This window comes from Symphalangus syndactylus, chromosome 6 (genome assembly GCF_028878055.3).
Source record: "Symphalangus syndactylus isolate Jambi chromosome 6, NHGRI_mSymSyn1-v2.1_pri, whole genome shotgun sequence".
Lineage (NCBI taxonomy): Eukaryota > Metazoa > Chordata > Mammalia > Primates > Hylobatidae > Symphalangus > Symphalangus syndactylus.
Window position 1 is genome coordinate 39146692 of NC_072428.2, and position 576716 is coordinate 39723407.

General features: G+C 41.8%; 3 protein-coding genes and 1 pseudogene across 39 annotated transcripts in view; 3 read left to right on the forward strand and 1 right to left on the reverse strand.

Moving 5' to 3' along the window:
• The first annotated feature begins 14295 nt into the window (after positions 1-14295).
• On the forward strand, positions 14296-253499 carry PLEKHA7 (pleckstrin homology domain containing A7). 13 transcript variants are annotated; one of them, XM_063641930.1, is made up of 28 exons: positions 14296-14412; positions 14516-14592; positions 14671-14728; positions 158776-158859; positions 174699-174810; positions 175618-175722; positions 178260-178332; positions 179355-179455; positions 188941-189116; positions 205774-206244; positions 213151-213673; positions 214210-214296; positions 217320-217373; positions 227171-227239; positions 227413-227493; positions 228957-229106; positions 229700-229801; positions 235707-235815; positions 236011-236237; positions 239529-239720; positions 239816-239933; positions 240852-240955; positions 241434-241634; positions 244384-244542; positions 246949-247082; positions 247888-248030; positions 249733-249843; positions 251774-253499. In XM_063641930.1, exons 1-27 carry the CDS (start codon positions 14327-14329, stop codon positions 249831-249833), a joined length of 3897 nt encoding a protein of 1298 aa, XP_063498000.1. In that variant the 5' UTR covers positions 14296-14326; the 3' UTR covers positions 249834-249843; positions 251774-253499. The 13 variants fall into 13 exon arrangements, with proteins under 13 accessions (XP_063498000.1, XP_063498003.1, XP_063498002.1 ...); XM_063641933.1 differs by lacking the exon at positions 249733-249843 and adding an exon at positions 250814-250868; XM_063641932.1 differs by having other exon boundaries at positions 240852-240943.
• Positions 253500-274829: 21330 nt separating this feature from the next.
• C6H11orf58 (chromosome 6 C11orf58 homolog) lies at positions 274830-292206 on the reverse strand. Of its 2 annotated transcripts, none has more exons than XM_055282307.2 (5): positions 291826-292206; positions 285987-286070; positions 282533-282593; positions 277801-277910; positions 274830-275855 (listed from the first exon to the last, which is right to left on the reverse strand). In XM_055282307.2, exons 1-5 carry the CDS (start codon positions 291886-291888, stop codon positions 275622-275624), a joined length of 552 nt encoding a protein of 183 aa, XP_055138282.1. In that variant the 5' UTR covers positions 291889-292206; the 3' UTR covers positions 274830-275621. The 2 variants fall into 2 exon arrangements, with proteins under 2 accessions (XP_055138282.1, XP_055138283.1); XM_055282308.2 differs by lacking the exon at positions 291826-292206 and adding an exon at positions 288785-289576.
• SOX6 (SRY-box transcription factor 6) overlaps positions 292190-576716 on the forward strand; it is a 792566-nt gene continuing 508039 nt past the window's right edge. For 12 of the 24 annotated variants that reach the window (XM_055282287.2, XM_055282273.2, XM_055282280.2 and 9 more), the window contains exons 1-4: positions 292214-293001; positions 294219-294352; positions 315266-315747; positions 424791-424970. In XM_055282287.2, coding sequence (XP_055138262.1) covers positions 315653-315747; positions 424791-424970 — 275 coding nt within the window. In that variant the 5' untranslated portion in view covers positions 292214-293001; positions 294219-294352; positions 315266-315652. Of the gene's footprint in view, positions 293002-294198; positions 294353-315265; positions 315748-359213; positions 359230-422729; positions 422848-423528; positions 423643-424790; positions 424971-552147; positions 552222-553459; positions 553592-562382; positions 562499-576716 lie in introns of those variants that run through there. The other 12 variants (XM_055282289.2, XM_055282290.2, XM_055282291.2 and 9 more) reach the window with 10 other exon arrangements.
• LOC129484374 (aldo-keto reductase family 1 member B1-like) lies at positions 543549-544540 on the forward strand (annotated as a pseudogene).

Consider the following 576716-nt stretch of genomic DNA (forward strand, 5'->3'; position numbering starts at 1 on the left):
ATACATATATAACAAACCTGCACGTTGTACACCTGTACCCTAAAACTTAAAGTATAATAAAAAAAGTATAAAAAAAACTTTCCCTTTCCTCCTTTTTGAAAAAGCATTATTATTATTATTGCTGTTGTTATTTTATTTCATGGTTTTTTTTAGAGATGGGGTCTTACTCTGTCGCTTGGGCTGGAGTGCAGTAGCGTAATCATGGCTCACTGCAGTCTCAATCTCCTGGGCTCAAGCGATCCTCCCATCTCATCCTCCTGAGAAGCTACAGAGGCGTGTCTCCACACTTGGCTATTTTTAAAACATTTCTGTGGAGAAAGGATCTTGCTATGTTGCCCAGGCTGGTCTCCAATTTCTGTTTTTGTTTTGTTTTGTTTTGTTTGTGTTTTTGAGGTGGAGTTTTGCTCTGTCGCCCAGGCTGGAGTGCAGTGGCACATTCTTGGGTCACTGTAACCTCTGCCTCCTGGGTTCAAGCGATTCTCCTGCCTCAGCCTCCTGTAACTGGGATTACAGGCGCACACCACTACGTTCGGCTCCTTTTGTATTTTTAGTAGAGACAGGGTTGGCCTGGCTGGTCTTGAACTCCTGACCTCAGGTAATCTGTCATCCTCAGCCTCCCAAAGTGTTGGGATTACAGGTGTAAGCCACTGCACTTGCCCTTACTTCACTTTATGTGTTTATTTATTTTAGAGATATATATTTTTTTAATTGAAAAATATATGTATATATTTTTTAGTTGAAAAAAATAAGCCGGGCGCGGTGGCTCATGCCTGTAATCCCAGCACTTTGGGAGGCTGAGGTGGGCGGATCACGAGGTCAGGAGATCAAGACCATCCTGGCTAACACGGTGAAACCCCGTCTCTCCTAAAAATACAAAAAATGAGCCGGGCGTGGTGGTGGGCACCTGTAGTCCCAGCTACTGGGGAGGCTGAGCTAGGAGAATGGTGTGAACCTGGGAGGCGGAGCTTGCAGTGAGCCAAGACCGTGCCACTGCACTCCAGCCTAGGCGACAGAGCAAGACTCTATCTAGAAAAAGAAAAAAAAAGAAAAAATATATATTTTTTGAGACAGTCTCACCCTGTTGCTCAGGCTGAAGTGCAGTGGCACCATCATCGCTCATTGCAACCTTGACCCCCTGGGCTCAAGTGATCCCCCTTCTTCAGCCCCTCGAGTAGCTGGGACTAACAGGTGTGCCACCACGACTAGCTAACATTTAAAACATTTTTGTAGAGACAGGATCCCACCAGGTTGCTTAGGCTGGTTGAGAACTCCTTCCACTATGGCCGGCATTACAGACATCAGTTACCACGCCCAGCCTTTACTTCACTTTTTAAGCTTTAGATTCATCATCTGTAAAACAAAACCTACCTATAGGTAGTTGTGAGAAGTGAGATGATTGAGCTTGACAGATAGTAAGGGCTATGTAACTGTGAATTTCCTTCCTTCTTTTCTTAGCTGTCTTCCCTAAACTCAGCCTCCTGCCACCTGCTACAAATTACCTACCAGAAGAGTTCATGAGATGCCATGTGCTCCCACTCCATGACAAGTGTGTGGAGGATCCCTTCATGATGACTGCCATAGTGTGGCCTGGGTACCAGGGTGAGTCCACAGTGGCTGGGGATCCTCCTGAGTGTCTTACAGTAGATGTGGAAAAACAAGCACAGGACCTTGTTTTCACAAGAGGGAGGAGGCAGATCTCCTGCTGAGCCTTCTACTTTTGAGTATACCAGCTCTGCTCTCTCTCAGTTTCTCCACCTATAAAGCAGCCAATTTCTAAAAGAGGACAGGCAAGCCAAAGGGGACCTTTGATCTGGGGGAAGTGCTTAGGGCTGGAGGTCAGGAGTCATGGATTCTAGTTCTCCTTGGGTCCCAAAGGTCCCTTTGGGTCCTCAGACAAATACTCCAGCCCCTCACTTTATAGAAAAAGAAACAGAGAGCTGGGGCGATGGCTCACACCTGCAATCCCAGCACTTTGGGAGGCCAAGGCAGGTGGATGCCCTGAGGTTGGGAGTTCGAGACCAGCCTGGGCAACATGGTGAAACAATGTCTCTACTAAAAATACAAAATTTAGCTGATGTGTTGGCGGGCACCTGTATTCTCAGCTAATCGGGAGGCTGAGGCAGGAGAATCATTTGAACCCAGGAGGTGGAGGTTGCAGTGAGCCAAGATCACATCACTTCACTCCAGTCTCGGTGACAGAGCAAGACTCTGGAAAAAAAAAAAAAAAAAAGAAGAAGAAAGAAGGAGAAGAGAAGGAGGAGGAGAAGGAGGAGGAGGAGGAGGAGGAGGAGGAGGAGGAGGAGGAGGAGGAGGAGGAGGAGGAGGAGAAGGAGAAGAAGAAGAAAAAGAAAAAAAAACAAACAAAAAACAGAAGGCCAAGGACCATCTCTAAGAACCGTACCAGTTTAAAAGTCTATGCATCTCTGATCTCTCCCTTCTTACCCAGGTCAGAAGCTGAGCTGCAGGACCCCCACCCCCGCCCACCTCACCATTTACTATCACTGCCACCTATGTGGTCAGCTGAGGTTGTGTGCACTTAAGGAGTTGGCTGGGACACAGAGGGGAGCTGGGTCTTCCCAGGGACCCAGGCAGCCCATTTCTTTTCTTTTTTTGAGATGGAGTTTCACTCTTGTTGCCCAGGCTGGAGTGCAATGGCACGATCTTGACTTACTGCAACCTCTGCCTCCCGGGTTCAAGCAATTCTCCTGCCTCAGCCTCCCAAGTAGTTGGGGTAACAGGCATGTGCCACCATACCCGGCTAATTTTGTATTTTTAGTAGAAGTGGGGTTTCTCCATGTTGGTCAGACTGGTCTCGAACTCCCCACCTCAGGTGATCCACTCGCCTTGGCCTCCCAAAGTGCTGGGATTACGGATGTGAGCCACCACGCCCAGCTCAGGCAGCCCTTTTCTATCTGTCTCTGACACTGGTCCCTTAGGGACTCTTTCCGTTTCCCCCTCATCATCCTTAAAGCTGAACAGCAGTGTCCAAGATCAAAACTTCTCAAGTACTCTCAGGCTCATGAATGGGTAGGAAATGCCCAACATATACTAGGGTGATGTCAGTCCTTCCTCCTCAGCAGTATTAAATAACGATAGTTAGTGCTAAAACTAACATTCTCTCCAGATGGCTCAAATGCAAGTTCTCTCATCGAATCCTTACACTAACTCTTTGTGGTAAACATCATTACTCCTATCTTACAGATGTTCAGGGTAACTACATATCTAATAATTGATAGAATCAGGACTGAGAATTTATGTCTGTGTGGCTTCTCTGATCACACTAGACTGTGGCCACACAAAAAATACCAAGTAAAACACTATATGGCAGAGTTTAAAGTAACTTGATAGGATGTCCAAATCCAAATTGCTTCATAATGGAGACCTGTTGCTAAAGTAGGGCCATATTTATAAGAAGAGGTGTTTGGGACCTTTATTATTTATTTGTTTATTTATTTATTTTGCCTTAAATGCTGTAAAGTGTTTTCATGTGCTCTGCAATATATTGAAAAACAATGACCAGGACTTGTGGATTGTGTTCTGAGGATGGGTTGTGGATGCTGTGGGATATGGGCCTAGGTGTGTGTCTGAGTGCTCTGGAAAAAGAGGCAAAGACATTGATATCTGGAGTTGCCAAAGCAGTGTGACACACATGCTGCATGGACCCTGAGCTGTGCAGCAGTACTTTAGGGCTGCCTCAGTCTAAAACCCCTCTACAATGTGTCAGGTGTGTGGGTTTGTATTTCCCTGTGGGTCTGGGAAGCTGACTGAGTCTAGCTAGTGATATGACAATTGGAGTGGAAATGACAATAGGATGGCCTGTTAAGAAGTGTTGGGGGGTGGTGGGGCAGGCACTGTGGCTCAAGCCTGTAATCCCAGCACTTTGGGAGGCCAAGATGGGAGGATTACTTGAACTCAGGAGTCCAAGACCAGCCTGGGCTGTATATCAAGACCTTGCCTCTCCTAAAAAAATTAAAAAAAAAAAAAAACAAAAATTAGCCAGATGTGGTGGCGTATGCCTGTAGTCCCAGATACTTGGGAAACTGAGGCAGAAGGATCCTTTGAGCCCAGGAGATAGAGGCTGCAGTGAGCTGATATGGCACCACTGTACTCCAGCCTAGGGGACAGAGAAAGACCCTGCCTCAAAAGCAAAACAAAACAAAAAAAGAAGTGTTTGGGACTCTTAACTTTTTTCTCCCCCTCCTGAAGAAATTAGTCCAAGAGCCATTGGAGGGTGTGAGCAAGGCATGTGTTGGATGTGTGTGTGTGTGCGTGTGTGTGTGTTGGGGTATGGGGAGAGGAAGAGGAGCCTCCTACCTCCTATGCCAAAAGGAGGGTACCAAGGAGGCAATGCAGGTGGGGGGTGCCCTCGACAGGGATCCCTCTGCTTAGGGTGTTGGTGCTCCAGTGGGATAAGGAAATTGCCCAATCAAGGTGGTAAGGCAAGGAAGGCATTTATGGGGTGGGTGTGATGACGTAGACCAGGAGTTGGAACAAGGACAGAGTAAGGAGGGGGTTCAAGTGTGGGGGGGATGGAGGAAGATCTGCAATGTGGTTGATGTGGGATGTCAGAGCCTTGAGTAAGGTAAGGCGGGCATTGCATGAGGAAGGCACCCAATGGAAGACTGGCTACATACAGGGGGATTCATCAAATGAGTAAATACATTAAGAATCATGAGAGCTAGGTCTCTCACTGTTGGAGAAGTTACTAGGGTATTGTATTAGAATTGGAGGTCTTGGTGTGAACTTACAGTTTTCAATATTTATATATCTATATGCAAATATAGAAATCATTAAATATATAAATGTGTGTAGGGCTCTGCCCACTGAGAAGGCCTGGAAATAGCAACACCCTAATAGCATGAGCATACTTAGCACATACATCTTGGTTTTTGAACACCATTTTCCAATAAAAGAAACTGAGGCTTCTTGGAGAAATGGCTGAATTTACAGCAAAGTGTAAGATGAGCCTGGAACATCTTATTGTACCAGAAAGCAAGGAGGGACTCAATGAATAATAGTGACATTATCAAATGAACATAGGAGCCAGCTCCAAGGGCTCACACTGGCAATATCTGGGACAATTTGTGTATCAAAATAAATACCCATAGTAACAGATTATAACTCATTGAATAAGAGAAAACTGTGTGCATATGCAGACACGAATAAATGAATACACTGAATATTTGATGAGATGTAGCGTATTTACACGGTTTTAAAGCATCTCTTTGCAAAATATTTATTTCAAAAAGTACAATGGGGAAATGAGTAACTTCACAGTAGAGAGGCTTGACAGGAGCCATCATAATTAAGGGATCAAAGTGAATATCATCAGTAATGGGCTAACCTGAAGGCATGTGTTGCCTGATAGGGTGCAATGAGAAGAATACAGCATTCCTTATGTGATATTTCTCCCAAAGATGCATACACTAAATCTAATCATAAGGAAACATCAGACAAACACAAAATGTGGGACATTTAACAATATAACTGGCCTATGATCTCTAAAGGTGTCAGTGTTGTGGTAACCAACAAAAGACATCAGGAACTGTTACAGAATGAAGGCTGTAGATACGACAACTAAATGCATCCCGTGATCCTGAACTGAATCCTCATGCTGGAAAGGACATTGTTGGGATAACTGGGAAAAACGGAATAGGGTTTGAAGATAAGATTTTAGTAATATGGCAACATTAGTTTCTGATTTTGACTTTTGGTGTTTGTATTGTGATCACATAGGAGAATATCCTTATATGTAGGAAAAACATCTTAAAATGTTGGGGAGGTGGTAATGAGGTGTCATACACACAACTTATGTGTCAAATATTTACAAAAAAGTTCTTTGTACTGTACTTGCAACTCTTCCACAGATTGTAAAATGAAAATTAGAATTAAAAAGAGAAAAAGTGTCAGGGAGAGTGGGCTTCTTGGCTGAACCAAAAAGGCAAGGGGATGCAGCCCCTGAGCTGGCAGAGCTGCGAACAGGCTGGGGGGTTGGGAACTGAAAGCCTGGGGTTGGGGGGACAAGCAGTCCTCACCTGAAGTTACAAGGCAGAAGGCTCATGGGCAGGTGGCTTCCATTCTTCCTGGAAAGCCCTCTCTAATTTGAGAGCAGCAAGGTGCTACTTGTTGCTATACTAGAGACTCCCAAGAGGAAGGGACTGTATCTTACTGTGATGGTTAATTTTATGTATCAACATGCGTAGGCCATGGGATACCCAGGTATTTTGCCAAACATTACACTGGGCATTTCTGTCAGGGTGTTTTAAATGAGTTTAACATTTTTTCAATTTTTTAATCATTATTTTTTTGAGACAGGGTCTCACTCTGTTGCCCAGGCTGGAGTGCAGAGGCATGATCTCAGCTCACTGCAGTCTCAACCTCCCAGGCTCAGGCAATCCTTCCACCTCAGCCTCCCAAGTAGCTGGGACTACAGGTACATGCCACCATGCCCAGCTAATTTTTTTGTTTTGTTTTGTTTTTGTGGAGACAGGGTTTTACCACATTGCCCAGGCTGGCCTTGAACTCCTGAGCACAAGCCATCCACCTGCTTCTACTTCCCAAAGTGCTAGCATTACAGGCATAAGCCACCCCGCACACATGGCCGAGTTTAACATTTAAATCAAGAGACTAAGTAAAGCAGATTGATCTCCCTAATGTGCGCATGTAGGGGGGGGCCCATTGATCAGTTAAAGTCTGAATAGAATGAAAGGCTGACCCTTTCCCAAATAAAAGGGAATTCCTCCTGCCTGGCTGCCTGCAAGCTGGGATGTGAGGTTTTCTTCCTGGCCTGAGGGTAGGAATTGTACCATTGGCTCTGCTGGGTCTCTAGTGTGCCTACTGCAGATCTTACCGGCTTCCAGAATCACGTGAGCCAATTCCTTATAATAAATCTCTCAATTGGTTCTGTTCTCTGGAGAACTCTAACAGTTTATTTTCCTGCTATCTCTCTTTGCTTACATTGTCTCCTACTACGGGACTGACACAAAGTAGATGCTTAAGAGAAAGTTTTTAAATGAAAATATAAAGGAAGAGGGTGATTACGTCAGAGGCACAGAGAATAGCACGGTGGTGGGAACAAGGGTGAGAGGTGAGGAAACCTTAGCTGATCTTGTGGGGTCCTTTCACTGCTCTGGGACCTGTGAACGTCTTGTGTGGATGTCGCCTGCTCCCTACCGCGTTAGGACCAAATGTTGTGTTGTGTATGTATGTCTGTTGTGTAGTAACAGAACAATTACACTGAGACAGCAGGGATGCAGTGGAGAAGGAGTTTAATGATTGCAGGATGACAAGTGAGGAGACAGGAGGAGAACCTCAAATTTATTCTTTTTTTTTGAGACGGAGTCTCGCTCTGTCGCCCAGGCTGGAGTGCAGTGGCACAATCTCGGCTCACTGCAAGCTCCGCCTCCCGGGTTCACGCCATTCTCCTGCCTCAGCCTCTCCAAGTAGCTGGGACTACAGGCGCCCGCCACCACGCCCGGCTAATTTTTTTGTATTTTTAGTAGAGACGGGGTTTCACCGTGGTCTCGATCTCCTGACCTCGTGATCCGCCCACCTCGGCCTCCCAAAGTGCTGGGATAACAAGCGTGAGCCACCGCGCCCGGCCAAATTTATTCTTTTGTGGGGTTTTGGGCTGGAGCTTTTAAGGGGATTGTGGAGGGTGAGGGGCTGGAAAACTGAAGACATTGACTGGTTGGGCATGGGGGGATGAAAAGCTCAGGATGCGGGAACTGCATTCTTTGGTGAGTCAACCCTTTATGGGGTCCTTCAGACTAGTTGAGTTAGTAGTTTTATTAGTATGTAGGACCTGAAGGAATATTTCAAAGGAAAAACTTAACATCTTATAATGTTTAAGTTGTCTATAAACATTATAGTCTAGGGTCTATGTGATTCCAGGGTCTATAGTCCAGGGTCTATGTGATTCCAGAACAATAGACACCAAATAACTATGAAGAAGCAGGTCAGAGAACAAGTTGACCTCATGATTCATACTGAGTGGACTACAGATTGGTTTATTTTTCTTTCTCATCTATCTTTTTAAAAATTAATTTTGGCCAGGCACAGTGGCTCATGCCTGTAATCCCAGCACTTTGGGAGGCCGAGGTGGGTGGATCACCTGAGGTCGGGAATTCGAGACCAGCCTGACCAACATGGAGAAACCCTGCCTCTACTAAAAATACAAAATTCGCCTGGCATGGTGGCACTTGCCTGTAATCTCAGCTACTCGGGAGGCTGAGGCAGGAGAATCGCTTGAACCCTGGAGGCAGAGGTTGCAGTGAGCCAAGATTGTGCCACTGCACTCTAGCTTGGGCAACAAGAGCGAAACTCCATCTGAAAAAAATAATAACAATAATTAATTTTATAGGCCCCTCACGGTGGCTGACACCTATAATCCCAAAACTTTAGGAGGCTGAGGCAGGCAGATCGCTTGAGCTCAAGAATTTGAGAGCAGCCTGGGCAACATGGCAAAACCCCGTCTCTTCAACAAATACAAAAATTAGCTGGATGTGGTGGCATCCACCTGTAGGCCCAGTTACTCAGGAGGCTGAGATGGGAGGATCACTTGCACTTAGGAGCCTAGGCTGCAATGAGCCGTTATCTTGCTGCTGCACTCAAGCCTAGGCAACAGAGTGAGACTCTGTCTCAAAAAACATTTATTTTTAAAAAATAAAATGTATAGGGATAGTTTTACAACCATCATCGCAGGTGGGAAAGGAGCAGGGCTAGCATCAAGGACTATGCTGGGTGTTCTATCTTCAGGCTGGAGTCATTGATTGTGTTCTATCCTCAGGTAACTGCAGTGTTCCTCCACCCCCAACCCTGCTTGCTCCAGAGCAGCTCTTGTCTTCCAGCATTTAAAGCATCCACTTCTCCACAATACTGAGAACGCCCTAGGGTGGGGACCATGGTGTATGTACCATTGAAGTGCTAGAATGTTGTAGTATCTAATACCAACAGATGTTCAATAAATAAGGATATGTAGTGTGTCCAAGGTCACAGAACTTAGTGAGAAAGCAGCACCCTCAGTCCAACCCAGATCTGTTTGACCTCAAAGGCCACGCTCTTCCATCATGCCATGCTGTCTCCTTGATAGTAAAGGAGACTTTTTACAGGAGAGTAACGAATTATTGGTTACCTGGAAGCTGAAAATTCTTGGGCACATGTTTGGTTGATTGAATCACATTTTGATTTATTTCTGAACATGGACTATTTTGCATTTAAGTTGATGGCTTAGTGCCATGTACATCAGAAGCATCTAGTGTAAATTAAAGTCCTTCACCAGGGCCAATCAAGAGAAAGAGCCTCTGTACAAAAAGCTCCTATTATCACAGTTGATGGTGCTTTGTCCTGAGATAATTAGGTTGGAAAGGGCCCTGGACAGGTGTTGGAGTCTGGTCTGTTACATAACTAGCCATATGATCTTTGGTCTTTAAGGTTTCATTGTTAAAGAATGTTTCTGTTTGTCTAAGAGAGATACTCTCAAAAGAAACATTTGGTTATTTGTAATTTTCTAACACAGTTTAAAATAATTTTTAATTTTGAGATAATTATAGACACAGGAATTTGCAAAGATAATAGAGAGGTCTCTGTTTACCCTTCACTCAGTTTCCCTCAATGGTTACATCTTATTTAACCACAGAACAATATCAAAACCAGGAAACTGACATTGATACAATGTGTTTATATACTTCTGTTATTTTATGTGAGTGTCAATTTGTGTATATTTGCAGTCAAGATAAAGAATTATGGTCAGGTGCAGTGGCTCATGCCTGTAATCCCAGTACTTTGGGAGGCCAAGGAGGGCAGATCACTTGAGGCCAGGAGTTCGAGACCAGCCTGGCCAACATGTTGAAACCCTGGCTCTACTAAAAATACAAAAAAATTAGCCAGGCATGGTGGTGTGTGCCTGTAATCCCAGCTACTTAGAGGGGCTGAGGCATGAGAATAGCTTAAACCTGGTGGTGGAGGTTGCAGTGAGCCGAGATTGTACCACTGTACTTTAGTCTGGGTGACAGAAGGAGGGTCTGTCTCAAAAACAACAACAGAAACAAAACACAAAAATCCATAAAAATATAGAATTATTTCATCACTACAAAGCTCTCCTTCATGCTATTCCCTTGTAATTACATCCTCCCGCTCCCCACCACCATCCCTAACCCCTAGCAACCACTAATAATCAGTTCTCCATCTCTACATTTAAAAAATATATATTTTGAGAACATTATAGACCTTTTCAGATTGGCTTTTTTTTCCCTCAACATAATGTCTTGAGATCCGCCCAAGTTGTGTGTATCAATTACTTTTCATTACTGAGTTTTATTCCATGGTATAGATATATCACAGTTGTTTAACCATTTACCTATCATAGGACATTTGCTTATTTCCAGTTTTTCCCTATTACAAGTAAAGTTGCTGTGAATAATTATGTACAAGTTTTTATGTGGAAAAATGTTTCATTTTTCTGGGATAAATGCCTAGGAGTGTGAATGCTGGGTTATATGGTAAGTAAGTGTTTAGTTTTTGGCTGGTCGCAGTGGCTTGCACCTGTAATCCCAGCACTTTGGGAGGCTGAGGTGGGTGAATCATTTGAGGTCAGGAATTCAAGACCAGCCTGGCCAACATGGTGAAACCCTGACTCTGCTAAAAATAAAAAAATTAGCTGGGCTTGGTGGCATATGCCTGTGATTCCAGCTACTCGGGAGGCTGAGGCAGGAGAATTGCTTGAACCCAGCAGACAGAGGTTGCAGTGAGCTGAGATTGTGCCACTGCACTCCAGCCTGGGTGACAGAGTGAGACTGGCTCAAAAAAAAAAAAAAAAGTTTACTTTTTAAAGAAACTGCTAAACTATTTTTCAGAGTGGCTGTACCATTTTACATCCCACTAGCAATGTATGAGACATAAAGTTTCTCTGCATACTCTTTTGTCACTATTTTTTATTTTAGTTTCTAACATAGAATTTTGAAAATCAGTGATAGGCATTGAGTTTTATTGATTACATATTTTGGCATTTATTGAGATAATTTCACTGTGTCTCTTATTGGACCTAATAATGAATTGTATTATTCTATGTATCTATATATATATATTTTAAATGATAAAAAGATCAAACAGTATGAAAGGGGAAACAAGGTAAAGTAAATCTCCTACCATTCCTATTAGAGTTTCCCTCCTCAGAGGCAATCACTTTACCTGATTCTTGACAGTGTAGGGACTATATCTGTGTGATAACAGTAGCTTATCACATGCACAGTACTGCACCCTGCCTTTTCACTTTATTTATTTATTTAGAGATGGTGTCTTGCTCTGTCACCTAGAATAGAGTGTAGTGGCCCAATCATGGCTCACTGAAGCCTCAACTTCCAGGGCTCAAGCAATCCTCCCACTTCAGCCTCCCAAGTAGCTGCAACTATAGGTATGTGCCCCATGCATGGCTAATGTATCTTTTGTAGAGATGGAGTTTTGCCATGTTGCCCAGGCTGGTCTTGAATTCCTGGACTCAAGCCATCCTCATGTTTCAGCCTCCCAAAGTACTGGGGTTACAGGCATGAGCCACTGCATCTGGCCCATTTAATGTCTTACAGACCATTCTATATCAGTATGTAGGGATCTATCTCATTCTTTTTTACAGCTGCATAGCATTCTGTTTTTGTTGTTGTTGTTGACGAATGTGCCAGTTTAATCAACCAGGTCTTTTTTGATAGACATTAAGGTTATTTCCAGTTTTTTGTAATTACTGACAATGCTGCAGTGAATACTCTAGTACACTGGAATTTGTGCCCCATGTGAGCACTAATGTAGGATAAATTCCTGACATGAAATTGCTAGGTCAAAGACATTCAGGTTGGAACAGCTGTGCCAAATTGCCTTCGAAGAGGCTCAAACATTTTAAAGTCCCATCAACAATGAACAAGAATGTCTTTCTCTACAATATCTTTTCTTTCTTTCTTTTATGAGACATAGTCTTACTCTGTCGCCCAGGCTGGAGTGCAGTGGCGTGATCTCAGCTCACTGAAACCCCCAACTCTAGGGTTCAAGTGATTCTCCTGCCTCAGCCTCCCGAGTAGCTGGGATTACAGGCATGCACCACCATGCCCAGTTAATTTTTATGTTTTTAGTAGAGACAAGGTTTCATCATGTTGGCAAGGCTGGTCTCAAACTCCTGATCTCAAGCGATCCACCTGCCTCAGCCTCCCAAAGTGCTGGGATTACAGGCGTGAGCCACCACGCCTGGCCAATATCTTTTCTAATTTATCTTTTCCAATCTGACATCTAAAAAAGTAGTATTTCACCTTAAGTTGCAGTTCTCCTATTATGAAGTGGCTCAGTATATTTTCATTTGCTTAAAAATTATCTGTATTACTTTTCTATTAACTGTGGGTTCATACCCTTTGCCCATTTAATGTATTATTTAAAATCAATGTTTAGCTAGCAAAACACCACTTTCCTATTTTCATTTGCTCAACAACCTCCTCAGAGGCAGGAGGCTCCCTCAGACAGGTGTCCCCCATCCTCCACAACCAGTTTCCTCTTCTAACTCATAAACGCCTCCTTCCCCAACACCACTGTCTGTTCCCAAAGAAGGGCACCTTTATGGTCTCCTCAACATCTCACACCCCTCCCAAAATTATGTGCATGCTCTCCCATCCCTCCCCTCTGGAGTGCTCTTTTCCCAGTCAAACCTAACCAGTCCTTCAGGGTCCAGCCTAATTCCACCTGTTTGGGCACCATTCTGAATAACTAGTGCTCACATTGCATACAGTCTCACTTTCAGGCGCGCCTCCTCCCATCAATCAGAGCCTATGTCCCTGGAAGGCTGGGCCTGACAACAGCTGGAGCCCAGCTGCTGCTCTGTCTTTGCTCAGTGTGTTTGTGTGTGTGTGTGTGTGTGTGTGTGTGTGGCCGGGAGCCTGAGTGTGCAGTATGTTTCATTCACTCATCCTGCAGTTTTTTTTTTTTTTAGACTGAGTCTCGCTGTTGCACAGGCTGCAGTGCAGCGGCCGGATCTCGGCTCACTGCAACCTCTGCCTCCCTGGTTCAAGCGATTTTCCCGCCTCAGCCTCCTGAGTAGCTGGGATTACAGGCGCCCGCCACCACGCTCGGCTAGCTTTTGTATTTTTTTGGTAGAGACGGGGTTTCACCATGTTGGCCAGGCTGGAACAGAACTCCTGACCTCAAGTGATTCACCCGCCTCGGCCTCCCAGAGTGCTGGGATTACAGGTGTGAGCCACCGTGCCCCACCCCATCCTGCAGTTATTGAATGCATAATGCATACATGAGTCAGGTGCTGTTCCAGGCATTCGAGACCAGGCAGTGTATGAGGTAGATGAAAGCCCCTTCTCTCATCCAGCTGACATGTTGGAACTAATATACAACAAACAAGACAAACACAAATAAGAATATCAATTAAATGTAAACAAGTAAGGAAATTGCGAGGGAAGGAGGAGAAGGATTTTCTTTGCAGAGGGCTCCCCGAGGAGATAAGATAGGAGTAAAGACCCGAATATGAGAGGGTGCCGCCACTGCAAAGAGCTTTGCAGGGCCCCCTAGAGGCCTCGCCTGGCCACCGCTCTTCCAGAGATGGACGTGCTGCCGAGCCCTCAACACTCCTTTTTTCTGTTACTTGACAGAAACTGAAGGCAAGAGCTTGCGATCCCTGCAACCTCAGTGGTGTGTGGGGGTAACCCTGCTCCCTCCTGTTTCACATCCCAGCTGAAAACTTGGGAAAATGAAATCGCGCTCGGCCTGCCATTGATAGAGCACCTACTACATGCCAGGGTCCAGTTAAGCACTTTATGCGATTGTTTCTTCATTTAATCTACACAACAATCCCGTGTGGACTCGATTAACCTTACAGGGGAAGAGAAGGAGGCTGGGAATATGGCAGGAACCTGAGTGGTAACTTGGTTCACACACAAGCGGAGTTCCCGGGTCGGGAAGTTCTGTGGTGCGGGTCGGCTGGGGTTTACTGAGCTTTCGGGAGCGCGCCGTGTTCGGAGTTGGTCGGGTCCAACCACGCGCCCCGAAGCTGCCAGGCGCGCCCGCCAGCGGCTCCCCGCGCCGCCCGGGTCTCCAGGCCTCGGGGGCAAAGGGGAGCGCTGGGGCCAGCAGGCTGGGGGCGGGGAAGGCGCGGGGACAAAGGCCGCGGGCACCGCGCTGGGCCGGCTCGTGCGGCTGCGAACTCCGGGCGCCAGGACTCGGCCGGGCGGTCGCTCCCCGAGGAGCCCGCGCCTGGATGGAGCGCCCCGCGGCGCCGCCGGACCGCGCGCAGGCCAAGCCCCCGCCACCGCCCCCTCCCTCCCACCCCGCGGCGGCTCCGCGCTCGGCGAACATGGCGGCGGCGACGGTCGGGCGGGACACTTTACCTGAGCACTGGTCCTACGGGGTGTGCCGGGATGGCCGCGTCTTCTTCATCAAGTGCGGCGCGAGGACGCGGGGACGCGGGGATACGGGTGGGGGCGCGGGGGCGGGGGCCCGGCGGGCTGTGGCGGCGCTAACAGGTGCACCTCTCTGCCCGCAGTGACCAGCTCCGCCGCACGACCTGGCTGCACCCGCGCACCGGGGAGCCAGTCAACTCGGGCCACATGATCCGCTCAGGTGGGCGCCGGGCCGGCGGGTGGGGGGCGCGCGCAGCGGCGGCCCAAGTTTGACCCGACTTTTCTGGCGTTTCCGCAGACCTGCCCCGCGGCTGGGAGGAGGGCTTCACGGAGGAGGGCGCCAGCTACTTCATCGAGTGAGTGAGTGGGGCCGCCGCGCTCTCACCTGTGCCGCGGGGGTCCCTACTGGTTCCCGCCGGGCGCCCCGCCCTTCCTCTGCTCCCGCCGGCCCGGGCTCGTTGGCGCGCGCTGCGCCGCGGCAGCACTCAACGTTTTGTGTGCCCGAGTTGTTTGGCGGCCTCCGAGAGGGAGGCGGTGGGGGCCGCACCTACGCTGGGGACCTGGGCCGTGGGGGAAGGGGCCGCAGACTCTGCGCCCTGGACCTTGCAGTCCGGCTGGACTCAGGTGCTGGTGTGAGGGCTGGGCACGCCTCCCCTCAAGGATCTCGGGCTGCGCCCCGCCGGGAGAGGCGAGTGCCGGGACCGGGATGGGCTCGGGTGGGGGGAGTAGAACGAGAAATTCTGTCCTGGTGTGGGCCTGCGGGGTTGGAGTGGGTAGAGGGAGAGACTAGGGGAATTTCGCTTAGGAGGAAACCCCCTCTCCGGCCGCAGGCTCTGGGATGGTCGTGGAAAGTCGGAACCTCGCCCCCGGCCTCCATCCACTGCGCGGGCCTGCGGGGAGGGAGGGGGTGCGGAGGAGAACTGGTCAACCAATGACTTTCCTCGAGCCCTCCGCGTCTCTTCGGCCGGAGCTGAACCGGGCGATCGCTGGTGCCTCCGTTAGTCCAGGGGCGACTTTTCCGCAAAAGCCCCGGAGTGTTGGCGCACCAGCCAGATTACCCTGGGTCTGTAGGATCAGTCCATGTCAGATTGGGGCGCAGTAAGTGAAGGCGCGGGTCAGGCTCCTATGCCAGTACAGGCTTTACTTTCCCACACTGGCGGGAGCCTGTGTTGCAGCGTGTTTCCCTCTGCCTGCTGAGCTCCGGGAGGCCAAAAACTGCCTTTGACCCCTTGCCCCAGTGCCCGACAGTGAGTAGGCACTCGGTAAATGTTTGTTCACTGAATGAATCAACTCACCAAAGGTCTGGACGGTGGTCTGACTAGTACTGGGTGTACTTCGGCGACTGTGAGTCAGAACTACTACTGTTAGGAATAAAGCGGCCTATTTCAAGAAAACGCCGGAACCTCCTTTTCTGGTTTGAGTTCTTGCATAATAGTTGAAAATACTGATGGGTGAGATTTACAGACCTGAGGACTAGGGCCTTGCTGCGGTTCTGTTGCTCTGCCTCGTATGTGTGTGTGTGAAGTTGAGGAGTTGGCTGGGGCCATCAGAGTCTTGCTGTCAGTGGGCCTCTCTGGCTCATAACTGCATCAGTTGATGTTATTACAATTTTCCTGTGTGCCACACGTTCACACTTTGTTCTAGGCATTGGGAACAAAAAACAGAAAAGTTCTAGGTGCTCATGGAGCTTGCAATCTAATAGGAGAGGGAAGGGAGTAGAAAATAAGTAAAAAACACGAATAATAATATCAGATCGTGGTTACTACTGTGCAGAAAGTTAAAATAAGGTGATGTGACATGGAGTGACTAGGTGGCTTGGTTGTACTGGGAGATCGGGATGGTGTTTCTGAATAGGCAACATTTAAAGTAAAATTTGAATGACAAGAAGGAGACATCATGTGAGGATGAGTTGGCAAAGCATTTCGGGAAGAGCGAACAGCCAGGGCAAGGGCTAAAGGCAGAAAAGAGCTTGGAGTTTAAGTAGCAGGAAGGCTGGAATGTGGTGCACAAGGGGGAAAGTGGCATGAGGAGAGGTCACAGGTAGGAGAAAGGTAAATGCCACAAAGCTTTGTGAGCCGGGGTGAGGAATTTTCATATTTTATTCTAAGCCCAGTGAAACATCACTGGAGGGTTTTAAGCAGGGAAGTGGCATGATTTGGTTTGTGTTTTTAGAACGATCACTGTGAGGAGATTGGATTGTAGGTGGCCACTGCAGGGGGAGGCAGGAGAGCAGCTGAGGCTGTTGCCCTCTTTCAGGCGGGAGTTAGCAGTGGCTTGCCTGAGGGTGGTAGCACAGTAGACAGGGAGTAGTGGTCACATTCAGGCTGTGTTTAGGAAGTAGGCTCTTCACACCTTCATGATGGACTGAATAAAGTCTGTGGGAGAAAGAGAAGAGGCAAAGAAGACTCCTCAGGGCTTGGGCACCTGAGTGGATAGCATTCATATCGTTGAGATGGGAAGAGCTGGTTTGGGGTGGAGGAGAATCATGAGATCTTGTTTTGCCATCTTACATTTGAGATATGAATATGTCAGATAGTGTGATCTGAAGCTTGCTGGGGAGAGAGGACGGAAGAGACCCATTGGGTATAATAGATGTTATTCGAGGCCATGGGATTAGATGAAATCCCCTAGGAAGAGAATACAGACAGAAGAGAGATGTTCTGAGCCTTTGGATGGTCAAAGCAGTGTTTAGAGGGGAGAGAGGTGAAGCCAGCAAAGAGACTGAGAAGGACTGAGAAGGTAGGAGAAACCCCAGGAGAATGCATGGTCGCAGAAGCCTTAAAGGACAAAATCTGACTGGAGTAGGTGGAAGATAAAATACGGGGTGAACACAAGGAGTCAGTTAGGCAAATCTTCCAGGTAGTTTTGTTGCAGAGTGGAGTTGAGACATTAGCCGGTAATTGGAGAGGATGTGGGTTTGAGGGAGGGTTTTTCTTTCTTTTTTTTTAGTGGGAGATTGTACAGCATGTTTGTTTTGATGGGAATGATCTCTTTGAGAGGGAGAAGTCAATGCTGCAGTAAAGAGACCGGGCAGTTGCTGGAGCAGTGTTTCTAAGAAGGTGAGAGGGATGGGATCCATGGCCTGCATCTCACTAGCGTCACCCAGGGGCAGGGCCCATCATTCATTTGGCAGGAGGAAGGGCTGCAAGTGTCCCAGAGTACCAGGTGCAGCCTTGGGCTGGGTGTGTGAGGCCGTGTGTGGGACTCTGGAGGCTGGAGCACAGCCTTCCACACCTTTGCTGACTCTTCCATGGTAACTTGTCTGTGAGGTATCTAATGATTTTCCTCCAGTGAGCTACTGTGCCCCCAGGGCCTTGGCTGACTCCTCCCAGGCCTAGGAAAAGCAATGTGTGACAGTGTTCCCTACCCTCAAAGGCAGGGCCCTGTGGCAGATGATTGTACTTCTGATCTCCTTCTGTGACAATTTTTTGAGAGACTTAAGGGTTTTGGAAGTAATTGTTCTCTCCCTCATCCCCCGCCCCCCACATAAAAAATGTTTTACTGTTGTCTGATTTCTTAGCTTTGCCGTGAGCATTTCTGAATGTTTGATTTTTGTGTTGAGGGCAGGAGCCTCCTCTAATCTGGCTCATAAAGTGAGAGTGATAAAGCATTGACAGGGCTGATTTTATTTTTCCTAATGGCTCCTTGCACAGGAAAGTTGTGTGAGGTTTTACAGGATGTATTCAGTTGCTCCTCATATTTAGAAGATTAAAACATTTTAATTTTTGAAAAAATTTTAAGAAACAGAATCTTCCTCTGTCTCCTAGTCTGGAGTGCAGTGGTGCAATCATAGCTCACTGCAGCCTTGAACTCCTGGGGCCAAGTGATCCTCTCACTTCAGCCTCCCAAGTAGCTGGAACTACAAATGCAGGCCACCATGCCTGGCCAGCAAATGTTTTAATACTCTCCAGAGTCCATTTCTTTTCTTTCTTTTCTTTTTCTTTTTCTTTTCTTTTTTTTTTTTTTTAAGACAGCGTTGCTCTGTCGCCCAGGCTGGAGTGCAGTGGCACGATCTCAGCTCACTGTAACCTCTGCCTCTTGGGTTCAAGTGATTCTCATGCCTCAGCCACCCCCTAAGCAGCTGGGACTACGGGTGTGCACAACCATGACTGGCTAATTTTTGCATTTTTAGTAGAGACAGGGTTTCACCATGTTGGCCAGGCTGGCCTCGAACTCCTGACCTGAAGTGATCCACCTGCCTCAGCCTCCCAAAGTGCTGGGATTACAGGCATGAGCCACTGCGCCTGGCCTCAGAGTCCATTTCTTGAAGCAGAAAAGCTTGAGGTTAGGCAGGTGAATTTTTGTTTTGATTTCTGCACTTTTTGTTCAATTTTGCATTAATGAGGGACAAAATATATAAGAAATCTACTGTTGGTTCTCCCCGTTCTAGACTAAGTGATGTTGATAACCCCTTTAAAAAGATTTTTTGGCTGGGTGTAGTGGCTCATGACTGCAGTTCCATACTTTGGGAGGCAGAGGCGAGGGGATCACTTGAGGCCAGGAGTTCAAGATCAGCCTCTCAGGCAACACAGAGAGACCTCATCTGTACAAAAAATGAAAAAATTAATGGTGGTATGCTCCTGTAATCCTAGCAACTTGAGAGGCTTAAGTGTGAGGATTGCTTGAGCCCAGGAGTCTGAGTTTACCATGAGCTATGATTGTGGTACTGTACTCCAGCCTGGATGACAGAGTGAGACCCTGTCTCTAAAAAACAAACAAACAAACAAATAAATAAATAAATAATACGAAGACTTTTTGTACTCTAGCACTTCTCTACTATGAATCCCTTAGCTGGGTAGCAAGGTATAATAGTAATTGTGATAATAGTGTCATTAACAGAAGTAGCAATAATAATAGTAATAATTATGTAACAGCCTAATCTTTTTGGGTCTTTGAAAAATGCTAGGAACTGTTCTGTAACTATCATTGATTTAATTCTCACAATAGTTTGATGAGGTAGCAACTATTAGTAGTTTCGTTTTACAGACATAGAATCCAGTAATCCTGGACATTCCTGTAGCAGATGGTTTTTTTTCTTGTGTCTTTTCTTATTTGATCCTTATAACAGCCCCTGGAGGCAGGAGGGGAAGAATCATCCCCATTCTTCAGATGATGAAACTCAGGTCCATGAAGGTTCAATTATTTTGCTGAAGTGTTAGAGCTGGGACTGGAACACAGGTCTTTGGGCCCTCGTGTGATAGCCACAGTAGTAGTGGTGGCTGCCACCCCAGGTTATGCATCTTGAAGGAGATGCATGCCCATATGCCATTGCTCTGAGTTAGGCTTCCCCAAGGCTCATGGGGCCAGACTCCATCTTTGCTTTTTCTGGGGATTGAGGTACTTTGGAAGGGCAGTACCCCTTGGTCTCCTATGTTGATTAGGGGTGGTACATGTCTCTGATTAGTAAGAAATTGAAGACATTGATTATTAGTAAATACAATTTGGCAGACACAGCTTTTTCAAACATGGGACCTATGAGGGAGAAGTTTCTAGAAGAGGCCATGGGAGTTAGAGTATTACACTGGGCTGCTCTTCAGGGGTTTCATGGAACTTTGTGAATTGTATTCTCCCTACAGCAGGCGTTCAATAGGTCATGAGGCAATGAGGAGATGGCAGAGAAGAGGGGCTCAGCCACCTTGCCTGTGCCAAGGCTGTTCCTTGAAGGCAGGCATCTTATTCCCCACTTCTGAGACTTAGGCACCCAGCCCAGGGCTGGGAGCTGAGTAGGCACTTGGTATCTCTTGAGGAATCAGTGTTTTAAAGAGACCCAATGAATTTTCTAGGTATTCCAGGTCTTGGAAAACTCCTTACTGAGAAGGAGATTGGGGTGGAGGAGAATAAGCAAGGTAAAAGAAGCTCAACAGCCAGGAATAGGCCTGTCAAGGCTGGTGCCTAGATCCAGCCTTCTTGGATACAGTCACTTGCTGTTGAGAACAATGCTCAAAGCAGGAAGCTGGCCAGTGGAGGCTCAAGCGGCCTCCTCTGCGTCTTCATCTCATATCCTTATTGCTCTGCATCTGGGACTGGGATACCTGTTGGCTACTGGACTAGGCTGTCTTCCTTCCCCGGCTGCTGGGCCCTTGGCATCCTCTGTGACTTGGCACAAGGGTGCTGGCAGGAACCAGCTGATTGCACAAGACCCTTTCTAGCTTCAGGTTTCTCAGTTTTAGCTTTGGGGTTGTGTGGAGCCACCCTGTGTAGGTACTGTCTTCTTGTGGGTACCTGTCCCCAAGTGAGGACAGCTAGACTCTGGGAAAGACATTTCTGAGGCTTGGAGTAAGGCTAACTTTCCCCTCCCCTAGGACCTGCTTCAGGTCCTAGGGGCAGGACTAGCTACATAATTTGCAGAGCCTCAGTGTAAAATGAAAATGCAAGGCTCCTTATTCAAAAAGAAGGAAAAAGTATTAGCTTGGTGCAAATGTAATTGTGGTTAGTGCCATTACTTTTAATGGTAAAAACTGCAATTACTTTTGCACCGACTGAATATCTTTAGGCCGGGCATGGTAGTTCACACCTGGTAATCCCAGCACTTTGAATGGCCAAAGCAGGAGGATTGCTTGGGCTCAGGAATTTGAGACTAGCCTGGGCAACATGGTAAAACCCCATCTTCACAAAAAATACAAAGCTTAGTCGAGTGTGATGGCGCGTGGCTGTAGTTCCAGCTATTAGGGAGGCTGAGGTGGGAGGATCACTTGAGCTTGGGAAGTGGAGGTTGCCGTGAACTGAGCTCACGCCACTGCACTCCAGCCTGGGCAACAGAATGAGACTGTGTCTAAAAAAAAAAAAAAAAAAAAAAAAAAATCTTTAGAGATACTAAAATATAAAATTTTGTTCTTCTGTAGTTTTTCCCTTGACTTGTCATTAAAAAATAAAATAAAATTGCTATTTACGGGCATGGTGGCGAGTGCCTGTAATCCCAGCTACTTGGGAGGCTGAGCCAGGAGGAACACTTGAACCCAGGAGGTAAAGGTTGCGGTGAGCCAAGATTGTGCCATTGCACTCCAGCCTAGGCAACAAGAGTAAAACTCTGTCTCAAAAAAAAATTTTTTTTTCTATTTAATGTCATTCTACATAAAGAAAAATTAAGTTTAAATTATTAGCATAAATTTTATAGTTATTTCTATATTGTAGAATATAATGTTTTAAATGTGAATATCAGTGCATTTACCTCATACGCTAGGAGTTGCCACCACCATGCCCCACTCCAAGACACCATAGAGCACAAGTGCCTGTATCCATGCCCCCTTGGGCAGCAGGGAGGATCAGGGAGCCCAGACAGGGCTTAAAGCTCCAGGAGGCTGGGAGTGGGCAGTTAAGAACCTGGTCCTCCGAGGCAGGGAGTGGAGACCAGGCGTGAGTCCTTCAGAAGGTTACCTCTGGAGATAATGCCAAGTATCAAGGGTGTGTGTTTTGTATTCAGCAACCCATTTTTTAGTCTGAAATCAAAGGGAGTTAGAGAGTGAAGGATGAACCAAATGTGACAGATGTTCAGTTGGGGATCTTGTAGACACCAGGCCTAGAAGGCCCTTAGGAAAGCCAATGAATACTGGACGGCCCAGGAGGCTGCCCTTAATTATGCCCGCACCCAACCGACATCTGAGCTACCCCTAGGAAGGAGTCTGTCCTGTCTTCTATATTTTCCTCCCTAGATAAATGTTGAACTTCATGGTAGTGAAATTTATCTTGTAGAATGTCAAACCTATTGATTCACTTATATATCATCTTCCTTTTTTTTTTTTTTTTTTTTTGAGACAGAGTCTTGCTCTGTCACCCAGGCTGGAGTGCAGTGGCGGCATCTCAGCTCACTGCACCTCTGCCTCCTGGGTTCAAGCGATTCTTCCACCTCAACCTCCAGAGTAGCTGAGACTACAGGCATGCGCCACCATGCCCGGCTATTTTTTGTAATTTCAGTACAGACGGGGTTTCACCATGTTAGCCAAGCTGGCCTCGAACTCCCAACCTCAGGCAATCTGCCTGCCTTGGCCTCCCAAAGTGCTAGGATTACAGGTGCAAGCCACCGTGCCTGGACTTTTTTTTTTTTTTAGATGGAGTTTCATTCTTGTTGCTCAGGCTGGAGTGCAATGGTGTGATCTCGGCTCACAGCAACCTCCGCCTCCCTTGTAGCTGATATTACAGGCGCCCACCACCATGCCGGGGTAATTTAGTAGAGACGGGGTTTCACATGTTGGTCAGGCTGGTCTTGAACTCCTGACCTCAGGCTATCCACCGCCTTGGCTTCCCAAAGTGCTGGGATTACAGGCATGAGCCACCATGCTCAGCCTTATTTGTCATCTTTCTTATTGAGATGTTGCTGGGAACAGCAGTCCCAGAAACTTTATTTCAAACCTGGAGGTAATAGTCCCACAAAGAATTTCTGGCAAACTAGCAGCTTACATATATACTAAAATAGAAATTCTGAACCCCCTCACTGAAGGTTACGAAAGGTTCTCCCAGCTTGGCAAGTTTTGGCAGAATCCCATGCTTTATATTTCGCTTCCTGGTTGCGTTTTCAAGGGTAAAAACTGGTTCACGGATTTAAACGTTAGGTTCTGTGGGAAAGGAAAAACAGTGAGTGTTGTTTAGAAAGCGAAAGGAAGGATTAGGAGCCATGATTTGTACCACATCTCCAAAAAGAAACTTCTTTAAGGAAACCTCTTTAAGAAAAATGGTTGCAAGTTACTTCTTAAGGCTCTTTACCCACAAGAGGAGTGTGTTTTAGAGATAGGACAGATGCTGGGTTGGGAAGAGGTGTTTTCATGTGATGAGGGTGGGTGTAGGTTTCTTGTGCCTTGATGGCACCCTCTCCATTCTCTCTCTCTCTTTTTTTTTTTTTTTTTTTTTTGAGACAGAGTTTCGCTCTGTCACCTAGGCTGGACTGCAGTGGCATGATCTCAGCTCGCTGCAACCTCTGCCTCCTGGGTTCAAGCAATTCTCCTGCCTCAGCCTCCTGGGTAGCTGGGATTACAGACACCTGCCACCATGCCTGGGTAATTTTTGTATCTTTAGTAGAGACGGGGTTTCACCAGGCTGGTCTCAAACTCCTGACCTCAAGTAATCCGCCCACCTTGGCCTCCCGGAAGGGCTGGGATTACAGGCGTGAGCCACAGCGTCCAGCCTCTATTCTCTTTTGATGTCTATGGGAGTAAATTTGGTGCTTCCTAAATTGAGAACTTTGGAAAAAAATTAAAACAGTACTTTAAACAGAAAGGTGTGCAGGGGCAGGGAGATGCCAGTTTACCCCCCGTTAAGTCTGAGGTGACAGAGGGCTGCGGGAAGACTGCTTGTTGGCTTTTCACCCTCAATATGTGGAATATTTGGCAATTCAGTGAGGTGCCTGCTCTTGTTTTCTATCTTCAGAGGACAGCACAGGTTTTAATCTCTTTGCTCAGTGTAAGACAGCATCATCTCAGCAAACTGGCAGGTATCTTAAGTAAATATTGGCAGAGGGAAAAACACGGAGGAATATGGTTGTATTTGCCTGTTGTTTTTAAATGGCTGTCAAAACATTTGCTTTTCAATTTTCTGAAATGAGAAATATTTTGAGTTAATGTTTTATCATTTACAGAGTATTTCATGAACATTCTCTGGTTTGTCCCATAATTATTGCATTTTTTTTAGTGCGGGAATTTGGGCTCAGAGGGGTAAAGTGACTTCTCTAAAGTTGTATACTGGGCTTGGGCATGGTGACTCGTGCTTATAATCCCAGCACTTTGGGAGGCTGAGGTGGGCAGATCACTTGAGGTCAGAAGTTTAAGACCAGCTTGGCCAATGTGGTGAAACCTCATCTCTACTAAAAATATAAAAATTAGCCGGGTATGGTGGTGCGTGCCTGTAATCCCAGCTACTCGGGAAGCTGAGGTAGGAGAATCACTTGAACCCAGGAGGCAGAGGTTACAGTGAACTGAAATTGTGCCATTGCACTCCAGCCTGGGCGACAAGAGTGAAACAATGTCTTAAAAAAAAAAAAGAAAAAAAAGAAAAGAAAAAGGAAAAAAAAAAGGTGTATACTGCATTAGCTCAGCTTCTTCAAAGTTCAAGGGAGAGGCCTGGACATATTGTTCCTCATATCCAGGCTTCTCAGACATTTCAGCCATAGGTCTGATGGCAGAACAGAATGAAGGCCAACTCACCTAGGAAACTGGATGCAGGAAGTGCCATTAAATGTTGGTTCTGTCCAAAAATTCATTGACAGACAAATTAATTGAGACTTTACCCTCAATTTAATTTATTATGTAATCCTTTTTCATATCTTCCTTTCAAATCAATACTTTGGCCAGATGGATCATGTTCATTGCTTTGTGTTCTAAATAGAAATGTGTACCAGCAGAGGAATGCCAGTTCCCCCTGTTAAGTCTTAGGTGACAGAGGAGTGCAGGGAGACTCCTTGTTGGCTTTTCAGCCTCTTTGGGCCCTACATCTCCAAACAGGATGTACAGGAGGACTTAAGGAAAACATCAGCAGTTGTGGTAACCTTGGATTGTCTTTTTCTTGTACTGAGTTATGAGTTGTGCCGGATCACTTCTCTCTCTCATCCAGCCCTCTTCAGGATACTGGCCTGGGCAGCAGGGTTGGTTTTTGTTAAAGCCCAAAGCACAATTAGGCAACTTCATCAGGCAGAAAAATGTATGAAGAGGGCTTTTGATGTGGGTGACAGCATGTGTAAAGAGACAGTAGCCAAGTGTGTGGACTTTGGAGTCAGACTACCTGAACTCTAATTCACCTCCACCACGTACAGCTCCCTGACCTTGGCAGGTTACCTGCTCTCTTTAAGCCTCACTTCCTCACCAGTAAAATGGGGTTAAATGTGAGGATTATGTGAGTTAACTGATGGATGGAAAGGGTTTAGCAAGTAGTAGTGCCACATTTACTGGCACATTGTAAATGCCCAATAAATATGAGCTCCTCTTCTGTACATGCGCACAGCTATGGGGCAGGGTGAAGACATGACTTCTGAGTCCTAATTGCATTCAGTGGCTACAGAAGTCTGGTGCCCTTGTACTAGGATTGCGGGGATCAGGGGCATGCAAACTGTAGAACTCAACTCAGAAATTGGTTTGGACCAATAAAAACTGCACAACCTTGGGCCGGGTGCAGTGGCTCACGCCTGTAATCCCAGCACTTTGGGATGCCAAAGTGGGTGGATCACCTGAGGTCGGGTGTTCGAGACCAGCCTGACCAACATGGAGAAACCCCATCTCTACTAAAAATATCAAAATTAGCCGGGCATCGTGGCGCATGCCTGTAATCCCAGTTACTCAGGAGACTGAGGCAGGAGAATCGCTTGAACGCGGGAGGCGGAGGTTGCAGTGAGCCGAAATCGTACCATTGTACTCCAGCCTAGGCAACAAGAGCAAAACTCCATCGCAAAAAAAAAAAAAAAAAAAAAAAAAGGCACAACTATTCTGGTACTTAAAGGATGTCCTTATTCTTGGAAATACATGCTGAGATTATTTGCTCTTAAGTAGTTAAGTGGTGTGGGGGAAAATTGTGTTGGGGGGAAGGAGCGGATGACAGAGCAAATGGGGCAAAATATTAACAGTGGGTGAGTCTGAGTTAGGGGTGGCCCCTGGTTTACCTCTTTCCTGGGCAGTTAGAAGTCTGCACAGATGTCTGCTTCTTAATCTGTGCAGCCACCTGGTTATCGGCTCTGACCACTAAAGGACAAATGCATTGTCTGGCACGTCTCAGGTCACAGGTGTCAACAATAATAATCTTCGTGGTGCTTTCTAGTTGAAAAATGCATTTGTTGTAGAGGCAGATATTTTGATTGTCCTCATTTTACGCATCAGGCATTTGAGGCTGATGGGGGCAGGGAGTGGTGGTTAATAGATCTTCCCAAGGCCCCAGCATCACCGAGGGGTTTGAGACTGGAACCCAAGTCTTCTTGGCTCCAAATTCTATGCAGTTTCTACGTGGTACATGGTGCCCTGTGGCTCTCATCATCACTCTTTCTATTCCTTTTTTTTTTTTTTCTTTAAGTGTTGAGGTTTTGTTCTGTTGCCCAGGCTGGGGTGCAGTGGTGCCATCTCAGCTCACTGTAACTTCAAACTCCTGGGCTCAAGCAATCCCCCTGCCTCAGCCTCCTGAATAGCTGGGACTACAGGCGTGCACTGCCATGCCCGGCTAACTCCCTCTCTACTGATTCCTCCCTCTAGGGTTATCCCTCAAAAGCAGTTCTCTGCCTGCACCTTCCCTGATGACTGTGAGGCAGAAGCCCCCTTGGGCCTCCCTCAGAAAGACAAGCTAGAAGAATATGGGTGATGGATAGTCCCCACATAGAACTGTGAGCCAGTCCTTGGTGCTCTGGGGAGTGGACCTCCTCAAGCTGGAGAGGCACCCTCTTCTGCCACAGATGTCAGCTGACCTTAGCTTAGGGGCTGATGAGCTTCTTAAGCCTGCTTAGAGCCAGGCTGTCTCTTTCAGGTCCTGCCAGAAGAGCATTTCCAACATCACAGCCAATTTTCTCAGGGTTTCTCAGGGGCTTTTTTGCCAAGGTAGAGCCTCACCCTCTTGAGGTCTCACAGCTTGGAGTTAGTGTGCAGTCTCTCCTTGGGGCTGCTGGCTACCTCTTGTGACTTCCTACGTTACACTCTATGGTGCAGGGAAGGGAAGCAGCATGCTTGGGGGATGGAGGGGCCAGAGATCCCATTCCAGCCCTGTACCAAGGCCACTGGCTGCACAGCCTCCCGTGTTCTCTCCCGCTGGGTGAGGTGGGAGATGAGCTCATCCTCTTCTCGGAAGAGGGGAGCCAGAGCAATGGTTTAGGTTCATTCAATCACCTTTGCAACAATCATATCCTCTCCACTTGCAAATTGAGCTGTCTGTACCTGTCCACAGATGGAATGAGTTGGCCATCTTGAGAGTTGGTGGGCAGCTTATTGGAGGAGCAGTTTAATTGGAGGCTGGATGGCTTTTGATCAAGGAATTATCTGTTCAGTCACCAGACTCCAATTAAGCAGCTACTCTATGCCAGACACTGGATGCTACGGAGAGAAATGAAGCTCACTGTTTCTGCCCTCCAGCAGTGCCCAGTCCAAGACAGTAGAGGAATGCTGGACAGTTCCAATATGGGTGCCTGGGGCTGGGGAGCTTCAGAGGGTGACCAAGGAAGCCCAGGCAGCCATGGAGCAGAGCAGTGAGCAGCCCAAGGCAGGAGAGGCCAATGCAGAAAATGTGAAGGAGCTGGGGATTAGGGGTGAGGGCCATGGTACCTGTGTGCCTGTTCGGGTCTCAGAGAGGTTAGTGCTGAGTTGAGGAGTAGGGACAGACCTTAGATAAAATCCTTCACTAGTAGCTTGGTTTCAGGAGTTTGGTGTATGGGAGCTATGCTCTAGGGGGCTCCCTGAATTCCTTTGTCTATAGGGTGGTGCCACATGGTGTTTACAAAACATGGAATCTGGGATCAGAGTGCCTGGGTTGAAATCCTCACTCTGCTTTTAGCTTTGGCAGGTCACTTGAACCTCTCTGTGTCTTTAGATGTTTCTTCATCTGTAAGATGGGGACAATGACTGTACCTATCAACTTAGAACAGTATCTGGCAAATTGTACATGCTATATAGGAATTAGCCATTATCACTACTACTCATATAAAGGAATCCCCTTCCTAAGGTGAAGTGTGGCCTGGTTGGCAGAGGAGCTGTGGTTGGTTCTCTTTGGGGAGATCTAAGGTCAGGCTAGCCAGAGGGAGAAGGAATTGTGCTTTCTTGTTGAGACTTGTCTTTAAAAGGAAGCTAGGCAGTAAATGGTTGGTGCCAAATATCAAAGAAACTATTTCTCATCTCAGAAGCCCTGTGTGGCTGTGTCCAACCAGAGAGAAGATGAACAGGTTTCTTGAGGAGTGTCATGGCTCATGCCTGTAATCCCAGCACTTTGGGAGGCTGAGGCAGGTGGATCACTTGAGGTCAAGAGTTCAAGACCAGCCTGGCCAATATGGTGAAATCCCATCTCTACTAAAAATACAAAAACAAAAAAAAATTAGTTGGGTATGGTGATGCACGCCTGTTAATTCCAGCCACTGGGGAGGCTGAGGCACGAGAATTGCATGAACCTGGGAGGCAGAGGTTACAGTGAGCCAAGATTCCACCACTGCACTTCAGTCTGGGTGACAGAGTGAGACTCTGTTTCAAAAAAACAAAAACAAAAACAGGTTTCTTGTACTTACCATTGATTGACACATTTGATTTACACTCCCTGTCCATATCCCCCCCTCCAGTGGAGAGGGTTCTCACATGTGAGTATTAGGGTTTGCATCTGGTTCTTTTGTGGGGAGGCAGTAACCCTGGTGTCTGTATTAGAGGATTGGTAAGGGGCAGTGAGGGTAGACATGAATTAGAGCTTCTGTGGGGTGGGGTTGGGAGTCAGCATTTATCACAAGCTCCACAGGTGATTCTTATGGACACTGAAAGTAGAAGCATCTCTGAGCTTCAGCTTCTCCGTCTCTAGAATAATGATACTATTTTTCTCCCTAGTGTTATTTAAGAATGAAATGCGATAGCCTGTCTGAAGCTCCTACCATGCTATTCAGCACATGATAGGTGCTCAGGCATTGTGAGTCTCTTCCCTTATAGAAGAACATCTGTCTAAAGTCATTGGGTTAAGCTGTGCAAAAGGCCTTGAGAGAGTATCAGTGGGTTACAGCTGTCTGAATGTACACCCCGTTACCCAAGATGGAGCCTGGGAAGCCAGGCTCCTGGGGAACCTCTGGTTTTCTCAGTGTGGGTTGGGAATGTGCTGCCTTCACCTCTGCTGAGATGATGCTGTCAGTCCCAGTGGGAAGTGGTGGGACTGAGCTTGTGAGTGACCACTGAATGAGGCCTATGTCTGCCTGGGGGTAGGTGTGCGGCTCCACATCTTGGAACCCCATGATCACTTAGAGATCCTGCAGGCAGAGGAGGGCCTGGGGTAACAGGTTGTTCTGAGTGATTGACATTGATAGCCAGAGAAGGCAAGCAGAAGGCAATTAAGCTGAGAAGTGGGAAGGCTTCCTCTGTGTGGGAGAATGCATGTGTCCCGGCAGAGTGGCAGTGATGAGCAAGTCATAGAGATGTCTGACATTGCAGTTGTCCCTGAGCTGGTCCTGGGGGAATGGGGCAGGGCCAGGATTGTGACTCAGTTGCCATGAAGAGCTCCCCAGCTCCCTGGGGACAGTGTCAGGCACAGAGACAGTGCTCAGCCAAATAGGTGTGTGTTGGTTGATTTGACATTTGCCATTACCCTCCTGAAATTGCAGATATACGAGGATAGAGGGCTGGTTGGAGTTGGGAGTGAGTGGGGGATTGTATGGTGAGGCTGGGAGGAGGGGGATAAGTCAGTGGTCAGAGTCCCAGGGAAGAGAAATGATTTCCTACCCACCAAACAAAGTGTTTGGCAAGATTTTTTTTTTCAACACATTTTGACCTGGGGATTTAAAAAAATATGGTTGAATGCTATGAAGCTAAATATGTATAATAACTGTACCCCTTAATGCATTTCTAGATGCAATTGGTGGTACTTGGAATTATATCCACTTATGGAGGTTTCGGATAATTATTTTTTTTAGCTTTGGTGTGTAGGTGGGAGCTGAAGAGAGCTCAGTCAGTTTTTGCTTCAACTTTTTCCAACCCTTCTCACCTGAAAATGCGTAGACGTGTTTGTGTGTTTGGCACTGGATGGTTTTGAAAATTCAGAGGGGGATATTAATTCTTTTGGGGAAAGGAAAGTAATTGGCTTCCTGTTCTGTGAATACACAGATATTTAAATTAGAACCCAAAGTACACTCTTTATTCCAAAAGCTGCATGTGTCTGAGGAGCCTAGTGACATACGATGTAAGAATTGTGGGGTAATCTTGCCAGGCCTTTCAAGGTTGCCCCTTGGGGAGGGAGGTCTTCTTGGTTGGTGCTGATTGCCTCCTTGAGTCAGTGGAAAGGTTTGAGAGTTTGTTTGTTTGTTTTTTTCCTGAAGGTTCGTGTTGGGTTTTGCTCAGTTCAAGGGTGTTAGTGAGCTGAGGGGTGGGGCTGTGAGGCTGTCACACTGAGAAGCCAGTTGCTTCTACTTATTTGTTTATTTTACAAATGTTTATCTGGTACTGACACTGTTCACACCTACACTGTTCTAAGGGCTTCAGAGACACAGGCTCTTTTAATCCTCATGCCAACCTTATAAGGTAGGTACGGTTATCATCCTCATTTTACAGATGGGGAAACTGAGGCTCAGGGAGGTTAAGTCCAGTAATTGGATGCACAGGTGTAAGGCGGCAGAGCCGGGGTCACCCAGCGCTCCCTATCTGGGGTTCTCATAGTCTCTCTCTGTCCAGCTTGTCCTATCTCCACCATGTTCCGTGACAGGCTGTGCCGTGGAGACTGCTCCAGTTTATTTCAGGAAGACACTCAAGCTTCACACAGGTCAGAGTCCATGGGCATGGTGAGGGAAGAGAGGGTGTAGCCAGGGCTGTTAGTCTGGGACTCACTGGAAGCAAACTGCATGCGGCCTTCTGTTGAGTCAGCTCCCCCTTTTGGGTTTAGTAGGAATTGCCACCTCTCCCCCCAGCACATGCACCTGTAGAGAAGCCCCTGGGTTTTGCAGAGAGCCCCTGAGGGAGGATATAGGCTGTGCTGGGGCTCAGAGACCTGGAGCTCAGAGACTAGCTGAGGCAGGCTTTGGGGTCTTGCTATCTTGCCTCCTGCCCATCGAGTGCCAGGTGAGTGAAGGAAGTCCACTGTCTGGTTAGCTCCATTCTCCCTCCTGTTTCTGGGGTCTGAGAGAGGAGACAGATTGTCGGTCTTTGTTTTGGACTTGACTCCCTCTAGAGATGGAACCCCCACCTCAGCCCCACTCAGACAAAGTTAAGAGAATATTGGGAAAATGGGCTCTTCTTCACAGTGGAAGGGTTTGGCATTTTGAGACTCAGCATGAAAACCTCACTCTAGTGCTTTCCTGAAGACTCTGGGGTCATTGCTCAGCTCCTTGTCCATGGACATTTCTGATGGGAGAAGGAGGAGGTAGACTATGGGGTGGAGCAGAGAGAAGATTGGAGGCTTTTCTCTCTGAAGTCCCTATAGGCACCTCAGGGTTATTGTTAGGGGGGTAGTGATGGGAGCAGTGGTGACCTGGGGTGGATACAGAAATGACCTTGGCCCAGAAGCACAGCCTTGGGGCAGGGGACTCCACTCAGTCCTGATGTGTCCACAAATCAGTCCATGCTGTGTGAGGCAGAAAAAGGGCTTGCTTGGGCCTGGTAGCTCCAGGCTGGGACCTGGCTGAACTTGAAGCTGATATCCACAGGGTAGAGAACCACTCTGAGATTCAACTTTTTTTTTTTTTTTTTTTTTTTTTGAGATGGAGTCTTGCTCTGTCACCCAGGCTGGAGTGCTGTGGCGCGATCTCGGGTCACTGCAAGCCCTGCCTCCCAGGTTCACACCATTCTCCTGCCTCAGCCTCCTGAGTAGCTGGGACCACAGGTGACCACCACCATGCCCGGCTAATTTTTTGTGTTTTTAGTAGAGACAGGGTTTCACTGTGTTAGCCAGGATGGTCTCGATCTCCTGACCTCATGATCCGCCCGTCTCAGCCTCCCAAAGTGCTGGGATTACAGGCATGAGCCACTGTGCCCGGCCTCTGAGATTCAGCTTTTAAGTTATGTGAAGCATTCTGCAGCACAGGAGACTCAGTCGTGGCTGAGGACCGTAAGCTGTTGACTTCCTTCCTGCAGGTTATAAGCATTTCCTGGCTCTCCCATCCCTGTGTACCTGAAACCTTTCTGGAACTGGGTGTGACCTCAGGCCTGTATTCCCAAGGCTGTCAGGGGCTGCGTTATAGGTCTTTTCCACTGAAAAGTCCTGCCTGCCTGCTGTGTGGTTCTCAGGTGGGATAGGTGGAGGGACCACCTCCCTGAGAGTCTACTGTCTCCATGTTGAGGGCCTTTGACCAGGCTTGGCCTCCCTCACAGTTCAGCTGTTCTCTCTCACTCCTGACTTGAAATAGGGCAGCTATGGGGTCATGGGTGAGCACACAGGCTTGGAGCCAGACTTCATGGCTGTGGAACTCTGGCAGGTTATGTAACCTCTGTAAAATGAGGTAAATGCCAGTGTCTGCCCCTTAGGTCTTTTGCAGAGAGTAAATGAGAATAATACAAGTAAAGTACTTAGTCTCCAGAACATAGTATGGTTCAATAGATTTTATAATTTATTTCCATGAACAACAGATATTTTGTCTTTTCTCTATAATGGCTATGGTGGTCCAAATGTATTTAGGTAATTTCTTGACTTATCTTCTGCAGGGACTCTGATATATACAGAGGGTACCTGTGTATACTGTCCAGTTAGCTCAGATTCTCAGTTATGGGCATTGTCTAAGGGAGGGCAATGAACATCCTGATAGTTTTAACTAAAGGTTTAAAAATGTCCAACTTTACTTGTGGTTTTTAACCATACCTGCATCCTAATTACGACCTTGGCTGTTATAGCTTATAGGTTTAGGCAATCTGGATATAGTTGTAGCAAAGGTTATTTTTGATTCGAGCCTTGCCTTGCTTCCTCTGGGCAGAGGAAGAAAAAGCTCCAGTGATGATGGAGGATTGGAGAGGGGAGGTCAGATTCAGTTTTGCATTTTAAGTCCATTTACCTGACATCATATTTGTTATACTCTGGGGGATATCAGGGAGCCAGCAAAGCAAATGTCCACATCGCTTCAGGCGATAGGATGGTCAGGTGGTGTATGACTAACTGTCAGGATAATAGTGCAAGTGCTGCATGGAGAGTAATACTCAGGAGGGAGCAGTTCAGGGGCTGGATGAGTCTCAGAAGACTTGGTGTATGTGCGGGGGTCTTTTGAACTGGGATTGGGTGGGGAAGAGAGAAAGTGTGGGTGTTGTAGGCAGGGGACCGGCACTCATCGTTCAGGGGTCCCTTCATTTAGCAGACGTTCACTGAGCACTGGATGTGTGCCAAGCACTGGCCTGGGCACAGTAGATACCAACATGAGTGAAGCAGAGTAGAGAAAAGAGCATTGAAAGCCAGAGTGGCCCAGTGCTCAGGAGCATGGTCTGCTATGTGGTTGCCTCGGCTTGAATCCCAGCCCTGCCACTGACTAGCTTGTGGTATGATCCTGAGCAGGTTGTGTACTCTGGACCTCAGTTTCCTCATCTGAAAAATGGGGATGGTAATAATTGTGGCAGGGATTAAATGAGTTAATAGGAAGTACTCAGAATAGTCTTGAATATAGAAAGTACTACTGTGTGTAGGATATTTATTGTCACTGGAATATTAGCTCCATGACAGGCATTTTGTCTGTTGTGTTCACTGCTGTAGAATGCATTTTGTACATAGTAGGCACTCAGTTAATGAATCAAAGCAATACTGGTGTCCTCAAGGAGCCCAGGAGCCTGTGCTCTGGTGGGGACATGGCCATGTCAACAACCAGAGGATACTGTGCAAATGATTTGAGAAAGGAAGCATGGGGCCTGGTGGGGCACAGAGGAGGGCTGGCCAGGGGAGGCTTGGGGTCAGGGAGCCCGAGCTGGATCTTGAGAAACAAGCAGGGATTTGTTGGGTGACGGAAGGGAGTCTGGATGCTTTTGGGAGAGGGATAGTACGGGCAGAACCAGGAGAGCCTGTCGTGTTCTAGGACACTGGAAGAGAGGATCCTGCAGAATGGGCCTCTCAGAGGATCCAGGGAGGGGTCCCAGCAGGGCTGTGACCGGGCCCTCTGAGGCAGTAGGGGAGGAAGGTGGAATATGCTGGTTGGTGGTCACTCAGACTCCAGCCCCCACCTATGTCCGCAGGGGTGGGGCTGGACATAGTTTGGCGCCTGTGAGAGCTCCCCTGCAGCAGGTGAGGGTTGGCCTCCAAACAAGGAGAAGTCAGGTGGCCCCCACTGCTGCCTGGCAGCACTCCTGCTGTAAAATAGCAGGGATGAAGAGAGTGAGTGGTTAGTGTCCCTGGGGGACCTAGTTAAAAACTGACCCCTGGAACTGCAACTCCAGGTAGCCCTCACTTCCACTCAGACATCGGGGCCTCCTAAGGGGCATCTGCTGAGGGCCACCCTGCTTGCCACACCTCGTCCCTCCTCACAGCTTTGCGCAGTGCACAGAAGTCCTGTCACCTGGTGGCCTTGACCCTACTGACAGAGAAAGACTGGCTTCCAGGCCTGTGCGCTCGGTGCTTCTAGGGGCAGGTGTAGCGGCCATAGGGAAAGATGGTGAATTCAAGCTGATAAAACTGATATGTGTATCGTCCCCAGTTGAAGAGGACTTTGAGGAAACATCTGCTTTATACTTAAGCTTGTGTTCCCCACAGTTTCCGATAATTACTCATGGACTTAATTATCTGCCATAGATAATTATCTGATACTAACACCTTGCACCTCCGTGTTTCCTCCCCCTTCCTTAAATCTACCCAGACACAGTAGGCAAGAGGGAAAATGGAGATGGCTTTCACTTTTCTCTTTGGCCTACTGCCTTATTTTTCTTTGATCGCTCATGATTTCTCTGAGGGCTTTGGGATTTATTTCTGTGGCTGATCATTTATATACAGGGTTTACCAAAGGTCCTTGTGCAGGGCTTTTAAGCTTTAACTGAGGTTGTGGGTATGACAGAGTGTTGATGTTTGCAAGCATGTCAAGTGGAACCATTTAAGACCATTGCAGCTGGGGCAGTTTTTATGGTCTGCAGTCTAGTGTCAGGAGGCTGCCCAGAGACAAGAAAGGAAACGGTGTCCCTGGCTCATTTCTATACTCACGTAACCACCATTTATCTAGTGCCTACTGTGTGCTCAGTGGCTCTTCACAATGACTCTGCCAGCAAGGAGAGCCACAGGAACTGAGAGAGCTGGGGTCTCTGTGAATGACCCATGGGTGCTGGTTGTTTCTGGTTGAGTAGAGCCAGAGGACATGTTTAAAACTGCCAGGGACTTTTGCTGAACCTGCAGGAATTGTTTCCTGCCTGTCCTCCATTCTGCCCGCCCCCACCCAGCCCCTTCCTTAAGTCCATCCAGAGATAGTAGGAAAGAGGAGAAGTGAAGAAGGCATTCACTTTTCTCTTCGGCCTACTGCCTTATTTTCCTTTGGTATCTCCTGATTTCTCTGAGGCCTTTGGAATTGATTTCTATGGATGATCATTTACCTGCAGGGGCTTGCATAGAAAGGGTTTCTTGGTACTGAGCCTGATAGGAATGTGGCAGGAGGGAGGAGAGAGAGCTGAGGGTCTCCCTGATGACTTGGCTATCTCCCAGGCTGGGCAGGGGGAAAGGTGGCAGAGTTGACAGGGTGAGGTGCTGGTATGGAAGAGGATTCACTCAGAGCACGTCAAATATCAGTTAAGGGCCTGGAGGGAATTTCTAACCAGTGAGGCACTTTTCTGTGACCAACACTTTTTACACATTATTTGCTTTAATCCTCATGGTAGCCCTAAAAGGTGTTATTCCTCCCATTTTGTAGATGAGGACACAGAGGCCCAGGGAGGCTGTAACTAGGAATGGTTGGTGTATTCTGATTCTGTTGGTCAGGTTAATTCTTTTTTTTGAGATGGAGTCATGCTCTGTTGCCCAGGCTGGAGTGCAGTGGTGAGATTTCAACTCACCACAACCTCCGCCTCCTGGGTTTAAGTGATTCTCCTGCCTCTGCCTCCTATGTAGCTGGGACTACAGGTATGTGCCACCACACCTGGCTAATTTTTGTATTTTTAGTAGAGACAAGGTTTCACCACATTGGCCAGGCTGGTCTCGAACTGCTGACCTCAAGTGATCTGCCTGCCTCGGCCTCCCAAGGTGCTGGGAATAACAGGTGTGAGCCACTGCATCCAGCCCATACTGATTCATTTAAAACCTCATAAGAATTCTGCAGGTGGCATATTATGATTCTTGTTTACCCATGTAGGACTGAGACCCAGACCCAGAGACCACAGCCAGGAGATAGTAGAGCCAGGGCTTGAACCCATATCACCAAGCTGCCTCACCGGGCTTCCTTATGAAGGAGTTCCTCCTTCCACCCTTGAAAGTCAGGAGCAGTTTGCCCATGAGCCACCCAGCCCTTCAGTGGCGAGGTGAGTGGGGCACAGGGTGGTGAGTCTTGCTGAGAGAAGTCCCTTTCCAGTCAGATCTGAGAGCTTCCCCCACTCCCTTCCCACACGGAGTCACATAGCTTTCAGCCTGGAGCTCTGCAGAGATGCAGCTCCCAGACCTGCATGCCCAGGCTGGGGGTCCCTGGACCAAATTCAGTTTGTCCTTTGGCCTACCCAGTACCGGCATCTGGTAAGGCCCAGTAGGTCCTAAAAAATAATTATTGAATGAATTTATTAAATGGTTAATTGAGCTCTATGATTTTCCCTCTTTGGGACTCTGCCTGAGAAGCCAATCAGCTGCAGAGAGGTCCCTCCCTGCATCTGAGGGAGCCTGGGAGTCTCGGGGGCAGAGGGCTGGGCCTTGAGTACCCCGGCTGAGGGCTCCCCAAAGATTCCTCTCCAGTTTGAGAACCACCGGCATCCTTGTTTGTCTCTGCGCTAGCTTCCAGTCACCCCTTCTGGGGAATTATCTGAAAATAGACATTTTCTGTCTTATCTGCCCACAATGACAACAATGAATTAAAATGGGTTGGCTTACCAGCTAAACATTGGGGATATTCAAATGCCCACTGAGTTCTCAGAGCCATACAGATACTGGCAGTGACCAGAGGAGATGTCATCCATGCTCTTGAGGGTCTCCCTGTAGAGTTGGAGCTAAGCTGTGCCCAGAACAATAGGATTCACTCAATGCTCTGGGATGTGATAGACCAGAAGGAGAGAAACTGATGTTAAGTGAATCCTTCCCGTGTGTAGTACATAGCCACAGTGCTTAGGTAGTACAAGTATTTGGTAATGCCCAGGACTACCTGGCATCAGGCATATTTCCAGGGAACTTTTAAAATCCTCTCAGCTCTGCTTTGAAATGTAAAGTGTTACAACCTTGAGGTTGATAATGGTGTGCCCATTTGATGGGATGGGGAAATTAAGGCTCTGAATTGATGGGAACAAGGCTTTTATGGACCCCACAGCCTTAGGAGTAACTGAGAAAGGCTCTAAGGAAGGACTCATAAGCAGGCCATGAAGGACTGGTGGTATTCCTGTCACTGAAACAGTGCAGCATCAAGTGTAGCACAGATGGTGAGGTACGAGTGCTCTATAAGGTGGAGCCTGAATGGTGTGAGATGGCCCATTGAGTATGAACAGGTGTGTCTTCCTTTTTCCTATTACTGATTACCTGGGAACAGGAGAAGTTTTTTTTGTTGTTTTTTTTTTGAGACAGGGTCTTGCTCTGTTGCCCAGGCTGGAATGCAGTGGCGTGATCTCAGCTCACTGCAAGAGAGGATGTTTTATTTATTTTTTTATTTTTATTTTTATTTTTTTGAGACAATGTTTTAAATGAAGCCCCAGAGAGCTGAGGAACTCTGGAGAAACCCTGGCATCAACTCTCCTCCACACAGGACCTGTGCCTTCTTGGTGTCACCAGGGACCATCCCAGCCAATGCTCATCTGAGTACATACAGCTCAGCCTCTAGTCTCCAGGAGCAGTGGAGAGTAAACCTCTCTAGTCTTGGAGGTTTTGTGGATGGGGAAGACTCTGAACATTGCTATGTCCTGGTTTGGGGGATGGTGCTGGCATGCTTCAGCCCTTCAAGCCCTTATGAAATAAATGCTTCTTGCTACTCAGCCCATGTAGTGGGATTAGAGCTGTGTGTAGTACACAGCCACAAAGCTTATGTGGGCATTGGGAGGGCAAAAGAAGCACCTGTCTTCTTGTAGCCAGTGTAATTGACTTGTTCATGTAATTACTTGTTCATCAGCCTTTATTAGCTCTTACTCTGCCACGTGGCACCATGCCAGATCCTGGGGCCACAAAAACAAGGACATCTTCAGGGAGTTCACAGTCCAGTGTGGGGAGATGGATAAACCAAAGATGACATGCAGCGTAGTGGGGACTGTGTGACATGAAAGCAGTAGAGTTGTGGTGTGGAACTTACGGTCACAAAGCTTTAGGGTGACAGGCTTGAGTTTGAATGTCATCCCAACCCAGTCACTTACCAGCTCTGACTTTGGGGAAGTTCTTGGTCTGTGTTAGGTAGTTATATACCTTAGCTCATTTATTCCTCAAATCCATCTAGTGAGGTAAAAATTTTATCCATTTTGTAGCTCATTTCGTAGCTGAGGAAATTGAAACTTGGAGAGAGTGAGTAATTTGTCTATGGTCTCTCAGTAAATAAGTGACAGGACCAGGATTCTAGTCCAGGTCTGACTCCATAGTTCCTGCTCTTCCCACTCTAACAAGGTAAAGAGAATGAGTTTTGTCCTTGTTCCCACATGGCCAGGGCCCTCTGAGAAATTAGCTCTGGGACAAAGGGGTTTTGGTTTTGGTTTTAAGCTGCATTAATGGAAGTTTCATCCCCAGAACACAGGAGGTGATGGTGATGGTGCTGCTCTGCTCTGGGGAGATCACAGATGGAGCACTGGGGTCCATTCATGGGTCACCCTTTTGAGGAAGATGTGGCTATTTGAGGTCCTTCTGAAGGGTTGACTGTGACGGGCACCGGAAACCTTGTCTGCCAAGCAACAGCTGAATGAACTGGGGGTATTTTACATGGAAAAGAGGAGACCCACAGGGACATGAGGGCTGGCTGCAGATATCTGAAGGGCTGCCACATAGAAGAGTCTCATCCTCTGTGAAAGCTACAGGGAGAAAGGTTTTGGCCCCAGGTTTACAACAATACCTTCTGAAATATTTGGGATGTAGTGAGTTCACTATCATCAGAGGTAATCAAGCATGGGATGGACCGGGCGTGGTGGCTCATGACCGTTATCCCAGCACCTTGGGAGGCTGAGGCGGGTGGATCACCTGAGGTCAGGAGTTCGAGACCAGCCTGGCCAACATGGTGAAACCTTGTCTCTACTAAAAATACAAAAAATTAGCTGGGCATGGTGGTGGGTGCCTGTAATTCCAGCTACTTGAGAGGCTGAGGCAGGAGAATCGCTTGAACCCGGGAGGCAGAGGTTGCAGTGAGCTGAGATCATGCCATTGCACTCCAGCCTGGGCAACAAGAGTGAAATTCTGTCTCAAAGAAGAAAGGAAGAAAGAAGGAAGGAAAGAGGGAAGGAAGGAAGGCAGGAAGGCAGGAAGGCAGGAGGGCAGGAAGGCAGTGGAGAGTATGGAGTAAATGCCCTCTGCCATTCCTCTGCCCAGAGTTCCTGACTGTCCCTTGGCTGCTCTGGATGTGGCTCCCAGGGCAGTCCTAAGGAAAGGTTTAGATTGCATCTCTCTCCAAGCCCAGATCTCCTCAACAGGCTTAGCTTTGCATGTTCCCTCAGGTACAGTGGGAGGAACACAAAGTTAGAACCAGAATTAGGAGACCTGGGTTTGGATCCTGGCTTAGCCCCTTACAGCTGCCTGACCTTGGGCAAGACATTTGCATTCTCTGTGAAAGGGGATCACATCAGTCCCTCCCCCTGCAGGTGAGGTAGTGAGTGGGAAAGCACTTTGTTAAGGAGAGAGGGTACAGACACTGGTTATTAACAGGCGCAGTCAACTTCAGGGAACCTGGCCTTCTACACACTGTCTGAGAAAACTTCACCCAGTGGTGACCCAGGATCTGTTCCATGCCAGGTATTTTAGAGAATGAAATAGGTTTTGGCCCTAGGTTTGTCCAGAGCTCTCTGAAATATGTTATCAGGTGAGTTTCCTGACAGTAGCAATGAGTAAAAGAATCCCCTGCCCTCAAGGCTAGTTGAGTGTAGGAGGCAGAAAGAGTTTGGGACAGGTGTTGAGAAGGGAGGGATCCAGGAAGCCTTCGTGGGGAAAGTGACATTTGAGTTGGGCCTAGACAGAGGCTTCATTATGTGGGAAAAGGAGCAGGCAAAGGTTACAGCAGAAGCAAAGAAGCAACTTGTTTAAAGGGGTGGGGTAAGGAGTTCTTGGGAGGCTGTTTTACATTCCCTTCATTTCTCAAATGAAGATGAGGTCCAGAGATGGGAAGCAGGTTTCCTAGCAGGGATAGGGTGAGCAGAGGTTAGAACCAATGCCCTGCACCTCACCTGGGGCTGTTTTCACCACGCCTCAAGGGTGCGTCTCTACTCAGAAGCCATTTCTTCTGGTTCTGTCTTAAGGAGGAAAAGGAGGGAGCAAAAGTTGTATTTACCAAAGGAGCTGGTTGGGCAGGTCTCCTTTCCGAGGTCAAAGTCAAGGCCAAGGTTGGCGTAGCTGGCTCCTGGGGGGGCGGAGCCAGGCCTTGGCTGGCCACCAGGTCAGTGGGGGGTGGGGGGATGGGAGGTCGGGGAGCCTTTTGGTTGGGAGTGATCACTGGTGGGGACTGAGGTTTTTCCAAGGCATTGCCCCTGTGAACAGTGGGCTGAAAAGATTACAGCCCACACATTCTTTCTCAGGAGATTAGGGCCATGGGAGATTATGGAATACACATGAGGCTGTAGGAGGCCTTCAAATTTCCCATTTGGGGCAATTAATTTGATGGATTGTAAAACAGCTCACTGCTTCCTCTCCCCCTTCCCTCGGCTGGGTTGGGCTGGGCAGTAAGACTGGCTGGAGAATGTGCCCGGAAATGCCCTCGCCGGTGTTCTGCAGTACCTGCTTGGACCACCTTGTTAAAACCTTCTCTGGGCAGGGGCTCGGCCTGCCCCTTTCCTGCCTCCCTTCCTGGTACAAGGAAGATCATATAGTAGGTGCCACATAAAGCTATGCAGAGCTGATACTTATCTGATTGGGGCCTTTCCAGCATGCTGGTAGAGGTGGGGCTCGTGGTGGAAGCTCTGGTTTATAGATGGGGAAGCTGAGCCCCAGTGGTGAAGTCACCTGCCCAAGGTTACTCAGGTTATTGGTGACAGCTGGGACTCCAGCCAGGTTCCTCTACTCCTGGGCCATGGCGTCTTCTCCCCACTTGTGTGCTCAAAATGAAAGTGAAATAAATAGCAATTTTTCTGGTTTCTCTCCCCTGACTTCCTCCTTGCCTCCAGCCAGTCAGTAGGGTCCCCGCTTTGGTGACTGTGCGCAAGGTGTGACATGGTTCTGCTGGCATCTCCCCAGCAGCTTTGCAGCATTCCCAGGAGGGCTCTGGTGGGGCTGCACTTTTGTATTCAAAATGTGTTTGGGCTCATTCAATGCCTCCCTTCTCCATGGGGTCTTGCACCTGTGATTTGTAACAGATTCTTGTGATTAGTCCTTTTTCTGGTGCCTCCTAAAGACCCCACTGTCACCAACTCATATCTGCAGTGGTGCAGATGGTTCTGACTGGTTTTCCTGCCTCCATCCTGTTCTCCCTACAGGGGCCCGAATACCTCATCCTGATATGCTTCCTGATGAGGGCCTTCAGAGGTGTCCTGACTTGGGCTTCTCTTCCTGTGTCTGTGTCCTGTTAAAGCACACCATTCCCCTCTGGCCTGAACACACTCCACAACATCATAAGCTGTAGCACTCTCTTGCTTCTTTGTCTTTGCTTTTGCAGGAATGCCCCCTTCCATCCAGGTAATTCCTATGCATCCTTTAAGACTCAGGCATTACCTGGGGAGCCATCCCTGGCCACCCGCCATCAAGGGTTTGTGATATCCCTCCGTTTGTGCTTTCATTGATTTAATTAGCAGTGCTTTCATTCATTTGTTATGTACTGAGAAGCTTTTCTGAGCCTGACAGCGTTATACTGAGGAGTACAGTAGTGAACAAAAGGAGGGTGCCTGTGGGCATGGAGCTTGCATGCTAGCATCCTCTCTTGCCACATGTCACCTCAGTCTGTGCTAATGTCTCTCTGTCTCTCCGTCATTAGCCTGTGAACTATCTTCATGTTTGATTCATTCACATATCTGTCCCCAGCACCCAGCACAGTATCAAGTAACAAGCACAGTGTTTCTTCAAGCAAGAAAACTTAAAATGTTAATGCTGAATGAACGGATGGATAAGTGATTCCGCCTTCCCTGCCCCTCTTTAGCTGTCTAGCTGTTGTGTGTGGCTGTCCCCACCCCCACCCCAAGAGCTCTCTTGCCCCTTGTACTCTTGGCACTGCATTTGCTGCTCATGTGACTGTCCTGCTTCATGTTACACCTTTTTGTGTCTACATCTCTCTCACATTGTTGTAAATTTCTTCAAGGCAGGGTCCATTCTAGTTCAATTTTGTGTACCTGAAATTTCTATACTTGACATTAGCCAAAAGGTTGAGAAGCAAGTGTACTTGGAATTTCTGCCTGTCCTTACATTCAGTAAAATGAACAGCAATTCACAAAGCAATGTGTAAAGAAATCAAAATGTAAGGACACAACTAGGTGCCTAGGAGTGGGTTTATTCACAAAGGTGTGGTGGGCACCTGCATGCCAACCCTGGGCCAGGTGCTGGGCATTCTTAGATGAATGAGGCAGAGGCATCTGCCTCAAGGGCTTCTCAAGGCTTCCTTCCTTGAGGAAGAAGAACATGCAGACAGGGTGAGGAGGTGCCCAGCCCACTGGCACCCAAGACACTTATGGTATAGGATAACCAGATCCTTCCCTTTGATGAAAGAAGATGCCATCACAGAGTTAAGGGGGCTGTCAGGCCTCAATTTTATCCCACTTCTGTTGCTTGCCAGCTGTGTGACCTTGGACAAGTGAGTCAACTTTTCTGAGCTTCAGTTTCCACATCTATAGTCAGTAGCTAGTAAGAACACCTACCTTGTAGGGTCATTCATTCCTTTATTGAATGAATATTTATTGAGTGCCTACTTGGAGCCAGGCATTGTTCTAAATGCTGGGATGGGATAGTGAACAAAATCAATACAGGTCTCTGCCCTCATGGAGCTTACGTATTAGCAGGAGAGAAAGAGAGCAAATGAAATGGTTAAAATATATAGTATCAGAGGATGGTAAGTGCTATGGAGAAAAATCAGCAGGAAAAGGGGACAGGAGGCCTGGGTGTGAGAGTGGAATGGTCAGAAGAGGCCTCTCTGTGGAGATGACATTTGGGTAGAGATCTGATCAAGCCATTTAGGGGCAGGACATCCCATGACGAGGAAACAGCAAGGAGGCCAGAGTGGATGGAGCTCAGGGAGTAGGAGTTGAGACTGGAAAGGTGCAGGCCCTTGACTTGAGCTTTCACCCTGAGTCAGCAGGGAATTCACTGGACTGCTTTGAACAATGGAAGGCTTTGAACAGAGGAGTGGCATGATCTGACTTTTGCTTTAGAATAAGGATAATTATTCTAAATATTTATTCTAAATATTCTAATTATTCTAAATACTTATTCTAAATATTCTAATTATTCTCAATACTTATTCTAATTTTAATTATTATAATATTCTAAAATATCCTTATTCTAAAGAAGTCAGATCATGCCATTCCTCTGTTAAATTATGGTTATTGTACATAGAATAGACTGATTAAAGATAATGTAGTTAGCATGTTTAACACAGTACCTGGTATGAAATAAGCCCTCATTAAATGGTAGTTTTGTTCTTCATGATAATATTATTATTTTTAAATTCTTTTTATTTTTTATTATTTTTTGAGATACGGTCTTACTCTATTGCCCAGGCTGGAGTACAGTGGTGCGATCATGGCTTACTGCAGCCTCGACCTCCCGGGCTCAAGTGACCCTCTCACCTAAGCCTCCTGAGTAGCTGGGGCCACAGGTGTATGCCACCATGCCTGGCTAATTGTTAAATTTTTTTTGTAGAGACGGGGTCTTGCCATGTTGCCCAAGTTGGGGTAATATTATTAAAGATGGACCTGGGTGCCTGCTAGTCTTGGCCTGGGCCCTCATTCCACCTACCTTCTGCCCTTTTGGGAGCTACGGCATCCAGGGCGCCTTCTCCCTGAGGAGGACAGTGATGAGTATTGGACTTGGGAATGAGCAGGGAGAAGGTGACTGATTCTTTGGCTGTTCCTGCCTGGATCTTCTGTTCAGTAGTCATGGCGAGGCATGGTGGTGGTGCGGGAGTGGAGACAGGAGAAGGATCTTGGCCTCCACAAATCTAGACTGGGGAGCGCAACCTGCAGGCCAGAAGCTGCCAGTAAACAAGAAATGCCACATCAGCAGCTCCATGAATTCTGCTTTTTCCTATCTGGTTGTTAGGGTTCCCAGGAGGGGCTACGGCCGTACCCCAGAGCTGCCCTCCTCCTCCCAGACTTCACAGTGGACATTCCTCCTCACTGCCTCCATCCCTGGAATCTCAGGCCTTTATGGAAAGGTCTCAAGCCTCTCACATGGTCTGATGTGGTTTGCCTATTCACCTGATATAGAGACTCCTTTGGCAGCAGTGCTGACCAAACTGCTTCTGCTCAATGACTTTGTATAACAGGGAGAGTTCACTACGTCACAAGGTAGCCCCTCCTGTAATTGTCACATTCTCTTTGATAGGAAGTTCCATTTCAGGTTGAGCTGAAGTCTTCTCTGCTCTGACTTCCCCCACTGCTTTTGGTTCTGAAATAAGAGGGAGTCAGTTATAGTCCTCTCTACCCTACCCATCCCCTATGCTACCTCCATGAAGGAAAGGTTTACTGGTGTCCCAAGAGGCTCTGTTCAGTTCTTGCTCTGTTACTCAGCCTGACCATCTGGTAGGAGGCCCAGGAAAGCTTAATAGAGCACATGATGCTTGAGTGGAGTCCTGAAGGGTGAGGGGTGAGCCAAGTCAGCAAGGGAAGAAAGGCCTTTGAGTCAGAAGGTAAGTCTCGAAATAGTGTGTGGAGTCCAGGAATCCTAGGTAGTTCAGTATCTCTGGAGTAGTTGGGAGTTTCTCTCTCTCTCTCTCTCTCTCTCCCTCTCTCTCTTTCTCCGTGTGTATGTGTGTGTGTGTGTGTGTGTATAGGGGATAGTGAGGGAGGTGAAGTCTGAGAGGTAAGAGAGGTAGACCCAAGCTACAGCATGGAGGGCCACCTGTGCCTGGGTCAGGTCGTGGACACAGGTGGCAGAGGTCAGAGAGCTGCACAGGAGGATGGGTTTTAAAACCCTCCATCACTATATTTTGTCATTTTAATCTTATGTCCTGGTCATCAACATTCCATGCCTTGTAAGGGCCTCATCTGAGACTGCAGGAGGAACAGAGCAACACTCTAAAATGCACATTTGCTTTTGTCACTCCCTGTCCTAGACAGCCTCAGTGTAGTTTTAAAACTGGTTTGTTTGGGGCTCTGGTACCACGGGTTTCACATTGGCCTAGAGCTGATGAATGGCTTTCTGAGCACCACTGACTCTGCTTCCTGCTTTGGCCTAGGGTTCCTGATTAAACCTGTCCTTGAGATCTCTGTAGAGCGGGACAGGGACAGTAAGCACTTTGAATATGCCAGTCACCCTGGACATTCTGTTTCTGGGCTCAGCACTGGATGAGCCAGGCTTTGGGCCCCCACACCCCTTTCCTGGGTTGGGGTAGGGGCCGGGTGCTGTAGCCAGGGGCGGCTGGCTGGCCTCAAGCTTGTCTGTGTCCAAGAGGTGGCTGGACACACAGGCCTGTCTCTGCCCTGCAGGGTTTCTGATTTATGCAGGGAGTCTGCATTTGCCCTTGGCCAAATTCTTTGGGCATAAAGCTTTTCTAAAGGGGCTTGGGGCCCTTCCAGGGCATTAACAGTTTGTTTATGCCCCATTCAGATATCTATTTGTATCTGATTTTTATATATTCCCCAAAGTACTTTCCCAGCTTCCTGGGGGAGACTTGTTCCTCCCAGCCTGGCCAGATCATTGGGAACCTTCTGGCAGACCTGCCTCACACTGCTGGCATATGGAGTGTCCTCTCACCACCGTCTGTCCTTCCTGGTGTCTTGCATGCCGAAGGGCCGAGGGTGGAGTGGGGTTTTTTTGTTTTGTTTTTAAATAAGGGCAACGTGGGTAAACAGAGCAGTGTTTCTGGTGCCTTCGGGGAGGGCCAGGACCCTGCATTCCGGCTCCATGACGACAGCCTGTTTGGTTGCCACTTGCTGGGCTGTGGGCAGCAGCAGTTCAGACGGAGACAATGGCGGCTCTGTTGAAATGCTGCTGCTGGGCTCTGGCAGAATGCATTTTAATTGGACATTCTCCACCCTGGAATCTGTGGGGATCTGGTGGCCCACTCCTCCTCATTCCTTCATTTTTCTCTTTGCAACTCAAGAGCCAAGTTATTGCAGCTCCTTCCCTGCCCTGCCCCCCAACCCCATCTACTATTAGCAGCCTCTTGGGGGAAAATGGTGTTTCTAGCCAGGGCATGGTTTGCATTGGGCTGAATGGCAATAGTGAGAGAAAGGGAGGGGGTAGGGGGCTGGAGGGGCTGGGAGATATCCTGTAGCCTGTTCTGGAGCATCACTGAGGGGTGAAGAGCAGCAGGTGTTCCAGGAAGCTCTTCTCTTCCGTGGACCAGGGTGGTCAGGAGCACTGGCTCTGGAGTCAGGCCAACTGGGTTGGAATCCTGGTGGTAGCACTGCCAGCTGAACCTCTCTGTGCCTCAGTTTTCTTATCTGTAAATTGGGGATAATACTAGTGTCTACTCATAGAATCATTGTGAGAATTAAATGAAGTTAACGTATATGAAGTGCTCAGGATAATCATACCTGCATATAGTAAACACCTGATAAGGGCCTCCATCATTATATTTTGTCATTTTTATCTTATGTCCTGGTCATCAATATTCCATGCCTTGTAAGGGCCTCATCTGAGACTGCAGGAGGAACAGAGCAACACTCTTTCTAAAATGCACATTTGCTTTTGTCACTCCCTGTCCTAGACAGCCTCAGTGAGTCTCCATTGATGTCTCTGCATAAAGAAGAGAGACTTGTGTTTATTGAAGGTATCAAAGGCCTACTATGTGCTGAGTATAGGGTACTTGGTGTTCTTTTAGATTAGCTCCAAAGTAGACACTGATATGTGAGACCCTTCATCATTGGGCCGTATCTTGCTGGTTTTTTGTTGTTGTTGTTGTTGTTGTTTTTGAGATGGAATTTTGCTCTTGTTGCCCAGGCTGGAGTGCAGTGGTGCCATCTCGGCTCACTGCAACCTCCGCCTCCCGGGTTCAAGCAATTCTCCTGCCTCAGCCTCCTGAGTAGCTGGGATTACAGGTGCGTGCCACCACACCCAGCTAATTTTTTGTATTTTTAGTAGAGACGGGGTTTCTTCATGTTGGCCAGGCTGGTCTCAACTCCTGACCTCAGGTGATCCATCCACCTTGGCCTCCCAAAGTGCAGGGATTACAGGCGTGAGCCACTGTACCTGGCCATCTTGCTGGTTTTTTATTCCCTTATCCCCCCCAAACCAAACCAAACCAAACAAAAACATAACTACCTCAAAGAACAGCATGTTCTTCTCTGATGTCTCATCTGCTTTCATCCTCCATGCCTTACTGAGCATTCTGCCTTCTGCCAGGATTGCCCTGTGGGAGGCAGCTGTGGATCCAGGAAAACAGACTGGACTGGGGAGTGTCTGGGGATTTCCTTACCATTCTCCCCCATGGGGCAGCCTGTGGAGAGCCCACTTGCCAGGCTGTCTCTGTGGGACCAGCTCTGGTTTGAATCCTGGCTCCACCACTAACTGTGTGGCCCTAGACATGACCTCAGACTAGTGCCCATCTCATAGGCTTGTTGATGAGATAATCCACACAAAGCCTTGAGTACAGTGTCTGACATGCTGCGAGGGCTCAACAGATGCTAGCTGTTCTTGCTATTGTGATTCTTCCCATTTTCTGTTTGGAATGTCTGTCTTTCTAGGCTCAATGCTGGACTGAGTTTCTTTGAAGGAAACAAGCATTGAAGAGGTTCCATGGATCAGGGAGGTCTAAGTAGGGGTTCCTTTGTTCTGCCTTGCACTTCTTGTGGCTGTTGGTCATTGCTGTGAGTCGTAGCCATTTTTGCCTGCCTCTAGTCTGCCTGTGGCAGGACCCCTTGCTTCTCAGCCACTGAGTGTACCTGCCAGTGTGGCCACTCCTTGTGGGATAGCTGGGGGTAGACACAGGTTAGCCTTATAAGATGTGGAGACCCTGCCTGTGTACACAGACCTGCTTGCTTATGATGGACTTGCCTGTGAGTTAATCAGTCACTAGATAGCCAAATGAGGAGAAATATTGGTAGACCAAAGAGAATTGCTGTGACTCGAGATTAGCCAGAGAAACCAATCTCTGTGAAAGGAGGAAATACGTCTTTTTTTTTTTTTTAATCTTGCTGACTTTGTAGGGCCAGGTTCTCAAAGTTTGAGTATTTTGCAAGTATATCTCCATTGAAAACAATGAAAATGGTAAAAGGCTTTAGAAAGAGTTGGGGAAAAAAGAATGGAAAGTTTTAGTAGGGAGCTATGGTGATGTATGGTTTATGCCACCTCAGTTCCCCTATTATTGGGTTTAATAGTCAGGAGAGCTAGGGCATCATCCTGGTTCTGTCACTGACTGTGTGACCTTGAGCAAGGTGGGCCTCAATGTCTGTAAAATGGGAATAACTGTCTTACCCTGAAGGTGAGGCTGGAGCTTCGCTCTGAAGGTGGTGGGGGTGGAGGTGGAATGACTTAAGGCACTCGAGTAAAGAATCAGGTTGGGAGGCTGGACGCAGTGGCTCATGCCTGTAATCCCAGCACTCTGGGAGGCCGAGGCAGGCGGATCGTGAGGTCAGGAGTTTGAGACCAGCCTGGCCAACATGGTGAAATCCTGTCTCTACTGAAAATACAAAAATTAGCCAGGCGTGATAGCGCACCTATCATCCCAGCTACTCGGGAGGCAGGAGAATTGCTTGAATCTGGGAGGCGGAGGTTGCAGTGAGCCAAGATTGTGCCACTGCACTCCAGCCTGGGCAGCACAGCAAGACTCCGTCTCAAAAAAAAAAAAACAAAGCAACAACAAAAGAATCAGGTTGGTACTTTACAAATCTTGTTCTGGTGGCTGGGGAGGGAGACATGTTAGAGGACCCCTGTGACCATAAAATGAGAGATGATACAGGCCTGAACTGCAGCAGGGTGTGGGCATGGGAGACAAGGGGAGGCATATTTGTATGGGTACTTGTGTGTGTTTATATGTATATGCTTTGGGAAAGGGTAAACTCTATATGCATATTGGATAATTTCATTGCTTATTGAGGTAGTCAAAAGTACAGACACCCAGCAGTTCCATCACTATGGTGACCCCATCCTTCCAGGGTAGTAAGTAGACAAGTTACAAAGGTATACATACAGGGATGTTCACTGCAACTTGTTTATAATGCTAAGAAATTGCAAACAACCTAACTGGCCATCCATTAGGAACTGGTTAATGAAATTTTGGTACCATCCAACTATTAAATGATGCTGCAGATCTATTTTTCTAAATACAGCAAGATACACACATACATCGAATGAAAGAATGGAAAACCACTCGTGCAGCATCTAGCCTGCTACCACTTTGCCATTATTCTCTGTGATTCTAAAGCCCATCATGGTTGGGTTTGCTCGGGCCTGCTACACCTCTTTCCCTGTGATTGACTTTCTCTCTCGTTACTCATATAACTGTTTTGCATCAGGTCTCTGTGAACAAGGACCATGCCTTGCTTTTGTTTCCCGTGTTTCCTTCAAGCAAGAGGAGTAGGTGGCCACTAATTACTGCAGAATTTAATTGAGGGACGTGAACAAAAGGCCTTGTTATCAGCATTAAGTGATATTAAGCTGTAGGCTGCTTCTCCCTCTCTTACAAAATAGAAACTGTGTCTGGCCCATAAAGAGGCTTTTAAACTAAAGTTGTGTTAACAAAGGCCTCTTCCAGAGACCTCCCTGCTTGAGGGGAGCTGGAGTAAATCCAGGCTTTGTTTCCTCTATCTTAGGGAGCCAGCTGGAGGTGAGGGGAGAGGAGGTGTGCCTGCTGTCCAACCGGTTTTAATACACCAGATCTCAGTCAGTGGGTTTTTGTTGGAGTGGCAAAGGGGGAGGGAAAGCCTTGCCTCAAGTCTGCTGGGTACTGGGCCCCTGATGTTGTCTTGTTTCATCCTCACAGCAGACCGAAGATGAGGGAAATACTCTACCTCATTTTACAGACAAGGATACCAAGGCTCAGAGAGGTTGAATAACTTGCTTAAGTTGCCCAGCTAGGAATTGACAAAGCGAGAATTTGACCATGCTGTGTGCCTTGCTCTAGTTACCAAGGATCCTAGAGCAGCTACTGGGCCATAGTCTGGGGAGTTAGGCCTAGTTGCTGAGCAGGTTTGGCACTGGGGTGATGGGAGAGTGGTGGGAGGCTCTGAGTTGGGGCAGGATGGGCGTTAACCAGCTAGGTATTTATTTCATATCTGCTGTGTAAACAGCATGGTGCTGGGCACTGAGGGGATATGGAGAAGAGGGTGAGACCGTCCTTGTCTATTTAACCATCTGGTTGAAGTCATTCATTCTTATCTAAAGAAATACAGCAGGGGATGGGGAGGGATAAATAGGGGCATAGAAAACAAGAGGTAGAGGAAGTCTGAAAAGGCGCAGCTAGCAGGACTGACATGGGTGGGGAAGGTTTCATTGAGGAGGGAGAGGTGTGAGCAATGTGTAACAATGGAAGGTCTGGGCTGAAGTGAGGGCTTTTGAAGGTGAGAAGTGGGAGCCTGTTTGGAAAGGGAAGGAGGCAGGTGGTCGGGAGGCCTTGGGCACTGGATCCAGGAGTTCTGTCTGATTCTCTGAGTAATTAGGAGCTGTCGTAAGCTTTTGAACAAGGAGTTGACATGGTGGGAAACACTTTGAGGGTGATTCTTCTGGCCATGGTTTGTTTAAAGTGTAGAGTGGTGGAGGGATAGAGGAGGAGGTTACCTCATTTTTCTAGAAAGTTTACCCATCTGCAATATTAGTAGTGAGAGGGATGGGGATGCTCTGGCTGAGTTGCACTGGGGGATCTCAGGTCTTGACTTGGACAGTGTGGTGGTAGGAAGAAACAGATAGCTGTGTGTTCTGTGTCCTGGAGTGTAACTGCACACTGCCAGGTGCTCAGCTTGAATGGCTGGCATGCAAGCATACGTGTATGCATCCATTCAGCAATTATTTATTGAGTGCCTAGCATGGCACATGAGCTAGGCTTATGGTAGTGAGCTAAGCAGGCATGATCCCCCACGTTGGGTCTGGCTTTGAAAGTAAATGTCATATGAGACCACAAAAATGACAGAAAGACATCCGAACTGCTCTAAGAAAACAGTTTGTTCCATAGCTTGGTTGTGCCAATAGAGGGAAAGTATTACTTCTCTTTGCAGAGGTGTGGTCTTACAGAGGAAGGTCTGGGATAGATCTTGCCTAGAGGGCTGGGGATTTTAGATAGCAGCTAGTCCAACCCCCTTCATAAGAGGGAAGTTAAACAGGGCCTCACAGAAGTTGGGGAAATTCCTTCAAGTTGTACAGCACATTGCTATGTCTCTGTGCTTGTCAGCGTTCTGGCCCCATACCACACTGTCTCTGCTCTATGGCTGAGCCAGCCTTTCTAGCCTGTTTTCTCCCCTTGAGTGAGGGAAGTGGGGTGCTGGAGGAAACAAGGGGAATAGGGTAGACTATTAGAAATTGAATAAGAAAACCATTTTAAATAGGGCAAACCACAGAGGAGCACTCTCCCTTCTTCTGTGGGCTAGCGAGCCCCCATCAGAATTTCAAAGAGACGTTGCATGGCCTCTGATCTTTGCCAGTTTCCCAAAGTTCATAGCTTACTCCCAGGCCTTACTTCTTAAGGCCCAAGTGGTGGGGACCAAGACGTCACTCACTCTAGAATGCCAAATACCCTGAGAAATTCCAGGGGCTTTCTTTTTGAGCCTTGGAGCTCTGGCCAAATAGCTCCTGGTATGGTTGCAGCTTCAGATCCATTGATGAGTACCTATGCCTGGCAAGGGCTAAGCCAAAAGGGGCCAGAGGGATGCAGACCGTTCATGAGTACAGCCCCTTCCTGAGGTGGGGGCCGGCTAGCCCACAAGCAGCTGTGCTGAGCCTCTGAATGATGTGAGTCCTAGAATGGAGACCCACACACAATACTTTGCTAGCTGAGAGAAGAACGTGATTGTGGCTGGAAGTGTTAAAGATGGCAAAATTGGAGCTTTACTTTAAGCATTTAAAAAAGTTATAAAGTTATTTATATTCACTGTTGTAAATTTAGACAATGCAGACAAGCAACAAGAAGAAAATAAAAATCCCTTGTAATCTTATCACCCAGAGATAATCCCTGTTAACATTTTGTTGTCTTTGTGTATCTATGTATTTATATGTGTGTTTTAACAAAAATGGGATAATATATAGTTTTGTATTTTCTCACTTAACTATATAGTTATCTCTCTCGGCATCCATTGGGGATTGGTTGCAGGAGCCCCCACAGATAGCAAAATCAGTGGATGCTCAAGTTTCTTACAGTTGGCCTCCATATCCATGGGTTCTCTGACGTGGAACCCATGGATATGGAGAGCTGTGTATTTGAAAAAATGTACATGTCCTTAATTTATGTTTATCTCATCAGTTTTAATGGCTGCATATGATTTCATTATATAATTGAATTATGATTTACTTAGCCAGTAATCGATAAGATTTTTTGGAGGCCGGGCGCGGTGGCTCATGCTTGTAATCCCAGCACTTTGGGAGGCCGAGGCGGGCGGATCACAAGGTCAGGAGATCGAGACCACGGTGAAACCCCGTCTCTACTAAAAATACAAAAAAAAAAAATTAGCCGGGCGTGGTGGCGGGCGCCTATAGTCCCAGCTACTCGGAGAGGCTGAGGCAGGAGAATGGCGTGAACCTGGGAGGTGGAGCTTGCAGTGAGCTGAGATTGCGCCACTGCACTCCAGCCTGGGTGACAGAGCGAGACTCCGTCTCAAAAAAAAAAAAAAAAAAAAAGATTTTTTGGAGTTGTTTTCCAAAAGGGAGTATCTTTATTATGGTAGCTGATCACAAAATAAATACATGCTTATGTTGAATTTTAAAAAAAGCCAGTCTCAAAGGGTTATATAGTATATTATTTCATTTATAAAAAATTCTTGAAATGACAAAATTATAGTAATGGAGAACAGATCAGCGGAAGACTTAGAAGAGGGTAAATTTCTTTGAAGTGGTGGAACTGTCCTGTGTCCTGATTGTGGTGTATGCATGAATGTATGCATGTGATAAAATCTCATAGAACTGTACATATATACATAGTATATATAAAAACTTGTGAAATCTCTGTGAGGCCTGTAGTTTAATTAATAGTATTACCGTGTCAGTTTTTCTGTTTTTGACAATTGCACTATGGTAATATAACATGTTATCACTGAGGGAAGCTGGCTGATGGGTACACAAGAATTCTCTGAACAATTTTTTTTTTTTTTTTGGAGACAGGGTCTCCCTTTGTCACCCAGGCTGGAGTGTGGTGGCACAATCATGGCTCACCGCAGCCTCAACCTCCCTGGGCTCAGGTAATCCTCCCACTTGAGAATCTTACCCATGTAGCTGGGATGATAGGTGTGCACCACCACATCTGGTTTGAACTATTTTTAGATTTTTAAGTGAGTCTTAAATTTTCTTTCAGAGTAAAAAGTTTAAAACAAGTAAAAATGAAAAATGTGCTTGTTGAATAACATTGACACTGTAAAAAGTATGTGATGATAAAGAAGAACCCTTTGGTGGAAGGTGAGAGAGGGGTCATGCAGGCTCAAGACAACAGCAGGAATGTCCTGGGGGTGTCCAAGAGTATCCAGGACTGGGCTGGTCCACAGGGAGGAAGTGGGTGATGTGGCAGGAGTGGATAGTCACCCAGACTGAGCAGGGCCTTTCATGTTTGATACTCACAGTGGATGGGGAGGAAAACTCCAGAGGGAGACTCAGGTTGGAGGGCAGAGTGGTGACGGGGAGGGCATGGACTTTGGAGGCAGACAGGGTGGGCTCAAGGCACAGGGCCCATGATAGGAAGCAGCTGCTCAGTCTAACTTCCTGTCCTTCACTGATCCCCAGGCCTCACCTGCAATTGAATGAGAATCTCTGAGGCTGGGTCCCTGGCAGTATTTTCCTTTAAGCCCCCAAGTGATTTTAATGTGCAGTGAGGGTTGAGAACCATGTGGTTAGACTCTTTCGTACCATGATTCAGCACAGTGCATGGCCTTTTAAAAGGGGCACCAAGAGAAACTTCTCTCTTCACCTCTGCTGCCATCAGGGGAGAGTTTGAGGCAGTTGCATGGTGGTGTGAAGGGGGTCGATCTGGGAGCCCTGTGTGGTGGTCCCTGCCAAGTCTAATGTCTTTGTGTTGGTGGCCCTTGGGATTCTGGCCCCCACATCACCTCTTTACCTTGTGCGGGGCATGATTTGAACACTGCAGGTGATGGCTTTCTAGTGGCCCGTGTTCTTGCCCATCTGGAGGGAAGAAGGGGCTGGAAGACCCTGTGAGAGAGCTGATCTGGGGCTTGGCAAGTGCCTGGTGGGATCAGAGGGAGTACATAAAAGTACATAAAGTACATAAAAGTACACATCCAGGCACTTTTTGGGTCATATGGTGCTTTCCAACCTGGGCCCACCCAGTCTTCACAATAAGCCTGTAAGGCAGATGGGCCAGAAATGGAGAAAAAGGGAAACAGAGGGGTTTTGATTCAAGGAAGGAGCAAGCAAGAGTCAAGCCTCTCTCTTTTGATGATTAATCCACTTTCTTTCTATAAAACCATCTAGGCCCATGGATTTTCTGGAGGCCTTGGGGCTTATGCCTCTTTAGGAAACACTTTGTTTTATTATGGCAAGGTGTATGGTTACTGGCCGAGGTTTCTAGTTTTTTAGGCATTTATGAAAATCCAGCTGCTGAGTCACAGCACATGTATAATTATATTGGTAAGTTAATGGCTATTTATGTTTGGAGGTGTTTGGAAAACAAGAAGGAGGCAAGATTTTAAAATATGTTTTGACCAGGTGTAGTGGCTCACACCTGTAATCCCAGCACTTTGGGAGGCCAAGGCAGGAGGACTGTTGGAGCTCAGGGATTTGAGACCAGCCTAGGAAGGTCTCATAGGAAGACCTTATTTCTACTAAAAACTGAAAAAAAAAAAAAAAAAAAGAAAAAGTTAGCCAGGCATGGTGGTGTGCACCAGCAGTCCCAGCTACTTGGGAAGCCGAGGCAGGAAGATCACTTGAGCCTGGAGATGGAGGCTGCAGTGAGCTATGATTACACCACTGCACTCCAGCCTGGGCAACAGAGAGACTGGTTCAAAAATAAAAATAGCTGGGCGGAGTGGCTCATGCCTATAATCCCACCACTTTGGGAGGCTGAGGCAGGAGAATTGCTTCAGCCCAGGAGTTTAAGACCAGCCTAGGCAACATGACAAAACCCCGTCTGTACAAAAAATACAAAAATTAGCTGAGCGTGGTGGTGAGCGCTTGTAGTCCCAGCTACTCGGGAGGCTGAGGTGGAGGATCAATTGAGCCTGGGAGGTTGAAGCTGCAGTGAGTTAGGATCATGCCACTGCACTCCAGCCTGGGAGACAGAGTGAGACCCTGTCTCAAAAACCTAAAATAAATTTGCTGGGCATGGTGGCTCATGCCTGTAATCCTGGCACTTTGGGAGGCCGAAGTGGGTGGATCACCTGAGGCCAGGAGTTCAAGACCAGCCTGCCCAACATGACAAAACCCCATCTCTACTAAAAATACAAAAATTAGCCAGGTGTGGTGGCACATGCCTATAATCATAGCTACTTGGGAGGCTGAGGCACGAGAATCGCCTGAACCCAGGAGGCAGAGGTTGCAGTAAGCTGAGATGGTGCCACTGCACTCCAGCCTAGAGGACAGAGTGAGACCTTGTCTCAATAAAAAAGAAAAAAATAAACAGGAAAATGATAAGAGTCCTTAATGACATCTGCAAAAATATCCCTTCACTTAAAAATAAAAAAAGATATTTTAAAAACTATAAAAGAAAAAAATAGAATATAAATGTTTTTCTCTGTATTTGTATCCAGATAATACTTCAAATATGTATCTCCTGCCCTGACCTTTCTTGGGTTCCAGACAAACATTTAACAAAGCCCCAGATACTCAACTGAACTTGGATATGTCCCTGGCACCTGTGTGGTAATAGTAATAGTGGTTATGGTAGTAATAACAGCTTACATTATTGAGCGTATCCTGTACAGTTCAGCACTTGGAACTCACCTAACCTGGAAAGGTTGCTGAAGAGATTAAATATTTGTATTTCAGAAACCAAACCAAACAAAACCTTTTGCCACTCGTTGGCTAAATTAGTCATGATACCTCTGTACAGTGGATTATTATGCATCTATTAAAAATGGTGCTGTGAAATATTAACTAAGGAAATGGAAACTGTTCCCCGTACATTAGTAGATAAAAGAAAATTATGAAACAGGCTGGCATTTGGAGGTTCTCAATGAATGTTTAAATCCACTTACATACAAAACTATATTGTCACTCTCCTCCTTTTATTGGTGAAGAAATTGACTTGTGTAAAGGTCATGCAGAATTTTAGATCTGGGTCTTTTGAATTAAGACTGAAGTGCTTTCTTTGTGATACTCGTCTGTTTCTGTCTATTAAAAACACAGTAAGATATTCGGTAATCAAGGACTCATTGCTATGCTCAGATCAGAAAAGTCCGGGAGACCTATTTGACACCCACATTACTTTGTTTGCATAGCTCTTTACAGTTGATAAAGCACTTTAAAGCATATATAACTTTTTCTGATTTTAAAAGATGACATATTTATTGTATAATTAGGAAGGCAGAGAAAAGCCCCAAGAAGGAAAAAATATTTATAATCCTGTAGGTTTAATTACTATTAACATTTTTTTCTTCCTGTCTTTTCTCATTGCAAATATAAATTTTTTAAAGTCGGGATCATGTGGTACATATAGTTTTGATTCTTGCTTCCTTAACTAATCTGTTATAGACAATTCCTCGTTAATTGTTCTTCTACAATGTGATTTCCAGTTATTGCACAGTGTCTAGTTTTTTGTGTTTTGTTTGTTTGTTTGTTTTTGAGACAGAGTCTCGCTTTGTTGCCCGGGCTGGAGTGCAGTGGTGCGATTACGGCTCACTGCAGCCTCGACCTCCTGGGCTCAAGTGATCTTCCTGCCTCACCCTCTGTAGTATCTGGGACTGCAGGCACACACCACCACATCTGGCTTTTTTTTTATTTTTTATTTTTTACAGAGACAAGGTCTCACTTTGTTGCATAGGCTGGTCTTAAACTCCTGGACTGAAGCAATTCTCCCTGCCTCAGCCTTCCAAAGTGCTGGGATTACAGGAGTGAGCCACTGTGCCCAGCCTACATTTTCTCTTTTGATCCTTAAAATAACACCATGAAGCTGGTAGGGGAGGATTATTATCCCCATTATAAAGGTTGGAAGCTGAGGCTTCTAGAAGTTGCCATTTGCTCAAGATAAGAAATGGCTTTGGAGTGAGAAAGGGAATTGCTTTAATCCAGTGAGTCTGAGGGAGTGGAGTAGGAGGTAGGTTCAGATTTTGTTGTATTCCTGTTTTGTTGTATTATTCAAAGTTCTGAGAAAACCTCCTTTCTGTAACCTCTACCAATGTCCTGGTCTGTCCTCTGTCTCCACATAGAACAAGTTTTCACCTTTTAAGTGTTTGAAGAGGCTCCCATGTGGCCCTATGTGTTTTCCTTTCCAAGTTAAATCATCCTTGTTCCCTCATGAAACATGGCTTTTAGTTTACTAGTTGTCTTTGACATCACTCTGGGCTTATTCCCCTTTAGCTGTAATCCTCTTATAGTGTATGTACTAGTAAGCTCTTCAGGTTGGAAGTGACAGAAACCCAACTCAAACTAGCTTCAAGAGAAAAGGACAGATATTGGCACCAGTACCTGGGAACTCCCAGTGTAATCCTGACCTGGCCTTGGCGCTGTTGGACTCTGGCGCTCAAAGGGCATTTTGGGGGCCCTGCCTTCTCCATCTTTCAAGTCTGCTAACCCTTTTGTCAAGGAAGAGAAATGCTCACTTTCCCAGGAGCTATACATCTCTTCTTAGGGGAGATTATGATCCCCTGCTTGGAAGATGGGCCTGTCCTAGGGGTAGAGCGTGGTGGCTGACAGTTGCAGCATGACAATATGGGAGGTGTGACTTCCGCCAGTGAAGGGATGCATATGAGCAACGCATGTCCGTCATATTGCAATATGTAGAATTGGTGACCGGCCAGCTCAGAATATCATGGGATCATCATCTATCTTTTCCTCAATATCATACTTGAATTAATTCAACCTAAAATCAAAGTAGGTTCCCTATTAAGATGTAATCATATTACATCAAGCACTGCTGCTCAGCTTCTCTCTCTCCTCTTAAACTGCTGGTCTCAAATTTAGGTCTTTAAGCTTATCTCTGTTAGATTCCATATGGCTGTATTAGGTCCAGAGAATCAGCTTGTTAAGATCTTTTAGCTCTAATTCTGTCATCTGGCTTCCTGCTTCTCCCTCATAGCTCAAGCACTCTGCAGTCAGGTGATATGATGCAACTGACATTTGGGAGTGGTGGGGATGGGAGATGGGAAAGTGAGACAGCTCCAGGCAGTCAGTTGCATCAAAAGAACCAGAATCTTCTCTCACCTCCTCCCACACACCCTAAAACCCCTTCAGTTTCCTTTGCATGGCCCATAAGCTCAGCCTTCTGGATTCATGATATATTAAAGGTCACCAGGAAGGACATTACACATTCTGCTTTTTTACTGAGGCCCTAAATGGACTTAAGTAGGAAGGACCTAGGTTAGACATTAAGAACTTCTTGGCATAGGTGGGTATGGGGGGCATATTAGAGAAAGCAGTAGTAGATCCGTTTCTGGAGGCTGTCAGGTACTAGCATGTTCCTGAGAAGTCTGAAGTGTATAGAGTGTTAAGTGGGGGATGTGAAATCCCTATGAGCCTTGTTGAGTTTGCAGGCCTATCATGCCAGCCATTGCATGCAAGCGCTGTTGGTGGTGGGGGAGTCATGGGTGTGCTGGATGGCTTTGGCCTCCATTGCTCTATTGAAGACTTCAAACTGTGTTGTTCAGCTGCAAAAATTGTTTTTTTCCGTTGTAAGCAAGAAACACAAAGCAGCCCTTCAAGGAGGGTGTGCAGGCATGCAATTCTGGCAGTATGTTGCATTAATCTGATGCGGCGTGGGGTGAACCACCCCAGATGGCCTGGCAGAAACAGAGTTGGACAACAGCATCCAGAGGACCCCTGGAGGACAGAGGGCAGTGCAGAGAACCTTGCCCTGGAAGGACCTGAGCCCACGGACATGGCCAGGAGGAGGCCTGATCTCAGCGCTGGCTTGCCCATGAGTTGAGCAGGAGTAGAGCTGGAGAGCAGCCTTTTCCATGTGGCCCACTGTCGAGGCTCATGTGTGCTGTGCATGAGTCTCTGTATCCAGAGCTGAGTCTGGAGCAGTTTCCCTTGTGGTTGTTTGGGAGGAGAGGGAGGCAGATCTCTACTGATGAGTGTCAGCAGGTGTGTGAGGCCTCCTCACTTCAAGGTGCATTTGCCAAACCCCTCAGGATCTTGGCAACTGTCCTTTGACCCCTAGATGACTTCCTGTGGGTAGAGCCCATTAGCACTCTATTCCCTCTGCCTGCTCTAGAACTCAGTTGGGGTTTTGACTTGGGCTAAGTGGGGTTCTATCTATTCTCCTTCTCCCTTCTTCTTTCCCTTTGTCTCTCCAGGCCTCCTCCTCGCTTTCCTATATGCCCTGAGCCCCTCTTTCCATGCCAAGGGAGGATGGGAGGTAGTCAGACAAGAAATGACTTCCTTATCTTTAGATGGATACCTCTTTCTGGGCAATTAGTCTAAAGAAAGGTCTGAAGTTGGCTGGCGAGGAGTGGGGTGAGGCAGCAAGCTGGCAAGTGTGTGTGTCAAATGGGGGTGCCTGAATCACTCTGGTGCCTGGAGAGCATAAAACAGGTGCTTGTGTGGGGCTCATTCTGGGCTCCTGGCCTGTCCATCAGAGAAAGCTGGTTTGGAGTGCACCTGACTGTTGGGGAAGGGGAGCTGATTGGAGGGAGGCAAAGCAGGGGTGATGGAGTAGGGGCTGTTCTCTCCTGGACTTAGGGTGCTGTGAGGCCCAGGACTCTCTGGCAGGAGGTGACTTGTGCCTACACTGTACCTTGTGAGGGGTGGGCCCCAAGAATGGAGGGCCTCGTGGCATTAAACAGAGCTGTTTTCTCCCCTCACCTCACCTTCCCCTGTGTGGCAGAGACACAGCACGACCAGCACTGCCTCGAGCTACCCAGCCAAAGGTCAATTTGAATCACCTAGATTTTTGCTTATTTTGCTATAAGAGAACAGAAGCCAACTTGGAGAAATCCTGTGTTGGCTGAGTGGTAGGGAGTGTGGATTAGTTGGGGTCTGCCCTAATGGAATGGTTTCCGCACTGTTCTAGAGGTTGCTGGAGAAATTATATTTTAATGGGAATGTTCTTTTCTAAACTTTAACTAGCAAAGCCACAGAAGCGTTTGCCAGTTAATAAGGTACTTGATGAGTTGTTGAGCTAAAATTTAACAGCCAGTTTAAAAAACAAGGTAGAGAATTAAAAAAAATAGGACATTGAGAGCATATGTGTCTTAGAATGCTTTCTGCGTTTCTGTTGGAATCAGTGATTTTGTGCTGACTGGGAGAGTTTCAAGGGCCCCGTATCTTCAGTGGCCTTTCCAGGAGGCCCTAAGGCTTGGCTCCTTGTTCCTGAAAAGTAATTTAATGTGTAGCCCATTTGTAGATGAACCATTTCGCCACTTCATGAAGCCACAAGGCTGGGGCAGCTCTTCTTGCTGTGAGATAGCCCAGTGAAGGTGGTGGCAGTAGAAACGGTGGCCTGAATTCAGGCAGGCCCCAGGCGGACAGCATGGCCAGAGCAGGGGTGGGGCTGACTGAAGGAATAAAGCAGGGAGTGGAGTTTCTGCTCTGATATCTGAGATGACAAAGTCCTGCAGAGTTTGCTTTGGAAAAGAGAAAAGGTTAAAAAAAAAATCTGAATGGAAAATTTAAGGAAACGGAACCCACGGCTCCACTTGGATTCTGAGTAGTGTGTGTTACTGCAAGATTGGTACCTTTTGTTAGCGGCCCTGGATCTCAGTTACGTCCCCTCTGCTTAAGCTCCCAGTTTTACTTGTGTACCCTGGCTAGTGACTCCAGATGCTCCTGAGCCTTGCTTGCTCTTCCCAGTGCCCTGGTGGGCTTCTGGTTCACAGTGTGGCCCCTGGAAATGGGCTCCACAGGGTAGACTTTCTGCCTGACTCATATCTTCATCCCTCAAGGTGTGTCACACCAGTGGTTGCCTGGTAGATGTTTGTGAGATACCTGGGGTGTTTCTTATAACTGTGAGCAGCCTAGACACACACACACACACACACACACACATACATGCACAACCATGCCTCCAGTCCCATTCCTGCATCTGTCCTCACTCTCTCCACCTCTATCCAGAGTTTTCCTTCTCCTGCGTCTTGTGCATGTGTTTGTTTGTTTGTTTGTTTTAGATGGAGTCTTGCTCCATCGCCTAGGCTGGAGTGCAATGGTGCCATCTCAGCTCACTGCAACCTCCACCTCCTGAGTTCAAGTGATTCTCCTCCTCAGCTTCCCGAGTAACTGGGGCTATAGGCACGTGCCACCACTCCCGGGTAATTTTTGTGTTTTTGGTAGAGATGGGATTTTACCATGTTGGCCAGGCTGGTCTCGAACTCCCGACCTCAGGTGATCCACCTGCCTTGGCCTCCCAAAGTGCTGGGATTACAGGTGTGAGCCACTGCACCTGGCCCTTTCCACTTGTTTTGTTAAAAGAGCTGGAACATGCTGGGCAGGCAGTGCACTGAGTGCTTTTATCTGGACTCTCTCATTTACTCCTTCCAGCCACTCACTGACATAGATGCTTAGTATTTTGTTGCCATTTCATAGATGAGAAGATCGAGGCCAAAAGAAATGAACTAATTTGCCTCAGAAGTTAATGGGGTTGTCACTGCTCACCCACAGGTATCTCTGATTCCAAAGCTGAGCTCTTCACTTCTCGGATACAGATCTCCCTTTTCTGGGCTTTGAGCTGGAGTAGGGTGTGTGTCTCAGGGAGAAGAAAATACACTGCCCATTCTCCCCTCCCCTTGCATCTCTGTCTACAGATGCCTGTCTCTCAGTTCCGCCAGGAGTGGGAGAGCCCAAAGGTGAGTTGGCAATAGAGAAGTGTCAGGCACTAAGGGGATTACGGTGGTGGGTTTTGTGAGTTATTTCCCCCCAGATATCTTTCTCATTGCCATTGGCACAATACATTAAAATTTGGAGGGAAAAACAGCAACAAAGGAAGAATTGGTCCAAGATAGGGGTTTTCAAACCTTTTTTTTTTTTTTTTTTTGAGACAGGGTCTCGCTCTGTCATCTAGGCTAGAGCACAGTGGTGTGATCTTGGCGTACTGCAACCTCTGCCTCCCAGGTTCAAGTGATTCTCGTGTCTCAGCCTCCCAAGTAGCTGGGACTATAGGTGTGCGCCACCACCCTGACTTATTTTTTGTGTATTTTGTAGAGACGGGGTTTCGCCATGTTGGCCAGGCTGGTCTCAAACTTCTGACCTCAAGTGATTTGCCGGCCTCGGCCACCCAAAGTGCTGGGATTACAGGCATGAGCCACTGTGTCTGGCCCAAACGTTTTTTTTTTTTTTTAATCATGTATATCCCATTAATAAACGAGCATTTGCCCCAACACATGTATGCTCATTTATAAATTATATACATACCTGCTGTGCTAATGTACCTATACGACACACACAATTGTAAAAGGATGGCATAAAAATAAACCTGAATAGATGTTCTACCGTTTTCTTCTAGAACTGCGTGGGTCATCTTGAGCACCTCAGGATTGACTGCTGTGCACTTTGGAGACCCCTGGTGTCCCCCAGTATCTAAGGAATGCTCTATTTCTGCAGCACAATGCCCTGTAAGAGAGCATGCACCTGGCTGGACCCTCCAATTTCAGGTGCTCTGATTTTCAGAAGCGAGAAAGGCCCTGCCCAGCCAGCCGTCATGCTTTTTGCCTGGAGTTTTACCAAACTGAATGAATCCCAGAGTGAAACACTCCTAGTTGCTTCTCTGGTTGCAGTCCTTTGCTGTTACCCCAAAGCCCCTCAGGAAGTCCCAAGAGTGTGCAGACATCCTGGGGTATGAGGGAAAGGCTGTTTCCTAGGCTTGGGTACAGCTCAAGGATTGGTGAGGATGTGGAGAAATTGGAACTCTTGTGCATTGTGTGTTGCTGGTGGGAATGTAAAATAGTGCCGCTGCCCTGCTTTGGTGGTTCCTCAAAAATCTAAACAGCATTACCCTGTGATCCAGCCATTTCACTTCTAGGTATATACCCAAAGGAATTGAAATCAGGGGCTCAAACAGATATTTGTACACTTAGGTTCATTGCAGCATTATTTATGATAGCCAACAGGTGAAAAGAACTCAAGTTTCCATCATCAGATGAATGGATCAACAAAATGTGATATATACATATTATTGAATATTACTGAGCCCTGAAGAGGAAGGAAATTTTGACACATGCCACAACACAGAGGAACTTTAAAGACATCATGCTGAGTAAAGTAAGCCAATTACCAAAAGACAAATTCTATGATTCCACTTATATGAGATACCTAGAATAGCCAAGTACATAGAAACAGAAAGTAGATTAGAGGTTTCTAGGGCCTGAGGGAAGGGAGAAATTGGGGGTTATTGATAACTAATAGTGCTTCTGTTTGAGGTAGTGACAAAGTTTTAGGAATGTAGTGGCGATGGTTGCACAACTTTGTGAATATAATAAAGTAAGAAAAAAACCTTAAACATAAAAGCAACGAGAGGTGGCTGGGGGCAGGGTTGGAGAGACAGGTGGTTAATTCTTTTGTCCAAATGCAGTGCACCTACTGATCAGATGCCAGGCTGTCCCTGTCCTTTTGGATACCTGCTGCCAGATTAGGGCTGCTAGAATGGGACGCTTGTGGCCACACCCTGGCCATTCAGACTGGCTGTACAAATAGCTCTCCCGGCTCCCCAGGGGACATGTTCATCAAGATTTAGGCCACAAAGTAGGGCTGTTTGTTCCCCTCTTGCCCCTCTCCCCAGTCAGCTGATGACAGCTCCAGTGTTGCAGCCCAGCACCCCAGGATGGAGGACACACCTCCCTGGTGCTCCATTGTCAGGGCTCTCTGATTTGCAGAAACAGGTAATAGTTTTTGTCTAAGGTTTGGAATCATGAAGTAGGGCAAGACATGTTTCTTTGGAGTTAAATTTAGGGCTTAGAATCTAGGGGGTGGTTGAGTAAAGCTGTATTTAACTCCTACTCTACCCTCAAAAAAGAAAAAAAAATCCTAAATTAAGCAAGGTACAAGGAACCTGCAGCTACCTCAACCAAATTGGAACACATACCTCTAAAAATAAAAGATGCTGAAGTCTAGAAAATACCAAATATGGTTATCGGTCAGGCACTTGCTTCTTTGCTTTTCTAATGTCACCATCCCTGTCCCAGTCCTGGAGCTGCACAGAAGTGGCATGGCCCTCCTCTAGGGAGGAGGAAAGGCCTAGTCTTTCCGTGATACATCCTGGGTCGAGTGGAAGGCAACCTAGTCTACAGATGAGGAGGCTGAATCCAGAGGGTTGTAGTGGCTGCCTTGCTCCTCATCACTCTGATTGTCTTGCAGTGGGAGGAACAAGTATGCATTTGCTTCTCTTGTATCTTTAACTCAGAGCTCCACTCAGTGCCATCTAGTTCCCAAGGCACCAGTAGCCAGGCCCTATATCTTGAGCACTGTGATTTTCTTTTTGTTGTTGTTGCTGTTGCTTCTGGGAGATGTGGGTACATGAGACATTCTTAGAAACACAAGTTCAGGGGAGGCTGCCAAAGGACCACATCAAGGTACTTGTGGGCCGGGTGCAGTGGCTCACACCTGTAATCCCAGCACCTTCGGAGGCTGAGGTGGGTGGATCACTTGAGGTCAGGAGTTCAAGACCAGCCTGGCCAACATGGTGAAACCCCATCTCTACTAAAAATATAAAAATTAGCTGGGCATGGTGGTATGCACCTGTAGTCCCAGTCACTCGGGAGGCTGAGGTAGGAGAATTGCTTGAACCCAGGAGATAGAGGTTGCAGTGAGCTGAGATCATACCACTGCACTCCAGCCTGGGCAATGGTGTGAGACTGTATCCAAAAATAAGGTGCTTGTGGCTACAGGCAGAACTTGAGTTCTCAGGGAGTGAAGACTTAAGGTTGTTTTGGGGAGTGAGTATTGCACAGAGGAGATAATAACCACGGTGGAAAGATATTGGGCACTTACTGCTCATTGACCGGTCCCCAAGAGTCTTTTTACACAATGATCTCACAACAACCCCATCAGGTGGACACTGTGATAATGCACAGAGTGAGAAAAATAGGCTAATTAGCCCCTCATGGCCACACAGCCAGCGAGAGGCAAAGATGGGATTGGAATCCAGGCAGTCTGTCTCTAGCGCTTTGCCACCATGTACATCAGTCATTTCTGCCAAAGCCACAGGGCTGCCTCCTTATCTGAAGCACAGGGCACTGTTTTAGGAAAAAGGATCTATTAAAGTTTGCCTTGCTTCCCCCCATTTCCTCCCTTCTGAAGTGGGGGTGGGATCAGCTTGATTTTGCAATGTAGGCTCCTGCTTTATACCTGGTGCATTGTGGTCAGGCCCCACAGGACGTATGCGTCATGCACTTACTATGTGCCAGACCCTTCCATAGGTGTTTTACTCATGTTATCTCACAGCAGCCAATGAGGCAGGTGGTACTGATCCCAATTTACAGGTGAGAAAACTGAAGCACAGAGAAGTGAAAGACTTGCCTAAGTTAAATCACGAATTAATGGCAGAACCTGAATTTCATCTCAGGACTATCTGACTCAAAAGTCCACAGCCTTCTCACCCTCTCCCTGGAAGATGCCGTGGGTCTGCTGTGACCTTCCACACACTGGGCCCTGCCAGAATCCTGTCTCTCACTTTGATGATGCCAAGGTGTGTCTGAGGACCCAGGTTGAAACAACTCTGTCCCCTTCTGGGGATGATGCTCCCCAGGGGAGAATAACAGCTCTGGATGTCCCCCTCCAGGCATGGCCAGCGGTGGGTGCAGGGCTGGAGAGCCTCTTTTCTGGGCCACTTCTCTGGTTGCCTGTAGCCCGTAATTGTAAACTCTCCGGGGCTCTTGGCTGCCTGGTTGGAAGCTGAGGAAGGCTCATAGCCTTTGAGAGGCCAGGGCTGGTGTGAGAAGCAGGTACTTTTCCTCCCCTCTTTGAGACTTACTTTCGGATGAACTGAGCATAGCCTGGCGTTAGGACCACCTCAAGGCACTTGGGCGGCCTTTCCGCAGCCCTGCCTGGCTGAGTCGCCAAGATTCTGTCCTTTCTTCTGGAGCCTTGGTCATCCTAGTGAGTGGCAGAGAAACCAGCTGGGACTGGGAACTGGGGACTGGGGATGGGGACAGGGTGGTTTGGGGACCTCACTGAGGAAACTTCGCTGAATGACCCGATTTTTCTAAAACTTGAGGGTTTTGTGTTTTGGATTTGGAAAAAAGCTGATAATGAGGAGGAATGTTTCAGAGAATCAAGCTTTTTAGCCAGAGACCCCCCTCCTAGGGCACAGGGGCAGTGGCCTTCCTTGAGTGGGGTGGAAGGGGACTTGCTGGCTGGGTCTCTTGTTGTGGAGGAAAGACAGGCAGGGGCTGAGGTGGTGAAAGGAAGCTGGAAGTTTCAGGACGAGCTTGGGTTCAAGGAGTTGCGGGTAACTGGAGTGAGAGCTGCTTTCCCAGCCTAGGCCAGCCCCCTGTGTGCCTCAGTGTCCCCATCTGTCTGTTAGGGGTGAAGGTAGGGTCCCTCATGGCAGTGTTCCCGCCCTAAGGCATTGGGAGGCCTCAGCCATGGGGTGTAGCTGTTACAGTCGTTGTTGTTTGTTATTTATTATTTAAGCACCTCTCCTGTGGCTGAGCAGGGACCTGGGGGTTGAGTATCACCTTGGGCTGTGGCTCCCCTTTCTCCTCTTTGCCCTGCAGTCACCTGTTTATAGTTAGCACCTACTGTTGCAGGGGACTCTGTGCTGGATACTTCACATGGGAAGGTCACAGATGAGGGAAGGGCCTTCCTAGAACCCCTACGGCAATGCTTGCCTCATCTGTGACCTTCCGCAGTGCTTGTTTCTGCCAACAGGGGTGGAGGTGGGGGGGGTGTGTATGTCCCCTTCTTCCCCTGCCCCCCAACTCAGAGCTCAGGCAACATTTGAGTAAATACAGGGAGAATTTGGAATCTAGATGGCTTATCTCATTCCCACTTCCTGGCCCAGCTCAGGCTTCTGGGCCCATGCCTCCTGCTCTAGGTGCCAGACACTTGGGAACAGTAGCATGTTTCTCCAGGGCGGGTGGGACTTGAGGCTGTGTCCTGGCTGTAGAAGCAGGGGAGCTGGTGGGGGTGCTATGCATTCTGGACAAAAGGGAACAGGGTCAGCATCCAGGAGTGAAGGGGGCCCCTGAAAGGAAGGTGGCCTAAAGTGGAGAGTGAAGCCGGAGCAGAGCAGGGCATGAGAACCCGTGTGGATGCGGAGGCGTGTGTGCACGCACACAGCCTGGGCCGGCGAAAGGAGGGCACAGGAGTGAGGTTGGGGGGCAGGACCTGCCACTGCACATCTTCTGGTCTGTCAGTAGATCCCTTGGGGGCAGTAGGTTTTAGCTCTGAAAATCCTGCAGCCTTACCTGGGCTCCTTCCATTGGGCTTGGCCTGGGGAGGCAGGCCCTGCCTCCTGGCACCTGGGGGGAAGTAGGTACAGTCCTCCAGGGCTGCTGAGGGGAGCCCGCAACCCCCTCTGGGAGCAGGTTTTATGGGAGAGCTTTAGCCAGGAACCACACCCTGATAAAGAAGTGTTTTCATTCTCAGGGGCGTTAATTAACACAGATTAGATTTCAACTGAGTGGGCCTTTTGTTGTTCCAGATTTTCTATCAAGGTGATTTCAATACTACCGTGGTTTCACGGAGCCAATTCAGGTTCATTATTCTCATCTGTTACTATCCTGGGTGTTCAGACCCGATGTTACTTCTTATGGCTCTCCTTAGTCCAGTTTTTCAAACTTGATTCACTACGGGCCTGGCCTCTCTCACATCACCCTCACTGGGTGCTGAGCCTGAAAAAAGATAATCCAAGCATGTAGGCACATTTCCTGGCTCTGTGAATTTTATTAAACATTTACAAACATGTTTTCTGCAGTTTCCTGAGGTAATCTGGGACAAACAAGACAGGATTTGAATTTTCTTTCTAGTTGTCTTGTTTTTTTAACAGTTGCATCCATTCCCACTGACTGGATGGAGAGAGATTGAAAGTGAATAGACATGGGAGCTCAATGATGGGAACTCATGAGAGCAAAGAAGGAAACAACAGACACTGGGGTCTACCTGAGGGCGAGGGCATGGGGAGGGAGGGGAGCAGAAAGATAACTATTGGGTCCTGGGCCTAATACCTGGGTGATGAAATAATCTGTACAACAAACCCATGTGACGTGTTTGTGTATGTAAGAAACCTTCACATGTGCCCACAAACCTAAAATAAAAGTTAAAAAACAAAAACAAAAACAAAAACGAAATGACAGTGGTGTCAGGGAAGCTGGGCTAACGTCTGAAAGGGTGCAATGGCAGGTGGCCAGCCAGCAAGTGTAAAAAAAGGAGCTTCCTGGCTTAGGTAGGGCTCTAGGCCTCTTTTCTCCCACCCACCTGTACCCACCCCAGCACTGACACTTCTGTTTTTGCAATGGGTACTGCCCATTCTGCTTCTGGGTTAGAGTGTTCATCTTTCTTCTTTTCAGTATTTTTTCCTCTGGTTACATCGGCTATGCAATTGAGCAATTAGCAAAGTAGAAAATAAGTCACCTATAATCCTACCATCCTAGGATTATAGCTACGATTTTAGCATATTTCCTTCTAGATTTTGGGGACATTTAAAATATTATTGAGGTCTTACATTCTCCATGTATACATCTGTATATCTTGCACTTGCAGAATAGTTCTTTTTCTTATTGCAGAAAGAATGCATATTAGACTGTAGAAAATTTGGGAAATATAGAGGAAAAGCACAGAAATGGAAAGTAAAAATTATATGAATTATTCCTCCATCCAGAGTTAATCACTCTTTGTGGCTTTTTGCGTGTCTACACTGCCAGTCTTTCCTTTCTCATGCATATATGCACATTATTCCTTACCACAACTTGGAATCATGCATATACAGATATTCTTTTTTCTGTTTTTACTTTAAAAATCCCATAAATATTGCATTATGATACAAAGTTTTCCTCTGAAACTTGACCTTTTTTATTTTAATTTTTATATTTTTGAGACAGAGTCTTGCTCTGTTGCCCAGGCTCGAATGCAGTGGTGTGACTATGGCACTGCAACTTCAGCATTCCGGGCTCAATTGATCCTCCCACCTTAGCCTCCTGAGCACGTAGGACTACAGGTGTGTGCCACCACGCTCAGCTAATTTTTTAAATTTTTTGTAGAGGTGAGGTTTTGTCATGTTGCCCAGGCTAGTCTTGAACTCCTGGGCTCAAGCAGTCCTCCCACCTTGGCCTCCCAAAGTGCTGAGATTACAGGCGTGAGCCACTGTGCCTGGCTGAGACGTAATCTTAAAAAATTGAGGTAAGGCCAGGCGCGGTGGTTCACACCTGTAATCCCAGCACTTTGGGAAGCCGAGGTGGGCCGATCATGAGGTCAGGAGTTTGAGACCAAGTTGGCCAACATGGTGAAACCCCGTATCTACTAAAGATACAAAAAATTAGCTGGGTGTGGTGGTGCATGCCTGTAATCCCAGCTACTCAGGAGGCCAAGGCAGGAGAATTGCTTGAACCCAGGAGGTGGAGGTTACAGTGATCTGAGATTGTGCCATTGCACTCCAGCCTGGGCGACAGGGCGAGACTCGTCTCAGAAAAAAAAAAAAAAAAGAAGAAAAGAAAAAGAAAAAAATTATTGAGGTAAAATTCATGTAATATAAAATTAACTATTTTAAAGTCAACAAATCAGTGGCATTCACCACATTCATGGTGTTGTACAACCATCATCTCTGTCTAGTTCCAGAATAGTCCCATCACTCCAAGGTAAAAACTCTTATCTGCCAAGCCAGTTTTTCCCATTTCTCTCAGCCTCTGGAAACCAACCAATCTACCTTCTGTCTCTGTAGACTTATCTGCTCTGGATATTTCATATAAATGGAATCATACATGAGATAATTTTTAATGGCTGCTGGATATGCTTTTATTGATCGATTTAAACAAGCCTTGGGTCTTCATCATGAGGTCTTCTCATCATAGAGCTGGATTCTGTCATATGGATATACTAAAATTTTCTAACCAATTCCTTGTTTTTGGATACTGAGATTGTTTCCAGTTTTTTAATGCCATAAGTAATAATGTGTTAAACATCTGTGTGCCTAGACCTCTTTTTGTATCTCAGATTAACAAGAACATGTATTCTTGAATATCCCCATGGAATTTAGTTTGAAAGTGGTTGTGAAGTAAACCCCTTTTTTGTTAGTTTTTTCTTCCCCTGAATGAAAGGCTCTTGCCACTAACCTTTGGGCTCCCTGTTGCTTACCCGAGTCTTATCCATCAAAGCAATTCCTTAGCAGGTGACTAATGCTGTGCCTAAAGCCACAGGGGAGGTGATAATGCCTCGCATTACACAAAACTTAAACCTACCACTTTCCTTGGGATTGTCTGGGCTGTCTTTATCTTTCTGTTCTTCAAGCACAGTGTAACTTTTGCAGTGACTGGTTAAACTACTTTAGATTGAGTTGACAGGGCTGGCCAGTGCTTGCGGAACATTGTAACTGCCAGAGACCTCAGGTAAGTGTGATGTGCTGCTTCCTGTCTCTCATCAGGTGCAGGAAGCACCAGAATAAAGCTGGCTGAGATGTCTTGTATAGACAGATTGAGGATTAGGGCCCAGGCAGGAGTAGACTTCAGACCTCCCTTGGAATCCAAGACTATGAGGATTTTCCTTTATCCCTGTCACAGTCCTGGATTAGGTATAACTAAAATACAAGCTATCTTTAAATCTTACTGTGGCATTGTGAGCGTGGGATTATTGAAGGACCATTAGCTGGTTCTGTTAATCAGTAGAGAGAGCCATGGAACTAGCTGGTGGGAGGAACACTAAACCGAGGGTCTATCTTTGCTGTTATGTGACTTTGGGAAAGGTACTTCTCCCCTTTGGGAACCAAGTTGTTCATACTCTAAGTGGGTGTTAACTTGTCCTGGGGGATTACTTCCCCCTTCAGAGTTACACTTGCTAGTGCCTGGTACAGAATGAGTATTCAACATACGCATGTGGCTGGGCATGGTGGCACAAGACTATATAGTCTCAGCTACTCCAGAGGCCAAGGTGGAAGGATCACTTGAGCCCAGGAGTTCAAATCCAGCCTGGGCAACATAGCACAGCCCTGTTTCTAAAAAACAAAATAAAATAGGTACATATGTGTACACAAACATATGTACATACTCCTCTGAGCTGCTCTGTTATGAGAAGAGAATATGACTGTTTTGCCTGGTCCCTGTGGAAAGTACAAAAAGAACATATTTCCACAAACTAGGCTACTGAGTGTAGTCACTTAACATACTCATCCCCAACTTTTTTTGTTTTTTTTGGAGACTGGGTCTTGCTCTGTTGCCCAGGCCCACCTTAAACTCCTGGACTGAAGCGATCCTCTCCTGGGTAGCTGGGACTACTGGCACACCCCTGCTTTTTATGTGACTATGTATGGTCTCTAGAATCCCCCTCTTTCTAGATAACCAGGTCTCTAATCATTCTCCAGTCATTTTAGGTCCCTTCGGTGGTTTTACTAAGCCTGCCTTAATTTTAGATAACTGAGAACTGAATTTAAAATCCCATTTCCCCCCAAGTCCCCATTCTAGAGCTTTCTGGAGGTAGTCTTTACTGTCCTTCCATTGTGGACTGCTGGCTCATGTTTGGCATGGCCTGGAGGGGAAAAAAACAACAAAAACTTAGAGCTCCATCTAAGCAGTTATTTTCTTTAAGCTTCATCGATTCTGAGCTTAAGTAAATACATCATCTCCTCTATTATTCTGAAAGCAATGGACTTATTCGATTAACCCAGACACCTAACTGAACCTCTACTGGGTGCCAGGCACTATACTAAATGCTGGGGAATAAAAAATAAGTAGGTCATGGTCCTTTAAGCCCAGTTCAGTGGGACAAGCAGGTAAGTAAACAAACATAAGGCAACAAGTATCTTCATGAGTATTTGTATAGAACACTTCAGGGACACAGATTGGGGGGCAATTTATTCCATGGGATACAGAAAAGGGAGTGCTCAATAGGAAGCAACATTTGAACTGGGCCTTGAAGGATAAGTAGTAAGTTGCCATGTTGATGGGTAGCAGAGGAATACTCCAGGAAAAACCATTCATTCATTCAGCAAGTCTCTCCTGTTAGCCTGCTGCAGCCTAGGCATCAGGGTTCAGTGGGGGTTTCAATTTTCTTCTTTGTATTCTCTAGGGTGCCTAGCATAGTGCTTTGCGTTCAACAGTTGTTTGGGAATTATTTGAGTAAATAAAAAATCCATCTGATAAGGGAATTAAAAATTACTCTGACATTTGCAAAAACTGTTTCAAATGAAACAGTATATGTGAAAATAAAGCATGAGGCCAGGCATGGTGGCTCACGCCTGTAATCCCAGCCCTTTGGGAGGTCGAGGTGGGCGGATCATGAGGTCAGGAGTTTGAGACCAGCCTGGCCAACATAGTGAAACCCCGTCTCTAATAAAAATACACAAAATTAGCCGGGCGTGGTGGCGGGTGCCTGCAATCCCAGCTACTCAGGAGGCTGAGGCAGGAGAATTGCTTGAACCTGGGAGGTGGAGGTTGCAGTGAGCCGAGATTGTGCCATTGCACTCCAACCTGGGTGACAGAGCGAGACTCTGTCTCAAGAAAAAAACAAAAAAAAAACAAACAAACAAAAAAGAAAGCATGAGACAACTGTAAAGTATGTCGTTAGTATTTAACTTTCTTGTTTTATTTTGTTATCTTCCAAAGAAATTTATTTGAATAATTTCTGTGACCTTTCAAATAACTAACAGCATCCAGCATCCTATCTTACTAGTTTTTTTTTTTTTTTTTTAAAGACAGAGTCTTGCTCTGTTGCCCAGTCTGGAGTGTGTTGGTGTGATCATAGATCACTATAACCTTGAACTCCTGGGCTCAAGCAGTCCTCCTGTCTCAGCCTCCTGAGTAACTGAGACTGTAGGTGTGCACTACCACACATGGCTAATTTAATTTTTTTTTTTTTTTTTTTTTTTTGTAGAGATGGAGTCTCACAGTGTTGCCAGGGCTGGTCTTGAACTCTTGGCCTCAAGTAGTCCTCCTGCCTCAGCCTCCCAAAGTGCTGAGATTACCGGTGTGAGCCACTGTGCCTGGCCATTATTGGTTCTTTATTGTTTGCTCCAATAGTGCTGGATAAGAAAACATTTATAATGATATTTTTATTTTATCTTATTTATTTATTTATTATTTATTTATTTATTTTTTTATTTTTTTAAGAGACAGAGTCTCGCTCTTTTGCCCAGGCCGGACTGCAGTGGCGCTATCTAGGCTCACTGCAAGCTCCGCCTCCCGGGTTCATGCCATTCTCCTGCCTCAGCCTCCACCGCGCCTGGCTAATTTTTTGTGTTTTTAGTAGAGACGGGGTTTCACCGTGTCAGCCAAGATGGTCTCGATCTCCTAACCTCGTGATCCTCCCGCCTCGGCCTCCCAAAGTGTTATCTTATTTTTTGGCTATTGTTTAACAAAATATGTAAGGCCAGAAACCCTCCAAATCCCTCTTGCCTTGTGGAGTGTCCTCTATCTTTGTGTTAAATTTGCTTCTCAACCAGTGAAGCCCTGAAATTTCCATATGACTCCCCAACTAATTGTAGCTTCCTGTGTGTCTGAGTGGTCTGTTTCTGAACTTTATATAAGTTTCTGTTCAGTCAGCCAACTTTCTGTTTGTTTTTGTTTTTTTGTTTTTGTTTTTGAGACAGAGTCTCGCTCTGTCGCCCGGGCTGGAGTGCAGTGGCGCAATCTCGGCTCACTGCAAGCTCCGCCTCCCGGGTTCACGCCATTCTCCTGCCTCAGCCTCCGAGTAGCTGGGACTACAGGCGCCCGCCACCGCGCCCGGCTAATTTTTTGTATTTTTTAGTAGAGACAGGGTTTCACCGTGGTCTCGATCTCCTGTCAGTCAGCCAACTTTCTAATCACGATAAAGGCCAAATTATTATTTTATAAACCTTGTGCCATTTGTCACATTCCTGTCTTACCAGTTTCTTAAGGGAGAGGTGAAAGAAACCCATAAGCACCCTCTAAATCTGCTTTGCATTTTCCTGCACAATGAAGAATAGACTTTTCATTTGTTTGAACAGAAAAATAAACACAAACTAGAAAAACACTGCCCTTTCCAGTCAACCAAGTATACTTACCTTTAGGAGGCAGTGAAAGTGGTGCCCTTAAATACAGAATTATTTATTCAAATATTAAGAATTAATAAGTAAAGGGCTCTGATATAAACTTTGTGTAAGTTTTTCTGTGTATTTCAGTGCAAAAAAAGTATGTAGAGCATAAAATGAAATCTACCTGTCAAGCATGTGATCCAGAATCTTGGTTTTATTACTATTCTGGAAAGCCCTGGTCCTTACCATTTGGTTTAGCTTATTTAATCTTTTAAATTAGAAATCGTGTACTAAATTGTTCTTATTGTGTTCGTTTTCTTTTGGCACAAGATCTTAGGACTTTAAGTCTTACAGATTATAGCCACTGTAGGATTCACAAAAGAACTTTCTTATAACTTTCTTTGGCTTCTTCATACTCATTTATTCTTATGTTCATTTGGTTAATCAGTACAAGGCATTTTGCAGATTACTGTGAAAAAGACCAAGGTTTAAGACTGGTCTCTGAGACTGTAATCCAGTAGGAACTAATAGTATCCTCACCATGCCTTTACCTTTGCTGTTTCCTGTGTCTAGAGTGTCCTTTCATTGTCCCTTCCTGTGCGTCTGGCAACTTAATCCTTAGCCTTTAAGGCATAGCTCAAACTTCACTTCCTCCATGAAACTTTTCTTTGACCTCCCTGTGTCATTTAGGGCAACTGTAGTGTCAGTTGTCAAAAAAATACTATTTTCAAATATATGTAGATGCCATTGTGAAAAAGCAAATTAAAAATTTTTTTAATTTAGTTAATTCATGAAAAAGCTTTATTGGATACAAAGAGCTCTTTGTTCTCTTGTGTTTTTAAAGTCAAGAAATACTCAAAGTATAATTACAGGTTGACATTTCTAATGTTGATAAATCTATAACCTGGAACTTTTTGAACACTGACATGGTGCTCAAAGGAAATGTCCATTGAAACATTCTAGATTTCAGATTTTGGGGTTAGGGATGCTTAACCAATATGTATTCTGCAGATATTCTAAAATATGCAAAAACCCCAAATCTGAAACACTTCTGGTTCCAAGCATTTCAGGTAAAAGATACTCCACCTGTATTATGACGAAAGTCTGGGAATTTTTTTTTTTTTAAGTTAAAAGTGACTATTCCTATTTGTATTAGTTGGGGTTATGTTTAGCTGCAAATATTAGAAACTCTGACATTACAGTGACTGAAATTTATTTCTCTTTCACATGAGAGTCTGGAGGTTGTCATCCCAGAGCTACTGGGCTGGTCTCACAAAGTCTTCTGGGCCCCAAGCACTCTGTTTTGCTTTTCTGCCCTCCTTAGCAGAAAGGAGCTTAATATGGCTGCTTGAGTTTTGCCGTCATTTTTATTCCAGGCAACAGTGGATAGGATCACCTCCCTTTCCCCTCTCACTTCCTTAACACACACAGTTACCCCTTTAGGAATACCCATAGGCCTGCATGGTCCTTCTACCTATATCCGTTCATCAGGACTTATTCACACAGCTGCTCAGAGTTGCATGGAAATGTCTTTATTCTGGGTTATAAGGTGCCCAGCTAAAATTCATTAAAAATCCTTGCTGAGGAGGAAGAGGGGAACTGATCTTGGGGGACCTGTGTGTATCCATTTTGAGTCAGGCTGGGCCCCACAGATACAGTGCATTAGCACTCAGCAGTGTGGAAGGCTAGTTCAGATCACAGTCCAGGTGCTGTGTGATACCTCACAGGTTCCATTCCTCAGTTAGACCTTAGTTTCCTCTGAAATCATACTTGTTTTGTCTCATAGGGATGGGAACTAAAGATAAACAGAAGCACAGAGATGCTAGTAATTAGATATGGTTGAGTATTTATGGATAAACCTTCACCAGCACTTTATCATCCAGTCTCATCCCTTTGGAGCTCCCTAATTTATTCTTTCTTTCTTTTTCTTTTTTTTTTTTTTTTTTTTTTTTGAGATGGAGTCTCGCTCTGTCACCCAGGCTGGAGTGCAGTGGCGCAATCTCGGCTCACTGCAAGCTCCGCCTCCTGGGTTCACGCCATTCTCCTGCCTCAGCCTCTCCAAGTAGCTGGGACTACAGGTGCCCGCCACCACGCCCGGCTAATTTTTTGTATTTTTTTAGTAGAGACGGGGTTTCACCGTGGTCTCGATCTCCTGACCTCGTGATCCGCCCGCCTCGGCCTCCCAAAGTGCTGGGATTACAAGCGTGAGCCACCGCGCCCGGCCTATTCTTTCTTTCTTTAAAATATGCAGCTCTGGACCAGCTCTTCCAAGAGGCATTCCCTGATTAAAACTGACAAGTTACTAACCCAGAAATGTCTCTAACCATCTCCTTTCCCGTGTGGTTTCGCATTGCCTCTAAACTTTAACATTTTCATTTACCCAGCTTACCTAGATAATGGCATGACCCTGTGGATAAGAGTCTGGGTCTCAGAGTGAGATTGCCTGGGTTTGTATCTGAGTTCTTTTACTTATCATCTCTGGGCCTCCGTATTTGCATTATACATGGGAACTAATAAAAATATCTATCTCATAAGATAAGGATTCAGTGAGACAATCTAGGTAAATCACTTAACCTAGAGCCCAGTTCGTGGTAAGTGCTTGGTAAAATGCATCGTTATTGTCTTCTTCATCATCATCATCATCATCGTCATCATGATGTCTCCCCTCTTAGACTGATGGAGAGTATTCTCAGCCATCCCTATTCACTCAACTAATGTCAACTGAACACCTTCCCCATGCTGCATGGAGGAGGCTGAAGGGCAAGGTGAAACTGCCTGGGTTCCTGTACCAGTATTCCATTTTCCAGCTGTGTAACCCTGGGTGAGATACTTAATGCTACTAGTCTTTGTTTTTGTCTTTGCAATATGGATGGTAAACTTCATAAAATTATGAAGGATTAAATGAGATAATACAGATAAATTCTGTCTGACACGTAGCAAGCACTCAGTAAACGTTATGATTAAAAGAATAGAAGGATGTTGGGGACTGGTTCCTGGCCCTTAGGGAGCTAACAGTTTTGAAGGTGAGGCAGGCCTGTGATGGATGCTTTCTACACAGTGCAATGAATGCCAAGGTAGAAGGATTCCTTGAGTGTCGTGAAAATGCAGCGCAGAGGAAGGTGTAGCTGGAGAAACATGAACAAGGAAGTGAGGTGGGGAGGAAACACTTTATCTACGGCATAAAGGCCTGGGAGTTAGGCAAGCGTATCTGAATGAGGGGAAAATGTTTGGAAAAAGGTGTTCCATGCAGGGCAGCCCTATGTGCATTGGCTTGGAGGTGTGAATGGCTCAGGCTGAGGGAATGGGCAGGTGGAAGGAATGTGGCTAAGGGTAGGCATGTGAGGCTAAGATATCTGTGGGGCCACAATGGCGAGCAGATCAGGCTGGATAGTACTTGAGCATTAGATTGTGGAGGGCCTGTGGACCATGCTTACGAGTCAGGACTCTATTCTGTATCCAGCAGAGATTTCCTTTTGTGAAAAAAAAGAAAAGTCTATCTCTTCCCAAAGGAGAGGAAGTAGGGACATACATACCCTCTTCTTTGTGGGTATGCACAGCCTTCTTATCCTTTTGTTTCCAGCTCCCTGAAACACCAGGGGACAGCTTTGCACCAGGAAGAACTGGGATCCCTGAAACTTACTGATTGTGATCTCTTTCCATCATTGCTCTGGGTGTTCTTCTTTCATTTCTTTGAAGGCTACTATGCCTTAATTTGAGATTTCACCCGTTATGATATTCATGTCCATGCCCATTGGTTCTATTTTCTTGCCTCACAGATTCTAGGGCGTGGTATATAGCAAAGGATAAAATCCTTCTTAGCTCTTAGAAAATGGTTCTCAGCCCTCTGTCCTCCCACTGACTCCTCTCCCTGCTCTGCACCCCCGCCCCCCCCACACACACTTTACTCTGCCTTCATTCCCCCTTTAACCATTTGCTGTCTGGTTTTCATCCTCCACTGTCTGAGATCTGCTTGGCCTCCTACTCACCAAGTCCAAAGGCTGTTGACCTAATTCCCATGCCCTTTGTAGAGTTTGACTTTCTTGACCAGTTTCCCGTTGTCCGAACCTCATCTTGGCTTGATGTTCTGGTCTCTCCCCTCCCCTCCCCTCCATCTCTTTGTCTCCAGTTTGATTTCTCTCCCTCCTCTGAATTTCTGTGGCTCATGATCTCCGTGCTCTGACAGCATTTGTTACTTTCTGTATTGTGCCTTGGTTTACTTTGGTGATTTATATCCATATCTTAACTCCTGTGCTAGATAGACTCTCAGGGTAAGATCCAATTTTTGATTCTCTTCTTTATTCCTCCAAGTACCTAGGATAGGCATATAGTGGGCAGACAGACATTGGAATGAATGAATGAGCAAACAATTTCGGGGCATTTGTTATAAGTTAATTGCTTAGCAGTGCTCTCTAAGTGTGATCCACAGGCCATCTGCATCAGATTCATGTGTGTATAATAGAGTGCTTTGTTACAAATGCAGATTTCAGGGCCATACCCAGATTTATTGAACCAGAATCTCTGAGAGTTTACAATTTTAAGTCACACCGCTCCCTCCCCATGTTATTCACTTTAAAATCTGAGAACTCCTGGTTTAATGGACAATAAACCAACCTTATAAATGCGTTTCAACTGCTGAGCATCTAGAGTCTTCTAAATGAGGCCTAGGAGGTGAGCAGGACCCTGTGCCACGCCTTCCCACCTGCAGGGGAGATGGGGCTTAGGTGGAAGGCATGGCTTCTGTGTAGTGGTGAATGGGATGGGGAGGAGCACAAAGGAGGCAGATCGGGGGTTTACATTGGAACAGATAGACAGATAAAGCTTGATAAATAGAGATGGGCAGGGGGTAAAGAGTGGGAGTTGGGCAGCTTTCTGGGGGTGGAGTCAACACAAGCAAGGCTTAGAGGTGAGAAATCCAGTGTATGGAGTGACAAGGGGTCTGGGTTGTCTGGATGGACAGGCACGAGGGGAAGCAGAAGAAAGATTCACATCTTAAATGGCTTGAATGCCATGCTGAGGAGCGATGACGTCCTGCTCCAGGGATGATGCTGAGGAGGCTGGAGAGGTGTCTCTATAGACCTGAAACCCACAGGACCTGTGTTGAGGATGCCCTGGGAGCGGGGAAGTGGGCAAGGGCTTCACGGAGGTGGCTGTGGGAATCCTGGAGCTCATGATCAAGTTCTGCTAAAGTACTTCCATCCATGTTGGATGTGAGAAAAGAGCTTCTTGCTTCAAGCTTCTGTGCTTTTCATCTTCTCCAGCTCCTGTGAACTTGCAAGAGAAGCTGAGGGGTGTCTGTATGTGTGTGTGTTCCTCCTTCATTCTGTGTGTGTGCACATGCGTGTGCATGTGGGGTGCAAGTATATGTGTGTGCATGTATGTGTGAACACATGTATTTGTGCAGATACCATCTTACCTATCTTTCCTTTCTTCCTCATATTACTATGGCCTTACCTTCCTGATGTGAGGGAAATGGAGGGTGAGGCAATGGAGGACACTCTGATACAGTCAGGAGTATGTGTGTGTTTCACTGACAAAAATTGTATTTATTGTGTATAGCATGATGTTTTGATATACTGTGGAATGGCTATATTATTTAATGTATATAATATCTCACATACTTATTTTGTGGTGCCAACACTTAAAATCTATCAGAAATTTTTGAGTATACGATATATTGTTATTTACTGTACTCACCATGAGGTACAATAGATCTCTTGAACTTATTTCTTCTGCTTAACTAAAATTATGTATCCTTCTTCAACTAACATCTCCCAATCCTTCCACCCACCCAGCCTCTGGTAACCACCATTTTACTCTTCGATTCTATGAGCTCACCTTTTTTACACTCTACATATAATTGAGATCATACAGTATTTGTCTTTTTGTGCTTTGCTTGCTTCACAACATAAATTCCTCCAGGTTTAACCATGTTGTTTCAAATGACAGGACTTTCTTCTTTTTAAGGCAGACTAGTGTTCCATTTTGTATATATATGCATGTTTTCTTTTCTTTTCTTTTTTTTTTTTTTTTTTTTTGAGACGGAGTCTTACTCTGTATCCCAAGCTGGAGTGTAGTGGCATGATCTCAGCTCACTGCAGCCTCTGCCTCCGAGGCTCAAGTGATTCTCGTGCCTCAGCCTCCCGAGTAGCTGGGACTAGAGGCACGCACCACCAAGCCCGGCTAATTTTTTGTGTATTAGTAGAGACGGGGTTTCACCATGTTGCCCAGGGTGGTCTTGGACTCCTGAGCTCAGGCAATCCACCCGCCTCAGCCTCCCAAATTGCTGGGATTACAGGTGTGAGCCACTGCGCCCAGCCATGTTTGCTTTTCTTTTCTTTCCATTTTTTTTTTTTTAAGACGGAGTCTCACTCTCTCGCTTAGGCTGGAGTGCAGTGGTGTGATCTCAGCTCACTGCAACCTCCACCTCCCTGGTTCAAGTGATTCTCCTGCCTCAGCCTCCTGAGTAGTTGGGATTACAGGTGCCTCTCACCATGCCTGCCTAATTTTCGTATTTTTATTAGAGACGGGGTTTCGCCATGTTGGCCAGGCTGGTCTCGAACTCCTGACCTCAGGTGATCTGCCCGCCTTGCCCTCCCAAAGTGCGAGGATTGCAGGTGTGAGCCACCGCACCCAGCCTCTATTTTTAATTTTTTGAGGAGCCTCTATACCATTTTCCATAATGGCTGTACGAATTTACATTCCTACCAACAGTGTACAAGGTTCCCTTTTCTCCACATCCTCACCAATACTTATCTTTCATCTTTTTGATAATGGCCTCCTAACATGTGTGAGGTGATACTTTCCCAGTAGCTGAGAAAACAGTAGCCTAGTCAGTGGTCATGAAAGGTGTTTAAAAATGCCAGGTCCTGTAGGGCCCAGGCCTCTGTATTCTTTATAGGTTCCCAGGGGGTGCTGGCGCAGCTGCATTTTGGAACCAGCAGCCCAGATGACCCAATCACTTTACCCTTTCACCTGGGGATTAGAGGCCTGCAAACTCCAAAGTTGGAATGAGAGTTTTTAAACTTGAAAATGTCTCCTTCTTCCACTTTGATCAGTGGAGAGGAAAATACCGTACCGAGCAGAATGGTGGCCGGGGGAGTGTTTCCCCTAGGTTGTCTCTGTGGGGGAGGGGGTGTTGCTGGAGCCCGAGTCTAACAGAGTCTAACAGAAAGCTCATTAAGACCCACAGCAAGTTGAGGCCTGTCAGTAATGAGTACTTTTATGCTGTTTTCTACAGAAATTTCCCTTCAAAACCTAGAGCCTTCAGATATCCTGATTTGCCATTCTAATTAGGCACTGAAGGAGGGCTTTGTGGGCAGGTTTGTGGCATCCTCTGTGCATACTGATTTTGCAAACCTCTTGGGAAACACTTAAAAAGTGAAATTCTTTGAACACATCAAAAAAGTCAGCATAAACAAACTAAAATCCCTGTGATTCCCAAACCCTAAAAATATTCTGTGACCAATTTCAAAGTCCCCCTCTCCCCTCCACTTTAAGGTTGGTATAATCCTGTCTGGTCATAGGGAGTGAGGAAGGAGGGTTTCACACGTTCGGGGAGAAGTCCCAGGGTTGAGGGTTCTGGTGGGTGGGGTGTCCAGTCCTCTTTAGGGTAGGTTATCCAGTGTCTAGATTGTTTGGGAGAGGGCGCTGGGAGAAAGGCCAGAAGCCTCAGCCTCAGGCTGGCTGGACATGGGCTGGCATGGACGCCATCTCCCCTGGCCAGCATTGCCCACCTTTAAGGTCTCTAGCAGGAAGAGCCCAGGAGCTAGAAGCAGAAGCACCCAAATGGGGAAAGATCATGTGTGGTGCCACAGCAGGCTCCTGCTGCCCCCATGAGGAGAGGTTGGGAAAGTGAATGGCTTCCCACTAAGTGAGGAGGAAACCACAGTGGAGGGAATCTTGCCTGTTTGTGTCCGTGGCTCCCTCATGAGCAGACTGGGATTTTGAGGCTGGGAATGTGTTATGCCTTAAAAGCAAAGCAAAGAGCACCGGTTACCTAAATGGGAAGGCAGAGCAGCAGTGTCCTTTGAGGCCAGAGAGTGAAAGTATGAGACTTTGTAGGACTTTTATTCTTTTTTTTTTTTTTTTTGAGACGGAGTCTCGCTCTGTCGCCCAGGCTGGAGTGCAGTGGCGCAATCTCGGCTCACTGCAAGCTCCGCCTCCTGGGTTCACGCCATTCTCCTGCCTCAGCCTCTCCGACTAGCTGGGACTACAGGCGCCCGCCACCACGCCCGGCTAATTTTTTTGTATTTTTAGTAGAGACGGGGTTTCATCGTGGTCTCGATCTCCTGACCTCGTGATCTGCCCGCCTCGGCCTCCCAAAGTGCTGGGATTACAAGCGTGAGCCACCGCGCCCGGCAGAGGACTTTTATTCTTAATCAGGTCCCTAGCGGGCCCACGGTCCTGCCCTTTCTTGGGCCCAGGTCCCTGATGCCTTTGAAACTGCCATTTAATATGGCATTACTGCCTCCCAGCATTGGGACTCCTTCCCTTCAGATCTGCTAAGGACCTCCTAACTACTCCCTTCCCCTCATGTCCTCACCACCCCTCACCTCCAGAGAGTGCCAGATATTCCTGGATCAAAGTTTTTATCCTGCCCCTGCTTAGAAACTTTATGGAGCTTCTATTTAGCTGGCTGATAAAATCCAGTGATCTAGCCCTCCTTCTCTGCCCTTCAGGCTTTCGTCCATCTGTCCATCTATCCATCATCCCTTACCAAGCACTACAGGACTTTGTGAAGTTCCTGGGTGCAGAAATACATATGACAGAAAGAGGTATTGCCCTTAAGGAACTCTCAGTCTTTTGGGGAAGGCAGACAACAGTCAATTACAGGGGTTGTGAGATCACAGAGGAGGGACACCTGTGTGAAGGGTGGGCCAGCTCTGTGAGTAGTCATCCACAGTAAACACAGTATTACTGGCTAGTAGAATACACTAGATGCCAGAAAGAAACCAGTGTTAGTATTAGGAGGAATAATGATAATGAAGCTTTTGCATTATATAGACCTACTTCAAATTAACCTTGATTAAAAAGATTAACTCTTTTGGGGCCGGGCATGGTGGCTCACACTTGTTATTCCAGCACTTTGGGAAGCTGAGGTTGGCGAATCACTTAAGGTTAGGAGTTTGAGGCCAGTCTGGCCAACATGGTGAAACCCCAACTCTACTAAAAATACAAAAATTAGCTGGGCATGGTGGCACATGCTTGTAATCCCAGCTACTCGGGAGGCTGAGGCAGGAGAATTGCTTGAACCTGGGAGGCAGAAGTTGCAGTGAGTAGAGATGGTGCCACTGCACTTGAGCCTGGGTGAAGGGAAAAAAAAAAATGAACTCCTCTGAGCCTTGAAGTTCTTATCTGTGAGTTGGTTAAGGCATAACAATAACATGAACTTCATAGGATTGTTGTTAAGGATTAACAATTATTAATGAGATAATGTATATTTGTGAAACAGTAAATGCTTAATAAATATTAGTTATTAACGTTATTATCAGACAGAGAAGAAATTTTCTTCAGGATCCTTGGAGCAAAGTCACTGAAATCACAGAGAAAAACATCTCCAACAATTTGCTCAGCATGAATTCAACAAGTCTTACTAACCTGTCTGTTATAACGTACCTCACGTACGCAGAAAGAATGATACCAGCAGTCCAATTCAGTGAATGAGGTCTCCTGGATGAGACTAGTGCCCTGTTTTGTCAAATATGGGTTTTTGCACATTGAATTCTTTTTTTTTTTTTTTTTAAAGAGAAGAACTTTAATTTTTTTTTTTTTTTTTTTTTTTGAGACAGGGTTTCACTCTGTCACCCAGGCTGAAATGCAGTGGTGCAATCTCAGCTCACTGCAACCTCCGCCTCCTGGGTTCAAGTGATTCTCCTGTCTCAGCCTCCTGAGTAGCTGGGATTACAGGTGTGTGCCACCACGCCCGGCTTATTTTTTGGGGGACGGAATTTTGCTCTTGTTGCCTAGGCTGGAGTGCAATGGCATGGTTTCAGCTCACTGCAACCTCTGCCTCCCAGGTTCAAGCAATTCTCCTGCCTCAGCCTGCTAAGTAGCTGGGATTACAGGCGCCCGCCACCACACCTGGCTAACTTTTGTATTTTTAGTAGAGACAGGGTATCACCATGTTGGCCAGGCTGGTCTCGAACTCCTGACCTCAGGTGATCCGCGTGCCTCGGCCTCCGAAAGTGCTGGGATTACAGGTGTGAGCCACCGCACCCGGCCCACTTTAATTCTTTCAAGGTGGTTTGGTACAGTCATTCCCAAAGAGACAACATCAAAATCACCTGGGAAATGTCTTAAACATGCAGACCCTGAGGTTCTACCTTTCTTCCCATCCCCTAAACTTCTTCATTATTATATCTGGGCAGGGCCTGGAAATCTGTATTTTAAATACGTGCCTCCAGTGAGTTTTGCTTTTATGGCTCACTTTGGGAACCCAGGCACAGATCCTGGGACTCTGAGGCCAAGCCCTGGGCTTAGTTTCTCCTGGCACTGTCTCTGTCTGCCTGGATGATCTCCTGGTCATGAAGGTTCTTCGTGTCTCAGGGTTATCAGGTGTGAGTGTCTGATGAGATGATGAATGTGAGTACCCATCTCTATGTGGACTCTGTAAATGTAAGGGATTATCAATACTCTTATTTACGGTAATAATCCCTCCTTTCCAGTCCCATTTTCTTGCCCAATGACTTAATCAGAGTCACTCCAGTATAGCATTTATCTTTGAAGCCATGGTTGATTTGACAGGATTTGATATAAAATGGGGAGTAAGAGGCTGTGCTTTGGCTCAACAGCAAGTTCTCACTGCTAAAAAGCTTCTGATTCTGCCCTGTCTGTGCACTTTCCTGTATCGGGGGAGGGAGAGACTGTGCAGGTTAAATTGGGACTTGAAAGCTTTAGATTTGTGTTGTCCAGAAAGGTAGCCACTGACCACATGTGGCTATGGAGCACTTGAAATTCAGCTAGTCTGGGTTGAGATGTGCTGTGAATGTGAAATACACCCAGAGTTCAGAGATTTAATACTAGAAAAAAAAAGTAAAGTATTGCAATAATAACTTTTATACTGATTACATATTGAAATAATATTTTGGGTTAAGTAAAATATATTATTAAAATTGATTTCACTGATTTTCTCTTTTTAAAAAACTAGAAATTTCAAAATTGCATATGTGTCTTGCATTATATTTCATCAGACACTGGTGCTTTAAGTGTTAGGTTAGCTTTGGGAGTCAGCTTAAAAAGTTTACAGGGTTTGCTCTGTTTTCAAATTCAAAAGGTAAATTTTACATTTGAAGTGGACATCTAGAAGAGTTATTCTGAATCATTTAACTCAACTTTGAGCGTTAGCATTGTTGTTTATTGTCACTGGTGGTTTTATTGAAGTAGGAATTCATGAAATATAATCTAAAGGGCATTTAGCAGTTTATCTACTATTTTAAAAGACAGTCTCCTAACCTCTCTGGGAGGGGCAAGAAGAAAATTGCCTAAGTGGAGAAATTGCTTTGCTTAGATTGAATTTTTATTGCAGAGCTGCAAAGCCCAGAAGACAGCAGTTTACAGCGGCCGCAGCCATTCATTTTTAAACTGTGGGCTTGCGATCAAACTACTATGAAATACTGATGAAAGCACCATTCACAATCTTCCTTATCATCTTTGGCCTTCTCTCTGCCACTCTGTTTCTTCACTCTTCCCCGATGGTGTTTGCGATACTAGTGTGTGAGACACAGCTGGGAACTCACACAGCAGGGCTGAGAAGAGCAGACTCAGCTCATCAGCAACAGCCGAGTTGAAGTAGGTGCTAGTCATTGAGTTTCTCTATAAATGGTGGCATTCCTGGGAGTTCAGAGCAGTGAACTTGAAAATGGTGATGCCAAAGGCCCCAATGTCTACTTCACAGTAGGATTATGAGGAGAATAGGAAAAACCAGAGGCAGGATGTCAGGGATGCAGAAGTGGTTGATAGTAGAAGCCCAGCCATTAGCTGTTGACATGGCCTTCAGTGCATCTCCTGCAGGCCTCAAGTCTTCCTCTTCAGACCTGTTCTAAGGGGATGGATTGGTTCTGTATAGTCAATGAGGTACAAAATCTGACCCCCCAAGTTTGAATTTGAATTCCACTATCACTAGCTATGTGATACACCTTGGGAACACCACTTGAGTGCTCTGTGCCTCAGTTTTCTCATCTGTAAAATGGGCTTCATAGAACCTGTGGTGAGGGTTAATTGAGCAAATACATGTAAGGTCCTTAGAACTTACACATGAGTAAACACTCTGTAAACACTGGATTCATTCAGGTAGCAATATTTATGCTTCCATGTACCAGGAGCAACATTGGGGTACAGCAGTGAACAAGGCAGCGGAAATCCCTTCGAGAGAGGTGCTTTCAGCAGAGGAGTTCAAGATGTGTTTGTTGCTTATAATTATCCATGCTTGTGCACTGGCTGAGGGGCCTTCACACATAATGCTGCTTTACTTTATGTATTAGGTTTTGACATAGCAGTGTGTTTTTTTTAACGTTTTAAGTACAAAACTTTGGATTTTGTTCCTAGCTTACCCGCTTCTTCATGGTATGACCTTGGGCAAGTTACATAAACTCACTGAGGCTTCATTTCCTCATGTACAAAAAAGCTAATAAATAATACCTTGCTCAAAGGAGTGTGTGAGAATTAAATGTTATATTAAATAGGATAATGCCTATAAAGCTCTTAGCATATACTTGGCTCGTAGTAAGTGTTCATGTTAGCTATTACTGCCATTGCTTCTAGTTCTAGAAATTCTGCGAGTCAGTGGTTCTAAATTAAAAGTTCACCAGGCTGGCAGAAGGGGAAATTGAACCAAATTCTCCTGTGGTGCCCCTTTCTGTGAGCTAAGTTGTTCATGAGTGCCTTGGAAACCATCTTCCTTTTCAGAGAAAAACAATAGAGATCCAGGTGTTCAATAGAGCAGCCCAAAGATAGATAATGAGTCTCCCATCATTAGGGGCATCCAAGCTGGACGGACCAGTCAGCAGGGATATTATAAAGGGATGGGCCCTGAGCTTGTGGATTGCTTCCAGCTCTGAGATTATGGAGCCTTGGTTCATTAACATTTGACCCATCTGGGTAAGGACACCCTAGGGAGGGGTACCCATTTTTGAAGAGCAAAGAGTGACCTCAGGGATTTGCCACCTCCTTCACCCAGCCAGTAAGGGAAGCTCACTTTGACATCGCTTCTACTACTTTTCTTCTCCTGAGTGTAGTTATTTCTTGGAGGTAAGGGCTAGGGTTGAGTTGGAGAAAGACGTGCCACATCTTCACTGAATTGTTCATCCAGAGAGTGGAGGGCACCTGGTTCTTGGTGTCACACTCAGCCCTAAAATTCCTTCGCTAGGGGATGGAGTAGATAGAAATGACTTCAGAGCCACCCAGCTAGGGAGGACTGGGCCTGTTGTCTACAGCCCTGGGGAAGCCACAGGCAGCTTTAATTCAGGGCTCCATCACTCCTCCCCTTTTGTTTGCCACTCTGGACTTGCCTATGGAAAGTGAAAAAACAAAGCCACTATGTTGGATTCATTTGTCCTTTAAAAAAACAAACAAAAAAAGGTAATTATCTTCATTTTTGAACACTTACTGGTTATGTCAGGCAGTTTATTCACTTTTAAAGGAACCATTTCTTGAGCATCTACTAGTACAAAGCATCTGTTAGCCACCAGAGAGAAAAACAAAAGAGGCCGGGTGCAGTGGCTCATGCCTGTAATCCCAGCACTTTGGGAGGCTGAGGCGGGCGGATCACCTGAGGTCGGGAGTTCAAGACCAGCCTGGCCAATCTGATGGAACCCCGTCTCTACTAAAAATACAAAAGAATTAGCCAGGCGTGGTGGTGCCTGCCTGTAGTCCCTGCTACTCAGGAGGCTGAGGCAGGAGAATTGCTTGAACCTGGGAGGCAGAGGTTTCAGTGAGCCCAGATCACGCCATTGCACTCTAGCCTTGGGTGACCGAGCAAGTCTCTGTCTCAAAGAAAAAAAAAAAAACAAAACAGCAGCGGAAGAAAAGATCTGAGGTACTTCTCTTCCCTTACCCCAAAATAGTTCTTCCATTTTTTCAAAGTACCTGCTATGTGCCAGCCACTGTGCTAGGGGCCGGAGATACAGGGCTGAGAAGACACAAGTGGTACTTCTTCCCCTGGAAGTTACAGCCCAGTAGGGGAGATAGCTCAGTTCCACTGAGCTAGGAATGTTAAAGTTTTGATTGTTTATGAAGAGGGAGACAGATCCATACGGCTAACCCTTCTTGCCCCAGGCACCAGTGGCCCTGGCTTTGGCTTGGCAAATGTGGTACCATTCTCTGAATCGCTGGGTTTCTGACTCACTTCCTATGGTGATGTCTGGGTCTCATCAGATCTAGGGGTCAATGAAATGCAGCTGGTCAGTCACCTCTGCCCAGGGAGCTCAGGGTGAGTCCCCAACCCCTTCACCCCACACACATTTTCTATCCCAAGGCACCCTTTCACTCTTCAAAAACTTTGCAGCAAACCAGAAATCCTCTGGCTCATTAATAGAAGGAAGGCCTTGTTGGGGTGGAGTGGGGTATGTTGCCAAGCTAATTGATTTGGGGAACATGAGGAGAGAAAACACGAAAAAAATCAGTGGCCCTGAATGATTTACTAGTTTTAAAACTAGAATCTGTGAATCGCCTATGCAGTATTTCTTTAACTTTAAGCATTCCTGTCTCACCTCTGCATTTTTGCAATACCCGTGTAGTATTTTTCTTTAAATCGACTCATGTAATAAAAACTAAATACGTAAATTTTTAAAATTTCCTATTATTTTAATTAGTCTTCATAGCGTTTATCTATATTGTATAGCTATGATTCATAGTATATTTTTTCTTTTTCTTTATTTTTTTTCTTTTGATAACAGAGCCTTGCTCTGTCACCCAGGCTGGAGTGCAGTGGCACAATCTCGGGTCACTGCAACCTCTGCCTCCCAGACTCAAGCAATTTTCCTGCCTCAGCCTCCCAAGTAGCTGGGATTATAGGCGTGCACCACCACACCTGGCTAATTTTTTGTATTTTTAGTGGAGACAGGGTTTCACCATGTCGGCCAGCCTAGTCTTGAACTCTTGGCCTCAAGATGATCTACCTGCTTCAGCCTCCCAAAGTGCTGGGACTATAGGAGGGAGTCACTATGTCCAGCTCATAGTATATTTTTTCAAATGTTCTTGCCACATTGTCAAAGATCTTGGGCATCCTTAGGTATTTGCTCCACTTAGGAAGATTCTGCCTAAGAAATTCATGAATATTCCTCTAGGAGATCTTTGAATCTTCTAAAATTCAAAATTGTGTTTATTATTGTAAAAAATTGTGTTTATGTATTTCTTTCCTGGGAAAGATAGTCCAAAGCTTTATTCAAGCAAGGACCAGAAAAGGGTAAGAGCCACAGTTTGTGGTTTCTTGAATTGTGTCTGATTATTATTTACAAAAATTTCATTTTCCCAGGAAGAGGAACATTGTTGTTGTTTTTTACAAGAAATGGATGTTTTATTCCTAAAGCATTCTATTTTATAATGAGGTGCAGATAAACTACACATTGAAAAATGGTCTCATGGGCCGGGCGCGGTGGCTCAAGCCTGTAATCCCAGCACTTTGGGAGGCCGAGGCGGGCGGATCACGAGGTCAGGAGATCGAGACCATCCTGGCTAACACGGTGAAACCCCGTCTCTACTAAAAATACAAAAAATTAGCCGGGCGTGTTGGCGGGCGCCTGTAGTCCCAGCTACTCGGGAGGCTGAGGCAGGAGAATGGCGTGAACCCCCGGAGGCGGAGCTTGCAGTGAGCCGAGATCGCGCCACTGCACTCTAGCCTGGGGGACAGAGCAAGACTCCGTCTCCAAAAAAAAAAAAAAAAAAAAAAAAATGGTCTCTCCCACATCTCTTTCTCATCTCTATTCTGTTTTCAGCCTTCCAACATGTGAATGTTAATCACTGTAGGAGGAAGGTGACTATTTTGTGATCCAAAAATCATGATGTATGGTCTGATTAAGGATTTTTATGTATATATCATGTCTTTCAAAGGTATAAAGGGAGAACTTCAGTTACACATTTAATGAATTATCTTTATTAAAAGAGCAAAATTGAAAAAAAAGTGAGGGGGGCACCTATCTTAGAATATTGAGACTGTAAGTTCACTAAATGTATTAATAGACCAGTAAATGTTTCAGAGAAAAAAATGAGCACAAGGAAAGCTGCTCGTTGGGGCATAAATACATGATAAAGGGGCTATGGGAAAAAGCACCATCGTTCTAGATCACACAAATCAAACAGAACCCACCATTTGTGTAAATGCAGACGAAGCCACGTGTCTTTCCCTGCTTCTAGGGTAACAACTCAGGCAGAGGACACAAAGGGCACCCTGTTGATTCTTTCCAGCTCAACCCCTTAACCTTAGGAAGAATATTAGAATGTTTGTGTTTGCATCCTGCCTCCTTCCTCTGAAGGTCCGTGAACACTAGATACAATAATAAAATAGAAATAGGAATTTGAAATCAGGACTAGGGAAAATATAAGTAAGAGGAAAAAGACAAACCCACGGGGTTGGGAAGAATACGAAGGCACTCACATTAAGGGTCTGTGTTACTGCTGAGCTTCACATTTGACTTGGAGCTTCCTGGCAGCCAAAACAAAAAGGAAACAGGGTAAGCTTTCTGGATTTTACTGTTGGAAAAGAAAAATATTGTCTGAACGCTGTGGATAACATCTGTAATCCCAACACTTCGGGAGGCTGAGGCGGGTGGATCACCTGAGGTTGAGAGTTCAAGACCAGCCTGACCAACATGGAGAAACACCATCTCTACTAAAAATACAAAATTAGCCGGGCGTGGTGGTGCATGCCTTGTAATCCCAGCTACTCAGGAGGCTGAGGCAGGAGACTTGCTTGAACCTGGGAGGTGGAGGCTGCAGTGAGCCGAGATGGTGCCATTGCACCCCAGCCTGGGCAACAAAAGCAAAACTCCGTCTAAAAAAAAAAAAAAAAGAAAAGAAAAAAACATCTTAGTTAAGGGGTAGCTAAGTGCTTCCTAGTTTGTTTCTTTAAGTTAAATTTCTTATAAACAAGGTCCTCTTCAACTTTCTTCTTTGTCTTATTCACTCATTATGTGGCTCCTCAGACTGGGCCAATTTCTCAATTTAGGTGGCCATGATACAGATGGCCATATACCTCTCTTTTGTAGTGCTTATCATAGATGTACATTCTCATGTGCTTAGATGATTATTTTGAAAGCTTGTGTTCTCTACTAGACTATATACCTCATGAGACTCAGGCCATATTGTCCTCAGTGCCCAGCACAATCTTGGCACATGGTATGCCCTCAAAAAATATTTGTTAGAACAAATGAATAAGGCCAAAGCAGCCAGGGATTTTATGTGACTGATTCTTATAGTGTCTTCCCAGGAAATCAAGGCCCTTTCAAGCATGCAAACTGTCTCTTGTCCAGAGAGCTTGGTGGCCATCTCCAAGCTCATTTTACTCCACGGTTAGTAACAATTCGGAGATTGTTAATAACAATGACTCCAGGTTATTAACCTGCTATAAATCCAATCCTGTAATTGGTACTTGATACATGTTGCTGGTAGTCCTCAAAGATGAGGGAGACTGAGGCTCAGGGGGAGGGAAACAGCTTGCCCAAGGTCACATTGCTGGAAGGCATGTTCTTTCCTTTCTGCCTGCTGTTTCTGAGCCAGAGCCACAAGTGTCTGTGTGAGTTATGGGTTCTTATCTCTTGGCAATTAGAGCAGCTCAGCAAGGGTATTTCTGGCACAGGCCATTGCTGCTTTCTGACAGCTGCTACATTCCAATATCTCCTGAGTTTAGGGAAAAGCAAGCCCACACCTGGGGTTGGAAAGGACAGTCTCAGAACTCATTTTCCCTGGTCTCTGCACATGGTGAATGTGTTTATTGCCCTTGTCACACTGTCTCCTGAAGTGCAGATGCATTAAAGTTGAATATCATTTTCATAAAAGCCACTGGAGAGAAAGGGAGAGAAGAGGCATGATTCGGGTGTCTCCAGGAATATAATTGGATTTGCCCAATGATTGAGAGAGTGGAGGTGGGAAATGACAACATGCCAGAAAGTACATTTGATGGTGCTTTTGATTCCAAATTTGTCAGACATGTATTTTTAATTGTTTTGTCCCTGTTGTCATTATTCTAATAGAGACCTGATTTTTTTTTTTTTTTTTTTTTTTTTGAGACAGTCTTACACTATTTCCCAGGCTGGAGTGCAATGGCATAAGCTTGGCTCACTGCAACCTCCACCTCCTGGGTTCAAGTAATTCTCCTGCCTCAGCCTCCTGAGTAGCTGGGATTACAGGCACCCACCACCATGCCTGGCTCAATTTTTGTGTTTTTTAGTAGAGACGGGGTTTTTTTTTTTTTTTTTTTTTTGAGACGGAGTCATGCTCTGTCCCCCAGGCTGGAGTGCAATGGCGCGATCTCAGCTCACTGCAAGCTCCACCTCCCGGGTTCACACCATTCTCCTGCCTCAGCCTCCCGAGTAGCTGGGACTACAGGCGCCCGCCAACACGTCCGGCTAATTTTTTGTATTTTTAGTAGAGACGGGGTTTCACCGTGTTAGCCAGGATGGTCTCGATCTCCTGACCTCGTGATCTACCCGCCTTGGCCTCCCAAAGTGCTGGGATTACAGGCTTGAGCCACCCCGCCCGGCCGAGACGGGGTTTCACTATGTTGGCCAGGCTAGTCTTGAACTCCTGACCCTGTGATCCGCTCACCTCGGCCTCCCAAAGTGCTGGGATTACAGGCATGAGCCACCGCGCCCTGCGGAGACTTTTTTAAAAGGGGTTCATTATCATATTAAACTTTCTCTATTCAGCGAGGTTGGCAAATGGGATGTTCTCCTGGCTCAGTGTTGCCACCTACCGTGTGCTGCATAGATTGTCAATCTTCAAAATATTAGAAGGCAGTAAAACACATTTCAAACTGCAACAAGGCATAATTTGATCCGTCTGTTCTTCCACAAGGTTGCAAGTCTTCAGGGTGAACATTATAAGCATCTGTCATCACTGTGTGCTCTTGGAGTGCCAAGATACTGGTTATAGTGAATTCTGGTGTTAAAAGAAAATGCTAGACAAAAATACCACTTTTCCTTTGGTCCCTTGAGAATGAGCCTCAAAAACATGTGCTGCCTGCACATGGGGATCTGAATAATTGCAACATTCAGGATTATGTAGAGAGAATATCCCTGAAGAAGGCACTTAGGGTGATGTTTGTAAATGTCACAAGGCTTTCAGTTTTATCTTTGGCCCCCTAGTCTCAGTAAGGATTTTGGCTCTTATCAGTGATTTGGAAAACCTAATAATTTTTATGTCTCCAAAGTTGTGTTTCCAGACTGCTGGCTATTTCATATTTTAAAGCATGTTTCTACCTTTAAAAGGATACCAGAGAATAGCGGTGGGCACTGACATGCCTTTACCCCTCCCCACACTAGAAAAGGACTGACACATTTAATCTTTTTTTTTTTTTTTTTTTTTGAGACAGAGTCTTGCTCTGTCACCCAGGCTGGAGTGCAATGGCATGATCTTGGCTCACTGCAATGGGTTCAAGCGATTCTTCTGCCTCAGCCTCCCGAGTAGCTGGGATTACAGGCATATGCCACCGTGCCCAGCTAATTTTGTATTTTTGTGGAGATGGGGTTTCACCATATTGGCCAGGCTGGGCTTGAACTCCTGACCTAAGTTGATCTGACTGTCTCGGCCTCCCAAAGTGCTGGGATTACAGGCGTGAGCCACCATGCCCAGCCTCACATTCGATATTTATTTGTGGATAGATTTAAGTTCTTTTTCCCGATTTCACCACAGTAGCTTTGACAAGTCTTATTTGGAAGGAGTAGCACAGTTACTGAACTGGCATCTTGTTCCTAGTTTGAAAGGTAAGAGCCACAAAATCGCCCATACACATGTAGTACATTAAGATTTCACCTACTTTCCCCAGAAATTATTGTTTAGGCAATTAGGGACAGAAAAGTATGAAAAATACAGATGCTAAATATAACCAGACTCTTTTTTTTATGGTAAGAGATCAAAATTTCAAAGTATTTTACATATTAATTAGGATATTTCCTCCCCTTAACCTCCAATTAATATCCACAGTAAACAACCTTTATTAATTACATGAATCTGAACATTTAATATCCAGGAATATGAAGACCATACACTGAGTATTCATTTATGGTTTATCCTGTTCCACAGTGGATTTGAGGTAGCTTATGGGAAAAGGATGAGATATGGGTAACAAAATAAAACAATCAGGATCAATAGGAATATAAATTATATTAGGAGATTAAGCCTAAGGAGACAAGGAGAATGGCAATAGCCTCGTACTATTTCTGTTTAGGTAAAAAGCCAGTTCATTGGACAAGTTTATGTAGCCATTTTTAAAAAAGCAACTTGGAAGCCACTCTGGGTTTTGGAAAGCTCTGTGTAAACATGGGCTGCTTCATGTTCCTGACATTTCAGCTGAACTTTGAAAATTGCTTTTTTTCCCCTCCCAACCTCTACCTGACCCCCAGCACACACCCACTTCATCTGAGCCAAGGAGGTGTCAATTCTAAAAGTATTTTATCAAGCGAGGTTGGCATTTTTTCTGGAAATGCTGTAGCCTGAGTGCCAGCAGAGCATTTGGGAAGCTTATTTTGGAAACTCTTTCATTATCGTGGCACTCAGGCCCTTGTAAGTGGTTCCAGGACCTCATACCCTGATGGGCTGCAGTGATAGGAGGACCAAAAAAGGGAGTGTTGAAGTGGAAGGGGGTGGTGAAGTCCTCTTCTCCCAAGCCGGCAGGAGGCACGATAACTTATCTTTCTTCCACGGCTCCTGTCTCCAGCCTCTCCTCCAAGACCAGAGGGCTTCCTGTTGCTTTCTGGAGGCGTGGTTTGCTGGAGGTCATCCTGAAAGAATGCGGCTCAGATAGGCTCCCAGGAAGCTGATTCAGAGGATGGGGCTGGGATGCAGACTTTGCTGGATCACAGAGGGTTGCCTGGGCAGTGTGCTCTCAGCCTTGAAACAAGTTACAATCTTGTGCTGCGATTTGGCTCTGCTCTTGCTTGTTACAAGCCACTGAAGGTCTCTAGCTGGGAGAGCCACCTTCCCCATATACCCAGGAAGGATTCACAAGACCATGAGACCACTGATTACATCTCCCGCCCCCTCCTTGAGTGGAGACCACCATAGCTCACTGGCTTTGTGACTTTTCTTCTTGGACGTTTAATCAACATGTCAAACTAACATGTCCAAAACAGAATTCTTGATCAATGTTAACACCTCCCCTCCCCTTTGACTTGTCCTTCTCCCAGGCTTATTCATTTCAGGAAACAGTGCTGGCATCCACTCAGTTGCTCAAACCAAAACGCTGGAAGTCTTGTTTTTCTCTTTCCTTCTCTCCAGTTATAAATCCCATCAGTTAGGCCTGTTGGCACTACCACTAACACACTTGGCAAAGCTGAATCCCTCCCAGGAGTTTCACTGTTGCCATTTTGGCCAGCCACTGTCCTCTCCTGTGTACTGCTGCAGCAGTCTCTTTACCTCATCTCCCTGCTTTTCCCCACTTCTTTTCAGAGGCATTGGTATGGAACTGTAGTCAGACTGGCTTTGCATGCTGGATCCTCCACTTACTGTGATGGTCAAGTTACCTGACCTCTTTATGCCTGGGTTTTGTCATCTGTAAAACTGGGACTATAATAGTACTCATTTCAAAAAGTTTTCATGAAGATTAAAGGAGATCATACATACAGAGTTCTTAGGACAATTCAGAGCACATAGCTAAGCACCGAGTAAGTATTAGGTTTTTATTGTCCTTAATCCCCAGGCCATCCTCTACATAGAAGATACAGAAATCTTTTTGAAAAGCAAATCAGATTATGCCTCCTTTCTTTAAAACCCCTCCATGGCTTCCTATTGCCTTTGGAAGAGAACCCAAATTCCCACTAGGTATTAAAAGGCTAACCCGACTCCCCTACCTCATCTTTTCCTACCCTTCCCACTGGTCACTGAGTTCCAGCCTCACTCGCTGTCCTTCTTCCTTCCCAGGAACAAACTTAGTTTATTCCCATCTATTCTTGTGCCAGGACAGCTCTTCCCCTAGGTCTTAGCTTAAATGCCACACCTTAGTGAGGTCTTTCCTGATACATACCCTGACCTGCACATATCACAGTTTGGTTTCTTCATAGCACACATTAATCTCTGAAATATTTTGTTTGCTTATTTATTATCAGTATTTCTGTCCCACTGTCTCTTCTGTCACTACTGCATCTACTGTGCTTACTAGGCATGATTTGTAGAAGGCCTAAAAATAAATGTTTATCAGTTGACAGGTGGGGTGTGGCAGCTCATGCCTGTAATCCCAACACTTTGGGAGGCCCAGGCAAAAGGATTGCTTGAGTCCAGGAGTTCAAGACTAGCCTGGGCAATATAGCAAGGTCCTGTCTCTACCAAAAAAATTGAAAAATTAGCCAGGTGAGGTGGTGTGCACCTGTAGTCCTGGCTACTGGGTGGGGAGGCTGAGGTGAGAGGATCACCTGAGTCCAGGAGTTGGAGGCTGCAGTGACCTATGGTCATGCCACCACAATCCAGCCTAGGTGACAAAGCAAGACCTTGTCTCAGAAAAAAAAAAAAAAAAAGGAATGAATAATGATAGCCACCATTTATTTAGTACTATTGTGTCCCACACTCTTATACCATTCTGTTATTTAATCTTCATAACAATACTACAGAGGTAGGTATTTTTAATCTCACGTTAGAGTTGAGGAATAGTGACTCAGGGAAGAAAAAAAATTATCCAGGGTCCCCCAGCTGGTAAGTGGGTGAGCCTAGATTTTAACTCACATCTGTGAGAGCTCATGGAGTTTATAGGTGATAACACTGGTGAGTTGAGAGCATTCATACCTGGCTTATGAGTACAAGATGAGACTGTGCAGGTGTCAAAGGTATACCATCTTCATCCTTTTAAAATTTAACAGTTTTATAGAGCTTCCTATGTGGCCAATGCTTCTTTACTTGTATTTTCCTCTTTCTGGCACTTTTCATCATGCCCTAGTTTTGTAATTTTTGAAAACTAGGAATCCAAAGGAAGAAGTTCCAGTTGGATTCTGTTCAGCTTCTTCTTCTTCCTTTTTTTTTTTTTTTTTTTTTTGGAGATGGAATTTCATTCACTCTGTCCCCCCGGCTGGAGTGCAGTTGCGCAATCTCAGCTCACTGCAGTCTTTGCCTCCTGGGTTCAAGGCATTCTCAGCCTCCCAAGTAGCTGGGATTACAGGTGCGCCACCATGCCCAGCTAAGTTTTGTTTTGTTTTTGTTTGTTTGTTTTGTATTTTTTTAGTAGAGACAGGATTTTACCATGTTGGCCAGGCTGATCCCTAACTCCTGACCTGAAGTAATTTGGCCGCCTCAACCTCCCAAAGTGTTGGGATTACAGGTGTGAGCCACCGCACCTGGCCTCAGCTTCAATTATGAATTAATTCAAGCCTCCTTAGGTGACTCTTGCTAGAAGGTAAAGGGAGACAGATATATTAGGTCTTACTGGCCTCTTGGCTTAGAATTTCTCAGTGTGAGTTCCAGACCACAAGCAGCCAAATCACTGAGGGGCTTGCTAAAATGCAGATTCCTGGGCTCACTCTAGACTTTTGGCATTCAGTTCTCTGGTGGTGGGCCCCTGAAATCTGCTAACGTGGGGTTGTTCTGGTTAAAATACAAGTATGAAGATCATTGGTCATAGTTGTTCTAGCTTATTAGGTGTTTTGTGATTTGGTTTTGTTCTTTGATTTTAAAAAATCAATAAAGCTATTTATTAATTATTTATTTTATTAAAACTTGTATTTGGATAGCTTTTGGTCTCTGGCAATGGAGCAAGTAGGCTTTTTTCCCACCTTAATGGCCCCTAGGTGCCAGGTGCTAGGCCCAAGTTGTCTTCCTTGGTAGTGTGCTCCATGTGTCCGGCTTAGGTGAGGCAGGGAGCCTCATTTCTGTCCCTGAGCTGTTGCCTGGTTCTAAGGCACTGGCCAGCTCTCCAGTGGGTGGACCTTCTGATGCATTTGGTCCCGTTAAAATTATTTTTAAAATTCACGTTTGTTTTTGTTGCTTTCCTCTCAGAAGCAATTCTGGAATGATCAAAATTCCCAGCGTTTAATGTTTGCATTTTTCTCCCCTCCGTTCACTCTCTAAATAAAGTCTTCATGTTTTAATAGACACAATAACAGTAAAATTAGCTTGATTAGACTCTAGGTGGATTTAAAATGTAACCTAATGGCAGCTCTGTCTGGCTTGGAAATCAAGCGTTTTATTTTGAACAGAGAATGTTGGTATTTGCAATGACTGCTAAGGGATTAAATGATTATTGAATTAAAGTGGTCAAATAATACAAGCATCCCTTATCTTTAGATCCTGTCCTGGTGGTTTTGCCTATTGTATTTGTATTTTTTATTTATTTGTTTTTGAGACAAGGTCTTTCTCTGTTGCCCAGGGTGGAGTGAAGTGGCACAATCATAGCTCATTGTAATCTCAAGCTCCTGGGCTCAAGGGATCCTCCTTCCTCGGCCTCCCAAGTAGCTGGGGCTGTAGGCAGGCGCCACCATGCCCATCTACCTAGACTGTTTTGAGAAACTTGGGCCCTCAGTTTGGAGTTTTAATCCTATCTGCCTTCAGTCCTTGGATTAAGAGTTCCTGGGTAATGCCACAAGAGAAAGTCAACAGAGTTGTCTTTCTTACCTCTGTTCGTTCCTCTGGTCTATGAGCCCTCTAGGTTCTTGGAAAGCTCAAAATGTGAAGCAAATTGTAGTTTAACAGCCTTGTGCCAAAGCACCCACAACTGGCCAGCTCCCTGCTCCCCAAAATATCCCAGCACATACTTTCTTTTTGTTTTTATTTTTTTTGAGACGGAGTCTCACTCTGTTGCCAGGCTGGAGTGCAGTGGTGCAATCTCGGCTCACTGCAACCTCCACCTCCCGGGTTCGAGTGATTCTCCTGCCTCAGCCTCCCGAGTAGCTGGGATTACAGGCATACGCCACCACGCCCAGCTATTTTTTTGTATTTTTAGTAGAGATGGGGTTTCACCATGTTGGCTAGGATGGTCTCGATCTCTTGACCTCGTGATCCACCCACCTTGGCCTCCCAAAGTGCTGGGATTACAGGCGTGAGCCACCGCACCCAGCCCCAGCACATACTTTCATTAAATAATAATCCCCTACACTGAGGTGGTGCAGTTCCCTTTGTTCAAGAGCTTTTACATCCACCCCCTAAAAGGAAAGTAGGGGCTTGATTAGGCTATTTACCAAGGAGACAGGGAGACAGAGATCACCCAACCAGTTATTACTGAGCCCAGTCTTATCTATGGCTTGCTCTTATTCAGCTGATTCTTGCCTGTGTGCTTGGTGGCACACTAGGTGTGAGAAAAGCAAGGTGAACAGTTTTGGGTCCTTAGGACCAAGGGTATATGCATTATATGCTCTCAGCTTATTAAGAACCCAGAATATTTGCTAGAGAGTTTTGGGAGTAGGGGACAGACTCATTAGCTGATGGTCATGGCTGCTTCGTGTTGGAATCTTTAGTTTAAGCTTCTGGGCATTATTATAAGCATAGCCCAGGAGGTAAATGTAAAAATAATTTTCTTGCCAGTTTTTCCTGCATGGTATCCTAGCGACGATGTACTTTCTGTCCTTGGGTGTTGGGGCACCAACTGGGGCCGTATCAAAGCTTGCAGAGGGGAGGAATATGAAGGGCATGGTCAGTCAGCCCTTTAAAAGTCAAGGCATAGTTTCTTTTTAGTTTATCTTCTGGAGAGTTTTTTAAATGCAGTTATTTTTAAGCAGCATTTTATGTTGTGATTACCAAAGTAATATATGTTTATTGTCTGACAACTTCAGAAACACAGAAAATTCCTAGGGAGGAAGTAAAAATCAGCTGTAATTCTGACATTGTTAACATTTTGGTAAATATCCCTCTAGTAGTCTTTTATTTATTTATTTATTTATTTATTTATTTATTTACTGAACTTTCAATGATTAGGTTTTAAAATTATAGTGTATGGTAAAAAAAAATCTCATAAAGTCAAATGTACCCTAAACTACCATGGACAGTAATTTTTATGCACACTAAAATTAGGCTTAAGAGCAACAAAAGTCTACATGAGGGCCAGATGCGGTGGCTCATGCCTGTAATCCCAGCACTTTGAGAGGGCAGGGTGGGAGGATCACTTGAGCCCGGGATTTGAAACCAGCCTGGACAACATAGTGAGACCCTGTCTCTAAAAAATTTTTTTAAAAAATTGGCTGGGCATGGTGGCACACTCTTGTAGTGTCAGCTACTCAGAAGGCTGAGGTGGGAGGACCGCTTGAGCTCTGGGAGGTTGAGGCTGCAGTGAGCCGTGATTGTACCACTGCACTAATATGATGGAGCAAGAATACTGTGTCTCAAAATACAAATACAAAAAAAAAAAAAATCTGGGGGCAAAACCAATCTACATTTAAGATTACTATCAAACCCCTAATGGTGAGTAAATGGTGGTAGAAAATTGAATTCTGTTCTGGCTTGCCTGTAAGGTTGATTTCATTCTGTTTTTTTGTTTTTGTTTTTGAGACAGAGTCTCACTCTCTCACCCAGGCTGGAGTGCAGTGGTGCATTCATAGCTCACTGCAACCTCAAGCTCCTGGGCTCAAGAGATCCTCCCACCTCAGCCTCCCAAAGTGCTAGGATTACAGGCGTGAACCGCCATGCCTAGGTCACATTCTGTTTTAATGTTAAGGTTCTATAACTTTAATATGGGTTGATAAATTTACTTGTTGTGAAGATGACATGCCATAGTGGCATCACATTTTACCTCAGATAGTAGGTTCTGAGGCAACCAGTAAGAAAAATGAACACGGGTGCTTACCACTTCCCTCCCCAACAGACCCCCCCCTTCCCCCTCCACGCACAATTGGGATGATTTGTTGTTTAACATTTTGTTTTATTCAACAGTAAGTATTTAATATATCATTTTAAAAGTTGTATGTATTCCATCGTAAGCATGTACCACAGTTTATTAACCAATTTCCTGTCATACAATTAGATCATTTCCAATTACTTGCTCTTATAAAAATGATGAGATGAACATCCTTGCGGATAAATCTTTGTGCTCATCCACAATGAAGTATTCTGGATAAATTCTTTGTTGTGGAACTGATGGTTCACAGGATATGAGCCTTTTAAAGCCTTTTAATTCATATTGCCAAATTGTCCCCAAGGTCATTGCATGCTTCCTTCAAAGTGTCTTCTTGCCAACGTTACTGGAAGTTATTATTCAAAGGAGTCTTGCACAGCATGCCTTTTTTATTTTTTTGGATGACCCAGGGCTTCTGTTCATTGTCTGGCCAATTTATCCTGGAAAGAGTACAAGAAAGGAGGCTAGAGATGATAAGTGCTGGTGGCTGGGTTGTGGGGGAGGGTGGGGAAAGATAACAGAAGGGTGAGCTTGGAGGCCATTTCTTTACTCTGGCCTCCAAGCTATCTTCAGCAGACATCTAAAGACAGAATATTGCTTAATACTTAAAGGGCATATATAGTTTTAAAAAGCGTATTCACTATTATAATTTTTGATTTGGAAAATAATTTGGTCACCATAGAAGAATGGGAATGGCATTTGTATATTTATCCAAAAGGAAGTATGGTTTAAAAAAAATACATGGAGAAACAATGTCCTAATCCAACCTCTCATTTTATTTTTATTTTGTTTTGAGACAAGGTCTTGCTTTGTCACCTAGGATGGAGTGCATCACAGATCACCATAGTCTCAAATTCCTGGGCTCAAGCCATTCCCTCCCTGCCCCCATTCCCCCGCCCCCACCTCAGCCTCCTGACTAGCTATGGCTACAGGCTAGCACCACCACACCCAGCCCAACCTCTCATTTTAGATAGAGACACTGATACCAGAGAGTGGAAGGGATTTCTGTATGGCCACACAGCAAATTGATGACTGAGTTGGAGCCTCAAGTGAAGGTTCCAAAATTACTGTACAACGCTCTTTTGTGGAGGTAGGACAGCCATGGGTCAGGGAGAGATGAGAAAACAGACATAAGGGCATCTTTGGACAGATAGCCAGGCTCTCTTCTAGGGCCTGGGAGCCACCCTATGCCCCAACTGGATGAAAGCCCAGATGTGCCTAGCATGGCATTTCCACTTCTGCCTAATCATCTCCACCTGTGAATGGAAGCAAGCTTACACTTTAATACCCAGTGGTTTTGCCTGAACTTTCCCGCCCCCTGGGTAACCTCTCAGCTTTGTCCAGTATCACTTCGTCAGGGATCCTTTCTTGACTGCCAAGACTTAAGGCTCCCTGGTGCATTCTTATAGCACCTCTGTAATCCCCTTGCAACAATGGTAATTACCATGTTCTGTATTTAATATAGGTCTCCCTGACTAGAGTAGAAGCACTGTGAGTGTAGGAAGATTATCTGTTGCTCCTGGCATATACTAACCCTTAAATGTTTGCATGTTTGAATATTTGGACGGGTGCTAATGAATGAATTAGAAGTGTGTGTGGGCTGTTGAGAGGTGCTGTAGTTCTGATTGCCTGCAGGACCAGGAGCGTGATCCCTTATTGCCAAGGGCATTGAGAAAAGAGAGGAGACATAGCTGAGGTTGCCAGGGCAGAGACAAGCCAGAGGGTATGGTCTCCTTCGCTGGGTGCCCGATAGCGGCCTCCTGGGCGATGAGGTCGCAGTCACATCCAACCAAGCCTTCATTCCTGGCTTGTCAGAATCCGTTCCCGCAATTTACCAGGGGTTGTTAGAGAGAAGCCTCCTTGAATCATTCTGGGGAACAGAATTCAAGGTCAGGACTCTTGGAGGGGAGACGACAGCAACCCGGGTCTCCTGCAGCCTGGTCTTCCCAGCCGATGGGCACTTGCGGCAACGGATGACAGGTCTGCTGGGGTCTGGCTAGACGCCAAAAGAGCGCCGTTCTGAGGCCGCAGGTCCTGCACCTCCGCGCGTTTCCCTCCCCCTCCTCAGTCTCCCTGCCCCTCCCACTTGCAGCATCCTCTGCGAGGAAAGGAATGTGCTGGGCTCAGACGCGCCGTCCTGGCCGAACGGCAGCACCTGGGGCGCGCTCTGGACCTCTGGAGTCCGCCGTCTGGCGCTGCGCCACGTGCTTTGGTCGATGCTGATGTCAAGTGGGTGTGGGCTCCTCGGAAAGGCCCCGGCGAGGACGAGGAGGGCAAGCGATGCGCCGCGGGCGAGCTGAGGCCCCGGCGCGCTCCGTAGCCCAGCGCCGCTGACCGGTGGCCCGCCCGGGCTCGCGAAGCAGTCGCATGGAGCCGCGGAGCTGCCCTCCCTGGGACGCGTGCCCCGCCACGCTGGGGGTCTGGCAGGGGCGGCCAAGGGGGGCCTGCAGGTGTGTGTGCGCGCTGTAACTTTCGGGGGGTCTGCGGGCTGTCGAGCCGACAGGGCGCAGGGTGCACGGGCTCCTTTTGGGGGTGCTTTGTGTCTGGGCGCGGGCGTGACCGGAGCCGGCTAGTCCCCGGCCAGCCATGAGCGAGGGAGCCGTAGCTGGCCGCTGGAGTTTCTGCAAGAGAATTCATTGAGCCGGCGCCCGGCTTTGGGTTACTCCTCGGGAAGGACGCCGAGGGAGCTGTTGTTGTTTTTAAAAATCGGGTCTCCAAGTACAGACTGCGTTCCTGTTAACAGGATTACCTCAGCAGCAGACAGCGCCGCTTCCCGAAATCGGCTGTGGTTGGGGACCCCACGGCCCCGCAGGCGTGCGGGCTGCGGGGACAGCAACTGGCCAGCAGTGGAGGGGGTGGGGACCGGGAGGTGGGAAAAGGCGACCCCGCCAAGCGTTCCGCCCAGTGTGCGGGGCGCCTGCCCTTCCTCTACACCCACACTTGCCAGGAGCCGGCTACGGAGGAGGTAAGGGGTCAGCTTCTCGCCTGTGACAGCTCTGGTTTCAGACACACCTTCCCGGAGGAATGCAGAGGCTTTGTTCCAGGCGCCCGTCCCAGCTCCGAGCACTGAAGCCCGCGGGCATAGGGCTGGGACTCCGGTGCCATTACTCATCTTTTATGGCAACGCCGGCAAGCTCCTAGGTAGGCAAGTTAATTATTAATGTGTCTAAGCTGGAGAGAGGAAATCTGAAAATGAGATTGGTGGGTTGCAGGCCTCCCCCTTTCTTTTTTGGCTTTGGCAAGGCAAGGTTTAAGCCCAAGGTATTGCAGTCTATTTCCCGAGAAGGATAAGGGCATTCCCCCAAGGCACCAGCACTGCCCCCGAAGGGTTCCCCTTTCGTTGTCGGTGGGATAGCCCCATCTCCTCCTGGAGGGCAGAAAGGGTGCATCCCTCAGTTTTTAATCTCCTTTAGAACCCACCTGTACCCCTCCTCCTTTGCCTTTCTAAACGAATCTCACTCCCATCCCTTTCCTCAAGGCAGCTTCCTGAAGAAGCTTCCAGACCAGGTGTGGGAGACCTGAGTCCTCTCAGCAGGTAGAGTCTGAAACATTCTGAAAAATAGAAAAATGTTGCCCTGTCCCAGCCACGGTGCCTAAAAACCTCCTTGCGTGCTCCGCCAGTGCCCTCGGGTGTATTTTCAGGCCTGGGGGCTGTGGGCAGAGGAAGAGGTGTCTGTCAGGTGTCACCTAACTTGTCTCTCCTAGGGCCCTCAGCAGGAAGGGAGCAGGGAGGTCCAGGTGGGAAATAGAGAAGGTGGAGTGAGACTCCTCCCTCAGGCAGTTTCATTTTCCCTCCCGTCCTTGTCAGAGACAGGGTGGGTCTAAGACTGATAGTTGTACAAGGTGTCCTGTTTGTGTGCTGGGGTATTTCTGGGTGGGGCTCTAATGAGCGGGAGTGGAAGGGCCCAGCCTTAAATGGAGGGCTGTGGACCAGGCTGGGCTCTGGGGAGGTGGGAGGGATGGGGGTTGGTTGGAGGCAGACCTGAGGAGATTTTTTACCCCAGCCAGGGCCTTAGAAGAGTTGTGAAACTCAGCCTTCCTGGTAGCATTGTGCCTTAGAGAACTGGGAAGCTATGTGCTGGCTTGGGATAGAGTTTTCAGTCCTGTTAACGGAAGGGTGGAAGAACTGGACTGTAGAGTAAGTGTGATGAGGAAGATGAGCATGTCTTGGAAGTTGACATTCTGGGGAGTGCAAGAGGGGGCTGGGTTTATGTAAAGGGGGAGGGGCAAAGGCAAGAATTGTGGGGAGTGGGGTGGGCTTACGGGAGGCAAGGAGCGCAGGGAGGCAGATTTTAGCACTGGGTGTGGGCTGTGTATCAGAGAGATGCTCCGAGACAGGCTGCTGTGCTCCCTCCCCCTCCTCCCAATTTTCTATCCCCTTTCTCAGTGTCTTGGCTTGCTGAGTTCGCCTGCCTCTCTGCTTTGGTCGCCGTGGGCTGGGCTGCTCCAGTCCCTACCTCACTCCAGCCTTCCAGGGAGAAAATGAGTGAAGGAAGGCTTGGCTTTAAAGAGGCTGTTGACTCTGATACCCTGGGTTATTGGGGAATCAGTGCCACCTGCCCTGCCACCTGGGTTTGTGGTGTATACACTCCATGGCAGCCCTCCCCTAACACACAGGGCTCTTGCTTGTAGAGTGCCACCTTCTGCAACCCTGCCCTAAGCTGCTGGTACTCTGTGAGTTGAGGATTTGAAGATGGCCTTGATTAGGAACAAGGTTTTTCTATTATGAAAACTCTTCTCAAGCCTGCCGTCTAACGTCTCACCTTTTGGCCTGCTGGCCATAGCTGCATATTCGTGGATAATGGCCCAGCCAAGACAGCCTGGGGCTGCACCCAAGGTGATTCCAGAAAGAGTAGGTGGGTAGCAGAGTCCCTAGGGCACTGAGAGTGAGAGGGCATCAGAGGTTATAGGTTATAGGGAAAGTGAGGCAGTTATCAGACTGTGGGATGGTAGGGTGAGGATGTCATGGTCACTATGGATTGTGAGGACAGAGGACTGAGTAGGGCTAGCTTGGAAATTCTCCATGTGTCTTGCTCCTAATGTCTGCACTGGATGGAGCAGGCTATGGTGAGTCCAACATCAGTGGAGGCCTCTGTCCTGGGGCCTGACTCCCCCTGCTCTCAGGGGAAAGGGGCAGCCTGTCTCTCTGCACCAGCTCCTTAGCTTGTCTTCTCTCTTCCCTCTTAAAAGAGGTACTTGGTTGATGGTGGTTACTGAGTTCCTCAGTAGCAGCTGTGGCAGGGAGCCTTTTCCTGGGATGGGTGGCGGGAGAAGCTCCCTAGGCTAAAAGAAGAGTGCTCTGATGGTTTGTTCTGACTCAGGCAAGATCGGGAGGAGAAATAGACTAAAGACCCTGGCAGCCCTTGCAGTCTTGGTTTGCAAAAGCACAAAGTTCCAACCTAGGGTTTGTACTGTATCTGGTAAACGGAAAAGAAGCCAGTGTTCCAGGCCTATACCCTGTGAGTACCCAGGAATGAGGGGAGAGAGAATGAGGGGTTAATTGAAGCAGTGTGGCAATTTCTTTGGAGGCTTGAGCTCAAATTCAGTCTCTGCTACTTATTAGCTTTGTGTCCTTTAGCTTCTCTGAGTCTCAGTTTCTTTGCTTGTTTGTTAAATAGGGACAAGGCCACTCCCCCATCCCCAGGACAATTGTGAGAATTGTATGAGATGATTGTAAAGGATTTAACGCAGTACTTACCAATTGATAGCTATTATTTTTCATTAATTAAGGCAGCTAGAGAGTCCTTAGATCATTAGCTGAGTGGTTTTTTGTTTTGTTTTGTTTTTTAAATGTAGAAAATAAGAATATCATGAATTTTTTTTGTGTTGCTACCGGAGGCCATACCTGGGATCCTAGGTTCAGATGATACAACTGTCCTAGAAGGGTTTCATCTGACTTCCATATCAAACCTGTTTCCAGCCTCCAAATATTCAAAGAGGCCTTGGAGAACCCTGAATCTCTGACCCTAGGCATACAGCACAGCTGAACTGGAAAGGTCACCTGCTCAAACTCCTGCTGAAGCAGCCTTCTCTGGTCCAGCCAGGATTAGGGAATATTAGTCCTAAGAGCAACTGGATACCTGTCACATTTTAGCTGCGTGACTCTAGATGAGTCCTTTTATCTCTTTGAGCCAGTGTCTTTTGAGAATAATAAAACCTGCCTCACACAGTTGTTCTTATGCTCAAACAGGATAACGTATGCTCAACTATAATGCAGCATTGCATATTATTGATAGCTAACTAGGTACCAGACAGTGATCTCAGTGTGTTCATATATTATCTCTTTGAATTCTCACAGCAAGTTGTGATGCAACTTAATTATTTTTTTTTTTTTTTTTTTTTTTTTGAGACGGAGTCTTGCTCTCTCCCCCAGGCTGGAGTGCAGTGGCGCGATCTCGGCTCACTGCAAGCTCCGCCTCCCGGGTTCACGCCATTCTCCTGCCTCAGCCTCCCGAGTAGCTGGGAATACAGGCACCCGCCACCGCACCCGGCTAATTTTTTGTATTTTTTTAGTAGAGACGGGGTTTCACCGTGTTAGCCAGGATGGTCTCGATCTCCTGACCTTGTGATCCGCCCGCCTCGGCCTCCCAAAGTGCTGGGATTACAGGCTTGAGCCACCACGCCCGGCCGCAACTTAATTATTATCCACATTTCATTGATGAAGAAGTTGAGCTGTTAGGGATTATAGTTGTTATTGTTGGATAGCTGACTCCTTATTGGAAATAATGCATCTGAAGACCTATCTCCCAAAGTAGGAATCAACTAAAGTTCCTACAAATATGTTTGCATGCTGCCTTTCTTCCACTGACCTAACATCTCAGGCTAAATCTGAACATAAATTTGTAAAATAAGTTTGCTATTTTTGCGCCCCTCTCTGCCCCCTCATCCATAGGCTCTGTGGGGCTGATGGACACAGTGCCTTCTTGTCTGTGACTTTTAAGCGTCACTTGCATGGGATTGTAACCCTTTTTGCACTCACCCTACCTAGTAGTTCCTTTTAAGAAAGAGGTTGCTAGTTTGATTTGACTTTAGGCAGGGGAAATGTTTGGTCTAGAGCTGTTAGGCTCAGAGTTTTCAAGGTCCCATCTTTCTTTCTGATACATCTGGTAAGCTGTTTTGCTCTGTTCCAGATGATCTGCCAGTGAGCAGAGGTCTGAAGTTCTCAATGTGTTAGAAAAAAAATGTAAAAGGAACAACAACAACAAAAAACGCCCTGTGAAAATAAGGGCTCCCAGCTGGTGGTGTTTCAGACACGGGCATTGCTCATTAACGGAGTTATGATCACAGCCCTGAATTCATTCTCGTTACTTTTGTCTCATGTTTATAAGATTACAAAAATGCTGTCACTTCGTGGGTTATTTTCTCTTTTTATTACATGAACAACATTTATGCAGGTGTGACACCAATAAAGCAATACAGGTCTGGTTTGGAATAAAAAGTGAGATACCACTGGTGAGGCTCTAGGTGTGCTTAAGAGATTCTAGAGCTCTGTTTAGCAAAGAAAGGGTTTCCACGGCATGGAGCTGTGCACTCTGCTCCTGTAGCAGCCCGCTGGTGTCGTCAGAGTGGGCAGAGTTCCTGTCATTTTACTGGAACTTGGAGTGACACATCTGAAGTCAGGTAGTCAGATATATAATGGCAGAGACTGGACTCCAGGTCCCTGACTTTTCGGACTCAGAGGCAAGCAGTCTTATTTGTCCTGACGATAATTTAAATAATTTTTCCTATTATGTACACTTTGTGGGAAATTTAGAATATTACTACAAAGAAGATAGAAGGAGGAAATTAAGGACCAAGCACCAAAGGCAACCACTGTCCATATTTTGATGGATTTTGAAAAACCTTTTCTCTTTGTTTTGTTTGTTTAGAAATGGGGACATTTGTTTTTGTCAGGGGAGATTTGCTATTTGCTTATTATTTATATATCTCTGGGCATATCTAATTTCCTCCCTTGGAACAGGCATTCTTTCTGTAAGCTTTGATTCCCTACAAATTCAGGTGAAACTCTTTATTTTATGTAAAGCACTTTGCTAGGCGCTGTGGGGGAAAGAGATGAGCAAGCCATTCCTCCCTTCGGAATTTACAATTAAGTGGGAGAGGCAGATGTGTACTCAACCAATTAGTACAGGTAGAGTAGTAATAACAAACATTTCTGATATCCAGCTCTTTCCATGTGCTTTATACAAGTTACTCACACTTAATCCCCAATCAACCTTGTGAAGGAGGCATTTCCCATTTTATAATTGTAGAAACTCAGAGGTTAAATAGTTTGCCTAAGGTGATAAAACTAGCAGCCACCCAAGCTGTGATCCAAATCCAGGTTGTCCCATTACAAAAGTAACTGTCCTCTCTTATGAAAAATGGCTGGTATCACAAATCCCAGAAAAGGGAAGCTCAAAGTCCTTTGTGAAGAAGGAAGGGATGGTACATGTCTCTTTGGCATTCCCTCTCTCATCCTTTCTCTCTCTCTGATTCTAATTATATTGAGTAATATTTGTTGTCTTTTTTAAAAAGTTCCCTGCTTAGAATCTTTTGTTTATTTGGGTCATTTGATAATAAATCTCAGAGTATTGGAACTGGAGGGGAATGGAAAGGTTATCTAGACTATCCTTTTTACTTTCTTTTTTTTTTTTTAATTTTTAATTTTAAGAGATGAGGTCTTGCTCTGTTGCCCAGACTGGAGTGCAGTGGTGTGATCATAGCTCACTGCAGCATCCAACTCCTGGGCTCCTGACTCAGCCTCCCGAGAAGATAGGACTACAGGTGTGAGCTACCATGCTTGGCTAAGTTTTTTTCTTTTTTTAGAGATGAGATCTCGCTATGTTGCCCAGGCTGGTCTAGAACTCCCGGCCTCAAGTGATCCTCCTGCCTGTCTCCTGAGCAGCTAGGATTACAGGCACCAGCCACTGCATCTGGTTCTTTTTATTTTCTTACTGGGGAAAACTGAGTCTCAGAGAAGAGAAGTGACCTGGGCATACAGAATAGTTTTTAGTTAAGTGAGGAACAGAACCCAAGTTTTCTTTTCACCAGAGTTTCCCAAAGTGTGAAATGATATGGGGTAATACAGGGGTGAATCTTTCTTTCTTTTATTTTCTTTCTTTTCTTTCTTTTGAGACAGAGTTTCGCTCTTGTCACCCAGGCTGAGTGCAATGGCGTGATCTCAGCTCACTGCAACCTCCGCCTCCCAGGTACAAGCGATTCTCCTGCCTCAGCCTCCCAGGTAGCTGGGATTACAGGCATCTGCCACCAAGCCCAGCTAATTTTTTTGTATTTTTTAGTAGAGATGGGGTTTCATCATGTTGGCAAGGCTGGTCTCAAATTCCTGACCTCAGGTGATCCGCCCACCTTGGCCTCCCAAAGTGCTGGCATTATAGGCATGAGCCACCGTGCTGGCTGGGCCTAGGGGTGAATATTTCTTAATAGTTTTTTTTTTTTTATGTGAGTATGTAATGTTTTTCATGTGTGTTTGAAGAAAAATATAACTAAAACATCAAAGTCATCATTTGGCAGCTGTTATGCTTAGGATATAGCTAGAGTCCTTGTGGTCTATTTAAAGGAAAAAAGTGGAAGTACAGGTTGGACAAGATGTGGCAGAAATTACAGAGGCGGTGTGAGTGATGTGTGGTTAATGTTAGGGAAACTGCATTTACACCAGTTTACACTTCCTCCTAATGGATTCACCTGCCTGGCCAGCTTTATTATTTCAGGGGCAAGTAGAAGGGAGCCAACCCTTAGTGAAAACATACTACTTGCTGGGCATTTTACCAGCTGGTCAGTATCAACGGGCTCACTGAGAAAGCTCAGAGAAGTTGAGTAACAAGCTCAAGGTTACAGAGGATAGGTTGGAGAGTGAAGATTCAGATCCCAGCTTGGGCTGCTTCAGTTGCCCCTTATAGCCACCTGCTGCATTCCACAAGGTGAGTGAGCCTAGGACCTTTCTCCTCCTAGGTCTGACTCCTGTTGGGATTTGAAGGTACCAGGCTCAAGTGGAAATGAATGTGGTTGGGTTGGTAGGTTGTTGCTGCAGCCCGCTAATTTAAGGCTTGATTTTGATAGAATTTTAAAGAATGTGCTGTATTTATCAAATCTGACTCATGCTATTCAGTGATAGAATCCTTATTCTGCTTCTGTCCATGTTGTGATGATGCCATGTGAATTGTGAGCCCTAGGAAGATGTAGATTATGAGTGACTTTTGAGATTGAGTCATCTATCCATACTTTCAGACTTCAGAGAATCAACTAGTAGGCATTTACCTAGAGTGGAGGAGGTGTGGAGGTGAGGTGTGGGCTGCTTCCACGTTAGCTGAAGAAACCTGGAGCTGTAGGTTATAGAGAGAAGAATGACTTTCAGGTCCCCTTGTGGGACATTTTGTCTAGAACATGGGATCCAAGCTTTGGGTCCCTCCTAAACCAACCAAGAAGGTTCAACTTAGTGCTTTAGGACTACATGGAGCATGGTCTCTTGCACAAGGCGAACAGTCACTGTGCATCTGCCATGTGGTAGGTGCTATGGTAGTGGAGTGGGCCAGATGATGGGCCCCTCCAAAAGATGTCCATGTGTTAATACCCAGAACCTGTGAATATGTTACCTTATATGGGAAAAGGGACTTTCAGATATGATGAAGGGAAGGACTTTGGGATGGGAAGATCATTCTGGATTATCTGGGTGGGCCCATGTAATCAGAAGGGTCCTTATAAGATCAGAGTAAGGGGAGGAAATATGAGGAGGGTAGTAGAGGTTGGAGCGTTGTGACCTTGAGCCAAAGAATGTGGGCAGCCTCTAGAAGCTGGAAGAGGCAAGGAATGGATTCTGCCTTAGGGCCTTCTGAGGAGCACGGCTCTGCTGACACTTTGATTTCAGTCCAATAAGACTGATTTTGGACATCTGACCTCCGAAACCTTAGGATGATAAATTTGTGTTGTTATAAGTTCCTAAATTTATGGTAATTTGTTATAGCAGCAATAGGAAGCTAATATAGATAGACACAGAAGATAAACAGTGAATATAGCATATCTCTGCCTTCAAGCAGCTCTCAGATAGTGGGGAAGACAGGCAAGTCAACAGCCAATTTTTTATTTTTTTCAGACAGGGTCTTGCTCTGTCACCCAGGCTGGAAGGCAGTGGTGTGAATTTGGCTCCCTGCAAACTCCACCTCCTGGATTCAAGTGATTCTCCTGACTCAGCCTCCCAAGTAGCTGGGATTGCAGATACCTGCTACCAAGCCCGGCTAATTTTTGTATTTTTTGTAGAGACGGAGTTTCACTGTGTTGGCCAGGTTTGTTTCGAACTCATGACCTCAATTGATCCGCCCGCCTCGGCCTCCCAAAGGGTTGGGATTACAGGTGTGAGCCACCGTGCCCGGCCTCAACAGCCACTTTTGATAAAAGTGGTAGTGTCCCAATAGGGCTGTAAATCCAGGATTCCGTGGGACCTAATCCGGCCTGGCCTCAGGGGTGCCACTGAGGATAAGTTGGAGGAAGGTGGGCAGGGAAGAGCCTTTATGGCGGGAAAAAAAGAGCATCAATGTCATCTCAGTCAGATCTGAAAACTAGGTGGAGCTTACTGGCAGTCCTTGCAAGGGAGGAAGCTGGTTCCATCTAAATTGGTGCAGTCTCCATGGCTGTTTTCAGACTAAAGCCTTTTGGGCCTTGCATAATTGGGGAGAGGCTGAAAAGTCCTATGTTTCCTCCTCAGGGTTGTGTGATAATAGAGTTGAGATTGTTCCAGGCACTGCAATGGCTTTTTTACACATTGTCAGATCTAATCCTCAAAACAATTGCCTGAGGTAGGGACTGTTTTCCTCATCCTATGATTGAGAGAAATGAGACTTAAGTTAATCAGGCCCAACACCACACAGCTTGGAAGTAGTGGGGCTGAGATGCGAATCCAGGTCTTTAGGTGTCAGAGCCCATGTTCTGAGCATGGTTTTCTGTGGTAGAAAGTCGACTTGGCCAGATTTGAGAGAACCTGAGTTCTGGTCCTAGGTCTGCTTCTTATTAGACTTAGAGCAGGTCAACCTACTTGCCAATCTGTTTTCCCATCTGTAAAAGGAGATAAGAGGCCAGCCTGCCTCAGAGATGTTGTGAGTTCAGGGCAATGTTGCCTGAAGGCAACGTGTCTGAGACACCTCTGGAGAGGGCCTTGATAGTGAACCCCATCTCCTTAAGGGTCATTGAGGTGGGTCGGGGAAGTCGGCCACAGTGGGTCATTGAGGTGTCCACATGGGGCTATTGTATTTGCATCTGTGGGTAGTGGTGGAGATAGAAAGTGGGCAAGCAACAGCAGAGTGGCTTGTCTCAGAGCACTGGGAGTGGGGTATAAGTCTAGGAGAGAGAGGTGTGGCCTGCATCATGTTTTCTCCAAAGACACGGATACTGGAGGCTGCTGAGGAGAAAAACCTTTCTTGTCTTGGGGTCAAGTGACAAGCATTTAGTCCCAGCCCTGCCACTTACCATCTGTGTGATTTGAGGCAAGTTGGCTGGAGTTCTGTAACTCCATTTTCTCATATGTAAAACAGGGCTAATGATTCCCATGTTGCAGAGCATGTGAAAGCATCCTATCCCTTTCCTGGTATGCAGTGAACATTCATAAATAGTGGTGAACTCTAGATCACTTTCGTATTTCCCAGGGTTAATCCAATAAGTTCCAATTCTTTGCAGGATTCCACATTTCTCCCTTGCCTTTCAGACTCACTTAGGCACATTGTAGCTGGATATGAAGGAAGGTCTAGCCATAGAATGAGAGCCCCATGAATTCTTGAGGGGGAAGACCCTGTGCTTCCTGGCAGGAGATGCTGATCAGTGGTTTTCTGGTTGCAGTGGGTATGCAGGGCCATTTTGGAAGCGAGAATGTTTGTCTTGCCAAGTACAAGATTGAGTGTCACCGGTTTGCTTTCTGGGAATAATGGCTGTGCCGATGAAGTAGATTTATGGCGCTGAGGTACGTCAGAGATGAGACTGATCTTTCCCCCCCCCCCTTTTTTTTTTTTTTTTTTTGAGACGGAGTCTCGCTCTGTCACCCAGGCTGGAGTGCAGTGGCGCAATCTTGGCTCACTGCAAGCTCCGCCTCCCGGGTTCATGCCATTCTCCTGCCTCAGCCTCTCTGAGTAGCTGGGACTACAGGCGCCCACCACCACGTCCGGCTGATTTTTTGTATTTTTAGTAGAGACGGGGTTTCACCGTGGTCTCGATCTCCTGACCTCGTGATCCACCTGCCTCGGCCTCCCAAAGTGCTGGGATTACAAGCGTGAGCCACCGCACCCGGCCTTTTTCCCCTTTTAAATGTTGATGTTTTCTAATTATTCAAATGAGGTGCTTATTTTAGAATATTGGGAAAGTATCAAGAAAGAAAAAAATGTCTACTTCTAAGTCCAGGGATGATTACTGCTAACATTTTCGTAAATTTCCCTTTCTTCTTTTTTCGAATGTACATAAGCTTTTTTTTTAAATATGCTTTATGCACTTACGATATCATGTGTATTTCCCAGATCATTACATATTCCTTAAGAACATTTTTATTTGCTACATAACAGTCTGTGGTGCACACATGCCATAATACTCTTAATCATTCCCTGTTCCATAGTTAGGCATTTAGATTGCTTCTACTTTTCTCCTAAAATACATAAAAATATTTGACTTTTTAAAGAACGATTTTCTTGAATTCCTGGAACTGGGATTCCTAGATCAAAGAATAAGCACATTTAAAAGTGTATTTTGGTGGACTCTTCTATTTACCTTATATTAAAAAGCAAAAAAGTTATGGTGTGGTGAGGCGGCTGCAGGCCAGCCTGGGTGAGGTCCCTGTTTCTGACCATTGTGCACAGAAGGCTGCCTCCTTGCCGCTCACTTGCTTCCTGGCGGACAGTACAATCAGCCTCTTGTGGTTTGCCAGTGAAATTTAAGTACTGGGGCAGCCTTTCCAGTGCTTCCCTCTCTATCAGGAAGTTCGTCTGTGAATCTAACCTAAATCTCATCTGCTGCATTTTAAATCTTCACCTGCTGTCGCTTCCCCTCAGTGGAGTGGAGCAGAGCAAAGCTGCGCACTGTTTTGCAGGCAGCCTTGTTCACCTCTCTCCCCTGACCACTGCGACGCCAGCTGCCAGCCTTATGTTACCCTGGAGGAAACCTGAGGGTCTCTGGCTACTGCTCTCGAGACTGGGAGGGCGGTCCTTGCATCGAGTTGCTGCTGATAACACCAGGTAGGGTTTCTGAATCCTAGAGTGCCCATGCTGTGCAGGCCAGCATCTCCCGTGCCCTCTGCAGAACTTGTGGGGGCAATTAGCATTCAGAGTGGTGTTCTCCTCTGGATGCTGTGGGTCTATCAGATTCATTCTCTGGGGGAAAAAAAAATGTGGCTGGAGCAGGGATTAATTGTGTTTCAGCCCCAATTGCATTGGCCAAGTGGTAAATGTACAGCGAAGGAAGATGGCCAGGCAAGGAGGGGCGTTTGAGAACATTCTGGTAATAGGAAATCCAGCTGTCATTGTGGGAGGGAAAGGTCCCACCCTGGGCCTCCCACCCTTGGCATAAAGCAGCTGTGCCCTCTACCAGAACAGCCTTGGCCACCTTTCTTAGCGTGGGTCCATTGTTGAGAGCTGACAGCTTTATCACGGAGCAGTAGGATGTTAATTTGGAAGGGAAATGAATATAGCTGCAACTTCGTGGGCAGCAAGAGTCCCCTTGTGTCCCCTCACTTAGGCATTTTAAAGCTGGCTGGCAATTGGCCAGCAGGGTGGAGCGAGTCACACAGGAAAGAGACTGAGAATTGAGTGCTGCACCTGTGGGAGCATCTGAGCATGGCTAGAAGCCCAGAGGAGATGGAGCCTGAAGCCTCCCGGGGACCCAGTCTGGGCTGACTGACCTCCAGCTCCCTGCCCTCCCCTCCATCACAGCACCTGGAAGTCCTGCCTTAATGTTAACTGCTTGATGCTCCCAGCTTGTCCTCCTTGGAAGTTCTACACATGTAATATGAGATGCCTTGTTTTATATTTTGCTATTCCCTCCTTCAGTGCCTCGTACAGTGTAGGTCTTGATTGAAATGAAATCAGCATTTAAGAGGCAAAACCCGTGGTTTTGGGCACTCAATAAAGAAGCTAGTTCTCTGCTCTTCAGCTCCCATTTAAAATATCCATGTCAGAGTGTTATTCATCCTTTTGAAGAGGGGAAGCTTTTTCTGTCTCCCTTTTTAGTTATACCAAATTCTCTTTGGTGCTGAATGTCACTGTACTTTTAGCCTAGTGGGTTGAAGTTGGAGGCCAAAGTCCCCACTGCAAGGCCTTAGCCCAGTGAGTGCCACCCCTGGCTGCACATTAGAATGCCTCAGGAAGCTTTTAAAAAATATGTCTGGGACCCAGTGCCAGAAATTCTGATTTGTTTGGTCCGGACTGGGGCTCTGGCATCATTTTAGAAACATTCCACTGAATAAGGAGTAAGGTGTGTCTGCCATACCCTATCAGCAGTTTCCCTTTATGGGAAGATACATAGTAGAAGCCTGTGACATCTGCAGCAGTAGGTTGCTCCGCATCCTTTTTGGAAGCAGAAAGGGTAAAGTGCCAAATGAGAGCATTGCATCAGGGCTTTCATGTGAGGGATTGGCTTGATGGGAAGCCTCCAGAGATGTATCTTGCACCCATTTCTGTTATCAGGGTGTGCTCTGGCTGTGTCGCTCTGCTTGGTAATTAAGCAGGTGACGTGGACAGGAAGAGGATGCTTTGGTTTAGGTTAAAGATAAAAAGGAAGAAGCAGGATATGAATGTGTCTCTATTTGATTCATCAGCACAAGGGACTGGATTAACTTTTTTCTCAAGCTTTTGGAGCAGGTGGGAGAGCGTGGGGAAAGAGCTCTGAGTGAATTGAGGATGGCTTTTCAGTTTGGGTCTAGAAGACAGGTCAAAGAGGTGGGTGCCTGCAGTGAGTGTTCAACCCTGCATGGCTCTCTGTTATCCCTGAGACCTCACTTCTGCCAGTTTCCTCTTGAAGGTTGTAGAGACCTCTTTACAGAGGAGTCAGTAAGGGACCAGACTACTGCCATGAGTGAATGAGCGCCTTGGCTGTGTGTGTTTGGGTTTGGATGCGGGTTCCTTTTTGTGACTGAGAAAGATTGCACTCCTTTTTGGCTAATGCACACGACTTGATGTACTGAGTCTTACCCCTTCTCACATGCCCTCTGGGGTGTTTGTGGTTGGAGCTTTGTTCCAAGAGTAGCCTCCCAGGTTGAAGGGCTGTTTTTGTGGTTGCAGCTGCCCCTTAGCTTCTGTCTCATGGCTGGCCTGCTCCCTGGCCTTGTCAGCCTTAGAGAAGTTGAAGCTCCCTTGAGAGAACCCCTGTAGTTTTCCCACAGGTGAGGAGGCCTGCGGGTTAACACCTGGAGTGCTGATGATGCCATTCCCCAAACTGGCAAATCCTGCTTAGAAAAAAAGATACACACATTTTGATTTCCTCGTGCTGTTTCAAACTGCAATTTGCTAATTACCTATAACAGATTCCTCTTGGGTGCTTGTTAAAAATGCACAATCCCTGGGAATAAAACCGAGGAATTTGCGTTTTAGCCAGGATCCCAGGTCATCAGATACAGGAATGTTTCAGAATCACTCCGTTAAAAAATGTCACATCACACTTGCTATACAGTCGGGAAATGTGACAGAGTGGTTAAGTGACTTGCCCAGGATCACACAGTAGATTACAACTGGAGCCAAGCCTGGAAGAACTCAAAGCCAAGTCCAGAATGTTATCTCTACCTCATATTTGTATGGAGCTTTGTTCTTTGCAAATTGTAGTCCATCTTTCTGCTCCTCTAGTTTGCTTAGATGGAGAATGCACTTGTTGATTTTGGACCAGATTATTCTTTGTTGTGGGGGGCTGTCCTGTATATTGTAGGATGTTTAGCAGCATCCCTGGATTTTACCCCGTGGATGCCAGTAGTGCTTCCCAGTTGTGACAACCAAAAATCTCTCCAGGCATTATCAAATGTCCCCTGGGGGACAAAATTGTCCTAGTCGCAACCCAGTTGTCCCAGTTGCTTTAGTGGGGGAAGCCGTGTTCCAGGGCTGTTCCCTAGTGGTATCCCATGACATTTATTTTTATGTTTGGGGACTTGTAAAATTTGCAGAGCTGGCTTCTTCCCAGCTTCGCTAATAAGCTGGATTACAAACATAAATGAAGTCACACTGAATATAAGCTCTCTCCTCATCTTTGCTTTGGCTTACAGAGGGAAGGCATAAATAAGCTTGGAAAGACCACTGACTTTGGACTCTGATCTGCGATTTGCCTGCCACCCTGGGCTTTCTAGGTGTGTGAGCTTGGGCAAGTCGCTTAACTTTCTGGAACTCCTTTCCTCATCTGATTATGATAGAAATGTTTGTTGTGAATGAGAATTAAGTGACACCTTGGATGTGGAAGTGTTTATAAAACAGTACTCATATATTAATTGGTGCTGATAAAATTCAGGTCTAATTACTAGCACTTGAGATTTTCTCAAATTTAAAAGTGCAGAACTCAGCACAGCAATTCTAGACTTGTATTTGGCCAAGTATATTATCCTTGTCATCTTCCCATAAAGTTAATCTTCCCCTCTCCCACTTTAAATTTGATCTACCTCTTCTTGGTGGCCATTGCCGTATCTCTTTAGGGTCATTGTCTCTGCAAGATTGGCCATTAGGTTATTACCTCTGGCAACAGCCGGTTTCTTTTTATGGTGAGGTTTCTGAAGGGCTGTCAGATGTATTATGAAAAGTGAAACCATGACACTTTATTTTCCCTTATTGCCAGCACCCAGAGAGGAGCATGGTTAATTCATTCATGAGGCCTGAATGTGGGCAGTGAAGCAAGCATCAGGCTGCAAAAAGATGCGGATGAACTTAAGTATCAAGGTCTTTGGGCTCTTTGGCACAGCCAAGCTCAGCTAGTGCAGTGCTTCAGTTTGCAGAGGAGGAAACTGAACCCAGAGAGGGAGCATGAGCGAGGTGTCACAGGGGCAGAGTGAGAGTGTGGCCCAGGCTCTCCAGGAGCTCAGGCTCTCAGCACAGTATTTGCACCTGTCTAGGCTGCTGCCTTGGAGAGTGTGGTGGGGAGCAGGCCCTACTCTGTATCCAGGGTACTACTGCTGCCTTCTGTTTTCTTTCAGATGTTGCCATGCAGGCCTTGTGAAACTGTCTTTTTCTGCTCAGTAATTTATGGATAGAATTTCACCAGAATACACATAGTACAAGATGTGGTTGTCACTGATTCTTGGAATATCTTGAGGGGAAAGGCAATGAATATTAAGAGGCTCCTGTTTCTGTGTGAACATAGAAAGACTGAGAAACTGAAGCTTGTTTTGTTCCTCAGTAACCTCAAACACCATCTCTTGGTCACACATTTTCTCCCACTAGGATGTGCTCCTATATCACTACTAATATTAATTATTAGTGTTATTAATACTTGGCTGCTGTTGAGTACTTACTGTACGTCAGTGCATGTGAAGTGTTCAGCACAATGCATGTATCATTTAATCCACCCAGAAACTCTACAAAGATGGTACTATAATTTTCTCCATTTTGTAAATGAGGAAACAGGTTAAGGTCACAGAGTAGGAGGGAGAACTGAGATTCAAATCCCTCCAATTTATGAAGCCTAAATTGGCTTGTTCCAGCTCTGTTGTACTAATTTCTGTGGAAGTGATTACCGTAAACCCCACCTGCCTGCTCCTCTTCTCCAGCCAAATTTGAGGCATTTGATGTCCCTGTGTTAGTCTGCTAGGGCTGGCATTACAAAATAACACAGGCTGGGTAGCATTAATGATAGGAGTTTATTTTCTTGGCTGGGCGCGGTGGCTCATGCCTGTAATCCCAGCACTTTGGGAGGCTGAGCCAGGTGGATCACCTGAGGTCAGGAGTTTGAGACCAGTCTGGCTAATGTGGTGAAACACCATCTCTACTAAAAATACAAAAATTACCTGGGCATGGTGGCACATGCCTGTAATCCCAGCTACTTGGGAGGCTGAGGCAGGAGAATTGCTTGAACCCCAGAAGCAGAGGTTTCATTGAGCCAAGTTCGCGCCACTGCACTCCAGCCTGGGCTACAGAGCAAACTCTGTCTTCAAAAAAAAAAAGAAAAAAGAATTTATTTTCTCAGTCTGGGGGCTCGAAGTCTGAGAACAAGGGGTCGGCAGGTTTGGTTCCTTCTGAGACTTCTCTCTTTGGCTTGAAGGCTGCCACCTTCTCACTGTATCCTCACATGGTCATCTCTGTGTCCAATTTCCCCCTCTTATGAGAACACCAGTCATACTGGATGAAGATCCACTCTAAATACTTCATTTTAACTTGGTCACCTCTTTAAGGATCTAATCTCCAAACAGTTACATTTTGAAGTTCTAGGATTAGGACTTTGAATATTAATTTTGAAGGGAACACAGTTCAGCCCACAATAGTCCTGCTATTTGTCAGATGGCCAGCTGGAACTTCTAGGGCTGTCCTGACTGTGTGACAGCTGGTTAGGCTGTCACCTGCCCTGAGCAGTGCCGAAAGCCTGAATGAGAAGAGCTGTCCCTCACTCCAGGGCCCTAGAGGGCTGCTATCAAGGAAAGCACAGCCTTCAGAGACTAAGGCCTGGGTTTTGGCTAACTGGACTTAACCTTCTAGAGCCTCATCTTCCTCAGCTGTAAAGTGGAGGTGATTCCTGTCTTAAATAAATTAAACACTTCATATTGAAAGTGTTTGTAGCTTTGAGTTCAGATGGGGTCGTGAGACTAATGATTACTCAGCGCCTAATCCATTACCCCCATTCCAGGGGATGGTGGAGTGGGAGCTTTGGGGAAGAATGCTTAAGGGAATGAAATACAGAGACAGTTGAAAAACAAACTGATCTCCCTTGCCAGTCATTTCTGAGGCCTTCTTACCCAGCTTTTCACCTTCTAACAGTACTATGGCACTGTGTGTGGCTGAGGTTCTGTGGCTCCACCCCAGAGGGCCTCATCTTGCTCTTCCCTGGGGCTCTGCTGCAAAGAAGTCAGCTTGGAGAGGAGCAGTGGGCTCAGCTTGCTTAAAGAGAAATTGCCTAATATACAGTTTGGGTTATCGTGACCTTGAGGAAAGTATAGAATTAAAAAAAAATTCTTTTATACTATGAAGGTCATATAACTGCATTACATAAAAAATGGGATAATAGAGACAAAGGGGAAAAGCAGCCATATTCACTTCACCTTAATGTATCTTCTGGATTTTATAGAAGAGTGGGGAAATAACATTTATTTTATTTTAATTAATTTATTTATTTTTTAAATTTGAGACAGGATCTTCTTGCTCTGACACCCAGGTTGGAGTGCAGTGGCATGACCATGGCTTACTATAGCCTTGATTTCCCAGGCTCCAGATATCCTCCCACCACAGCCTCCCAAGTAGCTGGGACTGTGGGTGTGTGCCACCACACCCAGCTAATTTTTGTATTTTTGGTACAGATGGGGTTTTGCCATGTTGCCCAGACTAGTCTCAAACTCCTGAGCTCAAGTAATCTGCCACTTTGGCCTTCCAAAGTGCTGAGATTACAGGCGTGAGTCACTATGTCCAGCCCTGTCTTTTATTTATTTTAAATAGGTGTACATGATATTGCATGGATTTGACAGGGTACAAAGTAGTGAGAAGTCTTTTTACATAACGTGCTTTTAGTCACATATATGATTTTGACTTTTTCAGTTAACATTGTGTTATCTTTATATGTCTAAACATTTCTTATTCTTCCCCATTTTGAAGTTTTAAAATTTGAAAGCAATATATGCAAAGTATATTTATGAATTTTTATCTTAAATAAATAATGGATAGCAAAACACCAAATTAGTAACAGCGGTGGCATATTACAGTTAATTTTTATTATGTATGCTTTTATTTTCTAAATTTTCCACAAATAAGCAGTAATATTCAGAGAAATATGCAGAAGAGATATCCATAATCTTAGAATTAACATTTTGTCTTATTCTTATCCAATATTCATTCCTTGCATTTTGTAAAGTTAATTGAGATTATATTTTATATATGATGTGGTTGCTTCTTGGTTTTCATTTAACACGAAGATCTATTTCTTTTTTTTTTTTTTTTTTTTTTTTTTTGAGACAGAGTCTCGCTCTGTCACCCAGGCTGGAGTGCAGTGGCGCGATCTCGGCTCACTGCAAGCTCCGCCTCCCGGGTTCACGCCATTCTCCTGCCTCAGCCTCCCAAGTAGCTGGGACTACAGGCGCCCGCCAACACGCCCGGCTAATTTTTTTTTGTATTTTTAGTAGAGACGGGGTTTCACCGTGTTAGCCAGGATGGTCTCGATCTCCTGACCTCGTGATCCGCCCGCCTCGGCCTCCCAAAGTGCTGGGATTACAGGCTTGAGCCACCGTGCCCGGCTACACGAAGATCTATTAAGCTTAGATTCTTTATGAACTTTATGTTTAATGGCTGTACAATGTTTCATCAAGTATAAACACCTTATTTTGCTTAATCATTACTTCATAGTTTCCAGTTTTTGACTGTAAAAATAATGCTGTGATGGACAACCTCAGAAATAGTCTTTGGAAGTACTGACCCTGAAAAAAATCTGTTTGGAGCTTAGAGAAGCTATATTCCCAATGCATGGGTACAGAGCAGGCACTCAGATGTTGCTTGTGCGTAGAGAATGAGGGGACATGTGTGAAGGAATGTTCTGTAAATGATTTCAATAAATGATAACATGTAAGAATAACAAATGTTTTAAGCCAATGAAGGCCTGTCAAGAGGGAGCCCAAAATGGACTGCAAAACCGAAACGTATCATCCTCTGATAGCTTGAAGGTTTTTGAGAGGGTTCTACAATTTTAGTTGTGAAAGATCTGAGGGAAAGATAGTGATTTGCAAAATTGTACAGCAGGAATGTAGAGCGGGCTCTATCTTTGTACCATGTTGAAGAATGAAGTTGCAGCGATCCTTTTCCAGTCTCTGAAGGAAGAGAACATGGCAAGAAGGACAAAAACTGAAAGGCCTGTTTGCTGTCTGACTGTGTGCTGCCCCAGGTGGCTGCTGAAACTAAATCAATTTGTGCAAGGCATGGAAGAGTTTTCTTAGTTTGATTCTGTCTTTTGGAATTGAATGGTCAAATAGAATTTCTGTGAAAGATGTCTCTATTTCTGCCTGGAGCACTCTGTAATTTGGACTTTGTGAGAACAGCCTGTCTTTATTTTGAATTTGGAACCATTGACTCCCCTTTCTTTCTGCTGTGAGTTATTTATATGCCAAGAAGCACAGTGGAGGCCTTTTCACCTTCTCACTCATGACTTTAAGAAATACAGGAAAACAGCATTCTCTACCATCTATAATCCCTGAGTGCTGGCAACAAAAAAATGAAAGATATTCTAATGTAGGTGTCTGTGCAATGGTGATGGGTTATGGATGGTCAATGAGAACCTTGGCTGCCAGTCCTGGGAACAGATCTCAGCCTTCCCTGGGACCCTCTGGATGAGGGGATCCTCATTCACCTAACAGCACACATCCCAAACATGCTCTGTTTGCCCATTTATTCATTCCGTTCATTAATGTACTCATTGATTCCATTTGGTTCACTTTAGCTACTGATCACCTAATGTTATATGCCAGGCAGTGTGCATGGCTGTAATTATAGAGCTGTGACTAAGACCTTCCTTCCTGTTCAGTCAGGGTTCAATAGCAGTAGTGAGAAGCTATTCTCGCTTTTCTAAACAGAAATGGATTTAATACAGTGAACTAGGTGTTTACATCATGATTGGAAGGGTGCAGGAGTAGGCTCTAGGCTGAACTTTGGCAATGATAACTAAAACAAGACTGTGAAAATGGCCCATAAGTAATTGTTTTCATTTTCTTTTTTGTTCAACTATTTTGAGCTCCCCTTGTCCTTTGCTCCCAACTTCTCTGTCCCAGATCTTAGGCTCTCTCCTTATGGGAAGAACTGTTTCAAAGCATTTATAGATTGTAAAGTTGGAATAAGGGTGTTGTTAATAATAACTGTCACTTGCTGACTGTTTATTTTGTGTCCAGCTGTCTGCTAAGTCCTTTACCTGTGTTATTTCAATCCTCACATCTCCTGTTGGGTAGTTAATATTATCTCTACATTGCAGAGAAGGAACCTGAAGCTAATAAAAGTTAAATGACTTGCCTAGGATAATTCAGCTAATAAGTAACATTTGAATTCAGGGAGTGTCTCTGTCCAGAGGTACTTGCAGTTTAAAAGACAAGCTGGGCCAAAGAAGATACACAAATGACCAATAAGCAAATGAAAAGATGCTCAGCATCATTAACCATCAAGGAAATGCAAATCAAAACCGTAATGAAATACTACTTCACACACCCTAGGATGTTTATATTAAAAAGGACAGATACTTAAGAAGTGCTGGTGAGGGCGTGGAGAAGTGGGAACACTGATGCACTGCTGGTAGAAGTGTAAAATGGTGGAGCCACCTTGGAAGCCAGCTGCAGGTTCTCAAAAGGTTAAACTTAAAGTTACCGTATGAGTCATGAATTCCATTCCTAGGTATATACCCAAGAGAAGTGAAAACATGTCCACCTACACAAAAACTTGTACACAATTCATAGCCACATGATTCATAATATCCTCAAAGTGAAAACCTAAAGTCCATCAACTGATGGGTGGATAAATAAAATGTGGTGTGTCTATATAATGGAATATTATCTGGCAATAGGAAGGAATGAAGTACTGGTACATGCTACACCAAGAACACAACAATGAACCTTGAAAACATTATGCTAAATGAAAGATGCCAGTCACAAAAGATGACCTAGTGTCTAATCCTATTGATATGGAATGTCCAGAATAGGGAAATCCAGAGAGATAGAAAGTGGATTTATGGCTGCCTAGGGCTGGAGCTGGGGTGATGACTAGAGAGTATGGGACTTCCATTTAGGGCAATGAAATGTTTTAAATTTGATTGGGGTGATGATCGTATAATTCTCAGTATACTAAAAGCCATTGCATTGTACACTTTATTATATTTTGAGACAAGGGCTGGCTCTGCTGCCTAGGCTGGAGTACACTGTGCGATTTCCACTCACTGCAGCCTCCACCTCCTGGGTCAAACCATCCTCCCACCTCAGCCTCTTGAGTAGCTGAGACTATAGGCGTGCACCACCATACCCAGCTAATTTTTGTATTTTTTGTAGAGATGGGGTTTTGCTATGTTGTCCAGGCTGGGCTTGAACTCGTGAGCTCAAGCTATCTTCCTGCCTTGGCCTCCCAAAATGCTGGTATTACAGGCGTGAGCCACCATGCCCAGCTACACTGTACACTTTAAGTGAATTGTTTAACATGTGAATTCTATCTCAATAAAGCTGTTTCTTCCCACCCCTGAAAAAAGAGAAAAGACATATTGGGAAGGATAATGCTTACCTAAATAAATGAGTTGCTAATGGTGGAATTTAGAGGAGAAAGGATAAACCCCCATGCAGTTTTCTCAAACTTTTGGCTTGTATTAGTTTGTCTTCACTATAGTAAACTGAAAAAATTGATTTAATCTAGCACAAAATTAAATATTGAGCTCTCAGCCTATTGTCTGGCTGGTGAACCTAGAGCTGATTTATTTTTTCTTCAGCTGTCTGCTTTCCTAGACAGCTTTTTTCCATTTTTCTCTAAGGAGTATATATTATGTTTTCTAAGTAGGGAACCAAAAATGTTTCATAAAATATGTATCCCATTGGGTCATACAAAAAGAACATCATGGCTGTGTGCGGTGGCTCATGCCTGTAATCCCAGCACTTTGGGAGGCCGAGGCAGGCGGATCACCTGAGGTCAGGAGTTCAAGACCAGCCTGGCCAACATGGGGTGAAACCCTGTCTCTACTAAAAATAAAAAATCAGCTGGGTGTGGTGGTGGGCACCTATAATCCCAGCTACTTGGGAGGCTGAGCAGGAGAATCATTTGAACCTGGGAGGTGGAGGTTACAGTGAGCTGAGATCGTACCCTGCACTCCAGCCTGGGTGACAAAGTGAGACTCTGTCTCAAAAAAAAAAAAAAAGTCATGACTTCCACATATTATGCCACTTGAGGTAGAGAATTTCTGTCCTAGAGAAAATATTTTTTGGGGGAAAAAAGTGAGAAGTCTCATGAGTGTCCATGAACTGAACTGATGTTGGAATCGAGCCATTCCTCAAAGCCTCCTCCCTTTCATCCTCTCATTTCTTTCTTGCCCTTTGAGTTTGTTCAAGGACCACCCAGTTGTTAGTGATCACAATGTTGTATACAATTTTGTGTACAATTTTATTTAAAGGGAAAGATCTGGAAGGCAGTGATGAGTGCTTATGTCAAGTTGAATAAATGCAAAAGGAAGAAATATAATGGGGTGTCTATGCTGTTAGGTCATTTGTTCCATTTTATTGTCCAAGTATAATTGCTTATGCCAGAATTTCATAGTCTGCTTGTAACCTAGTAAAATACCTCATGAAAGTTACAAGGCCTTGAGGCCGGGCGCGGTGGCTCACGCTTGTAATCCCAGCACTTTGGGAGGCCGAGGCGGGCGGATCACGAGGTCAGGAGATCGAGACCACGGTGAAACCCCGTCTCTACTAAAAATACAAAAAATTAGCCGGGCGTCGTGGCGGGCGCCTGTAGTCCCAGCTACTCAGAGAGGCTGAGGCAGGAGAATGGCGTGAACCCAGGAGGCGGAGCTTGCAGTGAGCCGAGATCGCGCCACTGCACTCCAGCCTGTGTGACAGAGCGAGACTCCGTCTCAAAAAAAAAAAAAAAAGAAAGTTACAAGGCCTTAACAGGATGAAAATTCACTCTAGTCTCTTCCTTTCCACCTGAGCTAAGGACAGACTGAACCATGCATATATTTTTTTAAACAAGATTTATGGATCAGTGAAATGAAATTTATTGAGTTCCAACTGTATGTTTGAGAGCAGAATTTGCTGTCATGCAATCAGAGTAAAGCTGAGGATTTACAGCCTGTGAGAGCCTTAAATGTGTAGAGTTATTTTCCCATTACACATTAGGTTAGCAACTTGGAGTGTGACCTGGATTTCTCTGGCTGGACAGTGACATGCTCTGGGGCTTAAAGGCCTTCCCATTAACTATGTGCATTTGTGTTTGTCTGCAAGTAAGGTTTAGGCACCCTCCCAGCTAAAGAGGTGAGAGATGAGGAGCAACACCACTAAGTGCCTGCCCCTCACACCTTATCCAGGTGAGCTCACTGACACTTCCCTGCCTACCCCTAGCACCTGGGCTCCCTGCTGACACCTGGGACCAGTAAGAACAGGCCAAGAACAGCTCACAAGTATGGTAGAAAGAAAGCTCAAAGAGCAAAGTTCAGTTCATGCCCTTACCACTTATAAGGGCTCTTTGCCTTTGGGCAAATCACTTATCCTTCTTAAGGTTTTCCTGCCCTATAATGGAAATAATGCTATCTACTGTACTTGCTTGTGATGAATATTAAATGAAAATCATATGGGAAGTACATAGCACAGTGCCTCAGACATAGTGGGCCTTCAGTAAAGATCATTACCTCTTTCCCAGTCTGCTTTTCTTCTTTGCTTTCCCTTTCCCAGGCCTCATTCCTACACTGAGTTGGCAGAGAAAATTACCCAGTTTTCTCCACTCGTAATTAGAAGTCACCTGTTAGTATTTTTATTAAAATATTTTCTCCTTTATGCAAAAGTTTTGTTTTGAGACATAGTTTCGCTCTTTTTTCCCAGCGCTGGAGTGCGATGGCGTGATCTCGGCTCACCACAACCTCCACCTCCCAGGTTCAAGTGATTCTCCTTCCTCAGCCTCCCTAGTAGCTGGGATTACAAGCATGTGCCACCACGCCCGGCTAATTTTGTATTTTTAGTAGAGATGGGGTTTCTCCATGTTGGTCAGGCTGGTCTCGAACTCTCGACCTCAGGTGATCCGCCTGCCTCAGCCTCCCAGTGTTGGGATTACAGGCGTGAGCCACCGTGCCCAGCCATATGCAAAAGTTTTGTCTATATTGAACCATTTCCCTAGAGTAAAACCCATTGAATGAAAATATTGTTTACTCTAGAAAACACCGTCCAAGAGCTCTTGGCTGTGCTTGTCCTTTTGCTTTTCCATTTAGATTTTAAGATCCGTTTGCAAAGATTCACAAAAAGCCCTATGAGATCTTGATTGGTTTCACATTGAATGTATAGATTAATTTAGGGAAGAATCAGCATCTTTACAAAATTGGTGTTTTATAGCTCTCCTTTCATTTAGGCCTTTAAAAGTGTTTTTCAGTAAAGCCGTAGTTTTCCCCATGAAAGTCCTATCAGAGTATCAGAGGTTCATGCAGAGCAGAGTGATCAGCATAGGTTTGGATTTTAGAGGAGCATTTGGGTGATCTGAGGACAATGAACTAGGGGGAACAAAGTCTAGAAGCAAGGAGGGCAGTTAGGAGGGTGTTGGACTAGTCCAGGTGAGAGATGATAAAGGCCAGGATTTAGGATTGTGAGAAGGTAGAGGAGCCAACACATGCCAGAAACACTTCCTAGGAAGTGTGGACAAGGCCTTCTTAATTCTTTCAGGGCAAAATAAGGAAGAGTAATAATACTTGCTGCTATTATTAATAGCTCACTATGGACCGGGCAGAGTGCTCACTTATTACATTCACCCTTGCTTCTTCTTGAATGCTCCAAAGTAGGCACTATTACTTCTGTCCTCCAGATAAGGAAACTAAATCTCAGAGAGGTTAAGTAACTAACTCAAAGTCACACAGGATTACAAAGCAAGTATTCAAGTCCATATCTGCTCCTGTCCAAAGGCCACTGAACACTCAAATCTAATCTTGGGCTGTCTCAGTTTATTGAAAACACTTTATGAAAATATACCAGACTTTTGAATTTTTTGACTGAAATAAAAATGACTAAAATCCTGTTCTCAATCATAGTCAGAAAATTGAATTGGAATATTTCCCTAGTTTCATAATGTTTGATAAAAGATCCAGACAGATCTGAATTTATGAGATCTATAAAAATTTGAGTTGTTGAGAGAGTGGGAGAGTGTGGGCTTTGGGGATGCCGGGATGGATCATGTGACTTCATGGAAAGCAGCAAAAATATTTTTGAATTCTGAAAGTGTTCCTGGTCATGTATTTCTGGGTAATGTTTTGTGGATGTTTTTCTTCCATCGGTCAGAAAAAAAAAGGAATGGCCTTAATTAAAATTTCTATTGTCTTTGCCATAGAGGAAGGAAGCCTTTTGGTGGTTGTCATGGTGATATCTGAATGATACTGTGGAAGTAGGTAGTGATTGCCACCCAGAGCCCTGAAATGAGCATTTGTCATTTTCCTTGCCCCCTGAGAGGCTTGCAGCACCAAACTGCACATTTCCTTAATCGTCTTTTACATTCACATTTGAGCCAAATGTGTGTGTGCAAGCAAATGCTCTCCGCTGCAGCTACAGTTAGAGTCATAAAGTCTGAAACCCTATTTCTAATTGCTTTTTGTTCCTGAAGCAAAATGGCATATGTGAGGTGCTCATGAAAACTCTCAGAAAGTAATTAGGAACTACCAGCCTTTCACGTGGCACAGCGGGTAGCTTGCAGGCCTCCTCCCCCTCACTGCCTAATACACCTTCTCTGCGGGCGGCCCATTTAAAGCCTTGTGTACTTAATGCATGGCATCTCTAAAAGCTGCCACTTACCACCAGTCCTCTGCTCCCAGCCAGCACACTGGAGCCATCATGCTACAGGCTGGCAGAGTGCGGCAGTTTCTGACAGTAAGACTAGGCTCTTTTGCTGGCTTTGGGGTTTCTGCACTATATGATTGAGGTATAGGAAGAAAAAGTGGGGAGGAATGGGGCTGTGCAGCTGGGTAATGTGGTGGGTTTCTTGGAGCTCAGTCTGAAGGAGACAGGATGATGACGTCTCTCGCCCCCACCTGGATGTCTGTTCTGTAGCCTTTCATGTAGAGTGGTATTATGACAAAGAACAAAGAATTTGCCATAAGAGAACCTAGTTCACTTCTTGGCTCTACCCTTAGCTAACTACTTTTTAACTTGGGCGAAAGACTTAACCTCTTCTGTTAAGTGGTAATAGTGTCAGTACTACCTCTCCAGGTCATTGCATTGCATGAGACTTTGGCAACTGTCAGTGCCTTATATATATGTTGTACATTCTAATCCATTGACTGTTCATTAAGCCAATACTGTATACTAGGCTCTGTGATGGAGAATCAGAGCCAACAGAGAAGTAGGGTAAGCACAACAATCACAATGAGGCAGTAAAAGTTCTCTCCGTGTGTGCACAAGCAAGCTCTCACTTCAGCCTCATATCAGGGAAGGCTTTTAAGGAGAGGTAACCCTTGCATTTGTCTTAAAGGACAAAAGTCAGAGAGATAAGGACATGGTCCTCAAGAAAAGGGAACAGTGTGTGCAAAGATACTGAGACACCCCTGGAGCCTGGGTATCCATGTGGGTGTGGTGAGCCATGAGGCAGGGAACAGGTTTAAGAAGTTTATCCTTTTTCCAGAAGGTAATGGGAACTACTGGATGATTTTAAGGCTGGAAATGGCACAGTTTATAGATTTAGAGCTATTTACAGGCAACTGTCTGGAGGAACGTAGAAAGAGAATTGGGAATAGGTGGGTGGGTGGGTGCAGAGATAGGATGATGGGCTTAGGGACTGTTGCAGTCATTCCACTGAGTGGCTGTGGGGATGGAGAGAATGGGCCAGGTTGGGGATATAGGAAGTAGAGTTAATTAGTCTTGATGACTGATGGGGAGTGAGGGGAAAAGGTAGGATGCCTTCCAGCATTTCTAGGTGCTATGACTCTTGGCATTTGGGGAGGGACAGCTTTTCATTGTGCGGGATGGTGGTGTTTAGCACTGTGGGCTCCTTGCCCATCAGACGCCCCCTCCCCAAGTTGTAGTGATTACAAAAATGTCACAGCCATTCTTCCAAGTGCTCCTTGATGACCTTCACCAAGATGGGGAATAAAAGAATAGAAACAGTTTAGGAAGATGGCAAAGGGTTCCACTTTGGAATGTGTTGATTTAATGGTGCCTAGAGGACATCTTGGAAGAAGTGTCTAGTAGGCAGTTGGATATAGGGATCTGGGGCTGTAGAGAGTGGACGGAACTCAGAGAGACAGGTTTAGGGTCATAACCATGCTAGGGCAGGAGCTTTCCTGGGGAAGATATTTAGCCTGAAAAGGCAAGTGGGCACCAGAACCTTAGGGACCATGGTGTATCTTGTTTAGTCTTCTGAGCTGGGGAGAACTGATGGTATTCTAGGGCTGTTTTATAGGGCAGAAGAGACTGACGGTTGACAAGAGCAAATTTTTACAAGTTTCTCTCTTAATCAATTTTGGCAGATTCTCTTCTTGGCTCTGCCAGTGTCCACATGAGGCTAAGGAGAAGTAGATTTTGCCCCTTTCAGGTGAGGGCTTGTTTATTGTCCACTTTGTGGCCAGTGGGACCAAGCGTCTCAATGACTAGGCTGTTACTATCACCACCTCCTCTTGGATTTAGAAGTCTTTGTGCATTAGTAACAAGGCCTGATACAATTTGCTTTTTTCCCTGCAATGGCAGATTGTTCCTTGGTGCCCTCTGTGTTCTTGGTTCACTGATTAATAGACACTTGAGGAATTGCAGGGAGGTGTTTAACATGCATCAGATACCATCACTAGCAGAGAAAAGTGATTCACTGAGCTCTCACTCTGCTGTCTGCATCCCTCCCTGCTGACACAGTTTGACACTAGGGAACTGAGTCTGGATCTGGAAAGGCACAGTATAAATGTGTGATTCAGAGTCAGTGATGTGCAGCTGTTGCCAAAGGAGGAAGTGTTCTGGAGAGGTGGATGGTGCAGTTGAGGATGCTTTGTGCTCCCATTTCTTTATGTTACCTTCTTCAGAGGTAGGAGTCGTTCTGGGTTCTAACCTGCAGGTTTCCAGCCAGTCAGTGTCCATGCCTGATTGCTGGGACTTCTAGACACAAATGAGGAGGGCCAGTGATTTATTTTCAGAGGATGGAGGCCCCTAATAAGATAGCTTCTTATATTAAACCCTTACCCTGTACTGGAGTTTTCTTCTTGCCTTGGAAATGTAAGGAATCAGTTTGGCCATGTTGTCTTCATGGGGAATAGTTCAACCTTTGACTCCACCTCTGGAGTCAAAAAGCCTGGATTTGAATCCTGGCTCTGTGCCTACTAGCTGTGTAATCTTATATAAATCCCTTAATTTTTCTGATCCTCATTTTTTTCATCTGTAAAATGGAAATAATAATAACTACCTCCTAGGATGGTAATACGGTATGAGATAATGCCTGCAGAGTGCCTGGAGTGTAATATGTTATGATGTGATTTGTATATAATATGTTCACTGAAGTTATCATTATGGATCTCTCTCTTTTACCTTGTGTGGTTCTTTATCCACTCCCCTCCCCTGCCCCCAGTTTTGGATATCTGCAGGAGAAGTCTCGTGCACTGGGATGGCGGGCTCTCTGTTAGGGTTGTGGGGAGTCGGTAGGTTTTCTGTGGGGAGAAGGGGCCCCAACAAGAACATGTGCCCTGACCATTCACCTTCTTCATTTCGGGCACTATTTAGGAGATATTTTACAAAGCTTACACTACAAGTGTGGAGCTGTGATTGGAACCTAGTTCAGGCTCCAAAACCACACTCTTTCCACTGTCTATTTGATACCTCTCTCCTGCCCACCCTGCCATCTTGCCTTGCATCCTGCAAAACCAAAAAGAAAAGGAAATATTAGAAAAAAAACAGAAACATCTGCTGGGATATTTCATTTGGGCACAGTGGTGTGTTCACTGGAAACTCTGGGTACGTGGGGTCCTGTGGGTCAGGAGCCTTCTTCCTGCTCTGTTCCTCTAACTGGGACTCCCTTCCTGAATGGGCATCATTAGGAAATTGAAGAGGAAAAACTGGTTTGGGTGGAGAATTTCCGAAGTCATCCCATTTTGCCCTTTCCTAGAAGTGAGATAGTGAGAGCCCCTCCCTGATTAGATGTCCAGTCTATCCCCCAACCCCTGATGCTGGGATGGTCCCCCTTCTCTGGGTCATGGAGTGATGATGGGCAGGGGAGGAATGAAGTCTCACAGGACCTTGGTAACCTCCCCCTCCCGAGCTGTTGGGCCTCTGGAGTCCCTAGACTTGGTATTCCATTGCTAGAGGACCAGTAGAAGGGGCAGTTGGAAAGAGGAGGCTTTGCCTAGCCAGAGGTCCCCAGCAGGGTGGGCTGAAGGATGCTTCCTAACCTGATTCAGTAGAGCATCAACACTGGAAGCATCTGCAAGAGGCTCCTTTACTGGAGCCTCTGGAATGTGGCTGGGCTACTTTTTCTTTCACACTCCGTGGATAACTTAATCTTTTCCAAACAAAGACACTGTGCTTTAATTCCTCATGGACATCCCTTGGGCTTTGGGCACTGCTGGCCCTCAGATCTGTGTGCTGATACTTTACAGCACAGTCCTGGTTTACGGAGTAAGAGTAAGTGCTAAATGTCAGGATTTATGTGGGTCATTCCATGCTGCACACCTGCAAATGAACTCATACAGCAGAATTTTTGCCTGTTGGTTTTCTTCTTCCATTACTGCTCTGACCTCAAGGCAATGGGAAAAGTTACCAGCTGTGTCTTCCTTGTGGGGGGGCGGGTACTAGAGAATTACAGCCTTCTCTGTCACTACTTTCTCAGCCCCAACAGTGTGGAGGTGACACTGAGAGAAAAGGAATCCAGTAACATTTAGTTGCAGGGTAACTAAATGCATGCTGGTGTCATGGAATGTTAGTTCCAGTGACATTTAGTTCCTGTAAAATGGAAATAATAATAACTACCTCCTAGGATGGTAATACGGTATGAGATAATGCCTGCAGAGTGCCTGGAGTGTAATATGTTATGATGTGATTTGTTTATAATATGTTCACTGAAGTTATCATTGTGGATCTCTCTCTTTTACCTTGTGTGGTTCTTTATCCACTCCCCTCCCCTGCCCCCAGTTTTGGATATCTGCAGGAGAAGTATCATGCACTGGGATGGCGGGCTCTCTGTTAGGGTTGTGGGGAGTTGGTAGGTTTTCTGTGGGGAGAAGGGGCCCCAACAAGAACACGTACCCTTACCATTCACCTTCTTCATTTCGGGCACTATTTAGGAGATATTTTACAAAGCTTACACTACAAGTGTGGAGCTGTGACACCAGGGTGTCAGAGCTGTAAGAGCTCCCTGTGTTCATCATCTCTCATCTTTTCCCATTTTATAGATGAGGTAATTGAGGCCCAGAAAGGGAAAGCCACCTGTTTCCTTCCCACTTGCTTGGTATTATTGTTTACCTTGAACAAACTAAATGCTCACAGTAGGGTACAGTGGAAATACCCGTGGTGCAGGAGAAGAGTTTGGCTTCTATACTTGGATTCCAATGGGAATCCTAAACTCTTTTGAAATGTGTGGTCTTGGACAAATGATTTAACCTATCTTATGCCTGAGTTCCCTGAGTTAAGATGATAATACCTTGTAGTGTTGACATAACCATTAGAGATAATACATGCAAATATTACAAGCAGTTACTCACAAGTGGTTTGTTAGTGGATACTGGCCATGTTGGACGATAAGAGCTACAAGAGAAAGCTTGAAGGGTTGAGCCCTCATGAATGGGATTAGTGTCCCTATAAAAGGGGCCCTAGGGAACTTGTTTACACCTTCCACTATGTGAGGACGCAGCAGGAAGGTGCCATCTACAAGGCATGGGCCTCCCCAGATAATGAATGTGCTGGCGTCTTGATCTTGGACATCTCAGCCTCCAGAACTGTCAGAAGTAAATGCATGTTGTTTATTAAATAAATAAAACAGAAAGTTCAACATAGATATTGTCAATTTCAGTGTAAGATTCCTGGCCGGGCACAGTGGCTCATGCCTGTAATTCTAGCACTTTGAGAGGCTGAGGCAGGTGGATGGCATGAGCTCAGGAGTTTGAGACTAGCCTGGGCAATATGGTGAAATCCTGTCTCTACTAAAAATATGAAAAAAAGAAAAAAAGCTGGAAGCTGGGCATGATGGCATGCACCTGTGGTCCCAGCTACTTTGAAGGCTGAGGTGGGAGGATCACTTGAGCCAGTAGGGTAGAGGTTACAGTGAGCTGAGACTGTACCACTGCACTCCATCCTGGGTGACAGAGTGATACCTTATCTCAAAAAAAAAAAAAAAAAAAAAACCACACACACACACAAAATAAAACAACCTCTCCTTCAGGGCTGTGACCACCTACTCTTGCTGCCAGGCTTCTGGGAGCTGGCTATAAGTTCTTAGCCATTGCTCTGTACTGGGCCTTGGTTCTCTTTTCCCACCATACATATTTCTTCATGCTCAGGATCTCCATATCCCACCCACATGTTTCAGATATCTCTTGACTCACATAGTTGTCAAATGATGCATTTTATGGATTCATAGATTCACAGAGCTAGTGAGGAGCATAAGGTCATCTTGGCAAATTGCATGCTTGGGATTTGCATTCTTCCATTACCAACATCCTTGCCAGATGATTTATTTGGCCCAGGCTTGAAAACTTCCACCAATGGAAGGCAGTTGGCCAGTGTGATGTTCAGAGTCTCTGTGACATTGTTGACACTCAGTTCCTTGAAAAATATGCCTCCCAGTGACTCCACCCACTGATCCTAGTTCAATCATGTTGAACCTCAGGGAACAAATTAGATTACTTCCCGTCTTGATAATCCTTTAGTGAAGAAGACAGCAGTTGTGTCCCCTGAGTTTTTTGAAACCTGAAAACTCCAGTTACTTCAATGATGTGTGGTGTTGACCCACTTAGCCCTTCACAGCCCTTGCTTGTCTCTCCTGGACTTCCTCCAGCTTTCTCCTCTGGCCTGCAGGTATGATTCCTAGAAGTGGACACATAATTGGGTGGAGTCTGATCAGTTTAAAATTGAATAACATTTTACCCCCTTCTTTTGAACTTTATACTATTATTAAGTGAGTCCCAAGGTCCTAGTGGCCCTTGTGATAGCTTTTCCATGCTGTTGACTAATTGGATTTGTAGTAAATCAAAGCCACTAAACTAATACAGATTCTGTATTCATTTGCTGTGGCTGCTGTAACAAATTACCACAACAGTAGTATAAAACAACAGAAACGTATTCTCTTACAGTTCCAGAGAGAAGAAGTTGAAAATCAAAGTGTTTACAGAGTTGGTTCCATTCCATACCTCTCTTTGCTTCTGATGGCTGCCAGCAATTCTTGGCATTCCTGGCCTATAGAGGCATCACTCCAATCTCCGCCTCTGTCTTCATATGGCTCTCTCCCCTTTGTATATTTTATATGCTGCTCAAATCCAGACCACTGATACTGGATTTCCACATGAGGTCTCTTGGATGCACACAGAGATTCCAAGCTCTAAAATATATTTTTCGAGTCTGGGTGGCTCATGCCTATAATTCCAGTGCTTTGGCAGGCCAAGGCGGGAGGATTGCCTGAGTACAGTAATTTGAGACCAGCCTGGGAAACATAGCAAGACCCCATCTCTAAAAAGATAATAGAATAGAATAGAATAGAATAGAATAGAATAGAATAGAATAGAATAGAATAGAATAGAATGGAATAGAATAGAATGGAACAGAACAGAATAGAATAGAATAGATAGCATGGTGGCACTGCATCTATACTAGCTACTCAGGAGGCTGAGGCAGGATGATCAGTTGAGCCCAGGAGTTTGAGACTGCAGTAAGCTATCATCATGCCACACACTCCAGCCTGGGTGACAGAGTAAGATCCTGACTCTAAAGACATTTTTAAAAAAAGTATATTTTTACATATTTTTAAGCAATACACATATATATATTTTCATGTTAGTGGAAATTAATCACTGGAAGATGGGTTTTAAGGCAGGACATTAATTTTAAGACAATGTATGATTTTTTTCTTAATCTTTGTTTTCGGGAACCTAGTATGAATTTATGGTTCAGTAATAACTGTTACCTCAAGCAATTTCTTAACCTTCCCAGGTCTCAGTTTCCTCATCTATGCAACAAAGAGATTGGATGAGGTAAGCTCTGAGTCATTTTCAGTCCTACAACTCTTAATACTGTGGAATTAATTTCTGGAAAGCAAGAATTACCATCTGTGATAAAATAGGTCTCAATTTGTTTGCTTTATTTACTGTTATTGATTTAAAGTCTGTTTTATCTGATATAAGTAGAGCTGCTCTTGCTTGCTTTTGGTTTCTGTTTGCACAGAATATTTTTTTCCAGTCCTTTACTTTGTAAATGTCTTTATCAGTGAGGTGGGTTTTTTGTATGCAGCATGTGGTTGGATCTTGTTTTTAAATCCATTCCACCAGCCTGTATCTTTTAGGAGGAGTATTTAGTACATTTATGTTTAAGGTTAGTATTGCTATGTGAGGTTGTTCTTGTTATAATATTGTTACCTCATTGCTTTGCAGTCTTGATTGTGTAATTGCTTTTATAAGACCTGTGAGTTTTATACTTTCATGTGTTTTTATGATGATGAATATTGCCCTTTTGTTTCCATGTTTAGAATTCCTTTGAGCATTTATTGTAGTGACAGTCTAGTGGTGAAAAATTCCCTTAGTGTTTGCTTGTCTAGGAAACATTTTATTTCTCCTTCATTTATGAAGCTTAGTTTAGCAGGATACAAAATTCTTGGCTGGCATTTTTTTCTTTAAGAAGACTGGAAATAGAACCCAAACTTTTCTGGTTTGTAAGGTTTCTGCTGAGAAGTCATTTTTAGTCTGATGGGATTTCCTTCATAGGGGATTAGACACTTCTCTCTTGAAGCTTTTAGAATTTTTTCCTTCACATTGACTTTGGATAGTCTGATGACTATATGCCTTGGTGAGATTCTTCTTGTAATGCATCTTCCAGGAGTCCTCTGAACTTCTTGTATCTGGGTGTCTAGGCATCTAACAAGACCAGGGAAGTTTTCTTGAATTACTCTTTCAAACAGCTTTTCCATATATTTTCTTCTTCTCTCTCTGAATCAACCTATAACTTGTAGGTTTGGACATTTCACATAAACCCAATTTTCTCAGAGGCTTTGTTCATTTAATTTTATTTATTTATTTTTGGGGGGGTGGTGTTGACTCCTGTCACTCAGGCTGGAGTGCAGTGACGTGATCACAGCTCACAGCAGCTTCAACTTCGCAAGCTCAGGTGATCCTTCCACCTCAGCCTCCCAAGCAGCTGGGACTACAGGTGTGTGCCACCATGCCCAGCTAATAGTTTATATTTTTAGTAGAGATGGGGTTTTGCCATATTGCCCAGGCTGGTCTTGAACTCCTGGGCTTAAGCAATCTAAAATTCTTTCTTCTGCTTGGCCTAGCCTATTGTTGAAGCTCTTTGACTATATTTTGTGATTCCTTCAATGAAATTTCTATTTCCAGAAATTCTGTCTGATTTTTAAAAATGATATTGCTCTTCTTTCATATCCTGAATTGTTTTTCTGATTTGTGTTGCTTTTCAGTTTTCTCAAATTGGCTTAATAAACTGATAAACTGAGAATTTATATCTCCTAAGACAGGTTATCATTTGCTAATCTGAATCAGAAAAACTGTTATTTTGTTCATCTTTTGGCAGGATATATAGAAACTAAGCTGTTACACACCCTTAACAGCCCTTAATCCCTCTTATTGATTACTTGCCTTTCATGTGTAAGACACTAGGGGATTGGCATCTAGTTGGCTCTCAAATATTTGTTAAATGAATGAAGAAATATACTGTTGTCACATGTTATTGTTGGGGGCAAGTAAAGCAATATCATTCAGGTCTGACCATGTAGTAATTGTGGGCTTTTTTTTTTTTTTGAGATGGAGTCTCGCTCTGTCACCCAGGCTAGAGTGCAGTGGCATGATCTCCACTCACTGCAACCTCTGCCTCCCGGGTTCAAGCAATTCTCCTGCCTCAGCCTCCTGAGTAGATGGGATTACAGGTGCCTGCTACCACACCCCGCTAATTTTTGTATTTTTAGTACAGATGGGGTTTCACCATGTTGGCCAGGCTGGTCTTGAACTCCTGACCTCAGGTGATCCACTTGCCTCAGCCTCCCAAAGTGCTGGGATTACAAGCATGAGCCACTGTGCCCGGCAATTGTGTGCCTTTTAAGATTTCTTTTGAATACCTAGCTGAAACAATTGTTTTTTTTTAAATGGTGGCAACTTTTTGCAGTTGCTTTCTGGAGCAGTTTCCTTATCTATGATGTGGACAGCTGTGGAGAGCTGGACTCCAGGGACTGTGCTGTAAACACCACAGTAGACTGTGTATTTTTCAAGTTGGGAGAGGTCTGTGATCTTGTCCCAGGTGGCACCTGGTTAAATGCTTTTCTTTTCCAGGAGTCTCTGCCTACTGCCAGTGGCCTCTTTGGGTGGCCATTAGGGCTGCATCCACTGGTACCACTCTTCCTTTGGATTCTTTAGGGATAGAATTGGTGGTGGTATCTTTCTGGATTTTTCACTCTGTGGAAGAAACAGTCTGTTGGCTGGTTTGGGGTTTACCTTTTCTTTCTTTCTTTCTTTTTTTTCGATGGAGTCTTGCTTTGTTGCCAGGCTGGAGTGGTGCAGTGGCGCGATCTCAGCTCACTGCAACCTCCACCTCCTGGTTTCAAGCCATTCTCTTGCCTAAGCCTCCTAGGTGGCTGGGACTAGAGGCATGCGCCACCACACCTGGCTAATTTTTTTTGTATTTTTAGTAGAGATGGGGTTTTACCATGCTGGCCAGGCTGGTCTCGAACTCCCGACCTCAAGTGATCCAACCGCCTCGGCCTCCCAAAGTGCTGGGATTACAGACGTGAGCCACTGTGCCCAGCCGGGGTTTACCTTTCAAAAGCTCAGTTAGAGAAGGCTAAGAGTGAGTCCATTCACTGTTGGAATTATTATTATTTTTTAAGATTTTTGTGACAGGGAAAATTCTGGGCCAATTTTTGTCATCTTCTTTCAGTTTTTTTTTTCCTCCTGCCTCAGTCTCCCGAACAGCTGGGATTACAGGCCCCGCCATCATTCCCAGCTAATTTTTTTTTTTTTTTTTTTTTTTTTAGTAGAGATGAGGTTTCACTGTTTTGGCCAGGCTGGTCTCAAACTCCTGACCTCAAGTGATCTGCCCGCCTCAGCCTCCCAAAGTGCTGGGATTAGAGGCATGAGCCACCACACCTGGCATCTTGCTTTAGTTTTTACTCTTACATATGAATTTTTTTTTTTTTTTTAGATGGAGTCTCACTCTGTCGCCCAGGCTGGAGTGCAGAGGCACGATCTTGGCTTGCTGCAACCTCTGCCACCTGATTTCAAGCGACTCTCCTTCCTCAGCCTCCTGAGTAGCTGAGATGACAGGCATGTGCCACCACACCTGGATAATTTTTGTATTCAGGGTTTCACCACGTTGGCCAGGCTGGTCTTGAACTCCTGACCTCAAATGATCCACTTGCCATGACCTCCCAAAGTGTTGGGATTACAGGCGTGAGCCACCATGGCCAGCAAGAAACCTTTATTGTTTAAAACAGATCTTCTTCATGAAAGGAAGGTCTTCTCTGGAATCAGTGATGTTGGTACAAGGTAGGAGTTACAAACTCAGATGTCTACAGAGGCTTAGCAGATAACAAAAAGGCAGCCTGTGGTGTTTATGCTCTTGAATTTGTTTTTGAAGTACTCATAACACTCTGTTTATATTTACAGAAATTTCTTTACTGTAAGAAAATTAGAAATGTTAGATGCGATGATTAATAACACTAGGTGTTCACCCTCAACACTAGGAAGCAGCAGGGAGTGTTGAGGACTGCAGGGAAATAAAAGGGTCATTCTACCTCTCTTTGGGGCCCAGAGTTGCCACAGTTTTTGTTTTCTAACGTAAGTTTTATTTCTTTTTCTTTTTCTTTTCTTTTCTTTTTTTAAACATAGTCTCACTCTGTTGTCCAGGCTGGAGTGCAGTGATGCAATCTTGGCTCACTGCAACCTCCGCCTCCTGGGTTCAAACAATTCTCCTGGCTGAGCCTCCTGAGTAGCTGGAATTACGGTGCCCACCACCATGCCTGGCTAATTTTTTTGTATTTTTAATAGAAACAGGGTTTCACCATGTTGGCCAGGCTGGTCTCAAACTCCTGACCTCAGGTGATCTGCCTGCCTTGGCCTCCCAAAGTGCTGGGATCATAGGCATGAGCCACTGTGCCCAGCCTAAGCTGAATTTTTTTTTTTTTTTTATTAATTTTTTTTTGCATACAAAAACAATAAACATTTTCTAAAAATACATACAAACAAAAAGATGCGTATCAAACATATTAGGAAGCTTGCACATGGGAAGTCGGGGAATAGAAATGGGGGTGGGAGTTAAAATAAATGAGAGAGGGACTTTATATGGATCAGTGATAATAACTCAATCCTCTATTTGACAAAGAAGAGGGAGAAGGAAGAGGAAGAAAAAGAAAGTGGGATAAAGGATCAGAAAGGGAGGAAAATAGAAAAAATTAGAGTATGACTCCAGGGTAGATCTGTTTTGTTGTCATTGAGTTGGTTGGTTGGTTTGTCTGTTGTATTCTTCATGTTTCGCCAAGTTGGCCAGACTGGTCTCGAACTCCTAGCCCGAAGTGATCAACCCGCCTCGCCCCCCAGAGTGCCGGGACCACAGGCGTGAGCCACCACGTCCAGCCCCCACATTGCTTCTGGCCTCCGTGGTAGACCTCCCAGACGGAGCGGCCAGGCAGAGGAGCTCCTCACTTCTACCCAGACACGGGGCGGCCGGGCAGAGGGGCTCCTCACTTCCCAGACGGGGCGGCCAGGCAGAGACGCTCCTCACTTCTTCCCAGACGATAGGTGGCCGGGCAGAGGCGCTCCTCACTTCCCAGACGATGGGTGGTCGGGCAGAGGCGCTCCTCACTTCCCAGACGATGGGCGGCCGGGCAGAGGCGCTCCTCACTTTCCAGACGATGGGTGGCCGGGCAGAGGCGCTCCTCACCTCCCAGACGATGGGTGGCCGGGCAGAGGCGCTCCTCACCTCCCAGACGATGGGTGGCCGGGCAGAGGCGCTCCTCACCTCCCAGACGGGGCGGCCGGGCAGAGGCGCTCCTCACTTCTTCCCGGACGGGGTGGCCGGGCAGAGGCGCTCCTCACTTCTTCCCGACGGGGCGGCCGGGCAGAGGCGCTCCTCACTTCTTCCCGGACGGGGCGGCCGGGCAGAGGCGCTCCTCCCCTCTTCCCGGACGGGGCGGCCGGGCAGAGGCGCTCCTCACTTCTTCCCGGACGGGGCGGCCGGGCAGAGGCGCTCCTCACTTCTTCCCGGACGGGGCGGCCGGGCAGAGGCGCTCCTCACTTCCCAGACGGTGGGTGGCCGGGCAGAGGCGCTCCTCACTTCCCAGACGATGGGTGGCCGGGCAGAGGCCCTCCTCACTTCTTCCCGGATGGGGCGGCCGGGCAAAGGCGCTCCTCACTTCTTCCCGGATGGGGCGCCCGGGCAGAGGCGCTCCTCATTTCTTCCCGGACGGGGCGGCCGGGCAGAGGCGCTCCTCACTTCCCAGACGGGGCGGCCGGGCAGAGGCGCTCCTCACTTCTTCCCGGACGGGGCGGCCGGGCAGAGGCGCTCCTCACTTCCTCCCGGACGGGGCGGCCGGGCAGAGGCGCTCCTCACTTCCTCCCGGACGGGGCGGCCGGGCAGAGGCGCTCCTCACTTCCTCCCGGACGGGGCGGCCGGGCAGAGGCGCTCCTCACCTCCCAGACGGGGCGGCCGGGCAGAGGCACTCCTCACTTCCCAGACGATGGGTGGCCGGGCAGAGGCACTCCTCACTTCCCAGACGATGGGTGGCCGGGCAGAGGCGTTCCTCACTTCCCAGACGGGGCGGCCGGGCAGAGGCGCTCCTCACCTCCCAGACGGTGGGTGGCCGGGCAGAGGCGCTCCTCACTTCCCAGACGGTGGGCGGCCGGGCAGAGGCGCTCCTCACTTCCCAGACGGTGGGTGGCCGGGCAGAGGCGCTCCTCACTTCCCAGACGGTGGGTGGCCGGGCAGAGGCGCTCCTCACTTCCCAGACGGTGGGTGGCCGGGCAGAGGCGCTCCTCACTTCCCAGACGGGGCGGCCGGGCAGAGGCGCTCCTCACTTCCCAGACGGTGGGTGGCCGGGCAGAGGCGCTCCTCACTTCCCAGACGGGGCGGCCGGGCAGAGGCGCTCCTCACTTCCCAGACGGTGGGTGGCCAGGCAGAGGCGCTCCTCACTTCCCAGACGATGGGTGGCCGGGCAGAGGCACTCCTCACTTCTTCCCGGATGGGGCGGCCGGGCAGAGGCACTCCTCACTTCTTCCCGGATGGGGCGCCTGGGCAGAGGCGCTCCTCATTTCTTCCCGGACGGGGCGGCCGGGCAGAGGCGCTCCTCACTTCTTCCCGGACGGGGCGGCCGGGCAGAGGCGCTCCTCACTTCTTCCCGGACGGGGCGGCCGGGCAGAGGCGCTCCTCACTTCCCAGACGGGGCGGCCGGGCAGAGGCGCTCCTCACTTCTTCCCGGACGGGGCGGCCGGGCAGAGGCGCTCCTCACTTCTTCCCGGACGGGGCGGCCGGGCAGAGGCGCTCCTCACTTCTTCCCGGACGGGGCGGCCGGGCAGAGGCGCTCCTCACTTCTTCCCGGACGGGGCAGCCGGGCAGAGGCGCTCCTCACCTCCCAGACGGTGGGTGGCCGGGCCGAGGCGCTCCTCACTTCCCAGACGGTGGGTGGCCGGGCAGAGGCGCTCCTCACTTCCCAGACGGTGGGTGGCCGGGCAGAGGCGCTCCTCACTTCCCAGACGGTGGGTGGCCGGGCAGAGGCGCTCCTCACTTCCCAGACGGTGGGTGGCCGGGCAGAGGCGCTCCTCACTTCCCAGACGGTGGGTGGCCGGGCAGTGGCGCTCCTCACTTCCCAGACGGGGCGGCCGGGCAGAGGCGCTCCTCACTTCCCAGACGGGGCGGCCGGGCAGAGGCGCTCCTCACCTCCCAGACGGGGCGGCCAGGCAGAGGTGCCCCTCACCTCCCAGACGGGGCGGCCGGGCAGAGGCGTTCCCCACCTTCCAGATGGGGCGGCGGCCGGGCAGGGGTTGCAATCCCAGCACCCTGGCAGGCCAAGGCAGGCGGCCGGGGGGTAGAGGCTGCCGCGAGGCCAGACCACGCCGCCGCACTCCAGCCCGGGCAACACCGAGCACTGGGTGAGCGAGACTCCGTCTGTAGTCCCAGGACCTCGGGAGGCTGAGGCGGGCAGAGCACTCGTCGTCAGGAGCCGGCGACCAGCGTGGCCAAGATGGCGAACGCGTGCCTGCATCCAAAGGAGAAAAGGCAGGCAGCGGTGGTGTGCGCCGGCAGTCCCAGGCAGTCCGTGGCGCGGGCAGCAGCAAGCCGAGTAGATTGCAGCCTGGGCCAGAGAGGGAAAGAAGAAAGAAAGAAAGAAAGAAAGAAAGGGAGGGAGGGAGGGAGGAAGGAAGGAAGGAAGGAAGGAAGGAAGGAAGGAAGGAAGGGAGGGAGGAAGGTAAGGAGGGAGGGAGGAAGGAAGCTGAATTTTTATATGAAATTTTTCTATTTTTAAACTTTGGCTGGTTTTTTACAATCTGAGTAGCTCAAATAAAACTAGTTTGGGGGACAAATTGGTTTTCAGGTCATGAATTTGAAGTCTCTTGGTGCATATTGGGATAGGTTGGCATGTGGGATGGGCCTGTGGATCATCTCTCAAAGGGCTGGAGTGGTGTGGGAGTCCTAGGGAAACCTGAGTGTGGAGGGGGCTGTTTATGTTCATCCTTGTGTATGGATATGGAGGAGTCCAAGATATATATGTAAAGTAAAAAGCAAGTTATAGAATGATATGTACAATTTTATTCTATTTATGATTTTTTTCTAAAAAGATGTATATATAAAATTTTGAGTTCATAAAAATTTTGTAAGTGGAAAACCCGAAAAGGATATACAAGAAACTGATAAAGGTAGTTGCCCCTGGGATTGATACTGAATTGGAGGCAGGAAAAGGAACTGCTTTTTAGTTTATATCCTTCTGTAGCATGCAGTACTTAAATAATTTTTGAAAAGTAAAATGAAAAGAGCTGTTGGGAAGTATAATTCCTATATGTTACAATTGGGGAGTCTTGCTATATATTAATACTGAAGAGTGTAAGCCTTCAGTGCTAAGAATGTTAAGGAAGGAAGGAAATTAGAGTGGTCTGCGTGATTAGGAAGGGCTACTTAGAAGAGAAGGGGCCTTGAAGATTGGGCAGAAATCCTTAGGGAAAAGGACAGAAGGAGCCAAAGCCTAGAGGTAGAAAAGAAAGGGTGACTTGGGGGCTGGTGGGCAGTTAAAGTTGACAGAAGCCAAGAGTATTGGGAAGCAGTGAGAGATAAAGAGGCTTTAAGATGAGGAGCCATGGAGGGTATTTGGGCAGGAGATAATGGAACAAGAGCAGTGCTCCAGCATGCTTAAACTGGCAACAAGGATGAGGAAATTTGGAGACAAAGCCACAGGGTGGCAGCCTCTCATGTGGCCCCTGCTGGCTCCCAAGATAGCTGTCACTAATTCCTGCTAGGGTGTTTCCTGGTGAACAAGGATTATTTCTGTATAACTGATGAATAAGCTCCTCACATTTCCTGTTCCTCCACTCTTAAGAGTGTGAGTCTTGGAAGCTTGCCAACCTCTGCGGGTGCCCGATGTGGTTTCTCTACCTCCAAAGCCAGTGTGTCTCCCAAGACATTTTGGAGGTTCTATAGAGCAACTAGCCATTGACTGACATGTAGCCACTAGAAACAAGCCCACACTTCGGAGTTAGGCAGATCTGGACTTGAATTTTGACCTTGCCACTTGCTTGTTATATGATCTTAGAATGGCCCTTGACTCCTTTGGGCCTCAGTTTCCTCTTTTGTGAAATGAAGATAATATGATTTACTTTCTAGGGTGTTATGCCTTTTAGGTTGATACATAGCAAGTAGGTCTGCTTTGCTTTTCTGTGATGACACCCACTCTGAACTCTGTGTATGTGTGTATATATGTATATATATATATATGAAATATATATTTATATGTACTTATGACCATATCAGTCTATTCTGTTGGATTATAAGCTACTATTCTGTGGGGGGTGATTATGATCTAATCATTATTTTTCTCCAAAGCACTCAGAGGGCTAAGCAAATAGTTGGGCTTTAATAAGTGTTGAATGTGTGGGGTTTGTGCTCTTAAACCTAATTCAGTCTTTTTAGTGATTGACTTGTGATTGATTAGGCTGTGTCTGTAGGCTAGGGTATACCTCTTCTGTGACCAAAACAGTTCTGTCCAAGCAAATGCCTTTGTTAGGATAATATGTCAGGATGGCTTGTGAGTCATTAATTCGTTCTGCTATGGCAGATCGATATTTTGTAGGGCTTGATGTTTAATATGATAATTTGGGGAGCCTTCTTTAAAAATATATAAAATTGCAGAAAGCATGTAAACACATTGGTAGGGCTCTTCCTGGGGCCTGCAGGAGGCTTATGAAAGTGAGGGGCCCTAAAGCTTGAGCTTCTGGTTTAACAGTAAATCATCTCCACATTTAAAGATTTACAGAACACTCACTACAGGTAGTATTAGGAGTTATGAAGGATATGGAGGTTTCTAAAAGGGAAAGGATGGATACAAGTTTTAGTAATACAGTCATCCTAAGTAGACTCAGGACAAAACCCCTTGTATTTTTTTCATTCAACAATTATTTGTGGAATACCTACTATGTGCCAGGCACTATGCTAAGCCCTGGAACATAGCTGTGAAAACACTAGTCTCTGCCCCATGGAGCTCATATTCAAGTGTCACCTGCATTGTGACTTGTAGACCTATATAGGTTGCAATGAAAAGAGCCACAGTGTTGATCTGTGACTTTGGTGCCTGGTTTCTCTTTTTAACCCCTCTGCCCTTCTCGTTTTCAGACCTGTTCTGGGAGTGAGTGCCACATGGTTAAATCGGTGCTGAGAGAACCTTAGCCATCCCAAGCATTGATGAAAGAATCATTGTTACCAGGGGGAGTGGGTTTGCTGACTTGTAACCACTCAAACCCTTCCCTGCCCTGACTGATATGAAATATTGATAAGGAGCCATTTTTTCTTCACCAAAGATAGGCTCTGTTTTGGGGCTGATTTCAGCTCAGCATGGTAGGGCAAACCTGAATGAGCAATTTGTTCTGACTCCAGAGCTGTAGGCAGGGGTGTTTCTTTATGTCCTGGTTCTAGAGGGGCAGCCAACCCAACAGTCTCAAAGAACAGAAGAATTGGATTCTAGAGACGTGAAGTGCTTGCCTGGTTGTTTACCTCTAGCCACTGCTCCCCTTGGCCACAGTGGGGCAGTGACTCAGAGCTGGAACTATGTTCCTGCCTGGTTGCCAGATTTCGCGTAGGGAGTGGAGAGGAAGGAGAATGAATGAGCAGGAGCAAGTGGCTGCTGGATTTGTAACACCTTGGGAGGCAGCTGCTCAGGAACTGAAATTGAGAGACAGCAGGCAGGCTGGGAGTCTCCCTCCCTGTCTGACCTGAACCTAAGATTTAATAAGGCAGTGCAGCTGGGGAAGACACTATCCGAACGTGGAGCCCAAAGGGAGGGTGAGTGTGTCTCCTGCCTTTTCCAGTAAGAACAAGGAAGCAGGTTAGTCCTGTACTGGTTTCATAGGGATTCAGTTTGCTGTGGTATATTCTGATTCATGAAAGTCAAGTAATGACTGAGAGAAAGGGAGTTTTCGATGGTTGGGAGCATCTACAGTTAAATAAAAACAACCACCATCCAATGTAATTGGGTATAAATAAGACATAAGTATCATTAACTACACCTCCCTGATGTTATTACAGAGTATTTTGTTGGCAAGTGAGGTCGGGGAGGACAACTGGTCTGCCTCTGTCTCTGTGTTTGCAGTTGTGTGTAGTGTTGTTACATTTCAGTCTGTAGCTCTGTGGATGACAGTAGTTTGAGATGAACCTCAGCATCTTAAAATGCTACAGCTGGAGGGAAGATCCTGGGAACATCTCCTGCTCCAGCCTTCTCATTTTACAGTTGGGGAACCTGACTTATTTAAGTGTACTAAATGGAAGCATAAAACTGGGTGTTCTAAGACTAAAAATGTTTCACAGGACAGGTTTGAAAACTTCTATAGAATGTGGCTTTTCTCTGGCTGCAGTTTCTGAACCCTGTTGGGGATGGAAGTGTGGCTGGTGGAAGGCGCCTCTTGATCTTAAACCACTTTGCCTGCCAGGTGAGTTCTTTAAATAGAAATTTAAACAGGAGGCTGGGTGCTGTGCCTTAACTCAAAGGGAAGAAAAGAAAGCGTGTTCTTGAGCCTCTGTCCTAGAGCAGGCTGAACATGCTGGAGTCTGCAATGTGGAAAAAGGCAAAACAACTCTACTGGAGTGCAGTTTTAGAGCTAGCAGAAGATAAATGTAGCAAGCACTGAAGGTTGAAGTGTCTACTGTGGGCTGGGATGTTATCAGTATTCTTCGTAACAACAATGCAGGGTCGGAATTAATCTTTTCTTTACAGATAAACTCAGAAAAGCCACTAACTCGCTCAAGGTCATGCACTACCAGTGTGTGGCAGAGCTGGCATTTGAATTCCAGTTTGTGTGGCTCTGATCTGCCTGGGCTTCATGCAGGCCTGTGTGGCCTTTCTAGATGGAGAACGTACCTGCACCCCCCATTTTACAGATGAGGAAACTGAGGCCCAGGGAGGTTGAGTAGTTGCTTGGGCTGTAGAGCTAGCTGGTAGTGACAAAGCTGGTACTCAGCTCCTGTCACATTGCCCCTCTGCCAACTTCCTTAAGAAAATTAGAGGGCCGGGTGCGGTGGCTCACGCCTGTAATCCCAGCACTTTGGGAGGCTGAGGCAGGCGGATCACGAGGTCAGGAGATCGAGACCATCCTGGCTAACATGGTGAAACCCCATCTCTACTAAAAATACAAAAAAATTAGCTGGGCGAGGTGGCGGGCGCCTGTAGTCCCAGCTACTTGGGAGGCTGAGGCAGGAGAATGGCGTGAACCCCGGGGGCGGAGCCTGCAGTGAGCCGAAATCGCGCCATTGCACTCCAGCCTGGGTGGCAGCAAGACTCTGTCTCAAAAAAAAAAAAAAAAAAAAAAAAAAAAAATTAGGAAAGGGCTCTCTGAGTTTGATTTGCTCATTCTATCAGAAGCCTGGCTTTAATGTTCTCATGGCTACTGGGATCCTGTGAAATCAAAATTAAAACTTTCTGTTCACCAAGTAGCAACCCCAAGTCATAGGGCTCCATGTGGGAACTCAGGGACCAGACAGGCTTGCGGTGTGGGTGACTCAGTCAGAAGAGTACTTTGCAGAATGAATTGGCCATTGAGTGGATCTGCAGAACTCTGGAGAACTTAATAGAACCTAATGAAATGTAGAGGTTTGCAAATCATGCCAGAAGACTGTTAAATCTAGAGCTTGGAAAAGACGGACTTCCCTCTTTGCAAGCTGTGAGGGCTTTAAGTTTGCTCAGGTAATTTTGTGACTCCCTCATGCCCAGCTCTGCCTGTGCCAGGCTCTGTTCCCTTTGGCACATTTGGACACTGAACACAATTACTAACTGCCCCTCAGGTGGGGGGGTCTGGAGTTGGACGGGGTTCCCATGTCGCTGCCCACATTAATATGGAGTGTGTGCCAGATGTGGACAGTATGGGAAAGGGGAAGGTCTAGAGTTGCCCTGCTCTATGCTCTCCAGAGCTGGTGGAGTCTTCAGGGCCTGTGGCCTTCTGCCTCCCCGTATCTTTGAGGGCTCTGTGATGCATGGTGCTGCTGAAATCAGAAAATGACATCGGTTCTGCACAGCCTCTCCCCGAAGGTGATGTGTCTGTGCTCAGGCTGTTTTGAAGTAAAGGGGTTCAAGTGCCTACTCCATGAATATTCTTCTTTGCTGTAGGAGATACATGAGGAGTAAGGAATGACTCCTCACAACCCTTGGATCTTACTTGAAGGGAGGGGACAGGGAGGAGAACAAACACACATGAAATAAGCAGAGAGTAATACTAGCGAGGATATAATCAGTCACCAAATTGTAGGTTTCACGCCAAAACACTCTCCCAGTTCACGCAAGGGAGATACAGGTGACGTTTGTATTATCCTTCTGTGTGTTTTTAATCACTCAGTAATTTCCTATCAGGTGTTTGCATTCCATTCTTTGATTCTCTCAGTGGAGTGTAATAACCCTCCTTTACAGGGGAGTTGAGGAAGTTGTAGGGGAGGGCTAATTTCTCCAAATTGTACTGTAACACAGTTCAGGAGAGCCAAGGGTGAAGTGTTCTTGGCATGTTGGAGTCTCATCCTTGCACTGGCAGTAAGAATAGAAGCCAACTGCCTTCTGATGGCCGATGACCGTTAGGTTCTCGTCTTTGTTACTTGAGTCCAGATTTCTGTAGGGCTAGCTAGTTCATTTAGAGGCAAAATTAGCCGGGTGTGGTGGTGCACGCCTGTCATCCCAGCTCTTTGGGAGGTGGAAGAGGGAGAATCACCTTGAACCTGGGAGGCGGAAGTTGCAGTGAGCTGCGATTGTGCCACTGCACTCCAGCCTGGGTGAAAGAGTGAGACTCCATCTAAAATATCCAGAGAAAGAGCATCCAGGCTGCAAGGACAGCTAGTACTAAGACTGTTAAGTAGGAAAGAGCTTGGTGTTCAAGGAACAAAAAGGCCAGTGTGGCTGGGCCAGCATGGGCAAGAGGAAGAATGGTACTAGATGAAGATGGAACCAGGCAGGAGTCGAGGCATCTTAGCATTTTGTAAGCTAAGGTAAGGAGCTTATTTTTTACTCTGTGTGTAAAGTAGAGCTATCATAGAGTTTAATGGAGGAGTGTGACATGGTCTAGCTTATATTTTAAAAGATCCATGAGGCATCCAGTGAGGAGAATGTGTGCTACAGAGGCCAAGGTAGCAGCAGAAAGAGCTGGTAGGAGGCTGTTGCAGTATCTAGTTAAGAGATAAGTAGGGTGCTAGCTGTACAGATGGAGAGGAGTGTGGATGAATTCAACGTATATTTTGTAGATAGAGGCAATAGGACTTGGTTCTGTGTGCCTCACATATTGTACATGGAGGTTAAGGTAAAGAAAGGAATAAAGGATGACTCCAAGGTCATAGTGAAGTTAATGGAAATAGGGAAGCCTGGAGGAGTATTGAGTTTGCGGGGAAGGGAGGCTCATTCTATTCTTGCCCTGTTAAAATGTAGATGCCTATTAGTCATTGCTATAGTCAAGGTACAGTTAGGTTCAGCAAACATTAATTGAGTACCTTCTGTATGCCAGACATTTCGCAAGGCTCTTTCATGTATGTTCATTCATTTTATCAGCACAACAACCTTTTGGAGGGACATTTTTATCCCTTATTTGCAAATGGAAGAATTGAGCCTCAGAGAGGTGAGGTGGCTTATCTGGTTTGAACCCAGATCTTCTGACCCTAGGGCTCTGGGCTGACTTGTTGCTTAGGGCAGATGTTGAAGGAGGCTGATTAGTGTTATGTTGATAGCTTCTACTTAAAGAGAGGATGGGGACCTTACATTGGCTCATCAAGGCCTGATTCTGGAAGAAGGGCTTGTCATAGGAATGCCCACGTGCAGCGAGCTGTTGTAAATCTTGATATTGTCAAAATAGTGAAAGCTTGAAAGACCATTTCAGGAGATTTTCAATCCCCTTAGAAACACCACATTAATGATGACGCTTTACATTAAGTGAGCAATTTTGTGAAAATGTTAAGTAAAATTAGCCACAAGGAGCTTAAAAAACAATTGAGGATACACAGAGATGCTGTTTCAAATGTTGATTGCTACCTCTTTATTGTGGGGCCCAAATCGGAGCTGAAGATGAAGAAGAGGCAATTTCTTGTATTCTCAGAGTTTCTTTTTTTTTTTTTTTTTTTTGAGACGGAGTCTTTCTCTGTCCCCCAGGCTGGAGTGCACTGGCACGATCTCGGCTCACTGCAAGCTCCACCTCTCGGGTTCACGCCATTCTCCTGCCTCAGCTTCCTGAGTAGCTGGGATTACAGGCGCCCGCCACCACGCCCAGCTAATTTTTTGTATTTTTAGTAGAGACGGGGTTTCACCGTGTTAGCCAGGATGGTCTCGATCTCCTGACCTCGTGATCTGCCCGCCTCGGCCTCCCAAAGTGCTGGGATTACAGGCTTGAGCCACCGCGCCCGGCCAGAGTTTCAGTTTCCAGTTTTGAGACCTAACTAGGAGCATTATTAGGTTATCCAGAATCCTTGGTTTTCTCCAGACACTGGTATTTAGAACAAAGATAGAAGTGGCTTTACAAGCCTGGGGGCAGTGCTGAATGTGGCTGCAGGCCTGCAGGGTAATGCTTTTACAGTGTTCTGGGAGCCACATTGAGGAACCAGAAGGTCCAGAGGGGCAGATACCGCTGAGCATACCAATGAGAAGATCTTTAATAGAGTCCCTCCTCAGACTTTTAGGCCAGATACTTTTCTTACGTTTTAAGCTGTTTCTTCTCTTCTTTATAGCACGGGCCAGATAAGAGCTGGTGCTGACAGAGCAGATTTGTCACACTCTCAGCATACCAACACCACTATTGTCAGAAAACCAGATTTATCAGGGTGCTCCGACCCCCACTGTTCTGTTAAGCATCACTCACATAATGCCAGAACTTCTTGCCATGCCAAAAAAATTGTTATGCTAAGTAATTGGAACCTTTATGTTTAACCAACAAGAGTCACTGCTGATACTACAATCAAAATCCATATGAATAGAAAATTAATCTTGGAAAAATGTTGCAAGAAACCATAGGATGCATTTACATTTTGACTAGCCTTGTCTGTCATTGTAGGTTGACTCTGTCTTACATTGAGCTTAAATCAGTCTCCAGTTCTCCATGGTCCTTACTTTATTCTCTTATCTTTTGTATTTGCTGTCAGACGTCTTTAGGGCTTAACCCAAGTACTTCCTGGCCCAGGGCTTGTGAAGACGTGCTTATTTACATGGATGGTTACCCATAGCCTGCTTTCGCGGGAATCATCCTTCCCTGCCATCTTCTGTCCATGTTCCCTGGTCCTTTCCTAAGTGAGACTGGCTGCCATTCAACTTCAAGGGGCTGCTTCTGGGAGGAAGAGCGGGATTTGAAAATAGAGGCTAGCTTGTGTTTACCTCATTTGCCAAATTACCTTCTCAGTAGCCTGAAGAGAAACAGAAGCCCTTGTGTGGAACAGAGAGAGTTTTTGTTCTCCCCTGAAACCAGCCACTTGGCTCTCAGCCGGGCCATCTCTGTACTACCATAGAGCAAGGTAGCAATTCAGGTCTAAGAACAGGTATTTCAGGGGATGTGTCTGTGCCTGCTAAATACTTCTTGAGACACAGTGATAGGACATGAGACTCTTCATGGGTGTTAGAATCAAGTTATGGAGCTGACTGAGGGCCTTTGTGGCAGGGGAGCCAGGGACAGCGAGTAAAGCCAGAGGACTTTGCAATCTCCAAATGGGTTTGGGGAGCCAGCGTTTAATAGGCAGCCTTTGTTTGGTGAGGGTGAGCCTGGAGTAGTGGAAAGAGATCAAAAGGGTGGTGGTGTGCGGGGAACACAGGAGCTGACGGAGGTTGTAGGTAAATCACCGTTCTTTAGGGACCTTACTTTCTTCATCTGAGGCCTGGTGTGGTGATACCTAACCTGCCCTTTTAGGTATTTGTGAATATTGAATGGAATCGCCCAGGGACCTCACTCGCATCCCTTTGCTCAGAGTGCTGAACCAGAACCTCTGCCATTAGCAAGCTGAATGTGTTTGATCAAAAATGATGAAATTTAGGCCAAGCACAGTGGCTCACACCTGTAATCCCAGCACTTTGGGAGGCCCAAGGGGGTAGATTGCTTGAGCTCGGGAGATGGAGACCAGTCTGGGCAACATGGTGAAACTCCATCTCTACTAAAATAAAATTAGCTGGGCATGGTGGTGTGCACCTGTAAGTCCCAGCTACTTGGAGGACTGAGGCAGGAATGTCGCTTGAACGCAGGAGGTTGAAGCTGCTGTGAGCTGAGATCATTCCACTGCACTCCAGCCTGGGTGACAAAGTGAGACCTTGTCTCAAACAAAAAAAAAAAAAAAAGAAAATTTAAGACTTCAGTATTCAGAAGCCATTACTCTGGTTCATCTCTTTTCTCAATGTATGAGTCTTTTTGAAAAAAAATAAAAAAATTTAGTATTCTAGTAACATCCCATAACCTGGAACCTGTTTCCTTATGTTTAACATGGGGATAAAAATATCTGCCCTGCTTACATCAATGGGTAGTTTGGAGGGGCAAGTAAGATGATGAATGTAAGCACAGTTAAAGCTGCTTAGTTAAAGCTCCTTGTAAATTGCAGTAGATGGTGGTGGTGGTGATGATGCTGTGACTGACAACTCTTTTGGCAAAGAAGGCAGCATCCATATTAGGGAAAAAAGTTTGAAGAACTGTCTCTAGGTCTGATCAAATGACAGCTATTTTGTGTTGGCTTTTTAAAAATTACCTTTCTTCTAATGTTAGAATGTAAAATTCATCTTAGTGCCTAAACTCTGCAGCTCAAGATTCATTGCTTAGAACCCTGGGTTTATTTAAGCTGGTACAAGTTTGGACGGGGAGCCCAGGAGTTGCTATTAAGACTGTGCAGTGTATATGAAGTGGTGGTCGCTGGCTGCTGGATCTGCCCCAGGCACATAGAAGATTTGCTCTTTACCCTCATCTGCCAGAGATCCATCAGCTGATCTTATGGTAGAACTGAAAGCTGTTTGGGGACTACTGAGTGCCACACAAGTGCTGTCACTCAGAACTTTGGCCCTGGACAAAAGGGGAAAGGGGGAGATAAAGAATGAGAGGGTGTAGTGGCAGCTGGGCTGTGCTTCTGATGCCTTCTGTCTTTAAGGCTTTCTCATCATGGCCAGGAAGCTGCCGCCACTCAGACTCCTAAGGGAAAGGGAAAGCAGGTTATCATATAGAGAACATATAATTTAGAAATAGAAGACCTGGAGTCATGTTCCAGTCTTATCACTTTTTTGTTTGTTTGTTTTTGGGACAGAGCCTCACTCTGTCACCTAGGTTGGAGTGCAGTGGTGCAATCACGTCTCACTGCAGCCTTGACCTCCTGGCTCGGGTGATCCTCCCAACTCAGCCTCCCAAGTAGCTGGGACTACAGGTGCGTGACACCATGCCTGGCTAATTTTTGTATTTTTTGTAGAGACAAAGTTTCACCATGTTGCCCAGGCTGATCTCAAACTCCTGGGCTTAAGTGATTCACCCGCCCCAGCCTCAGGAAGTGCTAGGATTACAGGTGTGAGCCACTGCACCTGCCCCATGTCCCAGTCTTATAATTTATCAACAAAGTTATCTTGTACAAGGCACCCCCTCCCATTCACCTCTCTGAGCTATTTACCTCTCTAAAACTGCAAAGCATTTTTAGAGATAATCACAGATAGTGGTGTTAATGCTTTATGGTTATTTCTGTTATGAGCAGGGCTTTTTTTCCCTCCAGGTGGAAATGAGGCAGGTTTAGATTTAAAGTTTGCATTTTCAGATTCTCTGGCAAGTGGAGATAAGTCTCTAGAAAAAGCTGGACTAGGAGTGGTGTGTCACACCTGTAATCCCAGCACTTTGGGAGGCTGAGGTGGGCGGATCACCTGAGGTCAGGAGTTCAAGACCAGCCTGGCCAACATGGTGAAACCCTGGCTCTACTAAAAATACAAAAGTTAGTCAAATGTGGTGGCAGGTGCCTATAATCCCAGCTACTTGGGAGGCTAAGGCAGGAGAATCACTTGAACCCTGGAGGTAGAGGTTGCAGTGAGCTGAGATCACACCATTGCACTCCAGCCTGGGTGACAGAGCGACACTCCATCTCAAAAGAAAAAAGGAAAAGCTGGGTGTAAATAAAGCCTAACCCTTGAACGTGGTGCAAGGATTTTTAAAACACGTGTTAAGAAGGCCTGCTTCTGCTTCTTGTCCTTATCTTAGATGCTCAGACTTAACTCTGCTTTTTTGGGAAGACTAGTCTGCTGTCTGCCAAATGAGGTCATAGAATTCCACGGGCTTGTACAAGGAACCAGGAGCAGGGAATTCAGAGGCTGGCTATGGTTGGGAAGGGTGACAGTATGGTGAGGCAGTACACAGTTGCAGGACTAAGGAACAGCCTGGCCTCATGGCTGGCTTCACATTTGGCTTGTTAGGGTTCAGGCTGCTCTAACCCTCAGTGCCCAGGTTACCCCAGACACCTGGACATTGGAGGTTCTGACCAGGCATTAGGGTGGAGTAAAAAAAAACTCTGTAGGCCTAGAGAGTTTTTCTTTTATAACCTTTGTGCTATGCTGATTTAGACATAGTAATCTCTAGGGAGGCTTAGTCCTCAATTTGGAGATTGGGCTAATATTTTAATACCAACTGAGATGATCTGTTGATTATGAAAGCATTTTAACTGTCTGTATTAGGAACCTTAAAAAATGACCATGCTCTTTGATTCAGTAATTCTACCTTTGAGACTTTAACCCAAGGAAAAATCTGATTCAAATTATATTGAAAGAGATATAGATTATAATAGTGGGGGGGAGGCACCTAAAACATCTAGCATTAGAAGAGTATAAATCTTTCTAGAATGTAAATACCATGGGATAAGGACTTTTTGTTCACCTTTTATCCCCAGTACCTAAAGGAGTGCCTAGCACATGGGTGCCCAGTAGACAACTTTCTGAGTGGTTGTATGAAGAAAAAATTAAATTTGGCCAGGCATAATCCTAACACTTCCGGAGGCAAGCCTGGTGGATCACTTGAGCCTAGGGTTGAGACCAGCCTATGCAACATAGTGAGATCTCATCTCTACAAAAAAACCCAAAACTTAGCTGGGCATGGTGGCATGTACCTGTGGTCCCAGCCACTCCGGAGGCTGAGGTGGGAGGATCACTTGAGCCCAGGAGTTTGAGCCTGCAGCAAGCCATGATCGCCCCACTGCACTCGCGCCTGGGCAACAGAGCGGACCCTGTCAAAAAAATTTTTGTTTACATTCATATGATAAGACTATTATTCAGCTATTTCAAATAAAGAAGTCTTAATGATATAGGACTTTTTCTATGTTAATAGGATGTGAAAAAGCAGGATAGATTTTTATATACACTAAAATCACTCTCAATAGCCTAAAGTGATTCTTTTTAAGTAGAAGAAAATTTAAAACTTGGAAGGGGAACATACCCGGGTATATCTCCACATAGAGAGGTCATGGGTGACTTTTTACTTTCTACATTTTAAAAAATGTCTACAGGCGGGGCACGGTGGCTCACCTGTAATCCCAGCACTTTGGGAGGCTGAGGTGGGTGGATCACTTGAGGTCAGGGATTTGAGACCAGCCTGGCCAACATGGGGAAAGCTCATCTCTACTAAGAATACAAAAATAAGCCGGGCGTGGTAGTGCACACCTGTAATTCCAGCTACTTGGGAGGCTGAAACAGGAGAATCACTTGAACCCAGGAGGCGGAAGTTGCTGTGAGCCGAGATTGCACCACCGCTCTCCAGTCTGGGTAACAGAGATTCTGTCTTAAAAAAAAAAAAAAAAGTCTGCATTTACTATGATTTTGAAAGATATTTAAATAAATCATATTTTGTTTTTAAAAGAAGAGGGTTAGTTTAATTTATTTGTGGAGCAAACCAACAGTCTGTAGAGCCAGCTCCTCCTCCCTTTCAAAGAACCAAGCAGCCTTTGTTGATGCACAAAACACCTACACGCTTTGTTTGTGTCTGTCAGCTTGGTGTGGAAGCTGATCCTTCCTAACTTCAAAAGGGTGATAGAAACTCCACCGTGCTGAAATTGTGCAGGTCGTGTTGCAGAGACATGCCCATACATTTCTATCCCATCATTGAAGTGAAGACATTTTGTAGTAGGGAGAAGAATTTTCAGAAGATAGATTTTTCTGGGTGGGTGGTTAATTCTTAGAATTCTTTCACTAGATTCATGGATTTGGAAGCTGTCGGAAGTGTCATCTGCTTTCCTTCATTCTTGTTTTAGCTCGTACTGTCTTAAAGTGTTACTTTTTATTCATCGTCTCAGTTTGCTGGAGTAAGTACTTCATGGAATGTCTCTCCAAGATGCAGTATTCTCTTGGAGCCAAGACTTCCTTAGCAGTCTCCCTGTCTCGTAGGTGGGCTCTGGCACCTGAGCTTGAAATTCTTGGGCTTTTCTTAGTGTGGCGGGGTTCTGACAGACTAAGTGTGTCTCAGAGGAAAGGCCCACATTTCTCCCCCCTTGAGAAATCTTTGATGACCAGGGTCACCAGACATTGCTGACTGACCTGTCTTGTGTGTACTCCTTCTGTTCACACGAATTCTCATCCATCATTTCTCTTTCTCTTTAGCCATAACCAGCAGACCACAGCATTCAGACATCCTGTGACAGGGCAGTTTTCTCCAGAAAATAGTGAATTCATTCTTCAAGAAGAGTAAGTATTTTTATGTATTCTCCTTATCTGGGCATAGTATGGGAGACTAAAGGCATTTGCTGAAAACAAAACTTGCTGGACTATTTTCTCTGAGACAGAGGGGCTTGGAGCGAGTGGGTTGGTTGATTCAAACAGGAATATGAGAAGAATTTTATTTTTCAATCTTCCGACTTCTTTCAGTGGCAGGGTATGGAAGAGGAGAGTTGATACAGGAATGTGCTATGATGGGTATTGTCAGAGCCTCTTTAAAGTTCCCCTTCCCCTGAATGAACCCTTTCTCCTGATACATCTTCTGGCACATTAGCCCTGTTTGAAGAGGACCCACTCATCTGGGTGAAAATATAGCTGGCACACACCTGTATTACCAGATACTTGGGAGGCTGAGGTGGGAGGATGGATTTGAGCCCAGGAGTTCAAGGCTAACAAGACCCCATATCTATATATATATATATATATAGATATTTTTTTTTTTTTTTTTTTGAGGCAGGGTCTTTTTGTCACCCAGGCTTTGTCACCCAGGCTGGAGTGCAGTGGCACAATCTTGGCTCGCTGCAGCCTTGGCCTCCCTGGGCTCAAGCAGTCCTCCTGCCTCAGCCACCCAAGTCGCTGGGACTACAGGCATGCACTACCACACCCAGCTTGTTTTTGTATTTTTTGTAGAGATGGGGTTTCGCCATGTTGCCCAAGCTGGTCTCAAACTCCTGGGCTGAAGCAATCCTCCTGCCTCAGCCTCCCAAAGTGCTGGGATTACAGGCATGAGCCATCACATCCTGCCCTAGACCCCATCTCTTAAAAAATGTGTGTGTGTAGTGTGTGTATTTGGGTGGGGGTAGGGGGTGTACCCTCAGACTGAGCTGAATCAGCCTCCCAGGGAAGCCTCAAATAAGAGTCCAAAGTCCAAAGAGAGGAGAGCTGGTAATCCCCATCATCCCTGGACATTCTGAGTTCTTTCTGTTCTCTTTTCCTAACATGGGAACTTTCCTGCTCCTCAGCTTAGTTTCAGCAGGGCTCTCAAGTGCTCAGGTGGGCTGTACCACCCAGGGCTTGTCTACATAAAAATACATGTACAGCCCAAGCAGGATGTGTTTTCCCAAAAAAGAAAGGCAAGAAATGTGCACAGGTGGCTCTGCCCCCTTCCATTCATCTGAGACAGTTCTATTTGAAGAAAATGTTTGTGTTTTGGAAAGTAACATAGATGTTAGCTTTAAAGGTTTTTTTCTTCTTCAAATCATTTTTCCTCTGTTTAGTCACGTAGACCAAATATGATCTTAAACTCTCAGTATTTATATTTTTACAGCATTTCCCTCCCTTAGTATCTACACCTTTAAACTTTTTATTATGGAAAAAAATTAAAATATACAAAAAGAGATATGGTAATAAATTCAATATACTCATTGCCCATCTTCAACAATTTCCAAAACATGGCTAATTTTATTTTATCTGTCCCTTCACCTTCATCCCCTAGATTATTTTGAAGCAAATTCCAAACTTATCATTTCATCTCTATAGTATTTTCAGCTTAGAATCATTATCCCACAGTACATTTAAAGCTAGAAAGCTATAATTATGGTGAAACTGACATCCTTGCACGTATGCTGTGTGCCGGAGGCATTACATGCATATCTCATTTAATAGGATCATCCTGAGAGATAGACCATCACCATTTTAGAGATGAAGAACCTGAGACCCAAAGAAGTGCCCAGAGACACACAGCTTAGGAGAGCCAAGATGCCGTCCCAGGTTAGCCAGCCTTCAAGGCCTGTGCTGCCTTTGCGTGGTGTTCCCTTCATCAAGTCCAACTCCTGTCATAGTCAGAGGCCACTTCCTAAGTTATTTTGATGCTGGTGGTCCATGGGAGATGACAGTCAGGGGCTGGGGTTGGGAATCTGACTTTGGAAGCATTAATACTAGTAAAGAGAGTGAGTGGAAGGTAAAGATTGTCTTGTCTCCTAGATTGATAAAGAACTGCTGTGTAAAAAGAGCCAGGATATGTGGATTCCCCAAATTCCAGCTCACAATGAATTTGTTTATAGAATCCTGAAGGTCAGAAGCTCTTGGGAGGTCATTGAGTTCAGTCCTCATGCATCCCGGAGACACGGGTGCCTGTTGTTATTAAGTCTGGATGGAGACTCCATCAGAACCTTTAGCTTGGGAAGTTACCAACTTCCATAAGAGCTGCTAGAAAATGCAGATCTACCATTACAAAACACTTGTCACACACAATTCCTTTTGCTCTCATTCTTAACAGAAGACTTTGTCTACTGACCACTTCTCTTCAGAAGGTAGCCTCTTTCCTACTACTGAAACATCTCTGTAGTTAATTTCAATTCCATCCAGCTTCCAAGGAGAAGATGCACCTTGTTTTCAAGGCTTACTTTTTCCCTCTAGATCCCATCTCCTGGATGTCACGGAGGTACCTGCTTGTCTCAGGTGGTGTGTGGCACTGATTGGCCAGACATTCCTTGCAACAGGCAGAATATGCTATAGGCATTGAGAAGAAGGGAAGATTCCTGCACTTATACATTAAATACTTAGTGAGTACCTACATTGTGTCTGGGGCTGTGCTGGACTCTACAGGTACACCAGCAAGCAACACAGATGTGGTCCTGGTGGTGAGGAGCTTACAGTTGAGTAGGGAATTTGCCTTCTCTTATTGGTGTGAACAGATACATCTCCCCACTGTTGGCAGGTAGGACTCACCTGATTTGCTCGGAATAATGTGTGCATGACCCTCAAAGGATAGTTTCTCATTTTACAGGTTAGAGGCATGGAGAAGAGAAATAATGTGAAAGCTATAATCTGATGGTTCCAGGGGACATGAGTTCTGAGTGTTCTAATTCCTGCATCAGTCATATAGAATCAGTCAGGATAGGCTAGGGTCTGCTGTGGTAATAAGAGATCACAAATGTGATAAATGTTCATGATAGAGGAAACATAGGGTTCAATGGGAATTGATAAAGGGGACTCTAACTTGGCTTAGGGACCACAGAAGGCCTCCTCATCTGGAAAGGGATGTGGTTTAAATTGAGATCTGTCTAGTCAAGGTGAACAACCTGGGCAAAGACTTAGAGGGAAAGGAGGGTAGAACATGGGGGACCTACACCAGTTGAGTTTAAGTGAAAAGTGAGGAGCACTGGATGGATTCTGGAGATAATTGGGAAGTAAAATGAACAGAATTTGGTGATTGACTGACTGTGATAGGGATGAAAGAGGGGAAAGACTTTCTTGAAGCCTCTGGGCTTAAACTGGAGGAAGAGGGAAGATTTAGATAAGGGAAGATAAGTGTGTACACGTGCGTGTGTGTAGGTGTCGTTCACAGCTGAGGAGAGTGTGACCAGCCTTGGTGGGGTCAAAGTGCAAGAAGGCTGACTTGCAGTGGAGGTTTGTGAAGGGGAGTGTGTAGATAAGGTTGAAGAGGGGGGCTGAAACCAATTACCTAAATTGCTTCCTCCTAAATGAAATACACTTAGATTTACCTCCTGGGGAAGCTCTGGAGGGTGAGTGAGGCATGTCGTCTCCTCACAGAAACAGTTTTTTTTAAATTATGCAAATGAATGAGATTCTTGTTTTGTTCCCTTAGAGGAGCTTAATTTTGTTGTGTAGTGTGTTATGTCTCAGACTAATGTCTTGGGTGGAAAAAGGAAAACGGCTCCTTTCTTTTTCTTCTCCAAAGAGAATCCACTAAGGCCAAGCACTGGAGAGTTGTAACCACATCGACTCCTCTTGCCAGAGCCTCCACTCCCCAGTTTCTTGTAGCTAATTCTTCTGGAGCAGCAGTTCTCAAAGTGTGATCCCTGAATCAGCATCACCTGAGAAGGTGTTAGAAATGTAAATTCTTGGCCCCACCCCAGACCTACTGAATCAGAGACTCTAGAGGTAGGGCCCAGCAATCTGTGTTTTCACAAGCCTTCCAGGTGATTCTGATGCAGGTAAAAGTTTAAGAACTACTGATTTAGGCAACTTGCTCTTTTCATCCCTTCTAAATTACTCCCTAGTTCTTCTCTTCACCCTCAGGTGTCTTCCCACTTGACTGCCCCCACCAAGTGTCCATCCATTCTCTGGGCTGCAGTGACAATCTTAGGTAGATTTTAGTCACATAATCTTGAGTTTCTTCTTCTGTGGGAATAAAAGAAAAAAAAATTTTTAAACCCATCCCATGGTGACTTCTCCTAGGGCATTATTGGTGTGAAGAGATAGATCTCCCCACTGTTGGCAGGTAGGACTTGCCTGAGCTGCTTTGAATAACCCATCCATGCCCCTCCAAACGATGGTTTCTCATTTTACAGGTCAGAGGCATAAACAAAGGAAATAATGTGAAAGCTGTGATCTAATGGGGCCAGAGGACATGAGCTATGAGTGTTCTTGTTCCTGTGTCAGTCATATAGAATCAGGCTAGATAGGCTAGGGTCTGCTGTAGTAACAACAAACAAAATCTTCATGATTTGAAACAGCAAAGGCGGATTTCTCATGTTCGCTTCATGTCCATCATAGGTCACCCGATGGACTCTGCTTTGCCCTCTTTTTTGAGACAGTTTCACTCTTGTCGCCCAGGCTAGAGTGCAATGGCACACTCTAGGCTCACTGCAACCTCCGTCTCCCAGGTTCAAGCGATTCTTCTGCCTCAGTCTCCCGAGTAGCTGGGATTACAGGTGCCTGCCACCACACCCAGCTAATTTTTGTATTTTTAGTAGAGACGGGGTTTCACCATGTTGGCCAGGCTGGTTTTGAACTCCTGACCTCAGGTGATCCGCCCGCCTTGGCCTTCCAAAGTGCTGGGATTACAGGCATGAGCTACTGCACCCAGACTGCTCTGCCCTCTTTACTGAGGGTGGCTTCATTTCTGTAAGGGAACTTGTAAATTGGGCACTGGCTCTTCCACTGACATTTCTTCAGCTAAAGTAAGTCACGGAACCACTTCAAGAGGAGAAGAGAAGCGCATATTTATTATGTACCTGAGAAGAGAATCAGAAGTATTTGTTGGGCTGGGTGCAGTGGCTCATGCCTATAATCCCAGCACTTTGGGAGACCAAGGTGGATGGGTCAGGAGATCGAGACCACCCTGGCTAACACAGTGAAACCCCATCTCTACTAAAAATACAAAAAATTAACCTGGTGTGGTGGCGCACGCCTGTAGTCCCAGCTACTCGGGAGGCTGAGGCAGGAGAATCACTTGAGCTGGGAGGCAGAGGTTGCAGTGAGCTTAGATCATGCGACTGCACTCCAGCCTGGGCGACAGAGCAAGACTCCATCTCAATAAATAAATAAATGAATGAAGTATTTGTTGGACAGCACTAATTTTTTTTTTTTTTTTTTTTTTTGAGACGGAGTCTTGCTCTGTCGCCCAGGCTGGAGTGCAGTGGCGCAATCTCGGCTCACTGCAAGCTCTGCCTCCCGGGTTCACGCCATTCTCCTGCCTCAGCCTCTCTGAGTAGCTGGGACTACAGGCGCCCGCCACCACGCCCGGCTAATTTTTTGTATTTTTAGTAGAGACGGGGTTTCACCGTGGTCTCGATCTCCTGACCTCGTGATCTGCCCGCCTCGGCCTCCCAAAGTGCTGGGATTACAAGCGTGAGCCACTACACCTGGCCAGATAGCACTAATTGTTATCCTTAATAAACCACAGTCCAGATTTATCAAGGGAAGTGGGACCTTTTGAGTCTCACTAAGAAGCTGCTTTTGCTGTATGACTAGAGTGCTCATTTCTTTTCTTTTCTTTTTCTTGAGACGGTGTCTCCCTGTGTTGCCCAGGCTGGAGTGCAGTGGTGTGATCTTGGGTCATTGCAACCTCTACCTCCTGGGTTCAAGTGATTCTCCTGCCTCAGCCTCCTGAGTAGCAGGTGCCCGCCATCACACCCAACTAATGTTTGTATTTTTAGTAGAGATGGGGTTTCATTGTGTTGCTCAGGCTGGTCTTGAACTTCTAGCCTCAAGCAGTCCATCTGCCTCAGCCTCCCAAAGTGCTGGGATTACAGGCATGAGCCACCTGCCCGGCCTAGAGTGCTAATTTTCTCATTTGACCTTTTCTGTTATGCTACCCAGTTTTTTGTTATGCTACCCAGTTTTTTGTTATACTCCCTGAGGGGACTAGGCATTAGTCAATGGGTTCTGTAGCCTTGTTCCCCCAGGGGACACTCCCCAAGCCAGTAGGTATGTGAAAATGCCTCATGGAAGAGCTAATACAAGCTCAGGCTGTATTAATAAAAGTACAATGCATAGAGAAAGGGGGAGAATAGTTCTGTTATATCGTGGTTTTTGTGAACCACTTCATTCATTCATTCAATACAAATTGATGGAGTACAAAGGGCATGCCAAGCTCCAAACACCATGTTCTAGATACTAAATTTTAAGAGAGGTGTTGAGCAATTGATGTTCCCCTGAGTTGGGGGACCATTATGGTGAGGGTTCTAGAAGCCCTATCCTGTGACCTATTGTGATTAATCTGCAGGAGAGAAGATGGAGGACGTGGTAAAAGTCTTCAAGAAGGGCTAGCAAATGGGAGTGGGGTATATTTATCATGTAGCGGGCAAAGGCAGGTGTCAGATCAATGGGTGAAAGCTATAGGCACACAAATTTCAACCCTGTCCATAATTTTCTAAGAAAGACACTGTATTAGTCTGTTCTCATGTTGCTAATAAAGACATACCCGAAACTGGGTAATTTATAAAGGAAAGAGGTTTAATTGACACAGTTCCACATGGCTGGGAGGCCTCACAATCTTGGCGGAAGGCGAATAAGGGGCAAAGTCACATCTTACATGGCTGCAGGCAAGAGAGCATGTGCAGGGGAGCTCCCTTTTATAAAGCCATCAGATCTTGTGAGACTTACTCACTATCACAAGAACAACATGGGAAAAACCCGTTGCCATGATTCCATTACCTTCCACTGGGTCCCTCCCATGACATGTGGGAGTTATGGCAGCTACAAATTCAAGATGAAATTTGGGTGGGGACACAGCCAAACTGTATCAGTTTATAGCATCCCTTGTTTCAGGATCTAGAATTTCCTCTTTAACATTAAATGAAGTATTCTACCTTCAAGAATAAGAGTTGGGAGCTTTTAAAATGAATAATATTAATAGTATTCCTAGTATTATTGTTATTTTTATAGCTAACACTTAGCACCCTTACTATTAGCAGGTACTTTTCTAAGTGCTTTACATATATTTAATTTTCACAGCAATCCTGTGAGGAAGATGCCATTATTATCATGAATACTAAGGCACGGAGAGGTTAAGAGTCTTGCCAAAGGTCACACAGAGAGTAAGTGGTGGAGTCAGGATTTGAATCCAGATAGTCTGGTCCTAGATGCCATGCTTCTAAACACTATGCTATACTGCTTCTCATTTCAGAGGTCTTCCGGGGACAATCTTCTTCCTTGTCCATACTCAGTGTGCTGAGTGAGTAGGCTACTGCTGCAGAGAGATTTTAATTGTAATTGTATTTGTAGCAATGAAATTTCATCTGTAATAACTTTGCATTTGTTTGAAAGATGGCAAGCTTCCTCGATAGTCTTTTCTCCAGAAAATGTTCTCAAACCTTTTATCTTGGGGCCTAATTTCCAGTTATTGGATCATTTTGCTCCTCTTCCTTTTTTTTTTTTTTTTTTTTTTTGCCTCTTTCCTGATTCTCAGTGACTTTCTTGAATTGTGAGCTTGAAGCCAGACCCTTTCTGGCTAAAAGAGCCACACGCAGGGCCCCTCCTAAAGGGGTAGTCCTTGGCATAGAACTTTCAGGCCTGTGGTTTTGATGTTTGGTGCTCATGTACAGGAGTGTTTTCTCCTCAGTGCTGGGCTGCCCAGGGAGCCACTGACAGACACCTCTGCAGTTCTCGGGGAAGAGGAGAGAAGCGTTCCCGAGCAGTGACGCTAGCAGCTGACTGACAGCAGGCTGTGTACACCGATCCCCAGGCTCTGACAAGCAGTTGATGTTGAGGTGGGGCCTAAGGTTGAGAGAAGAGAGTATGCACTTAGGAAGTTCAGGGGCCCGCTTGTGTGCTGAGACGCCAGCTGCAAGGCATGCAAGATCACTTTGGAGGCTCCAAACCTGGAGGGTGCCCTTGCTTGACCTGCCTTTCCCAGCATCCCAGTGAGTTTAACTTGTTGTTTCCATTGGGGTCTGAGCAGCCTTCAGTTTTCTCATTGGATTATTTGGAAAAGAAACACAAGTTGGAATTTCCTGGAATGTTGTGAGCGGTGTTTGGAGGATAGCACTTAAAAAAGATACTGTCTTTCCAAAGGTAAGAATTATCTTCCAGATCTTTGACCTCTTTGCTAAAGGCGGTTCATTTTGCAGGTTGCAGGGTGAGACTCATCTATGGCATGTGCTGATTATGGGTTTGGGTGCGGGGTATCACTTGCTGCTAGGAGATGGCTGTCTCCTATTCCTCCTGCAGCTACAAGTTGGTAAAGCTGGCAGTGAGATTTAGAGCACTGGAGAGGGGAGTTGCTCCTAAACTCCCACAGGAGTCTGCCCTGTTGCTCATCTGCTGAGCCCTGGGCTGTGAGGCTGATACTTTGCTGTCTGCAGCTGATATAGCCAGCACCTTGTCTCTAGATGCTGGCAGTCTTGGGCTAGCTTTGCCTGTTGTATTTGGTTGCCATGGTAGCAGAAAAATGAGGAAAAATGGAAACACCTGGCAAGCAGATGCAGAAACTTGACTGTTCAGTTTTCTTCCCTGGACTAGGAGACAGTGTCTGTGATAGTCGCACGTAGGGGAAGAGATGGTGATGGGGCCTTTAGTTCATTCAAACACCTGCGTGTTGGCTGGGCCTTTGGTATTGCTGCTTTGAAGGGCATCGGCATTGGGGATGCAGTCATTGCCACACAGCAACCATGTCTTTGGCTCTGTCTGTGCTGGGCAAAAATGCTGCAGTGGTGGCTTTGCTGTGTGAGGAAGGGAAGCTGCTTCCTGTAAGTAGTAATTTTGTTTCTTCCTGTGACTTCCCTTCTTGTCCTCTTCTTTTACCTCCCACTAGTCTTGGATGTGCTCAGATCTCCAATAAAAAATATCATTGTCTAATGAGAGAATTAGCTGCTTGTTAAGCTAGGAGGAGCAGGTAGGCTAGAAGAGGGCTCACCAAAGGCACTGGTTAGAAGAGACTGGCCCAGGGTCATACAGCAGAAAAGGACTTGTACCAGGTTCGGGGCAATACTCCCATTTGGGGAACAGGCGTGGGGAGGCGGGGATGGCGGCACACAGTGCTTATGGGGTTATTTTCATGCCAGGTGAGAGGCTGCTGTTTGGGCTGGTTTCTAGCTCCTGGGGTAGAGTGGGGTGAGGAACTGCAGCCTTTGTTCAAGAAAGGACTTGAGGGGGAAGGAGAAGGAACATAATAAGCCATAGTTGAGTAGTGAGACCACAGTTGCTGAATGAAAACCCGTGTCAGACAGCCTCTCCCAGGCTGTTGGGAGTTTACAGTGAGCGTTGGCGGTCTGTCTGTGTGTGTCTCTTTCTCTGAGAAGAGGGGGTGTGGAGGGAGGTGTCTGCCTGTTTGGGATAAGAGCTTTCTTTTGTTTCCTAGTTTTCATTGTGCATTGCTTTCCCCAAACCCTTAGCTGATGGGTGTAAGCTACTAAAAAAAAGGTGCTGGTGTTTGTTAGTGTGTCCTCTTCTCATTTACTTTTCCTTTATATCAGTAGTTTTAGCCGAGCTCTCTGTGTGTAGATTCCTTGAGGACAGAGCATGACTTTGGGGGCCAGCTTTCCCAGGAATTAATGGGATAAAGGTGTCATTTAATAAGGTGTTCTCAGTAAAAGATTTATGTTTCCTTACAGCTTTCTAACCTCCCATCATGATGACTTATTTATTTATTTAATGAATGAGACCAAGTCTCGCTCTGTGCCAAGGCTTGAATGAAGTGACGTGATCTCGGCTCACTACAGCCTCTGCCTTCCAGGTTCAAGCAGTTCTTGTGCCTCAGCCTCCCGAGTAGCTGGGACTACAGGTGTGCACCACCACTCTCGGCTAATTTTTGTATTTTTCATAGAGACGGGGTCTCATTATGTTGCCCAGGTCTTGAGCTCCTTAGCTCAAGCGATCCGCCTGCCTTGGCCTGAGATTACGGGCGTAAACCACTGTGCTTAGCTGATTTTTTTTTTTTTTTTTTAATTTTAATAGAGACAGAGTCTCAAGATCAGACTGGTCTTGAATTCCTGGCCTCAGATGATCCTCCTGCCTCAGCCTCCCAAAGTGCTAGGTTTATAGGCATGGAGCCACTGTTCCTAGCCCTTGATGATTCTTGACATTACTGTTCTCCTGGGGAAAGAATGGGAACCCAATCCTCCAGCCACAGAATTACTGTGCTTTAAATAATTTTTTTTTGTAAGATGCTATTGGGATATTTATAGATGACTGTTGTTTAGAAGTTAATTGTTTGGCACCTTGAGCTTTCTGGAGACATATGCCTTGGAAATAAAGTGTAGCTGGGATTTAAATTCTGGGGTCTTCACTGGTAACAGTTCCAAATAATGCTTTGTATGTCATGGGTGCTTTATGGTTTTCAGTGTCATTTCAATCCACACAACTACTTTGTGAGATGAGAGGTGGTTTCCACTTATTTTGCAAAACTGGACACAAAGGTCCAGAGAACTGATGTGACTTGCGGAGGAGTCAGTAAGCTGCAGGACTTGGCTGAGATCCAGTTATTCTGGGCTCTTGCTCTTTCCACCACCACAAGATTTCCTTGATCTGGGGGTTGGTCTTAGGGCTGAAAAGAGCAAAAGCCTGCTTCTCTCAGACCTTGGGACCTGCCATAGGGTCTTTCTGTGGCAAAGCCTAGGCTTTGGAGTCCAATTTCTATCTCGAATAAGTTATTTGTCTCTGTGAGCCTTAGTTTCCTCCTCTATAAATAGAGATACCAAAACTGACTTGGCAGGGTTAAGTGGGATAATGCAGGCCAAGTGCCTGGCATGCATGCAGTAGGTGCTCAACAAGTACAGCTTAATCCCTCTGCTTACCTGACTTCGTGTACCTGTCCTGAAGAGGTGGTGATCATTGTCTTTGTGACCACTTGTCGCAGCATCATAGACATCTTGCTCTGATTCCTTCATTCTGCTTCAGCTCACACCGTTGATTGAGAGACTCCCATTAACCAGATCCCATTGACCAAACCCACCTAATTTCAGACCCAACAGAAAAAAAATAGCTTCTGTATCTATAACCTCTCTTTCTTACTACATCTGTCCGTGTCGTATGCATTTATTGCCGAATATGCAGGAAGCAGAAGCACTCCTTTTATAGATAGGGACAGAGAAAGTGTCTTCCTGCTCAGGCTCACTTCCCACATCCTTGACAAAGTTCAGAGGAAAATCAAGTCACTTTCCAACTGGGCTTCTCCAGACTGATTTTGTCTAGTCCTAAGTTCTTCATTCATTTCAGATGGGAGGAGGTTGGGTTCAAACTCTAGCTCACTGTTTTCATCTTCAGCCCACATCCCTCCAGCAAAATAATCAGCATTCATGTAGCCCAAACCAGGGAGAGAGAAGTCTTTGTTCAAATCATCCCATTGTACTTTGGGATTTCCAGTAACACAGAAACCTGGGAAACAGGCTTTTAAGTTAATAGGTTTTATTTGAGGACAGCAGCAGTCTGTATGTGCAGGTTTTTGGGTCTCCTCTCCCGGGGGTCTGCGTGACTCAGTGTGCCTGAGGGCATGCTGCTGGGAACTGAATGCCTTTCAAGGTTGCTCAGCTCGGGGGCACAAGTTCTTCTCTGGGAAGAGAAGATGGTTCTTAGATGAGACTCGGTTCTTAGGTGAGACTGGTCAGCAGAGTACGCTCATTCTGAGGAGTTGAGGACAAATCATTGTCTGCCCCACCAGGCTCTTAATGGGAAACATGCCTGTGGGATGTAACTGGCTGAAGCAAATGTATCAGAATGCCCGCATCCAAGTGAAGGATGTTCCTTTCAGTGTTGTCTCTTTGGGAGGCTGTACACATGCACTGTTGATGTCCCATTGCTCATTACCCATTGTGGTAAACCACCACTAGAAGTTTCCATCAGAGCCAGGTTTTCAGCCAAGTGAGAAAATGGTTTTTGAGACTTTTTTCATATGGATACCAAATGGTATCCCCAAGCATGACCACCATTTTTTTTAACTAGTTGTTATTCCAGATAACTTGTAGTTATTTCCAAAAGTCATAGTCATCCTTAGAAAACCTGAGAGATCATGTTCTATGCTGAGAGCGTCAAAGAAACATCCTCTGAAGGCCGATCTTGTTACTTGGACAAGTGGGTAGCTGTGTGTGCCTTGTCCTTTCAAAGAGCCAGGTCAGGGACTGCCAAGTATGAGTTGAGTATATTCCTTGAGTTGGGAGCTGTCCCTGCTCATGGGGGGCCTTGGTGAAGACATCCTCCCTGTTTGTAGACAACACAGTCCCTTCCCTGGGGCATATATAGTTTGAACTTTAGTCATGTCTCCTAATAAGCTTTCTATGGGTATGGCTGAGCGGTGTAGACCATGAAGAGTCAATCTGTCTTCATATGTGTTTTTGTATTCTTTCTCCACTCCTTGCCCATCACTGCCCCTCACTGATGTCCAGCCAGCTAGCATCCCAGAAGCTAGGATGGGGAGGAGACGTGGGGTTAGAATATGTGGGTTTGGGGGGTGTCAAGTTAAATGTCAAGATTGTAAAGTGCTTTATACTGCACTGGTGAGATGATTTAAAATTTTTTTTTTTTTAGGCTGGGCGTGGTGGCTCACGCCTGTAATCCCAGCACTTTGGGAGGCTGAGGCAGGTGGATCACTTGAGGTCAGGAGTTCGAGACCAGCGTGACCAGCATGGTGAAACTCCCTCTCTACTAAAAGTACAAAATTAGCCAGGTGTGGTGGCATGTGCCTGTAATCCCAGCTACTCGGTAGGCTGAGGCAGGAGCATGGCTTGAACCGGGGAGGCGGAGGTTGCAGTGAGCCGAGATTGCACCATTGCACTCCAGCCTGAGCAACAAGAGTGAAACTCCGTCTCAAAAAAAAAAAATTTTTTTTTGTTAAAGATTGTAAGGTGCAAAAATGGCAAAAGTAGCTATTTGTCCTGGATTTCCTGGCCAGTCACAAATCCAGATGGTCTTTTCTTTGTCCTACAGAGGTGGAATGGCACATCTAAAGTTGGTGGAATGTGATGCAGTTATTTGAAATGATGTTAAACTGGCTTAAACTAACGGAGAAAGTGTTTACATTACAATAAGTTTTTAAAATGAAGATGTGAAGTCACATACATAATTTTGATCATATGTAAACAAAAAAGCACCCTTTTTCTCCCTACCCCCTTCCCCTGCAGAAAACCCAGGCATATAAAAAGAATGGAAGTAACTATACCAAGTGTTACAAGTGGTTTTCCTTTCAGTAGCTGGAGTATGGGTGATGTTTTTCTCTCAGTTTTTTCTTGTATTTCTCAAATATTCTGTAATAAGCCTAAAATGTCTTAAGTGGGAATAAATTACATTTGATAAAATCCCAAACAGGCGGCCGGGCGCGGTGGCTCAAGCCTGTAATCCCAGCACTTTGGGAGGCCGAGGCGGGCGGATCACGAGGTCAGGAGATCGAGACCATCCTGGCTAACACGGTGAAACCCTGTCTCTACTAAAAATACAAAAAATTAGCCGGGCGTGTTGGCGGGCGCCTGTAGTCCCAGCTCCTCGGGAGGCTGAGGCAGGAGAATGGCCTGAACCCGGGAGGCGGAGCTTGCAGTGAGCCGAGATCGCGCCACTGCACTCCAGCCTGGGTGACACAGCAAGACTCCGTCTCAAAAAAAAAAAAAATCCCAAACAGGCCAGGTGCTGTGGCTCATGCCTGTAATCCCAGCACTTTGGGAGGCCGAGGCGGGTGGATCACCTGAGGTTAGGAGTTTGAGACTAGCCTGGCCAACATGGTGAAACCCCGTCTCTACTAAAAACACAAAAATTAGCTGGTCTTGGTGGCAAGTGCCTGTAATACTAACTACTTGGGAGGCTGAGGCAGGAGAATCACTTGAACCCAGGAGGCGGAAGTTGCAGTGAACCGAGATCATGCCACTGCGCTCCAGCCTGGGCGACAGAGCGAAACTCCATCTCAAAAAAAATTCAAACAAATCTTTTTTGTCATTGGACCTTGTGTCCTGAATTTTAGCTTAGAGATACAGCTGCCATAACTGAAGCAACCTGAGGCTCTTTTTCCTTGTTGGAACCTCCAGAAGTCTGAAGAGTTAGACAAGACCAGGTTCCAGGATGTTTTGGACATAGTTCTGTCTGGAGAAAGGGGGTGGACAAGGCAGCCTCTTGGAGCCTCTTCCTGCCCCGATCAGTGGTTATCTTGCTGCATACAGCCTCTGCCAACAGCAAATGTGGTGACATTCTCCCTCTGAGTGGGGAGCAGCAACAAAAGTCTGGCTGGGTTGGAGGCCGGGGGCGTGGAATCTGGAGTGAGTGTCTGAGCTGATAAGGAGCCAGTGCTCTTTCTGCCTGGTAGGACTTGCATCTCCTGCTGCCAAGCATCCCACAGGGCCCAGCCCTTTGGGAAGCTGGTGCCTGCTACAGTGGTCCTGCTGCTGGCATTGCTTGGAAAGTGCAGTAGTCACGGCTACTTCTGCAGAGAACTTCCCTTGTGGTGTAGGATATTGGGCTCTGTCTCGGGGCACAGAAAGGATCACTTATCTTTTGAGCAGCAGGGTCTTTGAAGAAAACAGTATATTTCCATGGTGGAAACTAGGATGTTCCCTCATTGTATTGTTCTGAAAGCGTCCGTGTGAAGGACTTTATGAGTGCTGCTTCGTCAGCTGCTTCCTGCCTGGATTCTCTAGCTCCATCTCCTCAGGTTCCTTGCCCAGGCCTCCAAAGCAGATTTTCTCCACTCTTCAGGCAAAGAGCCTCAGTTTTCTGTGGTCTGCCTGGTCTCCAATGACCTGGATTCTGTTGCCTATCGGAGCAGTGGACAGAACGTGGAGACTTCCACTTTGAGGAAGGCTTGCTGATCCTGGACTTAGCAGGGTCTTGGCATCAGGCATCCAGCTGTCCAGGGATAGGTACTGGATTTGTGTGGAGGGATCTGTCACCGCTGCCTTGAAAGACTGGCAAATGCTGGGGATCTGTGGAAGCAGGTGAGAAGGACTCTTCAGTGGCTCTTGAGTGTCACACTGAGATGCTCCTAGAGAGTTGGTCCTCCCAGGGCAGCTTCTTGGTGGGAAGTTCCATGTTTCTGGGATGCTGATGGGGAAGCCCCAGAGATTCCTACTGGAGCCCAAGGCTTATTTCATTTCTTCCTGCTCTCCAGGCATAGCACAAGGGGTTAATATCTCTGATAGCTCTATTTTGGGGCAAATGGAGTGTTCCCAGAATAAGACTCTTTGTTGAGTAGTCTATTTTGGGAGACAAGCCCCACTGGCATTTATGTAAGGGATTCTCTGTATCTGGGGGTGTGGTTGTGTGCGCAAGTGATTTCTTGTTACTAATTATAAACAGCTTCTTTTGGGAGCCAGGGAAATGGAGGTGTGTGAGAGGGCATGGATTGCTCTTGCGTGCTGAGAAGAGTGGTACATCTGTGCATGCCCATCAGATGGGGCAGTTGTCACAGACACCTGATTAAGAGAGTGAGTGTGGAGACTTCCAGACAACAGCAGGGATGACAGTCTGTCCTCCTTTGTTGGCGTGTCAGGCTGTGGAGATGTGCCTGTCATCTTGATTCCTTGAAACACATGGGCAAGCTGGACATCGCGGCCCTCTGGCTGCAGTCTGGAGTCAGGCAGCCTCCAAGGAATCAGGGTTGGGTTGTTCTAAGGCACAACAACCAATTCCTACCTGGAACTGATCTTACTGCACTTCCTACTCTGCAGCTCGGCTCTTACTCACTGGAATCCCCTGTCTCCTCACAGGCCGAATCCACATATGTCGAAGCAAGACAGAAACCAAAGACCGTCCAGCATGGTCAGTGAAACATCCACAGCTGGGACCGCCTCCACCCTGGAGGCCAAGCCTGGACCCAGGGTGAGCTCCTGGCCACTTGTTCCTTCCTTCCCCTCTTTTGTATTTTGCCAAGCCCCTTTGTAACCAGAAGTCCATTTGATCTTCACTATAGTTTTGTGAGAGAGACCCATAAGAAGTGTTCTCCCCAAATGACAGATCAGGAAACTGAGGCCAAGAGGGATATGTCCCTTGTCCAACAGAACAGGTGATTGCTGACAGACCCAGCACTGGTGTCTATAGGTCCTTGAGCATGTTCTTCACTTTCCTCGCGTGGTTGGGAGGGCCACGTTTCTATTTACATGTAGCTGTGTGTTAAAGCAAGCCTGGAGAGATTTGGTGACATGAGGCCCTGAGAAAGGGTGCTCTTGGGAAGGACCCAGAAGTTTTTGTGCTCCAGGTGTAGAAACACTAAGGATCAGGGAAAAGAACCAGCATTGCGGAGAGGAGGAGAGTGCTGAGGGATGAACCCAGATAGGAGGGGTAAATATCTGGAAATTGGCAAAAAGCTGTGACCAAAAATTAGCTTTGCTCCAGAAAGCCATGGAACATATTACAGCCAACAGCTGCTGCTGAAAGTTGATTGAAAAATTCTTTTTATTTTTTTTTCTGTGACCCAGCTGGGAGGTTTGCCAGGTCTTGGGCTTGCCTTTTAATTAGAATGCTGTGGTCATGTGCACGCCCATTCCCTGTCTCCTGGCTGTTCGTTTGATCAAAGGATGCTGCCATTTAGAGTGAGGCAGAGAGAGCCGACGGTCCTCCTAATATACAAGTGCTTTTTTGTGTCACCTTAAATTCCCTGCTGCTAAAGTTCAGTCTGCTTTTTTGTAGATCATAAAGTCCAGCAATAAAGTCCACAGCTTTGGGAAGAGAGACCAGGCCATTCGGAGGAACCCCAATGTTCCTGTGGTGGTGAGGGGCTGGCTGCACAAGCAGGTGAGGATGCCAAGGAGTGAGAATCGTGGAGGAAATGGCTCTGGCTGAGTTCTCTCCTTTCCCAGGCCCCAGGAAGCTAGGGATGCGCACATAAGCTTTCTGTTCCTGAGTTTGTCTGAGGCAGCTGGATTCTACCTGCTGCACTGCATTATTTGCTGTTTGTTCTTATGAGTGACTGTCTGCTCAATGGTTACAGCTTCTCTCCCAAAACCCACTTGACCACTTTGGCCCCTGGTGCTATTGGCTGTCCTGGGGCCCAGGCCACAGTGTGGGTGGGTCAGCTTGAATCCAGCCTTCCTGCCAGTTCTCTACCAGCACTTGCCTTCCTGGTGTCAAAGAGTCTTTCTTATTATTTGGTTGAAAATTTTCATCTTTTCCTCTCCCCCTTGTCTAGCATGCATATCCACCTAGCGTCTCAAATTCCAAATCAGCCAAACTCAGCTCATTATCTCCTCACCACCCTGGCCTGCTATTTCCCCAAGACTGCTTTTTCCAGATCTTAGTAATGGTACCACCATTCTCCCAGGCACTCAGGTTAGAAACCTCAGCACTATCACCAGATCCTCCTTCCCCCACATGCATTCAGTCAGGAAGCCCTGTCGGCTATGTTGGCTGAGGCCATTCTTCATTGGAATCCCCATTGCCAGTTGCCCTGCCTGGGGTTCTGTGTTCATGGCTGGGTTGTGAGTTCCCAGAGCTAGAGACCCTGTCTCTTTTGCTCTCCTTCTCTCCTTGCCAGTCATTCATTCATTCATCCATTCTGCAAAGTGCCTGCCATGTCCTAAGTTGCTAAGAGCAAGTATCAAGAGAAAGTAATGTGGTTCCTGCCCTCGAGGAACTCATCAGCTACCAGGAGAAGCAGATAGCATATCTCTCAGTTGTCACATTGTCACCCAGCCCTGTCTCTCACCTAGCATAGCATCCAAAAATATCAGAGCAGAAATGTAAGTTTTGGTGAAGCTTTGTGGGAAGACGGAGGAGGGCATTACATTCAACAGCACACAGGAGAAATCCCAAAAATCCCCTTAAAATCTTCCTCTGCATCTCTGGCCCCATAGCAGCTGCAGCAGCTTCCGGCCTCTTCTGTTGGACACTCCTGGTACCACCCTCTCTTGCTCCCACTTGCCCTTCACAGCCCTGTTGTCCCTCTCTTTTCTTACATTTGCCCTTGTCTTTTTCTCACTTGAGTCATTTAACCCTCTGACTTCTTCCATTTGCATCCCTGTCCCCGTTAAACAAAGGATGACCCTTTGACATATGGAGAGAGAGAGGGAAGTATTTGTAAATAATTCCCAGCGCCTAAGTCAGGCCCATTGGCTGTGCTGTAACCATAACAGGGATCTGTGTGCTGTGGACACACAACAGAGAGTGGCTATACTGGGGGGTGTCCAGAAAGGCTTCCCGGAGGAAGTGATATTTGAACCAGGCATGGAAGCATAGATAAGAGGTCTCCAAACAAAGCAAATATCATGTGCCAAGACCTTAGAAATCATTTTGTTGATTTGCAGAAGATAAAACAGATAAATAGTTGAAATCATCAAGGTACATTTGCTTTTAGCATTTTAGTAAGTGGAGGAGGGACAATCCTCATGCTGTATTTCAGTTTAGAAATTGTCAGATTTTTTTCAAGCTTGTCAAAAACTTCTGCAGAAGGAAGACAATTTAACAGCCATCTCTATTTTTTAAATGAAAAAAAAATTTTTTTTGTACAGATGGGGCGGGTATCGCTATGTTGCCCAGGCTGGTCTTGAATTCCTGGCCACAGGCGATCTTCCTGCCTCAGCCTCTCAAAACACTGGGAGTACAGACATGAACAGCCATCTCTAAAACTAAAAGATGCTCTGAGGTATTCCTAGGTTTGAGAGAAAACTCACCCTAAAACTTTCTGTTTTCCTGCCTTTGCCATGTTTTTTAAAAATATTCACAATAATTTAAAACATTATTGATAAATACAAACATTTACACTTCAGATGAGTAAAGACAGATTTTTCTTATGAGGCAATTTGCTAGCAAAGAGAATCCAAATTCTTTTATATTGAATGGAAGGAAAACACAACAGCAGAATACATCCTATATGGCACAGAACTGAGCATAGTCTAATGAGAACTTTGCCTCACTTAATTCATTAGGTAACTTAAACTCTTTTCAATAGTTCAATGTAAATTCAGTTTTCCAGTCAGCATAAATGAAGGTATTTTATAGCGTAGCCACCTAAATAAGAAACAAACAAACAAAAACTTTTTGTTAAGAACTGATTCCTTTCTTAATTTACTTTCTAGAAGAAAGTGACTTATAATATTATACATTAATTTGCTTCTAGGAGACAAAAATAAAAACCCTGCTTTCTTAGGATAAACCATCATTTAGTCTAAATTCTAATGTCCTATTCAAAGAATGGCTATTCAATAAAATGGTAATTTATTAAAACAAAGAGTGCATATGGGCAGATATTTGGTTCTGGAATCAGGTTGTGCGTGCTTGGAAAGGGACAACAGTATGCTCAGATATTACCCTGACTAGTTTTCTTTGCTTTGCAGGACAGTTCTGGGATGAGGCTGTGGAAAAGGAGGTGGTTTGTGCTTGCTGATTACTGCTTATTTTACTATAAAGGTGAGCTAACAAGTAGCCTATTACCCTGCCGAAGTGTTCAGTTTTACATATGTGGATGGTTGGTGACTTCAGGTTTACCAGTCCTAACATAGGAAGTTCAATCTGTTGGGTTAAAATAAATAGAATCCAGTTTGCCTGCTATTAAGGGTCTCAAGATTCAGAGTCATTTCCGTTTCTGTCCCATCTGGGACATAGGTCCACCTTTGAGGTACTCTGGAGAGGTGAGAAGTGTGGATCATTAATTGTATTTTGTAACCTGTCATCTGGATTTATTGGATGTTGGATGGGCAACTGGTGAATTGAATTGGCCATCTGAGCTTCTATGGAGCCCCAGAACATACAGTTAGGGACTATGTGTTGTTAAGAGGCAGTCTCAAAATGTGAAGAAAGACTTACTTTTAAGACAAGGCTAGACTGCTACTGGTGCTTTCAAAGCAGTTCAGGGGGACTGAGAAGTGAATTCCATCACTGGAGAATCTGAGGAGGCTTCTTAGAAGAGAGAGAAGAGATAGGCTTTTAAGAATGGGTAGAGCTGGCCGGGCACTGTGGCTCACGCCTGTAATCCCAGCACTTTGGGAGGCTGAGACAGGTGGATCACCTGAGGTCAGGCGTTCGAGACCAGCCTAGCCAACACGGTGAAACCCCATCTCCGCTAAAAATACAAAAATTAGCCAGGCATGGTGGCACATGCCTGTAATCCCAGCTACTCAGGAGGCTGAGGCAGGAGAATAGCTTGAATCTGGGAGGCAGAAGTTGCAGTGAGCCGAGATCATGCCCTTGACTCCAGCTTGGGCAACAAGAGCGAAAACTCTGTCTCAAAAATAAATAAATAAATAAATAAATAAATAAATAAATAAATAAATAAATAAAAGAATGGGTAGAGCTTTGCCTCTGTGTGGGTCGGAGGAGGATGGACATTACAAGGGGAGGAAACAACTTGGCTGAAGTTCTGGAAGCAGTGGGACGGATGAGCCCAGGGAAGCTTCCCAGAAGGTTGTTCTGATGCGTTTTTCCATTCAAAGACAGCCGAGAAGAAGCGGTCCTCGGGAGCATCCCCTTGCCCAGCTACGTGATCTCTCCTGTGGCCCCTGAGGATCGCATAAGCCGCAAATACTCCTTTAAGGTACTGTCCCTACACCTCTAATGCAGCCATTCTGTCTAAAGAAACTGTGTTCTCAAAATGTCTTCATAAAAGCAGTTGCTTTTGTCAGGAGGGGGAAGAAGCTAAGAAGTTAGAGAGTTTCAGATTCAGGTTAACGAAGTTGTAAGTTATTTAAACAAGAATAATATCACATGACCAGTACTGTCATTTGACTCTAAGCTTTGGAGTCGCCCAGCCATGTTCAAGCATTCAGACCCCTCCTTCCTCTCACGGCCAGTCTTGTGGTTACCTATCGAAGCCCTTCTTGAGCTATGTTATCACCGTACTCAGCCAGCCTAACTAGCATCCAGCCATTTCATAGAACTGGTGACCCCTCATAATGGGTTTATATCCATTGTATTATGAAAACTCATATGGAAGGTTAGGGGCCTGTGTGTTGAAGAGGCTGTCAGCTTTGTCCACTTTGTTTATCTTGTTGAAAAGCAATTATAATGAAATTTGGTTTATCTTCTGGATCATAGAAGATTTCCAGGCAGATCCCTTTACCAGTGAAACCCCTTTCCTACTTGTTCTGTGTCTGTATCATTTGGGCTGAGTGAGGCCATGATAATTAATAGCAGTTTCGCCCTGTAGCACCTGTGAGGTCAGGTGTGGAGGCTCTTGGAAGGTGTGTTTAGGCTCAAACATGGGGAGTCCTGAGGTCTTCTCCATTGGTGGCCTCCACGGATTTCCTTCACTGCAGGTATTAAGATCTTGGGTCCCTCAGGGAAGGTAAGGGTGGGGTGGATTGAAGATCCACTTTACTGGCAGTTGGAGTGGAAGTCCTAGAGAGCACCGAAGCAAGCAGCCCTTGGTGCCAGTCGCCACAGGGCACAGCCCTCTCTTGGCTGCTTAAGATATGAGGCAATGTCATACATGTCAAGCTGGAGTAGGGGCTCCTGTCCCCACTACACTTGTTGCTTGGCCGTTTCCATGTTGGAGGCACAAGATGAATACTAGACAGTAGGTCGTAAAACAGAGATTGAACAGAAGTCATGCTTTCCAGCCATAGATAAAGGACCACGGGAAAGCTCAAGGTAAGACGCCTGCCATTCTCTGGAAGGGTTAATGGAAAGTGTTGGTCTGTGGTGTCCCTGGTGTGAGCAGCTTGTCCTTCATCTATGAGGGCCTTGCAAAGTGAGAGTCTCCATCAACACCTTGATCTGGAACCATGGTGGTGCTGGTGGTTGGAAAGTCAGTCTCATCTTCCTTCTACCTTTCCTTCCTAAGGAGGCACGGAACTGAGCTGATGCTGTGGCGTTACTCATCAACAGGTGTGAGTTGTTCCTCTCTTTCCCTCGAGTGATGCTACTGAGTGTCACTCCAGAATTGCTATGGATTGGTGATCCTGGGATACTGCTCTGTGTCATGTTGCATGGAATACTGTTGCCTTATATCTTTAAAACATGACGTGGGAAGTACTTTTATACACTTGACCTCATTTAATGCTCATGGTGAGGGAAGGATATGAGAGCTTAAGAAACTTTCCCAAAGTCACAAAGCTGGAAGAGGACAGAGGCAGAACTTGGCCCTGAATTCTATTCTCTTTCAGTTTTCTTATAGGGCTCCCACTTTGTATTATTTTCTCTTCTTCCTTACTTTTCTTCCATGTCTTATCTTGGTCACTTGCTGCACAGACATTGCAGGAGGTAGAAGGTGGTTTGAACTGACGTTAATTGTATCATTTTAGAAACTTATTGCTGGCTCTGAAAACATTTTTTTTAGTGCCTTTCAGATTCATCCTTTACAGCCTGAAAAAAATCTTCCTTAGGAAACCCTCCTTTCTAGAGTTGAGCACTGCCCAGTTGGGCAAACAATTGGGATAGTGATGTTACATATGATGTTTTGGGAACAACATTTGGCATATCCTTAAAGTAACATATCATAACTATATATATTTTTTTTATCTTAACACTTCATTGGAGGTGTGAAAGTAGATTCTAGGCAAACATCTTTAATCTGTCTTAGATTTCTTTTCTTTTCTCAACATTTTTCTTAGAAAGACTGTACTAAGAGTGTTCCCTAAATCTTTTGTCTGGGAGACAGAAGGCATCGTGTATTTGGGAGAGGTCTTTGAGGTCCTCAGGATCTGAGAGCAGAGAAAAGCTACTACAGAGAGATCTGGTGGTGTTTAGATAGTTCTCCAGAAAGGGCAATGGTTTCGTGAGTCTGAAAGAGTTATCTTTTCATTTGGGTTGCAGCATCCTTCTTTTAGGGGCCAGAGGGTAGGCCCTGGGGGCAGCTCAGGGTCTATATTCTTGGGCATACCAAGGAATACACAGTGTTTTGTGCCTGGCCTTGATACCTGTCTTTGGTGTTGGTCCTTCTCTGTATATAGAGCTGAAGTTCTCAGACTGGTGCTAGGGTACCTTGTCGGAGACAGTTCAGAGTATCCACTGTACCTGGCCTACTCTTTAACCTTTAACTGAAATATAACTTTTCTTTCAATTAAGAAAGGAGGTCACAATGTGTATCAGCAGTACCTGTGACTTGGTCACCAATAGAAACCATAGATATCTTCATAACACATTACAGTTGTTGCAGATATCTTGAAATATCATTTATGCTCATCACCATTTTAAAATCATAATAATTATTACATCTGCCACCAGATCCATTATGCAGTACGTTAGTAAACAAACACCTGCATCACTAGACCACACATTTAAAAAATATTTTAAGAACTATATTTCAATATAATAGATTTCCCTAATTTTGCCTGCTTAACATTCTAGAAAAGGTTCATAGGATTTATCAAACTGTTGATGTCCATGCCACAAAAAATGTTAAGGTCCCTGCTCAAGATTCTGAAGACATGCCAAGAGGCATGGTTTTTCACTTATGTAGTTCTATTTGATAAACTTCTGTTGCACACTCTGATTGTCTATGGGGTAGTATAACAGATGCTAGGGATACAGCAATGAATAGGACAAAGTCCTTGCTTTTTTAGGGCTTATATTCTCAAGTTTGCATCAGCATGTGTATTATTACAGGATGAGAAGACAACAAGAAGGAGCTGCCTTTTTTCTCTCTCCTTTCAATTTTGTTCTTTATATATCTATCAAATTCATCTCCTCCTCTCCACTTCTGCTGCCACTATTCTGTCTTAGCCACCACCATCCCCCGCTGGGGAGCACACTATAGAGCAGGACCTAGTATATAGTAAGTGCTCTGTAAGCATTGGCTGTCGCTGATTCAGCCTTGGAATTCCTCTGCAGCCTACAGTTCATCCTCTATGTTGTTCCTAAGTTGCACCCTTGTTCAGGTTGTATTCCTACCATAAGCCCTTCAGTGGTTCCCCATTGCTTTCAGGATAAAGCCAATTTTTTTTTTTTTTTTTTTTTTTTTTTTTCTGAGACAGAGTTTCGCTCTTGTCACCCAGGCTGGAGTACAATGGCACGGTCTTGGCTCACTGCAACCTCCGCCTCCCAGGTTCAGGCAATTCTCCTGCCTTAGCCTTCTGAGTGGCTGGGATTACAGGCACCAGCCACTGCGCCCAGCTAATTTTTTTTTTTTTTTTTTTGTATTTTTAGTAGAGATGGGGTTTCACCATGTTGGCCAGGCCGGTCTCGAACTCCTGACCTCAGGTGATCCACCTGCCTTGGCCTCCCAAAGTGCTGAGATTATAGGCGTGAGCCACTGTGCCTGGCTGATTAAGCCAATTGTGATTCATGAGGCCCCAGCTTATATCTCCAGTCACATTTTTAGCCACTCCTATCTTATGTCTTTCCTCTAGCCATATACAGTTGCCTAAGGCCCCAGGACATTTCTTGCCTATAGGCCTTTACTTAAACTTCAGCCACAGTTGGCCAGGCGTGGTGGCTCAAGCAGTAATCCCAGCACTTTGGGAGGCTGAGGCAGGCGGATCACGAGGTCAGGAGATCGAGACCATCCTGGCTAACACTGTGAAACCCCATCTCTACTAAAAATATGATTTGCTGGGTGTGGTGGCTGGCACTGGTAGTCCCAGCTGTTCGGGAGGCAGAGGCAGGAGAATGGCATGAACCGAGGAGACAGAGCTTGCAGTGAGCTAAGATTGTGCCACTGCACTCCAGCCTGGGTGACAGAGCAAGACTCCGTCTCAAAAAAACAAAACAAAACAAAAAAAACTTCAGCCACAGCATAGAATGCCCTTTCCCCAACTCTTACTTGTCCTTCAGTTCTCTGCTCAGAGTCACCTTGCCTGGGAAGCCTTCTCTGAGCCCTCTGGACAGGTTAAGTACCCTTCTTCTCTACTTCCACAGCTCTGTCTCACTGCACTGTAAATGGTTGATTCACCCACCCAGACCTTTCACCCGGAAAACTGATTCATCAGCTAGTTCTGCTAGTCCCATTCTGTAGACAGAGACCAGAGGGAGCATTCATGTGTAATTGGAATCGTGGCCAGTGACAGTGCTTATACCTCCCAAGATATGGTGGGTTCAGGCTTACTTCTATTTTGTATTTAGTTCCCTATAAATTTGTGATGGGGAGGGAGGAAGAAGAGTCTTAAAGTTTCCAGAATGCTCTTTCAGCCAACCTCCCTAGGTTGCTCAAGTGACTGCTCCTTCAGTAACATCAGCTGACATCTTTTGAGCCTTACAAATGCCAGTCTGTGCTCTAAGCCGTGTATGTCTCATTTCATCCTCACATGGCCTTATAAGGTAAATGCTACTTTTACCTATAGTCCCATTTTAAATATGAGGAAACAAGCATGAGGAGGTTGAGTAATTTACCCAGGGTTACCCAGTGGGCAAGAGGCAGAGTCCACCTTGGACCTCAGGCTGATTCCAAGAGCCCAAGTTCTTACCCTGTTCACTGTGCTGCTTGGAGTCAGCCTAAAGGTTGGACGTGAGAAGTTTCATTTCTTTTCTCTTCCCTTCTCTTCTCTTTTCTCCCTTTCCTTTCCCTTTTTCTTTCCCTTTTCCTTTCCATGGAGTCTCGCTCTGTCACCCAGGCTGGAGTGTAGTGGTGTGATCTCCGCTCACTGCAACCTCTGCCTCCCAGGTTCAAGAGATTCTCCTGCCTTAGCCTTTTGAGTAGCTGGGGCTACAGGTGCCCATCATCACGCCAGGCTAATTTTTGTGTTTTTAGTAGAGACTGGGTTTCACCATGTTGGCCAGGCTTGTCTCAAACTCCTGAGCTCAGGTGACCTACCTGCCTCAGCCTCCAAAAGCGCTGGGATTACAGGCATGAGCCACTACACCCGGCCCTTTTTCTTAATCTCAATAAATGGTCACCACTACCTCTGCAAGTTGTAAACTTGAGACTCTTATTCTTTATACCTGGTGTTCCCTCTCCTCCTATATCCAGTCCATTGCCAAGGCCTGCAGGTATTACCTGCAAGTTCTCTCCAGACCCTGTCTGCTCCTCCCCTTCTCTGCCTCCACCACCATCTCTCACCTGTGCTCCTGTAGTAGCCTCCTGACCCGTCCCCCCTCACCTGTTTCTGCTGAATTGAACCTCTTCTCTGTACTGCAGCCAGAGTGGTCTTTCCAAACAAAATCTGAGCACATCATTCCCCAGTTTAAACCCTTTAATAAGGCTGGGCGCAGTGGCTCATGCCTGTAATTTCAGCACTTTAGGAAGCCAAAGTGGGTGGATCACTTGAGCCCAGGAGTTCCAGACCAGCCTGGGCAACATGGCTAAACCCCATCTCTACAAAAAATACAAAAATTAGTCGGGCATGGTGGTGTGCTCCTGTAGTTCAGGCTACTCAGGAGGCTGGAGTGGGAGGATTGCTTGAACCAGGGAGGCAAAGGTTGCAGTGAGCGAAGATAGTACCACTGCACTCCAGCCTGGGCAACAGAGCAAGACCTTGTCTCAAAACAAAGCAAAGCAAAACAACACAACAAAACAAATCAAAACAAAACAAAACACTCTTTAATAGTTTCTCATTGCTCTTTCATGAAGACAAAACCCTACATGATCTGCAAGGCCCTGGTGGTCTGGCCCTGCCAACTTCAGCAGCCTCCCTTCATGCTGTTTCCCCCTCCATTCCTCTGCGCCAGTCATGCTGGCCTCATCCTTGAAGATGAACACACTGTGTGCACGTGTCCTTCATCGGGTGCTACCTAGCTCCTCCCTGCTATTACTTGAATGGCAACCTACTATGTAGAAGGCAGCTGCAATGTCAGTTCCTCAGGGATCAAGCTGGGCTCCCCTGTTATCTTCCTCACAGCATCCTGACCTTCTTGATCACACTTACTACAGCTGTAGTTACTTGTCCATAGTATTTCTCTTCTATGTGGCTATAAACTGTCATGGCCTTGTTTAAGGCTGTCCCTCCAACTTTGGTAGGGTGCCTTTCACATAGTAAATACTCAATAAATGATTCATTATTGTTGAACAAGTTCCAGAATGAGCCAGCCAGTTGATAGGCCCTGGCCTTTTGGGTGCTCCTCTATTTTCCACTGAGTTTCTCTATTCTAAAGGCTGATGTTGGGGGCTTGAACCATGAGGATTCTGGCTCCTTCACCAGTGCTGTCTAGAACTGAGGTCCAACAGCCAGGAGAGCAACCATATCCTAGGGGCATCATGTCTTTGAGGTAATTTCTTCACTCACATCCTGATTTCCTTTAGGCATAGCTTGTTTTCTATTCAGTTATGCAAAGTTGCTTCATAGGATTATGTTAACTGGAAAGCAAAGAGCAGAGAAAACAGTACCATCTGAGTTGAGACTAGGGCAGGAGTGAGAAGATTCACATCATCTGGGTCCTAGGCTCAGGACACTTTGGACTTGGGTCACTTGGCCAGATGAAAAGGAAACTCCCTGTACTTCTTGCCTTCACAGTTAATCCATTGAATATGCCCTCACACAGGCAGAATGCAGTTGGAATCTGTTCTTCAGAGTCAAAAGCAGCTGGGCACAGCACCTGCTGGTTTGATTAGTGACCAGGGTTATATTTGCAATCTATGTGTAACTCCTTCGTAATGGTGGATGTAACTCTCAAGGCTCATTCGCAAATAGACATGCAAACCCATGTCTGCATGTTTGAGGCATGTCCCATGTTGATCTCCTGGACAAGGCTGGCTCCATGAATTTTTTGTACAGCAGGGATCTACTGTCTTTATTGTACCTTGGAGGGCTCCCTATGCTTGTGTCTAGTGGGATAGGCACCTGTCCCAGAACCCTCTATGGCTGGGCACAAAAGGCTGGGACAGTGTGTCAGAGATCTTGTGGGATCATGGTCCAGGGGATATTTTCCAAGAATTTCTGCTGATTTTCAGTAAGACATGCACAGGTTCCTTCTTATTCTGTTCTTTTTTTTTTTTTTTTTGACACAGAGTCTCACTCTATCACCCAGGCCGGAGTGCAATGGCTCAATCTCAACTCACTGCAACCTCCACCTCCTGGGTCCAAGCAATTTTCATGCCTCAGCCTCCCGAGTAGCTGAGATTACAGGCATGTGCCACCATGCCCAGCTATTTTTTTTATTTTTAGTAGAGACGGGGTTTCAATATGTTGCCCAGGCTGGTCTTGAACTCCTAACTTCAGGTGATCCACCCGCCTTGGCTTCCAAAAGTGCTGGGATTACAGGTGTGAGCCACTGTGTCTGGCCTTATTCTGTTCTTATTGGCACATTTCCACCTTGCTTAAAATAGAAGGAATTCTTCCTGTGATAGTGAATAATAGCTTATACGTAAAGGAAGGATATCAGGTTTGCTTCAGCCACTATAGGGATTCTTGGCTGCAGGCCAGGTTTGCCTAGACTCCCTTGGCACTGAGCCGGATGGACTCAGATATATAAATGCCAGAAGCAGGCCCATATTTACTATGCATTTTGGATCTGGATTTTAAGAGGGCAGGGAGGAGAAGTAAATGCTGAAGGTTCATTTGAGAGGTTATCATCTGTGACCATTAGTGATTCCAGATGCATGTCGTTGTCTAGTTTTTCACTGGTTCTCATTTTGTTTTCTCTGCCTGGCCCTTGCATGGGGTCTGCCTTTCATGCGGGATTCAGAGTATCGAACCAGTTATCTGTGTAATCACCCTCACTTCTGGATAGAACCTGGGAGCAATATACAGAGAAGCCTGGACTTGGAGTCAGACCTGGGCTCTAATTCTTTGTTCTTTCAACAAATGTTTATTGAGCATCTACTATGTGCCAGGTACTGTTCCTGGGGATATAGTAGTGAACAAAATAGCAAAGTTCCTACTCTCATGTAGCTTATATTTATACAGGAAGTAGACAGATGATAAGCAGGTAATAAACAAGTATGTAAAATAAATAGCATCAGGTAATGGTAAGTGCTGTGAAGAATCTGTTATCAGGTGTGGAAATCTGGGAAAGTTACTTAACATCTCAGAGCTTTGTTTGCTACATCTGTAAAACAGAGATTCTGTCTCCACCTCTCAAGGCTGTTAGGATTACAATGAGATTAAAGTTGTGGAAGTACCTAGGAGACACACAGTAGGTACTCAGTAAATCTTCCTCTTTTCACATCATTTTCTTATGTAGATTTGGTGAGATTGTTCCTTGCAAATTTAAAAGATGGGTCTCTGGTTTATCAGAGCACAAGGGGAAAAACTGGTGTTGTCTCTGATTTGCAAATCTTCCCAGTCATTTTTCAGTGGTCATTCTGAGTACCTTTTTTTGAGATTTTTTTTTTTTGCAAGGTTACATGTGAAAGCACATTGAGGCAGAAGGACACAGTAGGTTTGCAAGAATATTTAGTTAACTGTTGTTCAGCTCTGTCCACCTCTGTAGTGCCTCTTTTGAGAGCTTGTTTGGAGGTTCTAGCAGGGGCCTGCAGCTACTAGTATACCCTTGACCGAAGACTGATCCTCCTCTCTCAGGGATGGTTTTCCTCTTCGACTGGTGTGCAGCTTCAGGAGGGACACACATGGAGCAGTGAGGGAGGAAGGGGACACCCGCCTAGCCAGCCAGATCAGCCGAATCAACCCTGGCAATCACTGGGGTGACAGATGTCTCAGCCAGATTGCCCTCACATCCTGTAGTGCCTCTTTTGGAGAGACAGAACAGCAGCTTCTTTGAGGAGCACACATCACACTTCATGCCTAAGCAGTGAAGCACAGTGGACATCCACATCAAGCCACCTGCTGTTGCAGCCAGTTTTGAGTCAATTCTTGTCTGATTATAGCCAAAGCAGGAATCACAGGCTTCAGCAAAACCAAAACAGGGATTCCCAAGAGTCTGCCTCTATGAAATGAGGGTTTTCTGAAAAGCCTGTTTCTCACATAAGCCTTGACTTTGTGCACACTCCCAACCCCCAAAGCAGGAGTAAGATAAATAGGAAACAGTTAGAGCTGCAGGGCTTTTACTATGGGAAACAGACAGCTGTCACTGGGCCTGGCTGCACTAAGAAAGAAAAATCTAGCCTATGATGTTTCCTAGGTGTGGAAACAAGTTGGGTAGTGCTTGGGCTTTTAGTCTAGAAGGGCCATAGTGCCTCCTTGCTTTTGCTCCTATAAAGGAAATGTGTGATAACCTCCCTCTGACCTGCATTCTGTCTTCATGCTACAGGCTGTGCACACAGGGATGCGAGCACTCATCTATAACAGCTCCACGGCAGGCTCTCAGGGCGAGCAGTCGGGCATGAGGACCTACTACTTCAGTGCCGACACCCAGGAGGACATGAACGCTTGGGTCAGGGCCATGAACCAGGCTGCACAGGTGCTGTCTCGATCGTCACTGAAGAGGTTAGTCCTGATGGAGGGTCCCTGCCACAGCACCTCCTACGCCAGGATTGGGACCCAGATAGGTCCTCTTGGTGCCTGAGATTCCATTTACTCACTTGTATTAAGCATTGCCCTCTCTTTATAAACTTTCTTCATTAAACAAAAACACTAAGGCCTGGAAGGATGAAATGACTGCCTGGGATCCACAGCCATGGAAACTGGCATGTGTGGGCTTCTCGGTTTTTCTTATGAATGGTGGAAGGGACAACCTTGGGGCACCAGGTGGGGAGAGGACAGGCAAGAAAGGTCTTGCAAACTGAAAATCTGCTGCAGACTAACTGCCATGTTGCTGGGAGCTGACCTGGGAGTGATCTTCCGGTTGCTCCCTCTGAAATAGTTCAACCAAGCATATAATCAGAGATCTTGAAATTCCTGAGTCTGTTGGCTGTAGGTGATTCCCTGAGAGAAAACAAGAGGAATATGAGTGGAGTCGAGGGCTCAGAGAGATCAGAATGGCCCTGAAAAAGTCTGGGTATACCTTTATCTGGCCTTCATCTCACATTGGGCCCATTCCTTCCCATCCTGACACTTTGCTCTTTGACAGTGTTCTTTCAATGAGGCCTCAAAACTCAAGCGTATTCTCTTGTAACCTAAGGGTGGAACTTTTTAGTGACTGGAAATGGATTGCACTGGTATGTTTAGCTTGTGAATCTTTCCACCTCACCTATATGTGGTTTTCGGAATTCGCGGTACTTCCTAGCTTTATGATCTCTTTCATGCAGTGTATAGACCTCATGAAATATAAATATAGCTATAAATAGTGACCTCCATCAAGAGGCCAGGGTATAGTCAGGCCCTACCTTCTGGAGCTCCCATAGCACGTCAGTCTGAGCATTTTTCACACTGTTTTTGTTTCCCCCTTCTGTCTACTTTTCAGTATCCTAGGCTTAAAGTAGATATCATTTTTATATCTTGGTTTTGTTTTGTTTTGTTTTGTTTTGTTTTGTTTCGAGACAGAGTCTCACTTTTGTCGCCCAGGCTGGAGTGCAATGGCATGATCTTGGCTCACTGCAACCTCTGCCTCCTGGGTTCAAGCGATTCTCCTGCCTTAGCCTCCCGAGTAGCTGGGATTACAGGTGCCCGCCACCACACCCAGCTAATTTTTCATATTTAGTAGAGACGGGGTTTCACCATGTTGGCCAGGCTGGTCTTGAACTCCTGACTTCAAGTGATCCACCCACCCTGGTCTCCCAAAGTGCTGGGATTACAGGCATGAACCACCACGCCCGGCCTGTCTTTATATCTAAATGCACAACATCTGACACATAGTAAGCTCTCAAATGTCTGGTGAGTGACTGAGTGAGAGATTCAATGAATGAATGAATGAAGATGTTGAACAGGACAGGACCAAAGACTGCCCTAGGAGCTTCCCCATGGGCCCTGAATCAGTAACTAAGTCAATTTTGGCTCTACTTCCAGCATTGTCATCCAGCCTGCATTTTTCTATTGTTTCCATAATACTGATCTGAAAGACTTTGCCAGTAGCCTGCGGGGCTCAGCTCACAGCGTGGTTGGCATTTCCCTTCTCACCCCAGGAGAAGGAAACTGGGTAGATTTGACACATCTTACTCCTAGTGCACAGGCTAGTCCCCAACAGTCACTGTTTCCTGGTCTTTATTTTTCATTCTTTTTATATATATATATATGTTTACAGTATATGTATGTAGTCATTCCTTGGTATCCATGGAGGACTGGTGCCAGGAAGCCCCACAGATACCAAAATACTCAGAGTCCCTTATATAAAATGGTGTGTTTGCATATAACCTACGCACATACTTTAAATCATTTCTAGATTGCAAGATTACATATAATACCTAATACAATGTAAATGCTATGTAAATAGTTGTTATACTGTATTGTTTAGGAAATAATGACAAGAAAATAAGTCTGTGTGTGTTCAGTACAGACACAACCATCCTTTTTTCCCCCCTCTAAATATTTTTAATTTGTGGTTGGTTGAATCCATGGATATGAAACCCTGGATACAGAAGGCCGACTATGTATATATGTATGTGTGTGTATATATGTATATATTTATAATTAAGTATATACAAATTATTAAATATATATTAAATGTATATGTAACTATATAATAAATGAAAACATTCTAGGTATAAAAATGCAAAAACTGAAGACAAAGATATCCCAAATTACCTTCCCAAGGTAATCTCTATAATCTGGTTAATTGGCTTTTAAACTATTTTCTATGCCTTTATATACGTATATGGACTTATAGAAATATATAGGTTTCTTTTGTGCTTTCTGAAAGCATGAATAATGACATCTTAAGGATCACTCACTATCAGTATATATGAATCACATTTAATTTTTACTCATATGGTATTTCATAGCATAGATGTACTGTAGTGTATTTTTAAAACCTGTATTTAAAATTTTTGTATTAACCTTCCAAAAGCCTCTGTATGTGTGAGTCTTTCAGATTGCTGGGTAAAAGTATAATACATTTTTAATTTTAATCAATACCACCAAACTGCCCTTTAAAGAAAGCTGTGTGGCCGGGCGCGGTGGCTCACGCCTGTAATCCCAGCACTTTGGGAGGCCGAGGCGGGTGGATCACGAGGTCAGGAGATGGAGACCATCCTGGCTAACATGGTGAAACCCCATCTCTACTAAAAATATGAAAAATTAGCGAGTGTGGTGGTGGGTGCCTGTAGTCCCAGCTACTCGGGAGGCTGAGGCAGGAGAATGGCGTGAACCCGGGAGGCAGAGCTTGCAGTGAGCAGAGATCGCGCCACTGCACTCCAGCCTGGGCAACAGAGCGAGACTCTGTCTCAAAAAAAAAAAAAAAAGAAAGCTGTGTATTCCACTAGTGAGTGTGTCATTTCCCCATATCTTTGCCAATAGTTGATGTTATGTCTTAATTTTACTGGTCTGATACATAAATAGTATCTGATTATCTTAATGTGTATTTCCATGATGGTTAGGATCTTTTATATTTATTTCCACTTTTTTTTTTTTTTTTTAAAGACACGGAGTCTCGATCTGTCACCCTGGCTGGAGTACAGTGGTATGATCATAGTTCACTGCAGCCTCGAACTCCTGGGCTCAAGCAGTCCTCCCATGTCAGCCTCCCTAGTAGCTGGGACCTCAGCTGTGGGCCACCACATCATGCCTGGCTAATTTTAAAACATTTTTTAGAGACAGAGGCTCACTATGTTGCCCTGCCTGGTCTTGAATTCTTTGCCTCAAGCAATCCTCCTAGCTCAGCCTCCCAAGTAGCTGAGATGACAGTCACCAGCCACCATGCCCAGCTCAATGGGCACGTGTGTTTCCTATTAAGGGAATTGCCTGTACCTATCCTCTGCCCATTTTTCTACTGAGTTGTTTGCCTTTTCTTGCTGCCTCCTTTCCTGTGTGCTCTGAAATCTGCCAGGTTAACAGTGCTGCTTAGCCTCTTGCAGAGGTTGTTGATAGGCTATGGAATTTGTTTTTCCTCTTCTTTGAAAATCAGAATGCTGTTTGCCAGTTTCTAATATTCTGGTCTTTTCCCCCTTCCCTTTGATTCCTCAGAGATCACCCAATAGGTTTCTCAAGCCCAGCTTCCCTTATGTCGCTGGGGCACCACCGATAGCTGGGCCTGGAGCTCAACTACAGGAGAGTAGGGCTTCCTGTTCTTCCTCCCCATCGTGGACTTTCAGGCTCTCTTAACCGGGTTTGTTCCCTTTTTCCTGGTGAAGATCATTCTTCTTAATGAAAATGTGGAATTAAACCCAGAAGCTGGAGAATTCTGCCCTCTCTGTTTATGTTGGGTCATCTTCCCTAAGTAGAGACACCTACATCTCTTTTTTTTAAACCCCCATTTATTTTAATAAATAGAAATTTTGTTTTTGTTTTGTTTTACTTTAAATAAACAAACAGCTCCTTCTAGACTTTCCTTTTTCTGCCATTGTTCATGTGGGCCCATTCCACTATGGATTTGTGTCCCACCTTCCATTTCTTATACATGTCCTTTTATAATTTGAGCTTCAAGAGTTCCCTGTGTTATTACACTAGAGATGGCAAAATGGGTTTCTTCTGGTGTCCCAACTTTGCTCAATTCATTGTGGCTGAGTAGGATGCTAGGTGAGAGAGAATTTGAGAACAAGATTGAACTTTATAGGAAAAAAGTGCATGATTGATAAATGATGTCTGGCTAGAACCCTTGAGGATTAATCTAGATAGCTGAGATTTGGGTATTTTTTAGCATCACATTTTGGTGTTGGAAGGGTTCCTCCCCTTTCCCTAGTCTCAGGCCATTGTATCATCCCTAGTTTTTCTCTGACATTGAGGTGTATTCTTATTATGCTCTTAATAAACTCTTAAAACTCCATGATCATGTTTGCCCAAGGTTTCATCCCTTTAAAAATAAAAAACACAGGCCAGGTGCGGTGGCTCATGCCTGTAATCCTAGCACTTTGGGAGGTCAAAGCAGGCAGACCACTTGAGGTCAGGAGTTTGAGACTAGCCTGGCCAACATGGTGAAACTCCATCTCTACTAAAAATACAAAAATTAGCTGGGTGTGGTGGCAGGTTCCTGTAATCCCAGCTACTCAGAAGGCTGAGGCAGGAGAATCACTTGAACTCAGGAGGCAGAGGTTTCAGTGAGCCAAGATCATGCCATTGCACTCCAGCCTGGGTGACAGAGTGAGACTTTGTCTCAAAAACAAAACAAAAAACAGAAAAAACAAAAAAAAAAGCCCAAGAAACTAAAACAAAATAAAAAACACAAGTTTTTCCAGCTTCTGAGTCACAATAAAGACATAATAGCATTTCTCCATAAGTTTCTGAGAGCTGAAATTTCCAGCCAAGCAAATACAGACTTATTAAATGTTCTATTTTTCCAGAATAAGATGTTCAGACATTTGGTTGGTTAAAATTATTCGTCAGGCAGACTAAATCTTGCCTTTCTTCCAGTTTGGTGTTTTGCCTTGGAAAAGCTCCATCTCTGTAAGTGGGTGGCCCCAACAGTAGCATTTTATTCGCTCCCTGTTATTCTCACCCAGAGGCTTCTCTCTTTATTCATACAGGCAGATGCTTCCTTTATTAGTGGTGGTATGTATTAGGACTGTTTGACTGCAGATGACAGAAAATACAGAGAAATTTACCTTTCAAAGGAGGGAATTTATTGGTTCATGTCACTGAGAAGCCCAAGATAGATCTGGCTTTAGAAACAACGGGGTTCAAGGCTCAGACAATATCACTAGAAGTCATATTCTCAGGCTCTGGGCTCTTCCCACCTGTGTGTTGAATTCAGTCTTGAGCTCCACGAGGAGGTCCCTGGCACATCTAGGGCCTGGTGGCAAGATAGCTGCAGTGGTCCCAAACTCGTATCATCAAGGTTAAAATCCAGTAGGAAAGAGCCAGAGTCTGGTCCAGAAGCTCTGAGATTCATACTGATTAGACAGGTTTAGTTTACATTTATGTCCCCAACCATCTTCCATGGCCAGGGACAACATCATGCTGATCGCAGAGGCCTGAAACACATGCTTCACTTCTGAGAGCCAGGGGTGGAGCCCTATCCAGGCTGTGAAGACTGAGAGTGAGGTGGTGCGGGTTCCCAAGGAAGTGTTAGGGCTCCATGGGCAGAGGACTATGGGCAGAAATGGCTTACTGGGACATGGTAAAGAGGGCATCAGTAATCAATGTCCAGGCTGGCTGATTTATCCCTCACTTCCTACTATACCTATTTCTTTTGCCTTAAGTATCTCCTCCCAGTGCTTAGTCTGAAATTGGATAGACCTGGGTTCAAATCCCTGCTCTACTACTTTCTAGCTGTGTCATCTTGTGCAAATTATGCATGCTTTTGAAACCTTGATTTTTCTTAGTTCATAGGCTTGCTACAAGGATTAAATTAAACAAATGTATCAAGTGCTTACTTAGTCCAGTGCCTGAGACATAGTAGGTGCTCCCTATCAGCTATATTAACTTCCATAGGATTTGCTTTGACAGTATTTTCAGCTGTTTTCTCTTTACCCTCTTCCAGTTTCATCATTAATTCCTAGATCTCAATGATGAGTCTCCTATGAACAAACTGCACTCTCTCCTCTGCCAGAATGTACTCATCTCCTAGCAGTGTGAGTTGTTCAACAGTTCAGGGTCCCTACAGCCCCATCCCTCAGTCCTATTTGTCTTCAGCTCCCACTTCCCCCAGCCTCTTCCTATTCTTCTGGCCCAGGAGCAGAGCTAAGAGTCCTCACTGCAACTCTGACTTTTTTATTTGAGACAAAGTCTCACTCTGTCACCTAGGCTGGAGTGCAGTGGCATGATCTTGGCTCACTGCAACCTCTGCCTCCCAGGCTCAAGTGAACCTCCCACCTCAGCCTCCTGAATAGCTAGGACTACAGGCATGTGCCACTGTGCCTGGCTCATTTTTTGTATTTTTTGTAGATATGAGGTTTCACCATGATGTGGAGACTGGCCTCGAACTCCTGGGCTCAAGTGATCCACCCACCTCAGCCTCCCAAAGTGTTAGGATTACAGGCATGAGCCACCGCGCCTAGCCTGCACCTCTGACTTTTGTTCTCTTGTTTGTTACACAGGCTTCAGAATTCCATGATAGACTTTAATTCCAGTATTTTCGAGATGCCACGCCACGTGCTATGAGGGACACCCTGCACTACTGGCAGGGCCTGCTCTCTGCCCCCCTCCCCAGTCATCTTCTGCCTCACGTCCGTATTCTTCTACTGGCCATGCCGTGGACTCCAGTTTTTGATTCTCAACAACCTTTTTGAAATCTGTCTTACCGACTTCCCCCATAATACTGCCTTTTCTATCTTGTCTAAGGATGTTTTTTCCTCTCTAATAAGCTAAAGCACCAACTAAGGAGGTTATTTGGCATTTACAGCTCACAAAACTGAGAAGTGACTCAGGCAGGAGGGCATATTAAAAAACAACTCATCGTTTTTCTCAATTTCCTAACCTCTGTGTTCTCTGGAGTAGCTGCAGTCCTGTCTTGGGACTAAAGAAACTTGTAGTAGAGTCACCTTTAGAATAAAGTCCAATTTCCTTAGTAAGTCTCTGGAAACCCTGCACGGGCCTGGTCCCTACAGATACCTTTGGTTCATCTCTTGCCATTTCCCATTCTATGTGGCATGCTGAACTTCTTTCAGCAACTTGAATTGGTGCGTTTGTTCATGCATTCATCCGTTCAGTCTTTTATTCTATAAATATTTATTAAGGATGGCTAGGCATGGTGTCTCATGCCTGTAATCCCAGCACTTTGGGAGGCCTGGGCAGGCGGATCACCTGAAGTCAGGGGTTTGAGACCAGCCTGGTCAACATGGCAAAATGCTGTCTCTACTAAAAATACAAAAATTAGCATGGTGGCGCATGCCTGTAATCCCAGCTACTCAGGAGGCTGAGACAGGAGAATCGCTTGAACCCGGGAGGAGGAGGCTGTAGTGAGCCAAAACCGCACCACTGCACTCCAGCCTGGGTGATAGAGCAAGACTCCATCTCAAAAAAAAAAAAAAAAATATATATATATATATATATATATATATATATATATGGAACTCCTGAGCTCAGGTGATCCACCCACCTTGGCCTCCCAAAGTGCTGCCATATATATATATATGGCATATTGTGGGTCAAACACTGTTAAAGATGTTAAGAATACAGCAGTGTTCAAAGAGAGAGAGGCAAGGTGCCATGCTGCTTACATTCTGGAGGGGTGGGGCAGGAAGACAGACCATAAACAGGAAAACAAGAAATCATTAAGACAATTTGTATCATGATCTATACATGAAGGCAGTAAGACCAAGTGATGAGTTAGGGTAGGACTAGGGCAAGGGAGTAGCCGCTTTTGTTTGGGTGGTTAGGGAAGGATTCTAGAAGGGGATGTTGGGGAGATGGGGCCTGATTGATACAAGAAAGTCAGATATACAAAACTTTGAGGAGGGGTATTCTGGGCAGAGGTGATGGCATGTACAAATGAGTGTAGAGCATGGCTGAACCAAAGTGAGCAAGGGGAGAATAGACTGATGAGGTCTGGGAGGATAGAGGTCCTTCTCTTGAGGCAACCAGGATCCCTCTGGGCTTTGCTCACCCACTTTACCAGCCCTCTCACCTGCACCAGGGCCCTCTCACCTGCACCAGGGCAACCCCAACACTCTCAGGTTAGCCTAGATGAATGATATTTCCTCCTTCCCTGACTATTCAGCGTGTCAGATGCCCCTGTTGGTAGTACACTGTCATTCCTTATTCATAGGTCTTTCATGCTAAAGTTATGTTGACCTGCTTTCTCATTGTCACCCCTACCAGACTTAAAGCTCCTTGAAAATGAGAACTGCATAGGTCTCATCTGTCAGTGCCTGGCATATAATAAGTGTTCAGTTAATGCATAGATACGTGGGGGTTTGGGCTACAAATTTTCATATGCAGTTATCCAAAGAGCTGAAATCTCAAGAAGTTTTATCTTTCACAAATGCAGGTGTAAAAAAAGGACATTTCTTCATTTTTTGAGGAAGTTTCAGCAGTTTTACAAAAGCACACAATGGTTACACACAAAGTCAACTTTGTGATAATGCATTTTCAAGGAGTCAAATTTGCAAAAGATGCATAAAACAAATTAGAATGCTCTAAAAGTCTTTATACAATTTGTACCTCCAGTATTGGAAACAATGTGAAGGTGAAATACATAACATAGCAAATTGGCCCTATGTGTGAAGGGACAGACGTTGCACATGATTGAATAATTTGGCAGGGGAGATTTCTGGTATTTTTTGCTTGCATTTTCATTGTTATGATTTTCAAAATACTCGCTGCACTTGCATTTGGAGAATGGTTGTAGTATAGAAATGTTGTAGTATTTGCTGTCCATTTGAAAGTCTGGTTCTTGCTCAGCTGTTGCAATTAAGCGCTCTTCCCCTTTTGCATCACCAGTGATAATTAGCTTTTAAACTTGTCCTTCACCATTAAGTAGCCCTGTACACTTACCATAGCTATTTTGCAAGGGAACAGTTTTACTGATCTCTTCCATTGTGCTGGAAGGAATACAGGAAGAAGGAATGATATTTGGCTTCTCCATTACCACATCTGGCCTTGAGGATTTCAACATTCTGGATTTTAATCTTTTGGGATTGTGATTTTCGACTTTAGGGATTTTGACCTTTTGGGATTATGGTGTTCAGTATTGTATCTTTTGAGATTATGATCTGCACCAAGTACATGGATGTTTGGCTGGCCAGGTGGGTAGGTAGATGAATGGATGAACAGATGAACAAAACAGCTGGGAAACGTCTACCTGTAAGATGTTCCAGTGAGGATGTGGGATGGCTGGGAGTGATCGGAACACTCTCCTGGGACTCGTGCATGGGGGATCGGCCTGCTCAGAAGTGGCCCACACATTTTGGGTTATTTGCACTGTCTTTGAGAGCTAAGTCTTTGGCCTTCCAAACTCTAATCACCATGGGCAAAGTGTAGCTGGACAGCCCCGGAGGCTGGACTGGCCTTTTGGATCATCAGCAGAAGTAATTTATAGACATGTTTTCAGCCTTGCACAGGGCTTTGGAGTCATATCAGATAAGGTTTGAGTCCTGCTTATGTCACTAGTTTCATGATCCAAGGCAAGTTGGCTAACATCTCTGAGCATCACTTTCATTACCTTTTTATTTTTGAGAGAGAGAGTCTGGCCTTGTCACCCAGGCTGGAGTGCAAGGCATGATCTCAGCTCACTGCAACCTCCACCTCCCAGATTCAAGCGATTCTCCTGCCTCAGCTTCCTGAGCAGCTGGGACTACAGACGCCCGCCACCATGCCTGGCTAATATTTTTTGTATTTTTAATAGAAACGGGGTTTCGCCATGTTGGCCAGGCTGGTCTTGAACTCCTGAGCTCAGGTGATCCACCCACTTTGGCCTCCCAAAGTGCTGGGATTACAGATGTGGGCCACCATGCCCAGCCACTTTTATTACCTTTCATGAAAGAAAAATGTCTCTAGCTCTGTGGGTTTGTGTGATGATAAGAAGAGGTAGTAAAGTGCTTAGCTCAGAGTTTTGCATTTAGTAAGTGCTCAGTCGGTGATGGCTGCCGCTGCCAGATTCCTGTCCTTTATTAGAGTCCATTTATTATAGGTAATCCAGTAGTCGTGTGTGCCCTCAGCCTCTCTGGGCTCAGTCCCGAACTTGCAGAATTGTTACAGGGATTACAGGTTATCCGTGACAGATTCCTAGCACACAGTAGGGCCTAGCATATGGTAACAATAACCAAGCCCTGGCCATTAAAAAAGTGTATCTCCCAGACCGGGACTGCTGGTTTCCCTGGGGAGATGGAAAGTAAGTGAGCGTGGTATGTGCTAGAGCTTCAGAGTGGCTCAGGTTGAGCTGTGACTGGTGGCATGGCTTACCCAGCTAGAAGAAAGAGAGAAAGATTCTCCAGGCGGGAATGAATAAAGTGAGGAGGGCTGGCAGGCCTAGAATAGCTTTATCCTCTTCTTAGTCTGGTTTGTCAATCCCTACAACTTTAAAAGGGACTTCGCCAATAGCTGCTCTACTGAGGCAGGAGGCAGCCTCAGCCTAGCATTCTGGTTGTTTTATTTATTCTGCAGCCTCACTCTTCTCTGTGTGAGGGAGGCCTGAAGGATTGTGGAGGGTGTCATCAAAGCTGTCAAGCCCTCTTGTTGATTTAGGCAAAGCACAGCATGAAAAGTAGCAGGCTATTCTCCCTCCATCCCAAGGGGGCTGCCCTATTTAACTCTGGGGAAAAGAAGAAACTAACTCCCTTCTCCATTTCTCCCTGGCTATCTCCTTCCTCAAATGCTAGGAACTCATTCAAAAGAGCGAGCCTGCCTTAGGGTGTTCCACATACTTTGGGCTCCTTTCTCTTCAGTCTTTTGTACAAGTCTATTGATTATGCCCAGAGTGGGTTCTGGCTTTTGAGCCCACCCTATTCCTGAGACTGCAGTTCAGTGCTCAGGACCCAGGATCTGTTAACACAGGCTGAGCTGGTTTCCCATGGCAGGACTTTATCATCTGGCCTGGGTCAGATCCAACTCTCCAAGACTGTCAGTGGCCTGGGTTCTTGTTCTTGGGCTCCTAGTTTGGTCATTTAGGTAAGGTAAGCGGGGAGGGATCCTTCCAGTGGGATTACAACAGAAAGGCTGTGCTGGACATCAGGACTAAGGTTCAAGCCCCTACAAGCTGTCATTCCTCTTCCCATCTCAGTCTTTGAATGAGATTGAATGTGTGTGGGGTATGTGTGCATTTAGCATTAAGATAGAGGGAAATATTATTCCTCATTGCCTGATGAGATAAATGATTTGGAGGCAGAATGAAATAATAATCAGTGCATAGTTGCTTGGTGAGATCTGTTAACATTCAAGTTCTTGTGAAGAAAAGAAATGAGAGAAGTATCGCCAGTCTGAGGTATGTGCTCTTCCCACTTGCAAGGGAAAATAAGAATTTGCTCTAAACAGACAAATAGCATTCTGTGATATGCTAGAAATGCTGGGGCCCAACCCCAGTCAATGATAAGAGTAGCCCCTTGAACAGTTAGGGGTCATGTTTGGTTGCTAGAAACAGAACAACCCAATTTAGGGTGGCATAATCAAATTGGGTTTTAGTTTTCTCCCATAGCAGGAATCCAGGGATAGTCAATAGGTTGGTACAGTAGCACCGTGATGCAATCAGAGACATGGGCTCTTTATCACCTTCTACCCAGCTTTTAGCTGTGACTTACATCCTTATTTTTATCACTTTGCAATTCAGCAAAGTCTAAATCCCAGGCAGGAAGAAGAGAAGGGTTAGCTAAGCTTGCCTTCTTGTAAAGACTTTCCTGGAGGATTCCACCTAGCAATTTATGCTTATATCTTATTGGCCAAAGCTATGTTATATGATCATCCTCAGCTACAAGGGAGGTTGGGAAATGTGTTTTGCTGGGTACATTGCCACTTTCAAAAAATTGGAGCAAAGGAGGAGGGAATACCTTTGGGTAGTGAAGACATTTGTATTTGAGGGCATACTGTGTGCCAGACACTGTGCTATGCTGTTTCTGTGCACCGTTAATCCTCACAACAACCCAAGGAGACACTGTTACCCATTTCACAGATGAGGAACTTGAGACTAGAGAGGTCACTTGCCCAAGGTCACACAGCTTATATGTGGTGGAACCAGTTCTTGAATCTAGGTCCAACTGGTTCTAAAACCTGTGCCCGCTGTTATTTTCAAAAAGTGACACATATGGCCAAAATGGCCACTGAGTGTCAGGAATTTCCTGTTTTTGAACAGTGACTGGTTTCACATGTTCATGATCATAGCAATGACCTGCATGGGAACAGCAGCCCATCTGGGAAAGGCTTGTGTTGTCTTAGCTAAACATCTATGCTTTGCATGGCCAAGCTGCCTGAGTAATACAGTCATTGACAGCTGAGGGGTGCTTCATTCTTTCCCATCATTGTGCTAAATTGAGCATTGCAGATCTGTTTTGTGACAAGTGTCACAAATTTGAGAGGTCATGTGGGAATGCAAGGAGATAGGGAGAATACCAAAAAACATTTTGACCTTAAAATCCGTAACTTAGTAAGTTAAAAGTTTAGGTCTGGTAAGGTGGGGGAGTAGGGAATATTACTTTCACCTTTCTTACCTGCAGCCAGAGCGTGAACATTTTGGGGACAAAGGTGCATCTTATGTAAGTCCCGGGAGCCATGGGAATAAGGAGCTGTTCATAACCCCAAAGTCTTCCGGGCTAGAAAACTGCCCAGTGCAAGCTGACTACCATTTGCTTAGCTGCCCTCTAAAGCTTTGTTTTGCAATCAATGCTGGTATTAATCTAAAGGAAATGATTTATCATCCTCTGTCAAATTTATTTCCAGGAAGCACTGACATATATGGGAGTGTATATTCTCATGTACATACTTAGTAAGGACTAAGAATTATGGTTAAATTAGCTCCAAGGTTAGAGAAGACTAACAGACTCCAAGATTTGAGGGTCAGGTGTTTATGGGAACAGTATTCAGTGTGGTTACCATAATTAAATTGGGCTTCAGGGTTGTCTGGCTTTGAAGGCAAAGGCTATTTTCTCTACTACTCTCTTATACTCCCAGGTGCCTGTCCCAGTGGGGGCTGTATAGGTGCTTGGTAAATACATGGTGAATGGTTAGAGAAGGAAGAAAAATCCACATTACAATTGGTTGGACTGAGACATTGTGCCCACAATCTTTGGGTCCCAGAGTTGAAGAATCGTTCATTTCCTCTCAATTCTAATGTCATACACATAGGTGTCATATTTGTTTCACTATCTGGCTTTTATGACCAGCTACTCTTTATCTTTGGGGTGTGAATAACAAGGAGATATAATTACCTGGGTATCACAATTGGAGTAAACACTTAGAAATACCAGAGCAAGTGAAACCAAAGCAGCATGCCAGATTCTAAAGCTTCAGTGACTTGGCCAGAGTGTGATCCAGAGGGCAGCCAGAGCCTTCATCATCTCCGAAGTAGCCTCAGCACATCCTCTATGGGTAGTTTCCTGGATGTGAGAAATAATAAAGAAAATAGGCCTGGCACAGTGGTTCATGCCTGTAATCCCAGCACTTCTGGAAGCTGAGGTGGGAGTATTGCTTGAGCTCAGGATTTCGAGACCAGCCTGGGCAACAAGAAAGACCTTGTCTCTACAAAAAAAAAAATTAAAAATTAGCCAGACATGGTGGTAGGTGCCTGTGGTACCAGTTACACAGGAGTCAGAGGTGGAAGGATCACTTGAACCCAGGAGGTTGAGGCTATGGTGAGCTCTGTTCGTGCCAGTGCATTCCAGCCTTGGTGACAGAGTGGGACCCTGTATCAAAAAAAGAAAAAAAAAAGAATGGCCAACTTAGGCGACTTGAGGACTGTTGGTTCAGGTTACACTAATCTAGTTATGGAGGCTTAAAGGGAGAAAAGAAAGACAAAGCTAAAACCTATCTTGTGAAAAAAAGAAAAAAGAAAAAAAAACCTGTCATATGTACATTGTGGAACAGAGTTGTCCCTTTATAAACTTACAGTAATAATTACTTTTTCTTTTTTGAGGTGGAGTCTTGCTCTGTTGCCCATTGCGCAGTGGTGCAATCTCAGCTCACTGCAACCTCTGCCTCCCAGGTTCAAGCGATTCTCCTGCCTCAGCCTCCTGAGTAGCTGGGACTACAGGTGCACACCACCATGCCCAGCTAATTTTTGTATTTTTAGTAGAGATGGGGTTTCACCATGTTGGTCGGGCTGGTCTCAAACCCCTGACCTCAGGTGATTCACCTCCCTCGGCATGCCACTGTGCCTGGCTGAATTACTTTTTCTCTAAGTATGGGCTCCTGAATATTTCCCATATTTTCCTCCTACTGGAATTTGTAGAGCCACTGAATGTTAACAATGGACAGACTCTCACTCATTACCATCTCAATATGTCATTGTAAAATGATTTAATAGGCAGGACCCCTTCCAGTATAAGTAGCAGAAACCAAACTCTAACAACTGAAAAAGGGAATTTAGACCCAGCAGGGTGGCTCACGCTTGTAATCCTAAAACTTTGGGGGCCTGAGGCAGGTGGATCACTTGAACCCAGGAGTTTGAGACCAGCCTGGGCAACATAGCAAGACCCAGTCTCTACAAATTTTTTTTTTTAAATTACCAGAGCTAATTAAAACATGCATGCACCTGTAGTCCCAGCTACTCAGGAGGCTGAGGTGGGAGGATCACTTGAGCCCAGTAGATCAAGGCTGCAGTGAGCCATGATCATGCCACTGCACTCCAGCCTGGGTGAGAGAGCAAGACGCTGTTAAAAAAAAAAAAAAAAAAAAAGAAGAAGAAGAAGGAATTTATTTTTATTTATTGACAACCAAAAAATCCAAAGAGATATCTGGTTTACATATGGTTAGATGTAGGAGCTTAAGCCAAGTTTTTAGGATTCTATGTTTCTCCATCTGCTTTCCTTTATGTTAACTCCATTCTCAAGCAGTGCCTGCCCACATAGTTGCAGCAGCTCCAACCCAAATCCCAGGGCTAACTCTGGCCTGGAGTAGTCAGCTCCTGAACCAGTCACTGAGACTGTGGAGCCTCAGCTGGACAGGGAGTCAGCAGCACCTGAACCACCTGGACTGAGGGTAGGAGAAAGTGATCCCCAAATGAAAATTGAAATGCTGTTATCAGAAGGGCAGTGGATACAGTGTGGGGGTTGGAGAGGAAAGATGTCCTCTGTTGGATAAAAGGAGTTCCAAAGATGCATTATTTTTTTCCACAAAGCTTGGGGTTTCCATGGAAAAGATATTGGTACGTGAACAGCGAGAAGAATGATTGCTTTTCTCAGTTCTCCCTGTATATTAGTCCATTCTCACACCGCTGTAAAGAACAGCCTGAGAATGGATAATTTATAAAGGAAAGAGGTTTAATTGACTCACAGTTCCACATGGCTGGGGAGGCCTCAAGAAACTTAACAATCATGGTGGAAGGGAAAGCAAACATGTCCTTCTTTGCATGATGGCAGGAAGGAGAATTGCCAAGCAAAAAGAGAAAAGCCGCTTCTAAAACCATCAGATCTCATGAGAAGGCACCCACCTTCGGGAGAACAGCATGAGGATAACCTCCCTCATGATTCAATTTCCTCCCACCAGGTCCTTCCCAGGACACTTGGGGATTATGGGAACTACAGTTCAAGATGAGATTTGGGTGGGGACACAGCCAAACCATATCACTCTGCTTAAGTTAAAGGTAACAGACCCACACACAGTGAGAAGCAGAACCCACGTGGAGGGTTGTATTTTCATGTTATATTGACATTCTAACTAGCTCTCAGGGTGAGTTGATTCTGCCCTGAATCTGTTGATTATTGATAGCTGAGGTTCTGAAGTTGTTGCAAAGACACCTGGGGTGTGGCCACCGAGATGTAAATGCAGTAGCATTTCTATCATATACTCTCATGTTGAGATGAAAATGCCTCTGGCTTGGCCATTTTGAGTGATGGATCTTAAGGCTAGGACCTTTTTTTTTTTTTTTTTTCACCATGGTGTATAGAGGTTGCTGTGCCCATTCTCTATTCGCCATCTTTGAAGAGTGTTAATTATGCTATCATTTGTACTTTGGGCTGTGTTAGACACCAGTGGGAGGGATCCTGAGCACAGGAGCCTTCCATTTAAGCCCCAAATGGACAAATTGCAAAAGGAAAAGGCAAGATCAGTAGCACAGAGTAGAATGGGAGCACAGGAGTGCTCTTCATGGGAATGTCACATGTATAATTTATTCATTCTCTCTTGCAGTAGTAGTTACGGAGTGCCTATTCTATACCAGTCATTGTGTAGAAGTTCTGGGCATATGATGATCAGCCAGGTGGGCCACTGGCCAAAAAGAACTCATTAGTTTATTTGGGAGCTAGATGAGTAAACAAAGTTATGGTTCAGTGCAATTAGTGTGACAGTGGGGTCAGCATAAGATCCTATTCTAAATTGGAAGTGTATGTCAGGGTGGCTTCCTGGAGGAGGTGGTGTTTAAGCCAGATCCCCAAAGGAACAGAAGTTAGGCAGGCAGAGTGAGGATATGAGCATGAAAGGTGTTCTGGGCAGAGGGAATAGCCTGTGCAAAGGCCTGCAGATGATCGAGTGTACAGTGTGTTTCATCATGGAGTCTTGGCTGTGGAGCAAACTGAATGTGCTGCTGTCATTGCAGGGACATGGAGAAGGTGGAGCGGCAGGCTGTCCCCCAGGCCAACCACACAGAGTCCTGTCACGAATGTGGCCGGGTGGGACCCGGACATACGAGAGATTGTCCTCATCATGGCCATGATGACATTGTCAACTTCGAGAGGCAGGAGCAGGAGGGAGAGCAGTACCGTTCCCAGAGGGACCCGCTGGAGGGCAAGCGGGACCGGAGCAAGGCCAGGTCTCCGTACTCACCAGCCGAAGAGGATGTCTTGTTTATGGATTTACCCAGTGGCCCAAGAGGCCAGCAGGCACAACCCCAACGGGCAGAGAAGAATGGAATGCTGCCTGCCTCATATGGCCCAGGAGAACAAAACGGGACTGGCGGGTACCAGCGGGCCTTTCCTCCCAGGACCAACCCTGAAAAACACAGCCAAAGGAAGAGCAATCTGGCCCAGGTGGAGCACTGGGCAAGGGCCCAGAAGGGAGACAGCAGGAGGTGAGTAATAGACTCAGGATTGCTGCTTATAACGAGTGCGATAATGTAGTGGCAATAGCTGTCATTTAGCCAGCACTTGCTGCGTAAGGGCGGCCTTAAACTCTTTACCACCTTTACCTACGTAAATCCCTGTAACAACCCTGCAAGAAAGGGTGATATTCCTAATTTACAGACAGAAACTGAGGCTTGGAGAAGTGAAGGAACCTGCCCACTGCACACAGGTGGTAAGGCCAGAGTTCAGTCCTGGGTCTGTGAGCCTCCAAGGCCCCCATGAGATTACACCAGAGTCTGTTCGGCTCCTCAGAGAGAATGCCTTGAGACATTCAGCATGTAAATGATAACCGATCTTCTCCTCTTGTGCTGCTACTTCTCTACATCCAAGAAATGTTTATAGAAACTAGAGTAAATACAGATTCATTTTTAATTCCAGGCACATACAGAAGTGCGTAGGCACTGTTGACATTGGGCTTTATCAGACCCATTCCTTCAAGAAGTTTTTAATTATTTAGAAGGCATGCATCTCTTGCTATTTGCCAAGCACTGTCTGTATTTTATTATAATTTCAGATTAATTAGGACACATTTCTGAATGTGAAGAATTCAGGGTCACTAGCTTCCCTGTTGTCCCCAGAAGCCACTGTGCTTTGTCTTCATTATGAAAGACGTGACAGATTCCCCTCACTATTTTCAGGCTTCTAAACAAATCACTGACAAAAGAGGAGATAGCAAAGCCAATGTGCATTCAGAGAGCTCCCCAGGGATTGCAGTGGATGCGCCAGCATCCAGACCAAGTCTGCCACAGGCCTGATAACATGCTCTGAAAGGCCACACTTCATTATTCCTGTTGGCCAGGCCCAGAGTTTCTACCTGTGGACTCTGGAGGTGGTCAGTGCTCCTAGGGGAATAGCCTAGTCCTGTTTTCAAGTATGTGGGTGTGTTATGCATATGTAGGTTGCTGTAACCTCTTTAATCTGGTCCAGCTGGGCAGTCATGAGAGTGGATGGTGGATAAATCACAATGGAGCCTTCCTAAGTAACTGATAGACATTGTTGTGGAGCAGACTAGAAGAGAAGGCCTGTTGTGCTGTAGCTAAGACACCTTCCCATTCCCAACTGAGAATGACCAGGTGTCAATCCTGTTTGTGCACATTTTGTGTCTTATTAATAAAACAGAAGGCTACTGTCTGAGGACACAGGGAAGGGAAGCTGCTCTTCTTGGTGCTGGCCTAAGTAGGCCCCTGGTAGGTGGTTGTAAGATGACCTTACTGCTGAGTGAGGTTGGAAAGTTGGCAGGGGTAAGGTAATGTAGGTCCTCATACTCCAAAGTAAGGCATTTGAATTTTATTTGAAAAAGCAATAGGGAACCACTGGAAGGTTTAAACAGGTAAGTGATGTGATCTGATGAATATTTCACAAAGAAGGTAAGAGCCTAGGAAGGAAGCTATTGCAGTAGTCCAGGAGGGTGACAATGGAAATAGGATGAATAAACCAATTTGAGATACATTTTGGAGGTTGAAACAGTGACACTTCTAAGTGAATTCGAATGCAGGATGAGGGAAACAACAAGGATGATGTCTAGAATTTTAAAAACTTTGTTTAATTTTTGTGGGTACATGGTAGGTGCATGTGTTTATGGGTACATGAGATCTTTTGATACAGGCATGCAATGCATAATAATCACATCAGGGTAACTGGGGTGACATCACCTCGGGCACTTATCATTTCTTTGTGTTATAAACATTTCAGTTATACCCTTTTAGTTATTTTTTATTTTTTAAATTAAAATAAAGATGTAATCTTGCTATGTTGACCAGGCTGGATTCGAACTCCTGGCCTCAAGCAATCCTCCCATCTTGGCCTCCCAAAGTGCTGAGATTATAGGCATGATCCACTGCACCTGACCCCTTTTAGTTATTTTTAAATGTACAATAAATTATTGTTGACTATAATCATCCTGTTATGTTATCAAACACTAGCTCTTATTGATTCTAACTGTATTTTTGTACCCATTAAGCATCCCTACTCCCCTCTGCCCACTACCCTTCCCAGCCTCTGGTAACCATCATTCTACTCTCTATCTTCATGAGTTCAATTGTTTTAATTTTTAGCTCCCACAAATGAGTGAGAACATGCAAAGTTTGCCTTTCTTTGCCTGGCTTATTTCACTTAACATAATGTCCTCCAGTTCCATCTATGTTGTTGCAAATGACAGGATTTCATTCTTTTTTGTGGCTGAACAGTACTCCATTGAGTATAAATACCACATTTTGTTTATCCGTTCATCTGTTGATGGACACTTAGGTTGCTTCCAAATCTTGGCTGTTGTGAATAATGCTACAGTAAACAGATCTATAGAATTTTGACTTCAGCAACTGGATGGTTACTGAGATAGGGAAGGGTAAGGAAGGAACAAGTTGGGGGAAATCAGGATTTCCGTTTTGGACGTGTAAGTAGGGAGTTGGAGTTCTGGACATGGGTGGAGTTGGAGTTAGCATTCAGGTTTGGCTTGGTTAATAGGTAGATATGGTGCTGTGCAGTAGATACAAGCATAGGTAAGAGACATGAGCTTGGCGAGGAATGTGGTACTTTTGGAGTATCCAGGTAGAGATGATCAGGAGGCTATAGGGAATGTGGGTAGAGTCTGTAGAGGGATTCTAGAGTCATTGCCTTAGAGATGGTAACTAATGCCCTGGCAGTAGTTGAGATTACCCAGGGTGGAATGCTTACAGCCATGCTCCTTAATCCTGTCTGCATGATTTGATCATTTGAGGCCCAACGCCAGAGATTTTGATGTAGTTGATCTTGGGTGAGGTCAAGGCATCAGTACGTTTTAAAAGCTCCTTAGGTTGACCAGGTGTGGTGGTTGATACCTGTAATCCCAGCACTTTGGGAGGCCGAGGTGGTAGGATCGCTTGAGTCCAGAAGTTTGAAACCAACCTGGGCAACATAGCAAGACACCATCTCTACCAAAAAAATTTTTTTTGTTTTTTAAATTATCTGGATGTGGTGGCATGCACCTGTGGTCCCAGCTACTTGGGAGGCTAAGGTGGGATAATCACTTGAGCCCACAAGTTCAAGGCTGCAATGAGTTATGATTGTACCACTGCACTCCAGCCTGGATGATAGAGCAAAAACCTGTCTCCAAAAAAAAAAAAAATAAATTAAAAAAAAAAAAATAAATAATACATACATACATACAACTCCCTAGGTGATTCCAGTGCATGTCCACAGTCAAGAAACTGTTGCTAGTCTGCACATTGGAATCACCTGGAGAGTTTTAACATTTGGTGAGGCCTTGGTCCCCTGCACAGAAATCTGACTCCATTGGTCTGGGTTACAGCCTGGACATAAGGGTTTTAGGAAGCACATTTTCCCCCATCCCTCCTCCCCCAGTGATCTAATGTGCAGCCAAAATGGCAGACTATGTGTAAATGGAGGGTACAGGTTAGAGGATGAGCTTAGGGGGCAGTGGGGAGGTGAGGGTGGACTCTGACCTTCCAGGCACTGTAGGCAGGCAAGGGGAGTGAGCTGCAGAGCCAGCCAGGAAGGGCATATGGGTGGGAGCACAGCTCTGAAATGCTTTGCATAGTTTGCATTTTGCTTCTGGCAGAATGAACAATGGTTAGTCAAGTCCTGAACTCCCCAGGAGAAGCCTCCAGCCTGGTTTCTGCCACCGCTACCACCTCTGTTTTGAGGATTCAGGCACTGCCCCGTCTCAGAGGCACATTCGTGTCTAACTTTGGGAGATCGACAGCAAACCCTGCCACCTAGTGGCAGGCCGACTCACTTGGCAGGCACGACAAGCAGGTTGAAGAGATCTTAAAATTATCTCCTGCAATGGCAAAGATAGCTTTATTTGAATGACAACTATTTCAAATCCTCACAGCAATTTTCTAAGTGGTTCTTACTATCCCCATTTTGTAATAAGGAAAGTGAGACTTAGAGGGCTTGGATGATACTTGCCTGAGGTCATATAGCTAAAGTGATTAAATGAGTTGAGTTTTAAAACAATTAGAACAGTTTCTCAAACTTTACAGAGCACCAGAATCTCCTGGAGGGCTTGTTAAGACACTGATGCCTGGGTGCCATCCCCAGAGTTTCTGATTAGGTAGGTCTGAGGTGGGGCTGATAACCAGCATTTTAAAAATATATCTTATTTTTAATTGATAAATAATAATTATATGTATGGGGTAGATGTGATGTTTTAATATATGTATACATTATGAAATGATTACATCAAACCAGTTGACATATTCATCACCTTACCTGCTTATCCTTTTTGGTGGTAAGAACATTTAATATCTACTTTTAGTAATTTTGAAATATACATTATTATTAACCATTGTCACCATGCTGTGCAGTAGGTCACCAGAACTTATTCCTCCTAACTGAAACTTTGCACCCTTTGACCAACAGCTCTTCTTCCATCTCTCCTCTCCCTCCCAAAACTTCTGGTAACCACCTCTCCACTCTGTTCTTCTATGAGTTTGACCTTTTTAGATCCCACATATAAGTGAGGTCATACACGGTATTTGTCTTTCCATGCCTGGCTTATTTCATTAACCTGCATTTCTAACAAGTCCCCAGGTGGTGCTGATGCTGGTGGCACACAGGCCACACTTTGAGTAGTGTTGGCTTGGAACAATGTCTGGCATAATATCAGCACCAAATAAATGTTAGATAAAATTGATAGGTGAAGGCAGAGTCAGAATTGACCTCAAGCCTGTCTGACTCTAAAACTTGTTCTCTTTTTACAACATCATGCTGCCTCTCAGGCTTAGTAGAATTCCATACTTTGTCCCTTGCTTAATTTTTTTTCCTTCTCACAAAATAAGTTGGAGGCTGCGCGCGGTGGCTCACGCCTGTCATCCCAGCACTTTGGTAGGCTGAGGGGGGTAGATCACTTGAGGCCAGGAGTTCAAGACCAGCCTGGCTGACATGGTGAAACCCCGTCTCTACTAAAAATACAAAAATTAGCCAGGCGTGGTGGTGCACACCTGTAGTCCCAGCTACTCAGGAGGCTGAGGCAGGAGAATCCCTTGAACTCGAGAGGCGGAGGTTGCGGTGAGCCAAGATTGCACCACTGCACTCCAGCCTGGGCAAAAGAGTGAGACTCCAGAAGAAAATAAGATGGCGGCCGGGCATGGTGGCTCATGCCTGTAATCCCAACACTTTGGGAGGCCGAGACGGTCAGATCACAAGGTCAGGAGATTGAGACCATCCTGGCTAACACAGTGAAACCCTGTCTTTACTAAAAATACAAAAAATTAGCCGGGTGTGATGGCACACACCTGTAGTCCCAGCTACTAGGAGGCTGAGGCAGGAGAATCACTTGAACCTGGGAGGCGGAGGCTTGCAGTGAGCGGAGATTGCACCACTGCACTCCAGCCTGGGCAAAAGAGTAAGACTCTGTCTCAAAAAAGAAAAAAAAAAAAGAAAGAAAATAAGATGGCTAGTTGGTAGTAGTTTTTGAAGTCATATCCAGTTTTGTTTGCTGGAGTGTTTATTGAAGGGCTAATTACGCACAGGACTTTCTTAGACTGTGGACAATACCACAGTGTGAAGCACAGTTCCTGTCTTTCAAGAATTTTTCACCTTGGCCTGGGAAAACATGCCTTGCAAGTATGAAAAGATCACATCAATATAGGACCTTGGAAAAGTTACAGGCAGTGTGATGACTAGGTCAAACAGAGCTGGATCACTGAGGGCTATAGCACTACAGAAGGTCCACGTGGGGAAGGCATGAGCCAGCATCCTAGAGAATGAGTAAGACTTGGGTAAATAGAGCAAGGGGAGAATCCAGGTAGGGGGAGGGAAGAACAGTGTTATAAGAGTAAGAAGGGCAGGAAGGGTACACACGTTAGTGAAGGACCTTCTGTGTATCAGATGTGGAGGTTGCATTTCCTAACCTGTCTCATTGATTCCTCAGAAGAGCCTTATGAGGCAGGTAATACTGTCCTCATGTTACAAGTAAGGAAACGGAAGTTCAGAGCAGTCAGATGAGCTGCCTAGGGTCACAAAGCCAGCAAGTGTCAAGCTTGGCTTCAAACCCAGGTTAGACTCCTTTTTCCTTTTTCCGCCGCAAGATGTTGCTCAGGTGTGGAGGAGGCTGGGATGGGACTAGGGTGAGGCTGACTGTCAGGCACCAGCAGGTGTAGGGGTGACCCTGAGATGGTGTACTTCCTTCAGTTTGGGGCCCTCAGCATTTGGTGTGGCCTTGGTAGGAAGAGCAGTGAGAAAACAGCAGGCCTGCAAGGTGGGTGTTGAGGTCAGCTGCTAGCAAGCTGTGAGTACCAGGCTGAGGAGTTTAGACTTTATTTCACAAGTGACAAGGAGCCATGGAAGTTTTTGCAGCAAGGAACTGATATGATCAGAGCACTTGACTGTGGACAAAGTGGAAACCCATTAGAAGCATCTCAAAGTTGTCTGGAGGGACATAATTAATCAGTGTCTGGACTAGAAGAGTCCAGAAAAAAGAGAACTGATGCCAGCCACTTCCTTTATGAACCTCTAGAACTTGGTGGTAAGGATACCAGGCAGAAAGAAAATCTTGGTAACCTGGAGAATTGTGAGGCCTTTCCTATAAATATGCATAGCCATTGAAAGAGCTGACTGCTGGCAGAGGAGAGAGAAGGAAAAGCCAGGTTTAATCACATTGCACTCCAAGTGATGGGCATGGGGTAGCCAAGTTGTCTTGACAGAGGACGTTGACAGAGAAAAATGGTTTTGGAGTCGTCTGCAAAAAGGGGAAGTGACTGAAGTCCTGGATGTCGGCCTTGATCATTCTTTTGAGGTTCTTACAGGACTCTCCCACATGCCCAGCTTTGTGGGTTTACTTAGATATGTTCCCCAAAGCCTGGCAGAACCCTCGCTTCGTTGCCTGACCCGTTCTTACCCTTTCTCCTCAGTCTTCCCTTGGACCAGACGCTTCCTCGCCAGGGTCCTGGCCAATCCCTGTCCTTCCCAGAAAACTACCAGACTCTTCCCAAGAGCACCCGACACCCCTCGGGGGGCTCCTCGCCACCTCCCCGAAACCTGCCAAGTGACTACAAGTATGCGCAGGACCGAGCCAGCCACCTGAAGATGTCGAGTGAAGAGCGCCGGGCGCACCGGGATGGCACCGTGTGGCAGCTCTACGAGTGGCAGCAGCGCCAGCAGTTCCGGCACGGCAGCCCCACGGCGCCTATCTGCCTTGGCTCCCCAGAGTTCACCGACCAGGGCCGGAGCAGGAGCATGCTAGAGGTGCCCCGCTCCATCTCTGTGCCTCCATCTCCCTCAGACATCCCTCCCCCGGGACCCCCAAGGGTCTTCCCACCCCGGCGCCCACACACACCAGCAGAGCGAGTCACAGTGAAGCCACCGGACCAGAGGAGGAGTGTGGACATCTCGCTGGGGGATTCTCCAAGGAAGGCACGGGGCCACGCTGTCAAGGTGAGGCTCGGGAAGCTCTGCCAGGCTGCTGGGTCAGCATGAGGGTGCCAGGAGCTTTGCCTGGTTTGAACACAAATTTGAGTAATTTGGGATAATAATGATAGCTAATACTTAGGCAGTACATTTTAATAATAGATGCCAGGCACAGTTTCCAAAGGCTTCGCTTTAACTTCTCACCACAACCCTGTGAGGTAGGTGCTATGTTTATGCCCATTTCAAAGATGAGAACTCTGAGGCGCTGAGAGACAAAGTAACTTGCATAGGGTCACACAACTACAAGTCAGCTTCCTTGCATCTTGAAAGGTAGGAAAAGACAACTGTGTCCAGTCAGTTAAATTATAACAACCCAGCTTAAGTTTTCACTTTCCAAGGGGCTTTCACAGTTTAGTGTTCTAACCCTGAGAGCGAGATGTGTATGCTCATTTCATAGATGAGGAGTCTGGGGCTCAGAGGGGACATGGCATGGGGCGGGCTGCCCTGGGAGTGAGTGGCAGAGGTTTGGGCTCCACTGTGACGTCTTGTCTCCCCACTTGCAGAACTCATCTCATGTGGACCGACGCTCCATGCCCTCCATGGGTTACATGACCCACACCGTCAGCGCTCCCAGTTTACATGGAAAATCGGTAAGGTGAATGACAAGACATAGCCTGCAAAGCCTTATCTCATCAACATTTTCCTTCCTCAGAGTTAGTACAATGAAGTCAAGAGGGCAGCTATCAACCCCCATATTAGAGATGAGGAAACTGAGGCTCAGAGAAGTCGAATGACTTGCTTAGGGTCAGCTGGCTGTCACTGGGTCCCCAGTGAAGGGGAAGAGCTTGTCGGGGAAATGTAGGGGAATGTTAGGCTTATCTCCTCTTTCAAGTTGAATTTTGCCAGAAACATTTTCCAGCTACTCACCTTTTTCCGCAGGCAGTGCCTCTCCTTTCTTCCCTGATCTTTGATTAGTTAACTAATTAACTCTAACTTCAAAGCTCAAGTCTGAGACCAGTCATGGTGGTTCATACCTGTAATCCTACCACTTTGGGAGGCCGAGGTGGGTAGATCACTTGAGGCCAGGAGTTCAAGACCAGCCTAGCAAACATGGCGAAACCCTGTCTCTCCTAAAAATACAAAAATTAGCTGGGTGTGGTGGTGCACTCCTGTGATCCCAGCTATTCGGAAGGCTGAGATATGAGAACTCAGGAGGCGGAGTTTGCAGTGAGCCGAGATCACACCGCTGCACTCCAGCCTGGGTGACAGAGCAAGACTGTCTCAAAGCAAAAGAAAAAAAAAAGCTTGGGTCTGGGTGAGGTTGCACTGTTGGTTGTTGCTTTCCTGAAAAAAACAACTTCCTGAAGCCCTTTTACTGCCAGTGCCTTTATTTGTCCTAATGACAGAATTAATGCAGTAATTGCTTAATGGTGTCACATCAGTGCTGTCCTGGCACTGACACCGGGGTGAAGAGCATAATTCTAGCAGTGTGCTCCTGCAGTGCTAACTTCCTTGTGCACATCTGCATTCCTTCCTTCCTACACATCTGCAGCTGGAGGAGCTCTCGTTGCTTCTCACCCGGTTAAGGCGGCACCAGGCCAAGTTGGCCAGTGTGCGAAATTTCGCCATCGGCCAGTTACTGCAGCACCAGCTGACCTTTCCCACCTGCCAGGTCAGCACTGGTGGGCTCCTCTCAGGGCCAGGGGCAGGGAGTGACATGCTGGCTCGCGTTTGCTTGTGCCCGTGTTCTGGTCTGTCTCTGCTGTCTGGCTCTCCTGTGTTCGCTGCCTGTTTGCTTCTGGATGCTACTGCCAGACACACTGTGGTGTTGGAGGCTGAGCCTACCCTTCTGGCACTGGGGAGGGGGGCTGCATGTGGTGTAGGGGCCCTAAACTGTCGCTTCTCTGGCTGTAAGTCGTGACTGCCAGGCTGGTGTGTGGTCACATTCAAAGGGCTGTGCTGGCTGACAGCCTTGTTGCGCCCGTGGCCACTGCTTGGGATGTGGAAAGGCACATATGCGTCAGCCTGGAGGGAGATGCAGGGCGCCCTCTCTTATCTGGATGGTGCCCTGCTGCCTCACAGAGTGTCTTCTCATCTCATATCTTGCTGAACCTCACAGTAAGCTGGAAGAGGTTAGGTAGGAGAGGAGTAAGGACCACACACAAGGCAAGTGGAACCAGAAGGGGAAGTGACTTGCTCAGGATCCCTCAGCTAGAAGCATGCAGGCTGCAGCCAAAATCCAAGGCCTGCATGACACAATGTTCTAAACTGTTGCAAGAACACTGGGCTTTGCAGGCAAGCTTCTCAAGGACTGGCTAGGGGGCTGCCCTTCCGGGTATCTTGAGCAAAAGGATTAAAGAAAAGGATCCCTCCCTGGGGTTGTCCTCAGGCAAAAATAGGTTCAGCCAATGAGGCTGGTCCTCCAGGCTGTACAGAGGTAGGCAGGGGACAGATGAGGAAAGTGACAGGACTGTTACCTTCATTCCTTGTTCTGTTTTAGTGAGTTTTGAGAGATTTAGGAAATGTATTCAGAAAAATGAATGTCAGTGAAAAACTATCATCAGTTGTGAATCTAGGTGATCTTGAATAACCTTCTTCTGTTCTGTCTTACTCCTATGGCAAGTGTGTAGGGACTGAGCTTTTGAGAAGTATGGATGGGTAAGAGGTTAATTTAGGGACACAAGACCTTGCAAGCCACTAGTGCCCCTGACAGTTGTCCTTCAGGCATTCTCATGCATAAGAGCCCTGCCTCAACTCTTCGTGTGGTTTGTCTGTCTTACCTCAGAGCTGTAAGCAAGGGCCACACCTGCCTCGGCCCTGGCTTGCTTGGCTGTGACCCTCTTAGTCTGCTGAGAAGATGGTGCCTGGATTATTTTTCTTTCACAGCTTTCACAGCTCCTCTGCCTTACAGTTAGCTTCTGTGATCTGCTACACGGGAAAGCACGAGTTTTGGGAAATCAAAGAGTCTTTTCCTTATTTTCACTGTTTCTGGTAATTATACTGAAGAACTTGATAGATTGTCAGAGATGCCACAAGCAGATAGGTCTGACCTTGCACCTGCCTCAGTTAGCTCCTGACATGGCTACATTGGCTCCATGCTGAGCAAAAAGAACCAAACTTGCAGGAAATTTCCAGCAGTTGCTGGTGGTTATCATTCTGGAAACCAAGGTCGTACTGGGACCTCCTGGGTCACCCAGGCCATCTCCCTGCCTCTTCTAGGCATCTCCCGACACCAGTGAGCTTCATCTTCATGCATGTGAAGTGATCCAGACCAAAGGTTTGATGGATGGAATTGGAGCGATGATGACTGATGCGCTCTAGCTCAGGTGTGGCATGTGCTCCTCCAGGTGGACCTCCCAGGTCTATCTTGGGAGCACAGCACTACCTCAGCTGCCCTAGCCCTGGGGTAGGATCCTCCCTGCCAAACTCTTCCGCGAGCCAGTGGGGGACAAGCTGACTTTCCCCACAGTGACCTGCAAGATCCGCCTTGCTGAAAGACGGCTCTCAGCTGCACCGAGACATTTGTGCTTCCTCTGTGGCCCCTGATGTGTTGGTCTGCTGTGCTTCCTTGTTCCCAAAGCTGCACAATGTAAATAATTCACATGTGAAACCTCGAGTTATGGAAACTCTTGGTGTTCGTAACTGTGTTTTTCCCTCTCTGCTTCATTTGAAGGCTGATGATACCTACCTCCAGCTGAAGAAAGACCTGGAATACCTGGATCTAAAGGTAAGTGACATCAGGGTTCCTGCCTTCCTTGCATACTCACCTTTCCAAGAGTGTCACCTCACTGGAGCCAAGCCCAAAGCCAGACAGGTCTTATCCAATCTGAATTCTAAATCAAGATGTCTCCCATCTTGAATCAGAAGAATTTTATTTCTTACAGACTCAAACTCTGCCTCTTTTCAGTTTCTTGTGAATTTTGTTGAGGTCCCTGGCTTACAGAATGAGGGCGCGAGACTTCGATCTCTTTCTTCTCTTGGTCAGAACCAAAAGGTCCCTCCAAAAGCAACCAATTGCTTCTTTGGAGTCTCCAGTGGGGGCAGGGGTGTATATTTGGTTTACTAATGTGGGTTTTCAGCCACAAGTGGTGTGGTGGTTTCTTTGGTTCTGTTGCTAGAGGAGCAGGCTCCGCGTGGAATCGCATGGCTTTGAGGCTCACCGTAGTCTCCCATCTCGGTTTAGAAGGTGAAGGCTGGGCCCCTCCCTGTAGGTGATAAGGCTTCAGGCTCTAAATTAGCTTTCTCAGCACAGAGAGAGCCAAGAAAGCTCCTGTAGAGAAGGCAAGAGGCATTCTGCCTGGAAGAGAGGCCTATTGTTCCCTTCCCACAGTTCTCTGAAAGCTCCCACTGTGAAAAGCACTTCTTACGCCTGAGTCATGAAATAGACTAGAGGAATGTGACCTTTAGTCAGCTGTGGGTCTGAAAAGGTGGGTGAGGGGCTATGGGACACTCAGGTGACTGCCACGAGGGGCGGTGTGCCTCCCTACAGTCTCCAGTGTACCTGGCTTGGGATATTTTTAACTTGGGGATCTTCATCCAGCCTCATAGAAGCAGGCGTATGAACATCAGGTCCTAATGAAGAAGATGGAAAGGGGGTCTCCCCACAATGAAAGGAGATCAGGGCTTTTGATTAGAAATCAACCAGTGCAATTCTGTGTCTGTTGAACACTTGCTGTGTACCCAGATGACATGGGGAGATGCAGAAAAAAAATTGAGTCTGTCTGGTCTTGAGATACTTCCAGATAGTCTTGGGTTGGTGAAAGAAATTATCCCCAAATAACAGACTCCTCTACAATGACTAGACAAAGATCTATTTGGCGTGGTTCTCAGAGCTGAGATGGTGAGAATCTCTGTGGGTTACAACACTGGAGAGGCTTCTGGGAGGAGGTGGCATGTGTTTGAAGCTTTGAAGAGCCAGGGGGGCTGGGGTTGGTTGAGATTTAAAGGGAAGGAACAGTGAGAGCCAAGGAGAGCCAGGGCACAGTGGTTGTGGCCAGGGCAGCAGAGGGGAGGTGGCGCTAGGTCATGCAGGCTTTTGACTCTATCCTAGGCTTTAGGAAGGAAGGTGGGTGCCATGAGCAAAAAGACCTGGCTTTAGCATGTGAGGAGAACAAGGAGCTTTCTCTCAAGGCCAGGATTGTCTAACTCACTTGACACTCAGGTCACACAGAGCTTGAGTGACTGCTGTAAGTATGGTGGTAATTCCTCAGGATTCAAAATGCTCAAGCATAGCTGTATGGACCAAATGTGGCAGCCCAGCCCATCCTCCTGCAGCCTGTGGGGACAGGCAGGGTTGTTCCCACCATGCCTATGGAGAGAGATCCACCAGCCCCCAGCCTCCATCTGCCCTGCGCAGCACCATATCCCCGTTCCTCAGCCTCCCTGACAGCCAGTCAGCAGCTGCCTGCACAGTTCTTGTCACCCCCAACCTAGGGCCCAACAGTCCACTCAGACATACCTATAGAGCACCCATAGTGCACCTGGGCCTATGGGAGAGGCCTGGCATGCCAGTAGCACAGGTGAGTATAAAACACAGGTATACCAGAGTGTTTAGTGCACGGGGCCAGAGAGAACTAAATGCGCCTGAACAAGAGCAGTAGGAAATAGCTGCCTTCTGGATCCTGTTTGTGTGTGACAGTGGAAACTCACAGTTGGTCCTGGAGTGATGCTTGGCCTCAGGTTTGTTTTGTTTCAAGATCATAGAATTTCAGCTATGTGGGATTAAAGAGGGAGAAACTGAGCCACGGAATGGCACAGCAGAACTAAGAGTCCCTGCGTGTCGACTCCAACAGAAGCTTAATAACAATAGGGGGTTATAATGTGTGCCAGTCACTGCATTTTACTTCTATGAAGTTATTTCACCTCCAAAGTGGCCCTGTAAGGGAAGTGGTGGTATCATTTAATGGACCGTGACTCCGAAAGGCTAATGAGTTTCCCAAGCCTACACAGCATTTAGCAGGTGTCAGTATTTGGTTGCGGCTCTCACCCTAAAGCCCTTCATCACCTTGCCTCACATCCTCTCTTAAAATGCTGCTCTACCACTGTGTACCCAAAGGCCTTATGTTTTTATGGAGCTGAGCTTGGATTGTTATGCCAAGAAATATATTTGATGGGATAGAGAGAGGCAAGTTACATCCTTGGTGTGTTTTACTACCTAAGAGCTGCACATGATTAGAATGTTATCTAGTTATTGGACTTTCTGGAAGTTGTCATTGTTTGTCATGGAAAACAACTGTGTTGACATCAATATTCCCCTGGTCTTAGAGCTGCTACACCGGTTGCTAAGCTCCTCTCCAAGAACCAGTCCCCCAGCTGAACTGCACCAGCAGCCTGGAAGAGGCTTGGCTCACCAGCAACCACATGCGAGAAACAAGCTGGGTTTTGTGCCGAGTGTGTGTCATCAGTCTGACATGGCTGCCAGAAAGGCTGGCACCCCTGGCTTCCCTCAGAGGGGCAGGGGCCCAGATCAGGAGGCAGTAGGCCTGCTCTGCCCTGCTCAGACCCAGCTTGGGTTTAGGGTTCCAAGATGAGAGTCCCATTTCAGGATCCAGATGAAGGAAGGGCTGGAATCAGGGGAGAGGTATTGACGGCTTGCAGAACCATGGCTGGGTGTGTTAGGCGGGATGCTTTTGTTTGTAAGTATCTAAAACCCAAAGCAACCTGCTAAGTCGAAAAGGGAATATACTAATTCATGTAGCCAGGGGCCACATTCCCGGGGCTCGGCCACATTGTCACTCTTCTACTTTCCTTGTGTCAGACTTCTTCTTTCCTTTGGAACAAGGGCTGCCTCCACACGGGCAGGGAAGGTGGCTTCCTGTAAGCGCAGATTCACTTCTTCCCTACTCAGTATTCCATGCAGTGAGGGAGGAGTTCCCTAATGGGACACACTGGGCGGAGACGGGAAGCACAACAGCAGCTGGTACAGCTACAGTGCTGAATGATTGAAGGAGTTAGGGGCGATTCAGGAGAGGCATAGAGACAGCCTATAAAACTCTGGTATGTCTCCATGTGTTTTCTGTGGACCTCAGGAAGAATTAAGACATGTGGATGGCAGCTACAAGTAGATAGGTTTTAATTTAGTAGAAGAAAGACTTTTCTAAAAGGGCCACCTCAGGTGGTGGTGAACTTCCTGTCACTAGGGTGCAACTGAGGCTCAATGAAACTGAGTGAGATGAATGGTTGGATTAGGAAAACCCCAAGGCTCATTGGTCCTTAGATTCTATGACATGCTGGACAAAATGTCCCTGAGTCAGGGGTCTCTCTGAACATGGTTGAATAGGCCTGTAGACCATTCTGGGCATGGAAATGGAGATAAGCATAGCCCCTCTGGGACCAGCTGCTTATGAGAGGTCCCCCCTGGCTCCTTGGAGGGGGGTGAGGTAAGGAGATAAGCCTCTCTGGGGAGGAGTCTCCCTGCTTGGCATCTGATCTGCTGACCTCTCCCCTCCATGTGCCATGTTGACTTGGGGTCCCCCGTGTCCCTGTTCGAGAGGCCAAGGACTTAAGGATCCAGAGCCCATCTTCCCGTGCCCCCCAGTCAGCTGATGCTCAGCTTCCAGAATCAGGGGTGCTTGTGGGCCCACGTTGGGAAGCTTTACCTTCCTGAAGTGAGCGTTCCTGCTGGGGTGCCAAGTGATCATACAATGGCACACTGCTCTTGGGAGCCGCTTATATTAGTGTGCTTTTTTGGAAATGTTTACTTTGCTGGCATTTTACTCGATGGTGCCAGGGTGAAAAGGACTCACATTGATTAAGCATCTGTTCCTGCCTTGGCAGTATTTGGGTACTTGATGTTCATTTATCTCATTGAATCCTCTCAGCAACTTGAGCAATATGAATTATTATCCCCTTTTTATAACCAGGAACCCAGGTGTCAGAGAAGTAAAGTAACTTCTGCAAAGTTACACTGCTGGGACATGAACCCAGCAACTGACTTCATACCTGCCTTCTTTCGTCCGTGCATCACACGCTTTGCCCACCCTAAAGTCGTGTTCGTTGAATTGTATTCCTGGCATTGAAGTTCTGCTCTTCAGAACCCTATACCTTAGTTGAGTCAGAAGGGTGGGGTGTGGGGTTCACTGTTGTTGACAATTTAAGTTGTCTTTATGTTGCTGTGAAGCACAGCCAGGAAGATGAGGGTACCTGCTGTCACTCATGTGAAGCCTTTGTAGATAGAAAAGGTTGCAGTCAGCCCCAAAAAGGCTTTTGTCTTCAGTGAGGGATGTGCCGTCAGTGGCTCCAGGGTTATTGGAATCTGGACTCTTCCTGACTGTTTGAACCTGAGATCAGGACTTTTCTGTTCAGGCTCTGTTTCCAAAATCAGCTTCTGGGACAGTTTTTAAAGTTGTAATTGGGGATGCCACATACTTCAGAATCACCTGGGAGCTTGATAAAAGCACAGACCTGGAGGGTTCTATTGAATTGGACACTCTGCTGCCCAGAATTCTGCATTTTTATCAAGCTCTGGGGTGATTCTTGTGCACACTAGGGTTTGAGGTCTATTGTTCTGGAGAAGAAATTATTAACCCTGGCTATGAATGAGAACTGTTGGGGTTTTTTTTTAAATGAATATAAATATCTGGGTCCTACCCCTTAGAGACTGTGATTTAATTGGTAATATTCAGGTATTACTCTTTAATTAAAACAAACAAACAAACTCCTTAGGTGTTTCTAATGCACATCCAGCGTTGAGAAACATGGTTTTGAAGTAGTGGCTCTCAAAATGTGATCCTCAGACCGAAAGTGTCAATATCTGGGAATTCATTAGAAATGCAAAATCTTGGGTCCCACCCCAGATCTGCACCACAAGAACCTCCAGGGATGGGGCCCAGCAAATCTGTGTATTTGCCCTCTGGCTGATTCTGATGCATGCTAAAGTTTGGGAACCCCTGTTTTAGGGCAGTGATTCTCAATCCTGGCTGCATATTCGAATCACCCAGGAGAGTGTTTAAGAATCCCAATGCCCAGGCACCATCCCAGACCAATTATATCAGAATCACTTGGGGTGGAACTCAGGCATCGGTACTTTTTAAAGCTCTCCCAGTGATTCCAGTGTTCAGCAAGGGCTGAGATCCACTGTCCTAGATAATGAGGACAATGTTCCCAAAAAGGAGCTGTAAGCATTTGCGACCATGGGTAAGACATAATCATGTAGATGCACCACAGTTCTGGTGGAACTTAAGGTTGAGTGGGGGTGAGATGAATGCATGGCATGACTCTAAACTAGTATCTTACAGAATGTGATGAGGGAGGACAAAAGAAGCAAGTTCTCTTCTATGATGTTCCTCCTTGCCTTCTGCAGCAGAACCAGGAAGGAAATGAACACTGAAATTGGCACTCCCACATAAACCAGCCTGTGCAAAAGTCCCTTCAGACAGCGTATAACATTTTATAAAAAGGAGAGAGCTGCAGTCTGGGAAGGTCCCATGGCCCATGGGAGTAGCATCCACGGTCCCATGGAAGTAGCAGCACCAAGATTCAGGCCTGGTTGTTTGAATTGCATAGCACACAGCCTCCTTAAAGTTTTCCCTTTGCCAGTTCCCCAAATTCTGGCTGCTTCAAGTGTCATTTGATGTCTCACCTGTTACATTTTGTTGTATTTGCCTTTTTGTTTGGAACAGATTAAAAATAATGAACCTTTGATCAACGTGCTTTACAAAGTGCTGAAGAAGTCAGCACGGGGCTGTCGGCCCAGGAGAAGCGTAAGATGATCTGATCCGTGTCTCCAAGCGGGGTCATTCCATTGCTTCTGGCTCGGTGCCGACTTCATCACTTGCTTAACCAGTTGCTCTCCCGACTGCCCCAGGCTTCCCGCAAGTCATTTTGGTTTATTTTCTTTCAACTGAAGCTCTCTTCAGCATTTTGGCTGATGCACCAGGCTGAGCCTCTCATCTGTGGTTTTCTGTGACTCCATGTTTTGTGCTGCCAAGGGTAGGGGAGCTTGCCTGGCTTGCCACCAGCTTGTGTTGTGTTTCCATCATCACGTGTCTGCCTCCATGGTGAGGGCTCACCCAGACAGAGTTGAGCATGAGTTTCTTGGGAGGGAACAGCAGTTATTGGTTATCTTCCAAGAGCCAGGGTATCCTCAGATTCCACAGTGGCCCTGAGATTAAGGTGGCACTTTTTGGGGGCAGGCAGTTGGTATTTGGATAACAGCCTGGAGCTGGACTAGAATAAAATGCCATCCCCTGCCCGTACCCTCTTTGACTGATGTAGAAGTAGGGACTGCAATGTGGCCAGCTCTCACAGCATTCCAGGGGAGGATGCAGATCAAGAAGCAGGTGTTGTGTCCAACCATCGTGAGCCCTGAGGAAGTGGGTTGGGATGTGGTGGAGGGGAGGGAAGATGCCTGGGTGGCCTTTGATTTCCCTCTGATGGAGAGACTCTTTCAAATGGATGAGCACCCACAGACTTTTACTTTTTCGGATGACAGAGATGCTGGGGGGACCCAGAGTTGATGTTTTAAGTGTATTTGAACATGGCTATAACAAACACACTTTTAAAAGGAAAATTAGATGTAATATGGTACACGTGGATATAATATTTCTTAGCCTCGGCTGTCTGGAGCAGAGCTACATTCAGAAGCTTAACAGTCCTCTGAGCTGTAGAAACAGCTCTCATCAAGCCCATGCTCTAAAGCCTGTGACCTTTCGTCCCTAGGAGACAGAGCCAGCTCACATTACTTTGACACATTCATGAACTCACTGAGCAAACATTGCCCGAGTTTCCTCAATATGCTAGGCCCTGGCTGGGCTTTGAGGATACAGAGGAAATGCACCCATCTCCACAGTCACCCCTAATTAGGTTACTCTCTAGTGAGGAGAGACAAATGAGCAAACAGAACATTGTACTCTAATGTGCTGGGTGCTGTAGTAGCGGCAGATGCAACATGTGGAAAGAGCACCCTGAAGGGCACCACCCCCAGTTAGAGGGAGAGAAGAGATGTAAGAATCTCATGTCAGCCGAGCTTATAGTCCTTTGAATTCCTAACCCACAACACCTAGTAAGCAGCACTTTTTTTTTTTTTTTTTGACACAGAGTCTCGCTCTGTCACCCAGGCTGGAGTGCAGTGGTGCATTCTCAACTCACCGCAACCTCTGCCTCCCAGGTTCAAGAGAGCCTCCTGCCTCAACCTCCTGAGTAGCTGGCACTACAGGCGTGCGGCACTGCGCCCGGCTAATTTTTGTATTTTTAGTAGAGATGGGGTTTCACTATGTTGGCCAGACTGGTCTTGAACTCCTGACCTCATGATTCACCCGCCTCGGCCTCCCAAAGTGCTAGGATTACAGGTGTGAGCCACTATGCCTGGCCAGATAAGCAGCACTTTAAAAAGGGACAAGAGAAATCTACTTCTTAGAAAAAGAGGTAGTACTAATATCCTGAGAGGGAGAAAAAAAAGGTTGAATGTATATTCAGTATTCCATGAAGGCAGCAAAGGGCATACTTTTAGAAAGCTTTCCATCAAAAAGTATAATTTAGAAGATTCAGCTTCTTCTCAAAATGTCCTTTTTATATAAAATATCTCATTCTTTTCCTGATGGTGCTGGATAAATGAGGCATTGCTCAATTAGATTTTCTGGCTTGTGATTTAAGTATCAAAAAGACATCCTCTGTAAAAAGCTTCAGTGAAATAAGGGGAAGAGTTTTGCTGGGGGAAAGAATCTCCCAAGTGTATCTCCATTTGAAAATGATTTCTACCTAGGAAATGAGCCCCAAAGGTCAGCCCGTTTGGAGAATAGACAACCTCCTCGTTCTTGGCTTTGATGAAAGGACATGACATAGAGCGAAGACTTCACTGCTTTCACCTGCTTTTTCTCCTGGGTTGCCCTGAGTTTAAAACCCACATGCTGCCTGAGAAGTTCAGCTGTTTGTGATTCACCAGGGTTAACTTCATGCCCACCTCCCCGCACCTCCCTGCACTGCCCCCCCGCATTGCAGGAGACAGTACAGTCTGTTTGTTTGTGGATCATTGCAGTCTTATGTTCTGCAATTGTGTGTATATGTGTATGTACACGTAATCTGACAGTCTGAAGAGCAGAATTTGGCTGGAGTTATTTTTTCCAGGAACTCAACAACACTGATCTACATGTGTTTCCCTTTGACCTACATGCAATTCAGCAATTCAATAAGCATTTGCTGAGTTTGTGCCAGGTCTTCTGTTCAGGGCTGACTTTACCAAGATACATAAAACAATGGTTCCGCCCTCTTCTGTGCGACCAAAGGAATCATGGGAATGGGTGGGGCAGGTGTGTAGCCCAGAATCAGTCCTCACCCCAAGGCAGGGAGAGGTCCTCTGCCTTGACCTTTGGATTTGCTCATGACAGTTTGCAAGGAGAGGTAGCATAGGACAGTTGGGCACATGAAGGGCTTGAGCACTGAGTGGAATGTTTGCCAATTTATTTCCACCCCCAATTCACACTGACAAACTTCCTGGACCTTACAGATAGAATGGGGAGAAATCTACACCTCTCTCTCCAGCAGCTATCAGTCCACACTGGGACCTCTTTGCGTAGCACACGCACACCACCTGTCTCTGCCACTGTTAGCTCCACCCTCCATTTCCCTGGTCAGATCTGCAAAATAGAGCTCAGTGAGGTGGTTTCTCCTACATTAGGCAAAATAGACTTGGTTCTCCCTGGCCTTGTCTTGGCCATGGGAGGGTGCATCTGTGAAAGTCACTCCCCTCAGCCCCCGCATGACATTTGGCAAGAAAGAAATTGGGGGAAATGGAAAAATGGGATAAGTTAGATTTAGATTTTCCGGAGTCAGTGAGAGACAGGCAGCATATTGCCTACTTTGAGTCAAGTGAGGGATGGGAAATGTAAAATCCCATTGGCCCGCAAGTTTGGGTGACTTTTGTGTATTGCTTTATGGTTTCCTTTCTTGTAACTTATACAAGTACAGCCTAGCCTCAGTTATTCAGGGAACAATTAAAAACCCTTGCTGGGAACTAGCCAGGTTCCTTTTTACCTTGGCCAGGTCTTCCCAAATGGTAAAGGGTGAGGAAGGCTGGCCTTACCCACAGGGAAGTGGGCTCCTCAGAGACTTCCTTAAACTAAGGCTTGACAATGGTCAAGGGATTTGTTTGTTCCTCTGGGTCTGCCCATCTCACCACCCTGGGCAGGGGGTGATGGGCTTCATAACTTGTGTTTGTTCCCAGGTTCAGTAATACACCTCTGTCTTATCAGTGGCAAATCTTCCAAGATTCATGCTGATTTTTCACATTCATTTTAGGCAAATATATACTTTTAAAATTGATGATCCTTTAACTTGAACATCTACATTTTCTTTAACTCAAAGGGCTTACCAGCATTACTAGAATCATCAAAAGGTTTTGTTTTTTTCCTAAAATGAAATAGGCATAGAAATAGAGCCAAGTATGGCCCAAGTTTTTGTCCCTCTCATGCTATGACCCTACCTGCCACTGCCAAGGACTTCCACACCATCCATTATAGGATGAATTTTCTTTCCTGAGTTCTGATCTCACACCATGGTTAAATCTCTTTTAAATTGTTCGCCTCCCAGATGACAGGCCGGGACCCTCTCAAGGATCGAAGTCTGAAGCCTGTGAAGATCGCTGAGAGCGACACTGACGTGAGTGAGCAGAGTGACATGCTGACCCCTCAGCTGCCTCCTGACCCAGACCCAGGGTGAACAGCTTCAGGCAGGGCTTGGATGGTTCTGTAGCCAAAGCTGTCTGATCGCAATCCCAAGGTCATGTCCTTTTCTCATCACCGCAGGCCCTCTCCACCTGTTCTTGATTTTAGGTCAAACTGAGCATCTTCTGTGAACAAGACAGAGTCCTCCAGGACTTGGAAGACAAGATACGAGCCCTTAAAGAGAACAAAGTAAGTGTCAGTTTTGAATAATCTTGAAATGGGCAGAGGGGCATTTTGTCCTGTCTTTCTTGAGACGTAGGCTGGACCTTCATGTTAGTATTGAACAGATGTTAGCTTATTTAAAAAAAAAATGCGGCCGGGCGCGGTGGCTCATGCTTGTAATCCCAGCACTTTGGGAGGCCGAGGCGGGTGGATCACGAGGTCAGGAGATCGAGACCACGGTGAAACCCCGTCTCTACTAAAAATACAAAAAAAAATTAGCCGGGCGAGGTGGCAGGCGCCTGTAGTCCCAGCTACTCGGAGAGGCTGAGGCAGGAGAATGGCGTGAACTCGGGAGGCGGAGCTTGCAGTGAGCCGAGATCACGCCACTGCACTCCAGCCTGGGTGACAGAGCAAGACTCCGTCTCAAAAAAAAAAAAAAAAAAAAATGCACCTTGTGCGGTGGCTCATGCCTGTAATCTCAGCACTTTGGAAGGCCAAGGCAGGTGGATCATGAGGTCAGGAGTTCAAGACCAGCCTGACCGACATGGTGAAACCCTATCTCTACTAAAAATACAAAAATTAGCTGGGCGTGGTGGCGGGTTCCTGTAATCCCAGCTACTCAGGAGGCTGAGGCAGAAGAATTGCTTGAACCCGGGAGGCAGAGGTTGCAGTGAGCCGAGATCGCACCACTGTATTCCAGCCTAGGCGACAGAGGAAGACTTCGTCTCAGGAGAAAAAAAAAAAAAAAAAAAAAAAAGCCTTTGTGTTTAAATGGTGTTTCTTAGGGGTTTCTATCTTATAGAGACCCTCCTGCCCCCATTCTGCTTTGGCTCACCTCTCCCTGGAGGCCCTGTGAGGTGAGCCTGGGAGAGGAGCTCCACTGGCTTATATGTGATGACCCCAGGTCCCTGAACCCCAGGGAAGCAGGGTTCCTTTGGAGGAAGTGGCTGTAGTCATTACAGGGCAGAGGCCTTTGCTTCCTAAAGCTCCTTGTCTCCTAGGATCTGGGCTATGGAGGCAGCAAGTCTGGATGGGAGTGCCGGAATGGGCCAGGGGCCACCAACATTTGGCCTTTTCTATTTTTAAAGTATTTTTTTCCTTTTGTATTTTAAATTTGTGATGCTGGAGGTTGATAATATACTCTTTTCCCTAGGAGGCTAGAGAGGTTGTCTGTTTTTTGTTTTTTTTTAATTCTTTGATTTATCCTCTTAGTTTCGTTTATCCTCTTAGTTTATCCCATAAGGAGTTAGACAGCTGTATCCCTAGTTTATAGATGACAAAATTGAGGCACAGAGCTGTTAGGTACTTTCCCCAGCCTACCCCCTAGACAGAGTCAGAGCTGGCATCAGAGCCCCGACTGTGGGCCCACATCTCAGCGCTGGTCCCTTCAGCCTTGCTTGGGTCCAGTAGCTTTGGTTCCTGGTGTGGTATGGGGAGGCCTCTGGGGACTATCCTCCTATCCTGCTGTTTTTTGGCCCTTCATGGTGCAGGACCAGCTAGAATCTGTGCTGGAGGTGTTGCACAGACAGATGGAGCAGTACCGAGACCAGCCCCAGCACTTGGAGAAGATTGCCTACCAGCAGAAGTTGCTGCAGGAGGACCTCGTCCATATCCGAGCTGAGCTCTCCAGAGAGTCCACTGTGCGTAGAGGGTGGCAGACCTGTCTCCCTCAGGACAGGCTGAGCGAGGGGCTGCTTTTCTCACCTCCCAAGATGTAGTTGAGTTGGTGTCCAGAGGCAAGAGTCCTGAAATAGCAGAGCTTCTCCAGTAGCAGAACTGCTGCCTGACAGTAGATGACCTTGTCTGGGGGTGACATGTCTGCCTGCACGGGTGCCTTAGGCTGCTTACCTCAGCGACTCTTGCAGGCCAGTGACACCCAGTGGGCCAGATTTCCTCAGAGCTCTCTGCAAGGCTGTTCCCCTGATCTGTGTGCAGTTAATTCCAAGTTGTCAGAATCTGCTTTTTCACTTTTCAGTCTGTTGTGGTACGGGCCAGGGCTGAGAATCAAAGCATCCTGAGGGTGGAAGAGTGAACAGTGCAGGTGACGAGGGGCAGAGCACAAATGAGAGGATGCCACGCTCTTTCCTGCTCCTCTCTTTCTCCCACCAGGCCTGCCTGGTCTCCTTCCCTCTTCCCCTGGCTGGGTCAGCATGGTCAGGAGTACAGGTGTTCATGAGGCCTTCCAAGGGGGCAGGGGTTAACTAAGAACCGGAAGCATTGTCTTGGCCAACAGGAGATGGAAAATGCTTGGAACGAATACCTGAAGTTGGAGAATGATGTGGAGCAGCTGAAGCAGACCCTGCAAGAGCAACACAGAAGAGCCTTTTTTTTCCAGGTGACCTGATACCTGTCCATCCCTTCTGAGCTCTTGTTTTTTTTTTTTTTTTTTTTTTTTTTTTTTTTTTCCAAGAGACTTCACCTGGTAGAAGCCCTTGGCCCCAGATGCTCCACCCCTATAAAGGAGCCACCCCAAGCTCTCCCTTGAGGATCCCTTCCCCAAGCCAGGCTGTGATGAGAAGCTTCACCCCATTCCCCTTGCCTTGCTGCTCTCAAAGACAAGCTCTTGGGTGTTTTAGAAAGGGCTTTACTTCTGATCATTTGGTGTCATCAGTGATCACAGAGTGATCCGTGTTCCTGTAGTTCTTGGCCCCATCTTAGGCTGCTAACTCATCGCTTAGACAGCAGCAGGAAGTGTCCACCCCTTCCCTCCTCTGATTCCTGGAGATAGATGTTATCACACCTCTACCAGAGGTAGACAGTGTGAATTCTGTCCTTTGAGGCACTCTGGTCTCCAGGCAGTCATCTGCATTTCTGGAGGCCAGGCTGGGTGATACCCATCTCTGTGACCCCTGTACCACTCAGGAAAGCTGGCCTTAGAGCCCTGCCTCTTCACCCTTAAAAAATCAGGCCACCCTATTGATAGCTGCTTCTGTCCCCCAGAAGTGAGACAGTGAAAGGCCCTGTGTGGTTTTTCTTCTTCCAAATTGGGTTCCAAATTGCCCAGTGTTCCCCCAGTGTGATGCTTAATCAGGTTTCCACCCCACCCTCACAATTTTTTAAGTGGAAAATAACCTGTTTTTTTCTCACCTGACTTAAGATCTATATCTTCTCCTTTCAGGGCCCTGACATAATAAGTGTGTTTGAATTCAGCAAGCATTAATTGAGGCTTCTTGTGTATGAGGCACCACGCTGGGCCATTTTTGGTGCTGGGCTTGCTAACTGATGAGATAGTTCTAACCAAGGCTCTTTGTTTAAGTGATTTAATGAGCATATTGACTCTCCAGACATTAGCCTCACCCCAGAAAGTTGAAGGAAATTCTGGAGGGGGTGTGTAGGTGTGTGGGCCCTGAGGCTTTTCCAAGGGGCCCTACTGTCCCTCTGTTCATGCAGAGATGGTTCCCAGAGAGCCCTGCCTAGGACCATGTGGAGGAGACCCTCGCCTGTGGCTCAGGGCTGGCCTATGAGACTCTCCCCAGCACTTGTCTATCTCCTGCTGCTGTTGGGGTCGTTTCCCTCCCATAATTTCTCTTCATCCACACTGACTAACATTTCACTACTCTTTTTTGTAGCCCCAGCATTTACCGTAATTACTTGAAAATACTAGGTGAATGTTGTTGACAAAGTCCTCCAATTATTTCTGGTTATGAGCTTATAAAACTGCCCAGGTTTACCTATTTTCTTGGACTTCAGTGATCTGAATTTTTTTAGCAGTAATTTTTTTTTTGCTTTATTTTTAGCAGTAATTTTTTCAAGCTTTTCATTGTTTGTTTCTGTAATTACACAAATGATACATGAATACGTGTCTTTGAAAAGGCCAAAACAGTAACAAGCAAAAACAAAAAATGATATAAAAGTTCCTCTTCCCCCTCCCCCTTTCTGCGCCTCCCATCACCCTCCCTATATGTCATCAGTGCTATCCGTTGGCGGCATTGCCTTCTAGACTATTTTCTATGCACTTTCAAAAATATGCACATGCATAGAATCATATGATTTATTCAGGGATGGGAGCAGGTAAAAGGCTTACTTGAAGGGGATCACACTTACACGTTATTTGGCAACTCACTTTTTTTTGTCTTAACCTGATATCGTGGAAATCTTTCCAGGACAGTTAACCCAAAATTTATACTGCCCAATAAAATATAAATTAATTAAAAGTAACTGAAATTCAAAATGTATTCCTCATTTACACCAGACTCATTCACGTGCTCCATACCCACGTGTGGCTGTTGGCTACTGTCTTGGACAGCAAGGATTATAGGTTTCTATCATCTCAGAAAGGTGTATTGGGCAGCACCAGTCTAAGGAAATTAAACTTGTTCTCCTTGACTGTTACATACTATTTCATAGTCTGGGTGTTTTCTACTTTATTTAGCCATTCCTCTTCTGATAGCATTTAATTATTTTCAGCGTTTTGCTTTTATAAATGGTGGTGTGATGAGGATTCGTGTAACTGCCTTTTCACATTGTTTACAAGTATCTGTGTAAGATAGGCTCCTAGGAGTGGACTTGCTGGGGTTGAAATGAGTATACATCTTAAAGTTGATGGATATGCCAAACCACCTTCTAAAGGGCTGCACCTGTTTATCTTCCTACCCACAGCAAATGAAAGTAGTGGACCTATTTGCTCACATCCTTGTCAGCACTTGTAATCGATCTTTTTAGTTTTGCTAGTCTACTAAATGGCATCTTGCTTTAATTTGCATTTATTTAGTTATTAGCAGGTTAAATATCTATTTGTATGATTATTGGCCATTTGTGTCTTTACCGTGCCTTATGTCATGGTGATTTAACATATAGCAGGCTTAGAATCCTTTTTTTTTTCCCCTTCCCTCCAAAAAGCAAATAGATACACTGTGACAGGTCTTTATCACAGACGCCCTGGAGAACTCAGCCCCACGAGTTACTCTCAGGCCAGCCTGGAGCCTGCATCTTGATTTCCACCTTGCCTGCAGCACTGCTCACACTTTCCCTAAGTGGCACAGTAACCTGGGAAGCTAACAAAGCCCTGCTTTGAGCAGGCACTGTGCTAGCTTCTTTGGTGTCATTCTAGGCCAGGCAGGCTGTTAGAGCCCTAGATAAATCATCAGCACTGCAGATGCGCTTGCAGCCCCATATGCAGATTCTCAGTAACAGGGCTTAGAAATTTGCCTCCCTGTAGTCAGGTTTGGCCCCAGGAAAATAGCCTTTTCAGTCAAGGCTAAAACAGTGAGTTCAAGGCTTTGCTGAAAGCAGCACATAGGAGCCTTTCTACCCAGTGTGGTGGGAGGAGGCAGGAATAAAACTTTAACCCCTCATTTCCCCCCAAATTCCCCTCCCCTCATTATGAAGGCCCAAAATTCCATCACCCTTGGAGAAGGATAGGGACTCTCCAGCCTTTTTTATTCTCTGCTCTCTGTTCTTTTCTCACATGTGGGGGTGACAGGAAGGCATCAGGGGAAGAGAGTGGCTGACAGGGGAGCTTTGCCAGGCAGCTATGGAGGAGGAAGAGGACTGCGTTTAATCCCTTTCTTTACCTGTTCCCAACACTCAGCTTGGGGACTTCAGCCCTAGAGGTCATTCTCTTACATACACATGCCCTGGGTTCAGTAATACACCTGTCTGTTTTAGGATGCTCATGCTTTGGCATGGAGCTGAGAATCAAACCCATTATTAGCTTGCCAGACCTGAGGATGTGCTTTATGTTGGAGGGGTTGAGAGACAGAGTGAGAACTGTGAGCCCCCTTGGGACAGGAGGCTTTGGACATCTGTTGTCATGACTGTTGGAAAGTATTTGCTCAGGGAATTTTACATGACTGGTCCTTTATTCATGTAGCATGTATGCACTGAGAACCTGCTAAGTGCCAGGCCCTGTAGGGATGGATCAACGAGCAGTATCGGGCAGGTCCGTGAGGCTCATGCAGTGCAAGAACTCTTCCAGTTGAAGGGTAGCTAGGTGCCTCGAGAGGAGATGGGGTGGGAAGCCTGCCTTTATTTTAGTCCATGGGGTGGGACCAAGGCTATCTTCTCCCCATTTTAACTTAAAAGTCAAGAGAATACTACATTTGATGTTTAAACAGCCCCGTCAAGAGATGGCCACAGTCCCTTAACCACATCAGACCCCTCTGCACCTCTTTTAGATCCTCTTCCCATTCGATTTTGGTTGTCAGAATGCACATGATCATATAGCCTAGGTCCTTCCCCATTGTATGTAGATATGTATTTTTTGGAGTTTATTATTTTTTTAAATTGATATATAAAAATTGTACTCTTATTGTGCTAAAAAAATTAACAGCTTTATCATATATTTCACGTCATAGAATTAACCCTTTCGGCTGGTCATGGTGGCTCATGCCTATAATCCCAGCACTTTGGGAGGCTAAGGCAGGAGGATCACTTGGAGCCAGGACTTTAAGACCATCCTGGGCAACATAACAAGACCTCTGTCTCTACAAAAACTGAAAAAGAAAAAGAAAAACTAGCCAGGCATAGTGGCATGCTCCGGTACTCCTAGCTACTTGGGAGGCCAAGGCGGGAGGATTACTTGAGCCCAGGAGTTTGAGGTTACAGTGACCTTGATCACACCACTGCACTTTAACCTGGGCAACAAAGTGACCCTGTCTCCAAAAAATAAATAAACAAATTCACTCTTCTAAAGTATACATTTCAGTGGTTTTTAGTATATTCACAGCATGATACAGCCGTCACCACAATCAATTTTATAACACTTCATCATCCCCCAGTAGAAATCCTGTATCCATTAACAGTCACTCCCATTCCCCCAGCATCCCCTCTGCCCTTGCCAAACACTAATCTACTTTCTGTTTCTACTGATTTGACTAGTCTGGAAATTTCTTATAAATGGAATCATATAATGTGTAGCTTTTTGTGACTGGCTTCTTTCTCTCACATGTTTTCAAGGATCATCCTTGTTGTAGCATGCATCAGTACTTCATTCCTTTTTATTGCCAACTAATATTCCATTCACTACTGTGTTTTTAACTAAACCTCAAATCTCAGGTTCAGCTCTGACTTTTAAAAAATGTTTTTTATATCCTAGAGATGGTGTAAACTCTAGTCCTTGCCGTCCCTTCTGCCATGATTACATAAGACAGTGTCTTTTAAAAAATTGTGGTAAAGGCCAGGTGCAGTGGCTCACGCCTGTAATCCCAGTACTTTGGGAGGCCGAGGCGGGCGGATCACCTGAGGTCAGGAGTTCAAGACCAGCCTGGCCAATGTGGTGAAACCCCGTCTCTACTAAAAATACAAAAATTAGCCAGGTATGGTGGTGGCCGCCTGTAATCCCAGCTACCTGGTTGGCTGAGGCAGGAGAAATGCTTGAACCTGGGAGGCGGAGGTTGCAGTGAGCTGAGATGGTGCCATTGCACTCCAGCCTGGGCAACAGGAGTGAAATTCCATCTCAAAAAAAAAAAAAAAAAATTGTGGTAAAATACACAGAACATAAATTTACCACCTTTATTATTATTATTTTGTTGAGACAGGGTCTCACTCTTTTGCCCAGGCTGGAGTGCAGTGATATGATCTTGTCTCACTGCAACCTCTGCCTCCCAGGTTCAAGTGATTCTCATGCCTCCCCCTCCCAAGCAGCTGGGATTACAGGCGCACACCACCATGCCTGGCTAATTTTTGTATTTATAGTAGAGATGGGGTTTCACATGTTGGCCAGGCTGGTCTCAAACTCCTGGCCTCAAGTGTTTACCTCCTTGGCCTCCCAAAGTGCGGGGATAACAGACAAGAGCCATTGCGCCCGACTTGTCTTAATTATTTTTAAGCATACAGTTCAGTGGTGTTAAGTACATTCACATTTTTGTGGGCTCAATCTCCAGAACTTTTTTCTTGTGTAACTGAAACTTTATACACATTAAATAGTTCTCCATTCTTCCCTCTGCCCCGCCCCCAGCAACCACTGTTGTACTTCCTGTCTCTATGAAATTGACTACTCTAAGTATGTCATACAGTATTTTAGTGGAATGGCACAGTGTTTACGGCAGTCTGTTTTTAAATTAGGTAGGCAAGCTGGACTGCTGAAAGCTACTCTGAAATTTCTCCCTGGATCTTGGGCGTTTTCCATGTCTATGCTTCCCTGGAAAGCTATGAAGCAGGCTTGGTTCTAGTACTAGTGGGGTTTCCAGAAGGGATGCTGCCCCCCAGGGCAGGGGGCTCTGTCTGAAATGGTAGGATAAGTCCTAAGAAGAAACTTGTAAGGAGCTAAGAAGGCAAACCCACCACTTCGTCTTCCTCAGGAGAAATCGCAGATACAGAAAGATCTATGGAGAATTGAAGATGTCACTGCAGGCCTGAGTGCAAATAAAGAGAACTTCAGAATTCTAGTGGAGTCAGTCAAAAATCCGGGTGAGCTGTTCATCTTCCTGGGTGTGGGGGATCTGGTTGGGGGCAGGATGGTGGGAGGGTGGAAGGCTGGGAACCAGGTGGGTGGGATGGCCCTTGGGGAGGTCGAGTCTTCGAGGTGCTAAATCACTCCACTCATCCTCCGAGGAAGGGGGTCTTTGTTCTATCCCGTGCTTTGTTTCCTTCTATGCCCCTTAGAGAGAAAAACGGTGCCTTTGTTTCCTCACCCGCCTGTGCCTTCACTCTCAACTTCTGAGAGCAAGCCGCCCCCACAGCCCAGTCCTCCCACCAGCCCTGTGCGGACCCCTCTGGAGGTTCGACTCTTCCCCCAGCTGCAAACCTACGTGCCGTACCGACCTCACCCACCCCAGCTGAGAAAAGTGACATCCCCCCTTCAGTCACCGACTAAGGCAAAGCCCAAAGTTGTAAGTAGTGATGACTAGGAGCTGAATGCCATTGTTTCCTCTCTGTCCTCAGATTACCTTCTCCTGGGAGAGAAACTCCTGGGAATACTTGGGGAAATGGACCCAGCCAGCATCCTAAAGGAGTCCTTAGTCACAAGCAGTTAAAAAGTAGTATTTCCTTGCTATTGTGTCTTAGACTCTCAGAACTGGAAGAGCCCTGGAAGATGATCTAACCCAACTCTCCCATTTTGCAGTTGGGAAAACTGAGGCCCACCAAGAAGTGAGCGTGCTGAGTAGGGTGGAGTTTGTGATCTGCAGAGAGGTGTGTGGCTGTGGACGAAGCTGTCCCCATGCAAACCTCTGTGCAAATCCGCAGGGGGCTCTCCTGCAGTTACACAGCCTGTGGACAGTGAGCTCAGTCCAGTGGAAAAGTGTCCTTCCCTTCACCTGCCGCTGAGCACTGGGCTGGGTTGTGAGGGTGCTTTGATCTTTAAAATAACCTGGCAGAGTATACACAGCAAGAGCAGTATCCCCATTCCACAGAGAAGAAAACTAAGAGCCTAAATTGTTGACATTTGCTCAATGTCTCCATGCTAACTAGTGAATCCAATCACATCTCCTGGCCCTTCTCTTTTATTCTGTGCCATCTGCCATCTAATTGGGCCTTCAGTCCCAGATCCGGTCTGTGGCCTCTGTGGCTGACTGGGCCAGCACCTTGGTTTGCCTGGCATAGAAAGGGGCCAAGCTCTTGGCAGAGTCTGGGAATGCAGGAGACTTTAAAGAAATAGGAGATGTGGTCAGGTCCCAAGAGAGCTCACACCTCCAGGGCCAGGCCAGCCTTGGCTGGAGAACACAAGGAGGCTGGTCCCAGTGCAGGGAAGCCATAGCAGAGTGGACCTCGGAATGGGGCCCTCCAGATTTTTGCCAACAAAGGCTTGGAGGAGACTCACCTGGGCATCGTGTGTGCCTGGACCTCTGATGAGGTCAGTGCACAGTGCTGGGTAAGACACATGAGTTCTGCTACCCTGGTCCTCACCATCTACCTGCTTCCAGCCATAGCCCAGGGCCCAGAGCTGGACCCAGGGTATGGCCCAGCACCCAGCCAGAGAGTCACTGTGGATTTCAACATCTTGAGATCTCCTTCCCAATCCCAGATCCAAGAGGTGGACTGGAGCTCTAGCCCTAAAACAGAAGAGGGAAAATACCAAAACAAACAGCAGGAATGTCTGGGGCTGCCAACATAGGGCAGAATGCTGCCAGCTGGGATAGGGAGTAGGGGAAAAAGGCACTGGCATAGGAGCTGGGACACCCAGATTCCGGGACTGATTCTCTCACTCTGTCCTCAGGCAAGTCCGTCCCTTCTCTGAGCCTCCTCACTTTCCCTTTTGTAGATGGTCACAGAGGCTCCTCCTCAGCTTGGTCATCTGTGGCTCTCAGGCAGGGCTTTCTCAGCTTGGGTGAGCATCAGGATCACCAGGAGAGGTCCTCTCTCCTAGGAATATATGTGTGTTTGCCAGTTTTACCATTTGTTTTATTACTTGTTTGTTTTTAACACTTATAAGATGGGCGTGGTGCTGCGTGCCTGTAGTCCCAGCTACTGGGAAGGCTAAGGCAGGAGGATCATTTGAGCCCAGGAGTTTGAGGCTGCAGTGACCTGTGATTACACAACTGCACCCCAGCCTGGGCAATACAGCAAGACCCTGTCTCAGAACAAAACAAAACCCATTTATATTTGTGAAACAATAATATACATCCTGAAAATGACATAAAACAGGATTATATAATTTAATGAATAACAATAAAGAGACCACCTGTTTTATACCAACAGCTAGACTAAGAAATAGAACACCGCCAGCAACCAGAAGCCTGTGGGTTCTTTCCCAGGTCAAGCTTCTTCCTGTCTGCCAGAAGTAACCACCATCTTGACTTTTTGGATAATAATCCCCTTGCCTTTTTTTTTTTTTTTTTTTTTTTTTAAGTTTTAGTGCCTGTGTTGACTTTCCTAAACACTGTGATTATGCTGGTATATAATTCTATACTCTTTTGTATCTTGCTTCTTTTCTTCAACATTATGTTTGTGAGATTTATATACATTGTTGCATGTGGCTATAGTTCTTTTATTTCTATTTGACTTATTTTCTTGAGTTTAATGTCTTTTTAAAAATAAATTAGATAATATTCTCAAAGGATACAAAAGGAAAAGATATAAAAAGTACATAATAACATGTCTCCTTCCTACCCTCTGCCTCCAGACATTCCATTCAATCAAAGGCAATCAATGTTTTATGTTTTATCTTTCTGGGGAGCTTTTTAGAAATTGGTGATTCAGATGTCTTGTCAGGATTGGAAACTGGATCCTCAGAGAACCAGTGTGTATCTTAGGCAGATGGCTTAACTTTCACACATCAGTGAAGCGTGTTGCTTTAGAAGACTGTTGATAAACCTTTGCTTTGGAGTGTTCTTTCCTGAACTTTCCAAGAGTTTGGAGTGCCCTTTCCTGAACTCTGCAAAATTCTTAAAAACAAAACCAAATTAGACTGAGAAAGAGGGAATTTAGGAGGTGGAAGGCGTGATGGTCATTAGTCCTGCGAGTGGGTGTTCATGGCAATCAGGGGCCGGTCTGTCGATACGTAGAGGAACCACAGCCCTCACAGAGCATTGTGGACAGGGAGTTTCAAGGAAAATGGTTGCATTCATCACATTCTAGGGAATGAACTGCATGGTAGGCAGTGAGTCACTCATCCTGACCGCCTGTTCTGAGTCAGGAAGGAGGAAATATTTTGTAACCATGCACATTTCTGATAGAAAGGCCAAGAGGATGTAGACTGTCCTTGTTTAGGTCCCTACCTTGCTGAAGGAGCCAGAGCTTGTGAAGGGCCAATGAGCAGGCTCAGGCTGAGCACTGCTGAGTGGGTAGATGTTACTCTCCAGGTGGGTAGTGCTGTCATAAGCATGGAAGTCAGGGCAGGCACATCTGCCTGCGATGTGCGCTCCAGATGAGCGGAGGGAGCAGTTTGGCACAGCACCAAGGGCGTGGACCCGGGAGACCTGAGTCCTGGGTTTCAGGACACAGTTATACAGATAACACTTTGAGGAATAGAAACTGTATACATCTGAGGGGATAGAGGAGCAGAGCATGTCCCTTCTTCACTGCTCCTCCAGGGGAAGCGTGAGTGCTCCTTGACTGAGGCAGTCATGTTCTGTGACTCCGATGTGGCCTGTTCCTACCCTTTAAACCTCCACTGTGGTGGTACCTACCAGTCCTCCCTCCAGCTCCGTCTCACTGACCACTGGTCTGGTTCTCTTTCTCAGCAGGAAGATGAAGCACCTCCCAGGCCCCCACTCCCCGAACTCTACAGCCCAGAGGACCAGCCCCCAGCTGTGCCGCCTCTGCCAAGAGAGGCCACCATCATCCGGCACACATCTGTGCGGGGCCTCAAGCGGCAGTCAGACGAGAGGAAGCGAGACCGGGAGCTGGGGCAGTGTGTGAACGGGGATTCCAGGGTGAGTGGGGGACCCTGGGGCTGCTACTCTGCATGTGGGGAGAGGGAAAGGAGTGTGACACTGGCAGGTCACATCACCTGGGACTCTGCCCACAGGTGGAGCTGCGGTCGTATGTCAGTGAGCCTGAGCTGGCGACCCTCAGCGGGGACATAGCCCAGCCCTCCCTGGGACTTGTGGGCCCTGAGAGCAGGTACCAGACGCTGCCAGGCAGAGGTAAGGCAGGGCCCCCCCTGGAGTTTCTCTGGGAATCCCACCACACTGCTTCCAGCCCTCAGCTGGTGCCTCGTACACTTCTGCCTGCAGCTCCAGGCCTAGGAGTGAGCAGCAGCTGTCAGGGGTGTCTGGGATGCCAAGAGGGAGGACCTGGCCTGCCTTCCTCTGGCCCACATCCTGATTCTCTTCCTCTTTTGTTACATCTGTCCCCAGGAACAATGATAATAGCAGTTACTAGAAAGCCTGGCACTGTTTAAGCACTTTATATAGACATGATATCACAACAATCCTATGAGGAAAGTACTGTCATCCCCATTTTAGAAACACGGAAACTAAGGCCCAGAGAAATTAAATAACTTGCCAATTAGCTGATCATTGGTGGAACCAGAAGACCATCCCAGTGCTCTGGCTCCAGAGTCACTGCACCCTGTAGGCTGGAGTGCTGGGTGGCTGCCACCAGCTTGGCCATCTCAGACCTTCCAGAATGCCACTCTAAGACTCAGCGAGCCCTTTCCTTAAATGCTATCTTGCCAGTTGAGTGTCCTTCTCACTGTCCTCCTCACCCCAAGTTGGGTTGTGCAGGGTGCCTAAGAATGGATCAGGGGGCGAAAGGCATTCCTGCCCCTCCAGCCTTTCTACCTGCCAGGCAGCCCAGTCGTCTGCATATAAGGAAAGCCTGGGGTGGTCCACAGATCTGCAGGGACACTGCCCCCCATCAGGGACAAAGGTCACCCCTGGGCTGGCCCCCATCCTCTATTGGGGACCTTGCTCCTCCATGCCCTGGGGAGGAAGAAGAGAAATAAGGGTGGGTCATTGACTGGACGCTCTTGGTCCTCCTACAAGAATGTGTGATGAGGGAGAAGCAGGGACCCATCCACCCCAGCACAAACATGCTTGCACTTCTCCTTCCTCACTAAGGACTCTCAGGGTCCACGTCAAGGCTCCAGCAGTCGTCCACCATTGCTCCCTACGTCACACTCCGGAGAGGTCTCAATGCCGAAAGCAGCAAGGTGACCTTCCCTGTGAGTGGCCTTGAGCTGTCGAGGACCTCCCTGCTCCTTCACATGGGGAGGGAGGGTCTCCCAGGGGGACAGTAGCTGGCCATCCCGTCAGCCCTGGGAATGGCCGCTGGGGTGGCTTCAGCCCCTCCTGAGCTCCCTGTCACCCACTGTCCACCAAGGAGGGCATTCTGCCTTTCTCTCTGGCCTGTCAGGGTGGCAGGAGGGAGCTCAAGAAGCCTGCACCCTGGGTTCTGGCTTCACTGGACAGGCCTGAGCCTAAGTGTCTGCATCTGCAGAATGGGTGCTGCTCAGAAAGCTCCTGAGGGTTGGGGGCATCATGTTGCTTAGAGGAAATAGTTCTCTAAGGCCAAGAGGAGCCCAACTAGAGTGTGCATGTGTGTGAGAGAGAGACAACGGGAATGCAGCCAGTGGGGTGGCTGTCCTCTGCGTGCCCAGCCCAGCCATTCTGTGTCTCTCTTGCCTGCCTCCTCTTCCTCAGAGACCCAAGAGTGCCTTGGAGCGCCTGTACTCAGGGGATCACCAGCGGGGCAAGATGAGTGCGGAGGAGCAGCTGGAGCGCATGAAGCGACACCAGAAGGCCCTGGTCCGAGAGCGCAAGAGGACACTGGGCCAAGGGGAGAGGACGGGCCTGCCCTCATCTCGCTACCTCAGCCGGCTGCTCCCTGGAGATCTTGGCTCAGTATGTTAGGAGGGGCCAGGCAGCGGGGCAGGGACAGGGAGCCGAGTGCCCCTCAGAGTCCCCCAAACACAAGCACATCACACCTCCCAGTGAGCGAGCTGTCCATTGACCTACATGGGTCAGAGAACACCCCATGGGGCTGTTTGTCCACGACCCAGGCTGGACAAACGCCTGGTCAGAGGGTGACCTGAACCAGAGCTGGAGTGAGGATCAAACAGGCCCAGGAGCCTGAGGAAATACCCAGTCAGTCCTCCCAGCTGCAATGGAGAGGGGCCTTTGCAGGCGTTCAGTATCTCAGCCGAATTCAGGACCTGGGAATGCAGGCGTTCAGAATCTCAGCCAAATTCAGGACCTGGGAATATAGGGTTCAGAGAGGAGAGGAGGAAGATGGTGACATGATTTGGTTAGAAGCACAAGCAAACCGATCAGCCTCCCAGACCTGCCAGCAGATGCTGTGTGAGGGCGATGGAGCACAGGGTCACACCCCTGCCCCGCGGGCCACTGGTCTCCCTTGGCTTGCAGTGCAGAGGCCTCAGGGTGTCTGGGATTGCTGGGGAGGCCTGTGCTGCCCCCTGGTGGCGCTTCCTGGCGCTGCGCCCTGTCCACAGTCACCTTAGGTCCCTTTGGAAACATTCCATCTGACTTTTCCCTGTTGTTTGAAATCCCATGTTTCCCTAAACCTCTAGCCTGATTGTTCTTTCCCTAATTCATTGCACAAGCTCCTTTGCTTTTAGTGTTACCGCTCATTGCCTCTCTAATCCTGCCTGATTGTGTTTACAGAAGCTTCTGATTTGCATTGAACGTGCTCTAACTGGCCTGTGCTACTTGTTACCGGGCTTGTAATAGCGGTTCTTGTCTCCATAGCCTGTTGAATGTTCCCAGATGTGACTCACCTTTCTGCTGCCCTCTTCATGCAGGCCTACGGATTCATAATTCACTTGTCCCAAAAGCCACCCCACAAGCCTGAGCCAACCTGCTTGCCTGAGGCCACAGTCATTGGCAGAGGTCTGGGCATTATTAATTTATAAAGATTCATGCTTTACACCTGGACAGTAGACAGGGACTTCAGAGATTGCACATTTGAACACATTCTCCCAAGACTGAGGTTGTTCGGTTTTAATTCCTGTAGTCCAATCACACAATTTCTTATGGAAAACCTTTTGTGTTTCTGGTATTTAATAACTTGAAGGGATAGCAAAATATACTGTGTATTCAGAGGGCCTTTCTGCAGCTGTTAGCTCAGACACCAAAGGGGTAAGACCCAGGACATTCATATCTTTAAAGCTGCAAACCTGGTAACCTTTAAACTTTTAAAACCAATGTCATATAGGGTAACACTGACCTTTTATAATTTGATGTCTCAAATGTAGAGATTATCTAAAAATCGTAACTTGAATACCTTGTAATTTTTCTCTTAAAAAAAGAAGACTTGTGTAAGTCTCTGCATCAACGCCAATAAACATGTTGCTTAATAATCATGGATTGGCGTGGTTCTTCCCCAGGATACCTTGTAGAGTCTAGTGAACTTTTCCTGTTTGTGAAAACAATCAGGCTGGGTTTAAATGAGGACTTATCTCTATTTGGAGCATTTGTGAGCGTGTAAGGAAATGAGTGTTTTCTTCGTGAATCATTACATTGATTTTTTCATCCTTTGAACTTCAGTTGCCTAATACCTTCCAACAATAGTTGGAAACCGTCACCTAAGAGTGATTACATTGATTTGGAGTCATTATTGAGAGCTTGTGCATGAATGGGTGAAATGTGCGAATATGGCTCTGGGTTTGGGGTTCTGGAGGGACTTGAGGCATCAAAGACAATCAGGACCATTTGGGGCTTTGAAGTGGGTGGATGGGGAGAGAGAAGATGGGATAGATAAGCATCTGCTTTGGTTTTGCTCAGGGGAAGAGAGGCTTTGAGCCTGCTCAATTCTCAACAACCTGCTCAGCGGTCAAAGGCCTGTGAGGATGCAGGCCCTGGGTCAACAGGAAGTCACCACGGAGCTGGACAGTCATAGTTGGATCTTATGGGTTAGATTTTCCCTCTTGGGAAGCTTGTTACAAAGTTGATACTGTGAAACAGCCTTAGAAACATTCCATTTGATTTAGCATTTCAATTTTATATGATTTAGTTTTTTTTTCTAATTTAAAGAAAACATCTATCTCAAATAGATGGGTCTCACACAGCAGTTTTTCTGCCTCATTGGCTCCAAGCTGCTCTTGCTTGTACCTCCCCAGCCCTGCTGTGAGTGCGAGATCCCCCACCTACGAATGTTCTCTTGTTGAAAATTCCCAATATAAAGACCCTTAGTTATTCCTCTTGCTTAGCAGGGCCTTGAAGGGTGTGTTTTTCCATTAATTCTGAGCCTGGGACATATGTCTCCTGAACCAGCTATAGAGAGTGGAAGGGACAAATCCCTTCTGTAGAACTCTGTCCCAAGTTGTTTGGAGGTCACCCTCTCTGGAAGCCTTCTGTTTCCCTGGGGACCACTGTGAGCCTGAAGTCATGAGTCTTAGACCTGTGCCCCGAGGGTGTAGTTTGAAACCTCTGGGAACCCAGATCAGAGAGCAATTAGCAGTCTGGAACAGCCCATATGAAGGGGACAGCAGCTTCATTCTCTATTGCACATATAGCTTTTCCCTAAGGGGATCACAGGTTCATCTTCCAAAGGACCCCATGGAAAAAGGTGACCAGCCGGGCTCTTTCAGCAATCAGGAAGCGACTACGTTTAACCCTCTTGTTCTGTTGCCAGTGGAAGCGTGAGCAGGACTTTGACCTGCAGTTGCTGGAACGGGTCGTGCAAGGGGAAAAAAAGGACAAGGAGGAGAATGGCTGGTTGAAAGTGCAGGCCATGCCTGTCACTGAGTTGGACCTGGAGCCTCAAGACTATGACTTGGACATCAGCAGAGAGGTGAGGGCAGGCACTTTCTTCATGTCCTCCAGGAGACATGGCCTTCAAGCTCCCAGCCTGATCCACCTTCCCACTGTGGGGTATCATCCTGAACAGGGACATGGGTCAGCTACATTGTGGCCTAGGAGGATGGATGGATAGCAGCTTAAGGCAATGAAAGGAGGCCAGATGTTTCGATGAAGGTTCAAAACTATCTCTGTAATTTAGGGCAAATTGCAATTTTAGCTTCTCTGTGCCTCAGTTTCCTCAACAGTGAAGTGGGTTGTGAAGAGGATTAAGTAACTGCACATTTTCTCGGGAGGTTTAGCGATCAAAGCCACATGGTAGGCACATGAGCAGCAGTTGTTATTGTTAGGAAATGTTCCCTGCAACACCAGGGGTTGGCTTTGCAACTGGCTGGTAAGGCCAACTTGGGCAGTCTGACTAGGGGAAAATGGGGGGGCAGGTTTGAAAATCACAGGTGAAATTTCCAGCCATGATGGAAGCTGGTCTGAATTCTTCTGGTGCAGATTTCTGGTCTGAATTCTTCTAGTGCCCTCTGGTGGCTCATGTGCATCATGACAGGGCAGGCCCAGGAGAGCAAGTAACTCCTGGATCTCTACCCATCAGGAAATGTCTCTACCCAAGGGGAGAGAAAGGGAACTCGGGATGACACACTCAGCGTCTTCAAGACGTAGATTGTCTCCTATGGCCTATGTCAATGCTATTCCTAAGCTCTGCAGGGCAGTGTCTATGGCTGCTTGGTTCACCTTTGTATCCCTAGCCCCTGGCACAGGGCCTGGCACACAGTGGGTGCGTGGTACATCTTTGCTGCATCTTTGACTATGTTGAATGAATCACACAGTGACCCATAAATGTACCAAAAGCATTTGTACAAGGACTTGGCCTGCCTGGAAACTGCATAAGAGGAAATGTTGTCACCACATGAAGGATGGATCAAGGCGAGACCTCAATGAAACTTTCCCCCAGGTCTGTGTGATAGGAGAGTGAGTACTGAGGAGGACCTGTGTCTTCCAGAGCCGTCCTGCTGTCTTAAGAGGCAGTGCCAGGCCCATTCACAAGCCGATTTGCCAATGGTATCTACCTGACTCAATATGTTAGGGGTTCCTGTGGTCTTTGGGAACAAAGGAACAGTGTGTGGATAAGATAGATGCCTGTACAGTTGCTGAGTTTTGGGGTCTGCTGGGGCTCTAGGAGTTAACAAGGCTGGTCTCCTGCCCCAAGACCTTGTTTCTTTGCCATCTGAAACAGCCAAAGGTCTGTGCGTTCTCAGATTCACAAAAGAAGCCCCAACATGCTGCCTTGGCAGGGGAAGTGTGTTCTGTAGTGTCCTGATTGCCTGCCAGCCCAGGGAAAAAGTTCTTCCTTATCTCTAACCTAAATTCCTCCTGCTGCAATGTAATCTGCTTCCTTCCTCTAAATCTGTCCTCATTGGAGTAACAGAGAAGAGCTTATTTCTTGCCATCTCCAACAGAGTGAAAGGGCTGCGTGTGGGTTTAAATCCATGACCAGATTTGCCCTGAGATTGGATTAAGCTTGGTTTTAGGAGCTTCAACCTACCCCATTTTAGTGTGCTTTTGTAATTCAGGGAGGAAAAAGTTCCTGGAGCATGCAAAAGCTTCCTTTAGTGTTCTTAGTCCAAGCAAGGTTTCACCAAGCCGAGTTTGCCACTAGGTCCACGGGAGATGCTGGTGAGGTGGAATTTGGGGCCATTTTCCTGTGGCCAGCAGTAGATTCAGCATAGCTGCCTCCTGTCTAGATCAGAAGAGCTTTTTTAGGGACAGAAAGCACCATCACATCCTTTCATTCACCCACCTGTCAATCATCCATTTATCCATTATCCATCCATTCAGGGAGAATTAGTTGGAGGGCTACTAAGTACTAAGTCCCTGCATTAGACAGAGGGAGACAATGGTGAATGGAAAGTGAGGGGGTGGAGGGGATCAGAGAAGGCTTCTCAAAGTGAGGTTGAAAAGATGAGAGTCAAGGGAACAAAAGGAAGAGCTTCCTAGACAGAACAGAGGCCCCACTGTGGGCGGGGAACTGGAGGGACTGGTTGATCAGTGGCTGGAGAGGTCATCAGGGGTCAGATCACTTAGGGCCTTGGCGGTGGCGTTAAAGATGATTATTTTTTATCCCGAGAGCTTGTAGTCTAGTTATTTCGCCCTTCCCTTCCCCCAGCCTATAGGAGGTTGGCTGGTGCAGTGGAAGGAACATGAGCTTTGGAGTCGGACTCAGGTTCAAACCTGGATTCCACAACTGACCAATTTTGTGATCTTAGCAAGTTACTTAGCCTCTGTGGACTCCGCTTGCTTCCCATGGTGGGAGGGGACAGAGGTGGGGAAAGCAAGTCCTAAACCCAGACATCTGAGCCTCTCCCTCTGCCACCTCCTGGACTCTCCCCAGCTGTCCAAACCAGAGAAGGTGTCAATCCCTGAGCGCTACGTGGAGCTAGATCCCGAAGAGCCGCCCAGCCTTGAGGAGCTGCAGGCGCGGTACCGCAAAGCCGAGAAGATCCGCAACATCCTCACCCGGTCAAGGTCAGCCCTCGCTTGCTCAAGTGTTGGCGGGTCACCCTGACCCCAGGTGGTATCTATACCATGTGGGCCCTGGGCCAGGCTGGCTGGGGTGCGTGTTTTGCCAGGTCTTCGTCTCAGGTAAGCCCTACTCATTGGAGGGGGCAGGCTGGTACATCACCAGCAGATCAGCAAGGAAGCCTGCCTGGGTCTTCTGGAAAGGCCTGCAACATTCATAGAGGCTTCTTGTCCTGGGCTCTCACCCCCAATTCTGTGTCCCAAGTGACCCTAGCAAGTGTGGAGAGTGGAGCCAAGCGTGGCTGTGAAGTGGACCCAGTTGGAGATCAGCTCCAATGATGGTCCTGCCAGCATTTGGGCCTGTGCACCCTCATGCAGACCAGCAGATCAGAGCCAAGCATGCCAGCCTTGTTCCTAGGGCACCAGAGTCGTTGCCCACTCCCCTGGATGCTGGCCTGGGGCCCCTCTGAAGTGACTTTACTGTCCCCTAAGCCTCAATAGCTTCAGAAATTTAATCTTGTTTGTAAGCCTGCCTTTCAGAGCTGGCTTAGCCATCTCATGTCTGAATTTAACAAGAGCCTCCAGCTAGAGCCGTGAACTTAAGGCCTCTGGCCTTCCCAAAGGAGGAACAAAGCTGGGACCGTTTGGGTGTTTGGGGAAAAGTGTATACCTTTGTCTAGGGAGAAAGTACCACAGTTTTTGTCTGATCCCCCTCAAAATGTTGAGAACCTCTAGGCCAGGGAGACCCTCCATTCCTGAGGCTGCTGCCCAGGGCAGGAGGGCCCATGGTCTGCTTCCGACCCTCCTGCAGCATGTGCAACCTACAGCCGACCTCAGGCCAGGACCGCAACAGTGTGGCTGACCTGGACTTGCAGCTGCAGGAGCAGGAGCGCATCATCAACATCTCCTATGCCCTGGCCTCCGAGGCCTCCCAGCGTAGCAAGCAGGTGGCAGGTAAGGCCATGGCCCAGCCCCCAAGGCCTGGATCCTGCCCCACTGCACCTGTGGGCTTGGGTCCAGCATGGCCTGTTCCAGAGCCAGTGGAAAATCAGGTGTCAAGGATGGTAGTTGAGGGTCAGTGGTGTGTTCCCCTGACCACTCGGCATCCTGTCCCATGAGCACAGCAGGACTTGGAAAGGAAGGTGGAGCAGGCCACACAGTGGGGGAGACCAAGGGGGCCCAGAAGCTCAGAAGTGTCAGGGGATAAAGGTCCCAGGAGGAGCGGTGCTGCTACCCCAGTTCTTCTGAGACTATGAGCTAAGAACAGGTTTTTCAAGGTGCTGAGCCAAGGGGCTAAGGTTTCTGACCTCATGAAGAAGGGGGCAGGAAAGTGGTTGATGCTTGGATTTCTTGCTGGGGCAAGGCAGAAGGGGGCCCCTCTCACCTTCCTTGGCCCCCTGCCTTGGTCTCTAAACTAAAGCCAGTGTTCACCTTGTCACCGTGTACTGTGCCAGAAAGTACAGGACTTGGGAAGTGGGACTTTGCAGTCCAATTGGAAAAAAATAACACCATGAGATGAGAACGTGTGTGTGTGTGTGTCCGTGTGTCTCAGTGTGTGTCTATGTGTGTGTCTGTGTGTGTGTGTCTGTGTATGTGTGTCTGTGTGTGTGTGACTGTGTGTATGTGTGTGTGTCTGTGTATAAAAGGGCTGCTCTTTCTCTCAGCCAGGAAGGAGACCGCAGGCTCCTCCTTCCACTCACAGCTCACCTGCCTGTGTGTACCTTGTGCCTTCACAATTCACCCGGTAGCATTTCTCCCCCAATGCAGAGGCCATTGTGTGTCTGGGTGGTGCTCCTGGCCAGGTGTGCCCCTTCTGGGGAGGGAACAGCCATGGAGCCTGAAGTGGTGTCATGGCCCTACCAATTCTCCAACCCTGGCCAAAGTGTCTAGAAGTAGCCAAGGATGTGGCCGGCAGGGTCCTCAGATGCCTGGGCCTGGGGAGTCTCGTCTGGAGATCAGAGCTTTGCTGTGGCCCCAGAGGGCCATGAGAGTGACTGGCAACAAGGGGCGGGGCCATAGTCTTAGTCAAAACCTGTTCTCTGTCCCCCACAGCCTGATCTTGCGCAGAGTGCTTGAAATCTCTGCTGTCCTCAGTCCCTTCGAGCACATGCTGAGTCGGCTGAGAGGTGGCCGGTGTGGTGTTCTGGGATTAGGGATGCAGGAGATGACTCATCCAGACCTCTCCTCCTCATGACCCTGGGGTTCATCTTAGCAGCTTTTGAGCTCCTCCTGGGGAGAGTTCGAGCAGGGGCGGCTCCCCCACCATACCATGCCCTCCTCTTGCCTTGCTTGCTCTAACCCTGGGGAGGGCTGCCATCCTCGGCCTGCTTACTGCCAGCAGATGAGCGCCCCCAGCCCTAACATGCTGCAGCCAGTTTCCAGGGCCTTTCTCCCTCCCTACTCAGGGGTGATCTTTGCTGCGGCCTTTCCTCACTCTTGATCCCTCTCTCCATCTCAGAAACATATCCAGGAACTGCAGCCTGACCCATCTGGTTCCCTACCAGGCCCCATGGATCTGTCCCTCACCCTCAAGCCCAGGCCCTTCGTGGTGGGCAGCAGAGCCCATGCCACCCCAGCCTGCCAAATGGGGCATCTGGTGCTGCAGGAGCTGATGAGGAGTCTAACACACCGCTTAATTCCTGTGTGCCCCATCTAGCACAGCAGCTGGCCCTCCTCCCGCCTAAAGGCCCCCTGTCTTCCAGGACGGTGCCACCTTACCCCCCTTTTACCAACGGACTCCACTACACCTTTGTCTAACACCTTCCAAGTAAGAGCCCCTGTCTGGTGTGCTTCTGCCTGCTCCCTGCACCTCCCTAGCGCTGAGCCCCTCACCTCCCTGCTGTGCTGAGATGATTGCAGTGCCACCTGCTGACGCCTCCTTCCACTGGCAAAGCGGCCGCTGGGGGGACTGTTCTGACTGGTAGGCAGGTGGGAAAGTGATGCTTTTTAGGAACTCAGTCCTCAGTGGCTCTAATACAATAGGGACTGAGTGATCCGCCCTGCTGCCTCCATGAAATCTCTAGAACCAGAACTATGCCCCCCATCCCCTGCTCTCCTCAGTAGGGCAGCTTGATGCCCGAGAACCAGTGCAGACCACACTGCCAGCCTCGGGGGGCTGGAAAGGAAGAGTTAGATCTTGGCCTTTCAGGGCTTTGGCCAAAGAAATTGAAGAACTGTAAGATTGGGAAAAGTCCAGTTCTACAGATGAGGAAACTGAGGCCCAGTGAGGGGCCGGGGCTCACTCCAGATCACAAAGAATTGGTGTCAGCGCAGAGACTGAGACTGCCCTTTTGGTCACTGGGCACTTTAAGAGGGAGAGAAAGGGAAGCCCAGGGCAATGTGAAATTGGCCCTCAGCCAGGCAGAAAGCTCTGGCACCACCCCTACCAAGTCTTCCCCGTGTGGGCATCTAGTGATGAGAGGCAGTGTGGGATGAGGAGGGAGCTCTGGAACAGGAGGCCGGCATCTGGTCCAGTCTCAAGTGAGTTCTTGGCCTGGGCCTGTTGCTTTTGAGCCCATCAGTTCACCTGGACAGGGGAAGGTCAGACTGCCGGTCTGGGCAGTCCTTTCCCTGACATCCCATCCCACTATCATTTTGCAGGGCTTTCCCCTCTCCTTCCTTTACATATACTTGTGGTTAACATTGTTGAGTGCCTGCTGTGTGCCAGGCATTGTGCTAAGCATCTCTTTCGATCCACACAACAACCCTATGAAGATATTTTCCCCCCCGTTTTACAGATGAAAAAACAAAAGCTCAGAGACCTTGAGGGATTTGTGCAAGGAATCGCAGCTTGTAAGTGCTGGGGTTTGAACCCCTTTGATGTGAGTTCAGAGCCTTTGTTCCCCATCACCACTCGTGGGTTCATCTGGGCCGCTCCGAGCAGCTCTAGGTGTTTGGAGAAAGAAGTGAAAGGAGGCAGAGAGTATTTGTGCTGCAGGGAACTAAGCATGATTTTTTGGCAGGTGTCCATCCTGAGTGCTCCCCCTGCCTCACAGCAGAGTCAGCAGGTCCCCGCCAGCCTGAGCATGAAAGGAAGAGGCCAGCCTCCTTGGGCCAGGCTCTGAGGAGGTGTGGAGTAGAGGCCCCACGGTTGAGGAGCCATAGGGAAGTGCTCTAGTCATGTCCATTGTGAAGGCCACATTTGGGGGTGTGGCTTTCTCCTAGAAGTCTGAGCACAGTAACAGCACTCAGTCACAGAGAGGCAGGAGAGAGGCTCTGTTCCTCCTGGGTTTTGGTGCCCCCATGGCTGTAAGATTGGCCTATTATACTCTTTGGAGTACTGCATTTCTTCTTACCCTCACAGCATCCTTGTTAAGAAGTGGGTATGTCCACCATGTTTTTTAGGTTAGAAAAACAAGGCCCACAGAGGCCAAGAGCGCTACCCACATTGAAAGAATGAAGGGCAGGGCCAGACTGCACTCTTATTAGAGTCTTTGCCCTGTCAGGATGGGGACTCAATTTAGGGGCCAGCATGTGTCTAGCAGTGGAGTAGGGGTACAGGGAGGGTGGGGCAAGAGCCCCATGTGTCCTAGAAGCTGAGGGTCCCCCAGCAGTGGCCGCATTGCCAGAGCCCCCTGCTCTGCTGCTCTGCCTGTCCACCTATCTGCCATTCTGTCATGTGTGTGCAGACGTACCTGCTCCCTGGATGTGAGCAGGGCTCCTGCCAGCCTCTCACTGTCTCCTGTGCTTTTTGCCAGCCCAGGCAGTGACTGACCCGTGACCCAGCATGCAAAGGAGAAGCCTGGAGCCAGGGGCCCAGTGGAACCAGCTTCCTTCAAGGAGATGACCTTTCTGCCCCCAAGGAAACCCCTTCCAGCTGAGCAGGGAATCCGGCTGGAGAAAGGAGCAGCTTACCGACTGCGGGTGTTCACCACAGGCCAGGCCCTAATACGCATCCACTAGTTTAGCTCAGACTCCTCTCTACATATGAATGGCAAAGGCACTTTTGATACACACTTTAAAATACACTGTATTTTAGAATTGGGATCTATTTTCTAATGTTCACCTCAAGGGCTGAGTGGCAGGAAGGTTGAGGATACAGGACCTTGCAGCTCTGCACGTACAGATTCAGGTACTTTTGGGTAACAGGTGTTGGGGGGGGTGGGAAGGGCGGGGCAAGCCGAGGCTAGTCCACCTTCCAATGACCTCAGGAGAAAGTGCGATTTGAAGAGGTGTTCCCAGTAGACTCCAGCAAGAGGCTGGTTGGCGTGCTGTCTGGGAGAAGAGGGGCCCTTGGCTGCAGAGATCAGCTGTCCCTGACCTGATGATGACCAGCTCTGTGTGAAACTCCACCAGGATCGCACGGGGGGCCCAAGTCTGTGCCCTTGCCCCTTGGGTTTGGCTTAGGGGCAACAGTGTGTTCAAGAGGACTGGGGCCCACAACCTGCCCCCAGGCTTCCCTCAGCAAAGGGCTCTTGTCAGAAAGAAAAAAGCAGTTTGCTTTCTTTTTTTTTTTTTTTTTTTTTTGAGACGGAGTTTCACTCTTGTTGCCCAGGCTGGAGTGCAATGGCGTGATCTCGGTTCACTGCAACCTCTGCCTCCTGGGTGCCTCAGCCTCCCAAGTAGCTGGGATTACAGGCATGCGCCACCACGCCTGGCTAATTTTGTATTTTTAGTAGAGATGGGGTTTCTCCATGTTGATCAGGCTGGTCTCGAACTCCTGACCTCAGGTGATCCATCCGCCTCGGCATCCCAAAGTGTTGGGATTACAGGTGTGAGCCACCATGCCCAGCCTGCTTTCATTTTTAACAGTACACATTGAAGTACAGAAAAGTTGGGAGGAAGCAGCTTTCATTGTATCATAGCAATAAACTCCACATTGGGTGACATCTACCTAGAAATCCCTTCCCTCCAACCAGGCCATTATGGGAACCTTTGCTGCCTGCCCTTGGAGAACCCCGGATTGGCTTCCCTGGGACTCAGGTCTGGTGGCAGGAGGGCAGCAGTGTGCCCCCACCATCCCTCATGGCCTGCCGCCAGCAGGGCCATAATGGCAGGACTTTGATTTGATTTCCAGCCCCACATGAGGAGGGGGGCTACCAAGCCAGGTGCAGTGTTTTTGGCCCTTTATTTAAGTTGTGTTCTTATGTTATTCTGCATATAAACAATGACGTTTAAATGGAAAAAACAACAACAACAAAAACCTCCATTGGGTGGAGCCACACTTTAAATGAAAATTTCTCTTTGACTATGCTCAGAAAAAAAATAGAATTTTGAATATATTTAGCAGTTGTCGTCTATTTTTAACTAACTCCATATGCTGCCAGTATCGACTTCATGACATTTGCCAAAAAAAAAAATTATTTTTGCCTTTATAAGATTTTCTTGGAAAAAATGAAATGAATATTTTGCAAGAAAAAGTTAATTTAAAAATGTAATGGTTTGCAAAAAAAATGTGATGTACAGATTAAAATATTAACCTGATATGTTTCCTGTTTCTTGCTGGCTGTAGTCTCTGGTGAGTGGCCTGTGTACATTTGTTTCCATTTCTTTGGAAAATCCCCACTGTCAGCTCTCGGCCCTGCTTCTATTTACCTATGAAAAGTTTCTTCTGGTGGTGGTTCCTTGACATTTGATTGACTGTAGAGGCCTGGAGTGAGGAGGCCTGTGCTCCTGGGCCCCTGGCTAGGCTTCCACAGCTGCTCAAGGCAACCCCCTACTCCATCCCAGTCATAGGAGCCACCAGGCTGTGGACTCCCTTGTGGGGCTGGTTTGTCAGACAGACTGCAGTCCGATTCAAGACAGCGCAGGGAACGCTGCGGGCCCCCTTCCAACCCACATGCTGCCGGCTCACTCCTGGGAGGCAGCTTAGTGACGGACCATTGCAAACTGGATTTGTATTTAATTCATTTTGACTTGTGATGTATGCTCAAAACAGAAGGCAAGAAGCCAGTTCCATTGAGGGGTGTGTATATTTCTGAGCTTGTTGTTACAGCAGTTTTTCTCTACTGCCAAGAAGAGCATTCGAGGTTCATGGTGACTTTCCAACTATTTAAACTGGGGAAAGAAGATTCCAAGGCATTCCGAACAGGGGGTACTGCTGCTTTTTTAGCTACTGAACTCTGAATTTTAAAATAAAATGTACTCTTTGATTTTAAACATTACTTGGAGATGTTACCATAACAGATGAAGGCGGGGGTGGTGGTGGTGAGAATGATTTCATAACTGAATGCAAAGCCTCCCAAACCAAAAAAGAAACCACACAGGAGATAATACCCACCCCACAGGGTGGCCATCTGCAGACATTTTCTCAGTGAAAACATGCCAGTGGGTTTATTTTTTATTTATTTATTTATTTACTGTTGGTCTCACTTTCTGTCTCACACATACAATGCTGTGTAAGAGGGAATGCAGAACAACTACCTTGCTCTTTTTAGAGCATGCCGTCAGGGAGGAGGGGTAGCCTGTTCTATAGGAATTGAGGCCCAGATTTCAATCTACAGGTTGAGTGAGTGTGTGACAGGCCCTCAACTCGGAGTCGACGGAGACTACCATGGTCAGAAAAGGCACACTCCATCTCCATCCTGCGTAGGCAGGCGACGTGGCCTGGCCTTGAGAGCAGTCTCATTACCTGAGGTAAGATGGGGCCATCTGTGATGGTGCTGGCTGGCCGGTGACACTACAGGGTGGGGAGGACTCTGGGGAATGCCATGTGGCCCTGTGATTTCAACTTCCCTTCCTTCCAGGAGACCCCAGGGCCTTAAACGAGATTGCAGTTGACAAAGGGGATGTGAGCACACTTCTGCATCCATTTGCTGGTGTCCACTCCTCAATTCTGACTTTACCGCAGGTGCAGGTTGAGCCCTGGATGTCTAGTTTTAGCAAGAACCAACAAGAACATTTTAGGATCTAGTATGAAATGGGTTAGGAATGACATCTTTTCCTAATGCCTTCTTGAACCTCCTGAACTGCCAAGATTCTCAACATGTTCAGAACGTCATTCAGATGATTACAATCGTATGTAGGATTTGTGAGTCCATATGAAGTAGACATGCCCAGACTAGTGTAGACGATGAAAACAAGCGTTTTGTTTTCTCCATCATTCACTTTCCTGCCTGCCTTGGTGTCTGTGGGAGTGTAAGCTGCAGCTGGCCCCTTCCTCTCTCTCTAACCCCTGGGCTGCCTTCAGGTCATCTGGGTTCTCTAGAATTTTCCTGGTTATTTTAGGTTTCAGGGCATGGCCGGGGAATCATCTCTCTGCCCACAGTTTCATTCCAGGGGCCTGAAGGGATGGGGGTGGGGTGGAGCAGACCCTGGCTCAGGCTCAGCCAGACAGGAGCCCATTTTGGGCTTTGGGAATTTCCCACAAGGACAGCAGAGGACTCCCTGGCAAGTCCTTTTGTGTTCTTACCAAGGGTGGGAAAGAAGAATCAAATTATTTGTATAATCCCCATATCACATTTCTGAGATGTGGCGGACAAATGCTGGGAGCCCTCTGCTTCCGACTCAGCATCAGATGCTGGGGTGTGCAAGGGACTTTGCCCATGTGGGTTGTGCACCGTTATGAAAAGAACAAAGAGACCTGGCTGGGGAAGACATGAAAAATGGCAGAGCCCCTCCCGGCCCAGTAAACACGCCATGGCTTTGCCACCTCCACTCAAAAGGCTACCACTTTCATTGCTCTCCTAGCAAAGAAACCTTTCTTCAGAGCGAGTGGCGGGGTACAAAGGCAGAGTACAAAATGTGCGCACATCACAGTCCCTGCAATTCTGTTTGAACAAGCCTATTGATTGGGTCTGACCCTGTTACATTTTTTCCCTATTATTTGAAAAGGTGCATCTAAGTGTAGTGAATTGAACCAGTGGAGCTGAACTTTCCATGAAAACTTCTCAAGGTATTTCTTTAGTTCAAAGCTTTTGAATTTTAAAGGGCATTTTTAATATGAGTCTGTTGAGTATTCTCTGCCACAGCCCAACAAGGGATGTTAAATGCAGATGAGGTTGGAGCAGGGTGAGGATGGGAGCGGACCTGCAGGGGAGGGTGTCGACCAGCCCAGGAAGGTCTGGGTTTTGGGGAGAAAGGCTCAGCCCCATGCTCTGGAGCTGCTCGTGCAGACCCTAAAAGGGACCTCTCTGAGCACAAGGGCAACTGCTTGGCGACAGGGAAGAGGCTTCACAGCTTAACTTGAAGACTTGAACTGAGAGAGCCAGGAAGCACTTGCTGAGGGCTCCTCCAAAGGAAGAGGGTTTTGTCCTCATGCATAGAGGCTTCCTTGCTGTTTACTTTCTCTCACACTCGGCCCTAGAGCTGGGAAGGAACGCGGGAGGCTGAGTCCCTTGGCTGAGCTCACAGTCAGATAGGAAGCTGCCGTAACTGTCTGCAGTCACCTATATCCTCCAGCCCCCGGGTGGACCTCACTGATCAGTTGCAGATGCTTTCTCACTGAGCACTGAGCTGCATCTCAATCCTTAACTGATTTGATATCTTTGGATTTGGATGTGCTGCTGGTTGTGTGGGCCATGACAGCAGTCCCTTTTGCCATCCTGGCCCAGGACCCTGGAACTGTCCATCAAGTCTCACTCTCCCCACACGGAAGGAGGCTCCCTTTGGGGCACTGAGGGTGCACAGCTCCTTTTGACTGAGCTCCTGGCTCATGCCGGTCTGAGTCTCTGTTGCCCCATGAGGCCTCTTGGGCCTGGAAAGCACCTCCTTCCTAGACCCAGAATTTGGGTTCAGAGGCAGAATCATCACTGGGAGGAGCTGGAAAGTCAGGTCCTGCACCAAGAGAACCCAGGGCTCGGACATCCCAGCGAAGTCGTTTCAGGATCTTTGCCAAATCTCCAGCTTCGAAGACAGTGGCCCGGAGGAGCACAATAGGGTCAGGAGCACAATAGGGTCAGAATCACAGTGAAAAGCGGTAGTTCTTTGGGTCCCTCTCTGCCCACAACTGTGGGAACATCAGCCCCCCACCCACCCCCAGAGTTCTCTTACCTTGTTCTGGGAGCCCCGGAGGTGTTCCATGTATGCTCTGAAATCCATTTTCTTGGCTGTCACTATCAGGATGTTCTGCTGTTACTTGTGTTTCTTGGGGCCACACTAGCTGTTAGGCAAAATAAGGTCCCAGTGACAGTAGTAACTCAGATTTCATGGCCTCTGCCTCCTGCTGCTCACCACAGGAGTCTTCTGCTGTTGTCTCACCTGGTCATTCCCAGGAGCCCCCAGACTTTCCTCACGTGAACTCACAACTGTCCTCTCAAGTTTAAGTTCTTCCACTTGCAGCTACTTGATGCCTACTGGCCATGAAGCCTGGAACAGGCTGGCTCCGCCACTGGGGATATGCTGGTCTCGCTTACTACTTGGGCCAAAGTGTGCCTTGGGCATCAGCAGGTCCCAATAATGGCCACTCATGCTTATAATTTTAAGGTCTCAAGCATTAACTAATTTAGAGGAAAACTTGCTCACCAAAAGGTGATAGTCTCCTTGTAAACTGGCAATTGCTTAGAGCACAAGCCTCACAAGATGCGATGGTTTCCATGACCCTTACCAACAAGAGAACTTCTGCAAGGCACTATCTGCTCCCATACACCTTGTTTTGGTAGCCAGCCTGTGGGCTTCTCCAAGGCTTTCTTTTGCTCAGTGCCCAGCTTATCACAGATGCTGACTGCTCGGGAAGGTGAGGTTGGAGAGACCGGGTGGGCTGTGGTGTCCACCTCTGCCTCCCACTTCCCCACTTCTCACTATTCTAGGAGAGCTGGCCCTGGGGCAACAAGGCAGAAACCCAGAGAAGGTTCTGATAGATTGAACACATGTGAGCGTATAATGGACATGCTGAGCTTGGCACTGGGTTGGGGGGAGGGTGGAGAGCGTGGGAGTGACAATCATGGTTACACTCCAGCACCTCTTCCACCTCCCAGGAACTTGCCCACCACTGATGAATCTAGCCCATACCTGAAGCTCCACTAACCTCAGGTCGGAATCATTTTTCAGGTGGTTATTTTGGGTAGTAATAATTCTGGTTACATTTAGTGCTGCTTATGTATCAAGCACCTTGTGTTACTCTCTGTGGCAGATACAGTAACTACAAACAGATAACCATGTGTTCCTCCCCATCATGCTGCCACTTTAGACTCAAGCAAGGCCATATGTCCAGCTCTGGACAGTGGACCACAAGTTGAATGAGATGTGTCACATCTGGGCTGAAGCATTTAAGAACCAGTGCACTGTCTCTAGCTTTCTCTTGCCCTGCAGTGGCCACCTAGAAGCCACATATTCTGGAGAGTGGAACCGCAAGACGCAAACTGACTTGCCCTAACTCTCCACTTTGGAAGGGAACTACCTGGGAGAGGCCCCAAGATCCACACCTAACTTTGCATGGGTGAGAAATAAACTTTGATATATTCGTCCCCTGGGACTTTAGGGTTTATTTTCTACCATAGTATAGTCTAGACTTCCCATACTTTAGATATTATGATTCCCATATTATAGATGAGAAAACTAAGGCACAATGGTCCCATGACTAGGAATTAACTGAGTTGAAACTTAAGCTTGTATTCCTCTGACTCCAGGGAGCTTTTAACCACTACATTGGCTGCTGTTACCTTGGAGGAAAAAAAGAGAGAGAGAAGAGCTTCCTGGGGACTTACGGGAAGATTTTGATGGAGAAAGGGATGATGGTCCTATAGAGTTGGATTCTGGGTCCTTTGAAAAAGAATAATCTCTGGTGAAATCGATGATGTTACAGACAGCCTGAAGAGAAACTTAGGTTTGGGAAAGTGCCTGTGTCAGTGCCTACTGTGTGATGAATGGAAACCCCCTCTGTGGCTGCGATCTGACAGCGAGCATGGCCTGGGGGCACGTTGGAGAGGTGTTACTTAGGCACACTTGACCTAGCCACAGGTCTTTAGGCTTTAGGAGTCAGAAACCAGATTTGTCAGCACTAAGAGTGGGGCTGTCTCTCAGGGCTGCAGTCACACTGACCAGGCTTGGGAGACAGATGGAGAAAATTGGATGAGGACCAAACTGCAGGGCAGATTGGCTACTGGTATTCACTGACACTACTACTACCACCCCCAGCCCCACCTGGGGTTGGGATGCGTGTCTTCTTTAGACATGGAAGTCTCAGGACCAGGGCAGTCTTGGAGAGTCCTGGTGTTACTGAGCTATACCAACCAGAGGTACTATCTCCACGACAGGAGACTATGTCCTGCAGACCTGATGCTCATGTTCCTGGACTGGGGCTTCCTCTTTGGAACAGAGGAAGATGGCACTGCCCTTCAGGTGGCTCTTCTCTATGTGGCTATGACTGGCCAGCCCCTCATCCACAGGTTGACACCATGGGAGGGAGACAGCCTAGTGCAGAAGTGACACGCACTGAGCCAGGCTGCCTGGAATCAAATCTGGGTTGCCAGCCCTGTGACTTGGGCAAGTTATTTCCCCTCTCCATGCCTCCATGTCCTTACCTGGAAAATAAGGATATTTTTACCTACCTCAGTAGAACTGTTGTGAGAATTAAATGAGTTAGTCCATAGAAAATGCTAAGAACAGTTCTTGCCCCTATGAGAAGCATCAGAAAAAATATACGTATTAGTTATTTACCAGCATTTAAGTTACAGTCATTTAATATGCATCACACTCTTGTTCTTTATTTATTTATTTGCCAGTTTATTGACTGCTTCCCTCACAACAACACAAGCTTCATGAAAGCAAGGACACTGTCTTGTTCACTGTATTATCCCTTCTGCCCAGAACAATGTCGGCCACAAAGAGAGCGCTAAGAAATAATTTGTTCAACGAATGGATAAATGAATGAAGTTGAGGCCTGTTGGCCAGGGAGCCCTCTCTCTTTTTGGGATGACTTTGCCTATCTCTGCTCAGCTCTGTTATGTGTTTTATACTGTAGCCCCCAGAGAGCATCTCTCACCCTCTTAAGTCCCTTGAGTAGTAGATAAGGGCAGGGACTGTGGAATTCCAATCTACCCTTACTAATTCTGTGACTCTAATTTAAATGCAGGTAAATGATAACCAATACGTATGTTTTTTCTGATCCTTCCCATGGTGCTGAGAACTGTTCTTAGCATTTTCTGTGGACTAACTCATTTAATTTTCACAACAGCTCTACTGAGGTATGCAAGCCATTGGACTTCGTAAGCTTCAGTTTCCTCTTCTGAAACAGGAACATAATAGGACCTACCTTCCACGGTTCATAGTGAGGACTAAAGGAGGTAGTCCTACACACAGTCCCTGGCTTGGGAGCACTCAAGAAGCATTCCCTGGGCTGGTTTTGCCCTTAGGGACAGCAGGGCTCCACGTGGTTCTTCCACATTTAAACCCTGTCTCCTTTCCTGACTGGGCAGCATAAACAGGTTTGGGGGCATCTACTATCTCCCGACCCCTGTCTTCTGCCCTCCACCCTCTGCCTTCCATTTCAGACAGTCATGGGTAGAGTGATGGTCTGGGGCTTTTGAAGTTGGAGTTTGCAAGGCTGGGCCATGCCAGGCTACCCCCCCGAGCTCTCTAGGTGCAGAGGACAGCCAAGTCCTCGGAGGCCGCCCCTGCAGCCCTGCGGCTGTCCACCTGACAGCAGATCAACCTGTGTGCCTCCCTTTGATGTGAGTCCTCAAACTGGAGCCTCGTGCCCTGCTCTGAGAACCTGAGCTTTGAAGTTGGCCTATAAACTGAGCTTTCAGGAAAAAAGTTATCTGTTGTGCCTCAGAGCGCGGCCGGGCCCTGTAAAGGCACGCGGAGTGCCATGAACACCTGATGAATAATTCTTTTTGGGCCCAAGAAAGATTCATTCCATTTAAAGGAGAGGAAAATTCCCTTGACCTTTTCATTGAAGTTCTAGGGGTGGGGGTTGGGGGGGCACTTAGAGAGGGTTTTTTTGTCTTCTCACTAAAGCCACATGGAGCAGGCAGTTTGTCTCCAAGAGCTGAGCTCCAGTGACTGCTCCAAAGGGCTTCCTATCCCTGACCCCTGACCCCAGGTCCGCTCAGCCAACACCCCCTTCACACCCCCTGCCTCCCACCATGACTGAGGGAGAAGACTGGGTCCTCTCCCAGCAGGAGAGGCCTCTCTCCAGACCAAACCATGTTGGAAATGGCAAGGCTTACGGACTCTACTGCTTTCTTTTCCTTCCAGGGCCTGGCATGGTGAAGGGGTGAGGCAGACATGAATGTGCCTGGATTTCTCACCTGAAGGAGCCCCGAAAACAGGCTGACAGTTGCCGAGTGCTTACTCTGCCAGACCCTCGGCCTTCTTTTGTGCATGACTAGATAATAGGATGTAAGTTTGTGTGTAGTTTTCTGAAATCATTAATTTTTTTTTTTTTTTTTTTGGAGACAGAGTCTCCCTCTGTCACCCAGTCTGGAATGGGCAGTGGCATGATCTTGGCTCACTGCAACCTCTGCCTCCTGGGTTCAAGTGATTTTCCTGCTTCAGCCTCCTGAGTAGCTGTGATTACAGGTGCACGCCACCATACCCGGCTAATTTTTGTATTTTTAGTAGAGATGGGGTTTCACTATGTTGGCCACCGTGGTCTTGAGCTCCTGACCCCAGGTGATCTGCCCGCCTTGGCCTCCCAAAGTGCTGGCATTACAGGCATGAGCCACTGTGCCCGGCCAAGACCTTTCTTTATGGCAAATGTAACGTACATACAGAAGGTACACACAAAAAAATGTTCAGCTCAGTGAGTGATCAGAAGGCAAACACCTGCGTAACCACTCTTCAGTCGAGAAATAGAAGTGTACCAGGGTGCTGGCAGCCCTGGTCCTGCCCCTGCCTGCTCAGGAGGCCCTCCCACTCCTGCAAGGGATAAGCACTCCACCGACTTTTGTGGTAACTACTTACTTGCTATTCCTTAGAGTGTTACCGTCGAAGCAGACATCACAAAATACAGTAGCTTAGTTTGATTTGTTTTCTGAAATTTCTACAAATAGAATAATCTCAAATAGAAATTTTCTCAAATAGAAATTCCTTTATGTCCAACTTGTTTTCATTAAACATCTTTTATATTCATTTGTGTTGCATGTAACTATGTTTCACTCATTTTTGTTACTGTATGCGATAGTATTCCACTGCATGGATATCCAACAATTATTGATCTGTTTTATCTAACAATTATTGATCTGTTTTACTGTTGAAGGACATTTGGGCTTTTACCAATAATGTTATTGCTATTACAATAGCATTACTGTAATATTGCTATTACAAATAATGCTGCTATTAACATTTCTATGCATGTCTGTTGGCACGCATGCTAAGTGTAGAGGTGCTATGTCAGAGGATAAGCATATCTTCGCATTAGGTAGAAAATGCCAAACTGTTTTCCAACATAGTGGTACTAATTTATGCTCCCACCATCACTATATGAGTTGTTGTCCATCCTCATTGTGGCAGCCAGCTTCTGAAATGGCCCCAAAGATCCTCACCTCTTGGTATTCACACCCTGTGTAATCTCCTCTTCTTAGGTGTGGGCTGGAGATAGTAACTCACTTCTACTGCATCGGATGTGACAGAAGGTAATGGATGTCACTTTCAAGATGAGGTTACAAAAAGGCCTCTATCTTGGGCACCCTCCCTTGCATCCTCACCTGCTTATTGCGAGGGAAGCCCTGTAGTGAGCTAGTGGAAGGAGGTCTACCCAGCAAGGAACAGACACTTGACCACAACCAGTGAGGACCTGAGACCTGCCGCAATCACCCGAGCGAGCTTGCAAGTGAGTTATCCCCCCAGTCAAGTCTTGGGTGACTGCAGTCCTAGCTCACACCTCCATTACAGCTTTGTGGGAGACCCTGAGCCAGAGACACTCAGCTAAGCCCTGATTCCTGACACATGGAAATGTGAGATAATAAATGTTTGTTGTTTTAGGCCATCAAGTTTTGAGGTAATTTGTCACACAGTGGTAGATAATATACCCACCAAAACTTTTCATTATTTTAAAATTTTAGCCATTTTGATGAGTATGAAGTAAGCTTAAGTAGCATCTTCCTGACCATTAACAGAGTCAAGCAACTTTTTAAATGTTCCTTGACCACTTAGATTTCCTTTTTTGTAAAGCCTGTCATGTCTTGCCATTTTTCTATTGAGTTGCATATCTTTTTCTTAGTGATTTGTAGAGATTCTAGATTTCTAGGGTAGCCAGGGTTACCACCAGAAAACAGAGCCTGAGGCCAGGGCTTGCAGGCAGAGCGTTTATTTGGGAATGTCCTAGGGAATCACAGTGGAAAGGAAAGGAGAGGAAACCAATCGAAGAATGGCTTCTCCAGAGCTGGTCACTGTTGTGGGAAACTTGGACTCAGTCTCACTGAGACCTTACTTCTGAGGGGCCATGTAAAATGCACCTCAAAATTATCCACTTGAGAATGAAAGGGGAGCACTTATCCTCTAGCTCAGGGCCCCTTTTGACCAAGGGGTCCCCATGGGGTGTTAAGCCCCTCACTTTTCCAGATCATACACATGTGAGTGATTCCCACATGAACCCCACACTGGGGCCACTGAGAAGCCCTGGGGCAAAGGGTGAAGATGCCATCTTGCAGCAGTGATAGCCATAGCAGAGGAAAATGTGGCCGAGAGGATGTGAGGTGGAGCGTGGGAAGTATCTGCCCCACAGCCTCTTAGGGATTGTATATAAATATCTTCTCCCCTCTGTGGCTTGCTTTTCCACTCTCTTCATGGTGTCTTGATGAAGAGACATTACTAATTTTAACGTAGTAGAGTTGATAAATTTTCCCTTTATAGTTTGTGGGGTTTTGTATTCTGTTTAAAAAAGTCCTGTACTGGCTGGGCGTGGTGGCGCACACCTGTAATCCCAGCACTTTGGGAGCCCAAGGCAGGCAAATCACCTGAGATCAGGAGTTTGAGACCAGCCTGACCAACATGGTGAAACCTCATCTCTACTAAAAAATACACAAATTACCCAGAGGTGGTTGTAGGCATCTGTAATCCCAGCTACCGGGGAGGCTGAGGCAGGAGAATCACTTGAACCTGGGAGATGGAGGTTGCAGTGCGCCAAGATTGCACGACTGCTCTCCAGCCTGGGCGACAAAGCTAGACTCCATCTCAAAAATAAAAAAAAATAAAAAAAGGAAAAGAAAAAGTCCTGTATTTAAGTCATAAGAATGTTCTCCCATGAGATGTTCTAGGATCTTTATTGTTTTGTCTTTCACAGATTTATAGTTTACCTGGAATTGATTTTCAAGTAAGGTATGAAGTGGGTATCAGGTTTCATTTTTCCCAAATAGATATCCAACTTACTGAAAAATCTATTACTTCCTACTGCTGTAGAATGCCACCTTTATCATAAATCAAATATATATGTGTGCGAATCTATTTCTGGGTTCTTTTTTTCTATTTCATTGTCTATTTGTCTAGTATGCCAATATCACAATATTTTAATTACTGGCGCTTCATAGTAAGTTTTGATACCCAGGAGAGCAAGGTTTCTATCTGTCTTGTTATTATTCTTCACAAATGTTTGGTTAATTTTGGTCTTTGCATTTCCTCATAAATTTCAGAGCCAACTTGCTAAGTCTCCCCCATCACTTCCAATTGGATTTCGAAAAACTGAGCTGCATTGCATTTTGATAACTTTGGAGCAAACTGCATCTCTACAATACTGAGTCTTCTAATCTTTGAGCATGGAATCCTAATCCATTCATTTATTTAGGCTTTTAAAATTTTCTCTCCAAAACGTTTGATTTTTATTTTATGTATTTAGAGGTGGGGGTTTCTCTCTGTTACCCAGGCTGCAGTACAGTGGCATGATCATAGTTCACTACAGCCTCAAACTCCTGGGCTCAAGGGATCCACTTGTCACAGCCTCCCAAGTAGCTGGGATTACAGGTGCAAGCCACCATACCCAGCCTTCAAAATGTATTATAGAAAAAAAGCATTCTGCTTTTATCAATGGCGATAAGAATGCTTTGAACCAACTTTTCCACTGAGAACAAGGAGAAAAGCAGGCTAAGATTTTAAAAAACATATTTGAAGCGTTGGAAAGCATTTGAAGCAGTGCTATCAACAGAGTGAAAATTTGTGGAGCCAAGATCCAGAGGAAAGGAAGAAAGGTAGGGGGTGTGAGCTCAGCATTTGATGCCACTTTTCTCCTCAGGTGGATTGTCTAGCCCAAAAGCTGCAGCTGAAAGCCCAAGAAGCTGCTCAGCAGCGATTTGACTACAAGCAGCTGTTCTTTGATAGCCTCCTATAGTTGCACCCTGTTCATATGCCTAGCAGTCAGCCAAGGACCCAAGTGAGTATCTTTGTACAGATTTGGGGGGCTCTAGAGTTCCTTTGTCTCCAGTACTCTTTCCTTCAAATCTCAGTCACCTTGACAGCCCTCAATGCTGATCTCTGTTTCTTCTGCCCACTGAGATTGTTGCCACTTCAGTTTGGACTTGTTTCCTTCTCAGTGGTTTGGAAGTGGCCTAAGGAAGAAATCTGGGTTGAATGTAGGACTCTCCTCGTGTGCTTCCCTTCTCTCAATGATCGTAAGTCCTGCGTGGGTTGGCCAACACAAATTTCTTTGCTTTTATTCTTGAAGAATATTTTCACTGGGTATAGGATTCTGAGTTGGTGGTTATTTTAATTTTTTTTTCAGTGCTTTGAAGGTATCACTACATTTTATTTTTATTTTATTTATTTAGAGATGGGGGTCTGGCTCTGACACCCAGGAAGTTTCTGGCTTCCTTTGCTTCTGTTCAGAAGTTGGTTGTCCTGGCTGGGCATTCTGGCTCACACCTGTACTCCCAGCACTTTGGGAAGCCGAGGCAGGTGGATCACTTGAGCCCAGGGATGCAAGACCAGCCTGGGCAATAAAGTGAGACCCTGTCTCTACCAAAAAATATAAAAAAGTAACCGGGCATGGTGACGTTTACCTATGGTTCCAAGTACTCAGGGGGCTGAGGTGGGAGGATTGCTTGAGCCTTGAAGGTCAGGGTTGCAGTAAGCCATGATCACGCCACTGCACTGCAGCCTGGGTGACAGAGCAAGGCTCTGTCTCAAAAAAAAAAAGTCAGTTGTCCTGTTTTTGTTCCCTTAATTATAATGCATCTTTTTTCTCTGCATTTATTTTTCTTCTTGTCTTTGGTTTATGGCATTTTTCCTATAATATGCCTAGGTGTGATTTTCCTTTGTTGTGTTGTTTTGTTGCTGTTTTTGAGACAGAGTCTCATTTTATCACCAAGCTAGAGTGCAGTGGCACGATCATAGCTCACCGCATCCTTGAACTCCTGGGCTCAAGAGATCCTCCTGCCTTAGTCTCCTGGGTAGCAGGACTACAGGCGCGCACCACTACACTTGGCTAATTTTTTTTTATTTTTTGTAGAGACGGAGTCTTGCCATGTTGCCCAGGCTGGTCTTGAACTCCTGGCTACAAGCAGTCCTCCCCTCTCAGCCTCCCAAAGCGCTGGGATTATAGGCATGAACCACCTTCCCTCACCTAGGTGTGGTTTTCCTTGTCTTTATCCTGTTTAGGTTTTGTAGGGATTCTCAAACCTGTGGGTGGGACATCTTTTGTCAGTTTTGAAATATTCTCATCCATTATCTCTTTTAAAATTTGATTTTCAGCCAGGCATGGTGGCACATGCCTGTAGTTCCAGGTACTTGGCTGACGCGGGAGGATTACTTGAGCCCAGGAGTTTGAATCTAGCCTGAACAACATAGTGAGACTCTGTCTCTTAAAATTTTTTTTCAAATTGGTTTTCTTTATACTCTCCTTTCTCTCTTTCAGGGAGTCCCTCAATTATTTGAATGTTAGCCCTTTTTACCCTCCATTATGCAAGAATCCATTACACCATCGTGAGAAAGATTTGACAAATCAATTAGTCTTTTGTCTTACCGAAGTGCTTCTACCACTCAAATTCTCCTGTACTCTGAAGCAACGTCTATTTCTGACATCAGCTGTGGCAAAACCCATAAACTTCTTGGAATTTGGACAGTCATCTTTTGTTTCAAGAACATAGGACAAAAGATGTGGAGAATTTTCCTAGTCGCAAGGTTAAATGTTTAAAGTTATGGGCTGCACTATGCCTGTCCTCAGTGCCCGGTCCTGAGTGACCGAGGGACCCACATGCTCCTGGATCAATATGCATGTGTTCTTGATATGCAGGGCCCTCTAAAGCATGGGCCCCTGAGGCAGGAGCCCATCTTACCTGGGTTTAAGGGAGGGTTTCTCAATCTCAACATTATTGACATTTGGGCCAGATAATTCTTGCTGTGTGGGGCTGTCCTGTGCATCAAAGGATGGTTAGCAGCATCCCTGGTGTCTACCCACTAGATACTAGTAGTGCCTCCCAGTTGTGACAAACAGAAATATCTCCCAATATTGCCAATGTTCCCTGGCCAAGGCAGGGAAAGTGGGCGGGTCACAAAATTATTTCTGGCTCAGAACCACGAGCTTAAGCATAATACTCCAGACAGGAAAGGTCCACATGAACAGTTCTACTTGGAACTTAATATCAAGAAATATTCTGCTTAACGAATAAAAGAAAGCACATCACTAGTTTAGCCAGAAACATGGGTTATTCTGAATTGTTTGTTTTCCTTTGGCTTTAGCTGTTTGCAAGCTTCAAGCTGAGTTTCAAGTTTACTACATTAGCTATGTGGGCCTCAGTTTTCTGGATAGATCTTTTATTTCTAATATATTAATTCTTGTGGAAATGGCTTCAAGTGGTTTGAAAAGCTTGTCAGGGAAAATTGCCATATGAAACTTCAGCCTTAGGAGGGGCAACATCACTCTTGTTGCTCAGGCTGGAATGCAATGAATGGCACAATCTCGGCTCACCGCAACCTCTGTCTCCTGGGTTCAGGTGATTCTCCTGCCTCAGCCTCCCAAATAGCTGGGATTACAGGCATGCGCCACCACACCCAGCTAATTTTGTATCTTTAGTAGAGATGGGGTTTTTCCACGTTGGCCAGGCTGGCCCCGAACCCATGACCTCAAGTGATCCAGCCACCTCGGTCTCCCAAAGTGCTGGGATTACAGGCGTGAGCCACCACGCCTGACCCTTGAAGCAGTTTTGAGAGCAATGAACAGCAGTTGTGGGAGTTGGAGAGAGCAGGAAAGGCACTGTTCAGTAATGGTGGTGGGCATACCTTGTGAGGAACATACAGGAGGTATTGCTTGGGTTTTTCCTGTGTCAGAAATAATGGTGAGGATGCTTTCTGAGAGTAGGGTGGAAAGCTGAAGTTTAGAAATCAAGCCAGTGGGGATTCAAGCCATAGTAATTTGAGTGTTAAAGTTAATGTGTACTTCTAGTTTAGAGACAGAATAATGAAGTCATTTCTTCTCTTGGAAATCACTCAAAAGCAACAGAGAATGAGAAACAGAAATGCAAACTCCAGCTTCAACAAAACTAGGAGACATCTGAAACTCTTAATTCTAAAATAGGTGAAAGAGTTGAAAAGGTAGTGAATATAAAGTGAGAATACAGGAGGATGGCCGCTTCTGCAGGGTCTGAGTAAGCTAACTAGAGTGTCTTCCTTAAGTGAAGTGATTTGTAGCACCAGTCTGAGTGGCAAGGACAAAAAGAGACCTAGCATTCTGACAGCCCTATAATGCCTGATTTTCACTGTCAGAATTACAGTGGTTCCCACAACCCTGAATCATGAAAGAAATTTCTGCTAGCCTGACCACTCTCCAACATGAAAATCCACAAATGACTGGGAAGAATCTCATTTAAAGATGAGTCATCAGTTTTCCCCATGTAGGTATATAGCAATTCCTTCCTAAAAAGGAGTTAAAAAAAAAAGAACAAATAAAAAACTATTTATTTATTTATTTATTCATTTTGAGATGGAGTATTTTGCTCTGTCGCCAGGCTGGAGTGCAGTGGTGCGATCTTGGCTCACTGCAACCTCCACCTCCCGGGTTCAAGTGATTCCCCTGCCTCAGCCTCCCGTGTAGCTGGGACTACAGGCATGCGCCACCATGCCCAGCTAATTTTTTGTATTTTAGTAGAGACGGAGTTTCACCATGTTGGCCAGGACGGTCTTGATCTCCTGACCTCATGATCCACCCACCTCGGCCTCCCAAAGTGCTGCAATTACAGGCGTGAGCCATCACGCCCAGCCAAAACTTATTTTTTTAAGAGATAGGGTCTCACTCTGTTTCCCAGGCTGGAGTACAGTGGTGCATTCATAGTTCACTGCAGCCTCAAACTCCTGGGCTCAAGTGATCCTCCCATCTCAGCTTCCTGAATAGCTGGGACTACAGGCATGCACCACCACACCCAGCCAAGAGTTCATTCGTGACTCCTCTCTTACATAATACATTCAATCTTTAAGCAAATACTGTTGGCTTTACCTTCAAACTATATCCAGAATCTACTTTTCACCACTCCCATTACCACCCTAGTCCAAGGGTGGGCTCACCTAGAATATTGCCATAATCTAATTTTCACAGTTGGCTTCCCAAGTTTTTTTTTTAAATTAGTGTGACATGATCTAATATTGCAGCTTAAGCAATATTAGATCATGTCACACTAATAAAAAAAATCTGCAAGTTCTTCTAATTCTCCTCAGAATAAAACTCAAAGTTCATATCATGGCTTTAATGATCTTAATTCCTGCTGTCTCTTTGAACTCATAACCCTCTGCTGACCCTAGCTTATTATTTGCATTACATCTCTTAACCCTGTTTTAATATTTAGCACCATCTGACATATATATGAGATATATATATATATATTTACACATGGTGGCTCATGCCTGTAATCCCAGCACTTTGGGAGACTGAGGTGGATGGATCATGAGGTCAGGAGATCAAGACCATCCTGGCCAACATGGTGAAACCCCGTCTCCACTAAAAGATGAAATGGTGTGTGTCTGTGTGTGTATATATATATATATATATATATATATATATATAAATAAAATATATATTATATATTGTTATATATGTTACATATAACATATGATATATAACATATATTATATAGAACATATATATATAATATATATAATATATATAATATATATATTATATATATATATATATAAAGTGTTTATTGTGTCTCCCCTCCACTAGAGTCTAAGCTTTATTAAAGCAGGGTCTGATTTTGTTTGCTGTTGTATTCCCAGTGCCTAAGACTGCCTGGCACATAGCAGGTGCTCAATAAATACTTGCAGTTGATCAGATAATTAACAAAAGCTAGCACAAGCTCTGTATAAGGATATAATAGAGAGAAAAATAATTGGCAGATGAAAAACACTCTCCAGAAAAATACTGCTTCAAAATATTTGAAAATTATGATGAAATATTTTACAATGACCTTAATATCTTAATTAAAGATTCATCTCTACAAGAACATACATCAGAAATAGAAGATAAGGCCAGGCACAGTGGTTCATGCCTGTAATCTCAGCACTTTGGGAGGCCGAGGCAGGCACATCACTTAAGGCCAGGAGTTTGAGACCAGCCTGGCCAACATGGAGAAACCCCATCTCTACTAATAATACAAAAAGTAGCCGGGTGTGGTGGCATGCGCCTGTAATCCCAGCCACTTGGGAGGCTGAAGCAGGAGAATCACTTGCACCTGGGAGGCAGAGGTTGCAGTGAGCCGAGATGGTGCCACTGCCCTCTAGCCTGAGCGATAAGAGTGAAACTGTGTCTCGAAGAAAGGAAGATACAATTAAATGACAAATAATGAAATGTGAGCTGGCAGAACTCAGGAAAGTAAAAATAATCGCAAAAATGAAAGTGGGAATGATGGGGTATACAGTGTTTGAATCATGGTAAGGGGAATAAGGAACAGGAATTTTAAAGAAAAATAACATAGAGATAGGAAATGACACATGCACATAATTGGAGTTCCTAAAGTAGAAAACGTCCATTTTCTATTTTTATAGATGAAAGCACTGAGAAACTTTGCTCACATGATAAAAAGTCAGTAATAGGTTTTAGGAATGTCAATCTTCTGAACTCTTAGGCCAAAAATCATAGGGATTTGCATCAAAATTTATTTTTAATAAATTAGCTGACAATTCACTTGTCTGCTAGTTTCACTGAGGGCAGCTGACAGATGACAGAAACCATCTGACTTGCAAATGGAGTCATTCAGGCCTCAACATAAACATGAATGTTTCAAATTGTCCCTTTGTTTGGACCCATGAAATATTTTATTCCCTGGGACAATTAAACACAGTAGGTCTGGCATGGCTGAGAGGTATTGCCTTTCCTCTAGTGGGAGAAAGGCTGTGAAATAAGAGGTAGTTGTTTTAAGGCAGATCAATTTAGGAACAAATACATATGGATGTACAAGATTGGGAAATTCTCTACCGAACCCCTTCATGTACTAAGCGCGTATATCCTACTGGTTAACAATGCTAAGTACTGCTAACAGGTCAAGGGAAGAATTTACAAGTACTTATGTTTTAGGAAAATGTCAATAATTGATTTGATTAGTTTTCAGTGCTCTTGTGTCAAGGGTGGGTAGGAGCCACACTGGAGTGGATTGAGGAGGGAGGGGATGGAAGTAAGAAATAGAGGCAGTAATAGAAAAGTTACTAAAATTAGATATAGATGAGAGAATTACACCTAACATAGGTGGTACCTAGGAGCAACTTCTTGTTTAAAAAGATATGAAATACTTGAACAAATGTCAAAAGAAAAGGGTCACAGATTAAGGGGGAGGTTGAAGACTCAAGGGAAGATAATAAGCACTAGATTCATAAGGTTTAAAAGATTCAACAGTAGGCTGGGTGTGGTGGTTCACACCTGTAATCCCAACATTTTGGGAGGCTGAGGCAGGAGGATTGCTTGAGACCAGGAGTTCAAGACCAGCCTGGGCAACATAGCCAGTCTCTACAAATTAATTAAAAAATTAGCCAGGTGTGGTGGCACACACCTGTGGTCCCAGCTACTCAGGAGGCTGAGGTGGGAGGGGCTTGAGCCCTTTGAAGTTAAAGCTGCAGTGAGCCATGATCATGATCATGCCACTGAACTCCAGCTTGGGTGACAGGGCAGGACCCTGTCTCGGGGCGGCAGGGGCAGTGGTGGGAACCAGGAGCCAGCACTTATTGATCACTTATCTATGCACTAAGCTTTTTGCTCATTTTACCTAAGTCTCACAATAACTATGCAAGGGGGTTACTGTTACTATCCTCATTTTACTTACCCAGAAAGGAGACCCAGAGAGATCAACTTATGCTCAAGGTCACCGAGTTTAGCCCTGTGGTAGAGTTGGGATGTCACAACTTAGAGCACAGAAACTTGTCCATGGCTGTGGATTTAGTAAGTGAAGTTCAGGGAATTTGTGCCTGAAGGTCTCTATTTTTATGTAAGATAGAAGGCAAGGACATGTTAAGAGTTAAGGAAAAAAAGAGGGTAACAAGTTTCAGAGTGTAAGTTTTACATAGTAAGAATGGAGAGCCGACTAGAGGAAATAAGGGTTAATGGGCAGTGCTGAGGTCAGTTAAAACCAATTTTTACTAATATAGATTTATACATTTGGTGATCTTTCTCCAGAAATAACTGGTGAGGGTAGGAGGGCTTGGATACATCTAGGGCTGGGAATTTTCCAGGAAGTCGTTTGAGTTAACAATCATGATACTGAATTGATAGATCAGGAAGCCTAGATAGGACTTACAGAGGTGGAAACAGACTATGCCCTAACACAGAGCAGGTATAAAGGAGGAGGGGTTGGTTAGAAGTGAATATTTTTATTGAGTGATTTTAGAAGTTGTTTTCGGATACTGCAAGTATTTAGGATGTGGCTGTGGTGGAAACAAGTAATGGAAGCAAAGCCCTGTGTGTAAGTAGTCACTGAAGCTAACCAGGTAGCTGAAATTTATTTCCCCCAAATTTACTGAAAGAATGTGACCTTTGTGCTCTCAAACTATGGTTCAGGCACTCCAGACTTTTTTTCTGTACCTTCAATTCTCTCAGATTTAAAAAATTATACGAGAGAAGAGGACTTTTGCCTATGAATACAAACATTGCAATCTGTATCCGCAAACATTCAATAGACGGTTAGGTTATGGGTACAAGTAAACACTTGGATATAAGGCAAACATTTAAAAGTGCATTATTTCAGGTATTAAATTATGAATGATATGGAAAAGTTGCCACTGAACTTCCCACTGAATAGTGTTTCACAGCACAAAAATAATCTATTTTCCTGATACTTTTTTAGTATGGATACCAAGACAGCATGACATCAGTTGTCTAATTTTTTTCCAATTTGATTTAAAAAACCCGCATGTTCATGCTTAAGATAGCATTATGTTTAATGGGTGCTAGGAAACCAGGCCACATGGACCAACCGACCTAAATTTACTCTAACCCTGAATTTTGTTAACACCCAATACATGAATTAATTGAAATCTGGATTTCTCTATACGGAGATGAAGAAAGTCTTCTAGTGTAGTTATTTTAAAACAAGGTGCTCCTATTTCCTTATCAGAAACAAGACCATATCAACAACCCGACATTTAAATAATGAACTGAAAATACTTTTAACAACCATAAAACTCATCTCTATCCCATTCTTAAGTAAAAATCAATCTTCACTTTCTACTTAGTTATAAGCAATCCCAGACATTTGAAAATCAGTGGGCAAACTAAAATTGTTGAATAAAGCCAAACTTTTTCAAACCAAGTATTTGTAAATGTCATATGTATTGCCTATCAAGTGATTCAATATTTTACTATAGAGGGTAGCATCTATTTTTCAAAAATGTGAGAAATTAAAAACAAAAAGGCAACAACTTTGGGGTCTGATACATGAAATATACTGCAAGATAGAGTCTATCAACCAGAAATCACCTGTTCTACTTGCTAAATTTCTCTAACACATTCTAAATTTTTTTTTTTTTTTTTTGAGACGGAGTTTTGCTCTCGTTGCCCAGGCTGGAGTGCAATGGGGTGATCTTGGCTCACTGCAACCTCCGCTTCCTGGGTTCAAGTGATTCTCCTGCCTCAGCCTCCTGAGTAGCTGGGATTACAGGCATGCACCACCACGCCCAGCTAATTTTGTATTTTTAGTAGAGATGGGGTTTCTCCATGTTGGTCAGGCTGGTCTCAAACTCCTGACTTCAGGTGATCCAGCCACCTCAGCCTCCCAAAGTGCTGGGATTATAGATGTGAGCCACCGCACCTGGCAACACGTTCTAAATTTCAAAGTGACATAAGAATAATTTTTTAAAATTCCAGCACTCCAAGGCTGGGCGTGGTGGCTCACGCCTGTAATCCCAGCACTTTGGAAGGCCAAGGCAGCTGGATCACGAGGTCAGGAGATCAAGACGATCCTGGCTAACGCCGTGAAACCCCATCTCTACTAAAAATACAAAAAATTTGCCAGGAGTAGTGGCACATGCCTGTAATCTCAGCTACTCAGGAGGCTGAGGCAGGAGAATCGCTTGAACCCAGGAGGCGGAGGTTGCAGTTAGCTGAGATCGCGCCACTGCACTCCAGCCTGGGTGACAGAGCAAGACTCCATCTCAAAAAAAAAAATCCAACACTCCAAATACATCCTTTAAATACCTAGATGTATAATAGTTCAGCTCACAGGTGTGACTAAAGCCTTTTGAACTTGTTACTTAAAAACATTAAGAATTTGGACCCAATTATCCAAAGATCCATTTACTAGCTCATAATGCAATTTGTGTTAATGAGCTGTACAAATCAACCACCTTATAGCAGTCAGATGATTCTACTCTCACACCAACAGAAACAGCAATAAAATTAGAAAGTAATACTTTTTAGTAATTAATCAATAAAATAGCACTGGGATAAAATGAAGAGAATTTCTTGTTTCAGCTTCTTATCAGTAAGCCTGTTCCTCATTTGTAGATAATGAGGATAAAGGTATCACAGCCAAATATGGGAAACTGCTCTTTATTTAGACCTTTGGGACAAAATTAACTTTGGTCACATATTACTTAAAAAAAAAAAAAAAATCCAGTTTTACATATTTCTAAATAGAACTAAATGATCAGAGAAATAATTTCTTCTGTAAAAATTGGCCAAATTTTATCAAAAATCTAACATACGATATAATCCAAATTATAAAAAGACTACTTGGGATCATAATATTCCAAATGTATGACAGTTATAACTCCATCTTAACAAGTGTGAAAAGTACTTGCTCTCATGTTGCTTTGGTCCAAAAGAGTAGAGCTAACTCAGTAACAGGAAACTAAGTACCCAATCTTTTGCCAAAATTAATTTAGATTGTGACTGGCAGCAGAAATATCCATAATGAACAGCTCTACTATAACAAAGAATAATTAAAGAATACTTTTCGTGAACAGATCACAGTATCAAATACATTTTTATAAGAGAAAAATATGAAGGAAATGATAAAACAGCTATCACAAACAAAAAGAAGCATTTCCCCCATAAGGTGAATTAGAGGGTTGATGATGCTAATATGAAAGGAAGTTGAGTACTGTATTTATTTATTTTATACAACTCTTACTCTTTACAAAAATGGTTATAGTCATGCCCATAAAAGTGTAACCCATGGCATTTGAAAGCAAACACTCTTTGTAATTATTTAAAAGGGCCTTTTTAAAAATTATAATACAAAGGTCTGTGCTCTATAAGCAGTCCTCCACTGTGCATTATAACAATAAGGCTTACTTTTAATACAAAGACTAAGCGTTTGGGAGTTATGAACCACTGGATTTAACAAACATCATTTTATAATTGCTTTTTGCATCTTTTTTGTTTTTGGGATCCTCCACTTCATCAGGGTGCTCAGCAGCTTGGAGTTCTTCAGCAGATTCTTCTTTCTCTGACTCTGAATCGCTTTCAGAATCATCTGGACTTTCAGGATCAGGTGAATCATCATCGTCGTCATCATCATCTCCAGCCACATCACCTTCTCCATCATGATCTTCTACCTAAGACATCAATCAATAGGCTCTTTTAAAAATAAACATTAGCCCATACAAAATGTGAGAAAGACTGTCAAGTTCTGTCAGTCTTAGAAACACTCTACTTTGTAGCCATTAGAACAACAGCTTTAAGACTTGAGTAGAATTTTAAGAAAGAGCTCTGTCTGGCTGGGCCCAGTGGCTCATACCTGTGGCTGGAATTCCAGCTACTCAAGAGGCTGAGAGGCAGGGGGATTGCTTGAGGCCAAAAGTTTGAGACCAGCCTGGGCAACATAGTGAGACTCTGTCTCTTTAAAAAAAAAAAAAAAAAAAGAGAGAGAAACTAAAAAAAGAAAGAAAAAAGAAAAAAAATTAGCCAGGCATGGTGGTGCATACCTGTAGTTCTAGCTACTTGGGAGGCTGAGGTGGGAGGATTGCTTGAGCCTAGGAGTTCAAGGCTGTAGTGAGCTATGATCATGCCACTACATTCCAGCCTGTGTGACAGAGCAAGACTCCATTTCTTAAAAGACAAAAGAAAACAAGAGGGGAGGTGCTCTGAAGATCACACACCTATCTCCCCTCCCCTAGTTTGAAAACCACGGTATTACATTTTCCCAAAAGAAACAATTTTTTAAATTAGTAAGGCATGTTAACCACTGACCTTTATGTAGAAATGAGTTATCAATGTTTTGCACATTGCATTACTTTGGAGTAAACAGTAGTCACACATAAATTCATAATATAAAAAGAGATCACTTAGGAAACAACTGAAAAAAAAAAAAAGGCTCTCCTAAACCATTATTTTAAACTTACATGAAATATTTTACTTAACTTGTGAGCATGTTGTTGTTCATGCCTATTAAAAATGTGTCCTGGCTGGGCGTGGTGGCTCACGCCTGTAGTTCCAGCACTTCGGGAGGCGGGAAGATTGCTTGAAGCCAGGAGTTTTGAGACCAGCCTGGGCAACATAGCAAAACTCCGTCTCTACAAAAAATACAAAAATTAGCTAGGCGTGGTGGTGCAGGCCTATATCCCAGGTCCTCAGGAGGCTAAGGTGGCAGTGAGACTGTGCCACTACACTCCAGCCTGGGTGACAGAGTGAGAACCTGTCTCAAAAAAGGGGGAAAAAAAGGTGCTCTAATGATTAAGCAGAATTTTCATTTTTAGAAAACACACTTTAAAATCCTTAGAAACAGGCCAGGTGAGGCTGGACATGGTGGCTCAAGCCTGGAATCCTAGCACTTTGGAAGGCTGAGGCGGGCAGATTGCCTGAGCTCAGTAGTACAAGGCCAGCCTGGGCAACATGGTGAAACCCTATGTCTACTGAAATACAAAAAATTAGCCCGGTGTGGCGGCGTGCACCTGTAATCCCAGCTACTCGGGAGGCTGAGGCAGAATTGCTTGAACCCGGGAGGTGGAAGTTGCAGTGAGCTGAGATCGAGCCACTGCACCCCAGCCTGGGGCAACAGAGACTGTCTCCAAAAGAAAAAAAAAAGGCCGGGTGTGGTGGCTTACACCTGTAATGCCAGCACTTTGGGAGCCCAAGGTGGGTGGGATCACCTGAGGTCAGGAGTTTGAGGCCAGCCTGGTTACATGGTGAGACCCCATCTCTACAAAAATTGGCTGGGAATGATGGCAGGTGCCTGTAATCCCAGCTACTCAGGAGGCTGAGGCAGAAGAATCATTTGAACCTGGGAGGTGGAAGACATCACACCACTGCACTCCAACCTGGTGACAGAGTGAGACTCCATCTCAAAAAAAAAAAAAAAGAAAAAACAACTCCACACAAAATCCTTAGAAACATCTCTCCTGATTATCTACAGAGACCAGTAGGGCATATACAATTATTTTTAAGATAACTACATACAGAAAGCTTTCTACATGGGATTGATTGCTAGGGTAATCTAACAGCAATAAATGGTACCAAACTGAAAACTAATTATCTTCCCAATGAAAATAAGTTAATTACTACCTCACTGAAGCCAAGTCCACAATGTCGCCGGTATCTTCCTGATAATTTACTGTCCATACTTTGCTGATATTGAGACTCCAGTTCTTCATTAATTTTCTTGTCTTCTTCCCCTGCACATCCAGGATACTTTAGTTATGTTTCAGTCAAATTAATAATTTACACAAAAACCCATAATTCAGATGCTATTATGCTCAGGGCTGATTTATCTAATTGTGACTAATTTTACTATGAATTTTGAGAATTTATGCCATAGGTGGTTACCTAATAGACAATAAAATGCCTGATGTAGAGATAGCATAAATATTTATTACTAAGCACTTTGGGTATTAAATGTTTTAGCTTACTTGTAATATAATAAGTACATGTTATCCTGAAAGTTTTTTTTCTATTCACCTAATAAAAACTCTCTAACAAACGGAATTATCTATCTTTGAACAAAAACAGTGAAAAAAGCTAGGCACTTCTGTTCAGCAAATGGCTAAATAAAATGGTCATGTACTGACTCTTCTTTATGCCTTTCTTTGCTTATCAAGTTTATCAGAGCAACTTAAAGTTTAAAGCAGCAGTTTCCAACCTTTTTGGCACCAGGGACCGGTTTTGTGGAAAACAATTTTTCCATGGAGGCGGGTGGTGGTGGTTTTGAGATGATTCAAGTGTATTACATTTATTGTGTACTTTATTATTATGACATCATAATACATAATGAAATAATTGTACAACTCACCACAATGTAGAAGCAGTGGGAGCCCTGACCTTGTTTTCCCTGCAACTAGACGGTCCCATCTGGGGGTGATGGGAGACAGTGACACCCTAAGTGTGTTGCTTATGTCCAGTCTACTCCGTAATCTTGTTTGGCTGTTGTCACTACAGAAAACCCTGTTTCACAAAGACAGGAGGTTGGAAATGGAAGCAGGCTTTCCAGTGCTTTCGTGGCAATCTCAGGATATTCCACTTTGTCTTTAATCCAGAATGTATGGAGATGTGAAGTTGTCTCAAACACACTTTTAAGGGCAACGTCATTTGTGATCTTAAGCAGCTGATCCTCTTCTAGCATGAACAAAGTCGATTCACCTGGCTTATTCACAAATGGGTTGTGAATCCATTCCTTCCCAGTTCGGGGCTCTTTTGTGGCTAGAAAATAATACTCAAATTCTCTGAAGGCTGAGATAGGTGATTATGTGCCAGCTGGGAGAAAAAAGGTCCTGGCTCAGTCTCTTTTAAAATTTCTGCTAATGTTTGAAACATGTCAAAAAATCCCAATGTTCACTTGTGGCCCCCATAATACCAGTTTGGCTTTGAATGCAGCCACTCTATCTGCCAACTTGAACACAGTTTTGTTCTCCCCTGAGGTGACAGATTGAATATGTCACACAAGTAAGCAAGTTTTTTTTTTTTTTTTTTTGAGACAGAGTCTCGCTCTCTTGCCCAGACTGGAGTGCAGCAGCATGATCTCAGCTCACTGCAACCTCTGCCTTCCAGGCTCAAGTGATTCTCGTGCCTCAGCCTCCTGAGTAGCTGGGATTATAGGCGTGTGCCACCACGCCTAGCTAATTTTTGTATTTTTGGCCAGGCTGGTCTCAAACTCCTGGCCTCAGGTGATCTGCCTGCCGTGGCCTCCCAAAAGTGCTGTAATTACAGGCGTGACCCACCATGCCTGGCCAAGTAAGCAAGTTTTGTGACCCAATTCTGTGTCAATGAAATGTGCTGCCAGTGGTGACTTTTTCTAAAATGAAATCTCTGGAGCAACTATTGTAACTGAAAAACTGTGGCCAGTGACCTACCTTTAGGAAGCCATCTCTCTTCTGTGTATAAGAGAAGACGTGTGTGCTCTGTGTCCATCTTCTCACAGAGCTACATAAACAGATGTGAATTAAGGGTATGTACTTTAATGTGGTTGAAAATTTTAATCACATCCTACAAAATGGTAAGTTCAGGTGGCATTTTTCAACTAGCCAGCATCTCTATGGATGATACAGTACACAGACTCACATTCAGAAGCAAGCTCTTTGACCTGAGTAGTAAAACCAGAAAGCTGTCCAGTCATGGCAGCTGCTCCATCCCTGCATATATCGATACAAAATGACCAATTCAGTTTTCCTGATATGTATTTAAAGACTTGAATAGTTCTGCAGCTGTGGTGCTGGTTGAAAACAAAAGTGCACATAACATATCCTCATGCACATCCTCCTGAAAAATGTATCACACAAAAACAAGCATTGTTGCCTTGTTGTCAACACCGGTAGACTCATTAACCTGGATTGCGTACCACAGTGACTCATTAATTCTAACAATTGTGCCTCATATCCTCTATTTCATTAATTCATCTAGTTATGGTGCTAGCCAGAAGAGGAACATGTGCCACCTTTTGAACTGCAGGCTCTCCTAAGAGTTCACAACAGATGTCCTTTGCAGCAGGCAGGATCAACTGACTTTACTACTAAGTCAGTCAACTCACTAGTAAAGGCCTTCTTAGCTTTAGCAATGTGATTAGCCACTAAGAATGATGCTCTCACTGCAGGCACATTTGATGAAGTGGTGGCCTTCAATAATTACTTCTGTTCTTTGCGTTCATTTTTTCTTTTGAAAAATTCCACAGGCTTGTCTTTTAATGCAGGGTGCTCAGTCTCCACGTGGTGAAGCACTTTTAAAGGTTTCATGGCTCTTCTGGATAGCTGGTCATCACATATTAGACAAAGCAGGTTTGGAGAATGTGAATCACCTATTGCAATGAACCTACAATTTAAGTAGGACTCTTGATATTTTCTTTTAAATGCCGCTTTCTCTTTGTTGGCAGTATTAGAGTCTTCTGTTCTCTCATCATTGGGTCTTTCCCCCTTTGCAAAGAAGCTCTCCAAGGACGTTTGTTTTTTTACTCATTTTGGCTAGGGTTAGCTTGTGGGCTTACCAAAGCTGTGACTGAGACAAATGCACAGTGCAGGAAAGAGGCACGGATGGAAGTGGTAAATAAATAATGGGCAGGCCACATGCAGATTAAATAAATGTCAGATTCTGACTTAAAACCTGCCACTAGATGCAGCTTGTCACTTGCCACTCACTGAGAGGGTTTTGATATGAGCCTGCAAGCAGTTGATTACGGTCTCTGTGCAGTCAAGCCTCTCTACTAATGTTAATTTGTTTTTGCAGCCACTCCCCATCACCACCTCAGCTCCACTTCAGATCATCACGCTTTAGATTCTCATAAGGAGGCACAACCTAGATCCCTGGCTTGCACAGTTCACAATAAGGTTCATGCTCCTATGAGAATTTAATGCTGCCAATGATCTGATAGGAGGCGGAGCTCAGGTGGCCATACAAGCCACTGGGAGCAGCTGTAAATACAGATAAAGCTTCTCTGGCTTGCGTGCCACTCACCTCCTGCTGTGTGGTCCAGTTTCTAACAGGCCAGGGAGGGGTACCGGGGATTGGGAGCTCCTGCTTTAAAGCTCTCAGTTTTAAAAGAGTAAATGTGGCAGTTGAAATATTTTTCCATTCTGCAAAGTTTAGGAATTGTTTTTTGCCTTATGTAGCAATACAGATCAATTTGAAGTAATTGTTTAACACTGGAAAAATAAAAGATCTATGAATTTCTAAAATGTGCCACATATGCTGTGTTAGCATAATTTAAATAATTTAAAGTTTTGTTAAACATAATCTAGGTCAATGTGTATTTTATTAATATGTGCCTTTTATTAATAATGTCCAAGATTAGGGTCAGTTTTAAATAGGCAAAATTTTCACTTTTCAGCACACCAAATACCCAAATTCATTTTCAGTTTTTATTTAAAAATGTTCTTCCCTAAAATTATTTTAAAAGCTTATTTCTTCAGGCTCTGCAACTAGTTTATATTCTTCAAAGATTTTAAAACAAAATTTAGTGAATACACAAAACCAAATGCCAACTATGACATTATATGCTAACATACAAAGAACAAAAATTCTGTACATACCAGAGTTAACAAGTTGAGGCATAAAACCTCACTACAATTAAACTATATGTTCTGAATCAGTAAAAATGGAGACAGAAAAAGGTTAGTTTCTTGGTTAGAATATCATGACATATAATCTCTCATCTTTTAAAAATCAAAGTACATGATAATTGATACTTTATATATGTAACATGTTTACCTATTACACATTTCTAATTTTTTTTTTTTGGGGACAGAGTTGCACTCTGTCGCTCAGGCTGGAGTGCAATGGTGCTATCTTGGCTCACTGCAACCTCTGCCTCTCAGGTTCAGGCAATTATCGTGCCTCAGCCTCCCAAGCAGCTGGGATTACAGGTGTGAGCCACCACATCTGGCTAATTTTTTTTTTTAGTAGAGATAGGGTTTTGCCATGTTGACTAGGCTGGTGATTTGCCTCAAGTGATTGGCCCACCTCAGCCTCCCAAAATGCTGGGATTACAGGCATAAGCCATGGTGCCCAGCATTTTTTTCTCTCCTCTTTTTTTTTAAATTTTAAGAGATGAGGTCTTGCTCTGTAGCCCAGGCTGGAATGCAGTGGTGCAATCATAGCTTCATTGCAGCCTCAAACTCCTGGGCTTAAGTGAATCTCCCACTTTAACCTCCCAAATAACTGGGATTACAGGCATTAAGCCACTGCACCCAGCTCCAATTCTAATATTTTAATAATTTACACAATTACATGCCAAAGTAGAATATCTTGAAACATGAACACATACTTCATATTCTGAATTTACCACTTCCATTTTAATTACATTTTACTTTCCTACCTGTTCGGAAGTGAGATGTTGATTTGTGATCTCCTATAACAAGACGACCAGTATGTTCTTTCTATAAGAAGGTTGAAAATGTATTAGCATTTGAGACCACTAATTTAACCTTACTGGGTATCTACTATGTGCTGAAAACTATTCTGGGACACAGTGAAGACAAAAGATTAAATTAGAATCTCTGCCTTTAAGGACCTTACATTCTAGCAAGGGTAGGAATGGGGAAGGGAGACAGGCAAATGTAATCACTATTTATACTATGTTAGAAGGTACTAAGTGTGATTAAAACAAAACAGACTTGAGTAAGGAGTAGAGCAGGTTGGAATTTTAAATAAGATGAATAGATAACTAGAAAATTGAGTCAATCTAAACATTTTCTTTCCTAAAGGCCAGTTAAATGAGTTGCTTTAACTTCTCACCTGCTCTTTCTGCTGCCTCAAGTATATCTCATGGAGAGAAAGCAAATGAGATTTGGCCAGACAAAAATGAAATAATTAAAACTTATAATGTATCATATAAAGTGATAGATCTTATTACAGTATATCACAATCATTAGCTATCTCTTTACTATTTGACAATAAACTACTAATCTCAACTTGTCAAAAAGAACAATTTAAAACAATCCTGTACTCTAAACATAAAAATACATCTGATTCAATATTACCTACTGATTAAACTGCATAATTACTCTCAATTTAATCAGTCCAATCCACTCTTTATGGTTCATATTTAGTTTCATAAGTGCTCATTAAAACACCATGTGAAGGTGAGAATAAATGTGACTTTGGAAAGCAAACTTAACCAATCATCTGTGAAGATACAGTAACAAACCTTCCTATTGTGAAAAAATGGCAGATGGTCTCCATACACAAAAATGATACTACTGAAAAACTTCAAGTGTTAATGCTCATTGCTTTATGTGCCATTAACACATAAGCAAATCAATAATTCAGTGTGTTACTTGTTTAGGTTGCAAAACTGACAGCCATTAACAATATTTTAATATAACAGCATCAAGTTATTCCAGGATGATGATAGTATTGCACTGATCTATTCATATGTTCTTAGCTGGTTCTTCCTGTGACCAATAAAATATTCATGATAGCCGGCTAGGATTACAAATACACTCTGTGGCCACAAAATGGAATAAATCTAAACACCCCATATGAAGATCAAATCTACAATCTTGGCCTCACAAAGAGTTTAATCTATGGGCCAGGCGCAGTGGCTCATGCCTGTAATCCCAGCACTTTGGGAGGCAAAGGAGGGTGGATCATGAGGTCAGGAGTTCAAATGGTAAAGCCCTGTCTCTACTAAAAATACAAAAATTAGCCAGGCATGGTGGCAGGCGCCTGCAATCCCAGCTACTCGGGAGGCTGAGGCAGAGAACTGCTTGAACTCGGGGGGGCAGAGGTTGCAGTGAGACTGTCTCAAAAAAAAAAAAAAAAAAAATGAATTTAATCTATGCTGAACAACCTATTTACTAGTTAGTCAACTTCCATATATTTTATATTAGGATGTTCTTCCTAAGTACTTGAATAATTTTCATTCTACTAAGTTGAATATGGCCCCTAAACTAACACTTACCTTACATATCCTTAACAAATCTTTTAAGTCCTCACTTAATTTTCAATGATAGGTTCTTGGAAACTTCGACCTTAACTGATTTTAGTTGAAACAACCTATAATGAAAACAATTTTCCTCCTTATCAGTGTTACAGTGAAACAACTTTATTGTCAGTTTGCTAAAAGTTAGTTTCCAAGAACCACAAGGGATGTTAAGTGAGGACTTAATATATTTGCATGAAACAAGAGAAATTGCAGACTATTTTCTATGACAAATTACAAATTGGGAAATCTCGATTAATGATATTATACAAATGCTTTATTTAAATAGGTCTCAGTGTTTTACACGACCTCTTTCTATCCCCAAACCCATTGTTGTAGTCTGGCTAACTCCTTCTCATCCTTTGAGATTCAGATCAATTCTATTTTGGGGAAGCTTTCTTGCACTGCTAAACCAGAGTTAGCTGCCCTCTGTGATTCCACAGCACTACGTGCATGGCTTTCTCACAGCAATTACAACTCTGTATTGCTATTACCTGGTTTCCTCCATTACATAATAGCTTCAAACATGTATTATTGATCTATATGACCACCGAGGATCCAGCACAGTAGTAGGTAGTCTGTAATTTTTGGGAAAATGAATGAACGTATTCCCATGTGCATAACAAAACAAAGAGCAGAATTTCATTTTAAGGTGCTTAAGAAGAGAGAAAAAAAGCTTTCCTATTTCTTTTCAATTTAGTTTGTAGGAAGACTGTTGGGACAATGTTAGGAAAATAAGTTTACTTGCTTACAAAAAATAAGTATCTAGAGATCCCTGTATAAACTGCTAGGATAAAGAAAGGTTTTTACAATAGATATTTTCCTGGCACTTGTTTTATATAGTTGACCCTGAACACAGGATTAAACTGTGTGGATCCACTTATACTTGAATTTACTTCTGCCTCTGCCACTCCCAGACAGTAAGACAATCCTTCCTTTTCAGCCCACTCAAAACATGAAGACTATGAGGATGAAGACCTTTATGATGATCCACCTCCAATTAATGAAGGGTCAATTATTTTCTCTTCCTTATAATTTTCTTGATAACATTTCCTTTTCTTTATTGTAAGAATACAGGATATAATACATGTAAAATATGTGTTAACTGATAATTATGTTATCAGTAAGACTTCCAGTCAACAGTAGGCTACTAGTAGTTAAGTTGTTGGGGAGTCGAAAGTTATATGCAAACTTTTGACTGCCTGCAGAACCAGCACCCCTAAACCCCACATTGCTCAAGGGTCAACTGTACCTTCCATTAACGTTAACCAAACTGACAGGCATTTCAAAGTATCTTGAACACTTTTAAAATTAAGGTTTTCTTTCCCCCTGGTGTTCTAAACATTCAGAGAAACTTCTCTATCTAGTAACAAACTATAGAAATAATCTCTGAAAGTGTAGTCTTAAAATTAGGTTTTTGATAAAGGATATTCCTGTGGTTACTACTTCAAGGGCTGGAGGGAGCTATAAAATATGACAGGCTTTACACTTTGGCCAGAGGTTCCCACAAGATAACCTACCCAGAAGAAATATCTTCTGTCAAACCACTGGGCCAACATATGGCAAATCATAAACTTTGACATCTCTTTTCTCCTATATAGCCTCCTTGAACCAAATTTTTTTCTGTACAGTCTTTAAACTTTAAGGACAGAGCATCCTAGAAGTGGCTCAAAAATAATATAAATTTTATGTGCTTGGTTAGGCCATATGTATTTCCCAAAGCCAAAAGAAATCACACAGAACAGGAAAATGGAGTCCAAGTATATTCAGTCCTTCTTACTCAGCATACACAAAAAGGGCAATATTTTCACAGAAAAGGTAAAAATGCTCACCATCTGATGCTTACCTTTCCTGCACCCATAAGTCTCAAGAACTTTTGTTTTCTCTCTTCATTACCCAAGTCTGCTGCCTCCCAATTGCTAGATCCCAGCTAGAAAAAAAATTGGTTGATTAATTTTTTTTTGCATAAAAATAAGTATTACAAAATCTAAAGTCTACCTGTAACTCTCAAGTTTTTTTCCCGTCAGTTGTAACTATAAACAGAGTTCATTTTTCTTGCTTTGGAAATTAAGCATATTCATCACATTCAAATTTACTCCTTTTCTATTACCTCACAGTAGAATCCTTTAGTTCTTCTACAGCCAGAGCTGAGTCTCAAAAGTTTGCCTGTATCAGAGTCACCTAGAGGGCTTGTTAAAACAGACTGCAGGGCTACAGCCCCAGAGATTCAGTGGGTCTGGGGTGGAGCTCTAGGATTTGAATTTCAACAAATTCTTAAATGATTGCTGATGCTATTTATCTGGGGACCACACTTTGAGACCCACTGCCTTGCAGGGTCCTAGAGCACCTAGTACTCTGAACTTAGATGGCAGCCACAGTTGTTAGTTGAAGTTAAAAATTCTGCCTTTATCAGTGAGCTAACTTTTAACTTGAGAGAAAATTTTAACTTTTCAGTTGCCTTTTTTTTTTTTTAAGCAGTTCTAGTTATTTGTTAGGATTGAGATGTCATTACTTTTATTCTTTCTTAAAAGTCTTCCAAAGAACAAAGAGAAAACTTATTTTTTAAAATAATAGACTAAAACTCAGCTATCTTGCAATTATCAAATGAGTCCACTGAACTCTTTTATAAATCTAAGAAATACGATGGAATCCTAGTGAGCATATTTTTCCCTACATTTTGAAACAAATGTAAAAACTGTTGTTTTTTTTAACAGTTCATTATTTATAATTCATTCTTCTCAACTATGCTAAAAATAACTAAAATAGTTTTTAAGATATTAGTTTTCTCACTGTATTGTCCAAAGTATTTCATCATCATCTTTCAAGACATCATACCTGTTGTCTACTTTTAGCTTTCATTGAACACAGATGGGAATTCACAATTTTTCATTTTCTATTCATAATGGCAAAGAGAAAAAACTGACAGAAGGCATTAACCATTATTAGACGAAGAAGGTGAATGCAAAATGACAGGCAGTCGTATTCTAGACTAATGATGATGATAAAATTAACTGCAAAAATCTCAGACTACGAGTTTGGATGAGGAAATACTAGAAGGCTTTTCTCCCACCCAAGAATTGACAAGAAAAAGAAAAAAAAAGACAAACAAGAAATGTACTCTCACTGGGAGAGCCATCAGCAGGAAGGACTTCATCTTGCAATATTTCACATTAAGAGCCAGGATCAGCCCATTTTCTAAAAGGAGGTGTGACTGTTTTATCTCATCTTTTACAATGTTTATGCATCAAAGTTTACTTGATTTGGTTGCAAATGGACAAAGGGTGAAGGCAGATGTGTACACAAGGTGACTGGAAGGAAAATGAAATAAAAATATTCACTGAATTTATCATTCTAATTAAGTTTATAATCTAAAAATAAAAATGTTTTGCAATTATGGAGCAAGGATGACAAATCCTTCTTCAACACAAAATTGTAAGCAATAGAACGTTTCAAAAATTCCTCAAGTATTGTATTTTGATGATGCAAAATGCGAGACAGGTTTGAACTTCAAGGGTCCCTTATAAGTGGATTTCTTTTACAACCAAATGCAGATCCATCCCAAGTATATGGAAGGCTGATTTTTCCTATTCTCAGGTTCCACAGGGCTGGCTGCGGAACCTGAGTATGCAAGATTTGCCAAGGAGGTGGGTGGGTCCTGGAACCAATCCCCCACATTTAGCATACTGAAGGATGACTATATGTACATCAAAATCAGGAAAACATAGAATGTAAGTTTCGGTTTGCTATTGTTAAATTCACATTAAAATTCCTAATAAAGTTGTTTTGCACTATCTCCCTTTATTATTTCTAAAAATTATTTGTAAAAGACTAATATTAAAAAAAACACTATTTCCCCTGGGCATATGAGAGTTAAAGCATTTGTACCAACCTGGACCCATTTGCGCTTCTAAATTCTCATTAGTGGAAGGGCTTATATGCTGTCATAATTTTGGTTCCCTAAGTTCCAAATCTCTACTTCTTTCCATGTGACCCTCTCATATATTTTTATAGGCCATTTAGTTCTTAACTATTTCTGGCTCAATACAGTTAAAGTAATGGTGAAGCTTCAGTTCTGACAATCACTAAATCACTTGCTCTCTAAGCCAGAATCTGACATTTAACTTAATTTTAACTCCTTATCTATAAAGAGATGCCTTTTTAAAAGACTGTCTTAAGACACTGAGGCACAGAGAGGCTAAGTGACTTGCTTTGATCCTCTGACCATCCTGTGTTTTTTCCACATCATACTGTCCATGATCAAATGAGACAGATGAAAGTGGTCTATGAACTAGTTATAAAAATGTATAGAAGTTAAAAAATTGTGTAAAAACCAACTTTCTTGATTCTGCTTCTATTAAAAGAGTAAAATATCTTTAGTGTTTATATAAATAACCCTGTCATCTACAACTTCTAATCCCAATGTTTTAAGGAAATAACATTAAGTCCTGCCAGTTCTTCTTTTCAAAGACCTTAAAGCAGCACTTCGGGACCGGACTGGCATCAGGGACTGGTTTCGTGGAATACACTTTTTCCACTGAGAGGATGTGATGGTTTCAGGATGATTCAAGTGCATTACATTTATTGGGCACTTTATTTCTATCATTACTACATTGTAATCTATAATGAAATAATTATACAACTTACCATAATGTAGACTCAGTGGAAGCTTTGAGTTTGTTTTCCTAAAACTAGACAGTCCCATCTGGGGGTAATGGGAGACAGTGACAGAGATCACCTGGCATTAGATTCTCAGAAGGAGTATGCAACCTAGATCACTCCCATGTGCAGTTCACACCAGGGTTTACGCTCCTATGAGAATCAAATGCCAACAGGAGGCAGAGCTCAGGTGGTAACGCAAGCCAAGGGGAGCGGTTGTAAATACAGATGAAGATTTGCTGGCTGGCCCACAGCTCATGTCCTGCTGTGCAGCCTAGTTCTGTGGCCCAGGCGTTGGAGATCCCTGCCTTAAAGTACAGCAGTTGCTGCATGCTGCCTTAAAGTTGCCCAAATGCTGCATTCTGAAAAGCACGTGGGTGCACTATACATTTTAAGAGAGTTCCTTAGCAGTTACTAAAATTAACCTCCCCACTTTTCCCACTTCCTATAAGATAGCTTTCATTTCTCCACTCCAAGCCAATGAAACTACTTTTAAGTTGTCTTCATCCTTAATACCCTTTACTACAGAACTGCAATCAATTTACCTCCTCAATACATACCCTGGTGACTCTTAGAATTTACTCCTACATTGTTAGCGTTTTTCTAGAGTTGTATTGTGATTTAGTATCTACTTTTAATATTAAAAAGTTTTGTTACCTCAATTAGATGTGAGGTCAATGGGCATAAGAAAACTTCAATGATCTCTCATATACCGTGGATGCTCATTAGAAACTGTTTCCCAACTATATATTATAGCTAGATTTTTTTTTTTTTGAGACAGAGTCTGACTCTGTCGCCCAGGCTGGAGTGCAGTGGCGCCATCTCGGCTCACTGCAAGCTCCTCCTCCCGGGTTCACGCCATTCTCCTGCCTCAGCCTCCCTAGTAGCTGGGACTACAGGCGCCCGCTACCAAGCCCGGCTAATTTTTTTTTTATTTTTTTAGTACAGGCGGGGTTTCACTGTGTTAGCCAGGATGGTCTGGATCTCCTGACCTCGTGATCCGCCTGCCTCGGCCTCCCAAAGTGTTGGGATTACAGGCGTGAGCCACCGCGCCCGGCCTGCTAGTTTTTCTTTTTCCTACAACAGCTTGGAGGTATTTTAATGAATGTATTACTTATAGTTAAAAAAATTTTTTTTTTAAGTACTGGCTGAGCAAGGTGGCTCACAGCTGTAATTCCAGCACTTTGGGAGGCCGAGGTGGGCAGATCGCTTGAGTCTAGTAGTTGGAGACCAGACTGGGCAATGTGGCAGAACCCGGTCTCTACTAAAAATACAAAAAATTAGTCGGGTGTAATGGCGCACACCTGTAGTCCGAGCTACTGTGGTGGTGGTGGGGGAAGAGGGGGTTGAAGCAGGAGGATCACCTGAGCCAGGGAGGCGGAGGCTGCAGGGAGCACTGACCGTGCCACTGCACTCCAGCCTGGGCGACAGAGACCCTGTCTCACCTGTCTCAAAACAAAAACAAAACCCAGGTACTTAAAGATACGCTTATATGATTGGGAAAGGTCTTAAAGGTCGTCTAGTTTAAACTGATCTCTTCCGAAGCTGTAAACTTAATGACTTAATCCCTTTAACTTTGTTAAATTTCATATCACCTGGAGTTTTCTGTCACGCTAAAAGATATTTCCAAACAGGTGTCTGACATCCTAGCAATCAAGTCACATTTAAAGATCAGGAGGAAAACAATGTAACAGCTTTTCAGGTGGCAGCCAGGTTACTCAAAAGTGTGGATCAATTCCTGACAAAACCTGAATTACCATATTAACAAGATCTAAAAGCCAGTAGCAGAAAGAACAGAGAGCAAGCATAAACTTCTCTAGGTGCCCATTCATCCCCAAATCTTTATTGATTGCTAATCTTTCTGCAGAGCTGAAATCGATTCCTTTAAAGACCCTTAATATTCCGGTCCTCGCCCCACCTCCCATCACAGGGGTAGGTCTTAACATCATCTCATTTGCTATAAAGTAGTATTCAGTGGGCTTTTAAAATTTTATGAAAAGCATTAAAATGCACTATCGAAAAATTTAAAGCTCTATGTATTCAGAAATTGACAGTACTTTAAACAAAACCGAAAAAAACCTAGATATCCCTTCATCTTCCTTAAAGATGACCGACCTCTCCGCGCCCTCTCCAACAATTTTCCCCATCAACGTTGCCAAGACGCTGTATGAAGACATTGTATGAAGGACCTAGTTTTACCTTTACTGGTTACCTACCGTTTCCATGACACTGCGCTAGGAGCTAGGGCAAATATACAAAAAAGCCTAAAATAAGCATCATATTTCTCTCCGAATTCCCAACATCCAGCACTGCAGTAAATATTTAATGGGTTACTTTAAGGGATAAACCGTTCGCTATTAAAACCTATGAGGTGGGGGCTGGGAAAGGGAACGGCATTTGATGGGGAGACGAGGTAAGAAGAACGAAGTATTAATATCCGACATCAAAATGGGCTTCTAGGTCTCAACGTCTTAGACTTCACCACCAGAGCCAGTACCAAATTACACCCGTGGCACAACTTTCGGCTCAATACTATTCTCGGTTTAACCTTACTAGTGCAGCTAAAGTTAACTCTCAACAGCACATTGTAAAAATCATCCAGGCAGGAAAAATCTGTACAAATGTGCACGAACATTTCGACATTGTCACGGGAACATTTAGAACCCAAAACAGGGAGAGTCTTGCCGTCTCTATCCTGAGTACAAAGGCCCGAGAAAGCACCCTCATCGGCCCCCCAAAACGCACGTACGAAATCCCTTGACTAAGCTCTTTCACTCCTCGACCCTCTCAGAATTTCCTTCCTCAATCTCCCTTCCTACGCAGGTCTCCGGCTCTCAGCGTGTGGGCCTCTTCAAACCTTCTGACCCTCATAAAGATTAAGGGAGACATTTTCCACTCATTCTTCTGATTTCTTCCCTGGGTTCTCCCGCTGCGGGCCACCTCAGGCGCGTCCTCCTCCAACCACCCTTCCGGCCTACTCCAGCCTTTAGTAGGCCTCAACCCTCAGCCACTCCGCCATTGTTATTTACATCGTCGTCTGGGGAGGCTGAACGCTTCACCCCATGCGGGTGAGACTCTCTGGCAGCACTCATCCTTGCGGGGATCCCGACGAAAAATGCCGAATCCTCTCGCCGCTCTCCCCAGGCGCAAAACCAGCAGCTTGCAATCCGCCACCGGCCCAAGCAGCGCCACTACACAACGCAGAGCCCCTCCGGGCCTTCTCTGCCACAGTCGTCACTGTTGCGGCCCCTCGCCGCCCCGGGGCACTTTGGGAGTTGTAGTTTTCTGATTCACTGCATACTGGCCCGAATAAAAAAGATGTGTCCGTGACTAAAACTACAATTCCCAGGAAGCCCGGAGGTTCAATTCGCGCTGTGTGGCGGGAGTGCCCTCAGAGGCCCCGCCTTCGGCTGGTGGAGGAACGTTCCCGCGGATGGGTATGGCGGTGAGCTTTGACTGAGAGCTTCGTCGCCGCAGGAGGAGGCCTAGAGGGGTTTTTGCCTTTCACGGTGCAACGCTGCCCTAGTGGCAAATGTATCATCGTAGCTAGGCACCTATGTTTAAATGTAATGTTTGAGGCTGACTGAATCCTCACGAATACCCTCTACCCAGGACAAAAACCTTAACAAAAAATGGCTTCTACCATTTCCACCCTGGTGTTCTCTATTGCGCCCAGGGGATTTCTCTATTGCGCGGCCGGTGATGCTGCTTTCTAAAGGTTTTGATGAATATTTCGCTCTTTTCCCATACAGAAATGAGTTCAGTATGTTGTTAAATGTTGGCTAATTGGCGGTTATTGAAAACGGGGATTTAGCTGAGGGAAATCTGTTAAGTTTTCATATGGCTTTGTGTGAGGTGGGAGTGAGCACTCGCTCCTCACTGACCTCGCTGCGGATGTCTGGGCACCGTACAGTAGGGGCCTTCACCAAGCAAAGTCCATCCATGCCACAAAAGCCTCTATTTTTTTCTTTTTTAAAAAAAGTAATTATTGAGGTGAAATTCACATATAAAATTAACCATTTTAAAGTGTACAGTCCACTGGCACTTAGTACATTCACAATCGTGTGCAGCTGTCACCTCTGATTCCAAGAAGTTTCACCACTCCAAAAGGAACCCCAATGCCCGTTAGCAATCCCTCCCCATTTCTCGCCCTCTCTCCAGATTCAAGTGATCACTATTCTACTCAAAAAGCCCTGCATTTAAAGGTATTTATTGTTCAGATACTGGAGACTATCTCCTACTTTATCAAGGTGTCTGAATTTGTAACCAGGTCTGAACCTAACTTTCTGTCAGAATCCTTGTCCTTAATAATTCTGAAGCTTGCTCACCTTGAATACAAATGTGATTTTTTTTTTTTTTTAAGCAAAAATTAGTCCTGGCGCTGTGGCTCAGGCCTGTAATCCCAGCATTTTGGGAGGCTGAGGCGGGTGGATCACGAGGTCAGGAGTTCGAGACCAGCCTGATCAACATGGTGAAACCACGTCTCTACTAAAAATACAAAAATTAGTCTGGCATGATGGCACATGCCTCTAATCCCAGCTACTCAGGAGGCTGAGGCAGGAGAACCGCTTGAGCCCGGGAGGCGGAGGTTTCAGCGAGCCGAGATGGTGCCACTGCACTCCAGCCTGGGCGACAGAGTGAGACTCGGTCTCTTAATAAATAAATAAATAATAAGTGGTATGGATAATACATATCTGCTGTTTCGGAACTGAGAGCAGTTTGTGAAACAATGCTTAGCTATTAGCTTTTGAACTCAGCAATTGCTGTAGTTTCACTGCCTGTGTACAAATATTACTTACCTAGATTTCAGATCCTCACTGAACCATTCATAGAATTGTGACCAGTGGAAGGTAGTTTTTAAATTTATGCAGTCATAGATTCAAATTCTCCCTTATTTTGGAAGCAGAAAAATAGTATAATAGTAAGTACTATAATAGAAAAAGAGATGTCAGGGTTACATTTTGTAAGTATAACCAAACAAAGAACATCTTAATGGTTCTGTGGTAAGAATAAATCATAAAGGAGGAGGAGAGTAAACCCAAGAGAAAAAACAAAAAAAAAAACATTGTTTTAGGAAGTGGTTGATTGCTTTTTGCTAGAATTAAAATATTTTCACTACTAACTCCATGATTCTACTTAGGTTCTATTAATTCCAATGAAATTACATTTAAGTTACAGAGTTTTGCAGTTTCAACTACAGTTCACCTCTAATGGGTTTGACAAATGGTGATTTAGAACTATTAGCTATATTACCAAAACAAATAAGATGGCTGAATAGGTACTTTAGACTGCTAAAAGAATTCTGAAATAAGAAAGGATTGTCAATAAGAATAGTAGTTACTATATAATTTTAATTTTACTAGTTGGTGAAAGTCCAGAAAACTTTAATGAGCTAGCAACCTGTCTTTTATTTCTTCACCAGAATTGTTGGCACCTGGATGGTAAATCTTCAAGTTACTGTGAAACAAGATCACAAACCAAAAAGTAACATAGGAAATACTAAAGACTGGAATATTTTATCAGATTTTACTCAGTTTCATATACAGAAGGATATAGGTAAGGATGAAATTATACAGTGTAATAGAATGCATATATGCCACAGAAACTCAGTAATGCTTCTCTTTCTTGTACTGTAAAAACAAAGATACACTATCATGAGTGAAACAATGAAATGCCTCCTTCAGAATTGGGACTGTTGCATCTCCATTTTTGTTTCTAGCACAATGCCTGCCACAGGGTAGTTAATAAATATTTCTGAATTAATATAGGAAGGATGAAATTATATAGTACCAGAGTGGTATCTTATATGAGGCCTAGAAACTCAGCAATGCTCTTCTTTCTTGGGTAGTAAAGACAAGGAGAGGAGGCCCTGTCACTGAGAACTTTCCATTTTTTTTTATTTTCCCAACATTTAGCATGTAGTGGGCAGTCACAGATGTTTGTCGAGTACATTCTCTCAACCAGGGATAGTCATAATTGACCATAGTTAAACCTGAAGAGGAAATAAAGGCTTCGAAGATTATGCTGTGTACAAAAAATCTGCTGTTTCACTTAAGACTAAAAAAAAAATTCCTAGGGCCATAATTACAGTTACCATTTATTAAATACCCACCATGTACCATATACTTTGCTAGGTGCTTTTTACAGGTGATTTTTAGAATTGACCTCAAAGTTTCACAATAATTTGCAAGAAGTAGGGAATTTTATAGGTAATTAAGCTTAAGAAAAGTTAAATACTTGCTTAAAATAATGTAGCTAGTGAGTGATTCAGTCCTTAAGTCTAATTCCAAAAGCCAGTGCACTTTCCACTGTGCCAATATAACCCAATATTAATAAATAAGATGCTTCATATATGTCAGGAAGTGTGCCAAGTTTGAGGAAAACCAGAGCAAATAATGCATAATCCTTTACTGCAAGGAGTTTACAGCTTGGCAGGAGAATGATTAAATGGCATCAGTAAATTACAAATAAAATGCTGTGGGAACATTTCATTTTGGCTGAGGGAAATCGGAAAATTATTTCCCAAAAGTTTTTGAGCTAGGCCTTGAAAAACAGTTTGGGCAGGATGGGGCATGTATTCAGTGATAGTTAGTGTCCAGTGTGCTGAAACCTGATAAGCCTAAAAGTATTGTATTGTGAGACAAAATTCTATAGACTGATCAAAGCCAGGCTGTGAAAAGCCTTGAGTTTGAATCTCTCACTATATGGGTTCAGATTAAGATAATCTCTTTCATAGATCTGTGTGACCTATTTTCTAATACTTCTCCATTTAAATTCATTTTATGCATTCTAGCCAGATTCAGCCTCTGAAAATGGAATGTAGAGATTCTCCTGCTCAAAAACTTCTTGGAGCTCCCCATTTTATACAAAATCAAATTGCTAGAATTAAGCCTATAATTAAAATAAGAATTCAGTTCTTGAGGTCAGAATAAGGTCAATATTCTGATCTCAATAATCCATTCCAGTCTTATTTTCTACTGTTATCTTTTACTTATCTTGATTAGCCCGCCACAACAAAAATATGTGCTATAATAAAGGTATTGAACAAAGATACTAGTCTTGTTGACTGTTCTAGACTCTCAGCTGCTTTTGGGTAGGATCTAAGCTTAGCACCATGACATATATAAACTATCACTCAATAGATATTTGTTGTTTTAATATATGAATGGGTGAGGTTAGAGTGGAGCAGGTTTATGTGGTAGGATGACTTTGATTTTAGACATGTTAAAGTATTAGTAGGACACCAAGTGGAACTGTTAAAAATATGGGCTTCAAAGTTAGGAGAGAGCAATAAACTTAGAAATCACCCATCTAGAGGTGATGGGTCAACAAGGAGAGTAACTGAGCTTGCCTAGTGAGTGCCTAGAAGAGACATACTTGGAAAAGAACAAGAAGGAGAAGATTTAAGGATAGAATGAGGAAGAAGAGCCTGAGGTTAGAAGGTAGACATAGAACTAGAAGGAGAGGTTAGTGTCATTGAAGCAAAGGGAAAAAATGTGATAAATGCATTATTCCACTGTGGTGGACTATGAGACGAAGCCCATTTAGAAGCTGATTTTAAAGGCATAATATAAATGCAACTCAAGGGTCTAACACAGAATCCTGAAAACAAGGTATAAATAAATACATATTTGTGGTTGATGATGGTTGATGATTGGATAACTCCCATTCTGTCCATTGGGCAGGCAGGTTTGTCAGAGTGCTACTGTGATTTAAAATGTGACACTATAAATATTAACTTGATTATTTTACACATACCTAGGAACTTAAATGAAAAAGGAATGAAAAGGGAAATGAAAAATGTATTGCTTAAAATTGCTTCAATAAAATTGTTGTTGATGTATATCTTCTTTTTTTCTTTTTTTTTTTTTTGAGACAAAATCTCGCTCTGTCACCCAGGCTAGAGTGCAGTGGCACAATCTCGGGTCACTGCAGGCTCTGTCTTCCAGGTTCATGCCATTCTCTTGCCTCAGCCTCCCGAGTAGCTGGGACTACAGGCGCCTGCCACCACGCCTGGCTAATTTTTTTGTATTTTTAGTAGAGACGGGGTTTCACCGTGTTATCCAGGATGGTCTCACTCTCCTGACCTCGTGATCCACCCACCTTGGCCTCCCAAAGTGCTGGGATTACAGGCGTGAGCCACTGCGCCCGGTCCTTTTTTTTTCATTATACTTTAAATTCTGGGATACATGTGCAGAATGTGCAGGTTTGTTATATAGGTATATACGTGCCATGGTGGTTTGCTGCACCCATCAACCCATCATCTACATTAGGTATTTCTCATAATGCTATCCCTCCCCTATTCCCCCACCCCCAACAGGCCCCGGTGTGTGATATTCCCCTCCCTGTGTCCATGTGTTCTCATTGTTCAACTGCCGCTTAGGAGGGGGAACATGTGGTGTTTGGTTTTTCTATTCTTGCGATGGTTTGCTGAGACTCATGGTTTCCAGCTTTATCCATGTCCCTACAAAGGACAGGAACCCATCCTTTTTTATGACTGCATAGTATTCCATGGTGTATATGTGCCACATTTTCTTTATCCAGTCTATCATTGATGGGTATTTGGGTTGGTTCCAAGTCTTTGCTATTGTGAACAGTGCTCCAATAAACATACATGTGCATGTGTCTTTAAAGTAGAATAATTTATAATCCTTTGGGTATATACCCAGTAATGGGATTTCTGGGCCAAATGGCATTTCTTGTTCTAGATCCTTGAGGAATTCTCACACTGTCTTCCACAATGGTTGAACTAATTCACATTCTCACCAACAGTGTAAAAGCATTCCTATTTCTCCACATTCTATCCAGCATCTGTTGTTTCTTGACTTTTTAATGATTGCCCTTCTAACTGGCGTGAGAGGATTGTAGTTTTGATTTGCATTTCTCTAATGATTAGTGATGATGAGCTTTTTCTCATATGTTTGTTGGCTGCATAAATGTCTTATTTGAGAAGTGTCTGTTCACATCCTTTGCCCACTTTTTGATGGGGTTTTTTTTTCTTGTAAATTTGTTTAAGTTCTGTGCAGATTCTGGATATTAGCACTTTGTCAGATGGATAGATTGCAAAAATTTTTCTCCCATCCTGCAGGTTGCCTGTTCACACCAATGATAGTTTCTTTTGCTGTGCAGAAGCTCTTTAGTTTAATTAGATCCTATTTGTCAATTTTGGCTTTTGTTGCTGTTGCTTTTGGTGTTTTAGTCATGAAGTCTTTGCCCATGCTTATGTCCTGAATGGTATTGCCTAGGTTTTCATCTAGGGTTTTTATGGCTTTAGGTCTTACATTTAAGTCTTCAATCCACCTTGAGTTAATTTTTGTATAAGGTATAAGGAAGGGGTCCAGTTTCAGTTTTCTGCATGTGGCTAGCCAGTTTTCCCAAAGCCATTTAGTAAATAAGGAATCCTTTCCCTGTTGCTTGTTTATGTCAGGTTCGTCAAAGATCAGATAGTTGTAGATGTGTGGTATTATTTCAGAAGCCTCTGTTCTGTTCCATTGGTCTATATATCTGTTTTGGTACCAGTACCATGCTGTTTTGGTTACCACAGCCTTGTAGCATAGTTTGAAGTGAGGTATCGTGATGCCTCCAGCTTTGTTCTTTTTGCTTAGGATTGTCTGGGCTATATGGGCTCTTTTTTGTTTCCATATGAAACGAAGTAGTTTTTTCTAATTTGTGAAGAAAGTCAATGGTAGCTTGATGGGATAGCATTGAATCTATAAATTAACTTGGGCAGTGTGGCCATTTTCATGATATTGATTCTTCCTATTCATGAGCATGGAATGTTTTTCCATTTATTTGTGTCCTCTCTTATTTCCTTGAGCAGTGGTTTGTAGTTCTCCTTGAAGAGGTCCTTCACATCAATTGTAAGTTGTATTCCTGGGTATTTTATTCTCTTTGTAGCAATTGTGGATGGGAGTTCACTCATGATTTGGCTCTCTGTCTATTATTGGTGTATAGGAATGCTTGTGATTTTTGTACATTGAGTTTGTATTCTGAGACTTTGCTGAAGTTGCTTATCAGCTTAAGGAGATTTTGGGCTGAGATGATGGGGTTTTCAAAATATACAATCATGTCATCTGCAAACAGAGACAATTTGACTTCCTCTTTTCCTATTTGAATATGCTTTATTTCTTTCTCTTGCCTGATTGCGCTGGCCAGAACTTCCAATACTATGTTGAATAGGAGTGGTGAGAGAGGGTATCCTTGTTTTGTGCCAGTTTTCAAAGGAAATGCTTCCAGTTTTTGCCCATTCAGTATGATACTGGCTGTGGGTTTGTCATAAATAGCTCTTATTATTTTGAGATACATTCCATCAATACCTAATTTATTGAGAGCTTTTAGTATGAAAGGGTGTTGAATTTTATTGAAGGCCTTTTCTGCATCTATTGAGATAATCACGTGGGTTTTGCAATTGGTTCTGTTTATGCGATGGATTACATTTATTGATTTGCATATGTTGAACCAGCCTTGCATCCCAGGGATGAAGCTGACTTGATCGTGGTGGATAAGCTTTTTCATATGCTGCTGGATTTGGTTTGCTAGTATTTTATTGAGGATTTTCACTTAGATGTTCATCAAGGATATTGGCCTGAAAATTTCTTTTTTTTTGTTGTGTGTCTGCCAGGTTTTGGTATCAGGATAATGCTGAACTCATAAAGTTAGTTAGGGAGGAGTCCCTCTTTTTCTATTTGGAATAATTTCAGAAGGAATGGTACCAGCTCCCCTTTGTATCTCTGGTAGAATTCGGCTGTGAATCTGTCTGGTTCTGGGCTTCTTTTGGTTGGTAGGCTATTAATTATTGCCTCAATTTCAGAACTTGTTATTGGTCTATTCAGGGATTCGGCTTCTTCCTGGTTTAGTCTTGGGAGGGTGTTTCTGTCCAGGAATTTATCCATTTCTTCTAGATTTTCTAGTTTATTTGCGTAGAGGTGTTTATAGTGTTCTCTGATGGTAGTTTGTATTTCTGTGGGATCGGTGATGATATCCCCTTTATCATTTTTTATTGCATCTATTTGATTCTTCTCTCTTTTCTTCTTTATTAGTCTTGCTAGCAGTCTATCAATTTTGTTGATCTTTTCAAAAAACCAGCTCCTGGATTCATTGATTTTTTTGAAGGGTTTTTTGTGTCTCTAGTTCCTTCAGGTCTGCTCTGATCTTAGTTATTTCTTGCCTTCTGCTAGCTTTTAAATGTATTTGCTCTTGCTTCTTTAGTTCTTTTCATTGTGATGTTAGGGTGTCAATTTTAGATCTTTCTTGCTTTCTCTTGTGGGCATTTAGTGCTATAAGTTTCCCTCTACACACTGCTTTGAATGTGTCCCGGAGATTCTGGTATGTTGTGTCTTTGTTCTCATTGGTTTCAAAGAACTTATTTATTTTTCCCTTAATTTCGTTATTTACCCAGTAGTCGTTCAGGAGCAGGTTGTTCAGTTTCCATGTAGTTGTGCGGTTTTGAGTGAGTTTCTTAATCCTGAGTTCTAATTTGACTGCACTAAGTCTGAAAGACTGTTGGTTTTTATTTCCGTTATTTTGCTTTTGCTGAGGAGTGTTTTACTTCCAATTGTGTGGCCAATTTTAGGATAAGTGCAATGTGGTACTGAGAAGAATGTATGTTCTGTTGATTTGGGGTGGAGAGTTCTATAGATGTCTGTTAGGTCTGCTTGATCCAGAGCTGAGTTCAAGTCCTGAATATCCTTGTTAATTTTCTGTCTTGTTGATCTTTCTAATATTGACATGGGGTGTTAAAGTCTCCCACTATTATTGTGTGGGAGTCTAAGTCCCTTTGTAGGTCCCTAAGAACTTGCTTTATGAATCTTGGTGCTCCTGTATTGGGTGCATATATATTTGGGATATATATATTTAGGATAGTTAGCTCTTCTTGTTGCATTGATTCCTTTACCATTATGTAATGCCCTTCTTTGTCTTTTTTGATGTTTGTTGGTTTAAAGTCTGTTTTATCAGAAACTAGGATTGCAACCCCTGCTTTTTTTTTGCTTTCCATTTGCTTGGTAAATATTCCTCTATCCCTTTAATTTGAGCCTATGTGTGTCTTTGCATGTGAGATGGGTCTCCTGAATACAGCACACTGGTGGGTCTTGACTCTTTATCCAATTTGCCAATCTGTGTCTTTTAACTGGGGCATTTAGCTCATTTACATTTAAGGTTAATATTATGTGTGAATTTGATCCTGTCATTATGATGTTAGCTGGTTATTTTGCCCATTAGTTGATGCGGTTTCTTCATAGTGTTGATGGTCTTTACAATTTGGTATGTTTTTGCGGTGGCTGGTACTGGTTGTTCCTTTCCATGTTTAGTGCTTCCTTCAGGAGCTCTTGTAAGGCTGGCCTGGCGGTGACAAAATCTCTCAGCATTTGCTTCTCTGTAAAGGATTTTATTTCTCCTTCACTTATGAAGTTTAGTTTGGCTGGATATGAAATTCTGGGTTGAAAATTCTTTCCCTTAAGATTGTTGAATATTGACCCCCATTCTCTTCTGGCTTGTAGGGTTTCTGCAGAGAGATCTGCTGTTAGTCTGATGGGCTTCCCTTTGTGGTTAACCCGACCTTTCTCTCTGGCTGCCCTGAACATTTTTTCCTTCATTTCAACCTTGGTGAATCTGAAAATTATGTTTCTTGGGGTTGCTCTTCTCAAGGAGTATCTTTGTGGTGTTCTCTGTATTTCCTGAATTTGAACGTTGGCCTGCCTTGCTAGGTTGGGGAAGTTCTCTTGGATAATATCCTGAAGTGTTTTCCAACTTGGTTCCATTCTCCCCATCACTTTCAGGTACACCAATCAAATGTAGGTTTGGTATTTTCACATAGTCCCATATTTCTTGGAGGCTTTGTTTATTTCTTTTCATTCTTATTTCTCTAAGCTTGTCTTCATGCTTTATTTCATTAAGTTAATCTTCAATGTCTGATATCCTTTCTTCTGCTTGGTCAGTTTGGCCATTGATACTTCTGTATGCTTCACGAAGTTTTTGTGCTGTGTTTTTCAGCTCCATCCATTCATTTATGTTCATCTATAAACTGGTTATTCTAGTTAGCAATTCCTCTAACCTTTTTTCAAGGTTCTTAGCTTCCTCACATTGGGTTAGAATATGCTCCTTTAGCTCGGAGGAGTTTGTTATTACCGACCTTCTGCAGCCTACTTCTGTCAGTTCATCAAACTTGTTCTCCATCCAGGTTTGTTCTCATGTTGGCCAGGAGTTGTGATCCTTTGGAGGAGAAGAGATGTTCTGGTTTTTGGAATTTTCCGCATTTTTGTACTGGTTTTTCCTCATCTTTGTGGATTTATCTACCTTTTGTTTTTCATGTTGGTGACCTTCGGATTGGGTTTCTGTGTGGACGTCGTTTCTGTTAATGTTGATGCTATTCCTTTCTGTTTGTTAGTTTTCCTTCTAACAGTCAGGCCCCTCTGCTGCAGGTCTGCTGGTATTTGCTGGAGGTCCACTCCAGACCCTGTTTGCCTGGCTGTCACCAGCAGAGAATGTGGAACAGCAAAGACTTTTGCCTGATCCTTCCTCTGGAAGCTTCATCCCAGAGGGGCACCTGCCAGATGCCAGTCAGAGCTCTCCTGTGTGGGGTGTCTGTTGACCCCTGCTGGGAGCTGTCTCCCAATCAAGAGGCACTGGGGTCAGGGACCCACTTGAGGAAGCAGTCTGTCCCTTAGCAGAGCTCCAGTGCTATGCTGGGGATCTCTCAGAGCCAGCAGGCAGGAACGTTTAAGTCTGCTGCAGCTGCGCCCACAGGTGCCCCTTCCCCCAGGTGTTCTGTCCCAGGGAGATGGGAATTTTATCTATAAGCCCCTGACTGGGGCTGCTGCCTTTCTCTCAGAAATGCCCTGCCCAGAGTGGAGGAATCTAGAGAGGCAGTCTGGCTACAGTGGCTTTGCGGTGCTGAGGTGGGCTCCACCCAGATGTGTATCTTCTAGCCACAAAGTCTATGTATACATAAAGTAGCAATATTCCAATTGGTATTGTCAAAAAGAACCTATGAGTTTAAATTAGTGGGTAATAATCCTTTTTAAAAAAGAAAATTCGAATGATAAACACTGATCCAGAGCATATGAAGTTGAAAAAAATTAAAAAAGAGAATTTGAATAAAATTTCCCCTAACATTCCTGTGTTGTGCTTGTCAGTTATAAAAGTAATATGTCTCTGGGCGTGGTATCTCATGCCTGTAATTGCAGCATTTTGGGAGGCCGAGGTGGGCAGATTCTTGAGGTAAGGAATTCGAGACCAGCCTGGCCAAGATGGTGAAACCCCATCTCTACTAAAAATACAAGAAAAAAAAAAATTTGCTGGGTGTTGTGGCACGCGCCTGTAGTCCCAGCTACTCGGGAGGCTGAGGCACAAAAATTGCTTGTTCCTGGGAGGTCAAGCTTCTGTGAGCTGAGATCACACCATTGCATTCCAGCCTGGTCAGCACAGCGAGATTCCATCTCAAAAAAAAAAAAAAAAAGTGATATTTCAGTATGAGCCTGGCTAAATAAATTATGTTACATCCATACAGTGGAATACTATGTAGCCATTGAAAAGAAAGATGAAGCTCTGTAGGTACTGATATGGGGCAGTCTCCAAAAAAAAAAAAAAAAAAAAAGCAAGGTGAATATAGCATATAAAGTGAAGTAGATATATTAAATTGTGTCTGTATTAAAAAGATGGAAAATAATCAATGTGTATTCATGGCATGTTTCCCCAAAAATATTGAAGAAACTGATCACAGTTGTAGACTCCATGGTTGGAGTAGTGGTAGGTGGGGGCTAGGTGTACTGGTAGCAAGGAGGTTTTTCACCATGCTTTTTCTGTCTTTTGAACTTTGAATTATCTGAATGTATTAACTAAAAATTTAACTGTAAGTTAATACACAAGTAAGTAAAATTGGATTTTAAAAAAGTCAGGGTCACAAAGATAAGCAGACTCACACAATAATAAAATCATTGGAAAAGACATGGAAAATAAAAATACAGAAAGGAAATAAAATCACTTAGTAGTGCCATAGTTCTGAGGTTATCATGGTTAACATCTAAACATAATTCCTTCTAGTCTCTTTATTCTAGTGATTTTCAAGATATTACATTTTGGTCTTAATACTTTGTTTTCAATGGTTATATTTTAGTTTTTGCTCTAATCAACAGTAAAGCAATATCTGAGTGTCTCATCAGTCCCTATATTTGTGAATAATTTAGAACCTTTACTTTTGCCCTGTTCTTCCCTCCCTGACTTCCAGGATAATATAATTTAGAGTTTTAAATATAGATTATTGTTATTGCATAAATTGTTATATCACATGTATTTTCCATCAATAATAATATCTTGGCATGTGCCTTTAGGCTTTTTAAATGATAACTTTATTGAGGTATAATTTACGTACTATATAATTCATCTGTTTAAAGTATACAATTAAATGTTTTTTAATGTAGTCACAGAGTTGTGCAACCATCACTATTGATTGTATTTATTTATTTATTTTTGAGACAGAGTCTCACTCTGTCACCCAAGTTGGAGTGCAGTGGCGTGATCTCAGCTCATTGCAACCTCTGCCTCCTGGGTTCAAGCGATTCTTGTGCCCCAGCCTCCTGCGTAGCTGGGTAGCTGGGATTACAGGTGTGCACCACCACACCCAGCTGATTTTTGTATTTTTAGTACAGATGGGGTTTCACCATGTTGGCCAGGCTGGTCTTGAACTCCTGACCTCAAGTAATCCTCTGCCTTGGCCTCCCAAAGTACTGGGATTATAGGCGTGAGCCACCATGCCCAGCCATCACTGTTGATTTTATAACATTTTCATCACCTTCAAAAGAAATTTTATACCTGAGGTAGATATTAGAAGAACCTGAAATAGACCTTTTCCCAGCTTTGGTTTAAATTTAACTCTGAGTTTTAAGACAGTTCAAATAGAAAGGGAGGTATTGTTTTTGCTGGTTATTAAACAATTTAAAACAATTAACTTTATATTTAACATTCATGTTTCAAAAATCTAAAATTAGTACAGAATAAGAAGTTATTCTAAGGATGTGCTGAAAATTCTAATTTTTTAAAAAGTTCATCTATTAGTAATACTATAACATCTGTAAATAAAAAACACTTAAATTTCCTAACATTTCAATTAATTGAAATTTAGTTGACTTAAATCCTTAGCTAACTGAATTTTTCTTTCTTCATCCAAATGAGGAAAAATAAAGAGAGAGAGAAAAAAAGAAACTCTGCACCCGTTAGCCATCCCTCCTCCTTGTTTTCCTCTCATCACTCCCAACCCCAGGCAACCACTAACCTACTTTCTATCTCTCTATATTTGCCTCTTCTAGCCATTTCATATAAATGGAATCATACAATATGTGGTCTTTTGTGACTGGTTCCTTTCACTTAGCATTTTTTGTCTTTTTTTTTTAAGACAGGGTCTCACTCTGTCACTCAGGCTGGAGTGCAGTGGCATGATCTCTGCTCACTGCAACCTCTGTCTTAGCCTCCTCAGTAGCTGGGACTATAGGTGTGCACCACCACACCCAGCTAATTTTTGTATTTTTTTTGTAGAGAAAAGGTTTCACCATGTTGTCCACACTGGTCTCTAACTCCTGGGTTCAAGGGATCCGCCCGCTTTGGCCTTCCAAAGTGTTGGGATTATAGGCATGAGCCACTGCACCCAGCCACTTGGCATGTTTTTAAGGTTCACCTATATTGTTGAATGTATCAGTACTTCATTCCTTTTTATGGCTGAATAAGATTCCATTGTATGGATATACTGTATTTTGTTTGTCCATTCATCAGTTGATAGGCATTTGGGTTGTTTCTCCTTTTTTCTATTGTGAATAATGCTGTGATGAACATTTGTGTAGAAGAGATTTTGTGTGACTTTGTTTCCAATTCTTGTAGGTATATGTCTAGGAGTGGAATTGCTGGATCATATGGTTACACTATATTTAACTTTTTGAGGAACTGTCAGACTGTTTTCCAAAGTGGCTGTACCTTTTACATTCCCACCAGCAGTGTGTAAAGAGTTCAGTTTCTCCACATCATTGCCAACATTTGTCATCTTTTTTATTATAAACATCCTAGTGGGTGTGAAGTTACCTTCAGTGTTGACACTACGTTTGAGCAGTTTTATGACAAAAGATGAGATGTGCAAAACACCAAATATACTAATGAATATATATACACACACATGCACTAAAGTCTAGAGAGGAAGAGATAAAGTCTTACTAATCTGCAGCAATGGTTCCCAAACGTTAATGGGCATTGGAATCACCTGAAAGATGTTTTGTTTAAGCTTAGATTGCTGAGCCCTACCCCAGAGTTTCTGATTTAGTAGGTCTCTGATGAGTCCCAAAATTTACATTTCTAACAAATTCTCAGATGTTGCTGCTGCTGGTCTGAGGACCACATTTTATTGTCCCTCTTTTTTTTTAAAGCCTACAGTCATTCTGAATGAAGACCACGTTTTTAGGACCACCAACTTGACAAACATGTTGGTAATGCTTATTTTGTGCCCAGTTTGTTCCTTACATATGCTTTACATTTGTTACATACTATTATTATCCTGTTTTACAGATCAGGAAACTGAGGCAGAGCTGAAGTAGTAGAGCTGATGGGCTAGTCTGGCTCTAAGTGTTTATGCTGTTAATCACTATGTTATGCTGCTACACAGAGTTAATTCACACATGGTATACATGTTTATTGAGTGAAAACTTGCAAATAATCAATTTTCTGCAAATTTGGGATGCTTACCTCCAAGAAAGGAGACTTATTATCTTTCAAGACAACAGTCTAAAAATCCAAGTATTCCCTCAATGTGCTTGTGTGTATCAATTAACTAATTAGTTATTATATTCAGTAATTTAAAAATTACTTATATGTTTAAGGCCCAGTTTTATGTAATATAGTACTAATGTGAATTATAATTTGTATACAAACTAGTATTGTTGAATCAGTGGTTTTGAGACTTCAGAGAGTCACAGAAATTCTTTGGGTGTCAAGTTTCTTCATCTGACTATGCTTCTGTGATTTGGATTTAGTTGTTCCATTGTAAAATTCAAACAACGACAATCATTTCTTAGTTGAGAGGGGAAAGGGGAAAAATTGAGAGGATGGACTTTTCTTTCTTTTTTATTTTTTGAGTTGGAGTCTCTCTCTGTCACCCACGCTGGAGTGCAGTGGCTCAGTCTTGACTCACTGCAACTTCTGCCTCCTAGGTTCAAGTAGCTGGGATCACAGGCCCCCACCACCATGCCGGGCTAATTTTTGTATTTTGATTAGAGATGGGGTTTCACCATGTTGGCCAGGCTGGTCTCCAACTGCTGGCCTCAAGTGATCTGCCCACCTCAGCTTCCCAAAGTGCTAGGATTACAGGTGCGAGCTATTGCGCCTGGCTGTAGATGGACTTTTCTCATTTTTTTTTCTTTTTCTTTTAACTTTCATTTTAGGTTTGGGGGTACATGTGAAGGTTTGTTACATAGGTAAACACATGCCACGGAAGTTTGTTGCACATATTATCTCATCACCCAGGTATTAAACCCAGTATCCAATAGTTATCTTCTCAGCTCCTCTTGCTCCTCCCACCTTCCCCCCACCGCAAGAAGCCCCCAGTGTCTGTTGTTTCCTTCTTTGTGTTCATAAGTTCTTATCATTTGGATGCCTCTTATAAGTGAAAACGTGGTATTTGGTTTTCTGTTGCTGCGTTAGTTTGCTAAGGATAATGGCCTCCAGCTCTATCCATATTCCTGCAGAAGACATGATCTCATCCTTTTTATGACTGCATAGTATTCCATGGTGTATATGTACTATATTTTCTTTATACAGTCTATAATTGATCTACAATTAGGTTGATTTCATGTCTTTGCTACTGTGAATAGTGCTGCAATGAACGTTTATGTGCGTGTGTCTTATGGTAGAGTGATTTCTATTCCTTTGGGTATATACCCAGTAATGGGATTCCTGGATTGGATGGTAATTCTCCTTTTAGCTCTTTGAGGAATTGCCATACTGCTTTCCACAATGGTTGAGCTAATTTACACTCCCACCAACAGTGTGTAGGTGTTCCCTTTTCTCTGCAACTGTGCCAGCATCTGTTGTTTTTTACTTTTTAGTAACGGCCATTTTGACTGGTGTGAGATGGTATCTCTTTGTGGTTTTGATGTGTATTTCTCTAATGATGGTGACATTGAGCTGTTTTCTTTTCTTTTTTTTTTTTGAGACGGAGTCTCGCTCTGTCGCCCAGGCTGGAGTGCAGTGGCGCAGTCTCGGCTCACTGCAAGCTCCGCCTCCCAGGTTCACGCCATTCTCCTGCCTCAGCCTCTCCGAGTAGCTGGGACTACAGGCGCCCGCCACCACGCCTGGCTAATTTTTTGTATTTTTAGTAGAGACGGAGTTTCACTGTGGTCTTGATCTCCTGACCTCGTGATCTGCCCGCCTCGGCCTCCCAAAGTGCTGGGATTACAAGCGTGAGCCACTGCGCCCGGCGAGCTGTTTTCCATATGCTCATTGGCTGCATGTATGTTTTCTATTGAGAAGAGTCATTTCATGTCCTTTGCCTTTTTTTTTTTTTTTTTTTTTTTTTTTTTTTTGAGACAGAGTTTCACTTTGTCACCCAGGCTGGAGTGCAGTGGTGTGATCTTGGCTCACTGCAGCCTCTGCCTCTTGGGTTCAAGTGATTCTCTTGTCTCAGCCTCCCAAGTGGCTGGGATTAAAGGCATGTGCTACCACACCCAGCTAATTTTTGTATTTTTGTAGAGACAGGGTCTCACCATGTTGGCCAGGCTGGTCTTGAACTCCTGACATCAAATGATCCGCCTGCCTCGGCCTCCCTGGTGCTGGGATTACAGGTGTGAGCCACTGCACCTGGCCCATTGCCCACTTTTTAATGGGGTTGTTTATTTTTCTCTTGTAAATTTGTTTAATTTGTTTAAGTTCCTTATAGATGTTGGATATTAGACCTTTGTCAGATGCGTAGTTTGCAAATACTTTCTCCCATTCTGTAGGTTGTCCACTTATTCTATTGATATAGTTTTTTTTGCTGTGTAGAATTTCTTAAGTTTATTAATTTTTGCTTTTGTCATGATGGTTTTTGGTGTCTTTGTCATGAAATCTTTTCTTATGTCCAGGATGGTATTGCCTAGGTTGTCTTTCAGGGTTTTTATAGTTTTTGGTTTTACATTTAAGTCTTTAATCCATCTTAAGTTGATTTTTGTGAAAGGAAGGAGTACAGCTTCCATCTTTTGCATATGACTAACCAGTTATCCCAGCACCATTTATTGAATAGGGAGTCTTTTCCCCATTGCTTGTTTTTGTCAGCTTTGTCAAAGGTCAGATGGTTGTAGATGTGCAGCCTTATTTCTGGGCTCTATTCTGTTCCATTTGTCTGTGCAATTTTCTGTATTATTTCATTATCACAGTGCTATAAAGAACTCCCTAAAAGTGGATAATTAATGAAGAAAATAGGTTAAATTGACTCACAGTTCTGCAGGCTATACTAGAGGCATGGCTGGGGAGGCCTCAGGAAGCTTACAATCATGGTGAAAGGTGAAGGGGAAGCAGTCAAGTCTTCACACAGCTGGCAGGAAAGAGAGAGAGAGAGAGAGAGACGCATTGCCTGCATAGAACGGGGAAGTTAGAGAGCTCAGGGAGGCTAGAGGAAGACCAAACCATTGCAGTGACACTGAATCAAAATTCAGGCGGCTGCTTGTCAGTTGTGAAGGGATCTTTTCCAGCAGATCCATCAGCTCTCAAGTTTCCCCCTTGGGGGAGAAAAAAAGTTCCCCATGTCCCATGATCTTGTACATACCTAATCCTGTCACCCATAGCCATCAGCAAAGAGTGCAAGGCAGATTCATCCAAAGAGAATAGTGGTTCACATTCCATAGTGCCAAATCCATTTTTAACCGAAGTAGACTTTTCTGAGTGGGGCCTCTAACCCCCTAAATCTTAGGAAGGACTCTGAGCTTCCTAAGTTGGGCCTTGAACCTAAGTTTAATCAAGCGTCCTTGCCTTTTATTAAGAGGGGCCTTTAACCTTCTCTATCTTAAGAGAGATTGTTCTAAGTTGGGCCTCAGGCCCATTCACGTCCTTCACCTGGGTAAAATGTACCCCACCACTTACCCAAAGTTGGCCAATTGGTGCTACAGTCTATTTCCTTTGAGTTGAGGGTCTCCTCAGTATAGTCCTTTTGTGGTTCACTAGGAAGATGTTACTGGACTTTTCTCAGTTTTAAGATTTTATCCCTTAAAATTTTCTCAACTTTGAAAAGTTGCTGATAGGAAAACTCAAAGTTGACCATATTTTGTTTGACAGCGTGTTTCCTCATGGATATTTTGTTTGTGATTATGTTTTTATATTGCATGCATAAAAATTACTCATACTTTATACAGTATTTCCTATTTCATATATCAGTATTTCATTATGTTTTTATAATTTGCTAATGTTCCATGATTTAAACTGATATAAAGTGTTTTTGTTTGTTTGTTTGTTTGTTTGTTTTTTGAGACAGTTTTGTTCTGCTGCCCAGGCTGGGGTGCAGTGGTGCAGCCTCTACCTCCTGGGATCAAGCAGTCCTCTCACCTCAGCCTCAGTAGTAGCTGGACTACAAGCACATACCACCTTGCATGGCGAATTTTGTTTATTTTTTGTAGAGGTGAGGTCTCACTATGTTGCCCAGGCTAGCCTCGAACTCCTGGACTCAAGCGATCCTCCAGCCTTGGCCTCCCAAAATGTTGGCATTATAGTTGTGAGCCACTGTACCTGGCCTGGTGTGAAGTTTCTAAAGTTTATACTCACCTCAAATATTCTCTGATATGCCTTGATTATATCAAGGTACAGAAAACTTTACTAAACGTTTCTAGGTGATATGTAAGAAAGCATGTTTACTAATTAGTAAATTATATCAGGAAAATTTGTCAAAGACTTGGAAGCAGGCAAAACTGATAAATGGGTTTTTTTTCAGGGGAGTGCTGAATGTGTAGGGACTCTCCAGGGATTATCTGATTCTAAATGAGTGTGTACTTTTGATCATCTTTGATTGACTAGGCTATTTTACAACTCTGTAGAGGGATAAAAGTTAAATTTTATACATCTGAAAAGGATGCAAATGATTTTGGCCCGTAACAACGCAAATGATTCCTATTCTTGGCAATGCAAATGGACTTTATCCAGTAGAGAATACAAATTTCTGTAAGTCAAATTCTATAATGAATTGGTTTTAACTTACTGGTTTCCTCATTAATTACTCAGTTAAGTAAACTCTTTGACACTTAACATTTTGACTCATGCTGTTTTTATATTTATATGACTTATAATTTTACAATTTTGGAAATTACATTTTGAAATTATATACTTGTGTAATATGAGTAGTTAAATATAAGTGTATACCTTTGGATTTCTCTCTCTTTTTTTTTTTTTTTTTTAAATTTTAAAAATAGAGGAAAGGTTTCGCCATGTTGCCCAGGCTGGTCTCCAACTCCTGTGCTCAAGCAATCCACCCACCTTAACTTCCCAAAGTGGTGGGATTACAGACATGAGCCACCACACCTGGCCTATATATGTGGATGTTTTAAAAGTACCTATATGATGTGCTGAAAAATAATAAAACAGCATTTATTTTTAAAATGAAGAGTAATATTTTCCCTTGTCACAAACAATGCATGTACACTGAAGATAAATTAAAATATATTCAGAAGCAAGAATAAAATTTAAAAATAAAAACATTTATAATCTCACCACTCAGGAATAATAATCACTATTAAGACCTTGGAATACAGTGTTTCAGACTTGTTTCTTGGCATATATGTAATTTATTTCTGAACCAGGATAATATGTACATACTGTTTTAAAAAATTTTAAACACATAAATGAACATATTTTGGCTGGTATTTTTTGAAGATTGCATTTCAGCATTCCTGAAGAGGGGGTCAACAAAGCTTCTTGTTAGCTGTTTTAGCTGTAATAACTTTGCAGGTGACATGTTATTATTTTAGAAATGAAAGCATAAATGGGCACATTAAATCACCAAATATGGAAGAAATTCAAGCAAAATATTTTAATTCTCTAAATCATTAGAGGTGTCCATTGTGTATGGGATCTTAGAAGTCTGCTTGTATGTGTATCATGAGGAATGAAATATTGTTTTAAAAAAATTGTTGTTTGTTTTGTTTTGAAAAAGAAGCCTGCATGGAGGTTATTGGGGAATTGAGGATGGGAAAGAACTCAAGACTACAAAGGAAATGAAACCTGGAACATCAGTATAGGAAAGCAGTCCTATCTTAGCTGTTAACATTTAAAAAGCCCTTTCAAGGACTAAAGAAATAAAAGCTACAAATGTCTGGAGCTTGAAATGGCTTTTGTACTTTTGAACCTGTTACAAAAAGCTTTTCTTAGAACTCTCCTTCTTTTTCCTCCCCCAAAACAAAATGGTTGGAAAAAAAAAAAAAGAAAAACAGGAAAAGAACAGATACAATGGATGTTGCCATAGCTTATTTTACATTTCTGAGCCAGAAGAAAAGCTTAAAAAAAAAAAAAAAAAAAAAAAAGAACAAGGGGGAAGAGTTGCCATATTTTAAAGTCTGAAGGAAACGAGGAGAATAAGTCGTTATATCCTTGAATTTTTGTGAATTGTGAATAGCTCAAACATAGGTGCATTTCTAGAAGGAATCAATACTTCTTGATTGTGCTACTGCTAAACTTGTTTACAAACAAGCTGCAAAAAGTAAGAGAAAGAGGGTAGTGTGTATTGAGACTATTCTGTTTTTAATACAGTAATTGAATACAAATGTTCTATGTCTGTTTTCATGAAGAATAAGTTTCAAAAAGATGTACAAAGGACATAGGTTACCAATTCTTATAAAGTTCCTCACCAAACAGCCAAGAATGATTTTCCTTCCTTGTTTTATGACTTATTCATTATTTTATTATAAAAGAAATAGAAAAATGAATAATATTTGGTGATGTGTAGATTTTTTTCTTTTGGCATTATAAATCAAGATTTCAGAAGAAATCCTAGTTCTTTCTAATGGAGTCTAACTCTCTGAAATTAAAAACTTAAAAAGTTCTGTAATATAATATGAAAGTTCTAAATTTTAGTCTCATTACTGATACTGATATGATCTTGGCCAAGTCACCTAACTTCTCACAGAGCCAAACTAGTTTATTCTAAGTTTCTTCCATCTGTAACACTCTGTGATTCTATGAGTTTAATAAATATGAAAGTAATCTTAAGGATAAAACCATATTTAAAAAACTCAATTTAGCAAAAATATTCCTAATTTCAAATGATATTTTAATTCATAATATAAAACAAAATTTTAGTATGACCACAGATTTTATTTTTTGAATTATATTTTGATGAAAACATAATAGACATAGAGAAAAGTATACAAATCATAAGTGTAAATAGCTCATTCATCACAAAATGAACATATCTATATAACCACTACCTGGGTCAAGAAATAAAACATTTTCGGTGCTGCTGACTCCTTCCTTCCCTCCCAATTACTGTGACCCCCTCAAAGGTAACTATCCTGATTTCTAAGATCATAAATTGATTTTTTTCTGTTTTTGAGCTTTATTTAAATAGAATCATACAGTTTTTTTTATATCTAACTTCCTTTACACAATGTTATATTTATGAGAATCATTACCGTTTTATAGTAGTGGTTGGTTCATTTTATTCTATATAGTATGCCATTGTATGAATTCATTTGTTGATGGGTATGTGAGTTGTTTCCAGTTTTTGACTTATTATGAATGATGCTGCTATGAACGTTTTTGTATATTTTTTATATAAATGTGCATGTGTTACTGTTGGGGATATGCTTAGGAGTAGATAATAATGCCAAAAGGTTTTCCAAACTGCTTGTACCAATTTATACTCCCATATGCTCAGACCATAAAATTTGAACTGTTCCTTTATGACCATTGAAATGAAATGATCACTGATATGAAGCATGTGAACTTTCTCAGAAGAAAATGATATATGGATGCTGACCAGCCTTACTAATGCCTTTTTTTGTTTTGTTTTAAAGAGATGGGTTCTCTCTGTGTTGCCCGGGCTGGCCTCCAGCTCCTAAGCTCAAGTGATCCTCTGGCCTCAGCCTCCCTAGTAGCTGAGACTATAGGTGCATACCACCACACCTGATTACTAATGCTTTTTTTTTTTTTTTTTTTCAGACAGAGTCTTGCTCTGTCACCCGGACTAGAGTGCAGTGGCACAGTGTCGGTTCACTACAACCTCCGCTTCCCAGGCTGAAGGAATTCTTGAGCCTCAGCCTCCCAAGTAGCTGGGATTACAGGTGTGCACCACCATGCCTGGATAAATTTTTGTATTTTTAGTAGAGACGAGGTTTCACCACGTTGGCCAGGCTGTCCCTGAACTCCTGGCCTGTACTCGATCTTCCCACCTCGGCCTTCCAAAGTGCTGGGATTACAGGCATGAGTCACCGTGCCTGGCCTCTAATGCTTATTTAAAAAAATATTATAGTACTATTCTTTGGAGACTAGAACTTTGAAATTTCTTACTACCTATCATTTGATACAGGGAAAAGCAGTTGATTTTTTTTTCTTTTTTGCTAATTTTTGTTCCTTCAAAGAACTGAGAGTAGTTGGAAAAAAGTAAAACTTCGAAACCATTAAACTATTGTTTTCATCTTTTTTTTTACTTCCTTGATAAGCAGTGTTTTAATAATAATAAACACCTTTAGCTGTTACAGTGTTTTTGAATATGTAGTACTTTTTGCTTTGAGCAGAGAGGAAATTAATGTTTATTATCTATTCCTACAATGTTTCTGTTCCTCTTTTATTCCCCACTCCTTTTTTTTTATTTCTAATTCTCATTAAAAGTTTAAGTTTTCATTAAGGACCTTGCTTCCTATGGGCTATCCACAACACATTAATCATAAACTATTTCTTTGGGGAAAATAAAACACCAAAAACTAACTTAACTATAAAAATCTTATTTATTATAGCAAGACAATGCTATTCTACAGAAATATAATCTGAGTCACAAATGTGAATCACATATGTAATTTAAAATTTTCTAGTAGCCATACTAAAAAAAGGTGAAAAGCAACAGGTGGAATTCATGTTTATAATGTATGTTATGTAACCCAATATATCAAAAATAGTATTATTTCAATATGTAATTGTAAAAATTACTAATGAGAGATATTTTAGATTCTTTTCTTCAAAAATCTGGTGTGTACTTTGTACTACAGCCCTTCTCAATTAAGGCTAGTCATATTTCTAGCACCTTAAAGCCCCATGTGGCTATTGGCTATCCCGTTGGATAGTGCAGGTTTAGGCTTTCCGTAACATTATGGGAGCAGGTCCCATGCTGTACAAGGTAAACATGATTTACTCATGCTTTTGGTAACATTCCACTGTAATGTTCTCTAATAATGGGTCATTAATCTATGTTTGACACAGGATTTTTTTAGTTTCTAGAGTAGGAAAGGGCTCCAAAGTACTGAAATTTATTTTTTGAAACTTTTCCAACAGGACTGTTTTGACGGATTCTAAATGACAACTTTTAAATCAGAGCCTTGAAATCTACAGAAGTCCAATATATACTGAGGTAATTTGCATATTCTAATGAGGAGGAGCAAGAGACACATCTGGTAGACATAAAAGACCTAATGAAAATTAAAAGACACGGCCGGGCGCAGTGGCTCACGCCTGTAATCCCAGCACTTTGGGAGGCCGAGTTGGGCGGATCACGAGGTCAAGAGATCGAGACCATTCTGGCCAACATGGTGAAACCCCGTCTCTACTAAAAGTACAAAAATTAGCTGGGCGTGGTGGCGCTCGCCTGTAGTCCCAGCTACTCGGGAGGCTGAGGCAGGAGAATTGCTTGAACCCGGGAGGCGGAGGTTGCAGTGAGCCGAGATGCGCCCCTGCATTCCAGCCTGGCTACAGGGCGAGGCTCTGTCTCAAAAAAGGAAAAAAAAAAAGAAAATTAAAAGACACATTTGGAACAACTGGTAGGTAAATAACAAAGGTATTTATAAAAACGTCTTTTTTATGAGGGAAATTTTTCTGAGGGAAAAACAATGAACATGACATTGTATGAAAAGAACTTTGAAAGTTTAGTAATTTTAGGGAAGTTGGAAATCAAAAGTTCCATGGAAGCAGATTTTTTTTTTTCCACACAACAATGCTGTACATAATTTCTTGTTCGCTAGGATAGTCTACATAAACCTATTTGAACTATAAGGTAGCTAAACTAATTATCATTTGCAGTAATAGTGTTGCAATGCTAAAAGTAAAATAATTTGTATTTTATTATTTCTAATACTTTTGAAAAATTATGTAGCATTCTTTGGAAGATGAGGAAGGAGTTAAATGGAGGCATAGATGTTTTTAACAACTAAGTGGTTCATGATGGAGGTTATATTTTCTAGCTTTTTATTATGGAAATTAAAAAACGTATTCACACATGGGCAGAATTGTGAGTATGGACACCATGTGCTTAGTGGGGAAGTAAAATATTTTTGGCAAAGAAAATTTGGATCACAGTTTTCTCCATTGGTCACCAAGTGACAGGAACAACTTGAGATGATTTAGTAGCTACCTGATTTGAGTTCTGCAGGAGTGGAAGGAGCTGGGGAAGTGTAGTTGTGACAATGTAGTTGTGCATTGCTTCATGGATTGAATAAATTGATACATGGTTTAGTGTTTTGCAGACCAGTGACTGAATTCTGGAAATAGGCAGTGTAGGATTCCTGGGTTTGGCTGTTCCTTCTTTTATCTTTTATCTATTATTATTAACTCTAGATACTTTGCTTGGTTTCTTGTTTAGTTTCAAAATTGTGCAAATTTTATAGTCGTATGAATTTTAGAGTTACTAGCTATTAGGAAAACTTAAATTTTTAGGAACAAAATATGATTTCTCCTTTTTTAATTTTTTATTGCTTATTTATTGTTTCCACAACAGCAAATGTGTGATTTCTCTAAGCAGGCATATTCTGAATGTAGTATCCATATGAAATAAAATGTTGTTTATATTGTGAAGTAAATGATTTATGCAATGTAAAATAGAGGACTATTTTGTCTATATTCTCAAATTTTTCTTTTAAAAACAATTTAGTAAAAGATTTTGGCAATGTAATGCATTGTATTCTACCGTTATAATTGTATTTTTTTCTAGTTTTTTATTAGTTTGTAAATGCTTGTTAAAATTTTTTTTCTGATATTTTTGGCCACCTCATACTTGCAGAAAATTTCTTAGGTGTAGTTTGAATGCACCTATTAGCATAAGGCCATGTGCTGTCTAAGAAAAAAACCTGATTCAGGAATCAGAAAGTCTGGGGTCACTGTGGCTTTGTCAGTTAATGCTGTGTCACCTTGGGAAAATCACTTGTCTTTCTGGATCTCAGTTTTTTATTTGTAAAACAAGAGAGTCGGCTAAATGATTTCTAAGATCCTTTAAGGTGGCAGCATGATATAGTGGAGAGAATATTTGTTTGGAATCAGCCACACCTGGTTTTCATTCATTCACAAGTATTTATTGAGAGTTATTATTTATTGTGCCAGGCATGGGAAATATAACAATTAACAATATAAATAATTGAACTAATTAGTCTCTGCCTTTATGGAGCTTATATTCTAGTTTGGTAGACAACAAAAAGACAACTACATAAAACAATTATAATATATAGTAAGTGCCATAAGGAAAAAACAAGGGACTGTGACAGTATGGTGTGGGTCTGCTTCAAAAGGTAGTGATTCAGGGTGAGATGGAGCTAGTTAGGTAATTAATGGGGAAGTGTTTTAGGTAAAGGGAACAGCATGTGAAATGGCCTTGAGGCTGAAAAGAGCTTAGTGTGTTCTAGTAACTAAGGACATGAATAGACAATTCTCAAAAGAAGATATACAAATGGCCAGCAAACATATGAAAAAATGCTCAACATCACTAATGATCAGGGAAATGCAAGTCAAAACCACAATGTGATACCACCTTACTCCTGCAAGAATGGCCATAATTAAAAAATCAAAAAACAATAGATGTTGGCATGGATGTGGTGAACAGGGAACACTTTGTACACTGCTGGTGGGAATGTAAAACTAGTACAGCCACTATGGAAAATGGTGTGGAGATTCCTTAAAGAACTAAAAGGAGAACTACCATTTGATCCAGCAATCCCACTACTGGGTATCTACCCAGAGGGAAAGAAGCTATTTTATGAAAAAGATACTTGCACTCGCATGTTTATAGCAGCACAATTCACAATTGCAAAATCATGGAACCAACCCAAATGCCCATCACTCAATGAGTGGATGAAGAAACTGTGGCGTGTGTGTGTGTGTGTGTGTGTGTGTGTGTGTGTATGGAATACTACTCAGCCATAAAAAGGAATGAATTAACAGCAATTGCAGTGACCTGGATGAGATTGGAGACTATTATTCTAAGTGAAGTAACTCGGGAATGGAAAACCAAACATCATCTGTTCTCACTGATATGTGGGAGCTAAATTATGAGGATGCAAAGGCATAAGAATGATACGATGGACTTTGGGGATTTGGGGGGAAGCGTGAGAGGGGGATGAGGGATAAAAGACTACACATGTGGTGCAGTGTATACTGCTTAGGTGATGGGTGCACCAAAATCTCACAAATCACCACTGAAGAACTTACCCATGTAACCAAATACCACCTGTACCCCAATCACTTATGGAAAAAAAGAAACATAACATTTTGAGCTGACAAAAAAAAAAAAAAGGTGATCAGTATGTATTAGAGTATAGTGAAAAGAGGGAAGACTGGTATAAGGTGAGGTTGGAAAGATAGGCAGAGCTTTTAGATCATGAAATGAAGTTTGGATTTCATCTTAAGTGCCATTTTAAGATTTTATCTTAAAAGTAAACCATTGTAGGGTTTTCTTTTTGAAACAGTGTCTCCTTCTGTCGTCCAGGCTGGAGTGCAGTAGCACGATCACGGCTAACTGGAGCTTCCATCTCCGAGGCTCAAGTGATCCTCCCATCTCCACCCCCCAGTAGCTGGGACTATAGGCCCACCATGCCTGGCTAACATTTTTTTTTCTTGTAGAGGCGGGGTTTCATCATGTTGCCCAGGCTAGTCTTGAACTCTTGGACTCAAGTGATCCACCCGCCTTGGCCTCTCAAAGTGCTGGGATTACAGGTATGAGCCACTGTGCCTGGCCTGCTGTAAGGTTTTTAGCAGGAGAGTGATTGATTTGATGTCTTAAGACATTTACTCTTATTACAGTATGGAGAATGGATTGGAGGAGGTCAAGAGTAGAAGTGAAGCTGTTGCATGGTTCAGGTGAGAAATAATGGGGACCTGGGTCAAGGTGGTAGAGATGGAGCTGAAGAGATATGGAGCAATTCAAGATATATCTTAGAATGAGAAACAACAGGATTTGCTGATGGATTAGAATTGGGGATAATGAAAAGGAAAATAAAAAGATAGCTCTTAGGTTTCTGGCTTGAACAACTTATGGACAAATTTTCTGTTTATCCAAATGGGAGGAGACAGACAGATTTGGGTGGCTAGGCATCATGATTTGTTAATTTTTTTCCTCTGGACACATTAAATTTATAATGTTTTTGAGATATATATGTGGAAATACCAAGAAACAAAGTAGATAGATAGTCAAACCTGAAGCTCACAAAAGTCATGGCTAAGTATAGATATATCTAGGAGTTATCAATATAGGGATGATATTCAAATCCATGGGAATGGATAAGGTCATCCAGGAAAAGAGAGAGATTTCAGAGGGCTCTGGCCTGAGTCTGAGAAACCCTGTAACTTATAAGTCAGGTAAAAGAGGTAGATTCAACACTGGAGGCTAAGAGGTAGTAACTCTTAATAAGGATGAAATAAACCAGGAGATGCAGTATTTGGAGGCCAAGAGAGCTCAGGGTTTCAAGAAGGAAGAAGTTGATGATTTCGTTAAATGCTGATGAGAAGTGAAGATAAGCATAGAGAAATGGCCATTGGACTTGGCAATGTTTGATTTGAGTTCTGGCTCGTCCACATATTAGTTGTATGACCTTGAACACTTCATTTCACATCATCGAGTCTTAGTTTTCTCACCTTCTCAAAAGGTACTTCTCACATGGGGTTATTCTAAGGATTAATGAACTAACACATTTACTTGAATACTACCTGAAAAATATGGGATGCAGAGTTGATATTAATTATTTTCTTCTCTAGTTTTATGATAATTTTAGAAACTTTGAATAGAGTACACCTATCCCTCCCTTCAAGTTGTTAATTTTGTTTTGGAAAATTCTGCTCTTTAGTGAAAAGCTATAAAACAGAAAATATTTTCATTAATTCTAATAGGAAAAATTATAATGCATTTTATACCAACGCAAGATACCCTCTCTTTTCACAGAAAAATATAGCATTTGATGAACAATGAAGGCAAGCATAAATAAGTAATAAATAGCATTTGAAAGTAAATAAATATAGATTATACATAAATTATAAAGTAATAAAGTTTTATTGTATTTGCTGAACGAATTAAAGAATTGATAATGGATGGCTGGTAGAGGAGAAGTGTGAGATATTCATTCTTTGGAAGGTGCATTCTTCTTTCTGCACCATTTTCTGCATCAATTTTTTTTAGACTTTTAGGAGCTCATGATTATCTTGGCTTCAAATGAACTTAACTGGAAGTTATAGCACAGAAAGTTACTGTGTTAGGCCATTTTTGCATTGCTATAAAGAAATACTTGAGACTGGGAAATTTATAAAGAAAAGAGGTTTAATTGGCTCATAGTTCTGCAGGTTGTACAGAAAGCATGGCAGTGGCATCTGCTTGGCTTCTGGGGAGGCCTCAGGGAGCTTTTTCTCATAGTGGAAGGCAAAGTAGGAACAGGCTTCTCACATGGTGAGAAGGGGGCAGGTGCCACACACTTCTTTTTTTTTGAGACAGAGTCTTGCTATGTTGCCCAGGCTGGAGTGCAGTCGCATGATCTCAACTCACTGCAACCTCCACCTCTTGAGTTCAAGTGATTCTCATGCCTCAGCCTCCCAAGTAGCTGGGACTACCAGTGCGTGTGGCCATGCCCAGCAATTTTTGTATTTTTAGTGGAGACTGGGTTTTGCCGTGTTGGCCAGGCTGGTCTCGAACTCCTGACCTCAAGTGATTTACCCTCCTCAGCCTTCCAAAGTGCTGGGATTACAGGTGTGAGCTAGCATGTCTGGCCAGGTGCCACATACTTTTAAAAAACCATTTCTTCTGAGAACTCACTATCACGAGGACAGCAATAAGACATTCATGAGAGATCCACTCCCATGACCCAATCACCTCCCACCAGGCCCGTCTGTCAACACTGGGATTTACATTTCAGCATGAGATTTGAGTGGGGATAAATATCCAACTGTATCAGCTACTTTTAGAGTTGTACAAGATGCCACCTCTTCATTCTGTATTGGCAATGCAAAACATTTTGGGTCATTTAAACATGGTACACAATGCATATTTTTCCAGATGATATTCTCTGACTAGAAGTTGTGTTGAGTAAATTAGTAAGTTTTTTGCCAGAAAGTAATGTCAAAACATCACATCTTATAGTATATTTATTTAGTGAATTTTTTTGTGTGAAAAAGTTATTATTCTGGGGAGAAAAATATGTTACCTGAAAAGTAATACGATTTGTCTAGAGCCATTTTAAACTAACTAATAAGTTGCTATCCAGTGTAAGTCCTTATTTACTGATCATCTACCCCACCCATGGCTATGTTAGGCTCTATGAAGATAAAGAAAAAGTTTATAATTTAATGAGTAGCTTTAAGCAGGCAGAGTTTTTAGGTAATTCTTAATTATAAAGGGAATTAGCAAGAAGGCAAAAGCCATTTATTAGTGAGATCTCTCTCTCTAATAATGCAAAATACTTCCTCAATTGAACAAAATTTGAAAGCATAAGATATATTATCTGGAAATGAGAGAATCTCATTACAAAAAATGTAGGTATATTTTTAAACTATGTGTTTTAATTTTTTTAAATTTACTTTTACTTGGCACCTATACCGTCAAACTATCAAACTACCTTGTGAGGAATCATAAAGCCACTTTGGCAGATGTATAAGAAAGTGGATGCATCAGAGGACCACTGTCTAAGCAGGTCAAATCTTTATTTCATATTGAGCTTATACATCTAAGGCATATGTATTTCTTGGCAAAAATCTGAATTTTCTGCTGAAAGGCTTGACATAAACAAACATAAGATCAATGAATTTCAAGGTTTCATTAGGTCTCTATGCCCTAAGTATCCATGTATAACTTCTATTGGCATAATACTTTAAAAGGAAATACATTTAGTAAATTACTTGTTTCCCCTTTCCAAACTATAAAGTAGCTATATGGTAGTTTTAATAAACTACTATGTGACTGTTATTACTGTTTGCTGTTGGAAATACCTTGGTCTCAGAGCAGTAACATGTGCAAATTGAAAATCAACCCAAAATACTTTCTTATCTGAATATTATAGACAGAGACTTAATTCTATTTCTCTCTGATTATTTTCTTCTTGTTTTGGTATTAGATTCAATTCCCAGTATAGTAACCCATCTGATGAAGGGGGTTTGTAGGCATCCCTAAATCTGAAAATCTGAAAAAGTAGATTAAGATGAACTCAGGGGCATTCTTTACTTTGCTGAAAGTAATTCTGTGTGGCTTACTTCAATTTATTTACTTTTTTCTCTAGAATTACTGTAAAGGTTTTCTATTTCACTCATTATAGCACAGTGTTTTTCACATTTGAATAGACTGCATCAACATGAATTCTTTATAAGGACCTTAAAAACAAACTTTGCCAAGTCCCAGAATACAGAAGTGAATTCACATCCCAATACTCAGCTGCCTCATGAATAAAGGAGAGCTTGTGCCTGACACTTTGAAGCTGTAGCTGTTAAACCATACAGAATATTTACCTCAATAAATCATTATAAGAAACTAAGGTACAATTATACCCACAGAGAAAAAGAATTCAAAACACTGATTTATGTGTTTCAGTGCCTATTCCCTTTCCCTACCATGTTTTGAATTTTGTGTATGTTTGTCATCTTTGGCTGTTCCTATGTATCTTTAAACTAATGGGTTCTGCTTTTTTTTTTTTTTTTTTTAACATTCCTCATTAAGTTTGTTATTTTTCTTTGACACACAGACATGATTTGCATAGTGTACCAAGTTTTACATTTAAAACTAACTATATCTCATTTCTTAAGGCTGAAAGAGAAAATGGAAAAAATGACTAATTTATTTTAAATAAAACACTGTTTCTTTGCTTAATTTGTGAGCATTCGTACTGAAATTCCATATTAAGGATTTTATTTGGAATTTATTTTGGAGTACTACTGGGAAAGAGTAAAGAACTGCGTTATAACTAGGAAGTAGACCACTGCCTTTAAGATCCACTCATTATTGAATGATTTCGCTTATTTAAAGTGATAACACTATTATGGAAAGGTACATCTATTCACCAGTGTGCATTTTTTCATTCTAAAAGTAAAAACAAAATCCAAAGGTAAAAATAAACCAGTAACATAGAGAAAGAAATGATAGTGAACATGACAAAGAGTCAATGTGAAGACAGGAGAATTTTTGCCTAGAATAATTTATTAGGGCCATCCAGATATAGCAGAAAAAAATGGTTTTCTAATGGTATGCTATTAAAATAATAAAGTATATTAAAATGGCTAATTTGTCATTTTAATGAAAATGTACAGGATCTCAAATCCAAAAATCCAAACTCAAACTCCTCTCCCCCTCCAGACCCAACTCTGAAACTCTGGAGTGAACTCTCTCCTACCCCCTATATCTTAGCTTCCTCCACCCAACCCCTCTCTGCTTCTCATTCTCCTGCATGTTTGCTGGACCCTTTTTTCCACTGCCCTTTTCTAAACAGGACCATTACTAGAAAATACCATCTCACACTATATATATATATGTATTTTTTTTTTTTTTTTTTTTTTTTTTTTTTTGGTGATAGGTTCTCACTCTTTCACCCAGGCTGGAAAGTGTAGTGATTCAATCATAGCTGACCTCCTAGGCTTAAGTGATCCTCCAGCCTCAGCCTCCTGAGTAGCTGGGACCACAGGAATGTATTACTATACCCAGCTAATTAAAAAAACTTTTTTTTTTGGTAGAAATGGGGTCTCCTTTGTTGTCCAGGCTGGTCTCAAACTGGGGGCCTCAAGTGATCCTCCAGCCTCGGCCTCCCAAAGTGCTGGGATTACAGGTGTGAGCTACTGCACCCAGCCTCCTCTTACAATATCTTATAGCATAAATGGACACCATAATGAGCCTTGCTAGTCTTACTGATTTAAACATTAGTCAATATCAGATTTGCACAATCAAATTACAAATTCTCCATTCTGTAAATTTCCCCCTTTCAATTGGAGAGTTGAATCCACTTATAGCTAGTGTAATTACTGATTAGGAAGGACTTCTGCCATTTTGCTATTTGTTTTCTATGTATCATTTCTTTGTTCACATTTCTCCATTACTACCTTCTTTTGTGTTAATTAGATATGTTCTATTGTACTGTTTTTATTCCGTTCTCATTTCTTTTACTGAAATATATGTTGGTTATTTTCTTAATGATCTTCCTGGAGATTACAATTAACATCTTAATATATAACGATTTAGTTTGAATTACTACCAACTTAATTTCAATAGAATACAAAACTTTGCTTCTATATAAGCTCCCTTCTTGCCTCTTGATGTTGTGATTGTCACAGATTACATCTTTATACATTGTATGCCCATCAACATAGTTTTTTTTTTCCCCCTAGAGGTGGGGTTTTGCTCTGTTGTCCAGGTTGGAGTGCAGTGGCACTATCATAGCTCACTGTAACCTTGAACTCCTGGGTTCAAGCCATCCTCCCGCCTCAGCCTCCCAGGTAGCTAAGACCACAGGTGCATGCCACTATGGCTAGCTAATTTTTAAATTTGTTTTGTAGAGACGAGGTCTGGCTATATTGCCCAAGCTGATCTTGAATTCCTGGCATCAAGTGATCCTCCTGCCTCGACCTTCCAAAGTATTGAGATTACAGGTGTGAGCTACCACGCCTGGTCTAAATGCCTAATTCTTTATGAATATAAGCAGAAGGAATGGAAGACTAGATGATTTCTAGTTTCTTTCTTTTTTTTTTTCTCTTTTGAGACAGAGTCTTGCTCTGTCGCCCAGGCAGGAGTGCAATGGCATGATTTTGGCTCGTTGCAACCTCTACCTCCTGGGTTCAAGCAATTGTCCTGCCTCAGCCTTCCGAGTAGCTGGGATTACAGGTGCCCACTACCATGCCTGGCTAATTTTTGTATTTTTAGTAGAGACGGGATTTCACCTTGTTGGACAGGCTGGTCTCGAACTCCTGACCTCAGGTGATCCGCCCGCCTCAGCCTCCCAAAGTGTTGGGATTACAGGCGTGAGCCACTACGCCTGGCCTGATACCTAGTTTCTTTTAGTTTGCTTTATGACAAATATATATTTTTTCCTGTTAAATAATGTTTTAAAAAGTTGTCAAGAGTGTATTTGAATATTCTCGCTGGAAAATTATTTAAAGTTTCTTTCCCTTTCAAAAAAATTTCCTATAATTTGTACCCTAGTTTATCCAGAAGGTAACCTAGTTTATTCATAAGGTATCCAGAATGCTGGTTACTGAAGTATGTTTTATAAAGCCCACCTATAAACTGGGTAGAATTCAGTTTAGATTAATTAATTCATAAAATTGAATTTGGACATTCTATAGGTACATATAATGCTCTGCACCTTCTTAACTTGTTACCTGTGTAATTAGGGAACTTCACTAAGCTTTATTCATTCCACATGTATTTGTTGAATACCTGGCATGTGCTAAGTCCTATGCGAAGGGCCTGTTTTCTGACATCAGTGTGAGCATAACAATACCTATTTTGCAGGATTGTTGTGGTGGTATATATAAAATGTTTACCAAAGTCCCTGATACAAAGATGTTCAATAAATGGTTACATACTTTTTTTTTTTAATAACAGGCTGCTATTGTTTGCCTAGCTTGTTGTCACTCTGTTATCCATTTGGTCTTTTGCATTTTTTGCATTGTAATTAACAGTAGAAATGTAAGTGGGAGAATAGGGAACTTGTCTTATTTGTTACAATACTTTGCACACAGTAGGTTCCATGTATTTCCAGAAGGGAAACTCATTGTAATTCTTGAAACAAAGTAAATTATTTTCAAGGAATGAAATGAAGATCATTTTAGCTGAATTGATTACAATATCTGGTTTTAGGCTTTCTGGCAATCTAGAATAAATGAAAATCATAATATTTAATAAAAAGGAAGCATATGTGTTTCTTAAATGATACAAACTTTTGTCTATCATTCAACTCTAAAAGGAAGTTATTGCATTGTTCTTTATGTAACTAATTCGGAGTTTGATTGACAGTGCCTTTAGCAGCAGATTAGATTTGTTGATTTGACAAAAGAGCTGTTAAAAAGTGAAAGGTTAGATGGAAGTTGTATTATTGGTAAGATAGGACATTTCACTGAGCTTTCATTCTACAAGTATTTGTTGAGTACCTGGGGGTGAGAGAAAAATAGAAAAGTTTAGGTGTATGAACACTGTTTGCAAGGTATATTACACAGTGGTACTATTGAGAGAAATACAAATTCTTCTGTGTTGGGACTCACAAGTGATGTTCCATGGGTAAAATTTTAAAACATAAGCTATCAGGTTTAAGCACATTGTAAAAAAAGATGAAATAACAAACACAAAAGCACAAATAAATGTTTATAGTTGGTTTGTTTTTGATGAGAGAGAGGAGTAAAAGCCAGGTATATTGTTGTTTTACAGCATTCAGGACAGTATCTTCCCCTTTTACTTTCTATTTCTAGTTTATATTATTATGAAATACTTTGGCAAACTGAAAAGCAAAAACTGTCTTTTTAATTTAAAGAAGTCTTTGTATTTAAAAAAAATTTTGGGACTAGAACTTGGCACAGAGGTCTCTATCTTGAATAGTCTTTTTCATAACAAATATTCAAGAGCCATTTTTTAATTAAATGAAAAAAATGTTTCTGGCAATGGCAAGACATTATACATTCATAAAAATAATAAAATGTTTTCATTACCAGGTGTTCTAAGAATCTTACATGAACCAGTTTACAAGTGTAATTTGATCATTTAGCATTGGTGTATATGGAATAATTGGAGATACCCTCATAGACGTTAGTTCATATTTATAAACTATATATTTTTTATTTTGTGTATCACACTGATCAGTGTGATTTGATCATGTAGTAAACCGTGCTATGCATGTACTATGTAACTTATTAATGTACAAACATATAAGATACATTTTAAATGCTGTAGTAAGTTCAGATTTCCTACCATTTGTCATCTTATAATAATTGTTTTATTCATTTATTTATTTGCTAAATGTTCAAGGCAAATGTATTCCTTAAAGATATGTGTGGGGAAGAATTTATATATATACATATGAAGGATTATATATATATGAATAATTATATATGTATAAATATTTTAAGTAGTTTCTTCTTTGACATAGACCATTTCAATTGGGATATAAAATACAATATTCAGGATTTTTCTTTCCTTGTTCATAAAATATTACAGTACAACACAGGCTTTCTGAAGGTGCCTGGGACATCAAACACCTTCAGAAGATTTGGGACTCAGGAAAAGAAGGGTGGCCAATGGGCTTGGAATGGGGAGTTTTCAAAATTCTCCATGGCTAAAGGGAATGAGAGGATACTAATGAGAAAAAGTGACTGAATTTCAGAGCTAGCCAGTGTCCTTGGACTTCAAGAAGGTCTGGAAATGGAGGGTTCTGATGTTTGTAGGAGTGTCTTCCAGTGGTATGACTCAGAAAACATATAGAGTAAATTTAACAATTCACATAGTTACCAAGTTTTCTCTAAGTAGCATTCTCATTACTTGCTGGTACAAGGATGCCTGCTTTATTTCATAGAAAGGTTTAAGGAATTCAGAGAAACTACCTGTTGTAAAAAAGACCAGTAGAGGATTAAAAAAATATGTTCTGTAGTAAGTGATTGGAAATTACTTATTTCTATAGGTTGATATAAGATACCTGAATCCAATCTTTGGGTCCTGAGTAAAATGATCAGAATCATTTTTGACAGTGTTTTCCCATTGTCCCAGTACTTTTAAGCTATTCAGCTTCATATCCTCTCCTTTCAGCTGCCTAAATTGTTGGTATTAAGAATCAGAATTATTTACTATTCTGTGCTAAATTAGTCCAAGTGATTTCCCAGCCAGAGATACAGAAATAAAAATTCGTTCACTCTATTTCCAAAATTGTACTTCTTTGTGAACTGAATTGATATTAGGATGGTATCTGAATTCTATGGTATTGTTGTGATACACATGCTTCTCTGAATATCTCAATCATAAAGAACAGGAGGAGTGCCGATTCTTCTTCTTCCCACATGTGTTATTTCATCTTCATTCTCCAAATGCAGAGTATAATATGGAAAATATCTATAAAGTTGCATATCCTTTTTTTTTTTTTTTGAGACGGAGTCTTGCTCTGTCGCCCAGGCTGGAGTGCAGTGGCGCAATCTCGGCTCACTGCAAGCTCCGCCTCCTGGGTTCACGCCATTCTCCTGCCTCGGTCCCCCCTCCCACCCCCCCACCCCCCACCCCCCACCCCCCACCCCCACCCCCACCCCCACCCCCCGAGTAGCTGGGACTACAGGTGCCGGCCACCACGCCCAGCTAATTTTTTGTATTTTTAGTGGAGACGGGGTTTCACCATGTTAGCCAGGATGGTCTCATCTCCTGACCTCGTGATCCGCCTGCCTCGGCCTCCCAAAGTGCTGGGATTAGAGGCATGAGTTGCATATCCTTTTAATAGTGGAATTAGGAGGTGAAGGAAAGAAATGAGAAATTTTTATTTTATACTTCATATTCTTCCATATTGGTTTTCTATTTAAACCATGAACATATGTCAATTCTAAAAACTTGTCACTTCTTTTTTATCCATGATTAAATAGGTGTAATAGTAACAATAGTTACTGCTTATTAAGTACTTTTTCTCTACCAGTCCCTTAACATAATTTTATTTAATATTCCCAAAAATCCTGTAAGATAAGAATAAATGTTCCCATTTTACGTAGGAAACAGATTCAGAGTGTTTTATAAAATATATCTGTGGGCATACCAATACTAAGTGGCAGAGCAAAGAACTAAATCCAGGTCTCTCTGAGTCCATGCTTTTTATGTCTACACTATAAAGGCATTGTTCACCCTAATTCCTTTGGATGGCAAGAAATCTGTTTGTATGAATGGTAATGATTATAGTCCTCCAAGAATCTTTTAATAATTAAGAAGACCAACTATTGACAATAAAGTAGTAAGTGTAACTAAGAGGCAAAAGAAAATTCCATGGACTGTTCTATGATGGAAAAAAGTCAGTCTGGTTATTTGATTGTCAGATATTTTTGAGTGTTGCATTGTATATATTTTTTTAAACTAGGAACTAGGGATTGATACCACATACCTTATGGTCCTAGCAGGAAACAATTCAACTCAGAGGAAAGGATTTTAATGAAGAGGAACTACCTTCAAAGGTGTGAGCAGGGTTAAGAAAACCAAGAAATGCTGGCACACTGAGAGACCAGCAATAGCAGGAAGCCATTATCATCCTCAGGCCTGAAGGGATAAGAGGACTGAAATAGTGTTATTGGAGTCTAGACCCCTAGAAGAGGGCCTGGTGGGCAGGAGACATAGTTATTCAGGTATGCAAACAGTACTAGAACTGAGACCCTAAAGTAGAGTGGGAGTGGAGAAGAAATACTCTGACTTTCTTGTCTTTCTTCTCACTGGTCTCCTGCATGTGCTTCCCATTGTCCAAATCTGAACAGAAACTGGACCTGGAGACCAGATGATGCAGTTCATGGGGTCAGTCTCCCAGGGCTCTAAGTGGAGAATGAGTCTGGGGATGGGGCAAAGCAAATGGAGAATAACCAGTACGTTCCTTTATTGCTTTGCCATTGTTTCTAGGACTAAGACAAAATTCTTCACATGACCTATAAGGCCCTAGACTTGACTCCTGATGAACTCTTTAGCTCCTTTTCCTTCTCTCCAGTCCAGGTGTGCTGGCTGTTATCAATGCTTTGTTCTTGTTGTTTCCATCTGTCACAAATGCCTTTCTATGTCTGTACCCTTTTCTTGGATACTTCTTCCCTTTCCTCCCATTTTACCTATTAGTGTTTGTATATGTTTCAGATTTTCATTCAAAATTTGCTTCTTTAGGGAAGCTTTTCCTGATTTCTCCTACCAGACCAAATCTTTTTAAGTTATTTTAGCCAAGAGTACTGTTTCTTTGTATCATGTATCATAGTAGTAATTTATACATGCTGTATTTCTGATTATTTACATTATTTGCATGTGTCTGATTATTTAACAAATGGCTTCCCACACACTAGATCAAAAGCTCCATGAAGGAACTGAGCCTGTTTTTGCTCACCAGTGTAATTCTAGTGTCCACATGTTTTGCACTCAGTGGATACTTAATAGATATTTGCTGAAAGGACAAATGTAAATAAAAGATGAATAGCAGCCTCCAAAGGATTTGCATTCTGTGTGACAAAGATAATGTGTGCATGAATAAATAATACAAGAGCAATTACAGGACAGCAATTATAGCAGTTAAAGCAGGATCTCACAATTTCCAAGAATGTTCTGTGATGTAAGTATTTGTATGTGTCTTATTGTGAAGTCTTTTGCTTGCAATCAGACACAAAATGTATCATACAACAATGTGTCTAACACAGTATCTAGTATAGTGTGACTTGTACATAATGGGCATTCATTAAATATTTAATGCATGTAGATAAATTATAAACTGTATATTAGACTTCAAAATGAGTATAAATAGGAATCATCAGAGCAGAATCACATGTTTAAAACACAGGCTCCACTCCAGAGATAGCAACTTCGGTAGAACTTGAGTAAAGCAGGCCTGAAAATGTGCATTCTAAATAAGCACCCCAAGTAATTCTGACACAAATAATGTCGAGAAACATGACCATAAGTTTCTTGGTGGCAGCGTGATGTTCTGGTTAAGCATAGGGTTGGGAGTCAGAAATTCTTGGGTTTGAATCTTGGTTCCCTGCTAACTAGCTATTATTTAAACCTCTAGGTGAGAATTTTTTGGCTATAAAATGGGCTATAGTAATATCCAATTCCTAAGACTATTGTGAAGACAAAAAATAAATGAGAAAATATATGCTAAACATTTACTGTAAGCCTGTCATATAAATCTTCAGTAAATGGCAGAATTAGTTTTTGATTGTCAACATTTAACCCAGTGCATAGAACATACAGGCATACCTCATTTTCTTGTGCTTTGCAGATATTGCATCTTTTGCAAATTAAAGGTTTGTGGCAACCTAGTATTCAGCAAGTCTGTCAGTGCCATTTTTCTAACAGTATATGCTCACTTCATATCTGTGTGTCACATTTAGATAATTCTTGCAATATTTCAACCTTTTTCATTATTATTGTATCTCTTACAGTGACCTGGGGTCAGTGATTTTTGATGTTACTATTGTAAGTATTTTGGAGTACCACAGACCTCTCCCATAAATGACAATGAACCTAATTGATGAGAGTTGTGTGTTCTAACTGCTCTACCAGCCAGCCATTTGCCTGTCTCTCTCCTTCTCCTCAGGCCTCTCTATTCCCTGAAACACAACAATATTGAAATTAGGCCTATTAATAAGCCTACAATCGCCTCTCAATATTCAAGTGAAAAGAAGAGTTGTCTCTTACTTTCAATCAAAAGCTATAATTGATTAAATTTAGGGAAGAAGTCATGTTGAAAGCTGAGACAGGCTGAAAGCTAGGCCTCTTACACCAGTTAGCCAAGTTGTGAATGAAAAGGGAAAGTTCTTGAAGGAAATTCAAAGTGCTATGCCAATGTGAACACAAGAATGATAGGAAACCAAAACAGCCTTCTTGCTGATAAAGAGAAAGTTTTAGTGGTCCAGATGGAAGATCAGACCAACCACAACATTCCCTTAAGTCAAAGCCTAATCCAGAGTAAGATTCCAACTCTCCCAGTTCTACGAAGGCAGAGAGAGGTGAAGAAACTGCAGAAGAAAAGTTTGAAGCTAGGAGAGGTTGGTTCATGAGGTTTAAGGAAAGTAGCTGTCTCTATAACATAAAAGTGCAAGTGCTGATGAAAAAACTGCAGCAAGTTACCCAGAAGATCTAGCTAAGATCATTGATGAAGGTGACTACACTAACTACAGATTTTCATTGTAGATGAAATAGCCTTATATTGGAAGAAGATGCCATTGAGGACTTTGATAGCTAGAGAGGAGAAGTTAATGCCTGGCTTCAACACTTTGAAGGACAGTCTGACTCTCCTGTTAGTGGCTAATGTGGCTAGTGTCTTTAAGTTGAAGCCAATGCTCATTTACCTTTTTGGAAGTCTTAGGGCCCTTAAGAATTATGCTAAATCTACTCTGCCTGTGCTCTATAAATGAAATGACAAAGCCTGGATGACAGCACATTTGTTTACAGCATAGTTTACTGAATATTTTAAGCCCACTGTTGAGAACTACGGCTCAGAAAAAAATTCCTTTCAAGACAATGCTCATTGATAATGCACCTGATTACCCAAGAGCTCTGATGGAGATGTTCATGGAGATTAATGTTTTCATGCCTGCTAACACAACATCCACTCTGTAGCCCATGGACCAAGGAGTAATTTCAACTTTCAAGTCTGTATTTCAGAAATACATTTCATAAAGCTGTAGCTGCCATACATAGTGATCCTTTAATGGATGTGAGCAAATTAAATAGAAAATCTTTCTTCTTTTTTTGAGATAGAGTCTCACTCTGTCACACAGGCTGGAGTGCAGTGGAGTGATCTCGGCTTCAAGCGATTCTCCTGCCTCAGCCTCCTGAGTAGCTGGGATTACAGGCACATGCCACCATGCCTAATAATTTTTGTATTTTTAGTAGAGATGGGGTTTTGCCATGTTGGCCAGGCTGGTCTGAAACTCCTGACCTTAGGTGATCCACCCACCTCGGCCTCCCCAAGTGCTGGGATTACAGGCATGAGCCACCACACCTGGCCCAATAAAAAACCTTTTAGGAAGGAGTCACCATTCTAGATGCCATTAAGAACATTTTGATTCATGGGAGGAGATCAAAATACCAACATTAAGAGGAGTTTGAAAGAAGTTGATTCCAACCCTCATGGATGACTTTGAGGGGCTCAAGACTTCAGTGGAGGAAGTAACTGTAGATGTGGAAGCAGCAAGAGAAGTAGAATCAGAAGTGGAGCCTGAAAATGTGACTGAATTGTTACAATATCACAATACAACTTCAACCAGTGAGGAATTGCATTTTATGGATGAGCAAACAAAGTGGTTTCTTGAGATAGAATCTACAGCTGATGAAGATGCTGTGAACACTGTTGAAATAACAACGAAGGATTTAGGATATTTCATAAACTTAGTTAATAAAGCAGCAGCAGGGTTTGAGAGCATTGACTCCAACTTTGAAAGAAGTTCTTCTATGGTTGAAATGCTATCAGATAGCAACACTTGCTACAAAGAAATCTTTCATGAAAGGAGAGTCAATCAATGTGGCAAACTTCATTGCTGTCTTATTTTAAGAAATTCCCACAGCCACCTCAGCCTTCAGCAACTATCACTCTGATCAGTCAGCAGCCATCAACATCAAGGCAAGAACCTCCACTAGCAAAAAGATTATGTCTCACTGAAGGCTCCGATAATTATTTGCATTTTTCAGCAATAAAGTATTTTAAATTAAGATACATATATTGTTTTTCAGACATAATGCTGCTACACATAATAGACTACTACCATATAATACAAACGAAACTTTTATATGCATTCAGAAACAAAAAGCAAAAAAAATTCATGTGACTCACTTTTTTTGTGACATTCGCTTTATTGCAATGATCTGGAACTGAACTTGCAATATCTCTGAAGGTATGCCTATAATTGATGTTCAGTGAGTGTTTGACAAATGAATATAGTTCTAAGATTTTGATATTTATAGCTAGAAGATAATTTGAAATTATATAATCCAATGTCTTTATTTTACATATCAGGAAATTCAAGATCAGAGAGGCTAGATGACACATTCAAGGTTATATATCTAATGACTTAATTAGTGGAAGAACTGAGACCGGAACTTAAGAGTGAAAAGGAAAATCCTGTCATTACCATTTGTTGAACCACTGTTTGTGGTTAGAGTTACATTTAGATTTTAAATAGGTAGACTGAGATAAATTTCTGTTTATAATCAATAACGCCTTTCAAAATGTTCATTTCTTAAACATTAAAACAACAAATAGGAAACTATTAAGTAAACTACAACTAAATGACTTTGTAGTTGTTGGATTCTGCTTGTTTGTTTATTTATTTATTTGTTGGGATGAAGTCTCACTCACTCTGTCACCAGGCTAGAGTGCAGTAGCATCATCTTGGCTCACTCACTGCAACCTCTGCTTCCCAGGTTCAAGCAATTCTCCCGCCTCAGCCTCTCTAGTAGCTGGGATTACAGGCATGCAACATCAGGCCTGGCTAATTGTTGTGTGTTTTTTTTTTCTTTTCTTTTTTTTTTTTTTTTATTGGTAGAGACGGGGTCTCACCATGTTGGCCAGGCTGGTCTCAAATTCCTGACCCCAAGCGATCTGCCCGCCTAGGTCTCCCCAAGAGTGGAGTATAGGCCTGAGCCATCATGCCTGGCCGGATTCTGTTTATTTCTAAATATCACAACAAAGACTGCAGTGTTTCCTGAATAGAATTAAGATATCACATGTATTCTTAGAACAGTAGAAACACAAACTCCTTGAAGGGGCTAAGTCTGTCTCTTGACATCAGGCAATAATGGTGGTCTGATATTTCCTGTCTTTCTGTGAATCTGTTACTTATCCAATAGGTAGATTAAAATGAAATTAAAATGCATAGTGATTTATTTTGGGTTTGAAAATACTGTTTTTGATTTTCATTTACTCCACTCATTTTTCTGTATTTTATTCTGCTATATTATGCTTACATTCCAGTTTTGATTAACTTCTCTATTAGGCTTCTTAGATTACTAGGTCTTAAGATTTAATGAAAATTTTGCTTATTTTGTGTTGGATAGAATTTTATTTTTCATTTCTAGATTTGCTAAGTATAAAATGCAGAATTCACCTTTGTGCAATCTGTCTCAGTACAGCAGTGTATGGGAGCTATTGAAATAATATCCATTGATGAAAGTCTTCTTTTTATCCCTGATGCAGTCCTCAGAGATCTTTTTCCTTTGGTGAATTACATATAGAGAACTGGCTTCTTTCTGGGGAACTACAGTCATCCCTTGGTATCCGTGGGGGATTGATTCCAAGACCTCCTGTGGATACCAAAACCCACATATGCTCAAGCCTCTTTTATAAAATGGTGTAGTATTTGCATATAACCTATGCACATCCTCCCATGTATTTAACATTGTCTCTAAATTACTTATAATGCCTAATACAATGTAAATGCTATGTATATAGTTGTTATACTGTTTGTTTAGGGAATAATGAGAAGGAAAAAAGTCTGTACTTGTTCAGTACAGATACAACCATTCTTTTTTTTCCCCAAACATTTTTGATCTTTTGTTGGTTGAGTGCACGGATGCAGAACCTGTGGATATAGAGGACTAACTGTGTGTTATTTTAGAGTGGTAGATGAACTTTGGTAGGTGCTGTATTTGGTATGTTTGTCCATCCATTTTCCCTACTGCTTGCCAGTTATATAAGACAGCATGAGTAATAAGACTTCTGACATTTTAAATGCAGAAATACTACATAAATACTATTACATAAAGATTTAAAATTTTCTTGTAAATAGTACCTCTGTACTTTTCTGAGGTTAGGAATGATCTTTTATTTATTTATTTTTTTATAGAGACAGGGTCTTACTCTGTTGCCCAGGCTAGAGTGCAGAGGCACTATCATAGCTCACTGTAGCCTCAAACACCTGGGCTCAAGCGATCCTCCTGTCTTAGCCTCCTGAATAGCTGGGGCTACAGGTATGCACCACCATACCCGGCTAATTTGATTTTGTAGTGGCACAGTCTCTCTGTGTTGCCTAGGCTTGTCCTGAATTCCTGGCCTCAAGCCATCCTCCTGTCATGGCCTCCCAAACTGTTGGGACTACAGATGTGAGCTACCATGCCTGGCTCCGGAAGTACCTTACTTTTAAAGGGTTGGCATGCATTTTATTTTTCCTACAGTATAAAAATCATGGCCTTACATACTAAATCCTTGTTTCTTAAGTTTGACAATACTGATTAGAAAGAGACTGTTAGGGATAGATGAATGGTTTTCATAGGCAGGACTCATCTGTTGTGTTAGGTAGAAGTCAAAAATATATTCATGTTGAAAACAAGTTAGATACTTGGTTTGGGAAGAAATGAAGAGTAATGCTCAGCTAGGAGAATTAATTATTTCTTTAGCATAGAATGTTACATGAACTTATTTTTTAGGACCTAAAAACTATCTTAAAATAAATATTGAAATTGATGCCATGAACCGAATCATACTTGAGTTGGAGGGAAAATGCCAGGTATCTATGAGTGAATTATTAGTGTTTTACTCATTATATGTAGATAATACTTCTGCTGTACTATCAGAATATGGACTTAGAAAGTTTTTGGCTCCTTAATGATGACGAGGTTTACAAATACACTTACATTTGTTCATATGATTTAATGTTGGGAACCATGACATTTACATCCAGGAGTATAATTTTAGAATAAAATTAACTTTTATTATGTTGAAAATTGTGACAAAGAATGTTTAGTTTACTCTGGTCTTAGGGAACTATTTAAATATAAAAAACGATAGGATTACATGGATTACATGAAAAGTTAGAGCTTCTATACATTAAAAATTCCTAAAATTAAAAGATAAATTTCAAATTGGGATAAAATATTTACAACTGATGTCATAGAGAATTAGGATCTTCATTTTGAAAATAATATTAATGGAAAAACTGTATAGAAAACATCACTAGAAGAATCACACACAAAAAGTTTGTATATAGTGAATAAACATGAAAATTAGTCAAATAATTACAATAAAATAAATGAAAGGTAAATCAAATCACCACCAAAGATAAATAATACTGAAATACTATTTGTTGAGTCTCAATTTTTTAGCAACAATAATGCTGTTCAGAGTATGGTAAGATGGAGATACTTCCTAATGGGACTAAGAATTGGTACAACATTTATGGAAAGCAGTTTATTCTTATTCTTATTGTTTACAATTTGACCTAGTTCAACCTCACTTCTAGGAATAGGGCTTAAAATATTAACCAGAAATAACAAAAGATTTGTGTACAAGTATACCCATCACATCATTAATGGAAATGGAAAATGAAAAGTGGAAAATGCTCTAAATGCCCAACAGTAAGAGAATAATTATTAGAACGAATCATATGAAAGTGCCAGTATTTGACTGTTATTAACATTTAAAAACATCAATTTCATATGATTCAATGTAATGCATAATATTGTTGCTTACGATATGATGCAATTTTATGCAGATATAAAATAGTGTTTATAAACAATCTCTAATAAAATGAAAAATGCTCACTATATCCTATGAAAGTAGGATACAAAACTTTATAAATAGGACAATACTGATTTTGTAAAAGAAAAAACAATGTGTGTGTATGTACATGTCTATATGTAATGATATGAAAAATATGTTATTCACCAAAACACCTTTTGGGGAGAACTCTTATTTATTTGGAGAAAATCCTTAATAAACTGCTTGGAGTGATTTTTCAGACTCCAAGCTGGATATTCAAGTTCAAAAGTTGGTAAACTGTCTTCTAAATAGAGAGTCTTTTGTTTTGTGTGTATGTAAGTTTGGATATGGGACCTAGAGAATACCTCTACAGGGTGGGAAAAATGAGAGCAAAGGCAGAAAGGAAGAGCTTCTTAGGAGGTTGGGGCAGGCTGCATTGAGGAGGGGTTTGGGAGAATAAAAATATCTAAGGGGGATTCTAAATTTGTTAGCTGTGGAGAAAGCTCACTAAAAAAATTTCAGTGGTCCAGGTGCAGTGGTTCACACCTGTAATCCCAGCACTTTGGAAGGCCAAGGTGGGTGGATCACCAGCCTGGCCTACATGGCGAAACCCTGTCTCTACTAAAAATACAAAAATTAGTTGGGCATGGTGGTGCATTCCTATAGTCCCAGCTATTGGGGGCTGAGGCAGGAGAATCCCTTGAACCTGGAGACAGAGGTTGCAGTGAGCCGAGATTACGCCACCGCCTGGGCGACAGAGCAAGACTGTCTCAGCGCGCACACACGCACACACAAATCAAAACTTCAGTGAAGTCTAACTGATTACTACTAAAGCTTTTTTCTTTTTCTTTTAAAGAGAGACGGACAATCTAAACAGGGAGGTAAGTGGAGAAATATTTTCTAGGACTTCAGAGCCAGCTAATGAGGGAGTAGATGCATCTGGTTTACAAATACATAGAAAAACCAGAGAGATGTAATCTAAAAGGTTAATGATTATTATCTTGAGTGATGGTGTTTTGCTTTGTTTTTCCCTTCCTTTCTTTTGAGTCAGGGTTTTATTCTTGTTGCCTAGGCTGGAGTACAGTGGTGCGATCTTGGCTCACTGCAACCTCCATCTCTTAGGCTCAAGTGATTCTCCTGCCTCAGCCTCCCAAGTAGCTGGGACTACAGGCACATGCCACTGCATCTGGCTAATTTTTGTATTTTTTGTAGAGATGGGGTTTTGCCATGTTGCCCAGGCTGGTCTCAAACTCCTGAGCCAAGTGATCCGCCTGCCTCAGCCTCGAAAGTGCTGGGATTACAGGCCTGAGCCACCATGCCCAGCCAGTTTTTTTCCTTCTTTACACTTCTGTTTTATTCTTTAAATGTATTACTTTTGTAATCATTAAGTTAGATAAAAGTCTCAGAAGAAAAAATCTTTCTCTTTGATGCTTTGATTTGGTTGCTTCTTTCCACTATAACTGAATTCTCATTAATGGAAACATCATTCTGATATTCCTTAATTTGCTTGCCTTTGTAAATGGTCTAAAACAAACATGACGGTGTCCCCAGTTTCTGTCTTGCCTTCTACTTTTGCCACCTTTTCTTTCTTTTAGCTAGCTTCCTCTGCTGCCTTATGAACTTTGAATATCTTTAAGTAACTTGCAGAAACAATTCTCAGACAATACTGTTCTGATGGTTATGGGGATTGTGCCAACTAACCCCAAGGAGGGGCATGAAAACAGGAATGATCCTCAATTTTGAGTTTCAGTTAAAGTAAAAAAGAAACAAAGAACAAAAAAACCCGCTGCCTAAGTCAAAACTGCAAGGACTCATAGTTTCCCCTATCCTGTAGACATTCTGATCCTGCTTCCATTGGGGAGTTACCTAATCTTCAGATGCTTCCTGATGCACATTAGCTGAAAAAAGCCTTTGACCTCTATTTGAATCACTTATGGATTTTTTTTAACTTTGTAAAAGTATTTCCTTACTAAAGCCTAACAGTAATCAAGGTGTTATTATATGTCATTTATGGTGGCAGGTACTTGACATATAACAACCAATTTAATACTCACAGCTCACAAGTTATTATTCCCACTTTACAAATGATGTAATAGAGTTTAAGTAACTTGTCTCAGGTAACCCAACTTGGAAATGGCCAGCAATGCCAATTCTTTTACCCTCCAAAGACAGAATGTTTCCCTGCATCGCATGAAAAGCCAAGGAATTAAGTCACGTAATGAATGAGATTTTTAAAAAAGTATAATTTTCAAAACGTATAGTGGGGTACTATTTTGAAATGTTATAGAAAGTTTTCCTTTTTGACAATTCTGTTTTACCTTCCTTGTATCCCTTATACTATTAAAACTAGATTCTGAGACAGATTTTTTTGCTTCAGCAAAAGGGAAACAGAAAAGAACTAAGCAAGAATAAAGAGTCAAAATCTTGGCTTTGAATTCTAAAATGGGTTCTATGAAACCCATCAAAGAGATAATAGTCTGGAGAGAGAACAGAATTTTAAGCTTTATGGGCTAAGATTGCTGGTGATTCAGATCCTTGAGTTTATGTCATAAGCCACAGAGAGAGGAATGAGGTATCTCCTAGCACACTCAGAGAAGATAAAAACACTTCGTGCGTGGAAAAAAAATCATGGGACAAGGCCAGGTGCAGTGGCTCGCGCCTTGGCTCAGGCCAAGGTGGGCGGATCACTTGAGGCCAGGAATTTGAGAACAACCTGGCCAACATGGCAAAACTCCACCTATACCAAAAATATAAAAGTTAGCTGGGTGTGGTGGCACACATTTGTAATCCCAGCTACTTGGGAGGCTGAGGCATGAGAATTGCTTGAACCCGAGAGGCGGAGGTTGCAGTGAGCTGAGATTGCACTGCTGCACTCTAGCCTGGGTGACAGAGTGAGACTCTTTCAAAAAAAAAAAAAAAAGCCATGGGACATTTACAAAAATTGATTATAACCTTGGTGACAAAATCTTAAATTTCAGGGATGCACAATCTCTGATAAAACTCATTAAATATAGAAATAAACAAATGATGACCTCTCTAAAATTTTAATTATTTATAAAGTAAACAATCTTCTTAATTGGAAAACAAAACAAATAAATATAAATTATCTAGAATGTACTTAAAAGAAAAGCATTCTATACCAAAACCTATTGAACTCAGTTAAGGCTATTTACATAGTAAACTTTTTAAATATTTAAATTCAGGTGGACATTTATTTATTTATTTATTCAGTGAATGCCAAGCATGCTGCTAGGACTACTAAAATCAAGACATTAGTGTCTGGTTCTTTTGCTTTTAGCCAAGATGGACTAGTAGGCATTGGGTCTACCTTCTTGCCTAAATATATGGAGGAAAAAATCAAATATACGAAACAGTGGTTTTCAAGCCATTGGACATCAGGCAATAATAGTGATCCTTGAAATTCTGGAAATAAACAAAATGAGTCCTACAGTTGCTCCAGCTTACAACCTTGAGAGAGTTTTCAGGCTATGGCATAAGGAAGAGGGACCCAGAGTTGAAGACATTACATTTGGAGTCCAGGGAGGTCAGTGTGGCTAGAGCTTCAGGTTAGAGTGTCAGGAAAGAGCTATTTTAAAGTACTTTAAAATTGTTTCTAGAGAGCTCCAGAGATCTGCAAAGGGTACCCCATGAGTCTTCAGTTGTGTAGTGATCCATGCATGGGTGTGAGGAAACTATTCTCATCCAGGGAAAGAATACCATAAAGGATTAGAAGAAATAATAATCAATGACAACACAGGTTTAGTTTCAATTTTTACCAGCTAGAGTAGAAAAATATCATAATTAATAAGGGCATAAGGTAGAAAACTCAGAAGCGGTTGGCCTCAGTAGGGAGGCAAAATTAGACTATATACTGCTGGACTAGATACTGTTCTAGTTCTGCCTAATAAAGCTTAAAAGCAAGACCCAAAAGGATCAAACTGTTTTCAAGTAACTTAGCTTTTTCTTAGAACACAGTTCAAGCATATTCATAGGAATACAAAAACATCCAACACCCATCAAGGTAAAATTTACAATGTCTGGCATTTAATAACAATTTAACGGCAATCCAAAACAGCAGGAAAATACAACCTAATAGGAAGAAAACAATCAATCAATTGAAACTTACCCAAAAATGACATTAAAAAATATTAATAGTTATTATGATGGTATTCTATATGTTCAAAAAGCTAGAGGAAAGACTACACAAAGACATGGAAGATATAAAAAAAGATACAAATCAAACCATTAGAGATGAAAACTACAATGAGATTTCAAATGTCCACAGGATGGAATGAACAGTATATTAGATATTACAGAAGAAAAGATTAAATATCTTGATAACATAACAATAGGAACTCAACAAAATGAAACACACAGCGAAAAATGACCAGAAAAAAATGAACAGAGAATCAGTGAGCTGTGGGACTAATTCAGTTAGCCTATTATATGTGTAATAGGAATCTCTGAAAGGGAGTAGGGAAAGAAAAATATTTGAGTAAAATAATGGCCAATGTTTTTTCAGATTTGTTAAAAATCATAAGCTCTAATCATAAGAAACTCATTATAATAAAAATTTATTAAAGCCAACCCAGGCAGAATGGCTCATCAGAGTGGCTGTAATCCCGACACTTTGGGAGACTGTGGTGGGTGGATTACTTGAGCCCAGGAGTTTGAGACCAGCCTAGGCAACATAGTAAAACCTCATCTCTATAAAAATTAAACAAAATTAGCCAGGCATGGTGGTGTGCACCTGTGTTCCCAGCTACTTGGGAGGCTGAGATTGGAGCATTGTTTGAGTTTGGGAGGTCGAGGCTGCAGTGATCCAAGATCATGCCACTGCACTCCAGCCTGGATGACAGAGTGAGACCCTGTGTTAAAGTTATTAAAGCCAGTGATAAAGGGGAAAACTTAAAAAAGGAGGAAAAAAAGACATTATTTATAGAGAAACAAAGATAAAAATAATCAACTTCACATTGGAAGTAATGCAAATGAAAAGATAGTGGCACAACAACTTTAAAGCACTATAGGGGCTGGGTGTGATAGCTCATGCCTATTATACCAGCACTTTAGGAGGCTGAGGTGGGAGGATCACTTGAGGACAGGAGTTTGAGACCAGCTTGGGCAACAAAGCAAGAACTAGACTCTAAAAAGTTATAAATAAATAAAGCAGGGTGGAAATACAACTGTCAACCTGTAAATCTATTGCCAGCAAAAATATTCTTCAAAAGTCAAGGTAAGATAAAGATGTTTTTATGCACATAAAAGCTAAAGATTCAGGCCGGGCATGGTGGTACATGCCTGCAGTCCGAGCGCTTTGGGAGCCTGAGGCGGGTGGATCACCTAAGGTCAGGAGTTTGAGACCAGCCTGGCCAACATGGTGAAACCCTGTCTCTACTAAAAACGTGAAAATTAGTTAGGGAGGTGTTTGGTCATGGGGGCAGATCCTTGATGGTTTGATGCCATCCTCACGGTAGTGAATGAGTTCTCATAGATCTGGTTGTTTAAAGTGTGTGGAACATCCTTCCACCCACTCTCTCTCTTGCTCCTGTTCTCACCGTGTGAGATGCCTGCTCCTGCTTTACCTTCTGCCATGAGTAAAATCTCCCTGAGGCCTCCCCAGAAGCTGAGCAGATGCTAGCACTATGCTTTCTGTACAGCCTGCAGAACTGTGAGCCAAGCAAACCTTTCTTTTTAAATTACTCAGTCTCAAGTAATTTGTTTTTTTTTGACACAGAGTCTTGTTCTGTTGCCCAGGCTGGAGTGCAGTAGCACGATCTTGGCTTACTGCAACCTCTGCCTCTCACGTTCAAGTGATTCTTGTGCCTCAGCCTCCCAAGTAGCTGGGATTACAGGCATGTGCCACCATACCTGGCTAATTTTTTTTTTTTTTTTTTGAGACATAGTTTCACTCTGTCACCCAGGCTGGAGTACAGTGGTGCAATCTTGGCTCACTGTAACCTCTGCCTCCCAGGTTCAAGCGATTCTCCTGCCTCAGCCTCCCGAGTAGTTGAGATTACAGGTGCCTGCCACTAATTCTCAAATATTTCTTTATAGCAATGCAAGGATAGCCTAACACAGAAAATTGATACTGAGGAATGAGGCTTTGCTATAAAGCTACCTGAAAATGTGGAAGCAACTCTGGAATTTGATAATGAGCAGAGATTGGAAGAGTTTTGAGGGACAGAAGACAGGAAAATGAGGGAAAGTTTATAACTTCTTAGAGACCAGTAAATTGTTATGACCAAAATGCTGGTCATTGTCAAATGGACAGTGAAGTCCAGGCTGCTGAGGTCTCAGATTGAAATGAGGAACTTATTAGGAACTAGAACAAAGTTCACTCTTGAGATACCTTATCAAAGAACTTGGCTGTATTGTGTATTGTGTCCATGCCCTAGAGATCTGTGGAAGTTTGAGCTTGAGAGTGATGACACAGGGGTATCTGGCAGAAGAAATTTCTAAGCAGCAGTGTGTTCAAGATGTGGCCTACTCTCAGATACAGGAGCAAAGAAATGACTTAAAGATGGAATTTATATTGAAAAGGGAAGCAGAGCGTAAAGATTTGGAATATTTGTGGCCTAGTCATGTGGCAAAGAAAGAAAAAGATTTTTTGGGAAGAGGAATTCAACCACTTGCTAGAGATATTTGCATAACTAAAAGGGGACCATGTGCTAGTAGCCAAGACAATTGGGAAAAGGCCTTGAAGGCATTTCAGAGACCTTTGTGGCAACCCTTTCCATCACAGACCCAGAGGTCTAGAAGGCAAGAATGCTTTTATGGGCCAGGCACAGGACCCCACTGCCCTGTGCAGCCTTGGGACACAACCTTCCACATCTTGGCTGCTGCAGCTCTAGCTGGGGCCCAAAGGGGCCCAGGTGCAGCTCAACCTACCACCTTGGAGAATGCGAGCTGTAGGCCTTGGTGATTTTCACATGGTGTTAAGCCTGCCAGCACACAGAGTGCAAGAGCGAAGGCTTGGCAGCCTCCACCAAGATTTCAGAGAATGTATGAGAAAGCCTAGGTGCCCAGGCAGAAGCCTACTGCAGGGTACAACAGTACAGAGGAGAAATGTGGGGTTGGAACCCCAACACAGAGTCCCTACTGGGGCATTGCCTAGCGGAGTTGGGAGGCCACTATTCTGCAGACCCAAGAATGACAGATCCACTGACAGCTTGCACCTTGTTCCCAGAAAAGCCATAGGCACTTAGCTCTAGTCCATGAGAGCAGCTGTGGGGGCTGCATCCTGCAAAGCCACAGGGGTGGAGCTGTCCAAGGCCTTGGGAGCCCACCTTTTGCGCTAGTGTGCCAGGTATGTAGGACATGGAGTCAGAGGAAATTATTTTGGAGCTTTAAGGTTTAATGAATGCTCTGCTGGTTTTTTCAAACTTTCATGGGGCCTGTAACTCATTTCTTTTGGCCAGTTTCTCCCTTTTGGAACAGAAATGTTTACTCTATGCCAATACTCCCATTGTATCTTAGGAGTAAATAACTTGTATTTTAGTTTACAGGCTCATGGTTAGAAAGAACTTGCTTTGTCTTAGATGAGACTTTCGATTGGATTTGGGACTGGGAACTTTTGAATTAATGCTGGAGAGTTAAGACTTTGGGGGACTAATGGGAAGGCATGATTGTATTTTTTTTAAATTTATTTTTATTTTTTGCAGTATGAGAAGAACATGAGCTCTGAGGGGCCAGGAATGGAATGGTATAGTTTGAATATATGTCACCACCAAATCCCATGTTGAATTGTATTCCCCAAAGTTGAAGGTGGGGCCTGGTGGGATGTGTTTGGGTCATGGGGGCAGATCCCTCATGACTTGCTGCTCTCCTCATGGTAGTGAGTGAGTACTCATTAGATCTGGTTGTTTAAAAGTGTGTGGCACCTTACCCACCTCTTGCTCCCATTCTCACCATGTGGTACCATGTCTGGTACCGCTTCACCTGCCATAAGTAAAAGCTCTTGGGGCCTCCCCAGAAGATGAGCAGATGCTGGCACCATGATTTCTGTGCAGCGTGCAGAACTATGAGACGAGTAAACCTCTTTTCATTATAAATTACACAGTTGCAGATATTTCTTTTCTTTTCTTTTCCAAAGAGAAAGGCCTTTACTTTTATTTATTTTTAAGTTATACTTTAAGTTCTAGGGTACATGTGCAGAATGTGCGGGTTTGCTACATAGGTATACATGTGCCATGTTGGTTTGCTGCGCCCATCAACTCGTCATTTACGTTAGGTATTTCTCCTAATGCTATCCCTCCCCCAGCCCCCCCCCTCCCCGAAAGGCCCTGGTATGTGATGTTCTTTGCCCTGTGTCCCTGTGTTCTTATTGTTCAACTCCCACCTATGAGTGAGAACATGCAGTGTTTGGTTTTCTGTCCTTGTGATAGTTTGCTGAGAATGATGGTTTCCAGCTTCATCCATGTCCCTACAAAGGACATGAACTCATCCTTTTTATGGCTGCATAGTATTCCATGGTGTATATGTGCCACAATTTCTTAATCCATCTATCATTGATGGACATTTGGGCTGGTTCCAATACTTTGCTATTGTGAATAGTGCCATAATAAACATACGTGTGCATGTGTCTTTATAGTAGCATGATTTATAATCCTTTGGGTATATACCCAGTAATGGGATCACTGGGTCAAATGGTATTTCTAGTTCTAGATCCTTGAGGAATCGCTACACTGTCTTCCACAATGGTTGAACTAATTTACACTCCCACCAACAGTGTAAAAGCTTTCCTATTTCTCCACATCCTCTCCAGCATTTGTGGTTTCCTGACTTTTTAATGATCACCATTCTAACTGGTGTGAGATGGTATCTCATTGTGGTTTTGATTTGCATTTCTCTGATGACCAGTGATGATGAGCATTTTTTTCATGTCTGTTGGCTGCATAAATGTCTTCTTTTGAGAAGTGTCTGTTCATATCCTTTGCCCATTTTTTGATGGAGTTGTTTGTTTTTTTCTTGTAAATTTGTTTAAGTTCTTTGTAGATTCTGGATATTAGCCTTTTGTCAGATGGGTAGATTGCAAAAATTTTCTCCCATTCTATAGGTTGCCTGTTCACTCCGATGATAGTTTCTTTTGCTGTGCAGAAGCTCTTTAGTTTAATTAGATCCCATTTGTCAATTTTGGCTTTTGTTGTCATTGCTTTTGGTGTTTTAGTCATGAAGTCTTTGCCCATGCCTATGTCCTGAATGGTATTATCTAGGTTTTCTTCTAGAGTTTTTATGGTTTTAGGTCTTACATTTAAGTCTTTAATCCATCTTGAATTAATTTTTGTATAAGCTGTAAGGAAGGGATCCAGTTTCAGCCTTCTACATATGGTTAGTCAGTTTTCCCAGCACCATTTATTAAATAGGGCATCCTTTCCCCATTGCTTGTTTTTGTTAGGTTTGTCAAAGATCAGATGGTTGTAGATGTGTGGTGTTATTTCTGAGGCCTCTGTTCTGTTCTATTGGTCTATATATCTGTTTTGGTACCAGTACCATGCTGTTTTGGTTAGTATAGCCTTGTAGTATAGTTTGAAGTCAGGTAGCATGATGCCTCCAGCATTGTTCTTTTTGCTTAGGATTGTCTTGGCTATGTGGGCTCTTTTATGGTTCCATGGGAATGTTAAAATAGTTTTTTCCAATTCTGTGAAGAAAGTCATTGGTAGCTTGACGGGGATAGCATTGAATCTATAAATTAACTTGGGCAGTGTGACCATTTTCACGATATTGATTCTTCCTATCCATGAGCATGGAATGTTCTTCCATTTGTTTGTGTCCTCTTTGATTTCGTTGAGCAGTGGTTTGTAGTTCTCCTTGAAGAGGTCCTTCACATCCCTTGTAAGTTGGATTCCTAGTTATTTTATTCTCTTTGTAATAATTGTGAATGGGAGTTCACTCATGGTTTGGCTCTCTGTTTGTCTGTTATTGGTGTATAGGAATGCTTGTGATTTTTGTACATTGATTTTGTATCCTGAGACTTTGCTGAATTTGCTTATCAGCTTAAGGAGATTTGGGGCTGAGATGATGGGGTTTTCTAAATATACAATCATGTCATCTGCAAACAGAGACAATTTGACTTCCTCTTTTCCTATTTGAATACCCTTTATTTCTTTCTCTTGTCTGAATGCCCTGGCCAGAACTTCCAACACTGTGCTGAATAGGAGTGGTGGGAGAGGGCATCCTTGTTTTGTGCCAGTTTTCAAAGGGAATGCTTCCAGTTTTTGCCCATTCAGTATGATGTTGGCTGTGGGTTTGTCATAAATAGCTCTTATTATTTTGAGATATGTTCCATCAATACCTAGTTTATTGAGAGTTTTTAGCATGAAGCGCTGTTGAATTTTGTTGAAGGCTTCTTCTGCATCTGTTGAGATAATCATGTGGTTTTTGTCATTGGTTCTGTTTATGTGATGGATTATGTTTATTGATTTGCGTATGTTGAACCAGCCTTGCATCCCAGGGATGAAGCTGACTTGATCATGGTGGATAAGCTTTTTCATATGCTGCTGGATTTGGTTTGCCTGTATTTATTTTTATTTTTATTTTTTTTGAGATGGAGTCTTGCTCTGTCGCCCAGGCTAGAGTGCAGTGGTGCAATCTCGGCTCACTGCAAGCTCCACCTCCTGGGTCCATGCCATTCTCCTGCCAGTATTTTATTGAGGATTTTATTGGCCTAAAATTCTCTTTTTTTGTTGTGTCTCTGCCAGGCTTTGTTATCAGCATGATGCTGGCCTCATAAAATGAGTTAGGGAGCATTCCCTCTTTTCTATTGATTGGAATAGTTTCAGAAGGAATGGTACCAGCTCCTCTTTGTACCTCAGGTAGAATTCAGCTGTGAATCCGTCTGGTCCTGGACTTGTTTTGGTTGGTAGGCTATTAATTATTGCCTCAATTTCAGAACCTGTTATTGGTCTATTCAGAGATTCAACTTCTTCCTGGTTTAGTCTTAGCAGGGTGTATCTGTCCAGGAATTTATCCATTTCTTCTAGATTTTCTAGTTTATTTGCATAGAGGTGTTTATAGCATTCTCTGATGGTAGTTTGTATTTCTGTGAGATCAGTGGCAATATCCCCTTTATCATTTTTTATTGTGTCTATTTGATTCTTCTCTCTTTTCTTCTTTATTAGTCTGGCTAGTGGTCTATTTTGTTGATCTTTTCAAGAAACCAGCTCCTGGATTCATTGATTTTTTTGAAGGGTGTTTTTGTGTCTCTATCTCCTTCAGTTCTTCTCTGATCTTAGTTATTTCTTGCCTTCTGCTAGCTTTTGAATTTGTTTGCTCTTGCTTCTCTAGTTCTTTTAATTTTAATGTTAGGGTATCAATTTTAGATCTTTCCTGCTTTCTCTTGTGGGCATTTAGTGCTATAAATTTCCCTCTACACACTGCTTTAAATGTGTCTGAGACATTTCTGGTATGTTGTGTCTTTGTTCTAACTGGTTTCAAAGAACATCTTTACTTCTGTCTTCATTTCGTTATTTACCCAGTAGTCATTCAGAAGCACGTTGTTCAGTTTCCATGTAGTTGTGCAGTTTTGAGTGAGTTTCTTAATCCTGAGTTCTAGTTGGATTGCACTGTGGTCTGAGAAATAGTTTGTTGTGATTACTGTTCTTTTACATTTGCTGAGAAGTGTTTTACTTCCAATTATGTGGTCAATTTTAGAATAAGTGTGATGTGGTGCTGAGAAGAATGTATATTCTGTTGATTTGGGGTGGAGGGTTCTGTAGATGTCTATTAGGTCTGCTTGGTCCAGAGCTGAGTTCGAGTCCTGGATATCCTTGTTTTCCTTCTGTCTTGTTAATCTGTCTAATATTGACAGTGGGGTGTTGAAGTCTCCCAGTATTATTGTGTGGGAGTCTAAGTCTCTTTGTACGTCTCTATGGACTTGTTTTATGAATCTGGGTGCTCCTGTTTGGGTGCATATATATTTAGGATAGTTAGCTCTTCTTGTTGAATTCATCCCTTTACCATTATGTAATGGCCTTTGTGTCTTTTGATCTTTGTTGCTTTAAAGTCTGTTTTATCAGAGACTAGGATTGCAACCCCTGCTTTTTTTTGTTTTCCATTTGCTTGGTAGATCTTCTTCCATCCCTTTATTTTGATCCTATGTGTGTCTCTGCACGTGAGATGGGTCTCCTGAATACAGCACACTGGTGGGTCTTGACTCTATCCAATTTGCCAGTCTGTGTCTTTTATTTGGGGCATTTAGCTCATTTACATTTAAGGTTAATATTCCTATGTGTGAATCTGATCCTGTCATTATGATGTTAGCTGGTTATTTTGGCCATTAATTGATGCAGTTTCTTCATAGTGTCTATGGTCTTTACAATTTGGCATCTTTTTGTAGTGGCTGGTACTGGTTGTTCCTTTCCATGTTTAGTGCTTCCTTCAGGAGCTCTTGTAAGGCAGTCCTGGTGGTTACAGAGTCTCTCAGCATTTGCTTGTCTGTAGAGGATTTTATTTCCCCTTTGCTTATGAAGCTTAGTTTGGCTGGATATGAAATTCTGGGTTGAAAATTCTTTTCTTTAAGAATGTTGAATATTGGCCCCCACTCTCTTCTGGCTTGCAGGGTTTCTGCAGAGAGAACTGCTGTTAGTCTGATGGGCTTCCCTTTGTGGGTAACCTGACCTTTCTCTCTGGCTGCCCTTAACATTTTTTCCTTCATTTCAACTTTGGTGAATCTGAAAATTATGTGTCTTAGGGTTGCTCTTCTCGAGGAGTATCTTTGTGGTGTTCTGTGTATTTCCTGAATTTGAATGTTGGCCTGCCTTGCTAGGTTGGGGAAGTTCTCCTGGATAATATCCTGAAGAGTGTTTTCTAACTTGGTTCCATTCTCCTCATCACTTTCAGTTACACCAAACAAACATAGATTTGGTCTTTTCAGATAGTCCCATATTTTTTGGAAGGTTTGTTCATTTGTTTTCATTCTTTTTTCTCTAATCTTGTCTTCATGCTTTATTTCATTAATTTGATCTTCAATCACTGATATCCTTTCTTCCACTTGATCAAATTGGCTATCGAAGCTTGTGCATGTGTCCCGAAGTTCTTGTGCTTTGGTTTTCAGCTCCATCAAAGTTCTTGTGCTTTGGTTTTCAGCTCCATCAGGTCATTTAAGGTCTTCTCTACACTGTTTGAGTTAGCCATTACTGTAACCTTTTTGAAGATTTTTAGCTTCCTTGTGATGGGTTAGAATGTGCTCCTTAAGCTCAGAGAAGTTTGTTATTACCAACCTTCTGAAGCCTACTTCTGTCAACTTGTCAAACTCATTTTCCATCCAGTTTTGTTCCCTTGCTGGCGAAGAGCTGCAATCCTCTGGAGGAGAAGAGGCACTCTGGTTTTAGAATTTTCAGCTTTTCTGCTCTGGTTTCTCCCCATCTTTGTGGGTTTATCTACCTTTCATCTTTGATGTTGGTGACCTACAGATGGGGTTTTGGTGTGGATGTCATTTTGTTGATGTTGATGCTATTCCTTTCTGTTTGTTAGTTTTCCTTCTAACAGTCAGGCCCATAAGCTGAAGGTCTGTTGGAGTTTGCTGGAGGTCCACTACAGACCCTGTTTGCCTGGGTATCACCAGCAGAGGCTGCGGAACAGCAAATATTGCTGCCTGATCCTTTCTCTGGAAGCTTCGTCCCAGAGGGGTACCCGCCTGTATGAGGTGTCTGTCGGCCCCTACTGGGAGATGTCTCCCAGTCAGGCTACACAGGGGTCAGGGACCCACTTGAGGAGGCAGTCTGTCCATTCTCAGAGCTCGAACGCCATGCTGGGAGAACCACTGCTCTCTTCAGAGCTGTCATACAGGGACGTTTAAGTCTGAAGAGGCTGTCTGTCTTTTGTTCAGCTATGCCCTTCCCACAGAGGTGGAATCTAGAAAGGCAGTAGGCCTTGCTGAGCTCTGGTGGCCTCCACCGAGTTCGAGCTTCCTGGCTGCTTTGTGAGCATAAAACTGCCTACTGAAGCCTCAGCAAAGGCGGATGCCCCTCCCCCCCACCAATCTGCAGTGTTGCAGCTCAATCTCAGACTGCTGTGCCAGCTGTGAGCAAGGCTCTGTGGGCGTGGGACCCACTGAGCCAGGCATGGGAGGGGATCTCCTGGTTTGCTGGTTGCTAAGATCATGGGAAAAGCTCAGTATTTGGGCAAAAGTATATTGTTCCTCCAGGTACAGTTTGTCACGGCTTCCCTTGGCTAGGAAAGGGAAATCCCCTGACCCCTTGCACTTCCTAGGTGAGGCAATGTCCTGCCCTGTTTCAGCTTGCCATACTTGGGTTGTACCCACTGTCCAACCAGTCTCAATGAGATGAACCAGGTACCTCAGTTGGAAATGCAGAAATCACCCGTCTTCTGTGTTGATCTTGCTGGGAGCTGCAGACAGGAGCTGTTTCTATTTGGCTATCTTGAAGTGGTACCAGTTTCAGATATTTCTTTATGGCAATGCAAGAATAGCCTAACACAATTTGAAAGCTAAATAACATACTTCTAAATAAATAGATTTTAAAAAGAAATTAGAAGGTCAATTTAAATGGAAAGAAAATGAAAACATAACATATTAAAACTTGAGGAATGCTGTTCAATTAGTCCCTATAGGGAAGTTTATATGACTGAAAACCTGTATTAGAGAACAAGAAAACTCTCAAATCCATCATCTTAGGTCCACATTATGAAACAGAGAAAGACAAGCAAACTAAACCCAAACTAACCATGTGGAAAGAAACAATAAAGATCAAAATGAAAATTAATGAAATAGAGAACAGAAAAACAGTAAGAAAAAATCAGTGAAATCAAAATTGGTTCTTTGAGATTGATAATGTTGATAAACATCTAGTCAGAGTGATAAGGAAAAAAGATAAAAGAAGCACATGAATATTCTCCAGCTACTAAAAGGATAATAGAAGAACTTTATGCCTATGGATTCAATAGCTTAGATGAAATTGAAATCAATTTCTTAAAAGACACACTACCAGAGCTTACTTAAGATGAACAACCTTAGTATCTGTATATTCGTTAAAGCAATTGGTTTTGTAAGTCAAAATCTTCTCAAGAAAATTCCAGCGCCAGATGGCTTCACTGGCAAATTCTACCAAACATTTAAAGGAGAAATAATACTAATCGGACAGAAACTCTTCCAGAAAATTTATGATGGGGGTAGATGAGGCTAGCATTACTCTGACACCAAAACCATATAACAACATTATAAGGAAGAAACTCAAACTCACAGATCAATACTCCTTATAAAAACAAATTAAAAAATTTAGAAAAGTCTAACAAATTAAATCCAAATATGTAGAAAGGATAATTTTTTTTGTTTGTTTTTTGTTTTTTTTAAATTATTTATTTATTTTTATTATTATACTTTAGGTTTTAGGGTACATGTGCACAATGTGCAGGTTTGTTACATATGTATCCATGTGCCATGTTGATTTTCTGCACCCGTTAACTCGTCATTTAGCATTAGGTATATCTCCTAATGCTGTCCCTCCCCCCTCCCCCAACCCCACAACAGTCCCCGGAGTGTGATGTTCCCCTTCCTGTGTCCATGAGTTCTCATCGTTCAATTCCCACCTATGAGTGAGAACATGCCATGTTTGGTTTTTTGTCCTTGCGATAGTTTACTGAGAATGATGGTTTCCAGTTTCATCCATGTCCCTACAAAGGACACGAACTCATCATTTTTTATGGCTGCATAGTATTCCATGGTGTATATGTGCCACATTTTCTTAATCCAGTCTATCGTTGTTGGACATTTGGGTTGGTTCCAATTCTTTGCTATTGTGAATAGTGCCGCAATAAACATACGTGTGCATGTGTCTTTATAGCAGCATGATTTATAATCCTTTGGGTATATACCCAGTAATGGGATGGCTGGGTCAAATGGTATTTCTAGTTCTAGATCTCTGAGGAATCGCCACACTGACTTCCACAATGGTTGAAATAGTTTACAGTCCCACCAACACTGTAAAAGTGTTCCTATTTCTCCACATCCTCTCCAGCACCTGTTGTTTCCTGATTATTTAATGATGGCCATTCTAACTGGTGTGAGATGGTATCTCACTGTGGTTTTGATTTGCATTTCTCTGATGGCCAGTGATGATGAGCATTTCTTCATGTGTTTTTTGGCTGCATAAATGTCTTCTTTTGAGAAGTTTCTGTTCATGTCCTTTGCCCACTTTTTGATGGGGTTGTTTTTTTCTTGTAAATTTTTTTGAGTTCATTGTAGATTCTGGATATTAGCCCCTTGTCAGATGAGTAGGTTGCAAAAATTTTCTCCCATTCTGTAGGTTGCCTGTTCACTCTGATGGTAGTTTCTTTTGCTGTGCAAAAGCTCTTTAGTTTAATTAGATCCCATTTGTAAATTTTGGCTTTTGTTGCCATTGCTTTTGGTGTTTTAGACATGAAGTCCTTGCCCACGCCTATGTCCTGAATGGTATTGCCTAGGTTTTCTTGTAGGATTTTAATGGTTTTAGGTCTAACATGTAAGTCTTTAATCCATCTTGAATTAATTTTTGTATAAGGTGTAAGGAAGGGATCCAGTTTCAGCTTTCTGCATATGGCTAGCCAGTTTTCCCAGCACCATTTATTAAATAGGGAATCCTTTCCTCATTTCTTGTTTTTGTCAGGTTTGTCAATGATCAGATAGTTGTAGATATGTGGCATCATTTCTGAGGGCTCTGTTCTGTTCCATTGATCTGTATCTCTGTTGTGGTACCAGTACCATGCTGTTTTGGTTACTGTAGCCTTGTAGTATAGTTTGAAGTCAGGTAGCGTGATGCCTCCAGCTTTGTTCTTTTGGCTTAGGATTGACTTGGCGATGCGGGCTCTTTTTTGGTTCCATATGAACTTTAAAGTAGTTTTTTCCAATTCTGTGAAGAAAGTCATTGGTAGCTTGATGGGGATGGCATTGAATCTGTAAATTACCTTGGGCAGTATGGCCATTTTCATGATATTGATTCTTCCAACCCATGAGCATGGAATGTTCTTCCATTTGTTTGTATCCTCTTTTATTTCATTGAGCAGTGGTTTGTAGTTCTCCTTGAAGAGGTCCTTCACATCCCTTGTAAGTTGGATTCCTAGGTATTTTATTCTCTTTGAAGCAATTGTGAATGGGAGTTCACTCATGATTTGGCTCTCTGTTTGTCTGTGATTGGTGTACAAGTATGCTTGTGATTTTTGTACATTGATTTTGTATCCTGAGACTTTGCTGAAGTTGCTAATCAGCTTAAGGAGATTTTGGGCTGAGACAATGGGGTTTTCTAGATATACAATCATGTCATCTGCAAACAGGGACAATTTGACTTCCTCTTTTCCTAATTGAATACCCTTTATTTCCTTCTCCTGCCTGATTGCTCTGGCCAGAACTTCCAGCACTATGTTGAATAGGAGCGGTGAGAGAGGGCATTCCTGTCTTGTGCCAGTTTTCAGAGGGAATGCTTCCAGTTTTTGCCCATTCAGTATGATATTGGCTGTGGGTTTGTCGTAGATAGCTCTTATTATTTTGAGATACGTCCCATCAATACCTAATTTGTTGAGAGTTTTTAGCATGAAGGGTTGTTGAATTTTGTCAAGGCCTTTTCTGCATCTATTGAGATAATCATGTGGTTTTTGTCTTTGGTTCTGTTTATATGCTGGATTACATTTATTGATTTGCATATGTTGAACCAGCCTTGCATCCCAGGGATGAAGCCCACTTGATTATGGTGGATAAGCTTTTTGATGTGCTGCTGGATTTGGTTTGCTAGTATTTTATTGAGGATTTTTGCATCAATGTTCATCAAGGATATTGGTCTGAAATTCTCTTTTTTGGTTATGTCTCTGCCAGGCTTTGGTATCAGGATGATGCTGGCTTTATAAAATGTGTTAGGGAGGATTCCTTCTTTTTCTATCGATCGGAATAGTTTCAGAAGGAATGGTACCAGTTCCTCCTTGTACCTCTGGTAGAATTCGGCTGTGAATCCATCAGGTCCTGGACTCTTTTTGGTTGGTAAGCTATTGATTATTGCCACAATTTCAGAACCTGTTATTGGTCTATTCAGAGATTCAACTTCTTCCTGGTTTAGTCTTGGGAGGGTGTATTTGTCGAGGAATTTATCCATTTCTTCTAGATTTTCTAGTTTATTTGCATAGAGGTGTTTGTAGTATTCTCTGATGGTAGATTGTATTTCTGTGGGATCGGTGGTGATATCCCCTTTTTCGTTTTTTATTGCATCTATTTGATTCTTCTCTCTTTTCTTCTTTATTAGTCTTGCTAGCGGTCTATCAATTTTGTTGATCTTTTCAAAAAACCGGCTCCTGGATTCATTAATTTTTTGAAGGGTTTTTTGTGTCTCTATTTCCTTCAGTTCTGCTCTGATTTTAGTTACTTCTAGCCTTCTTCTAGCTTTTGAATGTGTTTGCTCTTGCTTTTCTAGTTCTTTTAATTGTGATGTTAGGGTGTCAATTTTGGATCTTTCCTCCTTTCTCTTGTGGGCATTTAGTGCTATAAATTTCCCTCTACACACTGCTTTGAACGTGTCCCAGAGATTCTAGTATGTTGTGTCTTTGTTCTCATTGGTTTCAAAGAACATCTTTATTTCTTCCTTCATTTCATTATGTACCCAATAGTCATTCAGGAGCAGGTTGTTCAGTTTCCATGTAGTTGAGAGGTTTTGAGTGAGTTTCTTAATCCTGAATTCTAGTTTGATTGCACTGTGGTCTGAGAGACAGTTTGTTATAATTTCTGTTCTTTTACATTTGCTGAGGGGAGCTTTACTTCCAACTATGTGGTCAATTTTGGAATAAGTGTGGTGTGGTGCTGAAAAAAATGTATATTCTATTGATTTGGGGTGGAGAGTTCTGTAGATGTCTATTAGGTCCACTTTGTGCAGAGCTGAGTTCAATTCCTGGATATCCTTTTTAACTTTCTGTCTCATTGATCTGTCTAATGTTGACAATGGGGTGTTAAAATCTCCCATTATTATTGTGTGGGAGTTTAAGTCCCTTTGTAGGTCACTGAGGACTTGCTTTATGAATCTGGGTGCTCCTGTGTTGGGTGCATATATATTTAGGATAGTTAGCTCTTCTTGTTGAATTGATCCCTTTACCATTATGTAATGGCCTTCTTTGTCTCTTTTGATCTTTGTTGGTTTAAAGTCTATTTTATCAGAGACTAGGATTGCAACCCCTGCCTTTTTTTGTTTTCCATTTGCTTGATAGATCTTCCTCCATCCCTTTATTTTGAGTCTATGTGTGTCTCTGCACGTGAGATGGGTTTCCTGAATACAGCACACTGATGGGTCCTGACTCCTTATCCAGTTTGCCAGTCTGTGTCTTTTAATTGGAGCATTTAGCCCATTTACATTTAAAGTTAATATTGTTATGTGTGAATCTGATCCTGTCATTATGATGTTAGTTGGTTATTTTGCTCGTAAGTTGATGCAGTTCCTTCCTAGCCTCGATGGTCTTTACAATTTGGCATGTTTTTGCAGTGGCTGGTACCGGTTGTTCCTTTCCATGTTTAGTGCTTCCTTCAGGAGCTCTTTTAGGGCAGGCCTGGTGGTGACAAAATCACTCAGCATTTGCTTGTCTGTAGAGTATTTTATTTCTCCTTCACTTATGAAGCTTAGTTTGGCTGGATATGAAATTCTGGGTTGAAAATTCTTTTCTTTAAGAATGTTGAATATTGGCCCCCACTCTCTTCTGGCTTGTAGAGTTTCTGCCGAGAGATCAGCTGTTAGTCTGATGGGCTTCCCTTTGTGGGTAACCTGACCTTTCTCTCTGGCTGCCCTTAACATTTTTTCCTTCATTTCAACTTTGGTGAATCTTCCAATTATGTGTCTTGGAGTTGCTCTTCTTGAGGAGTATCTTTATGGCGTTCTCTGTATTTCCCGAATCTGAATGTTGGCCTGCCTTGCTAGATTGGGGAAGTTCTCCTGGATAATATCTTGCAGAGTGTTTTCCAACTTGGTTCCATTCTCCCCGTCATTTTCAGGTACACCAATCAGACGTAGGTTTGGTCTTTTCACATAGTCCCAAATTTCTTGGAGGCTTTGTTCATTTCTTTTTATTCTTTTTTCTCTAAACTTCCCTTCTCGCTTTGTTTCATTCATTTCATCTTCCATCAGCGATACCCTTTCTTCCAGTTGATCGCATCTGCTAGTGAGGCTTCTGCAATCTTTGCGTAGTTCTCGAAACTTGGCTTTCAGCTCCATCAGCTCCTTTAAGCCCTTCTCTCCATTGGTTATTCTAGTTATCCATTCTTCTAATTTTTTTTCAAAGTTTTTAACTTCTTTGCTATTGTTTTGAATTTCCTCCCGTAGCTCAAAGTAGTTTGATTGTCTGAAGCCTTCTTCTCTCAACTCGTCAAGGTCATCCTCCCTCCAGCTTTGTTCCGTTGCAGGTGAGGAACTGCGTTCCTTTGGAGGAGGAGAGGTGCTCTGCTTTTTAGAGTTTCCAGTTTTTCTGCTCTGTTTTTTTCCCCATCTTTGTGGTTTTATCTACTTTTGGTCTTTGATGATGGTGATGTACAGATGGGTTTTTGGTGTTGATGTCCTTTCTGTTTGTTAGTTTTCCTTCTACCAGACAGGACCCTCAGCTGCAGGTCTGTTGGAGTTTACTAGAGGTCCACTCCAGACCCTGTTTGGCTGGGTGTCAGCAGCGGTGGCTGCAGAACTGCAGATTTTCGTGAGACCACAAATTCAGCTGTCTGATAGTTCCTCTGGAAGTTTTGCCTCAGAGGAGTACCTGGCCGAGTGAGGTGTCAGTCTGACCCTACTGGGGGGTGCCTCCCAGTTAGGCTGCTCAGGGGTGAGGGACCCACTTTAGGAGGCAGTCTGTGTGTCCTCAGATCTCCAGCTGCGTGCTGGGAGAACCACTACTCTCTTCAAAGCTGTCAGTCAGACAGGGACATTTAAGTCTGTGGAGGTTCCTGCTGAGTTTTTGTTTGTCTGTGCCCTGCCCCCAGAGGTGGAGCCTACAGAGGCAGGCAGGCCTCCTTGAGCTGTGGTGGGCTCCAGCCAGTTCGAGCTTCCTGGCTGCTTTGTTTACCTAAGCAAGCCTGGGCAATGGCGGGCGCCCCTCCCCCAGTCTCGCTACCACCTTGCAGCTTGATCTCAGACTGCCGTGCTAGCAATCAGCAAGACTCCGTGGGCATGGGACCCTCCGAGCCAGGTGCGGGACACAATCTCCTAGTGTGCCGTTTTCCAGGCCCATTGGAAAAGCGCAGTATTAGGGTGGGACTGACCCGATATTCCAGGTGCCGTCTGTTACCCCTTTCTTTGACTAGGAAAGGGAACTCCCTGACCCCTTGCGCTTCCCGAGTGAGGCAATGCCTTGCTCTGCTTCGGCTCGCGCACAGTGCGCTTCACCGACTGTCCTGCACCCACTGTTTGGCACTCCCTAGTGAGATGAAACCGATACCTCAATGAGAAATGTAGAAATCACCCATCTTCTGTGTCACTCAGGCTGGGAGCTGCAGACTGGAGCTGTTCCTATTCGGCCATCTTGGCTCCACCCCCCTAGAAAGGATAATTCATGATGACCAAGTGGGCTTTCCTCTGAGGAATGTAAAATCGTTTTAACTTTATATAATCAGTTAATGCTGAGTAACATAAACAAAAATGGTGGAGTAGAGAAGTCCCAAAGTCCATCCCTCCACAAAAACTGGCAAAGATTTGAAGATCGAGTTTTTTAAAACTTGAAACTAATCAAAAGCTTACAGCAACCAGGGAAATATTTAATAATAATTAAATAAAACCTTGAATCTCTGTAAAATAACTTTGTAACACTTTAACTTACTCAGGTTTTCCTCATTTCCCATCTTGGTGGTGGTTTTAAAGACAGCTGACATTCCAACTACAGGTACATAGTACAAGTGGGAGCAGCATGGACCTTATTCCCAAAGAACTGTGGATTTGACCTGTCTGGTGCTTCCATGAAGTATTACATAAAAGGCTTGCCTAACATGTAAGTCTTTAATCCATCTTGAATTAATTTTTGTATAAGGTGTAAGGAAGGGATCCAGTTTCAGCTTTCTACATATGGCTAGCCAGTTTTCCCAGCACCATTTATTAAATAGGGAATCCTTTCCCCATTTCTTGTTTTTGTCAGGTTTGTCAAAGATGAGATAATTGTAGATATGTGGCATTATTTCTGAGGGCTCTGTTCTGTTCCATTGATCTATGTCTCTGTTGTGGTACCAGTACCATGCTGTTTTGGTTACCGTAGCCTTGTAGTATAGTTTGAAGTCAGGTAGCGTGATGCCTCCAGCTTTGTTCTTTTGGCTTAGGATTGACTTGGCGATACGGGCTCTTTTTTGGTTCCATATGAACTTTAAAGTAGTTTTTTCCAGTTCTGTGAAGAAAGTCATTGGTAGCTTGATGGGGATGGCATTGAATCTATAAATTACCTTGGGCAGTATGGCCATTTTCACGATATTGATTCTTCCAACCCATGAGCATGGAATGTTCTTACATGTTAGACCTAAAACCATAAAAACTCTAGAAGAAAACCTAGGCAATGCCATTCAGGACATAGGCATGGGCAAGGACTTCATGTCTAAAACACCAAAAGCAATGGCAACAAAAGCCAAAATTGACAAATGGGCTCTAATTAAACTAAAGAGCTTCTGCACAGCAAAAGAAACTACCATCAGAGTGAACAGGCAACCTACAGAATGGGAGAAAATTTTTGCAACCTACTCATCTGACAAAGGGCTAATATCCAGAATCTACAATGAACTCAAACAAATTTACAAGAAAAAAAAATCCCATCAAAAACTGGGCGAAGAATACGAACAGACACTTCTCAAAAGAAGACATTTATGCAGCCAAGACACATGAAAAAATGCTCATCATCGTTGGCCATCAGAGAAATGCAAATCAAAACCACAATGAGATACCATCTCACACCAGTTAGAATGGCCATCATTAAAAAGTCAGGAAACAACAGGTGCTGGAGAGGATGTGGAGAAATAGGAACACTTTTACACTGTTGGTGGGACTGTAAACTAGTTCAAGTATTGTGGAAGTCAGTGTGGCGATTCCTCAGGGATCTAGAACTAGAAATACCATTTGACCCAGCCATCCCATTACTGGGTATATACCCAAAGGACTATAAATCATGCTGCTATAAAGACACATGCACACGTATGTTTATTGCGGCACTATTCACAATAGGAAAGACTTGGAACCAACCCAAATGTCCAACAACGATAGACTGGATTAAGAAAATGTGGCACATATACACCATGGAATACTATGCAACCATAAAAGATGATGAGTTCATGTCCTTTGTAGGGACATGGATGAAACTGGAAAACACCATTCTCAGTAAACTATCACAAGGACAAAAAACCAAACACCGCATGTTCTCACTCATAGGTGGGAATTGAACAATGAGAACTCATGGACACAGGAAGGGGAACATCACGCTCCGGGGACTGTTGTGGGGTGGGGGGAGTGGGGAGGGACAGCATTAGGGGATATACCTAATGCTAAATAACGAGTTAATGAGTGCAGCAAACCAACATGGCACATGGATACATATGTAACAAACCTGCACATTGTGCACATGTACCCTAAAACCTAAAGTATAAAAAAAAATAAAAGCCTTGCCATTAGTTTGTTTAACTCAGAACTTTCTCACAGATGAGATGGCTACCCTGGAGGTACAGTTTGGAAACATTTAAAAGCAAATGTTTTTATTGCTGTCACCTCGGGAAAGGCATAATAGTTGGGGCAAACAATAGAGTAACCAAAAAGCTGAGGAAGAAAGGCTGGGGAAAGAGATATTTTGGGGAATATGCTTTGAAAAGTAGCCACATATTCCTGGTAATCTAGAAGGCCAACTGCATGCCCAGGACTGAGTGCATACTAAAAAAAAAAAACCTGAGAAAGACCCCAAGTTTTCTTCTCGGAGTGACTTTTAGGCTCTGTGTAAGCAGGAATTCAGGACTCAGGAAGTTGTAAACTGTGTGTTGAAGGCATGCTCAACATATACAAAGCCCGTTTACAAAGACTGGGAGGTTTTTGTTGTTGTTGTTGTTGTTGTTTGATTTGCGTTGATTCTAGGCATTTAAGGAAATCTCTGTTGAACTATTAGATGACTACTACATTCATGGGACGGAATTCAGTAGCTACATGTGACAAAGAATACAGACTTTACAAAATTTGTTTAGAAAATTCACTAACTAAACAAAACAACTACAACAAGAAGCAACAAAAAACCCCAGAGAAGGTGGAAGATTCTGATTTCCAGAGATTTCACATTATACTTGTCAAAGTATTGGATATTGAAGAAGTATAAAGAAACGAGAACATATGGCCCATGGACAGGAGAAAAAGAAATTAATAGAAACTATTCCTGAGGAAGCTCAGACATTGGACTCACTAGAGAAAGATTTTATATCGATTATTTTAAATATTTTCAAATAGTTAAAGGAAACAATTTGCAAATAAGGAATCCATGAGACTATTCACCAAATAGTGAATATCAACAAAGATGTAGAAGTTATAAAAAGGAACCAAATAGAAATTATGGTGTTGAAAAGCATAATAACTGAAATGAGAAATTCACAAGAAGTGTTCAAATCAGATTTGAGCAGGCAAAAGAAAGAATCCATGAAACTGAAAATAGGTAAATTGAGATTATACTGAAGATCAGGAAAAAAAAAGAATGAATAAAAATGAGCAGAGCCTTAGAAACCTGTGGGACTGTTATGCATAGTTGGAGTCCCAGAAGAGAGGATAGAAAGGGACAGAAAGAATGCTTAAGGAAATAATGGTTTAAAACTTTTGAAATTTGACAAAAGACATAAAGCTATACATCAAAGAAGCTCAACAAACTCTATGTAAGATAACAGAGAGCCACACCAAGATAAGTTATAATTAAACCATTTAAAAACCAAAAATAATCTTAAAAGTAGCAAGAGTGAAGTGACTTATGTACAAGAAAGCCTCAATAAGTTAACAGCTAATTTTTCATCAGAAATCATGGAAGCCAGAGAGCAATGGGATGATGTCTTCAAAGTAATTGAATAATCCATAAAGAATTTTGTATCTGGCCAAACTATCTTTCCAGTATGAAGGAGAATTTAAGATATTCTCAGACAGACAAAAACTGAGTTTATCTCTAGTAGACCTTACCTACAAAAAATGACAAAGGGACTCCTTCAAGCTGAAATGAAGGGACATTAGACAATAACTTGAACCCAGACAAAGACATAAAAAAATCACTCATCAAAGAACTACGTATTTTTGGTTTGTAACTCTCTTTTTTTTCTAAAGTTTTAAAAGATAATAGCATAAACTAGTAATTGTATATCTATGGCTGGATGTGGTGGCTCATGACTGTATTTTTAGCTACTCAGGAGGCTGAGGTGGGAGGATCACTTGAGGCCAGGAGTTTGAGATCAGCCTGGGCAACATAATGAGATCCCCTCCCTAAATATAATTTAAAAAAATAGCTGGATGTGGCGGCACATGCATGTAGTCCCAGTTACATGGGAGGCTGAAGCAGGAGGATCATTTGAACCACGAAGTTCAATGTTGCAGAGAGCTACAATAATTCCTAGGTATTGAACTTTATATGTGGTTATTGTAAATGGGATTATATTTTTTGTTTCTTTTTCAGATTGTTCACTGTTGGCATATAGAAATGCTATGATTTTTGTATGTTGATTTTGTATCTTGCCCCTTTATTGAATTTGTTGATCAACTCTAGTAGTTTTTTGTGGAGACTTCAGGTTTTTTAAATATGTCAGCAGACAAGGATAATTTGAATTAGTCGTTTCCAATTTGGATGCTATTTATTTATTTATTTAGACAGAGTCTCACCCTGTCAGCCAGGCTGGAGTGCAGTGGTGTATGATCTCAGCTCACTGCAACCTTCCTCTGCCTCCCAGGTTCAAGCAATTCTCCTGCCTCAGCCCCCTAAGTAGCCGGGACTACAGGCGTGTACCACCACGCCTGGCTAATTTTTGTATTTTTAGTAGACATGGGGTTTCACTTTGTTGGCCAGGCTGGTCTTGAACTCCTGACCTCAGGTGATCTGCCTGCCTCGGCTTCCCAAAGTGCTGGGATTACATGTGTGAGCTACCATGCCTGGCCTTGGCTGCCCTTTATTTCTTTCTCTTGTCTGATTGCTCTAGCTAGGACTTCAGTACTATGTTGAATTACTGTGGTGAAAGTGGGCATCCTTGTCATGTTTCAGATTAAAGATAAAAGGCTTTCAATTTTTCCCCATTCAGTATGATATTAGCTGTGGGTCTTGCAAATATGAGTTTTATTATGTTGAGATATGTTCCTACCATACCCAGTTTTTTGAGAGGTTTCAGCCTGAAGGGATATTAATCTTATCAATGCTTTTTCAGCATTACTTGAAATAATCATATGGTTTTTGTCCTTTATTCTGTTGATATGATGTGTTACATTGATTGATTTGAGTATGTTGAGAGATCCTTGCATCCTTGTGGTAAATCCTACTTTACCATGATGAATGATTTTTTTTTTTTTTTTGAGATGGAGTCTCACTCTGTCACCCAGGCTGGAGTGCAGTGGCGTGATCTCGGCTCACTGCAAGCTCCACCTCCTTGGTTCACACCATTCTCCTGCCTCAGCCTCCTGAGTAGCTGGGACTACAGGCGCCTGGCACCAGGCCCGGCTAATTTTTTGTATTTTTAGTAGAGATGGGGTTTCACTGTGTTAGCCAGGATGGTCTCGATCTCCTGACCTTGTGGTCCGCCTGCCTCGGCCTCCCAAAGTGCTGGGATTACAGGCGTGAGCCACTGCGCCCAGCCGATGAATGATATTTTTAATGTGTTGTTGAATTTGGTTTGCCAGTATTTTGTTGAGGATTCTTGCATCAGTGTTTATCAGGGATCTTGGACTGTAGTTTTCTTTTTTCAATATATCTTTGTCTGGTTTTGGTATCAGGGTGATACTGGCCTCATATAATGAGTTTGGAAGTATTCCCTCCTTCCTCTACTTTTGGTTTTTTTTAGAATAGTTTGAGTAGGATTGATATTAGTTCTTCTTTGAATGTTTGGTAAAATTCAGCAGTGAAGCCATCAGGTTCTGGGCTTTCCTTTACTAGGATACTTTATTATACTTTTGAGCCCATTACTTGTTATTAGTCTGAGATTTCTTCGTGGCTCAATCTTGATAGGTTTTATGTGTCTAGGAATTTATTCATTTCTTTTGGTGTTTCAATTTATTGGCATACATGTACTTGGTCATAGTAGCCTCTATCTTTTGAATTTCTCTGATATTAGTAGTAATGTCTCTTTTCTCATCTCTGATTTCATTTATTTGGGTTTTTTCTCTTTTTTTTCTTAGTCTGGCTAAAGATTTGTCAATTTTGTTTATATTTTCAAAAAGACAACTTTTTGTTTCATTGTTCTTTTGTATTCTTTTCTTCATTTCAATTTCATTTATTTCTGCTTTAACCTATATTATTCTACTAATTTTGGGCTTGATTTTCTCTTGCTTTTCTAATTCTTTAAGACACATTGTTAGGTTATTTGAAGTTTTTCTCTTTTTAAAATGTAGGTGCTTATAGCTATAAACTTCCCTCTTAGTACTGCTTTCGCTTTCACTGTATTCCAATGTTTTGTTTTTGTTTTTGTTTTTGAGGCAGACTCTTGCTCTGTCGCTCAAGCTGGAGTGCAGTGGCATGATCTCAGCTAACTGCAACCTCTGCCTGCTGTGTATATATTTAGGATAGTTAGATCTTCTTGTTGAATTGAACACTTTATCATTATGTAATTCCCTTCTTTGTCTTTTTTGATATTTGTTGGTTTAAAATCTATTCTGTTTGAAATTAGGATTGCAACCCCTGCTTTTTCTGATTTCCATTTGCTTTGTAGATTTTCCTCCATCCCTTTATTTTGAGCTTTGAGCCTGTGAGTGTCATTACATGTGAGATGGGTCTTTTGAAGGTAGCAGCAGCAACCACTGGGTCTTTGATATTGTTTGGCTGTTATCCCACCCAAATCTCATTTTTAATTGTAACTCTCACGATTCCCATGTGTCATGGGAGGAACCTGGTGGGAGGTGGTTGAATTATGGGGGTGGGTTTTTTGTGTGCTGATAGTGACTTAGTCTCATGAGATATGACAGTTTTAAAAACTGGAGTTTCCCTGCACAGTTTCTCTTTTTGCCTACTGCCATCCATGTAAGATGTTACTTGCTCCTCCTTGTCTTCCATCATGATTGTGAGGCCTCCCCCGCCATGTGGAACTGTGAGTCCAATTAAACCTGTTTGTTTTGTATATTGCCCAGTCTCAGGTATGTCTTTATCAGCAACATGAAAATGGACTAATACAGTTTTGTGTTTTTATCCAGCTTTCCACTCTGGGCCTTTTAAATGGGGCATTTAGCCAATTTGCATTTTAGGTTAGTATTGATATGTGTGGGTTTGATCCTGTCATTGTGTTGTTAGCTAGTTATCATGCCAGCTTGTTTGTGTGGTTGCTTTGTAGTGTCACTGGTCTGTGTATTTAAGTGTGTTTTTGTATTAGGTGGTAACATTCTTTCCTTTCTATATTTAGTGCTCTTTTCAAGATCTCTTGTAAGGCCAGTCTGAAGGATCTTATTTCTCCTTCACTTAGGAAGCTTAGTTCGGCTGGATATAAAATCCTTGGTCGAAGATCTTTTCTTTAAGAATGTTGACTATAGGCCCCCAATCTCTTCTGGCTCAAAGCGTTTCAGCTGAAACATCTGGTGTTATCTTGAGGATGTTTCCTTTGTAGGTGATCTGCCCTTTCTCTTTAGCTGCCTTAACATTCTTTCTTTCATTTCCATGATGGCTGTGTGTCTCGAGGATGATATTCTTGTGTAGAATCTTTAAGGAGTTCTCTGTATTTCCTACATCTGACTGTTGGCCTCTCTAGCCAGGTTGGGGGAGTTTTCATGGATGATATCCTGAAATATGTTTTCCAAATTGTTTGCTTTCTCCTCCTCCCTTTCAGGGATGCTAATGATTAGTAGATTTGGCCTCTTTACCTGACTCCATATTTCTTGGGGCTTCTGTTCATTTTTTTTCATTTTCTTTTCTTTATTTTTTTCTGCCTGTCCTATTTCAGAGAGCCAGTCTTCCAGTTCTGAGATTCTTTCCTCAGTTTGGTCTATTCTGCTGTTAATACTTATAATCGTATTGTGAAATAATTGTATTGCGTTTTTCAGCACTGTCAGATCTTTTAGGTTCTTTTTTATACTGGCTATTTCATCCTTCAGCTCCTGTATCACTTTATTGCAATTCTTAGTTTTCTTGGATTGGGTTTTGCTAGTCTCCTGAATCTCAATGACCTTCATTCCTATCCATATTCTGAATTCTATTTCTGCCATTTCAGCCAGCTCAGCCTGTTTAAGAACTTTTGTTGGAGAACTGGTGTGGTCATTTGGAGGTCATATGACACTCTTGCCATTTGAGTTACCAGAATTATTGTCTTGGTTCTTTCTCATCTCTGCATGTGGCTATTTCTTTAACTGCAGTGCAGATTGAGTATAGTCAATAGACTTCTTTTTTGGATGTTTTCACAGGGCTGAGGCTCTGTGCAGGATCTTTATTTGTAGCTTACTTTTTGTCTTTTGTTTCATAGTGGGGTATGTTAGTGAGGTGCTTTTGGTGTTGAAGCTTTGGGGTGTGATTTAGTAGGTGACACTTAGATGTATTGGTCAGTTGGTAGGCTCTTGCTTAGTTGTGTGACTTTCCTATATTTCCTCACAGTTGCAGCCATGATCCCTCTCATTGAGTGATGGGGGCTCCTCTTCCCATTGAGCGATGGCTGTAGTTCATGGATTTGCACTCCTGGGCTGCCCAGTGCAGTTCTGGCATGATCTCAGGGTTTACGTTTCTTCCCCAACTTGGAGGCAGCAGAGGAAGGGACCTCAGTAGTGGTTGTGGCCAAGGGTCTTTTGCTTGTCTTCTGAGGGCTTCAGCCCAGAGAAATGCAGGTCAGCAATTGCTCTGCAAACAGTGCAGTATGAAGTTTGTGCTGTGGGCCCAAGTTGGGGATTCCCTGTCTGGTGACAAGAGGGAGTGTGGGTGTGACCTGTGGGAGATAGACTGGCCTCCTCTCTGTTGGCATGGAAAGACTTTTTCCATTTTTTGATTTTCAGTCTACGTGTATTTTTATAGGTAAAGTGTGTTTACTGTAGGCAACAGATTTTTGGGTCTTGTTTGTTTAATCCATTCATCTGTTCTGTGTCTTTGATTGGCAAGTTTAGTTTATGTACATTCAGTATTATTATTGATAAGTAAGGACTTATTCCTGATATTTTGTTATTTGTTTTCTGGTTGGTTTATGGTCTTCTCTTCCTTCTGTCCTTTCTTCCTGCCTTCCTTTTTAGTGAAGGTGATTTTCTCAGATGATAATTTTTAATTTCTTGCTTTTTATATTTTGTGTATCTGTTTATTTATTTATTGATTGATTTTTTTGATGGAGTCTCCCTGTGTCACCCAGGCTGGAGTGTAGTGGCATGATCTTGGCTCACTGAAGCCTCTGCCTTCCATGTTCAAGCAATTCTCCTGCCTCAGCCTCTGGAGTAGTTGGGATTACAGGCATGCACCCCCATGCTGGCTAATTTTTGTATTTTTTAGTGGAGACAGGGTTTCCCCATGTTGGCCTGGCTGGTCTTGAACTCCTGACCTCAAGTGATCCACTGCCTTGACCTCCCAAAGTGCTGGGATTACAGATGTGAGCCACCACGCTGGTTTGTTGTATGTTTTTTGGTGTTACCATGAGGCTTGCAATACTATCTTATAACTTATTATTTTAAACTGATAACTTGACACTGATTGCATAAACAAGCAAGCAAACAAGCAAAGAGAAAATAAATAAAAACATTACATTTTAACTTCATCCCCCTGCTTTTTAACTTTTTGTTGTTTCTATTTATATTTTATTATGCTATCTATTTTTTGAAAATTTGTTGTAGTTATTACTTTTGGTGGGTTCATCTTTTAGTCTTTCTATTGAAGATTTGTGTAGTTTATGCGCCACATTTACAGTGTTATAATAATCTGCATCTTTCTACGTACGTACTATTACCAGTGAGTTTTGTACCTTAAGATGATTTTTTCCTGTTCATTAACATCCTTTTCTTTTCAGATTGAAGAACTCCCCTTAGCATTTTTTGTAGGATAGGTCTCATGTTGATGAAATACCTCACCTTTTGTTTGTCTGGGAAAGTCTTTATTTCTCCGTGTTTGAAGGATATTTTCACTGGATACACTATTCTAGGATAAAAGTTTTTTTTTTTCCTTCAGCACTTTCATGCCACCCTCTCCTGGGCTGTAAGATTTCCACTGAAAAGTCTGCTGCTAGACATATTGGAGCTCCTTTGTATATTACTTCTTTCTTGTCTCTTGTTGATCTTAAGACTCTATTTTTAAGCTTCATCTTTGATCTGAGGGAGTTTGCTTATTAAATATCTTGATGTAGTCTTCTTTGGGTTATATCTGCTTGGTGTTCTATAACCTTTTTGTATTTTAATATTGATATATTTTTCTAGGTTTGAGAATTTCCCTGTTATTATCCTGTTTTGTTTTGTTTTCTTATTGAGACGGGGTCTGGCTGTTGCCCAGGCTGGAAAGCAGTGGTGTGATCTCGGTTCACTGCAAACTTCATCTTTTGGGATCAAACCATCCTTCTGCCTCAGCCTCCTGAGTAGCTGGGACTACTCAGCTGGGACAGATGTGCACCACTATGCCTGGCTAATTTTTTATTTTTATTTTTTGGTAGAGATGGGGTTTTGACATGTTATCCAAGCTGGTCTTGAACTTCTGGACTTGGCTTCCCAATGTGCTGGGATTATAGGCATGAGCCACCATGCTCAGGTGTTATTATATTTTGAATAAACTTTCTGTCTCTCCCTCTACTTTCTCTTTAAGGCCAATATTTCTTAGATTTGCCCTTTTAAGACTATTTTCTAGATCTCATAGGCATGCTTATTTTTTATTCTTTTGTCTCCTTTGACTCTATATTTTCTTTTTTTTTTTTTTTGAGATGGTGTCCCACTCTGTCATCCAGGTTGGAGTGCAGTGGCATGATCTCAGTTCACTGCAACCTGTGTTCCCAGGTTCAAGTGATTCTCCTGCCTCAGCCTCCTGAATAGCTGGGATTATAGGCACCTGCCACCATGCCTGGCTAATTTTTGTATTTTTAGTAGAGACAGGGTTTTGCCATATTGGCCAGGCTGTTTTCAAACTCCTGATCTCAAGTGATCTGCCTGCCTTGGCCTTCCAAAGAGCTGGGATTACAGACATGAGCCATCACACCCAGCTGACTCTATATTTTCAAATAGCTGGTCTTCAGGCTCACTAATTCTTTCTTCTCCTTGATCAATTCTGCTGTTAAGAGACTCTGATGCATTCTTCAACATGTCAATTGCATTTTTCAACTCCAGAATTTCCATTTGATTCTTTTAAATTATGTCAATCTGTTTGTTAAATTCATCTGATGGGATTCTGAATTTCTTCTCTGTATTATCTTGAATTTTACTGAGTTTCCTCAAACAGCTATCTTGAATTTTTTTTCTGAAGGGTCACATATCTTTCTCTCTCCAGGATTTGTTATTGGTGCCTTATTTAGTTTGTTTGGTGAAGTCATGTTTTTGATCATGTTTTCCTGGATGGTGTTGATGCTTGTGGATGTTTGTTGGTATCTGGGCACTGAGGAGTTAGGTATTCATTGTAGTCTTTGCAGTCTGGGCTTGTTCGTATCTGTCCATCGTGGGGAGGATTTTCAGGTATTTGAAGGAACTTGGGTGCTATGATCTCAGTTTTTGGTCACTGCAGCTGTATCTGCATTAGGTAGCAGTAATGTTCATCCAAGTAATAGTGTGGCTCTTGCAGACTCAGATGTGCCAGCTTGGTGGTCTTAGATAAGATCCAGAAGAATTCCCTGGATTACCAGGCAGAGACACTTGTTCTTTTTCCTTATTTTCTCCCAAACAAACAGTCTCTCTGTGATGAGCTGCTTGGATTTGGCGCAGGGGTCAGACAAGCACCCCTGTGGCCACCACCACTGCGACTGCACTGGGTCAAACCTAAAGCTAGCACAGCCCTGGGTCTCGTCCAAGGCTGCAGCAACCACTGCTTGCCTATTGCCTATGTTTACTGAATGCCCTAGGCCTCTGCAATAAGCAGGAGGTGAAGCCAGCCAGGCTTGTGTCCTTCCCTTCAGGGTAACAAGATCCCCCCAGTCCTGCACAGGTCTAGAGATGCTGTCCAGGAGCCAAGGCCTGAAGTCAGAAACCTTAGGAATCTACCTGGTGCTGTACTCTACCATGGCTGAATTGGCACCCAAGCCACAAGACAAAGTCCTTTCCACTGTTTTCTCTTCTCCTTTCCACAAGCAGAGGAGTTTTTCCCTGTGGCACCTCTGCCCCGTGGCACATATTGCCTTGCTACCACAAATGTTCATTCAAGGCCCTTGGTCTCTTCAGTCAGCTTGTGGTGAATGCTACCAGGCCTGGGACTCTCTCTTTAGGTCAGTGGGCTCCCCTCTGGCCCTGAGCAGGTCCAGAAATACCACTGAAGAACAAAGGCTGGGAATTGGGGACCTTAAGACCCTGCTTGTTGCTCTACCCCACTGGTACTGAAGCTGCAAGACAAAGTCCCCTTTACTCTTCTTTCTCCTTTTCTCAAGCAGAAGGAGTCTCTCCCCATATTCACCACAGCTGGGAATTTGTTGTGTCACACTTGAAGCCAGCAAGTCTCCCAGTTTTTCCCAAGGCCTATGACAAATACTGTCTGGTTACCCCTGTGGATTATTCAGGCCCAAGGGCTCTTTAGTCAGCAGATGATGAATCCTGCCAAGACTGGGTCCTTACCTTCAAGGTATCAGGTTCCCCTGTGGCCCAGGGTGTGTCTAGAAATGTCATCAAAGAGCTAGGGCCTGGAATAGGGGCCTCAGGACTCTCTCTGCTGCCCTATCCTACTGTGACTGAGCTGGTATCCAAGTTGCAAGACAAAGTACTCTTTACCCTTTGCTCTCTTTTCCTTAAGCAGAAGGAAGGAGTCTTTCCTGGAGCTGTGGGCTGCACTGCCTGTGGTTGAGGCAGGGGTGGCACAAGCACTCCCTTGGCTTCCCTGGCTGGTGGTTCACTAGGTCATGTGCCCCCCCTGCGTCCACTGGCTCCAAGTCCAGTACAGCACCAGGACATGCCCAGGAATAATAGTCCTTGTGGCCTAGGCTGCCTTTCAAGTTTATTTAGGACCCTAGAGGACATTAGCCTGCGGTGGTAAGGCTTGCCAGAACTCAGATTCTGACTGCTGGGATGGGTAATTCCCTTCTGGCTAGTTCTGGTTTAAATGCTCCCTCCACGGGCACCAGCTGAGATCTGCCTGGTGTTGCTTTCTGCTGTGACAGGGCAGCACTGAGTTTCAATGCTAAGTTCCACAATCACTGTGCTGTCTCTCCCCCAAGTGTACAGATTCTTTCTCCACTCCTTGTGGCCTATGCCATGGAATGGGGTAGGGGTGGCATCAACAATTCAAGACTGCCTTTTCCACCCTCTTCAGTGACTTTTTCAGTGATATGAAGTTAAAATTAGGTACTGTGATTGCTTACCTGATTTTTGGTTCTTATGAATGTGCTTTTTTTGCATGTAGATAGTTGTTCAATTTGGTGTTCCTGTGGGGAGGATGAAGAGTGGAGGCTTCCTTTGTTTTTTTTGTTTGTTTGTTTTTGTTTTGTTCTGTTTTGTTTTTAGAGATGGGGTCTTGCTATGTTGCCCAGGCTTGTCTTGAACTCTTAGGCTCAAGTGCTCCTCCTGCCCTGGCCTCCTGAAAGACATGAGTCATCACACCTGGCCAGTGGAGTCTTCTATTCACCCATTTTGCTCCATCTACTGAATCTATATTGATCTTAAGTCAACAAAAATCAATAATTGAAATATAAATGTGCTGCATATTAAAATGATTTTGTAAGAATTTGTTAAAGGCTTTAAAGTAAGTATGTTTATGATGTCCAAAATGATCAAAGAGGGTATAACAAAAAGGATTAGAAATTATGAAAACATACCTGGAATAAATTTAACAAGAATAGTTGGTATTAACTTCATTTTCTAATTGTTTGCTGCTAATATATACAAATCCTTTAGTTTTCAAATATTAACCTTGTATCTTGTGATCTTGCTAAATTCACTTTTTAATTCTCATGATTGGTAGATTTCCTAGGCCTTTTAAAAATAGGCTGGGCATGGTGGCTCATGCCTGTAATACCAGCAGGGCTGAGGTGGGTGGATTACTTTAGCTCAGGCATTCGAGACTAGCCTGGGGAACATGGTGATACCCCGTATCTGCAAAAAATGCAAAAATTAGCTGAGCATGGTGTCATGCACCTGTAGTCCCAGCCACTTAGGGGGCTGAAGCAGGAGGATCCCTTGAGCCCAGGAGTTTGATGTTGCAGTGAGTTTGTTTGTACCACTGCACTCCAGGCTGGGTGACAAAGTGACACCCTGTCTCAAAAATAAGAAAAAAAAATATAGCCTTACATATTAAAAAAGAAATAGTTTTACTTTTTTAAAAAATGTATATTTTTTCCTTTTGTTTTCTATTCTTGCCATATTGTGATGGCTAAGACCTTCAGTGCTACATTGAATAGAATTGGTGAGCCTGAGCATTCACTGCCTTTTTCCTGATGTTTTTCCAATATTTTACTATTATGAATGTTAATTATAACTCCCCCTGCCATACATACCTTTTATAGGATTGAGGAGATTTCCTTCTATTTTTGTTTTGTCCTTTTTCTTTCTTTTTTTTTAACTGAGACCCTTGGGAATGGATATTTTTGTTTTGTTAATACTTTTTTTTAGGATGGGTATGGTGGCTTACACGTGTAATCCCAACACTTTGGGAGGCCAAGGTGGGAGAATTGCTTGAGGACAGGAATTCACAAGCAGCCTGGGAAACATAGGAGACACTATCTCCCCTACCCCCCACAAAAAAAGCCAGGCATGTTGGCAAGTGCCTTTAGTCCAATCTACTCAGGAGGCTGAGGTGAGAGGATCACTTGAACCCAGGAGGTTGAGGCTGCAGTGAACCATGATTATGCCACTGAACAACCACCTGGGTGACAGAGTGAGACCCTGTCTGAAAAGAAAAAAAAGTTGTTTAAAATTAATTTCTTTTGAATTTTGTCCAATGCTTTTTTTGCATTTATTAAAATTATGTATTTTTCTCCTTTGTTCTGCTAATATGGTGAGTATCATTGATTTTTGAATGTTAAACCAATCTTGAATTCTTACTTTGTCATTATTTATTATCCTTTTTAAAAATATTATATGGTTGGATTTGATTTGCCAATGTTTTGTTAAGGATATTTGTATCTGTTTCTATGAGGGATATTCAAACTGCACAATACCAACCAAAGAAAAATAGAATGTTTTGAAAGAAACCAGAGGAAAAAAATCCACCTTATCTACAGAGGAATAAGGTTAAGAATTACATTGAATTCTTTTCACAAACAAGAAGACAGTGGAAAGAAATAGTTTACATTTTGAAAGAAAAAAACCCTACCAACTTAGAATTCTGTATCCAGAAAAATTATCCTTCAAAGTGAAGGCAAGATAATGACTTTCTCAGAGAAGCAAAAACTGAGGGAATTTGTTGCTAGTCTATCTAGCGGTCTATCTTGTTGCAAGACATTTCGAAAGTTATTTGGAGAGCAAGAAAAGGGTATAGGTCAGAAACTGAGATCTACATAGAGAATGAAAGAGTGTTACAGAAAGAATGAATAGAGGTAAAAAAATAAAACCTTTTATTTTTCTTATTTTTAGATGATTTAATAGATAACTATTCATTTAACATAATAGCAACAATGTATTTGGTGAATATAGCTTATGGATAAGTGAAATGAATGACAGCACTGTTACAGGGGACAGAAGAGAGAAACTGGGAATCATCTGCTATAAAGATATCTGAATTTGAAGCGGCATGGAAAAAGAAGAGAGAGTATAATTATATAAAATGCTCAATTAGGACTAGAGCCTGTAATCTCTAGTCTCCCAGCCCTTTGGGAAGCCAAGGTGGGAGGATCATTTGCAGCTAGGAGTTCAAGACCAGTCTGAGCAACATAGTAAGACCTCCATCTCTACACAAAGTAAAAAAAATTAGCTGCACTTAGTGACTTGTGCCTGTAGTCCTAACTGCATTGGAGACTGAGATGGGAGGATTGCTTGAGTCTAGGAGTTTGAGGCTGTGGTGAGCTATGACCCCACCACTGTACTTCAGCCTTCATGACAGAGCAAGACCTTGTCTCGAAAAAGAAAAGAAAAAAAGGACCAGAGAAGGCAGAAAAGAGGTTAAGATTTTTTTTTTAAAGAAAAAACAGGTGCAGCACATAGAAAATGGTTACAAATATGGTAGATCTTAATCCAAATACATCAATAATCACTTTAAATGTGATCGTTGTAAATACACCAAGAGACTGACAGAGTGGGTAGAAAAATGAGCCAATTATATTTTGTTTACGAAAAGCCCAATTTAAGTATTAAGATAAAGAAAAATTAAAAGCCAGGAGATACAGATATGCCGTACTAACACAAATCAAAAGAAAGCTGTGGTAGCACACTTTATCTTCAGACAAAGCAGACTTCAGAACAAGAAAAACTATCAGGAATAAAGAAGAACATGACATGATAACTGGGTCAGTCTATAAGAAGACATAAGTATCCTTAATATTTATGTGCCTAATAACAAAGTGTCAAATTGCATTAGGTAAAAACTGATAGAACTACAAGGAGAAACAAACAAATCCACTATTATTGTTGGAATCTTTGCACACATTTATCAGTAAAAGACAGGTTCAGCAGTTAGAAAACTAGCAAGGGTATAGTTGAACTGAATAGCACCCTCAACTAACTAGATCTAATTGACGTTGTCTTAGTCTTTTGAGCTGCTGTAACAAAAATACCAAAAACTGGGTGACTTTTAAACAACAAACATTTATTTCTCGCAATTCAATGGGGCAGAGAAGTCCAGGATCAAGGCACTAGCATATTTGGTGTCTGTTGAGGGCCCATTCCTCATACATGGCACCTTCTCTTTGTGTCGTCATGGTGGAAGGGCAAGACAGCTGTCTGGGATCTCTTTTGTAAGGGTACTAATCCCATCTATAAGAGCTCTGCCTTTATAACCTTCATCTCCTAAAGAGCCCCACCTCTAGTACCATCATCTTGTGGGTTAGTATTTCAACATATGAATTTTGGGGAAACACAACATTGAGATCAAAGCAGATATTTAGAGAATACTTCATTCAATACTAGCAGAGTACACATTCTCCTCAAGCTCACATAGAGCATTCACCTAGATAGATCACACTCTGGGTATCAAAACCAACAACTTTAGAAAAATAGAAACCTTATGAAACCTTTACCACAGTAAAATTAAACTAGAAATAAATATCAGATAGTGGAAAAATTCCAAAATATTTGGAGATGAAACAGCATACTTATAAATAACACATGGGTCAAAGAATCAGTCTCAAGAGAAATAAAAAACATTTTGAGGTAAATTAAAATAAAAATGCAACTTATCAAAATTTGTGGGATGCAGTGAAACCAATTTATAGCATTAAATGCATATATTAAAAAAGAAAGCTCTAAATAAATTATCTAAATTTCCACCTTAGGAAACTGAGAAAGAAGAACAATATAAACCTAAAACAAATAGAAGAAAAGAAATAACAAAAGAGCAGAAATCAATGACATTGAAAATAGGAAAACAGTAGAGAAAATCAATGAAACCAAAGGTGGCTCTTTGAAAAGATAAATAAAATTGATAAGCCTCCAGATAGTCTAACCAAAGAAAAAAGAAGACACACATTACTAACATAAAAAAATGAAAGTGGGACCAACTATACTGATTCCATGAACATTAAAAGGAAAATAAAGGTAATTATAAACACTCAGTGCCCACAAATTTGATAACATATGAAATAGACCAATTCCTTGGAAGATCTAATCTACTAAAACTCACACAAGGAGCAATAGATAATCTGAATAGGCCCCCATATATAAAATAAATTGAGTCAATAATAACTTTCCGAATACGAAGTACCAGGCCCAGATGGTTTCACTGGTAAATTCTACCAGTGAAAAAAGAAAAAAATCATACTAATTCTCAACAATCTCTTCCAGAAAACAGAAGCAAAAGGAACACTTCCTAACTTATTGTATGTGGCCAGCACTAAGATGTCACTTCTTCCCAACTTGATCTATGGAGTCAATGCAGTCCCAGTCAAAAGCCCACCATTGTTTTGTGGCTATCAACAAACTGATTCTAAAGTTTACATGGAAGGGCAAAAACCCAGAATAGCTAATACATTATTGAAGGAGAATAAGAGAGTTGGAGACTGACACTACCTGGCTTCATAAACTACCGTAACCAATACAGTATGGTATTGGCAAAAGAAGAGACAAATAAATCGATGAAACAAGATAGAGAGATGAGAAATAGAACTACACAAATGCAATCAACTAATCTTTGGCAAAACGTGCAAAGGCAATTCAATAAAGAGACAGTCTTTTCAAAAAATGCTGCTGGAACTTGATAACTTGATACCTACCTGCAAAAAAATGAATTTAGATACTGACCTTATACTTTCCACAAAAATTAACTGATAGTGGATCATAGACTTAAATGTGAAATGCAAAACTGTAAAACTTTTAGATGATATTATCAAAGAAAATCTAGGTAACCTTGGCTCTGGCCGTGATTTTTTAGATACAGCACCAAAAAAACAGAATCCATGAGAGGAAAATTGTTAAGTTGAACTTTATTAAGATTAAAAACTTTTCTGCAGATGACATTGTTAAGAAAAAAACAAGCCAGAAAGTGGGAGAAAATATTTGTAAAATATATATTTGATAAAGATGTGTATCTGAAGCATATAAAAAACTTCTTTTTTTTATTATTATACTTTAGGTTTTAGGGTACATGTGCACAATGTGCAGGTTTGTTACATATGTATCCATGTGCCGTGTTGGTTTGCTGAGCCCGTTAACTCGTTATTTAGCATTAGGTATATCTCCTAATGCTGTCCCTCCCCCCTCCCCCCAACCCACAACAGTCCCCGGAGTGTGATGTTCCCCTTCCTGTGTCCATGAGTTCTCATTGTTCAATTCCCACCTATGAGTGAGAACATGCGGTGTTTGGTTTTTTGTCCTTGTGATAGTTTACTGAGAATGATGTTTTCCAGTTTCATCCATGTCCCTACAAAGGACATGAACTCATCATTTTTTATGGCTGCATAGTATTCCATGGTGTATATGTGCCACATTTTCTTAATCCAGTCTATCATTGTTGGGCATTTGGGTTGGTTCCAAGTAAACTAGTTCAACCATTGTGGAAGTCAGTGTGGCGATTCCTCAGGGATCTAGAACTAGAAATACCATTTGACCCAGCCATCCCATTACTGGGTATATACCCAAAGGACTATAAATCATGCTGCTATAAAGACACATGCACACGTATGTTTGTTGCGGCACTATTCACAATAGCAAAGAACTTTTTTTTAAAAAGAAAGTGAAAACAATCATGTTAGCTAAAAGGATAACTACTTATATAATCTTAATGAGTTTTCAATTTAAACATTTTTCCAACTAGAAATAGGATTAATTTTAGGGCTCTCATATGTATTACATTTTGAAGACTTCTTAAAAAATGACATAAAGAAAATGAAAGTCAAGCCAAACTCAGGAGAACATTTTTTTTTTTGAGACGGAGTCTCTCTCTGTTGCCCAGGCTGGAGTGCAGTGGCGTGATCTCGGCTCACTGCAAGCTCCGCCTTCCGGGTTCACGCCATTCTCTTGCCTCAGCCTCCCTAGTAGCTGGGACTACAGGTGCCCGCCACCGCCCCTGGCTAATTTTTTGTATTTTTAGTAGAGACGGGGTTTCATCGTGTTAGCCAGGATGGTCTCGATCTTCTGACATCGTGATCTGCCCGCCTCGGCTTCCCAAAGTGCTGGGATTACAGGCATGAGCCACCGTGCCTGGCCAGGAGAACATATTTTAATACATATCACCAACAAAGGATTAGTATAGAACATATGCAATGATATATAAATCTATAAGATAGATGACCACACGATTGAAAAATATGCAAAAGGTATGAATTGGTGTTTCTTTTTTTTTTTTTTTTTTGAGACACAGTCTCGCTGTCGACCAGGCTGGAGTGCAGTGGCACGATCTTGTCTCACTGCAGGCTCCGCCCCCCGGGGTTCACGCCATTCTCCTGCCTCAGCCTCCCGAGTAGCTGGGACTACAGGTACCCACCACCTCGCTCGGCTAATTTTTTGTATTTTTAGTAGATACGGGGTTTCACTGTGTTAGCCAGGATGGTCTCGATCTCCTGACCTCGTGATCCGCCCGCCTCGGCCTTCCAAAGTGCTGGGATTACAGGCTCGAGCCACCGCGCCCGGCCATGAACTGGTGTTTCACAAAAGAGAAAATATGTGTGTCATATAGCCATAAGAAGAGATGCTCTGTCTCACTGGTAATCACGGAAATACCAGGTAGAACAACACTTAGATCTTTATACCCACTAGATTGCCAAAAGTGAACAACTCTGACCATGTAAAGCATTGCAGAGGATGAGAACAAATGGGAAATCTTCTATATTGCTGGTGAGAAAGTACATTGTATAGCCACATTGGAAAAATGTTTGGCATTATCTTTAATACTTTTTGATACACAAAGCGATTTTTATGAGACGTTTATATGTATTTATATTAACAAAAACTGGAAACAATCCATCAGGGAAATAATGGAATATAGTATAGCAGAGAAAATAAACTCCAATTATGTGCTATAACATGGATGACTCTTAGAAGCATTATACTGAGTAAAAATAGCATGTTGCAGAGCCTTCATATAAGGAACTCTTAGAATACAACAGTAAGAAAACAAACAGCCCAATTAAAAAATGGGCAAAAGATCTGAATAGACATCTCACTAAAGAAGAAATGGCAAAGAAACATGAATAGATGCTCAACATCATATGTCACTAGGGAATGCAAATTAAAACCACAGTGAGATACCACTATACACTTATTAGGATGGCTAAAAAACAAAAAAATAAAAAAACAAGCCTTCAACAAACAGCAACACAAAACCTTGACAATGCCAGATGCTGGTGAAGATGTGTCACAACAGGAACTCTCATTCATTGTTCATTGGAATGCAAAATGGTACAGCCAGTTTGGAAAACAGTTTGGCAGTTTCTTACAAAACTAAACATACTCTTACAATATGATCTAGCAATTGCATCCCTGGTTATGTACCCAAATGAGTTGAAGATTTATGTTCATATAAACACATGCACATGAATAGCAGCTTTATTCATAATTGCCAAAACTTGGAAGAAATCAAGATATCCTTCAGCAGGTAAATGGATAAACTGTGGCACATCCAGATAATGGAATATTATTGTGTTAAGAATAAATGAGCTGTCAAGCCATAAAAATATATGGAGGAAACTTAAATGCATATTACTGAGTGAAAGAAGCCATTCTGCAAAGACTTTATGATTCCAACATATGGCATTTTGGAAAAAGCAAAACTATGGAGACAGTAAAATGGTAAGTGGTTGCTAGGGGTTAGGAGGGATGGAGGAATGAATAGGCAAAGCTCAGAGGATTTTTAGGGCAGTGAAGTGATTCTGTATGATACTGTAATGCTGGATACATGACATTAAGCAGTGTGAAAACAAATAGAAATGTAGAACATACAGTAAACTCTAATGTAAACTATGGACTTTGGTTTATAATAATATGTCATTATTGCTTCATCAGTTGTAACAAACATACACATTAATGCAAGATGTTAATAATAGGGGAAATAGTGAGCCGGGATAGTGAGATATGTGAAAACTTTCTTTCTCGTCTGACCAATTTTCTGTAAACCTAAAACATTTATTTAAAAAAATCTACTAATTTAAAAACAATATAATAGATTATTTTTTCTTTCATAGTTTTGTAACAATACATAGTAAATTTTTTATTTAAGAAGTGCCAGAAAACAGATATATAGTACAAAATATATACTAACAAAAGCAATTTATGGTCATTGGCTTTTAAAGTAAAATTTTATTTAAATAGAGTCTTCTAAACTGTAAGTATAAAAAGTATAAATTAGTGGAAAATTTTGAGATTATATATATACCATGAACATTATAATATATAAAACTCTATAAAAGTCTAAAATCTGAAAAATTGTTTAAGATGAGTTTTAGCTTAACCAAGGAGTTAGCTTAACCAAGGAGTTAAGCTAAAATACTGTTTCTGTGAGTGTGGTCCACTATGTATTCATGGACCATAAAGACTCTCCTGGTATGTCATGTACTAATTTTAAAATGTGGCCTGGTGCGGTGGCTCATGCCTGTAATCCCAGCACTTTGGGAGGCTGAGGTGGGAGGATCATGAGGTCAGGAGATTGAGACCATCCTGGCCAACATGGTGAAACCCCGTCTCTACTAAAAATACAAAAATTAATTGGGCGTGGTGGCACATGACTGTAATCCCAGCTACTCTGGAGGCTGAGGCAGGAGAATTGCTTGAACCAGGGAGTCGGAGGTTGCAGTGAACTGAGATGGCATCACTATATTCCAGCCTGGTGACATAGCAAGACTCCGTCTAAAAAAAAAAGAAAAAAAAAAAAAAAGCAAGACTTCTTTCTTTGTGTCACAGATTAGTAATATATTTTCCTGGATGCCAATTTGGCATTTCAGAATTCTGGAAAAATACAAAAAAGTAATAGGATAAATTCTTTTTTTTTTTTTTTTAAATGAGACAGGGTCTCATTCTGTCACCCAGGTTGAAGTGCAGTGGTGTGATCATAGCTCACTGAAGCCTTGAACTCTTGGGCTCAAGTGATCCTCCTGCCTCAGTCTCTCAAGTAGGTGTATGCCACCATGCCTGGCCAGAAAAAAGTTCTTTACTAGGCATAATTGAGGAACAGATGAACAAATTAGCTAGCTGGTACTATTTCATCTAAAACCTAGAGATAAAAAACATGACAGAGCCAGTGAAGGGGCATGTAAGAAATATCAGCAATGCTAACATATTTCTAGTATGAGTTCCAGAACAAGAGAATGAAGAAAATTTAGAAAAAGCAATATTCTAAACAAAGATAACTAAGAATTTTCCAGAATTGAGAAAAGATTTATTCCATATCAAAAGTATACTTTGAGTGCTGAGCAGGATAAATAAAAAATAGTTTTAGGACTGTGAATTGCAGAACTCAGGTTCAATTTTTGTTAATCCTGCCTGTAAATGTCTTCAGGCTCCATTTCATTCTTTTGCCCTTTATGTCACCTTTCCTGTTTCCTCCTTTTCCTTAAGCCATGTTGTCTGGATTCTGATCTGGCTCCACTGAGCCTAATCTTCACTTCCCAGTTTCATTTAATAAAGTTGTCAAAATCCTTTCTGGGTGGAATGCTGGGAAGATTGATTTAGCTGGGATCAAGTATGGGCACTTAGTTCTCTTGTGTCTTACCTTTACCAGCCCCTCCCCAAGTTATAGGGAACCAAACATCAGTCCTTTCACTGCCAGCTCAGGAAGTTATATCTAATCCCTACCATTTGCATCCTAGAATCTCAGCGTCAATGTGCCTGGAAGAAATAGACAAGTCCCCATGAGGTTTTGGGTGAATTCTCCCTTCACTCAATTCCTATATTCTATAGAAAATTCCTTTCCTTCTCCAACCACCTCTGCTCTTCCTGCCCATCCCCAGAGGTTACAACCTTTTACCTTTACTTAAGGAGCACCTCTTTGTGGTCATCATTCCTGTGTAGGGAGATGGTTTATTATTAGAAAAGGGGAACAGTGATTTGGACAGATATGAATAAGGCCCCCTCAGCAGGGTCTCGTGATCAAATATTTGTCTCGTAGTAACTGTCCCTCAACAGGTTCATCATAGTAATTCTGAAGAATATGAGTAATGAAATAATGAGAGGAACATAATATGATTAATTTTGGACTAGCAGAAGGCTTCTTAGCAATGATAATAGATGCTAGAAGACAATGAAACAGTAATTTTTAAATGCTGAAGGATACAAGTATTAGCCTAAAATTTCTTAAATTAATTTTTAATTATTATGGATATATATCAGCCTAGAATTTTATTCTTAGTTTTATGCCATCATTGAAGAGTGATGACAGGGCTGAGTGCAGTGGCTCATGTTTGTAATCCCAGTGATTTGGGAGGTTGAGATGGGAAGAGTGCTTGAGGCCAGGAGTTTGAACCCAGCCTGGGCAGCATAGCAAAACTCTGTCTCTCTTTTAAAAACAAAGCTAGTCATGGTGGCTTCCAGCACTTTGGGAGGTCAAGGGAGAAGTATTGGTTGAGCCCAGGAGTTTGAGACCAGCCTGGGCAACAAGTGAGTCCTTGTCACCACACACACACACACACACACACACACACACAAAATTAGTCAAGCATGGCGGTATGTGCCTGTAGTCCCAGCTACTTGGGAGGCTCAGGTGGGAAGATTGCTTGAGCCTGAAAGGTCAAGTCTACAGTGATACATTGAGCCAAGATGACCCCATTGCACTTCAGCCCGGGTGATACAGTGAGAGCCTGTCTCTAAATAAAAAAAGAGAGATGACAATATGTAGCACTTTTGAGACATACAAACTCAAAATCACTTATTATCTATAGACTCAAAAACTATTTAAAAAGTAGTATACTCTAGCAAGAAGAAAGATGAACTCAGAGTGAAGGTGTGAAATACAAAAGAAAATGGTTAGAACAAACATTGATAAAATATAGTGGTAAATTTAATAAATTTTGACTTAAAATCAGATTATTTTGTGTTAATTCATATTTTGTGTTTTTATATAAATATTTTATGTAATATTACATAAATATTATATTATGTTAAAATATAAAGCTCTAAAACTCTGCATTCTTCTTGGCCTTTTGGCTAAGATCAAATGTAAAACTTTAGACAGCAATAACAAGTTGAAGAAGTTGCATTTCATTTTATTTTTTATTTCAATAGTTTTTGGGGAACATGGTTTTTTGTTACATGGATAAGTTAGTTAGTGGTAATTTCTGAGATTTTGGTGCACCCATCACCCAAGCAGTGTACACTGTACCCAATGTGTAGTGCTTTATCATCCCTCACCCTCCTACCGCTTCCCCTAGTCCCCAAAGTCCATTGTATAATTCTTATGCCTTTGTATGCTCATAGCTTATTTCCCACTTATGCGAAAACATACGATGTTTGGTTTTCCATTCCTGAGTTACTTCATTTAGAATAATGGTCTCCAACTCAATCCAGTTTGCTGTGAATGCCATCATTTCATTCCTTGTTTGGCTAAGTCGTTATTCCATGGTGTATATAAACCACATTTGCATTTTCTTTATCTACTTGTTCGCTGATGGGTGTTTGGGCTGGTTTCATATTTTTACAATAGCAAATTATGCTGCTATAAACATGTGCTCCCAAGTGTCTTTTTCATATAATGACTTCTTTTCCTCTGGGTAGATACCCAATAGTGGGATTGCTGGATCAAATAGTAGATCTACTTTTAGTTCTTTAAGGAATCTCCATACTGTTTCCCATAGTGGTTGTACTAGTTTACATTCCCACCAGCAGTGTGTAAGTGTTCCCTTTTCACTGCATCCATGCCAACATCTATTATTTTTTGAGTTCTTTAAATTATGGTCATTCTTTCAGGAGTAAGGTGGTAGCTCATCGAGGTTTTAATTTGTATTTCCCTGATAATTAGTGATATTGAGCATTTTTTCATATGTTTTTTGGCCATTTGTATATCTTCTTTTGAGAATTGTCTATTCACATCCTTAGCCCAGTTTTTGATGTGGTTATTTGTTTCTTTCTTGCTGATTTGTTTGAGTTCTTTGTAGATTCTGGATATCAGTCCTTTGTTGGATGCATAGTTTGTGAATATCTTCTCCTATTCTGTGGGTTGTCTATTGACTCTGCTGGCTATTTCTTTTGCTGCAGTGAAGCTTTTTAGTTTAATTAGGTCCCATGTATTTATTTTTGTTTTTGTTGCATTTGCTTTTGGGTTCTTGGTCATGAACTCTTTGCATAAGTCAATGTCTAGAAGAGTTTTACCAATGTTATCTTCTAGAATTTTTATGGTTTCAGGTCTTAGATTTAAGTCTTTGATCCACCTGGGGTTGATTTTTGTATAAGGTGAGTGATGAGGATCCAGTTTCATTCCTCTACATGTGGCTTACCAATTATCCCAGCACTATTTGTTAAATAAGGTGTCCTTTGCTCACTTTATGTTTTTGTTTGCTTTGTCAAAGATCAGTTGTCCATTAATTACTTGGCTTTATTTCTGGGTTCTCTATTTTGTTTCATTGGTCTACGTACCTATTTTTATACGAGTACCATGCTGTTTTAGTAACTGTAGACTTGTAATATAGTTTGAAGTCAGTTAAAGTGATACTTCCATATTTGTTCTTTTTGCCTAGTATTGCTTTGGCTATGCAGGGTCTTTTTAGGTTCCACATGAATTTTAAGAGTGTTTTTCCTAGTTCTGTGAAGAATAATGATGGTACTTTGATGCTAATTGCATTGAATCTGTATATTGCTTTTGGCTGTATGGTCATTTTCACAGTATTGATTCTATCCATCCATGAGCATGGAATGTGTTTCCATTGTTTATGTCATTGATAATTTCTTTCAGCAGTGTTTTGTAGTTTTCCTTGTAGAGATCTTTCACCTCCTTGGTTAGGTATATTTTTAGGCATATTTTTTTTTTGCAGCTGTTGTAAAAGGGATTGAATTCTTCATTTGTTTCTCAGCTTGGTAATTGTTGGTATATAGCAGTGCTAATGATTTGTGTACATTAATTTTGTATTCTGAAGCTTTACTGAAGTCATTTATCAGATCTATGAGCTTTTGGATGAGTCTTTGGGATTTTCTAGGTATATGATCATATAATCTGTGAACAGTGACAGTGTGACTTCCTCTTTACCAATTTGGATGCCCTTTATTTCTTTCTCTTGTCTGATTGCTCTGGCTAGGACTTCCAGTACTGTGTTGAATAGAAGTGGTGAGAGTGGGCATCCTTGTCTTGTTCCATTTCTCAGGGGGAATGCTTTCAATTTTTCCCTGTTCAGTATAATGTTGGCTGTGGGTTTGGAATAGATGGCTTTTATTACTTTGAGTTAAGTCCCTTCTATGCCAGTTTTGCTGAGGGTTGTAATCATAAAGGGATGCTGGTTTTGTCAAATGCTTTTTGTACATCTATTGAGATGGTCATATGATTTTTGTTTTTAGTTCTGCTTATGTGATATATCACATTTATTGACTTGCATCTGTCAAACCATCTCTACATTCCTGTTATCAAACCCAGTTGATCATGGTGTATTATCTTTTTGATATGCTGTTGGATTCAGTTAGCTAATATTTTGTTGAGGATTTTTGCATCTGTGTTCATCAGGGATATCAGTCTGTAGCTTTCTTTTTTTTGTTTTGTTTTTTCCTGGTTTTGGAATTAGGGTAATACTGGCTTCATAGAATGATCTTTAGGGAAGATCCCCTCTTTCTCTATTTTTTTGGGAATAGTTTCAGTAAGCTTGGTACTGATTTTTCTTTGAATGTCTGATAGAATTTATCTGTGAATTCATTTGGTCCTGGACAATTTTTTTGTAGGCAGTTTTAAAAATTACTCTTTTAATCTCGCTGTTATTGGTTTGTTCAGTTTCTCTTTCTTCATGATTTAATCTAGGAGGGTTGTATAGTTCCAGGAATTTATCCATCTCTTCTAAATTTTCTTGTTTGTATGCATAAGGTGTTCATAGTAGCCTTGAATGATCTTTTGCATTTCTTTGATATTGGTTGTAATATCTCATTTCATTTCTAATTGAGCTAATTTGGATCTTCTCTCTTCTTAGTTAATCTTGCTAATGTTCTATCAATTTTATTTATCTTTTCAAAGAACCAGCTTTTTGTTTCATTTATCTTTTGTATTTTTTTTCCTGTTTCAATTTCATTTAGTTCTGCTCTGATCTTGGTTATTTCTTTTCTTCTGGGTTGGGGTTTGGTTTGTCCTTGTTTCTCTAGTTCCTTGAGGTGTGGCCTTAGATTGTCTACTTGTGCTCTTTCAGACTTTTTGATGTAGGCATTTAATACTATGAACTTCTCTCTTAGCACTGCTTTTGCTGTATCCCAGAGGCTTTTTTATGTTATGTTACTATTACCATTCAGCTCAAAGAATTTTTAAATTTGTATTTTGATTTCATTCTTGGTCCAAAGATTATTCAAGAACAGATTATTTAATTTTCATGTGTTTGGGTGGTTTTGAGGGTTCCTTTTGGAGTTAATTTCCAGTTTTATTCCACTGTGATCTGAGATGATAGTTGATATAATTTTGATTTTCTTAAATTTATTGAGACTTTTGTGACCTGTCATTTGGTCTATCTTGAAGAATGTTCATATGCTGAAGAAAAGAATGTGTATTCTGCAGTTGTTGGATTGAATGTTCTGTAAATATCTATGAAGTCCATTTGTTCTAGGATATAGTTTAAGTCCATTATTTGTTGATTTTCTGTGTTGATGACCAGTCTACTGCTGTCAGTGGAATATTGAAGTCCCCCACTATTATTGTGTTGCTGTCTGTCTCATTTCTTAGGTTTAGTAGTAATTGTTTTATAAATTTGGGAGCTCTAGTGTTAGGTGCATATGTATTTAGGCTTGTGATATTTTCCTGTTGGACTATTTTTTTTATCATTATATATATGGCCCTCTTTGTCTTTTTATACTGTTGTTGCTTTAAAGCCTATTTTGTCTGATATAAAAGTAGCTACTCTTGCTCACTTTTGGTTTTCATTTGCATGGAATATCCTTTCTTACCCCTTTACCTTTAGATTATGTGAGTCCTTATGTGTTGGGTGAATCTCTTGAAGACAGCAGGTACTGATTGGTGGATTTTTATCCATTCTGATATTCTATAACTTTTAAGTGGAACATTTAGGCCATTTACCTTCAACGTTAGTATTGAGATGTTATGTACTGTTCTATTCATCACGTTAATTGTTGCCTTAAAACCTTTTTTTTTTCTGTTGTGTTATTGCTTTTTAGATCCTGTGAAATTTATGCTTTAAGGAGGTTCTATTTTGGTGTATTTTGAGGTTCTTTTTCTTCAAGATTTAGAACTCCTTTTGGGATTTCTTGTAGTGCTGGCTTAGTGGTGGCAAATTCTCTCAGCATTTGTTTGTCTGAAGAAGGCTTTATCTGACCTTCATTCATGAAGCTTAGTTTTGCTAGATATAAAATTCTTGGTTGACAATTATTTTGTCTCAGGAGGCTAAATATGGGACCTCAGTTCTTTCTGGCTTTGTAAGGTTTCTGCTGAGAAGTCTTCTGTTAATCCGATAGGTTTTCGTCTATAGTCCACCTGTTGCTTCTGTCTCACAGGTCTTAAGATCCTTTTGTCCGTCTTGACTTTAGATAGCCTGATGAATATATGCCTAGGTGATGATCTTTCTGCAATGAATTTCCCAGGTGTTCTTTGAGGTTTTTGTGTTTGGATGTCTAGAATGCGGGGCCAGGGAAGTTTTCCTCAATTATTCCCTCAAATAAGTTTTCCTAACTTCTAGATTTGTTTTCTTCTCCAGGAATACCAATTATTCTTAGGTTTGGTCATTTAAGGTAATCCCAAATATTTTGGAGGCTTTGTTCATTTTTTTCCTTCTTTTTTCTTTGTCTCTGTGTGATTGGGTTAATTCAAAAGCCTTGTCTTTGAGCTCTGAAGTTATTTCTTCTACTTGTTCTAGTCTATTGTTGAAACTTTCCAGGCATTTTGGATTTCTCTAAGTGTGTCTTTCATTTCCAGAAGTTGTGATTATTTTTTCTTTTTGATATCTATTTCTCAGGAGAATTTTTCATCCACATTCTGTATTTTTTTAATATAATTTTTAAGTTGGTTTTCACCTTTCTTTGGTATCTCCTTGAGTAGCTTAATAATCAACCTTCTGAATTCTTTATTTGGCAATTCAGAGATTTCTTCTTGGTTTGGATTTATTGCTGGGGATCTTTTGGGGGTGTTATAGAACCCTATTTTGTCATATTACCAGAAATACTTTTCTAGTTCCTTCTCATTTGGGTAGACTATTTCAGGATGTTATAGGCAGTGGAATTGGTATTATCTTCTTCCTGGGATCAGGGTTATTCTGTAATGAGTTGCTGTAATGGCCTAAGCTGGTTGGCCTCCAGCCAGAAGGTGGCAGTTTCAAGAGAACACTAGCTGCTGTAGTGGTAGGGAGCTCTAAGCTTGCCCTAACATGTCCAGGGTAAGTATTTTGGTTTCTCAGGTGATGGGCTCCCAGGAGTTTCTGTTTTGTCTTTGGCTACCAGGGTGGGTAGGGAAATACCATCAGGTGGGGGCAGGATTAGGTGGGTCTGGGCTCAGACTCTTCTTGGGTAGGGCCTGCCATGGCCACTGTGAGTGTTGGGGGGTGATTCTCTGATCAATGGGATTATGTTCTAGAGGGAATTATGGATGCTTTTGCTGTGTCCAGGCAAGTGGGGGATAGTGGTAGCAGGTGGCCTCAGCCAGCTCCCACATAGTTGGAAAGGCTAGTCTTGCTCCATGGTGCCATGCTGAAACCTTACCCCAGGCCATGAGCTACCCCACTAAGAAACAACCTGGCTTTCAGACCTTGCACTTTCCAGTCTGCCTACTCTGTCTGCAGCAGCTCCTACACTCCTGCACTCACTCGTATCCACAGCCACTCCCCTCAGACTCTGCTCAAGAAAATTTGTGCCCAGTTGAACCCACTACCAATTTCAGTTGGAAACTTCCTTCGCCCTGTGAGCCCCTCCCCCACAATTCCACTGGCTGCCTTCCCCAGGGGTCCCTGTAAGATATAGTCAGGAATGGCTTCCCTGGGCTCAAGCTGGGGATTGGGAGTGCAGCCAAGGCACTCCCTGCTGCTACTTCTATTTTTATATTTTTCATGACTCCCTGAATCCGTTTTATCTCTAGATAAGGTTAAGTCCTTCTCCTGTGATTTGAATTTTAAGAGTCCCCAGTGGGGATATGGGTTCAGAGGTAGGTCCCCTGCCTCACACTTTGGGAACTCGGTTTTCCACCTGTTTCATGGAACTTACAGCAGCATGTCACTTCTTTCAAAGAGTCTGTGAATTCTTTTGGTTTTTCTAGTACATTTCTTCTGTGGTTCTTGGAGCAAAAGATCAGGGTGTGAGTCTCCACACATTGTTTTGTTTGTCCATGTGGGAGCCGCACATTAGCCCTGTCTCCTATATGCCATCTTTCCCGCTTCTCCAGAAGTTGCCTTTTATTGGGTAAAGCATGACAAGGGTCATGCTATTTAAGGAGGGGGATATATATATACTGAATTCCTTTAGATATTTTTGTAATATTTATAGTCAAGTATATTAAACAACATTAAGGGTAACCATTAAATCGATGGACATACTATCTATAGCATTCAAATTAGCAGAGAGGGAAAGGGGGAGGGGCATAGAAATCATATCAGTCTCTAGAAGATAGGAAAGGAGGATAAAACTAAAGAGCTCTGCACAGCAAAAGGAACAGTCAGCAGAGTAAACAGACAATTCACAGAGTGGGTGAAAAGCCTCACAATCTATATATCTGACAAAGGACTAATATCCAGAAATGCAAATCAAAACCACAATGCAATACTACCTTACTTCTGCAAGAATGACTATAATCAAAAATAAAAAAATAATAAATGTTGGTGTGGATGCAGTGAAAATGGAACACTTATACACTGCTGCTGGGAATGTAAACTAGTACAACTACTATGGAAAACAGTGTGGAGGTTCCTTAAAGAAGTAAAGGTAGAACTATAGTTTGATCCAGCAATCCCACTACTGGGTATCTACCCAGAGAAAAAGAAGTCATTATACAAAAAAGATACTTGCACATGCATGTTTATAGCAGCATGATTGGCAATTGCAAAAATCTGGAACCAGCCAAATGCCCATTCACAGCAACCTGGATGGAACTGGAGACTATTATTCTAAGTGAAGTAACTGAGGAATGGAAAACCAAAGATCGTATGTTCTCATTCATAAGTGGGAGCTAAGCTATGAGGATGCAAAGGCATAAGAATTATACAATGGGCTGTGAGACTCAGGGGAAAGGATGAGAGGGAGTGAGAGATAAAAGACTACAAATTGGGTTCAGTGTATACTCCTCAGATGATGGGTACACCAGAATCTCTCAAATCACCATTAAAGAACTTACTCAAGTAACCAAATACCACATGTTCCCCAAAAACCTATGGAAATAAAAAAAAAACCAAAGAAAATAAAAAAACTTATGAAAGGATGATAAACCTAAGACACAAAATTAGATGATATAAATAGCAACACATATGAGTAATCACAGTAAATATAAATAAAATAAACACAACATATTGTATTAGTTGTTATTTATACCTTTCTCACCTTCCCACACTTACCTGAAGGCCAGTGCTTCTCTTTGCCATTGACTTAGAGCTTTGCCACAAGTCTATGTGTCTTTGTTTTGCCAGTAGAGTGTATGCGGATGTATCTGATGCCACATCTGAGCAGAGGCTTTAAATATGTTTGTGTGATTTATCTTGACCTCTTGTGCTTTTGCTCTCTGTCATAAAAACACCTTGTCCCAGGTGAGGCTGCTAATTCAGCCTGGAACCTAGAATGAAAAGGTACTTGGAGAACATCTGAACATGACCTCAAGTCTGAAGCTGAGCCCAGCCAAGTCCAGTAGAGCCCAGCAGAGTCACAGCCAACACACAGATCTGTGAGAATAAGATAACATTTATTTTTTTAAGCCATTGAGTTTGTTTTTTTTTTTTTAAATAAATTCAGCTTTACTGTAACACTTGTTCACTAATTGTATTTGTTTTCTAGGGCTGCTGTAACAAAGTACCCAAACTGGATGGTTTAAAACAACAGAATTTTATTCTCACAGTTCTAGAGACCAGAGGTCTGAAATCAAGGTGTTAGAGGGCCAATCTCCACCTGAAACCTGGTGGAATCCTTCCTTGCCTCTTCTTAGCTTCTGCTGGTTTGTTAGAAATCTTTGGTGTTCCTTGGCTTGCAGCTGCATAATTCCCAATCTCTGCCTTTGTTGCCATATGGCATTCTCTCTGTATGTCTGTGTTCTCATGTGGCCATTTTGTTATAAGAACACTAGTCATATTGGATTAGGGACCCACCCTGCTCTGGTATGACATCATCTTAACTCATTACATCTGCAGTCACCCTGTTTCCAAATAAGGTCATATTCTGAGGTCTTTATGTTTAGCATTCAACAGATTTTTTTCAGTGGGGGGGACAACAATTCAACCCATAACACTAATACGTGAATTTATATCTAAAAATTGGATGTTCATGTAATAAAAACCTGAAATGTGTGGTGACCAAGATGCAGGTGGTAAAAAACTATTCTAGGAACCTGTAAACATGGACATGTTTTGTAGTGGTGAAACAATGGGTAAAGCAGAAAATATACCAAGTGAACTTGCGATTTGTGCAAAGAGATTTGGGGACAGTATGTTGCCAGCTTGAATTGGTTGTTATTAGTAGCATTTGATAAAATACAGAAAAAAATTTGATTGAAAGCAGGGATGAAAAGAAAAACAGAATCCAGGAAGTCTGTGATTGTAAGGATGATGAATGAATATTTCTCATGTCCAACCAATTAAATGTATTGAAAAATATTCCCGATACATGAAGTCTGAAAGAGCCCCAAATTAAGATACATCCTTAGGGAAAAGACATAATGAAAAGTGGTATATCAATTACATCTTTTGTTAAACCCTCTGATTGGATTAAAATGGTCTCTAGGAAACCCATTCAGCTACAGTATACTCCTCCGTCCCATTGACTTTATCCTAGACAATGTGACAAAATTTTGCCAATGGAAAGTGAGCAGGCGTATTGTGGGCTGATAGACCAAGTGAATAAAATTTAGAAAGCATATAAAAGATTTGAATAATACAATTAACAAGTTTGATCTATAGATACTATGGACTCCTACACCCAACAAACAGAGAATATGTAGTCTTTTCAAGTATCTATGGAGTTTTCAAGACAATTGATTATATAATATTACAGAAATTTCAGAGAATATTATGCATAGTAGAATTAACACAGTGTCATTAACTTATGAATCAATAATAACTAGTTTAAATCTCTACCCACCCCCCAATAACGTTGGAATGAAATGAATGCACTTGTCAATAATTCATGAAATAAAAAAGAAATTTTAATAGGAATTACAGATACGAACATCAGTGAAGATACATGTGGTAGAGACTGCTGCAAAAATTTTCCTGTTTATTGTAATAGGGCTATAATGGGGTTGTCTCACCAAAGACTAAATTTTCAGCCTACTTTGCTGCTAAGTGTGGTTTTATAACTTGATTTATATCAAAAGAATGTGACTGGAAATGGGCCAGGCATGGTGGGTGATATGTAGTCCCAGCACTTTGAGAGGCGGAGGCAGGCAGATATCTTGAGCTCTGGAGTTTGAGACCAGCCTGGGCAACAAGGTGAAACCCTGTCTCTAAAAAATACAAAAATTAGCCAGGTGTGGTGGCACATGCCTGGGGTCCCAGCTACTTGGGAGGCCGAGGTGGGAGGATTGCTTGAGCCTGGGAAGTTGAGGCTGCAGTGAGCCATGATTGTGCCATTGCACTCCAGCCTGGGTGACAGAATGAGACCCTATGTCTGTGGTGGTTCCAAGGTGGCTGAATAGGAACAGCTCCAGTCTACACCTCCCAGTGTGAGCGATGCAGAAGATGGATGATTTCTGCATTTCCAACTGAGGTACTGGGTTCATCTCACTGGGGAGTGTCAGACAGTGGGTGCAGGACAGTGGGTGCAGCGCACTGAGCATGAGCCAAAGCAGGGCGAGGCATCGCCTCACCTGGGAAGTGCAAGGGGTCAGGAAATTCCCTTTCCTAGCCAAGGAAAGGGGTGACAGAGAGCACCTGGAAAATTGGGTCACTCCCACCCTAATACTGCGCTTTTCCAACGGTCTTAGAAAATGGCACACCAGGAGATTATATTCTGCGCCTGGCTCGGAGGGTCCTACGCCCACGGAGCCTCACTCATTGCTAGCACAGCAGTCTGAGATCAAACTGCAAGGCAGCAGCGAGGCCGGGGGAGGGGTGCCCGCCATTGCTGAGGCTTGAGTAGATAAACAAAGTGGCTGGGAAGCTCGAACTGGGTGGAGCCCACCGCAGGTTGCCTCTGTAGACTCCACCTCTGGGGGCAGGGCATAGCCGAACAAAAGGCAGCAGAAACCTCTGCAGACTTAAATGTCTCTGACAGCTTGGAAGACAGTAGTGGTTCTCCCAGCACACAGCTTGAGATCTGAGAACAGACAAACTGCCTCCTCAAGTGGGTCCCTGACCACTGAGTAACCTAACTGGGAGGCACCCCCAAGTAGGGGCAGACTGACACCTCACATGGCCTGGTAACCCTCTGAGACAAAACTTCCAGAGGAAGGATCAGGCAGCAACATTTGCTGTTCACCAATATTCTCTGTTCTGCAGCCTCTGCTGCTGATACCCAGGCAGACAGGGTCTGGAGTCGACCTCCAGCAAACTCCAAAAGACCTGCAGCTGAGGGTCCTGACTGTTAGAAGGAAAACTAACAAACGGAAAGGACATCCACACCAAAACCCCATCTGTACATCACCATCATCAAAGACCAAAGGTAGATAAAACCACAAAGATGGGGAAAAAACAGAGCAGAAAAACGGAAAATTCTAAAAATCAGAGCACCTGTCCTCCTCTAAAGGAACGCAGCTCCTCACCAGCAACGGAACAAAGCTGGATGGAGAATGACTTTGATGAGTTGAGAGAAGAAGGCTTCAGACGATCAAACTTCTCTGAGCTAATGGAGGAAGTTCAAACCCATGGCAAAGAAGTTAAAAACCTTGAAAAAAGATTACATGAATGGCTAACTAGAATAACCAATGCAGTGAAGTCCTTAAAGGACCTGATGGATCTGAAAACCATGGCACGAGAACTACGTGACGAATGCACATGCTTCAGTAGCCGATTCGATCAACTGGAAGAAAGGGTATCAGTGATGGGAGATCAAACGAATGAAATGAAGTGAGAAGTTTAGAGAAAAAAGAATAAAAGGAATGAACAAAGCCTCCAAGAAATATGGGACTATGTGAAAAGACCAAATCTACGTCTGATTGGTATACCTGAAAGTGACGGGGAGAATGGAACCAAGTTGGAAAACACTGCAGGATATTATCCAGGAGAACTTCCCCAAGCAAGGCAGGCCAACATTCAAATTCAGGAAATACAGAGAACAGCACAAAGATACTCCTTGAGAAGAGCAACTCCAAGACACACAATTTGCAGATTCACCAAAGTTGAAATGAAGGAAAAAATGTTAAGGGCAGCCAGAGAGAAAGGTCAGGTTACCCACAAAGGGAAGCCCATCAGACTAACAGCTGATCTCTCGGCAGAAACTCTACAAGCCAGAAGAGAGTGGAGCCAATATTCAACATTCTTAAAGAAAAGAATTTTCAACCCAGAATTTCATATCCAGCCAAACTAAGCTTCATAAGCAAAGGGGAAATAAAATCCTCTACAGACAAGCAAAGGCTGAGAGATTTTGTCACCACCAGGCATGCCCAACAAGAGCTCCTGAAGGAAGCACTAAACATGGAAAGGAACAACCAGTACCAGCCACTGCAAAAACATGCCAAATTGTAAAGACCATCGAGGCTAGGATGAAACTGCATCAACTAATGAGCAAAATAACCAGCTAACATCATAATGACAGGAACAAATTCACACATAACAATATCAACCTTAAGTGTAAATGTGCTAAATGCTCCAATTAAAAGACACAGACTGGCAAATTGGATAAAGAGTCAGGACCCATCAGTGTGCTGTATTCAGGAAACCCATCTCACGTGCAGAGACACATATAGGATCAAAATAAAGGAATGGAAGAAGATCTATCGAGCAAACGGAAAACAAAAAAAGGCAGGGGTTGCAATCCTAGTCTCTGATAAAACAGACTTTAAACCAACAAAGATCAAAAGAGACAAAGAAGCCCATTACATAATGGTAAAGGGATCAATTCAACAAGAAGAGTTAACTATCCTAAATATGTATGCATCCAATACAGCAGCACCCAGATTCATAAAGCAAGTCCTTAGAGACCTATAAAGAGACTTAGACTCCCACACAATCATAATGGGAGAATTTAACACCCCACCGTCAACATTAGACAGATCAACGAGACAGAAAGTTAACAAGGATATCCAGGAATTGAACTCAGCTCTGCACCAAGTGGACCTAATAGACACCTACAGAACTCTCCACCCCAAATCAACAGAATATACATTATTCTTAGCACCACATTCCACTTATTCCAAAATTGACCACATAGTTGGAAGTAAAGCACTCCTCAGCAAATGTAAAAGAACAGAAATTATAACAAACTGTCTCTCAGACCACAGTGCAATCAAACTAGAACTCAGGATTAAGAAACTCACTCAAAACCACTCAACTACATGGAAACTGAACAACCTGCTCCTGAATGACTACTGGGTACATAATGAAACGAAGGCAGAAATAAAGATGTTCTTTGAAACCAACGAGAACAAAGACACAACATACCGGAATCTCTGGGACACATTTAAAGCAGTGTGTAGACGGAAATTTATAGCACTAAATGCCCACAAGAGAAAGCAGGAAAGATCTAAAATTGACACACTAACATCACAATTAAAAGAACTAGAGAAGCAAGAGAAAACACATTCAAAAGCTAGCAGAAGGCAAGAAATAACTGAGATCAGAGCAGAACTGAAAGAGATAGAGACACAAAAAACCGTTCAAAAAATCAATGAATCCAGGAGCTGGTTTTTTGAAAAGATCAACAAAATTGATAGACCGCTAGCAAGACTAATAAAGAAGAAAAGAGAGAAAAATCAGACGCAATAAAAAGTGATAAAGGGGATATCACCACCAATCCCACAGAAATACAAACTACCATCAGAGAATAAACACCTCTACACAAATAAACTAGAAAATCTAGAAGAAGTGGATAAATTCCTTAACACATACACCCTCCCAAGACTAAACCAGGAATAAGTTGAATCTCTGAATAGACCAATAACAGGCTCTGAAATTGAGGCAATAATTAATAGCTTACCAACCAAAAAAAGTCCAGGACCAGATGGATTCACAGCCAAATTCTACCAGCGGTACAAGGAAGAGCTGGTACCATTCCTTCTGAAACTATTCCTATCAAGAGAAAAAGGAGGGAATCCTCCCTAACTCATTTTATGAGGCCAGCATCATCCTGATACCAAAGCCTGGCAGAGATAACAAAAAAAGAGAATTTTAGACCAATATCCCTGATGAACATCGATGCAAGAATCCTCAATAAAATACTGGCAAACCGAATCCAGCAGCACATCAAAAAGCTTATCCACTATGATCAAGTGGGCTTCATCCCTGGGATGCGAGTCTGGTTAAAAATATGCAAATCAATAAACGGAATCCAGCGTATAAACAGAACCAAAGACAAAAACCACATGATAGTCTCTATAGATGCAGAAAAGGCCTTTGAAAAAATCAAACAACCCTTCATGCTAAAAACTCTCAATAAATTAGCTATTCATGGGACGTATCTCAAAATAATAAGAGCTATTTATTACAAACCCACAGCCAGTATCACACTGAATGGGCAAAAACTGGAAGCATTCCCTTTGAAAACTGGCACAAGACAGGGTTGCCCTCTCTCACCACTCCTATTCAACATAGTGTTGGAAGTTCTGGCTAGGGCAATCAGGCAGAAGAAGGAAATAAAGGGTATTCAATTAGGAAAAGAGGAAGTCAAATTGTCCCTGTTTGCAGATGACATAATTGTATATCTAGAAAACCCTATCGTCTCAGCCCAAAATCTCCTTAAGCTGATAAGCAACTTCAGCAGTCTCAGGATACAAAATCAATGTGCAAAAATCACAAGCATTCTTATACACTAATAACAGACAATCAGAAAGCAAAATCATGAATGAACTCCCATTCACAATTGCTTCAAAGAGAATGAAATACCTAGGAATCCAATTTACAAGGGATGTGAAGGACCTCTTCAAGGAGAACTACAAATTACTGCTCAGCGAAATAAAAGAGGATACAAACAAATGGAAGAACCTTCCATGCTCATGAGTAGGAAGAATCAATATTGTGAAAATGGCCATACTGCCCAAGGTAATTTACAGATTCAATGCCATCCCCATCAAGCTACCAATGACTTTCTTCACAGAATTGGAAAAAACTACTTTAAAGTTCATATGGAACCAAAAAAGAGCCCGCATTGTCAAGTCAATCCTAAGCCAAAAGAACCAAGCTGGAGGCATCATGCTACCTGACTTCAAACTATACTACAAGGCTACAGAAACCAAAACAGCATGGTACTGGTACCAAAACAGAGATATAGACCAATGCAACAGAACAGAGCCCTCAGAAATAATGCCACACATCTACAACTATCTGATCTTTGACAAACCTGACAAAAACAAGAAATGGGGAAAGGATTCCCTATTTAACAAATGGTGCTGGGAAAACTGGCTAGCCATATGTAGAAAGCTGAAACTGGATCCCTTCCTTACACCTTATACAAAAATTAACTCAAGATGGATTAAAGACTTAAATGTTAGACCTAAAACCATAAAAACCCTAGAAGAAAAGCTAGGCAATACCATTCAGGACATAGGCATGGGCAAGGACTTCATGTCTAAAACACCAAAAGCAATGGCAACAAAAGCCAAAATTGACAAATGGGATCTAATTAAACTAAAGAGCTTCTGCACAGCAAAAGAAACTACCATCAGAGTGAACAGGCAACCTACAGAATGGGAGAAAATTTTTGCAATCTACTCATCTGACAAAGGGCTAATATCAAGAATCTTCAAAGAACTCAAACAAATTTACAAGAAAAAAACAAACAACCCCATCAACAAGTGGGTGAAGGACATGAATAGACACTTTTCAAAAGAAGACATTTATGCAGCCAAAAGACACATGAAAAAGTGGTCATCATCGCTGACCATCAGAGAAATGCATATCAAAACCACAATGAGATACCATCTCACACCAGTTAGAATGGCGATCATTAAAAAGTCAGGAAACAACAGGTGCTGGAGAGGATGTGGAGAAATAGGAACACTTTTACACTGTTGGTGGGACTGTAAACTAGTTCAACCATTGTGGAAGTCAGTGTGGCGATTCCTCAGGGATCTAGAACTAGAAATACCATTTGCCCCAGCCATCCCATTACTGGGTATGTACCCAAAGGATTATAAATCATGCTGCTATAAAGACACATGCACACATATGTTTACTGCGGCACTATTCACAATAGCAAAGAATTGGAACCAACCCAAATGTCCAACAATGATAGATTGGATTAAGAAAATGTGGCACATATACACCATGGAATACTATGCAGCCATAAAAAAAGGATGAGTTCATGTCCTTTGTAGGGACATGGATGAAGCTGGAAACCATCATTCTCAGCAAACTATCGCAAGGATGAAAAACCAAACACCGCATGTTCTCAGTCATAGGTGTGAATTGAACAATGAGAACACTTGGACACGGGAAGGGGAACATCACACACCGGGGCCTGTTGTGGGGTTGGGGGAGGGATGGCATTAAGAGATATACGTAATGTAAATGACGACTTAATGGGTGCCGCACACCAACATGGCAAATGTATACACATGTAACAAAGCTACCCATTGTGCACAGATACCCTAGAACTTAAAGTATATATATAAAAAAAGAATGAGACCCTATGTCCAAAAAAATATGAATGGAAAAGTCATTTTTCCTTCCAGGCCTTGCCTATAAAACCTTGCACACATATTCCTCCACACTTTACCTTTCCCTGCTTGCTGGAATAATGGTGACCAAAGTGACCTTGAGAAATATATTTTAAGGATGGCCAAGGATTCATTAGCTTAGGATCCAGATATATCTGTGACCTTGGAATACCCACCCTCATTCTTAGATTAGAAGGAAATAAGGTATCTTATTTGATCCATTGTCTATTGGATTCTCTTTATTATAGTAGTTCAATCATTTACCCTAGTCGACATCCAGTGTTTTTGGGATCTAACTAAAGCACTTATTTGGGGAAATTTATAGTTTAATAAATTTATTTTGAAAGTATTGAAAATAAGCTGGGTGTGGTGTCTCATGCCTGTAATCGCAGCACTTTTGGAGCCTGAGGTGGGCAGATTACGAGGTCAGGAGTTCAAGACCAGACTGGCCAACATGGTGAAACCCTGTCTCTACCAAAAATACAAAAATTAGCTGGGCATGGTAGTGCACGCCTGTAGTCCCAGATACTTGGGAGGCTGAGGCAGGAGAATCATTGGAACCCAGCAGATGGAGGGTGCAGTGAGCTGAGATCACGCCACTGCACTCCAGCCTGGGCAACAGAGCAAGACTCCATCTCAAAAAAAAAAAAGTATTGAAAATAAGTATTTGGCTGAAGAAGCTGGAATAAGAATAGTAAATCTAAAAAAGAACTTGAAATGAAGAATATAAATGAATGGGAAAGTAAGGAAGAAACAATAGAGATGAAGAAACCAAAAGCTTGTTGTTTAAAAAAAAATAGGCCAATTTCTAGAGAGACTAATCAACAACAAAAATAATGAAGACACCATTAAACACTAGAAGAGGAAAAGGGGACATAATTAGTGTATTAGTCTGTTCTCATGCTGCTACAGGGACATATTCAAGACTGGGCAATTTATAAAGGAAAGAGGTTTAATTGACTCACAGTTCTGCAGAGCTGCATAGGCCTCAGGAAACTTACACTCATGGCAGAAGAGGAAGCAAACATGCCCTTCTTCACATGGCAGCAGCAAGGTTGTTCAGAATGAAGGGTGGGAAAACTCCCGTATGAAACCATCAGATCATGTGAGAACTCACTATCATGAGAACATCATGGAGGCAACTGCCCCCATGATTCAATTGCCTCCCACCAGGTCCCTCCCACAACAAATGGGGATTATGGGAACTACAGTTTAAGATGAAATTTGGGGTGGGGGGACTCATCCAATCCATATCATTTTGCCCCGGGCCCTCCCATATCTCACATCCTCACATTTCAAAATACAATCATGCCTTCCCAACAGTCCCCCAAAGTCTTAACTCATTCCAGCATTAACTCAAAAGTCCAAGTCCAAAGTCTCATTTGAGACAAAGCAAGTCCCTTCCACCTATGAGCCTGTAAAATCAAAAGCAAGTTAGTTACTTCCTAGATGCAATGAGGGTACAGCCATTCCTAATGGGAGAAATTGACCAAAACGAAGAGGCTACAGGCACCATGCAAGTCTGAAATCCGGTGGGGCAGTCAAATCTTAAAGCTCCAAAATGATCTCTTTTGACTCCATGCCTCACATCCAGGTATTGCTGATGTAAGAGGTGGACTCCCATGACCTTGGGGCAGCTCTGACCCTGTAGCTTTGCAGGGCACAGCCCCCCTCCCAGCTGCTTTCATGACTGGTATTGAATGTCTGTGGCTTTTCCAGAGTATAGTGCAAGCTGTCAGTGGGTCTACCATTCGGAAGTCTGGAGGATGGTGGCGTTCTTCTCACAGTGCCACTAGGTAATGCCCCATTTGGGACTCTGTGTGGAGACTCTGTTTGGGGGCTCTGACCCCACATTTCCCTTCTGCACTGCCCTAGCAGAGGCTCTCTATGAGGGCTCCACCCCAGGAGCACACCTATGCCTGGACATGTAGCCATTTCTATACATTTTCTGAAATCTAGACAGAGGTTCCCAAACCTCAATTCTTGTTTCTGCACACCCGCAGGACCAACACCATGTGGAAGCTTCCAAGGCTTGGGGCTTGCACCCTCTGAAGCAATGGCCTGAGCTCCTTTTAGCCACAGCTGGAGTGGCTGGGATGCAGGACACCAAGTCCAGAGGCTGCACACAAGAGAGGGGCCCTGGACCTCACCCAGGAAACCATTTTTCACTTCTAGGCTTCTGGGCCTGTGATGGGAGGGGCTGCTGCGAAGGGTCTGACATGTCTTGGAGACATTTTCTCCATTGTCTTGGTGATTAGCATATGGCTCCTTACTTATGCAGATTTCTGTAGCTGGCTTGAATTTCTCCCCAGAAAACAGGTCTTTGTTTTCTACTGCATCATCAGACTGCATATTTTCCAAACTTTCATGCTCTGTCACCCTGAATGCTTTGCGGCTTAAAAATTTCTTCTGCCGGATACACTGAGTCATCTCTCTCAAGTCCAAAGTTCCACAGATCTCTATGGCAGGGACAAAATGCCACCAGTGTCTTTGCACAGCAAGAGTTATCTTTGCTCCAGTTCCCAACAAGTTCCTCATCTCCATCTGAGGCCACCTCAGCCTGGACTTTATTGTCCATATCACTATCAGCATTTTGGTCAAATCCATTCAACAAGTCTCTAGGAAGTTCCAAACTTTCTCACATCTTCCTGTCTTCTGAGCTCTCCGCATCTCTAGGAAGCTCCAGAGTTTCTCACATTTTCCTGTCTTCTTCTGAACCCTCGAAATTGTTCTAACCTCTGCCTGTTACCCACTTTCAAAGTTGCTTCCACATTTTTGAGTATCTTTACAGCAGTGCCCCACTACCTGGTACCAATTTACTGTATTAGTCCATTTCTCATGGTGCTATAAGGATATACCCGAGACTGGGTAATTTATAAAGGCAAAATGTTTAATTGACTCACAGTTCTGCAGGGCAATGGAGGCCTCAGGAAACTAACAATCATGGCAGAAGGGGAAGCAAACACCTTTTTCACATGGTGGCAGCAAAGAGAAATGCAGAGTGAAGGGTGGGAAAAAACCCTTATAAAACCATCAGATCTCGTGAGAAATCACTGACTATCATGAGAACAGCGTGGAGGTAACCGCCCCCATGATTCAATTACCCCTCACTGGGTCCCTCCCAGGACACATAGGGATTATGGGAACTACAGTTCAAGATCAGATTTGGGTGGAGATACAGCCAAACCATATCAATTAGGGATAAAATAGAAAAATTTAAACATTACAATGGAAAACTAAAAATAATTTGAAAAGTTAGATAAAATAGAAAATTTCTAGAAAAATGTAAGTTACTAAATTTACTGAAACATAAAAAACCTTAATAATCAGTACCCACTAAATCAATAGACTTGATTAAATAAAACCTAGTAAGCTACATTCAAATAATACAATAAATTAAAATAAATTCTAAGCTCAGTTTTATATGTGAGGAAAAAATAATTTATATTTTTCACCAAATTTGAGAATTTTTTGGCCATTATTTTATCAAATATTCTTATTTCCCCATTCTCTCTTTCTCCTCTTTCTGAGACTCCAGCTTTCATGTTGGATCTTTTGATATTGCCATGCAAATTCCTGAGGCACTGTTTTTTATTCTTCCATTTTTTCTTCTCTTTTCTTCCAATTGCTTTTATTGATCTACAAATTCACAGACTTTTCCCTCCATCACCTTTATTTTACTAGGTTCATATAATGAACTTTATGTTAGATTTTTTATTTTCTAGTCCTAAGTTTCTCTTTTGTTACTTTTGTATTTCCTATTTCTCTGCTTAGATTTGCTTTTTCATTGATTATGAACATATTTTCTTTTATTTCATTAAGCATATTTATAACAGCAGCTTTAAAGTTCTTGTCTGATAATTTCAGCATCTGGTTCATTTTGGGATTGGTGTTTGTTGATCATCTTTTCTTTTGAAAATGAATCACATTTTCCTGATTCTTCATGTCAAGAAATTGTAGATTGAATCTTGATCATTATGATATCATGTTGCATAGCCTTTAGATTATTTTATAGTCCTACAAATGAAGCTGATGTTTTTATTTTATAAGGCAATTAACTTGGTTAGATTTAAACTGAGAAGTTTCTCTTGCCTTTGATTGGGAACAGCTCAACTGTCATTTCTGGTTGATTCCAGTCAGCCCCATATATGCCAGAGACTTAGGCAAGAGTTATATATGGAATTTGGAGTTCCTGTTCCCTGGCTGTCTCCTATTCAGGATTCTTTCCTTACTCCCTGGTGGCCCTAATTATCTTGACTCTTTCCCCTGCTTTTCCCAGCTATGAAGACACTATGCTTTCTATTGAAGTTTTAGCTGTTCCATGCTGCTCTGGGTCTGTGGCTGCCTTCAAGACAAAGCCACACAAAGTGGGAAACTCACTTATACCCACAGCTTCTTTCAAGTTTCAACTCTGCTTTTATTTATTCTTCAGAGCTCTCAGGTAGTTGTTTTTTGCATTTTGTCAGAATTTATAGTTGTTTTCTGTGGAAGGTTAAGGTCCTGTTACGAGTTTACTTCCCCATACTGGAGGTGGCAGTAATTCTGATTTTAAACTGTTTCAGAGAATATATAAAGAGAGGAACATACATCCAGAAATTTAATTTAATTTTGCAGGTAGCATAGCATTGACAACAAAATGAATAAGATAGTTCCAGGAAGTAAAAAACTGTGCTCAGTGTCACTTATGCAGTTTGATGGGAAAATTCTGAATAAATATTAGAAAACAACAAATTACAGTATTAAAAATACTATTTAGATCATGGTGTGGCAGGGCCCTCTCAACTCCATGTCCAGGTGGATATCCAGGCATTTGGAGCACCTGTTCTCCTGGTTCAGCAGCCTGACCCTACCCATCCCACCTTTCCTGTGCAGAGATCCTCATACAGGGAGGCCCTCTCCACTTCATGCCCAGGCAGGTCTCCAGGAATTTGGAGCACCAGCTCACTTGGATCAACAGCCTGAGCAACCCTACCCTTCCTGTGCAGAGATCTTTGTGCAGGGAAGCCCTCTCTGCTGCATGCCCAGGCAGATCCTCAGGCATTCAGAGGATCTGCTTGCTTGGTTCAGAAGCCTGAGCCACTCTGCTCCTCCTGTGCAGAAATGTTGGTGCAGGGGGTCCCTCTTCACTCCACGCCTAGGCAGATCTCCGGACATCTGGACCACTCACTCTTTTGGATTAGGAATTTAGGCTGCACCCCATTCCTGTGCTGAGGAGGGCCGAGAAGGTTTCTTTGCTCCATGCTTAGGCAGACGTCTGAGTGCTTGGTGCTCGCCTATTCGATTCTCCCTCAGTGCTGTTGCTTGTGCCTGCCCTCCAGGGACCTTTAGGCAGAGACCTGCCCAGTCTGACCCTGCCCATAGTGGCCCCTTCACCCTGCCCCAGGACTGAGCAGGAAGCTCAGACCACTGCGCAGGAATCGGTCCAATGCCTGAGACAACAGAGAGCTTCGGCCAGTAAGCAAGGAGCAAGTATGTACCCAGCTGTGTGGAAAAAAAATATTTTCCAGACAAGCTAATAGCTGACTGTTATTGATAAGTGCCATCTACTGGCTTGTAGGTCAAACTGCACAGTCCAATACAAAACCTGCCCAAAGAAGTGCATAGGGCTTTAGAAACAAAGCCAGGAGACCTTGGGGGAAAGGGAAAGAAAAAAAACCCAGTAATGTAGGGAAAAAGAGAAAAAGAAAAAATCCCACCCATATGAAAATAATTACAAAAATTAGAAGTGTCAGTGTCTCCAGATGAGAAGGAACCAAAGGAAGAATTTTGGCACCATGAAAAATCTGAATGTAGTGACACCACTAAAGGATCACACTAGCTTTCTATCAATGGACCCTAACCAAAATGGAAACTCAGAAATGACAGATAAAGAATTTAAAGCATGGATTGCAAGGAAGCTTAATGAGATCCAAGACAAGGTTGAAAGTCAATGCAAAGAAACTTCTCAAGCAATCCTAGAAATGAAGGAAGAGATAAGTGTCTTTAAAAAATAAATCAGAGCTTCTGCAATTGAAAAACTCACTTAAAGAATTTTGAAATACAATTGAAATCTTTATCAATAAACTGGACCAAGAAGAAGAAATAATTTCAGGGCTTGAAGACCTTTGTAACTAACCCAGTTAGACAAAAATAAGGAAAAAGAATTTTTTAAAAATGTACAAAGTCTTCAAGAAATATGGAATTATGTAAAGCAACCAAACCTATGAATTATTGGCATTTCTGAGAGATAAGGAGAAAAAGTTAACAACCTAGAATATATATTTGAGGGAATTATTTAAGAAAATTTCCCTAATCTTGGTAGAGAGGTAGATATCCAGATCCAAGAAATCCAGAGAACACCTGCCTAATACTATACAAAGTGAACTTTACCAAGGCATATTGTCACCAGACTGTCTAAGGTCAATGCTAAAGAAAAAATCTTAAAGGCAGCTAGAGAAAGGTCATGTACAAAGGGAATCCCATCAGGCTAACAGTGGACTTTTCAGTAGAAACCTTACAAGCCAGGAGAAGTTGGGGGCCTATTTTCAGCATTCTTAAAGAAAAGAAATTTCAACCAAGAACTTCATATCCTGTCAAAGTAGGCTTTATAAGTGAAAGAGAAATAAAAAATATTTTCCAGACAAGCTAACACTAAGTGAATTTGTTATCATTAGACCAACCTTACAGGAGATCCTTAAGGGAGTTTTCAACATGGATACAAAAGAATGATACCATCTACCACCAAAACACACTTAGGTACATAGCCTAAAGACCTTATAAAGCAACCACACAATAGAAACTACAAAGCAACCAACTAACAACCTTATGATAGGATCAAACTTCACATATCAATATTAGCCTTGAATGTAAATACTTTAAACCCCCCACTTAAAAGGCACAGAGTGGAAAGTTTGGATTAGAAAACAAGACTCATTTGTCTGCTGTCTTGAAGACACCCATCTCACACATAACAGTATCCATAGGCTCAAAGTAGAGGGTTAGAGAAAGGTCTCTCATGCACATGGAAAACAATAAACAATAGGGATCACTTTCTTACATCAGATAAAACAGACTTTAAGCCAACCATAGTAAAAAAGGGCAAAGAAAGGCATTATATAATGATAAAGGGTTCAATTCAACAAGAAGACTTAACTGTCCTACATATATACACATCCAATGGTGGAGCACTCAGATTCATAAAAGAAGTACTTCTAGAACTATGAAAAGACTTATACGGTTACACAATAATAGTGGGGAACTTCAACACCCCGACTGTCAGCATTAGACAGCACTGAGGCAGAAAACAAACAAAGTTTAGACTTAAACTTGTCACTTGACCAACTGGACCTAATAGACATCTACAGAACAATCCACCCATCAACTACAGAGTATACAGTCTTCTCATCTGCATGTAGAACATACTCCAAGATCAACCACATGCTTGACCATTAAGCAAGTCTCAATAAATTCAAACAAATCAAAATTATACCAACTATACTCTCAGACCACAGTGGAATAAAAATAGAAATGAATACCAAAAAGATCCCTCAAAAACACACACTTATAAGGAAATGAAACAACTTACCTCTGGATGATTTTTGGGTAAACAATGAAATTAAGGCAGAAATAAACAAATTATTTGAAAAAAAATGAAAACAAACACACAACATACCAAAATCTCTGGGATGCAGTAAAAGCAATGTTAAGAGGAAAGTTTATAGTGGTAATTGCCTACCTCAAAATGTTAGCAAGATCTCAAATTAATGATCTAATATTATACCTACAGGGACTAGAAAAACAAGAACAAACTAACCCCAAACCTAGCAGAAGAAAAGAAATAATTAAAATCTGAGTGAAACTGAATGAAATTGCGACCCACATATCCATACAAAGAATCAACAAACTAAGAGCTGGTTACTTGAAAAGATAAAATTGATAGACCGTTACCTAGATTAACAAAGAAAAAGAAAGATTCACATAAACTCCATCAGAAATGACAAAAGGTGACATTACAACTGATCCCACATAAGTACAAAATATCCATAGAAAATATTATGAACACCTCTATGCACACAAACTATAAAATCTAGAGGAAATCGATAAATTACCAGAAACACACAACCTCCCATGATTGAATAAGGAAGCAACTGAAACCCTGAACAGACCAAGATTGACTTCTGAATTAGAATCAGTAATAAAAAGCCTACCAACCAAAAACAAAAAGCCCCAGCTGGATGGATTCACAGCTAACTTCTACCAGATGTACAAAGAAGAGCTGGTATCAATTCTACTAAAACTATCCCCAAAAGTCGAGGAGGAAGGACTCCTTCCTGTCTCATTCTATGAAGTAAGCATCACCCTGATACCCAAACCTGGCAAAGTCACAATGATAAAATAAAACAATGAGCCAATATTCCTGGTGAATATAGACACAAAAGTCTTTGAGAAAATAATAGCCAACCAAACCCAACAGTACATCAAAAAGTTAATTCACCACAATAAAAAGATTTCATTTCTCAAATGCAAGGTTTGTTCAACATACACAAATTAATAAATGTGATTCACCACATAAATACAGTTAAAAACAAAAACTATATTATCATCTCAATAGATGTGGAAAAAGCGTTTGATAAAATCTAACATCGCTTCATGATAAAAATTCTCAAGAAACTAGGCATTGAAGGAACATAAAATAATAAGACCCATCTATTACACACCACAGCCAATGTCATGCTGGATGGGCAAAAACTAAAAGCATTCCCCTTGAGAACTGGAATAAGACAAGGATGCCCACTGCTACCAGTCCTATTCAACACAGTACTGGAGGTGTTAGCCAGAGCAGTCAGGCAAGAGACAGAAATGAAAGTCAACCAAATAGGAAAAGAAGAAGTCAAACTCTCTTCACAGATTATATTGTTCTATACCTAGAAAACCCTGAAGACTCTGGCAAAAGGCTCTTGGAACTGATAAACGACTTCAGTAAAGTTTCAGGATACAAAATCAACATACAAAAATCAGCATCATTTCTATACACCAATAATGTTTAAGCTGAGAGCCACTTACAGTAGTCATATCCAGGAAATATCTAGGAATATATCTAACCAAGGAGGTGAAGGAGCTCTACAAGGAAAATTACAAAACACTGCTAAAAGAAATCATAGATGACACAAACGGAAAAACATTTCATGCTCATGGATTGGAAGAATCAATATCGTTAAAATGGCCATACTGCTCAAAGCAACCTACAGATTCAGATTCAGTGCAATCCCTATCAAAATACCATGTCATTTTTCTTTTCTTTTCTTTCTTTTTTTTTTTTTTTTGAGATGGAGTCTTGCTCTGTCACCCAGGCTGGAGTGCAGTGGTGTGATCTTGGCTCACTGCAACCCCTGCCTCCTGGGTTCAAGAGATTCTTCTGCCTCAGCCTCCTAAGTAGCTGCGACTACTGGTGTCTACCACCACACCCAGCTATTTTTTTTGTATTTTTAGTAGAGACTTGGTTTCACCATATTGGCCAGGCTGGTCTCGAACTCCTGACTTCAAGTGATCCACTCACCTTGGCCTCCTAAAGTGCTGGGATTGCAGGCATGAGCAACCGTGCCTGGCCCCAGTGTCATTTTTCATGGAACTAGAAAAGACTATTCTAAAATTTATATGGAGCCAGAAAAGAGCCCAAGTAGCCAAAGCAATCTTTAGAAAAAAGAACAAAGCTGGAGGCATCACATTACCTGACTTCCAACCATACTATAAGGCTACAGTAACCAAAACAGCATGGTACTGCCATAAAAACAGATTCATAGACCAATGGAACAAAATAGAGAACTCAGAAATAAAGCCACGTACCTACAATCATCTGATCTTTGACAAAACTGACAAAAATAAGCAATGGGGAAAGGACTCCCTATTCAATAAGTGATTCTGGGATAGCTGGCTAGTCATATGCAGAATGAAACTAAACCTGTACCTTTCACCATACATAAAAATTAACTCAAGATGGATTAAATATTTAAATATAAGACCCTAAAGTACAAGAATCCTAGAAGAAAACCTAGGAAACACCATTCTGGACATCCGCCTTGCTAAAGAATTTATGACTAAGCCCTCAAAAGCAATTGTAACAAAAACAAAAATTAACAATTGGGACGTAATTAAACTGAAGAGCTTCTGCATGCAAAATAAACTATCAACAGAGTCAACAGACAGCCCACAGAATGGGAGAAAATATTTGCAAACTATGCATCCAGCAAATGTCTAATATCCAGAATCCAGAAGGAGCTTAAACAATTGAACAAGCAAAACACAAATAACCCCCTTAAAAATGGGGAAAAGACATGAACAGACACTTCACAAAAGAAGGCATACAAGTGGCCAAAAAACATGAAAAAATGCTCCACATCACTGATCATCAGAGAAATGCAAATTAAAACCACAATGAGATATGATCTCATACAAGTTAGAATGCCTATTATTAAAAAGTTAGAAAACAACAAATTCTGGCAAGGCTTATACATTGTTGGTGGAGATGTAAATTAGTTCAGCTATTGTGAAGAGCGGTTTGGAGATTTCTCAAAGAACTTAGAAGTATGATTCCACCCAGCTATCCCATTACTTGTTGTACATCTAAAAGAAAACACATTATTCTTTTATAATATATAAAAGAAGACACATGCACTTGCATCTTCATTGTAGCACTGTTCACAATAACAAAGACATGGAATCAATGTAGGTGCCCATCAATGGCGGACTGGATAAAGAAAATGTGGTATGTATACAACATAGAATACTATGTAGCCATAAAAAAGAATGAAATCATGTCCTTTGCAGCAACATGGATGTAGCTGGAGGTCATTATCCTAAGCGAATTAACACAGGAATAGAAAACCAAATACCACATGTTCTCACTAATAAGTGGAAGCTAAATATTGAGTATACATGTACATAAAGATTGCAGTAATAGAAACTGGGACTACTAACGTGGGACGGGAGGGAGATGGGAATGGGTTGAAAAACTATTGGGTATTATGTTCACTGCCTGGGTGATGGGATAATTTGTACCCCAAACCTCAGCATCACACAGTATGCCCAGGTAACACACCTGCACATATATCTCCTGAATCCAAAATAAAAGTTGGAAAAAATAAATTTAAAAAATACTGTTATAATAACATCCAGACATAAAATACCTAGGGATATATTTAATGAAATATGATTAAGACCTCTGCATTGAATATACAGAACATTACTGAGAAAATTTAAAGATGATCTAACTGGAGAGACATGCTATTTTCACAGACTGAAAAACTTGGTGGTGTTAAATATCAATTTCCTCAAAATTTATCTATAGATTAAATAAAATCCCAATAAAAATCCCAGCAGGCTTTTTTGAGGGGTAAAAGTTGACAAGTTGATTCTAAAATTTATATGTAATTGAAAGTGTCCTAAAATAACAACAACCAAAAAGAATAAATTTGGAGGACTTAAACTTTCTGACTTCAAGACTTAGTGTAATGTTATAGTAATCAAGACAGTGTAGTATTTATGTGTAGACAGGCAACTGGAACAGAATAGAGGGTTCAGAAATAGATCCACATTTATGTTGTCAATTGATTTTCAACCAAACTGCCAAAGCAATTCCAAAGAAAATGATAGTCTAAAAAATGCTGTCAGAACAACTGGCTATCTGTATGGGAAAAAAAATTTGGAAGTAAAACTCCTGTTTCCATCACTACTCTGTGTCTACTCTGAATACCTCACTTCTGACACCAGATGTGTGGGTTTTATTTTTCCCACACCGAGCAATTCTCCACTTTTCAGCAGACATTGAGTGGGTGTCCTAGCATTTAATTCAGTTATGAGATGATCTACCTAGAGATTATATCAGCTTCCACAGGTTAAGGGTTCAATCCCCAAAAACTGCCACCACCTCAGACACCAGTTGTAAATCCAGGTTGCATTTGTGCTTCTCTGACCAACCTGCTGTAAATCAGAAGTTCCCACAACCTTATCCTTTGGTTCAATAATTTTCTAGAATGGCTCACAGAACTCAGGAAAATAATTTACTTACTAGATTACTGGTTTATTATGAAATGATACAACTTAGAAATAGCCAGATGGAAAAGATGCATAGGGAAAGGGTGTGGAGCTCTTATGCCCTCTTCAGGGTGCCACCCTCTCAGCACCTCCATGTGTTTACCAATCTGGAAGTTCTCCAAACCCAATCTTTTAGGGATTTTTGGGAAGGCTTCACTACATAGGCATGATGAACTGTAATTCAATTCCTATTCCCCATTCCTTCCTCAGAGGAAGGGGTATAGGACTAAAATTTCAAAGCTTCTAATCATGGCTTGGTATTTCTGGTGAGCAGTCTCAATCCAGGAGCCCATCAAGAGTCACCTTGTTAGAACAAAAGATGCTCCTATCACACAGAAAACGTCAAGCGGTTTAGGAACTCTGTTGTCAGGAACCGAGGTTAAAGATGAAGTATTAGAATAAAAGATGCTCCTAGCACTCCTATCTCTTAAGAAATTACAAGAGGGCTTTAGGAGCCCTGTATCAGGAACTGGGGGCAGAGACCAATATATGGATTTCATATTATTTCACACTCGTACATCACACTATACAAAAAAATTAATTGAAGATGGCTAGGGACTTTAATGTAAAAGCTAAAACTATAAAATCTCTAGATGAAAACATAAGAGCCTACTTTTGCAGTCTTGCAACATCAATACAAGATAATGGAATTTGTTTTTTTAGACAGGACCTAGAAAACTAGTGATAAAAGAAAAAAACTAATAATGTGGACTTTATCAAAATTAAAAACATCTACTCATCAAAATACATTGTTAAGAGAACAAATAGAGGAGTCACAGCCATGGAGAAAATATTTGCAAAAATATGTCTGGCAAAGGTCTTGTATTCAGAATTATAAGCAATTCTACAACTCAATAAAATTAGACAATCAACCCTCCCCCCACCAAAAAAGATCAAAGACCTTGAATAGGCATCTCAAAAAGTATTATACACAAATAATTAATAAATATATGAAAAAGTGCTCAATGTCATTAGTATCTGGAGAATTAAAACTAAAACACATCTTCTAGAATGGCTAATATTTTTAAAAAACTGACCAAACAAACTGGACAATATCAAATATAGGTAAAATGTGAGGCAATTGAAATTTTCATACATTGCTGGTAGGAATATAAAATGATATGACCACTTTGGAAATTGGTTTGGCAACTTATAAAGTTAAACATAAATCTAATTAAAATCTAGAAATTCCACTCTAAGATTTTTACCCGAGAAAACATGTTTACAAAAGCATTTGTACAAGAATGTTTATAGCAGCTTTATTCATATTAGCCAAAACTGGAAACAATTCAAATGTTCATCAATGCAGGCTGATAAATAAATGGTCATATATACACAGAATGGGATACTACTCAAAATTAAAAATGGGCCGGGAGCGGTGGCTCACGCCTGTAATCCCAGCAATTTGGAAGGCAGATCGTGAGGTCAAGAGATCGAGATCATCCTGGCCAACATGGTGAAACCCTGTCTCTACTAAAAATACAAAAATTAGCTGGGCGTGGTGGCATGCACCTGTAGTCCCAGCTACTTGGGAGACTGAGGCAGGAGAATCGTTCAAACCCGGAAGGCAGAGATTGCAGTGAGTCGAGATCACGCCACTGCACTCCAGCCTGGCAACAGAGTGAGACTCCATCTCAAAAAAAAAAAATAAATAAATAAATAAAAAATAAAAGTTAATCTGTCACTGAAATGCATGACAGCATGGATGAAATTCAAAACATTTTGTTGAGTAAACAAAGCTATATTCAAGAGTACATACTGAATTTATATGAAGAACAAGAATTTGTAATGAACAAGAATAGGCAAAACTAATCTACTGTGATAGCAATCACAATGATGATTGTCTCTGAAGGGGTAGGTATTGACTGAGAAGGGGCAGGAGATATATTTTTGGGATGATGGAAATCTTCGATATCTTGATAGAGTGGGTTTATATAGATGTATAGTTTTATAAAATAGATTAATAAATCAGAACACAAAGGCAAGAAAACAGACCATATAGACATGGAGACTTCATATAGATAGTGGTGGCAATTCAACAATTGGTGCTGGGGTAACTGGCAAGCCACATGTAGAAGAATGAATTTGGATCCTCATCTCTCACCTTATACAAAAATCGACTCAAGATGGATCAAAGACTTAAATCTAAGACCTGAAACCATAAAAATTCTAGAAGATGACATCAGAAAAACCCTTCTAGACATTGGCTTATGTAAAGAGTTCATGACCAAAAAAACAAAAGCAAATGCAACAAAAACAAAGATAAATAGATGGGACTTAATTAAACTCAAAAGCTTCTGCCCAGCAAAAAACACAATCAGTGGGGTAAACAGGCAACCCACTGAGTGGGAGAAAATCTTCACAATCTATACATCTGACAAAGGACTAATATCCAGAATCTACAAGGAATTCAAACAAATTAGCAAGAAAAAAACAAACAAATAATCCCATAAAAAGTGCCCTAAGGACATGAATAGACAATTCTCCAAAGAAGACATACAAATGGCCAACAAACATATTAAAAAATGCTCAGCATCTGGGCACAGTGGCTCACGCCTGTAATCCTAGCACTTTGGGAGGCTGAAGTGGGTGGATCACCTTAGGTCAGGAGTTCGAGACTAGTCTGACCAACACGGTGAAACCCTGTCTCTACTAAAAATGCAAAAATTAGCCAGACGTGGTGGCATGCCCCTGTAATCCCAGCTACCGGAGAGGCTGAGGTGGGAGAATTGCTTGAACTTGGGAGGTGAAGGTTGCAGTGAGCAGAGATCAAGCCACTGCACTCCAGACTGGGTGACAGAGTGAGACTCCATTTCAAAAAAAAAAAAAAAAAAAGCTCCACATCACTAATAACCAGGGAAATGTAAATCAAAACCACAATGCAATACTACCTTACTTTTTTAGGAATGGCCATAATCAGAAAACAAAACAAAAAAAAAATAGATGTTAGTGTGGATATGGTGAAAAGGGAACACTTCTACAGTGCTGGTGGGAATGTAAACTAGTACAACCACTGTGAAAAACAGTGTGGAGATTCCCTAAATAACTAAAAGTAGAACTACCATTTGATCCAGCAATCCCACTACTGGGTATCTATCCAGAGGAAAAGAAGTCATTATACGAAAAAGAGACTTGCACATGCATGTTTATAACAGCACAATTCACAATTGCAAAAATATGGTACCAGCCCAAACACCCATCAGTCAATGAATGGATAAAGAAATTGTGGTTTATATGTGATGGAATACTACTCAGTCATTAAAAGGAACGAAATGATGGCATTCACAGCAAGCTGGATGGAATTGGAGACCATTATTGTAAGCAGAGTAACTCAGGAATGCAAAACCAAACATCGTGTGTTCTCACTCATAAGTGGGAACTAAGCTATGAGGATGCAAAGACATAAAAATGATACAGTGGACTCTGGGAACTCAGTTGAAAGGGTGGGAGGGGATGAGGGTTAAAAGACTACACATTGAGTACAGTGTACACGGCTCATGTGATGGGTGTACCCAAATCTCAGAAATCACCACTAAAGAACTTATTCATGTAACCAACCACTACCTGTTCCCCAAAAACCTATTGAAATAAATAAAATAAATCAGTGTATATACAAAAGCTTAAAATATACTTATGAGCACATTATTAGAAATGTGGAGCTAAATACCATAAGTAACACTTAAAAGACTTGACAGTGATTGCCTTTGGGTCATATGAATGAGAGTGGGGAAAGGTGTGATAGGGGTCCATTGCCACATAAGCTTTTCAATAAAATTGAATTTTTTACTTTTTGCAAGCATTACTTTAGGAAAAGTAAAATCAATTAAAAATAAAAGGCATTTACAAGATGACCTAGCAATGCTCTTTTACTGATTTTTACAAATAAGTGAAAATAAGTATATTCTTAGGACCCAAAAGAAATCAGGCCTGAGCAAAAAAATGAGTCAAATCAGATAACTTGACATTAGGTCTATAAGAAATATCAAGATTTCTGTCTCTCTTTCTGATAGAATTTCATGAGAATCTTTTCATATATGCATTCTTAGGATGTCTGCTATGAGGAATGCTTTTATTTTCTCAATTGTAAATATGGAAGCAGTTGTTAGGAGATAGGAATGACTTAGAATGAAGGCTTATTAATAGATATGCTATAGGACACCACAAACTTGGAAACCTGAAAAAAATTCTGTAGTTGAATGATTTGTATAAATAATTTTAATAGTTGATTTATTAAACTCTATGCTAGTCTCTTGCTTAGCATAGTATCTACATATACATAGTCAATGTATACAAAACTATACTATTAAGACGATCTAATCCTGTATCTCATCTTTATGTACAACACTATATTCTCAGGAAAAATGAGATATTACTCACCCCCACTATTTGTAGGTTGTATATTTTTCTTGTGACATCTGAATGACCATGCCAGTCAATGTATTCCATGCAATTGTTGGAATGAGTTGCAATGGTTGTAAACTGTACACTCATGGAATGCAGATACCATGGTTCTTTTTCTTACTCTTCTTATATCTTAGCACCCACACCTATACATTTGGAAGTAGCTCAGATAAATTGTTCTTAGTTCTTTCATTTTAGGATTTGTAGTTTACCTTAAGGACATCAGAAAATAAATACAGACACCACAAGGAGTACATGAGCCCTCCTTGTGTAACTGTTAAGTGTTAACTGTTGTATGTATAACTTTGCTTGTGAAATATTGTAACAAACAGACCAAAAACAAGTTTCCTAATTACAGGACACCTCTTATGTAAGTTTACCAATACTGTTTATCTTGGTGGAAAAAAAATCTCCATGCTCTTCCAAATATAGGCACACAAATGAAAGCAGAATGAGAAAGTTCACATTTTGGGTGCTTAGATTTGTCAAATGATAAAAGGGAAATAGTATTTTTAATAACTGCACAGGAGCAATTTGTGAAACAGTAGGAAATAAAATAAGAAGAAGTCCACAAAATTGTGATAGTTGGTAGCTGTAGTGGCTCAAATAAAATTATGGCAAAAAGGTTAATGAATTAAAAAAGAGCAGGCCCTGTACCTATTCTAGGTCCAATTGATATGGCCCTATTCCAGGAAAGGTGGGTTGGTACTTCATTTTCCTATTGCTATTTTTGGAAAAATCACAAAATTGCTGAAATACTGGGTCAAAAGACTACAAGGTAAAATAATTATATATGATCACCTATCTCATGTAGACATATATAGTTTTATTGATATTAAATATAACTACTTGATTTTGATGAAAACCTTGAATGCATCTTGTACTTAAAGAGTTTTCCAAGCCAGGCATGGTGGCATGGGCCTCTAGTCCCAGGTACTCAGGAAGCTTGAGGCAGGAGTGATCCCTGGAGTCTGATTCCAACGAGGGCAACATAGTGTAGGGTTTTCCAGTGTTGATGATTATAGTGTGTTTCACTGCCTGCCATCCAGGAAGTCCTTGTAATTTTTTCTATCGTCATGCCCAGATAGATAACATATACTCATATGAAAAAACCAGTGATACATTAAATCTCTTATTGGCTTTGCAAAATCATTTCTTAAGCATTAATGGATAATATGTTAATTCTAACAAAAGCTATTTTAAAAAGAGAATAGAAACAAACATTGGAATCCCACTCATAAAATTTAGACATAAGAGATTTTGTACTAGTACTGATTTTGAAAACCAAAGTAGTTTTACAAATTTCTCCTTGTATATTAAACCTGAGCTGTAATGGTAGGATAATAGAAGTCTACTGGTGATTTTTAACAATCTTTTAGCTAATATAATATCAAGGACTAAATGTTGCTGGTTCAAAGTAATTTCTTTGTTCCTTATGTTTAAGTAATAATGGTGTTAATATAAATTGTAATGCTTGTGTAAATCATCAGCTTACATTTAAAAAACTGAATAAAGTCAAATACATGAATATGTTTTACTCTTTATTATAATTTGGGAGATAGTTGAAACTTAACAGTGAAATACATTCAATTTCAATAATAATATCCACATAAATAAATGCCTATGGGTGGTGAATATTGAATAAAAATTGTAAGGACAAGTAATTATTTTATGTTGCATTTTTTCATGTTAAATGAAATTTTAGTTTTGAAATGTCAATGTGTTAGTATATTCAGAAATTTTTCCTAATTAGATATTTTTGCTCAGTTTATGCTAATCCAGGTACTGTTACATATTGTACCACTTGCTTAATTGTCCTTCTCTCTTTGTTTAAAAATTATCTTTTCCTTTTAGACTAATATAAAAGCATCAGAAGTAAATTTAGAAAATAACTCATCTAGGCAATAGAAACACCATATTTCTGTCATTTATTAGACTATACTTATTCCCTGCTGAATAAAAATGAAAGACATCATGGATAATAACCAAAATTAGAATTTACTTGGTTTCTCTAGTGGATACCAAATATGCAGTTACTAGGCATGGGCAGGAGATTAATGCCTCATGAAGAAGATTCATCATTTTGAGTAAAGAAAAATACCCGAATGAATATTTTAAAACTTAAACATTAAAAAAAAGCACAGAGCATGGTGCCTGGTTCAATAAATAATAATATCAAGGACAAACATCAGTGATTTTTAGTTTCTTTTCTTTTTTTTGGTAATACAGGCTCATGATTATCACATCCAACTCTTGAAATATTCATTTGACATTATCTTAGATATAATCTGAGCTAGCTAGTAGTGTTATTGTCTGGTAAAGTCACACGGTTTTCAGTTTTATCATTATATTTTCTCACAGTGGTGATGTAGTAGTTAATGTGGTCTTCAATTTCGTAGACAGCTAACACCTGGCTTACTGAGACTAACACTTTCACACCAATAAGTAAAACTTGGTAAGATGGATTGTCTACTGCACAGATCTTATGCTGTAGTTATAGAGTTAAGAAGTCCTTGTTGTTATGAATGTGCATTATGAGTATATTGTACACAGTCCTGGTATGCAAATGTGTAGCATTTAGAGAAGTGAAATAATTCTGTGTTATTATTATCTTTGTAAATTACATCTTAAGAGTTTTTGAGGACTTTATGATGGCAGTTTTCTATAGTCACAGTCATACAGTATGTGCAGCACAAAGTGTTTTCTTTCACTATTAACAATAACTAAGCCAATGAAAATGCTTTTTAAATATACACCCGGCAAGCAGTTATCTGGCTCTTCCTTCTTACTATCCACAAACCATCTTTTATCGTCTTTTAAGACCGCATACGAAACAGCTTTGTAAACATCTGTTTTTCATTGTTAATTGTCAGGAAAACTGGAATTTAAATGCTTCTTTGGAATCCTCCTAATCCTATCAAGGAGAATAAGTTGCATATGTTTATCTTTTCTTCTGTAGATTGTTCTTTTAGACTTCATTAAAAAAATACACACATAGTATTCATTCACTTTCTAAAAATTACTTTTAAGATAATATTTCAATAGATATTTTGAGGATATTGCTTTGTAGTAATTAGTTGAAATTATTGGCAACATGGGCTATATTATATGTTAAAAAGATGCATGATAAATATAGACTTAAATCTAATGTGTCTTTTCAAATCATTTTCAGAGTTTTCTTGGGCATATTCCATATTGAAATGTGCAATAAAAGAAAATATAAAGAATAGGTACTTGGTAGCTAAATAACAAATTAATTTTGAGCTCCAAATCTTCAGCCATAATTATTCTCTAGGAAATATATGCTTTATTTTCATAGGCTTTTTCTGTTCCAATAATCAAGCCATTAATGTCAACAGAATATCTCTCACAGTGATATACTAAGAAGGCTTTTGCAATAATACAGTGTGATTTCCTTCTAAATGAAAAGGATCTCTTGCAATAATTACTTTAAAAATATTAAAATTCTGCTCTAATTGTTCTGAATTTATAATGTAAAAGCAAATGCACCTATCTCTTGAGAACAGAAAGAGCATCCATAATTTAATAATTAAGTAATGTAATAACCAATAATTTTTCTTACCTATAAATAGACCTAAATAACAAGAGTATGGAATATTAAGAGAAGTGGTTGGTTGTTAGTAAAAACTTTTTTTCAGAATGTACTCTTTTAAAATATTTTGTAATCTTTATTAAATTGCTATCTTTTTCATGCCATTGGAATGCATTGTGAATTTTTCTTTTTAAAAGGCTCGTACTCTATTTCTAAACGGGTAGAAATTGGAAACTTACTATTCACTATTTATATCTGCTTTTCAGTTTTTGCTTTTCAAACTTGTATTGAAGTGATGTAGAACTAGGCCTTATCACTGCATATAAAATTAATTGAAATGACATATTGTTGCAGTTTCTATGACAACCATATCATGATGCTGATGCTCTTAAAAATATCTGAAATATGCTAATTCTAGTGAACATAGTTAACACTTATTTGCTTAATATTCAATTTAGTACTAAACTTCATCAACTTTGAAAGTAGGTTGATAACATATTGTGTGCAATTAAAAGAGGTTTTTGTATTGAGCTGTTGAGTTTAGTATTTTCCCCCAAAAGTCTACTATTCTAGAACTTTAAGTGTGAATAAGTGAAGCTTTTCATTTGTTATTATCTTAAACAGACATGAATGAACATGAGAATGATCATTGTTGCAGATTTTCACTATTGTTTTCTTCCTCCCCTCCCCCATTTTAAACATAATATATTCAAAATCAAAGAAAACATTCTGATGAAAATGTAAAAATTCAATAAAACTCAATGAGTTATTTATATAATAGCAAACATCCAGATACTTGGGAACACTGACTTATTTTTTAGCAAACATTTGTTTGTTTGAATTTGGGAAGATAACATCTCTGTCTTGTATGTATCATTATGATACATGCTAAAGACATAAAACTTAGCAAGTTATAGAATAATTTTGCATAGCAATTATATTAAACACTTTGACTTGAAATACAGTTTGAGTCTTCTTTTAGAACTGATTTAAAATTAAAAGATGTTGTTTGGAATTGGCTTATAACTATGAATCCTATTTTTAAGTAAAGGTTTTTTATAGATATATCATTTGATAAGTCAGAAAACTTATTTTTAGAAATGTATACAATTTGTTGGTTAATAAAAATAACAGGTAATTTCAATAGTATGTGCCAAATAGAATGAAATATCATCATATGGAATTATCAAATATTGAACAGGATGCTTTTGCTGGCATATTTAATAAAAATTAATTTTCAGTATATATGCAATAGATTTTTAATTAATATCTATTAAATCATAAAAGTAAAAAGATAAATCCACAGTTAACATACTTTTAATTATTTGTTTTGCACATTACTAGGCACTCAGTAAATATTTAAGCATGAATAAAATTGTGGAAAACAAGCAAAAAGTCTCCAATATGATTGTAATGTTAAAAAAATACGCACACAAAAGAAATCCTGTATTTAGAAATTTAAAAATTAGTATGGGATTTCGAAGAAGATTTTTAAGTAACAAATTTTAAAATTAGAGAATTTAGTCAAATTTAGTTTTAAATACAATGTTAACAAATAAAACAAATTGCTGAGGTAAACTATCAAATTTTTAAAGACTAGTAGTAAATTATTGTTTCATATTTATTGGTGGTAAGTTTTACAGCATTACTTTTGTGTTCCTTCTTTGTCTTTTGTTAGGTATTGGAAAGGATCTATACTGATTTACCAAATTTTTCTAGGCGGGCTAAAATGTATAATGAATGATATGGTAATCATCTTTGTGAATGGTCAACCTCAGATTTGGGAAGAGGCAAGTGGGTCTATAAATGGAGAAAGGCATGCATGAAGGAATGCGCATGCTTTAACATTACTTGATGGTGAAAAGATAACACAGTATCTCAGAAGGATATTATCATGAGGGGTACTTTGAATTTTAGTGACTAAAGTTTATTTCTATGGTTATTATCCTATAACCCTTCCTTATATTTTTCCTTTCTGTGTTTTATTGTGATAATCATGCTTACTTGTGTAATTATTTAGATCACTTTCAGTTCAAAAACATTCCAAAATTCTGTGTACCATTGTAAGAGAAACAGTTAGATGATGGACAGAAATTTCACTTTTCATCTAGATGTTTCAGAAGTGTTAGTTTTGGCCGCCTTAAGCAATAAAGCAATGATTACCTTAATAAATATATATATTTTCAGATAGCACTTCAAAAATATTAGGTCTGGTATTGTTAAAAATATAGCTGACATGTATGTTTTTTGGGAAATTGGTAGGAGTTTACAATGTTCTGGTTTCTATCACATTATTTATGGTGGTTTAATTTCCTTATATTTTGCCATTAAATATTCTATTTATGGTAAAATGGAGAATGTAGACTGAATAGTGACAACTCCTATGTTGTAGAATTTTTGATTAAAAATCATGGAATTGGTCCCAGACTGCACATGTGATTTGCGTTCCAGTTTTGTAGTCACTGGATTTGTTTAATTCCTACCCTGGCTTAGTTTCTGCCAGTTATGTTAAACTTCATGTGTATATTTTTTCCATTTAAGATAAAATGAACTGCCAGGATTATGTATGGCAAAACCAAGAGCCCTCTGAGTTAAGGCTCTCGGGACATTGTACAAGTCTAATGTTCTTGTATGAGGTTGGCCTACCCCACTGCAACTAAGAAATGAGATGATTTGAGGACTATTATGTACTTAAGGTTTTCATAGTGGATTAGAATAGCATTACTTAGCACAGGTGTTTCTATAATTGGGATTCCCTGGGAAAATTCAGTACTGTTCTCAATAACATTCAGCTTTCCACATAAATGGAAGAGCTATCCAATGTTAATTTGATAGTCTGTGGCATGAAACAGGGAGTGGGGTCCGGCTTGGGGGCCTGTTGCTTCTTTTATTGGAGAAGACATTTCTTGTTGTCCACTAGCACCGGGTTACTGTGACTATATTTTTAATTTTTAATTTATTCCATTATTTATTTATTGTTGACCAAAATACTGAATGGGCACAGCCGAAGTCAGCCAGGGCTGATTTATGCTCATATAAAACAAAATAGTTCCCTAGTGTCCCTTTTTCTTGAAATAAATAGAATTCTTCTCAATTTATAAAGTATATTTAAATAATGTCTATGCATCCAAGTAGCAGGGAAATGACTGGGGAACCCATGGTTCACAGTTCACCGAGGAGGACCTACGGTGTGGCCTTGCACATGTCCCCAAGCCTTGGAGGCAGTGACCAGGAGTAACAAAGAACAACCGCGATAAGTTATTTCAGGATTTAGCTAGGAGGTTCTTAAGCCTGGCATTCTTTCAGTGCAAGGCGTGAATATAGGAAGAACGGTGAGCGAAAAAGGCTTCCATAGGGGTAGGAATGGGAAAATAGAAAATCATTGATATAATTAATAACAATCATTATTATTTTACCTAATCCATTGTTAGACACTCAGAAGGACTGATTTCCTGAGAAATGGGCGACTATAGAGCTGGAAAATGTTCAGCTCTCGCAGCAGGCGGCCGGGCTGCCTGAACGTCCTTCTCTTGCACGCAATTCTCGTCTCGGAGACCTCCGTTTGTGACCTTGGGTCTGGCCGCGTCCCTGAGTCCCTTTGTCTCCCGTTCCGAAGGTGGAGAGGAAGCGGGAGATGAGTCCCAGGGAGTATGGAGTCAGTTCTGAGCCGAGGTCACCGCAGAAGGGAGCTCGGTCTTCGGCCAGGACCGGAGCAGTTGGTATGCCTCTTCGAGGCTGCCCCCACCCTCTGCCACTGCCACGGGAGTTAGTGTTTGGAGTTTCGGAGCCGCAGCCCTTGACTTGGAGCTGCAGACTCTTTGGCCCGAAGCTTTGTACTTTGCTGGGAGAGTTCGCCTTCGCTCGATTCCCGGCTATTGGTTTCCGCTAGTTGGAAGTTTTAGCTTTCACTCCTGTCAGCCCGAGTCTCTGAGGGCAGACGGCGCCTAGCGCGGCCCGCCCGCCCGCAGGGCGTCCTCCCATTGCTTCTCTTTCAAGCGGTCCCGGGAGGTCGGGAGGTCGCCAAGGCTGCTGGGCCGGTGTCAGCTGGGTTCGTCTCTACAGCCCCTAGCTGGGCGCAGTCTTCCTCTCGACCTCAAGGTGGCGACTTAGGCACGTAAACAAAGCTCGGCCAAGCCTGACCGCTGGCATCCTCGCAGTTCATCCACGGAACAGTCTAGTTTCCCCGATGCTCTCGAGCGGGCTGAACTGACTGTAAAGGGACTTCCGTTTAGATGAGGAGTTCGGCCAGAATTTCAGAATACGCGCGCGCGCGCGTGTGTGTGTGCGTGTGTGTGTTCTCGTGCGTCCGCGCGCGCGCGTGGAGGCAGCGGGAAGTGGTGATGGGGTGGAAACCCTTGGCCGAACCCGTTTGGGACGCCGCGAGCCTCCTCTCCATTACCTGAACCCTCAGGCCGAGCGACCCAGCGGGCTGGGGCTTCGGAACCACTCTGCACCGAGAGATGTCTCAGAGTGCGCAACTGGCAAGACAGAGGCTCTGGTCGCCGCCGCCAGCGGTAGAAGATTTGCTAATCTCGTTTTAGTGACACCCATAATTTATGAGTGGAGAGACCTGAAAAATAAAGCCCCCGCCGTGTTTGTGCCCTTCTCCAGGGTGCATGCCGGCTGATCTGAGTGGCAGGGGTAGTTGGGGGTGGGGAAGAGAGACACAGACAGTGAAAGAATAAACGTGCGGCAGTCACACAATCTTACCTCCGGGACGAAAGGACACGGTTCCTAGAACTGAGATTTCCATAGCCCGTCTGCATCCCAGCTGTTTTTCCCGTAGGCGCTTTCCTGCCTAACACCGCCTTCTGACTAACTTGGACAAGGCTTGAGCTGCCCCCCTCCTTTTTTCCTCCTTTTTTTTCTTTCCAGACGTTCCCTAAACTCAACCCAGGGCAAATCCAGAAGTCGGTACAGTACAGAGCTTCCATTCAATCATGGGGGGAAAATCCCGTTTACAGTTTCTCTTAGGCAGATGGAAGAAGTAGATGGTTACAGGACTTTGGCAGGGTGCGTGGGGATGGCATGGGGTGTTGGTGTCAGGGAAGAGCGATTTCTCTTAGGTATTGGTGCTGCAGGTAAGGTTCCCAGATTCCAGCTGCCCTTGTGCAGAGCTGCAGTGTCGGTGAGAGTGGAGGGTGATCCGCGTCTCATTAGAGGGGATTGGAGGAGGGTGACGTGGGGGAGAAATGGACCCTGTACAGGCTCCACGGACACACATTGTCTTAGTTCGTGTCTGTGCCGCTCTACGCTGCCTTTGGGAGCTTTTTGAGCAAGGTAGTATACTCCAGGCTTTTTCTCCTTTTCTTCATCGCCATCCACCCACTCTCAACCCCGCCCCCCCGCCTCAATGTGTTTAGAAAGAAGTGAGTACCCTTCTAAAATAAGTTAAAAATCTTTCTCTGACTTTCCATTTGAGATGCCAAAAAGATTAAATAAATGAAACTTTATTTACGGATGAGTTTATCCACAGACTCAGCGACATCTCTGGTCTTTGGCCTTATTCTAATTCTATGGTGGTAATTACCCTTCGTTTCTTTAAGTGTAATAGATTTATTGCCTTAGAGACTATGCACAGTTTGATTGAATTATTCATTTTTTTCTTTGGTGTAGACTGCATCTGGGGACTCTGATGTGACGTGTAGATTTTTTTTTTCAGGAACAAAGGGAATGTGGAAATGAAAGAGAGAGGGAGAGAGAGGCTGGCAGATGTAATGAGACGCGGTGAAGGTGTACGCAGACTGGCACTCCCACTCCTCCCTTCTGCTCTCACTGCAGCCCTGGGTAACTCGCAGGCTAACACAAACAGCTTTTCTCCCGCAGCCTGCCCTCTGTCACTGTAAGTACATCAGCCTTCTCTTATCAGCATGCAGATTCCAGCCACGCACTCCCTAGCCTGGCTTTGCACCTTAGACAGCAGAAGCGCATTTAAAAATCAACTTTCCAAAGCTAGGGAAGGCATGTCTGTAAAACTTATTTTTGATTTATCTTTATTTTTCTTTGGAAAAAAGTTCATGCATTTTTACCACTTTTTCCCCACCTCCTTTGTGGCGGTGCTCTGCCGCTACTGTCGCTACCGCTGTGATCTTCCTAACAGAAATGACACGCAGATTCAAATGAAATTTAATGTTATTCTCTATCCACTTAAAGTCGAGGGACAATGCCTTGTCCTTTTGCAGAATGACGTCTTAAGGAACGCAGGACATTGTTCAGTTTGCTTTTTGCTTTTGTTGCTGAAACACGAGTTCCGACCTCTTTGAGGCAGAGTCCCAAGGGCACTGTTATTTGGGAGTTCAGGTTATTTGGTTACTTCAAACTTAAATGAAGTGCGATGGGCAGCTGAAGTGTTGGTTTATTTGTTATCCCCGTTTAAGGAAACCAGTTGCTAAAACTTCTCCGTACTGACTTAAAGTTTTCAACTTCTTCTCTTTTGGCTTTTACACTCTCTCATTTATCCTTCGTTTCAGTAAAAGTTCTTCTCGGTGTTTGGGAGCGATTGACATTTATGCTTGTCCAATTTATACAGTAGCTTTGAAGTCCTTCCTGAAAGAAGTTAGCGACTTTAATATGAAATCATGTAGGTCTGAATTGTCCGCCCGGATGGTGTAAGGAGTCTTTCAAAGCGGGAATTCGAGGTTTTAATAGCCGTTATGATTTTTGCGTGGGTGTTTTAAATACTAACTTCTCGAGCAGAATTAATTGCGTTGTCCTTCCCAAGTTCAGGGGGACCTCTCTCCAGGAACCGTGCGCGCCTTTCCTTTTGCGAGTTCGCGCCTCTTATCTGGAGGTGCGAGGCCAAAGTTAGCAAAGCCGAATTGCCTTTGCTGGTTGCGGTGCGCAGGGACATTCGGACAACACAGAGGCAGCGACTGCTGCGGGCAGGTAAGTCAGCCCCACCCGCTCGCCCCTCCTTTCCTCTCAGGTTCCCCCGAGCTCAGCGCCGGGGGTTCTTGCGCCGCGTAGGGCTCCAGCCCCCAGGGGATGTGAGCTTATGAGTGCCTGGATCTGGCCACGGTGCCTGGATTCCCTCTGCTCCTCCGGGAACTTCTCCGAGCCCGCAGGCCGGTGCGCACCAGGTAGGTGGAGAGCCCGGCACTTTAGCGGGCTGCTGCGCTCTCCGCCTCTCCCTCTTCATTGGTATAGCCAGCGCCCGAGGCTTTAGAGGAAACCCTTAGATGGCACCCCCGCCCCCAGGGCCACGTGTCACTCTTACACAGCCAGAAGTGCGGCATCGAGACCCCAAACTTTAGTTTCCTTCCTTTAGCGATCAATATTGTTACTTGCTCCGGGTTCCGCCTTATCAATCTACTTTGCTATCAGTTTATTAGATAAAATCTAAAAGGGGTTCCTGCCGCTCCTTTTCGGAAGGTTCATCGCGGCCGGGTATTAGGGCCTTCAGTGGACGCCAGAGATCTTGATAATGTCTCCTTCTTTTCCTTCTTGCCTCCCGCTAGCGGCCTGCATCTGGTCGGCAGGGTCAGTCTTGCCCAGCAGAACCCCGATTGCTCTGTGATTTAAAGAGACGGACGCGCTGGTATTTGGAAAGCCAAACTTGTCGCAGCAAATTGGAGGAACCCAGTCGCGCTCCAGCCTTTCCGTCCCTGATATTTCACCTCTCTAGGTGGCTCTCCCCTGAGGACTTGGTCTTTGAGACTTAATCTACACCCCTCTCCTCTCTGCAGGCATTTAGGACAGGTCCTTCAATGTTGACCTCTTTAGGCTTTGGAGAGGTTTTTCGGCCCTTGTAGTTGAGTTCCAGGGCAGACAGCTGAGGAGTGCAAGGCTCTGGAACAGGCGCAACCACACTCTTACACACACAGAGGAGATCTGACTCCTGTCTGGGCTAGAAACACCAGTCTGAGCTTGCCCCTTGGGCCTTAGAGGTCAAGGGGCCCGCAGGCAGTTCTGGGAGCCCTGGCCTTTAAGAGATGCCCAGCAAGGTACCAGGGTGTACATCTCATTGGCCTCCAGGCTCTGGTCCCTAGAGACAGACTTTCCAGTCCTGAAAGTCACCATGGCTGGTGGAGACACAAGATTTCTTGCTGGGGACTAACTCCTCCCGAAAACATCAAGTCAGTTTAACTCACAGTCCCCAGGCTACCAGTCTTCAAGCATTGTATTTCCTAGTGGGCCAGGCGCATATGACTATTTCTTCTGCCCCACAGATCCTAGGAGCTCATCTTCACTCTCATCTCTGTCTTTTTCTTATCTGGGGTTTGTATGAAACCAACATGGAGTATATTTTAAAAAGGCAGTATGTAATCGACAGCTCAGCTTATTCCATCTTCTGTGCTTGCATCCTGTCTCCGTTTTCTTCAAAGATAATGTAATAGAGATGAGACTTTCTCCCCTTTATCTTTGATCACTTCATCTGTGGGAGGTCTTCCTCATGTTGGTAACTTTAGATTGCCATGAAACTTTCTGATTTCTCCAGTCAGCATTCCTGACTCCTCTTTTGGTCCATGTGTCCTTTCACAAAGTCTCTTTCGATGAACTGTCTCAAAGTGGCCATCTCATACGAGTTTCTATACAGTAAGGATCTCTCCTTCACAAATCTCTGCAGGTTATGCTGGTGCTTCAGAACCTCTTTCCCAGCTTTTATCTTGTTGTAGTTTTGACTTTCCACGGATCTCAGTTTCTCAAATCCAGTCTATTTCTTTGGGCCTGAGTTAAGGCAGGCCAACCTCACCTTCTGCATACTGCCTCTAGTTAGCCCTGTGCTGCTATCAAAGCTAGTTTTCTCATCTATCTTTTATATTCTGCATCTCTACTACCTGAGACCATGATTATTCCCTGTCCTGGTCCTCCAGCTTTTTTTGCACTGAGATAAAGCTTCAGGTGTCTACTTCTTTATGACATTCTATGTCCTTCAAATCTATAATCTACCCTACACATGACTCAAAGGGAATCTTTATTTAGGTTTTTTCTGGGGGTCTTTTATTAACATAATTTTCTACATCTGACTCAGGCATTTTTATATGTCATCCTGGGTGACTGAAACTGTTTTCATCTTCAACAACCTTTAATCCACCCCTCTTGAAATTGTTTCTCCAAATCTTTTCCTCTACAAAGTTGAGGTTATATACATATATCACCCACTCAATCCCATACAGTGAAGACTTATCCATATGACAGTATAACAATTGTGGAATTGTTTTATTTATTGTGGTGAAAGTGTAATAATTTTTTGGTGGTTTATACATGTCCTGTTATTTATGATAATTTGAACCCATAAACTATATAATCCATATGGCCTCCAGAACACTGCCACCTACATATGTTAGGAATCTCCTGTGTGAATTGCTTTTTCTTTTTTTTTTTTTCAACGCCTCCTCCTCCATCGTTTAAAATGTTTCTCTTCCCCCATTTGCTGAGATCCTACTAAGTGGTGTGTTTTCATCATCTCTGCTTCCTTCATCTCTTTCTTTTCTCTCTTTTGACTACTTCTCTTTTTCGTTTTCCTTCATCCTTCTTATTGTTCATCCTAATATCCACCCTTCTTGTCTTCTCCCTGGCCTGCCTGTCCTTCCCCTTCTCCGTTTGTTTCGTGACTCGCTTTTGTGGTCCAGTTCTATCTCTTAGTACTTCTCAACATTCAGCCCATGCCTCCTTCTGTCACCTAACTTTTCCAAATCACGAGCTACCATTCCTACATTTTCCTTTACCATTTGACTTCCTCACTTTCTCCAGTTTGCTCCTTTTTTTTTCTACGCCGGTTGCCTACCTTTTCCACGCTACAGTTTGCCTTTCTCCTGACTCCTCCTCCCAGCAGCCCTAGCCCCAATAGAGCTCTTTTGGTCGTTTTCCCCTCAGCCTGCCTCTCCCCTACCTAGTACTTGTCCTCATTCTCCTCTGACCCCGACTGTCTCTCTTCTTTGTCTCCTTCCAGTTCTCCCCTAGTAGTTGCTTCACCGTCTCTTTCCAGGCGCTTTCCCCAGTTCCAACCTCTGGTCTCGCCGATCTCTCTGCCCTCCTCTCTCTTTGCGGCTCTCTCTTGCCTTTGCCTCCCGCTCTCCCCTCCTTCTTCTCCCGGCCCGCCCTCCTCCCTCCCAGCTTCTCTGCCTGGCTCGCTGCCTCCCTCGCCTCTTGTCTCATCTTGCCTGTGTTGTCTGGGAGGGGAGCCCAGCCTCCTCTCCCTCGCTCAGATCAATGCCCTGGCCACTCACTTTCTGATGTTGCACGACGGGAAATGCTTTGAATACTTACGACATGGCCGCTCACACTGATTGCCAAGATTGACAGCACTAACCATCGCCTTCACTTGTTCCAGGGTGAAGCCCCTAGTCACCCCGCTCCGCGCGCACCTCCTGGCACCCAGGCGGCAAACTTCTGCAGCTCTGCGCTGCCCCCGCCCGGGGCGGGACACCCCCGCAGACTTGAGTTAACGGGTTACGCCGGCCGCGGCGCTGGGGGGTTCTGTTCCCTTGCTCCCCGGACTGTGCCAATTGACCTAGCACCGACTCCCCTTCCTTTTAATTTTTTTTATTTGTATCTTTCCCTTTTTCTTTAATGCCATTTACTCCTGCGGCGCAGCGCACAAGGAGCCCTCCCGCGCGGTACCATCCTGGAGTCCGCCCAGGTAACCGGGACGGAGCGAGCGATCTCGAGAGCGAGGGAGGCAGAGCCAGGGCGCGCGGCCCGCTGTGAGCTACCTGTTGGGGCGCCGGAGGGGGCAGGGGGCAGGAGCCCAGGGCCGGGCCGCCGTCCCCCGGCGTCTTCCGCTCCTGCCCTTCCGGGCACTCCAGGGTTAGTTTCTGTGAGCTGGGACCGAGGGGCTGGGGCAGAACAGGCAGAGGGACGAGAGCCGAGCGAGCGGAGCCCCGAGAGGGCGCGGGTGGCCGGGAGCCGCGGCTGCCGGGCCGGGGCGGGTTTGCGTACTTGGCTGGGGAGGGGAAAGGAGGAGGAGGAGCGGGAGGAGGGCGCTCCGAGGGGCCGACGCGGAGGGGGAGTGGAGGGAGAGAAAGGGGCCCGGGCGCCCGCCGCTCGCTGGTGGACGCGCTGATCCCGAGGATGCGTTCCCCTCTTGGAGAGTTGCGCCTTGTTCCGGAGTGACAGATCTGCGTGGCGGGCGTCTGTTTTTCTCCCCTTCACCTCCCCTCCAAAAAATCCACTCTTAGAAAACACATGTTGTAGCCGTAGATAACTGTGCGTAGGACACTAAGGCAAAAGGGCAGGGACAGGGACACAACGCAACCTTTGACAACAGAAAGCTGTTATCGCCATCCTAAGCATTCGTCCGGAAATCTGTCTGCCCTCTCGGCCCACCTCACTCCTCCAGCTCCGCCTCCCCGCATAGATATTCTAATCTATATAATTGGGAATGATGTGAAAAAGAAGTCAGGTGGCTTAGAGAATGAATTTGTAAGTCTCCGTGAAGTTTGAGGTAGGTATTTCATTGAAGTTCGCGCAAGTGTGTGATAGAGGAAGCTTGTGTGGCTGCGTGTGTAGTCATCCCCCCTCGTTCTGTGAAAGCAAATGCGTGTCGGCTTTGAAGGTTCAGATGGGACCGCTGGGCGGTAATGCCCTCCGTGCCCACAAGAGGGCAACATCCCGAGGGCTTTGTGAGCGCTGTATCTCTTGTTACCGCTGCAGGCTTGGGTTTAGAGAAAGTTATACTGAAACTTTTAAAAAACTGATATCACATCTTATTTCGCGATACTAAAAAAAGAAAGATATAAAGGAAAAAAAGAAAAAAGAGGGAAGTGAAGAGAGAGAAAGAGAAAGGCAGGCAGCCAGCCTACCCCGGGAGAGCTCTAGTCACACCGAGACTAGGGGGAGGGCTGTTTTAATTGTGGGTTTGGCCGACTGACGACTGGAGTGCCCTCCTCGGCTGTCTTAGTTGTAGCCGGAGGTCATGTAAATCGACCTTAAAAGAATGCATAAGCCATAAATTAAAATAAACCCTCATCCAAGGGCTGATCCATAAGTAGACAATATCCAACCTGGACAAAACGGGCTTCCCTTGCGAGCCGACCTAAACCGCATCCCCCAAAGAATAGAGACTAAATGCAAAGTAAGTTTCCTAGCAAATATTTTGTTTTCTTGAAAAGTGTTGGGTTGATTCGCTGTGTGACTGCGACGCCACAGTGTTCGGAGCGCTTCAGTGTCAGCCAGGCTCTGGGTGCGGGAGGTCGGGAGGACCCGCTGAGCTTCTGGGCTTCTTAATGCTACCCCCACCCCACTCCCATTTCGGTTTGGAAACTTAGGCTGTTCGTGGGGTTGACACTGGTCGAGGGCGGGCGAGAGTCGAAGATCTCCGCCGCTCTCTCGCCGGGATGAAGTTTACTTGGAGGAGTTCATAAAGAAAACCCGGGTCGCTAGAAAACGCTTGCGCTCCCTCCTCCCACCCTCACCCCACCGCCGCTCCGCCGCAACTTTTCCGGGACACCGCTCGAGTTGCCTCCAGCTCCCTCCGCTTGTCTCCCTTCCTTGCCCCTCCCCCCGTTTTTGGACAGTACTTTTTAATGATCTTTTCAGGAATAAACAAACCGAATTCCAAGCCCATCCGAAATCCAAGTGCTAACTGATCTGTAGTCCTCTTTACCCTGGCCGCGAGGGCAGTGGTGCCTGACCTGGCGGGAGTAGGGGCGAGGGGTAGCTCAGCCCCGCCGGGCGCGGACTTCGCCAGGGAGTCACCCGGCAGAGCGCACGGTCGCCAGCACGTTTCTTCCCCGTCCCGCGTCCCTGAGCCCAGCCGGCGCCCTCCGTCCTTCTCGGCGCCCTGCCGGAGCCCCGCCACCCGCCGTTCCTCTGCAGCCGGGGCCGCGGTCCGCTGCTCCCGGGCTCGGCCCAGGGCAGGGGGCGGTGCTGCCACCCGCCCCGGGGCCCAGCCCGAGCCCGGCCGCTCCCGCGGGAGCTGCTTTCTTCCTTCTCCGGGCAGAGAAGGGAAAGGGCTTGTGCAAAGGCTGCTGGGGTTGTGCTCCGATGCCGGGAGGAGCGGCCCGGCGCTGCTGAGGACAGATTAGCTCTGTGCCCGGCTGGGCTGCTTCCCCGGCGCTCCGCAGAGCTTGAAGATAAAAAGAATTGGTGTGTTCGGAGCAGATAAAAGGTGGCTGTCGCCAGCTTGTTTTGAGTTTTATTTACGCTCTCTTAGGCTGACCAAGTTTGAAAACGTTGTTTTGTGTGAATTGTCAGATATTGAATGCCACCCCTATTTGGGGACTAAAAATAAGTCTTCGACTGAACTGGCGGGGCTGGGCTGTTAGCGAGATGGGCTGTCCTGGGCTGCTTTTGTGTGTGAGACCCTGTGAGGGCCGCGCTTGAAGTTTAGGGCTAGAGGTGGCCCGAAGCCGTCCTTGCGGCAAACTGGGCTGGGCTCCGGACCTCCCGCTGTACTGTCAATGGGCGCTCAGATGACGTCCGCGTCCCGGGCGCCGGTGCTAGCCGCGTACTCCTGCGGCCGGGCTTTGGCCCTGGCTGGACGGCCCAGCCAGCAACCCGGGGGAGTAGAGATGAGAGAGGGCCCCTCTACTCCCGCCCACCAGGGTCTTCTCTCTCCTGCCCTTTCTAGTCACATGTCCAGGTTTTTCCCCGGGTCCCGAGGAGAACAGACACAGCCCCGCCCAGTCTATTTCTAGGAGGTGGGTTTGGTGAATAAAAAAGGTCAAGTGGTCAGGTCTGCGAGCTGGTCCATGGCGAGGGGGGACAGGACGGACACCTGGCAAGTCCTGCCCTGCCTGTCCCCCAACCCTGGTCGGCCCGCCCGCCCACGGCTGGCCTCCCTAGGCCACATTCTTGCGCTAAGTTCGAGAGGCTGTGGGAAAAGCAATCCCGAACCGGCCAAGGGCCGGCGAAGCTGATCCCGCAATGGCATTTTGTTTTGAACAGTTGCTGGGGTTGACGTTTCCTCATAAGGTAAGGTGTCACTGGACAGTCGGCTGCCCAAATGCCACATGTATAATTAGCCTGCGCACTCAGCACCTCGTCCCCGAGGCCCGCAGGCACGGGCTTGGCCGACCTGGTCCGCTCAGCTCCTTTCTGGGTTCCAGGATTCCCGAGGGAGGGCCGAAACGGCCAGGGCAGCCTCGGGAGGCCGTGGCAGAGAAGAATGTGACAGTGTAGGCTTGTCTTGGATTTTTTTTTTATCTTTTCTTTTCTTCTCTTCCTATTTTATCTTCTTATTTTTCGGCTGTTGAACTATTGGTAAGAGGGGTACTGGACACCAGCGCAGAGTGCAGCCTGAATGGGGAAAGGAGATGAGGAGAAAATCTGGCAACACACCTATTCTTCACATCCTACTCGTGGGGGAGGGCTGCTAGTGGCCCTCTGTACCAACCCAGTAAGACCATTCCAGGCTTGGCATTGTATGTCCTGGCTTGGCTAGGGACTTCATGCTGCTAGGTTGGATTGTTCACCGGTCTCTATGCTCCCTCCCACCCCCACTCCCAAAGGTCTCTCAGAAGTTAATATCCGTGCTCTGATTGCAGCTTCTGGTTTCCCCCTCCAGGCCTAGCCGCTTGGGGCTGCTAGTGATCACTGTGGGAAAGCCTGGGCAGATCTACTGTCTTTCCCTATCTCACTCTGGTTCAGCCTGGGGTTCTTAGGAACAGTACCTTGTTGTTGCTTGAGCTTCTTACCTAGCTTCCCAGATCCCAGTGTCAGGTCTGCTTTAGCCTGCACTTTCTGGCAGAGACCAGATTTCTGCAGCCGTGAACATACTTTCCCTCTGTCACCCTGTGCACTTACCCTGGAATTCAACACTCAGCATTAGGCACTTGCATCAGTCTTCCTCCTCCCCTTGTTTCTAGGCCACTCAGATATGTCTGATACCTACTAGAAGATTCTTTTTTATTTCAAAACAAACAAACAGGCAAACATCCTAAATCTTTCACAAGTTTAGTGGGACAGGGTTAGTTTTTCTTTTTTTTTCTTTTTTTATTTGAGAAGGAGTCTGGCTCTGTCGCCCAGGCTGGAGTGCAATGGCATGATCTCGGCTCACTGTAACCTTCGCCTCCTGGTTTCAAGTGATTCTTCCGCCTCAGCCTCCCGAGTAACTGGGATTACAGGCACATGCCACCACGCCCGGCTAATTTTTGTATTTTTGTAGAGATAAGGTTTCACCATGTTGACCAGGCTAGTCTTGAACTCCTGACCTCAGGTGATCTGCCTGCCTCAGCCTCCCAAAGTGCTGGGATTACAGGCGTGAGCAGCCGCGCCTGGCCCAGGGTTAGCTTTTCTGTGGCAGCAAGAGTGCACCTTTCTTGGTGGGAAATGAGGACACAATTTATTAAGTTGCATTTGCTTTTCATTGAACCGATGAAATATTTCATTTTCTTATAACAGGAGAAAAGTTATGACTGATTTAGGTATCTTCTGTGCAGTTTTGAAAGTATCTTCTTGAATACACATATGTGAACACATGGGCAGTAGGCCAAATGACATGTAGATTTTTTTCCATCTACATTTTTGAAAACCTCATAAATCAAGAGAAATTGTCCCTATTAAAAAAAAAAGTGAACAACCAAAAAACAAACGTTTCAAACTCTGAAAGCAAGTGTGCATCACAATTATTAGGTCTAGTTTAAGACCAAAGATAGTAAATAACCAGGATCCCGATATCAAGTACCAGGGCATTAATTCCATAGGCATAGTGACATCCTCTGTTGCTTTTCTCACGTACCACCAACACCTCCTTTCTCTTCTCTTCTCCACCATATTCCTTCAGTTATAGTGGCAAAACTAGGTAGCTTTTTGTTTATTGTTTATTCTGTTTCTTGCTGCTTTTATTTGATGTTTTGGAAGTCATGAGAAGGAACATGCTCTTGGTGTATATGTATTTTTTAAAACGCACAAAAAATTGAGTTCTTTATTGTGGAGCATGATATAAATGATATAATAGTATCAAGTACCCATACCTTAAGCTGATTCTATAATGGATTTGGTAACTGAATACCTAGAAGAAATGAGATTAAGTAGGAAAATTATATTGTCTGTTGGGCATTTTTTCAGTAGTAGCAGAAAACAACAGATATTTTTCATTTTAAGGGAAAAACATATATGTACAATATCTTAACCTAACTGGCAAATCTTTCTTTTATAATGCTCTAAAATATATTACTGTAAAAATGATAAAATTTGATGGCATTATTGAGATTTTATGTCTGTTTCTATTTGACCTTTTTTAGGAATTATTTAGTTATTGGTCACTGATGAAATTGCTACACATATCTATATTATATTGAAGATATCAGTGACTTTTAAATAATTTTCTTTCAATTAGTACAATAGGTACTGGAGTAAATGAATTTCTTTTGAAAAAGATAATATACATTGGCTTTAACCCCTACTTTTAATATTTTCTATGCTTTTCTGTTTTGTTCGGTTATGTATCTCTTTCCATGTTTGAAAGCATTCTCGTTAGTGAGAGAATTCATACATACGTATATTTTTCACTATTTACAAACAACTTTCTGTGAAAGTATAGAATAGTACAACAAAAATTTTGGTTTATCTAAGAGCTATTTGTTTTAATATAGTTTAGGGATGCATATATATCAATTGATGTTTTTCAAGTCAAGTGAAACATTCCATCAAGCTAATGTGTCTGAGAATACCATATCAGGCACAGACAGGTACTAGAAATGATAAAACACAGATAACTTACAGCAAGATGTTTTGCAGATGGGATGTATTATCTGCTCTCATGAGGTTAGATAGGCCATATTACCATTAAAAATTAATCAAGTTATTTCACAATTATCAAGTTATGTAGGTATATGAGATTTAATGATAACAGATTTTATTATAGAAACCTGCTAAAAATGAACATTCACTGCTGTTTAGAGGAAGAAATGGACTATCTTTGGGTTTGGATTGCTTCTTAAGAAATATGGCTCTCCTCTATTTTTTTTCCTGATAAGGAAAATAAGGTATTAGAATAGTTTATGTATTCATCCTGACTGTGTATTTTCTACTGATTATGCCCTGAATCTCAATATTCAAGTAAATAACCTAGTGCTCCTATAAAGTGTAGGAAAAGCAATTTTTATTAATGTAAGCCCAGTTTAATGTGTAGCATATCCTTTTGGCTTGAGGTTTTTCAAATGTGATCCGAAAACTCATTGTTTTGGTGAGCGTTGTATCAGAAACTCTTACCATCCTTTCATTATATATTCATTATTTATTCACAGGAAAGTGTTTTTATTTTCCTTCTTCTGTGGAAAAGGGTAAAAGCTTTTCAGTTAATTATTTTGTTTAGACATTTAAACAAACTGGAAATAGTTCAAAATTTGCATTATGGTTTTTGATAAAGCTTTTCAGTTTTTAAGTATTCATTGTAATAGTTTGGATAGAAGTATCAATTGAAGAATGTGGGTGGAGGGTGTAAAATGGAATATCATTTAAATCTACGGCAGACTCTCTCAGCTCCAAAAAAGAGTGCTGGTCTGTTTTTCCTCAGATCTGTGGTAGTCTTAAAAAAGGGAACATGAAACCCTAAAACCTCAGAGAAGCAGTATCGATTCAGTTCCTAACTGCAAATCCTTCATATCTTTGCTCAAAATATCCAACTTTACACCAATATTAGCCATTCTTTTTATAGTGATACCATGCTTAGTAAAAAACTTCTAAGCACTGAGGTCAGGTGTTGAGATTGGATTCTAGTTTATTTTTTATGAATCAGATAAAGATTTCTGTGCATGAGACCATATGTGAAGATGAGAGAACAAGAACATTTCCATATCAAAGGCAATATATCTGAAGCTGCACGGTAATTAAAATGCAGTGGTTTGGACTCTGTGCACTAGCACTTAAGCAGAGCATTGCTGGGACCTTGTGCATCATGCAGGCGGTTGCCTCTTGCATACTTCTTGAAATACACTTATAATTTTGTACAAACATTTATGCCAGTCCACACTTTTCTGTGGATAATTTGTATTTCATCCAAACCATTCAAAGTAGAAGTTATTTTTTGAGCTACCCCCTCATTATAGCTTTTGTGCATCAACTATTTTTATTCTTCTTGTTTGTATTTCTTTTTACCAGAATGATGGCTTGTTTATATTCAGAATCTCTTCTTGCTCCTCTAAGACCCCTAATATATCACTCATATTTTATTATTCACTCAAAAAACTTTCATTTTTAGGAAAGATGTGAGTTATTTTCTGAGGTTAATTGTAGATGTTGTAATCTATTATAAGCTAATAAACCACATTAAAAATCAACTGCCGACTTCTTTCTACTTTATAATGCTAATATATTTAGTAATCCTCACAAACTTGCACAATATGTGTATTGGAAAAAAATCCTTTTTTAAATACTTGAAGAAAAATTCTGATATGTTTCTTTTCATTTAAATGGCATGAAAATGTGTAGTGGCATTCTCTTTCATGATACTTCAAGTGTACAACAATCATTTGAAACTATGGAAATCTTTATATTTATCTAAAGAGTTATCTCTTTCCATTTATAGAAGGATGTTTAATTTTATTTATCAATAACTGAGTTAATATTTTAGCCTGTAACTATTTGGGGATAAATAGTGAAATACAAAATCTACAATTGATAGTCCTGTGTTGTATATATTTTAGAAATTTTTGCATCTTTGGTGACAAACTTCAATTTGCTGCTCTGTAATCTACTGGCTCTTCTATTTCTGTATTTTCTCTCTTTCTACGAACATTTTGTTGTGATGTGTGTGGCGAGGAATTCATTGATGTATTTTGTTTACTAAGCTCCCATGATCTATAAAGCCTTCTAAAGCTTTCTCTGGATTGAAGCACCATGTATTGAAGAAGCCTAACGTGATATTATTAAATCCTTTAAGAGTGTTGCGTGTTTTAACTATTTTTAATCAAATTACTTAAGTATATTGATTTGATGCTCTTCAATGATGATATGTATAAATAGCATAATAAATATAAGATAAATTCAAAGCGCACTATATGATGTGCATATTAGAGTGTATACAAACATTCTATGTTCTCTCGGTTCTCTCTTGATCTCTTTCTTCTCAGAAAAATCTCCCACGATAACCCTTGAAATGATCTGTTACCCTTGCTACCTTCAATAATTTGTTGTTTCCAGTCATCTTAAAGAGACGAATTATCTATCTTTAATATATCCATTCACATGTAAAAAGGGACTTTATGCTGTTTGTGATTTTGACTTCACCGAGCACAATTTCTTTGCTTCTTTGAAAAGTGGTTCTTTAAAATTAGACAAAGAAAATTAAAGATGCTTCACTTTCCAAGGCTACACAAGCCCAATATGTAGAAAAAAGAAAATGCAACAGATTTTTTTTTTTAAAGAGCATACTCATTCTCAGGCATAGTTGCAAATGCTACATTTTATACTTTACAAATAGGTCATTGAATAACATGAAGACTTACTAAGTTCTAGACACCCTGAAGAGCATTTTTGAAGCCATGAGTCTTTACTTTTAAAGGATTTTCTCTTCTTCTGAAGATTTTCATAGTTGGTAGGTGGAGAAACTTAGGTGTGGTTGTCTTGATACTAAGCAGGTTATTGATAAAACTGAGTAAGAATGCCCCCAGCTAAGAGAGAGTAGTTCATTGTATTTTCTTGGGAAGGAACACTGAAGGTCAGGAATATTTTTATTTTCTCAAAATGATTTCCAACTAGGTCCATGGGCATTGAACCTTCTGTGTATGAGAAGTCAGCTCCTCTCCTCCCAATATATCCATGGTATAATCCCTAAGCCTCAGTTTCCTTATCTATAAAATGGGAATAATAATAATAATACCTACATCATAGGGTTGTTTTGAGGATTAAATGAGATAAATGAATGTAAAGCACTAAGCTGAGGGATTGGTATAAAATAAACATTTAATATATGTTATCTGTTATAGTTGAAGTGGTTCTATACTTACAATTATCTGGATCTGGCTTCCCATTCCAGCTTTACTACATAATTGCTATGTAATCTTTAGGAAGTTACATAACTTGCTTCTTTCCCTCTTATGTAAAATAGAAATAGCAATATAGGTTCTTAACTTTCTTTCCTTGAAAGGAGAATTAATCTATGGTCTGGAAGACTTGGGATAGAGTAATGACTAAATGTAGAGTTTACGTGTTCAACTTCTCAAATTTGATAAAACTACAATTCTAAGGCCTAGAAGAGAGTTTGAAAGGTCATTTCATTTGTCATTGCTGTATAGTATTGATCATCCTTTCTCCATTCTAATCAGTTAAGAAGTTCTCTTTATTTTGAAAGCCTGCCAAAAGGAGATTTTATAATCTTTGGTTTTATATATCGATGATTAACACCAGGGATTTCTTTGTGTCAAATATATCCATCTCAATCTGTTTTCTTTTGCTTTCATTTTAAGAAAAAATGAAAGCGGACATTCTTCTTCATTTGAATGACAGACCTATATGTGTGAAGACCAAAATTAAACTTCCAATTTTGATTTTTTGAAGATTTTCTTTTGTTTTATTTGCTAAACTAGTTGTGTGACCTTGGAAAAGTAATGCAACCTCTCCAAATCTCAATTTTGTAATTTTAAAAATGGGGATGGTGATATAATTTATACCATGGGTTGTTAGAAAGATTAAGTTTGAAGATACTATATATATATATATATATATATATATATATACACACACACACACACATATACATACATACATATATATATATATATATATATATATATATATATATACACATATAAGTGGGTAGAACAGTTCGGACAACTGTGTTAGGATCAATTGACAATAGTTATATAATCAGTACAAGAACCATGACATGAGATAGGCTCTTAATTCTCTTATATTTATAGTACTTGTCAGCCTTTAAAGTGCTTTCATATTCATTGCCTCATTCAGTAAAAGGTATGTGGAATAGATAAACTTACCAGCCATACTAACTTTCTACTTGATATGAATCAATGTTTCAATTGGGTTTTGCTTCAGGATATTATTTACTTCAAACAAAGCTTGTATGTCATAAGTTAGAACTGGCTTTTTTGGCCCTCTTATTTCCCAATCTCTTTGATATAATGTCAGTGCTCATTTATTGTATTTTCATACTTCTTCCAGAGCCAAATTATTGCTGCATTTCCCATACACCAATGTAAAAGAATAATACTATGCTGATCAGAAGCATTAAACATCAGTTCTGTATGTCTTTGATTAATACAAATTAGAAAATTATGTAATAATAAATGTGGCAAGTTTGATAGAAAACAATCTTTCAAAACATGAGGTTCATTAATAAAAGAATCCTTGATGGTGAAAAGGCTGAGAAGAACTTGATTACCTAATTTCAAAGATGAAAATGCATTGTACTAGTGAAGAGGTATGGATATAGGTGATTCCGTACAGTGTGCTAATTACTATCATGGTGTTATGTATAAGACCAGTAGTACCTATGTCAGGGAAAGCTTCTAGTAGGAGATGGCCTTTGATCTGTGATTTAAAGGATGATGAGGAACTGGCTTTAGGTGACATCCTGAAGAGCACTGAACATGGGGGAACATTTGACAGTATAACTAGCTTTTCTGTAGATCTGACACTGAAATGTCTCGTACATGTTTCTTTGTGATTCCTAGAAAGGCTGTGTCTGTCATGAATGTGATATGGACATAAGCCAGCAGCTTAGCTACTGCACTTCTCTTTCTTAGCTCAGTTTTGTGGTCAGGAACATTGTGAGTGCATTTTAAGGTACAGAGGAATCTTTCAAATTATTACTTTCCTTCAAATATGTCAACTAGGTATGAAAATTACAGTAAGTGGCTTATTAATATATGAACTGATGATTGGGGTGTGAGTTAATAAAATCTTGTATTTTACACTGTAATACACTTTTAGAAAATGGACAAGCATGATCTTAGAGAAAAAGCTGTGTCTGAAAGCTTTTAGATCTAGGTGTTATTTCTGTTTCCCTTATGTGTTGCAGCTCTTTAGGTGCCTCATATTTATAATTAAGTTTTTCCAACGGCAAAGTTGGCGTATATCATAACTTCTTTTTTATTGAGGGATAATATGAAAATAAATTAATCCTCAGAGTGGTTATTTAAGGTTTTTGGAAGAAATACAAATTATAATTATACAATGATAGTGATGAACAGTAGGAGTGGCAGAAGCAGCAGTAGCAGCAGTAAACCCTCTCTACTCCTGATAACTTTCCAACGGGGATGATAAATCCACTTATTAAGTTTTTGTTTTTTTAATCTTTTTGTTTGTTTGTGTTTTTAAGAGACGGGGTCTTGCTCTGTTGTCCAGGCTGGAGTACGGTAGTACAGTCATGGCTTATTGCAGCCATTCCTGGCCTTAAGCAATTCTCCTGCCTCAGCCTCCTGAGAGCTGCGACTACAGAAGCCCATCACCATGCCTGGCCAATTTTTTTTTTTTTTTTTTTTTTTTTTTGGTAGAGGTGGTATCTCACTATGTTGCCCAGGCAGGTCTTGAACTTCTGGCCTCAAGTGCTTCTCCTGCCTTGGCCTTCCAAAGATTATAGGTGGAGCCATCATGCCCACCTAATTTCGTAATCTGGAAACTCATGTTTTCTAATAACTTTTGAATGCCTTTTCTCTGAGCCAGCAGGCCTTCTTTTATATTTTTAATTTGGAAGCTCTCTGGTGTTTAATAACTTGTTTCTCCAAGTTAAACACTGTTACTGAGTTTTGCAGCTTATATGACTGCAACACAATCACTTTCTGAAAAGAGATTAGTGGTCACATAGGCTAGAGAAGCTATGGCCGTGGTCTACAATGACTTTAACCTATTTTCCTCACCACCGCTTTGGCATCCTGGAGACTTGCATTTTTGGTAATGGCATGAAAAAAAAATGATGAAATCTCTACATTAAAGAGAAAGGTTCTGAAATTTAGTAAAGGAGGGCGACAAAGACATGAAAGTTATAGAAAACAGTTTAAAAACATCCTCTTAGTCATATTAAATTAGTTATGATGCTAAAAGCTTCATATTTAAAGAACATCTTCCTTTAAGATTTTCAATTAAGTTCCTTAATAAGAAGCCAAAACCAGGCTGGGTGCGGTGGCTCACGCCTGTAATCCCAGCGCTTTGGGGAGGCTGAGGCGGGTGGATCACAAGGTCAGGAGATAGAGACCATCCTGGCTAACATGGTGAAACCCCGTCTCTAATACAAAATACAAAAAATTAGCCAGGCGTGGTGGCAGGGGCCTGTAGTCCCAGCTACTCGGGAGGCTGAGGCAGGAGAATGGCGTGAACCCAGTAGGTGGAGCTTGCAGTGAGCCGAGATCACACCATTGCACTACAGCCTGGGCGACAGAGTGAGACTCTGTCTAAAAAAAAAAAAGCAAAACCGAAAAGAAAATAAAAATTGAAAGAATATAGCAGCTGAACAAAGTTTAAATAACTTGGAAAACAGCATATTAATCGAGTCTCAGGAAGATTTTTTACCGTTGACTCTGGAGACTTAAATACACATGGAAGGAAAATTTTATTGTTTTAAAATTTCTTAGCTGTAGTCCTTTCCCACTATAACGATGCACAATGAAAGTAGATATATTGAGGTTTAAAAAAGGATTGTAACCTTGGAACCCTTAAAAGGATTTTTAAAGAAATTGTCAGCTTTTTGATATCAGATTCTTTAAATGTTTACAGATACAATAAGTCCAGAGAATGCATCCATTTGTAGTTTTTGTACAGGTTTGTGTAATTTTACAGCTATGCTAATGTGGGCTCATGTACACTGAATACTTTTGACTTTTGTGCTTTAAATTGTATGGCATTTTGTAACAGGCTTATTTTCTCTGAGGTATATATATTCATATATATACAACCTGTGTTGGGTAGGACTAGTGAACTTACTCATATTCTTATGTAGGCATGAGAGGGAAAGAATGAGAAACAGCTTGACTTTTAATTATGACACCTTGGGCTGTTTTCCAAAGCATTCATAATTAGCTGTGTCTTAGTTGTGAAGTTTTGTGTTTGATTTCTTTGCTATGTCCGCATGGAAAGCTCATCAGTGTTATCAGGAGCTATGTAAATAGAGCATATAAAAAGTATACCCCTTTATATTGTATATGAATTTTTTCTTTTTTAATTCTGAATATATTTGTATAAAACAATACTGTTTTAGGTGTTAAGAGCTTGGGCTTTTGAATCAGCACACCCGGGATCAAATTTTGTTCTACCATTTACAATTTATTTATCCTCTCTGAATCTATTTCCTTAAGTGTTAAATGAGAATATTAATGCCTTCTTCCTAGGATATTGTGAGGGTTGAGGGGATGATGTGCATAACACACTTAGTACCTTGTTTGGTTCATAATAAATGCTTGGTTGTCATTTTTCTATGAAAGTCTGATTACCGTACAAAAATATCACTTTATGCCCTTTGCATTCATATTCATATTGAAAGAAAATGGTATAATTAAATACTTGGGAAGAAACTTCTAATGTGTATGGTGAGCATTCTGATTTTTTTTTTCTAAAGATGGATTTTGACTTGTTCGACGTTCTTCCCATCGTTTATATGAGCAGGAATACCTCATTTTAAAGGTGATGAAGGCCAAAGACATAGTCTAGAAATCCATGGCCTTGGTGTCTGTACTTTTACACTGTGTTCAAAGCTGACCATCATCATCTGTGACCCTCAAAATCCATCCCTGTTTATAAAGAGTATTCCATTATTCATTTGTCATGGCTCACCCTGATTAAAGAAGGATGTTGGGAAGATGGCAGGCACTCCCCTATTTCCATGACTCCTTGCTACTTGTTCTTATCAGCTCTATTTAATGTGCTTTAAACCTATCTCTTGAAGTTTTAATTTTATTTTTCATTTCTGTGTGTTCAAATGATTTTTTTCAAATTGGTGAGGTAATCTTTATAGACAGATATAGAAATATCTATATGTGCTTTATGCTTATCCTTTATTTCTTTAAGCTATTTATTTTAAAATTGCTTGCTGATAACTCTAGTATCTATAATTTCACTACCGAGAGCCATAGCTGGTCTCTGCTTTTTCTTAAGATTCTTGCTCAGGGCACCTTATTTTCTCTTATGCTTAGCTGTTTTGTTTTGTTTTTATTTCAATGAGCTGATCATGTTCCTTGGAATATTATTTACAGGGATTCTCTGAGGCCTAGAATGAAGGGGAACTCTTGTAGAGAGGATTTCCATTAGCCTTGCCACGTTCTTTTGCATTTTCTTAGTACTACTTTCACATCTTTGGGCTGTTATTCTTCTTTTTTGATTTGTATATATGCTAGTTTCTGCAATTTAAATGCCAATAAAATAGGACATTTGTATTAATGTTCTTTACATTTTATGAGGCTATGCTTATATAGTTATTAATTTTGCTCATTTAGCAAGTTTATATCTGAGGTAATTTAAAAGACAGAAATATGATTTTATTAAATTTAGTAAGGGAGGTGTTAAATTATATGGTCATTCTAACTTGTCCCAAATGAGCTGTCTATTTAATATATGTATTTAAGTAATATGTATATTACTAGTGCATCTTAAAAGTAAATATCTTTGATAATTAATAAAATGCTTGTTTCAGTGTTATCACGTAGTAACCTATAGCTGGTATCTTCCTCGATTGATTGGAGTGAATGTAGGAAACGTTTTCAGTACCTGAGGTCAAAGGGGCATAACTTGGGATATTCATGGAGAGGAAATAGAGATCTTAGGCATTCTGGATAGCCTAAATGCAGCTGGAGAATGTTGCTGGTAAGGTTGAGTCTGGAAGAATTCCTCTGGCAAGACAATTTTAAGGTTTGTTCGGGAGAACTTCTGACAGAATAGTGGTTGCCACATTTTGGGTAGAGCACACCCTTAGCAAAACGCTCATGAGCCCTAATATATGTACATATGTATTTCAAATTTTAGACATGTACTATTTTGCTAATATATGTTATAAACGTGTACATATTGTTAATATAGAAAAGAAAGAGATATAGATGAAATAATATTTTAAAATGAATTGTGGTCCCCCAAATCCTATAATTGAGTATGCTTTGTTATTTTTAAAAGTCTCAGTTTAACACAGTGTGATGAAGCGATTTAAAGATCTGATTCTAAGTTTATTTTACTTTGCTACATGGCTTTAATGCTGCCACAGCTGAAAATGATATCTCAGAAAGAAAAATAGATCCAAATGGGAGAAGAACATCATTGATTGCACAAATTGATTACATACAAATGTATGCAAAGAATTTTGTTAAAATTTGGCCAGTAGCCTGTTTTCCCTTATGACGATTAGTTGTTTTTGCCAATGAGGTCAAAGGTATAGCATTTTAATATTTTTAAATAAATGGACTCAAAACTTGCTGCAACTTTTTGGAACATCACTAAACAGGTTAGAATATTCTGTTACCAATTTTTAAATTGAAAATAGATGAAAAGTTTTGTAAGTGATAGCATAGAATTTTTGGTAACAAAATTCACACCATGATGGAATCATTTTCAAACGTGTTTTCAAAATATTCTTTCATAACGTAAATCTGTTTTGTAAAGCATTTACCTTCTCATTTGATAAAATATAACCTTTGCCTTGAAGAACAGATTAAGTTAGTTTGATTGCTTCTGTGTTTGTATGTATACACCTAATTATCTTTCTGAGATCTATCTATCATCTATCTATGTATCTATCTATCTATCTATCTATCTATCTATCTAACCATTTATCTAATCTATGTGTTTGGTAACACACACTCACAGCTTCTTGTCATCACATGAATGTTCAGCACATTTGGTACATTAGTTTTTTTTTTTTAACCTTATTCTCAGGTTTGGAAACTGCCATAATATAAGCAATGAACTGCTGGATGGTGCAAACAATTCTCATGTTTATACCCCTTCTCATTTCAAAGCATTGTAAAGATTTTACCATGGTATACAGACCTTTTTAAAATTAATTTTTGTGGTTACATAGGTGTATATATTTATATGGTACATGAGATATTTTGATACAGGCATACATTGCATAATAATCACATCAGGATAAATGAGGTATCTATCACCTCAAGCATTTTTTCTTTCTTTGTATTACAAACAGTCCAATTATACTTTAGTTATTTTAAAATGTACAATAAATTATTGTTGACTGTAGTCACTGGGTTGTGCTATCAAATACTAGATCTATCTATATTTTTGTACCATTAAGCATATCCACTTGCCTGCCTCCCTGACTACCCTTCCCAGCTTCTGGTAACCATCATTCTACTCTCTGTCTCCATGAGTTCAATTGTTTTAATTTTTTTTTAGCTCTCACATATAAGTGATAACATATGGAAGTTGAATCTCTGAATAGACCAATAACAGGCTCTGAAATTGTGGCAATAATCAATAGCTTACCAACCAAAAAGAGTCCAGGACCAGATGGATTCACAGCCGAATTCTACCAGAGGTACAAGGAGGAACTGGTACCATTCCTTCTGAAACTATTCCAATCAATGGAAAAAGAGGGAATCCTCCCTAACTCATTTTATGAAGCCAGCATCGTCCTGATACCAAAGCCTGGCAGAGACACAACCAAAAAAGAGAATTTTAGACCAATATCCTTGATGAACATTGATGCAAAAATCCTCAATAAAATACTGGCAAACCGAATCCAGCAGCACATCAAAAAGCTTATCCACCATGATCAAGTGGGCTTCATCCCTGGGGTGCAAGGCTGGTTCAACATACGCAAATCAATAAATGTAATCCAGCATATAAACAGAACCAAAGACAAAAACCACATGATTATCTCAAGATGCAGAAAAGGCCTTTGACAAAATTCAACAACCTTCATGCAAAAACTCTCAATAAATTAGTATTGATGGGACGTATCTCAAAATAATAAGAGCTATCTATGACAAACACACAGCCAATATCATACTGAATGGGCAAAAACTGGAAGCATTCCCTCTGAAAACTGGCACAAGACATGGATGCCCTCTCTCACCACTCCTATTCAACATAGTGTTGGAAGTTCTGGCAGGGCAATTAGGCAGGAGAAGGAAATAAAGGGTATTCAATTAGGAAAAGAGGAAGTCAAATTGTCCCTGTTTGCAGATGACATGATTGTATATCTAGAAAACCCCATTGTCTCAGCCCAAAATCTCCTTAAGCTGATAAGCAACTTTGGCAAAGTCTCAGGATACAAAATCAATGTACAAAAATCACAAGCATTCTTATACACCAATAACAGACAAACAGAGAGCCAAATCATGAGTGAACTCCCATTCACAATTGCTTCAAAGAGAATAAAATACCTAGGAATCCAACTTACAAGGGATGTGAAGGACCTCTTCAAGGAGAACTACAAACCACTGCTCAATGAAATAAAAGAGGATACAAACAAATGGAAGAACATTCCATACTCATGGGTTGGAAGAATCAATATCGTGAAAATGGCCATACTGCCCAAGGTAATTTATAGATTCAATGCCATCCGCATCAAGTTACCAATGACTTTCTTCACAGAACTGGAGAAAACTACTTTAAAGTTCATATGGAACCAAAAAAGAGCCTGCATTGCCAAGTCAATCCTAAGCCAAAAGAACAAAGCTGGAGGCATCACGCTACCTGACTTCAAACTATACTATAAGCCTACAGTAACCAAAACAGCATGGTACTGGTACCACAACAGAGACATAGATCAATGGAACAGAAGAGCGCCCTCAGAGATAATGCCACATATCTACAACTATCTGATCTTTGACAAACCTGACAAAAACAAGCAATGGGGAAAGGATTCCCTATTTAATAAATGGTGCTGGGAAAACTGTCTAGCCATATGTAGAAAGCTGAAACTGGATCCCTTCCTTACACCTTATACAAAAATTAATTCAAGATGGATTAAAGACTTACATGTTAGACCTAAAACCATAAAAACCCTAGAAGAAAACCTAGGCATTACCATTCAGGACATAGGCATGGGCAAGTTCTTCATGTCTAAAATACCGAAAGCAATGGCAAGAAAAGTCAAAATTGACAAATGGGACCTAATGAAACTAAAGAGCTTCTGCACAGCAAAAGAAACTACCAACAGAGTGAACAGGCAACCTACAAAACGGGAGAAATTTTTCGCAACCTACTCATCTGACAAAGGGCTAATATCCAGAATCTACAATGAACTCAAACAAATTTACAAGAGAAAAACAAACAACCCCATCAAAAAGTGGGCAAAGGACATGAACAGACACTTCTCAAAAGAAGACATTTATGCAGCCAAAAAACACATGAAAAAATGCTCATCATCACTGGCCATCAGAGAAATGCAAATCAAAACCACAATGAGATACCATCTCACACTAGTTAGAATGGCCATCATTAAAAAGTCAGGAAACAACAGGTGCTGGAGAGGATGTGGAGAAATAGGAACACTTTTACACTGTTGGTGGGACTGTAAACTAGTTCAACCATTGTGGAAGTCAGTGTGGCGATTCCTCAGGGATCTAGAACTGGAAATACCATTTGACCCAGCCATCCCATTACTGGGTATATACCCAAAGGATTATAAGTCATGCTGCTATAAATACACAAGCACACATATGTTTATTGCGGCACTATTCACAATAGCAAAGACTTGGAACCAACCCAAACGTCCAACAACGATAGACTGGATTAAGAAAATGTGGCACATATACACCATGGAATACTATGCAGTCATAAAAAATGATGAGTTCATGTCCTTTGTCGGGACATGGATGAAACTGGAAATCATCATTCTCAGTAAACTATCGCAAGGACAAAAAACCAAACACCACATGTTCTCACTCATAGGTGGGAATTGAACAATGAGAACACATGGACACAGGAAGGGGAACATCACACTCTGGGGACTGTTGTGGGGTGGGTGGAGGGGGGAGGGATAGCATTAGGAGATATACCTAATGCTAAATGATGAGTTATGGGTGCAGCACACCAACATGGCACATGTATACATATGTAACAAACCTGCACATTGTGCACATGTACCCTGAAACTTAAAGTATAATAATAATAAAATAAAAAAAAGTGATAACATATGAAGTTTGTCTTTCTGTGACTGGCTTATTTCACTGAATGTTATGACCTCCAGTTCCATTCATGTTGTTGCAAATGACAGGATCTCATTCTTTTTGTGGCTAAATAATACTCCATTGTGAATATGTACCACATTTTCTTTATCCATTTATCTTACTCTAAACCTATTTTTTAAAGTAATTTCATTATCATGTAGCACTGGGCTTCAACATTTTGCTACAATTTCTTGATTATGAATGATGTAGTTAGTGAAGTCCATGGTACTATCTCTGTAATCTTATCCCTTTTTTCCCTTAGTTCAGCTAGGACAACCACTTCACCAGTGGGTTCACTTCCTTAGTTTTCCTTAAAAATTTTTTTTCCTAAAAAAGGAACTTATTGTTGAGATGGTATCTTTCCTGGTACATATTTAAATGGCTCACTACAAATTAGCACTTTGCCTATTAAATATAAACTGAGGCATGTTGAGAAATATGTACATTAATTCATCTGAAAAGCAAGCATCCTACATGACATTTCTTTTTGCAAATCTTCAGCCAAGTTTTCTATGCGTCTTTCAACATTTTGGCAGTACCACCTATACAATGCCAGAAGACATCATTCACACTGCATTCTAGGTAAATGGTGACTCCAGAGTTTTGCATTACGCAGCACTGATTTTTAGTTAAGGGAATGTATTTAAGTTTGTTGTCATATTTTTTTTTGTATATTATTTTAACCTTTTTTATAGCAGCAGGAAGAACAAGTGCTCTTCTGATAACATGTAGCTTTTTATCTTTTATAAAAGAACTTCAAAGAGGTTTCAAAACATTTAACTTTATGTTTGGTGAAATTTTGTAAAGTACTGATTGAGCATTGTATGATTTTAAACACTGTTGGAAAAATTGCAGCAATATAGATTTATATTGATGTGCTTAGTATTTAAATATCTTGCTGATTGTAAAGGGTTCATACTGTTTAACATCTGAAAGTACAATAGGCAAAGTATATTGTTAATGATACTAGATATAAATCTCTATCTCAAATTGTATTCTTGATGATTAAACAAATTTTGGCCTATTTTTTATCAGATATGCATGGATCATCATTGTTTCTATCCTGTAATATGCCTGCTCTTGAGCTACTAATAGTAGTAGAAATGTCAGCTTGGTCATGGTCTTGTTATCATTAAGGCCTACATTATTAATATTATCCTTATGCTATAGTTTTTTCGGAAGAATCATTTTAAACCACTTGGGCATTTGTTCAGGGTTAATTCAGTCAAAAACTGATTATATTATCTACAATCATTCTCTTTTCTTTACCCAGGATACTTCTGATATTGGATGTTGCACACTAAGACATATAGACTCAATCTGTTAATCTGTATTTAAATATAGGTAAGGATTAGTTTTTCTTACATTTAAAATAAATAAATATACTGCAGCATATTTATGTAGTATACTCCTAGGATCTATGAACGCACTTTGGAGACTACTGAAATAGAAAAGAGTGGCAGAGAGGTGAGGGCATGATGAGTCAAGGAGGAAATGCATGGTCTCCAGATGACACTCTTCTGGGACATAGTCCCTCTGAAGAATGTAGCCATAACTGGAAACCTGGGACAGGAAGTAGGACTACAGACTGATCAGTGTTGAGGTTCAGGACGCAGTAGTATGGTATTTTTTTTTCATTTTTTTGGGAGGGGATTGGTCTTACTTTGTCACAGAGGCTGGAGTGCAGTGGCACGATCATAGCTCACTCAGCCTCAAACTCCTGGGCTCAAGTGATCCTCCTGCCTCAGCCTCCCAAAGTGCTGGGATTATAGGCCACCATGCTGTGCTGATTTTTTAATTTTTAAAAAAGAGACAGTGTCTTGCTACGACGCCCAGGCTGGTCTTGAACTCCTGATCTCAAGTAATCCTCCTGCTTCAGCCTCCCAAAATGCTGGGATTATAGGCTTAAGCCATGGTGCCTGGCCTAGTGTGACATTTTTAATATGAGAGAGGAAGCAGATTTAACCCATCTTTTATTCTTTAAGGCAAAGCAGTTTGAGTCATTTTGCTGGTGTGAGGGAGTCAGCAAAGTTACATAGTTAAGTGTATTTATCATGTTCAGGAGAGGGGGGGTCAAGTGGAGAATTACTACTCTCTTGAGTGTCTGGGGCTCTTTGTTGTTTCTGCACCCAGCCTTCCTTGGATTTAGATAAAATCAGAGCAGAAGCTGGGAAAGGACAGTAAGGCAGCAGTTAGGGATGGCTGTAGGCAAACATTATTATCAGTACTCTCTTTTCTTCTCCCTTTTCTTCTTTTCTCTAACTCGTTGGTATATTTCCTGGGCAATTTGTTATAGTGGCAAAAATCCAGTTTGGGAGTTTCAGCTCTACCAATAAACTTTGGGCGACTTTGGCTAAGTCACTTCTCTCTAGGAATTAGTTCTTCCGTTGGTGATTGGGAAGTTTGATGATCTCCAAAGAGGTTTGAGCTCTGACACCCTGCTGATATCCATCTGGGATAGTGTTCTGTGCTTCCCCTTTATATAGAACTTTCAAGCACCATGTCCATTGTGCCTTCTAAAGTGACAAATGCTAGGAATTTAATATATGAATTCATGCTAGTAGACTCATGAGCAAAAATGATACACCATTTCTAGCTGCTTCCCTTCACTTTTCCATACAGCTTTTCATAGAGTATATTTCCATAGTGTGCTCCTGGAGAGTGCTCTTGCTTTCTAACCTAAAGTGTCTAATGAGAACTTTAGAAAGGAAGGAAGTATTAGCATCTGGAGGGTTGTGCCTGTGAAGGAGGTTGGGCTGGATGAAATAGGCAGGGCATTGGGACACAGCCATCAATTCATTGCATGTGTTTGGCTGGACTGGCAGCAGTGGCCAGTGCCAGGTTTTTTGAGTATGGTTTCTGTCACCAGCAGAGTTGGCTGTCTTTGAAGTCTGTTAACCTCTTCCAGAATCTTGGAGTGCAACTAGCACTCAAGAGAAGGAGGATAAAGGAGTCTCTAGGAATAAAAACACCCCTATTTTCATTAACAACTTAGTTCTCTTCTTACAACAGTTTTTTGAAGCATTTAATAAATGAGCAGATTTCTGATTTTCTCACTTTCTTTTCAGTATCTATTTATTTCTATGGATGGAGATAATATTGGTTAATGAACTGGATGCATATCACCAAACAATTATTGAGCAGTTACCACACATAGACATATTTCTGGATGCTTTCATAAGATGGTGATAATAATAGTAGCTATATAATATTTTTTGAGAGGTTTTATTAAGCTAATACACTTGGAAGAGTACTTGATATGTTGCAAGCTCTCATTAAACATTAGTGATTATTATTTTATTATTTAATCTACACAACAGCTCTGGGAGGTAGATGTCATTATTTTAGTTTTATAGAAAAGGAACTTAAGGTTTAGAAAGGAAAAATGACATGCCCAAGTCTACATAGCCATTAAATGGCAGGACCAAATCTAAACCCAGATATCCTGCCTTGAAGTTCTACGGTATTTCTGCCATATAAATGCAGTTCCCTGTAACATGCAAGTTAAGCTAAGAGATTTTCCCCAGGTAATCTACAGACCAGATCATAAGGAGCTTGGATAATAGGGATAATAAGGAACTGAACATATTATTATGTGGTGTTGAATTTCAGCAGGTGTGGTTATTAAGGCAGTCCTTGCTTTGCACGGCATGGTGTTAACTGAAAGTCTTGTACATCATAACCCTGTCCTCACTTTGTGTAACTCTGATCCCAACTTTACACAATTCTCATGTCATAGTTTGATCTCAGTTATTACAGAATCATGCAAAGTGGGGACATGGCTGCACTATGCACTAGTTTCAGTTATCATTGTATAATGCAAAGCAAGGACTGTCTGTACTTCTATGAGCTTCACATTCATATAAAGAAATTCTCAAAATATCTTTCCTTTGGACCAGTTAGATAGTTCATTTCTATTTGATGACCCATTATCTTTTTTCCTTTTCTTTTTTTTAGAGACAGTCTCTCTCTCACTCACCCAGGCTGGAGTGCAGTGGTGTGATTACAGCTCACTGCATTCTTGAACTCTTGGGCTCAAAGGATCCTCTCACCGCGTTCTCTGGAGTGGCTGGGACCGTAGGTGAACACCACCATGTCCAGCTAATCAAAAAATTTTTATTTTTATTTTTAGAGACAGGGGATCTCACTGTCTTGCCCAGGCTATCTTTTTACTTCTAAGGCTCTTCTCCTGCTAAGGGAGAGTACTGTGTTGCCTAAGTAAGTTCTCGAAGGTCACTGATGGTTGGCTCTTGGCTTTTAGGCATGCCGTCTCTGATATTTATTGTATCCAGTAGTAGATCTCTCTCTGTATTTAGACAGAAACACTTGTTTTCTTTCCTTTTTTTCTTTAATTTCTCCCCACCTCTTATTACCTCTAAACTTCTTTCTGAATTTATGTTTTTTTTTTTCTGTTTCAGCAATGTACAGGGAGGCCACTGAGGCCAGTTATCTCTCAGTTGGTATTTTATTATATGAAAAGTGATTTATTGCAGTAGACAGTGAGGAGCCATTAAGCAAGAACTGGGCCTTTAAAATTTCTTTTTGGATATAGATGCTTAAATTCTTTTTAAGCACTTAGTAATCATTTCAGCCTGAAGGTTATTGCATAGATTTCAATTTTAGAGCAAGGTACTATTGAAAAGACTGAAGCTTTGAACCTTTCCTTGTCCCCAAAGTTTAAAATATTCTCAGCTGGGCACAGTGGCTCATGCCTGCAATCCCAGCACTTTGGGAGGCTGAGGCAGGCAGATTGCTTAAGCCCAGGAGTTCAAGACCAGCCTGGGAAACATGGCAAAACCCTGTCTCTACAAAAAATACTAAAATTAGCCAGGTGTGGTGGCATGTGCCTGTAGTTCCAGCTACTCCGGAGGTTGAAGTGGGAAGATTGCTTGAACCTGGAAGGTCCTGGCTGTAGCAAGCCGTGGTCATGCCACTGCACTACAGCCTGGGTGACAGAGTGAGACCCTGTCTCAAAAAAAAAAAAAAAAAAAGTAAAAAAAAAAAAATTCTCCCTTGAGTCTTTGTTGACTCCCCTGCCTCACTAACACTGTGTTTTAAAACCTGTTTTTAGTATTCTTTGTCAAGCATCTTGAAGAGTAGAAATCTCATGCTGACTCTAATTTTATTTCTTTAACCTGTACAGTGCTCGAGAGTTAGCTTGGGATGAAATGAACTTGTGGTAAAAAGCATACTCCACCACTTTCTAACAGTATGAACTTTGGCCTGTTGTTTTAATCTCTTCAGGCCTCAGTTTCCCTACCTGTAAAACAGTACCTACTTCTTAGGGTTGTTTTAAGGGTTGAATGAGTACATACAAGTGCTTAGAACAGTGCTTGGCACACATAAGAATAGGTGCCATATAAGCATTGCTATTATTAAAACAAACGTCTTTAAAAGAAGAAATTGGCCCAAAGTAAGGAGTACATTATTCAAAATACTTTATTTAAGGGGTAAAAATGAATACTACTGAAATGTAATGTGAACTAATCCTACAATTTCCCCAACATTCGAGTACCTTTGAGATAATTCTAGCTGTTCTGTAGTAATAGGTACTTTGAGAACCACTTCAGCTGCAAATCAACAAATCTATTGGAACTAAAATTCCTTTATTATAACCTCTTCATTTTTGAGTTTCATAATTTGTGGATACTAGTTGATTTGGGCACAGAGTGAATTTGGATATGAATTCTCTCAGGGCTAGATTTGTGATGTAGCAATAACTGAAGACGCAGTGACAGTTTAAAGAGGCAGCAGCTAGCAAATAAACAGGATGCTTGACCCAGGAGGTATTTCCCAGGGCAGGCCTAGGTGCAGCCTGGCTTGGCCAGTGATTGCAGACTAGATTTCTAGGCCATAGAAGGCTGTGGGTGAAGGCCACTATGGTGTTGAGTTGGTAACCCTCTGTTGCTGTCAAGCTTTTTTGATGTGGACCCCAGTGTCTCAGGAGGTGCTTAGCTTCAGCCCAACATGGCCAGGAATTATAGGCTCGACCTCTAGGTCCCAGAAATTTCCTTTTTGGAGGCAGTAGACTGTAGGAGTTGAACCCAGGTTTGTCTCATGACAATAGGTAAACTCTTACTAATCATTCCATACTGTTTTCCTGGTGAAGGCAGCAGTGGAGAAAGGACAGTAGCTGTAGCAGTGGGGGCATCTATGTGTTCACCATCTAAAGGGATAGATGATATGCTATCTGAGTGGGCAACTGTAAAGTCAAAGGGGCTGCCTGCAGGCAACAATGTCATGAGGATGATACTGGAGGAGACGGTAGTGGTATGGTAGTTGTTACAAGCCTTTCATGGATCTATTAGAGCTTGGGAATGCATTTTGGGTATTTTTACCTCAAATCATAAACTCATAGTCTTTGCATTATGGAACTTTAGTACTGAAAGGGTGTTCCAGTTCCCTTTTTTGTGGTGTGATTCCATTTAAGTGATCGTCCAATCCATGCTAAGGGAGCAACAATAGGGAATTACTTCCTCCTTTCCACCAGAACGTAAGCTTCATGTAGACAGGAATTTTGTCTGTTTGTTCATTGTTTAATAAAAATTAAACTAAAAGGTGACTGCAGCAGTGCCTGGCACCTAATAGGTACTTAGAATGAAAGAATGCTTGGATAACTTGGCTGAAAAGTTTTGTCTTATAAATTGCTCAACATGACTATCATCAGGGAAATACAAATCAAAACCACAAGGTGATGTTATCTCACCCCAGTTAGTATGGCTATAATCAAAAAGACAAAAATATGCTAATGAGAATGCAGAGAAAAGGAACTCTTATATACTATTGGTAGGAATGTACATTAGTGCAGCCATTATGGAAAACAGTGTGGAGGATTCTCAAAAAACTAAAAATAGAGCTACCATATGATCCAGCAATTCCATTGTTTGGTATCTATTCAAAGGAAAGGGAATCAGTATATGGAAGAGATATCTGCCCTCTCATGTTTATTACAGCACTATTCACAATAACATGGAATCAACCTAAGTGTCTACCAACAGATAAAACAGATAAAGAAGGTGTGACAGAATGAAATCCTGTCCTACATGTTGTCACTCATATATGGAAGCTGAAAAAGTTGATCTCATAAAAATAGACAGTAGAATAGTGGTTACTAGAGGCTGAGAAGTTTAGAGGAGCAGAAGGGATAGGAGAGGTTGGTTAACAGATATAAAATTATAGCTAGATAGAAGGAATAAGTTCTAGTGTTCTACAGCACTGCATGGTGACTATAGCTAAAAGTAATTTATTATATATTTTCAAATAGATAGAAGAGAGGATTGAATGTTCCCAAAACAAATGATAAATCTTTGAGGTGATGGATATTACCCTGATTTTGATCATTACACATGTATCAGAATATCGCTATGTACCTCACAAACATGTACAATTATTATATGTCAGTTGAAAAATAATACAAAAGCTTTATTTTATATATTGAACATATTATGTGCCAAGCATTATCTAAGGCTTACCTTACCCCTGTGAAATATATATTATTCCCAATTTATGGATGAGTAAATTGACACTTAGGCATTAAGTATATATATGAATCTGTATCTATGATTCGTTTATTTTGGTGCTATCTTTATAAGGGTTTTGATAGTAGCGTCTTGCCATCTTTGTGAAATGAATAGCAAGCTCCCATTTTTGTCTATGCTCTGGAATAATTTGGAAAGCATAGGAATTGTCAGTTCTTAAGGGTTAAAAAATCTTACCTATAAAACCATTTGATCTTCATACTTTTTAAAGAGGTAGATATTTAACAATATTTTATGGATCTATTCATATTTTATATTATTTCTTGAGATAGTTGGCAATTATATTTTACTGGGAAACCCACTATTTTATCTAGATTTAAAAAATCTATTGGCACAAAGTTGACATATTGTTTTCTTTTCTTCTTTTTTGTATCTGTGGTTATATTCTCTTTCTTGCTCTTTATGGTTTTTTTTTTTGAGATCTTTTGGGGTCCTAATTCTGTCATTTTACATATTATTAGAAACTTTGTTGAGCATGCTAACATTTAGCTTGCATTTATTCATATATCCACAAGGCTTGATTAATTAAATTCAAGAAACATTTTCTATGCCAGATAGACACTAAAGATACAAAGGGCGATTAAAACAGGGCCTACTATAAGAAATATATAGTACAGTAAAGATATTTGAGACCATTTGTCAAATGTTTTGCTGAAATCCAGATATGTTATTTCTAATGTATCACTCATCCAACAAAAAAATTACTTTTTAAAAATAAATTCAACTTTTATTTTAGATTCAAGGGATACACATGAAGATAGATTGTGTGATGCTGAGGTTTGGGGTATGATTAATCCTGTCACCCAGGTGCTGAGCATAGTACCCAATAGGTAGTTTTTCAGTCTTTGCCCCCTTACTTTCTCCCCAGGTAGTCCCTGGTATTTATTGTTTCAATCTTTATGTCCATGTTTACCCAATGTTTGGCTCCCACTTATAAATGAGAACATGTGGTATTTAGTTTTCTTTTCCTGCGTTAATTTGGTTAGGATAATGACCTCCAGCTGCATCCATGTTGTTGCAAAGGACATGATTTCATTCTTCTTTTTTTTTTTTGAGATGGAGTCTCGCTCTGTCGCCCAGGTTGGAGTGCAGTGGCGTGATCTTGGCTCACTGCAACCTCTGCCTCCCGGATTTAAGCAATTCTCTGCCTCAGCCTCCCAAGTACCTGGGGTTACAGGCACGTGCCACCACGCCTGGCTAATTTTTGTATTTTTAGTAGAGACAGGGTTTCATCATCTTGGCCAGGTTGGTCTTGAACTCCTGACCTCTTGATCAACCTGCCTCGGTTCCCAAAGTGCTGGGATTACAGGTGTGAGCCACCGCGCCCAGTCATCATTCATTTTTATGGCTGCCTAGTATTATGGTATTTCATGGGGTATATGTACCACATTTTAATATTTTATTTTACACTAAGTTATGGGAGACATGTGCAGAATCTGCAGGTTTGTTACATAGGTATATGTATGCCATGATAGTTCGCTGCACCTATCAACCCGTCGTCTAGGTTTTAAGCCCTTCATGCATTAACTATTTGCCCGGATGCTCTCCCTCCCCTTCCCCTCTCCACAGGCCCTGGTGTGTGTTGTTTCCCTCCCTGTGTCCATGTGTTCTCATTGTTCAACTCCCACTTATGAGTGAGGGGACATGTGGTGTTTGGTTTTCTGTTCCTGTGTTCATTTGCTGAGGATGATGGCTTCCTGCTTTATCCAGGTGCCTGCAAAGGATGTGATCTCATTCCTTTTTATGGCTGCATAGTATTCCATGGTGTATATGTACCACATTTTCTTTATCCACCCTATCGTTGATGGGCACTTGGGTTGGTTCCATGTCCTTGCTATTATAAATAGTGCTGCAATAAATGTAAGTGTGCATGCATTTTTATAATAGAATGATTTCTGTTCCTTTCGTTATATACCCAGTAATGGGATTGTTGGGTCAAATGGTATTTCTGGTTCTAGATCCTTGAGGAATCGCCACACTGTCTTCCACAGTGGTTGAAGTAATTTACATTCCCACCAAGAGTGTAAAAGCATTCCTATTTCCCCACAGCCTTGCCAGCATCTGTTGTTTCTTGGCTTTTTAATAATCACTATTCTGACTGGCGTGAGATGGTATCTCATTGTGGTTTTGATTTGTATTTCTCTAGTGATCAGTGACGTTGAGCTTTTTTTTCATGTTTGTTGGCCACATAAATGTCTTCTTTTGAGAAGTGTCTGTTCATATCCTTTGCCCACTTTTTGATGGGGTTGTTTTATTCTTGTAAATTTGTTTAAGTGCCTTGTAGATTCTGGATATTAGACGTTTGTCAGATGGGTAGATTGAAAAAATTTTCTCCAATTCTGTAGATTGCCTGTTCATTCTGATGATAGTTTCTTTTGCAGATGCAACATATTTTCTTTATCCAATCTACCACTGATGGGCACCTAGGTTGATTTTGTCTTTGCTATTGTGAATAGTGCTGCGATGAACATACAAGTTGATGTGTCTTTTTGGTGGAACTATTTATTTTCCAAAAAGTATTTCTGAGAAAGCAGCAAAAGGGGCTAATACACAGGACCTGTGTTTTTTTAAATTTATTTTGTGAACCTATATTTGGACCTAAACATTACCTATTTACCTTGCACGTGCTCAGTTATGCATTTCAGAATCTTGTCCTGGTAATTGAATTTATATAAAGAATATATTACTAGAACATATCTTGCTCATTAATAGAGTCTTTTGGAAAGATTTTTAAAGGACATTTTAACCATTCTAGAAATTTATAAATTTTATCAACCAGAGAAGTGCTTCTTATATTTTAGTAGGGATGCAAATCACCTGGGGATCTTAATTAAAATGTGGATTCAGATTCTATAGGTTTGTGGTAGGGCATAGGAATCAATGATCCAGGTAATGTCTTTGCTGCTTTTCATCAGTGTTGCTGGCTGTAACCACACTTTAAGTAGCTAAGAGTTACAGGACAGAAGGATAATATATATTCTGTTTTATAATTAGTAAAGTTACAGGTCTATAAAATTAACAAATAGAGCATTTAGGCTAAAATTAAAAAGACTGACAATGCCTTGCATGTTGGTGAGGGTAAATAATAACTGGAACTCTCATACACTGGGAGTGTAAATTGTTATAACTAATTTTGAAAACTATCTGGCATTATTTACTAAAGTTAAACATATGCCTATTCTGTGACCAGAAATTATAATTCCAGGTATATACCCAAGAGAAATGAGTGTATTTGTCCACCAAAAGACATGCACAGCTTGTTCATAGCAATTTTGTTTGTAATAGCCACAAACTGTAAACAACCCATATGTCCACAACAGGAGAGTACATTAATTGTGGTATACTTACTCAGTGGAAGACTAGTCAGCAATAAAAACCTGATATTTGTAATAACATTGATGATTCTCACAGACATTATATGGAGCATAGAGAAGTAAAGAGAGAAACAGCTAAAGATTAGAGGAAGGTAGAAGGTAAAGATAGAGTATGTACTGTGATTTCATTTATCAAGTTTAGGCATAACTACTTTACAATGATAGAAGTCAGAATAGTGGTTATCTTTGGATGGGTAATTAATTAGGAAGAGGAATGTGAGAACCTTCTGGGGTACTGGGGATGTTTTATAGCTTAGTCTGGGTGGTGATTATATGGGAGAATACATATATAAAAACTCATCAAGTACCTTGATGGACTGAATTTAGGATTAGTGCATTCCACTGTTTTTATATTCTATATCTTAATAAAATTTTAATTAATAAAATAAATAGAGCATTTAAAAGAAGAGAAAAATATCTTTTGAATTCTAAAAAGGCTATGTATATATTTTTATTGTGGAATTGATTTCCAAGAGTGTTGCTGTGTGTTCACATTCATATGCATTTACTGAGTGAAAGTATTAAAAAGCATATGTAAATGTGGTGAATTAATGTAGCTAGCTGATTTCTGAAACTAATTAGTATGGTTGTCATTGGATTTTGGGATAATAGAATCACAGCTCAAACAAACTTTGGTTAAATTAGAATATTTCCATATTTTGTTTCAGAGGAGAGCTGAAAATTCCAAGGAAAAAAGCTTTTTTCAGCTATTTTGGAAATCAAAACAAAAACATTAAATGAAAGTCTTCTTACTCTTCAAACTTTCCCTTTCAATTTGTAGTTTCCTGTCCTCTGTTCTGGTGCCTTGCTACTCATGCTATAATTCCTCACTGCTTAGGATCTCTCATTGTGTTTTATTCAGGACACAATCTTGAATCTTATTTGTCTTTATCGTCATATCTCTAATATTTCTCTGCACTCCTCTTTCTTTTCAGGAGTCATAGAATTCTGTAGCTTTCAAACTTTGTATTTTAAGCAGATGAACTAATTTTTAAAGCAAATTTTAAAAAAGGAAATCTAACAAAGTTAAACACTTTGAAGGAACTGTCACAGTTCCTTCAGCACTCTCAGCTTACTCCTTCCTCTTTGCCTTGCAACAGCTTGACAGTGGGGTAAACTTTGGGGGAAAAACAATCAAACATAATCTAGCCCAATCTTTTCACTTTATAAAGGAGGAAACTGAAGTATAGAGAAGGCTTCATGGCCAGTAATAGTCAGCAACTTCAGGCTATCATAAAATTAGTTTCAATTGCTAAGTAGTAAAGTTCAAAGATAGAAAAAATACAATTAAAAAAACTCTACATGCAATTTGAATGATTAATATAGTGATTCTGAAATCTTCTTTTCAAATTGTGCTCATAGACAAGTAGCCATAATTCAGAATTCCCAGTTACAAGTAAATCACTTCTTAAAAACAGTAATGCTATTTTCGACAAGGGTGCCAAGCAAGACAATTCAATGGGAAAATAATAGTCTTTTCAAAAAATGGTGCCAAGACAACTAAGTATCCCCATGCAAAAGAATAAAGTTGGACCCTTCCTCACACCATATAAACAATTAACCCAACATGAATTAAAGACCTACATGTGAGAGGTAAAACTATAAAACTTATGGAAGAAAACATAGGAATACATTTTCATCATCTTGGATAGGCAATAGTTTCTTAGATATGACATCAAAGGCACAAATGAAAAGAGAAAAGATGAATTGGACATCAAAATGTAAAACTTTGTGTCTCAAAGGAAACCATCAAAAAAGTTAAAAGACAACCCATGGAGTGGGAGAAAATATTTGCAAGTCATAATTCTAATAAAAGACTTGAATTCAGAATATATTAAGAACTATTACAACTCAACAATAAAAGACAAATACCCAAATTTAAAAAAACAAAAGATTTGAATCAGTATTTCTCCAAATACGATTTACAAATGGACAATAAGCACAAAAAATATATGACATCATTAGACATTAAGGAAATATAAATCAAAATCACAATGAGTAACTACTTCACACATACTAGGGAGGCTATAGTAAATAAACAAACCCAGAAACTAAAAAATGTTGGCAAAGGTGGAACATTCATTGGAAATTGGAACCCGCATATATTGCTCACGAGAATATAAAATGGTGCAGCCACTTTAGAAACCAGTATCAGTTTCTCAAAAAGTAAAACACAGCATTACTATATGACACAACAATTTCACTCCTACTAGCTGAGATATGACTGTCTCTGAAATAGGACATATGACAAAGAAGGCTTTGATAGAAAGAAGGAAAATGAAGAAAGATATATTTTAATATAGTGAAAAGCAATACATACTCAAATTATTTTTATAAAGCATAATGAAGTTAAGTATTTCTCTAGCCATGCCCTTTTTGCTTACTAATTTAATACATGAAATAATGTACATTTGTGTGTGTACATTTGAACATGGGATTTGCATGTATGTGAGGTTCCATTTTTAAAACTATGAATTAGTAAAAATAAATTGCCGACTCCTTCAATTCCTTTCTTCCTTTAACTTTCTGAAGTTAATTTTCATTCGTTATTTATATTTTGATCAGCATGGGAGTTCTGACCTGCTCCATTTCCAACCTGGGCCGGTTCACCCTTCCTTAGGAAACCTGTTGGTCTCCCATTCCCAGCAGGTCACCATATTGATGCCGAACTTAATGCAGACACCCAATTGGCATATCACACTACAGTCCAGAACTTCTGGGCTCAGGTGATCCTCCCTTGTCAGCCTCCTGAATAGCTGTGACTACATGCACACGCTACCATGCCCAGTTATTTATATTTTGAAAACTTTTCTCTTTGGTTTTTAAACATAGCTATCTGATCTGTAATATCTATAATATCATATATGGGCTATTAAGTGGGGATAAAGACCTTTCACATAGGAGTGTTGTAAGGAGACATGAACTATATTTATTCTAAATCTGGAAAACTCCAAGTCTTCATATTATAGTTCCTTTAACAATCCCTTATAGTTTTATTTCTCAGCTTAGTATATTTTCTCAGAAGGCATGTTAAAAAAAGGATAATGTTTTAATCCAAAGGAATGAATCTCTAAAAGAATAATGTTAAACATCATTTTATGATATTACAGAAGATACATCTTATTATGATGACAACATCATTTTATGATATTACAGAAGATATATCTTATTACTATGACAACATGTGTTTTTGAGGTAGTGGGATTTTATATCATGTGGGCTATTGCTTATTTGATCTATGAGTGAGTGTGTTTCCAGCCTTTAACTTTTAAAACTGAGTATGTGTGTAGTTGTGGTTTTCAAAGACCTTTCCATATACATTATTTCACTTACATTCACAGTAACTCTGAGGTGGATTTGTGTTTTATTTTTTGAAATTGAAATGTAAACATACAAGGTATTTAAAATATGGATGTATATATGTGTAACTAATAGTTATAAGTGAATCCTATGTAACCAATCAACGTTGAGGTAAAAAAAATGAAACACTGATATTTTCCCAGAAGCCACTTGTTTTCCTTCCCAGTTACACCCCTATACTCCCTGTTGGTATTTAGTGTTACCCCATCACCATTCTGTATTTAATGTTAGTTACTTTCTTTACTTTATAGTTTTACTGCCTATGAATGCACCTCTAAACAATATAGTTTGATTTTGCCTGTTTTTATGCATTATATAAATTGAATCATGCAGAATCTATTTTTTGTGTATGTTCCATTTTTGCCAAACTATGTCATTATCATGAAGACCTACTTCATTAATTTGATTTTTATTGTGTGAATATCAGAATTGTTTATCCTCTTTATTTTTACTGGGCATTTGGACTATTTCCAGTTGCTGGTTATTATGAACAATGCTGCTATAAACCTTTTTGTGCATATATTCATTCTTGGTGGCCATGTGTACAAGTTTCTGTAGGCTATATATGCAGGAATGGAATTGTTGAGTCAGAGGATATGCCTATCTTCATCTTTTCTAGATAATGTGAAACTCTTTTCAAAAAGTGTTTATTTATCATGTTACCAACAGCCTATTAACATTCTTGTTATTCAGCATTGTTGCTAACAATGGATGTTGTCAGACTTTTAATTTCTGCCAGTCTGCTGAGTATTAAATATTATCTTATCATGGTTTAACTTTTCATTCCTAATTACTAGTGATATTAAGCACTTTTTAAATAAGCTATTGATTAGGTAGATTTCTTCTGTTGTGATGTGCTTGTTCAAGTCTTTTGCTCATTTTTCTATTGGGTCATTGCCTTTTTTTTTTTTTTTTTTGAGACAGAGTCTCACTCTGTCGCCCAGGATGGAGTGCGGTGGCGTGATCTCGGCTCACTGCAACCTCTGCCTCCTGGGTTTCAAGCAATTCTCTTGCCTCAGCCTCCTGAGTGGCTGAGATTACAGGCGTGTGCCACCATGCCTGGCTAATGTTTGTATTTTTAGTAGAGATGAGGTTTCACCATGTTGCTAGGTTGTTCTCAAACTCCTGACCTTGTGATTCACTCGCCTTAGCCTCCCAAAGTGCTAGGATTACAGGGTCTTTAAAAAAAAAAAATGATTTGTAGTTTTCTACAAATCTGCATATAAATTCTAAACAATTCTGTATATGAACTGTTGTTTACATGTATTGCAGATATCTTCTTCCATTTTGGCTTGTCTTTTCACTTTATGGAATCTTTTGATGAACAGATGTTCTCATTTTTAATATAGTTGAATATTTATTGATCTTTTCTTTTTTGGTTAATGCTTTTCCTGTGCTGTTTAGGAAATTATTTCCTATCTGAGGTCATAAAGATAATCTCCAGTGACTTTCAATTGACCTTGAATACACCTGAAGCTGTTTTGGTATATTGTCCAAAGTAGAGGTGTAGTTTCTTTTTTTCCTCTTCTGGATGTCCAGCTATCCCAGATAATATATTAAAATCTCTTTTCTTGACTGCTCTACAGGGTTACCTTTGTCTTATGTCAAATGCCTATATAAACATGGGTTTGTTTGGGGGTTCTTTATTATGTTCTCTTGATGTGTTTTTCAATCCTTGCACCCATACAACCCTGACTTAATTATATTTACTTTATAATAAGTTTTGTTATCTTGTAGAATAGGTCCTGCCACCTTATTCTTATTTTTTAAGTGTCTTGATACTTCTTGGCCCGTTGCATTTCCATATAAATTTAGAATTAACTTGTTGAGTTCCACACACATGAAAAAACCTATTGGGATTTTCAATTTAGTTTGCATTTAATCTATTAGTAAAATTTTATGGAAATGATACTTTGATAACATAGAATCTTTCAATACATTAACATATTTCCTCTCTCCAGTTATATGTTAGTCTTCTTTAACATCTCCCAATAAAGCTTATAATTTTTCTTATACAACACGAACATTAAGCAAATTTAACAGTTCAAGACAGTAGTAACAGAGAAGTCAAAAAGTTATTTGCTAAGTGAACAATACAAACAATAGCTTAAGGATTCCGAAGAGAAACAAACATGCTTTAGTGTTTCGTAACAGATAACACTAAAAGACATTTGGTCAAATATTAATTAAGTAGTAATATCTTTATGCCCTCATAGTGTTATACAAGTCTGGAAATTGCCATATTTTCAGTTGGTTAATAGGTTAAAAATAAATTAATGTATTGGTTGTTTTATTGACTATCTGCACAGCCACTATTTTAGTTTCCTTTTTTTCCCCATTATTGATAGATTATTTCCCTTGAAATGGTTAGCTTTAAGCAGATATTTTGGTAACACATGTATATATCCTGCATAGTAATTTCCAACTCAAATATGTTATAAGAGTCTTTGAAACATAAATATTTGGTGTGACTTCTGAAATAATGAAATAATGCATGAATTGGCTCTTAGTAGTAAGTTTAGCCATTTCCATTTGGCCTATTCTTTTTAAACATCAAAGACCTTCTCAAGTGCGTAACATTTGGGCTCCAGGGGAAAACTGAGTCATGTGCATTGTTTTACATTAAAATATAATTTATTCTGTCATTACATTGTCAAAATAGAGATTGGCATATTTAAATGAAGCTGGCCTTCTTAATTCCTAACAAAAATAAATCTCTGTTGGTAGTGAGGGACACTATACATATAGGTCCCAACCTTGTCACTTCTGAGGAACTGTGGTGAAATTGTTTGTTCCTGACAGCAGACAGCCCCATTGCAGAGCCCTGGCTTCATGTTACATTAAGTATTAGTGCTGTTCTTTCAGGAGCTATTATACTGTGACATCAAAGATTTCCTGACAGGGCAGTGGTAGGTTAGCACTGAAGTTGTCTACTGAAATTTTAAAGAATGGAATTAAATATATATATGATCAGACTTTACAAAAGATAGAGACAGAATTAGAGTGGTTTAAAGAAAGTTGCAGAAATCATTAGTTTATGGGCTATCTGCTTTATCTCTGCTTGTTTAAGCCAAATTCTATTACCTTTTATTTCTTCAGCAAGTACAAATGGCCATTATGTTAATGCTAGGGTAGTTGATAATTTCCAGAAAGACATCATGAATACGGAAAAAATAGCCTTTTGTGAAATAAAAATGGTTAGGTTGACCTGTAGAGTATTTGATATAAATGAACATGTGGACAGTAATTGTAATGGCCTGACTTCCTGTTTGCAGATCCACTAATTAGTTAAAAGGATCAAACTACCTACTCTATTATAAAGTTACAGGAGTACAATTTAGATGGCAAGTGAAGAGATGAGAAGTCTTACAACTGAAAAGACTTAATTTTACATTGTAGTAGTATAAATACAGCTGACTTTAACATTAATCAAATTATAGTGTTGTCTTTTGAAAAGGCTAACTTTTGTTAAGTGTTGAGAAATATTAGTCATTTTTGTCTGTATAGGTTTTCTGTTTAAAAAATAAATTAAGCATTATGGTTTCAAGTATTTCTTAAATATTTTTTTGAAGTGCAATCAGTTGCTGTAACTACAACATTACTATGACATATTCATGAAAATCTTGGGATTATAAAATGTCAGTGAATTTTAGAAGCACAATTCAATGTCCGGACATTTAAGACAATATAATTATAATAGTTTTGTTTGAGATTAGGTAAATAAATAATATGTTAAAATGCATATCTTCTCAGTATTTTAGTTTTTCTTTTGCTACAGTAATAGCAAATACAATTTTTTTCGATTATAAGCAAAGTATACCGTGATACATTTATTTTAAACAATATAATACTGACACTGTAAGTCCAGAAGTAACTGGAACAAAGAAGAAATGTTTATAGGTACTCATGCGTTTGATTATGTTTCAAAATAATTTTTCATCCAGATCAAAGTAATCCATAATATATTCATGAAAACAGTTCAAAAAAACTGAATGTTGGACTGGGAACAGTGGCTCATGCCTGTAATCCCAGCACTTTGGGAGGCCAAAGTGGGTGGATCACTGGAGGTCAGGAGTTTGAGACCAGCCTGGCCAACATGGCAAAACCCTGTCTCTAGTAAAAATACAAAAAATTAGCCAGAAGTGGCAGAGTGCTCCTGTAATCTCAGTTACTAGGGAGGCTGAGGCAGGAGAATTGCTTGAACTCGGGAGGCGGAGATTGCAGTGAGCCAAGATCCCACTACTGCACTCCAGCCTGGGTGACAGAGTAAGACTCTGTCTCAAAAAAACAAACAACCACAATAACAAAACCCCCAAACAAACAAACAAAAACTGAATTTAGAGGCTGGATACAGTGGTGCATGGTTGTAGTTTCAACTGTTAAGGAGACTGAGGTGGGAAGATTGCTTGAGCCCAGGAGTTCCAGGTCGTAGTATGCTGTGATCGCACATGTAAATAGCCACTGCACTCCAGCCTGGGCAGCATAGTGAGACGCTGTCTCTAAAAAACAGAAATAAACAAACAAAAAAACTGAACATAAAGATCTTTGCTGTGGCATGTATCTGACAGTTATTCATACAGATTAAATTGCATAGGGGGGTAATATTGCTATATCCTTTAAATCATTAAGAATGGTTACTCTAAAATAAAATGCCTATGGAGCTCTGCTGTATTCCTCTTGCCACTTGTTGAAAGTGAGATATTTCAACTTGTAGTTCTGAAGTGGATTCAAATATATAAAAATGCTTTCACCTTTGAAAATTTTTGTTCTGTTTTTATTTTTGGCATGACAAAATGCATTGGCAACAATTCAGTAGAAGCAACAGCCCAAGTATTAAAAATATTCTGATATCTTCTCTGAGGACCCTGAAGTCTTACATTCTAGAAGTGTTCAAGTAGATTAAATATTTTTCCTTTAAAAATGTTATAATTTTAAAGTACAGTATTTGGTAGGAAAAAGGGGAGAATATTAGGATAGATGTTTACTCACTTAAAATTTAAAACAATAATCATGTAAAAATATTTATATTACCAATATTGGTTCAATCCTTTTACTTCTGCCAGCTACAGAAATCCTAATTCAAAATGCTTTAAATTGTCAATCTACAAACAGGGTACATATAGTTTAGTAATTAGCTGGCTAAAAGCAACACAGGTATATTTGAAAGTTTCTAGTATGTATATTTATTAACTGAAGGACTGAGAGACTAAAGAATGTTGATCTTTTTCATATGATGAAGGAAGGTATCAGTATTTTAACTAATCTGAACAGTTTTGAAAACATTTAAAGTCTAGTTAGCTACATTGTATATGAAACAATTGATCAATAGTGCTCCCAAGAGAGCTAATTATAGATGCAGTCAACCCTTCACAAGAAGCTGGTAAATGAATGTTAGAGAAAAAGTGTGTGTTTATTTATGTTTGAAAATTTTGTGCATTTAAATAAAAGGCTTCTGGGAAATACATTCCCAGAGAATGTAAGGAGAATTAGTTGGACATTTAAAAGACATAGTTTTCTTTTTAAATACAAGTTTTTTTCATTGAAAAACCTAAGCAAATAGACATTTCTACAAAATTTATCTGTATTAAGTTTAAATATGTTAATGCTTTTCCCAGTCAACAAATATTTATTAGCTGCTGATTATATGTCAGGTCTCATGGGGATAGAAAATAATTACCGTGCATCTCTGAGCTCAATGAATTTAATAGTTGTTAGGACAATACCAGAGAGTATATGATCAATCGCTAGAATATGTGGTAAGACTGTACCTTCAAGATGAGAAAGAATAAATTCAGTTATAGGAATCAGAGTAGGTTTTAGTAAGTAAACTTTTCCATTGACACTTAAGGCACTATAGGATTTAGATTGGCATTGCTGAAGGGTGAGCATCTCAAAATGAGTGAGTTTTGTCTTTGCTATGTTTGCAAATTTATATCATCTGGGCACTTTTCTTTGGGCTTATATTAACTGGTTAAAATTATTAAGGAAATGCATTTAGAATTTTTCCCCACTAAAAATCCAAAAGCCTAGTTTTCTGCACAGTATATCTTTTTTTTTTTTTTTTTTTGAGACGAAGTCTTGATCAGTCACCCAGGCTGGAGTGCAGTGGCGCAATCTCGGCTCACTGCAAGCTCCACCTCCCGGGTTCACGCCATTCTCTTGCCTCAGCCTCCCGAGTAGCTGGGACTACAGGCGCCTGCCACCACGCCCGGCTAATTTTTTTGTATTTTTAGTAGAGACGGGGTTTCACCATGTTAGCCACGATGGTCTCCATCTGACCTCGCGATCCACCCACCTCGGCCTTCCAAAGTGCTGGGATTACAGGTGTGAGCCACCGCGCCTGGCCTCTGCACAGTGTATCTTTTTAAACTAACGTATTATCTTTGTTTCTCTTTTAATGCATAGCAGCAACAATGACTTGAAAGTTCCACCAGTAAATAGGTAATATAATTGAGGTGAATCCTCAAAATCGAGTTTTCGCTGGGCACGGTGGCTCACTCCTGTAATCTCAGCACTTTGGGAGGCCGAGGTGGATCACGAGGTCAGAAGATTGAGACCATCCTGGCTAACACGGTGAAACCCCATCTCTACTAAAAATACAAAAAATTAGCCGGGCGTGGTGGCGGGCACCTATAGTCCCAGCTACTTGGGAGGCTGAGGCAGGAGAATGGTGTGAACCCAGGAGGTGGAGCTTGCAGTGAGCCAAGATGGCGCCACTGCACCCCAGCCTGGGCGACAGAGCGAGACTGCCTCAGGAAAAAAAAAAAAAAAATCGAGTTTTCAATGTTATTTGGTATGTGAAAGATAAGGGAAGATCTTGAAAGGCTGAAAGTTCACAGAAAAACAAGTTTTTTTTTTTTTTTTTTTGTTAAAGAAAACTATCTTTGCCTTTCTGCTGCAAATGTAACACATTGCATAGATTGTATTAAGTCTCTTTCAAATATTTTTATAAAAAGAATCTCATAATCATGTTATGTAGTCTTTGGCAAATTTTTACAGTTCTGTGGACCAGAGATTGTTATTATTATTCACTGGACCGGAGATTGTTATTATTCAATCTCAATTTATATTTTTATCACATTATAAATATATATCTGGTAAATGCCAAGACATCCAAAAGTTGACAGCTCATCTTAAACTTAAATAAAACATAAAAATTAAATCACTGAGGTGTGAGTTAAGATCTCAATATTAGTTTCATTTACTTTTATTCAATTAGCCATATTTTCTTTTTACATGAAGCAAAAGAAAACATTCAGACCAAAGATTTTCCTGTGAAGATCAAACAAAGTAAGAGAAATAAAATCATTTTAATAGTCTCATTTATGCAAGATGGTACATTGCTATATCCAAGAAACAAAATATATCACTTACATATTTTTCTGATTTTTGGTGGAACTATTCAGTTAAAGGGATGGTCTTCTTTTTTTTTTTTATTATACTTTAGGTTTTACGGTACATGTGCACAATGTGCAGGTTTGTTACATATGTATCCATGTGCCATGTTGATTTCCTGCACCCATTAACTCGTGATAATTCTTATATTTAAAATAATTTCTCACACACATACTGCTGTATACATACTATGTGCTAACTGATTGTACCACTGGAGCACCCAAAATAATTTCTCTTAACACATAATTAGATGGACATTAAACAAGGTAATTTTGTGGTTGATGTTTAAATTTCTTTGCCTTTTAAATGGGCACCAGTGAATAGAGTGAGCTCTGACTGTTTTGTTGCACTAGCATTTTGTTTTGTTTAATTTTGATATATTCCCTAACTTTCAAAAAAGTGCTGAGATGCATTTATTTAAAAATTTAAATGATTGAAATTAATTTTGGTTTCAGAATTTTAAAAAGAATTTTGCAAAAGTCTTTAAAAATTGCAGTGGGCTTGGCATGCTAAAAAATCAGTCAAAGACCTGGGATTGGAATTTATTGGTGTAAAAATTCCAACTCAAGATGCGAAAGATAATTTGATAATACTCTTCAACCTCTATGATGCTTACATGCTGATTTACCTTGCATTTATTAATTTGTTTTTTCTTTCATTCAGTTAACACATTTATTTAGCATATACATTGTGCTAGGCACCAAGGATAGAAGGATGAAAAGTAAAAGGTTACTGCCCTGGATAAAATGACAATTGGGGGATGGGAGAGAGAAGGTTAAGAAGGAAGAAAGGTAGAAGTGAAAGATATATTTGGGAGAGTAAGGGTGGACAGTGTAAACGGCATCAAAATGTTTCCATATTCTATAATGTTATGAATATTTTTATGGAGTAATGAATAAAGAGCTGTTGGAGCACATAAGAGGAAATATTAATTTTGACTGAGTTAAGGGTTCTCAGATACTTTTTAAATGCATATAATATGAATTTTTTGTTGCTTACTTCATTGCCCTAAGGTCAGGTCAATATGTTCTTATTTTCACATTTTTAAAATTATTGAGGTAAAATTTATATTACATTAAATTATTCATTTTAAAATGAACATGTCAGTGGCATTTAGTACATTCACAGTGTTATGCAACCATCACACCTATCTTGTCCCAAAAGATTTTCATCACCTGCAATGAAAACTCCATACCTACTAAGCAGCTAATCCTCATTCCTCCCTTCTCCCCAAATCTGCTTTCTGTCTCTGTGGATTTATTCTATTCCTCATGTTTTCTATAAATGCAATCATACAATATATAACCTTTTGTGTCTGGCTGTTTTTCACTTAGTGTAATGTTTTCTAAATTTATGTATTCATATTTTGTAGCACATCACTACAGATTGAGTATCCCTTATCTGAAATGCTTAGGACCAGAAGTGTTTTGAATTTTGGATTTTTTTTTTCATTTTGGAATATTTGCATATACATAATGTAATATCTTGGGGATGGGACCCAAGCCTATACAATAAATTTACTTATGTCTTGTATATACCTTATACACATAGCCTGAAGGTAATTTTTTACACTATTTTAAATAATTTTGTGCATGGAACAAAATCTGTGTACATAAACCATCTGAAAGCAAAAGTGTCACTATCTTAGCCACCCATATGGACAGTCTGTGGTTGTTTGGCATCACTGTCATTCCTGACTCTGAATTTATGTGCTATCATTAAGCAATCATTTTCTTATACTTATTCACACATAAGTTCTTAACAGTAAAAAAAATAAGGCCAGATCCGGTGGCTCACGCCTGTAATCCCAGCACTATGGGAGGCTGAGGTGGGTGGATCACGAGGTCAGGAGTTCGAAATCAGCCTGACTAACATGCTGAAACCCCATCTCTACTAAAAATACAAAAAAAATACAGGCATGTGCCTGTAATCCCAGCTACTCAAGAGGCTGAGGCAGGAGGATTGCTTGAACCCAGAAGGCGGAGGTTGCAGTGAGCAGAGATCACCACTGCACTCCAGCCTGGGCGACAGAGCGAGATTCCGTCTCAAAAAAAAAAAAAAAAAAAAAGAAACAAATATGATATACCATTAATACAGGGAAACAATGTATTTAGGGTAACTAAGCAGCACAGTAGCATCACCATAATACCTGCGTCAGTTGTTAAACAACAATGGCAACCAACTGTGGCAATCTCCACCTATGTTGTGTTTTGATTGAAAGGTTACTGTACACTGTATTTTATTTTTTTTAGGTGAGAAGAAACAGTTGAAGGACTAGGAAGAGGATCCTCTAGGGATGAGCTGGTTGGCTTTTAAAAATATTTCCTTCACAGTCATTTGCCTCATTAACAATGGTTTTTGTCTTAGAAGTCTCTTTTTGATTTTATAAACTGTGATTATTTCTTATTCTGTTATGAATGTGTGCTGCTCTTGTACTTCAATAAGCCCACCACACATTTTCACTCTGCCATCTATAAGTATTTTTTTTCTGTAGAGTTAACATGACTTGTCAGATGAGGTCAGGTGTGGAATTTTCTACTTGTAGTGCCAAGTTGGCACTCAAGAAGTTTCAGATTTTGGAGCATTTTGGATTTCAGAATTTTGGATTAGGGATGTCCCATCTGCACTTCATTCCTTTTTATTACTGAATAATATTCCATGATATGTACCACAGTTTGGTTATCCATTCATCTATTGATGGACATTTAGGTTGTTTCCACTTTTTGGCTATTGTGAATAGTGCTCCTATGAACATTTATGAATAAGTTTTTTTTGAACACCTGTTTTCTGTTCTTTTGCATGTATACCTAGGAGTGGAATTGGGTCATATGACAGTCCCGTGTTTAATTTTGGAGAAATTGCCAAACTGTTTTCCACAGTAGCTGCATCATTTTACCTTTCCATGAGCCATGTATGAAGGTTCCAATTTCTTTACATTCTTGCAAACACTTATTTTCCATTAAAAAACATTATAGCTGCCCTAGCGGGTATGTCAGATACTATTTTGATGCCTATTTCTTGACGGTAAAGAGCTGGGGAATCTCTGAAAACCATAGGGCAATAATGCTTTGGCTGAGTTTCTGATAGATGAGATACAATAGGCTTAGCTGACTCAACCTATTTCTTTTCCCTTAGCAGGAATTATCCTGAGTTTACCAGAGATACCTCTTGGCTGACCAAACTTCAATACTACATGGTATTGTTTATTGCCCAGAATCTCCTGTCACAAGGGCAGGATTCTAACTCCCCCAGGACTTATGAAAATTAAATATTTCAAAGTTTGGTAGCATTGTTTTTGTATCTTCACTGGACTTACTTTGAAGATGAGCCTAAAGAGATTTTGCTCACATTTTAGAAGGTTCATGAAGACGTCTGCTGTAGCACTTTAGGTGACCATTAGTAAACTTAGGAGCTAGTGGCCTAAATCAGAGGTTCTCAAACTTTTTATTCCCAGGATCTCGTTGCATTCTTAAAAATTATTTGGAACCCCCAAGGCTTTTGTTTATGTGGTCTATTTCTTTCTTTTTTTTTTTTTTTTGAGACGGAGTCTCGCTCTGTCGCACAGGCTGGAGTGCAGTGGCCCGATCTCGGCTCACTGTAAGCTCCACCTCCTGGGTTCATGCCATTCTCCTGTCTCGGCCTCTCGAGTTGCTGGGACTACAGGCGCCCGCCACCACGCCTGACTAATTTTTTGTATTTTTAGTAGAGATGGGGTTTCACCACGTTAGCCAGGATGGTCTCGATCTCCTAACCTCATGATCTGCCCACCTTGGCCTCCCAGAGTGCTGGGATTACAGGCATGAGCCACCGTGCCCTGCCTATTTGGTCTATTTCAATTGATATTTACTGCATTGGAATTTCTTTCTGTTGACGAGTTTGTTTACTTTAAAATTATTTTTGTCTGTCAAGAAGAGAGTGTGTTATGGGGTTGCTGTGGATACTTGTTTGTGGGTTCTTTTAAAAAAAGAATTCATGGGGAGTATTGGTCTGAAGCTTTTTTTTTGGTTTTATATTTGTTTCAGTATGGTTTCGTTATCAGGATAATACTAGCTTCATAAAACAAACTGGGTAGTGTTTCCTTCTCTTCTATTTTCTGGAAGAGATTGTGCAGAATTGGTGTTAATCTTTAAACACTTGGTAGACATTTGGGCCTGGGGATTTCTTTTTGGGGGTACTTAAACATAAGAATTCAATTTTCTTAAGAGTTATAGGGCTATTCAAACTACCTATGTCATTTCATATTGAGTGAATTGTAGTAATTTCTGTTTTTTGAGCAAGTGGTCCATTTCATCTAAGTTGTCAAATTTATGAGTGTAGAGTTACTACTAGTATTCACTTACTATCCTTTTTATGTCTGCAAGGTCTGTAATGATATCCCCTATTTCATTACTAATACTGGTAATTTGTGTTTTCTCTCATTCTTTGTCAGTCTTGATAGAGGCTTGCCAATATTATTGATCATTTCAAAGAACCAATTTTTTGTTTTGTTTACTTTTCTATTGTTTTCCTGTTTTCAATTTTATTGGTTTCTGCTCTTTATCATTTTCTTCCTTCTGCTTGCTTTGGGTTAATTTTGCTCTCTTGTTTTTCTGGGTTCTTGAGATGAGAGTCTAGATTATTGATTTACGATTTTTCTTCTTTTCTCGTGCATGCATTTAATGTTATAAATGTCTTTCTCAGCACTGCTTTAGCCATGCCTCAGAAACTTTGATATATTTTCATTTTCACTTAGTGTTTTTTTTTTTTAATTTCTTTTGAAATTTTTTTTGACTCATGGATTATTTAGAAGTGTGTTGCTTAGTTTCCAAGGATTTGGAGATTGTTTTTTCTTTGTTATTGATTTCTAGTTTAATCCCATTGTGGTCAGAGAACATGCTCTGTATGATTTCAGTTTTTAAAAATTTGTTGAGTTTTGTTTTATGGCCTAGTTTGTTGTCTATCTTGGTATATGTTCTAGGGGCACATAAAAAATGTGTATTCTGCTGTTGAATGGAGTATTCTATGGATGTTGATTAGATTCTGTTGATCAGATTGTTTAATTCTTCTGTATCTTTTCTGTCTGTCCAGTTGTATCAATCTTTGACTACTGGAATAGTCATTTTACCAGTTTGCATCAAGTGTAAGCACCTTACCTCCCTTTATATCCAATTACTTTCCCTGTTTATAACGTAATTGTTGTACCTGTTTTCTCTGCATACATTTAGAACCACATTAGGCAATGTGCATTAACTATCAAACATAATTTAGAAAATTCAGGAGGAGAAGGAAAGCCTATTGTATTTATTCACACTACTATATTTTGCCTCTCTTATTCTTTATTCCTTCCTGATGTTTCAACATTTCTTCTTTTATTTTGTCCTTTCTGTTTAGATAACTTCCTTTAGTCATTTTTTTTAGAGTGGGTCTGCTGGTGATAAACTCTCTTCATTTTCCTTCTTTTGAGAATGTGTTGATTTCCCCTACATCCTTAAGGGATATTTTCATTGGGTATAGGATTTTGGGTTGACTAGTCATTTCTTTCAGTACTTGGAAAATATTTTGCCACTTCTTTCTGGCTTCTATGGTTTCTGATGAGAAATCTGCTGTCATTTGAATTATTTTCCCCTTATAGGTAAGGTGTCATTTTTCTCTGGATGCTTTTAAGATTTTTTTGTTTTTAGTTTTCAGAAGTTTAATATGATGTATCTTTGCATGAATTTCTTTGAATTTATCCTGCTTGGGATTTGCTCAACTGTAGGTTTATGTACGTGTGTGACTATAATTAGGATGTTTTAAATTATTATTCCTTTGAGTACATTTTCAGTGTCACTCTCTTTCTTCTGTCCTCCAGGACTCTGATGACATGAGTATTAGATATGTTGCTATATCCTCAAAGTTTCCTGACATTTGGTTCATTTTCTTGAAGTCTGTTTTCTCTCTGTTATTTAGATTGGATATATTCTATTGTTCTGTCTTCCGGTTCACTGATTTGGTGCTTTCCATTCTACAATTGATCCCTTCTATTGAGCTTCTATTTTTGTTTGTTTGTTTGTCTTAAATAGTGACAGGGTCTCACTCTTTCATCTAGGCTGGAGTGCAGTGGTATGATCATAGCACATTGCAGCATAAAACGCCCAGGCTTAAGTTATCCTTCTGTCTCAGCCTCTTGAGTAGCTAGAACTAAATGCATGCACCAACCCAAACCAGCTATTTTAAAAAATTTACTGTTGAGCTTTTTATTTTAGTTATTGTAGTATTCAGTTTTTTTTTCATTTGGTTCTTCTTTATGTTTTCTACTTCTTTGCTGAGGCTTTCTATTTCCTTTATTTGTTTCAAATGGGTTCATAATTGCTCATTTATGTATTTTTTATCATGGCTGTTTTAAAATGTTTGTCAGATTATTCTAACATCTTGGTGTTGGCATCTATTGATTATCTTTTTCATTTAATTTGAGATCTTTTGTGGTATGACAGTGATTTTTGCTTGAAATCCATATGTTTTTGTTTTTTATTATGACACTGGTTCTTTTGTAAACCTGTTTTAGCTAGCTTTCCTTAACACTGTTTCAGTAAGGAAAGGGAGGCTGCTACCTTGTTACTGCTAGATGGATGTGGAAGTTCAGATGGGCCTCTGGGTGGTGGGGTTTCTTGTACTGCTGGATGGGGAGTTCTAGCTCCCCATGTGGTCTTCACTGACATCTTAGCAGAGGTGGCCTCGTTACTGTTGGCCAATGATGAAAGTTTTGACTCTCTACTAGGCATTCCTTGATACCACTCTGCGGGGGAAGTGGGAGGGTCACTGGGGCCAGGGGCAGGTGCAGGTATGGGGATGCTACTGGCTGGTAGGGGTAAAAGTCCCAGATGACTCTCTGGTTTTCTTTGACATCTCTGGGGGTGGGTATTGGGTACCTCATTAAAGCCATGAGAGAGTGGAATTCTAGGTTCACCACTAGGTTTGAGTGGGTCAGGGTGGAGCCACAGTATTTTTTCTGCAGTGTTTATCTGGAGTTAGAAAAGATAGTGTCTAAAAGTTTCCTGTCTTACTAAAAGCTGCCTCTTTCCTGGTCCTTGGGATAGAGAGAGCAAACTTTTTTGGGGGACATTTTTTTTCTGTATCTATTGATGTTTTTAGGTTGATGGCTTCTTTAGCTCCAAGTCTGGTATACACAATGCAAAAAGAAAACCTAGGAAATTCACCAGTGTCATTCCTTGGTTCTGAGTTTCCTAGCCAGCCTGTCTTCTTTCCACTTTTTAGAGTCCTCTTATGTTTGTCTTATGTACAGTGTCCAGGGTCTTTAGTTGTATTTTGGGGAAGGAATGGGGAAAAGTACTTCTGCTCCATCTTCCCAGAATTGGAAGTCTTCATATTAGAAATTTTAAAAACACAAGAACATGTTAGACTTCAGAGGAATCACATTATTATATAACCTCTGGAAAACTCCACTGTGTACTTGTGAGAATTAGAGTGAAAAAGGCAAATAAGGGTCTGGGCACCGTGTTTCACACCTGCAATCCTTACGCTTTGGGAGACCAAGGCGGGTGGATAGTTTGAGTTCAGGAGTTAGAGACCTGCCTGGGCAACATAGCAAGATTCTGTCTCTATGAAAAAAAAAAAATTAGCCAGGTGTGGTGATATGTACCTGTAGTCCTAGCTCCTAGGGAGGCTGAGGTGGAGGTTCTTTTGAGCCCAGGAGTTTGAGATTACACTGAGCTGTGATCGCGCCACTGCACTCCAATCTGGGTGACAGAGTGAGACCCCATCTATTAAAAAAAAGTAAATAACATTATTATCCTTATTATGAAAAAATTAGACCCCTGAAAGAGTCTTGGTAACCCCTGGAGGTTTCATGACCATACATTGTATAATCTGTCCGGGGACTTGAAAATATTAATGTTGACAATATCAATTTTAGAGCAATTTTTGTTAAATACCTATTGTTCTAGTGAGGCACTGGTCTAAGTCAGGGGATATAACCATGTATGAGATAGAGAAATTCCCTGCCCTCATGAGCTTTGAATTCTTTGGGTCAAGTAATTTGGCAACTGAATGAAGTCATGAGTCTTCTGTTTGGCTAAACTAAATACTTACATTCATATCTTAGGAGGTGTCTGGGTTTGTGTGTGTGGATGTTTATTTACAGTAGGTGAAGCAGTATAGCTGTGGTCATTCACAGGAGCATTTCAGGCTACTGAGCCCACTGTGGTGCCCAGAGGCAGTGGTTGATGGAGGGTAGATAGGAATACTTAGCTGTAGTACAGGCAGCATGATTCTGTACATGATTTCTCCTCCCTTCCTGTCTTATTCCCTTTCTTATTCCTCCCCTTTATTTCTGCCTTTCTTTCTTCCTCCTTTTTCTTTTAATATTTCAATAGTTTTTTGGGAACAGGTGGTTTTGGTTCCATGGATAAGTTCTTTAGTAGTGATTTCTGGGATTCTGGTGCACCCATCACCCGAGTAGTATACCCTGTGTCCAATGTGTAGTCCTTTATTCCTCACCCAACTCCCATATTTCCCCCAAGCCCCAAAGACCATTATATCATTGTTATGCCTTTGCATCCTCATAGCTTACCTCACCTTAAAAGTGAGAACATATGATATTTGGTTTTCCATTTCTGGGTTACTTCACTTTTATAAATACAATGGAATACTACTCAGCCATAAAAAGAAATGAAATAACAGCACTTCTTCCTTCTTTCTTACCTTCCTTCCTTCCAGTTTGAGTTGTAGGTAGATTGTTTCCTCGGATTGCGTTTACAATTCATACTGTCCTTTCATCCAGGCAAAGTTGTAGCCCCACACTTCATTATTCATTTTATTTATGTATACATTTACATATAAACATATATGTACCATCTACCTATATATGTATATATTTACATATTTATATGTAATACAAGGCACCTGCTACATTTTAGGCACAATGCTAGGCACTAGAATAACACTGTCAATTACACGTGAAGCCCTTTAGTCTTAGAGTAAGAGTTAGAATATTTTAGTGTCATGGTTTGTAGAAGTCATTAAGGCATGCACTATAGAGCTTGCAGGTCCCTCACCGTTCTAGCTTCCAATTTTAACTGGGGTTAACAGTTCCTTGTGTGCATCCATCATAACACTTAGGAATGCATTGGCTTTGAAAACATTTCCTCCCTTTCTTTCATTCCCAGCATCTAACTCATAAGAATTGGACTTGACTTGCATTTTCTTTTTTTTTTTTTCCTAAGTGTTCTGTGGTTTAATTTTTTTTTTTTTTTTTTATTATACTTTAGGGTTTTAGGGTACATGTGCACAATGTGCAGGTTTGTTACATATGTATCCATGTGCCATGTTGATTTCCTGCACCCATTAACTCGTCATTTAGCATTAGGTGTATCTCCTAATGCTGTCCCTCCCCCCTCCCCCCACCCCACAACAGTCCCCGGAGCGTGATGTTCCCCTTCCTGTGTCCATGAGTTCTCATTGTTCAATTCCCACCTATGAGTGAGAACATGCGGTGTTTGGTTTTTTGTCCTTGCGATAGTTTACTGAGAATGATGTTTTCCAGTTTCATCCATGTCCCTACAAAGGACACGAACTCATCATTTTTTATGGCTGCATAGTATTCCATGGTGTATATGTGCCACATTTTCTTAATCCAGTCTATCATTGTTGGACATTTGGGTTGGTTCCAACTCTTTGCTATTGTGAATAGTGCCGCAATAAACATACGTGTGCATGTGTCTTTATAGCAGCATGATTTATAGTCCTTTGGGTATATACCCAGTAATGGGATGGCTGGGTCAAATGGTATTTCTAGTTCTAGATCCCTGAGGAATCGCCACACTGACTTCCACAATGGTTGAACTAGTTTACAGTCCCACCAACAGTGTAAAAGTAAAAGTTCCTATTTCTCCACATCTTCTCCAGCACCTGTTGTTTCCTGATTTTTTAATGATGGCCATTCTAACTGGTGTGAGATGGTATCTCACTGTGGTTTTGATTTGCATTTCTCTGATGGCCAGTGATGAGGAGCATTTCTTCATGTGTTTTTTGGCTGCATAAATGTCTTCTTTTGAGAAGTGTCTGTTCATGTCCTCTGCCCACTTTTTGATGGGGTTGTTTGTTTTTTTCTTGTAAATTTGTTTGAGTTCATTGTAGATTCTGGATATTAGCCCTTTGTCAGATGAGTAGGTTGCAAAAATTTTCTCCCGTTGTGTAGGTTGCCTGTTCACTCTGATGATAGTTTCTTTTGCTGTGCAGAAGCTCTTTAGTTTAATGAGATCCCATTTGTCGATTTTGGCGTTTGTTGCCATTGCTTTTGGTGTTTTAGACATGAAGTCCTTGCCCACGCCTATGTCCTGAATGGTATTGCCTAGGTTTTCTTGTAGGATTTTAATGGTTTTAGGTCTAACATGTAAGTCTTTAATCCATCTTGAATTAATTTTTGTATAAGGTGTAAGGAAGGGATCCAGTTTCAGCTTTCTACATATGGCTAGCCAGTTTTCCCAGCACCATTTATTAAATAGGGAATCCTTTCCCCATTTCTTGTTTTTGTCAGGTTTGTCAAAGATCAGATAGTTGTAGTTATGCGGCATCATTTCTGAGGGCTCTGTTCTGTTCCATTGATCTATGTCTCTGTTGTGGTACCAGTACCATGCTGTTTTGGTTACTGTAGCCTTGTAGTATAGTTTAAAGTCAGGTAGCGTGATGCCTCCAGCTTTGTTCTTTTGGCTTAGGATTGACTTGGCGATGCGGGCTCTTTTTTGGTTCCATATGAACTTTAAAGTAGTTTTTTCCAGTTCTGTGAAGAAAGTCATTGGTAGCTTGATGGGGATGGCATTGAATCTATAAATTACCTTGGGCAGTATGGCCATTTTCACGATATTGATTCTTCCTACCCATGAGCATGGAATGTTCTTCCATTTGTTTGTATCCTCTTTTATTTCATTGAGCAGTGGTTTGTAGTTCTCCTTGAAGAGGTCCTTCACATCCCTTGTAAGTTGGATTCCTAGGTATTTTATTCTCTTTGAAGCAATTGTGAATGGGAGTTCACTCATGATTTGGCTCTCTGTTTGTCTGTGATTGGTGTACAAGAATGCTTGTGATTTTTGTACATTGATTTTGTATCCTGAGACTTTGCTAAAGTTGCTAATCAGCTTAAGGAGATTTTGGGCTGAGACAATGGGGTTTTCTAGATATACAATCATGTCATCTGCAAACAGGGACAATTTGACTTCCTCTTTTCCTAATTGAATACCCTTTATTTCCTTCTCCTGCCTGATTGCTCTGGCCAGAACTTCCAGCACTATGTTGAATAGGAGCGGTGAGAGAGGGCATTCCTGTCTTGTGCCAGTTTTCAGAGGGAATGCTTCCAGTTTTTGCCCATTCAGTATGATATTGGCTGTGGGTTTGTCGTAGATAGCTCTTATTATTTTGAGATATGTCCCATCAATACCTAATTTATTGAGAGTTTTTAGCATGAAGGGTTGTTGAATTTTGTCAAAGGCCTTTTCTGCATCTATTGAGATAATCATGTGGTTTTTGTCTTTGGTTCTGTTTATATGCTGGATTACATTTATTGATTTGCGTATGTTGAACCAGCCTTGCACCCCAGGGATGAAGCCCACTTGATCATGGTGGATAAGCTTTTTGATGTGCTGCTGGATTCGGTTTGCCAGTATTTTATTGAGGATTTTTGCATCAATGTTCATCAAGGATATTGGTCTGAAATTCTCTTTTTTGGTTATGTCTCTGCCAGGTTTTGTTATCAGGACGATGCTGGCTTCGTAAAATCTGTTAGGGAGGATTCCCTCTTTTTCTATCGATTGGAATAGTTTCAGAAGGAATGGTACCAGTTCCTCCTTGTACCTCTGGTAGAATTCAGCTGTGAATCCATCAGGTCCTGGACTCTTTTTGGTTGGTAAGCTATTGATTATTGCCACAATTTCAGAACCTGTTATTGGTCTATTCAGAGATTCAACTTCTTCCTGGTTTAGTCTTGGGAGGGTGTATTTGTCGAGGAATTTATCCATTTCTTCTAGATTTTCTAGTTTATTTGCATAGAGGTGTTTGTAGTATTCTCTGATGGTAGATTGTATTTCTGTGGGATCGGTGGTGATATCCCCTTTTTCGTTTTTTATTGCATCTATTTGATTCTTCTCTCTTTTCTTCTTTATTAGTCTTGCTAGCGGTCCATCAATTTTGTTGATCTTTTCAAAAAACCAGCTCCTGGATTCATTAATTTTTTGAAGGGTTTTTTGTGTCTCTATTTCCTTCAGTTCTGCTCTGATTTTAGTGATTTCTAGCCTTCTGCTAGCTTTTGAATGTGTTTGCTCTTGCTTTTCTAGTTCTTTTAATTGTGATGTTAGGGTGTCAATTTTGGATCTTTCCTGCTTTCTCTTGTGGGCATTTAGTGCTATAAATTTCCCTCTACACACTGCTTTGAACGTGTCCCAGAGATTCTGGTATGTTGTGTCTTTGTTCTCGTTGGTTTCAAAGAACATCTTTATTTCTGCCTTCATTTCATTATGTACCCAATAGTCATTCAGGAGCAGGTTGTTCAGTTTCCATGTAGTTGAGCGGTTTTGACTGAGTTTCTTAATCCTGAGTTCTAGTTTGATTGCACTGTGGTCTGAGAGACAGTTTGTTATAATCTCTGTTCTTTTACATTTGCTGAGAAGAGCTTTACTTCCAACTATGTGGTCAATTTTGGAATAGGTGTGGTGTGGTGCTGAAAAAAATGTATATTCTGTTGATTTGGGGTGGAGAGTTCTGTAGATGTCTATTAGGTCCACTTTATGTAGAGCTGAGTTCAATTCCTGGATATCCTTGTTAACTTTCTGTCTCATTGATCTGTCTAATGCTGACAGTGGGGTGTTAAAATCTCCCATTATTATTGTGTGGGAGTTTAAGTCCCTTTGTAGGTCACTGAGGACTTGCTTTATGAATCTGGGTGCTCCTGTGTTGGGTGCATATATATTTAGGATAGTTAGCTCTTCTTGTTGAATTGATCCCTTTACCATTATGTAATGGCCTTCTTTGTCTCTTTTGATCTTTGTTGGTTTAAAGTCTATTTTATCAGAGACTAGGATTGCAACCCCTGCCTTTTTTTGTTTTCCAGTTGCTTGATAGATCTTCCTCCATCCCTTTATTTTGAGTCTATGTGTGTCTCTGCACGTGAGATGGGTTTCCTGAATACAGCACACTGATGGGTCCTGACTCCTTATCCAGTTTGCCAGCCTGTGTCTTTTGATTGGAGCATTTAGCCCATTTACATTTAACGTGAATGTTGTTATGTGTGAATCTGATCCTGTCATTATGATGTTAGTTGGTTATTTTGCTCGTTAGTTGCTATAGTTTCTTCCTAGCCTCGATGGTCTTTACAATTTGGCATGTTTTTGCAGGGGCTGGTACCGGTTGTTCCTTTCCATGTTTAGTGCTTCCTTCAGGAGCTCTTTTAGGGCAGGCCTGGTGGTGACAAAATCACTCAGCGTTTGCTTGTCTGTAAAGTATTTTATTTCTCCTTCACTTATGAAGCTTAGTTTGGCGGGATAGGAAATTCTGGGTTGAAAATTCTTTTCTTTAAGAATGTTGAATATCAGCCCCCACTCTCTTCTGGCTTGTAGAGTTTCTGCTGAGAGATCAGCTGTTAGTCTGATGGGCTTCCCTTTGTGGGTAACCCGACCTTTCTCTCTGGCTGCCCTTAACATTTTTTCCTTCATTTCAACTTTGGTGAATCTGACAATTATGTGTCTTGGAGTTGCCCTTCTCGAGGAGTATCTTTGTGGCATTCTCTGTATTTCCTGAATCTGAATGCTGGCCTGCCTTGCTAGATTGGGGAAGTTCTCCTGGATAATATCTTGCAGAGTGTTTTCCAACATGGTTCCATTCTCCCCATCATTTTCAGGTACACCAATCAGACATAGGTTTGGTCTTTTCACATAGTCCCAAATTTCTTGGAGGCTTTGTTCATTTCTTTTTATTCTTTTTTCTCTAAACTTCCCTTCTCTCTTCATTTCATTCATTTCATCTTCTATCAGCGATACCCTTTCTTCCAGTTGATCGCATCTGCTACTGAGGCTTCTGCATTCTTCGCGTAGTTCTCGAAACTTGGCTTTCAGCTCCATCATCTCCTTTAAGCCCTTCTCTCCATTGGTTATTCTAGTTATCCATTCTTCTAATTTTTTTTCAAAGTTTTTAACTTCTTTGCTATTGTTTTGAATTTCCTCTCGTAGCTCAGAGTAGTTTGATCGTCTGAAGCCTTCTTCTCTCAACTCATCAAAGTCATCCTCCATCCAGCTTTGTTCCGTTGCTGGTGAGGAACTGCGTTCCTTTGGAGGAGGAGAGGTGCTCTGTTTTTTAGAGTTTCCAGTTTTTTTGGTCTGTTTTTTCCCTATCTTTGTGGTTTTGTCTACTTTTTGTCTTCGATGATGGTGATGTACAGATGGGTTTTTGGTGTGGATGTCCTTTCTGTTTGTTAATTTTCCTTCTACCAGACAAGACCCTCAGCTGCAGGTCTGTTGGAGTTTACTAGAGGTCCACTCCAGACCCTGTTTGGCTGGGTGTCAGCACCGGTGGCTGCAGAACAGCGGATTTTCGTGAGACCACAAATTCAGCTGTCTGATAGTTCCTCTGAAAGTTTTGTCTCAGAGGAGTACCCGGTTGAATGAGGTGTCAGTCTGTCCCTACTGGGGGGATGCCTCCCAGTTAGGCTGCTCAGGGGTGAGGGACCCACTTTAGGAGGCAGTCTGTCCGTTCTCAGATCTCCAGCTGCGTGCTGGGAGAACCACTACTCTCTTCAAAGCTGTCAGTCAGACAGGGACATTTAAGGCTGTGGAGGTTCTCGCTGAGTTTTTGGTTGTCTGTGCCCTGCCCCCAGAGGTGGAGCCTACAGAGGCAGGCAGGCCTCCTTGAGCTGTGGTGGGCTCCACCCAGTTCGAGCTTCCTGGCTGCTTTGTTTACCTAAGCAAGCCTGGGCAATGGCGGGCGCCCCTCCCCCAGCCTCGTTGCCGCCTTGCAGTGTGATCTCAGACTGCTGTGCTAGCAATCAGCAAGACTCTGTGGGCATAGGACCCTCCGAGCCAGGTGTGGGACACAATCTCCTAGTGTGCTGTTTTCCAGGCCCGTTGGAAAAGCGCAGTATTAGGACGGGACTGACCCGATATTCCAGGTGCCGTCTGTTTCCCCTTTCTTTGACTAGGAAAGGGAACTCCCTGACCCCTTGCGCTTCCCGAGTGAGGCAATGCCTCGCCCTGCTTCGGCTCGCGCACAGTGCGCTTCACCGACTGTCCTGAACCCACTGTTAGGCACTCTCTAGTGAGATGAAACCGGTACCTCAAGCAGAAATGCAGAAATCACCCGTCTTCTGTGTCGCTGGGGCTGGGAGCTGGAGACCGGAGCTGTTCCTATTCGGCCATCTTGGCTCCACCCCGACTTGCATTTTCTTGAGCCATTGCTCTTAAGGGCAGTCTGACATTAGGCATCAAAATGTGCTAACTATGGTTGTAGTCTGAGACCCTTTTTTTTTCTTGGCCCTCCCCCAAAATGGCAAAATAAAATAACCAGAAATTTCAAACATTTGGTTTAATTAAAATAGGCCTTATAGAAATGCATTGGAATATTTGAATAGTGCATTAATATACTAGGAAATCAGGGGTTCAAAAGTGAATATTGCCTCGTTCCTTAGGCTCTGAGGAATAGCAACAAATAAATATTGTGCAAATTACGGTTTTGGAAAGACTGGTACAATACAATTAATAAGGCATGAAAAGCAGTAGCAAGAAAATGAGAGGAAGGGATAAAGTCATTTATTTATTTTAAAGGTAGAGACATGCATTTTTGTGTTTGTGTTTTGCTATTTTAAGACACCTGTGTCTCACTTGCTACAATCACAAATTCCAAGGGTGAATAATGGAAATCATTGTATAGGTGTAAATGGTGTTTTGACTGCTTTTTTCAGTCTATAACACACCTATCTTGTTGGCACCAAAGAGCAATGAATGAGGCATTTTATTAAAACCTAGGCTTGTGGTTCCTATCAAAGGTCACTGATTTGTCTATGTTTGATAAAGGGGCAGCAATGAGATTTTTATGGCAAAGACTTTGTACTAGCCTGTCTGTTGAAACTTGAAAGTCTTTAGAACTGTGATGCTGACAGCATGTGAACACTGCAAGAAAGTGTGAACTGTGTAATGTCTTAAAGAAACTTTCAAGTATCATCTTCCTTTTGTGTTGTTTGAAAGAGTTTCAGATACCATTATGATACTAGTGAAAAGGTATTTTATTGATTAAAGGAGCTTTTTTTCCTAGCAAATATACATTAAGTCAGTCTTCCTATTACTTTTTCTGTTCACTCCCTGCTTTATACAGCAAGTTCATTAACATGTAGATATGCAGTGATTGAAGTCAGACTGCTTTTTACAGTGGAGTTGTCTTGATATAATGAGCTCCTCTTTAATGTTCAAAAAATTGTTGTTACTTTCTAAAAAGGGTTGTTTGTGAATTTCATTAAATTTAATCTTTTCTTCAAACAGTTTCTGCATTGTTCACTTTACTACAATTAAAATGCTTTCTGATGCTAAAAAATCACTTTTTACAGATGTATTGCAAATGTAAGCACTGTGAGAGTGGCTTTGTTTTTTACTTTGAAAGAAAAAGCTGCTATTTAGCTGAGAATTCTTATTTTTTTAAATTGGCCTTCCATATGGAAAATCAGAGGAGAGTACACTTACTGTACTGCTAAACAGGTGACTTTGCTCATAAGGGTTAGGTTTCACAACTAGTTCATTCAATCCTTGGACTAGAGCATTGTTCTAATCATAGTTGAAAAACGAGGGCCTTAACCTTGCCTTCTCAGTTTACTAGAGTACAACTCCTTTGTATTTAGAATGTTGGAAGTCTTGAGAAAGAAGAGATATTAGTGAAATTAAGTTTCTGCTTTGGATAAAAGTTCTCAAAGGGTTGTATGATACACCTGACTAAATTCTTGGTTGCAGAGCAGTGATTGTAGTTCATAGTGAATAGCTTCGTTCTTTGTAAATTACCTTTTCCACTTAGGCCCTGGTCAGCAGGACTTGAATGGTATGAGAGTAATTCTTGGCATCTCTTGAAGACTGGGCACAGAAAGAGGCAGAATGTCTTTCTGGAGAATATTTAGCAGATTGAAGGCTTAAACATTCCCAGGTGATGTCAAGGAAGTTTTCCAGGTAAATCCCAGGACAGTTGGTTTATGAAGACAGGGAGTTGGAGAGTTGAGAATAAATTACTTGAATATCTTAAAGTTTTTGCCAGCAATAAGAGTTTATAGAGCTATCCTAGTCCTGCTATGACCACTATTCAGGAAAATGTTCTTCCAAGATATCTCTTCCTGCTTTAGTTTCAGAGGCCATTTACATGATTTTAGAACATCTAGTTAAGTTAGAGATACACTCAAAATTTCTTGATAGTTGGAAAAGTTGTAGAGAAAAAATATTTTAGATGTTTGACTAATTTTTCAAATTGTGTTTTGACAAGTCTGAAACTTAACAGGGTTCTTTAGTAAAACTGAGCTAATCATATGATTAAGTTTGCCTTTATAAGCCATTATGTTGTAGCTATGTAACAAAAGGGCTTATCAAATGTTTTTATCATCCCAAATATAAGGTGATACTTCGATCTGAAAAAGGAACAATTCTTGTGCTGCCTTACACACAAAATACTTCTATAGACTTGTAGGAGCTAATAATGGTGATAAGAATGTTACTGATATTATCATTTACAATAATAATAAAGAATAACAATGTTGCTAATATTATAATTTATAATTTTAAAGGTAACAGTTGCAGGTGAGAAATATGGATATTTGAAATAGATACCTAAGAATATTATATATAAGCAAAGAAGTAATTACAGAATGGTAAACAAAAGAGTCATGGAATTTTATGTTTAGATTAACTCTCATTGGAGATTGCCAGCACTATGTTAATTAAATCAGAAGAAACTTCACAAAAGAAAGGTAAATGATAAGCTGGGACTATCCGGGGAAGACATTTCAGAGGGTGATGTATAGTCAAGAGGAAAGTTGAATGTGGGAATGAGTTTACTGGATACATTTAATGTGGAGTACATTTTCTAGAGGAGAGTTTAGGGTGTGAGATGGGAAGAAGAAAGAGCTAGGGACAAATTGGAGAAGAGTAAGCATTTCAGAAATTTGTAAAATGCAATACAGATGCCATATGGAAAAATTTCTAACCTTACTTTGTCCCTCTTTACACTTCATGTGAACATATATACATAAACTTTAATTATACTCAGGAGACTTTTGACATGTTTGATAACATTTTCCAGTATTTAAGTGAAGTTAGGGTGGAGAGATAAAATTTTATGAGAAACTATAGTTGTATTTACTAATTGTGATCAAAGTATTAATAAGACTAAAGGGAAACACCACATTTTGAAAATACCATCAGAAGTCTTGGGCTTCTGAAGCTTGGAAGACATTTAACTGACACTGAAAAAGGAAACCTATGTGTGGCAATGAAGTTATGGTATGTAAGAATAAAGAAAAGGTGGAGTATAAAGTCAGAAATTTCTGAAGCTACTTAACTTGATCTCAGAGGTATTACCAGCTAAGGCCTATGAATTGGCCTATAAATCGTTATATTATTGGTCTACAGAATAAAATTTGTGCCTTCTGTATTTTATGAATTAACTTTTCATGCTTTTTATTATATGCAAAAGCAATAAAACAAAGTGCAAGAACAATAATGTTTAAATATTAGCAGCAATTTGAATGAAAGTAAATTTATGATTATAAAATCTTATTTGATGAAAGCAAAGCCATACTACATGGCTTGATGCTGGGTATTTCATCAATCTGAAATGTTAAACATTTTAATGAACATAGAAAATGTTAAGGGCATTTTTCTTAAATTAAAAACTAATGTTTTAATGCTCACTTCTGCATGTGATTCTGTGGTTATATTTGAACTATTTCTATAAAGAGGATGCTACAGTTATCTTTTAATTGTATTTGAATATTTGGGCCAAGGGATGAAGTTGAAGCACTTTTTAGTGGGAGGAAGTGTGGAAAATGTGATGTTTTCTGAGATAAAAATGAGTTAGATTAGCATTGCTGGTAGTTTTATGAACATATAATAATTTAGTACAGCTTTAGGCCATATTTCCATTTATTTTATTCAGATTTTACTGAGAGTGTTGTTTGTTTGGGGATGTGGAATATCAGCACTTTCGATTTGCTTTATTTCTCATTTGTAGGCTATGGCTGTAATGAATTTCCAATAATTATGACTGAGTAATATCCCCAGCCGTTATGGCAACTTGAATGTGTTACTGGATAGTCTGTTTCTAGTGATGATTGTTTATTTATTTAAGGACTTTTTTTTTTAGATGCTTGAGGTATGAGTTACTCTAGAATATAATTAAGAGCTATGGTATTCTTTTGAGTAAGTCCTCATTTTTAATTAAACAAACTTTTAATTGTTCTCCTTTTATATAAAAATAAAAATATAAAAAACCCAGAAGTGGTATGTCAGTTTTTCCAATCAAGATGTCAAGATCAGAATCTTGAGGAGAAATATTTATATGAAAAGGATTATCTGGATATAGACTTAACAAAATATATTATTGGATTATTGGTAAATATGAAATATATTATTGGATTATTGGTAAATATGAATTTGTTCATATTTATGTAACTAGTCAAGGGCACATATGGTGGAAGGCACTTCTGCTTATTAATATATTCATTATATCTCTATTTCTTTTGCAGTGATTTAACTTTGGTGGATGGAATTCTCTGATAAAAATGTTTATGTGTCCAAGACTTTATATGTATTCCTTCTAATTGTATTTTTGTATTCAATAGTATAGTAGGGAAATTATAGTTACAAATAATTTATTGTATATTTCAAAATAGCAAGAAGAGAAGATTTGTAATGTTCACAACACAAAGAAAAGATACGTGTTTGGAGTACCCTAATGTGATCATTCCACACTGTATACAGGTATCAAAATATCACATGTACCCCCAATATATACACAATTATTATATATTAATAAAAATTTAAAGACATTATATGTAATAATAATGATAATATATTTTATTTAAGAAGCACTTAAATACCAATAACACCTGAGCAAAAATAATTTTAAGAAAGAAATAATTGTAGTTATGTTGTTAGATGTTTAGCTAATTAGCGGTAATTTAGATTGACTAATTATACACACTGAATAATAAGTTTTCATAGCATTGTCATGTTTTTTATGTATAAATTAAAAATTCTTTTTTATTCCATATTGTTGAATTTTTTAAGTGTCATTGAGGCCACAGATTCTGTTTGTTTGTTTATTTATTTTTGGCTGTGAATTTTGCAAATTGTCCTGCTGGCTAGTATGTGATTGAGATTGAGATGTTTTCCATTTTTAGATATTTCTATGTGAAACGTTTAGAGAAGCAGTCCTGTACATCTTTTAAGTAGTCAATGACCTTATCTTTTGCCAAAATCAAATGACATTCAATACTGATACTATGGAGAGAGGAATCAAAATAGGTACCTAATTATAATTACTTTTCCCCTTGTCATTATATCACTACATGCAAGACAACTGATTTTTTTTGTGTGTGTGTGTTTTCTTTAGTCTTTATTTTAGACAACTGATTTGTAAGAGATCACACAATTGCTGACTTTTGGCAGGTACAAAGGTTTTTTTTCTTTGCTCCTCTCTCTCTTTCTCCTTTCCTGTTTTCATCACATGTAAGATTTATTGGAACAGTTCAGACTGACCTCCTTCTTGAAAGATTTAACTTTAATTCTAATAGTTTATAAGAAATAGCAGAAGGACAAAGGGAACTTAATATGTTTATGACTGTTTCATCTTTTCAGAAATCCTTCACATTTGGGGTATAGTTCAATTGTTAAGAGAGTAAGGAAGGTTTTGGGTAATTTTTGGGAGATCATTACAGAGACTTGGACGAAACACTATATAATTAGCTGCCACAGTTGCTGCCTTTGGAATAAAACCTAATGTGAACAACATGAAGGCAGGGACTGTGTCTTTTTAACTGTTCTTACCCAGTATGCAGTATTGTGCCTGGCACATGGTGGGAATACAGTAGTTATTGTAAGAGTAAAGGCAAATAGGGTGGGAGAGAAGAAAGAAAGGGAAGAAACCTAAGTTAATTGGACAAAGTGATAAATTCCAGGTCATTCTGTTGTGATTGTTTTGGCTGATGCATTGCCCTCCCAGACTAATAACAAACAGAAATTTGATTTTCTACTGAGCGTGAACATGGTATAACTTTGAGAAACCTGTTATCAAAGGGTTTTAAGCATTTTTGTTATTAGTTCACAGTGACTCAATTCTTTTTCCTCCTGCTCATTTTTGTTGGGTAGTATTGGGAATAACAAGACTGAAGTTGCATATAGTATTTCAAGGAAATCTTTCATGATGACTATTACCATATTTATTATCTTTTCTTTTGAAACTATAGGTCCCTATGACCAATCCTCTTTTTGAATGGACTGAGTACCTACCCCCTCCTAGTAGGGCCTACCACTTTCTAAACTGCTGTGTTGACACTTCAAATACTCTGTAACATATATGTGATATTTAAGAATCAAGGTCATTCACTGGTGACAGAAAGTGGTCTGTTTTTCATCTTTTTAATAAGGTTGTTGATGAAATGGTGCTGGAATTTAGGACTGGCATAGGACTTGAATAATAAAGTTCATAATTCAGTGGGCGTCCTTATCTTATTCCAGTTATTTGAGGAAAGGCTTTCAGCTTTCCCCCATTCAGAATGATGTTATCTGTGGCTTTGCCATATATGGACTTTATTACGCTAAGGTATATACTTTCTATACCTAGTTTGTTGAGAGTTTTTATCATGAAGGGGTGTTGAATTTTATCAAACGCCTTTTCTGTGTCTATTGAGATGTGAGTTCTTTTTTTTGGCTCAGACTTTGTTAAAGTTTTTGGATCCATGGGTTTATAGTTTTATTCAAATTTGGAAAGCTTTGGCTGTATTCTTCACTCTCTTTCCTCTCTCTTTTGGAGCTCATATGTATGTTAGACTATATGGCCTATTCATTTCTTTTTAATTCTTATTTTCTCTCACTGCTTCAACTTCAATCATTTCTATTGCTATGTCATTGCTTTCTACTGTTAATTCAATCCAGTATGTTTTTTTTATTTTAGATATTATTTTCTTCCTCCCTATGAGTTTTTAAAAAATGATATGGGGTCTTGCTCTGTTGCCTAGGCTTTGGCCTTCTAAAGGCTGAGATTAAAGATGTGAGCCATGGTGCCTGGCCCTCTCTATAAGTTTTAACAGTATCCTTTTATATCTTTCATTCCTCATCTTGTTCATGTTTTCCTCTGCATTTTTCAAGATATGGAGCACATTTTAATAGCTGTTTTGACATCGTACCTGCTAATTTAATAATTTCTGGGTCTGTTTTTATTGATTGATTTTTCTCCTTGTCATGGGTCATATTTTTCTGCTTCTTTGCAAGCCTGTACATTAAAAAAAAGTTTAAAAATTATTGTGGTAATATTCACGTAACATAAACTCACCACTTTAGCAAATTTAAAATGCATAATTCAGTGATATTTGGTACATTTATAATGTTGTGCAACCACTACCAGTGTCTAGTTCCAAGTAATTTCATCATTCCAAAAACAAAACCACTTTTTGGCTTGGTATGGTGGCTCACCTCTGTAATCCCAGCACTTTGGGAGGCCGAGGTGGAAGGATTGCTTGAGTCCAGTAGTTTGTGACCAGCCTAGTCCACATAGTGAGATGCCTTCTCTCTAAAAATTTTAAAAAATGAGCCAGGCATGGTAGCTCATGTCTGTGGTCTCAGCTACTTTGGAGGATGAGGTGGGAGGATTGTTGAGCCCAGGAGATTGAGGCTGTACTGAGCTGTGACAATGCCACTGCGCTCTAGCCTGGGAGACAGCAAGACCCTGTCTCCAGAAAACAAAATGAAACAAGATAAAACCCAAAACTACTTTTTAAGTAGTCACTCTCCATTTCTCCCACCCCCAATCCCAGGGCAATAATAATTTTTCTGTTTCTATGGATTTACCTATTCTAGATATTTCATATAAATGGAATCATGCAATATGTGGCCTTTGTTTTTAGCTTCTTTGGCTTACCATGTTTTCTAAGTTTATCCATTTTTTTAGCATGTTTTAGTACTTTATTTTTATTGGCGAATACTATTTCATTGTGTAGCTCTACCTCAATTTGTTTATCTATTCAGCTGTCAACAGACATCCTTCTACCCTTTAGTTATTGTGAATAGTGCTGCCATGAATATTTGTATATATGTTTATGGTTGAACAACTTTTTTCTTTAGGAAGATACATAGCAGCATAATTGCTGGGTCATATGGTATTTCCCATTTAACTTTTTGAGGAAGTGCCAAACTATTTTCCACAGCATATGCACATTTTATATTCCTACCAGCAATGTATTGAGTGTGCTAATTTCTATTTTAGTGAGTGTTAAGTTGTGATTTTGATTCATATTTTCCTAATGAATACTGATTTTGAGCATCTTTTCATGTGCTTGCTGGCCATTTGTATGTTTTCTTTGGGAAATGACTAGTTCAGCCTTTTGCTCATTTAAAAATTGGCTTGTCTTTTCATTGTTGAGTTGTAAGAGTTCTTTATGTATTATAGGTAGTAGGCCCTACTTAGATATGATTTGCAAATATTTTCTTCAGCCTGTCTTTTCACTTTCTTGATAGTGTTCTTTGATACACAAAATTTTTCATGTCATCACTGGGGACTTCAATACTGAGAACTAAAAGAAAATTAAGATTTTTTTTTTTAATGGCTTAGAAATAAAAAGGCCTATGTCATTGCCATTCACATTTTCAGTAGAGGCTCAAATTATTGATATTGTGAAATTCTAAAAGTGATAGTACAGTTAAAGTTTGGACAAAAATATATGGTGGTATATATTATTCTACACAGTAAATGTATTCCAAGAAAGTTGCATGCTCATTTAATTTTGCTTAGTTAAATTCACTTCTAAGGTTGGCATGAAGGCACACACCTATTTGCATTTAAGATAAAGAGTTCCAAGATAAAGAGTTCCTTAATAATGTACATTGCCTGGCATGTAGTAGGTGCTCAATTAATGCTACTACTTAATTAATTTTTAAGTTTTCTAATAGCAGCATGTGTATCTGTGTGTGTGTGTTTGTGTGTGTATGTGTAAGTGTATGTATGTAGACTGTTCTTGATTTGGAAATAAAATACCATACTTTTTCAGAAGTAGAGTTAGTAGACCAGTTATGGATAATATAAATATTAGCAATCATTTACCAATTACTGGTCCCTGATTCTGAAAAAGAAAACAACCCACTGCATTGACCACAGTTTTCGAAATGCTGTGGGTTTCCACAGTGTGTGATGTTCCTCGCCCTGTGTCCATGTGTTCTCATTGTTCAGTTCCACCTATGAGTGAGAACATGCGGTGTTTAGTTTTCTGTCCTTATGATAGTTTGCTGAGAATGATGGTTTCCCGCTTCATCCATGTCCCTGCAAAGGACATGAACTCATCATTTTTTATGGCTGCATAGTATTCCATGGTGTATATGTGCCATATTTTCTTAATCCAGTCTATCATTGATGGACATTTGTGTTGGTTCCGAGTCTTTGCTATTGTGAATAGTGCCACAATAAACATACGTGTGCATGTGTCTTTATAGCAGCATGATTTATAATCCTTTGGGTATATACCCATTAATGGGATTGCTGGGTCGAATGGTATTTCTGGTTCTAGATCCTTGAGGAATTGTCACACTGTCTTCCACAATGGTTGAACTAATTTACACTCCTACCAACAGTGTAAAAGCGTTCCTATTTTTCCACATCCTCTCCAGCATCTGTTGTTTCCTGACTTTTTAATGCTCACCATTCTTGAGATGGTGTCTCATTGTGGTTTTGATTTGCATTTCTCTGATAACCAGTGATCATGAGCATTTTTTCACGTGTCTGTTGGCTGCATGAATGTCTTCTTTTGAGAAGTGTCTGCTCATATCCTTTGCCCACTTTTTGATAGGATTTTTTTTTCTTGTAAATTTGTTTAACTTCTTTGTAGATTCTGGATATTACTCCTTTGTCAGATGGGTAGATTGCAAAAATTTTCTCCCATTCCATAGGTTGCCTGTTCACTCCGATGACAGTTTCTTTTGCTGTGCAGAAGCTCTTTAGTTTAATTAGATTCATTTGTCAATTTTGGCTTTTGTTGCCATTGCTTTTGGTGTTTTAGTCATGAAGTCCTTGCCCATGCCTATGTCTTCAATGGTATTGCCTAGGTTTTCTTCTAGGGTTTTTATGGTTTTAGGTCTTACATTTAAGTCTTTCATCTATCTTGAATTAATTTTTGTATAAGGTGTAAGGAAGGGATCCAGTTTCAGCGTTTTACATATGGCTAGCCAGTTTTCCCAGCACCATTTATTAAATAGGGAATCCTTTCCCCATTTCTTGTTTTTGTCAGGTTTGTCAAAGGTCAGATGGTTGTATATGTGTGGTGTTATTCCTGAGGGCTCTGTTCTGTTCCATTGATCTATATATTTGTTTTGGTAGCAGTACCATGCTGTTTTGGTTACTGTAGCCTTGTAGTATAGTTTGAAGTCAGGTAGTGTGATGCTTCCAGCTTTGTTCTTTTTGCTTAGGATTGTCTTAGCTATGCAGGCTCTTTTTTGGTTCCATATGAACTTTAGAGTAGTTTTTTCCAATTCTGTGAAGCAACTCATTGGTAGCTTGATGGGGATGGCATTGAATCTATAAATTACCTTGGGCAGTATGGCTGTTTTCATGTTATTGATTCTTCCTATCCATGAGCATGGAATGTTCTTCCATTTATTTGTTTCCTCTTTTATTTCTTTGAGCAGTGGTTTGTAGTTCTCCTTGAAGAGGTCTTTCACATCCCTTGTAAGTTGGATTCTTAGGTATTTTATTCTTATTGTAGCAATTGTGAATGGCAGTTCACTCTTGATTTGGCTCTCTGATTGTTATTGGTGTTTAGGAATGCTTGTGATTTTTGCACATTGATTTTGTATCCTGAGACTTTGCTGAAGTTGCTTATCAGCTTAAAGAGATTTTGGGCTGAGACAATGGGTTTTTCTAAATATACGATCATGTTATCTGCAAACAAAGACAATTTGACTTCCTCTTTTCCTAACTGGAATACCCTTTATTTCTTTCTCTTGTCTGATTGCCCTGGTCAGAACTTCCAACACTATGTTGAATAGGAGTGGTGAGAGAGGGCATCCTTGTCTTGTGCCGGTTTTCAAAGGGAATGCTTCCAGCTTTTGCCCATTCAGTATGATATTGGCTGTGGGTTTGTCATAAATAGCTCTTATTATTTTGAGATAGATTCCATCAATACCTAATTTATTGAGAATTTTTAGCATGAAGGGCTGTTGAATTTTGTCAAATGCCTTTTCTGCATCTATTGAGGTAATCATGTGGTTTTTGTTGTTGGTTCTGTTTATGTCATGGATTACATTTATTGATGCATGTATGTTGAACCAGCACACTTGATCGTGGTGGATAAGCTTTTTGATGTGCTGCTGGATTCAGTTTTCCAGTATTTCATTGAGGATTTTCACATTGAAGTTCATCAGGGATATTGGTCTAAAATTCTCTTTTGTTGTTGTGTCTGCCAGGCTTTGGTATCAGGATGATGCTGGCCTCATAAAATGAGTTAGGGAGGATTCCCTCTTTTTCTATTGATTGGAATAGTTTCAGAAGGAATGGTACCAGCTTCTCTTTGTACCTCTGGTAGAATTTGGCTGTGAATCCATCTGCTTGGACTTTTTTTTGGTTGGTAGGCTATTAACTATTGCCTCAATTTCAGAACCTGTTATTGGTCCATTCGGAGATTCAACTTCTTCCTGGTTTAGTCTTAGGAGGGTGTATGTGTCCAGGGATTTATCAATTTCTTCTAGATTTTCTAGTTTATTTGCATAGAGGTGTTTATAGTATTCTCTGATGGTAGTTTGTATTTCTGTGGGATCGGTGGTGATATCCCCTTTATCATTTTTTATTGCATCTATTTGATTCTTCTGTCTTTTCTTCTTTATTAGTCTTGCTAGCGGTCTATCAATTTTGTCGATCTTTTCAAAAAACCATCTCCTGGATTCACTGATTTTTTGAAGGTTTTTTTTATGTCTCTATCTCCTTCAGTTCTGCTCCGATCTTAGTTGTATCTTCCCTTCTGCTAGCTTTTGAATGTGTTTGCTCTTGCTTCTCTAGTTCTTTTAATTGTGATGTTAGGGTATCGATTTTAGATGTTTCCTGCTTTCTCTTGTGGGCAGTTAGTGCTATAAATTTCCCTCTACACAGTGCATGAAACGGTCCCAGAGATTCTGGTATGTTGTGTCTTTGTTCTCATTGGTTTCAAAGGACATCTTTATTTCTGCCTTCATTTCGTTATTTACCCAGTAGTCATTCAGGAACAGGTTGTTCAGTTTCCATGTAGTTGTGAGGTTTTGAGTCAGTTTCTTAATCCTGAGTTCTAATTTGATTGCACTGTGGTCTGAGAGACAGTTTGTTGTGATTTCTGTTCTTTTACATTTGCTGAGGAGTATTTTATTTCCAATTAAGTAGTCAATTTTAGAATAAGTGCGATGTGGTGCTGAGAAGAATGTATGTTGTGTTGTTTTGGGTGGAGAGTTCTGTAGATGCCTATTAGGTCTGCTTGGTGCAGAGCTGAGTTCAAATCCTGGATATCCTTGTTAAACTTCTGTCTCGTTGATCTGTCTAATATTGACAGTGGGGTGTTAAAATCTCCCATTATTGTTGTGTGGGAGTCTAAGTCTCTTTGTAGGTCCCTAAGGACTTGCTTTATGAATCTCGGTGCTCCTGTATTGGGTGCGTATATATTTAGGATAGTTAGCTCTTCTTGTTCAATTGATCCCTTTACCATTTTGTAATGGCCTTCTTTGTCTCTTTTGATCTCTGTTGGTTTAAAGTCTGTTTTATCAGAGACTAGGATTGCAACCCCTGCTTTTTTTTGCTTTCCATTTGTTTGGTAGATCTTCCTCCTTTACTTTATTTTGAGCCTGTGTGTGTCTTTGCACATGAGATGGGTCTCCTGAATACAGTACACTGATGGGTCTTGACTCTTTATCCAATTTGCCAGTCTGTCTTTTAATTGGGGCATTTAGCCCATTTACATTTAAGGTTAATATTGTTATGTGTGAATTTGATCCTGTCATTATGATGTTAGCTGGTTATTTTGCCCATTAATTGATGCAGTTTGTTCATAGTATCGATGGTCTTTACAGCTTGAAATGTTTTTGCAGTGGCTGGTACTGGTTGTTCTTTTCCATGTTTAGTGCTTCCTTCAGGAGCTCTTGTAAGGCAGGGCTGGTGGTGACAAAAGCTCTCAGCATTTGCTTCTCTGTAAAGGATTTTCTTTCTTGTTCACTTTTGAAGCTTAGTTTGGCTGGATATGAAATTCTGGGTGGAAAATTCTTTTCCTTAAGAATGTTGAATATTGGCCCCCACTCTCTTCTGGCTTGTATGGTTTCTGCAGAGAGATCTGCTGTGGGCTTCCCTTTGTGGGTAACCAGACCTTTCTCTCTGGCTGCCCTGAACATTTTTTCCTTCATTTTAACCTTGGCGAATCTGAAAATTATGTGTCTTGGGGTTGCTCTTCTCGAGGAGTATCTTTGTGGTGTTCTCTGTGTTTCCTGAATTTGAATGTTGGCCTGCCTTGCTAGGTTGGGGAAGTTCTCCTGGATAATATCCTGAAGATTGTTTTCCAACTTGGTACCATTCTCCCCATCACTTTCAGGTACACCAATCAAACGTAGATTTGGTGCTTTCACACAGTCCCATATTTCTTGTGGGCTTTGTTCATTTCTTTTTACTGTTTTTTCTCTATTCTTGTATTCTCACTTTATTTCATTAATTTTATCTGCAATCACTGATATGCTTTCTTCCACTTGATTGAATCAGCTATTGAAGCTTGTGCATCCATCACACAATTCTCATGCTGTGGTTTTCAGCTCCATCAGGTCATTTGAAGTCTTCTCTACACTGTTTATTCTATGTAGCCATACGTCTAACCTTTTTTCAAGGTTTTTAGCTTCCTTGCGATGGGTTAGAACATGCTCCTTTAGCTCAGAGAAGTTTGTTATTACCGACCTTCTGAAGCCTACTTCTGTCAACTCTTCAAACTCATTCTCTGTCCAGTTTTGTTCCAGTGCTGACCAGGAGCTGCAATCCTTTGGAGGAGAAGAAGTGCTCTGGTTTTTGGAATTTTCAGCTTTTCTGCTCTGGTTTCTCCTCATGTTTGTGGTTTTATTTACCTTTGGTCTTTGATGTTGGTGACCTACAGATGGGGTTTTGCTGTAGATGTCCTTTTTGTTGATGTTGATGCTATTCCTTTCTGTTTGTTAGTTTTCCTTCTAACAGGCCCCTTTGCTGTAGGTCTGTTGGAGTTTGCTGGAGGACCACTCTAGATCCTGTTTGCCTGGGTATCACCATCGGTGGCTGCAGAACAGCAAATATTGCAGAACAGCAAATATTGCTGCCTGGCCCTTCCTCTGGAAGCTTTGTCTCAGGGGGCACTTGCCTGTATAAGGTGTCTGTCGGCCCCTACTGGGAGGTATCTCCCAGTCAGGCTACATGGGGGTCAGTGACTCACTTGAGGAGGCAGTCAGTCTGTTCTCAGAGCTCGAACACTGTGCTGGGAGAACCACTGCTCTCTTCAGAGCTCTTAGACAGGGATGTTTAAGTCTGCAGAAGTTGTCTGCTGCCTTTTGTTCAGCTATGCCCTGCCCAAGTGGTGAAGCCTATAGAGACAGTAGGCCTTGCTGATCTGTGCTGGGCTCTACCCAGTTTGAACTTTCTGTCTGCTTTGTTTACCTACTGAAGCCTCAGCAATGGCAGATGGCCCTCCCACCACCCAGCTGCAGCCTCACAGGTTGATCTCAGACTGCTGCACTAGCAGTGATCAAGGCTTCGTGGGCGTGGGACCTGCCGAGCCACACGTGGGAGGGAATCTCCTGGTCTGCCAGTTGCTAAGATCATTGAAAAGCATGGTATTTGGGCGGGGGTGTACTGTTGTTCCAGGTACAGTCTGTCACAGCTTCCCTTGGCTAGGAAAGGGAGATCCCCGACCCCTTGTGCTTCCCAGGTGAGGCAATGCCCCACCCTTCAGCTCACCCTCCATGGGCTGCACCCACTGTCCAACCAGTCCCAGTGAGATGAACCAGGTACTTCAGCTGGAAATGCAGAAATCACAATCTTCTGTGTCGATCTCACTGAGAGCTGCAGACTGGAGCTGTTCCTATTTGACTATCTTGGAAGTGATCTCGATTTATACCATTATGTTTATAACAAGCATCAAATAACTATCATACTATTGCCAGCAGCAGATTTTGGAAATGGTACATTCAAATGTGTAAAGTTATTGCATATGAATGAAGAGAGATATTATTTCAATGATATATTTTTATTACTAGCTTCTGTTTTTATTAAGGATAATGAAAACCTTGTGTCTGGCCCTGTGAACAAAACTAATGTGACCTTTGATGTGACCCACCTGTTGTGCTTTCACAATTGATAATAGTCCCCTCATGTGAGGGTGATCTGGAAAATAACAATGTCCTAGCAAGATGGAAAATAACATTTGAAAATTGAAGTTGCAGAAATTGAAATATGCTTGGATCATGTCCTAAAGTACTAAAAATAACTTATCTAACCAAATATTTTGAGAGAAGAAGATATTGACAGATGCCTGACTCACAATGCCTTTTTCAGGTAGAATTGTTGATTGGTTGTATACTTGTCTATTAAGCTTCTGATAGACTTCCTGAATCAATGTTTGGTAATTTTTACAGCCAGAAAACATGCTAACCAATGCCTAGGTCTTAGGGATTCCCAACTGTTGCATTTATGGACAGTAAAAATTATTAATTTTTTAGCAATTAAGACTTTTTTTTGTTGTTGTTGTTAAGATAGAGTCTCACCCTCTTACCTAGGCTAGAGTGCAGTTGTGCGATCTTGGATCACCACAACCTCTGCCTCCTAGGGTCAAGGGATCCTCTCACCTTAGCCTCTTGACTAGCTGGGACTACAGGCACGGGCCACCATTCCCAGCTAATTTTTGTATTTTATGCAGAGACGGGGTTTTGCCATGTTGCCCAGGCTGGTTTCAAACTCCTGAGATCAAGTGATCTGCTCACCTTGGCCTCCCAAAGTGCTAGGACTAGAGGCCACTGTGCCTGGCCAAGACCAATTTTTTGAATCATGCTTCAAAAAAGAAGGAAAGAAATAATAAGTAATTTGCTTATTTGATTTTTGGGGCATAGGTATAAATAATAGCTTTCCCTGTTAGACAATGTCTGCTCTGGGTTTACTGGGAGGGTAGTCTGTCAGCTAATTATATAAATTTGTAGATACATTTAAAAACACCATCATGTGGTAGATATTTTCACAAGCTTGCACAATCTTCTTTAGCATATCCATTCTTAGAAAGATCTAGTGATGATATATTCAGTGAGTGAACATTAGTATCTCAAACAAAACTAACAATGTACTACTGCTCTTCAATATGCAGGTCAAATTCCATCATTATGAAGACACTGTATTATAAAAACGTTGACATATCTCTGCTTGTGGCTTAGGTTAAGGATAATTCCTAACTAGTCAATACTCAGTTTAAATCTTCTGTAGAAATCTTTCCCTCTTCAGCAATTATGTGGACATTAGTACCGTAGCTATAACTGTTGATGAATGTTCCAATGATAGGAACTTTGTAGAAAAAGGAAAAGGAGATGGCATCAAGGCTCCAGTTGAAGATGTGATAGATGAAGCTTTTCTAATGTCTCTTGCTTGGCCCTTAGAATTGCTGCTGCAGACATCAGTGAAGTCCCTTTCCCGCCTGGGGTGTTTGGGGTGTGAGGGTCAAGAGGACAGTTTGTTCTTGGGGTCCCCAGACAAAACTCAATGAATATTTTCTTATAGAAACTGGTGTTAGTTATAATTCAGTGCTCAGCCATTCTATGAGTGAAGTGGCATAGGATTCTAACTCCTATTGACATCATTGTTTCTATGGGAAAGTACATTCCAAACTCTAAGAACTTTTGAAACCAAATCGATTTGTGTGTTGGGAACTTCTGGTATTTCTAAAGACTATAAAACTGCATTGTTTTAGAATTGGAAGGAACTTGGAAGTCCTTTATTTCAAGTTCATTTTATGTACAAGGCAAAGTTCTAGAAGAAACCTAAGTCCAACTTTGCTGGAAAAAAACGTGATCTTATTTAAAAAATGTTTTAAAACTATTAAAAAAAATCAGTGTTATCTATAGCTTTATTTCTTTTAGGTTCCTAATGTCTTGATTTTAAAAATTTTCAAAGTTCTGTGATATGCAGGCCTAAGAAGTGCTCATTTGAGAATTTTCTAGGTTTTTCTATATGAAGACTTCTGCAACACCAACCAATATTGTATGATACATAGATTAAAAGATGAATAAGAATTTGAATGAATAAGAATGTTGGACTTATTGGTTCTGCTGTGTCATTCTATCTAATACAGTGTTGAAAATGTGTTATGATTGACAAGTCATTACTTTAAATTGGCAGTTATTGATTCTGATTTGATACATTAAAAAAATTCCTAATTATGTATTACCTTGAAACTTTATGTGCTTTTGAGACATAGACTGGTATGTAAGGTGCACACAAGACAAAAACATGTGCTCAACAGATGTAGTGTTATTTGTTTTCAAAAACTGATCATCAAAATTATCTTTGGAACTGTGAACTTTATTTTTATGTGAATTTTTACCTGATATCTTATTGGTTATAAATAAAACTGAAGGAAATACATGTTTATTTTAAAAAATGACACAAACAAATTTACTGTCACCAAATGACATATGATTATTCTTGTGTTTGGGCACTTTCATTTTAGTATTTAGGTTTTGCTTATTATCTCTCTCTCCTGTTCAAACGTGCATCCCAATAGGACAAAATTAAAAGTTAGCAATATTACTCTTTTTCAGAAGACAAAATTTCATATTTTCAATGATGGTATATATCTTTAAAACTTTTGTCACTTTAAGCATCTTCAGCTTAGGATGAAAAATGTAGCAGCCATTTTCTGCTTCTGCAAAGGAATGACAAGGAGTTAATACGTGACTTTCAAGCATGTTTTCCACCTTTAACATCTTCAGAATTCAAATTTCAGAATATGAGTTCTCAGATCTCAAGATACAAGTTTTTTTATCTTAATCCTCTTTATTGATATTTCTATTAATTCTCCATTTTGCTTAGTTTTTAGGGGTTATTCAGTTTTTCAGTCACCTATCATCTTACCCAGCTTCATAGACTAAATTATGCCAAAAATATTAAAGATATATTCATTTAGCTTTAAATACTATGTTTCTATTGCAAGGTACTGATATTATAAACTTTTGATTTAAGTTGAACATTTTAATGATTTTTTTGCTGAATGAATATAATTAGTATGCTAAGTATTATGTTTTAAAAAGATGCCAATCTGTAATTTTGTGTCTAGGTATTTTTTTGATGATAAAGGGCATCAATATTAAATGAAATTTTAATTTAGTGATTTCATTTTCTTGAAAATATTTCTATCAGAAATTCATATTATACTTGCATTATGCTGAACATGATGAAACATTCTCTTCTCTTTCCCTTGGTGTCCTTATTGCAACAATCACCAAAATATACAGATGTTTAATTTAAACTGAAATATTCCTGCATAGAATAAACAGAATATCTCACCTATGAAGAGTGATTACACTATGTAAATTTGTTTTAAGACCTTTGTAAGGTCTTAAAGCTTGTACACAAAGCTTCTAGCTTTGTGTGTTTGGTGCTTGACAGTACTGGCATATCATGCCTCAGAAGATATTTAGGATATTTTTGAACCTTGCCATTATATCATTGAGACCAGAAGTTGATATTTAGACTGCATTTTATTTTGGGCTTAAATGTTAAGGCATATTATGACTAGGTCTGTTTTTATAAAGGATTTTCCTTCAATTACTCTGGAATATACATTGTTATTTTAAAATGTTTTGAATCATGATGTAGTGGACACGCTCTAAGTAGGATTCAGTAGTTGAGATTTGCTAAGGAGACTACAATAAACCAGTTTTCTTTTATTATTAAGTGAGCAAGATTACTATGAGATATACTTGTATATTAAGCACCAGGATTGAACATTTGTTACAGAATTGAATGAGTTTTTATGATTTCTGAAGAATTGAATTTAGAGCCCAGTGTAGAAGAGATTAAAGTCATAGGACTATAAGCCAGTTAGCTAGCTTTGTCTCATTTCTTGATCACACAGTGGATTAAAAAACTAAAGAGTAAGGATAAATAGGCCCTTTCCTAAATAGAGTAGTGTTAACAGAGAGGGTTCTTTGGGATTAGTTCTAAGACTAGTCACTTAAAAAAATGAATTTGAAGAGGAAGTATAGGGAAATCTCTTATTTCCTTGGAATGAGAAGCATATTACAAGCTTTTTCGGGTAGAAAAATGCTAGTTACGAATGGATAATATAAAAAGAATATCAAATATAGGAAAATAAGAAGAAAATGGCATAAAAAGTCTTCACTTCCCCAATTGGAGATTATTTCCATTTTTATTTCTATTTAAGACAAAGACGACAAAGCTCAACTCTTACTTACTATCTAAAGTAGGCAGAATTATTTTTGAGATTTCTGTTTGTATGTGACCAAAAAATCAGAAGAAATATTGGATGTCATGAGGAAAAATATCTGAAACAAAATACAATAGAATCTTGTCCTTAAGTGAAACAATGTAGTAGCAAACTGGAAAACCAGGTTTTGTTATTGTATATTCAGAAAGAAATAGGGATCAAAAGAAATCAAGAAAATCATTAGCGAGTATGAGTGAATTCACATTAATATAGACTACACATAATGTAAGACTTTAGTTTGGAAAGACCAAGTCTGCGAGTGGATATTATTTAAGTGTAAACACTCATGAAAGTTATATTTAGAGTATGGGCTTTTAATTCAGAAGACCTGGATTTATATCCAGATTCCAACATGTAACAGCTGCAAGTAGACCTTAGACCTCAAGTTTCCTCATTAAAAAAATAGGAATCTAATATTTATTCCACACGGTTGATATATATATTAAGCAAGGTTAAATTTGTTATGACATGTGTAAAAGAACATAACACAGTAGAACTTAATACATTCAGCTTGAATTAAATATATGCCCATCTCTTTAAATTATATTCAATTTTTTATTATAAATTATATATGGGTCCAGTGCTGATTTTTTCTTATTGCTTATCTTCAAATGGGAGCATTTAATACTGGATAGCTACTTGCTGAAAAATAATATTAGGAGGGGTTGTGCAGGGGCAAGTTTTAAAAAGTTAGTCCCAGCAGATTTAACTGGGATTTGTTGTCTTGAAAATCCTCATATATGTATATATATTTTTTCCTTTCTCTCTTTCTCTCTCTATGTATCTATGAAGAAACATTCTCTTCTCTCTCCCTTGGTGTGTCCTTATCGCAACAATCACCAAATTTACAGAAGTTTAATTTAATCTGAAATATATATCTATATATCTATATAGAGATGTATATCTATCTATATATATAGGGATATATATATATCTATATATAGAGGAATATATATATTTTAACATTATATATATTTATATTTATATATATTTACATTCTCTCTATATATTTACATTCTATATATATAAAATATATTTACATTCTCTATATATATAAAATATATTTACATTATTTTCCTATATCTCTCCTTAGTTTTTGGCATTAGAAGTTTGGTGTGGCTTACAACGAAGCACCTTAAGTCAGGCTATCCGTGTTGTGATCTGGTCATCTCTGCTTCCTTTCCTTCACCTCAGACAGTGTCTTAGGAGATTAGATTATAGACAAGATAGTCTGTCTGCATGTTTCTTCTTTATTCAGCTCTACTTTACCTTCAATTTGTCAGTGTGGAGCTGGGATATTTCTTCACAGGAATATTTCCTATTAGTTCTGTTTTCTCTAATGGCCCTAAGTCTTATCACTTTAATCAAAGGAGAATTTGATATCCTTTCATACCTTTAGAGAAATTTATTCTTGCTTGAACATGAGGTGGTTGGTGTCAGGTTGTATTCTCCCTTATTCTGGCTCAGATATCAATGTATTTGGCAGATATTCTTCATACTGTGGCTTGAGCTTGTAGGTGTTTCACTGTATCATTGAAGAGTCTTCCATCTCCCATTTTGCATTCTTTTTAGTTGTTTTCAAAGGAGAAGGGTAAAGAAAAATTTGCTTTTATTTCTTCACTTTAACAAGAATTCTGAATTGGACTTTAAAAAAATGTTTATATCCTCTACTCCTTGTATGTCAAACATTTTCTAACATTTACTGAGTATCTACCATGTGTTAAGCCTTGCTCAATAAGGTTTATGCAATTATTATCTCTCTTGATCCTTAAAAATCCTGTATATTTTCAAAGTTGTCTCATTTAAAGATTAGAAATCTGAGGCTCAGAGAAGCTGACAGCGCAATGTCACACAGTAATAGAGCTGGATTAGAAGCTAGATCTATCTGACTGCAAAGCTGTGTTTTTTTCTGTTATATCTCATCCAGTCCTTGTTTATATAATCACAAATTTTGGATAAATGAGATTTTATGCTGTGTTTCATAGTTAGAATTTCTACTGCCACCTTTTGGCTAATTTAAATTTAATAAATGTTTCTGTACATTTTATCCACCCACACATACAATAATAATAATAATAGGTCATAAATTTATTTCGATGATTTGCATCTGGGTGTGCACAGACACACACTGCATTAGTAAGATTTTTTTCTCTTTTGGATTATCTGTTAAAGGGATCAGTGTTAAAGGATCTGAGTGCCACCAACTAGAATAGTCCACTGATGCCTGAGAATGAACAAGGTAATATTTCTGAGATACATTATTTATGAACCAATTAATTGCATTCTTATTTAATATACTGTGTAATTTATTTGACATTCTGAATTACAGGAAAATATCCAAAGCCATGATAGGTAAATATAGCTTAGTTATTTTACTGGAAGATTATGAGTTGTTAGCTGGATAGCAACATTTGGGGACAAATGTCGGGGTTGAAGAGGAGAATAGTTAGGCCAAATTGTATGGACAAGAATTGACTGCTGCAGTTTTCTTCTCATGCCTGGGAAAATATTTGCCTGTTTTTCTTTTTCTCTCCATTGTGTGTTACAGTAACAGGATCTTCCAATATAGCCAAACAAAATGGCATGGACTGCTTGTACAAGACTTAATTAGTAGTAATGTACTGTATCACTCAGAGATTTTGGCAGTCTGGCTATCTGGCTTGGAGGCCTGCTATAAGATTTTCCAGCTTTCTGTTTCAAGAACTAATATCCTGTGGTATGTCTATAACTCTAATTATTATTTACCTGATGGTTAGAAAATTTTCTGCTGGCATAATAATGCATTCAGTGTTTTAATTCCTAAATTAATAATATCAACAATAACAACTTAGAAGCTACATTGCTATTATAGTATGTTAATATTTCAAATAGATTAAAACTGTGGTAGAAATTGGCAGACATATCGTGGTCTGAAGCTCCAAAGATGTGACTCAGATGAAAAATGTGTTGAGAGCAGCCTGTCCAGGTGCATCAGGGATGGCATGGGTTTTAGATTTTTAAAAAGCACTCAATGCCCATAAGCTAGGAGACCGCCAGTCTCAAAACAGTCACTAGAGTGAATACATAGTAGTATTCAGGCAGATACAAAATAACTGGGTATGTACTTTTTAAGGAAAGGGAAACACCCTAGTGCTTTTCTTATGGCCTGTGAAATCAGAGTCTAAAAAGTTTTTCCCGGAGGCAAGCTATTTTTGAAAGTCCTCTTGCCCAGAGAAGTGCTATCAATTTCTCTTCTTATTTTCCAGTTCCTTGGGTTCTCATTCACATATCTTCTCATTGTTGTGCTCTTTTCTGCCTATCATTTCATAATTCTATTTTCATAGATGTTCCCCTCTTTTTCACCACCCTTATATTTCCCTATTTCACTTAGAAAGATTACTTATTGAAATCTGTGATAGCCAATACTGGTTTTACGTAAGGACAGATCCCATCTGTTAAGTTAATGCTTGTAACTTGACAGAGAAAAACTGAGTGTGAATGTGGGGTGGAAGTAAGAGCAAATGCTTTGGAGTCACATATTCGTGGACTGGGACTCTAGCCCTCCCTTCACACACCCTTTGAATAACTTTGGACAAGTTAGATTACTTCTCTGAGTCTGAATTTTCTAAAAGATGAGAATAATGTCTTCCTTAAAATATTGGTATGAGATGTAAGTGAGATAACTTATGTAAAACACAGCTAGTACAATGATTAGAATATAGTAAGTGTGACATATTGTGCTTATTTCTTCATTTCTTATAGAGTAAGTATATTTCCTCCTTCCCATTGACTTTGGCCATGTAATTTATGAGCAGACTTTTAGAAGCATTGTAAAGTTTCTACCAGGCCTCTTATCCTGTGCCATATGTTACAAGAAGGGCATGTTTCATACATGGGATGTACCTGCAAACCGAGATCTAGAATAAGAAAATAATGGAGCGGACTTGAATCTGACTCACAGCCTTGAGCAGAGACACAGAAGCTGAACTGCATCCACCAACATGTAATACAACCTGAAAAATAAATATTTGTTTTTGTAAGTCACTAAGATTTTGAGATTGTTATGCACCATAAAACCATTTCATTTACCAATTTTGTATTTTGGAGCTTTGCTGCAGTCACAATGACTCCCGAAGTCCCAGTGGCTTAAAACGACAGGCATTTATTTTTCAGTGATGGGTTTGCAGGTTGGCTGTGGCTCTGCTTGTCTCTGTTTGGTTATATGTCATTTCAGTCCGTGATTCAAATTGAAGGAGCAGCTCCTATCTGGGACATGCTGTTCTCCAAACAGAGACCAAGAATACAACACTATGCAGGTGCATTTATAGTTTTCATACAGGTATGGCATTTGTTACATCTTCTCATATTCTGTTGGCCAGGTTATATGTCTAAGCCTGGTGATGAGGCAAAGAAATATATTTCATCTATTGGGAGGCAAAAGAAGTCACATGGCAAAGGGTGGGAAAAGATAATTTGGAACATAATACAACCTACTACATGTGTTAGGCTTCTAACACATGTTAGATTCCTTCTCTCTTCAGCACATATCTTCCCATTTCAGGATTACTTGAGCAAGTATAAAATATGAATACATCTGGGAGAGGTAAATTAGATTAACTTAATTTCACCCAGGGTGGCAATTAAATACTGTTCCCAGAGCAGGTTCCAGCTGAGGGTTGCAACAAAAAAGAGTAAAGAAATAGTTAAATATTAGAAAGGGGAAATGCAATTTCATGAAGCTGTCAGTTTCCAGGATTCTAAAATGAAGTGTCTGTGGCAGTGACCCTTTTCTTTTGACTAATTGCCTAGGTTGATTTTTTTTCCCTCCTCAGTGCTCTAGGAATTTTTATGAGCCTCTTTAAAGTAACTGAGATGCCAGTCAGGATACTTGCAATGAACAGCTGATATCTGGTTGTTGCTCCTGAGTGAAAAGTCCTTTTTGGCCACTGGAGCTTCTTCTTTGGATTGGGATCTACTGTATTAGGGCATGAAAGTTCATTTAAAAAGTGTTTCTATCTATTATATAATATGCCATAGTTCCTTCTCCCTACATTTATGCATGTAGGTGTGGGTAAGAGTATCTTAGAAGATGTCTGGGGAAAAACTTAAAAACTTTATAGAATTAAGAGGACTGTAGTCCTTAATGCTACATTTAAGTTCATTCTGTGACCTTAATTTCTCTTTTGTGTTCTATGTCTCTATTTTCTTGCTAGTTTAAAAATATCTGGGTCTTATTTTAAGTAAAATTGATATAGGAAAGGATGGATTAATATTTAGATAAGTTAGTACTTTTAAACTTAGTATCACGTCATGAAATTTGGGAGAGAGGTTTACTTTAAGAAGTTTAACCTGGTGAATAGAATTTGGAAGACATGGTTAATAAATAAGTTGATGGCTAGCCATATGCAGAAGATAGAAACAACCCCTGTATCTCACCATATAGAATTAACTCAAAATGGATTAAAGACTTAACTATAAGACCTGAATCTATAAAAATTCTGGAAGAAAACTTAGGAAACACATTTCTCATCATTGGCTTAGGCAAAGAATTCGTGACTATGACCTCAAAAGCAAATGCAACAAAAACAAAAACTGACAAGTGAAACTTAGTTAAACTAAAGAGCTTCTATACAGCAAAAGAAACAATCGACAGATTAAACAGACAACCTACAGAATTGGAGAAAATATTTGCAAACTATGCATCTAACAAAAAACATATCCAGCATCTATGAGGAATTTACACAAATCAACAAGAATAAAACAAATAACTCCATTAAAATTTGGGCAAAGGACACGAACAGACACTTCCCAAAAGAAGACATGTAAGTGGCCAAAAAATACTTGAAAAAATGCTTAACATCACTAATTCATCAGAGAAATGCAAATTAAAAACCACAATGAGTTAGCATCTCACACCAGTTGAAATAGCTATTAAAAAGTCAAAAATAACAGATGTTGGTGAGGACATGGATAAAAGGGAACACTTATATACTGTTGGTGGGAATGTAAATTAACCTCTATGGAAAACAGTATGGAAATTTCTCAAATAACTAAAAATAAAACTACCATTATCTGACCCAGCAATCTCACTAGTAGGGTTCTACCCCAAGGAAAAGAAATCTTTTTATCAAAAAGACACCTGTACTCATCTGTTTACTGCAGTACTATTCACAATGGCAAAGTCACTGAATCAACTTAAGTGTCCATCAGTGGTTGATTGGATAAAGAAAATGTGGTGTATATATGTATCATACAATACTACTCAGCCATAAAAAAGAATGAAATCATGTCCTTTGCCGCAACATCGATGGAACTAGATGGAAGCCATTATGCTAAGTTAAATAACTCAGAAACAGAAATACTGCATGTTCTTGTGTATAATCAGGATCAAAATGATGAGTACACGTGGACACAAAGATGGAAGGAATAGACACCAGAAACTCCAAAAGGGAGAGGGTTGGAGGGAGGCAAGGGTTGAAAAATTACCTATTGGGTACAATATTTACTGTTTGAGTGACAAAGTCAACAGGATCCCAAACGTCACCATTATGCAATATACCCAGGTGACAAATCTGCACATGTACCCCCTGAATTAAAAAAAAAATTGGATTTTTATTTTAGCCACTGAAAATGAAAGTTCATTTATGTTTTTTTTCTTCTTTGATCTCCATTTTCTCAAAATCTGTTAAGTGGGGATCAATAGCCTTTCTCGCTTTCTTACTGGGACATGTACTAGTGGATTTGAAAGCACTTTGCTTTCAGAAGAAAGGTATAACTGGAGTACTGTTAGTGACATAAGTAGAAAGGAGAGGTCTGCTCAGATATGAATAGTATATACTTTGGATAGCAAATTTACTTTTCTTTCCAGCTTTTGAAGGATAATGACTTATGTCCATGAATTGAATTTGAGAAATAGAGATTTTTTGAAAGGCAGATACATTTGTTTTGCCATGAAACAATTATTGAACAAATCACTGTTGTATTTTCGAAAATAAATTAAAGGGTATAAGTACAGCTTATTTACGTTTTTTTTTGTATTGAAAATAGTTGCCAATGATTGAAGTAGACAAGATATAAAATATGATGTGGCACAGAGCACAGCAAATATTTCCTTTCATCTATCATGGGAATGTGTTCATATTAATTTCTTAGCTATGATTTTTCTGGATAAAGTTTGTTTGCATAAGGATTTTCCATTTTTAACTTCAGTAGATATATTACAGAGCTCTGGATATTCAGAGAACTCTTCTAGGCTTTGTAGGGGAAATTCAAATAAATAAGACAAGTCTTCTCCCCTCAATGAGCTTATAGCCTAGTGAAGGAGACAGTAGGTATTACATAAATTATTGTAATGTAAAGCAAAACTTATCTGTCTAAGCAAAGTATAAAGCACATGCTATCATTATGCTAAAGAATAAGAGATTAACTCCAGTTGGGAGAGTTAACTTTCAGGAGGGCTTCATGGAGGAAGTAGCATTTTGTATTTAACAGGTAGAGTTGAAGGGGAATGACATTCCACTTGTTTTGAGGAAGGAACATAAATAAAGCCCTGAAGGGAGGGAAATGCAGCCTATTTTGAGGAAGCAATGAACAATCTTATTTGGCAGAGTTGTTGCCTGTCTTCAAGATGAAGCTGTGAAGGAAAATTTGGCCAGGTTTATGAAAGCCTTTAACAGGACAGTAAAGATTTTAGGCTTTATGTGTAGGAGTGCTGTGGAGCCAAATAGACTTTGAGCATACTAGTGGCATGATCATATTTATATTTAAGGAAGATAACTGGAAAGATTATGGATGGGGTGAGCAATGAATTGACAGAAGATACTAGAATTAAAGGTATCAATTAGGCTGTTTAGAATTTTAGTTGAGAGGCAATAAGGGGTAAGTCAAGGGCAGTGAGAGAGAATAGAAAGTAGTTAAATTTGAGAATCATTTTGGAAATGACATAAATAATGACAAATATTTCATTTGGAAATGAACCTAGTGACAGATTAGTTTTCAGACTCAATATGCATTTTGTAGATATACTTTAGAAGATTGGGTAACCAGTTATTCAGGAACACTTTTAATGAACTATTTTAAATAATCTCATCATGGTGACAGTTATATTTTCTTGATCTTTGATGCCCAGGTATCTGATGTGGCCATGAGTTTGAGTCCTAACATTGGGTGTAATATATATAGATGTTAAATGTATAGGTTATATATTGAAACTGCATTGCTAGCATGTCTGGCTCTTCCTAAGCTCATATGAGAATGAAGGCAAAAGTACTATTTTGAGTGGTTATAATGATGTCTTGATTATAAAATTTTATATTTTCAAAGAATTTTCATTCTGTCATCACATTCCTTTCTTATATCAACTCTTGACACAATAAATATTATATATTATCTATTTTATAAGTCTGGGAAAACTGAGAAACCATAAGATTAGTGACATTTCAGAGGTTACACAGTTAGCTAATAGCAGGGAAAGCAAGATCATGCACTTCTTTGGGCTACTGGCAACTATTATGTACCAATGTCTCTCTGATTTTACCAGTTTTCTTTTGGGCTGACCTAGTTTTAGTGAAATAACTGCATAGATATCACAGATGACTCCTCCGTTGTCTCTAATTCATTTAAAGAACGTATAACAATATGTACATGGTGGTATTATTTTTTAAAATACCCTTTTTTTTTTTTTTTTTTTTTTTTTTGAGCCAGGAACTTGTGCTGTTGCCCAGGCTGGAGGGCAGTGTTATGATCCTGGCTCACTGCAGCCTTGACCATCTGGGCTCAAGTGATTCTCTCACCTCAGCCTCCTGACTAGCTGGAACTACAAAAATGTGCTACCATGTTCGGCTAATTTAAAATAATTTTTTTGTAGAGACGAAGTCTCACTGTTGTTGCCCAGGCTGGTCTCAAACTCTTGTGCTCAAGCAATTCTCCCGCCTTGGCCTCCTAAAGTGCTGGGATTACAGGTGTAATCCCAACAGTTTGCAGTCTTACATTTAGATGGATTTCTGCTTTTACATTAAAAATCTTGTGTGACTATTAAGAATGTAAAACTCAATTAGATTTGAGTCTCATCTTTTTTATTTGTGGACTAAGAATCATTCCTTTATATATGTTGGCATTGTGTTTTACTGTAATGTTCTAGTGGTGTTCTTGTTTGAATTACAGTTCAGGTAATGCCAAGAACTGTGATTTCAAGAACATCCTCTCAGCAACATTACTCTATGCTGAGATGATTCTTCCCCTTACATCGTTTGCTGGTTTGTTTGTTTATTTATTTATTGAGATGGAGTCTTGCTCGGTCGCCCAGGCTGGAGTGCAGTGGTGCCATCTTGGCTCACTGCAACCTCCGCCTCCCGGGTTCAAGCAATTCTCTTGTTTCAGCCTCCCAGGTAGCTGGGATTACAGGCGCACACCACCTTGCCCGGCTAATTTCTGTATTTTTAGTAGAGATGGAATTTAACCATGTTGGCCAGGCTGGTCTCAAACTTCTGACCTCAAGTGATCTGCCTGCCTTGGCCTCCCAAAGTGCTGGGATTACAGGCCTGAGCTACTGTGCCTGGCCCCCTTCCACTGTTTTGCTTTATCCCCTGTGTCCCTCTCTTTTGAGTGTATGAGTGCTTTAAAGTCCTATAATTTTGTTTTATTTCTTTTTAAATTATCTCTTTCTCTCATAAGCTTGTGTACATTTTCTTAGTTACATTTTAGTTTGGGATCAGAAAAAACCACCACATACTACTGCTAGGAGACCTCTTGAGTGTGAAGTTGCACATATGCTTCTTTTTGTCTCTATCACTTTCTGACCTAACAATGTGTTGTAGAAACTAGAAACTAGAAAGTGAGTTTTTCTTTTAGTATGTAGAGTGTTACTGATTTACTTTTTTCAGGTTGTCTCATTGCTTCCTTTCCATATGTTTCCTTTCTAGATTGCATATACATTTCAAGGAACTGACTTATTTGGTACTGACATTGAGACTATTGATTTTACTCACAGTACTCCCAGAGTCATTCCCTTCTTCTGGACCCTGATTACTCAGGCAGTGGTTAGAAAAGTGCATTTTCAGATACTTTTGTTATTTTCCTTTACTTATCATCAGTGACTTGCATTTATTTACTTGAGTTTTTTACATTCATGATCAAGCAGGCTTTAAGGCCCTGTGCCAGAAGTTGTCAAATTTTCTTGGTTCACAGTGTCTTTAGTGTGTCAGTAATTTTTTCACAGTGACTTTGGTCCAAAAGAAATACCTAACAGTTTACTTTACTACATGGTTGGGATAAAAAAAACTTCAATATTTATATACTAATAACTTAGTAGCTCTTTGAAGAAATAATACAGATATATTGAAACCAAAAGCACTACTTTAATTTTATTCTTAAATAATCACAATTATTAATGAGATGTGTGTGCTTCTTGAGCACTGCACACTTTTCAGACACTGCAGACAGATTGAATGTTGCTGTCCTCATTTCTTGTTACACATGGATTTTAGCACAGTTGCTTTTTATCACAGGAACCACTGAAAACCCAGCTTTGCAAAGATGTGATGTCATAGAAATGAATGTGTTGTGATGTAATGTTGAAACCGTAAACTGATTTGTGTTTGCAGTTCACTAAGTGATCAACAAATGTCATGTGTTACTATTTCTCTTAAAAAGTTAAGATATCCTACGGTGCTTCTGTGACTTCTTTATGGTGTCTTGGGGTGCCTTGATACACAATTTGGGACATATAGCCCTTAGTACTTTTTTCTTGTCTACCTTGACACCACGTTTTCTGGTGTACATCAAGTGTTTGGAAGATAGTAGGTTTTGGTTGGTTTCTATTGTCCTTAGGCAAATGTCTGATTCATGGAAGTTGGGGCAAAAAAAGAACATATATACAATCTGCTGTTCTGAAATAAGACATTTTAAAGTGTAATACTTTGTTTAGTTATGTCTTGCCATGCTTATTGCTTTCCTCTTGAATGAATTCTAATGACTGTAAGACACTGAAATGGGCTTGTCAGAGCCATAGTTCAAAACCTTAATCTCCTTCCTTTTGTTTTTAATGTGTGGAATTCATCTTAGACATCTGCTCTAAGAAAAACAATTAGAGAAATTATGATGCAGTGGTCTCATCCTGCATGTTATTTTGCAACTTGGCTAGCTCCTGTGCTTTTAAGTTTTAGTAGCTTAATAGTCTTATTTCAAGGTAAACACTGTGAGGCAAGTGTAGCTTTAATTTCTTGTCATTAGTTTGACTGAGTCACCTTGCTCTGATTCACCACTGCAGACAACCAAATTGGGAATAAGAATTCAGTGGGTGGATGCAAGGGGCAACATCTGCTTTGCTAGCATTCTACTCACTGAATATCTATTTGTAGAATTCAGGTACTACATTAAAAAAACAAAAACAAAAACAAAAACAAAACAGGTAAAGCCTGGGAATATAAAAAAAATCTCCTTTAGAGAAAGTTTTGATACATTGCAATTCTGTTTTGACTTGGCTGGAATTTTTCTTGCTTAAAAAAATTGGTTTAATCCTCCCTAGAGTGTTAAGTGCTAAGTCAATATTTTGCTAATTATGCAGAAGGAGCACCAGATGGTTTCTGAGGATGACACTCTATGGGTGGGAGCACTGATGACTGAAGCTGTGGTAAACTTTGTAGCTCTGTAATCATCATCATCTATAGAATACATCCATGTGCTTTTGAAACAGAAGAACAAGCAATTAAACAATATTTTTAAGGTAAAAAATACTTTTCCCTCTGAAGAGTGAGTTTAGGTTGCTTGTGAACTGTCATGCAGTAAGAAGTCGTCAATTAGAATGAAGCTCCTCTTTTAATTATCAGAGAAATATGTTTATATATATTTCCTTGGAAACTTAGTTTTTTTGTCTTAGTATCCTTCCCTTTTCCCCAACAATAATTTCAAATTGCAAGCTAATTTTTTTTATTCAACAAGATCAGGTTATTGAGATAAAAAATGTTGGTGGTTTTATTATATTTGCCTTCAGTTAGCCTGCAAGAAGGATTGGTTGCTCTCCTCTATCACCCACTCCCCAATCAGTTTACCCACATGGAAAATGGAGAATAAAAATTAATTGCTATGCCAGAAATGTCTCTGTAATGGACTCCAAATCTAAAGCAATGACGGTACCAATCTCCAAGATGTACATATAACAACAATTATGACAACGTGGTAAGCTCAGCATAACCTATCTTTCAGCGTATCTTGTTGGAAGCAAGAGCCAGGGTATTAATAATCATAATTTACCATAAAAAGATGGGTTACTTAAAAAAAGGACTTTGATAGGTAAATTGATGTACTATACAATGAAATATTCCTTTTTACCAAATAGGTTAACTAAATTGTCCTTGCTTTAAAAATGTGGTGTAATCAAAATTTATTGAAGACTCTATACTAAGGTAGTGCATAGATTTATAAAAGGAAAAAGAAAATAACCCTTAAGAGGCTTTGTAATCTGAAGAAATGATACTGAAACAATTTAAGAGTTGCCCCATTCATGTAGGCCAGGATCAGATGCTCAATTAATACAAGTTGAAGGGAAAAAAAATAGGGCGGTATAGAATTAAGATAAATAGGCCATTGACTCCAACTAGTTCAGAATGATAAACTTTTCTTGATTTGAAAAAGGAAGTAAATAAGTAAAACTACCTGTATGTTTAAATGTAAATTCAGGGGCTTGTATTCTTTGAAGTGCACAAACAAATGGGGTGGAATCATGATGCAATGTACTAATTTGTGAATTAACAGCTTCTGAATTTTGAGAGTGGCAACCTTTTCCTTCCTCAGACGTCATTCATTTCTGTTTGTTTTGATATGACATTAGATTGGTAAATCTTTCACATGCTTCATGATTATATACAAATGAGGTCTGTAGATATTGAATTATCTTAAAAGACAGATATAAGATTAACTGAAATGAAAGAGATATTCATAAAAGCCACGATAAAGTTAGATTTCAAGAGCATTAAAATGAAATGTCCTGTAAACATGATATCTAGAGTGTTGTTATGTTTATTGAGTTGTGTTTACAGGGAAAGGAGTTAAGTTGAAATAATCTGCTTGATTCAACCTATTTTATAGCAACCATTTTACTTTTGCATAAATGGATAAATATTCCCAAAGGATATGTATGCCAGAAAGTGGGCAAAGTTAGGTGGAAGAAAGAGTTGTTTATTGCTCAATATACCTGATTAAAATAAAATTTAAAAACTTAAAAATTTAAAAAGGGAGTATATTTTCTGTGGACCTGTCTGGGCATAATCATGACTCGTTCTCCTGTCATTTGTATGAACTTATTCTATAGTGTTTACTCTGGTATTTATTAGCACACTACGAAAATACCTTTCATCTTTTTTTGTCCAACAATATTTTGTAGTATATTTGAAAAACAGCATGTTATATTAAAGGTGTTTCCATTATGCTTAGACCACCATCCCAGAAATATCAATCCTGACACTTTATTTTTAGATTTAGTCAGTTGTACTGACTCGAGGGGAATGTAAAAGGTGCTTGCAATTAATATACTGTGCATATTGTAGCATAAATAGCATTAACTGTGCATATTATAAATACCTTAAAAATAAAGCCTTGCCAGATAACCTTTATATCATTATTAAGAAGATTAAATAATATGTGTCAAGATCTATGAGGACTTCTCTGAAATTTATTTCTGAAATAAATTTATTTAATTGAACATGTATGGTATAAATATATAAATTCAATTAAATAAATGCAATTAAATAAATACACATATATGGTAAACATTTTTAAAAGTACAAAAGATGTAGAGTAAAAAACAGGTCTCCTGTTTATTTACTGCAAATTCCTCAGTTCTCAGATTCTCTCCCTGGAAGCCATGTCTATTACCAGTTTTTAATGTATTTATCGAAATATGTTCTATGAAATTTTTTCTTTTTATTTAATTTTTATGTCTTTATTGGTACATAATATTTGTATATATTTATGGAGTATACATGTTATTTTCTTATAAGCATAGAGTGTATAATGATCAAGTCAGGGTATTTAGGACTCATCGCTTTAAGTATTTATCATTTCTATGTGCTGGGAACATTTCAAGTCCTCTCTTCTAGCTATTTGACGTAATACATTGTTGTTAATGATAGTCATCCTACTCTGCTACTGAACATAGAACTTTTCCCTTCTATCTACCTATAGGTTTGTACTCATTAACCAACCTTTCCTCATCTCCCATTCTCCTACCCACACATCATGCCTAACCTCTGGTCTATACTCTCTCTCCATGATCATGATCACATTTTTTACCTCTCATGTATGAGGGAGAACATGCAGTATATTTCTTCTGTGCCTGGCTTATCTCACTTAACATAATGACCTCCAGTCCCACCCATGTTGCAGAAAATGACATGATTTATTTTTTTTTATGGCCAAATAGTATTCCATTGTGTATATAGACCATATTTTCTGACACTCAGGTTGATTTTATGACTTTGCTATAGTCAATAGTGCTGCAGTAAACATGTAGGTGTAGGTATCCCTTTGATATACTGATTTCCTTTCCTTTGGGTAAATACCTAGTAGCTGGATTGCTGGATGCTATGGTAGTTCTGTTTTTTGCTTTTTGAGAACTCTGCAGTTAGAAAAGTCTTCTTTTCTCCACATCCTCCTCACCAGCATCTGTTATTTTTTTGTCTTTTTAGTAATAGCCATTCTAGCTGTAGTAAGATGATATTTCATTGTGATTTTGATTTGTATTTTCTTGATGGTTAGTGATGTTGAACATTTTTTCATATGTCTGTTGGCTGATTTTATGTTTTCTTTTGAGAATTTATTATTTATGTATTCATGTCCTTTGCCTACTTTTTAATAGAATTAGTTGTCCTTTTTTTTTATAGTTGAGTTGTTTTAGTTTCTTGTAAATTCTGGATTTTGGTCCATTGTCAGATTACTAGTTTACAAATATTTTCTCCCATTCCACGTATTGTCTCTTCACTCTGTTCATTGTTTCCTTTGCTGTGCAGAAGCTTTTTGGTGTAATATAGTCACCTTTGTCTATTTTTGTTTTCATTTCCATTGCTTTTGAAGTCTTAGCCATAAAATCTTTGCCTAGACCTATGTCTTGAAGTATTTCTCCTAGTAGTTTTATAGTTTCAGGTCTTATGTTTAAGTCTTTAATTCATCTTGAGTTGATTTTTGTATATTGTGAGAGATAGGGGTCTCATTTCATTCTTTTGCATATGGATATCCAATTTTCCCAGCATCATTTCTAGAAGAGGGTGTCTTTTCTCCAATATATGTTCTTGGCACCTTTGTCAAAAATCAGTTGGCTGTAAATATGTGGGTTTATTTCTGGGTTCTCTGTATTGTTCCATTTGTCTATGTCTGTTTTGATATCAATACCATGCTGTTCTGTTTTATATAGCCTTGTAATGTATTTTGAAGTCAGATAGCATTATGCCTTGAGCTTTTTTCTTTTTGCTTAGTATTAGTTTGGCTATTTGGGCCCTTTTTTTAGTTTCATAAAAATTTTAGCAGTGTTTCCTTCTATTTCTGTGAAAAAATGACATTGGTATTTTGATAGGGATTACATTGACTCTACAGGTTGCTTTGGTTAGTATGGTTATTGTATTAGTCTTTTCTTATCCTGCTATAAAGAAATACCTGAAATTGGGAAATCTATAAAGAAAAGAGATTTAATCAGGTCACAGGTTTGCAGGTTATACAGGCTTCTGCTTCTGGGGAGGCTTCAGGAAACTTACAATCATGGTGGAAGGGCAAAGGGGAAGCAGGCACATATTCACGTGGCTGTCAGGAGGAAGAGTGAGTAAGAAGGGAGAGATGCTACACACTTTTATTTTATTGTACTTATTATTATTATTATTATTGTTATTTTTGAGACAGAGTTTCTGTCCATTATCCTGGCTGGAGTGCAATGTTATGATCTTGACTCATTGCAACCTCTGCCTTCTTGGCTCAAGTGATTCTCATGCCCCAGCCTCCTGAGTAGCTGGGATTACAGGCATTCACCACCATGCCTGGCTACTTTTTGTATTTTTAGTAGAGACAGGGTTTCACCATGTTGACCAGGCTGGTCTCGAACTCCTGACCTCAAGTGATCTGCCCGCCTTGGCCTCCCAAAGTTCTGGGATTACAGGTGTGAGCTACCACGCCCGGCTGTGTTACACACTTTTAAACAAGCGGATCTCAGGAGAACTCTACCACAAGAACAGCAAGGGGGAAATCCATCCTCGTGATTTAGTCATCTCCCACCAGGTCCCTCCTCCAACACTGGGGAGTACAATTTGACATGAGATTTGATTGGGGGCACAGAACCAAACCATATCATCATGCCCTTGGCCCCTGCCAAATCTCATGTCCTTCTCACATTTTAAAACACAATCATGCCTTCTTAGCAGTACCCCAAGTCTTAACTCATTTCAGCATTAACTCAAAACTCCAGGTCCAAAGTCTCATCTGAGACAAGGCAAGTCCCTTCCACCTATGAGCCTGTAAAATAAGAAACAATTTAGTTACTTCCAAGATACAATGGGGGTATAGGCATTGGGGAAATACTCCCTTTCCAAAAGGGAGAAATTGGCAAAAACAAAGGGCCCCATGCAAGTCTGAAACCCAGCAGAGCAGTCATTAAACCTTAAAGCTCCAAAATAATCTCCTTCAACTCGTCTCTTATTCAGGCCACAGTGATGCAATGGGTGGGCTCCCAAGACCTTGGGCAGCTCCACCTCTGTGGTGCAGGGTATAGCCCCTGTAGCTGCTTTGATGGACTGGCATTGAGTGCCTGTGGCTTTTCCAGGTGCACAATGCAAGTCGTTGGTGGATCTACCATTCTAGGGTCTAGAGTACAGTGGCCCCCTTCTCACAGCTCTACTAGGCCATGCCCCAGCAGGGACTCTGTGTGGGGCTTCTAACCCTATATTTTGCATCCACATTGCCCTAGTAGAGGTTCTCCATGAGTGCTCTGAACCTGCAGCATACTTCTGCCTGGACATCCAGTTGTTTCCATACATCCTCTGAAATCCAGGCAAAGGCTCCCAAGCCTCAACTCTTGCCCTCTGCCCACCTGCAGGCTTAACACCTTGGTGGCTCCCAGCTTGCACCCTCTGAAGCAGTGGTCTGAGATGTATCTGGGGCCTTTTTAGCCATGGTTGGAGCTGGAGCTGGAGCAGCTGGGATGCCATGTCCTGAGGCTGCATAGAGCAGTCGGGGCCCTGAGTATGGCTCACAGAACCATTTTTCTCTTCTAGGCGTCCAGGTGTCTGATGGTAGAGGCTGCCACGAAGGTCTCTAAAATGCCTTGGAGGCATTTTTCCCATTGTCTTGGCTGTTAACATTCAGATCGTCTTTACTTACGCAAATTCCTGCAGCTGGCTTGAATTCTTCCCCAGGAAATGTTTTCTTTCTTTTCTACCACATGCCCAGGCTGCAAATTTTTTCAAACTTTTCTACTTTGCTTCCATTTTAAATATAAATTCCAGTTTCAGATTATGTCTTTGCTCATGAATATAAACATATGCTGTTGGAAGCAGCCAGGCCACATCTCGAATGCTTTGCTGCTTAGAAGTTTCTTCTGCCAGATACCCTAAGTCATCTCTCTCAAGTTCAAAGTTCAGGCAGGGGCAAAATGCCACCAGTCTCTTTGCTAAAGCATAGCAAGAGTGACCTTTGCTCCAGTTCACAATAAGTTCCTCATCTCCATCTGAGACCACTTCAGCCTGGACTTCACTGTCCATATGACTATCAGCATTTTGGCCACAACCATTCAACAAGTCTCTAGAAAGTTCCAAATGTTCCCTCATCTTTCTACCTTCCTTTGAGCCCTCAAAACTGTTGCAACCTTTGCCCATTCCCCAGTTCTGCAGCTGCTTCCACATTTTCAAGTATCTTTATAGAAATGTCCCACTTTCCTTTTTTCAAATTTCTATATTAGTTTATTCTCAAATTGCTATAAAAAATACCTGAAACTGGGTAATAAAGATGTTTAACTGGCTCATGGTTCTCCGGGCTGTACAGGATTTTCCTTCTGGGGAGGTCTCAGGAAACTTACAATTATTGTGGAAGGTGAAGGGGAAGCAGGAACATCTTCCCATGGCCAGCCGGAGCCAGTGGAGGTGCTACAAACTTTTAAACAAGCAGATCTGGGGAGAACTCTATTACAAGAACAGCATGGGGACATCTGCTTCCATGATTCAGTCACCTCCCACCAGGCCTTTTCTCCAACACTTGGGATTACGATTTAACATGAGATTTTGGGCAGAGGGGGGACACAGAGCCAAACCATATCAGTTATTTTAACAACATTAATTTTTCCATTTCATGAGCATGGGATGTCTTTCTATTTGTTTGTGTCCTCTTCATTTTTTTCATCAGTGTTTTACAGTTTTCCTTATAGAGGTCTTTATCCTTGATTAAACTTATTTCTAGTTTTTTTTTTTTGTAGCTATTGTAAATAGGATTGCCCTCTTGATTTCTTTCTCAGCTAATTTATTATTGGTGCATAGAGTTACTTCAGATTTTTATATGTATTTTGTATCCTGCAACTTCACTGAACTTGTTGGTCAGATGTAAGAGTTTTTGGTGGAGTCTTAAGATTTTTCTAGATATAAGATTATGTCCTCTGCAAAGAGGGACAATTTGACTTCTTTTCCAATGTGTATGCCTTTTATTTCCTTCTCTTGCCTAATTGTTCTGACTAGGACTTTCAGTATTATGTTGAATAGGAGTGGTAAAAAGTAGGCATTCTTGTCTTGTTCTAGTTATTAGAGGAAAGTCCTTTAGATCTATTCATATTTGCTTTATATATTTGGGAGCTCTGGTATTGAGTGCATATAAGTTTATTTATTTATTTTTTATTTTTATTTTTGAGACAGAGGTTCACTCTGTTGCCCAGGCTGGAGTGCAGTGATGCAATCTCGGCTCACTGCAAGCTCTGCCTCCTGGGTTCATGCCGTTGTCCTGCCTCAGCCTCCTGAGTAGCTGGGACTACAGGCGCCCACCACAATGCCTGGCTAATTTTTGTATTTTTAGTACAGATGGAGTTTCACCTTGTTAGCCAGGATGGTCTCGATCTCCTGACCTCGTGATCTGCCTGGCTCGGCCTCCCAAAGTGCTGGGAACACCCAGCCACCGTGCCCAACCTATAAATGTAGAATTCTTACATCCTCTTGCTGAGTTGTTCCCTTTATCATTATATAATGACATTTTCATCTCTTTTTACTTACTGTTTTTGACATAAAGTCTGTGTTATCTGACATAAGTATAGCTACTCCTGTTCACTTTTGGTATTCCTTTGTGTGGAATGTTTTTTCCACTCCTTTACTTTCAGTCGCTATGTATCTTCACAGGTGACGTGAGTTTCTTGTAGACAGAATATACTTGGGCTATATTTTGTATTCATTCAACCAGTCTATATGTTTTTAGTAGAAAGTTTAATCCTTTTACATTAAAGGTTATTATTGATATGTGAAGGCTTATTCCTGTCATTTTATGAATTGATTTCTGTTTGCTTTGCCTACAATTTGTTCCTTTCTTTCTCTCTTATTTAACATTGTGGTTTGGTAATTTTCTGTAGTGGTAACATTTGAATTCTTTCTCTTATTTATGTATTTGCTCTACCAGTTTTATACTTTCATGTTTTTTTTCTTTTCATGATGGTAGATATTGTCTTATCACTTCCAGGGGTAGAATTCCATAAGCATTTCTTGTAGAGCTTGTCCTGTGGTGATGAATTCCCTCAGTTTTTGCTGATCTAGAAAAGACTTTATTTCTCATTCATTTATGAAGGATAACTTTGCTGGGTATTGTATACTTAGTGGCAGTTTTATTTTTCTCTTAACATTTTGAATATATTATCCTATTCTCCCCTGGCCTGTAAGATTTCTGCTGATAAATCTGCTATTAGTTTGAAGGGGGTACTTTTCTAAGTTACTGGGCACTTTTCTTTTGCTGTTTTAATTCTCTCTTTAACTTTTGACAGTTTGACTGTAATGTACCATGGAGAAGACCTTTTTAACTTGCATCTCTCTGGGGATCTCTGAGCTTCTTATATCTGGATGTCTAATTCTCTTGCTAGATATGGGGAGTTTTTAGCTATGAATTTGTTAAATAGGTTTTCTATCCTGTTGTTTTCTTGTCACCTTCTGAGACACTGAAAATTTGAATATTTGGTCACTTTATGGTGTCCCATAGGTCACATACTCTTCCTTCATTCTTAAAAGTTCTTTTTTTCCTTTATTTTAATCTAACTTGGTGATATCAAAAGACCTATCTTCAAGTTCTGAAATTTGTTCTTCTACTTGATATAGTGTATGATTGAAGCTTTCAAAAGTATTTTTTATTTCATTTAATGAATTCCTCAGTTACAGAATTTTTTTAATGATATTTATCTCTTTGGTAAATTTCTCATTTCTATCCTGAATTGTTTTTCTGATTTTTTCTGTTTTTTTTTTTTTAATTATACTTTAAGTTTTAGGGTACATGTGCACAACGTGCAGGTTTGTTACATATGTATACATGTGCCATGTTGGGGTGCTGCACCCATTAACTCGTCATTTAGCATTAGGTATATCTCCTAATGCTATCCCTCCCCCCTCCCCCCACCCCACAACAGGCCTGGTGTGTGATGTTCCCCTTCCTGTGTCCATGTGTTCTCATTGTTCAATTCCCACCTATGAGTGAGAGCATGTGGTGTTTGGTTTTTTGTCCTTGCGATAGTTTGCTGAGAATGATGGTTTCCAGCTTCATCCATGTCCCTACAAAGGACATGAACTCATCCTTTTTTATGGCTGCATAGTATTCCATGGTGTATATGTGCCACATTTTCTTAATCCAGTCTATCATTGTTGGACATTTGGCTTGGTTCCAAGTCTTTGCTATTGTGAATAGTGCCACAATAAACATACATGTGCATGTGTCTTTATAGCAGCATGTTTTATAATCCTTTGGGTATATACCCAGTAATGGGATGGCTGAGTCAAATGGTATTTCTAGTTCTAGATCCCTGAGGAATCAGCACACTGACTTCCACAATGGTTGAACTAGTTAACAGTCCCACCAACAGTGTAAAAGTGTTCCTATTTTTCCACATCCTCTCCAGCACCTGTTGTTTCCTGACTTTTTAATGATCGCCATTCTAACTGGTGTGAGATGGTATCTCATTGTGGTTTTGATATGCATTTCTCTGATGGCCAGTGATGATGAGCATTTTTTCATGTGTTTTTTGGCTGCATAAATGTCTTCTTTTGAGAAGTGTCTGTTCATATCCTTTGCCCACTTTTTGATGGGGTTGTTTGCTTTTTTCTTGTAAATTTGTTTGAGTTCTTTGTAGATTCTTGATATTAGCCCTTTGTCAGATGAGTAGATTGCAAAAATTTCCTCCCATTCTGTAGGTTGCCTCTTCACTCTGATGGTAGTTTCTTTTGCTGTGCAGAAGCTCTTTAGTTTAATTAGATCCCATTTGGCAATTTTGGCTTCAGTTTGCCATTGCTTTTGGTGTTTTAGACATGAAGTCCTTGCCCATGCCTATGTCCTGAATGGTATTGCCTAGCTTTTCTTCTAGGGTTTTTATGGTTTTAGGTCTAACATTTAAGTCTTTAATCCATCTTGGTTTAATTTTTGTATAAGGTGTAAGGAAGGGGTCCAGTTTCAGCTTTCTACATATGGCTAGCTAATTTTCCCGGCACCATTTATTAAATAGGGAATCCTTTCCCCATTTCTTATTTTTGTCAGGTTTGTCAGGTTTGTCAAAGATTAGATAGTTGTAGATATGTGGCATTATTTCTGAGGGCTCTGTTCTGCTCCATTGGTCTATATCTCTGTTTTGGTACCAGTACCATGCTGTTTTGGTTACTGTAGCCTTGTAGTATAGTTTGAAGTCAGGTAATGTGGTGCCTCCATCTTTGTTCTTTTGGCTTAGGATTGACTTGGCAATGTGGGCTCTTTTGTGGTTCCATATGAACTTTAAAGTAGTTTTTTCCAAATCTGTGAAGAAAGTCATTGGTAGCTTGATGGGAATGGCATTGAATCTATAAATTACCTTGGGCAGTATGGCCATTTTCATGATATTGATTCTTCCTACCCATGAGCATGGAAGGTTCTTCCATTTGTTTGTATCCTCTTTTATTTCATTGAGCAGTGGTTTGTAGTTCTCCTTGAAGAGGTCCTTCACATCCCTTGTAAGTTGGATTCCTAGATATTTCATTCCCTTTGAAGCAATTGTGAATGGGAGTTCACTCATGATTTGGCTCTCTGTTTGTCTGTTATTGGTGTATAAGAATGCTTGTGATTTTTGCACATTGATTTTGTATCCTGAGACTTTGCTGAAGTTGCCTATCAGCTTAAGGAGATTTTGGGCTTAGATGATGAGGTTTCTTAGATATACAATCATGTCATCTGCAAACAGGGACAATTTGACTTCCTCTTTTCCTAAGTGAATACTCTTTATTTCCTTCTCCTGCCTGATTGCCCTGGCCAGAACTTCCAACACTATGTTGAATAGGAGTGGTGAGAGAGGGCATCCCTGTCTTGTGCCAGTTTTCAGAGGGAATGCTTCCAGTTTTTGCCCATTCAGTATGATATTGGCTGTTGGATTGTCATAGATAGCTCTTATTATTTTGAGATACATCCCATCAATACCTAATTTATTGAGAGTTTTTAGCATGAAGGGCTGTTGAATTTTGTCAAAGGCCTTTTCTGCATCTATTGAGATAATCATGTGATTTTTGTCTTTGGTTCTGTTTATATGCTGCATTCCGTTTATTGATTTGCGTATGTTGATCCAGCCTTGCATCCCAGGGATGAAGCCCCACTTGATCATGGTGGATAAGCTTTTTGATGTGCTGCTGGATTCGGTTTGCCCGTATTTTATTCAGGATTTTTGCACTGATGCTCATCAGGGATATTGGTCTAAAATTCTCTTTTTTGGTTGTGTCTCTGCCTGGCTTTGGTATCAGTATGATGCTGGCCTCACAAAATGAGTTAGGAAGGATTCCCTCTTTTTCTATTGATTGGAATAGTTTCAGAAGGAATGGTACCAGCTCCTCCTTGTACCTCTAGTAGAATTCGGCTGTGAATCCATCTGGTCCTGGACTTTTTTTTGTTGTTAGGCTATTAATTATTGCCACAATTTCAGGGCCTGTTATTGGCCTATTCAGAGATTTAACTTCTTCCTGGTTTAGTCTTGGGAGAGTGTATGTTTCGAGGAATTTATCCATTTCTTCTAGATTTTCTAGTTTATTTGCGTAGAGGCATTTATAGTATTCTCTGATGGTAGTTTGTATTTCTGTGGGATCGGTGGTGATATCCCCTTTATCATTTTTTATTGCATCTATTTGATTCTTCTGTCTTTTCTTCTTTATTAATCTTGCTAGCGGTCTATCAATTTTGTTGATCTTTTCAAAAAACTAGCTCCTGGATTCATTGATTGTTTGAAGGGTTTTTTGTGTCTCTATCTCTTTCAGTTGTGCTCTGATCTTAGTTGTTTCTTGCCTTCTGCTAGCTTTTGAATGTGTTTGCTTTTGCTTCTCTAGTTCTTTTAATTGTGATGTTAGGGTGTCAATTTTAGATCTTTCGTACTTTCTCTTGTGGGCATTTAGTGCTATAAATTTCCCTCTACACACTGCTTTAAATGTGTCCCAGAGATTCCAGTATGTTGTGTCTTTGTTCTCGCTGGTTTCAAAGAACATCTTTATTTCTGCCTTCATTTTGTTATGTACCCAGTAGTCATTCAGGAGTAGGTTGTTCAGTTTCCATGTAGTTGAGGGGTTTTGAGTGAGTTTCTTAATCCTGAGTTCTAGTTTGATTGCACTGTGGTCTGAGAGACAATTTGTTATAATTTCTTTTCTTTCACATTTGCCAAGGAGTGCTTTACTTCCAACTATGTGGTCAATTTTTGAATAGGTGTCGTGTGGTGCTGAAAAGAATGTATATTCTGTTGATTTGGGGTGGAGAGTTCTGTAGATGTCTATTAGGTCCACTTGGTGCAGAGCTGAGTTCAATTCCTGAATATCCTTGTTAACTTTCTCTCTCATTGATCTGTCTGATGTTGACAGTGGGGTGTTAAAATCTCCCATTATTATTGTGTGGGAGTCTAAGTTTCTTTGTAGGTCTGTAAGGACTTGCTTTATGAATCTGGGTGCTCCTGCATTGGGTGCATATATATTTAGGATAGTTAGCTCTTCTTGTTGAATTGATCCCTTTACCATTATGTAATGGCCTTCTTTGTCTCTTTTGATCTTTGTTGGTTTAAAGTCTGTTTTATCAGAGACTAGGATTGCAACCCCTGCCTTTTTTTGTTTTCCATTTCCTTGGTAGATCTTCCTCCATCCCTTTATTTTGAGCCTATGTGTGTCTCTGCACGTGAGATGGGTTTCCTGAATAGAGCACACTGATGGGTCTTGACTCTTTATTCAATTTGCCAGTCTGTGTCTTTTAATTGGAGCATTTAGTGCATTTACACTTAAGGTTAATATTGTTATGTGTGAATTTGATCCTTTCCTTGTGATGTTAGCTGTTTATTTTGCTCATTAGTTGATGCAGTTTCTTCCTATCCTCGATGGTCTTTACAATTTGGCATGTTTTTGCAATGGCTGGTACCGGTTGTTTCTTTCCATGTTTAGTGCTTCCTTCAGGAGGTCTTGTAGGGCAGGCCTGGTGGTGACAAAATCTCTCAGCATTTGCTTCTCTGTAAAGGATTTTATTTCTCCTTCACTTATGAAGCTTAGTTTGGCTGGATATGGAATTCTGGGTTGAAAATTCTTTTCTTTAAGAATGTTGAATATTGGCCCCCACTCTCTTCTGGCTTGTAGAGTTTCTGCCGAGAAATCAGCTGTTATTCTGATGGACTTCCCTTTGTGGGCAACCCAGCCTTTCTCTCTGGCTTCCCTTAATATTTTATCCTTCATTTTGACTTTGGTGACTCTGACAATTATGTGTCTTGGAGTTGCTCTTCTCGAGGAGTATCTTTGTGTTGTTCTCTGTATTTCCTGAATTTGAATGTTGGCCTGCCTTGCTAGATTGGGGTAGTTCTCCTGGATAATATCCTGCAGAGTGTTTTCCAACTTGGTTCCATTCTCCCCGTCGCTTTCAGGTACACCAGTCAGATGTAGATTTGGTCTTTTCACATAGTCCCATATTTCTTGGAGGCTTTGTTTGTTTCTTTTTATTCTTTTTTCTCTAAACTTCTCTTCTCACTTCATTTCATTCATTTCATCTTCCATCACTGATACCCTTTCTTCTAGTTGATGGAATCGGCTACTGAGGCTTGTGCATTCATCATGTAGTTCTCATGCCATGGTTATCGGCTCCATCAGGTCCTTTAAGGACTTCTCTGCATTGGTTATTCTAGTTAGCCATTTGTCTAATTTGTTTTCAGGGTTTTTAACTTCTTTGCCATGGGTTCGAACTTCCTCCTTTATCTCGGAGTAGTTTGATCGTCTGAAGCCTTCTTCTCTCAACTCATCAAAGTCATTCTCCATCCAGCTTTGTTCCATTGCTGGTGAGGAGCTGCATTCCTTTGGAGGAGGAGAGGTGCTCTGATTTTTAGATATTCCAGTTTTTCTGCTCTGTTTTTTCCCCATCTTTGTGTTTTAGTATACCTTTTGTCTTTGACGATGGTGATGTACAGATGGGATTTTGGTGTGGATGTCCTTTCTGTTTGTTAGTTTTCCTTCTAATAGTCAGGACCCTCAGCTGCAGGTCTGTTGGAGTTTGCTGGAGGTCCACTCCAGACTCTGTTTGCCTGGGTATCAGCAGTGGAGGCTGCAGAACAGCAGATATCGGTGAACAGCAAATGTTGTTGCCTGATCCTTCCTCTTGAAGTTTTGTCTCAGAGGAGTACCCGGCCGTGTGAGGTGTCAGTCTGCCCCTACTGGGGGTGCTTCCCAGTTAGGCTACTCGGGGGTCAGTGACCCACTTGAGGAGGCAGTCTGTCCGTTCTTAGATCTGAAGCTGCGTGCTGGTAGAACCACTACTTTTTTCAAAGCTGTCAGACAGGGACATTTAAGTCGGCAGAGGTTTCTGCTGCCTTTTGTTTGGCTATGCCCTCACCCCAGAGGTGGAGTCTACAGAGGCAGGCAGGCCTCCTTGAGCTGTGGTGGGCTTCACCCATTTCAAGCTTCCCGGCCGCTTTGTTTAGCTACTCAAGCCTCAGCAATGACGTGCGCCCCTCCCGCAGCCTAGCTGCCGCCTTGCAGTTTGATCTCAGACTGCTGTGCTAGCAATGAGTGAGGCTCCGTGGGCGTAGGACCCTCCAAGCCAGGCACGGGATACAATCTCCTGGTGTGCCGTTTGCTAAGACCATTGGAAAAGCGCAGTATTAGGGTGGGAGTGACCCGATTTTCCAGGTGCTGTCTGTCACCCCTTTCTTTGACTAGGAAAGGGAATTCCCTGACCCCTTGCACTTCCTGGATGAGGCGATGCCTTGCCCTGCTTTGGCTCACGCTCGGGGCGCTGCACCCACTGTCCTGCACCCACTTTCCGACACTCCCCAGTGAGATGAACCCGGTACCTCAGTTGGAAATGCAGAAATCACCTGTCTTCTCCATCGCTCACACTGGGAGCTGTAGATGGGAGCTGTTCCTATTCAGCCATGTTGGCTCCATCCTGTTTTTTTTTTTTTTAATCCATGTTCTCTTGTATCTCATTGATCTTCTCTAATATCATTATTTTGAATTATTTTTCTGGGATTTCATAAGTTTTTTTTTCATTGAAATTTGTTGCTGGAGAATTAGTTTTCCATTGGACTTGTCATATTTCCTTGCTTTTTCATGTTTCTATGTCTTTGCATTCATATCTGCACATCTGGTTTAATAATTACTTCTAATTTTCTGAATTTACATTTATAGCAGAGGACTCTTCCTTGAAGCTCTATCTATGGGGTTGGTTGAGTAGAGCACTTTGGCTTTGATCCTGGGTACATGCATTAGTGTAGTCTCTGTATGATTTCTTTGGCTGTAAACAGTGTCAATGGTGTCTGAGATTTCCTCAGTGGCTTAGGCTGTGGTTGTTAGTGGAGACTGTGGTGATATTTTGGTGGAGACAGGGACACCAGATGGGCCAGTCCTTGTTCCCCAGTGGTTACAGTGGAAGGCTAAGCATGTCTGTTCTTGGGCTCTAGAGTGTCATACACTGGCACTGGTGTTAGTGGATCTAGCTGGGCTGATTCTTAAGCCTTCAGGTAGCTTCTTGGGTGTCAGGAGTGGTAATGGTGGCCTGAGTGGGTGGAAGGGCCTTTGGGTCCCTGGCCAGTGGGTGTTGCATGGGCAATGGCAGTAGCAGTGGGGGAACAACCTTTTGGCTCACAACAGATCTGTGCTTGTGTTGGCAGTAACTATGACAGGCTTGGTGGACAGTCCTTGAACCACAGGTGGCACATGGGGGTGGGTGCCAGCTATTGCAGTAGTGATAGATTGGGTAAGCTTGTCCTCAGGTTTCCAGGAGGAGTACATGGGAGCCAATGAGGGTGGATAGGACAGAGCAATCCCCAAGCACCCAGATGATGTGGCACTTGGTAGGGCAGAGCACTGCCAGTTGGATCTGTCCCAAGTCCCCCTTGGTGGTACATATGGGTACTAGTTTCGATAGGTGGGGGCAGGGTGATTTCCAGGCTCATGGCAGAATGTTTGAGTGGGGACAGCAGTGACTGTGCTGCAGCCCTGCTTTTGGGGATTGTGGAGGTGCTTTCAGTGGTAGCAGCTATAGACAGGTGGCTAGGGAGCATGTGCTTTGGCCCCAGGTAGTGGCTATGGGCAGGGTTGTCTGTCCTTAGGATGGTTGTTAATGAACTATGGCCCTGCTGCTAGGAATGGTGGGGTTGTTGCCAGTGATTCATGTTTCAGCTTTGGCAGTGGCAGCCAGCAGCAGTCACTGGCTGCAGGTAGAGGGTGTCAATGGGGATTCAGGGATGTGGAGATGCAGGGGCTGTTGGGCTCCAAGGCAGGATGCAGTCTGGAGGGTGCTGGGCTCTCTAAATGGCATCTTGCTGTAGTTGCTTAGGACTTGGGGCAGTGTGTGAGAACCAATCTGAGCTCCCTCTTTGGAGCAATATTATCACATGGTCTCTTGGCAGCTTCCTATGTTAGTCTCAGTACCCACCAAGGTTGACAAGCTCCCCTATGATTAGGAGTGCAGGAGTTCACTGTGGGAATATGAACCACTGAGGGTCTTTCACTTCCATTTTCCCTATGTTGGGGAGCCTCTCTAACTTCCCAGCTGATACTACCAGGCAAGCTGCCTGGTTTCCCTTTCCTTCCTTGCCTTAGGTATTTCCTATTACTTCCCTATTGAATTTCAGTGTTCTCTCTTAAGTGATCGATTTGAAGTGTGATTACTGACTTCCTATTTTGGTTCTTCTTTGTGTAGGAGGCCTACCAGATGCCTCCAGTCAGCAATCTTGAAGCCCCTTTGTTTTTTTTTTCCTTAACACAAATGGTACTTTATTATACATATTTGCTTTTGTATATCACTTTTTAAAAGTTTCACAATACATATTGAGGATATATGTATCAGGATGTGTAGCCTTTCTCATTCATTTTATTTCTTGTATTTTTATTTATTTATTTTGAGAAAGAGTTTTGCTTTGTTGCCTAGGCTGGAGTGCAATGGCGGGATCTCAGCTCACTGCAATGTCCGCCTTCTGGGTTCAAGGTATTCTGCTGCCTCAGCCTCCTGAGTAGCTGGGACTACAGGCATGCGCCACCATGCCTGGCTAATTTTGTATTTTTAGTGGAGATGGGGTTTCACCATGTTGACCAGGCTGGTCTTGAACTCCCTGACCTCTAGTGATCTGCCCACCTCGGCCTCCCAAAGTGCTGGGATACAGGCATGAGCCACCATGCCTGGCCTCTCATTTCTTGTAACTGACTACATTACATTCCAGTCTGGGTGTACTATAACGTATTTAACCTGTCTTCATTAATGGACTTTTTGATTGGTTCTAATCTTTTGGTATTACTAACAATATTGCAGCGAATATTCTTGTATATCCTTCTTTGTGTTCTTGTACAAATGTCTATGTAGGAAAAATTTCTAGAGATGGAATTATGGGTTAAAGGCTGTATTCAATTTAAATTTTAAATAAATATTATCAAATTGCCTCTCATAGCTGCTGTGTCAATTTGTACTCCTAACAATAATGTTTGAGAATGCTTATTTTTGTGTACTCTGGACCATACAGGTGAAAACTGATATCTCATTGTTTTAGTTTGTATTTTTATCATTTGAATTAGATTGCTTATATTATGTTTAAATATTAGGCATTTGAGAAAAACTTGTTTTTAACCTTTTTATTATGGAATATAATACCCAAATACAAAATAGAAATGTGCACAAAAGAAGAAGTTTTGTCATAAAGTGAATATCTGTGTAACTACCACCCAGGTTAAGAAGTAGAATGTTTGTATTACCCGGAAGCCTTTCTTCTTCCTATACCAACCACTACACCCCTTCCTCCTCCAAAGGGAAAAAACATCACTACCTTTCTTTTATGATAATCACTTCTTTGCTTTTCTTTATAGTTTCACCCCCAGAGCATGCATGCCTATACAACACACTGTTGGGTCTGTCTGTTCTTTACTTTATATAAATGGGCTTTATATATCCTTTTGTTTCTGGATCCTTTCATTTCATATAAGATTTGCGAGATACATTCTTGTTATTTTGTGTAGCGGTAATTTGCTCATTTTCATTGTTTTATAGTGTTCCATTCTATGATTATATCAAAGTTTGCCCATTCTGCTGTTGACAGACATTTCCAGTTTGGGACTAATATGAATAATGCATTCTTGTATACTTGGTGTGCAAGTGCCTGCACCTTTGTTGGGTAAATTCTTAGAAGTAGAATTTCTGGATGATAGGATGTGGTATTTTTATCTATATTAGATAATGTCAAGCTGTTATACAAATTCTTCTAATTTACACTTCCACTAGCAGAGTATGAGAGTTCCTGTTGTCATATACTTTCTCCCATTATTTATATTATCAGTCTTTATAGCTTAAACATTCTGGTGGATATGAAGTGGCATCTCATAATTTTAATTTTCAGTTCCTTAAATATTAATGAAGTTAAGCACATTTTAATGTTTATTGGCCATATAGAAATCCTCTTTTATGAATCCATTTTTGGGTCCATTTTTCTATTCAATTTCTTGTCTTTTTTTATTGATTTGTAGGAGTTTTAATACATTCTGGGTACAGACCAGTTTATAGTCTTAGTTTGGATTCCAACAAAAGTAGAGCCTTGTGATGAGGACTAGGGTACTGATAGCTTTTTGGGAGATAATCCCAGGAAGTAGAAGTGAGGGAGTAGTGAGGTTTGGAAGAAGGAAAAAGCCTCCTTCTTGTTAAGGTCACACTATAGGCAATGGGAACTGGATTCTTTTAGAACCTCTGAGAAGAGCACAGAAAGCCTTCCTGAAGGAGGAGAATCTGAAGCACTTATTCAATGCTGATTAAGAGTTTCTTCCAGTGGTGTTTACTCCCCCATCTCCCAAGCTGAGCTTGTGCTGGGCTAAACATATATCCGTGGCCTTCAGAGAAGGTCATGAAGCAGAAGGCGGCAGAATGTTCAGTCATTGCTTGAGATGAGATACTAGCAAGGCCAGTCTGTGCTCGCATGTGACTGTCCATTGCAGCTCTGGCCAAAATCAGAACTGGTCCAGGGAACTCCTAAGTAGCGGCACCAATGGCATCTTTTCTGTTTTGTAGATACCTTTTTTCCACACTAAAAGATGCCTTTTACTCTCTTATGATGTCTTTTCATGAACAGAAATGCTTAATATTATTTATGTAATCAAATAAAATTTATCTACTTTTCCCGTTTTGGGTGATGCTTTCAATATTTTGTTTAAAAAATCTTTTCTTACCCTGAATTCATGAGGACATTCTTAAGCTACTTTTTTAGGTAGTGTATTTTTTTTGAGAAGGTGATGAAAGATATGGGTAATTTCTCCAGAAACATACCAATCATTTTATATAACTTGAAGGTGTTCATGGAACCTTCGAAGGCCTTCCATAGAACCCCTAGTACTTTATTGATCGCGGGTTCGGAATCTCTAGTCATTGTTTTACCTTTTTAATTTAGACCCATAGACTACCTGGAACTGATCTTTGCATTGTATGACATGAGATAGGGAGCAAGTTTTATTTTATTTTTTCATATGGATGTTTAAAACATATACCTGCTTAGTTTTTATTCCTTTTTCTGTGCCCTCTAGTCTGTTCCAAAGGAATGCTTTTCTCCTCTTGTGCCAGTTACTCTGTATTAATTACTGTTGCTTTATAGTTTATCTTGATATCTGATAGATCAAGTCTATTTTTTGTGCTCAAGATTTTCTTGGCTTTTCTTGGATGTTTGGATTTTCATATGAATTTCAAAATCAACTTACTATATTATGCACACACACACAGACACACACACACCACACACACACACACACATAGACTGTTGGAATTGCACTGAATCTCTAAATTAATTTGGGGAGATTGACTTCTTTACAATTTTGAGTCTTCCAATCCATGACATAGTATAGCTCTCCGATTGCTGGGCCTTAACTTATTCTCAAAAATGTTACATAGTTTATTGCAATGAGGCCTTGCATATCTTTCATTACAAGTCTTACCTAGGTATTTGATATTTGTGATAGTTTTATATAAATGATATTTATAAATTTCATTTTGCTTGGGATTATATGTAGAAAAGCATTTTTTGTACAATGCTCTTGCATAAAACAAAATTGTCAAGCCCATTTGTTAATTATAATTCTTCATCTGTAGGTTCTTTTGAATTTTCTTTCTGTATAATCATATCATCTGCAAATTCTGGCAATTTGATTTCTTCTTTTAAATTTTTATATTTTGCATGTACTTTTCTTGTCTAATTATACTGTCTAATACTTCCAATGCAATGTTGAAAATAGAAGTAGTGGGCATCTTTATTGCATTCTCTATCTCAAAGAAAAGGCTGTTGACATTTTATTATCAAGAATCATGGTATGATGTTTGCTTAAAAATACTGTTTTTTGTGCACTTGTTGCAGTTGTTGGGTGTACCATTATAAATATGTCAATTAGGTCAAATTTGTTGATGATATTAATTAAGTCTTTTATATTTTTCTGCCTTTAAAAGTCTACTTATTTTATCATTTATCCAGAGAATATTTTAAAATTTTTACTTTCAGTTATGGACTTCTCTTATACTTCTGGCAAGCTTAGCTAAATATTTTGAGAATATGGCATTAGGTTTATATAAACTTAGAACTGTTATATCTTATTGATGAATTGACTTTTTAATCGTTACTATTACTGTTACTATTATCTTTATCTCTAATAATGCTCTTTGCCTTTAACCCTTTTTTGTCTGATATTATAGTTTTCTTTTGGTTAGTGCTTGCACCAAAACCAAAATCTATTTAACTCAGAACTTTCTAAACTTATATGAACATAGAATTTTATCAAGGCATAATATATATTAATATCTCAGGAAACAAGTGGTATATAGAACACACTTTGTAAAATAGTGATCTAAAATATATGATTATTAAAGGAGTATACCTAGGGAGTCATAGATAAGAGAGCTACTTAGATATCTCCAGTTGGGGAGTCTATTAAAGCAGGGTTAAGCAAACTATGTCCAGGGAGCCCAATCTGGCACACTACCTGTTCTTGTAAATAAAATTTTATTGGAATACAGCTATGCCCACTTATTTATGTAATTTCTGTAATTGCTTTCGCTCTATGATGGCAGAGTTGAGTAGAGAGACCATATGGCTATCAAAGCTTAAATTGTTTACTGTCTGGCCTTTTACAGAAAATTTGGCAATTATTTTCCTGCTAATAATTGCCAAACATTGTTGAATACATTACTTTGTGGGCTCAATATGTTGCTAGATATTTTATGTAGATAATCTCATTTTATTATCCTAAAAATCTTTTAAGGTAGATGAGATGAGATTGTGTTTATTTTACAAATGAGGAAACTAAGATGCAGAGAAATTAAATAATTGCCCATGGTTACATATCTAGTAAATGTCAGAACCAGGTTTTGAAGCTAGATCTGCCTCCTAGCCCTCACTCTCTTAGTATACTAGACTGCCTTCTGGTTCCTGTTGTTTTGGCAGAGTGTGAAGTAATGGAACAAAAAGTTAAGAAGGGTAAAAAACTCATACTTTGCCATTGTTACTCTAAGAGGTTAGCTATGTAAAGTATACCTGTTAAGTGCCAGGGTACTGTACTAATTGCTTTACATGTTATCTCATTCAATTTTATCAATGAATCTGTGTTGCATTTTATAGATAAGGAAATTGAAGTTATTTATCAAGGAAAAAGTAGTTAATCTATCTCAGACCATACTTTCAGAGGAATATTGCTGATTTAAAGATAGTTAGATAACTCTATTGACTATGTCTATTATATAATACAGTGGATGCACAGCACAAATGTTTCCTCATGCTGTTGTCTAGGATTCCAAATAAAAGTTTTAATAACCACATAATGACATAATATTATGCCTAGTGAGTGGGCTGTATTTTAAACTTTCCCTTATTTTTGGATGTAGGATATAGAACTCACATTATTAATTAGAAGATTTACTTGCATGTTAATGACAATTTAGAAAATACTCTGAATGTTGTTCAAGAGTGTGACCTTTGCAAGTGTGAACTCTGTATAAAATAGTAGAACTGCATACTTTTTTTGCTTAATTTATTTTTTCCAATTTAAAATGTTCAGCATTAAGGAAATTTAGAAAAATGTGAAAAATGGAAAGAAAGTGTTTACCTATTCTCCCATGCCCAGTGGCAGCCTTTGTTAACAGCTTATTCCTCTCAGTCCTTTTCCTAAGAACATAGTCTTTTATTATTTTTTAAAAAGTATGTGAATATAATTTTTATCCCCCTTTTTTAGCTTTACGTCATATACCTAGTAATGGGAAACTCTGACTTAAAATGAAAGCTCTGTCAGCAATTTGTCATGTGGTCCTAAGTGAGTAGTATGTCCGTTTCCTTGCCTATAAACTTGGGCACATTTCATTCTGCTATCCCTGATATTTTTACTTAGAATGTGAGGCAACCTCTGAGGCTAGGCCAGATCTTGTCTGAACTTTAAAGTGGAATCTTCAAATTGTTATGAAGAAGATACAGTAAAATGATAAGCAGGATCTCTCCACATGATCCTCTTTGTTTCTTTGTTTTTGAGAGTGAGCAAAAGACCTAAGGTAAGGTTGAGAAGGACTAACCTGTAGTGTGCAACTAAGCTCCTAGTGGGTCTACAGTGTTTATTTGTTAGGTGTGATAGTGTGGTAGCATTGCCAAGGACACAACTGTAAGGTCTTGTACCCTTAAGGCATTCCTCTTTAAAAAGTGGATGACTATACTAGCCACCACATCACCTAAGATGTGACTTCAGCTCATTTCATTTGAGTCTTAGGGAAAAAGCAAAAAGGGAAATACATTTATGGAAGGCATACCCCATCTAGGAAGCATTTTCATATATCAAATCCCCACAAAAACTTTGGGAGGTAAATGTTAACATCCTCATCTTTAAAAGTTTTTTTTTTATTTTAGAAAGTGAGATTATATAGTTTTATAATCTGCTTTCTTCTCTTTACTCATTTCATACAAAGCTGTAATTATTTGTCTTCTTTACTAGGCTGTGAACTCCTTGAAGTCACCAACTCTACTGCATTCATTTTTGTTTTCTCAGGGCTTAACACAGTGCCTGGCACAGAGTAAACATCCAGTAAATGATGAGTAAGGATGATTTACTCTAGGAGTTAGGACTCTTAGATAATTAGCCCATAGTTATCAAATCTTTATTTTTCTCTTCTTCCAGCATCTCTCTTCCTTTTAATTTCTACCATGAATTTAGAAATGCTTGAAAAATGTAAAGTGCCACATACATGCAAGTTGAGACTATGTTGACTCTCTGTATTCCCATAAGTTGTTCTGGTCTGTATCCAGTAGATAATGCAGTTGTTATTTTTATAGTAGTCTAAGTACTATTTGCACAACAGGTGGTGTCAACTCATCTAAGTTACTTGCTGTTATTTGCCTGATACTTTTAAATTACAGAGCTCCATTACTGAAGTCATTATTTGTGGTTAAGAGGGAGTGGTACTGAGAGTGGTAACAAGAAGACTTTTAAAAGATGAGGATTAAAATTGACCATCTTTAGCTGCCTTTAAATTTATCTTGATTTAATTATCTAGAACAAGTACAAAGAATGGCCCTGCCTTATTTTTTTCTATATGTCCACTCTACACAAAATACGCTGATTAAAAAGAGGTATGGACTTAAAAATTAGAATTTATTTGCAAGATTTTGTTAAATGATTGCTTTTTAAATCTCTGCCACTCTACTGTTACTCTATTTTGTGAGCAGAACTCAAGAAGAGAAAACTCAGCAAGGACAGGAATCCTCTCCTCTTTCTGGATATGATAGTGCACCGCAAATGCAAGACTATTCTAACTATAGCATATATCTTACAATGAATCCAAATGGTCATTCCTGGAGGTCTGGGATTATGCTTTATTGTCCTATATCCCTAGATATTCCTATTCATGCCATTCATCCTGTGGGCTCTCAGAAATATTAATTGAATTGCTGAAGAATTTCTTGTATCTTTATCTCAGATTTTTTTTAAAAAAGCACCCTGCAATAACTAAGACTTAATTTTTTAGCTAAATTCCATGTCTAGTTTCTAATACCTCCTTACATTTAAGAAAACATCGTTATTTTATTTTTATAAAACAGAAACTCCAAAATCATTGAGAATCTTTTCTGTAAAATAAGACATTTTATAGAGTTACAAAATTTTCATTTTTCCATACAAGTTTTTGTGAGCATACCCACATTTAGCACAGTTGCTCTTTAGCCCGGGAGTTTTTGAATTTTAGTGTGCTAGGAATTACCTGAGGACAATGCCTAAAATTAGATTCATTGGCCAGCTCTCAGAATCATAGAATTGATTGGTTTGGGTGGAGCTCTAATAATCTTTAAAATTATTTTATTTTATTTTATTTTTGAGATGGAGTCTCGCTCTGTCACCCAGGCCAGAGTGCAGTGGCGCAATCTTGGTTCACTGCTGTCTCTGCCTCCTGGGTTCAAGTGATTCTTCTGCCTCAGCCCCCTGAGTAGCTGGGACTATCATGCTCGGCCAATCTTTGTATTTTTAGTAGAGACGGGGTTTCACCATGTTGGCCAGGCTGGTCTCAAACTTCTGACCTCAAGTGATTCACCCACCTTGGCCTCCCAAGGTATTGGGATTACAGGCATGAGCCACCGCACCCAGCCACAATTTTTTTATTTTAATAAGCACTCTAGGCAGTTCTGATATAGGTAGTCTGTGAATTATGTTTTGATAATGACTTTTTTTCTCCAGTCCTACTCATACAGGACCCTCTTTGCCTTTTTAAAAACTATTATTATTAAGTTGTTATCTCTGAAATCAGACAGGCTATAAGAAAAAAAGATCTTAAAAAAGACAATAATAGGTGTTATTTCAAAGAAGTGTATTTTGATAAGAAAAGCAAGGGGCATGAAGGAATAAAGAAGAACAAGTTTATTAAGTGAAAAGTTACAAAATATATTATTTTTTACCCACTGCCAAATTTTTATTTGATTTTGGTCAGGTTGTCTTGCTGCCTTCTGTTTGTGTAGTATGTGGAATTTTTCTGTAGTGAAGACGTCAAAATACAAATTTTGGGGATTAAGTCACATGGTAATTCTGTAAATAGTTTTTGGAAGTTTGTGGTCTATATTTTGATCTTGGTTCATAATGATAAGCTGCCTTTGTAAAATACCTTTATAAAGTAATGACATGCAATCTTCTAAATATTCCCTTCATTCCCCTCTCCTCCCCTCCCCTCCTCTCCCATCCCCTTCCCTTCCCTTTCCTTTCCTTCCCTTCCCTTCCCTTTTCTGAGACAGGATCTCACTCTGTTGCCCAGGATAGAATGCAGTCGTGTAATCATAATTCACTGCAGCCCCAACCTCCTGTGCTCAAGTGGTCTTCCTGCCTCAGCCTTCTGGGTAGCTGGGACTACAGGTGTGTGTCACCATAGCCTGGCTAATTTTTTTTTTTTTTTTTGAGATGGAGCCTTGCCCTGTCACCCAGGCTGGAGTGCAGTGGCAAGATCTCGGCTCACTGCAACCTCCGCCTCCAGGGTTCAAGCGATTCTCCTGCCTCAGCCTCCCAAGTAGCTGGGATTACAGCCACACGCCACCATGCCCAGCTTATTTTTTGTATCTTTAGTAGAGACGGGGTTTCACCATGTTGGCCAGGCTGGTCTCGAACTCCTGACCTCATGACTTGCCCACCCTGGCCTCCTAAAGTGCTGGGATTACAGGTGTGAGCCACTACACCTGGCCGCCTGGCTAATTTTTAAATTTCTTTTGTAGAGATGGGGGTCTCACTTTGTTGTCCAGGCCGGTTTTGAACTCTTCACCTTAAATGACCCTCGCACTTTGGCCTCCCAAAGTGGTGGGATAACAAATGTGAATCACTGCACCTGGCCCTCATTTTTTTTGTTTTGTTTTGTGTAGACACTATTTTTATACTGACCACCTTTGTTCATAGATAGCTGTTATTGAATTATTCTTTCAGGAGAGCAGTAAAGTGTTGGCAGTTGTAAAAATGTGTCAAATTTTTGCAATCCTATCTCTGATTTACAATTCAGTTACACATGTTGGCAGAGGTGAACTGGTGGGCCTAAGGAAATGCCACAATAATTCCTCCTCTTTTGACCCAGAAATATCTTGATCCTGACCATATAATTTATTAAAGTAGGCTTAGGGTATGTTACATGAAAGTGTAAAGGTATTCTTCCTAGTGGGTGTGAATAGTATACATTTTTTAAAAATGTAAACTCCTGGTCCACTCAAGGAGATTTTGGTTTAGGAGGTCTGGAGTGGGGCCCAGAAATTTGAACTTTATAAAAGCTTTTTAGGTGATTGTATAATCAGCTAAGTTTTGGTACAACTTTCAACTCTTATAAGAATTCTTTCTACAATATTCTTGGTAAAGAGTCATGCAGTCTCAACTTTGACAACTTCTATTTGATGAGGCAACTTATTTCATTGCTTTAAAAGATTTATCTTGGACTGAGCTAGGCACGGTTCTGGGTGGGAGTCTGGGGAGCGCAGCAGCCATGGCCAGCCACCTCGTGCTCAACAATGGTGCCAGGATGTCCATCCTGGGGCTGGGCACCTGGAAGCCCCTCCACGCCAGGTGATTGAGGCTGTGAAGATGGCCATCAATGTTGGGTACTGCCATCTCGACTGTGCCCATGTGTACCAGAATGAGAATGAGGTGGAGGTGGCCATTCAGGAGAAGCTCAGGGAGCAGGTGGTGAAGTGCGAGGAGCTCTTCATCGTCAGTAAGCTGTGGTGCATGTACCATGAGGAGGGCCTGGTGAAAGGAGCCTGCCAGAAGACGCTTAGTGACCTGAGGCTGGACTACCTGGACCTTTACCTTATTCACTGGCCAACTGTCTTTAAGCCTGGGAAGGAATTTTCCCCATTGGATGAGTCGGGCAATGTGGTTCCCAGTGACACCAACATTCTGGACACATGGGCAGCCATGGAAGAGCTGGTGGATGAAGGGCTGGTGAAAGCTATTGGCATCTCCAACTTCAACCATTTCCAGGAGGAGAGGATCTTAAACAAACCTGGCTTAAAGGATAAGCCTGCGGTTAACCAGATTGAGTGCCACCTGTACCTCATTCAGGAGAAGTTAAGTCCAAAGGCATTGGGTGACTGCCTACAGCCCCCTCGGCTCTCCCAACAGGCCCTGGGCCAAGCCCGAGGACCCTTCCCTCCTGGAGGATCCCAGGATCAAGGCAATCACAGCCAAGCACAATAAAACTACAGCCCAGGTCCTGTTCTGGCTCCCCATGCAGAGGAACTTGGTGGTGATCCCCGAGTCTGTGACACCAGAATGCATTTGCTGAGAACGTTAAGGTCTTTAACTTTGAACTAAGCAGCCAGGATATGACCACCTCACTCAGTTACAACAGGAACTGGAGGATCTGTGCCTTGTTGAGCTGTGCCTCCCACAAGGATTACCCCTTCCATGAAGAGTTTTGAAGCTGTGGTTGCCTGCTTGTCCCTAAGTAACCTATACCTGTGTTTCCTGCCTCATTTTTTTCATTGCAAATGTAGTATGGCTGTGTCACTCAGCAGTGGGACAGCAAACTGTAGGGTGGCCAGCAAAGGTGTGTCCAGCTTGATGTTGGATCTGAGGAGCCCTGTCAGTAGAGTAGAGGTCTCTTCCAGTTTGCTTTGCCCTTCTTTTTGCCCTGCTGGGGAAAGTACAACCTGAATACCCTTTTCTGACCAAAGGGAAGCAAAATCTGCCAGGTCAAAGTAGTGTCTGCAGTGGCTCACGCCTGTAATCCCAGCACTTTGGGAGGCCGAGGCGGGCAGATCACGAGGTCAGGAGATCGAGACCATCCTGGCTAACACGGTGAAACCCCGTCTCTACTAAAAATACAAAAAATTAGCTGGGCGAGGTGGCAGGCGCCTGTAGTCCCAGCTACTCGGGAGGCTGAGGCAGGAGAATGGCATGAACCCTGGTGGGCAGAGCCTGCAGTGAGCCGAGATCGCGCCACCGCACTCCAGCCTGGGTGAAAGAGCGAGACTCCTTCTCAAAAAAAAAAAAAAAAAAAAAAGTAGTGCCACTAACAGTAGAGTTTTAACTGCTTGGAACTGTAATCCTTTCAGCAAGACTTCTCTTTGCCTCAAATAAAAAGTGCTTTTGCGAACTTAAAAAAAAAAAAAAGATTTATCTTGGACTGAACTAAAACCTACCACTTTGTAATTTCCACCCACAAGTATTGTTCTTTCTTTGGGAAGGAGGAAAGAGAAACTAATTTTGATCAGCCTTTACTATATTACACTTGCTGTGCTAGGTATCATTGCCTCTTATTTGTATGCTTGAAAAAACTAAGGTAATTTCCTTGGCTGCAAAATGGAGTATCAGAGTAGATCAATGGTTATCAAAATGTGGTCTATGGACACTGGAGATCCCTGAGACCCTTTCACAGGGTGTGTTGTCAAAACTATTTTCATCATAATGGGAAATTTTTAGTTGCCTTTTTCACTGTATTGACATTTGCACTGAGGATGCATAGCAATTTTGGGTTAAAACTGCTGGTGCCTTAGCACACATTAAGACAGTGGCACCAAATTATATTAGTAGTCATTGAATTCTTTATTATTACCACTCACGAAAAAAACAAACAAAAAGCCAGTTTCACTAAAAGCATTGTAGATGAAACAGTAAAATTATTAATTTTATTAACTGTTGACCCTTCTTTAATACTCTGTGTGCTGAAATGTGAAGTATGTATAAGGCACTTACACCACATACTCAAGTATGATAGTTATCTTGAGGAAAATCACTTGTAATTGAGTTGAACTAACTACCTTTTTCAAAGAACACCATTTTTTACTTGAAAGAACAAGTAACAAACACACAATGATTATTTAGACTTAAAAACTTGGCAGACATATCCTCAAAAATGAACAAAGTGAGCCTGCCTATTTTGAAGAAAACAAGTGACACTTTTTTGTCAAAAAAATTTGAGCTTCCAAGAGCAAATTAGTAGTTTGGAAAGCTTTTACCTACCACCACAATCATGATCACTTCCCAGTACTTAAAAATGTTTCTGATAAGATTGGGTGGTGATATTAAGAAATGTGGTTTTAACAATATTGCATAATAAAATATGTCAATGTTTTAAACCCAGTGAGCCAATGTTTCTTAAATGAACTAATGTATGATGTTACAAAGTCAGGCATGGCTAAAAGATCCATTTAAAGGCGATTTGATTTTAGAGTAATGGAATACAAAAAGTTTATTGATATTCAAGTTTTAGATTCCATATTGCAATTAACTTTTGAGAAATGATTACTTGTCAAATTTTGATATAAAAGAATAGCCACGATTATTTGAAAAGGCTATTAAAACATTCCGCCTCTTTCTAACTACCTATCTGTGTGAAAATGAATACTTTTCACATAATTCCACCAAACCAACATATCACAACAGATTGAATGCAGCACCTGTGATAATCTAGCTGTCTTTTTTTAAACCAGACATTTGAGAGATTTGCAAAAATGTAAAGCATTTTACATTTTACAGTTTTCTCTCTCTTTTTTTTTATTTTGGAAAATACGCTTTTATTTCATAAAATACTTTATAATACTATGTAATAGGTTTATTATTGTTATTTAAAATAACTCTTTAAAAATTTTAAAGTTTTAGTTTCTAATATAGTAAGTATTGATAAATGTAACAATACCTCTTTGGGACCCTCAATAATTTTTAGGATTGTAAAGGAGTCCTGAGACCAAAGAGTTTGAGAACCACTGGACTCGATGATCTCCAAGTTCATTCCAACCACCATCATTGCACATGCAACTATTCTATTGTAACATGGTTTCCATAAAGTTTCCTAGCCATTCTCCTCTGAATGCTTTGTCAATGTCCCTTCTAAGTGGTGGCCCTCAATACCAAAATAATATTGAAGAGATATAGGTTGAGCAGCATAGAATACATGAATAGGCTATTATGAGGTGGCTTCAATAATAACTACCTTTGGAGATCTTTAAGAATAGGAGAAATTCCTATTTCTTTGAGGAAGCAAGTTCTTCCAGAACAGCAGAGTGGTGGACTAGGTAGCATCTTCAGTTGTCTTCCTTGATACCTCACAAATACTCTAACCTTTTGCATTAGAAGAGATAATTTTCTATTCAGTATTGTGATGTTTTAAATTATTAACAACTGCATTTAAAAAAAATACTGGACATTAGCTTAATGTCAGTCCTACTGAAAGTCAAATTTCACATTTTATTATTTATAGTTAATTCAAATTCTGCATAGTTTAATATGATTATTAAGGAAAAAGAAAACTAAGCATTATGGAGTTCAATAAACATGGGTTTAATCTAGTAAAGCTGTAAGCAAAAAATGAGATAATAACAGTGAAGAACTGAAATTTTTAAATTGCTGGAGCTTTGGAGGAAATAGCAATAGTTTTAATGCAACAATCACATCTCCTGCAAAACCCACTCGAATTTGCATACAGGATATTTTTAATGTATAATTTTTATTTTGATATATAAAAGACCAGGCATTGATATTTTCCTAAAAGTTAGTTGAGAAAATAAATGCGTTGAAGACAGTTGTTTTAATTCAGTGGCTCACTATGTATAATATTAGTAAAATCAATGCATCAATAAATTTTAAAAAGTTATTTAATTCTTGACTTCAGTTTTAATCATGCAATGCTATGATTTAATGTAAAAGTGAACAAAATTTGTTACAGGTGTTTTGGAAGCACTTTAGTTCTTTAAATAATACCTTAGAATCATTGAATCTAAGGGCTGTAAGGTCATTCAATCCAACCACCCATTTGATACTTGAACTTTCTTGCTAACTCAAATAATAAAAAGAAGGAAAGGTGGGGGGTTACTAAAAACAGAAATGGATGTGGCTTAAAGACAGAGTTTTAAGCAGGATTTAAAAATGTAGCTTGAAAGCTTTTAAAGTCTAATTATACAGGGAGGTGGCAATGTTTTTATCTGCTATTTACCTTTGACCTATTACCTATTTTTGGTAGAGTGGGACATGCTTTTGTGAAAATGTTTATGGTTTCTTCATTTGATGTTAAGATACTCATTTGAAGTTGCCCTGTAATTTTGAGGGTTTTTTAAACTAATATTAATACTTGGCTTTTGCTCTCAGACTAATAACAAGTTATCCTAGATCTGGGTCATTTCTTTTGAATGTCTAAGTGATATACTGAATTTCAGAAATAGCTTCCTCATTTTGGCATACATTAGACATGCTAAGTATAAAAAAACTCAATAATATCAAACCATAAGAGTAATAAAGTAAAAATAACCTATAGCACCCTGCCCAATGTTAACATTTTTGTTAAATTATATTTTGTGAAACTTACACATGCATATATATTTGATTTTCACATAAATATTTGATATTCTATAAACTGATGGGCTTTTATTATACACATATTTTTTTATTCAACAATATATTGTGGCCATCTTTTTTGTCAATAAATATAGATTTATATAATGATTTTTAGTAATTACAGAGTAGTGTTATATGTATGTAGCACAATTTACTTATTCAATCAATAGGTTATTCCTAATTTTGGCTATTATAAAAACTGTAGTGAACATACATATTAAATGTGTGTATCTTTTATCATATTTATAATGAGCTCCTTAAGATAATTTTTGAAAGTAGCATTGAAATCTCAAAGGATATGGACAGTAAAAGTTTTAAAACTTATTGTAAAATTGCCATTGAGAAAAGTCATACATTTATAATCCCATCAATAGTACATGAAAGTGCTTATTTTTCCACACTCTCACCAATACCAGTTTTTGTCCAGTTTATAAAATGTTTTGCCAATATTATGAGTGAAAATATTTTATTTACATTTCTTTGGCTATTTGGGAGAGTCCTAATTTTTATTGTGTACATTTTTATATTATTGGACATTTGCATTTCTTTATTTGTACATTTCTTCTTTGTATCCCTTGTTCTTTTTTTTTTTTTTTTTTTTAGACAGAGTCTCGCCCCGTCACCCAGATTGGAGTGCAGTAATGCAATGTTGGCTCACTGCAACCTCCGCCTCCCAGGTTCAAGTGATTCTCATGTCTCAGCCTCCTGAGTAGCTGGGATTACAGGTGTGCACCACCACACATGGCTGATTTTTGTATTTTTAGTAGAAATAGGGTTTTGCCATGTTGGCCAGGCTGGTATCAAACTCCTGGCCTCAAGTGATCCACCTGTCTCGGCCTCCAAAAGTGTTGGGATTACAGGCATGAGCCACCGTGCTTGGCCCCTTGTGCATTATTATAATGAAGTATTTGTAGCAATGCATTTTTTATTTAGTACATTAAGAATATATCAAAGACTTGATGACTAAATATTATGGAACAAATTACCACCATGGTCAGATGTGTAATAGACTGTGACCCAGGTTGGATTATTGATTGTTTGAAATCCTTGATGGGAAAGGCCATTTTTTTTAATTTAAATTTTTGTGGTCTTACTGTCCAGTGTGATCTTTAACCCATGGTCACTCTTTGCTGAATGTATAAATGAGCAAATAGAGAACTGGAACAATCCATGGGTGATTAGGTGTTCTGAGGATTCATTTTACCAAACAGATTGAGATTTTCCAGAACACGTAATGATTTGCTCTGGCATTTCCTTCTCTATCTTTTCACATTTGTGCTGCCCTCAGGACCATAGTGACTGCTTTTATTTTTGGAAATGTCTTTTTCAGACTAAACTTTTCTAGTTCTTAAAAAGGTACCTATTTCAAGTTGTGTATATATTAATTCTTAACTCTTTGTCCCTCATAAAATGTTGCTTGTTTAGCCTTCAGTTAACTGCATGCAGAACTATGCATTAAAGTCATTTTTAAAATTATATAATAATGAACTCTTTGACCATAGGAACTTATTATTTTTTAATTCTTTGCTCTGAATTTCACCAATAGTGCAAATCTGTTGATAATGAGATTCACAGTTGCTTTTAACATATGTAGCAGGACTGCACTGATATGATGAATAAGATTTTTTGACTTTGTATTGGTGAATGTGAAAATATTATTTGTTCTAAATGTCTGGAATCTGACTTGTTCCAAAATTAAAAATATTTCTAGAGTTAGAGATCTTAATTCAAGATAGTTCATTGATTAAAAAATTAAATCTACCCTAACCACAATATTTTCTGGTCGCATTTTTTTTAGCTCCCCGTTCTTTATGTGGAAGTGAAGGAATAGGATGTATCATGTATCTTGCATAATTCCAATTAATGCTTTTAAAAAAGTAGTTGCCAGAAAAACAAGATGTGGTATTATAAAATGTATAAGTACTAAAAACTCTTGGATTCTTCTAGAATTTAGACTTTTGGATATACAGCATTTTGCTATAAAATTTATTTTGTGGGTAACTTCTTTATAAGGAAATTATAATTTATAACTCAGCGGGGGATAGCATGTGAGGATGGTTTGAATCAGAACCAGTACTCTTTGATGGTTTTGGATAATACACATAGTGTGTCCAGGTAGGCTTGTCTGGTGTCCCAGATAAAATTACTCTCCCAGATCCCTAAACAGCAGAAGCAATGAGGAAGAAAAGGGTATAATACCAACAATTAATGACAGAGCTACGTCCCCCTAGCCAGACTGTCCTTTACTTTGTGTATTGTGAAAGTAGGCGTTAGAGTTGCTGGAAACTGGTGAAACTAGAGAAGCCCTGAGGCACCATTTCCTACAAGGACAAGAAGGTCTAGTGAAGAAGTCTAATGGGTATGTTAGCTGTTGATACTTAAAGCTGTCCAAATGCCCACACCTTTGTCATCTATCAATCTTTAAAAAAATTAAAAAAAACATTTTTTTAGAGATTTTTTAGAGATGTTGCCTAGGCTGGTCTTGAACTCCTGGACTCAAGCAATCCACTTGCCTCAGCCTCCCAAAGTGTTGGGATTAAAGGCATGAGCCACTGCACCTGGCTCTATTATCTATCAATCTTGACTAGAAAATAGAATAAATTACCTGGATCATTTAGGTAAAGGCATATTTTAGGGGTTGGAGAGGGCTGAGTTAGATATTTATTTAATATTTCATCTTAATTTCAGATGCCTATACCTAATCTATTAAGGTCATTTGTGCTATAATTGCAAGTTGGGTGCAGTGGTTCCTACAAATGATGTTGATCAAGATCCATTGTTTTTCAGAAGGATTTTATTTAAATCTAGTTAGCTGTAACTAACCTAGATATTTGCTGGCTGTATTTAAAAACTGCAGATTGAATCAAGCCAGTCCCCAGAGCCTAAGAAAGTTTCTGACCTAATTTAGGAACCCAAGCTCTATTATTATTTTTAGTTGACTACTACTCACAGCCATGCTCACATTTTTGAAAGAATACAGCCTCTGTAACAAAGTTTCTTTGTTTTAATGGAACTAAAAATATGCTGTATTTAGACCAAACAGTAAAAATAAACTACCAAACCACCTTAATGCATGGGGGTCCTGGATAGTGGAAATCATAGGCATTTAGAGGCATGAAATGACTCTTTGTATGTTAAAAATTTGTATAAGGCTAGCTCTGTGTGTTTGAGCTGCATCTGTTACCTCTTCAGCCAGAACTAAAGTACACGTGAGCAAAATAATTTTCGATTGAATTATGGCTTATACAGAATGCATTGTATATAGCCTAAGCATCTTATGGGTTCCACACCTTAGGTAGAACAAACACTGCATTCTTTCTTGTTAATTCTACCTACAAGATATTCCTGTCAGACACATTTAAGATATTCTCTGTGAAGCTAATTCATTTCAACTTGCAGACATAAATTAAATGTTTTTCAAATATAAATTATAAGCCTGTTCCTTTGTTTCTTTCTCTTAAAAATTTTTTCCCTTTTGTTCTTACTTATTTGTACTTTTAACACCTACTTTATTGCCGATTTTTTTTTAAAAGAGCAGTATTGGATGGAAATGTGGCATTCTTAGATGTAGAACAATGAAATAATTGTTTCTTTTGGCATTATCATTTTGGAAAAAGTCGTTAGCGTAGATGGGGACAACTGCACGAGTTAAAAATTGTATGATTTGTAGCCAGAAAGTATGCTTCTTTAATAAAGCATATACATGCAATTTACTTATCCTTTTTTTATTTCATTTTCTATTAAATTTTCAGGTCACTTTCATGAATTCAAAGGCAATTTACCAGTGATTTCTGGGTGCTGGGGCTGATATTTTTTGTGCATATTTGTAAGTATTGGTTTATCTTTACTTTTCTCATTGTGTAATGAAACAGTTACAGTTTGTAAACAAGTTCTTAACTCCTAGTGCGTGTGAATTTATATTAGTTTTTTTGCAATTGTTTTGTAATTATTATTTTTTGATAAGTGTTTTCTTGGGAGGAGTGTATAAAAAAGTACCAGCTGCTAAAGAAGCCTCAATTTGTTGTAATTTCCAGTGAAATAACACAATGCAGGGCCCATTATAATAAGCTTAAAGAATAACTATCTTACTCTTTGAGAATAGGGCTCAATTGTAGGAATGAGTTATCTTGAAGAGTCTAGTCTATATACACATGAATAATTTACACTGATAACTTCTGATAGTCTTCTGGTTGTCTGTACTTGAAAAGTGCTATGTGCCTATGCCCACAGAAAAGATGTGAGACAATGTAGAATTCAAAGAGCTGACAGCACATGAGGACATAATGTACAGGCATACCTCGTTTTATTGCACTTTGTTTTATTGTGCTTTGCAGATTTCTTTTTAAGCAAATTAGAGGTTTATGGCAACCCTGCATTGGGCAAGTCTATCGGCACCATTTTTCCAACAGCATGTGCTCACTTCATGTCTCTCTGTTACATTTTCATAATTCTCACAATATTTCAAACTATTATTATGTCGGTTATGGTGATCTATAATTAGTGATCTTGATGTTACTATTGTAATTATTATGGGGCCGCACCAAACAAGCCCAAATAAGGTGGCAAACGTGTGTATTGTGTGTATTCTGATTGTCCCACCAACTGGCTGTTCTTCCATCCCTCTCCCTCTCCTTGAGCCACCCTATTCTCTGAGGCACAACAATATTGAAATTGGGCCAATTAATAACCCTACAATGACCTAAGTGTTCAAGTGAAAGGAAGAGCAGCACATAAAAGTCTCACATTAAATCAACAGCTACGAATGACAACTTTGTGAGAAAGGCATGTTGAAGGCTGAGACAGGTCAATAGCTAGGCCTCTTGTACCAGTTAGCCAAGTTGTGAATGCAAAGGGAAAGTTATTGAGGGAAATGCAAAGTGCTACTCCAGTTAATTATGAATGATAAGAAAGCAAAATAGCCTTATTGCTGATATGGAGAAAGTTTGAGCAGTCTGGATAGAAGAACAAATGAGCCACAACATTCCCTTAAGCCAAAGCATAATCCAGAGCAAGGCCCTAACTCTCTTCAATTTTTGTGAAGGCTGAGAGAAGGGAGGAAGCTGCAGAAGAAAGTTTGAAGCTAGCAGAGATTGGTTCACAGTGTTTAAGGAAAATAACAGTCTCCATAACATAAAAGCGAAGGTGACACAGCCAGTGCTGATGGAGAAGCTGCAGCAAGTTATCCAGAAGATCTAGGTAAGACCATTGATGAAGGTGACTACATCAAACCACAGACTTTCAGTGTAGATGAAACAGCCTTATATGGGAAGAAGATGCTATCTAGGACTTTGATAGCCAGAGAGGAAAAGTCAGCACCTGGCTTCAAAGGACAGGTGGACTCTTTTGTTAGAGGCTAATGCTGCTGGTGAATTTAAGTTGAAGCCAATGCTTATTTACCATTCTGAAAATCTTAGGGCCTTTAGGAATTAACTCTACCTGTGCTCTACAAATGGAATAAGGAAGCCTGAGTGACAGCACACTTGTTTATAGCATGGTTTACTGAGTATTTTAAGCCCACTGTTGAGACCTACTACTCAGAAAAAAAGATTCCCTTAGAGATGTTATTACTCATTGATAATGTACCTAGCCATCAAGAGCTCAGATGGAGATGTACATGGAGATTATGGTTGTCTTCATGCTTGCTAACAGATCATCCATTCTGTAGGCCATGGATCAAGGAGTAATTTCAACTTTCAAGTCTTATTATTTCAGAAGTACATTTTCTAAGGCTGTAGTTGCCATACATAGTAATTCTGCTAATGGATCTGGGCAATGTAAATTGAAAACTTTCTAGGAAGGAGTCACCATTCTAGATACCATTAAGAATGTTTGTGATTCATAGGGGTAAGTAAAAATAGCAATATTAAGAGGAATTTGAAAGAAATTTATTTCAACCCTCATGGATGACTTTGAAGGGATCAAGACTTCATTGGAGAAGGTAACTGCAGATGTGGTAGAAACAGCAAGAGAAGTGGAATTAGAAGTAGAAGTGGAGCCTAAAGATGTGACTGAATTGCTGCAGTCTCATGATACAACTTGAAAAGATGAGGAGTTGCTTCTTCTAAATGAACAAAGAAAGTACTTTCTTGAGATGGAATCTACCCTGGTGAAAGATGCTGTAAACATTGTTTAAATGACAACAAAGGATTTAGAATATTACATAAATGTAGTTGCTAAAGCAGCAGCAGAGTTTGAGAGGATTGACTCAACTTTGAATGATGTTCTGCTGTGGGTAAAATGCTATCAAACAGCATTGTATGTAACAGAAAAATATTTTGTAAAGAAAGAGTGAATCAATGAGGCAAACTTCGTTGTCTTATTTTAAGAAATTGCCACAGTCGGATCACAAGGTCAGGAGTTCGAGGCCAGCCTGGCCAACATGGTGAAACTCCATCTCTACTAAAAATACAAAAAATAGCCAGGCGTGGTGGTGCATGCCTGTATTCCCAGCTACTCGGGAGGCCGAGGGAGAAGAATTGCTTGAATCTAGGAGGCGGAGGTTGCAATGAGCCAAGACAGTGCCACTGCACTCCAACCTGGGCGACAGAACAAGATTCCGTCTCAAAAAAAAAAAAAAAAGAAATTGTCACAGCTACCCCAACCTTCAGCAACTACCACCCTGACCAGTCAGCAGCCATCAACATCAAAACAAGAGCCTCCACCCATCAAAAAGATTATTTCTCACTGAAGGCTCAAATGATCATTATGATTTTTTAGCAATAAAGTATTTTTAATTAAGGTATATACATTGTTTCTTAGACTTCATGCCATCGTACACTTACCAGAGTACAATATAGTGTCAACATAACTTATATGCACTGGGAAACCAAAACGTTTGCATGATTTGCTTTATTGCAACATTTGCTTTATTGCAGTGGTCTGGACCAAACCTGCAATATCTTCAAGGCACGCCTATACTAAGGCATACTGTACTCTTCCCCATCCACAAAACACCATTATATTTTAAATAATATTTTGGAGAACAGAGGTACTTTTTATAAGTAAAGAAGGCAAATTTTAAGAAAAAAATTGAATGAACTTTAAAGACCTATTAAAGTACTTGAAATTAATCAATATATATTATATAGCAGTGCTATAGAGTATGTGGCAGGTATTAAAAATGTCTGTGTGTATGTAAACCTACATTTAAGTAACTTGCATTTAAAATATATGTGTATGTATACATTGTTGTAAACTGTTGGTATTTAAGGGGCTTTTTTACATTTGATAACAGCAAAGACACAGGAAACTTTTTCTTTGTTAGTGTACTGCTATAAAGGAGTTTTGAAGAATATACTTCTAGGAAATTATTTGAAATAAGTAATGTTATAAATTAGAGTTTAAGTGATTCTCTATTTAAGCAGAGCTATTGAAAATTTATTTAATACCAGCTTTACCTTTCTTTTAATAATAGTATTGATTAGGACACATTTTGAACCAGCTTAAAAAAATAGATGTTCATGTTTAATATAGTTTAACATATTTTGTGTATTTTTAATGCTTTAATAATAAATTGTTATTTTATGAAACTATCAATTTAATTTTATTATTTTTAGATGTAAGTCTTATGTAAAGCACAAAATTATATAAACTGTGGGGTCATTTGGATTAAACATAAGCTTTTAATTTATGCAAGGTATTGTGGTGAGGATTAGGAGGCAAAGAAGATGGAGAAAGAAATATAAAGTATCTTTGAAGGGCTCTTTGTGAAAACAGAAGATTCTAAGGAACTGAACTTATTCTATTGGAAATCTGAGTGAAGGGAAATAATTTTGAGCTGTCCAAATCTTATCTTAGTTGCTTTGTATCTTTTTTTACCTCCTTTCTCTCTTCTTTCATATTATTTAGTCATTCCCTGTAGTAAGTTTTCAGGATGAGTGAAGTTTTTAAAGTGACAAATATAATTACCAGCATTTCAAACCAAGATGGCCTTCATTAAAATATAGTTTACATTTCTTATCACCCAAAGGATCTGTTTCCTGAATTCTTCACTTTATTCCCTCCATCAAGACACATTTAGACTAACTTTGAATGGTGGTGATCCAAGTGGCTGAGCACTTTCTTTTGACTTAACAAAGGGAAAGGCTAAAATTAGAAGGGGCACTGTTGATGTAGTTTCTGTATGGTTATTTCTGGAGTTCCACTTAAAACAAACAAACAAACAAAAAACCAAAAAACTTTTAGTCAGATTTTGTCTGGCCACTTAGGCACATGTCATGCTAGTCATACAGGCTTAAAGCAATTATTTTCTGGTCTTGAGAATTTACATATGCTTGTTTAGGGCATGGGCTTTGGTGTTCCTTTGGTCAGTGATCTCAGGTTTTGCTAGGGCCATCTCCTGACTGCAGAACCTTTTGGTTAAAGAAATGTAGCTGGATACTATGACTAAGGTAAGTCAGATGAAATTAACATGGCATCCAAAATTCCTGAGTTTCTAGTTCTCTCATTTGTTGTGGAAACTGTCCAACCACTTAGACTGAAAGATGAGGCTTCTAAAACGGTAGAAATATTTGTCTAGTCAGGCCTAAGCACAGGCAAATGGGTTCAGTGACAATTACTTCTTTTATGAACCTGAATTTCCATGTCCTAGAACTGCTTATTTGCTACATGATCTAAGGCAGAAATTTATACCTCATGGCCATGGGAAGGTTTCATAGTAAGGTGTGCAAGCCCGTCTGTGAGATAAGGAAGGTGGGATATTGTTTTGCACATCCATAATGAATGGGCCACACCAAAAGTGTGTGAGAACCGACTGGAATCTTACCTACTCAAATCAGCTACCTAGGCCAGAAGAGGAAAACACTGTGAAGGAAAATGGCTATCTCTTCAGAAGCTGCATCTTATTCTAGTGTTTTTTTTTTTTTTCTCTTAAAAAAATGAAACTTCCATTTTTTCTTTTCCTAAAGTAGGCATTGTGGAAGACTGCCTTATTTTGCATGTTCTTATCTCACATTTGATTTTTTTATCTCTAATGAAAAATAATTATGTAATTCTGACCATTTAATTTTACCAGAGCAGTAAATGATTGGTTAAAAAAAAAAAACATAGTTTATTAGCTACCCTGCTTTTTCGGGTTACCCAAGTCTTTTTAGTAATTTGATAATGAATTCCTTTAAAACAATTCTATCTTGGCTCATGGTCTCTAACAGCAATCTTTTTCCTGAGGTTTCTGACAAGGATTTTATTGTGTGGTACAAAAAGTGATTATTGCCTATCTCTAGGCTTGAGGCAATAATAATATCAACAGAATATTAAGAAAGTATAACACTTGATTCTGCAGACATTTAATTGGCTGAATTTCACAAAAACTCTGTGGAGTGAGTAGGAATTATCTTTATTTTTGCAGAGTAGCAGGATTCAAACCTTGAATTCATGGTATAAATTTAGTGCTCCTTTCACAACACCGTGCTGTCCTCTTCCAGAGAGAATTTCAGCTCTCTTTTGTTTTTGATCACTATCTCAGTCTTCACTTGGTTGCTGTATAAATATTTTTGAAATTTTGAGATAGACTAAGTCGGGGAGGAGATTGTAGAGACGCTTCTAGCACTTACTTCATTTCCTCAGGTTCCTAGACCATTTGGTCCTCCCTGATATTTTCCTACTCCTCTATTCCAAAACTGCCACATGTCATGCTTCAGCTGAAAATTTTTGAATTGCATAGATTTTTAGGAAACAAACAAACAAAAATCACAAAATCATGTCTTTGTGGCATTTTAAAATGGAAATAAATCTGTTTAAAACTGAGCATAGCCCAGACCAAAGATCCCTCAGTGAGAACATCTGTGATTTTAAGGACAAGTAGGTCTAAGTGCGTTATCTTTAAAAAATATTATTCCAGGCTAATCTTGACATAGAGCAGGTAAATAAAAAAGATGAGCTGTGAAAATCCACAAATAGGGCTTGAATGCCATTTTCCATGACAACGGGAGCTGCCCCATGAAAGCATTAATGCTGGGAATGTAAGGAATTTAAAATTGTGCCTTCTCAGTTTTACAGTTGTGTGCTCATGTTAATTAGAGATATACTGACATTTGAAGTATCTACATTAATACACACAGCTACTATATATTTGTGAACTGTGGCCAGAAATCTACTTTAATTGAAAGGAGTTTGCTAATCTGAATGTGTATACCCATTACATTTTAAGCTTTTAAATTTTATATACTAGGTCCCTTAGATACTTGTTCTTTTTGCCCTCTCTACTTTCTGTTTCTCATTTGTACCTGAAAGGACAGCCTGGACTATTTTTAATCTCTTAGTGGTGTTTTGGAGCTGTGTTGATGGAATTTTGAGAAAAAAATATTTTTAATAGTGCTTTTTATTTGCTGTAGTTTTGAATTTTTTTTTCCCTCTCTGACTTTCTAAATTACTGTTTTTTCTTGCAAACCTTTAAAATGGCCTGCCACCAAAATAAGGTAGGATTTAGGTTTATGAAATTTGCTTCACTGACTGTATTTAAGGACAAAAAAGCTACTCTTTATTGTCACATTATGGTTTTAGTCAGAAAAGCCCAGTGTTGGAGACCTTAATGGAATAAGCAGTGAAGAGGAATTCTGGTTTTTCCAGTATAGCTGAGTTTTATCTTTCAGTCTTCATGTCAAGCCATGTGTCTTAATTTTTGATTTGCAAATAGGTTCAGAATAGCTTGATGACTTTTTGAGGTCATCTTTAACCCTAGAATTTTTGCTTTGTCTGCCTTACATTTAAAGTAAGACCTTACATCTGTTTTTTGCAAGCTTGTATTTGTTAAGAATCTGTCAGAGTTTTTAACCTGATTGTTTTGTGCTTGTTGTCTAATGCAACCCCTCCACTTACTTTTTGGACCAGTCCCTGAATATTGCACAAGGCCAGTTAGAAAGAGGCTTCATTTTTGTAGCACCAGAACAAACTGCTCTAAAAAGTTTGTTAATACTCTGGACTTGTTTCATTAAACCATTTTACTGGCACTATTAAACCACTGAGACCTGGGACCATTAAAATTTACTCAGTTACTATTATTATTATTATGGCCTATTTTACACTGTATTACTTTTTTTTTCACTGTACCAAGTTCCTCTGTTCTTTATTCTTCCATGTTGCTTACTACATATTGTGCCACCACAGCACATTTGGTAATTTCAAGTTAATTGCTCAATTATCAGTGATAGTCATGAAGCATTTGAAACATGCGCGGTGGAACATTTTCAAAATTTCAAAATAAGTTGGTGTGTCATAATCTTAAATGTGAAACATGCCAATATCTGCAGGCATAAAAATACACAGCCTGAGCTAGGCATTTCAGGAAGGCAAAAACCTACTCTTAAAATCAGGGCTTTTGTCTGGCACTGAAGTGTTTCATCTTCGCTAATTTCAAACAACATGTCTAAATTTGATCTTGGTTTACTTTTCAACTCTAAAAATTTGGTCGTAGTTTATAAAGGAAAATGGAAGTAAAACTGTATTGATTGATTCTGTCTGAATGTTTTACCATGACCTCATAATCCTGTATTCACCATAAAGTGGAATTGGTGTGAGGTGGATCCATGTTGGATGCCAATCAAGGAAGCTGACTTATTAAAGAAGCAGAACTCATAAGGCAATCCCCTAATCAGAGGACAGTGTTACAGTGAAGATCATATATTGATGATTTATTGATACTGAAAAACAAACCCACAAGAACAATGACACTTTGAGGACTTACTCTGAATCCTACACACTAGTATTTTCAGATGCCTGCAAAACAACTTACATATTATAGCAAAATAATTATTGTAACTCTCTTGGCAACCTAGGCAAACTATCATTAAATTTTTGCATTAGTATTCAGTTTAGGGTTTTCTCTAAAGTAATATAGTGCCAACAGCTCTTTTTTTTTTAAGATGCTATTATAGTTCTTTCACATTTTTATAGTACTGTAGTAAAGTTGAATTTACTGGATACATCTGAAGGTGGAGTAGAGTTGCACAAGAGTCAACATTAAAGTGATTCAGTGCCCGATGGAGAAAACTTCTTTTTAACTTGAGATTGGAAACAATGTGGTGGTTGGGGGCAATTTTCTAAGAGATGCTAATAAATTTGAATATTTCCCTAAAAAGCTGCTCTCTGAACTTGTTTTTAACCAAGAAGATAAGCTTAATCATCTTCCAGTATTCTTACATAGCTTTCATTAATATTGAAAGGAACTAAGTGCATGTAGAGAAGGGGAAATAAAGCCATTATTTAAGCTTAGTGGTGATCTCACATATAAAGAAGTGAAGAAGTGTCAATAAATACACTAATTGGGCATAGCTGGCTTTTTCATTGTTATTTAACCTTTAGCATGTCTTTTTGTTTGTTTGTTTTGTTTTTTTTTAAAGTTCGGGGGTACATGTGCAGGTTTGTTACATAGGTGAACTTGTGTCACGAGGTTTTGTTTTACAGATTATTTCATCCTCCAGGTATTAACCCAAGTACCACCAGTTAGTTTTTCTGATTCTCTCCCTTCTCTCACCTTCCACCCTCTGATAAGCCCCAGTATGTGTTGTTCCCCTCTGTGTGTCCACGTGTTCTCATCACTTAGCTCTCACTTATAAGTAAGAATATGTGGTATTTGGTTTTCTGTTTCTGCATTAGTTTGCCAACGATAATGGCCTCCAGCTCCATCCATGTCCTGCAAATGACATGATCTCATTCTTTTTATGGCTGCATAGTATTCCATAGCATGTATGTACCACATTTTACTTATTCAGTCTATCGCTGATAGTCATTTAGGTTGATATCTTGTCCTTGCTATTGTGAATAGTGCTGCAATTAACATATGCATGCATGTGTCTTTATAATAGAATGACTTATATTCCTTTGGGTATATACCCAGTAATGGGATTGCTGGGTTGCATGGTATTTCTGTCTTTAGGTCTTTGAGGAATCGTCACACTGTCTTCCACAATGGTTAAACTAATTTACACTCCCCAAACAGTGTATAAGCATTCCTTTTTCTCCACAAAGTTACCAGCATCTGTTATTTTTTGACTTTTTAATAATAGCCATTCTTACTGATATAAGATGGTATCCCATTGTGGTTTTGATTTGCGTTTCTGTAATTATCAGTGATGTTGAACTTTTTTTCATATGATTGTTGGCCGCATGTACGTTTTCTTTTGAGAAGTGTCTGTTCATGTCCTTTGCCCACTTTTTCATGGAGTTGTTTGTTATTTTCTTGTAATTTTGTTTAAGTTCCTAATAGATGGTGGATATTAAACCTTTATCAGATGTATAGTTTTCAAAAATCTTCCCCCATTCTGTAGATTGTCTGTTTACTCTGTCGATAGTTTCTTTTGTTGCACAGAAGCTCTTTAATTAGATCACGTTTGTCAATTTTTGCTTTTATTTTATAACAGTGATCTATAAGATGTGAAATATAGTCTGTCTATAATTCAGGAAAAAGTGAAGTCATTGATTATTCAGATTTTTAGATAGAAATATTTTAGTAACTATTCAGTTTATAAAGATTGAATAATAAGTGAAATGTGTCATTCTCAGCATATAGTTTTATCTCAAGTTCATATTTTATGTTATTTTGGAATATTGGTAAAAATGATTATAATTTCACCAAATTTTTGCTAGCTCCAAAGCATAAAAATGTGAGTTAAAGATTGCCAATAAAGGTAAAGCATTTTGTGTATTCTCTCTCTGAGTATGACTTACATATTTATTGCTGGAGGTATTTAAAGACATGAGGCAATGACAGCATAAAAAGAATAATTTCCAAAGCATCACCTTTTATAGATAACTGGCAAAAGAGAATATTCTTAATGTTTAATTATTCAAAAAAGTTTGTTCATGTGATGTAATGCTTGTTATTATTATTATTTGCTTAGCACTATAGGCTTGGCACAGTGCTTACAAAAGAAGAAAACATGGTCTCTACCCCAAGGACTCAAAACTTGTTATGTTACTAGAGAGTTTATGTGGGTGGAGTTTTCTTTGGATACAAACTGTACTGGAGTTAGCTCTTTCTCTTTCTTTTCAGCTCACACAGTTTGATATAAACTTAAGTGAATGAATTCATTAATAAAAGCAGATTTTCTATTTTTATTTCACCTCTGGGCTATTTTATACCTTTGGAGCACACAAGCACAACAAAAGGTATGTTTTACAGTTAATTATTTTTCCCTTTTTTTATCCTGACATTGTAGATAATTAAGCAACAGCATTAATGGAACCCAAGTCTCCACTCCTATAAATGCCTGTGTTGGGCAGAATATAGATTCTTTCTTTCCTTAAAGCTAAGGCAGGCTGGTGACAAGCCTATCACTTAGTTTTAATTACTGCCGCTAGTATTCTGATGTGTCACTGAACAAAATGAAGAAATCCAGATGTATTATTTTTTTCCATTATTATATATATTGTATAATCATTAATCAGAATGGATTGTCTTAAAGGTGAGATTGATCTCACATATTTTGATATCTGATATAGTAGTAAGTGTATGCTCATTGGATGGCTGGCAGTTTTAAGGGATTAAAACATTCTGAGCTTTGTCCTGGCAGAGGCAGTATGTGGGAGCCACTGATTATGTTGACTTTGTGACTAGTTAGAGTTTTTCCCTGGAATTGTAGTCACAAGACAGATAACTAAATGGCAATATCTGGGAGAAGGCTGAGAAAGTGAGACATGAAAAGTGTGAGTATAAACAAGAGAGCTGAGTGTCAGAAAACTTTGAGGGCCTTGGAGCTTTTTGAGACAATATGGTTGAACAAATGGAGGACATACCTGTTCCTCCTACTTCATTGCAGTAATTAAGAAGAGGAGAAAAAGGCAGAGAGATAAGTTAAACAGTAAATGACTGAAATAAGAGATTTTTGTAGAATCACAAAATGGATTTGAGGACTTTTTTAAGATGTGGAAATACTTGTTTGGATCAGACAATACCAATGTAAAAGGAGTTCTACAGTTTTTCCTCCCTAATTTATGTAAAGTTTATTTATTTCAACTCAGTGCCTTCTAAGTACAACTTTAGGAATTTTAGGAAATGTATTCCTACTTGGTAAAAACCAATGAGAACAATTTTACTTTCTCTGGGTAAAGATGAATATAGATGTGTATGAAAATAATCATCTATGTATTACACTCTGATATTGTATATTGGAGACATTTAGAAAGTTCTCCTTCATTGTAACTATGACCAAGAAGCGTCTTTATATCTGACAGATCAAATAATCAGGTGAATTAGGTTTCTAATGTGGTATATGATGTTTTTAGTTTTGGGGGTTGGGAAACTCTTTGGAATCATTTTTCTGACAAGTGACTTACAGTATAATGAATCTTCTTTCTCCTTCTTTTTCCCTTCCCTTTCCTTTTCCTTTCTCCCCTCCCTTCTGTCCTTCCCTTTTTTTTTCCTTTAGAAAGAGATTGTTTCTAATTAGTCTGTATGCTATGTGCTGAGTTTTGTGATAGTACCCAAGACATGTATCTTAAATTGTATGCAGGGTCACCTTTTTGATTAAGAACTGAAGAGTACTGATTGGGTTTCTTATATAAACTAAAGGCACTCTAGTCCACTTTGGGCAATCAAAGAAACTAAGGAACTGTTGGAATTAGTTTTACTATTTTGGGGGTGATGAAGATAGGATAATTAGAAAGAAATTATAGTCTTTATTGGCCCAGCAGTTTACTAAACTTGAATTAGGATTTGTGAAATTTTAAGGCTTATTGAGTATTTGCTCTCTAAGAACAGGATAGAGAAATAATCTTGATCTTAAAAGGAGAATTTTAAATTTTTTAGAAAGATCTCTTACAGTGAGATATCCTATATAACCATACAGTTATAACCATTAGGGGTGTCCCTAGTTGTGTTTCTCTGGCATTTCTTCCACACAGAACGAGTTCATCCCAATTGTTGATGTTGGTCATTTGTTGAGTGTAATTTAACTTAGGGATCAAAGGGACAAATATCCAATTGAACCAAAAAGGTAAAGTTTATAAATTATCTCAAGGATACTACACAAAAGATGAAACTCAAATATGCCTGAAAGAAGGTTGTGGATTGGTTGAAGTTATGATTACATATAAGACTGTTAGAATGGCAAGCTGTGAAGCAATTTGAAATATCTAGAGGGAACAGCGTGCGGCTCTCCCACAACGCTACCTAACAGTGCTCCAACACGTCCAGGTTTCTGTGGTGGGGGAATAATGGGAGAGAATAGACAGTCAAGGGTCTATACTTGGAATAGAGAAGTTAACCAAAAAACAGTTGCTGCTTGTTTTTTAAGAACCTGGATGTGCTGGACATTGTGCTAAGCACTTACACGTTGTTTTTAATCCTTTCAACTCTATTGTAAGATAGCTTCCTCCCCTGCAATACCCAGTTAGTTTCTCTAAATTCCGATTTCTTTTTTGCCTTCTTAGCACTTAAAATGATTGGTATTTATCACATATTTGTATATTTATTTAATGTGTAGTCTCTACACTAGTCTAAAAGCTCTGTCAGGGAAGAGACCATGACTGTTTTGTTCAAACTTGTATATGGAGTTTCTAGCACAGTGCCTGATATATAATATGTTCCCAATAAATGTTTGTTGAAAGAATGAGTAAATGAACAAAAAATATATAAAGACAAGGAAGGAATGAATGAAAGGAAGAAAAAGGCAGAACTGGGATTTAAACAGTTGATCTGAGTTTGGAACCAATTTGTTCCCATTCCAGTACACCAGCAGGGTTTTATTTCATTTAGAATATTCTCAATTACAAATTTATCTGATAAAATTTTCACAGGTTGAGCTGTTTCAGAGCACCTCAAATATTTGGCCTCAGAAGTGTTATATCTTAGTCTGAGGCTGAATGCCATGAAAAAGGCCTGCCTAGTCCTTTTCTCATCCTGTTGGACTATTGCAACCATCTTATGGTGATAGTTCTCTCTAGAAATACAGATGTCAGAGTCTTGATTTTTAGGTTTCTGTTTCTCCGTCTCAAAGAGAGTGCACTTCTCTCCCTCTTTCTCTGCAACTGACCCTTAATCTGGTCCTTGGCCTGCTAAGTTGACTTTCAGTAATGGACAGAGTGATTGTTGCCTGCCCTGCTGAGTTTTTTTCCTGGAGGAGAAGCGTGTCACTGTGGGAGGAGTTGGGCTCAACCAAAGGAGCTCTTAGCCTGGCAGGTGCCAGGCACAGGGGCTTGGTTTGGTCTTTTAGCAGTGACCCCAGTTGTGCTGCTTAATTTTTTTCATTGTTATTAATAAATATAATTGAGAGGAATTGTTTTGTTTTTACATAATGCTTTTGACCATTTTCATGTCTTTTTATTCCTTATGCCATCTTTAAAAAAGCTTTACTCTGCCTTTCCATTCTGCTTTCCAGGAAAGGAGGAAATGTAAGCATGATGAGAGTAAACACTTTGTGGATGTGATTAGGCCAAAGAGGAAGTAGCTGTCTCCCAGATATATTGAATAGATACTTATTTAAATCTTGAAGTCAACTTAAAGTGTCCTATATAAACTCCCAAGACAGTACCAGAAACAGGTGTGGAGCAATAACTATCTTTACCTGGACCAAATTGCAATATTGAAGCTTTGGTCATATGGTAGTTTATTGTTTGAAGCAGGCTGGCCTGCTTGCAAGTTAATAGCGTAGTGAGAAGTGTTCTGACACCTCTTAGGATCTTCATTCTGGATGGTATAACCAGTGGTTAATCTAATTTTCATCTTGATCTCTGAAAGCTATTTAAAGATGTGGTTATCTGTTTTCCCAGTTAAGACAAATCCTTTTTTGGTAGCAAATGTTTTCTTCCAAGAATAATGCTTTGTACCTATTGGAAACTAATTCAGCTCCACAAGTATATACTAATTACTGACTTTTTTCAAAGCACAGCATTAGATGCTGCATTGGAAACAAACGCAAATGTATTATACAAAGTCCCTGCCCTCAAGAATCTTAGAGTCTAGACATAATTATTAAACTCTCTTATTCCTTTTTTTTGTGTCCCTAGTGTCTAAGTGAACCAATGCATGGCTCAAAGAAGGAAAATGTTAATTAAATTGCATTTGTTATTGCAGAGGAGATACACAGAAGAGAGGAGATGGAATTTCCTGTGCAGAATATTAAATGCCGTAATAGAGTTAAAAATACTACTCTAGGAGGTTCAAAAAATTTAAGATATATCCCTTTAACAGGAAATACATTAAGAAATGATTTTTTGATGCTCTTTGAAAGTTGGGTGGGATTTTGTCAGTGGAATAGGAGATGAAGAAAGGAGCATCCTGCTAGTAAGGGGACTAGCCCAAGCATGGGGAATATGGGGTAGACAAATGGAAGCACGTAGTATGGGATAGGAAACAATAAGTTCAGGTGGATTGAGGTATAGGTATGTATAGGCTAGAAAATTTAGTGTGATCATATCATCGTGATCCATAAGGCTAAGCTAAGGCATTCGGTAGATCACAGGGGACCATCAAAACCAAATAGTCCAGTAGTAAGCCAAGAGCTTCGCTTTTGAAAAATAAATTCAGTGAATAGTTAGTAGAGTGGATTAAAGGGTTAAAAAAAGACAAGCTACAGAAGCAACTTGTGAGGACTACTGCAAATTTCAGGTAAAAGGTAAAAGATTTAAACAAGTGATGAATAAGACTGGTAAGACTGTATGTTATGGGAAGCACAAGGGAAAGGAGTCAAAATGACTCCTATCGCTTTCTTCTTGTTCATCACAGTATTGAATTTTTGAAAAGTCAGAGGGAAATGATTGTACTAAATATCTCTTGTCAGTGTGCAAAGCCATTTCCATCTCATAAATTAGATCCTCACTGAAAATTAACAATTTTTTTTCTTCCCATGGAAGACTGGGAAAAAGATACATTTTTAAAGGAATGAGGATATCCTTAAAGATATAATTGCCTTGAGGATTTAGAGGCATAACATAAACACAAAAGATATTAAGACTAGGACCTAAAGTGTGTAGGCAGGGCCTTGATTTCAGAGACATAAGGTAAAACTTAGCTACCATGAGTATGAGAAAAGTGAAGACACTAGAGATTATGGCATTTTCATCAGGTGGCTCTCACATAGGGATTAGTGCATGGCATCTGTGAAGAATAGAACAGGTGCACATGGAGTTTGGTTACTTTTAAAACTCTCTCAGATAAAGTGATGACTATGACTCCCTGGTTATATTGCCACATTCTGTCCTTGTCCACATGAGATATAGTTGCAGCAAATATTATACTTAAGATGCAGGCTCTCTTCTACTTGTCCTTTTCAAGATGAGGGAATAGTGCAGGAAAACATAGTCATAAGTGAGAAAAGACTTATTGAAATAAAAATTTAAAAGTAGACTTAAAAAACAGAATAAAGTCAAAGTGACCTTGTTGGGGATCCTTGTCATTCATATTACCTTATCATTCATACTAACACTAACATTCATTCGTTCATTCACTCTATAAGAATATGTACTCAGAGATCTTCTGGACATGAGGTGAGATTCAAAATATAAAAGGAAGAATTAGTCTGGAGGAGTTTATAATCAGTTTGTGAGTGGAGATAAAATATATGTATATGAAAAAGAGGAGCAAAAGGCTACTGATACAAAACCTAGTCATTTGTCCTTGGGAAACTCATTTTATATTTCTGAAAAAATTTTATTCCACTAAGTATAGTAATTTCAGATGGGCTTTTTGTTGTCCAATATTTTAAATATATTGATTGATTCATAGTCTTTTAGTTTGCATTATTTTCAAAAATCAGTCTGCTGTAATTCTTATATATGTTCCTTTATATGTAATATGCCATTTTCCTCTGGCTGCTTTTTCCCCCTTCTTTATCACTGGTTTTAAGCAATTTGATTATCATGTGCTTTGGTGTAGTTTTCTTAATGTTTCTTGAGATTGAGGTTATTTGAGATGCTTGGATCTGTGGGTTTGTGGTTTTCATTATATCTGGAAAATTTTCAGCCATTATTTCTTAAAAAATTTTGTTCATGCCTCTCCATATTATACATATATATTATGCAGCTTGAAGTTGTCCTACAACTTACTGCAACTCCCTGATTTTCTGTTCATTTTTTTCGTCTTTTTCACCCCACATTTTGTTTCATTCTAGATTGTTTCTATTTATAAGTCTTCAAGTTCACTTATTTTTGTCCCGCAGTGTCTAATCTGCTTTTAATTCTACCCAGTGAATTCTTCATCTCAGATAGTCTGTTTTCATCTTTATAAATTCAATTTGAATCTTTAAAAATATATTCTACTTCTTTGCTTAATATATTCAGTCTTTCCTTTAGCTCCATGAACAAGTGAAATGCAAGTATAATAGCTGTTTTAATATCCTTGTCCACTAGTTTGATCATCTATGTCATTTCTGAATCAGTTTCGATTGATTGATTTTTCTTCATGAGTTGTATTTTATTTGTGTGGCTTCTTGGTATGGCTGGTAAATTTTTATTGGATGCCAGAGACTGTAAATTTTACGATTTTAAGTGCTCAGTATTTTTGTATTTCTATAAATATTTTTAAACTTTTTTTTCTGGTATGCAGTTAAAGTGGAAATAGTTCGATTCTTGCTTTTATGCTCTGTCATGCTTTCAATGCTTGCTTTTAAGCTCTGTCGTTTGGAACCAGGATGGCCTTTAGTATAGGGATCATTCTCTCCACTACTGATGCAATACCATTCTAATACTCTGATCAGTGTCCCTTGTATTATGAAACTTTACACTTTTGACGACGGGAAAATGACCTATTCCTGGCCTTGGATGAGCTCTGGGGTTTGTTCCTTCTGTTCCTTTTAAGTGTATCTTTCCCTAACCTTGGTTAGGTTCTTCATATACATGTACTAATCAATACTTGCTTAAGTTTTTGTGAGACTCTCTGCATATCTCTGGAACTCTATATGCAGGTCTCTTTTCGCCATTGCTCTGCCCTACAAACTGTAGACACCTTGTCTCCTCTAGACTACAAGCTCCATCTTCTTTTTTTTTTTTTTTTCTTTCTTTTTTTTTTTTATTATACTTTAGGGTTTTAGGGTACATGTGCACAATGTGCAGGTTTGTTACATATGTATCCATGTGCCATGTTGATTTCCTGCACCCATTAACTCGTCATTTAGCATTAGGTGTATCTCCTAAAGCTGTCCCTCCCCCCTCCCCCCACCCCACAACAGTCCCCGGAGCGTGATGTTCCCCTTCCTGTGTCCATGAGTTCTCATTGTTCAATTCCCACCTATGAGTGAGAACATGCGGTGTTTGGTTTTTTGTCCTTGTGATAGTTTACTGAGAATGATGTTTTCCAGTTTCATCCATGTCCCTACAAAGGACACGAACTCATCATTTTTTATGGCTGCATAGTATTCCATGGTGTATATGTGCCACATTTTCTTAATCCAGTCTATCGTTGTTGGACATTTGGGTTGGTTCCAACTCTTTGCTATTGTGAATAGTGCCGCAATAAACATACGTGTGCATGTGTCTTTATAGCAGCATGATTTATAGTCCTTTGGGTATATACCCAGTAATGGGATGGCTGGGTCAAATGGTATTTCTAGTTCTAGATCCCTGACGAATCGCCACACTGACTTCCACAATGGTTGAACTAGTTTACAGTCCCACCAACAGTGTAAAAGTGTTCCTATTTCTCCACATCCTCTCCAGCACCTGTTGTTTCCTGATTTTTTAATGATGGCCATTCTAACTGGTGTGAGATGGTATCTCACTGTGGTTTTGATTTGCATTTCTCTGATGGCCAGTGATGAGGAGCATTTCTTCATGTGTTTTTTGGCTGCATAAATGTCTTCTTTTGAGAAGTGTCTGTTCATGTCCTCTGCCCACTTTTTGATGGGGTTGTTTGTTTTTTTCTTGTAAATTTGTTTGAGTTCATTGTAGATTCTGGATATTAGCCCTTTGTCAGATGAGTAGGTTGCAAAAATTTTCTCCCATTGTGTAGGTTGCCTGTTCACTCTGATGATAGTTTCTTTTGCTGTGCAGAAGCTCTTTAGTTTAATGAGATCCCATTTGTCGATTTTGGCTTTTGTTGCCATTGATTTTGGTGTTTTAGAAATGAAGTCCTTGCCCACGCCTACGTCCTGAATGGTATTGCCTAGGTTTTCTTGTAGGATTTTAATGGTTTTAGGTCTAACATATAAGTCTTTAATCCATCTTGAATTAATTTTTGGATAAGGTGTAAGGAAGGGATCCAGTTTCAGCTTTCTACATATGGCTAGCCAGTTTTCCCAGCACCATTTATTAAATAGGGAATCCTTTCCCCATTTCTTGTTTTTGTCAGGTTTGTCAAAGATCAGATAGTTGTAGCTATGCGGCATCATTTCTGAGGGCTCTGTTCTGTTCCATTGATCTATGTCTCTGTTGTGGTACCAGTACCATGCTGTTTTGGTTACTGTAGCCTTGTAGTATAGTTTAAAGTCAGGTAGCGTGATGCCTCCAGCTTTGTTCTTTTGGCTTAGGATTGACTTGGCGATGCGGGCTCTTTTTTGGTTCCATATGAACTTTAAAGTAGTTTTTTCCAGTTCTGTGAAGAAAGTCATTGGTAGCTTGATGGGGATGGCATTGAATCTATAAATTACCTTGGGCAGTATGGCCATTTTCACGATATTGATTCTTCCAACCCATGAGCATGGAATGTTCTTCCATTTGTTTGTATCCTCTTTTATTTCATTGAGCAGTGGTTTGTAGTTCTCCTTGAAGAGGTCCTTCACATCCCTTGTAAGTTGGATTCCTAGGTATTTTATTCTCTTTGAAGCAATTGTGAATGGGAGTTCACTCATGATTTGGCTCTCTGTTTGTCTGTTATTGGTGTACAAGAATGCTTGTGATTTTTGTACATTAATTTTGTATCCTGAGACTTTGCTGAAGTTGCTAATCAGCTTAAGGAGATTTTGGGCTGAGACAATGGGGTTTTCTAGATATACAGTCATGTCATCTGCAAACAGGGACAATTTGACTTCCTCTTTTCCTAATTGAATACCCTTTATTTCCTTCTCCTGCCTGATTGCTCTGGCCAGAACTTCCAGCACTATGTTGAATAGGAGCGGTGAGAGAGGGCATCCCTGTCTTGTGCCAGTTTTCAGAGGGAATGCTTCCAGTTTTTGCCCATTCAGTATGATATTGGCTGTGGGTTTGTTGTAGATAGCTCTTATTATTTTGAGATACGTCCCATCAATACCTAATTTATTGAGAGTTTTTAGCATGAAGGGTTGTTGAATTTTGTCAAAGGCCTTTTCTGCATCTATTGAGATAATCATGTGGTTTTTGTCTTTGGTTCTGTTTATATGCTGGATTACATTTATTGATTTGCGTATGTTGAACCAGCCTTGCATCCCAGGGATGAAGCCCACTTGATCATGGTGGATAAGCTTTTTGATGTGCTGCTGGATTCGGTTTGCCAGTATTTTATTGAGGATTTTTGCATCAATGTTCATCAAGGATATTGGTCTGAAATTCTCTTTTTTGGTTATGTCTCTGCCAGGTTTTGTTATCAGGACGATGCTGGCTTCGTAAAATGTGTTAGGGAGGATTCCCTCTTTTTCTATCGATTGGAATAGTTTCAGAAGGAATGGTACCAGTTCCTCCTTGTACCTCTGGTAGAATTCAGCTGTGAATCCATCAGGTCCTGGACTCTTTTTGGTTGGTAAGCTATTGATTATTGCCACAATTTCAGAACCTGTTATTGGTCTATTCAGAGATTCAACTTCTTCCTGGTTTAGTCTTGGGAGGGTGTATTTGTCGAGGAATTTATCCATTTCTTCTAGATTTTCTAGTTTATTTGCATAGAGGTGTTTGTAGTATTCTCTGATGGTAGATTGTATTTCTGTGGGATCGGTGGTGATATCCCCTTTTTCGTTTTTTATTGCATCTATTTGATTCTTCTCTCTTTTCTTCTTTATTAGTCTTGCTAGCAGTCCATCAATTTTGTTGATCTTTTCAAAAAACCAGCTCCTGGATTCATTAATTTTTTGAAGGGTTTTTTGTGTCTCTATTTCCTTCAGTTCTGCTCTGATTTTAGTGATTTCTAGCCTTCTGCTAGCTTCTGCATGTGTTTGCTCTTGCTTTTCTAGTTCTTTTAATTGTGATATTAGGGTGTCAATTTTGGATCTTTCCTGCTTTCTCTTGTGGGCATTTAGTGCTATAAATTTCCCTCTACACACTGCTTTGAACGTGTCCCAGAGATTCTGGTATGTTGTGTCTTTGTTCTCGTTGGTTTCAAAGAACATCTTTATTTCTGCCTTCATTTCATTATGTACCCAATAGTCATTCAGGAGCAGGTTGTTCAGTTTCCATGTAGTTGAGCGGTTTTGACTGAGTTTCTTAATCCTGAGTTCTAGTTTGATTGCACTGTGGTCTGAGAGACAGTTTGTTATAATCTCTGTTCTTTTACATTTGCTGAGAAGAGCTTTACTTCCAACTATGTGGTCAATTTTGGAATAGGTGTGGTGTGGTGCTGAAAAAAATGTATATTCTGTTGATTTGGGGTGGAGAGTTCTGTAGATGTCTATTAGGTCCACTTTATGTAGAGCTGAGTTCAATTCCTGGATATCCTTGTTAACTTTCTGTCTCGTTGATCTGTCTAATGCTGACAGTGGGGTGTTAAAATCTCCCATTATTATTGTGTGGGAGTTTAAGTCCCTTTGTAGGTCACTGAGGACTTGCTTTATGAATCTGGGTGCTCCTGTGTTGGGTGCATATATATTTAGGATAGTTAGCTCTTCTTGTTGAATTGATCCCTTTACCATTATGTAATGGCCTTCTTTGTCTCTTTTGATCTTTGTTGGTTTAAAGTCTATTTTATCAGAGACTAGGATTGCAACCCCTGCCTTTTTTTGTTTTCCAGTTGCTTGATAGATCTTCCTCCATCCCTTTATTTTGAGTCTATGTGTGTCTCTGCACGTGAGATGGGTTTCCTGAATACAGCACACTGATGGGTCCTGACTCCTTATCCAGTTTGCCAGTCTGTGTCTTTTGATTGGAGCATTTAGCCCATTTACATTTAACGTGAATATTGTTACGTGTGAATCTGATCCTGTCATTATGATGTTAGTTGGTTATTTTGCTCGTTAGTTGCTATAGTTTCTTCCTAGCCTCGATGGTCTTTACAATTTGGCATGTTTTTGCAGGGGCTGGTACCGGTTGTTCCTTTCCATGTTTAGTGCTTCCTTCAGGACAAGCTCCATCTTCTTAACTCACTGAAATTATTAGAGTTCACCTCTGTGCATTGCAGTCAGTAGTTTCTCTCTCTATGCGGTAAGCTGGGACAACTGTAGGGATGACTTCATTTGTTTTATCTTTCTCAGGAATCACTATTTTTTTGCTGCTTCCTGTTTTCATATATTTTGCCCAGTTTTTTAGTAGTCTAAGCCAGCAGGATAAATCTGGTCCCTGTTAGTCCATCTTGGCTGGAGGCAGAAGTCTTCACAAATGTGAGGAATGTTATATAATATATATAAAGTATGCATTTTAATTAAGAGTGCTTCACAATAGAAAGTATTTGATAAAAGATGGTTACTATTGCTGTTCCTCTTCCTACTTCCTGTTCATCAGTGAAGCTTTATCTTACCAAGCCTCTTATATGAAGCCTTCCTGAACTACTTATTTCCCAAGTGATTGCTTATTCTTTATTCTTTGTACCCATATTACTTTTTTGCATACTTTTAAAATAAATTTTTAATTTTTGTGGGTACATAGTAGGTGAATACACTATGGGTTAGCATACTTTTATTGCAATATTTACAAATCTATGTTACAAATATTTTTCTGTGTCTTGCGGCAGATTGTAAGCTCTTAGAGAAATATCTGCCTTGTCTACCTATCCCTAGTTTCCAACATATAGTAAGTGCTTAAACATTTGTTACATAAAAGAAAAACTGAGTGTCTTACACCTTTAATAAAATCTTCAGGAATAGAATTTTTGATTCGGAAGGAAAGAGAGGTGGTTTGGAAATCTGAGAAAATTTGAGTAAATGAAAGCAGAGAGGAAAGTAAGGTTTTGGGGCACCAGAGAGCAACATGAGAGCAAAAGGTGGTTGGTTGAGGTGGGTACTATATATGACATCATTATATGATATATATCATCATCATCATCATCATTATCATCACCATCAAGTTCCTGTGAAGGTGAGAGTATAGTGGGAGAGATATATTGTGATGTGTCAAGGAAACAATTTTGTGATACCTTCAGCACAATGCTGTAATACACATGGTAACATTGGTAACATTACAAAATGCAATTGTGTGAGTCAGTATAACTTCAACCATTGCTGTAAGGGCTTTTAAACAAAGTGCTAAAACTCAACATACTTTTTGGAGTAGGTGGACCTTGGAAGAAAGCAGTGGGGATGGATAAACTAAGAAGCAGAAAAGAATTCTAAATAATAGAAAATAGCATAAATGCAAACATGGTGTAGGCTTTAAGTAAGCATAGTATAGCAGCAAGAACAGATGGACCTTGGAGTTGAATACACTAGGGCTTCACTTGATGCGACTCTGATCAAATTACGTGGCCTGAGTCACAATTCCTTCATCTGTTAAATGGGTATGGTTGTTGAGAAGATTATATGATGGATAGAGAAAATTTATTGTATATTCAGTGATAGTGGGCCCATTAACTATTAGTTTCTTTCGTTTTAGACATTCTTTATCTTCTCATGAGGAAAGGAAAATGATTCAAAAAGGGCTTTGTGATTCCTTATCACTTTGTGTAAGAGCCCAAGTATAATATACATGAGTGTAACTGATGTTCACATTTATTTCCTGTTTCCATGGCAAATTAGGATTGCATTGCATTTTTATGATCCAGTACTAAGGAGGCCTACGTCATTTATATACCTAAGTTTCTCACATGTTCTAGGTTTAACTTGTGTTTAAACGTATTAGGATTATTGATTAAGTTTTATGCACAAATTAAACTATTTTACTACCACAATTCAATATTTTTCAGGAATGCTTCTATTTATAGGCAGCATATCTATTTAATGAAAGATTGAAAAACAGAGTATCAGAAATCCTAGTTTTCACAAGTCTTGAACCCTTTTGTATTCATTTATTTATTCTGTGCATAAAAATCAGTTTTGATTTCCCTTTCCCATCAAGATAGAATATAAGGTACAAAGTAAAGTTTAAAAACCTTTGATTTTCAAAAATAATTATACTCTAAATTCCCAATCAGTTTATAAAAGACTACTTTTAATGTGCACTTACCCACAAAACTAATTTGGATATATGGGAACTTGAAAGGTGGTTCTAGCATAACTAATGTAGAAAACAAGGAAATCTTTTATTTCTTCACTGGAGGAAAAATTCAGGACTCCTTCAGTTAACTAACTGTATTTGGTTAAGAGAACTAAGGAATTTGCACAGTCAATAGAATAAATTGATAAACTATTGTCATTTTGGAGCCATTTTTCAGCACCCTTTTTGATCCTCAGATATTGCATTGACATACATAACTAATATATTTTGTACATAATGCTGTTGATCCTGGCAAATGAACAGCCACCTTAAGTCATCTGCCTGGTATCTCAAGTGACTTGGCAACGATCTGGCATGAGGTGTCACCTGACTTCATCTGCTCCCTTCACTACAGACCAGTTCTTTGCATTTATAAACCTTAGTCTGGCCTCAATAGTGGTTTCCTTGGTTGAGAGTCATCTTATTTTCAGCCAAAGACATGTTACCTCCAGAATGCTGGTAAACATGTTGCAAGGCTAAGTTTTGATGAATCTCACAAGACTCCTCTATAGAGAATGAACTGAAACCGAGGAGCTGACAGTGTTAATAATTCAGCATTTGGCAGCACTGTGGATATTAATGCATTTGTAGTTCACCTTGACAAACCTTGGCCCAATCACTAAAATGGACTAAACCTATCACTAAAATGAGTTTAGTTATCTCAGTTTAGTCTTTGGTGAAAATTTTAATATTTTTTTCAACCTATAGATGAGATAGAAAAAAATGTTAATCTCCCCTAAGACATACAAGGTTCATAGCCCACTGGACTATGTGTTATGAAATAAAATTTGTGTTACAATAAATTGACATCTTGATTTAGTGAAAATAAGGTTTAAGAATTTTTATATCACATTATGGCTGATTTGGGGTATTTTTAATTGCCCATTCATTAAAAAGTTCAGGTGAAATACCTATTTTGACGTTTCAGACAAACATATAACTTTTATCTTTAAGTAACCAGTAATTTATGTACTCTATGCAGGTAAACTGTATAAAGAATTTATTAGAAAAAATAACACATGTCAATAGTAATAAATACATATAATAGTTAAGTGTATTCAGTAGTTAGGACTTAAAGTTATTTTATAAAAATTACTTTCATGGGGGAAATAAATGTATCTTCTTGTATTAAAATGCCAATGGAATGACA

Coding starts and splice junctions, on each gene's coding strand:
- PLEKHA7 (XM_063641930.1), top strand. CDS start 14,327: ATGGCGGCGGCGACGGTCGGGCGGGACACTTTACCTGAGCACTGGTCC. Junction 239,721..239,815: donor GTGTGAACGGGGATTCCAGG/GTGAGTGGGGGA, acceptor CTCTGCCCACAG/GTGGAGCTGCGGTCGTATGT. Junction 240,956..241,433: donor GCAGCAAGGTGACCTTCCCT/GTGAGTGGCCTT, acceptor CCTCTTCCTCAG/AGACCCAAGAGTGCCTTGGA.
- C6H11orf58 (XM_055282307.2), bottom strand. CDS start 291,888: ATGAGTGCTGCCAGAGAGTCTCACCCGCATGGGGTGAAGCGTTCAGCC. Junction 282,594..285,986: donor GACTTATGGGTGCAGGAAAG/GTAAGCATCAGA, acceptor ACCTTCTTATAG/AAAGAACATACTGGTCGTCT. Junction 277,911..282,532: donor AACATCTCACTTCCGAACAG/GTAGGAAAGTAA, acceptor CTGGATGTGCAG/GGGAAGAAGACAAGAAAATT.